The sequence below is a fragment of the Moschus berezovskii genome, chromosome 14, assembly GCF_049115385.1.
Source record: "Moschus berezovskii isolate FMDL1 chromosome 14, NW_MosBer_1.0, whole genome shotgun sequence".
NCBI classification, from domain to species: domain Eukaryota; kingdom Metazoa; phylum Chordata; class Mammalia; order Artiodactyla; family Moschidae; genus Moschus; species Moschus berezovskii.
Genome location: NC_142473.1, coordinates 43,999,160 through 44,575,875, shown reverse-complemented (window position 1 = coordinate 44,575,875; position 576,716 = coordinate 43,999,160). Strand labels below are relative to the sequence as shown.

The window sequence follows — 576,716 nt, the reverse complement described above, 5'->3', positions numbered from 1 at the left end:
CATCCATCAAGGAAAAACCCACAATGTCTGTGATCCAAGTTTTAAAATTTCCAGATGAAAAAGAAAAAAAGGCAAAAGATGACCCATAATGAGATAAATACAAACATTAAAACCAAATCAGAACTGACACAGATATTAAAATTAGCAAACATCAGTCATTAAAACAGTTACTACGATTATATTCCACACATTAAAAAATAGTTAAGTAGAGGTATGTAAGATATTTTTAAAAGAACCAGAAACAAAAAAAATTCTAGAGGAGAAAACTACAATGTGTGAGATGATATATATACTGGATAGGATTAAAGGCAAATTAGATTCTGCAGAAAAAAAGGTTAATTAACCTGAAGATGGAAGGATAGAAATTATCCAAAGAAAGAAACTAGAAAGAAAGAGAAATTTTCTTAAATGAGCATAGCATCAGTGACTATGGGAAGACTTCAAGTGGCCTAATTATGTTTATAATCAGAGTCCCTGAAGGAGAGGAAATGTAGGAGCAGAAAAAATATATCAAGAAATAATTATCATAATTTTAAAAATTCAGTAAAATTTATAAACCCACAGATCCAAGAACCTCAGCAAACCACAAGAACAATAAATATTAAGAAAAACATACCACTTCCCATAATAAATCATTCAGAACAAGTGATAAAAAACCTAAAAGCACTCATATTTTTTAAGAAAGCTAAAACAAAACAATATGTTGCATCATACCTTCTGGTTTCAAGTCATAGTATAGAGCTATAGTCATCAAAAGAGTATGGTACCGGCATAAAAACAGACACATAGATTGGTGGAACACAATAGAGAGTCCAGAAATAACCCCATGCATATGTGGTCAATTAATTTACAATAAATGAGCCAATACTATATGGGGAAGGATAATCTCTTTAGTAAATGATGGGGAAACAGTAGAAAGACACCTGAAAAAAAGTGAAACTGGACCACTATTTAATACCATACACAAAAATTAACTCGAAACACATTAAGGACTTGAATGTAATACAGGAAACCATAAAACTCCTAGAAGAAAAGATAGGGAGTAAGCTCCTTGACATTGGTGTTAGCAAAGATTTTCTGGTTTTGACGCCAAGACAAAGGCAAAAAAAATTAATTAATGTAATTGTATTAAACTAGAAAACTCCACACAGCAAAGAAAACCATCAACAAAATGAAAAGGCAACCTACTGAATGAGAGAACATATTTTCAAATCGCATATCTGGTAAGAGGATAATATCTAAAATATATAAAGAATTCATAAAATTCAATAGCAAAAAACAATGCAATTAAAAACTGAATAGACATTTTTTTCTCAAGAAGACATACAAATGACCAATAGGTATATGAAAAGGTGTTCAACATTATTAATCATCAGGGAAATGAAGTCAAAACCTCATACCTGTTAGGATCAGTTCAGTTCAGTTCAGTCGCTCAATCATGTCCGACTCTTTGCGACCCCATGAATCACAGCATTCCAGGTCTCCCTGTCCATCACCAACTCCCGGAGTTCACTCAAACTCATGTCCATTGAGTCCATGATGCCATCCAGCCAGCTCATCCTCTGTCATCCCCTTCTTCTACCCCCAATCCCTCCCAGCATCACAGTCTTTTCCAGTGAGTCAACTCGTCACATGAGGTGGCCAAAGTATTGGAGTTTCAGCTTCAGCATTAGTCCTTCCAATGAACATCCAGGATTGATCTCCTTTAGAATGGACCGGTTGGATCTCCTTGCAGTCCAAGGGACTCTCAAGAGTCTTCTCCAACACCACAGTTCAAAAGCATCAATTCTTCGGCGATCAGCTTTCTTCACAGTCCAACTCTCACATCCATACATGACCACGGGAAAAACCATAGCCTTGACTAGATGGACCTTGGTTGGCAAAGCAATATCTCTGCTTTTTAATATGCTGTCTAGGTTGGTCATAACTTTCCTTCCAAGGAGTAAGTGTCTTTTAATTTCATGGCTGCAATCAGCATCCGCAGTGATTTTGGAGCCCCCAAAAATAAAGTCTGACACTGTTTCCACTGTTTCCCCATCTATTTCCCATGAAGTGATGGGACCAGATGCCATGATCTTAGTTTTCTGAACTTCCAGATGTTCAAGCTGGTTTTAGAAAAGGCAGAGGAACCAGAGATCAAATTGCCAACATCCGCTGGATCATCAAAAAAGCAAGAGAGTTCCAGAAAAACATCTATTTCTGCTTTATTGACTATGCCAAAGCCTTTGACTGTGTGGATCACAATAAACTGAGGAAAATTCTGAAGGAGATGGGAATATCAGACCACCTTACCTGCCTCTTGAGAAACTTGCATGCAGGTCAGGAAAAAACAGTTAGAACTGGACATGGAACAACAGATTGGTTCCAAATAGGAAAAGGAGTACGTCAAGGCTGTATATTATCACCCCGCTTATTTAACTTATATGCAGAATACATCATGAGAAATGCTGGGCTGGAGGAAGTACAAGCTGGAATTGAGATTGCTGGGAGAAATATCAATAACCTCAGATATGCAGATGGATATCTGCAGAGGATGAGATGGTTGGATGGCATCACCTACTTGATGGACATGGGTTTGGGTAGACTCCAGCAGTCGGTGATGGACAGGGAGGCCTGGCTCACTGCAGTTCATGGGGTTGCAAAGAGTTGGACATGATTGAGTAAATGAACTGAACTGATATAAACATATAGTGAAATATTATTTGGAAGTAACAAGAAACAAACTGGGATTCCCTGGTAGCTCAGCTGGTAAAGAATCTGCCTGCAATGCAGGAGATCCTGGTTTGATTCCTGAGCTGGGAGGAACCCCCGGAGAAGGGATAGGCTACCCATTCCAGTATTTTTGTGCTTCCCTAGTGGCTCAGACAGTAAAGAATCTGCCTGCATTGTGGGAGACCTGAGTTCGATCCCTGGATTGGGAAGATCCCCTGGAGAAGGGCATGGCAATCCACTCCAGTATTCATGCCTGGAGAATTCCCATGGATAGAGGAGCCTGGCAGGCTGCGTCCATGGGGTTGCCAAGTGTTGGACATGACTGAGCGACTAAGCACACACCACACAAGAAACAAACTACTGACACAGGCTAAATTACAGATAAATCTCAAAAAGAACTGAGACGCTAAATGAAAGACAGACACTTGAGAATGCCTATTTATATGGTTTACTGATATGAATTGTTCAGAAAATTTATAGAGGCAGAAAGTTGATCAGTGTTCACCTGAGGCTGGGGATGAGAACTGGGATTAGTTGTATGTAGGCATGAAAGATCTCAGAGGAGGAAAGAAAACATACTAAAATTAATTTGTGGTGATTGTTCCACCACTCAGCAACATTACTAAAAATCATCAAAATGCACACTGGTAATGAGTGAATTCTACCAGACTAAAATTTACCTTAATAAAGCTACTAAAAAATTAAAAATAAAGCAAGAGATTTCTGATATACAAACAATAAACAAGTAAAATATATAAGAAAACATTCCATTCACAACCATAGAAAATCATAAATTATCTAGGAATTATGTAACAAGAAATGTTTGGAACTTGTTGGAAATTATAAAATTCAAAATTGTACAAGAACATTAAATCTTGAATAAATGAAAAGAGATACTTGTTTTTTAAAAGGAAATTTCACCATCATGAATTTTTCCTAACTTAAACTATAAATTCAGTGTTTTTTCAGTCAAAATCCCATCTTGATTTTTTAGAAGGAGTCTGAAGAAATGATTCTTAAATTTACCTAAAATTATAAACATGTGAGAATAACCAGGAATATCCTTGAAAGAACAAGAAATGGAAACATGTCATACAACATTATTATCATAAGACGATAATTCTTAAACAGTACAACTTGTAGATATATCAATGAACTGAAATAAAAATTAGTAAATCAGCAAATAAATATGCATATTTAATGTATTATAAATCAAAGTTCAAAGCAAAGGGCAAAATATGGAATATTTAATACATGGTGTTTTGACTGGTGTCATGTCATCTGGAAAAATACGAAGCGATTCTGACCTCATTTCATATTCTAGAATAAAATCCAGATGGATGCTATTTCTATAATAGCTGAGTAAAGAAGACTTCTCTAAGCACTTCACAAGGATTACTGTCTATACAGAAAAGGTTGATACATTAGGTTGCATTTTAGCTAATAGTATTTGAGAGCTCGTACTGTAGCGGGCACTTTTCTAAGCACCTAGAAACTAGTAATGTATTTAATCCATATAACAACCCTATGATGTAGGTACCAGCAGTAACCCCATAAATAAACCTCTCCTGTGCATGTCCTCGTAGTCTCTTAGCCCCACATCTCCTGGACTCTCAGCCATTTGCTCTGCTTTACTCACCACCTCAGCCGAAGGACTTTCTAAGGCCCCTGTGGTCTTGATGCCCGAGGCTGGCCAAACACCTGGAGCCTACAGCTTCCCCCCACAACCTCCAGGCTCAGAGGAAATGTCATTCCACAAAGTATCGGATCTGGTTGTCCAAAGCTGCCAAAAAGCCTGATGATGCAACAGAGAAGGAGGGAAACTTAATTTCCAGTGGGACAAATGTTGGCATCCCTACTGCAGAGAAAAACAGGTAACTGGAGGATAGAATCCCTCTCATTCCTCCTACCTGCTGACTGTTCTGAGACCCAGCCTGTCCTTCAGCCTATCTGAAGGCATCTTGCATGGCTGAGAGATTCACCAGCTAAGCCACTGCTTATGTCTTTGAAGCTTGTCATGAGACAGTGGCCAGGGTAGTGAGACATTACCTTATGTTGCTTCTCACACTGCCTCGTCTCACTTTCCTTTGCACTCATTCTTGCTACCCTGGGATTACACTTCCTTAATAAAGCATTTGCACTAATCCTTGTCCCAGTCTCTATATATCTAAGAATCTAGAGTAGGACATCTATCTTTTTCTCATGAGAAAACACAGAGAGGTAAAATTACTTGCCAGAGATCACCCAACTAGTTATTCATAAAACTTGGCTTTGAACCCAAGGAAATTCATTAATCTTACAGAGTACAACTCAAAAAACCCAAAAAAACCCAAGCCTCAAAACAATAACAAACACCATTCTTACTGTTGAACACTATTTTGGTGACTGGGAATAAGACAAAACTGTCTTATTCTACATATTGCCAAATTTGTTCAGCATTACACTGGAAATCCTAGCTATCCACTATGGCAAGCAAAAAATCAAGAGAAACAGTGTTGATACTATTCACAAATTTTATGACTGCATACACAGAACAAATTTTTAACATAAATAACTAGAATTAATAAACCTGAATTAATCCAATATTTTTGAATACAAGGGCAATAAACAACCCTGAATTATGTTTTTATGTATCAACAACAAAATACAAAAAATACAAATACTGCTTTAAATATTAATATCATAAAAAGTATCCAGGAGAAAGTCTTATAAAAAATGTGGAAGACATCTTCAAAATCATAAAACACTATCAAGAGAAATTAGTAAGGATGACCCCAAAATGGAGATACATATCACAACAATGAATTGTAAGACTCGATATTATAATGATGTCATTTCTTCTCAACTTCATTCATAGATTTGATGTGATAAAGTTTTAGCAATTTTTTGTTTGGGAGGTAATTTTTGTGTACGTGATAAATGAGTGCAAAGGATCAAGAATAATCAAAATATCCTTGAAGAAAAACAGTGAAGAGGGACTTGTTCTAACCGAGGCTAAGCTACAGGAAATATGATACAGTATTGACACAAAAGATGACAAATAACGGGAAAGTAGTAGTAGTAGCAGTAGTAGTAGTTTAGTCGCTAAGTCGTGTCTGACTCTTGTGACCCCATGGACTGCTAGGCTCCTCTGTCCATGCGATTCTCCAGGCAAGAGTACTGGAGTGGATTGCCATTTCCTTCTCCAGGGGATCTTCCCAACCCAGGAATTGAACCCAGGTCTCCTGTCCTGCAGGCAGATTCTTTACCAACTGAGCTATGAAGGAAGCCCAATGGGAAAGTATAGAACCCCAAATCAAAGTCACTCATAAGGAAATAGGCCATAATCAATAATACACTCTTGGACCCTTACTTCATACTATACATAAAATGAACTCTAGGTAGATTAAGGATGAAATGAAAAAAGTAAAACTGTATCACTTTCAGAAAATATTTTCATTGTTTCCCAGGTTTTCTTAAACAAGATGCAAAAAGGAAAAAAATAAAGAGAAAAAAAGTAGATATTCTAAAACATGACACAAATGAATCTATCTATGAAACAGAAACATAGAGAACAGACTTGTGGTTGCCAAGATGGGGGTCGGGGGAGTGGGGCAGGCAAGTGTTGAGAGTTTGGGATTAGCACATGCAAACTGCTATATATAGGATGGATAAACAATAAGGTCCTACTGTATAGCACAAGAAACTATGTTCAATATCCTGAGATAAACCATAATGGAAAAGAATATAAAAAAGAATGTATATATATATATATATGTGTAACTAGTCACTTTGCTGTACATCAGAGATTAACACAACACTGTAAATCAACTGTGCTTCAATAAAAAGAAAAGAGAGTTCCAGAGGGCTTCCCCAGTATTTTACTCCTAAACTTGATTGGTGGTTACATGAGTATTTCTTTCAATTTGTTAAAATGTACACTTGTAAAACTCTGTGACTACACTAAACACCACTGAATTTTATGCATTAAAGGGATAAATTGTATGGCTATGAAATATATCTTAATACTCTGTTTTTTTTTAAAGGTATGTGTTTATTAAAGTAAAAAACTAAAAAAAAAAAGAAAAGAAAAAAAAAACCCCTGACATTTCCAACCAGTTACAGAGTTTAAGATCTGTTGGCATTTCGTTTTTATTTTTACTCTCAGGGTAAAGTTGTTCAGTCACTCAGTTGTATCTGACTCTTTGCAACCCTGTGGACTGCAGCACTCTAGGCCTCCCGGTCCTTCAGCATCTCCCGGAGCTTGCTTAAACTCAAGTCCACTGAGTCAGTGATGCCATCCAACCATCTGTCATCCCCTTCTCTTCCTGCCTTCAATCTTTCCCAGCATCAGGATCTTTTCTAATGAGTCAGCTCTTCACATCAGGTGACCAAAATCTTGGAGTTTCAGCTTCAGCATCAGTCCTTCTAATGAATATTCAGGATAAATTGAGGATAGAGAACTGTGCCCCAAATTACCTGGATTCATTTATTTTTCTCTGAAGTTGCGATGTTTATTTGAAATACAAGATTAATTTGTTTCTGTATATGCTCAATTTTAGAGTTGTATCTACATCATTACTGATGTAATTTTAGTTTTGAATAGTTGAAATCTTTATGTTACAGAATAAGAACTATACATGTTATACTTAGAAAAAATAAAATAAAATGCATATAGGGCTTTATGCACATTTCTGTATAAATGTCCTATTTTGAATAAAATGATGATTTTTTAAAAAGTAGATGTTTGACTTCATTAAAACTTACAACTTCAGTTAGTCAAAGGAATTATAAAGAAAGGGAAAGTCCAACCCCATAATTGGGAGAAGCTGTCTGCAGCACGCATGGCTACCAACTGTCTTGTACTTGGAATACCATATTTTTGTTTTTAAAACACTTTCCATATTTTGCCACCACAGAAATTAGGTATATATCACAGTCAGTGGTAGGTTATAATTTAATTGATAATGTTCTCTTTTTCAATGTAACAAAATAGCAGTGCATTTTTAATCAATGGCATCTTAGATTTGATTAAAAACTACATGTAAAGAATACTTAAGAATCATTAAATAAAATAAAAACAATTCAAAAGAAAAATGAACAAATGACTTGGATAGATACTTTAGAAAGAGACAATCAAAATTGTCATTAATTATGTGGAAAAAAGCATTATTATGAATCAGGTAAACACAAATTAATACCACGATGAGATTCCACATATAGACAAAAGGTTTTAAGTCTGACAGTACTAAGTGCTGACAAAGATATGAAGAAATAGGACCTCTCATCTATTGCTGGTCAGAGAGCGACTGGTAAAACTATTTCGGAAAACAACTTAGGTTTTCTAGCAGAAACAAACAAGTGCAAATCCTATGATTCAATAATCCCTCTTCTAGGTACATATCATAGGAAAGCTTTTATACAGTTACACCAAGAGATGTAAATAAATTACCTAGCATTATTTATAATATTAAAAACACAAATGTCCATCAACAGGTCAATGGACAAATAAACTGAGTCATATCCAGGTAATGAAATATTATACATCAATGAAAATAAATGAACCATAGCTACATGAACAACATGAAGGAATCTCATTAACATTATTGAATGAAAGAAAGAAGTCATAAAAAATGCATTCGGTATGATTTCTTTCATTAAAAGTTCAAAAGAGTAAAAATTAAACAAAATACTATTTCAGGATACACAGATATGTGATGCAGGTATGAAGAAAAGCAGGGCAATGTTTGTCACAAAAATCAAGGTTATAGTTTCCCATGGAAGACTGAGAAGTCCTTGTGATCATGAAGGGACACAGACAGCATCTAAGGTGCAGAAAATTTTGTATTTTTTAACTTGAGTAGAGACTGCACTTGTGTATGTTTAATTATACTTCATTAAAATGTACATATCCATTTATAATCATCTGTATGTATGATAATATATCACAATATTTTAAAAAGAAAAAACAAAAAAGCAGTTTGCAGAGTAATATGATCTCATTGAACTTTCATTCTTATGTGTGTTAAGTACTAATGGATAGAAAAATTTTGGAATACTACTGAAACTACTTAACTTATGGGGTCTGACCTCTGGAGTCCTGGGTTGTAAGTTTCTAAGATATTCATAGTGTGTGTCATTGGAATTTCTACAATAAGCACACATTGCTTTGTAATTAATTAATCTGCATGTAAAACTTTTAAACAAGCAGGAAAATCATGCTAGGAAAAATGTCCCAGGTATTGAGGCTAGCCAGTTTTCACTCAAATAATTTAAATTGAAGGTTTCCATAATTTTTCATGTTCTTTACCATATTGCCTAGGTTGCTAAGAATTAGATTTCAAAGGTCAAATAAAACCCCTACAAAAACCCTATTATACAAGCACAGCCAAAATCCTGGTGCTGACAATAGCTCTAACCGTAGTCCCACCACCACATTGTAGCACCGTTAGCTTTATCTGCTATAAATAATACTCAGCCTCTTCAGACACGTTCCAGAGCCTTTTCCTAATATAACAGGAGGCAAAGCATGCCAAAATTTACACAAACATCTCGTTGCTTTCTAAAGACGTGGACAGCAGGGCAGCAGCAGGACAGTGGCAGGATGTGGCAAGAGTAAAATTTGTAAACATGTATCAAACCACCTGGACTTCCCAAATGGCACTGGTGGTAAAGAACCTGCCTGACGACGCTGAAGATGCAAGAGACTTGGGTTCGATCCCTGGGTTGGGAAGATCCCCTGAAGGGGGAAATGGCCACCCTCTCCAGTATTCTTGCCTGAAAAACTCCACTGACAGAAGAGCCCGGAGGGGCTCCATACAGTCCATGGGTGGCAAAGAGTAGGACATGACCAAACATGCACATGTATATTAAACCTCATATATCACCTCCAAGTTTAATCAGGTCTAAAATAAAAAAGAATCCCATTCATAGTTATTTAATGAGACTCTCTAGCCCCTAAAACTTTTTTCAAATTGAGTTTATATTAATAGTGTCTAATTTCTACTTCATAACTACATTCTCATCAGCATTTTTCTTTTCTTTTTAACTAAAGAACACCCATACCAAACATTTTTATTTGTAAGACAACAAGCCCCATTCCTTAGTACCCCTGAGTGTTAGTTTCCCCAAATACAGAGGAGAGCAACCACAGGCAACAGTAGTTTTAATTATTACTGCTTTTTGCTTTTGACATTGGCTCTGCAGCTTTCCCCTTTTCCAGAGGATTAATCAGTGGTGTCCTGATAAATGTTTAGCAACAATCTTTTGGGAGAGTGGAGGCTGATTTGTAGCATTTGCTGATTTCTATGTACAAACTACCATGCAATTGCAGTCATTTCACATGCTAGCAAGGTAATGCTCAAAATCCTTCAAGCTAGGCTTCAACAATACATGAACCAAGAACCTCTTGATGTACAAGCTGAATGTAGAAAAGGCAGAGAAACCAGAGATCAAATTGCCAACATCTGTTGGATCATAGAAAAAGGAAGAGAATTAAAAAAAAAAATCTACTTCTGTTTCGTTGACTATGCTAAAACTGCTGACTGTGTGGATGACAACAAACTGCAGAAAATTCTTAAAGAGATGGGAATATCAGACCATGTTACCTGCCTCCTGTATGCAGGTCAAGAAGAAACAGAATGGGACATGGAACAACAGACTGGTTCAAATTTTGGAAAGGAGTACATTGAGATTGTATATTGCCACCCTGTTTATTTAACTTCTGTGCAGAGAACATCATGCAAATGCTAGGCTGGATGAAGCACAAGCTGGAATCAAGATTGCTGTGAGAAACATCAACAACCTCAGATATGCAGATGATACTACTCTAAAGGCAGAAAGAGAAGAGAAACCAAAGAGCATCTTGATGAGAGTGAAAGAAGAGGGTGAAAAGCTGACTTAAAACTCAATATTCAAAAAACTAAGATCATGGCATCTGGTCCCATCACTGCAAGGCAAATAATTGGGGGGAAAGTGGAAATAGTGACAGATTTTTTCTTGGGCTCCAAAAGCACTGCAGACAGTGACTGCAGCTGTGAAATTAAAAGACACTTGCTTCTTGCAAGAAAATCTATGACAAACCTAGAAAGTGAAAGTGAAAGGCACTCAGTCATGTCTGACTCTTTGCAACCCCTGGACTGTAGTCTGCCAGGCTCCTCTGTCCGTGGAATTCTCCAGGTCAGAATACTGGAGTGGTTAATTTATCTCTTCTCCAAGGAATCTTCCCAACGCAGCAATCAAACTGGGGTCTCCTACACTGCAGGCAGATTCTTTACCAGCTGAGCTACCAGGGAAGCCCATGACAAACCTAGACAATGTGTAAAAGCAGAGACATCACTTTCCCGACAAAGGTCTGTATAGTCAAAGCTATGGTTTTTCCAGTAGTCATGTACAGATGTGAAAGTTGGACCACAAAGAAAGCTAAGTGCTAAAGAACTGATGCTTTCAAACTGTGGTGTTGAAGAAGACTCTTGAGAGTCCCTTGGACTGCAAGGAGATCAAGTCAGCCAATACTAAAGGAAATCAGTCTCGAATATTCATTGGAAGGATTGATGCTGAAACTGAAACTCCAATACTTTGGCCACCTGATGTGAAGAACTGACTCATTGGAAAAGACCCTGATGCTGGGGCAGATTGAAGGCAGGAGGAGAAGGGGACGACAGAGGATGAGATGGTTGGATGGCATCACCAACTCTATGGACATGAATTTGAGCAGGCACCGGGAGTTGGTGATAGACAAGGAGGCCTGGCGTGCTGCAGTCCATGGGGTCACAAAGAGTCAGACATGACTTCGTGACTGAAAAACAACAAATGGTATAAATGCTCCATGATGGACCTCTTCAAGCTACCTATGTGACATCACTGAACACAGAGTAAAAAAGAGATGCACAGTCGCATGCTAATCACTAAATAGTATTAATATTTTCACCATTTAGTGTCAATAGATGGAAACAGCTCAAGAGCATAAATAAAAGTAAAATGTAGTAAAGGTAATTGAAAAGTGATTAGTTTTGACCTTGTAGTATCTTTGTTTTTAGTATAATTTCAAATTACATATTTATAAATTTAATTTTTAATAATGGCTACATCCAATAACAAGCTCACAAAATTCCTAAAAATTGAACAATCAGCTTTTGTGAGCTGGTACACCACTGGATTCAACCTGCCAATCTCAACTTAACTTCCCACAGAGACCTTTCATGGCTCTTGTGGCTAGGAGATACATCTTCTCCACACTGGACTTCCTGGAGGTTCTCACACTTCTGCACAGACAGGTATCTGCTTTACTTATGTTTTGCCAAGGCAGGAAAGTTCTCTGAAGACTTTTTGCTATTTACAGCTTAGGTCATTTCCCTTCCTTTATCTTGAGTTAGAAAAGGAGGCAAAATGCTTACTAAATTATTCTTAAAATGAGTTATTTAGAAGTTACAAAATTTGGTTATATTTGTTGATAAAACCAGAAAGACATGGGTCTTAACTCTTACCATACTGCATGTAAGCTGTTGGCCATCATTCGATCTCTCTGAGTTTCAGTATCCTCATCAGTAAAATGGGAATTATAACAACTTCATAGGTGGTCGTGAAGATGAAATGATGTCTACAAAAAGGCACAGTGTCTGGCACTGAGTAAGTGCTGAACACATGGTGCGTGCTGAGTCACTTCAGTGTCCGACTCTTTGCAGCCGCATGGACTATACCCCGCCACGCTCTTTTGTCCATGGAATTTTCCAGGCAAGAATACTGGGGGCTTGCCATGCCCTCCTCCAGAGGCTCTTCTCAACCCAGGGATTGAACCCAAGTTTCTTATGTCTCCTGCATTGGCAGGCAGGTTCTTTACCACTAGCGCCACAACACATGGTAACTGTTGACATTATCGGTTTTTAAAGGCCAATGTTATGCAGATACACATATGATGCAACTTATGAGAGTTTAGAATAATATCAACTCCTCGTTTACTAGCTCATTACCAAAGCAAAATGTCTTCCAAAAATCACATTATTTCCATATTCACATTCAAATATTAAAATCAGGAAGGTGCCCAGCCACCAAATCACCCAACCTGCTTTTTCATACTAATGTGGTAGAGAGGCTTATTGATTTATTAGTCTAGTTTTCCAGGCATGGGAAATACATCATTTAACAAGGTTGATACATTCTTTGCCCTCATGGAACTTATAGGTTTGTTGGGGATAAGAACATGAACATAATCACGTAAATACATAACTTCACATTGAGATTGAAGAGCAAGGAAAAGATGTTATGAGAAATTATAATCTGGAGCGTTTAGGGGAGCTATCTGTTCATAAGAGACATTTAAGCTAAGATCTAAATGATCAGTAAAGGGACTTCCCTAGTGGTCCAGTGGCTATAACTTTGAGCTCCCAATGCAGGGGGCAGAGTTCAATCCCTGGCCAGGAAACTAGATCCCACATGCCACAACTAAGAGTTCACATGCTGCAACTAAAAACCCCTCTTGCCACCTGCCTCTACGAAGAGGGAAGATTCCATGTCACGACTACAACTAAGACCCGGTGCTGCCAAATAAACAAACATAAAATTTTTTAAAAAGGTATCTGTTTTAAATAAATAAATAAGTATGAATTAACCAGTTACAGACTAGGGGGATATGGTAAGGGATCAGCCTTTGCTGAGACCTTGATATGGGAGAGAGCTTGGCATGGTCAAGGCACTGAAAGAGAGGAGCTACATTGTGTAATAAGCATAAAGAAAGGTTATGTTTGTTATTAATGTTAACTATATTTGTTATTTCCCAATCACTTACTCCCCACCCCCACCTCTCCACCTCTCCTCTTTCTAAGAGGGTGAATCCTATACCTAGGGTCCCTTTGTGATATGTTTGACTGCACCAGTTTGGAGGTAGACATTGGAACCTAGATGAGATCAAGCTTAATTGCTCAGCAGATTAACAGAATGAGAAATTTAAGAGTGACCCACAGGCAGAAGCTGAGAGACAGGGAGGCAGCATGCTATACTGGAGAAGGGAGTTTCAGCTAATAAGTTGGAAAAGCTCACAGAAGACCAGAGACTAGAAGGAGGGCAGAAGCTAAGGGATGGACTCCCTATCTCTCTACCTGCAGCTGGGTCTCTACCAGCAGCTGCATCTTGGCTGGTAACTTCAGATCCTGCCAGACAACCCCTTGGTCCCAGCTCCCATCAGGAAGGTATGGCCATGTTGCTAGCTACCACCAAGGTACCAAGTTCTAGACCTTGGTAACAATGTCTCTTCTCAGTGTTCCTTCAACTCAGAGGACAACTGTGGCTTCCTCCTATTGCTAATCCTCAGTTGACTCAACTTCCCCTATTTCCTTGATATTCAAAAAGTGGCTCAAGACTAGCAGCACTGACTTGATTCAAGAAGTTCTTAAAAACGCAGAATCTCAGGCTCCACCTCAAACCTATTGAATTTGCATTTTAAACAGGTGATTTGAACTCATTACAGTTTGAGAAATAATGACCTATTTGTGTCTTCAGGAAGATTATCCCCTAAGTAATAAATGCTGCTGCTGCTGCTAAGTTGCGTCAGTTGTGTCCGACTCTGTGCGACCCCATAGACGGAAGCCCACCAGGCTCCTCCGTGCCTGGGATTCTCCAGGCAAGAACACTGGAGTGGGTTGCCATTTCCTTCTCCAGTGCATGAAAGTGAAAAGTGAAAGTGAAGTCGCTCAGTCATGTCCAACTCTTTGCAACCCCATGGACTGTAGCCCACCAGGCTCCTCCATCCATGGGATTCTCCAGGCAAGAGTACTGGAGTGGGTTGCCATTGCCTTCTCCGAAGTAACAAATAGCCTGTAGTAAATTCCCTCTGTTTAAAACATAAATGGTCTCTGTTTCCTAACAGAACCTTAACAAATTCCCTCTATTTGAAATGCCTAAATGGTTTCTATTTTCTAACAGGACACAGCTAAGTTTTTATGTTCACAGGTTCACTTGTTTTCAACGCTTACCACCTATCCCTTTATACTATCATTTAATATTCTTGAACAATTTTATAGTCATCTCTGTCTTGGTTTCTCTGATCAATACTTGTTTCACATTTTTCCCTTCAAAACTACACAGATATTGATTTATTGTTTTAAAATTATTCAATGCTGCCAAAGATTTTTGTTCCTTTGTAGATAATCTGTATTGTTCTGTTTTTGTTTTGGGTATAGATTCTTACAGATTTTTTTTGTTTTCCTTAAAATTCAAAATTAGTCATTAGGAATATATATCAATATCACCTGGACCATACCAGATCATATTGATCTCCAAACATTGGCCTTTTCTTCCAATAAAGAATAATTTCCTCTATTAAAACTTAGATTTTTATCATTTTTAACTGTTCTAATCTTTTCTTCAGGAACAGTTCTATTTTATAAAATCATGTCCAACACTGACATTATTAATCTTGCTTTTGGCATTGACTTGCAAGCTCCTTTTTATCTCAAACCATTGCTGATAAAGTTCACTTATCCTTCTTCAGAGAGACCATAACTTCCTGAATCTTGCTGGAAATAGCAAATGCCTTCCACAAAACTTTCTGACTCCTCTAGTAGGGAATTTTTACTTTTTTTTCTACTGTTTTGTTCCAGTTTTATTGGGATATAATTGGCATACAGCACTGTGTAAGTTTAATATGTACAACATAATTATCTGACTCACCTATTTCATGAAATTATTACCACAATAGGCTCAGTGAACATCCATCATCTGATATAGATACAACATTAAAGAAATAGAAACATATATGAATTTTTCCTTTTGATGAGAACTCTCAGGATTTACTCTATCAACTTATTTATAGCATGCAGGTGTGTTAATTATTTTAATCATGTTATATAGTAATTTTTGGAGTAAAGATTTGCTTCTGAGCATAGAGAATAATTTCAGTTTCTTTTATGCTACAGTAATTTTTATAGTGCTCTGTTCTTTTAAAGTTTGGACTTCTTTTTAAAACAAGATTCAACCTCTCCCAACAGGTAGCGGCCATGAGATCTTGTTTTCTCTCCCTGTGTACTTGGGCGCTGGAGCATTCTTCTTTAAGATCTGCGCATAGAGCGGGTGTGGCTGCGGCTGGGCCCCAGTCCTGGGCTGGGTAGGTAATTGTCTCACTGACGAGGCAGGACTGAGGTGAGCTCTCTCCCTCTGACTTTTGGGACAGATGCATTCATTAGTTCTTTGGTCAGAACACAGAGGACCATATTCTGTTTCCTGCCTCTGCCTCCATCATCACCCCATCTCTGCCTGCTACACTGTTCCTAGAACCCTACCATTCCTACCAGAGTGTTTCCCCTTAGATAGCTACTCACTGCCAGTTCCAAGATATCACATGTCCTGAGAATCCTGGCTTCTGCCTATATATGGAGTAGAACTTATGGAATTGAGAGGATAGGACCAGTTCTATCAAGTTCAAAAGATAAACCCTAGATCCTGGAGGGCTGTAGCAGCACAGGGTTTGTTGATATTTGGGGTCACTTTAGACTCCTTTTCCGAAGGGGTTTCCATGCTTTCTAAAGGAGAGTGTAGTCTAGGATGTGTATCTTTATTGACAGTACAGCTAGAAGGAATTCTCCCTCAGACTGTGGCACATGGTCTTCTCCTTAGCTTCTGGCATCTGTCTTTTGGCAAATCATCAACAAAGATATCAGATAATATACTGGAACCTGGTAATCTGCTGCCATAACAACAACAAAGGCTAACTAACATTGGTGAATGTTTACTACGTGCTTAGTATTTTGTATATATTGCCTCATATTTCATCCTCACAATAATACTTTATTGTAGGTGTTGGAAGCAGCCTCCCTTTCTCTGGCTTCATGTTTCCATGTGGAAGGATCTCCATTAGAGTAAAACTCTTGGTCTCTTGCTCACTACTTCAGTCTCCCTGGAGAGTCACTTACCTCGTTGGTTGGTTGGGAAGAAGGAACTTGACACGTCTGGCTCGGCCACATTCAGGACCACTCTTGTATCTCCCTGCCTAAAGAAAGGACTCATTTTGTTCTTTTACCGAGTCTCACGGTGAGCTGAGTGGAGCAGATCTGCCCCAGGGGACGGGCCTGTATTTCCATTTCTTCCTGTACCTAGTGATGTGTTCAGTGTTGTGGTATAGGATTAAGAAGTACATCATTTCTAAAACATACACGTTTTCAAAACAGCCTTATTAGTAGTAAAGCAACATTGGATATCCATCCATCTAACTTCCGCCCTTTCAGTTACTGAAGTCTGTATGGGGAAGATGGGAAAGCATTTGTTGACCCCTTAAAATCCCCAAAGTAGGAATTATTAGTATCTTCAGTTTGTCATGTAAACACAAGCACTAAGCCAACATATCCAAGGTTCCACAGCTCATCAATGACAGAGATGGATTCTTACTCAGTGGGTGAACTCTAGAACAAACACTTGACCACCAGGCCAAGCGGATCCCTGTAACTTTCCTGTTCCCCATGGCTGAACTTCATAAAATCTCATTATACCTTTAAGACTGAGTGATAGTACCATCTGAAGGAAAACTCAACCTATCCTTCAAGAATCTTCTGTGGAACCTTTCCCAATTCTCCCAGACACAGTTAGTGGGTCCATTCTCTGTGTTATTTCTACAACATTCTGTTGGACAGCAAAGATTCATTCAGTTACTGAATTATTTATCTCTCTAACCTTAGCATCTAGCACAGAGTAGCTGCCAACTTGGTTTCTATTAAATGATACTCACGGACATAGACTAACAAATACTAAATTCTTCAAAGCAACCACTTTAAGCACAAAGTCTACACAGATTCTAGAATGCATTCAGTTCTACTTTATTTAAGTTACAAGACCTCCTTTGTTCCATTTAGTATTGAAGGAGGGTGTTTTTTGTTTGTTTTTTTCAAGTTCCTTCTATGCTTGCCTTTAGAAGTTGTTGTGCTGGGAGGCAGTAAGCTGGCAGCATATATGATGTCTGTTAGCATTGTTTTGTTCTTAGTGGTATTCGGTTGCTAACTTCTGTCCAACTCTTTGAGATGTTAGGGACTGCAGCAGCCAGGCTTTCCAGTCCTTCACTATTTCCTGGAGTTTGCTCAAATTTATGTCCATTGAGTCGGTGATGCCATCCAACCATCTCACCCTCTGTTTTCCCCTTCTCCTCCTGCCCTCAATCTTTCCCAGAATCAGAATCTTTTCCAGTGGGTCAGCTCTTTGCATCAGGTGGTCAAAGCATTGGAGCTTCAGCTTCACCATCAATCCTTCCAATGAGTATTCAAGGTTGATTTCCATTAGGATTAACTGGCTTGATCTCCTTGCTGTCCAGGGGACTCTAAAGAGTCTTTTCCAGCACCACAATTTGAAAGCAACAGTTCTTCAGCGCTCAGCCTTCCTTATGGTCCAACTCTTAGATCCATACATGACTACTGGAAAATCCATAGCTTTAACTAGACAGACCATTGTCAGCAAAGTGATGTCTCTGCTTTTAAATATGCTGTCTAAGTTTGCTATAGGTTTGCTTCCAAGGAGCAAATGTCTTTTAATTTCATGGCTGCAGTCACTGTCCACAGTGATTTTGGAGCCCAGAAAAATAAATCTGTCACTGTTTCCACTTTTTCCTCATCTATTTTCCTTGAAGTGATAGGACTAGATGCCACGTTCTGAGTTTTTTGAATGTTGAGTTTTAAGCCAGCTTTTCACTCTCCTCTTTCACTCTCATCAAGATGCTCTTTGGTTTCTCTTCACTTTCTGCCATTAGAGTAGTATCATCTACATATCTGAGGTTGTTGATGTTTCTCCCAGCAATCTTGATTCCAGTTTGTGCTTCATCCAGCCCAGCATTTTGCATGATGTACTCTACATATAAGTTAAATAAGCAGGGTGACAATATACAGCCTTGGTGAACTCCTTTCCCAATTTTGATCCAGCATTGTTTTACTGAACCCGATTTAATTTCACCCAGAATTACTACAAGAAGTCAAAATAACTGCAACATCCACAGAACACGAAAATAATAACTACCACTTATCAAGCACTTATCATAGGCCAAACACCATGACATCCAGTAGTCATGTATGGATGTGAGAGTTGGATTATAAAGAAAGCTGAGTGCCGAAGAATTGATGCTTTTGAACTGTGATGTTGGAGAAGACTCTTCAGAGTCCCTTGGACTGCAAAGAGATCCAACCAGTCCATCCTAAAGAAGATCAGTCCTGAGTGTTCATTGGAAGGACTGATGTTGAAGCTGAAATTCAAATACTTCGGCCACCTGATGAGAAGAGCTGACTCATTTGAAAAGACTGATGTTGGGAAAGATTGAGGGCAGGAGAAGAAGGGGACGACAGAGGATGAGATGGTTGGATGGTGTCACCAACTTGATGGATATGAGTTTGGGTAAACTCCGGGAATTGGTGATGGACAGGGAGGCCCAGCATGCTGTGGTCCATGGTGTCGCAAAGAGTCAGACACGACTGAGCGACTGAACTGAAACACATGACACACAGTTTACACATATTAGCTCTAACCATCACAAGTAAGTATTGTTATTCCCATTTCACAAATGAGAAAATGGAGGCTCAGTGAGACAAGGAGATTTGCCTGTTGCCACCCGCCAGTAAATGGCAAAGCATAAATGAAATCAGTGCTGTCTGGCTCCAGAACTGGATCTCTGTTCCTTTCTTCAGTGTCCTCTGGAACATATAGCAGCTGTTGTGATGATTAGAAAAGATAATGGGTGGGAAAGTGCTTGGAAAACTCCACAGAGAACTAAGCATGTGAGAGATTATGAAGACTTGTTGAGAGCTTTGGCAAGGGCACTGTGATAATAGCCCCAGGGAGGGGAACAAATTGATCTGGCTGGAGTTTAGGGACATTTCCTATTAGGTAATTGCTCTGAAGGCAATGTTTCTGAAGCAGTGGAGATGCAGACCCTCTTTTCTTTGTGAAACAGTCCTCATCTCTAGGAACAAAGACAGGAGAGGTTAGTTTGGTTTAAACCAGTTATATTCTTCAAGACGAATAAAAAGGTCAAGGAGGAGTGGTGGTGTTGTCCACTTACTGTTGGGTCTTAGACATTGATTGGTTCTGGACTCTCCTTTGAGTGAGAGCAGTAACTTACAACACATGCTGAACGTTTTTCCATTAAAAATGCATTTCAAAAACACAAAAGGCCCGTATGTTTATTCTCTGAAGTATAGTACAACAGAACGCACAGATTATTACATATGTTCTGAATGTTTCACCAGACTTCAAAGGCAGAGAAAGGCTTTTTCTGTTCTCTTCTTCACCCAACAAATATTTATTGAAAGACTTCTGTATGTTAGGCATTGTGCTAGGCACTGAGGAACATGACAGGACCCTGTTGTCAAAAAAACCCCAAAAAACTAAAACTGCAGGGTGTTAAATCACTTTAGTCATATCCGACTCATTGCAACCCCATGGACTATAGTCCACCAGGCTCCTCTGTTCATGGGATTCTCCAGGCAAGAATACTGGAGTGGACTGTCACGCCTTCCTCCAGGGGACCTTTCCAACCCAGGGAGTGAACCCACATTCCTTACATCTCCTGCATTAGCAGGCAGATTCTTTACCACTAGCTCCACCTGGGAAGCCTCAAAACTACAGTAGGGGAGATATAAACTAATTTTAAATATTATGATACAACATAAGTGCTGGGCTTCCCCAGTGACTCAGAGGTAAAAGAATCTGCCTTCAATGCAGGAGATACAGGAAACATGAGTTCGATCCCTGGGTCAGGAAGATCCCCTGGAGAAGGAAATGGCAACCCACTCCATTATTCTTGCTTGAGAAATCCCATGGACAGGGGAGCCTGGCAGACTACAGTCCATGGGGTTGCAAAGAGTCAGACACGACTGAAGCGACTGAGCTCGCACAACATAAGTGCAACAAGAGTACACACATGATAAAGGAAACTGAATAAGAACACGGTGCTCTCCACCAAGGAGACGTTTGTCAAGAATAAATGATGTCTGAGCTGATTTTTTGGAGAAGGCGATGGCACCCGACTCCAGTACTCTTGCCTGGAAAATCCCATGAACGGAGAAGCCTGGTAGGTCCATGCGGTCACGAAGACTTGGACACGACTGAGTGACTTCACTTTCACTTTTCACTTTCCCACATTGGAGAAGGAAATGGCAACCCACTCCAGTGTTCTTGCCTGGAGAATCCCAGGGACGGGGGAGCCTGGTGGGCTGCTGTCTATGGGGTCTCAAAGAGTCGGACACGACTGAAGCGACTTAGCAGCAGCAGCAGCAGAGCTGATTTTTGATGACCAAACTAGAATTTTAAGCTGCCCAATCCCTATAATGTGCACTTCGCCCCACTTTGCATATATATCTGGTGCTTGCTGCTGCTGCTGCTGCTAAGTCACTTCAGTCGTGTCCAACTCTGTGTGACCCCATAGACGGAAGCCCACCAGGCTCCCCCATCCCTGGGATTCTCCAGGCAAGAACACTGGTGCTTAGAAACACACTAAAATGCTATTTGCTATTTTAATAATTATTTATTAAGCACCTAGTACATGCAAAACACTATGTTAATATTTGTGAAAAATGCAAAGAATAAAAGTGTCATTCTATCTACCTACTCTATTGGAATGGATGATATTAGAATAGAGAAACAAGACATGTTCCAAAATAATAAAAGAATGAGCAATAATGGGGAAAATATTTGCATAACATGCTATGAAAGATCAAAGAGACAAAATATAAACTCTGAATCAACAGAGAGGCAGAGAATGGGGTCAATGACTTAAGCATCCACCTTAAGAAGCTAGAAGAAGAGTAAATTAAGTCCAAAATATCAATTCATAGGAGGGACATAGTTTCTGGAATGATCAATAGAATTGAAAAAATAGCTAGATTTCTCAAGAATAAAAGAGAATAGACACAAAGTGCCACTTCAGAAATGAAAGAGGGCACATAACTATAGATGCAGCAGATTCAAAAAGGACAATATTATGAACAACAAATATGACAACTTTGATGAAATGGACAAATTCCTTAAAAGTATACAACTTACTAAAATTGACTCAAGAAGAAATAGAATGTATAGATCCATATTTTATTAAAGAAATGGAATTTATACCTGAATACTGTTATGGCCTGAATATTTGTTTCTTCCTAAAATTCATATATTAAAGCCTAATCCCAGGATGATACTAGTGGAGGTGGGGTCTTTAGAGGATGATTATCTCATAAGGATGAAGACCTCAGAATGGGGTGCCTTTATAAGAGGCTAAAGAGATCAGAGTTTTCTGCCATGTGGGGACAAAATGTTGGTGAGGATATAAAACAACTGAAACTCAAACACTGCTGGTGGGAGTGTAAACTGGTGCCACTTTGAAAAACAGTTTCTTAAAAAGTTAAACACCTTGCGTGCAACCCAGAAATTCCATTCATAGGGATTTACTCAAGAAGACTAAAAACTTATGTCAAACAAAAAAAGTGTACACAAATGTTCACAGCAGCAATTTTTATAATATTAATAGTTCAAAACTGGAAACCACACAAATGTCAGTTCGGAAAAATAGTAAATAAATGAACAAATTATACATTGACCCAATGGAGTATTATTCAGCAATAAAAAGAAACAAGCAACTGATATGTGCAATAACATGGATAAATGTTAAGCAAGAGAGCACAAACCCCAAAGTGTTCATATTATATGAATCTATTTGTATGAAGTTCTAGAGAAGCCAAAACTAATCTATAGTGACAGAAAGCAGATTAGCGGTTACCTGGGTTGGGTTATCGGAGAAGGCAATGGCAAGCCACTCCAGTACTCTTGCCTAGAAAATCCCATGGATGGAGCAGCCTGGTAGGCTGCAGTCGGTGGGGTCGCTAAGGGTCGGACACGACTGAGAGACTTCACTTTCACTCTTCACTTTCACACATTGGAGAAGGAAATGGCAACCCACTCCAGTGTTCTTGCCTGGAGAATCCCAGGGACAGGGGAGCCTGATGGGCTTCCGTCTATGGGGTCACACAGAGTCGGACACGACTGAAATGACTTAGCAGCAGCAGCAGCAGCAGGGTTGGGTTATTCTGCGATGGAACTGATCCCAAAGGGGCACAAGGGAATTTTTGAGCACAATGGAAACATTTTTTCTTTTAATTGTGGTGGTAGTTAACATGTGTATACACATTTGTCAAAATTCATCAAACTATTCAAAATGAGGGCAGTTTGTTGTAAGTTAAATATATCTAACTAGAGTTGACTTAAAAAGAAAAAACAACTGGGGGCTTCCCTGGTGGTACAGTGGTTAAGACTCTGCGTTCCCAATACAGTGGGCCTGAGTTCGGTCCCTGGTCAGGGAACTAGATCTCAATTGCTGCAACTGAGAGCTGGGACATGGCAATGAAGAGCCCGAGTACTGCAACAATGACCTGGAACAGCCAAATAAATAATTTATTTTTTTGAAAAAAAGACTAAAGAACAAGGAAGTGTGATGCAGGAAATAGATTACAGACTGGTATTCAGACCAATTGGGTTCAAATCCCAGCCCGTGTATCCCAGAGATGACGTGACTTTGGACAGATTGCTTTCCCTCTCAGATTTTCAGTTTCCTCACCTATATGGTGAGAGTACCGACACCTTATCAAATAGTTGTAGTAAGGAGTAAATATATGCACAGAGGAGTAAGTATACATATATGCATATACATATATTATATTTATGCTCATACATATTTATATATATAAATTCAATAGGCAATACTAATAGTGTTCTAATATTAATTCTCTTGTATTTAATTCTACCAAGGAGATAAAAGAACAGGAAGGCTGTGGTATTTCTTAGAAATGTTTAGCCAGCGCTTTGGACCCAAACAGTCCAGAAGAAATTATGGCCCCAAGTCACAGATCAGGCTGGCGGACGCTGCTTTCTACCCTGGATAATGGGACAAAACACAGGAAATTGTGGCTTGGCAATGGTTCTTAGATAAAAGGAAGGCTTGTAGGACAGACCATCCGGAGGGAGGAAGATGGGTAAGAAGCAGGGAAAGGAGATACAAGCTCAGCTATGGAAAATAAGGTTTTTCCTCTCTTCTGTGATTCCAAGTTTTTCTTCAGTTCTATGATTGATGGTGTCTGCAGGTAACAAATAATTACCGTGTCCAGCGCAGGGTAGCCTGGCGGAAAGAAAACAGCCTTTGAAGTTCTCAGCCTTGAGCTTGAGTGCCAACTTTTCCATTCCATGGGTGTGTGATCCTTGGCAGGTGAGGTCGGATCTCTGAACCACAGTCTCCTCATCTCTAAGACAGGATAATAAAAGAACCTTGCTCCAAGGGTGTCCTGGGTATTAAATACTGCTGACTTCCACTGCAATCTATTAGAGACAGAGTTCTTGAAGACAGGAGTTACTGCGAATGCAGGACAAAGGATTAGGCACAGAGCTCCTACAGGCAAGTCCAGATTGGATGAGAATGTTCCTTCAGCCAGTTGGCCAAGCACCCCAGCCCCGGGGTCAAGAGTGAGCTACTCAAGATCTTGGTGGGTCATGAGAGAATCTGTCTTCCGTACCCTGGTCCTCACCCACATTTCTCCAGGAGGACCTCAACTCTGCTCCCTACTACTGTTGATCTCTTGGCCCTAGAATAGCAGAGCAGAATGTGTGTCCTTCCCATGGGGAAGCACTGCATCACAACTGGGTACGTTCTGTGAAGTGTTTGCCCTGCCTGCTCTTGGTAAGTGACCCCTCTCCTCTGAGGGCCCAAAGCCTCCTGTCCCAGTCGGCATAAGCGTGTCCCACAGCGGCCGCTAGGGGGCGCCTGGGCTGGGAGCGCTGGGAAGTCGGACCACTCTGTTGATGTCTTCCTTGCGGCAGGAAACCTTGCCGTGGCCCTTGGTCTGTGCCTGCAAGGACCTCGCTCTAAACAGACCAGTAAGAGCAACTATACTCCAATAATAAATACATAAGTAAACAAACCAGTATTCGCAGAATATTTGAGAAAGGAAAACTGTCTAACGCTAAACAAAAAATCTCCCTTCACCAGTTATGAGGCTAGTCTCTTTCCCATGCATCCTTTTCCAAAGTCACTTCAGAAGCTGTGCAGTGTATTAGCAAGAACAAGGATCAGAACTCATGGACTGAAGACTGTTTTGGACTCTCTCTGGTGATGAGAATTTGGACCTGTCTCTACTTTCCTGAACTGTTTCTTATGAATAATATCTGAAAGTGTTAGTTGCTCAGTCATGTACAATTAATTCTTTGTGACCCTGTGGACTGTAGCCTCTGTCCATGGATTCTCCAGACAAGAATACTAGAGTGGGTTGCCATTCCCTCTCCAGGGGATCTTCCCAACCCAGGGATTGAACCCAGGTCTCCTGAATTGCAGGCCGATTGTTTATCATCTGAGCCATTCGTTGGCTCTGTTCCCTGAGTCATGCTGCTAAAAATTACCTCATTTTCTCCTCACAACAATTATATGAAGGAAGCGTTTGTTATCCCCATTTTATAGACTAAGAAATCACTTGGGGCTTCCCTTGTGGCTCAGTGGTAAACAATTGACCTGCCAATGCAGAAGACGCTTCCAATGCAGGAGACATAAGAGACTTAGGTTCGATCCCTGGGTCAGGAAAATCCCCTGGAGGAGGGCATGGCAACACACTCCAGTATTCTTGCCTGGACAATTCCATGGATAGAGGAGCCTGGTGGCCTACAGTCCATGTTTTGCAAAGAGTCGGACACAACTTAGAGACTAACAGCAACAACAAAGAAGTCATTTGCCCAAAGGTTTAGGCCAGTAAAAGTTGCTGTGATCTTTCTGACTCTGAAGTTTATGCTGAAGCACTCTCATCTCCAGTATGCTCTCTCACTTTTCACGTGCACCTTAATAATAATAATGATGATGATGATATTGTCTTTATCATATATTTTGTCTTGCAAACTTTAAAATTACTCTAACGATTGTATTCAAGATTATGGCCAAGGTTACAGAAAGATCCTGTGTTTCAGGATGAGTCACCTACACAGAGGTAAGTAGGAAGAGATCTGTGTACAGGGCTGAAGCCAAGACCATGATCATGAGCACAGCAAGGGCCTTCTCAGAGCCCACTTCAGGAGCACACATAATGTCAGCCTGCTTCTCCTGTCTTTTCCCTTTCCCTGGCACAGGTGCTGAGGCATGTGGGACATGCTTCCTGGCCGCTCCTTTGCTCTTGGGCAGGGCTCTCCAGTCCTATCATGGAGAGTTTGATGATACAATCCCCTTTCCTTGGCGCAGTTATGCAGGCTGGCTGCAGGCTGGCTTTATTCTTCTTCTGAAATCTACAACATCTCCCTCAAAACACAGCCCTGCCATTTATCTAAAATCTTCCTGGGACTTCTCTGGCAGTCCAGTGGCTAAGACTCCACGCTCCCAAAGCAGGGGCTCTCCCTAGTCAGGGAACTAGATCCCACATGCCACAACTAAGAGTTTGAATGCTACAACTAAACATTCTGCAAGCCACCACTAAAGATCCCATATGCTTCAACTAAAGATCCTACCTTCTGCAACTAAAAAGATCCAGAACGTTGCAACAAAGAAGACCTTGTGTATGGAACTGGCACAGCCAGATAGATACATAAACTTTGACAAAGTCTTCCTCCATTCTACTCCTCTGCTCAGCCGCCAGGGCAACATGGCTCATAATAGTTAAAACCTGGAGCAACTTACATGTCCATCCATAGAGAACAAGTTAAATACATTATGCTACATCCTTGCATGTGTGCGGGTCCGACTCTTTGAGAGCCCATGGACTGTAGCCTGCCAGGCTCCTCTGTTCATGGGATTCTCCAGGCAAGAATATGGAGTGGGTTGCCATGCCCTCCTCCAGTGGATCTTTCTGACCCAGGGATCGAACCTAAGTCTCTTATGTCTCCTGCATTGGCAGGCGGGTTCTTTACCGCGAATGCCATCTGGAAAGCCTGTGCTATATCCTTACATTGTTTGTGAGTCATCTAAATTTTAAGTGTAGTTGAAATAAACACAACTCAGACTCCCAGAGGACAAAGTAGGGACTTGAATGGCTGAAGGATATATGGCTTCAGGTCCAGTGGGAACCAGGTATCCAAACAATGCATTCAGGAAGCTGCTTCTTTTCATCTGTCATCTATTCTTTCTTCTTCTCTATATGCTTCATGCTCAAGAAGCAAAGACAACCAACAGCAGCTCAGACTTCTATGCCACAAAATTCACTACCCCAAAAGGTAGAGTATCTCATGCACTCGTTGGAGCTGTGGCTGACCATTTCTGGACCAATTTTGTGATTCAGACCAGGCCAAGTGTTTAATCAAGGGATAGATATAACATGAAATTTCTAGAAGGAAACATGATAATAGCCTTGGAATAGGCAAATATTTTCTTAAACATCAAAAAAGAACTAGCCATGAAAGCGGAAAAAAATAATAAACTGGACTTAAGCAAAGTGAAAAGTTGTTTTTAAAAGACACCATTGGAAATGAAAAGGCAAAATTCAGACTAAGAGAAAACAATAGATGCCCCCTAGACTGTAAAATAATTTTGTCACTGTAAAAAGTAAGTGGCCTGTCTATATGAAAAGATCTTTAGTATAGGGATTTCTGTTTTGCTTACCACTCCATTTCTATCACCTAAAATGGTGGACTATCAAAATTTTTGTTGAGTGACTGAATTGCCAAAATGTATTTTTAAATTTAAAATAATGCTATGTACAGATTGATCTCATTTATGTTATAAAATATTTTTATATATGTGTAAATGCACCAAAAAAGGATTTAAAGGGGGAAGAGAGAGGTGAGCTTTTACTTTTTAATCTTATGTAGATGCTGGAATTTTTACTAAAATCAATACAAAACATAAAAATCATAAGGCTAGTGGATTTCAGGGCCTGATCTTTGAGCCCTCAGGCCATGCCCTGCCTGGAGCAGAAGAGCCATACCTAGTAGTTTAGGGGATTACATCAGACTCTGTTTCCCAAGCCTACTTCAAAGTTTCACTCATGATTGATGTTTCGAGTTTTAGTCCAATTTGAGCTTCTCATTTTTGACTCAGCTCCTCTGAATTGACAAATAGACTAGCTTTTAATTTGTCTTTTCTACAAGATGATCTCTCTCTAGTCATTCCCTCAGACCATCCATTTGAACTCTAGTGTGAATGATGCCCCAACCTGCCGCTGACTCAGGTTCCCCGGATATAGGAAGGTCCTTTTTAGAAGAGGATGGGGAATCAAACTTACCCTGGCTCTCTGGGGTGAAAACTTTGCAAGATGCCTTCAAGTCACTGGAATTATGAAAGACATGAGAGTGTAAGGAAAAACTGCCTTATGCTTAACGTGTTTACTCTTTTCACAGACTAAGAGCAGAACAAGGATTCATTATTATTCCCATTTTAAAGAAAAAGGAAGCTCCAAGTCTGAATGACATGCTGGAGGTCACACAGCTAGAGTAGCTCTGGCTCCAGTGAAAGTCTCTTTACTGAAGTTTATTCTCTCTTATTCAACTATGTCAAGGGAATATGAGCAAGTTCCCCAAGTCTCTTCATCTAAATTTGAAACTAACAGAACTCACCTAAACAATGAAAGAAGTTTTTACTCTAATTGTCCCTGCAGGTCCCATAACTGACACTGCTATGAGAGGGCCCAGGTAGGAGCCATCATGAGTAGATGGATATCCCATCATCTGAAATGTGTTCCAGGCTGGGCTTATGAAAACTTTTAAGTCTGTAAAGATAAGAAGATAATTCCTCAAGAGAGCCTGATTATTTCCCCCTCACCCAAACCAAAAGGAGTAGTTTCTCTGGAAACAGATTCCAGAACTTTCAAAAGTACTCCAAGAGAGCAAGTCAAGATGTAGACATGTGCCTTACGAAGAGTTCACTCATAATGTCCTTCCATTTGATATCCTCTTGGAAAAATACCCTAGCCTCAGTACAAAAGTGGTAGCTCTATACACTATGTGACCAGGTCCCTGATGGCAGTTGAGTGGGCCAGAAATGAAGCTCATCAGACCCATGGCAGAGGTGCTCTAAACTTAGAGAACAAACCAAGGAAGTGGGGAAGCACTGGCTTGAATACTGAAGAAAGAAGTGAAAAATCATCAGACTGATTAGTTCAAAGCTAAGAGTGTACCCCTGCTCCAGAGAAAGGACTTACATATACCAACGTTTTAATATCCTCTCAAGGAAATGGCCAAGTTAGCCCTAAGCAGTGAAGTCAGCTAACCTCCCGCCACCTCCTCCTTCTCTCTCTCTCTCTCACACAGACACACATGCATCTCCAAACAACATAGTGTCTTCTTTTCTCAAATGTATGTTTTTAAAAAACAAGACTCCCTAGACATCTAGAGAAAGTTTGTTTTAACATAACAGATTAACACGAAATGAAGAGACAGGAGAAAGAAAAGAAAGAGAGAGAGTAGTGTAGAGAAAATACAAACAATACAAGAAATTAATAAACTTTTAAAAAATTATAATATACTCAGGAAAAATCAGATGAGGTTATTGAGTAATGTGAAATTAGATAACCACTCTTCTGTTGAACTTTTAAAAAAACTTTAAATCATTTCAGAATCACTGAGGAACGCCCCCCCCCAAAAAAAACAGTTAAAAATTGCTGGACTGAGATGCAGGAGAAAGCAGAAGTATGGTGGTATCAGGAATCTGGAGTCCCTTTAACTAGAGACATTTATCAACTCCAGAAGTGAAGTGAAAGTCGCTCAGGAGTGTCCAACTGTTTGTGACCGCATGGACTATACAGTCCATGGACTTCTCCGGACAAGAATACTGGAGTGGGTATCTTTTCCCTCCTCCAGGGGATCTTCCCAACCCAGGGATTGTACCCATGTCTTCCCCATTTCAGGTACATTCTATACCAGGTGAACCAAAAGGGAAGCCTACCAAAAGTTTATTTTCTTTAGGTGTCTTGAGACATTTATTCTCTTATTTTTCTGGAGACCAGAAGTTCAAAATCAGTTTCACTGGGACAAAATGAAGATGTCAGCAAGGCCACATTCCTCTGGAGGCTCTAGAAGAGAATCTATTCCTGCCTCTTCTGCCTTCTGGAGGCTGTTGGCATTCTGGGACTAGTGGTAACATATCACTCGATCTTCAAAACCAGCACCTTCAAATCTCTTTCTGCTCCATTTTCACATGACATTCTCCCCTGTGTGCCTATGTAAAACTTTCCCCAGTTTCTCTTTCAAAGATAACCTGTGATGGAATTTTGGGCTTATCCAGATAATCCAGGACAATCTTCTCACTTCAAAACCCTTAGTTCAGTTCAGTTCAGTCGCTCAGTCGTGTCCGACTCTTTGCGACCCCATGAATCACAGCACGCCAGGCCTCCCTGTCCATCACCAACTCCCGGAGTTCACTCAAACTCATGTCCATCAAGTTGGTGATGTCATCCAGCCATCTCATTCTCTGTCATCCCCTTCTTCTCCTGCCCCCAACCCCTCCCAGCATCAGAGTCTTTTCCAGTGAGTCAACTCTTCTCCTGAGGTGGCCAAAGTATTGGAGTTTCAGCTTTAGCGTCAGTCCTTCCAATGAACACCCAGGACTGATCTCCTTTAGAATGGACTGGTTGGATCTCCAACGTAATCACAATTGCATAACCTCATTTCCAAATAAGGTCACATTTACAGGTTTCAGGGATTAGGACTTAATATTGGTAGGGGTTCATTTTTCAGCATTCTAAAAGTAGCATCAAGAAACATGAAGTTCCTATAGTAATGAGTTTCCGCAGTGGCTCAGGGGTAAAGAATCTGCCTGCAATGCAGGTTCAAGATGTTCGAACCCTGGGTCAGGAAGATCCCCCGGAGGAGGGCATGACAACCCATTCCAGTATTCTTGCCTAGAGAATCCCATGGACAGAGTAGCCTGGTGGGAAACAATCCAAGGGTCACAAAGAGTTGAACATGACTGAAGCAATTTGGCACACATGCACCTATAGTAATAAATAAATAAAAGATATGCAAGACCTCTACACTGAAAACCACATAATGTAATTGAGAGAAATAAAGATAAATCTGAATAAGTAGAAGAATATACCGTTTTCACAAACTGATGACAGTATTTTAAAGATACCAACTCCACAATCGATTCTATAAATTGTGTGTACTCCTGATCAAAAAGTCAGCAATGTTTTATTTGGAGAAATTGATAAGCTGTTTATAAAATTTACATGAAAATGCAAAAACTGAGAAGTGCCAAGACCAACTTGAAAAAAGAGCAACATTGAAGGACTTGAACGACTAGATATCAATAAAAAGTTAAAATATAAAGAAGATACATGACAATTGAACTCTAAAGCAGCATTTTGAAAACTCTAATGTGTACAGGGCAACCACATAGGCATATCACTTAAATTATATCTTCCACTCACTACCCCCACTTTCCAGAGTAAGAACATTCATTGCAATGAGGGCTTTTGTTTAGAATAAGTAGGAGAAGTAGGTGCTCAGTAAATAATTGCTGAATTTACTTTCATAACCCAGTTCTCCTGGCAACTTTTAAAATAATAAATATCACATCAACAAAAGGACTAATATCTTCCCATACATGTCCATTCATGGTTTGGGGAAATGAAAAGTGATCTTATACTAAACTTGAATATTGGATATTAGATGAGGCAGTTTTCTTGGAAGGCTTTTTCCCAATACAATGAGCTACAGACCAAGATGATGGGAACCGTTCTGTACTTGGCTGATATCTAGGAAGCACAGGGCTTACTCAATAATTCCCTCAGGTTAGGTGTGTATTTTACATAAGTACTTTTATCAACACAAGTGGCCCTGGGATCTCAGTCTATTGTGATTCAGCAAACAATACTAGCTATGACCTGAAATCAGCTGCCTATACCAATAATGGCTCCAATGGACCTTATCTTTCTATTGTGGCTCCTAAAATTAGTGTTTCTTTCTGCTATAATGAAAAAAAACAATCTCCATTGATTGCAAAGAGTAATGCCTGATATTGCAGCATGATTATATTCAGAATAAATTGAATCCTGCATTGTTCAGTAATAATTATCAAGTTAAAGAGATTTCAGTTCACAAGATAAGAAAAAATCCTGTCATTAAGATAATAGCCAATAAGCCAATAACCAAGCTGCACCAGTACATTAAACATAATTAGCCTTAGGTTTTTAAAAACTATTCAGAGGCAAAGTCAAGCCATTCCCTAGGAAGCTGTTATGATTGCCAAGTACAGTTACAAGTCACTCCCCTATCTGAGGCTGACAAAGGCCTAGAAGAGAGCATGATGTTCAAGAACACAGTGTGAATAATGCTTTTACTTTATTGTTTTACTATTTTATTTAATGGTTTCTTGTCCTTTGTTCCCACTATAATAACCTAGTTTAGGCCCTTGTCACAGTGGTAAAGAATCTGCCGGCCAATGCAGGAGACACGGGTTTGATCCCTGATCCAGGAAGATCCCACAGGCTGCAGAGCAGCTAAGCCTATGTGTCACTCCAGTATGCTTGCCTAGAGAATCCCAAGGGCACAGAGGCCTGGCAGGCTCCAGTTCACAGGGGCACAGAGCCGGACGCGACTGAACAACCGAGCACACGTGCGCATACCTAACACAGCGTCTTGGTTCTTTCAGGCTACTGTAACAGAAGACCACAGACTGAATGGCTCATAAAGAACAGAAATCTATTTCTCACAGTTCTGCAGGCTGGGTGTTTAGATCAAGGTGTCCACTTGATATTTAATCACTAAAGAAAGAAAAAAACTACAAAATGAACATGGCTACATTCCAATAAAACTTTATTTCCAAAAACGTTTGATGTCTATTTTTTGCAAAGATGGTTAGCTCTCTACAAAAAATTCAAAAATTCCTCTCTCTTTTAAGAGTCACTGGGAAATAACTGCCTAGCTCTCCTTACAACCAGACATAGCTAGTGGAATGCGAGCAAGAGTCATGAGTATCATGATTATTACTATTATTTATAAAACACTTATAAAATGCATGGGCTTCCCTGGTGACTCACATGGTAAAGAATCAGCTTGTAATACAACGAGACCTGGGTCCAGTCCCTGGGTTGGGAAGATTCCCTGGAGAAGGGAATGACTACCCACTCTAGTGTTCTTGCCTGGAGAATTTCATAGAGGAGCCTGACGGGCTCAAGTCTATGGGGTCACACAGAGTCGGACACGACTGAAGTGACTTAGCAGCAGCAGCAGCAGACAAACATTAACTCATTTAATGCACATAACAATCCTATAAGGTAAGTTCTATTATTGTTTCTATTTCACAGACAAACTGAGGGTCAGAGTAGTTGAATAATTACTGAATTTTAGTGAATATTTTGGAGAAGGCAATGGCAAGCTACTCCAGTACTCTTGCCTAGAAAATCCCATGGATGGAGGAGCCTGGTAGGCTGCAGTCCGTGGGGTCGCTAAGGGTCGGACACGACTGAGCGACTTCACTTTCACTTTTCACTTTCACACATTGGAGAAGGAAATGGCAACCCACTCCAGTGTTCTTGCCTGGAGAATCCCAGGGACGGGGAAGCCTGGTGGGCTTCTGTCTATGGGGTCACACAGAGTCGGACACGACTGAAGTGACTTAGCAGCAGCAGCAGCAGCAGTGAATATTTATTTTTTCTTTTTTTTATTGGAGGCTAATTACTTTACAACATTATATTGGTTTTGCCATACATTGACATGAATCCGCCCTGGGTGTACATGTGTTCCCCTTCTTGAATCCCCCTCCCACCTCCCTCCTCCCCTTATCCTCCCTCTGGGTCATCCCTGTGCACCAGCCCCGAGCATCCTGTATCATGCGTCGAACCTGGACTGATGATTCATTTCACATATGATAATATACATGTTTCAATGCCATTCTCCCAAAACATCCCACCCTCACCCTCTCCCACAGAGTCCAAAAGACTGTTCTATACACCTGTGTCTCTTTTGCTGTCTCGTATACAGGGTTATCATTACCATCTTTCTAAATTCCATATATATGTGTTAGTATACTGTATTGGTGTTTTTCTTTCTGGCTTACTTCACTCTGTATAATAGGCTCCAGTTTCATCCACCTCATTAAAACTGATTCAAATGTATTCTTTTTAATGGCTGAGTAATACTCCATTGTGGATATGTACCAAAGCTTTCTTATCCACTTGTCTGCAGATGGATATCTAGGTTGCTTCCATGTCCTGGCTATTATAAACAGTGTTGCAATGAACATTGGAATACATGTGTTTCTTTCAATTCTGGTTTCCTCGGTGTGTATGCCCAGGAGTGCAATTGCTGGATCATACGGCAGTTCTATTTCCAGTTTTTTAAGGAATCTCCACACTGTTCTCCATAGTGGCTGTACTAGTTTGCATTCCCACCAACAGTGTAAGAGGGTTCCCTTTTCTCCACACCCTCTCCAGCATTTATTGCTTGTAGATTTTTGGATAGCTGCCATTCTGACTGGTGTGAAATGGTACCTCATTGTGGTTTTGATTTGCATTTCTCTGATGATGAGAGATGTTGAGCATCTTTTCATGTGTTTGTTAGCCATCTGTATGTCTTCTTTGGAGAAATGTCTGTTTAGTTCTTTGGCCCAGTTTTTGATTGGGTCATTTATTTTTCTGGAATTGAGCTGCAGGAGCTGCTTGTATATTTTGGAGATTAATTCTTTGTCAGTTGTTTCATTTGCTATTATTTTCTCCCATTCTGAAGGCTGTCTTTTCACCTAGCTTATAGTTTCCTTTGCTGTGCTAAAGCTTTTAATTTTAATTAGGTCCCATTTGTTTATTTTTGCTTTTATTTCCAATATTCTGGGAGGTGGGTCATGCAGGATCCTGCTGTGATTTATGTCGGAGAGTGTTTTGCCTATGTTCTCTTCTAGGAGTTTTATAGTTTCTGGTCTTACATTTAGATCTTTAATCCATTTTGAGTTTATTTTTGTGTATGGTGTTAGGAAGTGATCTAGTTAAAGCAATCTTGAGGAAGAAGAATGGAACTGGGGGAATCAACCTGCCAGACTTCAGGCTCTACTACAAAGCCACAGTCATCAAGACAGTATGGTACTGGCATAAAGACAGAAATATAGATCAATGGAACAAAATAGAAAGCCCAGAGATAAACCCACGCACCTATGGACACCTTATCTTTGACAAAGGAGGCAAGAATATAAAATGGAGAAAACACAGTCTCTTTAACAAGTGGTGCTGGGAAAACTGGTCAGCCACTTGTAAAAGAATGAAACTAGATTACTGAATATTTAGTTGAACACAGCTAATAAGTCTCAGAGATGAAATTCCAGCCGAAGACATCTAACTCCAGAGTCCATACTCTTAACCATTACATTATGCTTTTTCTTGGGCCAGGGCCTTTAAAAAGCAAATTGGGGTTCCCTAGCTACTCTGTGGCCTCAGGAGATGGCAGAGTCACATAATTGCAGGGTTCTGGTTTTCTGATTAGCAACAGGGAAGCAAGGTGCCTGCTAACCATGAACTCTCATACTAGACTACTGCATGAATTAAAAATAAACTTCTGTTGAGTCAAGGCACTGAAATTTTGACTTTGACTGTTAGAGCATCTAGTGTTCCCCTAACTGACACACATGACAACCAAGACCCACCACAGTCTGTCATGGTCCAGAGTCAGAGACCTGGATTCTAGCCCTAGCACAGGCTCTGGCTTACTGTGTAACCTTAGAGAGAAGTACTTTCCTCAAGGCTACATTTGAAAGGTTAGGGGTTGGACTGGATCAACATTAAAATTCATATTTACTTTTCTGTCTTGAATATGTTGCTTGCATCTTCTTCAAAACAGGACATGATGGCCAAATAAAGTAGGAAAATTTTGGATACTACACTCCCCCATTAGAGATAATAAGTCTTCACTGATTGAAGGCTTTGAGACAATTTTCTGTAAGGACTTTAATGGAGTTGATCACCGAACCTCTTAATATTTTTCCCATTGGGAGAAATTCATTAATAGTTAGAAGTAACTATAGTTACTGATACTGCATTGTATATTTGAAAGTTGCTAAGAGAGTAGATCTTAAAAGTTCTCATCACTAGAAAATAATTTTGTAACTATGTGTGGTGATAGATATTAACAACTTATTGTGATGATCATTATTCAAATTATACAAATACTAAATCTTTACATTGTATGCTTGAAGCTAATGTAATGTTATATGTCAATTATATCTCAGTTAAAACAATACTTAAGAGGGATACTAGTGTACTAAGAAGTGTATACTGGAGAATGGTGAAATAGAATTCTTATGCTTTTCAAAGTTCTAAAAATGCTCTCAGTGGTTTGCTACCTTACCAAGTTTTCCCACACACAGAGCCAATCAGGTTACCTCTTTATTGCTACATATATACGTAGCAATGTCACCACTGAGAGCTGGGAACATCTCACATTGTTTTCCGAAGCTGGAATGACCCTTCTTATCTCTGCATCACTCCAAGACTTTCCTATACTTCAAGTCTCAGCTCAACTCTGTGCCTGGTTCATGAACACTTCACAGGGTGATCTAGCCCACACAAAACTTCTCTCTTTAATCAACACACGTTAAAATGTGTGGTCCTTCCATCAACATTTTAGGCTTGAACTTTCCTGAAAAGTTTCTTGAAAGAGGATGTTTGTAGGGCAAGAGATAACTAGAAGATGAGTTCCTTGAGCTATTTTGATATGCATTGCTTGAACACAGACTAAATTAAACTAGAAACAGTCACAAATAAGAAATATATGTATTTGTTCCTTGGGGGAGAAATGGGAAAACAAACTTTGCAGTCCTTAGTCAAGAGAATCCATGAGGATCGAATGAGAAGAGAGATGCAGCTCTAGTTGGAATTCAAAGTTAGTCTACAAATAAGAAGGGGCTGTATACTGAGATTCACTTATAACATAAGTTTTTATGTTTAACCAGGCTGAACATGCTTGGCTATGTTTTCAGTTTACCTACTCATGATGGCATTGCCTTTGGCACTTTGGGATATATGATCTACCAGCATAAGCACCTGGGTGCCAGTTACATTTCATGCATTGCCCCCCAACAGCCCAGAATAAAGTTCTGTTTTTAATGAAGTACTGGATGTCCAAAATACTGACAGATTTGAAGAAAAATTAAATAATTCAAACATAATACAAGAGAAAGGAATACTTCTTAACTCACACTTTGAGGCCAGAATTACCTTGATACCAAATCCCCAAAGAATTCACAAGAAAGAAACTACAGAAAACTATATTCCTATGACCATAGGTGTAAAAATCCTGAGCAAAATGCTGGCAAAACAAATCTAAGAGCATATTAAAAGGATTATACATCATGACAGAGTGAAATTTACCCCAGGAATTCAAAGGTGATTCAAAATATGATAACTGATTACAATTAATCAATGTAATATATCATATTGGTAAAATAAAGGATAAAACCACATTATCATCTCAATAGATGCAGCAAAAGCATGGACAAACCCCAACACCCTCTCATGACAAGAATATTTAACAAAGTAGAAATAGATGGGAATTTCTTCAACTGATTAAAAGCATCTATGAAAAACTGACAGTTAACATCATAGTTGGTGGGGAAAGTTGGTGGCTTTGTCTCTACAGTCAGGACCGAGATTGGAATATTTGTCTCATCACTTCTAATCAGCGTTGTACTGAAGGAGCTAATCAGGGCACAAACAAGGAAAAGAAATAAAAGTCATCAGGTTGTTGAAACAAAATAGAGAGCTCAGAAATAAACCCACACTTAAATAGCCAATTAATTTATGACAACAATATACAACAGAGAAAGGATAATCTCATCAATAAATGGTGCTGGGAAAACTGGACAGCCACAAGCTGAAGAATGAAACTGGACCACAATCTTACACAATGGGCAAATATCAACTCACAATGAATTGAAGAATTGAATGCAAGACCTAAAGCCATAAAGCTCTTAGAAGAAAACATAAGCAGAAAGTTCCTTGACATAGGCAATGATTTTTTTGAGTCTGATACCAAAAGCAAAGGCAACAGAAGCAAATATAAACAAATGAGATTAGATCAAACTAAAAAGCTTCTGTACGGCAAAGGAAACCATTAACAAAAGGAGAAGGCAACCTACAGAATGGGAAAATATATTTGCAAAACATATGCATGATAAGGGATTAATATCTAAAATATACAAGAAACTCATAAAACTCAACAGCAAAACCACAACCAATCCAGTTGAAAATGAGCAGAAGATCTGAACAGATATTTTCTCAAAGAAGACATATAGCTAACAGGTACAAGAAAAGATGACCACCATCACTAATCATCAGGGAAATGCAAATTTAAATCACAATGAGATATTACACATGTGTCAGAATGGCTACTATCAAAAATCCAAGAAATATGGACTTCCCTGGTGGTCCAGTGGTTAGGAATTCACCTGACAATTGTGAAGGATCCCTAAGCCTGGCATGCTGCAGTCCTTGGGGTCACAAAGAGTCAGACATGACTTACAACTGAACAACATGCCAATGCAGGGGACATGGGTTTGATCCCTGGTCTAGGAAGATCCCACATGCCGTGATACAACTAAGCCCGTGTTCCACAACTATAGAGCCCACCTGCTGCAACCACTGAGGCCTATACAACTAGAGCCCATGCTCTGCAGCAAGAGAAGCCACCACAGTGAGAAGGCCATGCACTGCAATGAAGTGTAATCCCTGCTCACTGCAACTAGAGAAAGCCTGCACGCGGCAACAAAGTCCCAGTGCAGCCAAAAGAAAGAAAAATAAGAAATTATAATAAGAGTTGGCAGGGATATGGAGAAAAGGGAATATTTGTGTACTGTTGGTGAGAATGTAAACTGGTACAGTCACTATGGAAAATAATATAAAGGTGCTTCAAAAAATTAAAAATAGAACTACTATAAGATCCAAAACTTTCACTGCTGAGCATTTATCTGAAGAAAAGGAAAACACATGCAAGAAGAAGGGATTATATGTATACTTATAGTTGATTCACTTGTACAGCAGAAACTGACACAATAGTGTAAATCAATTATACTCCAATTAAGAAATAGAGTTTAAAAATAGAAGAAAAGGAATACACTAACTTGAAAAGGTAATGTACATCATGTTCATTGAAGCATTATTTACAATAGTCAACATATGAAAACAATCCAAGTATCCACTGATGGATGAATGGATAAAGAAAATGTGATACACACACACACACACACACAAGAATATTATACTACCATAAAAAAGAATGAAATCTTGCCATTTGGTACAACATGGATAGACTTTAAGGGTATTATGCTAAGTGAAATAAATCAGACAGAGAAAGACAAATACTGTATGATGATACGTATAGGTGGAATCTAAAACAACAAGAAGAAAAAAAGCTCAAAGAAACAGAAATCAGATTCAGTTCAGTTCAGTTCAGTCGCTCAGTTGTGTCCGACTCTTTGCGACCCCATGAATCACAGCACGCCAGGCCACCCTGTCCATCACCAACTCCCGGAGTTCACTCAGACTCACATCCATCGAGTCGGTGATGCCATCCAGCCATCTCATTCTCTGTCGTCCCCGTCTCCTCCCACCCCAATCCTTCCCAGCATCAGAGTCTTTTCCAGATTGGTGATTGTCAAAGGTGAGGGTTAGGAGATGAGATAAATGGGTGAAGGGAGACAAAAGTCACAACCTTCCAGTTAAGAAATAAATGAATTATGGGGATACAATGTGCACTGGAATGATTATAGTTAAGTATACTGAATTACAAATTTGAAATTTGTTTAGAGAGTAAATCTTAAAATCTCTCATGACAAGAAAAAATTTATTTCTAACTATGCATGGGGATGGATATTAACTAGGCCTTGTAGTTATCATTTTATAATGTATAAAAATATTGAATCATGTTATATGTCAATTATACCTCAACAATAACAAAAATAAGTTTTAAAAAGTTTCTTTAACATTATTAAAAGACAATGAAAAGAAAGTTAGTTACTCAGTCATGTCCAATTCTGCAGCCCCATGGACTGTAGCCCATCAGGCTCCTCTGTCCATGGAATGCTCCAGGCAAAAATACCGGAGTGGGTAGCCATTTCCTTCTCCAGGAGATCTTCCCAAGCCCGGGATCGAATCCATCTCTCCTGCATTGCAGGCAAATTCTTTACCATCTGTGCCACCAAGACAGACATGGTGGCAATACTTCCCTAAATTGATCTACATATTCAGTACAATCTCTTCCAAAATTCCAGTTGATATAGTTTCAGAAGCTGATCCTAAAATGCATATGAAAATGCAAAGAATCTTTAAAAAGTAGAATACAGTAAGAAAAATATCACTTATTTCAAAATTTACTAAAATGTTACAGTAATCAAAGCAGTGTGGTACTGACACCAGAATAGACATACAGACCAAAAGAATAGAATTTAAAGTCCAGAAATACATCTATGGCCAATTGATTTCTGACAAGGATGCCAAAACCATTTAATGGGGAATGAATAATTTCTTCAACAAATAGTGCAGGACAATTTAACATGCAAAACAATGAAGTTAGGTCCTTATTAACTCAAAATGGATTAAAGATCAAATATCAGAGCCAAAACTATGACACTCTTTGAAGAAAACAGAAGGGTAAAGCTTCATGTGGAGAAGGCAATGGCAAGCCACTCCAGTACTCTTGCCTAGAAAATCCCATGGATGGAGGAGCCTGGTAGGCTGCAGTTCATGGGGTGGCTAAGGGTCGGACACGACTGAGCGACTTCACTTTCACTTTTCACTTTCACACATTGGAGAAGGAAATGGCAACCCACTCCAGTGTTCTTGCTGGGAGAATCCCAGGGATGGGGGAGCCTGGTGGGCTTCTGTCTATGGGGTCGCACAGAGTCGGACACGACTGAAGTGACTTAGCAGCAGCAGCAAAGCTTCATGATCTTGAACTTAATCAGTGGAAGTTTAGATGTGACACCAAAAACATAAGTAACAAAAGAAAACTAGATATATTCTACTTTATTAAAATTAAAAGCTTTTAAGCATAAGAGGACACTATCAAGAAAGTGAAAAGACAAACCACAGAATGAGAGAAAATATTTGTAAATCATATATCTGATAAGTATTTAGTGTTTATAATATATAAAGAACTCTTATATCTCAAAAGAGCACATAATCCAATTAAAAAGCAGCTAAAGACACTTCTCAAAAACATATATACACACAGAAGACCCAGAATTGCAAAGCAATCCTGAGGAAAAAGAATGAAGTGGAGATACAACCCTTTCTTCCAGACTTCAGCTAATACTACAGAACTACAGTATACTGTACTGGCAAGGTACTGGCACAAAAAACAGACATATAGAGCAATAAAACAGGGAGCCCAGAAATAAACCCACAGACCTATGGTCAATTAATGTACAATAAAGGAGGCAACCTCATGCGACGAGTTGACTCACTGGAAAAGACTCTGATGCTGGGAAAGGTTGGGGGCGGGAGGAGAAGGGGACGACGGAGAATGAGATGGCTGGATGGCATCACCGACTCTGTGGACATGAGTTTGAGTGAACTCCGGGAGTTGGTGATGGACAGGGAGGCCTGGTGTGCTGTGATTCATGGGGTCGCAGAGAGTCGGACACGACTGAGCGACTGAACTGAACTGAACTGAAAGGAGGCAAAAATATACAATGAATCAAAGGCAATCTCTTTAGTAAGTGTGTTGCTGCTGCTGCTGCTGCTAAGTCACTTCAGTCGTGTCCGACTCTGTGCGACCCCAGAGACGGAAGCCCACCAGGCTCCCCCGTCCCTGGGATTCTCCAGGCAAGAACACTGGAGTGGGTTGCCATTTTCTTCTCCAATGTGTGAAAGTGAAAAGTGAAAGTGAAGTTGCTCAGTCATGTCCGACCCTTAGCCACCCCACGGACTGCAGCCTACCAGGCTCCTCCATCCATGGGATTTTCTAGGCAAGAGTACTGGAGTGGCTTGCCATTGCATTGGGAAAGCTTAATGAAAGTGAAAGTCACTCAGTCATGTCCCACTATTTGCAACCCCAGGGACTGTAGCCTGCCAGGCTCCTCTGTCCATGGAATTCTCCAGGCCAGAATACTGGAGTGGGTAGCCATTCCCTTGTCCAGGGGATCTTCCCAACCCAGGGATCAAACCCAGGTCTCCCACATTGCAGGCAGAGTCTTTACCAGCTGAGCCACAAGGAAAGCCTGGGAAAGCTGGATAGCTACATGTAAATCAGTTAAATCAGAACATTCTCTAATACAGTATACAAAAAGAAACTGAAAGTGGTTTAGAGACCTAAATAAAATACATGACACCATAAAACTCCTAAAAGAGAACATAGGTAAAATATTCTTGGACATAAATTATAGCACTATTTTCTTATAGGTCAGTCTCCTAAAAGAAATAAAAGCAAAAAAATAAACAAATGGGACTTAATCAGACTTGAAATCTTTCACACAGTGAAGAAAACCACAAATAAAACAAACAAAAAACATCTATGAAATAGGAAAAAATACTTGCAAATGATACAACTGATAGGAGGTTAGTATTCAAAATTTAAAACAACTCATACAACTCAATATCAAAAACCAAAACAACCGAATCACAAAACCAAACAACCCAATCAAAAAATGGACAGAACTCAATAGACATTTCTCTAAGAAAAGCATACAGATGACCAAAAGGCACATGAAGAGATGTTCAACACTGCTAATTATTAGAGAAATGCAAATCAAAACTACAATAGGTGTCACCTCAAACCAGTCAGAATAGTTACCATCAAAAAGTATGAAAACATCAATAATAAACGCTGGGTAGGATGTGGATAAAAGGGAACCTTTCAAAACTATTGGTGGGAGTGTAAGCTGGTGCAGCCACAGTGGAAAACTGAAAGAGTTTCCTTAAAAAACTAAAAATAGGCTATCATATGATCCAACAATTCCACTCCTGACATTTATCTGGAAAAAAATGAAAACTCTAATATGAAAAGATACATGAACTCCAATGTTCATAGCAGTACTATTTACAATAGCCAAGATACAGAAGCAACCCAAGTGTTCATCAACAGATGACTGGTTTAATAAGATGTGATATACACACATAGAGAGATAGATAGAGATATAAATATAGATAATGAAACATCACTTGGCCATGAAAAAGAATAAAATATTGCCATTTGAAGCAATGTGGATGGACCTGCTGCTGCTGCTGCTAAGTCACTTCAGTTGTTTCCAACTCTGAGCGACCCCATGGACTGCAGCCTACCAGGCTCCTCCGTCCATGGGATTTTCCAGGCAAGAGTATTGGAGTGGGGTGCCATTGCCTTCTCCAATGGATGGACCTAGAGAATATAAAAATAAGTGAAGTCAGATAGAGAAAGACAAATACCATATGATATCACTTATTGTGGAATCAAAAAGTAATACAAATGAATCTATATACAAAATAGAAACAGATTCACAGACATAGGAAACAATTTTATGGTTATCAAAGGGAGAAGGTACAGGGGAGGGATAAATAAGAAGTATGGGTCTAACAGATACAAACTAATGTACATAAAATATATAAGAAACAAGAATTTACTGAATAGCACAAAGAACTGTATTCAATATCTTGTAATAAACTAAAACAGAGAACAATCTGCAATTTAAATACATATATGCATATATGTTGGAGAAGGAAATGGCAACCCACTCCAGTGTTCTTGCCTGGAGAATCCCAGGGACGGGGGAGCCTGGTGGGCTGCCGTCTATGGGGTCGCACAGAGTCGGACACGACTGATGTGACTTAGCAGCAGCAGCATGCATATATGTGAGTAACTGAATCACTTTACTGCACACTTGAAACTGACATAATGTACTAAAGTAAATCAACAACAGTTCAATAAAAAAAATGAAAAGTTAGAAAATAATTTTAACTCTATAAAAATAAAAACCTAATATCAAAATTTATGGGATGTAGCTAAAGCAGGAATTAAAGGGATAGTTTTAAACACCTATATCAGGAAAAAATTAAGGTAAGGTCTTAAAGCCATTTGAGTTGTAAACTTAAAATTGGTGAATTTCATGGTATGTAAATTCTATCTTAATAGAGTTTTAAAATGTGACTATATAAATGTATCTCAATAATCACATGAACAGATGTTTGACATCATTTGTCCTTGAAAGAAAAAGAAAGTGAAAGTGAAGTCGTTCAGTCGTGCCCGACTCTTTGCGACCCCATGGATAGTAGCCTGCACCAAGCTCCTCCTTCCATGGGATTTTCTAGGCAAGAGTACTAGAGTGGGTTGCCATTTCCTTCTCCAGGGACTCTTCCTGACCCAGGGATCGAACCCAGGTCTCCCACATTGCAGACAGACACTTTACCGTCTGAGCCACCAGGGAAGTCTTGTCCTTAGGAAAACGCAAATCAATTCCGCAGTGAGATATCGCTTCACATCCACTAGGATGACTATGATCCAAAGACAGATAATAACAAGTGTTGACAAGTATGTAGAGAAAATGAAGTTCTCATACATTGCTGTTGGGGATGTAAAATGATGCAATCACTTTGGAAAAACAGTTTGACAATTCCTCAAAAAGTTAACTATAAATTTATCACATGACTCAGCAATTTTATTCCTCGGTATATACCCAAGAGAATTGAAAGCATATATCTACACATAAATTTGTACACAGATGTTCGCCACAATTTCACTCAAAACAAAAAGTGAAAACCATCAAAACTTCTATCAACCAATGAGTGAATAAACAAAATGTCATCTATCCATACAATGGGGTATTACTCAGTCAAACAAAGAAATGAAATACTGATTTATTCTACAACATGAATGAACCTTGACACATTATGCTAAATGAAAGAAGCCAGACACAGCAGGTCACATCCTGTTTGATTTTACTTACATAAAATGTCCAGAAAAGGCAAATCCATAGAAATATAAAGCAAAACACTGGTAGCCGGGGTCCAAGGGAGGGAGGAATGGGGAGTGACTGTTAATGAGTACAGAGATTCTCTTCAGGGCAATGAAAATATTCTGGGATTAGATAGTTATATTGTGGATAATTACATAGTTATATAGTTGCCCTTTTTTGTGAATAGTAAGAACCACGATCTGGAGGTGAATTTCACAGTATGAACATTCTTTAAAAAATAATAGAAGACGTTCATTTCTTGAAGAGAGCTCCAGCAACAAGACTTGGGGCAAGGAACTTAGTCTTTTAGGACATCATTTCTTCATTTGCCAACTAGATAAATACCATCATATTCACAAGTTTGTGGCTAACTCAGTGTGATTGTATATCTACCCCGTGACCTTCCCTGGGGGCTCAGTGGTAAAGAATGTGCCTGCCAATGCAGGAGACGTATATACAATCCCTGGGTGGGGAAGATCCCTTGGAGAAGGAAATGGCAGCCCAGTCCAGTATGCTTGCCTGGGAAATCCCACGGACAAAGGATCCTGGTGGACTACAGTCCATAGGGTCTCGAAAGAGTCGGACACAACATAGCAAATGAACAACAGCAGAAGTCAGTATATGTGCAGTTCTGAGCCCAGTGCTCCTCAACCTGTTAGTACTCTTGGTTGAATCTGAATCTTTGTATTTTGATAGTATCGCCTTCTGTCCAACCTAGCCTCATCTAACCCACTAGATGTTTTTCAGTTTCTTTGGTTTGGTTTGCTTTAACTGAACTAGCTTCCTGAAAGTTCTGGAAGTCCTCTCCTTAGAGAAAGTAACAATCACTGAGGACCTATTGTGTGCCAGACTCTGGTGTTCAGTTCAGTTGGGTCTGACTCTTTGCGACCCCATGGGCTGCAGCACACCAGCCTTCTCTGTCCATCACCAACTCCCGGAGCTTACTCAAACTCATGTCCATAGAGTTGGTGATACCATTCAACCATCTCATCCTCTGTCGTCCCCGTCTCCTCTCGCCTTCAATCTTTCCTAGCATCAGGGTCTTTTCCAGTGAGTCAGTTCTTCACATCAGGTGACCAAAGTATTAGAGTTTCAACTTCAACCTCAGTCCTTCCAATGAATATTCAGGACTGATTTCCTTTAGGATTGACTGGCTGTATTTCCTTGCAATCCAAAGGACTCTCAAGAGTCTTCTTCAACACCACAGTTCAAAAGCATCAATTCTATAGCGTTCAGCTTTCTTTATAGTCCAACTCTCATATCCATACGTAATTACTGGAAAAACCATAGCTTTGACTGGATGGACCTTTGTTGGCAAAGTAATGTCTCTGCTTTTTAATATGCTGTCTAGGTTGGTGGTACCTCTTCTTCAAGGAGCAAGCACCTTTTAATTTCATGGCTGCAGTCACCATCTGCAGTGATCTTGGAGCCCATAGAAATAAAGTCTGTCACTGTTTCCACTGTTTCCCCATCTATTTGTCATGAAGTGATGGGACCAGATGCCATGATCTAGTTTTCTGAATGTTGAGCTTTAAGCCAACTTTTTCAGTCTCCCCTTTCACTTTTATCAAGAGGCTCTTTAGTTCTTTATTTTCTGCCATAAACGTGGTGTCATCTGCATAGCTGAGGTTATTGATATTTCTCCCAGCACTCTTGATTCCAGCTTGTGCTTCTTCCAGCCCAGTGTTTCTCATGATGTACTCTGCATATAAGTTAAATAAGCAGGTGACAACATACAGCCTTAACAAACTTCTTTCCCAATTTGGAACCAGTCTGTTGTTCCATGTCCAGTTCTAATTGTTGCTTCTTGACCTGCACACAGATTTCTCAAGAGGCAGATAAGGTCATCTGGTATTCCCATCTCTTGAAGAATTTTTCAGTTTGTTGTGATCCACACAGTCAAAGTCTTTGGTGTAGTCGATAAAGCAAAAGTAGATGTTTTTCTGGAACTCTCTTACTTTTTTGATGATCCAACAGATGTTGGCAATTTGATCTCTGGTTCCTCTGCCTTTTCTAAATCCAGCTTGAACATCTGGAAGTTCATGGTTTTTGCACTGCTGAAGCCTGGCTTGGAGAATTTTGAGCATTACTTTGCTAGCGTGTGAGATGAGTGCAATTGTGCGGTAGTTTGAACATTCTTTGGCATTGCCTTTCTTTGGGATTTGGAATGAAAACTGATCTTTTCCAGTCCTGTGGCCACTGCTGAGTTTTCCAAATTTGCTGGCATATTGAGTGCAGTACTTTCACAGCATCATCTTTTAGGATTTGAAATAACTCAACTGGAATTCCATCACCTCCACTAGCTTTGTTTGTAGTAATGCTTCCTAAGGTCAACTTAACTTTGCAATCTAGGATGTCTGGCTCTAGGTGAGTGATCACACCATTGTGATTATCTGGGTCATGAAGATCTTTTTTGTATAGTTCTTCTGTGTATTCTTGCCACCTCTTCTTAATATCTTCTGTTTCTGTTCAGTTCAGTTCAGTTCAGTCACTCAGCTATGTCTGACTCTTTGCGACCCCATGCGCGAGGGCTCCCTGTCCATCACCAACTCCTGGAGTTCACTCAAACTCATGTCCATCGAGTCAGTGATGTCATCCAGCCATCTCATTCTCTGTTGTCCCCTTCTCGTCCTGTTTATTGTGCCAATCTCTGTATGAAATGTTCCCTTGTTGTCTCTAATTTTCTTAAAGAGATCTCTAGTCTTTCCCATTCTATTGTTTTCCTCTATTTCTTTGCATTGATCAAGGATCAATACCATAAATACCATTTATTTATAAACATTTATAAATAAAAATACAATAAAATACCATAATTCAGGCCTCCAGCAATGGTCTAGGTCAGCTGTATTTATTTTTGCTTTAAAGAATAGAAGCTTAAGCCTGGCTTATAAAACCCTTTTTAAGTCACACCATTAAGAAGAGTAGCATGTTGGATTTAGACAGGCTTCAGTTCAAATGTGCCTCTCAACAAATTTTATCCCTCCCATAAACATTCTAAGCCTCCTGATCTTCAGTTTCCTCATCTATAAAACAAGGACGATGGAAGAACCTTTGTTGTGGATTGGTTTTGAAAATTAAATGTTGCAGAAGTAGCACAGAGCACAGATCCTGAAATACAAGTTAGCTATTGTTCTCTTACATGGACCTGTCTGGTGGCTAAATTTGGAATAGAAGCTCTATGTGTGGCATTCCAAAGCCTTCTCTCCCACTTCCCCATGTTGCCTCTTCTCCTCTCTGTACGTTCCAAGCTACTCACCCTATCAGCTGACAAGCAGAGTGGGTGTTGAAATGTGAGTCAGCAGGGAGAAAGACTAAGAACAAATTATCAATAGGCATACACATCCAGTTTCCTACAAACTTGTCATTTGTCAATCCCAGTGCTTCTTTCTTAGGTGTTCTGATGCTTGCCTTCTCTCCCTCTCCTTCTCCTTCCCTCTTTCTCTCTTTCTCACACACAGTATTTTCTTACTTTTTCTGAGTAGCCAGCCCTAATAGCTCCCTGGAAAAATGAATGTAGCTTGAATCAGAGTTTCACTGGAACATCTCCAGAAAGTCTCACTTCTTCAGCCTTTCACAAAATTCTAAGACACAATCTAAAAGCTTGCACAAGCCTTTCCACTTACCCTGTCTCTTCTAGTAAACTGGCTTCTGGCCTCCCACAGCTACATCTGGTCTCTGTGGAATGTGCTTATCAATTTTACTCCAGGGGAATGAGGCCAACAGCCTGGTGCCCTGGTGGCTGAGGAGGCTTGTACAAGCTTATGACCTGTCACCAACAAGTGAGTTGACATGGATTTCAATTTTGTAACTTCCATATAACTCAGAATTCCTCCCCACATTCATCACCCTTTCAGATTCATTCTCTTGTTCTGTCTCAATCCCATTTGCTTTCCCAATCAGCCTATTAGTATCAATTGAGCATCAGCTCTCACTATGATCATTATTGTTATTATTGTAGCTTACAGTAATCACTGGTCCAGTTGGACTTCAACTGGACTCCCTGGTAGCTCAACAAAAGGACTTGCCATTCCCTGAAAGACACCATGGAGTGACAGAGGGATTTGTTTAGGGTTGGACAGGTCTGACTTTGAATCCAGCTTTCAATTCTAAGAGAACTTGAATACGGTCCTTCTCTTGAACCTGTATCCTCGTTTGTAAAATGCAGCTGTTAGTCCCCACCTAGCCAGGTTTTTGGTAGGAAGTAAATGAAGTGATGTAATAGGCACCATGGTGGTTATAGACATTATCATTCCCGTCACTGTTGTCGCTCTCAGGATTCCAAGAATGATTTGATAGGAACACTTCAAAGCATGCTCTCAGTGCAAACTGTTACCCTGCTGTTAAAAAAATAAACTAGGAGATGTCTAAACCTCAAGATTATAAAACCCTTTATATACAGATACCCAGCTTCTAGAACTTGAGTCTAAAGAAATGATCATGGATTCAGGGCAAAGATTTAGCTGTGAGAATGATCATCACATTTCTTTTTTCGGTCATGCCGCACAGCATGTGGATCTTAGTTTCCTGACCAGGGATGGAAACTGCACCCCTGAAGTGGAAGCATGGAGTCCCAACCACTGGACTGCCTGGGAAGTCCTGATCATCACATATTATAGTTTATGATGCTGAAAAATTAGAAACCACCTAAACATGAAAAAATGACTTCTTATGTAGAATATGGAACTCCAACTCAGTGGATAACTAGCAACCTTTTAAATGTGGTAAAAGAATTCTAATGACATGGAAAGGGGTTGACTGTATATATTCTGGAAGTTGCAAAATGCAGTTACAAAATAGAATTGAGAATATGGTCCTGATTTTATCTGAAGGAAGGACTGAAGAGGACATATGAGTGTAAAGAGAAAAGGCCAAAAGGATAATGAGTAAAATTCTTAAAGTGGGTATTACTTTTCAATATTTTGTATTTTCTAGATTTTTTACAATGAAAATATTGGGGAAAAAATTAACTTTAGGGGTAAGTTTTATTGAAGCAAAATACAGACATCAAAAAGCTCACAAATTCTAGTACAGCTTGATGAATGTTGATAAAGTAACACATCTTTATAATTAGCACCAGTTATGAAACATAACTTTTACCAGCACCCCATTACTCACCCCACATGGATAACCATTATTTTGATTTCTAACAGTCTAGACTGATTTAGTTTGATTTTAAGCACTTTACAAATGGGGATCATCCCATATGCTTTGTAAAGTCTGTCTTTTAGTGACATTGTCAGTGAGTGTCCATGTTGTTGTATGTAACAGTCATTCATTCATGTTCAACCCTGTATTCTATTATGTGAGCATATAAACCAAATTTATGTACCTATTCTTCTCTCAGGGTGAATTTATATTATTATTTTCTTTTGGTACCATAAATATGCTGCTTGGAACATTCTTGTCCCATCTTTTGGTGAATTCATGTCTGTATGAAATTGCTGATCTGAGGAAATGGGTATGTACAGTTCAGTAGATACTGTCAAACAGTTTTCCCATATAATTGTTCCAAAACACATTTCCACTAGCAGAGTGTGAAATTTCTAGGCACTTGATTCCAATATCAATACTTGATACTGTCTGGTGTTTTCATTTTGACCATTTCTAGTGGCACCACCTTGAGACTTTAATTGAAATTTCCCAAATAACTAGTGGAATTTAAAATATTTTCAGATGTTTATTACCATTTAGATACTCTCTTTTGTGAAGTATTGTTCAAGTCCTTTGCCCATTTTTTTTTATTAGGTTATCTACTTTTTTTCTTACTGAGTTGTAAGAATTCATATAATCTGTACACAAGTTTTAACAGACACATATACTGCAAACATCTTTTCCCATTGTGAAGGATTGATTTTTTTCAATCTCTAATTGTGTCTTTTGATGAAAGGGAGTATTAATGCCCTGTAATTCAATAGGATTTTTGCTTTGTGCCCTGGCAAACATGAGCTTCTGATCATCATTCAGAGGCACAAAAGGCAAACCCATACCAGGATGAGTATCTACCCTTGTGAGGATGAAATACAAGCCCTCCTAGAATGAAAAAAAGTGAAAGTTAAAGTGTTAGTCACTCAGTAATGTCCGACTCTTTGTGACCCCATGGACTGTTGCCCCCCCATACTCCTCTGTCCATGGAATTCTGCAGGCAAGAATACTGGAGAGGGTAGCCAGTCCCTTCTCCAGGGGACCTTCCTGACCCAGGGATCAAACCCCAGTCTCCTGCACTGCAGGCAGATTCATTACCGTCTGAGCCACCAAGGAAGCCCTCTGGAATGGAAAGAAGCCAATAATAATATTACCCCACCCTCAATACTACCTTTGTTATCTAAGTCCGTGAGAAAGACGTGCCATGATGAAATTAAGTGTGGATAGATTTTCATTTAAGAAAATGGAGACGGAGCTGCAAAAACCTCAGAGAAGCATCAGACCACAAATACAGGAGACCCAAGTGTTGGAGTAAGAAAAGAAAGTTTGGGTAAAGCATCCTAGACTGTCATGGAGATTTTTTAAGGTTATTGGGGAATCCTTGAGCTGAAGTCCATTGTTAGACTTCAGAATTATCCCATGTGGCTCTGCCTCAGTACCGTTTCCATGCTTAATCATTACTGGCAGCAGCCCATGGGAAACATGGTCTCAGCACAAACACAGTGATGGATTTCAGAGCACAAAGGGCCCATGGTCAATTACACTCCCTGTAGTTCAAGTTCTGGTAGGTGCCTTTTCAGAGCCTCTGCATCAAGGTAGGGAATATGGGAGAAGAAGTAGTAGTAAGTAGGGAAAGTGACTAATATGTTCATTTTAAAAATATTGAGTTTGATATATCTTTCCCTCTTAGCTGTTTGGGAACCAGCAAAATATACAGAATTTAGAAAGTGGGTCTGGGTTGCTCAGATAGGACATCAGGGAGTAGCCCCTGGAAAAGCTTTGCATGAAAAGGACTCTCAGGTATCTCCTTACAGGAGACATAATAGTACAAAGGGATCCCTGGGATTTCAGTGACTTCTTGCTTTTTCTACCCAAAGCTCTTTCTATGCAGTTGAGGAGGTGAAGAGCAGATAGGGACGAACAAGAGAGAGGTCTTGTGTAGTAGACCACAGGGCCATGCCTAGACTTAGGGTTCCTCATTACCAAAACACCTTCCCAAACATGGCAGCCCAAGATTGCTGACATGTTTCTGCTCTATTTGTTTCAGCAGAGCAAATTGGTTTTTCTTATCTTAAAATTGAATGTGGCCCAAAATGATTTGTATCACTTTCAACAAGAATTTTAGAGGGAAGCCAGTGTGCATTCATTATACATATGAGTGAACTTCCACGCATGCTTACACACACACACATACACACACACACAAGGTACAAGGATGTGAGCACTCAGATGTGGTCAATCACAGAATCTATGCTCTGCAATCTGGGAGAGAGCGTGTGGGTCTGTGAGTTAGGATTAAACACCATAGCGACCAAGTCCCTGAAGCTTGCCGAGTCAGATAGCAATTTCTGCTTAATAGAGCCCTTAGGTCTCAATAATTGCTTAGAAATCTACACATCAACATGCAATTCTCATACTAGGGAAGTCAGAAATCCAAGTGGGAGGGTAGAACAATCTCTCCTATGCATGTTTAAGATGCTGAAAAGGCCCACAGTTCTTGACTCCTTCTCCCATCTGTAAATGAGCATCTGAGACTATACTGTTAGTACTGTCCAGTCACCCACACTCATCTTTGGGAGTTCCACGGCAGATTGGACTGGTTTGTGAACAAGAGCAAGAAGTGGCCCCTAAATTAAAATTTGGCATTTGCTAACAGATCTGGCCGGAGAAGGCAATGGCAAGCCACTCCAATACTCTTGCCTAGAAAACCCCATGGATGGAGGAGCCTGGTAGGCTACAGTCCGTGGGGTCGCACACGACTGAGCTACTTCACTTTCACTTTTCACTTTCACACATTGGAGAAGGAAATGGCAACCCACTCCAGTGTTCTTGCCTGGAGAATCCCAGGGACAGCAGAGCCTGGTCGGCTACCGTCTATGGGGTCACACAAAGTAGACACGACTGAAGTGACTTAGCAGTCACTGATCCATACAACCAACAAGGGCACCTTTTTCTCAAGACACTTTTCTTCTTACGTCTGAAAATTGTCATAATGTACTTTGTTAAACAATATACAGTCACCTTTCAGGAAAAAAAACTGTTGTAATAAATATGAAAATTAATAATATCTACTTTTAGAATGGAAAATGTGGGAGTATTCAATGCAGACAACAGTACATGGCAGTCGTCTCATCTCAGCACCCAGGAATTGTCCTTCTTCTGCTCTTTGTTTTCACACTATTGAATTTAACATACTACATTTATATGGCTGCTATTAGTTAGCAAAACAGCTATTTCAGCAGGCTGGGTTCTATGCCAGGAATTTCATGGCTGTAGATACTCATGGTTTATTTGGAACGACAAGCAGAGCCCAGGGAAATGGAGGAGGCAAAGACTTCCAGCTTAAGAGATATTCCAGAAACCTCAACAAACCTGGAGAACAAGGGAGCCTAGGATACTGTTCCCCAGATGTTTGCAGCCTAGAAGCTGTTCTGTACCTGGATTTATTCTTTGGCCTCTGACTTTCTGGCTCTTTCCCACTCTCCTCATTCCCCTTTTCCTCACTCCCAGGGTCCCTCTGCAGCACCAATTGTGGCTGCTTGAACAGAGAAATGGGAATTCCCTGGTGGTCCAGTGGCTAAGACTCCACCCTCCCAATGCAGGGGGCCTGGGTTCGATCCCTGGAACTAGATCCTATGCTGCAATTAAGAGTTGTCATATCACAACTAACGATTTCACATGCCAAAGATCCTGCATGCTGCAAGGAAGATTGAAGATCTTATGTGCCGCAGTAAAGACCCAGCATAGCCAAAAAAAAAAACCAGAGAGGTCATTGGTTGGGAAACACTGAGAAAGGGAATGCTCTCTCCCCTGCTCTCTTGGACAAGCATGGTCACTGTGGGGTGGAGCCTAGCCTGGTCAGAGAGTGTACTGGAACAGAAGCCTCTCACTCTGTATGGCACTGCTCAGGAGCCCCAAGCACAATTGTGGAAATTTGGATTGAGAGCTCAGATTAGAGCTTTAAAATCTTTTTATTCCCCCATATTTGAAACAATACAAAACAGGGGAGTTCCCTGGTGGCCAAGTGGTTAGGATTCTGAGCTTTCACTGCCATGGCCCAGGTTCAATTCCTGGTCAGGGAACTGAGATCCTACAAGCCATGCGGCATGGCCAAACAAACAAAAAACTATTATGGAAAAATAACAAAAAGAATAAAGAAGAAGGGAAGCTTCCCTTACTCTTATAAACCAGAAATAAGTTGTCTATTTTTTTGTTCTAGTCACAGAAATAATACACACAGTCATTATAGAAAAATCTGAAAAATAAACCAATGTTAAGGAAAAACCTTTATCTGCGCATCACTCAGTGTCATTTTCGGAGAAGGCAATGGCAAGCCACTCCAGTACTCTTGCCTAGAAAATCCCATGGATGGAGGAGCCTGGTAGGCTGCAGTCCGTGGGGTCGCTAAGGATCGGACACGACTGAGCGTCTTCACTTTCACTTTTCACTTTCACATATTGGAGAAGGAAATGGCAACCCACTCCAGTGTTCTTGCCTGGAGAATCCCAGGGACGGGGGAGCCTGGTGGGCTTCCGTCTATGGGGTCACACAGAGTCGGACACGACTGAAGTGACTTAGCAGCAGCAGCAGCAGTGTCATTTTAATTTGTTCTTTGTTTTTTTTCTGTGCAAATCACTTTAAAAACAAATGAGATTACACCATATGTATAGTTTACTGTGGGTTTTTTCCATCTATATTCACTCTATGAGCATTTTTTCCTAGTAATTTTAAAATTTGCTTCTATTTCTTTTATTCCTTAATTTTTACTCTTATTTTTTGATGAACCAATTTTGGAATGGGTTATATATATCTACATTGTACAAATTTTGAAAAATAAGAAAGAACATAGAGTGAATGGTATGTTTTCCCTTCATCTTACTCCCCAAAAGAGCCATTAACATTAACAGCTTTTTATATCCTTCTTGAGATAGTCTATAAATTTACACACACACACACACTGATGCACACATTAGTGGTATATTAGTTTTTGCGCCACACAGTTTTCATTTCATACAGAGTTTTATTTAATACAGAAGTCATCAGCTAAATAAAATATCTCACTATTTTATTCTTTTAACTTTTTGTTTTGTATTTGGGCTCCAGAATCACTGCAGATGTTGATTGTAGCCATGAAATTAAAAGACGCTTACTCCTTGGAAGGAAAGTTATGACCAACCTAGACAGCATATTTAAAAGCAGAGACATTACTTTGCCAACAAAGGTCAGTCTAGTCAAGGCTATGGTTTTTCCAGTGGTCATGGATGGATGTGAGAGTTGGACTGTGAAGAAAGCTGAGCACCGAAGAATTGATGCTTTTGAACTGTGGTGTTGGAGAAGACTCTTGAGAGTCCCTTGGACTGCAAGAAGATCCAGCCAGTCCATCCTAAAGGAGATCAGTCCTGGGAGTTCACTAGAAGGACTGATGTTGAAGCTGAAACTCCAATACTTTGGCCACCTCATGCGAAGAGTTGACTCATTGGAAAAGACCCTAATGCTGGGAAGGATTGGGGGCAGAAGGAGAAGGAGACAACAGAGGATGAGATGGCTGGATGGCATCACCAACTTGACGGACATGGGTTTGGGTAGACTCAGGGAACTGTTGAGGGACAGGGATGCCTGGAGTGCTGCAATTCATGGGGTCGCAAAGAGTCGGACACGACTGAGCGATAAATAGCCAATTTAGAAAAGGCAGAGGAACCAGAGATCAAATTGGCAATATCCATTGGATCATAGAAAAAGCAAGGGAATTCCAGAAAATATCTACTTCGCTTCATTGACTATGCTAAAGCCTTTGGTTGTGTGGATTACAATAAACTGTGTAAAATTCTTCAAGAGATGGGAATACCTGACTACCTTACCTGCCTCCTGAGAAACCTGTATGCAGGTCAAGAAGCAAGAGTTAGAACCAGACATGGAATGATGGATTGGTTCAAAATTCAGAAAGGAGTATGTCAAGGCTGTATATTGTCACCCTGCTTATTTAACTTATATGCAGAGTATATCATGCGAAATGCGAGGCTGGATGAATCACAAGCTGGAATCAAAATTGCCAGTAGAAATACCAACAACCTCCAATATGCAGATGATAACACTCTAATGACATAAAGTAAAGAGGAACTAAAGAGCCTCTTGATGAAGGTGAAAAAAGGTGGCTTAAAACTCAACATTCAATACATGTAAAAAGTAAGCTATAAAGGTATCATAAGAAAATTAGAATATTTGTATGACTTCTCTTTGTTTTTCTGTGTTTTTTCAGTATCTTATTTTTATTTCATGGCTATAATATTTTATATCTGAGTATAATAAAAAAATTTTCTTTTGATCTCAAAAAAAAAAAAACCTCAACATTCAAAACACTAAGATCATAGCATCTGGTCCCATAACTTCATGGCAAATAAGATAGGGAAAAAATGGAAACAGTGGTAGATTGTATTTTCCTGGGCTCAAAAATCACTTCAGATAGTGACTGCAGACATGAAATTAAAAGATGCTTTCTCCTTAGAAAGAAAGCTATGACAAACCTAGACAGCATATTAAAAAGCAGAGACATCACTTTGCTGACAAAGGTCTATATAGTCAAAACTATGATTTTCCCCGTTGTCATGTACAGTTGTAATAGTTGGACCACAAAGAAAGCTGAGTGCCAAGAAATTGATGCTTTTGAATTGTGGTGCTGGAGAAGGCTCTTGAGAGTCCCTTGGACAGCAAGGAGATCAATCGATCAATCCTAAAGAAAATCAACACTGAATATTCATTAGTAGGACTGATGCTTTGGCCAACTGATGTGAAAAGCCCACTCATTCAAAAAAACCCTGATGCTGGGAAAGATTGAAGGCAGGAGAAGTGGGGAGTGACAGAGGATGAGATAGTTGGGTAGACATAAATTTGGGCAAACTTCAGGAGATAGTGAAGGACAGAGAAGCCTGGTATGCTGCAGTCCATGGGGTGACAAAGAGTCAGACACAACTTAGCGACTGAACAACATAGCTGATTAACCATGTTGTGATAGTTTCAGGTAGATGACAAAAGGACTCACCCATACATATACATATATCATTCTCCCCCAAACTTCTCTTCCATCCAGGCTGCCACATAACAATGAGTAGAATTTCCTGTGCTATACAGAAGGTCTTTGTTATCCATCTTGAATACAGCAGTGTGTACATGTCCATCCCAAACTCCCTCGCTATCCCTTCCCCCTGTCAACCATAAGTTTCTTATCTAAGTCTGTGAGTCTCTGTTTTGTAAGTAATGAACTACCTGACAACAAACTGTGGAAAATTCTTCAAAAGATGGGAATACCAGAGCACCTGACCTGCCTCCTGAGAAATCTGTATGCAGGTCAAGAAGCAATAGTTAGAACTGGACATGGAACAACAGGGAAAGGAGTATGTCAAGTTGGGAAAGGAGTACGTCAAGGCTGTATATTGTCACCCTGCTTATTTAACTTCTATGCAGAGCACATCATGCGAAACACCAAGCTGGATGAAGCACAAGCTGGAATCAAGATTGCTGGGAGAAATATCAATAACCTCAGATATGCAGATGACACCACCCTTATGACAGAAAGTGAAGAACTTAAGAGCCTCTTGATGAAAGTGAAAGAGGAGAATGAAAAAGCTGGCTTAAAACTCAACATTCAAAAAACTCAGATCATGGCATCTGGTCCCATCACTTCATGGCAGATAGATGGGGAAACAATGGAAAGAGTGAGACTTTATTTGGGGGGGCTCCAAAATCACTGCAGATGATGACTGAAGCCATGAAATTAAAAGATGCTTGCTCCTTGGAAGAAGAAATATGACAAACCTAGACAGCATATTAAAAAGCAGAGACATTACTTTGCCAACAAAGTCAGACATGACTTTGCCGTCTAGTCAGAGGTATGGTTTTTTCAGTACTCATGTATGGATGTGAGATTTGGATCACTAAAGAAAGCTGAGAGCTGAAAAATTAAGCTTTTGAGCTGTGGTGTTGAAGACTCTTGAGAGTCCCTTGGACTGCAAGGAGATCCAACCAGTCAACCTTAAAGGAAATCAGTCCTGAAGGACTGATTCATTGGATGGACCGATGCTGAAGTTGAAACTCCAATACTTTGGCCACCTGATATGAAGAACTGACTCATTGGAAAAGACCCTGATGCTGGGAAAGATTGAAGGCAGGAGGAGAAGGGAATGACAGAGGACGAGATAGTTGGATGGCATCGCTGACTCGATGGACATGAGTTTTAGTAAGCTCTGGGAGTTGGTGATGGACAGGGAAGCCTAGCATGCTGCAGTCCATGGGGTCACAAAGAGTTGGACAGGACTGAGTGATTGAACTGAACTACTTCATTCTTTTTAACAGCTAATAGTATGCTACTTTTGAGGGGTGTTTTGGCCATGCCATGGGGCATTGGGATCTTACTTCCCCAAATGAACTCATGCTCCCTGCATTGGAGGCATGGAGCCTTAACCATCGGACAGACAGGGAACTCTCTAGTATTCTACTTTTAAAATTGTGCCATCTTACATTCACCCAATGCTCTATTGGTAGACACTTAGTCGTTTTCAGCTTTTGCCACTAAAACAATACTGTAATAACTTTCCTTATATATATCATGAGACATAAATGCAAATAAATCTGCAGGATAAATTCTAAAAGTAGAAGTCCTAAGTCCAAAAGTTGGTGTATTTTAAAATTTGATATAAATTGTTGTTCATTGCAGCACTATTTACAATAGTCAAGACATGGAAGCAAACTAAATGTCCATCAACAGATGAATGGAGAAAGAAGATGTGTTATGTGTTATATACATACAATGAAATATTACTCAGTCATAAAAAAGAATGAAATAATGCCATTTACAGCAAAGTGGATAAACCAAGAGACAGAGAAAGACAAATATCATATATCACTTGTATGTAGAATCTAAAAAAACAAATGAACTTATTTACAAAACAGAAATAGACCCACAGCACAGAAAACAAATTTATGGTTACCAAAGGGGAAAGGGCAGTGCAGAGGGATAAATTAGGAGTTTGAAATTAGCATATACACAATATTATATATCAAATAGGTTATTGGGACTTCCCTAGTTTTCCAGTGGCTAAGTCTCTGTGTTCCCCATGCAGGGGGCCCAGGTTCAATCCCTAGTCAGGAAACTATATATCACATGCTGCAACTAAGACCTGGTGCAGACAAATAAATAAATTTTTTTTTTTTTTAAATAGATAACCAACAAGGACCTACTATATGGCACAGGGAACTACATTTGATATTTTGTAGTAACCTATAAGGGAAAAGAATTTGAAAAAGAATATATATATATATAACTGAATACACATATATAGTGTATATATATATACACACACACACGTAGTATATATACTATACTATAGTGTGCATGTAGGTATATATATATTATATATTTATAACTGCATCACTGTGCTCTACCCCTGAAATTAACATAACATTGTAAATCAATTATATTTCAATTAAAAAAAAAGAAATTGCCAATAATCTTTCAAGAAGAACATGGAATTTATCTTCCCACTTGCAGAGTATATGAGCCTCCTAGATGGTCCTTCTCTTGTGTTGTTGGAAGAGGGTGTTTGCTATGACCAGTGAATTCTCTTGGCAAAACTCTATTGGCCTTTGCCCTGCTTCATTCCGTACTCCAAGGCCAAATTTGCCTGTTACTCCAGGTGTTTCTTGACTTCCTACTTTTGCATTCCAGTCCCCTATAATGAAAAGGACATCTTTTTTGGGTGTTAGTTCTAAAACGTCTTGTAGGTCTTCATAGAACTGTTCAACTTCGGCTTCTTCAGCATTACTGGTTGGGGCATAGGCTTGGATTACTGTAATATTGAATGGTTTGCCTTGGAAACGAACAGAGATCATCCTGTCGTTTTTGAGATTGCATCCAAGTACTGCATTTTGGACACTTTCGTTGACCATGATGGCTAGTCCATTTCTTCTAAGGAATTCCTATCCACAGTAGTAGATATAATGGTCATTTGAGTTAAAATCATCCATTCCAGTCCATTTTAGTTCACTGATTCCTTCAGGACCAAGAAAACCACGATGGTGTGATCACTCACCTAGAGCCAGACATCTTGGAATGTGAAGTCAAGTGGGCCTGAGAAAGCATCACTACGAACAAAGCTAGTGGAGGTGATGGAATTCCAGTTGAGATATTTCAAATCTTGAAAGATGATGCTGTGAAAGTGCTGCACTCAATATGCCAGCAAATTTGGAAAACTCAGCAGTGGCCAGAGGACTGGAAAAGGTCAGTCTTCATTCCAATCCCAAAGAAAGGCAATGCCAAAGAATGCTCAAACTACCACACAGTTGCACTCATCTCACACACTAGTAAAGTCATGTTCAAAATTCTCCAAGCCAGGCTTCAGCAATACGTGAACACTGAACTTCCAGATGTTCAAGCTGGTTTTAGGAAAGGCAGAGGAACCAGATATCAAATTGCCAACATCTGCTGGATCATGGAAAAAGCAAGAGAGTTCCAGAAAAACATCTATTTCTGCTTTATTGACTATGCCAAAGCCTTTGACTGTGTGGATCACAATAAGAAAGAGATGGGAATACCAGACCACCTGACCTGCCTCTTGAGAAACCTATATTCAGGTCAGGAAGCAACAGTTAGAACTGGACATGGAACAACAGACTGGTTCCAAATAGGAAAAGGAGTACGTCAAGGCTGTATACTGTCACCCTGCTTATTTAACTTATATGCAGAGTACATCATGAGGAACGCTGGGCTGGAAGAAGCACAAGTTGGAATCAAGATTGCTGGGGGAAATATCAATAACTTCAGATATGCAGATGACACCACCCTTATGGCAGAAAGTGAAGAGGAACTAAAAAGCCTCTTGATGAAAGTGAACGGGGAGAGTGAAAAAGTTGGCTTAAAGCTCAACATTAAGAAAACTAAGATCATGGCATCTGGTCCCATCACTTCACAGGAAATAGTTGGGGTAACAGTGGAAACAGTGTCAGACTTTATTTTTTTGAGTTCCAAAATCACTGCAGATGCTGATTGCAGCCATGAAATTAAAAGACGCTTGCTCCTTGGAAGGAAAGTTATGATGAACTTAGATAGCATATTAAAAAGCAGAGACATCACTTTGCCAACAAAGGTCCATCTAGTCAAGGCTATGGTTTTTCCAGTGGTCATGTATGGATGTGAGAGTTGGACTGTAAAGAAAGCTGAGTGAAGAAGAATTGATGTTTTTGAACTGTGGTGATGGAAAAGACTCTTGAGAGTCCCTTGGACTACAAGGAGATCCAACCAGTCCATTCTAAAGGAGATCAGTCCTGGGTGTTCATTGGAAGGACTGATGATAAAGCTGAAGCTCCAATACTTTGGCCACCTCATGTGCAGAGTTGACTCACTGGAAAAGACTCTGATGCTGGGATGGATTGGGGGCAGGAGGAGAAGGGGATGACCGAGGATGAGATGGTTGGATGGCATCACTGACTCGATGGACCTGACTTTGGGTGAACTCCAGGAGTTGGTGATGGACAGGAAGGCCTGGCGTGCTGTGATTCATGGGGTCGCAAAGAGTCGGACACAACTGAGCGACTTGAATTGAGATGGCCCTTATAATCCTTATCTGGTATTTATGTTCTTAAGTGTTCTCCTCCCACATTAAATCATAGATTTTCCTGTATTTAAGAGAATTTATATCTCTTTTCCTGTGAGCTATGTATTTTCTCTAAATACAGCAGACCGTCTATATCCACAGAGGATTGGTTGCTGCATCACCACAGATACCAAAATCCACAGATGCTCCAGTCTTTTATATAAAATTGTACAGTACTTTCATATAACCTACACACATCCTCCTGTATACTTTAAATCATCTCTAAATAATTTATAATACCTAATACAATGTAGAGGTTTCCCAGGTAACTCAGAGGGAAAGAATCCACCTGCCAATGCAGGTAGAACTAAGAGATGCGGGTTTTATCCCTGGGTCAGGAAGATCCCCTGGAGGAGGGCATGGCAACCCACTCCAGAATTCTTACCTGGGAAATCCCCATGGACAGAGGAACCTGGAGGGCTACAGTCCACAGGGTCGCACAGAGTGGAACACGACTGAAGCGACCTAGCACACACGCAATACAAAGTAAATGCTATGGAAGTAGTTATAAATACAACATAAATGCTATATAAATAGTTACTGGTTCAGAGCAAAGTCAAGTGTCTTTTTTTATAATTTCCTGGAATTCTTTTTTCAAATATTTTCCATCTGTGGTTGGTTCTTTACACAGGTACAGAATCTACAGATATGGAGGACTGACTGTGTAATATTTCGTGGCGGCATAATATTCCACTCTATAAGTTTAATGTGTCTAATTTAATAATTCATTTATTATTAGACACTGAAGTAAATTTCCATTATTTTGGTATTAACAGTACGGGAGTAAACATCACAAATCTGTGTTCGTATAGCTGATTATTTCCTGAAAGGAGGTTGTTATAAAGAAATTAGTGCAGTATGAGACAGATATGTATATGAAGAGCTGTCTTGAAATCTGTCTAATTTGTTAAGGGTCCTTATACAAACCAGCAAACTCCTTTTCATAAATTTTGTTAATGTATACTCCTACCCATCTCACCCTCATCTTTCACTATAGCTAGTATTATCATTTTAAAAAACATGCTGCTAATCTAAATGACAAAAATGACCTTGTGCTACTAACACTGCTTTTGAAAAGCATCCTCATCAAGAACTCTAATGAAACTGGGGTTGCATCAAGATATGATTGCAGAAGTAGGGGTGTCTCAGGGCCTCTGGCATCATCCCAGATTCCCACTGTGACCTGAATGTCACCTGCTATGACCTTACGTTGGACAATAGCATATGTAAAGGCAGCTGTTAGGGTTGTCAGGACCACAGAAGCTGGGATCCTACTGCTTAAAGCTTTGGCCACAGCAGATGCAAGATTTCTGGGGCAACTCTGATTACACATATTCTGGTCATAATCCCACAAGCACACACATGCTTGTCAGACTTTGTGTGCTCAGATGGGGTGTGGAAAATGTGGACACAAATATCATTACACATGCATCTTCTTGGTTCCCACTCACCAAGCCTTGGAACAGCAGGGCAAGCCATTTAGGACAATCAGGAGGCAAAAACCTCCTGAAAGGAGATCCCAGGCCCCGAGGGCAGTGAATTTCCTCTTTATGGAGGTTTAGAATCCTCCAGGGCAGAGGAGGCTCTTTGAGGAAGCTGCACACCAAGAGTCCAGGTGGTATTACTTAGGCTGCAGGCGTCCCTTCCTGTCCAATGCCAGTCTGTCTCACTGAGTCCTCCCGATCCTGCCCTGAACATTCTCCCAGGCTTACCGCCAGCCCCTGGCTTGTTGGCCCTGCTTCCAGCCTGTGACAGCATCCAGTTTCCCTGCCTGCTTTTCTCACTTGGAACCAGTGGATTACAGGCCTTCCCCAGGACCTTGTGATATTAACAGAAGTAGGAAACTAACTATCTGCCTGCTTGCCACACCTCAGGTTAATTTGGACACTTTAGGCCAAGGCACACCAGAGACCATTAGCAAAGGCTCTGCTTTCCTGAGAAAGTGGCTGTACACTAGTCCCTTCTGTTTCCCATACGTGTAGTGACTTCATGGTCCAAACAAACCCAATCAAGACATTTAACAAAGCAGAGCTATCTTTCATTGTACTACTTCAGAAATTCTCTTAAAGGTAGGGAATTATTAAACAAGTAGTTTTTACATAGGGGAAGATCACTTACAGATAGAATATAAGGTAAAAGTTCTCAAAATATTCATCTCCATCTTTTTTTCTTTCTGGGAACTTCCTGACCTCTTTCACCATAAGTAAAATCATCTATGTGGCCCTAAGAAGCAAATGTTTTGAGGGGATGGGTTTGTGTTGTTGTTCAGTCACTAAGTAGTGTCCAATTCTTTGTGACCCCATGGACTAAGCATACCAGGCTTCTCTGTCCTTCACTGTCTCCCAGAGTTTGCTCAAACTTATGTCCATTGAGTCAGTGATGCCATTCAACAATCTCATCCTCTGTCATACCCTTCTTCTCCTGTCTCCAGTCTTTCCCACCATCAGGGTCTTTTCCAGTGAGTCGGCTCTTAGCATCAGGAGGCCAAAGCTTCAGCATCAGTCCTTCCAATGAATATTCAGGACTGATTTCCTTTAGGATTGACTGGTTTGATCTGCTTGCAGTCAAAGGGACTCTCAAGAGTCTTCTCCAACACCACGGTTTGAAAGCATCGGTTCTTTAGCACTCAGCTTTCTTTGTGGTCCAACTCTCACATCTGTTTCCCAGCGCATATAAAAGTTATGCTTACACTATTACTGTAATCTATTGGGTGCAACAGGATTCTGTCTAAAAAACAATGTACATATCTTAATTGAAAAACACTTTATTATTAGAAAATGTTAACCATTGTCTGACAACGCAGGGTTGCCAGAAACCTTCAATTTGTTTTTTAAAAAAATGCAATATTTGCAAAGTGCAATAAAACAGAGGTCTGCCTATACTCATATGACCAAACACTAAGTGAACAATAAGCTACTCTGTCCCAGAGACAATGCCTAAGAAGACAATCTTAAAAATGAAATCACACTCATCACTGGCAATCTGGAAGAACGTGTGACACACAAGATTGCACCATATCAGGAGTGATTAAAGAAGGAACCTCCAAGTTACCAGTCACTGGCTAAATGGTGCAAAAATGTAAATATCTTGAGTTGTGATAGCAGATGGCAAAACACAACAGTAAAAGGTAAAAGATCTAACTGGCTAAGGGAGCCTGAGCACAATCTTTGACCAATTAGTGACTTATGCTGACCATGGAGTGACTCTTAGGTATCGAGGCTAAAGGATAAAAACAAAGGGAGAAAACCTGAATAGGTAAATTAGAGACTTCATACCACAGGAGAAATAGACTTTGGACAATTAGTTCATCCAAGTTGTTAAAGGAATAAGCAAACAATCAAGCAAAGAAAAAAACAACAAAAACTTAGTGGGAATGAGGTAAGAAGTATTCAAGTTGCCACAATATAATATCTAAAATGTTAAATTTTCAACAACAACAACAAAAACTATTTTGGAATTCTGAAACCTGACTGGATACTTATAATAACCAGAAGAGTGCTTGTTGCAGTAGACATTTCCTTTAAAACATAAGAGAGTATAGTGAACAACTTTATGCTAATAAAATTTAAATAAAATTTTAAAATATAGCAAACTAAGATTAACTCCAAAAGAAATAGAAAACCTAAATAGACTGAAGGTTATTTAAGAAATTGAATTAATAGTCAAATATCTCTTCCAAAGCACCATGTGTTATGAGTGAAGATAAACAAACTTTTAAAAAGGAAGACAATCTTCTTTTATATAAACTTTCAAAAGAAGAGAAAAAGATGATAAGACATTCAATTTGTTTTATGATTCTAATAAGACACTGAAACTAGATAAGGATGATATAGGAAAAGAAAATTATGGACACATCTCTTCAAGAAATCTAGAATCAAGAATCCTAAAAATCATTGGCAAACTGAATATATATGTTTATCAAAAAATAAGTTTCTTAATTTGGATTTATTCAAGAATGCATGATTTCACATTAAAATCCCAATCAATTAATTTACAGCATTAATAGATTTTATAAGCCATGCTATTAGTTTCCAGTTTAATGTGTGCTAAAAACCTCTACTAAGAAAATCTCAACCTTGTTGCAACAAATATGTTAAACAATACTGTTTTAATATTTATAAATTTTTATTGTTTTAATTATATACTCAACATAAAATTTACCATCTTAACCATTTTTAAAGTGTACAGTCCTATAGTGTAAAACACATTTATATTCTTGTGCAATCTATTTCCAGAATCTTTTTCATCTCACAAAACTGAAAATCGGGGCTCCCCTGGTGGCTCAGTGGTAAAGGAATCTGCCTGTCAACTCAGGAGACACTGGCTGAATCCCTGGTCCGGGAAGAGCCCTTATACCGCAAACAACTAAGTCTGTGCTCTAGAACTGGCAAGCAGAAATTACTAGCCCATATGCTGCAACTACTGAATCCCACATGCCTTAGAGTTTTTGCTCCACAAGAAGGAGGCAACTGCAATGAGAAGGCTTTGCACCGCAACTAGAAAGTAACCACCACTCTCCACAACTACAGAAAAAGCCCATGCAGCAACCAAGACCCAGCACAGCCATAAACAAATAAATTAATTAAATAATTTTTTTAAAAAATAGAAAATCTATATCCATTAAACAACATCTCCAATCCACACTCCTCCCTCCCCCAGCCCCTGCAACCATCATTCCACCTTCTGTCTCTATGGATTTGACTACTCTAAGGGCTTCATACAAGTGAAATTATAAGTATTTGCCTTTTTGTGGTTGGTTTATTTCACTTAGCATAACATCACTGAGGTTTATCTATGTTGTACACATGCCAGAATTTCCTTCCTTTTTAATGCTGAGTAATATTCCATTGTATCCACATAACACATTTTGCCTTTCCATTCATCTGTTGATGGACACTTGGGTTGCTTCAACTTTTTGGCTACTATCAATAACCCAGCTACGAATCTGTGTGTACAAATATCTCTTTGAGACTTGCTTTTAATTCTTTTGAGTGTATAAGTGAAATTGCTGGATGATATGGTAATTCTATGTTCAATTACTAAACTAACCACCACAGTGTTTCCCTCATTGGCTATATAATTCTACTTTCCTATCAACAGAGCACAGGTGTTCCAATTTCTCTACATCTTCAACACTTCTTACTTTCTGCTGCTTTAACTGCAGCCAACCTAATGACTTTGAGATAGTATCTCACTGTGGTTTTTAATTGCATTTTCCTACTGATTAGCCATGTTGAGCATATCTTCATGTGTTTGCTAGCCATCAAAAAGTCACTGGAGAAATGTCTATTCAAGTCTTTTGTCCATTCTCAATCAGGTTGTTTTGTATTACTGTTGAGTTTTAGGAGTTGTTTAAATATTCTAGATATTAACCTGCTATCAAATACATGGTTTGCAAATGTTTTTCCAATTAGGTTTCTTTTTCACTGCTCATTGTGTCCTTTGAGGCACAGTTTTCAGTTTTTATGTAGTCCATTTAACTACTTTAACTTTTGTACCTGCACTTTGGTGTCACATTAAATAATACTTTTAAAATGTGGGTATCAGTTAGGCAATATCAGTGGTGTAGACGGTGGGGTCTCCTGTCTGGAAGCTACTACAGACAACAGAAGAAAATTAAAAGTAAATTAGTTACTAAACAAGCATTTTAATTAACTGTAACTAACTTGTAAAAAAATAAAAAATTTCAACAGATAATCGGCAACTATTTTTAAAAAGTCAAATGGAGGCCTTCTCTGGTAATCTAGTGGTTAAGAATTGGCCTGCCAATGCAGAGGACGCAGGTTCAATCCCTGGCCCAGCAAGATTCCACATACTGCGGAGCAACTAAACCTGTGTGCAACAATTACTATCCAGCGCTTTAGAGCCCACAAGCCACAACTACTGAAGCCCATGCACCCTAGAGCCCGTTTTCCACAACAAGAGAAGCCACCACAATGAGAAGCCCAGCCCACAGAAAAGAGTATCCCCTGCTCACCGAAACTGGAGAAAAACTGCACAGCAACAGAGAACCAGATAAATAAACACATCTTAAAAAAAAAAAAAAAAGTTAAATGGAACTTCTAGAAATGAAAAATAAATTGTAACCAAAATTAAGAATTCAAGAGACAGGCATAGGGGCAGTTTCAGTTCAGTTCAGTTCAGTTCAGTTGCTCAGTTGTGTCCGACTCTCCGCGACCCCATGAATCACAGCATGCCTACAACAGAGCAAAAAAGAGGATTAATAAACTGGAGGTGAAAACTACAGGTTGAAAAAAAATAAAACAGCGTAAGAGAAGTACAGGATACAGTGTGAAAATTTAACACATATATAACCGGAATTCCAGAAGGAAATGAGATGAAATATCAACAGACGAATATTTGAAGACACACTAAACTCCAAATTTCCAAACTTAAAGAAACAAATCAAATCACAAATTCAAGGGAATTTCCCAATTCATTTTATGAATCAGCATTATTATATCAAAACCTGAATAGGACATTACAAGATAGTAACATTATAGATCACTGTCTTTCATGAAACTAAACAATAATTCTATGCAAAATAATAGCAAACTGAATATGTGCATACATGCTAAGTCGCTTCAGTCATGTCTGACTCTGCAATACCATGGACTATAACTCCCTAGGCTCCTCTGTCCATGGGATTCTCCAGGCAAGAATATTGGAGTGAGTTGAATACAGGGATACTTAAAAGGGATAATGTGACCAACCGGGCTTGTTTCAGGAATACAAGTGTATTAGGTATCTATTGCTGCATAATTACCTCAGTATTTAAGGGTTGAAACAAAAAAATACCTACTGTCTCAAGTTAGTATGGATCAGGAGTTTGAGAGTTGCTGAACTGGCTCTCAGGATCTCTCATGAAGTTGAAGTCAAGGTATCAGAAGAGGTTATAGTCATCTAAGGGTTTGATGGAGACCAGATAATCTGCTGTGAAGATGGCTTACTTACATGGTTGTTGGCAGGAGGCCTCTGTTCCTTGTCATGTGGGAAAGGACACAAAAAGCAACATATTTTATGATTTCATTTATATAGAATTTCCAGAAATAACAAAATTACCCAGACAGAAAGCATTTCAGAGGTTGGTTAGAGTCTGGAATAAGAGCGCCAACGAACTGCAAGGGGGAGAAGGAAACATTTTGGGCAATGGTTTGTTACAGTGGTGGCACAACAGCGTGTATATTTCCTAAAACTCATCAAGCTATGCATTTAAAATGTATGATTTTAAGATATGTAAATCACACTTTAGTACATTTGTTAAAACATCAACCAATATAGTTCACCACATTGATAAAACTGTTGTTAGTTGTAGGTCAGTCCCTAAGAATGTAGACTTTTTGTAACTCCGTGGACTGCATCATGCCAGCCTTCCCTGCCTTCACCATCTCCTGGAGTTTTCTCAACTCATGTCCATTGAGTTAGTGATGCTATCCAACCATCTCATCCTCTGTTGCCCAATTCTCCTCCTGCCCTCAATCTTTCCCAGCATCAGGGTCTTTTCAAGTGAGTTGACTCTTCGCATCAGGTGGCCAAAGAACTGGAGCTTCAGCTTCAGCATCTATCCTTCCAATGAAAATGCAGGGTTGATTTCCTTTAGGATTAACTGGTTTGACCTCCTTGTAGTCCAGGGGACTCTCAAGAGTCTTCTCCAACACCACAGTTCAAAAGCATCAATTCTTCGGCAGTGTGTCTTCTTTATGGTCCAATACTCACATCCACATATGACTACTGAAAAAACCATAGTTTTGACTATACAGACCTTTGTCAGCAAAGTGATGTCTCTGCTTTTTAATACACTGTCTAGGTTTGTCATAGTTTTTCTTCCAAGGAGCCAAATGTCTTTTAATTTTATGGCTGTAGTCACCATCACAGTGCTTTTGGAGCCCAAGAAAATAAAATATGTCCCTGCTTCTACTTTTTCTCCATCTATTTGCCATGATGTAATGGGAATGGATGCCATGATCTTAGTTTTTTGAATATTAAGTTTTAAGCCAGCTTTTTCACTCTCCTCTTTCACCCTCATCAAGAGGTTCTTCAGTTACTATTCACTTTCTGCCATTAGAGTGGTATCATCTGTATATTTGAGGTTGCTGGTATTTCTCCTGGCAATCTTGATTCCAGCTTGTGAGTCACCCAGGCCATCATTTGGCATGATATACTCTGCATATAAGTTGAATAAGCAGGGTGATAGTATACATCCTCAATGTATTCTTTTTCCAATTTTGAACCAATGCATTGTCCATGTCTGGTTCTAACTATTGCTTCTTGACCTGCATACAGGTTTTTCAGGAGACAGGTAAGGTAATATGCAATTCCCATCTCTTTATGAATTTTCCACAGTTTGTTGTGATCCACACACTATGAAGTAGAAGTAGTTGTTTTTTGGAATTCCCTTGCTTTTTCCATTATCCAACAGATGATGGCAATTCAATCTCTGGTTCCTCTCCCTTTCAAGCTTATACATCTGGAAGTTCTCAGTTCATGTACTGTTGAAGCCTAGCTTGAAGGATTTTGAGCATTACCTTGATAGCATGTGAAATGAGCACAATTGTGCAGTAGTTTGAACATTTTTTGGCATTGCCTTTCTTTGGGATTGGAATAAAAACTGACCTTTCAGTCCTGTGGCCACTGCTGAGTTTTCCATATTTGTTGACATATTGAGTGCAGCACTTTCACAGCATCATCTTTTAGGATTTGAAATGGCTCAGCTGGAATTCCATCACCTCCACTAGCTTTGTTCATAGAAATGTTTCCTAAGGCTCACTTGATTTCACACTCCAAGATGTCTGGCTCTAGGTGAGTGACCAAGCCATCATGGTTATCTGGGTCATTAAGATATAAAAGAACTATTTAAAAAAAGGTATAGTTTTTCTGTATAGTTGTTCTGTGATTTCTTGCCACCTCTTCTTAATATCTTCTGCTCTGTTAGGTCCTTGCCGTTTCTGTCCTTTATTGTGCTCATTTTTTCATGAAATGTTCCCTTGATATCTCCAATTTTCTTAATGAGATCTCTAGTCTTTCCCATTCTATTGTTCTCCTCTATTTATTTCCACTGTTCACTTTAGAAGGCTTCCTTATCTCTTCTTGCTATTCTCTGGAGCTCTGCATTCAGTTAGGTGTATCTTTCCCTTTCTCCTTTGCCCTTCATGTCTCGTCTTTTCTCATCTAGTTTTAAGGCTTCCTCAGACAACCACTTTGCCTTCTTGCATTTCCTTTTCTTAGGGATGCTTTTGGTCATCACCTTCTTTACAATGTTACAAACCTCCCCCATAGTTCTTCAGGCACTCTATCAGATCTAATCCCTTGAATCTATTTATTACCTGCACTGTATAATCATAAGGGATTTGATTTAGGTCATTAGTTTTCTGTACTTTCTTCAATTTAAGCCTGAATTTTGCAACAAGGGACTGATGATCTGAGCCACAGTTAGCTCCAGGTCTTGGTTTTTGCTGACTGTATAGAGCTTCTCCATCTTCAGCTTCAATCTGATTTCATTGTTGACCATCTGATGATGTCCATGTGTAGTACAGTCATCTCTTTTATTGGAAGAGGGTGTTTTCTCTGACCAGTGTGTTCTCTTGGCAAAACTCTGTTAGCCTTCACCCTGTTTCATTTCGTATTCCAAGGCCAAACTTGCCTGTTACTCCGGGTATCTCTTGACTTCCTAATTTTGCATTCTAATCCCCTTGATGAAAAGGACATTTTTTTATTTTTTTAGTGTTAGTTCTAGAAGCTCTTGTAGGTCTTCAAAAAACTCTTCCAACTTCAGCTTTTCCAGCAGAATTATATAAGTTTCTCAATAAATACTAAAAAAGTATTTGATAAAATTTAACACCTATAAATAATAGAATCCCAGAGCAGGTTAGGAATAGAAAAGAACCTCTGTAATTTGATAACAAGGGTATTACAAAAAGAACAAAAAGGAAGGAGAAAGAAAAACTAAATTAAAAAAAGACTAATACCAAATGTTGTTGAGAATACAGAACATTTGTAACTCATACATTACTAGTGGTAATGGAAAACAGCACTACCAGTATCATAAACTGTTTTGAAGTTTCTTTTAAAGTTAAACATAGACTTAATCCATAACCCAACAGTTCCTGTCCTAGGTATTATCCCACCAGAAACTAAAGTTTGGGTTCACAAAAGGACTTGTATGGAAATGTTTATAGTAGCTTTATTTATAATACTCTCAAATAGAAACAGCTTAAATGTTCATCAAATAGATGAATAAATTAAAATTTATGGTATTTATGGTAGAGTGAAAATATTTTCCTGAGCAAATATGCCAAACACAAAAGAATACATGTGCTACAATTCCATATAAGTGAAATTTTAGAACAGAAAAAAGTAAAACCACGACAGAAATCAGAACAATGGCTGCCGATATGCTGTATGCAGTGACTGAAGGAAGGCAAGACAAAATTTGGGGTGTGGATATAAAAATATTTAAGGCTTGATTATGGTACTGAATATATGAGTATATTAAAATTCATCTAATTATATAAATGTCCATTTTTCTTTATGTAAACTTTACTTTGAATAAAAATACTTAAAAAATCCTTAAATATTTACTGCATTCTCAATCATAATTAAAAGTAAATTATTTTATTTATTCTTTATTGGTCATTTCTAAAAATTGGCTTCTGCATTTATGTAGCATGTCATAATAATTCATATGGGACTAAAGGATATTTTTTAAAAATGGTTATGAATTTTGAACATGGGAGGGAGAAAACCCCAGAAAAATCTATCACTGAAATCCTACTGAAGGTGAAATATTAAATGTTTTCCCACTGATCTCAGAACTAAATCAAGTATGTCCATTATCACTTTTATTCAGTTTTATACTGGAGAGCCTAACTACTATAATAAATCAAGTAAAACAAATAAAAGTAAACAGTAGAAACCAAGAAGAAAAAGCTAAAATTTGCCTTATTCATGGAAATATGATTGAGTACATAGGAAATAAAAAAGAATCTATAGGAAAAACTATTGGAATTATTAAGCAAATTTAGCAAGTTGCTGGATATGAAATAAAAAAACGTAAAAAAATTTTTTTTACATATCAATAATAAACATTGAAAAATCAAAGAACACCATTTTCAAACAAAAACACCAAATACAAAGAAATAAATCAAATAAAAGATATTAAGATCTCTACATTGACAATGATAACACTGATGAAAAGAATTTAAAACATATGTGAATTGATTCAATATTCAAAAACCTATCAATATAGCCACCATATCAATAGGCCAAAGAAGAAAAAACACACGATATCAACTGATGCAAATAAGCATTTGACAAAATCTAGTTTATATTTGTGATAAAAACACCAAGCAAACTAGGAATAAAGGGGATATTTCTCATCTCAAATAAACAGCATCTATATAAAAAACTGTCCGGTAATATCATATTTAATGTTGAAAGACTGAATACTTTCTCCCTAAATTGAAGAACAAGACAAGGATACTCACTCCTTGCTTTGCCCCCCAGCATGCAGGATCTTAGTTCTGTGACCAGGGATCAAATCTGTGCTTCCTATGGCAGAAGCAGAGTTTTAACCACTCCCAGGGATGCTCATTCCTACCACTCCTGTCCAACATAGTACTGACAGGCCTAGCGAGCACAATATGGAGATAAAAGAAAATGAAAGGTACACAATTTGGAAAGGAGGAAATGAAGCTGTCCCTATCTCCAGATGACATAATTACCTACATAGAAAATCCCAAGGAATCTAAAACAAGTAACATAAAAACAACCTCCTAAATTAATAAGTGAACACAGCATCAAGGACACAGGGAATAAGAACAACACATAGAAATCAATTGCATTTCTAGATGCTAGAAATGAAGAAGTAGAAAATGAAATTTAAAACACAGTACCAATTACAGTCACTCAGAAGGAAAATATAATAAATTGAAGCTTAAATATTCCCTATTGAAACACAACACTGAGTAAGCAAAAATGCAAGCCCAGGGCATGGGAAAGATATTTGCAGTGTACATCTCTATCAAAGGAATCCTATACAGAATATATAATATGTTCCAGCAATTCACTAAATAAAAGGTGATTTTCACAAAAAATGAGCTAAAATTTAAACAAGCACATCACAAAAGAAGATGGGCAAATCACTAATAAATGAATGAAAAGCTGTACAGTATTATCAACAATGTGGGAGACACAAATTAAAACCATCATCAACACTACTACACCCTTATCCTAAAAGAGAATATCAAGTGTTGATGCTAAAGTGAAGCAACTGGAATGTTCATCCAATTTTTAGGAAGTTTAAATTGGTATAGACACTATGTTTCAAAGTGTCTCTTAAATCTGAATAAATTTATACTCTATGACCTAGAAATTCAATCCCTGAGTATGTTCCCAATGTAAATATTTGCTTATATCAATCAAAAACACATGCAAAAATATTAAAAATAAGATTATTCACAATATACCCAAACTGGAAAGCATGTAATATATACCAACAGTAAAACAGATTAATAAATTTTGTTTTTTTCATAAAATGGCAATCTACATAGCAATGAGAAAGTACTAAATACAATAAAATGGGTAAATCTTTGAGACATAATACTGAGCAAACAAACAGAGACACAAAAGAGAAAATTCTGTATGTGATATCCATATAAGTGAAACTCAAGAATAGGCAAAAATAATGATTGGTATCAGTATAATGGTTAGGTTTCAAAGGTATTGACATAAAGGTATTGAAGGAGCATAAGATACTCTCTTGTTGTTCGGTCGCTCAGTCGTATCCGACTCTTTGAAAGCCCATGGAGCCTGCTCAAACTCATGTCCATCGAGTCGGTGATGCCATCCAACCATCTCATCCTCTGTCATCCCCTTCTCCTCCTGCTTCAGTCTTTCCCAGCAACATGGTCTCTTCCAATGAGTCAGTTTTTCCCATCACGTGGCCAAAGTATGGGAATTTCAGCTTCAGCATCAGTCCTTCCAATGAATATTCAGAACTGATTTCCTTTAGGATGGACTGGTTGGATCTCCTTGCACTCCAAGGACTCTCCAAAGTCTTCTCCAAAACCACAGTTCAAAATTTAGACAGATTTTTATACAGGTCAAACTTCATTTTAGCTGTAAAACTAAGATTTGTGTATTTTATGGTATATAAGTTATAACTTGATTTAAAAAAGCCTCTCAACACAACCTACAGAAATTTTTAGAAATTTATTGCTACATAAATGGACCAGTGTTCTATGATAAAGAACTCAGAAACAGATCCACATGTAGAAGAATTCACATTACAAACTGACAGTTACGTATCAGTAGGTAAGTGTAATTGGGACAACAAAGTGGTCATCTATGAAAAGGATTCAAATAATTAAAAAAAAATAAGTACAATTGGCTATGAAACATATCCTTTGCCTATAGTTCTATCAGGTTGTTGGGTTTATATTCTAGTTAATTTGTAGGAGCTTATTATAGTTTGGGTCAATTAATCCTTTGTAACAGGAGTTGCAAATACTTAATTCCTTTAAAGAATTTTAATGATAATTCCAGTTGATACTGTGTTAGATGAAAGAAGTTGCCTGAACTGAAATTAACAAAAAAAAATTATCTAAGAACCTCAATGACTGAAGAAAAGTTGTTAAATCTGGTATTATGATCAATAGAAGACAAAGTACATGAAAATCTTGACTGTAAAAATATTATTAGCGACTTGCTGAAATGAAGGTAAGAAAAAAAGTTTTGTGGAAAATATATAATTAATCATAGATTATATATATCTTAATTTAGTAATCATCTAAATATCAAGAGCCCATCAGCAAACTCCCACACCTGCACAATAATAATTAAAATTAAATCATATTTATTACTTACTTTTAAGTCTTAAGTGAAAGTCGCTCAGTAGTGTCCGACTCTTTGTGACCCCATGGGGTTTACAGTCCATGAAATTCTCCAGGCCAGAGTTCTGGAGTGAGTTGTCTTTCCCTACTCCAGGGTATCTTCCCAACCCAGGGATCGAACCCAGGTCTCCCACATTGTTTGCATTCTTTACCAACTGAGCCCCAAGGGAAGCCCAAGTCTTAAAGTATAGCTTTATAAAATTTTTGTCATGAAAACTGCCAGTGTAAGAGGGTAAGATGTACTTTAACAGTCTGTTGTCTTGATTTGGATCTTAAGTATTTAGACATAAAACATGTGGGTCTCCATTTGTATTCTACCCCACACTTTAAAAATGTAAGGAATTGTCTACAAGAAATATGATAAATGGTTAGCAATTTTCAATTTGGAATGGTAGAAACACTAACATTATGTGACACTGCTATATTAACCTATTTGTTGTACTTTATAGTTTAAAATATAAAGATTTTTTAGTTTTATGATATGGTACAATAAGTGACACTATTTTCCTTATTTAAATTTTTCTCAATTTTCTAAATTTTATAATTGGTCTTTTTGTTCAGTCACTAAGTACAACTCTCTGTGACCCCATGGACTGCAGCACACCAGGCTTCCCTGTCCTTCACTATGACCTGGAGTTTGCTCAAACTCATGTCCATTGAGTCAGTGATGTTATCCAACCATCTCACCCTCTGTCGTCCCCTTCTCCTCCTGCCCTCACTCTTACCTGGCATCAGGGTCTTTTCCAATCAGTTGACTCTTTGAATCAAGTGGCCAAAGTATTGGAGCTTCAGCATCAGTCCTTCCACTTCCAATGAATATTCAGGGTTCCTATCCTTTAAGATTGACTGGTTTGATCTTTTTGCTGTCCAAGGGACTTTCAAGAGTATTCTTCAGCCCCACAGTTTGAAAGCATCAATTCTTAAGTGCTCTACCTTCTTTATGATTCAGTTCTCACATCTGTACATGACTTCTGGAAGAACAACAGCTTTGACTATATGGACCTTTGTTGGCAATGTGATGTCTCTGCTTTTTAATATGCTGTCTAGGTTTGTCAGAGCTTTTCTTCCAAGGAGCAAGTGTCTTTTAATTTCATGGCTGCAGTTCCCATCTGCAGTGATTTTGGAGCCCAACAAAATAAAGCCTGTCACTGTTTCCACTTTTTCCCCTTCTATTTGCCATGAAGTGATGGGACTGGATGCCCATGTTAACAAAATTAACATGTCCAATTTTTGAATTAAAAAGGCATTCTAAAATCTAAAATAATAGTTTCAAATGAAGACGATTTTTAGAACCAGTCTTTGCATGGGCCTGTTTTAGCTTTTTAATATTTAAAGAAAACACTGCTCCAGCAGGCCTACTCAGTCATTCAGAGGCATGCACAGTAGCAAATAGAACAGGAGTCAAAATGTAAGAGTTAAAGGGAGAACGTTAGAATGGATCAAAGGACTTGATGCAGCACAACCTAATAGGAGTGTGCGCACTGGAAGTGATCAGTCGCCTGTTGGGAGATCAATCAAGAATCTTAAGACACATGAACTTATCCCCTACTTTATATGATACCGTTGTCTATTATTTTAACTTTTATTCCTCTACAAACAGAACATTAAAAAAGTTTTTTTTTTATAAAATATTTGTTTAGAGTTTGTGCTCATGCTCAGTCGCTTATGACTCCTCTGTCCATGGGGTTCTCCGGCAAGAATACTGGAATAGGTTGCCACTTCCTCCTCCAGGGGTCTTCCCTACCAAGGGATTGAACCTGCATCTCCTGCTTCTCTTGCCTTGGCAGGCAGATTCTTTATCACTGAGACTCCTGGGAAGCCTGTTGCTTAGGGTTACTGACATGTTTATAAATATATCATCTTTCCTTCATGCTCCTCAGATTTCCATATGCATTCATTTTCTTTTTGGCTTAAGTACAAACTTAAACATTTCTTTCAGTGAAGATCTGTGGGTGACACAATCTCTCACATTTGTATCTGTCTAAAGTTCTTTTCATTTCTAACCCATCTTGACATACAAAATATGTATGTTATATATAGTTTGTGTACAGTTTAGAATTGTAGTTTATTATCTCTTGGAACAATGAAGATGCTATTCTATGGTCTGCCAGCTTCGATCAGATCTTCTGCTGTTGACAGCAATCAATACTGCTCCTCTGTAGGTAATGCGTCTTTTGTCTCTGGATGCTTTTAAAATGTTTCCCGCCCCCTTTGGTGTTCTTTATTTATCTGATGTCTCTAGATACATGTTTTGTTTTTATTCATCCTGCTTGGGATTCATTGGATTTCCTACATCTAAAGATGTGTGTTTTTCAACTCTCCTAGAAAATTACCAGTTATTATGAATTTGAGTTAGGCAAGTTATCATGTGGTCAGTTTCGTTAGTTTTCTGTGATTGTGGTTTTCATTCTATGAGCCATGTCATGTAGGGCCACCCAAGATGGACAGGTCATAGTGGAGAGTTCTGACAAAATATGATCCACTAGAGAAAAGAATGACAAAAAACTTCAGCATTCTTGCCTTGAGAACCCAATGAACAGTATGAAAAAGCAAAATGATATGATGGTGAAAGATGAACCCGCAAAGTCAGTAGTTGTCCAATATGCTACTGGACAAGAGTGGAGCAATAGCTCCAAAAGGAATGAAGAGGCTGAGCCAAAGTGGAAACAATACACACTTGTGGATATGCCTGGAGGAGAAAGTCCAATGCTGTGAAGAACAGTATTGCATAGGAATCTGGAATGTTAGGTCCATCAGTTCAGTTCAGTTCAGTTCAGTCGCTCAGTCATGTCCAACTCTTTGCAACCCCATGAATCACAGCACGCCAGGCCTCCCTGTCTATCACCAACTCCCGGAGTTCACTCAAACTCATGTCCATCGAGTCAGTGATGCCATCCAACCCTCTCATTCTCTGTCGTCCCCTTCTCCTCCCACCCCCAATCCCTCCCAGCATCAGAGTCTTTTCCAGTGAGTCAACTCTTTGCATGACGTGGCCAAAGTATTGGAGTTTCAGCTTTAGCATCAGTCCTTCCAGTGAACACCCAGGACTGATCTCCTTTAGAATGGACTGGTTGGATCTCCTTGCAATCCAAGGGACTCTCAAGAGTCTTCTCCAACACCACAGTTCAAAAGCATCAATTCTTCGGCACTCAGCTTTCTTCACAGTCCAACTCTCACATCCATACATGACTACTGGAAAAACCATAGCCTTGACTAGATGGACCTTAGGTCCGTGGATCAAGGTAAATTGGAAGTGGTCAAACAGGAGACGGCAAGAGTGAACATCGACATTTTAGGAATCAGCAAACTAAAATGGACTGGAATGGGTGAATTTAACTCAGGTGACCATTGTATCTACTACTGTGGGCAAGAATCCCTTAGAAGAAATGGAGTAGCCCTCATAGTCAACAAAAGAGTCTGAAATGCAGTAGTTGGGCACAACCTCAAAAACGACAGAATGATCTCTGTTTGTTTCCAAGACAAACCATTCAATATCACAGTAATCCAAGTCTATGCTCCCACCACTAACAGCAAAGAAGCTGAAATTGAATGGTCCTATGAAAACCTACAAGACCTTCTAGAAATAACACCAAAAAAAGATGTCTTTTTCATCATAGGGGACTGGAATGCAAAAGTAGGAAGTCAAAAGATACCTGGAGTAACAGGCAAGTTTGGGCTTGGAGCACAAAATGAAGCAGGACAAAAGCTAACAAGCTTTGCCATGAGAACACCCTGGTCATAGCAAACACCCTCATCCAAAAACATAAGAGATGATTCTACACATGGACATCAGCAGATGGCCAACACTGAAGTCAGATTGATTATGTTCTTTGTAGCTGAAGATGGAGAAGCTCTATATAGTCAGCAAAAACAAGACTAGGAGTTGACTGTGGCTCAGATCATCAATTCCTTATTGGAAAATTCAGGTATGACCTAAATCAAATCCCTTACAATTATACAGTGGAAGTGATAAATAGATTCAATGGATTAGACCTGATAGACAGAGTGCCTAAAGAACTATGGATGGAGGTTCATGACATTGTACAGGAGGCCGTGACCAAAATCATCCCCAAGACAAATAAATGCAAAAAGGCAAAATGGTTGACTGAGGAGGCCGTACATCAGCTGACAAAAGAAGAGAAGTGAAAGGCAAAGGAGAAAAGGAAAAGCATACCCTTCAGAATGCGGAGTTCCAAAAAATAGCAGAGAGATAAGAAAGCCTTCCTAAGTGATTAATGCAAAGAAACAGAGGAAAACAATAGAATGGGAAGGACTAGAGGTCTCTTCAAGAAAATTAGAGATACCAAGGGAATATTTCATGTGAAGACAGGCACAATGAAGTATAGAAACAGCATGGACCTAACAGAAGTAGAAGATATTAAGAAGAAGTGGCAAAAATACAAAGAAGAATCGTACAAAAAAGATCTTAATGACCCACCACAATGGTGTGAGAACTCACCTAGAGCCAGACATCCTGGAGTGTGAAGTCAAGTGGGCCCTAGGAAGCATCACTATGAACAAAGCTAGTGGAGGTGATTCCAGCTGAGCTATTTTAAATACTAAAAGATGATATTAAAGTGTTGCACTCAATATGCCAGCAAATATGGAAAACTCAGCAGTGGTCACAGGACTGGAAAAGTTCAGTTTTCATTCCAATCCCAAAGAAGGGCAATGCCAAAGAATGTTTAAACTACCACAAAATTGCACTCATTTCACATACTAGCAAATTAACAATCAAAATCCTTCAAGCTAGGCTTAAACAACATGTGAACTGAGAACTTCCAGATGCACAAGCTAGACTTAGAAAAGGCAGAAGAACCAGAGATCAAATTGCTAACAACCATTTGGATCATAGAAAAAGCAAGAGAATTCTAGAAAAACTAATTCTGCTTCATTGACTAGGCTAAAGTCTTTGACTGTGAGGATCACAACAAACTGGAAAATTCTTAAAGAGATGGGAATACCAGACCATCTTACCTGCCTCCTATGAAACCTGCATGAAGGTCAAAAAGCAACAGTTAGAACCAGACATGGAACAATGGACTGGTTCAAAACTGGGAAAGGAATAATATGTCAAGGCTGAATATTGTCACCCTACTTATTTAACTTATATGCAGAGTATATCATGCAAAATTCCAGGCTAGATGAAGCACAGCTGGAATCAAGATTGCCAGGAAAAATATCAATAACCTCAGATATACAGATGACACCACCCTAATGGCAGAAAGCGAAGAAGAACAAAAGAGCCTCTTGATGAAAGTGAAAGAGGAGAGTGAAAAATCTGGCTTAAAATTCAACATACAAAAAATGAAGATTGTGGCATCTGGTCCATCATTTCATGACAAATAGATTGGGAAACAATGGAAACAGTGACAGACTTTATTGAGCTCCAAAATCACTGTGGATGGTGACTGCAGCCATGAAGTTAAAAGAGGCTTGCTCCTTGGAAGAAAAGCAATGACAAACCTAGACAGCATATTAAAAAGCAGAGACATTACTTTGCTGACAAAGGTCCGTCTGGTCAAAATTGTGTTTTTTCCAATAGTCATGCATGGATGTGAAGAGCTGGACAATAAAAAGACTGAGCACCGAAGAACTGATGCCTTCTAACTGTGGTGCTGGAGAAGACTCTTGAGAGTCCCTTGGAGAGCAGGGAGATCAAACCAGTCAATTCTAAAGGAAATCAACCTTGAATATTCATTGAAAGAACTGATGCTGAAGCTGAAGCTCCAATACTTTGGCCACCTGATGTGAAGATCGACTCTTTGGAAAAGATCCTGATGCTGGGAAAGATTGAGGGCAGGAGAAGAGGGTAAGAGAGAGGATGAGATAGTTGAATGGCATTACTGACTCAATGGACACGAGTTTTTACAAACTCTGGGAGATACTGAAGGACAGGGAATCCTGGTATGCTGCAGTCCATGGAGTCACAAATAGTCAACAAGACTGAGCAACTGAGCAACAACAAGTGAATTTGAATATTGGCTCTTTCCTATTTATTACCACTTCTAAAACAGCTTGTGTTTGTTGTCATCACTGTCATGTCTGACTTTTTGTGACCCAATGGACTAAAGCCCACCAGGCTCCTCTGTCCATGAGATTCTCTGGGCAAAAACACTGGAGTGGGTTGCCATTTCCTTTTCTGGAAACATCTTTATTGATACACAATTTATATACCATAAAGTTCACCTGTTAAAAGTGAACAGTTCTTTATTTTTTGGTATATTTAGAGTTGTGCACTATGACCATAATTTAATCTTAGAATACCTTATAACCCAAAGGAATTCTTATACCTGTTTAGTAAGCAAGAAGGCAATGGCAAGCCACTCCAGTACTACTGCCTAGAAAATCCCATGGATGGAGGAGCCTGGTAGGCTGCAGTCCGTGGGGTCGCTAAGGGTCGGACACGACTGAGCGACTTCACTTTCACACATTGGAGAAGGAAATGGCAACCCACTCCAGTGTTCTTGCCTGGAGAATCCCAGGGACGGGAGAGCCTGGTGGGCTTCCGTCTATGGGGTCACACAGAGTCGGACACGACTGAATTGACTTAGCAGCAGCAGCAGCAGCAGCAGCAGCCCATCCATACCTCACCAGCTCCGGCATAGGCCTGGGAAACCACCAATCTGCTTTCTTTTTCTATGCGTGCTCAGTTGCTTCAGTCATGTCCAGCCCTTTGTGACCCCCATTGACTATAGTCCTCCAGGTTCATCTGTCCATGGGATTCTCCAGGGAAGAAAACCTGAGTGAGTTTCATGTCCTTCTCCAGAGGATCTTCCCCACCCAGGGATCGAACCTGCATCTCCTGCATTGCAAGCGGATTCTTTATCCACTGAGCCACCTGGGAAGGCTTCTTTTGCTACAGATCCACCTATTTTGAAAACTTAATATAAATAGAATTCTACAGTATGTGACCATTTGTTAGTGGCTTGTTTCACTTTTCATAATGTTTTTGAAATGATTTCATGTTGGAGTATTTATTTGTCCTTTTGACAAATGATATTGTTGTATGGACATATCACATTTGTTTATCCATTCATCATTTGAGTTGTTTCTACTTTTGGCTATTGTGAATATGCTGCTATGAATATCTGTGAATTAGTTTTTATGTGGATGTGTGTTTCCATTTCTCTTGTAAAATAGTAGTGGAATTTTCAAATAATACACTGTTTATATTTAATATTTTGAAGAACTGTGAAACCATATTCTAAAGCTGCTATACCATTTTACATTTCCACCAGCAATGTTTGAAGGTTCCAATCTTCCCATTCCATTTATCTCCTTTTGGAAATATAACTAGACATTTGCCAGACCTTCTCAATAGATCCACCATATCTTGCGCCTATCACATTTTCCTATTTATTTATTTGGCTGTACTGGATCTTTGTTATAGCACTCAGGATATTCCATCTTCATTGTGGCATGCAGGGTCTTTAGTTGCAGTATGCCAATCACTTTCTAGTTGCAGTATGTGGAATCTTTAGTTTTGGCATGCAGGATTTTTGGTTGAGGCAGGTGTACTCTTAATTGCAGCATGTGGGATCTACTTCCCTAACCAGGATCAAACTCAGGTCCCCCTGCATTAAGAGTGCAGAATGTTAGCTACTGCATTACCAGGTAAGTCCTGTAATGTATCATATTTTCAAACTCTTTATATTACATACAAATTCATCCAATTTTATTCAGAGGTAGAGACTATGTTTAGTGGTGGAACCCACATTTCAAACAGGTGTTTTATTTTCAATTATTAAAATTTTAATTTTGAGAATTGGTATGGACTTTTCTCAATTCTGTCAAGTTATGCTCTGTTTCAACCCTGTTTTATATTTATGTAAATATATTGTTTGTATTGGTGGCTCAGATGGTAAAGAATCTGCCTGCAATGCAGGACACCTGAGTTCGATTCCTGGGTTGGGAAGATCTGGAGAAGGGAAATGCAACCCGCTTCAGTATTCTTGCCTGGAGAATCCCATGGACAGAGGAGCTTGGAGGGCTACAGTCCATGGGGTCAAAAAGAGTCGGACCCAACTGAATGACTAACACACACATCATATTAGTCAGCTTGGGCTGCCATAACAAAATGCCATAGGATAGGCAGCTTAAACAACAGAATTTTATCTTTCACAGGCTGGAGGCTGGACAACCAGAACCAGAATACCAGCACAGTTGGGTTCCTGGTGAGAAGTCTCTTCCTGGCCTACAGATGGAACTTTCTGGCTGCATCCTCAGATAGAGAAAGAGAGCAAGTTTTCTGATGTCATTTCTTATAAAGACACTAATCCTATGAGGAGTTCACTCTCAGGACCTCATTTGACCTTAACTACTTCCTTAGTCCAGATACGTTCACACTGGGGGTTAGGACCACCACGTATACATTCTAAGGGGATATGATTCAGTCCATAACACTTATTAAAGTTAGTTTTATTTCAAGTCCATGTCCTTTAGTCTTGTATCTGAATACATAAAGGCTCTATTTCTGCCTTCTATTATTTTTCTTCTTGTTCTCACAGATAATGCCGTGCTTCTAAGTATGAGATTTTGTTTTACAATGCATTTCTCATTTGTATTAGAACTTCATCTGTAGGAATTCTTAGAGGCTTGGATTGAGTTTGAATTTTTCCTGGGATGATTCACATCTCTCAGTTAATGAAGGGCCTTACAACAGGAGACCACTTTGAATACTACCATCATCTTGCATTTTCCTTTACAGAAAACTCCTTAAACCCATGTGTTGGTCAGTTTTGGGTTACAGATTTTCAGATGATTATTTTCCCCAACATCCAGTACCAAGGACAAGAAATGTATGCAAGTTTTCCTGTTTCCTTTTTTTTCAGTAAGATTCTTTTTCTCATTTACCTTAGACTGAGGATGGGGTCCAACTTTATGTAAGGGTCTCATATTTGATTCTCTTCCTTTGGAACCCTTTGCTTTGTCTTTTAATGTCCATGCATCATGTAGCTATTATGATAGGAGCTTAAATTCTCCAGCGATGGCAGAAAACCTCAAGGAAAGAGACAAATCTTGGAGTTGCTTGTCTCCTAAGTTTCCTGCTTTTACTTTGTTTTGGGTTCTATGGATTTTTAAATATTCTTTCCAGTTCAGAGAAACATTTAAAATAATGGTTTGGAAAATTTTAACTGACATTGTAATCATTTAATTAGGGAAGTATACTAAATTGTATACTCATGGCCACCAATGAATTATGTCTTTCTGTGCTCCTCTGCTCCTCTCGGCCCTCCTGTGCCCACGCAGCCACCGCCTCTTGGACGTGGGACAGCTCCTCTCGGCCACCGCCCTAACCTTGGGCATGGGGTAGCTCCTCTTGGCCACGATTCACATTCAAGGTCAGGAGGGGCGGCCTTGAGGAGATACCCCTCGTCCAAGGTAAGGTACAGCAGCTGCACTTTGCTGGAGCAGCTGTAAAGAGGTACTCCACAACCGAGGTAAGTGAAACCCAGATAAGAGGGTAGGTATTGGGAGGGGGCTTTAGAGGGCAGACACACTGAAATCATAATCACAAAAAACTAGTTGATCTGATCATATGGACCACAGTCCTGTCTAACTCAATGAAGCTAAGCCATGCCGTGTGGGGCCACCCAAGACGGACAGGTCATGGTGGAGAGGTCTGACAGAATGTGGTCCACTGGAGAAGGGAATGGCAAACCACTTCAGTATACTTGCCTTGAGAACCCCATGAACAGTATCAAAAGGCAAAATGATAGGATAGTGAATGAAGAATTCTCTAGGTCGGTGGGTGCCCACTATGCCACTGGAGATCAGTGGAGAAGTAACTCCAGAAAGAATGAAGGGATGGAGCCAAAGCAAAACAAATACCCAGTTGTGGATGTGACTGATGCTAGAAGCAAGGTCCGATGCTGTAAAGAGCAATATTGCATAGGAACCTGGAATGTTAGGTCCATGAATCAAGGCAAATTGGAAGTGGTCAAACAGGAGATGGCGAGAGTGAACGTCGACATTCTAGGAATCAGTGAACTAAAATGGACTGGAATGGGGGAATTTAACTCAGATGACCATTATATCTACTACTGTGGGCAGGAATCCCTTAGAAGAAATGGAGTAGCCATCATGGTCAACAAAAGAGTCCGAAATGCAGTACTTGGATGCAATCTTAAAAATGACAGAATGATTTCTGTTCGTTTCCAAGGCAAACCATTCAATATTACAGTAATCCAAGTCTATGCCCCAACCAGTAATGCTGAAGAAGCCAAAGTTGAACAGTTCTATGAAGACCTACAAGACGTTTTAGAACTAACACCCAAAAAAGATGTCCTTTTCATTATAGGGGACTGGAATGCAAAAGTAGGAAGTCAAGAAACACCTGGAGTAACAGGCAAATTTGGCCTTGGAGCACGGAATGAAGCAGGGCAAAGTCTAACAGAGTTTTGTCAAGAGAACGCACTGGTCATAGCAAACACCCTCTTCCAAGAACACAAGAGAAGACTCTACACATGGACATCACCAGATGGTCAACACCGAAATCAGACTGATTATATTCTTTGCAGCCAAAGATGGAGAAGCTCTATACAGTTAGCAAAAACAAGACCAGGAGCTGACTGTGGCTCAGATCATGAACTCCTTATTGCCAAATTCAGACTTAAATTGAAGAAAGTAGGGAAAACCACTAGACCATTCAGATATGACCTAAATCAAATCCCTTCTGATTACACAGTGGAAGTAAGAAATAGATTTAAGGGTCTAGATCTGATAGATAGAGTGCCTGATGAACTCTGGATGGAGGTTCGTGACATTGTACAGGAGACAGGGACCAAGACCATCCCCATGGAAAAGAAATGCAAAAAAGCAAAATGGCTGTCTGAGGAGGCCTTACAAATAGCTGTGAAAAGAAGAGAAGCGAAAAGCAAAGGAGAAAAGGAAAGATATAAGCATCTGAATGCAGAGTTCCAAAGAATAGCAAGGAGAGATAAGAAAGCCTTCCTCAGCGATCAATGCAAAGAAATAGAGGAAAACAACAGAATAGGAAAAACAAGAGATCTTTTCAAGAAAATTAGAGATATCAAGGGAACATTTCATGCAAAGATGGGCTCGATAAAGGACAGAAATGGTATGGACCTAACAGAAGCAGAAGATATTAAGAAGAGGTGGCAAGAATACACAGAAGAACTGTACAAAAAAGATCTTCATGACGAAGATATTCACGATGGCGTGATCACTCACCTGGAACCAGACATCTTGGAATGTGAAGTCAAGTGGGCCTTAGAAAGCATCACTATGAACAAAGCTAGTGGAGGTGATGGAATTCCAATTGAGCTATTTCAAATCCTGAAAGATGATGCTGTGAAAGTGCTGCACTCAATATGCCAGCAAATTTGGAAAACTCAGCAATGGCCTCAGGACTGGAAAAGGTCAGTCTTCATTCCAATCCCAAAGAAAGGCAATGCCAAAGAATGCTCAAACTACCACACAATTGCACTCATCTCACACGCTAGTAAAGTCATGCTCAAAATTCTCCAAGCTAGGCTTCAGCAATATGTGAATTGTGAACTTCCAGGTGTTCAAGCAGGTTTTAGAAAAGGCAGAGGCATCAGAGATCAAATTGCCAACATCCACTGGATTATGGAGAAAGCAAGAGATTTCCAGAAAAAAACATCTATTTCTGCTTCATTGACTATGCCAAGGCCTTTGACTGTGTGGATCACAATAAAGTGTGGAACATTCTGAAAGAGATGGGAATACCAGACCACCTGACCTGCCTCTTGAGAAACCTGTATGCAGGTCAGGAAGCAACAGTTAGAACTGGACATGGAACAACAGACTGGTTCCAAATAGGAAAGGGAGTACGTCAAGGTTGTATATTGTCACCTTGCTTATTTAACTTATATGCAGAGTACATCATGAGGAACTCTGGGCTGGAAGAAACACAAGCTGGAATCAAGATTGCCGGGAGAAATATCAATAACCTCAGATATGCAGATGACACCACCCTTATGGCAGAAAGTGAAGAGGAACTCAAAGGCCTCTTGATGAAAGTGAAAGAGGAGAGTCTTAAAGCTCAACATTCAGAAAACGAAGATCATGGCATCTGGTCCCATCACTTCTTGGGAAATAGATGGGGAAACAGTGGAAACCGTGTCAGACTTTGGTTTTTTTTGGCTCCAAAATCACTGCGAATGCTGATTGCAGCCATGAAATTAAAAGACGCTTGCTCCTTGGAAGGCAAGTTATGACCAGCCTCCGTTCCGTTCAGTCGCTCAGTCGTGTCCGACTCTCTGCGACCCCGTGGACTGTAGCCTACCAGGCTTCTCCGTCCATGGGATTCTCCAGGCAAGAATACTGGAGTGGGTTACCGGTTCCTTCTCCAGGGGATCTTCCCAACCCAGGGATCGAACCCGGGTCTCCCGCATTGGAGGCAGACGCTTTAACCTCTGAGCCACCAGGGAAGCCCATGACCAGCCTAGATAGCATATTAAAGAGCAGGGACATTACTTTGCCAACCAAGGTCCGTCTAGTCAAGGCTATGGTTTTTCCCGTGGTCATGTATGGATGTGTGAGTTGGACTGTGAAGAAAGCTGATCGCCGAAGAATTGATGCTTTTGAACTGTGGTGCTGGAGAAGACTCTTGAGATCCCCTTGGACTGCAAGGAGATCCAACCAGTCCATTCTAGAGGAGATCAATCCTGGGTGTTCATTGGAAGGACTTATGCTAAAGCTGAAACTCCAATACTTTGGCCACCTCATGCGACGAGTTGACTCACTGGAAAAGACTCTGATGCTGGGAGCGATTGGGGGTAGGAGGAGACGGGGAAGACAGAGAATGAGGTGGCTGGATGGCATCACCGACTCGATGGACATGAGTTTGAGTGAACTCCGGGAGTTGGTGATGGACAGGGAGGCCTGGCGTGCTGTGGTTCATGGGGTCGCTAAGAGTTGGACACGACTGAGCGACTGAACTAACTGAACTGTGCTCCTCTGCAACATATTAATAACTTGCTGCTTTAGCTCCAACCATCAGGAAGTAAAGGTTTGTTTCCTTATCCCTTGAGTCTGGGCTGTCCTGTGACTTGGTTTGACTAATATAATGTAGTGTAAGTGATCCTATATGACTTAAGAGGCCTTTCAGCTTTTTCTTTCCTGAAACACTTCCAGAATCATGTAATGAAGTGCTACATGAAAGACCACATGAGGAGAGAGACTGAGTCATCCCAGCCATCTCAGCTGATACCTCAGAAATGTGAATGAGAACATCTGTGAAAGGCCATTCTCCATCCAAACCACTATCTGAATGCAGTCACATGAATGAGCCTAGGTGAGACAAGCAGAACCACCCAGTCAATCCAGAGAATTATTAAAAATAATAAGGTATTTTGTTTCAAGCGACTCAGTTTTGGGGTGGTTTGTTACACATCCATAGGAAACTGATTGGTGTTGTTCGGTTGCTAAATCGTGTCCAACTCTTTGCGACCTCGTGGACTGTAGCATGTCAGACTCCTCTGTCCTCCACTATTGCCCAGAGTTTGCTTAAATTCATGTCCATTTAGTCGGTGATGCTATCTACCCATCTCATTCTCTGTCGCCCTCTTCTCCTCCTGCCCTCAATCTTTCCCAGCATCAGAATCTTTTCCAATGAGTTGGCTCTTAGCATCAGGTGGTCAAAGTATTAGAGCTTCAGCTTCAGCATCAGACCTTTCAGTGAATATTTAGGGTTGATTTCCTTTAGGATTGACTGGTTTGATCTCCCTGTTGTTCAAGGGACTCTCAAGAGTCTACTCCAGCACCACAATTTGAAAGCATCCATTCTTCAGTGCTCAGTCTTCTTTATGATCCAATTCTTACATCCATACATGACTACTAGAAAAACCATAGCTTTGACTAGAGGGACTTTTGTTGGAAAAATAATGCCTCTGCTTTTTAATATGCTGTCTAGGTTTGGCATAACTTTTCTTCTAAGGAGCAAGTGTCTTTTAATTTCGTGACTGCAGTCACAATCTGCAGTAATTTTGGAGCCCAAGAAATTAAGATCTGTCACTGCTTCCAATTTTCCCCTTTCTATTTGCCATGAAGTGATGGGACCAGTTGCCATGATCTTAGTCTTTTTTTAACGTTGAGTTTCAAGCCAGTTTTTTCACTCTCCTCTTTCACCCTCATCAAGATGCTCTTTAGTTTATCTTCACTTTCTGCCATTAGAGTGGTTTCATCTGCATATCTGAGGTTGTTGGTATTTCTCCTGGAAAACTTGATTCCAGTTTGTGAGTCATGCAGCTCGGCATTTCGCATGATGTACTCTGCAATAAGTTAAATAAGCAGGGTGACAATATACAGCCTTGTAGTACTCTTTTCCCAATTTTGAACCAGTCAGTTGTTCCATCTAAGATTTTATCCATTGCTTCTTGACTTGCATACAGGTCACTCAGGAGACAGGTAAGATGGTCTGGTATTCCCACCTGTTTACTAGTTTTCTACAATTTGTTGTGATCCACACAGTCAAAGGTTTTAGCATAGTCAATGAAGCAGATGTTTTTCTGGAACTCCTGTGCTTTCTCCATAATCCAATGAATGTTGGCAATTTGATCTCTGATTCCACTGGCTTTTCTAAACCCAGCTTGTACATCTGGAATTTCTCAATTCACATAGTGCTGAAGCCTAGCTTGAAGGATTTTGATCATTACCTTGCTAGAATGTGAAATGAGAGCTATTGTGCAGTAGTTTGAACATTCTTTGGCATTGCCCTTTTTTGGGACTGGAATGAAAACTGACCCTTTCCAGAACTGTGGCTACTGCTGAGTTTTCCAAATTTGAGAACTGATACAAAGAGTCATATGGAATATCTAATTCACCATATTCCTGGACTAGGATGGCCCCAGTGTGAAGTACAGGAACCTGAGGAGGGTGAAGGGAGCATCCCTGTCAGGGAAGGGAAGGCAGGAAGTGGTGAACGGAATTTGGTTACAATAGGGAATTAATAAAATCATATATTAAGAAAAATAGGAGCCAGTATTCTCACTGTTGGAGAAGGGAGTTACAAATATGGAACTGTTGTTCTTTTTTCTGGCTGATTGGTTCTTTTAGTTGATCTTCATGTGGGCTTCCCCACAGGACTGTTGGAGTGTCCTCACGATGCAATGACTGTCTTCCCCTAGAATAAGCAATCCAAGAGGCAATTCAAGCAATCTGAGGCAAAGGTTGCAACATCTTTTACCACGTGGCCTCTAGGTACATGCTCTCACTTCTGTAGTATTTTCCTGGTCACACAGGTCACCCCAGGTACAATGCGGCAGGGGACTGACTCCACAGGCCATGAATACAAGGAGATAAGAATCTTTGGAGCCATTTTGAAGTCTAACTACCACAAACTCACATTAATGGACAAAACAGCTGACCTATAGTCCTCAAAACCATTGCAATCATGAAAGTTAAGAAAATGCTGGGGAAGTAACTCATGTTAATAGAGCCTAAAGAGACATGACAATCAAAAACACATGAGACATTTTCCTTTACTATAAAGCACACTGTTAGATAATCAAGAAAACTTGAATGTGATCTGCGGCTTATGTATGGGTCAGTGTTTATTTCCTAATTTAGATGACTGTATAAGGTTATGTATTGGAATGCTCTTGTTTGGAAGAAAGATACACTGAAGATTTGGGGGTGATGGGGCATCACGTTGGTAGCTTTCACTCATCTTTTCTGAATATTTGATTGTTGAAAGAAAAACACACACATCTTTCAATGCAGAGAAATGACTCAAACTACTTAAAATACACATAATCAAGAAATGTTACGCTGCAATTCTTTAACTCAGACACTTTTTTTGGCAGGCCTTCTTTATAAGAGTCACAGTGCTTTAAACTTGAAGAATACAGAAAGTACCAAAAAAAGAAAACAATCACCTATAATCTATAGTATTAATATTTTCCCATGCAGCTTTCTGGTCCTTTTCTGTGCAAACATACATATTAATCTGAAATTTTATTTTGGTTCTCTCATGTCTAACTTTTTAATGGATTAACTTTTGTTTCTTATACAATTTTAAAGTTTATACTCCATTTATAGTTATTACAAAATATTGGCTATAGTTCCTGTGTCGTACAATATATCCTTGTAGCTTATTTTATACATAACAATCTGTACCTCTTACCCCCTTCCCCAATCTTGCTCTGCTCCTCTTCACTCTCCCCACTGGTAACCACTAGTTTTTCTCTGTATCTATGAGCCTATTTCTTTTTTGTTCTATTCACTAGTTTGTTGTATTTTTTAGGTTCCATCTATAAGTGATATCATACAGTATTTGTCTTCCTCTAACATATTTCACTTAGCACAATAGAGGTATACTATTTTTAATGCATCACCTTTATCCTCAGGGCATTTACACAGCTAATAGTTGTCGGTCTCCACTTCATAATATTCTTTTCAGGAGGTTTATTTAAAATAGTACTTCATGGTTTACCACTGACCCCTTTTGAAGTGATGACAGAATATGTCAGTATGTGAGTCAATCAACCAATATGTGACTATCCACTATGCACAAGGCTCTGCATCTCAAAACTTTTGGGAGTGCAAAGATGTGAATGCTAATTTCTTGCCAGAATGCACGCTAAAATTCAACTAGGGAGAGAAGATAAATATACATATGACAATACACAGTACCACCAGGCAGTTCTGTGCTCAGTGGTGGGAGTCAGTGAAGCACTTGGCCTTTTATTATCAGAAAGACTTCATTGAGAAGGAGGGACTTGGGCTCAGCTTCTGATGATGAAGAGATAAACACAGAGAAAGCATTTCTGGCGAGAAATATAGCATTAACAAAGCTGCAGGACAGGAATGTTTTAGACACCTGTGGATGGTGAAGAGTCAATGAGTATGCCTAAAAGGTGACAAAGAGAAAAATGGGCCAAGGATTGATTGGGGGGAACCCTGCATGTCATATCCTGAACAAATTTTATTAACTAGGAAGCAACTGAGTTAGATGAAAGCTAGGCTGTAGGTAGGAAATGAAGGTGTAGACAGCTCCCCAGGGCCAACTGGTAGGTAAAAAAAGGGGAAGATGCGACAGTGGCATAAGGGTCCATTAAAGTTAACAACACTGGGTAAGCTCTATACTTGGTGGAGAGGAAAAGATGAAGATGATGAGGAGAAAGAGAATAATTAGTAAAACATGTTCCCAAGTAAGGTGAAGGGCAGAGAATCCATAACACATCTCTTGATGGAGAAGTGGATGGAGGAGCTCTATCTAAGAAAGAGAGAAACTACATACTCTGAGACAGAAGGAGCAGAGACTGGCCTAAGTACAGAGGTGGAATGGTCTGAAGCAGAGAGAAGGGAAAAGACATGTTTTGGCAGAGTATCTGCCTAGGACAGGTCTAGGCTCAGTGGGTTCAGAGCAGCTGGTGAGGAGCTATCTGGTCTGGAGAATGCTGGGGATTATTTACAGAGAGATGGCTTGGAGGATAGATGGAGAAGAGACAGAAAGCTTGGTGAGAGAGCACAGACCTGCAGAGGCAAACCCATACCCAGAGACCCATGATTTGGGACCATTTTCCTCAGGTGAGCTAGAGCTCTCCTTGGGATGGTAATTTAGTCCTTGGTTTCTTCTTCTTCCATGGCCTGGGAGTTCTCTGGCACCATTGTTCAGTAGAACTTTTTGTGATAATACAAATGTCCTATAATTTGCACATTTCAACATGGTTGTCAATTACTATGTGTGACTTTTGAGTACTTGCAATGTGGCTACTGCAAGTGAGGAACTGAATTTAAAATTTTAATTTCAATTAATTTAAAACACCACAAATAACTGATGACCACGTTATTAAACAGAGCAGCTAATGAGTATCTCCTTTCTCCATAGTAGAAGGAGATAAGACCTTGCATAGGAGTGGAGGAATGCACGGCGTCAGATAGAAGAATTTGGTATTGAGAGCCACTAGTTCTTCCAGTGACTACTCTGGGTGACTCTCCCAAGAGTAGGTCTGTAGTTTCAGAAACTCCACCTTTTCTTTTTTTTCATGATAAGCAAACTCAAAAAGATCAATTACTTTGGAGAATCATTTTTTAATGCATGACTAGATTCTGTGTACTTCAAGGGCAGTCTGTTCTTAAATCCTTATACCTGGGAAGCTGAATTAGTTATCCCAAGGCTTCTTGATGAGAAAATATAGAAACATAGGAGACAATTCCACTCAGACCTGAGTAACTTCTGAACCTCTTTTGTGGTCAAAAGAAGAAATTGTGGAGTCCTAAAAATAACTCTGGCTTACCATCAAAGGGATCTGGATTCAAACCTTGAAGAAGTTATCCAACCATTTTTATTCCATATCTATAAAATGGAAAGAATGATACCTACTTAAAGGGGGTTTGCAGGTGTTACATATAATCAAAAACATTCATATTTATTCCACACTAATTGCCAGGTAGTGTGCTAGGTACTAGGAATCAGATGGCAAGCAAAGTAGATGTGATTCTTGTCCCGCTAGCTTATTCCACTGGTTTATTTTAGTGTGGGAAGATAGGCATTAATCAAATAGTCACAGAAGTATATACACAGACAGTGGCAAGGCCAGGAAGGGATGGTGTAGGTGAAGTGATTTTTAAAATATGCCTGCAGATTTTTTGACATCCCCCACTAAACAATAGAATCTGATCCTGCCCACCCGCTGCCCCCCACTGGATGTGGGCCAATCATAGCGACTCACTTCTAACAAATAGAGCACGGTAGAAGTGATACTCTGTGGCTTCCAAGGTTACTCGTAGAAGAATACAGCTTTTTGTCTGCAGCAGCACTCTCCCCCTGCAACCCTCCCTCTCTCTCCACCTCTTTCTCAGTGCTTACCTTTGAACTCAAAAGTCACCATCTTGTGAGGAAGTCCAAGAAACTTGGAGAAGTACATGTTCAGAGAAAGTGAGTTCTCTTGCCAAGAGCCACCACCAACTTGGCAGTTATATGAGCGGAGTCTTAAAGTGAAAACTCCAATCCCAGTCAAACCTTCAGATAACTGCATCCCCAGCTGACCTCTGACTATAATCTCATGACAGACTATAAGTCAGAACCACCGAGCCAAGTCATTTCCAAATACTTGACCCATAGAAACTATGAAATATATTACTATTGTTTTCAGACATTAACTTTTAGAATGATTTGTTACCTAGCATTAGATAACAATACAATAGGAAACCATGTGATAAAGTCTGGAGGATCTTTTTTTTTAATTTTCAAAATTTACTAGAAAACTGAAATTTACAATGTGTTTATATCACTCACTGAGTACGTGACATTTAAAAACAATATCATTACAGAAAGATAACAAAAATACAAAGTCTTAAAACCTACGGGTTCTTGAAAGACCTAGTTTATGAAATAACATTTAAGATAACAACCGGGGGAGAAGAATGAATTAGACAAAGAGGAAGGAAAAGTACTCCAAAGAGCTGTCCTAACACAAAAAAGGACCCTTTGGACACATTATAAATCTGAGGAACTACTAATAAAAGTTTTCCAGTGTGCTAGAGACACACAGTTGGGAGGGAACAGTACAAGATGCCTGAAAAGGAAGGGAGATGATGGATCATGTGAGGTCTTAAAATGACTTTTCCTAAAGGTAGCAGAACACCACTGAAAGATACTTAACAGGTAGGGATGTATTAAGCCCACCATCTAGATTTCTGGTGCTTTTCCCAGAGATGAGAAACATCTGATAAAGGCCATATTCATAGTGGAAAATCACACTTTTGGACAGGTTGTCTGACATACTTTTGAAATACCCAGATGGTGTCACTCAGAGAATTTTATAGATATAAAGTTGTATCGTTGTTGTTCAGTCAGCCAGTCATGTCGGACTCTTTGCGACCCCATGGACTGTAACATGCCAGGCTTCCCTGTTCTTAACCATCTCCAGGAGCTTGCTGAAACTCATGTTCATTGAGTCAGTGATGCTATCCAACCATCTCGTCCTCTGCCATCCCCTTCTCCTGCTGCCTTCAATCTTTCCCAGCATCAGGGTCTTTTCTAATGAGTCCGCTCTTCTCATCAGATGTCCATATTGTTGGAGCTTCAGCTTCAGCATCAGCCCTTCCAGTGAATATTCAGGATTGATTTCCTTTAGGATTGACTGGTTTGATCTCCCTGCAGTCCAACGGATTCTCAAGAGTCTTCTCCAATGCTAGAGCTCAAAAGTATCAATTCTTTGGCATTCAGCCCTCTTCATAGTCCAACTCTCACATCCATACATGACTACAAGAAAAACCATAGCTTTGACTAGATAGACCTTTGTCAGCAAAGTAATGTCTCTGCTTTTTAATATGCTGTCTAGTTTTTCTTTCAAAGAGCAAGTGTCTTTTAATTTCATGGCTGCAGTCACCATCTGCAGTGATTTTGGAGCCCAAGAAAATAAAACCTGTCACTGTTTCCATTGCTTCCCCATCTATTTGCCATGAAGTGATGGGACCAGATGCCATGATCTTCCTTTTTTGCTTGTTGACTTTTAAGCCAACTTTTTCACTCTCCTCTTTCACCTTCATCAAGAGACTCTTTAGTTACTCTTCACTTTCTGCCATTAGGGTGGTGTCATCTGCACATCTGAGGTTATTATATTTCTCCTGGCAATCTTGATTCCAGCTTGTGCTTCATTCAGGCCAGGATTTCACATGACATACTCTGCATATAGCTTAAATAAGCAGAGTGACAATATACAGCCTTGACATATTCCTTTCCCAACTTTGAACCAGTCCGTTGTTCCATGTCTGGTTCTAACTGTTGCTTCTTGACCTGTATACAGGTTTTGCAGGAGGCAAGTAAGGTGGTCTGGTATTCCCATCTCTTTAAAAATTTTCCACAGTTTGTTGTGATCCACAAAGTCAAAGGCTTCAGTGTAGTCAATGAAGAAGTTTTTCTGGAATTCTCTTGCTTTTTCTATGACCCAAGGGATGTTGGCAATTTGATCTCTTGTTCCTCTGTCTTTTCTAAATCCAGCTTGAACATCTGGAAGTTCTCGGTTCATGTACTGCTGAAGCCTGGCTTGGAGAATTTTGAGCATTACTTTGCTAGTATGTGAAATGAGTGCAATTGTGCAGTAGTTTGAACATTCTTTGGCATTGCCCTTCTTTGGAACTGGAATGAAAACCAACCTCTTCCAGTTCTGTGGCCACTGCTGAGTTTTCCATATTTGCGGGCATAATGAGTACAGCACTTTGACAGCATCATCTTTGAGGATTTGAAACAGCTCAGCTGGAATTCCGTCACCTCCACTACTACTGTTCATAGTGATGCTTCTTAAGACCCACTTGACTTAGTACTTCCAGATGTCTGGCTGTAGATAGATGATCACACCATCATGGCAGCTCCAGAAGGAATGAAGAGGCTGAGCCAAAGCAGAAACAACACCCAGTTGTGGATCTGTTTGGTGGTGAAAATAAAGTCCAATGCTGTAAAATACAATATTGCACAGGAACCTGGAATGTTAGGTCCATGAATCAAAATAAATTGGAAGTGGTCAAACAGGAGATGAAAACAGTGAACATCGACATTTTAGGAATGAGTGAACTAAAATGGACTGGTAATGGGTGAATTTAATTCAGATGACCATTATATCTACTGCTATGTATAAAGGGCTTCCCGGTTGGTTCAGCTAGTAAAGAATCCACCTGCAATGAAGGAGACCTGGGTTCAATCCCTGGGTTGGGAAGATCGCCTGGAGGAGGGCATGGCAACCCTCTCCAGTATTCCTGCCTGAAGAATCCCCATGGACAGAGGAACCTGGTAGACTACAGTCCATGGGGTCACAAAGAGTTGGACGTGACTGAGCGACTAAACACACACATATATAAAACATAAGACCCTGTTTGGGAAATTGAGAGTTACGTAGAGCAGGTCCCCTCCTTTCTGTGCAGGAAACGAGGTTGTTACATAGCCCCACCCACTATAGAGAGTGCCTCCCAGCTTCATTTGACCACAAGAGCTGGTCAAAATTCCTGGGAGTTCTGTAGCCCAGGAGTGCTTGAATTGAGAGGCTGGGTGACAGAGTTGACAGTTTGCAGAACACAGCCAGTGACCCTATTCAGTCAGGGAACTTGGGGTATGGGTTAGCCTGAGTTAAGACAACAAACATAGAACTTCACCAGCTTTAGGGCTGCTTCTCCCATTACCCTTGGGCAGGAAATCTAATTTGTAGCCCTTCTCATTGCAGAATACAGCCTTCAACCTGTCTGATCGGGGAATCTAACCACAGTACATGGGAAACAAGTACCCTTCAACAGCACTACACATAGTGGCACTTGAACAGAGAACACAGCCTATGGCTTCCCCCATTTGCAGCATAAAATGGTAGCCCTACCCAACCAGGGAATTTAGTGCACATTCTGGCTTGACCTGGGTCCCCAAACAGCAAACTGTACAGGCTAGGGTCCTGGTTCTGCTGCCCTTCTAGGGCACAGAAGCTAACTCATAGTCCCCCTGCTATTGAATATAGTACCCAGTCCTGACCACCTAGTAAACCTGAGCAGAGAGTCCAGGCAACTGCAGACCCCATCCTGGAGCCTCACTTGAGTAAGAAACAATGTCAGCACTTCTATCCTATTGTTCTCAGCCAGTGGCATATGCCTTCCATCCATGTCCTCAGAGCCTGAACAGTTGCCTTGCCTCCAAACAGACCATAACAGCTGGCCTCACCTGCCCCAGTTATTACCTGCAGACATACCCAGAAACCTAACTAAGTTGACTGATGAACTTCTTCTGCCAAGTCAAACATGTAAAGTCTGGAAGAGGAACCCCATTACGCAAATGCACAGATACTAACATAAAGAATCAAGGATCATGAAAATCGGGTTAATATGACACCACCAATGGAAACTCTATTAGGCTCTAAAAACTGACCCTAAAGAAATACCTATTTATGAACTGTCACACAAAGAATTCAGTATAATTCTTTAAAGGAAGTTCAGTGAACTATAAGAAAACACAAAAAGACAACTAAATGAAATCAGGAAACTAATGCATGAACAAAATAAGAAGTTCCCCCCAAAAAACTGCAACCATCAAATAACAAAAATTAAACCACCAAACAGAATCCTAGCATTGAAAAATAAAATTACTAAAATGAAGAATTCAAAAGAGTTTCAAAATAGATTCAACCATATAAAAGAAAGAATCAGTGACTTGGAAGATAGGACATTAGAAATCATCCAGTAAAAGGGACAAAAAGACTGAAAAAAGAGTGCAGAAATTCTATGGGAATTATGGGGCACAAGGAGAAGAAACAATATTTACATTGTGAGAATTCCAGAATAAAAAGGGACAGATAAAGATATAATGGCTGAAAACTCCCTGAATCCAGGGAGAGAAATGGACATCCAGATCCATAAGGCCCAAAGTACTCCAAACAGGTTGAATTCAAATAAGGCTATAATGAGACATATTATAATTAAACTGTCAAAAGCCAAAGAAAGAATTTTAAGAGCAGAAAGAGAAGAAGGAAAAGTGATATGCAAGTAACCCCTATAAGACTGTTAGTAGAGTTCTCAAAAACTTTTCAGGCCAAGAGAAAAATGGGATGACATATTTCATACATTGAAGAAAAATAACTGTCAAACAAGGATTTTATACTCAGTGAAGATTTTCTTCAGAAACAAAGGAGGGATGTAGACTTTCCCAAACAACCAAAAGTTGAAGAAGTTCACTACCATCAGACTTGCCTCACGAGAAATGTTACAGAGTTCTTTGAGTGGAAGTAAAAGAATACTAATTAATATCATAAAAACATAAAAAGGTAGTGTAAAACTCACTGGTAATTGTAAATATATAATCATAGTTATATTCCACAATTTGGCAATAGTGGTGCATAATTCACTTATAATTCTAGTTAAAATTTTTTAGTAAAAATAGCCATAACTACAATAATCTATTATTAATTATACAATACTTAAAAAATGCAAAGTGTAACACAATTATCTACAATGTGTAAAAGTTTACAAATTCTACTGAAGCTAAGTTGCTATCAGTTTAAAATAGAGTGTTAGACATTTAAGATATTTTAGGGACTTCCCTGGTGGTCCCATGGTTAAGAATCTACCTTGCAAGGCAGGGGACTTGGGTTCAGTCCCTGGGGGGGGAACTAAGATCCCACAGCCACAGGACAACTAAGACCACACTGCCACAAATATCCCAAGTGCAATGAAGACCCAATGTAGCCAAATCAATCTATAAATAATTTTTGAAAAAAGATAAATCTCATGGTAACCACAAGGGGAAATCCTGTGGTAATTACACAAGAGAAAACAATAAAGAAAGCAAAGCACACTGATACATACAGACATCAACCTCCGCCCCCCACCCCCCTATAAGCAGGATAAGAAACAAGGAATAACGGAGCTACAAAACAGCCAGAAAACAATGAACAAAATGGTAATAATAAGCCTTTATCAATAATTACTTTAAATATAAACAGATTAAATTCTTCAGCTAAAAGATACAGAATGGATAAATGTATAAAAAGAAACAAGATTCAACAATATGCTGCCTGTAAGAGACTCATTTTTGCCTTAAAGATATACATAGACCAAAAAGTATTATCCTGATATCAAAACCAGAAAAGGACATTGTAAAAAAAGAGAAAACTACAGGGCAGTATCCCTGGTGAACACTGATACAAAAATTTTCAGTAAAACACCAGCAAACTGAATTCAGCAGCACATTAAAAGGATCGTACACCAGAATCAAATGGGATTCAACCCTGGGATGCAAGAATGGTTCAACATAGGCAAATCAATCAATGAGATCCATCACATTAATAGAGTAAAAGAATTATATGATCATCTGAACAGGTGATTGACAAGCATTTGACAAATTTCAACATTCATTTATGATAAACAGTTTTAAAAGGGTAGGCACAGAAAGAACATATCTCAACATAATAAAGAGCGTATATGACAAGCCTACAGCTAACATCATTTTCAAAGGTTAAAGACTGAAAATTTTTCCTCTAAGATCAAGAAACAGACAAGGTTTCCCACTCTCACCACTACTATTCAAAACAGGAATACAAGTCTTAGCTAGAGCAATTAGGCAAGAAAAAGAATCTGCAATAGAATTGGAAAAGAAGGAAAATTGTCTCTATTTGCAAATGACATGATTTTATCTACAGAATATCCTAAAGATTCAGCCAAAAAGCTATGAGATATAATAAATAAATTTAGTAAAGTTGCAGAATACAAAATTAATATACAGTAATAACAGTGTTTATATATACTAACAGAAAATTTTCTGAAAAAGAAATTGATCCCATTTATAATAGCATTAAAAATAATTAAATATTTATGAATAAATTTAACCAAGGAAGTAAAAGATCTTTACTCTGAAAAGTACAAAGAAAGCAAAGAAGACACTAGTAAATGGAATGGTATATTGTGTTGTGGTGGTGATGGTTTGGAAGAATAAATTTTGTTAAAATGTTAATACTACTACCGAAAGCCATCTATAATGCAATTCCTACCAATATGCTAATGTCAATTTTGTTTTAACAGAAGTAGAATGATAACTCCTAAAATTCATATGAAACCACAGTTCAGTTCAGTTGCTCAGTCGTGTCCGACTCTTTGCGACCCCATGAACTGCAGCACGCCAGGTGGCCCTGTCTATCACCAACTCCCAGAATTTATTCAAACTCATGTCCATCGAGTCGGTGATGCCATCCAATCATCTCACCCTCTGTCGTCCCCTTCTCCTTTCGCCTTCAATCTTTCCCAGCACCAGGGTCTTTTCCAATGAGTCAGCTCTTTGCATCAGGTGGCCAAAGTATTGGAGTTTCAGCTTTAGCATCAGTCCTTCCAATGAACACCCAGGACTGATCTCCTTTAGGGTAGACTGGTTGGATCTCCTTGCACTCCAAGTGACTCTCAAGAGTCTTCTCCAACACCACAGTTCAAAAGCATCAATTCTTTGGTGCTCAGCTTTCTTTATAGTCCAACTCTCACATCCATACATGACTACTGGAAAAACCATAGCCTTGACTAGACAGACCTTTGTTGGCAAAGCAATGTCTCTGCTTTTTAACATGCTGTCTTGGTTGGTCATAACTTTTCTTCCAAGGAGTAGGTGTCTTTTAATTTCATGGCTGCAATCACCATCTGCAGTGATTTTGGAGCCCCCCAAAAGAAAGTCTGACACTGTTTCCACATCTATTTGCCATGAAGTGATGGGACCGGATGCCATGATCTTAGTTTTCTGAATGTTGAACTTTAAGTCAACTTTTTCACTCTCCTCTTTCACTTTCATCAAGAGGCTCTTTAGTTCTTCTTCACTTTCTGCCATCAGGGTGTTGTCATCTGCATATCTGAGGTTATTGATATTTCTCCCAGCAATCTGATTCCAGCTTGTGCTTCATCCTGCCCAGTGTTTCTCATGATGTACTCTGCATATAAGTTAAATAAACACTGTGACAATATACAGCCTTGACATACTCCTTTTCCTATTTGGAACCAGTCCATTGTTCCATGTCCAGTTCTAAAAGTTGCTTGCTGACCTGCATACAGATTTCTCAAGAGACAGGTCAGGTGGTCTCTTATTCCCATCTCTTTCAGAATTTTCCATAGTTTATTGTGATCCACACAGTCAAAGGCTTTGGCATAGTCAATAAAGCAGAAACCACAAGAGACCTCAAACAGACAAAGAAATCCTGAGAAAGAACTAAACAGGAGGCAACACACTTCCTGATTCCAAGGTATACTACAGTTAAAGGCTTCGACACAATATGGGACTGCCATAAAAACAGATATATAGACCAATGGAACAGAACCAAGAGCCCAGAAATAAACTCAAGAATAATATTTGATAAGGGTGCCAAGAATACTCAATGGAGAAAAGACAGTCTTTTTAATAATGGTGTTAGGATACTCAGATATTCACATGCAAAGGAATAAAACTGAACCCATAACTTATGCCACCCAGAAAAATTAATTCAAAATGGTTTAAAATCTTAAGTGTAAGCTCTGAAGCCATGAAACTCCTAGAATAAAACATAGGAAGAGAGGTCCTTCACAGGGGTCCTGGTATTGATTTTTCAGATGTGACACCTAAAGCACAAGGAACAAAATTAAAAACAAACAAGTGGGACTACATCAAATAAAATTTTCTACACAACAAAAGAAACCATTGACAAAGAAAACATAGGGATTGGGAAAAAATATTTGCAAATCATATGTCTGATAAGGGGTTAATATCTAAGATTATGAGAATTCACACAACTCAATAGCAGGAAAAAAAAAAAAAACCAACCCAACAAATAACCCAATTACAAAATTGGCAAAGGATCTGAATGGACATTTCTCCAAGGAAGATATATGAAAGGCCAACAGGTAAGTCCTCAATGTCATTAGTCATTAGAGAAATGCAAATTAAAACCACAATGAGATATCATTTGCGTCTGCTAGAATGGGCACTACGAAAAGACAAGAGAAAATAAATACTGACAATGAAATGGAGAATAGTGAAACTTTTGCACTGTTGGTGGGACTGTAAATTAGTACAAACACTACAGATAACAGTACAAAAGACCCTCAAAAAATTACAGAACTACAATAAGATCCAGTAATTTCACTTCTGGGAGTATATCCCAAGGAAATGAAAACACCAACTCAAAAAGATATGTGCACTCCCATCTTCCTAACTGCGTTATTTATAATAGCCAAGACATGGAAACCACCTCAGAGTTCATCAGTGGATGAAAAGATAAAGAAGTTGTGATACACACACACAGGAATATTATTCAGCCATAAAAATGTGGAAATTCTATGATTTGTGACAGCATGGATGAATCTTGAAGGAATTATGCCAAGTGGATTCAGTCAGATAAAGAGAAATACTATGTGATTTCACTTATATGTAGAATCTTAAAACAAACTCAATAGCAAAAAGCCATAGAAAAAGATCAGATTTGTGGTTACCAGAGGTGGAGGAAACTGGAGGAAGACAGTCAAATGGTACAAACTTTCAGTTATAGGAGAAATAAGTACTAGGCATGCAATATATAACATGATGACTATAGCTAACACTACCATATGATTTAAAGAAAAGTTGTTAAGAGAGCAAATTCTGAGTTCTCATTAAAAGGAGAAAAACATTTACTTTCTTTTTATTGTACCTATATGGAGAAGATGGATGTTAGTTGAACCTATTGTGGTAATCATTTCACAATATATATAAATATTATGCTGTATGCCTTATACAGTGATGTATGCCAATTATTTCTCAATAAAACTTGAAACAAATTGTGAAATATACCAGGTATGTAGAAAAGAATGCTTAAAACAAATATATAACTCAATTAATTGTTATTATAAACATCCATGTAACCTACAAAACCTCTCCCATATTTCCCCTTTGCCAGAACATCCTATCATTCATATAATCACTAATGATGGTCATCATGATTACCAATAAATCATGAAACCAGATTTACTGGTAATTACTTCATGTTCTTCTGTCTAGTTCTCCTCCTCTTCTTTCTAGTTTTGCAGGTAATTATATATTCCTAAACAATGCTGTTAAATTTTGCTTAGTTTTAAACTTTATATAAACACAATATGGATTTTTAAAATTTTATGCTTCTTTTACTCAATATGGTATTTTCAGCCTTTATCCATGTTGTTGTATATAACTATACTTCACTCATTTTCATCCCTGTACAGTACTACACCGTATGAGTATATAAGAATTCATTTATTCTTTCTACTACTAGTGGTCATTTCGGTTGTTTCTTGGGGTTACTACAAAAATGCCCCAACAAACATTCTTGTACATGGGTCCTGGTGCACTCATACCTGAGTCTCTCTTGGCTGTATTTCTAAGAGGAACTTCTGGCTCACAAAGTATCCGTTCGTTCCGTCGCTCAGTCGTGTCCGACTCTTTGCGACCCCATGGACTGTAGCCTACCAGGCTTCTCCGTCCATGGGATTCTCCAGGCAAGAATACTGGAGTGGGTTACCATTTCCTTCTCCAGGGGATCTTCCCGACCCAGGGATCGAACCCGGGTCTCCCGCATTGGAGGCAGACGCTTTAACCTCTGAGCCACCAGGGAAGCCCAAAGTATGCATAGCTTTAATTCCACTAGCTAATACCAAACTTTTCCAATCTGGTTGTACCAATTGTTTCACTCCTGTAAGAAAAAGGGATCATCTTCTTAGAAAGAAGATAAACTACATCATTATTATTAGACAACTTTGTCTTTCAAAGCACTATCTTTCTGAGCCAAGTGCTTCTTTATGGTAAATTCTAACCACTGGTTCTCCTTTTTAGTTTCAGGTACTCAGTTTCTATCTCAGCATGACTTGTTACCGTTAAGTGGATCACTGTTTCTCTTATATGTTACAAATTAGGTTCTTTCTTGTTAAAACCTGAAGGTAACAAACTCTCTTTTAGCATAGGTGTTACATATAATGGTTAGAGCAGTTAGCCCCTGCAGACTCAATCTTTTGTGTTTGGTATATTACTGAGTTTGGGACCTTTCAGTTCAGTTCAGTTCAGTCGCTCAGTCGTGTCCGACTCTTTGCGACCCCATGAATAGTGGAAGGTTAGTGATGATAGCGAAGTCCCCCTGTTATGTCTGACTCTTTGTGACCCTGTGGACAGTAGCCCACCAGGCTCCTCTGTCCATGGGATTCTCCAAGCAAGAGTACTGGAGTGGGTTGCCATTTCCTACTCCAGGGGATCTTCCCGACCCAGGGATTGAACCCAGGTCTCCTGCACTGCAGGCAGACGCTTTAACCTCTGAGCCACCAGCATGAAATCTGGAACTGAACTGTCTGTGTTTGAATCCTCACTCTGTACTTTCTAGCTGTATGATCTCGACCAAATTGTTTCACCACTCTGTTCTCAGTTTGCTCATTGACGAAATGAGAATACATTAAAGCATCTACCTCATAGAGTGACTGGGGATTAAATGAAGTAATATATGGGAAGTACTTAGATCAGTGTCTAGAATCCTACAGCATACCACATATATTCATTTCAGTTTTGTGGGCAGTAGAGTGGTTACGAACATAGGATGAAGTCAGAAGAAATTCAGGACCTGGCTCTACTCTTTTCTGACTATGGGACCATAGGCAAGTCATATTAGCTCCCTAGAGCTCCCTTCCTCACCTGTATAAACTGAGCTAAAGACTGCTACCTTGTATAGGTGCCAAGAGGATGAATGGAAATGGCCAATGCAAAATGCCACGGGCTAACTAGTAGTACAGTTCCTGTCATTTCAGCAGGTGGCAGCTACTTTTCCTGTCCTCAGATGTTGGGGGTGAACAGTTCCTGGGCCTTAGATTGTTAGCTCCTCTTCATTGACCAATGGGTGGATGAGGAGGGTAAGACTGTATGGAGGTTATGGTGGTGAGAATACAAAAGTCATTTCCATTTATGTGGAGGTCCCGGGCAGTGTACAGTTACCTGAATAAGACCCAGTCCACCTTCTAATGGCTCAGAAATGGGGCACCCCAGTATGTAGGTAAGTAACAGAATACAGCTTCTCTGGTAGCTCAGCTGGTAAAGAATCTGCAATGCAGGAGACCCTGGTTCGATCCCTGAGTTGGAAAGATCTCCTGGAGAAGGGAAAGGCTACCCACTCCAATATTCTGGCCTGGAGAATTCCATGGACTATTCATTCCATGCGGTCTCAAAGAGTCAGACATGAATGAGTGACTTTCACTTTCACCAGAAAACAAGTAGTGTGTCTGAGCAATGAGTTTTGAGGGTGCTAGGGAGGACATATTTATGTGAGTAGTCTACCTGGAAGAAAAGGTTTTTGAGGAGAACCTCAAAAAATATGCATGTAGATGGGAGAAGTTGGAGAAAATACTGGTCATGAAGAGCACTGAATCACAGGCAAAAGATTTTTTTCCTGAATTCAGTAAGGACTGGGAGACCACATAATGCCAGGTGACTGTGAGATGGCAGCTAGTGTCCGAAAGGCACCCAGGTGTACTGAGCTAACAAATAGTGATTTTGAAACCCTACTATCTGGAACTGCTGTTAGACTCTCTCTGGAGTATTTAAAAAAATGGTATTTGGAGACAGATATGCCCTGTACAGCTGTAATGCCAAATTAATTTTATGTTTTAACAAATGTCCAAAACCCAGTGTGTTATGGTGGCTAGTCATTACTGAGCGCCTCATTGTATCACTGCGTTATTGCATGCAAACTAGATAGAGTTAAAATGAATCAGTACCTGACTGTGGTGGATACCTAGCCACCACAGAAAATTGTATTGAACTAAATACAGGCAAACAAAAACGAGTACAAGTAAAATGGGAAACGTGTATAAGATGCGGTGGATTGTATCAACGTCAATATCCCCATTGTGATATTACAGTTAAGACATTACCATTGGTGAGAGAAATGGGCAAAGTGAACAAAGGTTTTCTCTATATTGTTATTTTTTTACAACTGCATTCAATTCTCTGAACAAAAATTTCAATTAAAAACGAGCTAGTAGAAGCTATGCTTTGTAGAAAATGTGCTGTCTCCAGTCACATTCCGCTTCTCTCAGGTACCCGTATTTAGGGGGACTCCTGGGGGCACAAAACAGGCGGCATTATGTATGCTGGTGGCCCCAACTAAATAGGACAGCAAAGTGCCCCAAGGAAAGAAGTCAACAGGACAGGATTGCTTTGCTACTTTGATCTAAGCGAAACTGTCGGTTACCAGTTACCCCCAAACTTTAGACAGTTCTGCCACAGCAGGTCAGCTTTATCCAGGTGTTTTCTGATTTACCCACGGCGTCTGCTGTGTCACTTTAGCGTCAGTACTTCGAAAGGTAGGGTTAAAGTTATTCTGTGTAAATTAAGTTTACCCCTCCCCCCCCCCCGCAAAAAAAAAAAAAAGTGACGTGAAACTGCCGGAGGTAGTCTTTATTTTATTTTATTTTTTTTTAACAGTTAAAAGTATTTTTATTAAAAAAGCACAAATGCAAAGAAATGAACAGAGGAAAATTTATGCGTCGAACCTGGACTGGTCACTTATGATAATATACATGCTACAATTCCATTCTCCCCAATCATTCCACCTAAAGAGGTAGTCTTTAAAAATTTAGGGAGTTTTTACCTGACCCATTGCTTTCGAAAAGTACAACTCGCAGGGATGAGTGAACTCGATTTCTTGAGCGACTCGGAGGAGACCGTGTTAGCAGGGCAGGATTATTACGAACTCCGCAGTTCTCTTTTCTTTGCTATGCTAAAGGTTTCCCTTCCCAACAGTAGGTCTGACTTCGACTTGAACGAGAGCCCTGAACTTTTGTAAAGTGGAAAAGAGGGGAAGTTCTGGCAGGCTGGGAATCCGGCCCCGAGAAGGCGTCCACCGCGCTTGAGAACAACGACGTGAATTTTCAGAACAGAAACTTCTCTTCCCCGCACTTGCAGACTTCCGCGAGTCCAGGAGCGCTCCAGGCGGCCGCGCGAGCTTCCGCGCCCGGGAGTAGGGAAACTGAGGCAGGGCCGGCGCGGCGCGCGCCCGGCGGAGGGAACCCAGGATTCCAGAGCTCGCCGCGCGGCGCAGGCACCTCCGAGGCGCCCTCCCCGCCCCGGCCCGCCCCGCCCAGCTCGGGACAAAGCCCGGAGCCCGCGCCGGGAAGGGGCAGGGCGGCTCCCGCGCGCGCCCCGCTCCCCCGTGGGCGCGAGACTCCGCCCCGCCGCCCCTCGGGAGGGAGCCCGCCCGCGCCCCAACGGCTAGGCTGCCCAGCCGGGCCCGCCCCGAATCCCCATGACGTCACCGGCGGCGGCAGGCCCCGCCCCCGGCCCCGGGCGGCAGGCCGCATGACGTCACCGAGGCCCCACCCCTCCGGAGCGAGTTCGGTCCTGGCGTTCATTTCATTCCTGTCCTCATTCCGAACATTCTTAGCATCGCTCGCGCCGTGCCGCGCCGCCCGAGCCGAGCCGAGCCTCTGCAGCCGCCGCCGCGGCCCCGCCGCCCGCCGCGGGCGCCCATCAAGCACTTTGCAGACTCGCTTCCACCCTGCGGGCCAGTCCGCGCGGCGGGGCCCGGGCTCGGGGCGGCCGCGTCCGGGGACAGGCCATGCAGTGAATCCCCCCCACCCCGTCCACCTTTGCCCGGAGCCGCGGGCAGCAGCCCAGTTCGTCCAGCCGGCCCCGGGGCAGGAGCGGTGCTAGGCAGGGGTGGGGTGGCCCAGCCCGGGGATCGGGAAGCGGGGAGGGAGCCGGGCTCCGAGCTGAAGGCGGGGGAAGCGGCGCCGAAGTTTGCCTCGGACGCGCCAGGCGCTGCGGCGGCTCCCTTCGCCGAGGTAAGTTGGCGCGCGGGGCTGATGCTGGGTGCGGGGGGCGCGCGGGGCGCCGGGGGCGGGGGCCGGCCCCGGCCGCTCTTTCTCTCCGGACTCTGCTTTGTGTGCGGCGGGCGGGCAGAGGAGCGGGCACGCGGAGGGCCGGGGCCGGGCCCCCGCGCCCGCCTCCCCGCGCTCCCCAAGGTGAGCGGCCGGCCGCCGCCGCGGGAGTTGCCGGGACGCCAAGTTGGGCCGCGCGCAGCGGAGCCCGCGCGGCAACAGGCGGCCTTGCAGGCGCCGGGCCGGCCGCGCCGCGCCCCCCGCGCCCCCCTCTTGCGCCCGTCCGCCTGCCGGCGCGCACACGCACACACCCTCGGGCAGTTTCCACGTTTTTCTGGGAGAAGTCAGAAGTTCGGAGCGAGCGCGGGCGGGGAGAGCCGCCGGCGCCGCCTGGGAGCCCGAAGCCGGCCCGATCCCCCCCGCCGCGCCTCCCCTGCCGCCCCAGGCGCCGGGGTCCCCCGGGGCCGGCCTGGGGGCTGCGCCGACTTGTGCTGCTGGCGGGGGTTTCGCTCCTTCTTCTCAAAGATGAAAGGAGGCACGGTCGTCTTTGCCGCTTCTCCAGGACTGTTGCTGCCGCCGCCGCCGCTTCATTGCACATTCAAGTGGAAAATTTTCAGGAGTCAGCAGAAACATTGTGTCCAAAAAAGACTGAGTCGCAGTTACCACCAAATCCTGGAGGAGACTCTCCCTGGAAAACTTCCCTTCGGTAGGAAATACTGGGGGATTTGTTTGTTTATTGGAAGAGAAATGATCCCCAGAGGGGAGAAAATCAGTGCGTTTCTTCTCTTTGTTCGTACCAGCAACATTTGTTTTGTTCTAAAGTCCACAGGCCCACTCTAAAGAAAGTTCAACTTCTATGAGTTTCCTTTTTTTTTTTCCTTTCTTTTAATGTGTTTGTATTTTTTTTTTAAACCGGAGCAACGTTTTAAATGAGTTGAAGACAATGGAGGGCTTCACGGCTCCCTTCTTTTTCTCCCACGAAAATAAAATCCAGATCCTAATTTTCTTTGCTTTTTAATTGTGTTTTTAAAGATTTATTTAAAATTGAATGCTGTCACTGTATAAAAATATTTATGAAACAATGAAATACCAGCTATTAGCATTTCTCAGGAGACTTGTTAACTTCTCAGAAGCAAGTGGCTGCCTGTGATTTGCAGAAATGAAAATTGACCTCACTAAGCCCTGAAAAGTTAGAGACAGATGATGTTTCAGGAGCCGGTCATGTAAAAAGGCCGAGTTTTAATAACAGTGCCTTGGAGGAAGCCCAGGTCTTGGGACAGAAAGGTCTGTAAGACCTATCAGCTTTCAAAAGAGTTTAAAAAAACATATATATGTATTTTAAAAATGTTACAGATAGTACAATGAGTAGAACACTGTCTAGTTCTTCAGGACAACCAACCCACATGTTTCTTCCTCCCCACCCTTTCCCTTGATTGTTTCTGGAAATTTAGGTGGTCTGATGGCTTGTGGTGTGCTGGGTGCCTGCAGGTGGTTACCTGAATAGACAGATCCCTTCAGGAAGATGGGATCCCACTGCAAATTCAGATCAGAAGTGGTCTCCATTCTCTGCAGCTTGCAGTGAATCTTGACTGGTGTCTTATGCACGGGGGCTTCTCTGTCAGGGTACTGTGAGGTGGTTGGGGAACAGACATCAGGCTTTGCCCAGTGCTTCATCCTTCCACTGCTGGGCTTGTGCCCTTCTGTAGATAGCAGAGACTGTGAGCACCAAGCACATCTGAATGCTTGTAAGGGCCAGACTTAGATTCAACTTTGGTAAGAATCTTTCCTTTTTAGAAGGAAATAGTAGAACTAATTACAAAGTCACTCTGAAAAGACAAATGTATTAGTTGAACCTTTGTCAACAGTGAGGTTTTGAATTGTTGATTGTTTTTTTAGGGGAAAGGCTGATTTTTTTTCTAATTTCACCATTTCCATAAATGGTCACAGATATTTTTGTTTAGTGTTTCTTTGTATGTACAACTCTGTGTTGGACTCTCAGGTTTCAGGTTTTGGACCAAGTTTATAATTCTTTTGTTGTTGGTGTAAAATAATGAGCTGATAAGCTGTATTCATTACTGGTTCTTGCCGATGGTATAAAAGTGCCAATGTAGACCATTTTATTTTTACTTTAATGATTAAGTACTGTTTGGTTCACAGTTTTAGGAGAATATCAGACTACCTTTCCTTTCTTTATTCCTTTCTTTCTCTTTACAAGTTTGAAATAAAACCAGTTTGACACTTTGCCTTGATACTTGAGTAAAAAGCTATTAAAGGAAAGAGTTTTTGTGTAGATTCCTCCTCTGTGTGATCTTTTATAAAGTAACAAATAGGACTCCATTCAGGGAACATGCCGGAGAGAAATTACTGGAGAATTTTTTTTTTTCTTCTTTTCCCAAAACATAAACCAGGACTCATCATGGCATATACTTAATGAAATTTAATTTAAAGAAAGAGGACATGCTGTCTTAATTTGAGTCAGACTGAACTGAATTTCTCATGGAGAGGTGCTTCCTCGCTTTATGGTACAGTGTGTGCCTAGACCCCAACAGCATACTAACGCGTGAGAGCTGCTGGTGGTGGGGTTGAGGGAGCAGCCTGGGGAAAGTCAGCTCCCTCCTTTCTCCCCCTCTGCCCCTCCCCCTCTTTTGCTTTATATAGAAGGACTATGTTCACATACACACTTTGGGCACTGGTACCCTCAGGTTTGTTTTTTTTTTTTTTCTTCTTTTTTTTAAGAAAAAGGACAAACAAGTCATAAGGAAAAAAATGTTCGGATATTTTGCTGGTTTAGTTTCAGTCATTAACAAACAATTCTGAGTTTTGCTGGTTATGACAATTCAGGACAGCAAGTTTAAGAGGGCATTTCTTAACGGGAAAATTTGGTGGAATATACTTGTAGTCTATCATGGGGATCTAGATCATATTTGTTGTCACATTTTCAGTGGGAAAATGTGTAATGGGGACAGTTAGAAAATGTAGATCCCAGATGTTAGATAGGCCTTTGAAGGAATGAGCTGTGCCATTAACAATTTTAAGTTTCTTGCTTCTGAAATGGATTGATCTGTTATCCATGGTGGTGGGACAGAAGTTTGTGCGTCTTTGGGATTTCTCTTCTCTCTAATCTCTTGTGTTATTATGTGTTAATCATGAGCATAATTAAACTGCCTGCAAATGATAATTGTGGTGTCTTATCATTCAAAAGGTTGATATAAATAACTGCCTGTGTGATCCCATGTATGGAAAATGATTGTGCTCACATACAAACAGTGTGTAGATAGCACTTTTAAGCCTGTATTTTAGGCATTTTATCTTGTTTCCAATAAAGAGATTGCGAAAGGAGAGGAAAAATACTGCAGAGTGAAAGCTGTGCTTAAAGGTTGGATCTGTTCAGTGATAAAAAACTTTTGGGTTATTTTTCCCCAAAGACTGGCCAGAGGGAGTGTCCAGCTTTCTCTGTAAAACTGCAATGAAATCAGAGCCCACCTTTCTGTTGATAAATGCGGGCATCACAGCTTCCTCTTTCGAGTTCAGTGACTGGAACTGCAGAGTACGAATGTCCTACTTCTCAGCTCGGCAAGAAAAGTGTATTGTAAGCTTACTGCCCTTTGACAGACTCCGGCTGTGCTGCTGGGCTATTGGGGACTGACGGGTGACTGGCGTAATCTCTTACAGCTGCGTGGCGCTTTTTCTTATTTTATCTGTAGAAGTCACAGATTACCCTGTGGTGTTTAAATTAGATCCCAAATCATGTTTGAACAGTATCTGTGATGTAGTTTAGTTTCTTGTTCACAAAGGTGATAAAATCAAGTAATTCAGGTCCATAGTAAGCACCTTAATGTTTCAGAGTTGGCCTTTTTGACAGATACCAAAGCCAATTTTGACCCCCTTGTATTGCAGTTATTGAATACTTCTGAAATCAAGGATGTTTGGGGGCTTCCCTATTCTGGGATAGTTTGTAGAATGCTAGAATGTTTGGATCTGAATATCTGGAGTGTTTTTGTGTAGGTTTTTACATAGTTTTGTTTCAAAGCTGTGGACAGTTGAGAGTTTTCAGTTTGTAAGATTGTCATCATAAACTTCCTCGACACACTCCCGAGTTTGAACTCAGTGGAAATCCAACCGTTTCTTAAGATACATTAGGGCTTTGTAGTGGCGCAGCATAAGAGAATTTTGAAATGTGTATTTTTATTTTAGTCAAAGCAAATGGGATGCCCTGAAGAGTGGGCTTTCAGGACAGTGTTTCTTACTGGGTGGGTCGCTTTCAGCTTTTAAGTTCTCCTTTTGTCCACTGGCTTTTTGCATGGTTGGGAGGATTCACAGAAAATACTTTCCATAGTCTGGGAGTCCTGCCTGGCTAACTGTGAAACCACTAGTCTCTCTTCTGATTGGATAAGGGGTGGGGGGAGTTCCTAAGAGGCCGTCTTTTCTAGTTTTGTGGCAGGCCCAGAGAGGAAGGCTCAGTCCTGGCGGTATTGCTGGCCCCCATTCCCCGCAAGTATTTACCATCCTGATGCAATGCTTCCTGCCCTTTTCACATTAATTTTTAAGGCTCTGTCATTGGATTTCACTAGTAGTTTTAGTTTGAGGAGCTGGGCTCAGAATTGGAAAAGGGGTTTAAAAGAAAAAGTCGGTATTGATGAACAAGTTAAGCACCACCATTGTCTCCACTGGGACATTCCGGTTGCTTTGCGGCATCTGACAGGTTTAGATGTATATATAAAGTGACTGAAACACTATTGGGGCAGATACAACAATGGCGGGTGCTGTTGTTTTTACTGATGTATAAACTGAAAAACTGCTGCTAATGGTGGGAAATGTTAATTATGTGAGAACATATTGAACTTATATTCTCTGGCATGAACTTTTAAAAAAAATGCATGAACTGTGCTGCTTTTTTATAGGCACAGCTTTCTAATTATCATAATTCAGTTCAGCTCCGCTCTTGGATGGAGTTCAAGTGCAATCTCAATTTAACTTGAAAGGAGATTTTTTTTTTTTAACTGAGAATGTTTAAGAAATTTTGAAAAGTTCATCCAAGAATGTTGTCTGCTTAGGTGTGGTTAATTGGGGGGATGAAATGAGTGGCTTTGTATAATAGTTAATTAGATCTGAATATTAGGAAAGAGACCTTTTTCTTGGCTTTGTACTGTATGCAAACCTGCATCTTGGGCATTTTTGCATAACCAGATGCTATATGATGTTGAGTTTTCTTTGGAAACCAATGTCTTTTTCTGATAGAAAATTAACTAAACAGATATTTTATTACATCAATGATATAATCTCTGCAAAGACAAACTTGAGAGAATAGAAAGGCAGAAATCTTATAAATTCGTTTGACAAAAATCACTGTTAATCTTTTACAAGCCTTTAGAAGGTCCTTATGTGGTCATACTTGATGGCATTTTGTGAAAGGGATCATCTTTGACAGTATTCATTCCAGTGTCCAATGTCCTTTATATTTTCCATGACCTTAGTGTCTTTTCAAAAAAAAAAAGTTAATGAAGCCCAGGTGCCAAACCCTCTGTGGAATCAATTTTAATTGGAAGTAAGAACAACTTCAGCTGGACGTTCCGACTTGCATCCAGTCTGATTTCTGCTGCTAAAATGCAAAGGGAGCCCACGGAAACCAAATGACTTCATTTGCTCTGGCACTTAAGAGCCGGATTCACTTCCCTGGTGGTGAAATAAAAGGAGCCAAGTGTTTTAAATAGCCACTCCCTGAGGCCTGCCCGCCCGAGTGTTTGGAGAAAAGCGCATTGTCTGCTTGCAGCTCTAGCTGGGAGCTGGTCTGGCTCACCCTCCCCCATCAGGCAGCTCCGTTTCTGAAGTTGACATCTGGTTTTCACTCTGTTCACCTGATATATACCCACACACGCGCACACATGCAGTGTGCACACATGTGTCCTGCAGGTAACTTGGATCTCTGACATTGAATGTGTGTGTGTGTGTTTCAAGTCACTCCTGGGATAGGGAGAGGCACATAGCTAATAGTGCAAAATAGAATGTAAACACAGTAGCCGCCCCACATGCCGCTGCTGCTGGGTTTCTGTCCGACGGTGCTTTCTGGGTAGGCGTGCCTATTGTTATGGCAGCAACAGGCGGCAGAAGTTGGGGCACCATATGGCGGATGTGGGCCCCAGATAAGCTGTCTGGTAATTTAGCTCATCAATAGCATTTTGATATGCTTCATTTTCAGATCACCCATCACCATGGCTGGGGGTGTCTTGGGTGCTAACTGATTCCAAAACCATTGAAACGTCTGTGAGCCGATGCTTCCTTTGGTGGAATCTCTTTCAACCCTTTCTCCTTCACTGCCTTTTCATTTCAAAGCTTTTGGGAGACAATAGTGGTTAGAGTTAGAAAGGGCTCCATCATCTGAGGGAACCCTCAACCCCGTCTTGAAATCTGGAATATTTAGAAGACCTCATCAGGTATTTTCATTGAAATGAAAACAGAAAACAAGCTATTTAATAGCGTTTCATACTGGCAGAATCAAGAAATTCCTATAATTCAAAATTTTCTTTGGTTGTAAATAGTCAGGAGGATAAGACCAGCATGGTTCTTATTTTGACAAAATGTTTCTAGTTTTTTTGTTCATTAAAAATACCTCCTTAATTTTCTTCCACCTTTGCAATTTACCTTATCATCAAGTGCATGGGAAGGAAATCTAAAAAAAGAGGAGATATATGTATATCTATAGCTGAGTCATTTTGCTATACAGCAGAAACTATCACAACATTGTAAAGCAACTGTATGCCAATAAAAAAAAATCAAGTGCAAAAGTGAATTCAGAGGAAGAGTTATCTGTGATTTGGAGGCAAAAAGCAGCTTCCTTTATGACTAGGAATTCTTAAAGAGGGAGATGCTTCTAGAACATCTCTACTCAGATGTCAACTGAATCTGAGCCAAAAGTAGAGTCTCTGCCACTGGTGAATCCACAGGGGGACTCCTGCCTTGAGTTGCTGGGGCCATTTCAGGAATTCTGCACACAGTAGGTATATTAGTGGAAATTATATGATGTGCATGACTATGTGTTAATCAACCGGGTGAATCTCATTCAGCAAATGTTTGTGTCCCTGATGTGTGCCAGGCACTGGGGGTGGGGGGGAGGGCAGGGTAAGACTGTCTGTCTCTTTCCCTACCCAGCCTTCCTGAACATGCTCATTCTCCTTTCCAGGCCTGCCACCTTTTGATTTTGGGGTTTCTAGTTCTCGGTACACAGATCTGTTTACCTGGCTAATTCAGGATGGTTCTGACTCAAACCCAGGGCAGCCTCTTTCCATTCCTGTCCTCAGGAGCCTCTCCCTCACCAGTGGTTCCCACCTGAACACGTGCATCACAGCCTCTGTGGACCTTTCCACAGACTAGGTTATCAGCCCGGGGGCCCTAGGAGTGCTGGGAGAGGTGCAGTGTTTTTGTATTTCTAAGAGACCTCAGATATTGAGAATTATTGGGAATTATCTGATTGGGAATTATTACTCTAGGTATTCTAACTTTTACCTTCAGATGGGATCAGACTAAATTTGGCCATGTCTCCTAACTCTAAATGGGCTTTTTCCTGTGTTTGTGAAGTGATGTACCTAGGAGCATATACTAACTCTTCATGGAATTCACTAAGATCTTGTTAGTTTTAGAGATATGACTACACAGAAATGTGCAGGAGAGGTGACGAGCAGAACTACCTTTTTTGTGCTCAGCACACATCTGTTACCCCCCTGGGAAGGTAGCAGTTGTTTCCAGATGTGATTATAGAGGTGAGCGTCAGGCTCCTTGGCAAGGGGTTTAAGAACTAATTCTCGCCTGACTGTTTGCAGAGGTAGTTTTCATGTTTGAGTAGTGGGGATATTCATAGAGGGTCTCACATGGTCCCCCTTGATACTGCAGAATAAGGGCATAGGAAAGGTGATTGTGACAGCATTCCAGAGATGAGCATGGGTTTGCTGCTGGTGAACCATCTTCAGCTTTTTATTCTTCTCTCTTCTCTCCACCTGAGGCACTTAGAAATCCAGATGTTCCCAGCTTTGCATAGAACTGTTGCATTGAAACCTTTTCAGGTACTACCGTGTGCCTGGGATTTGGTGATCCAGCCAAGGGTGGTCAATGAATGACCATCAGTAAAACATCCCTGCAGAGCTTCCAACTTAGCAACAAAAACAGGCATGTGAAGAGATTAAAGAGATCACAGTCCACTAGGGAAGCTGTGTATTTAATATTTCATGAGTCCCAGGTGTAATTGTTTTCCCCTTTTTTGAATGTTTCCAAAATTGGGATGTGTCCTACAATCATGGCTGGCCAAGTGGTACGTCATGATGCCTGACATGGTTGTGTACACTCATCACAGCCTGCAGAGCAAGTGCAGTGGAGAGGAAAAAAATTCCAAAGTCAGTAGCCAAGCATTCCTAAGAATGCTCTTGATGTCGCCAGTTCTCTTGTTGGCACAGAGGGCAACAGTGTGTTGAAAGGCATGGGTGTTGATCTCTCTGAGAAGTTTAGTGTATCTAACCCACTTTTGTTTGCTTATAGTTTCCTTTTTATGCCTGCATAAGATTGACATATGATAATAAAATTTCAATATGTGTAAAATACAATTTTTAAGTCATAAGGCAGTGCTCTGGCAAGGTGTTTCACAACAAGATTTCTTAGAAATAAAATCATACTGCCTTTAACAGTCACTAGTGTCTTCGAGTTGATGAAATTCTCATGAAACATGTTTGCATCTTTATCTAAAAGGATGTGGGAGATTATATGTTATTGATGGGTTGGTTTGAGGGAGTAGATTGGGACGGGGAGATACTTTCATTTTTACACATTTGTAGTTTTTAGGAACGTGTGTTTATGTAATATCAAAATAAAGGGAAAAAATATCCAATGGGGAAACTTGATTGTAATCAAGTTTTAGATCTATACCAGCTCATGACTGGCAGTGAACCTGCTGTATTACTTTTTGAGGGTTGTGTTCATTACTCATGATAAAGCCAGAGAGCTGTGTATGCTCTGTGGTGGGGAATGGGAAAAGCTTTGCAGAGGAAGTGATGTTGGAACTAGGCTTTGAAGGGAAGGTTTTTTAAAATTTTTTTTTTTTTGCCAGATACCATTTTGGGATTAGAGTGGGACCCAGTTGTTAAATAACGCCGCCCCCCCGCCCCCCGCCAACCTCAAATACTCTCCGGAGTAATGAATGCGACTCTCAAATAGTAATACAGTTCATTGCCAGTTGTGAGCTGGTATAGGATCTACAACTTCATTACGTTCAATTAATAAAAGAAGCAAAAGGGAGGGAGGGGAGCTGGAAGCTTCATGATTCTGGTTTGGAAAAAGGCAAGATAATAATGTATGTTTAAAAACACAGGTTTGGAGTTGGACGCACCTCAGTTGCAGTCTTGGCTCGGCCACACTTGTCCTATGTCCTTGGACAAATTACTTCCTCTCCGAGGCTCGGTGTTGCCATCTGTATATTTTAATAGAATGCCTCCTGTGTGCCTGACACTTAATAAATGCTCAGTAAACAGCAACTTCACATGCTATCTTGTATACCAGGTCTTCCCGGATTTCCTGCCAGGTCAGCCTGGGCATTGACTTTTGAAGAACACCCGAGGCTGAAGCAGTTGCTATGAAGAGCCAGACTTATGGTCTCAGGCGAATGACTGAGATCCAGGAGAGGCTGAGGCATCCCGTCAGGTCTGAGACTATTAATCTCTTTGAACCACACTTCCCCTATTCATAAAAGCAGAGGAAATCCATCAGTAAATACGTAATATTTGAGGCTATTCCTTGCCAAGTGGTAGCGCGAACTTCTAAAGGTGGGTGGCAGAGTATACCTTCATCCACTCAAAAGGACATGTCTTCCTTAGGTTCTGGCATGGAGGCCACTCTCCTGACTTTGGGACTGGCTTCTAAAAGTTCTTCACCAAGGTGGTTGTATGGAACTTTTCTTTTGGTAGAGTAGCTATTTTCAGGGCCCTGGACCTGCTGGTGGAGCCTTTGAAGAATCCCTCCTAGAATTCTGAAGCTGCAGCTCTGGGTGTGAGAGAGAGAGCAGGAGGCAGGCAGGTGCCTCCCCCACATTGGCTGCCCTCTTTGCATCTCAGCTTCTCAGTGCCCTCAGTTTCCTCATCTGGAAAGTGGGCTGGTGTTACCTATTTTGAAGGTGATAGGTGTACATAAGAGTAATCTCAGTAGGCTGGAGCTACATGTGTTTTTGTTGTTCAGTCACTAAATTATGTTCGACTCTCTGCAACCCCATGGACTGTAGCATGCCAGGCTTCCCTGTCCTTCACTACCTCCTGGAGCTTGCTCAAACTTATGTCTTTTGAGTCGGTGATGCCATCCAACCATCTCATCCTCTGTCTCCCGCTTCTCCTCCTGCCTTCAATCTTTCCCAACATCGGGGTCTTTCCCAGTGAGTCAGCTCTTCACATCAGGTGGCCAAAGTATTGGAGCTTCAACTTTAGCAGTCCTTCTAATGAGTATTCAGGGTTGATTTCCATTCAGTTCAGTTCAGTCGCTCAGTTGTGTCCGACTCTTTGCGACCCCATGAATCACAGCACGCCAGGCCTCCCTGTAGGAAGGCAGAAACAGGTATGACTGCTATATCAAATGTATCTTGTTCCTGAAAGTATTCCAGACTCTGGAGTTAAATCTTTGCCCCTCTCATCAGATTCCTTTGTCTAGGCCTTAAATATAATTCAAGTAATAATTCACACTCATGTGTGAATGGAAGACTGACTCTTTGCCAGTATATTTGCATATTTAAGAGAATGTTTATTAATCCTAGATGACTGTCTTTTTGAGTTAGGACCCAGGTACTTCCTGGTACATGAGCTGAATTCTTTCTGAAAATTGGTGGATTTGAAAACTGGAAACCTGTGTTTTCAAAGCCAGAGGCCCTAAGCTATTCTTGCTTCACTTGACAGCCAACTGCACTTCAGGGTGTGTCTCTGTGCCCATGTTTTCAGATCGGGGCCACTCCTGGTGACAGGTTGGAGCTGTTAAGACTGACTGGTATGAACCTGGGCTGAAGACCATCTGCAGCTTTGTCTTCTGTTGTCAACCAGGGTACATAGAACTGTGTGTTAATATGGTTTCCTAGTGTAAATTAAAAATTAAAATTAAAAATTGTTAGGAGAGGTAAGTAGACTAGTTGGGAATAAAGGCTTTTAGAGGCAGGGGAGAAAGATTTAAAAACAATGGTTTACAACCTGTGAATTTATTAAAGGTCAGTGAATTAAACTTTTAAAAGGAAGTGTGAATTGTATCTCAAAGGAGAAGGTAAAGCACAGTGCTCCCAGAATTCCTCATGTGGCAAGTCCATTTGTTTTACTGGTCAATTGATTAAAATTAATATTCAGAGCAATGACATAATAAGAGTTTATATCTCTTTTACTTTACTGGTGTTAGTGTGGAGCCTAAAGATATCCGTTAGAAGTATCTACAGTGGAAAATTTTTTTCTTATGACAGTGTAACTTCAGTGTTGAGGGGTGACTCGCTCCTTAATGATAAACGTTGACCATGTTAACTACCCGTATGGCTTACAGTTTAAACAGCCTGTGAACTAAATGCTTGAGGATAAGTAAACTAGGAGATCACAAGGGAAAGAGACCTGGAAAGCATGTGAGGCCACAAGTCAAGTTGCGAATCTGATTTGTAAGTTGATTTAAGATAGGGAAAAATTGAACCCACCATAGATTAATTTATACTTCAAGTTTCAGGCTGTGCTCTGGCCCCCCCCCTTTTTTTTTTTTATAATTTTACCTTGGGCTTTTTTGTTGCTGTGTCCCCTGACCAGATGCACAGTATCTTCCTTATAATAACTGTTTGTGGTGGTTTTATTCATTTATATTACCAAAGGATTGTTCTCTACTGCTCTTCACGGCTGTGTCACTTCTTGCCTGGTATGGGCCTGGTTTGTTCTGCTTGTCATGACACAATCTTTGATAGTATCCTCGTTTACTCTCAAGATGTTCCAGTTTGGAGGATAAACCATATGATCATCTTGCTAACAGGAGCTGATGAGGAAACTGGCTGACTCCCTTCAATTAAGCAGAATAGAGAGAAAAATCTCAAGTAGGAGCCTTCTGTGGTACCCTGTATTGAGCTCATAACAGTGTTATTCTTGGAGTGTTCCAGGCTGTTTCTGAGCTTCAGCAGGGGGGGATTTCAGAGAACAACTTTGGTTATAAACCTGTGCTAGTTTCAACAAATTGTTTCACACCCTCTGCTATTCTGTGAATCAATTCATAATGAATTAAAAAAACGCCTCATCATTCATAAGAATGATTCAGCTCTGTTTCATTTCCTTTTGGAACTGCAAAGTTCAGAAGTTTTTCCCAATGGAATTCTGGCAGGTTTGTACTGTGTGAAATTTGGGGATTTCAGATTACAGATTTTAGAACCTGTAGTCTTAGAGCTCTTGACACTCATAGGTTTCAGACTTGCTCATCTTTGTTCTTTGGGAGACTGTGTAATGACATCCTGGGATGTGCCCAGACACTGGAGCAGGTATCCACAAGGAACTGGTTCCAGGACCTCTGCAGATACCAAAACCCTGTGGGAAATGGCAGAGTTTTTGCATATAACCTACACACATCTCCCAGTATACTTTATATCATCCCTTTCGATTGCTAGAGTCTTCCCAGGTGGCACAGTGGTAAAGAGACTACCTGCTAATGCGGGAGACACAAGAGGCTTGGGTTTGATCCTTGGGTTGGGAAGATCCCTGCAGTAGGAAATGGCAACCCCCTCCACTATTCTTGCCTGAGAAACTCCATGGACAAAGAAGCGTGGTGTGCCACCATCAGCGAGGTCTCAAAGAGTGGGAGACTACTGAGCACACATGTAGCACCTGATACAATGTAAATACTACGTAAGTAGTTGTCAATATGGTGTAAATATTATACTGAATGTAAATAGTTACCACCTTGTGGCAAATTCAAGCGTTTTTTTGGTAAACTTTCTGGAATTTTTTTTCAAATTTTTTCGATTTGAGGTTAGTTGAATCTTCGGATTTGGAACCTGTGGATACAGAGGGAAGACAGAATGGAATCTTAAAAATTTAAGAAATTTTAGAACTTTGCCCAAAACCAAAAATAATTGTGTAAGGACACTGCTCAATTCCAGATGGTTCTTTTGACAACACTGTTCACTTAGTTATTTTATCATGTGCTTTAGGCAGTAACTTGGGCAGGTGTTGAGTTTGAAAGAATGGCTTCTGGCCTTCACCATTGAGAATTGGGAGAACGTTTTCCTCGTTGGAGCTGTTCACTGGGAGAAGGCATTTGAGGGTCCCTCCAGGGCTAGAATCTTGGTCCCTCCACTTCCAGCTGTAAGGGTTGGATGGCCCCTAACTTGGCTCTTCCTATGACCTTGGGGAAGTCACTTGAAAATCTTTGCTTTCCCTTTCTGGGAAGACACTCCAGCCTACTTTTGAGCTGAGCTGTAGATTAAGGAGATAAAGTGTTAGAGCCTTAGGCCAAAAGGTCTGGAGCAGTTGTTATCTGAGTCATCCCTTCCACTACCCCAAACTCCCCACCCAAATCGGGTTTTGTGGAGGAGGAGCAGTGCTGAGTCCACTCCGCAATTCAGTTATAACTCTTCCAGTTGTGCTAATTCCCGGACCCCCCTGGGAGAATTTGGATAAGAAAGGAAGGCTAACAGGCCAGGTTCTGTCTTGAGCCCATTCTTCAACATTACCTTATTTAAAGCTGAGAGCTTTATTTGTGGTTGAAGAAAGTGAATCTCAGAGAGGGTTAGTAACTTGCCCAAGGTCACAAAGCCAGGTTAACAGGGCCAGAATTTGATGTCAGTTCCTAGATCCCACCGACTCCACAGCTTTCAGGCTAACAAAAGGCTGCATATGAAGTCACTTGTGGCATTTGTTAAGATAGATTGTGACACTGAAGCAGTGTCATCTGGTGTGTTTGTGCAGAGTACTTAATGCTTTATTTTGTTTTGTGTTCTTGGTGGCCCATTTAACCCATGTTTTAAAAACGAACATGTAAATGTTGGGTGTGACCCACTCCAACCTGTCCTAGGGGATCTGCTCCCCCTGCTCCTCATATTGGGAGCGGGCAAGAGTCTCTTCTCCCTCTTAGTGTCAGTCTTCAAAGACTGGGAGTGGGATGAGGGGAGAAGGGCAGAACCTCTCACCTGGCTTCCTGGGCTTCTGTTGTCGTTTAGTCTCTCAGTCGTGTCCGACTGTGGTCCCATGGACTGCGGCAAACCCGGCTGTCCTTCACCATCTCCCTGAGCTTGCTCAAACTCGCGTCCATTGAGTCGGTGATGCCATCCAACCGTTTCATCCTCTATCAACCCCTTCTCCTCCTGCCTTTGATCTTTTCCAGCATCAGTGTCTTTTCCAATGAGTTGGCTCTTCCCTTCAAGTGGCCAAAGTATTGGAGCTTCAGCTTCAGCATCAGGCCTTCCAGTGAATATTCTGGGTTGATTTCCTTGTTGGGGACATGGGGGGAGAAGCAGATCTAGTTTGGAGCTCTGGACCTGGACCTGCCAGTTTATCTGGTTTTTGTTTGGAATGTGCTCTGCAGTTGAGCTGCAGAAGCTGGCCTGCAGGCAGAGATAGTTAGACCCCTCTACCACCCTGGAAGTCTGGATGTGGAAATACCCTCATGCTGGGGGTAGAGTTGTTAGGTAGATGACCTTGACTTGACCCCTTGATAGCGGGATTGCTTGGGAACATGGGAGATACAGGTGACTCTCTCCCTTCCCCACCCAGGTGACCAGCTGGAAATATGTCTTAGCCTGTGGAGTGTGATGGACAGTGGCAGGGGCAGAAGGGAAAAGGGAGTTAACCGCTCTGCTCAGTTGTTGTTCCATTGCTAATTTGGGCCCGAGTCATTGCAACCCCATCAGCTGCAGCACACCAGGCTTCCCTGTCCTCCACTGCTTCCCAGAGCATTGTCTATTGAGTCAGTGACGCCATCCAACCGTCTCATTGTCTGTCATCCCCTTCTCTTGCCTATCAGGGTCTTTTTCTAATGAGTCGGCTCTTCATATCAGGTGGCCAAAGTATTAGAGCTTCAGTTCCAGCAGCAGACCTTGCAGTTAATATTCTGGGTTGATTTCCTTTAGAATTGACTATTTTGGATCTCCTTCCAGTCCATGGAGTTCAAGCAGTCCAAACCCTTAATAAATCAGATCTCTGAAATAGATAATAAGGACTTTGAAATGGGATTGCTAGTGGGGTTGCTACCCATCTTTGATATTTTGGTTGGCTTTTAGTCCAAGGTTATGGGATGGTTGATACTGTCTTACTTTTGTTCATCTAGTTCTGGTAACTCTGAATTAGACTAAATCCTGGGCTAAAAGGGGTCGGGGCCCCTGATGGTCAGTACTTGTGCTGCTGTCTTCCCCTCCTTCCCTGTACTGGTTTGCCCACTTCTTAGAGCTGTCATATACCCAGTGCCTTTTGGGTGCTTCAGCTGTTGGCTATTCTGGTGTTTCCCTGACTTGGTGTAGATCTTGCTAGCACTTTATATATTTTGCAACGTAGCCTAAAAGCATGGCTTTGAAGTCAGACCCAGTCCCAGTTATGCTTATTGGCTATAAGGTCTTGGGGAAGATGATTTAATCTCTCTGGGCCTCTGTCTCTTTATCTGAAAAATGAAAATATTAAGATAAAGTGAAATATGACAGAGTTTGACGAACGGCCCACAGTGGGCTTCTCCATGGGTTGCCCCAACCCATACTGACGTTTCCTGCTTCCTCTGCCCTCCAGTTACCAATCCAAGACCTGAGGGTTTTGTCCCATCCAGAACACCAGTCTGACAGGCACTCATTTATTTGCTTTTCCATCTTCCTCCTCTGGGTTTAGTTTTAAGCTTTTTTCCAGCTTCTCTTCTTGCTGGATTTCCTGCTCTGTTTTTCTCTCTTCAGACAGTTTCCCTTTTGCTTTCATATTTTCACACACGCACACAGAGACAGAAAACATGCTGTCCAGTTTTTTCACCCTTTCTCTTCTGCTGTTATCATTTTGAAATCTTAAAGAGATTGCCCCTTCAGTTTCCTAGGTTTCACCAAAAATGGTCAGCAGCAGAGCACCACTTCTTGATTTTGCTGTCTTTCACACTAGAGAGCATTGGATCTCTTGGCATAGAGAGTTACTGGCACTCTGAAGAGTTACTGTTTTGAAAAGGCTTAACTCATTCTGATTCTCATTACATTTATGAATTTGTGGAGTTACACACATTTCTTCCACTTCGCTGTTTGCTCTTGAGCAACCTCTTTATTCTTTTTGAACCCCAGTTTCTCACTTGTAAAATGGACATGCTAGTGCCTTTCTCTGGAGAAGGAAATGCAACCCACTCCAGTATTCTTGCCTGGAGAATCCCAGGGACAGAGGAGCCTGGTGGGCTGCCGTCCATGGGGTCTCACATGACTGACGTGACTTAGCAGCAGCAGCAGTGCCTTTCTCATGGGTTACAGTGAGAGTTAGCTGAGGGTTTGTATGTTGCCTGGCAGAATGTACCATTAAAGTTATCTGCTGATTATAGTTTTGGCTGTGATTACCATCACCTGGTAGCTAAGAATTAAGAGTGCCAAGTATCTCTTCCTTTGGCATCTTTCTCTTATTTTGAAGGAGAAAGACAGGAATGGTATTTATTATTTTTATTATTTTAGATTTTCAAAATTTTTATTGTGAAAACTTGAGTATAGTAGAGGGCAGTGAACCACCCTGGACCATCATCACTTAGCAACAGTTATCAACCCGTGGCCGTTCTTGTTTCTTTCAAATCCCAGCATCCTTTCCCACATATTTTTTTGAAACAATCTCAAGGTGTCATACCATGTTGTTTATGAAGTTTTCAGTATCTATTTTAAAAATTATGATTTTTTTAAGAAAGACCAAGTGTTGGTGTTTAAGAAACACCACTTCCCTGGTGTTCCAGTAGCTGATATTCCAGTCCCAATGCTGCGGGACTGGGTTCGATTCCTGTTCAGGGAACTGGATCCCACATGCCACAGTGAAGACCCAGCATAGTCAAATAAAAAACAAAACAAAACTGCAATATCATCACAGTAACATTTTAATCATGATTACTTAATATAAAACATCTAGTGAGGCTTTCGGAGAAGGCAATGGCAAGCCACTCCAGTACTATTGCCTAGAAAAATCCCATGGATGGAGGAGCCTGGTAGGCTGCAGTCCGTGGGGTCGCTAAGGGTCGGACACGACTGAGCGACTTCACTTTCACTTTTCACTTTCACACATTGGAGAAGGAAATGGCAACCCAGTCCAGTGTTCTTGCCTGGAGAATCCCAGGGACGGGGGAGCCTGGTGGGCTTCTGTCTATGGGGTCACACAGAGTCGGACACGACTGAAGTGACTCAGCAGCAGCAGCAGCAGTGAGGCTTTAGATTTCCTTGTCCAACTCATCAGTGTTTTCCCATAGTTGGTTTGTTTAAATCAGGGTCCAGACAAAACTGAAGGTTATCTTTGGTGGTTCTGTTTCTTAAAACTCTTTAAAGACTGTGTCCTCTTTTTCACCCTTTACGGGTGATTTGCTAGCACAGTCTTGTTTCTCCTGTAGGGTTTCTCTCATTCTGGAAAATGCAGTTGCATTCTCTTGGCGGTGTTTATCCCGCTGCACTGTCCTCAGTCTCTCCTATAAATGGGAGTTTACACCTAGAAACGTGATCTGTTTCAGGTTCGAGGTTTTGGGGTTTTTCTGTTTTTTATGACAGGACTATTTCATAACTGGTAATCCACCAGGAGGCACGTGATGTCCAGTTGTCCCTTTGTTTTGTGGTGTTAGACACTGATTGATGACCTGTGCCTGTATCTGTTGTTTCACACGGGCTTCGTAAACTGATCACATTCCAGTCCTCTTGTTCCTACTTCATTTATTAGCCAAAATTCTCTCATGGAAACGTTCTGTCATCAGTTGTTTGGTTAATCTGGCATATGGTTGTACAGAAAAAGCAGGTATGTGGTTTTCTTTTTTTGTTTCTTTTAATATCATTATGCAGTTGTAGATTTTAAATTATTGGATGCTTTTGACTCCATTGTAGTTTCCTCTTGCATGCATGATGATGTTGATGGGGTCAATTTACATTCCCCTTGGACTGTAGCCCACCAGGCTGCTCTATCCATGAGATTCTCCAGGCAAGAGTACTGGGGTGGGTTGCCATGCCCTCCTCCAGGGGATCTTCCTGATGCAGGAGTTGAACCCATGTCTCCTGCATTGCAGGCAGATTCTTTACTGCTGAGCCACTGGAGAAGCCCAGTTTCCTCTTACTGATGCTCACATTATACAGTCTTTGGGCCAGGGGAATATCTTTAGTTGGCTCCTGTGTCCTTTTGATGTGACCCTTACAGTTTTTGTTAGCGGCTTCCTTGCTGTCCTCTGTCTTCTTGTGTATTCTTGGATTTAGAGTGAACCAAATTCTGCAGAACTTTGATTCCTTTTGATAGGAAATGCTGTTTCAGAGCGACAACTTGGGTAGGGTCTCTAATACCCCCTTCCCCCTTCAGAAATGGATCCCACCTACTGTGTCAACTTTTTGACCCATGGTAAAAACTTTCTTTGCTTATTTATCTCATGCTTGGCTCCTTTGGCTCTCATTCTGCATTTCTGTGCTTGGGCTTGTCATCTTGTCCTTTTCTCCCTTAAGAACAAGACCAAACTGAAAAATTCCCCCAGGACAGTTCACGGTTTGACTCTCATGTTGAGGGCCAGAGCTCACATTCATTTAGGCTTCACAGAAGACTTTAATCATTGCTTTCAGTCCTATCTCCCTGATGGTTTGTTCTGCATCTTGTTTAAATAACCAGAAGGTGAGAGATTCCTTGTCTTATTACCACTCTGAGCCATTCAGACTGCAAGCTATATTTTGATGATATTGTTGGGGTCAATTTTACATGCCTGTATTTGAATAAATACTTGTTGAATTAAGTTTTGTGCTTTTCTCTTCTGAAATGTTTAGAATATATTTAAACTCACTCATTTAAAGAATTTATCACTATACATTATGAGCTAAAAAATTTTAAAGCTCTGTAGTTTTAGGCAGATTTGTTCATTGGAGTCCTAGATGGAACACAGCTTTTGCTGAAATAGCTGCCATTGTTGGAATACAGTAGTAAGCCTTTAAGTCTAAAATGAGTGTTTTTTTGTTTCATGAGTCTCCTGTTAGACTTATTTTTAGTAATTTCTATTTTTCTATCTGGCATTTCCATCTTTTAGTAAGTCTGTCTGTAATTCTCTTACTAATTTAGTAATTTCTATCTGGCATTTTGGAAATTGTTTGATGCCCAAGGTTGGTGCAGCACAGAACATGCACTTTGGCTGGGAAAAAAGAACTCTCACTTTTAAATACATCTACAGTGCTCTCTTTAGAGGTTCCATTTAGGCCTGGAGTTTCAGCTTCAGTAATACTTTTTTTGTTGGTGGTGAAACAAAGCCGTATGCGTTCACAGTCCAGCCAACACAACCTCACGGCAAAGTGACTAGCACTGAAATTATCATCAGTCATGACATCCTAGGAAATTAACCAGCATCCTGGCCTGTGAAATCTTGGGTACTAATTTAACATCTCGCCCCACCACAGCCCCTTCCCACCTTCCCGCTCCTTGGCCCCCGACCCACTCCCTGCCCCCTCCCCTTTTTTTAAAGCACCGAGCTTCATTTAATGGTTCGTCTGTATTAAGTACAGTAGAGTAGGGGCTTATTCCCTCCTCTTCCTCCAGGGGTACACAGAGAGGGCGAGGGGTCCTGTAATTCATAGACAGGCCTCCGTGCCCTGAGGTTAAAACTGGTTTCACAAAGGGAATTTTCTTTATGGTCCTGTGGCTTCCTAACACAGTGGAGGCTTCAGGAGGCAAGTGGTAAAAGCTACCAAAGAAAAAGCTGGACTGGAGCCACTGACGTCATGTCAGTAAATCTGCTGGAGGAGCCCAGCTGGGTAGTGCCTGCCAGGCAGCCCTTGCACTTTGGCCTTGCCTGGTCAACTGGTCTTACTGCTTCTTCCATCCCTGCACCCTCCCCTTCCCCCGCAGCACTCCATCCCCCCACCCCCTCGTCCCTTTCTCCCATTTTTGTTTTTTTTCCCCCTCTTCCCTCTGTGTGACTGGGCAACTGAACTTGTGTTGAAACCTGTAAATGGTTTGAAAGCCACCCCTGAAACTCATCCTGATCTTAATGCCCTTAGGGGAAGGACCAGGGCAGGGAAAGCCCAAGGGCTGATGGGCCTGGAAGGCTTGAAAGCTTTTCCTTAAGTGGGACTTTTTTTTTTCAAATATTTATTTTGCTGTACCAGGTCTTAGTTGCAGCCTATGGACTCTTTAGTTGCAGCATGTGGGATCTAGTTTCCTGACCAGGGCTTGTACCCAGGCCCCCTGCTTTAGGAGTGTGGAATCTTAGCCACTGGACCACTAGGGAAGTCCCTGTAGGGGAACTTCTTGATGATGAATGAATCTATAGGGACTTCATGGGGAGCAGTCAGAGGTACCAGCTCCCGACAACTTTGAAAACAGTTTGCTTTTCAGGACATGTGTGTGTGTGTGTGTGTGTGTGTGTGTGTGTCTGTCTGTCTGTCTAGTAGAGGAAAGAGAAGGCTAGTCAGAGGATGGGTGGAAATACTGAGTTGCAGTCTTCCTATAATGGATGATTTAAGAGAATGAGTTCCACCACGAGTCCTTTATTACCTATTACTCACTGGTCAACTAACCCTGAACTCTCCCTGGTTTGCAATTCTAACAGTTAAATCTAGAACTACACGCTGCTTTCTGACTTTGGTTTTTTCGAGTCACCACTCCAGATGCGCCTAAATTAAAATATTGCCGTGCTAAATCTATTTTTACATCTAGGAGAATGACATCTAAAAATAAACCTTATCCCACCTGTTTTTCACTTTTGGGAAGTTTGGCTTCCCAAGACTTGTGCTACCAAGTCACAGCCCACAGATCAGGCTTTTGATCACGGCTTCCAATGTGAAGTCCACATTCTGCTTTTCCTGCTGTGGGTGTGATATTTTCATTATTTCATTAGCCATGTCCTCCTGTTTATTTTGCTGTGAATATTCATTTGCAAATAAGAGTGAAGCATGGGTTCAGAGTGGTTTTGAAGTTCCTGAGTCTTAGGGTCAGAAACATATTAAAAGTAGTATCTTATCCATGAATCATTAGATGAGTCAGTTCCTGAAACCACTACAAGCCTCATAGTTCTTGGCTACAAGCAAAAGCAGGAAATCCAGGCTTCAATAACTTCCTTTCCCAGTCCTGGCCATAGTCGCGTTGGTGGTTAGGTTCTGCTGCCTGCCTTTGTAAAGCGGTAGGAAGATGTATGTCTGAGGAAAAAAGACACTCGAGTCAGTTTACTGAAAGTGTTTATTATTTGTGGTCTTGCTGTGAATGTCAGGCTGCATTGGCATACCCTGCCCTGCACAGCCCAGGCCAGGCAAGGCGGCTGGCTGGTCCAACAAGATGCCCCCACAAATGCACGGGGACTGTTTCAGGGAGCTTTAGTTAGGGTCCAGTGAGTCCTCAGACTTGAGGGCATGCTAGCAGACATTAGGGGCAGAAAGCTCTGGAGTCCATATGTATAGCTGAAGTGTCCACTTCTTTTGTTTTGTTTGCCTTGTCTGGAGACAGAAGAGAGAGGAAGGGAGGGGAGAACACACGAGTGCCAGCCCGCCCAGCTCTAGCCCGGTTCTTGATCTTGCCTGCGGTTTACTTCCTTATGTACAGGGTCTTTTTTTTTTTTTTTTAATTCCTTTTACAGTGTTTCAGGCCAGTCTTACTTCAAAATCAATTTGATAACTCTTTTATTAAGTATTGTAAAAAGTAAGGGAGAAATGTGAAATACTGCCTCCCAGAGTCATGGGTCTCCATGCTGTGTTCTGTATTCATTCATTCTCTTATGAGCAGCTTCCCCTCCTCTGCCTTGTCGAGTGGGGACAGATTCTGGTGTCTCTCTGGTGCTTTTATGCTTTGCTTGTGAGTTTATGGACTTTTCCCATCTTAAAAAAAAATCAAAGTGAGTGTGATGATTTTCATTTATCAACACTAATGTTCTTCCCTGATGTTAATTGGTGTTGCCTAGCTGGGGGAATTTGAGAAAGTGAGACTGAAACTAGACTTTTTTCCTCCAGGTTTACATGGAATCATTGGAAGCTCTGATAGGAGTCTAAAAATAGAGTGGGTAGACAAATCTTGTGAAAAAGATGAGGAAAGAGAAAAAAAAAGAAACAGTGAGCAGTCACCTGTTGGTGCCATCTTTTAACTTGAGCTTGTTTCCAATTGATAGCTGGCAATAGCTCAGAAAGGTCAAATTTCTATTTCAGCCTTTATAAAGGATAAAGTAAAAGGAAATGCAAAAGTTTGCCTGCCTTCTTAATGAAGCCTGGCTGATTCAGAGCACAGCCAGGCTGGTGGGTGCCACTTTGTTCTTACTTGTCATTCGTATTTTGTGTTTGGGTAATTCTCTTTTCAACTTCAGTCTGAGTTAAGAGGTTCTGATGAGCTTTTGAGCAAGTTGGACTTGTTTTGATTTCAGAGGTTAGACTGAAAGTCATAGTATCTGATTTTGGTTTTCCAAATTTCAGGCTTGTCCATAAAACCCCCTTAGTCCTAGGTGAGTCTGTTAGGAAACCACTGGAAATATATTCCTCTTACTAATGTGTGAAGAGTAACTGTCTAAACTTGGAAGAGATTTTTCCTTATGTTGTGAGAAATACAAATCCAATTATTTTTATTTGTCCTACATTGATCTGAGAGTTAACTTCTTTTTAATGTAGCTTTCAGGCTGGGAGTGCAGACTGAAGCTTGAATTGCTTACTATCTCTGGACCAAGTTGTTCAGGGCCAGGGATTGATTCATTAATTAAAATCAATGTAAATGGATTTGTAAGCCTCCTGTAACAGATTATCTTATTAGCAACCACACAGGGCAGCCCATGATCTGGGAGGAATGTGTTTGTTGCCCTTGGTGCAATAGACCCCCTGCTGATGGACTCTTTGGGTCTACTTTATGAGAAACCCAGAGGCTTTTGTAAGGAAGGAGCCTTGCTTAACCTTTACACTGAACAATTTCTTCCTATGAAAAATGATTTTTAGTATGCCTGCCCCAGAAGGCTTTAGTTCCGTGTGTGTGTTTCTCTACCATGACTGCTTCTCTCCCCCACCTTTACAGTCATGATTCAAGGACACTTCCGTGTATTGGCCAGGTTCGGCCCGTTCCCAGGCAGGATTCCCGCCAAAAACCCTCCTCTAAAGGGAAAAGGAGAAACCAGAAATAAATTCCATTTTGGTAACAACAAAGTGCTTTTTTTCCCTCCGAGTCAAGCGACCAACAGGCAAACTACAAAGAAGACATTTATCTGTTATTTGAGGATCTGGCTGTACAGCTGTGCTTCCTTGGAGTGATGATAAGACAAGATGGTACCTTTGGAAAACCTTGTGGTTTTAACAGAAGTCAAAAGTTCATGAAGCCGTTGTCATTTCTCTTGTCATTTTTTGTAATTGTGCTGGACAGGTAGATATCCTCTATCGTTAGACCAGCTCTCCCACCTTTTCTCTGCTGTCTGGATCAAAGAGGGATGTCTTACCCGAGCTGAATTGAATTCTCTCTCCTAAATATTTTGGGATTGAGACAGCAATCCTAGTTGGCCTTTGACGCTCACCCTACAATTCTGGGAATAGCTAACAGAGGAGTCGCTGTGTGACCCATGGGTATACAGAAGCATAGAATGAAAACTGCTCTGCAGAGAAGAAAGAACAAAGTGGTTGTGCAGAGGAGGAGATGAGAAATCTTGGGAATAGTCTCATTTCCGGATGGTTTTCCATTTCCTGGTTTCCATTTCCCATGAGGGCTGGCTGCAGTTCCTGATTTGGGGTCATTTGATAGACCCCTTGTCCTTATAATGAAGCCACGTTCCCCTACTCCTGTGTGTTTGTTTTTTTTTTCCCTTAGGTTAGTGGGAGTGGGTTTCTGTTAATTGAAACCAAATGGTCTCTGGCCAACTAGTTTGCTGGGAAATAAGCCCTGTGTGGTGGTCTGGAGAGGCCCTTCTCAAGAGTGATAGCACGTGGCTTCTGCTTGGTCTGCAAGGCAGGGCTGCTGCCTTGGACCCGGTTTTCCAGTTTGGATTCTGTTTTGAGGGAACTAACTAGGGCAAAACAATAAGGGTTACCCTTCGAACCTGTGTTTTAGACTGTAACATTTCAAGGCCTTGTGTAGGCCTTTTTGCTGGCTGGTTTGCCATACAGATTTAGGTAGTGCAGCAGCTTGATTGAAATGTGGCAGGTAAGGAATTTTCCCAGTCATACCCTGGGGCACTGAGGAGTTCTGGTTGGTTGAGCACCTGGAAAGCAGCAGGCCAGGTGTGTCATTAGACCTGAGTGCCCTGCCTGGTGGTGCCACCCCTTCCTTCCTCCCCTCCCATCGCTGATCAATGTGTAAAGCATGCACTCGGTGGCCTTTGGCAGTTGCTTGGCGATGATAAATCCAGTGTGTATATCGTACACGTGTGTCAAGCTCCCTCTGTCAGAGAACCTTCCAGGTTCAATGGATTTTATTAGCAAATGGATCAAATAGCAAATGCCTCTCTTGAGGAGACCAATAAGATGTGTATGTGCCCCTGGGGATGGTGTCAGAAACAAAAGACCTGCTTCATCCGCTCTTCCCCAGGTTGGGGGGCCGTGGGGGGTGGCAGTGTAAATGGACAGGAAGAAGACTTAGGTGAGACTTCACTTTCAGAAATAACAAAAGAGAAGTTGTTGGAGACATGTAGTATTTGTTGGCATCTTTTACAAATTTGAAGCCATTTTTCGTTCAGGCTTGATACGACATGTTCTACCTGTGGGTCTTTCTTTTTTTTTCTTTTCTTTTTTTTAACTGAGAAAGTTTGGAGACTTTTTCCTTTTTTTTTTTTTGATGTATAGTTGATGTATAATATATAAGTTACAGGTATATAAGAGTGATTCACAAATTTTAAAGGTTATGCTTCATTTATAGTTATTATAAAATATTGGCTATATTCTCTGTATTGTACTATATATCCTTGTAGCTTATTTTATACATAATACTGATAGTTTGTTCCTCTTAATCCCCTGCTCCTATATTGCCCCTACCCCTTGCCTCTTTGTGCTCCTGCTAAGTCGCTTTAGTCGTGTCCGACTCTGTGTGACTCCATAGACGGCAGCCCACCAGGCTCCCCCGTCCCTGGGATTCTCCAGGCAAGAACACTGGAGTGGTTGCCATTTCCTTGTCCAATGCATGAAAGTGAAAAGTGAAAGTGAAGTCGCTCAGTCCTGTCTGACTCTTAGCGACCCCACGGACTTCAGCCCACCAGGCTCCTCCATCCATGGGATTTTCCAGGCAAGAGTACTGGAGTGGCATGCCATTGCCTTCTCTGGCCTCTTTCTGTGGGTAACCACTAATTTGTTCTGTATATCAGTGAGTCTGTTTCTTTTCTGTTATACTTACTAGTTTGTTGTATTTTTTAGATTCTACGTATAAATGAGATAATACAGTATTTGTCTGTTTCTGTCTGACTTACTTCACTCCAAGTCCATTCATGTTGTTGCAAATGGCAAAGTTTTATTCTCTTTATGGTTGCATAATATTCCATTGTGGGCTTCCCTGGTGGCTCAGCGATAAAGAACCCACCTGGCAATGCAGAAGAAGCAGGTTTGATCCCTGGGTCAGGAAGATCCCCTGGAAAAGGAAGTGGCTACCCACGCCAGTATTCTTGCCTGGGAAATCCCATGGACAGAGGAGTCTGATGGGCTACAGTCCATGGGGTTACAGAGTTGGACATGACTTAGCGAGTAAATAACAATTACCATAACAGTATTCCATTGTATGTGTACACACACACCTCCCATCTGCTTTAACCATTCATCTTTTGGACACTTAGGTTGCTTCCATATCTTGCCAATTGTGAATCATGCTGCTTTGAACATTGGGGTAAATGTATCTTTTTCAATTAGTTTTTTTCAGATGTGTGCCCAGGAGTGGAATTGCTGGGGCGACAGAGGATGAGATGGTTGGATGGCATTACAGATTCAATAGACATGAGTTTGAGCAAACTCTGGGAGACAGTGAAGAACAGGGAAGCCTGGCATGCTACAGTTCATGGGGGTCGCAAAGAGTCAGACACGACTTAGCGACTGAACACCACCAATGGTAGTTCTGTTGTTCTGTTTTTAGTTTTTATGTTCTACAAGTTTTGTTCATAGTGTTTAGTTTGTATATTTAGAAAGTGGAAACCTGGGGAATGTTTTTTTTCTTTTTTTCTATAAATTGAGAAGAGATTGGAAAGGTGGACAATGTAGATATTTATTGGGACGTGGACATGAAGGGTTCAGACTGAGACATGTATGTTCCCTGTGTCACATACCTAATAAAAAGCATTGAAAATTTACATGATATTTTACAGTTTACACAGTTCTTCCAATAGTTTAACTTACTTAAACCCTTATAACCACTTGGTTTGTGTAAGTGAGGAAATACAGCCCGAGAGATCAGGACGCTGACCTGGAGTCCCACAGCTGGTAAGTGGTGAAACGGTGACCGGGTAGACCTTCGCCAGGACGCCGCTAAAATGCTCGTGGGCCTCCTCACGTGCTCCCTCACCTTTGTCAGCCTCTGTTGTAACAGGACAATATGTGAGGGCATGGGGATCGGGGGGCTGAGGGTGGGAAGGCAGTGGTTTTAAACTACAAGTTCAGACAGGTCTCTGCAATATTCAGAGCTCAGAAAGAGCAGAAAAGGAAAGGACTCAGACAGTCTTGTCCACTGGATTTCAAACTAGGTCGAATACCTATGTCACCTCAGGAGTTAGAAAAAAATGACTCCATTTTTTTTTTTTAATGTGTAAGACATTTCCCCAGTAATTTCAGAGTAAGACAGCCTTTTGCATGCAAATGGAAAACCTAGAAACCATAAAGGAAAAGTTGATAAATCTGATGTAAAATTAATTTCTGCATGGAAAGTTATGTAACAGGGAAACTCAAAAGGGAAATGACAAACTGGGAACGAATATATGCAATTCCCCACCATATAATGTTCTGGTCATATTCCACCACTTTGGGTATAGCAGTGTCTCCCTTTTAGATCATTTTGGTTAGATTTTCTTTTTTTTTTTTTTTTTAACAAGGGAAAATAATATATTGCTGCAGAGAACTTTGGACTTATATTCTGAAATCCCTTACTGAAATTCACATCACCTGTTTATTAAACCCTTTCATTTTGGATACAAATACCCAACTTGTGGGCTTACCAATGGTAAAGAATCCACCTGCCAAAGCAGGAGATGCAAGAGACATGGGTTTTCTCCCTGGGCCAGGAAGATATTCTGGAGCAGGCAATGGCAACCCACTTCAGTATTCTTGCCTGGAAAATTCCATGGACAGAGGAGCCTGGAGGGCTAGGACTGAGTGACTGAGCATGCACGCACACAACTTGTGAGCACCTTATGGACAGGAGCAGAATCCTTGTTTTTTTTTTTGTAACTCTTAACATCTAGTTGCTTGATGAAAGCTTAAGTAGTGAGAGAAAAGCCAAACTCTACCATGTATTTTAAAGTTGTTAGAAAGGTGACATTTTATGTGTAGAGTGCAGTGGAAATCAGTTTTGCATATGTTTTAGTTTCTGCTGGCTTTCTTAAAAGCCACACTGATCTTAAAAAACTTTCCCTTCTGTGATGGAAGAGTTTCTATAAATTGTATTTCTTGACTGGCATTTATTTTCCCCTCACTCTGAAATGAGAAGTGTGGGATATTTGGATGGCGTTGGTCAGTCATTTTAAACACTGCTGCTTTGGCTTTCTAGTTTGTGATTTCAGGTCTATATTTGGAATAAATTGAAACTCCAGTGCTGTTGGAGGCCTTTAACACATTTGCTGCCAAGGGGCTTGGTTTTGTAGATTTTATTTAGTTCAGTTGATTGTTTTCAAAATAATTTTTCTTGAAGAAACAATCACAGTACCTCCACTGGTTGATTCTGTGGTCATCTCCTTGAGCTCCATTCGAGATGACTTGAGAAAAAGCAAGTCTGTCTCTTAACACATCTTTGCTTTATAGTCCAGCTTTTGAGCAAAAAACCATGGCGTTTCCCCATGATGACCCTGTTGTCCTCCCCTTTTGAATTTGTGTTTGCTTCTTCATGTGGACAGTGTACACTGTTTGAAGAGTGTATGTAAGCCCGTTGTGTTTTCTTTAATAAAACTGCGTTTATCCTTGTGTAGACAGATTGTGTTCTCTGAGTCTAAATTCTTAGAGAACACTGGGAGCTGTTTACTTAGATCTTTTTTCTTTCTTTAAATAAAGCGCTTCCTCTAGTTTATCAACTTTAAAACTGTTAAAAGTCAGCCGGAAAAGTTGGTTGCAGGGAAAAGGCTCTATTCTGGAGTGGTTTGAATTCAGTAACTATATTTTGGAGGGAAGGGCTTTTATGTCCCCATAAGCTATATCAGACAAAACAAAACTATAGAATAGGACACAGGCTAAGGTCATAAACCTAAATTAGACCTTTTTTTTTTTTTTTAACCTGTTAAGTCAAATTTTGGGGAAAGAGGGAGGCTTAAATGTATGTGGTGTTGCTCTCTTAAAAGACTTCACTTGAGTTAGGGGCACAGTTGAGTAATTGGAGCCGATTGTGGGTTCTCATTGTCTTTGGGCTTCAAAAAATGGGGAGAAATTTCAATTCACTTTATGCCAGGGTTTGTTTTGGGTGGTGGGTATCCAGAGAAGGATGAGAACCATAGACTAGTTCAAGGAACTCTGAGGAACTCCAGAGTAGTGGGAGGGAGAGAGTTGTGTTAAGGGGACTATTCCAGTCTTCTGTGATGAATGGTGTGATGGGGAGGTGTGGGGTCTGCTGGAGCAGAGACATAGGGCTGGGGCTCCTGAGTTCCTTCCAAAGGTACAATAAAGAGAACTTACATAGGGAATGTGAGCTGCTGATCTTTATGGTTTCCTGGACTATGTAGACTACCCTCAACATGAAAGAGATGAGTTTCTGTAAGAAATCTTGTCCAACAAGTGACAGGATAATGCAGGAAATATAAACAAACACTTGGCTATAATGGAAGACAAACTTGCTGGAGGGCTGCCTGCTGCAACCTCAGGGGCTGGTCTTCTTGTCCCCATCTCTGGCTGACTCCAGAATCCTTCTTTTGATCTGCTTACAGGCTTTATAATCAGAGAGCTGGAGGAGATAGAGCCACCTGGTTTTTCCACAGGCTTCTTTTATCCCCAGGACACGCCAGAATGGTGAATTCTGCTGTCAGGAGTGGGGCCTGTCCCATGAACCAAACTCTGGGTGGGGTGTCTGGGATGCAGGCAGTCCCAGATGTCACTGGTGCCAGCCTGCAGCTGTGCAGGGCGAGGATGTTGGAATTGACCCTCAGTCTTACTCTGGGAATGTCATGGACAAGGTTCAGCAGAATATCTCTTTTCTTTGGGCTCCTTTCCTAGGCTGGTCCCTTGTCACAACTCCCATCTGTACAGTGCAGTGGCCAAGTCCCCTGTCCTTTTTACTCCTCATAATGATGCTAAATGTAGAAAGGGTAAGAAATGTTGACTACACGTTAGAGATGGAGGATTTGAAGCTCAGAGAAGTGCATGGGTATGTAAGGATCAGAGTCCAGCACAGTGTAGTCCTCTGAGTCTTTGCCAAGTGCTTTTATGGCTGAGCAGCCCCTCCAGCGGCACTGCTTTTCTCCCAGGCTGCAAGCCTTTCTTCCCCTTCCGAGTTCTCTTCTGTCTTAGATAGATTACTTCCTTTCCACCCCTCTTGAAGCTGCTCCCATCTTCTCTTGTCTGGATTACTCTAGTCGTCTCTGAGATAGTCTCCCAACTTCAGGTTGTCTCGTGTGATCACCATCATTATGCAGTGATACTTCTGTAGCAGTGTTTATGGGGGACAGTATTCTTACTGCTTTGTAAATTCATTTAGTGTCACAATTCTGTGAATTAGATAGTATTGTCATCCCCATCTAGTAGATGAGGAAGTAAGTAGAGGCACACAGAAATTAAACACCATGTCCAAAGTTACACACCTAGTAGGTGTCAGGGCTGGCTGGCCCCAGTGGCTCTTAGCCTCTATACCTGGTCCTGGATTCTTGTTGCTCAGAAGCTTCCTCTTCGCTGCGTTGCTCATCACTCAGTCCAGAAGCTCATTCTCCTAGGCCTGGTAGATGAGGCCCCCGCCATGTGATTTCAATATATCTTTCTAGCCTGGTGTCCTGCAGTGTGTCCTTCCAACAAATTGGATTTTCCTCATATCCCATAGAGGCTTCCCTGGTGACTCAGATGGTAGAGAATCTGCCTGCAGTGTGGGAGACCCAGGTTCGAGGCCTGGGTCAGGAAGATCCCCTGGAGAAGGGAGTGGCAACTCACTCCAGTATCCTCGCCTGGAGAATCCCATGGACAGAGGAGCCTGGCACAGTTCATGGGGTTGCAAAGAGATGGACATAACTGAGCGACTAACACTTTCACTTTCATATCCCATATGGGCTTTACTCATGTCGTCCTTCTTCCAGAAAAGCTTCCCTTGACAGAGAAGCCTCTGCCACCCATGCTGTTTGTGATGATGTTTGTAACATTGTGCTCACTGGGATTTCCATGCCCAGTCCAGCGGGCAACACCTGGCACCATGGTTTGTAGGCCTTAAAAAAAGAGGAGCACCTTCTCCATCTGTCTTGTCTGAAACCTCCTCTGTTTCTTTGTGGATACCTCCTTCCTCTTCCTTCTTTACCTGAAGGAACCATTACTTCCTTTGGCCCATCAGTGCTTTAATAGCACTTTCACCGTCCAGCATGTTTTACTGGCTTTTTATAGGTGTCCTTCCTCATACTCTGTATGCTCTTTCAGGGTTCAGGATGTGACTTGCACAGCTTTATGATCTCCATGGTACTTTGTATATAATAGACACTCAGAATGTATCTGTGGAGTGAGTGAATTTCGGGCCCCTGGGATTCAGTTACTACATCCCTGGGAGAGCTGGGTGAGCAGTGCCCAGTGTGGGTTCACCTGCAAGAGCAGCTATCTATTGCATCGGCTCTGGGTTCTGCTCTTTATTAAATTTCTTCCCTCTTACAGCCAAGATCCTTCCCCTTTATTTCAAACCCACTATAATGCAAATTTGTACAGCCATTTTATAAGCAAATTGGGTAAAACCCCAGGTATCCTGGAAGTCCAGTGACCTTGGACGTGCTTTTTAAAAACTGCATGGGTTTTAGTGCACGGAAAGAGTTATGTTAGAGGAACTCGACTCCTGCCAAGTCAGAGACATGTATTATATTTATCTTTTGTTCTGGCTGAGTCGGCATTGTGGTTGGTTTGTTTGGGGAGCTCCCCTCCATGTACCTAGACCAGAGGAAGATCATGTATGTATTGGCCAAGCCTCCCGCTAAGCACAGGGAGGGTGCAGTGTGACCACTTAGTCTGGTATGCGGAATTTGCTGGAGGAGCCGCTCTTTGCACTTCACAGATGATTGAGGTGTCTGAGACCAGACGACCCAAATCGTACTAATCCTGCTGATGAGAAAGTCTTGCTGCTCCCTCCCAGCCTCCTGGCCAGCCACTCCCAGCCAGTGTTCCTCTGTTTCAGCCACACTCCACTGTCTCTTCTGCCTGCATGCCTTCACTTCCTCCTGCATCTCCTGGGATATGTTCTTGCTGTTGTTCAGCCGCTGCTTCTCTCTAAAGAGAAGAATATGCAGCGTTTCACAGAAGCCTTCTCGACTCCTGCAGGTTAATACAACTACGGCTTCTTTCCCTTCTCCTAGTTCCCCATCACCTCCCCCACTTTGCCTTAGCATTGATTGCATTGCCATCTATATCTTGGTCTCTCCCTCTGAGTCCCTTGAGGGCAGGAACTGGATCTTATCTGTATATCCTGCCTGGTACACAGAAGCTCAGAGCGTGCTTGCACAAATCAAAGTATTTGGATGTGATAGTAATATTTAGCATTTGCCAACTGCTGTACCTGTTTGGTTAACAGAGGTGAGTTCTGGTGGTTGATAGTCACTCATTTTGGATGTCTTCAGGTTACTTTTAAGGGTATGGAGGAATGCTCCATACCCTTTTATTTTATTTATAAAATAAAATATAATTAAGTGTATGTTAGTGAAAACATACCTATGCATATGGCTTGTGAAGTAGACCTCCAGTGGATGTCTGTGCAATGACCGAGTTAATGCACAACCGAGTGGATGAATGGAGTGAGCCTCCGTCCTGTGGAAAGGGAGGAAGGGGCTGCACGTCTTCACTGCTCTTGAAGCTGCATGAGTTGCTCTGCTTGAAGGCTGAGGCAAGAGCGGAGCTGACAGAAGCTCCCCCAGAGTCTACATTTCTTCTTTCTCGTCGTTTCTGTTTTCGAGAAACAGCAGGCCTTGAGTATCACCTCACATGTTCCTAGATCCCAAGGTTTTACCCTGTTCTTCAGAGTCCTAGAGTTCTACCCCCAGATTTCAGCCTGACGTGGGACCTGCACTGCAGCACCCCAGTCTTCACCTCACAGTCCTCTCTGACCGTGATGGATATCCCTGTGGAGTGATGCATGTGGAGAAGAACCAGATGCTGCCCCTGGTTAGTGAAATACCAGGGCTCGGTGACTCATGCTCTTATGATGCACCCCCGTGGAAGTGTGAATGGTGTGGTTGTCAACATTTTGCCTGCATCTGTATATGTTTATCTAGGCAAACATGAAAAAGACCAGTTTTTTTTCCATACTTCTGACGCACACACAAGTGAAGAAAATTTCATCTTCTATTGTGAGAACAATGGCAGCAAAAATTGCCAAATTGTTGGTTTGTATACAGCTGTTACCAAAAGTTGTGTGTTATAAATATATACAAAATTCTACTTATTCAGTAGATACCATTTTAGAATGATGCTGTACATCTAATATATAGTGTGGACCTTATTCTGCAACACTGTCTTTTTGTTTTTATTAGTTATTTGTAATGACATGGGTCATAATTCTTAGAAGTTTACTTTTTCATGCTGCAGTTTGTTGACTGCTCAGGGAAAGGTTGAGCTCCAGATAATTCAGATGAGGCAGTAAATCACTTTTTTACATTTGTTGACGAAATCCATTACCTAAATCTCTCAAATATAATTTGGTACCCTCGCTTGTATCTTGCTGAAACTTTTACAATAAATTGAATGAGCTCCATTAGGCAATATGGGTTTGTGTTCTCACTGTGCGTATTTACAAAGGCTGATAGAGTGTCAGTGATGAAATCAAAACTTAGTTTGAACTTAGTGTGTGAAATGAAATAAATTTGACTCTTGAAATTTTGCATAAATATCTGTCAGAGCCTGGTACCAAGCATCTGGGGATTTTCAGAGCTGACCTCAGAGAACATTGAATTATGTTCCGGGATACATTTTAACAGTGCTTTCCTCCACAAATAAAAGCCTAAATTAGTCAGTGAAACCACTCTTCAACTCCCTCCAAACCGAACATTTCCCAATAAGACATATAATCCAATTTGAAATAAAAATTTCCTATTGTCCTAAGTTTAGGTTTCTGGTTTAATTGTATTGGATTCCTGAAGCTGTAAGGAAAAGGTTAAATAGATATCATTTGAATTATTTTTGAATCAGGATTTTGTATTCCTGATTTATATTCCTTTATATTTTCTATATTCTAGGGAAAATAAAAGGGAAATATATTAGATGCTTTATTTGGAATTAAACTTACATTCATGAGAGCAGCCTCACTGTGTTTATAATAAATAATTACTATAAGAAATTCAAATATCACTTTTTACCTGTGTTATATTTTGGGGGAGTATGTAAGCCTTCCTTTGACAGAGGGTGATTCTGCTGTTAAAAACCATTACCATGATGGACTTCCCTGGTGGTACAGTGGATAAGAATCTGCCTGCCAGTGCAGGGAACATGGGTTCCATCCCCAGCTCAGGAAGATTCCAACTTGCCACATAGAAACTAAGCCTGTGCACTACAACTGCTGAGTTTGTGCTCTCGAGCCCACGTGCCACAACAAGAGAAGCCACCACAATGAGAAGCTCTTGTACTGCCACAGAGAGTAGCCCCTGCTTGCTGCAACTAAAGAAAGCCTGCATGCAGCAACGGTGACCCAGGATGGCCAAAAATAAATAAATTAAAAAAAATACCAAACAAAACATCGCCGTGATATTTTTAAAGCTGACAGTGGAGCTTTAGGGCGGTAGCCTCCATCTAGGACCCTCAAGATCCTCTGGGGTGGCTGGACCAGATGTGACACTCCCCATGCACGTGGCCCTGCAGTTCCTGAATGCTCCAGGCTCGAGTGGGAGGGGCAGCCTGACTGACCTCAATCATGGTGGTCACAGCCGTGTCTCCTGACGCTACCCATGACAGTCCTCTTTTCTCAGAGAAGAGCAGGTCTCAGCCCCATTTTATGCTGATGGGAAAGCTAAGCTGAGAAAGGGCCTATAAGATTGGCCCAAGGTTGTCCCTTGATCTTGACCCCAATGCTCTTTTCACCAGGTGATTCCACACTTGCAGATCTCCCTAGCTGTGCCTGGGAGGAGAGTTTTCATTTATAAAACCTGTTAGCTCCAAATTGTTGGCTAGTTGGAGATTTTTCAGAAAGCTTAAGAAAGGGAAAGCAATAACAACATTTGCAACACTTTTTTGTTCCTCTTTTTAGCAGTAGCATGCCAGCAGAAGACTTGTTTACTTGTGGTACTGTCCTTGTGTGCTTGGATGTGCCTCTCGTTTTCTGTGGAGGAGACCAGTTGATGTGTTCTTTCGAAAACACTGGACCCGAGACCTTAGGATCACCCTTCCACTCCTCCTCACACTTTTTCCTTTGGCAGCCAACCAGCTGCCTGCCTCTGTATGTCAAAAATGAAATCCCTCCCCTCAAGGATGTGCTGGAGCTGTCTGCAAGCCATTTTTAAGGCACATATTCAGTGTAATGATGACTCTTGAATGAATATTCTATGCCCCAGAATATTTCTATGATTCTTCGCTGTCAGCTTAAACAGAAGTCACTAGACAGAAGCATGTTTCATAAGGATCACAGGCGTATCATGAACACACACAGGAGTGTTGACCGCTCGAAACAACAGGGCAATGAAGGCTGAAGAACCCCATTTTAATATACTTTTAGAATGTGCCTACTGTTGTGTTTGTCTCAGCTGTCAGCTTCTCTTCCTGTGGCAGGAGCCCCTTCTCTACTTTAGAGCCATAAGTGGTCCCCTCCAGTTATGTATGCTGTGGGAAGCAGACATTGAGCAGGTTAGAATTGCAAATACATTAAGAACAAATTTCCCTGGTGACTCAGACAGTAAAGAATTTGCTTCTAATGCAGGAGACAGGAGTTCGATCCCTGGGGTTGGATAGATCCGCTGGAGAAGGGAATGGCTACCCATTCCAGTATTCTGGCCTGGTAAGTTCCATGGACTCTCCTGGAGAGGAACCTAGTAGGCTGCAGTCCATGGGGTTGCAAAGAGTCGAACACAACTAAACAATTAACGCTTTCGAAGAGCAAACAGAGCAGAGCAATCACCTTAGTGATGCAGCTAATCTTGGGGAGGTTGCCTGTTGTGGCAGTTCCCAGAATCCCTTAGACAACAAGAATAATTGAAGGGGATATCCATTCAGTACATAAAAGATTATATCTGCTAACCCCAACCTTCCACATCATCCCTCCCCCAACCGCATCCCCCTTGGCAACCACAGGTCTGTTCTCTGTGTCTGTGATTGTGTTTCTGTATAGGTAGGTTCATTTGTGTTGTATTTTAGATTCCACATATGTGAATGTGAGGAATTCGTGAGAAATTCTGTGCATGCTGGTGTACTTAGTTGTGTCTGACTCTTTGCAGCCCCATGGACTGTAGCCTGCCAGGCTCCTCTGTCCATGGGATTCTCTAGTGGGCAAGAATACTGGTGTGGCTTGCCATTTCCTACTTGAGGGGATCTTCCCAACCCAGGGATCAAACCCAGGTCTTTTGTGTCTCCTGTGTTAGCAGGCAGATTCTTTACTACTGGCACCACCTGATTCCACATGTAAGTGATGTCATAAAGTATTTATCTTTCTCTTTCCGACTGCTTCACTTCCTGATCATCTCAAGTTGCATCCATGTGGCTGCACTCTTTTATGACTGAGTAATATTTCATTGTATATGCGTACTACATCTTCTGTATCCATTCATCTGTCCGTGGACATTTCAGTTTCCATGTCTTGGCTACTGTGAATAGTGCTGTATGAACACAGGGGTGAATGTATCTTTCTGAACTAGAGTTTTGTCTGAATATATGCCCAGAAGTGGCATTGCTGGTTGGTTGTTCAGCTGCTAAGTCATGTCCGACTCTTTGTGACCCCATGGACTGCAGCACATCAGGCTTCCCTGTCCTGCACTGTCTTCCAGAGTTTGCTCAAATTCGTGTCCATTCAGTCAGTGATGCTATCTAGTCATCTCATCCTCTGCCGCCCCCTTCTCCTTTTGTCTTCAATCTTTCCCAGCATCAGGGTCTTTTCCAGTGAGTCGGCTCTTCGCATAAGGTGGCTAAAGTATTGGAGCTTGATTGCTGGATCATACGGTAATTCTGTTTCTACTCAAACTAGGACTTTAAAACATTCATTACTAAAGGAATAGTTGAATAAACTCCAGAAAAACCATGTAGTGAATATTATAAAGTTTTTGAAAATGATGAGGTGTTCTTGTACTAATATATTGTTATGGAAAGATGGCGAAGCACTTATGTGAGAAAGTTAGATTATGGATCAATATGTGTAGTGTGAGCCTGTTTTTAGTATACGTGTGTGTGTATGAAATGAGTGCCTGCGTGCTGAGTCGTTTCAGACATGTCCAAATCTTTGCAGCCCCATGGACTGCAGCCCACCAGGCTCCTCTGTCCATGGGATTCTCCAGACAAAAATACCGGAGTGGGTTGCTACACCTTCCTCCAGGGGATCTTCCGGACCCAGGGACTGAACCCACGTCATTTATATCTCCGGCATTGGCAGGCGGGTTCTTTATCACTAGCACCACCTGGGAAGCCTCCCTTCTTCCTTGTCAGTGAAGACTACAAACAGGCCTTTTACTCTCCCAGGTTTTACTGAGAATCATTAAAATGAACCTGATGAAGCAAAGGTAACAGAGTAACAAAGGTAAAGTAGCAAAGATGAAAGAAGCAAGGTGACAAATGAACACCAGTTACACTGAGGCAGGCCTGAGGTCCCTCAGAGGCTCTGCTTCTACAAAACTGTTGTCCCTGAGCCTTGGTCCCTAACTCCTGGTCAGATTCCTGGACTCATCTGTCACTCCCCAGGATTGAATGTGGCAACCTTCCTCTCTTCTCAGCTGGCCTCTCCATGTCCTCCCAGTATCTTTTTCCATCAGGTCCCTTAGCCCAGCGTTAGGCATCCACATGTAATTAAGGTGCCCGCGGCTAAATGTGGAATGTCCTTGTTCAGATCCCCTGGGGAGTTTACATCTTTTGAGGGATACTCTCTGTAAAAGCCCCTATACAGGGGCTGCTGCTGCTGCTGCTAAGTCACTTCAGTCGTGTCCGACTCTGTGTGACCCCATAGACGGAAGCCCACCAAGCTCCCCTGTTCCTGGGATTCTCCAGGCAAGAACACTGGAGTGGGTTGCCATTTCCTTCTCCAATGTGGGAAAGTGAAAAGTGAAAGTGAAGTCGCTCAGTCGTGTATACAGGGGCAGTCGTCTTAAATTATTTCTTCACGGATTCACTCTTGTCCTCAGAAATCTTCCACCTGCGCATCCATTTGCCCTTTCATCCCTTTCTCCTTGCTCCCTTGGTGCAGTAATTCAAGCTCCTCCGTGGAGGATCACTGGTCTGGCCCTCAGATGTGAAAACATCAAGGGCCTCTCAGGTGTTTCCGACCATCGCTGGCCCTGCCTCCTTCTGTGAGCCCTGTTTGCACTTCTGCACTCACCCGACTTTGGTTGATGCTCATGCGTGACTCCTACCCCAGTTATCTACTAAGTGCCAGAGTGTGCCAGGCACTGTCCTAGGCACCAAGGCTATAGCTATGAGTGAAACAGACAAAGATCCCTGCCTGTATGGTGCTTGCCTTGGGATGGAGAATTGAGTGGTCCTCAAGTCACCGATTCTGGCTTCTGTTTGAGACCATGTAGCTGAGTATGGTTTCAGCACCTTCCTTTCCCACAGATTCCTTATTACTGTAAATTCCATGCCCTGGAGTCATTCCTTCTCCAGAGACACAGGTGTGACGATACCTTGCGACCTAGTGTAACCAGTGGAACAGGTGTGAGAAAGATGTCGTTTCTGTAGTAGTTCAGAGGGGCTTCTTGAGGGCTTCTTGAGGGATTGGAGAATGGAATCTAGCCTGGAGACTGAGGCTGGGGGAGAGGGCAGGTGTTGGGTTCAGCTGGTGGTTGAAAAGGAGGAGGCAGGGGTAACTGCATCTGCTTCGACTGGATGCTGGTCAAACCTGTGGGGCCTGGGTCCCCAGGTCACAGGTGTTGTGCTCCTGGGGAAGCTTGTTTCTGGAAGTAGCAGCAGACCAGCCCCCATCCTGGGGAGCAAGTGGGGCTCCTGGAGGGTCTTCACCACGAGGGGCTGGGGTCAAGGGGTCACCTCCTCTGCTTGATTTGGATTCTGTGTTGTGTTGCCAGATAAAGCACAGGATGTCCAATTACATCTGAATATCAGAAACAATCAGTACTTCTTTAGTAATAAGTCTGTCTCATGATTTGAATTTCAGAGAAGCAATATTTGGGTCAGAGTTATAATACAGAATTATTCGTGTGTTTATCTGAAATTCAAATTTAACTGGGCATCCTGTATTTTATTTCTAAATCTGGCAGCCCCAGCGCTAGGGGTACCTGGCTCAACAGAGGTGGCGAGGAAGATGAGAAGGAGGACGATAATAACCCTAAATCATCTGAGTTGTTGTTTTTTTAATAAAAGCTTGCCACGGGAATACTGTGCTCACTTCCTCGTTTTCCTCAAACCGAGACTGTAATTTGCCTCCTTTCTACTAAGAAACATCACAAAGAGGTTGTAGCTTAGTGACTTGGGCTAGTTCTCAGCTCTGGTGAGAACTCCAGCTGGTTCTGTCTGCCCTGCCCTCATTTCTGTTGCATTGGAGCAGCAGGACAAGCAGAATCACTCAGCCCCTGTCCAGCCCCACTTACTGTCTGAGATAAAGGGGATGTCTGAGGGGGTGCAGTGGGGAGTGTGGCTAGAAATACCCCAGGTTTCCCTGCTGTCCTTGGGCCACTCATTTCCTGCTTTCCCCTGCTTTCCAGTCTTTTCCCCTTTCATTGGGTACCCAAGGTCCTTGATCCTGAATCCTTGAACTTGAACCATTGATCAAGTGGTCTGTTTGTGTGTTTCTCCTGGACTCCTTTTAGGTTTTGTCTTTTTTCTAGCAATGCTTTTATTTAAGTCAGGGGTCAGCACACTTTCTGTAAAAGGCTAGATAGTAAATATTTTTGTCTTCGCAAGCTGTGGGATCTCTGTCTGTGCTACTCAGCAATGCAGTTGGAGTCGGAAAGCAGCCAGAGATGATATGCAAACCAATGGGCGTGGCTGTGTCCCAATAAAATTTTGTTTATAATGTAGAAATGTGAATGCTATGCAATTTATTATTCTCTTGATTTTTTCCAACTATTTAAAAATGCAAATGCCATTCTTAACTTGTGGGCCATACAAAAACAGATGGCAGGCCAGATTTGCCAACCCTGTTCTAAGTCAGCAGCAGAGACCATTACAGATCTGAAGCCTGGCTCTAGTCCCCCACTTATGGGCTGAATGGCTTCTCGCCCTGAGGTTACAGCTGCTGCTGCTGCCACCAGGTGACTGAGTGGGTTGGGATCTTAGGCGGTGGGTTTGCATTTCAGCTTCCTATGATATAAGTACAGACCCACATCCCAAAGTTTGCTATACAGAAGAGGTTCCCGTGTGGGTTTGTAAACCTCCTTTATTTGTTATTTTTTTAAAAAACTTTTAAATTTTATATTAGAGTATAGCTGATTAGAGCTTCCCCCTGGTAGCTCAGTTGGTAAAGAATCCACCTGCAATGCAGGAAACCCTGGTTTGATTCCTGGGTTGGGAAGATCCTCTGGAGAACGGGATTGGGTACCCACTCCAGTATTCTTGGGCTTCCCTAGTGGCTCACCTGATGAAGAATCTGCTTGCAATTCAGGAGACCTGGGTTTGATCCCTGGGTTGGGAAGATCCCCTGGAGGAGGGCATGGCAACCCACTCCAGTATTCTTGCCTGGAGAATCCCCATGGACAGAGGAGCCTGGCAGGCTACAGTCAACGGAGTTGCAAAGAGGCAGACATGACTGAGTGACTAAGCGCAGCATAGCTGATTAACAGTGTTGTGATAGTTTCAGGTGGACAGCAGAGGGACTCAGCCATACATGTATCCATGTACAAGTATCCATTCTCCCCCAAATTCCCCTACCATCCAGGCTGCCACATAACGTTGAGCAGAGTTCCCTGTGCTATAGAGTAGGACCTTGTTTGTTATCCATTTTAAATATAGCAGTGTGTACCTGTCGATCCCAAACTTCCTAATTCTCCCTTCCTCCCATCCTTCCCCCCTGGCACCATAAGTTTGTTTTCTTAGTCTTGTAAATCTTATTTTGAAAATGAGCCATTAATGGTCAAGTCTGTCCATAGAGTCAGTATTTCAGCGAACATACAGGCATTCCTGATTTTTTGATGCTTTGTTTTATTGTGCTTTGCAGGTACTGCGTATTTTACAAATTGAAAGTTTGCGGCAACCCTGCTTTTAGTGGTGCCATCTTTCCACCAGCATTTGTTCACTGTGTCTCTCTATCACATTTTGATAATTCTCACAATATTTGAAACTTTTTCATTGTTTGCTCTGTTTGTTATTTTCATTACATTTGCTGGGGTGATCCGTGGTCTTTTCTGTTACTATTCTAATTGTTTTCGGACACTATGAACCATACCCATTTAAAATAGTGAACTTAATCCATGAAAGTGTGAATCTGACTGTTCCACCACGTGGCTGTTCCCTCATCTCGCTCCCTCTTCTCAGGCCTCCCTGTTCCCTGAGACACAGAAATATTGAAACTGAGCCAGTTAACAGCCCTACAGTGGCCTTTGCTCAAGTGAAAGGAAGAGTCATACCTCTTTCACTTTAAAATCAAAAGCTAGAAATGGTGAAGTAGGAAGTGAGGATGGCATGTTGAAAGCTGAGACAGACCCAAAACTAGGCTTCTTGCATTATTTAGCCAAGTTGTGAAGGCAAAGGAAAAGTTCTTGAAGGAAATTAAAAGTGCTACTCCAGTGAACACATAATGATAATAAGAAAATTAAACAGCTTTGTTGCTGATTCATGGAGAAGGCGTCAGTGGTCTGGATAGAAGACCGTACTAGCCACAACCTTTCCTTAAGTTAAGGTCTAATCCACACCATGGCCCTAACTCTCTTCAGTTCTGTGAAAACCACTATTGGTGAGGATGCTGCAGTTTGAAGCTAGCAGAGTTTGATTCCTGAGGTTGAAGGAAAGAAACCATCTCTACAACATAAAAGTGCAAGGTGAAGCCGCAAATAAGTGCTGATATAGAAGTCACAGTAAGTTATCCAGAAGATCTAGCTAAGATCATTAATGAAGGTGGCTACACTAAACAACAAATTATCAGTGCAGACAAAATAGGCCAGCTCAGTCTTTCATAGATAGAGAGGAGAAGTCAATAAATGCCTAGCTTCAAAGACAAGGTTAATGCAGCTGGTGATTTGAAGTTGAAGCCCGTGCTCATTTACTGTTAGGGAAATCTTAGGGCCCTTAAGAATTATGCTAAATCTATCCTGCTTGTACTATGTAAAAGGAAGAATAAAGCACACACGGTGACAGAATGATTTGCTGAATATTTTAAAATCATTGTTGAGACCTACTCTCAGAAAAAAAGATTGTTTTCAAAATATGACTTTTCATTGACAATATACCTGGTCACCCAAGAGCTCTGATGGAGATGTACAATGAGATTTTCATGCTTGTTATGGCATCCATTCTGCAGCCCTGTGGATCAAGGAATAATTTTGATTTTCAGGTTTTATTATATAAGAAATACATTTTGCAAGATTATAGCTGCTGTAGGCAGTGACTCCTCTGATGGGTCTGGGGAAAAGTAAATTGAAAACCTTCTGGAAAGGATTTACCATTCTAAATGCAATTAAAGACATTCAGGATTCAAGCAAAGAGGTCAAAATATTAACATTAAGGAAAGTTTGAAAGAAGTTGATTCTGACTCTCCTCGGTGACTTTGAGGGCTTAAAGACTTCAGTGGGGGAAGTAACTGCAGATGTTGTAGAAATACCAAAAGAAAGCCTAAAAATGTGACTGAATTGCTACAATCTCATGATAAAACTTTAACAGATGAGGAGTTGCTTCTTATGGATGAGCAAAGTAGTTTCTTGAGGTGGAATCTATTCCTAGTGAAGATGCTGTGAAGATTATTGAAATGACAACAAAGAATTTAGACTATTACATTAACTTAGTTGATAAAGCAGGGTTGAGAGAAAATTGACTCCAATTTTGAACGAAGTTTTACGGTGGGTAAAATGCTATCTAAAAGCGTTGCAGCTACAGAGAAATCATTTGTGAAAGGGAGAGTCAATCCATGTAGCAGCCTTTCTTGTCTTATTTTAAGAAATTGCCAGAACCACCCCAACCTTTGGCACTCACCACCCTGATCACTCGGCTGCCATCAACAGTGAAGCAAGACCCTCCACCAGCAAAAAGATTATGACCCGGGCTTCCCTGGTGACTCAGTGGTAAAGAATACACCTGCCAGTGCAGGAGACAGGGATTCGATTCTTGGTTTGGGAAGAACCCACACGCCCCATGCATCACAACTGCTGAGCCAAGTGCTGCCAACGACAGAAGCCCGTGCACCCTAGAGCCTGTGCTCTGCAACCAGAGAAGTCGCTGTAATGAGAAGCCCACACACTGCAACTAGAGTAACCCCTGCTCTTCGCAACTAAAGAAAAACCTGTGCAGCAATGACAACCCAGCACAGCCAAAAATAAACAAATTATTGAAAAAGAAAGATTACAACTTGACAAAAGCTCGGATGATGGTTAGCACTTTCTAACAAAGTATTTTGAAATTAAGGTATGTGCGTTGCTCTCAGGTATACTGCTATATTGCACACTTAATCAACTACAATATAGTATCAGCATTGTCATTCAGCCCCTCAGTTTTGTCTGACTCTTTGCGACCCCATGGACTGCAGCACACCAGGCTTCTCTGTCCTTTACCATCTCCCTGAGTTTGCTCAAACTCATGTCCATTGAGTCAGTGATACCATCCAATTATTTCATCCTCTGTCATCCGCTTCTCCTCCGCCTTCAATCTTTCCCAGCAGTAGGGTCTTCTCTGATGAGTTGGCTCTTTGAATCAAGTGGCCAGTATTGGAGCTTCAGCATCAGTCCTTCCAAGGAATACTCAGGATTGATTTCCTTTAGGATTGGACTGGTTGGATTTTCAGGGTCTTCTCGCAGACTCTTGCAGTCCAAGTAGTATAAGCATAGCTTTTATTCATGTATGCACTGGAAAGCCAAAAAATTTGTGTACCTTGCTTTTAGTGTGATATTTGCTTTATTGTGGTAGCCTGGAACAGAACCCTCAATATCAAGATATAACTGTAGTTTATAGTGACCATAGGCAACAGTATCAGGAGTAATTTGGGGCTAATAAATAAGTAAGCAGAGGAATTGGATATGAAACGCTTATATGTCTCTGTTGAAATGCTGCCTTCTACATACAGATGTGTGTGTTTGGTACTGTGATTTTAAATGGAAAGATCAGGTTAGATTTGACTTTCTGTCACCAGATGGAGTCTAGCTGTACCTGAAACATGGATTAGGAGGCAGGGCCTTTCATTCCTGAGTGTCCTGACTGATGGGGGTCTTGTGTTTTATGGATATAAGATGTGCTGGGTGAGGAGAACAATGGAATTACGCTTCCCACAGAAATCACTCCTGGACTGAGAATCGAGTTTGCACGTGTGCCCTGTAGCATTCATTCCTGCCGAGTGCTAGGAGATGGGTGGTTATTAGGTTATGTCAAAGTGGTGTTTGCCTTAATACACGATCCTCCTGCAGTAACTCAATAAGAGGAGGTGGAAGCGGGGCAGGGAGAGAATGTGGTGACCTGCTTGTTTCTGAAACACGGCACATCTGGCAGTCAAGGAAGTTTCGTGTGGTGATATCAGGGAGTTCTTTGGGACCTGCACCGAGACCTGTGGCAGGTTTGAATTCACGAACACTGGTATCTCGTGTGAGGCAGGATAGCTTAATGGTCAAAAGAACAGCAACTAGGCCCAGACTGCCTGGCTCCTGGCTTCTGGCTCCCAGCCCACTAGTTTCCATCTTTTTGCCTCTGGGCAAATTACTTAACCTTGCTGTTTACTGAATAGTACAATAGGGGTATTAATAGGAGTTCCTACCTCATAGACCTGTTGTAGGGGTAAAAATGACCTAATGTATGTGAAGTGCTTAGGATTGTGCCTGGCTCATGCATCTTTATTGAGATAAAAGTACGAAGAAGTGGGTTTCTTTCCCTTTGACCTCATGCTGTGGAGTCCGGAAAGTACAGCTCTGGTAGGAATGGGTCCAGACAGGCTCATAACTCCACCCCCTCCTCCCACCTTCTCATACAGAGATGCATCAACATTCCTGGAAAGATCCTGGGTGTTCTTTGTGAGTAGTGGTCCATGGATGATGCTTGGCCCTGACATGACCCGTGGCTCACCTGCTTGACCTGTTACTTGTTGGCTGTGGGACCTTCAACAGCTTCCTCCCCTCTTGGAGCGTGAGACAGATTCATGGGCCATCTCCACAGTTCCCATAGGACTGTCTTGGGGGCATCAAAGAAGACAATGAAAGTGAATAGGCTTTGTAAGCTGCAGAGTTGCTCTTCAGAGGCAAGACGCCCTTGTTCCTATTCCTCACTGTCCTCTCGTATCCCCTTGGTCTCCCTCCCCCTCAGCCCTTGTGGGACAAGGGCTTCGAGATCATGTTTATAGAGTGATGTGGTTCTTCTGTAAGGAGTTTGCTATCTCCCACTTTTTTTGGGGTGGAATTAAGTGACAAAAGTAAAGTTTGAAGTTGTGCGATAATAACATTTTGATTTCGTGTACGGGCATTTCTGAATCCAATTCCTTCCTTTCCTTTTCTGTAAATTACATTCTTGTTTTATCCCTGTAGGGTTCTCAAGCATAGTGCAAGGCTAGTCTCAAGTCAGTTGTCTTTATATTTATTTCCCTGTGATTCAGGCTTTTCTTCTTAAAGGAGAAATTCCGTAAGTTTCAATAACCAGCATCCTAATGGTGTCTAAAGTATCTTCGTCTACCCTGCTTTGGGCTGAGTAGTATAAATTTTACTTCCATATGCTTTGGAAGTAAAGCATATGTATCAGTGTATTCAATGAAGGGCAGTTCTTTAACTTTTAAGAGTTGGAGAAATTCACTCTGGGGTTTTCTTGGAGCGGGGGTTGTCCAAGAGTCTTTTGAGCAACCGCTGCTGAGTTGTAGTTACTTTCTGTGACTCTCTTATAGTGACATTTCCAGGAATCAGGAAACGGCTCATTGCCCTGACCTGAGTCACAAGCCCCCTCCTTAGGGTCTCCGCAGGAGCAGCAGCCCCTGTTTGCTCACCCCCCAGCAGAATAGAAGAGTAGTTAGTTTGAAGAGGTGATAGAAGGTGCCCGGGGATGGGGGAGTGGCTTGCAGGGGCTTGCTGTAGCGAGCTATGGAGGATGTCCTTGACCCACAGCGAGGGAGGGAAGGAGAGGGTCCCGCGCACATCACTCAGGGTAGGATACTGTCCCCGAAACCTGAGATGCCGCTGGTGAGTCAGCCTCACGCCTTGCCGGGCCCCCGCACAGTTCCTGGCCACGCAGAGCTTCACTCAGCCCCTGAGATTCCGTGCCATGTGCCTGATTCTAGAGGGCTCTCGGCACACCGCTGTCTCTCCCCCTCCTCCTCTTCCACTTTTTTGGTCAAAAGGCCAGGCTAGGGACAAGGATGATTTTGCACCGAAAAGGACAAGCCGTGCTGAGATAAAAGTCTTGGCAGCCTTTTCAGAATCTGATCAGGGAGAAGCCCTGGGTTGGAGGTGCAGTGTAGGTAATGATTTAAGCAACAGATAGCTTGACCAGCTCTACCAGTCTGGAGCTTTGAGCCCTGAGACTCTGTGACTTGAAAATTCTGCTTTGGGAAATGAACACTGGGGGCATGGCCTCCCAAAAGAGGGGAAGGCAGTGGGGAGGAACATTTGCCTGGTAGCATTGTCCATAGTGAAATTTCAAGCCCTTCCACTCCTCACGGCGGGGTGTGCTGGTGAGTGGAACCGGCCTTGGATTCCCTGATCTGTGTCCTCTCAAAGCATGAATGAGTCCTTGAATCCCCAGAGCCGGTTGCTCCATAAATAGTTACTGAAGTGATTTGAATTATAGATTTCTTTTCTTTGGGAAGGAAGCTTGAAATCTAACTCGATCATTTTTCTGGGGCCCTCGCAGGCCAGGTGACCTTTCAGATCCTAGCTGGTAATTGATCCAGCTGGAGAGCCACCCCCAGCTTCTCCTCCTAAGGGAGGGGCATTTCTCTTCATATTGTGTTGTTCTTCTAATTAAATCATGGATAATGTCTATGGCATGCTTAATTTCTAATTAGGTGTACTTTATGGATCAATTTGCATTTAATGTTAAATCTAATGTGGAAATCATTAAAATGTTAGATCCCTGGGGAGAGGAATAGGTACTTATTCTGTGCCTATTAAAAATGACAAATATATGCCCTGTATTAGCACATGAATTTTTTTTCTGTGGAATTGGAAAAAAGTAGAGAATGCAGGACACACAGGCAGTGTGTGCGCTTGTGTAGTGGGGGAACGTCTAGTGTTCAGATTTCACAGTGCTTCCGGTTGTAATAGGTACCATCCACTGGAACTTGACTGCGTGCCAGTCCTGTGGTAAGTCCTTTAAGGGCATTGTTTTACTTAACCCTTGAAACAACTCTCTGAGGTGAGCATTAGTATTATCCCCCATTACAAATGAGGAAACTGAGGCTTGGGACATGAAGACCTTGCAGTCAGAAGATGGTGAAGGCCAGTTTGAGTTCATAATCGATCTTGACTCTTGATTATATGGGGATGTGCACCCATGGGTGCTCAATAACTATAGCCAGTAGAACGCTGCAAGTGGTCTGGTGGTCAAGTCCACAGGTGTCTTAAATGTCTGCGGCTGATGGGAATTCGGGGTCAGCATAAGTGCTACCATTACTGCTTTCAGGGAGAGAGATGGGTCCTGAGGTGAGCAGCTGAGGCTCTCTCACAGCATTCACGGGCTAAAGAGGCAGTTCCTAGCAAGGGCCACTCCCTGTCCACAGCTTGGTGTGAGGGGTGGCCCCCGGAAACCTCTTCAGGTTAATTCCACACCTTTGAATGTGTGTGTGTTTCCTTTGGACAGTGGATCCTTTCTAGGACGTTCTTTTAGACTTCATTCATTTTCTTATTTCTCATGTTTGACTACTTTGTATTGAGCGAAGACTGTAGAGAATGTGGTTTTGAGCCCAGAGTCTCTTCTTACTGCCCCAGTCTTTCGGTAAGCCACTTAGCCCTAGTTGCTAGTCTGCTGGTTGCCATCTGGCTGTCCTGAGGAGCTGTGAGCGTGGAAGCACCAGGCCCACATGGTGGGCATGCTGTACGCTTGGTAAGCAAGTTCTCCATTCCTTTCTCCTGTAGGAACAGCGTCTGTTTATGGATGAGATGACCAGTACAGGAGCCCTCACATTTTTTCCTGGCTCTTGCTGGTGCCTACTGTTCATTCACTCAACCTCTGTTGACAAATGCACAGCATCCCAGGCCCTGTGCTAGCGTCTGGGACACAGCATCACTGCTTAGGACACAGGGGGTGCTGTGCACCCCACCCCCACAGCATGGGCCTTTCCGCCTGGTGCGGGCAGCCAAGCGAGCAGAATAAACAATAAAGTGTAGTTGGATGCAAGATACTGCCTCACTACCAGCTCAAGCAGTCATTCACGTCTCTGTTTCTTCAACAGGCGGTTTGAATACCTATTATGTTCCCAGCACTATGCTAAACACGGGCATGTGAAACTGGATAACATCTGGGAGCCCAGGACTTATTTCACCAGAAAAAGAAGTGTCTGAGGAACACAGATTACTCTCTTGTGTTTTTCCATCTTAAACATTAAAAACAAAAACATTTTCACTCTTTGATGGTAAAGACTCATTTGAACAAGTACAAGCTTCTAAACCCAACCTCCTCTCCAATCCAGGGGACTTTCTTATGTGTGGGGAGATGGACATATGAGTTGGGTGTTTGGATCTGGCAGATGTTTGCAGGATTTTTAACTGTACTGTGCTGTGCTTATTCTGTTAGTTGTGTCTGACTCTTTGAGACCCCATGGACTGTAGCCTGCCAGGCTCTTCTGTCCATGGGGGATTCTCCAGGCAAGGAGTGGGTTGCCGCGCCCTCCTCCAGGGGATCTTCCCAACCCAGGGATCAAATCCAGGTCTTCCACATTGTAAGTGGATTCTTTACCATTTGAGCCACCAGGGAAGCCCAAGAATACTGGAGTGGGTAACCTATCCCTTCTCCAGGGGATCTTCTTGACTCAGGAATTGAACCAGGGTCTCCTGTATTACAGGCAGATTCTTTCTTTCTTTATTTTTTTTACAGGCAGATTCTTTACCAGCTGAACTACCAGGGAAGCCCAGGATTCTTAACTAGTGGTTCTCAAGTATTCCTGTGCAGAAGAATTTCTTGGGCAGCTGGTTAAATTCAGATTCAGGTGTTCCACTCCCAGATACAGATCTTCCTTGACGGGGTTACATCCTGATATTCCTTAACTTTTACATACTTTAATTGTAAAGAAAAAATCAGACTTCTTCTGCCATGTAAAATTGAGAAAGTTCTGCATTACAAATCTTCCTCCCCTTAGGATGAGTTATGTCATAAAACCGATAAAACCCATCCTAAATTGAAAATAGTGTAAGTTGAGATGCATTTGATACACTTAAAACCTACTAAACATCACAGTTCAGCTTGGCCTATCTTAAATGTGCTCAGAACACTTACCTTAGCCTACAGTTGGGCGAAATCATTTAACATAAAGCCCCTTTTATAATAAGTGTTGCATGTCTCATGTAATTGATTCAATACTGTACTGGAAGGGAAAAACAGACTGGAAGGGGAAACAGTTTTCCCTTGTAATTGCTGTCCAGCATCAAGAGATAGTATTGTACCACTTATTGTAACCTAGGAAAAAGACCAGAATTTAAAATTTGAAGTATGGTTTCTACTGAATGTGTGTCACGTTTGAACCTCGCAAATTTGAAAACTCTTTCAGTTGGACCATCAGTATGTCTAGTAGAATTGTCTCTAATTCACTCGGTCTGGTTTGGTACCATTTATTTGAGCTTTAACCTGCTTTACAGGTGAGTTGGATGCAGGCTGTTTATGAACCATACATGGATGGTTTCCACACAGTGCTGGAAGAGAGTTGAACCTCTTCATTTTATTAAGGAGGAAACTGTTTCCCAGAGATGGGAGGGATCTTGAAAGTAGCTGCAGTAGTTGACAGGATGGGCTGGGGCCTTGGAGCAGAATTGATGTAAAGTCCTATCCTATCTGTCATTTGTAGCTTCATACAGATTTGGGTACCTCCTCCTGCTTCTCTGAGCATCTGTTTCCTCATCAGCCTACCTCACTGGCTGAGAGATGTGATAAGAGGGACCCGGGCAAGCTTAGGATGGAGACTAGTGCTAGATATGGTTCCATGTCCCAAATTAGCTTCTTGGTTTCCCAGATTCCTGATTCATCCTTTGAATGTGAGTTGAGCAGCTGCATATGCACCCAATGATTTTTCTTTTTTCACAAGATAAAATGCTATAACCACAATAAAAAGAAAAAAAGAAAAAAGTTCACCCACAAGCTCGCTATCCTGACACAAGTGTTTTCATTTTTCCTGTTAACCCTTGTCTGCATGCAGACATATTTCTGTATAGCTGTAATCGTATGTAGACTCAATTTTGTATTCTGCTCTTTTCAGTAAACCTTAAGCAAATGTTTTCCAAATGGTTACATAGTCTTCAAAATGATTTTTAATGGTCTTACAATCTATCATCCCACAGGCTGAATTTATTTAACCATTCATCTATTATTGGACATTTAGATTTTTTTTTTTCCCTACAGTTTTCTGCTATTATAAATAATTCTTGGAGATATGGCTTCATCCTTATTATAGATGAGTTCCTTAGGTTGGATTCCCAAGAGCAGGATTTCTGGGTTAAAGGGCATATTTTTTTTTTTGGACTCTCGATGGGTATTTCTAAATTGCTTTCAAGAAGACTTGTGCCAGTTTACAGTGCCACCAGCAATGCAGTAAGGTACTAGCTTCAACCCCTTGGCCTACATTAGATAAAGTCACTTTTACAAAGGTTTGGCTCAGTGATACCTCATTGTTTGCTTGGTATTTCTTCGATTATGATAAGGTTGAATCTGGTGTTATTATTACAGTGCTTTTTTCTTGTCTGTGTTGGTTCTCTGTGCAGCCCGCAGGCTTCTCTAGTTGTGGTGTGTGGGCCTAGTTGCCCTGCGGCATGTTGGATCTTAGTTCCCCGACCAGGGATTGAACCCACAATCGCTGCGTCGGAAGGTGGATTCTTAACCACTGAACCACCAGGAAAATCCCTGTTATTATCTTCTTTAGGTTTGCTGCTGCTGCTAAGTCGCTTCAGTTGTGTCCGACTCTGTGCGACCCCAGAGATGGCAGCCCACCAGGCTCCCTCGTCCCTGGGATTCTCCAGGCAAGAACACTGGAGTGGGTTGCCATTCATTTCCTTCTCCAGTGCATGAACGTGAAAAGTGAAAGTGCAGTTGCTTAGTTGTGTCCGACTCTTAGCGACCCCATGGACTGCAGCCCACCAGGCTCCTCCATCCATGGGATTTTCCAGGCAAGAGTACTGGAGTGGGGTGCCATTGCATTCTCTGTCTTTAGGTTTAGTTTCTTTCTTTCTTTCTTTTTGTTATAGGCAGGACCTAGCCTTGTGAGGTCAGATTTTCTGCTTAGAATTTTTTAGATTCTTAGATTTTACAGTTCAAAAAAGAAACCAGACTCCCAGTACCCAAACCCAGAGGCCATCTGTACAGTAAACACTTCGGCTATATTTTGCAGTTGGATTCACCGTTTGGGATCTTAGTGTTCTTACAGGTCACCAGTTAATGGGGTGATCCTTGCAAAGGAGAGGGGCCCTTCCTCTTCTCCTTAGAGTCCACTTTGTTCTTTCCTTTTAGCATTCGGCACCCCACTTCCTGTCCCCCTCCTCCCCTGTACGCACTGTTTTTGTCCCTTTGGAGATAAAACATGAAAGGATCATCTTTTCAGTCCTGCTCCTTCAACTTTAAAATTCAGGTTGCCTAAATTATGTAGTACGGAACCAGGATAAAGAAAATCACAGCATTGTAGCAAATTGCTTTTAACTGCACTGCAAAAGCAGTCGTCTCAGAATCGCAGGAAGGTGTATTTGAGGGTGTAATCTTAGCTTGCGGTGAAGGGGAGTCTGACTTGTTTTTCAAGTCGGTCTTGAATAACTTTGTTCTTTCTGGAATGCTCACCATCCTCAGCGTGACAGAGTTTGCTTGATGGCAGACTCTTTCACTGTGATGTACACACCAGGGCCGCAGAACTGGTTTGTTTATTTGCCTGGGGTAAGTGATTGAAACTCCTCCCTTTTGCAGCAGCGCCCAGCATAAGATGGGTGACTCTGGTCCCCCAGGTGTCCTTACAGTGGCCCCTGGTATCACACCATCCCCTCTCCACGGACCATGAAAGGGGTAAAGAATGTGTACTCCTCTGAGCAGGAGACACAAGTTTCTCAATGTGTGGACCTTGGGTAGTGCCGCCCCAAATGGGCCACCGTCTGGTGTTGGCTGAATAGCCGGACATCTGTACGTAAGAGAATGGTCATGGGTCTATTGCAGTTTAATTTGTTAATGAAACAAGACGGAGTGCATTTTCCCCTCCCGCACACCTCCCAGGCTGTTTGAGATGAGGCACAATTAATTTATTTGTACTGTCTGTGGAGGCGTATGCCAGCTAATGTAGTGCAAGAGCTTTTATCTTTCTGTTTGTAATGAAGAGGGGCAGGCTGCTGGCACATTGACAAGGATTACTGATGACTCATTCTCAGACTGCAAAGTGCTTTCTTCTGAAATAATAAAACGCATGTACACACATACACGTACATGCAAACCTAGTTCCTGTTTGAAATGGGCAGAACTAGTATGGGAAATTTCAGACACCCCTGAAAACATTGCAGGAGAAAGAAAGGACAGATGAAGCTCTTTCTCCAGCTCCTTGGCTTGGCCTGCCAGAGGACAGCACCCCTTGCTCAGTGGGGGCCCTGCCCTTCTGAGATAGACACTCCCCTCCCAGCTCGGATGCCTGGCTCCTTTGTGCTGTCCTCTGTGCTCTAGCAGACAGCCTCCCCTACGGCCACCTCCCAGTGGGGCCGGCAGACAGATGCCTGTTTACCTGGGGGGCCTGCCCTCTGGACTGCTTCCTGCCCCAGATCTCTGGGCAGCACGTCTGGGGCTTGGCTTTGTGCAGCCATGAATTCTGAGCCTGTTCGATGTTTGCCCAGGAGCGGAGTGCACTGGGTTCCTTCTAGCTTTTCCCTGAGTTCCCCAGGCCTGGGCTTGGCCGTTGACAGTGCTGTTTGTGGACTCCTCTGTCATCTCACTTTGTCATGCTTTGGAAGAAGTAGTTTCTGTAATAGTTTACATTCGCTTGGTCCTTTACAGTGTATAAGGCATTCTAGCCATTGCAGCAACTCTGTGATCTGGTTATTTTGTTGCCCCTGTTTTATGGATAAGGAAATTGATGACCAAGTGGCTAGCAATGGTGATGAAAACCAGGACTTTGCAGTCTGAAACCTGACCTTGTAATCTTTTAATGATATTCATTCATTAAAGGCAAAAATTAACCATTTTCTATGTAAGAAATTAAAAGATGCTTGCTCCTTGGAAGGAAAGCTGCAACAAACCTAGGCAGCATATTAAAAAGCAGAGACATCGCTTTGCCAACAAAGATCCATATAGTCAAAGCTATGGCTTTTCCAGTGGTCATGTAGGGGTGTGAGAGCTGGACCATAAAGAAGGATAAGTGCCAAAGAATTGATGCTTTCAAACTGTGATGCTGGAGCAGACTCTTGAGAGTCCCTTAGACAGCAAGGAGATCGAACCAGTCAATCCTAAAGGAAATCAAGCCTGAATATTCATTGGAAGGACTGTTGCTGAAGCTGAAGCTTCAATACTTTGACCACTGATGGGAAGAGGTAACTCATTGGAATAGACCCTGATGCTGGGAAAGATTGAGGGCAGGAGGCAAAAGGGGAGACAGAGAATGAAATAGTTAGGTAGCATTACTAACTCCATGGACGTGAATTTGCAGAAGCTCCGGGAGATAGTGGAGGACAGAAGAACTTGACATGCTACAGTCCATGAGGTTGCAAAGAGCTGGACATGGCTTAGCAACTGAAAAAAAACAACAGTGTAAGAAACATAAATGATTGGCTAGGGAAGCTATTCAAGAATTACATGAGAGGGACTTCCCTATCAGTCCAGTAAGACTCTTCGCTTCCATGGCAGGGGGCCTAGGTTCTATCCTTGGTTGGGGAACCAACCTAAATGCTTCTAATTGCGGCCACACACACACAAAAAAGATGTACATGAGAGAACATAGACATTTCTGTAGTTCTCTGGAATAGCAGGAAGTTTATAGGATACTTTTTGAAGACCTGATAATAATCTCTTTTGCCCCCTTTTGCACTGGTCCAGAGAAAAAACCTCTCAGGTACAATCTGAGTGTTCCTTCCTGTGTCAGATGGCTGGTCAAGCTGGTTGTGCGATGTGGGCTCGGGGTAAGTGCCCCAGTTGGTATTGTGACCCACGTGTGAGCAATGCAAGTTGCTCCAAGGCCTTGTCGACTTTCACAGCTGAAAGGAACCATGGAGATTTTACAGAGGAGGAAAATATGGCCTAGAGAGAGAGAGATTTTGTGTTAGGAGGGATTTCATTCATTTATCCAACCATCCATCCTTGTATCTGGCAAATATTTATTGAGGCGGTGATATGTTGGGAGATAAGGCTTGGGCAATGAATGAAACAGAGTCCAATAGTGGGTAATAAGGAGGGGCAGGCACTCATAGTGTGGGGTTAAGGTTTGGAGGTGTGAAGTTTTGGGGGCTTTGTCGGGGGCCTAGCCACAGAGGCTTCCTTAAAGGAGTGGTGCCTACAATGAGACTTGAAGGTTGGAGCTGAAAGTCACTGAAATATGGAGAACCTATGTCAGCTGAAATCTGGGGCCTCCCCAAATTCATATCCAGCAGAAATTGGTGCCACTGAAAAGGCTTTATGTATGTCCTTTGGGTACTTAGAAACATCAGGTGTTAGGCCCGCTGAGACTCAGGCATGTGTGAGAAGTGCTCACAATAGGCCCACCCCATACAGTCCATAGCCAGCAGCCACAGTGCTGTTTAGCACCCAGAATTGAGTTGTTCCGTCAGTGTACAGTGGCCGCTGGGCTTTGAAGACTTGGTACTAAAACAGAAGGTAAAATAGCTCATTAGCAATTTTTTTAATATTGATTACAGGTTGAAATAATATTTGGGTGTGCTGGGTTAATAGAGGTTACGGAAATTAATTTCACATTACTTTTTTCCTTTTATAATGAGGCTACTAGGAAATGTGTGATGACATGTGTGGCTCATGTTGTGTTTCTGTCGGGCAGCGGTGCTGGGTGGAGAGAAAGGCCCGGGAGAGGAAGTGGGTCGGTGATGAGAACACAGGATTTAGAAGAGATGTGAGTCGGGTCCAGGGGTACAGCCTGTGGCAAGCCTGCGTGCTCCTGCCCTTCTCTCTGATGTGGCACTAACAGCCTTATAGCTGGGCCTGAGAATAAAGTCAGAATGCCTCGGAGAAGTGCACCGTCGTATGAGCTGTGATCCTCCTGATAGTAAGACAGGTTAATGGGAAGACAGGATATCCCATAGAGTATATAGTGATGTTTTAAAAGGCAGATGAGAAATTTGGCCAGTTGCAGAGTAAGCGGCTGGAGTGTGGGAAATGCGTGCAGTACACAGTGAATTACAGACTGGGGGTGGATCTGTGTGACATGCTGTGGATAAGAAAATTCCAATTCTGTTGCACTTGGCTTGCTCTCCTCCAGGAATTCCCTCATCTCTCACACTGGAGTTTGCATCCAGGCTTTTTATAGTCCTCGTTTCTTGTTTCGTTTAGTGTCCAAAGGTCAACAAGAGCTAATAACCGTTTCTTTATTTCTTTTTCATCTTTGGGTATTTAGTATTCTAATCCTAAAACTCAGCACTCATTAAATGCTTGATGAATGGTTGTCATCATTCTGTAAGTATTTACTGAAGACCTAGTGTCTATCTTCTGGGCTCCAGAGATACTGCACTGGATAGAAGGCCAGCCCCCACCCCAAGATGCTCACTGTGGGGAAGGAAACAGTTACTAGTCTAAGGTAGAGAGGACCTACAGGAAAAGTGGAAAGCTTTCCTAATTGCTAAATCTTGTGACCGGAAGGATAATTTGGTTACAGATAGCAAAGGAGAGAGCTTTGAGACAGTTGCAGCTGACCGGAGTATGCTTTCTTATAATTCCCTTTTGGACAGTAAAATCCAAGAATTGAGTTTGCCTGGGATCCTACCAGCCCCCGAGGGTTTCCAACACTGTGGCAGTATTCCATATTAGTATCGTGTTTGTATATTAATTACATTTTCTGTTGTCAGTTTACAGACCCCAAAGATGTTGCAGAATTCTTAGAGCAAACTGATAGCCCTCCCCATTGGGAGTGACCTGGGCTAATTGGAAGCCTCTTGCAAGACCAGTGGGGCAGAGGCAGTCTTTTAAGGGCCAAGCAGGGGCTATTTGGGGGCATGAAGTAGCTGTGACCTGGCATCGAGGTGGCAGGCAGGCAGACTGTCATTTCAGCGGGAGATAGCATCTGATACTCATCCCTTCGGGCTAGTCTTATAATAGCGGCGGATAAATAAGCTGCCTCCAGTATGTTCCCAGAATATCTCTGTCTGCAAAATGTCTTTGAGGGGATATTTGACTTGCGAGCATGTGGTTGATAAAATAAATACATTTTAAAAACGTAAACCTCTCTGTGAGAGGTTTTAGTCTCTTCTGTCCCTCGGGAAAAATCAGGCCCTTCTTGAACCTCTTTTCTTTCCTCAGTGTAGAATTCCTGCCATGCTTTGTAAGAAGAAGTATTTTTGGAATGTAACACCTGCAGAAATATAAAGGGGCTGTGCCCAAACCATTGAGCTGTGGCTATTGTGTGGGTGGGTTCTCCGTGGTTTGTGAAGAGTTATCAGCCCTGACACCTGCAAAGCATTTGAGACTCTGGGCCAGGGTTGGAGGAGCTGGAATTCAGAGGCACTTAAATTGTTTTTAGCTGGATTTTGTGGTCAGGCAGCTGGATGGGGCCATTCTCTCTAGTATTAGAGGATCCTTACCATTCAGTTACACCTGCGCGAACACACTTGGTGCCTAGAAAAGTGCTTGACATGGAATAGGAACATAATATATGGTTGTAGAGTGATTGAATGACTGAATAAATGAGTGAGAGGGTGAGTCAGTCCTTTTGCTGGGCTTTGGAGAAAGATCTTGCTGAATGAGCGTGCCCCTGGCCCTTGCTTCTTGAAGATAGTCTGTACATCGGCAGCAGCAGCCTGTGTTTGCATAGGAATCATCTGGGGATCTTGTGAAAACGCAGGTTCTGGTTTAGTGGAGCTGGGAATCAGCACTGTAACATGTTTCCATACTGATGTCAATAGTGCTGCTCCTGAGGCTGTACTTTAATAGGGGTTCTGGGTGTTGGAGCTGGAGTGCATGTTCAGTCTAACTCTTTGCGACCCCATGGACTGTAGCCCTCCAGGCTGTTCTGTCCATGGGATTTTCCAGGCAAGAATACTGGAGCGGTTGCCATTTCTTCCTCCAGGGGATCTTCCCGACCCAGGCATCAAACCCGTGTCTTTTGTGTCTCCTGTATTGGCAGGTGAATTCTTTGCCGCTGAGCCACCTAAGAAGCCCTAGGGGTTCTATTAAAGTTCAGTCGAATCACCAATAGTCGTTTGTGAATTACCAGCAGCACTAGGGGTTGAAGATAAAGATGGAAGCCTTGGTCCTTGTCTCAAGAAAATGTCTTCATAGTGAAAAATCAAGACTCAGCTTTAGAAGTCTGAGAAAAAGCAATCATTGTTATACTCTGCGGTGTCAGAAATCAGAAGAGAGTTGAAAGGAGTGGAGGACCTCTTCGTGGATGTGATGCTTGAACAACAAGGTAGAATCACATGATCTCGGAATTAAAGCTTTCTGCTTCCAGTGGAATAGGATCCCTGTAACTACCCATCCAGCTTCTGCTTATATGCTCTCATGACAGAAATGTATTGTCTTTTGCTCGTATAGCACTTTATTTTTTATAAAGCAGTTTCACAGGCTTTATCCTGAAATGTCAACTTTACCTTGTGAGGTTGTTTTACTGCCATTTTACAGTTGTGGAGACTGAGACCCCTAGAGATTGTGACTTGTCCAAGGCTGTTCTTTCCAGTGCTGCTGCTGGGATCTGAACCTTTGATTCCCAGTTGGATGTTCTTTGAGCTGTACTCTATTGGCTCTGATGTGGTGAGAGGACAGAGAACTAGATCCTAAAAGCTTGAATGAGAATGTGAGCTTATATAGAGAGTGAAATAGAGGTATTATGGATTCTGCAGCATAGTTGACTTGAGCAGTATTAAAGGATTTGGAGTATATAGATTTAGGAGAAACTAACCCTGTACACCATGGAGATTTTCCTTACAGTACATCCCCAGATAGTCTCAAAACATTCTAGAGGCACAGCCTTTTTGATGGAGAACAAACAGTGGAACTGTTTATTTCTCTCACAGACCATTGTCTTATATTGAGTCAAATAAGGTCTAGAATCTTCACCCATTAATCCCAATCCCCCTTTTCCTGCTTCAGTTACAAGCCTAATTCCTCTTTTTATATGTTAGATCTTTTAGATAGCCCATTTTCTTTTGAAACATTTATGAGGGTTTTTCTTTCCAGATTTACAGTGTATGTCCACTATGAAACATTGAGAATATATGAAGAAGCAAAATATAGAGAAGTAAAAAAGAGAATTGGAAGCTATCAATAACTTCGCCGCTCATAGGTGATCAGTGTTGTGAGCTTCATACCACATTGTCTTCCATACCATTTTCAGTGCAGTGTTTGATGTATGTGTATGTTGCTGTTCTTACAAAATGAATCTATGTGTAGTTTGTAATTTTCTTTTCCTTATAGATAGAATTTTTTTTACTTTCCTATCAATAACTATTTATGATATTGCAGTTGGTAACATTATTTTATAATGAGATAGGTAATATATTCAGTTTCATCAGATATTTTGCCTGTTCCCTCTCATATTTTAAACCCCTGCCTTTGGGTTAATGTCAGTGCCTCTATAGGTTAGGTCAGCTATATCTCTGTTGTCTGTTTCTGGGAGCGGAATGGTAAAGTCCAAGACCAGTTTGAGGATGACTCTTGTAGCCACGTACGTTGTTCTTTCTCCAGCTTCACAATCCTCATTCCTGTTAGGACGTGGTGTCACACTGCTGTCAACTCTCTGAAATGTGCACAGTTCTTACTGTTCATCCCTCTATGATTGCTGGGACTCAGATTTGAGATCTCACTTTTCTTACTGTGAATGCAGCCTTCTTCTCAGGGCAGCCTGATATCGCATTTGCTTTTATAGGAGCCTCATCACACTGAGTCATTGAGCTTTTGGGCAACCCAATCCCTTAAGACTTTCTCATGTGATCTTCTCTACCCTATACTTGTGGTTTTTTTTTTTTGGGTGGGGGGAACCTAAGTGCATGACTTGACATTTATCCTTATTAAATTTCTACCTTGTTAAAGTCAGCTGGTCATCATATCCTTTGAGATAGTATCAGGAGCAGACTCTCTCATCCTTCAGAGTGACTGTCCCTTCCAGCTCCCAGTCACTGGCAGATTCCAGTGTCAAATGATTCAGCAGATCCTAGCAGTCATTTACGTCTCCGTCTTCCTCACTGGATTGTGAGTTGTTTGGGGCCAAGACCATATCATATTATTTTTCTTAAAAAACCTAATTCCAACTTCAGTTTTTATGTGACCTAACAGTTACCCAAAAAATGTTGACATATGGATATTTGTTTTACTTTCTCTCCAGGGACAAAGCCTTGGTGGTAGTGTCATAGTGATGACAAATATTGGAGAAGTCAAGCCTGGGTCTCTGGGTAAAGAGCCTACTGTGGGGTTGAAGAGAATAAAACCTGAGTATCAGATGTAGTAGAGATAAGCATAGAGACCTCTTAGGTTGCTCAAACATTGCTCGATTGGGCTGGAGTTAATTGTTGAGAAGGATCTTCATGTCTTCCAGGAAGGCAGGCAGTGAAGGGATTCCTCCAGGCACAGTAGGTGAATGCCTGAGGCCGTGAAAACCTGAGTTGAGAGAACAGCAATAGCAGGGGACAGGGACCATGTTGTTTGCTGAGAGAGCTGATGGTGGGAAACCACCATGCAACCTCTGAGAATTGAGCTGAATCATGATCACAGAGAGGGTTCTTATTTGACTGTCTTGGAAGGTGCAGAACAAAAGTTGGCTTCTCTTTTTCCCTTTATAGTCATTAAGCTTAAGGTTCACAAAGGTAAGACCTGTTTACTGTTGATTCCCCTTAATTAGAGTTGGAGGGCGCCCAGAGCCCAGGAGCTCAGATTCGGCACCCAGAGCCAGTCATTGTGGTGTGAAAGTGACCTGGGGGCTCCTCCATTTACCCACTGTGGTCTCTGCCTTTGGCCCCTCATCAGCTTTTCTGATCCTCAGACTCCTCACCTCTGAAAGGAGAGTAATACTGCATCCTTGCTTTTGTGAAACACACATGAGATGGTGCCATGAGAAGTGAAGTCTGAGCGTTGGGCTTGGGGCATAGCTGCTGCTAAGTAAAGGCCTGCTGAGGTAGATTGCAGTGAACTTGGCAGCATTTCTTAACCTCATGAGAATGGAGGGACAGCAGTGCAAAGGTTCCAGATCCCTCCATGTGGCAGTGGGCTTTTGCAGGCATGAAGGCAGTGCTAGGGCCCCTGCTCTGTGCCCCGCGCCTCCACTGCCCCCACGCCCCCGCCTCAAAAGTTTCAGCTCTCTTGGTTGGGACAAGGGCCCTGTTACTGAAAGGCAAGATTTCCTCCAGGAAGAGGGAAAGGTTCTTTTTTTTTTTAATTGGAGACTAATTACTTTACAGTATTGTAGTGGTTTTGCCATACATTGACATGAATCAGCCATGGGTGTACATGTGTTCCCCATCCTGAACCCCCCTCCCACCTCCCTCCCCATGCAATCCCTCTGGGTCGGGAGAGGTTCTTTAGGGGCTGGGTCTAGTCCCTGGAGTTTGTTCACCTCCAGCCCTGGTCTTCTTGGGAATTTCATGGCTTCTTCGTTGCATGGGGCTTTAGTTTTTGGTGCAAGGTGAGGTTGTAGGATTCTGGGGTAGACACTCATTTACCTTTCCTGCTGCCTCCCTGTACATGCTGGTATCTGTCACACTTCCCTCAACTACAAGGAGGCTGGTTTTTATTTGTATATAGAGGCACACCTACTTGAATAATGCATGTATATGTGTGCATGTAAACAAGTGAGCATTTATCACTAGATGTACAAAAATACACAAGCAGCCGTTTGTTTAAAAAAAGAAAATGAAAGATCTAAAATTATGTTTGTGCTTGGTTTAGTCTTTTGTGTTGATTAAATGTTAATGTGCTGCAATTATTTTAATTTAGTAAAGGAAGTTCAAACAGGGAGATGGGAAGAAAATAACTTGAGCTAATTGGCGAGAGTCCGAGGCCATCCAGAAAAGCAGTTTAACCAGCAGAAGTTGAAATGTTTTAGGTATCTGGTTCAGGAGTTTTTCGTTGGTCTTTGTGTTTTCCCTTTTCTAGTTTAGAACTACTGATGGCTTCCCCTCCAAAGGATGGCCATCTATTCTTCATAGGTAGCCAGGGTTCTCTTTCCCTCTCCCTTAGCCCACTTCCTTTTTTGGTTCATTCACTCTGAGTCTTCTGAGTCAACTTTGGTGAAAGGAGGTTTAGCAGGAACAGTTAGAAAAGGGAGAGAAAGAAGTAGGAAAAAAAAAATCTCCCCCTGGAGTGGTTCTCTGCCATTCCTCGTCCCTGCCACAGACCTGGGCTGCCATTGGGCAGAGATGGGGTTAACATGTTTGCCAATCCAGGCATTTCCCTGTATGTTAGCTCATCACTGCCCTGGGAGGGAGCACACGAGGACACTGAGGCGTGACCACATTACACACATTGCCCTGGTACAGCAGTGAAGTGGTGGAGTGTGCATTCCAGCCCAGCCCTCCACACTCCCTGCCCAGCTCCAGATCCTCGGGTGGATCTTTGCCTGCCCTCCCTGACTCCTAAACCTGCTCTATATTTTTTGAGCACCTACTCTGTGCTATGTACAGTTTTGGATTCTCGGGTTTCAGCTGCTGTGTCTGTCTCTCACTGGGCTGTGAGATCTTTGAGGGCGGGGTGCGTGTTTATTACTCATCTTTATCTCTCTAGCACAAAGCCTGGCCCAGAGTTGGCCACATGCCTGTTTAAGGCTAATTGAACAAATGCTTGTATGTGTTTTATGACACCGAAATGAATTATGAGCAGTCCAGGTACCTAACACTTCTGTGTCCCAGCCCTACATAAAGCAGGAGTGAGGAGGGAAGTTAGGAAATGCTTCTCTGTAGGCCGTGCTTTATCTCCACATCTACAGAAGGGAATAAGGCAATCCCTCAAGCCCTGTATCAGTATGTGTGAACTGTTAGCACAGTCTCCTTTAAAATGTTAATATGATTATGATACTTGTTTACTCTGGCTAATTGCCTCTCAGATTTCTTTGACTCTATATGTAATATCCTGAAATTCCAAATGTATCCTTTTTCTTCCTCTCATGTACTATTTCTGGTCAAAACTGGAGTATGTGAACATATTTACAGCCTGTTAAGACCAAAGAGATTTTTTTTCTCCTGACCGTGTGTGTGTTGTGTGTGAGTGGATGTGCACGTGCCACTGCCCTCCTCGAACAAACTTTTCAGGAAACCCAGGATTGCATAGTAGCAATATATCTTAAAACAGAAATAATTCAATTTAAAGAAGGCACATGGAATTGGGAGTATTATTTGTATTTAGGATTTTAGATACTTTGTTGAATTCAGCTAGTGGTAAAGTGGGATCGATGCGGTCATCTCTCCTCTTTAGAAGATAACAATTGATCAGTGATTATTCTTTAAACCCCAAAAGTCTCAGTGTCTGAATAATCACTGTATTCAGAGTTTCAGATGAAGGTATAATCCTCAAGTTTATTGAATGGGGCTTGAGCATATTAAGTAAATAGGGAATTTTTATCAGTTTTGATGTACATATGGAATGTGATGGACTCCAGCTGGAACGTGGGTTTTTGGTTCCTGTCCATTCATGAAGTAGTTTCATAGGTAAAGCATGGGTAGAAGGGGAAGCAAGAAGTATTTCTTTGAGATAGACAGCCAAATGAAGCTTATACTTCTCTTTTAAGTGAGTTGTTATACATGAGAATGTATTTTCTTTTTAAAATTTACCCATAATTTTCTTAAAAGATGCTAAAAGCCTTTAGAAAAGGTTGGACAGAATAATAAACACTATTTTTTTTTTATTATTTTGTCACCGTCTGCTTCTTTCAGAAGCAACAGTACTGTCAGAATGTGCATATATGTGTGTGTGTATACGTGTTTGTACACACACACACATGTGTATTTGAATGAATGATGTGGTCAATAATATTTAGGAGACTTTAACAAGATAAATGTTGGACAATCCACCCACATTTGGGCCAGAAGTTAATAGAATCTACTTTTGACAGCTACTTTAAAGTCCTGTTTTGGCTCCCTTGTTTATAGATGAGGAAAATTCTTTTGCTAAAGGTTATATTATTGTCCTGTCTTATCTTTCCCAGCAGAAATTAAGTCCTCAGAGTTAGTGTTGACACATCTCTGTCCCCATAATTAATGTGTTTTAATTGACTAAATTGATTAAAGAGTTTGACTAAAGAGGCAAGACTAAGCAAAAAAAAAAAAGAGAGAGACAAAGTAATCATGATCTCCATTTAAAAATGTCCTTTACCTATGATTTTTTGTGAATGAGTGAGAACAAAACCTAGCATTCATGTGAGGACTTTGCTTACTGATTGAAGGTTTCCAGAAACACACAGGTAGATGTATCTCTTACCTTGACAGTCTTCACTTTGGTTTCAGCGTGATCTGGTTGGAGCTGTGAGTAGCTCAAATGTGTACATGTGCCCTAAATTCAGCTTCATGCTGGAGGTCACATACTCTTCAGTTGGGTCCTATCTGCTTTGCGCAGTAGAGTTCCAAAGTGGATGAGCCTTGCTCTTCATAGTTTGCCCAGTAATTAGGAGGGTGGCAGGGGAGTGTAAAGAAAACACACTTGCTCGGTAGCAAATCCAAAAGTTTGTTCTCCTCTGGGAGGCATGCACCAGACTTGGAGGTATGTGCAGCAGAACGGTTTTAGGGATGGTGAAGTAATTTATATGGCAGAAACACTTACAGAGGAAATTCAGTACAGGTACCAGCTGCCTTGAAGAAGGGAAAATGGTCTAGGCAAAGAACAGCAATTACCTCCCCTGCCTTTTGTACTGACCAGTGTTGATAAAGCTTTATCAGCCTTTAAAGAGCGTTTTCTAATTTTAGCCTGAAAAATAGGTGCCTGACGAATTGATCAAACTGCAGTTTAAACTTTTGTTCCTGCAAAGAAGAATATATTCCCTTGACCTCAAGAGAATTTGAAGAGGCGATGTGTTTAAGCCCCTGTGCCGAGCCTGGCACCTGGGTCTCAGTCTGGGTATTGGAAGATGGGCACGGAGTTGTACCTCTGGAGGGGAGGGGTATAGATTCTGGAAATAAGCTGTTCACACTCACACACAAAAGTCCCCCCTTTTCTAATGGAGGAATAGGAACCTGTCTGGCCGTCTGCAGTTGAATTCCCCGCCCCATCCCACCCCTCCTGCCTCCCCCTCCCCCACCTTTTTTTCAGTTTCAAGTTAGAGTATCTTTGAGTACTGTTGTCCATTGGTAAGTGAAGGAGCTGGTTCAATGAGCCCCCATACAAACTAGAATGTGTGGATGTAGATTTGTCCTTTTGTGACCTAATTTCACTTAACATAATGTCCTCAAGGTTTATCCTTGTAGTGGATTTCTTTCCTGTTTGAGGATGAATACTCTTCAAGGCCCTATTTTACTTTAACCCCAAGCATGTGTGAAATAGTCACCCACCGACACATGAATTCATTCTCTCCTGCCTTTAATGAGTAGTCATTCGTGCAGTTTTCTGGCCACGCATCCGTCCTTCGCCACTTTCTCCCTCCCTCTTTGATTACATGTTACCTGCCAGACACTGGGCTAGTGACCCATGAGACAGAGACTCCCTCTGTCTGCTCCCATCCCAAGCTTGTAGTCTGTTAGGAAGGCGGACTCGGGCGATTACTAAGCAGTATCAGTGGAACTGTAGTTGTGTGTTTGACGTTCCGTGAGACATGAGAGGCAACGTAACAGATGACATGAAAGCCAGGCAAGGCTTTGCTGGAGAGGCAGCACTTGAGTTGGCCTCCGAAGTATGTGTGGTGACTGTATAGGCGGCTAAGGGAAGGAAAGATGTTTCAGAAAAGAGGACCAGCGGAGCATCAGATGGGAGACTTGTCTCTACTGCTCGCAATCTAGTTGGGTAATTATCAGTTTAGACTCTGCAGTCAGACTGTTCAGATGCTGGCTTTTGTCTCTTAGTCTCCTTGTTTCTAAATGGGAATAATGATAGTACTTTTCTTATAGTGTTGTTATGAGGGTTAAATGCATTGACATATAAACTGCTTAGAATATGGTCAGGTACAGAATATATGCTCTCTGTAAGTTTTAGCCATTATTGCTACTGAAATGTTTAGAGGAACTTTAAGTCCTTCAGTTCCGTTCAGTTCAGTTGCTCAGTCGTGTCCGACTCTTTGAGACCCCATGAATCACAGCATGCCAGGCCTCCCTGTCCATCACCAACTCCCGGAGTTCACTCAAACTCATGTCCATCGAGTTGGTGATGCCATCCAGCCATCTCATTCTCTGTCGTCCCCTTCTCCTCCTGCCCCCAACCCCTCCCAGCATCAGAGTCTTTTCCAGTGAGTCAACTCGTCGCATGAGGTGGCCAGAGTATTGGAGCTTCAGCTTTAGCATCAGTCCTTCCAATGAACACCCAGGATTGATCTCCTTTAGGATGGACTGACTGGATCTCCCTTCAGTCCAAGGGACTCTCAAGAGTCTTCTCCAGCACCGCAGTTCGAAAGCATCAATTCTTCGGCGATCAGCTTTCTTCACAGTCCAACTCTCACATCCATGCATGACCACAGGAAAAACCATAGCCTTAGGTCTACCTAAAGTCGACTATAATCTGTGCATTGTTTCTGCATTCGGAGGTTGTGAAGACTAGATATGGAGTTTGAGATTGGCTGGGTGGATCCTAGTGGTAAAACAGGGTTCAAGTGTTCACAGATGCCCGACCTCCAAGCTTTCTTGTATTTATGTGTTTGAATATCTCTTGTATCTGAGTTTACTTAAATTTTCTTGAAGAAAGAATAATTTATTAAAAATTACAAAACAATGGAACATAAAAAGTGTAAAATAAAAACCTATAAAGTATAAAATAAAAACCCTCCTAACAGTAACAGTTTTCTTGTTCACTTCTGTAGAAATAGCGTAAAGTTAGAGTTGTAATTACATATGTATACACACTTATACGTATATACACACAACTTTGTAGATAATACATATACACACAGTTTTGTATTTTGCTTTTATAAAATTTGTATTTTTGTATTTTGCTTTGAGAAACTTTCCTTTGTTTGTCTATTCTTTTTGATTTTTCTTGTAAATGAACACACAGTTTTCCTCTGCATTTGTACTGTGGTTTTCTTAATCATTCTGCCATTCATAGTAGTATAGACAGTTCTATAATGTAGATCTTTGTATTCCTAATTTTTTTTCTCCCATGGGGTTTTCTCTTAATAAATTTCTAGTGTTAGGATTATTAGGTCAAAGAGTTTCAGCCTTTTGAGACTCTTAGTAAGTATAGTCATTTGGATCTTCACATCCCGAATACCTCTAGTATAGTTCCTGGGTCATATTCACTACAGATGTTATTGCTCTTTTAAGGTTTGCTGATTAGGAGGTTTAAAATGACACTTTAAATTTACTTGAATTTGCCATCCTTTCTCCCTCCTGGTGAAGAGGCATGTTTCGTCATATGCTTATTCTCCTGTGTGACTTGTTTCCTTTTCTGGTTATGTTCTTGATATTTTCCAGTACAAATTTGAGTCATTAATTCACCATATATACTAGCTTTGTGTTGGAAAAACAAAAAATTCAGGTATAAGGGTCCAAACTGTTTGCCTGTCCTGCAGGAGTGAGAGTCTCATCTGTGCCACTGCATTTCTGGAGAGGGAGAAAGAGGCATTATTGTTGCTAGGTCAGCTCTGCTGGGGTCCCAGTGGCCAAGAGTCTGGACACTCTCCAGTGACCTTGCTTTTTAGCTGCTTTTTATTGTGAGCAGGAAAATAGAGTGTCTATCCATTATCTTGACTCTAAAAGTGTGCCGACTTCATTTATTGGCTCTCTCCTACTCCTCTTGTCCCATGCATGCTAGCCAGCATACAGCAGGCAATTTGTTTTCTTCTGTCATAGATCAGGGGTTGGAATGGATCTTCTCTGATGTTCTTCCTATTCTAGTCCCCTTCACAGCATCCCTGTTAAGAGATTGCTCAGCTCCTCCTTGATTACCTCCAGTGATGAGAGGTTCACTATATCACAAAAACAGACTTTGAACTCAAGGTGGGGTAGATCTGGGTCTGGATTTTCTGTTTTATCTGTGGATAAAAGACTTACTGTTTCTAAACCTTATTTGCATCATTATCTTAATAATGTTATCTCTACCTAATAGAGTTGTAATGAGGATTAGAAGAAATAATAAAAGTAGAGTCTTAAACCCTGTTCATCACACACAGTAGTGAGGAATAAATGTTAGCTCTGAATATTATTTCCATCTACTACTGCAAGGTGTTTCCTTAAATTTTAGCCATTATATTTGATTTTAAGAATTGAAAATATTTTTATACCCATCAATTAGAATTTTACTGGTTTGACAAAGAAGCCTTAGCCCCTGTAGTGACTTGGAATTTGGAGTATATTCTTCCACCATGGAGGTGTGGATAGACATTGTCTTTGAGCTGATTGCAGCTTGAGCCACCCTCCCAGTGGCTATACTGGACAGTGCTATAATGTATCCAGGCTGACACCTTCTTGGTTTTGAAAGCCTGATTTTACGGATCCCTTGTTTGTCCTTCTTCCCTTTCCTGGCAGGTAGATGTTCCTGCCCTGGCAGCCCCAGTAAAGGAGGGACAAAAACATTTGAAGGAAATGAAACTGTTCCACAGATAACAGAACTAGTTATCTGTTCTCTCCCACAGAAAGTAGTTAGCTCTGTAAAGAGAGGGCTATGGTAGAGGTCATGCTTCCAAGTGCATAGTGATATGCACATGCTGCTTTTATTGGTATTATAGAGTAATCCAGTACCAGGGTGGTCTGGGCATAAGTTAGGCTGTAGTGACTCCTTTTATCTCTAGACTTCAGCATTTCTGTATTTTTGCTTTAGCTTGCTGAGACTATAATTGAGGATCTGAGAGGTCCTCCAAGTCTCCTGTGATTTAAGCAGATAACTTTTACCCTTGGGGGAACCAGTGTCATTGGTGTTTCTGCTAGGTCCATGACCCTCAGGATTGTGATGTTTGTCTTTGTCTGAACCAATTCACTGTGCTTTGTAGAGAATAATTTAGTGGGAACTGCTCCCCCCACCCCCAACATCTTGGTAAGTTCTTTTAATTGTCCATTTCAGTTTTAAAAATAGAATATTAGAGAATGAATTTGAGAAGCAGCACTGATGTGATGGTAATGACGATTTTAAACAGTGGTGTCTGAGGAACTGGTTGGAGGAGAGGATTAACAAAATTTAAAAAGCATATCCTGAGTTACAAGTGGTATGTGAAGAACGGTGATGTTTAAAATATTTAACAGACAGTGTGGACATCAACATAGTGGAAACCACTAGAGGCCCCCAGGTGTGCCAGGCACTTACCCTGTACTTGTTGGATAGTGAGGAGGTCGGGGGCCCTGGAAGAGGGGCGGGAGCTAAGGGGACAGGCATTCGTCAGGCTTGGGACCCTGACTCTTTCCACTCTTTCCAGTGGAAGTGTTTCAGTGTTTTAAACAGGTGCTGGCAGGGGCGGAGTCTGAATCACCTTTGACAGATGTTAACAAGTGTTGGATCTATGCCTTGGCTGTCTTCCTTTGTCTCATTGCTGAGGGGACCTTGGTGGTACTGGCCTGGTGATCTCTTGGTAGGTGCTTGGAATGTTTCACATTAGAATTTAGGGGTGTCTGTTTGGAAAGTACTGAGACACATTGCTTTAATCAGAAAACACTACAGCATGATAGGCACTGCCCCTGTCTTTACGAGACTCCCAGTCTGTACCAGTGGCTTCAAGTTTTTCCTGCCCCTGGATTCTAGGAATCTGTTGAAAGTCACTATGAGGATGTTTGCCATACAGTGAAAAGTTGGGCAAAATCTAAATGTTGAGCCATGTGAAAATAGTCAAATAATACTATATCCACGACATGGAATTACTGTGCCTCTTAAATTCACGAATACAGAGGATATTTCAGGACTCAGGAAAACGCTGAATGTGAAACCTTAGGTGGACAATAAAAAAACCCCACACAATAGGTAATAATAATAATAATAATGTTGTAGTCCATGAAAATACATTAAAATGCATTGTTAGCCCTGACTATTATTTGGTGGAGGGTGGTGGGTGAAGTTAACGTGTGTTTCTGTTTCCATTCTTTTAGTCACCTGTGGGCATTAACTTTATAATTAGAGGCATCCTATAAATACTATATTTCTAAAATCCAGTTTAGAGTTTTAAAACGTTATTTGTATGATCAGTGACCAAATATTTTGAATTTAATCAGGGAGAAATACTTTTGAAGGTTGTGTTTATCGTCTGTAAAGGAAGCTGCTGACTCGGTGGAATAAAAAGTAAAAGCCTAGGTCAGCCTGCCGATCCTGGGGCCCCAGCTTCCAGACTGCAAGGGCTCTGAGAGGCCCTAATGTGCTTGTTGAAAGGCCCTCCTTGGCCTCTTATTAATGTCCCTCGCTGAGCCGTGCTCTGCTCTGCTGGCTAACCTTGTCAGAAGGTTACCCGTGGCTCTCCAGGGCTCGTCTAATTTTAAACCCAATGTGCCGGCCAGTGAGGTGGCGTGGCGTTGGGCTGTGGGGACACTAACACTCCCTGGAAGATACGGCTGGGGAAAGATGAGCCGAGTCCCTGGGTTTTTCTCATCCTCCTGTAAGTGACCAGGCCTGCTGAACAAGCAAAAGAGAGCTGGGATAATAATGAGAGCTTTTATGGTAAAAATCAGGATTATTAAAGATCTTTTAGCAGTGGCAGTGCTGGTGGATAATTGCACGGTGTGGTGTGTCCTGCATGAGTTGTGTGAATTCTGACCGCGTGAGCCCGATGGGGTCCTCTCTTCTGGGAACTCGACTCTGACTGTCTTTAAAGCAGAATGAAGCTACCTCTCATTTCACTGTTGATTTGATGCTCCTTTACATTTATAGAGCTCAAACTCTGCTGATAGTCGGCTCCTTCTCTGAAGTTTTTTTACTGGTTGGATTGGGAGAGAGCTATTATTTCTTTGAAGCTAAAAAATAAAAGATACAGAATCTTCTTACCTGCATGTCTATCAGCTGCTGTTGGCTGCCACTAGGATTATCATTTTAAAGATCCCCTCATCCCCCTTTTAAGTATTTGCAATAGAGTCCTGTTTAGAACACTGCTGTACCATTTAATACTTGTAACCCTGATATTTTAACACGAAACAAACATTGGTAACTGCAAAATAATATGATTTTGGGGAACTTTTCTCCATCATAATTAACTTTAAAAAAGAGAACAGAGAATCCTTTTTTTCTCCCCCGTTTGGATTTTCTTTTTTTCTTTTTTTTTAAAATCTTCCTTCTCTTTCAACACCTTCAGGCTGGTAAGGTGCCTGTTAGAGTTAGCTGTCTTCCCCTGCCAGGGCATTCACAGCGACTCTCACATGTAAGAGATTACAATGGGAAACTTCACCCACCTGGTCCACTGCCTGGTCTCTGGTTTACCTGCCCAATGGAAGAAGGGCATCCTTTCCTTGTAGCTGGGTTTCTATCCACCTTCTTATAAAACAGTTGCGAGGAGCCAATTAAAGAGGCACAGTGTGTGGAGCAAACCAAGATGAAAGCACAATGGATGGAGATTCAATAACCTGCTAACTCCCTGCGGTGATTGAAGTCAACTTTGAAGTACCCAGGCTGGGTCAGACCACATCAAGCCAGCAGTGTTCCTACACAAGGGTAGCATGAGAGTTATCTGTAATTTTATTTTAAGGAAAAAAAAAAAAGCACACATGCTTTTTATTGGCCTTTTATTTTTTTGAAGGTCTGTTCCTCCTTCTCTAGGCATAATTAGCTCTGTCATGTTTGGATGTAGTTTTGAGAAGATTAGAGCTGAGTAATATCAGTAATTTTTGAATGGGAATACTTGTTGAAATCTTTATTGACCCAAATCTGACTTTTCTAAATAGTATTAAATAAGCAAATAAAAAAACCCACCTCCTTCTTACCTTAAAATAATGTTTTTAAAAGCATGTTTAAAGCAGTTAAGTATAATATAAATATAAGCTACTCTGGCTTGGATGCTAAATAAATGAGTTATTGCAGGGGCTGCAGTGGTGTTGTTAAAAGAGTGTACTTAAGAATCTAAAGTACATTTTATAAAACCCAGTTCCTCTTCAACTCAGATGCAAATGTCTGCTTTTCTCCTCCTGGTTTTCTCTTTCTTGCCTCTTCCCTTCTGCACTTGGCCTGCACGCCTTCCTGGTGTAGGCCTGCTGTTATTTTTGTGGTAACCTGATACTTTGGCCAGCGACTGCAGCCCCCAGGCCCCTGGGGGGTGAACTGGCTGTGAGCTGAAAAGCCAGGCTCCCGATCTGATGATCCAGTGTCCCAGTGTCCCAGGCGGAGCAGCTGCTGCATCAGGGCTGGGGGCCAGCAGGGTTGGGGGCTGGGGGCTCCAGGTCGTGATGCCACAGACTGGGGAGGAAGGGTGCGTGTCACAGTTCAGACCTCAGATTGTGGCTTCTTCGGTCGTAGGCTCTACTTTGAGGTGGGAGTCCAGCAGAGGCCAGCTAGTCAGGGGTTCTGGAGACTGGAGGAAGGTTTTGAAACTACTGTGTTTTTTTTATTGCATTCTGTGGGTCTCATCTAGACTATGCCTGAGGCTGTCTTTGTAATTTCTTAGACAAGGATGAATTTCTTAATAGTCATGAAGATTGTATTAATATTTTATGTTAAACTAATTTTATCTTGCTGGGGTAGGGAATGAGGTACAGAAATGAATGGGACAGAGCCCCTGTTTTCTGACAATGTGCAGTGTAGCAGGAATGACAGATATAGAAGCAGCAAGTATTAATTATAGCTGTGTACATTCGTTCAACAATTAGCTGAGGACCTGCAATGTGTCAGGCACGGTTCTCAGCCGTGTGTGCACAAATACCCACTGATCTGTAAGCGTGCAGATGAGTAACGTATGTAATGACTCCTGAGGATTGAGACATCTGTACTTGTATGGATCATTTAATCTTTCAGCAGGTAGGTAACGTTAATTCCCATTTTGCATGCATGCACATACACACGTCACCCTGAGACATAGCTAACAAGTGGAGAGCTCAAAATGAAAACCTCTGGGATTCTAAAACCGTATGTATTCTTTATACGTACATATTTTTTTTTTTTTTAACTGTTTGGCCATATAGGCTCTCCAGATGCACAGTGTCCTCTCTGGAATGGTAGGAGTGCCCACAAAGGAAAGCATTTAGCAAACAAAAAAAAAAATTGATTTTAAGTTTCAGCAATTCATCTGGTATTGAGAGGTACTAAACATAGGAATGTCAAAGAGCTTTACTGATCAGCTGGAGATAGTATCTTAAGAGAAATTTTGATAAAGCATACCAAGTATGGTGTTGGAAGTTCGTTTGAGGTGCTTTGAGGACAAGGAAGTGACTTCTCCTAGTGGAGGAAGCTGTCAAGGTTTCCCGGAGGAGAGGTTGATGACTTTAGTCTTGAAAGAACTGGTAGACATTCTTTAGATAAAATTGCTGGTGAGACAAGCAGCTGAGCAGGGGGACCCAGGTGGCTGAGGGGGTGAAGCAGGCAGCCTGCTGTGTCTGGGCACCTTGGGGTTGGTCCCTAGCTATGGGGGACTGACTGCACAGATGCCTGCAAAGCAGGCTAGTGGCAGGTGGTGAGGGCTGTGGGTGTCCTGCTATGCATTGGGTTCTGGATGGGGTGGGCATCTGCTGAAAGATTTAAAATGAATGTAGGATGAAAGCCATATTTGCATTCTGGGAAAACTTCTCTAGCTGTGGAATAGCATAGGAGAAGCTGGCTAAAAATACATGAGCTGGGGATTCTGATTCAGTACTTCTGGTATCGTGGCTGAGATCGATGTTCTTAAGAAGCTTGGGAACCTGGCAGAACTAACTTGTTGGTAGTGGTGGCATTGTGGGGATGTAGGGGACAGCCCAGTTCAGAGAGCGGTGATGAGGTCCTGCCTGTGAGACAGGAGCAAAGTTAGTGGGCTGGGGAGGAGCAAAGGGGATGCAGTTGAGAGTTGAGGGGCCAAGGGGACATTCTTGGTGACAAGTTGCAGGGAAAGAGATGGGAGAAGCTTGAGATGATAGCCTTCCTTTGGGCGCTGATTCGGCCAGGTTCTCTGAGTAGAAGAATCGCTCAGAGCAGGGCTGAGGGATTGGGTTCCCTCCCCCAGGGCCTGGAACATCCTTTTTGGATTTTCTTGGGGTCTCTTAGAGTCAGATGGTTAATACACTGAAGTGACCTTAAAGGTGTCAGTGTTGGTGTGCCAGGTCTGTGTGTACGGGAGGTTTGCTTTGCTTTGCCTTTGGGCCTTTTGGCCTCTGAAGTCTCGCCCTGGAAGTAAAGTCATCATTAGTCAGTCATTTGGACTGAGGGGTCGTCCACGTTGTGAATGTCCGAGACTGGAAGGGCTTTAGTGGCAAGTCATAGATATAATTGGAAATGGGTTGCATTTTGATTAGAGAAAGGAGTTCCTTCTTCTTCTATCAAGGTTAGCAGAATCTACAGGAGGAAGAGACCCTAGAAGGAGATACACATCCCTCCCCTTTATTATTGTCATTATTTTTTTTTCCCTGAAAACTCTGTGTGTGTGTGTGTGTGTGTGTGCGCGTGCGCGCGAGCTTGCAGAAGTGCTGCTGGGGAGGTGCAGAAATATTGATTGAATCAAGGCCTGGCCCTTTGCCTTTTTTGCTTGCTACAGCTGCCTCATTCGCTGGGGTGAGGCATGTCCGGGATGAGGAGGGAGGAGTCTGGTGACAGGTGACATGGTCAGGGTCAGCTCTCCTTCAGAGCGCCCGGGGCCTTGCAGAGGTGAGGCAGAAGTTTGTCCTGGTAGCAGAATTGGGTGCTTCAACCTTGGTGTCCAGGACTCTCTTTGCCTAGGGGTCTTCTGGCCCCACTACATTCCCTTGATGCGCTTATGAACTGCTTAGGGCTGGTGTCGTGCACCCAGTAGGGGCTCAAGTAATGTTGGTTAATCTGAAAGCCTGGTGTATTGTCTAAGGGGGAACAATACTTACTCTGCCTCAGCCGGTTTCCTGCCAAGAATCTTTCTCCTGTTGAGGTTGCACTGGGTATAAAACAAGGGTTTCGATTTGCGGGGCGGGGGTGAGGGTGAGGCTGTAACTGGCCCCTGAGTTTGCATCCCTCTCAGTGTAAGACCAGTGTTGCAGCCGCTCCGTCCCTGTGTCATCTGTAAAAGGGCAGGTTCCTCGTTGGAGGGCTGGGGACTCCGTTGTGTCAGCTACCCTGGTTACGGGTGGACGTTCATGAACAAGCCGTGTCATACATTTTTGGTTCGTTGATATACTTGCTCACATCCTCATTAGCCGGCATTTGAACATGGGCCATTCACACACGTGTGTGTCACTGTGTGAGCATAGTGCCCTAGTCCTCACACTGGGTTCAGGATGACTGCGCTGTCAGCGAGGGACGTGGAGTACTCCACGACCGAGTCAGGGAGGGTGTATTGGAAGAGCTGAGTGACTGGGCACAGAGCGAAGTTAATCCTGTGACTCTGGACTGCTTAAACAAGCACACCTGCATAAACTGTCACTGTCTTTTTGTGCATTAAAAGTTTTTTATAAATTTGGAATGCTTAAAGGATGTGTCACATTGTAACACATGAATTTATCTAGAGAAATCTTTTGGTCTCGAACCTCACTGAAAATGCTTGGGATTAAAAAATTTGGATTCTAAATTTATAAAATTACCATTCTTCATCTTTATTCCCCCAAACACACACCATACACTAACATACGCACTCCTTGAGTTTATACACTCCTGATGTTGCTGGGGTTTTCTTGTTGCCTTTGTATAAAACAGCTCAAGTGTTTTTTTTTTTTTAATTTTATATTGGAGTATAGCAGATTAAAAATGTGATAATTTCAGGTGCACAGGGAAGTGACTTAGCCATAATATGCATGTATCCATTCTCCCCCATACATATACATGTATCAGTTCTCCCCTAAACTCCCCTCCCATCCAGGCTGGCACACAACGTTGAGCAGAGTTCCCTGTGCTATACAGTAGAGCCTTGTTGGTTATCCATTTTCAATATAGCAGACTGTGCATGTCAGTCCCAAAGTCCCTATCTATCTCTTCCCCCCCATTCATCTCCCCTTAAGTCTGTGAGTCTGTTTCTGTTTTGTAAATAAGTTCTTTTGTATCATTTCTTTTTCAGTTCAGTCAGTTCAGTCGCTCAGTCGTGTCTGACTCTTTGCGACCCCATGAATCACAGCACGCCAGGCCTCCCTGTCCCTCACCAACTCCCGGAGTTCACTCAGATTCCTCACGTAATTTGCATCATTTCTTTTAAATATCTTTAGTTCCCTTGTATCAGTAATATATGATATTTCTCTTTCTCTGTCTAACTCCACTCAGTCTGACAGTCCCTAAGTTCATCCATGTTGCTGTAAGTGACATTATTTCATTCTTTCAATGACTGTGTAATATTCCATTGCATATGTGTACTATATCTTCTTTATCCATTCCTCTGTTGATGGACATTTAGGTTGCTTCCATGTCTTATCTGTTGTAAACAGTGCTGTACTGTATTGGGGTGCTTATACCCTTTCAGACCATGTGTTTCTCCAGATACATGCCCCGGAGTCGCCTGCAATGTGAGAGACCTTGGTTTGATCCTTGGGTTGGGAAGCTCCCCTGGAGGAGGGCATGGCAACCCACTCCAGTGTTTTGGCTGGAGAATCTGCATGGACAGAGGAGCCTGGTGGGCTGGGGGTTGCAAAGAATCGGAGTGACTAAGCACAGCACAGCACATGCCCAGGAGTAAAATTGCAGGGTCACATGGTAGTTCTGTTCTTCGTTTTTGAAGGAGCCTTCAAACTGTTCTCCGTAGTGGTTACACCAATTTACATTCCTCCCAGCAGTGTGGGGCGGTTGTCTTTTCTCCACACCCTCTCCAGCATTTGTTTGTGGACTTTTTGACGATAGCCATTTTGAGTGGTGTGAGGTGTTCTCACTGTAGTTTTGACTTGCATTTCTGTACTAATAGTGATGTTGAGCATCTTTTCATGGGCCTGTTGGCCATCTGTATGTCCTCTTTGGAGAAATGGAGAAAGGTGTTCTGCTAATTGTTTTTTTGTTTGTTTGGGTGAAACAGCCCCAACTTTTTGTTGCTAAGTGTCTGGTCCCTTGTCCGGCTCAGTTTACCTTTCTGTTAGTGTGCTTTGTCCTTTCTTCACCATATCCTTTCCACAGATACCCTTCTCAGTGTAGGCTTCTGTGAGCTTTTCATAATTGGCCGGGTAAATCCTACTTAGGCTTCAAAACCAGCCTAAGCACCACCTCCCCTGAGGCTCTTGTTGACCAGAGAGACAGAATCAGCTCCTATTTCTGTGCTCCAGCACTTGATTTATTCCTTTTTTTGCCATGTTATATTCATGCATTTGTTCATGCGTTTATTCACCCATGGGCTCATTATTTTGGGCATACATCAGGTCATTATTTGGGGGGAACGTTGACTGTGTGCCATAGCTTCATTAAATGCCAAGGATATGCCAAGGAAACACCAAGGAAAAAGACTGCAGGCATGGACCTAAGCCTTAAAGATCTTACAAACAGGATTGATTTGCCACAAGGACAGGATCATTCCTATGCAGTGAGTGAGGGGTTCCATTTGTCCTGAGGAGCAGAGGTGCTTCCTGCAGGAACACAGAGGGAGTGGGAGGGTGAAGGCCGGGCAGGCTTCCCTGCAAGGGGCTTGAAGTCTTGAAGGATAATTAACCTACTTCTCTGTCTCCCTGCTGGAAGGGTGTGCCATGAGGGCAGGAGGGGAGCATGCTTATTTTATCTCTCTAGTGCCTGGCACATGAGTTGGGGAGGTGTGGCGTAGGGGGTTTCAGTAAATCTTTAATCACATTGAATTGAAACAGATAATAAAAAGAAAATGGAAATAATTTCCCCTTCGTTATGCTATCCTGTCTTGTTTCAGGGTTGATCTAAGGCAGTTTGCAAGTAAAATAGCATACATTAAAAAGTAGGAAAAAGAAGGAAGAAAAAGAAGAGAATTGAGGTAGGGACCTAATGTGGGCTTGGGAATGAAACCAAACTTGCTGACCACATGACCTCTGGGCTTTCTCTGGAAACCTGCCAGTGGGGCTCAGCGCTCTTTCTTTGGCAGCCAGCGAGGACGCCTAGTTGGGTGAACATGAGGTGAAAAGCACTTGGTGTTTTGTTGGTTACTGAACTTTCCTCTGGGACCTTTGTAAAGAGCATTCTGTGTGATGTGATGAAGGACATACTCCTTGGAGTACATCCAGTGACTAATTCATGCAATATTTCTGAGTATGCTGATGGCGTCACATAAAAGCATAATTCAGTTAAAGTTTATCTGGAGCTTTTGGGATACACTTTTTCTAAATTAACTGTGGAATCACTACGGATGAAATGGAATAGTAACAGAAATGGTTAGTTCTGCCTATTGTTCTGTCTTGTCCCTCATTTATCCAGTGTCTTGGTTGGTTCCACATACCACTACCCTTGGTCCTAAAGGTCACATAAGCTCTATTTCTGCTCCCAAGGTATTTTATTATCAAGCATTGGGACTCAGAAAATACTCATGTATGATATGAGATCAGTCTGATCAGATGTATTAGAAGTGAGTATTTAAAGTAAGATGGACCAGACTGTCAGTCAGACAAAAAAGCAACATTCTGATTTGTGATGGTTGAGAGGATGGAAAGGAATAAAATTTGTCATCATGTATTAGGGTCTTGGTTACCCTAAGTTGGGGCTTCCCTGATGGCTCAGAAGGTAAAGAATCTGCCTGCAATGCAGGAGATCTGGGTTTGATCCCTGGGTTGGGAAGATTCCCCTGGAGAAGTGAACAGCTACCCACTCCAGTATTCTTGCCTGGGAAATGCTGTGGACAGAGGAGCCTGGAGGCCTATAGTCCATGGGGTTGCAAAGAGTTGGACACGACTGAACGACTAATCCTGCTTGGCAGGAAAGAGCAGTTTTTTCCTTCTGGGCATATTGGAGTCTAGCTTTTGGATTGTCTGATGTGGTGCTGTTGATATTCTCATGGATCCCTTGGATCTTTGGAGAGCATTTGAATGCCAGTGTACCTAGTCAAAGATCCAGAGCAGAGCTTGGACCTCACAGTTCAGCACTTTCAAATGCCATCTTGTTCCAGCTTTCACTGTTGATTGGCTTATGACCCAACCAGAAATGACCTGTGGATTTACTTGTTCCTACTTTCCCCCAGCATGCTGTAGAATGAATGATCCAGGGTAGATGGAGGCATGGCCACAATGGGAGAAGCACTCCTAAGTCATAGAAACTGGAGAAGGCAGCCCAGGACTGTTTCTCTTTGTGGAGTGGGGAGGGCCGCTTCTGATGCAGCTGAACTAGGATTTCTCAGCAGCCAAAGGAGCTGCGTCTGGGTAGGTCAGCTGCTGGGCCTCAGATCAGTTCAGAGCCAACATACCACTCCGTTGGCCAGCACTGAGCTGGTAACACTGAGTGAGTCTCTACCAGCTTTTGTAAGAAATATGACTCCCCCGGCATGACCTATAGACTTGCCACCCAAGGACCAGGACCTTGATGGCATGAGACCCATTTGTAGGCATTCCCTCCGGTGTGGGGCTGAGATGGACCTTTTGAAATACTTCTTAGGGTCTGACCAAATGTAGTGTATTTATTTATATGGTGTGTTGGTAATTTTTAAAATATGAACTGTATACTTATAATTTGTACTCATTGTCATTTAAGATTTCTTAAGGCATTGTGGTAGTCTGAAGGCGCATCTTAGCAACTAAGAAATTAACATTATCTGTAACTTAGTGACTTAGTTTTCTAGTAGTTGTTTTGTTTTTAGTAAGCATCAGAATTGATGAGTCTATTTTAAATGTATGTTCACTCTACAGACCTATTGGAATGAAGGAGTTAGTTTGGGGGTTTTCTTTGACTATTATTACTCATAGGAAAGGGCTTAGGCATCTTCCTTTTGAAATGCTACTTATTGCCAACTCTTGTGGCAGTTTTTCTTTTTCTCCTCTTAGACCATTAAAGAAGCTTCTGTTTTTGACTTTGCTATGTGTTTGCCAAGGTTAAAGAGCCCACCTTCCGGGGATCCATGACTCAGGCTACAGGTCTTGTCATCCAGCTCATGCTCCCCTTCCTGTCTTGCTAGCAAGTCTTCACTTGGAATGCTCAGATGGCATAGACTGAGTGTACTTGCCTTGTCTTTTTGAAGAAGCCTACTGATGAAGGAGTGGTGGTGAAGGGGAGAGGAACAGAAGAGGAATTTCTGTCCTCAATGGCTAACGGATTCCTGAAGCGGATGGGGAGAGCGATTCCTTTAAAGGCTGGTAATACAGAGCTACATAGCGTGAAATCAATCAGAGCCTTTCTCGAGTTGTCACCTGGGCAGGTTCTTGGGGCTGATGGAGCAGAGAATTAATCAAGGAATCTCAGGAGGGTAATGCTAAGTCCTCTGATGGGGTGCTCAGTACCGGGGTCTTGGTGAAGAGGTATTGGCTTGTTGATGGATCCTGTTGATATAGAAGTGATTTTCGAAAATGAGAGGGAGTAATTACGTGCTTCTTCCTGCTGAAATTAGAGGCAACTATTGGCAATTGGAGTATATGACACTAAGGCTCACTGGCTGCTGTTGACTACATGGCAGATGTTCCATCTCTCTGGAGGCTGCCTTCAAAATCCAGGCTGCTGCTCTTCACTTGTATTTCGCAGGCCATTTGTGGGCAAGTTTGGCTAGTGTCTGAAATGGTAAGAAAAGAAAAACGTGTTCCATTTACATATGCAAACGCGATTAACCATCATTAGTGCCTGACATTCCTCCCAAGTACCCAGGGAAGTGAGTCAGTATCATAACTATTCATTAGGAATTAATTAGACTGTGCTTGATGGTGTCAGTTGTGGACAGAGCTGAGAATTCAGCACTGCCTACATTCTCTCCCATTGGAATCCAGCCTCCAACTCACTGGTGAGGGTGGAGTTTGCGTCTAATGTTCCTATGTAACGTGCATTCTGTCTGGAGCAATCACTGTTAAGTATACATGACTTTGGTCAACTTATTTAGAGGTGCCTCTTTCCTAGTTTTGTTACTGAAGGGCAACTTTTCTCTTTTAAGGAAAATTTGGCCACTCACTAAGATCACAGTGATTTTTGAGCCATCAAATACTTGGTTGAGTTGTCTACTACAAATGTCATTCCACCTACTTGATTTTCTTTTTTTTTAATCCTAAAATTGCTCCCACTTGTACCTCCTTCCACATTCCCCTGAGCACTTGGTATCTTTTTTTTTCCCTTTCTTCTCAGTGCCACTCCCTATATATTGCCTTTTTCATTCACCTATGTAGTTAAACTGGCTTTGCTCCCATTTTTTACCTCTTTGGATTTCTTTTTGTTCACCACTTGGCTTCCTATTTTCAGATCCTCACTACTTAGCTGTCAGATTCTGGTTCTCATCTTTTCCAGTGATCAAATGAAAAGGGAAGGAGAAAAGGTCAAATATTGCATCTCAGAAACAACTGTTCCACTCAAAATAAGGTTTATTTGTTGTAGAAGAAGCTTACCTCCCAGAAGATCCAGACCATATCTGTCCCTTTGACACAGAAGGCTCTTGGTTGTTTGCAATCATGATTAGTAAATAAGAAATTGAATCAGATAGCCAACTCTTGGTTATCCAGGCAGTGCTTGGCATTACTCTGACTCTTACATCTTCCTGATTTGATGATTTCCTTTGGATTCTTACTAGTGTTTAGAACCTTGGCCAGAGTTAGGGTGAGGAATGGGAAAGGAGCTGAAACTGTACCCCTTCTCATGGAAAGCTTGGGTGATAAATTCATTGACATTGTTACCCAAAGAGTATTTCCATCATTTGTTTGTTGATTCATTCTTTATTTCTTTACATATTTATTATGCCAGGTACTGTGCTAGCACAGGGGATACTGTGGTGATTGTAGCAATCCCTGCCCTCACAGACATTGAGGTGTGGATGGGAGAAGTGATAACAAGCCAACTTCAACTAAATTCTGTTACAAGTAGTCTATGGAAACACACATGATGAATGATGAAGTTGGTATCCTTCAGTGTTAGTGGTGGAAACTGAGGCACATGGCGGGTACTATGTGGTCCTGGGTTACTCAGATGGAGGCAGAGTCCCAACTTCCAGTCCAGTTCTTTTCTTGTTGCCTCATGGAATCTGAATACATTGACTAAAATAAGCTGTATGGACTATTCTTTTCTTTAATCCTCATGTTCAGTGACATTTCTTAATCATGAGGGTTAGTTATAACTTATCCTTTTATTTAAGAGCTCTTAAATCACCCATAAGTGAGATGCTTACATTATGAGAGACTCAAAGGAATTAACATGAAAAGAGCTGCAATTCCTGTGTCATGCCCCTTGTGCATACATCCCTTGAATACAGTTGGTGTCAGAAGCACCTGCATTTGATTAGCTGATCTCCTTCTTCCCCTAATTTTTATATTAAAATGTGTATTGGTTGAATGTGCTGCCTGCTAAGTCGCTTCGGTTGTGTTCCACTGTTTGCAACCCTGTGGACTGTAGCTTCCCAGACTCCTCTGTCCATGGGATTCTTCAGGCAAGAATACTGGAGTGGCTTGCCATTTCCTCCCCCAAGAAGATCTTTCAGATCCAGAGACTGAACCCAAGTCGCCATCCAATATCTCCTGCATTGCTGGTGAATTCTTTACCAGGGAAGTCATTGGGGAAAGCCCATTGGTTAAATATACATGGGTTGAATATATATAATGTCATTCCAGTGTGCTCATGTTACCTGTCTTGAAGAGTCAGTGGGTAATCTTGAAAGAGTGATTCATTTAGGGGAGTGTTGCTGTTGGGGCGGTGAGCAGGGTCTGGTAACATTTCTTTTTGGAGCTTATTCTAATGTGGCTGGGAAGAATTTCAGGAAAAAATGGAGCTTTTAGAAAAGCATTAATGATGGAGACTGAGGCATATGGGGGCTACATGATACACACTATATTTTCAGTAAAGAAGAGTTCCCTTCTCTCTCTCTTTTTAGGCATTCATTTAGGTTTAAGATTATCCCCCTAAACCAGACCTCCCAGAAATAAATATGAAAACTATGAATATGTGTGTTAGAAGTACAGGTGTTTATTACCTATTTAAATTTTCTATTCAGGCAACTGAAGACCTTAACAAGAGGATCTTTCAAATTTATTTCCCAGTGAGACCCTTCATTTATTTACCATCCTGTTATCAGTTGGTGTGTGAGGATCACAAGGTCCATACCACTGTCTAGAGATGACAGACTTGAAAACATCTTCTATTCGTGGTTTTTCAGATGGTAGAGCACCTTCACTCGTTATCTCACCAAATATGGTGGCTCCATGGAGTAGAGTCTCATGATCTCAATGATTTTCTGCATTGGGATTGCATTTGTTATTTTCATTTTATAAATTAAAACCTGAGCTTCTGGAGATTAACCTATTTAGTCTGGGCTGCATGGCTAATAGGTGAGCTAGGTTTGGTACCCAGATCTGTTTGAATCTTAATAACATACCCACCCACCCCACCCCACGATACTGTGTTCTTCATTTACTGAAGTGAATGAGAGTTGACTCCCTTGCTCAATGGATGTATGAGGAGGAGAGGACATCAACTCTGCAGACACAGATGTTCTATTTGTCATTCACCTGATTAGATCTTGTTGATAATAAGCAGGTACTTGTTACTGTACATTCAGAAGCCAGGTAGATTGGGTGGTAGTTAACTAATTCCACACATTTTTGGGATATTCTTAATGTGAGGCTGATTCTCTCAGAGCCACTGGTTACAAGGATGGTTTCCAGGATGAGGTGGATTTTGAGCTGGGCTAGAAGGGAACTGAGGGATGGAATTTGGTAGCTAGTACAGGGAGCATTTCTTAGCCAGTCCCAGTCTGGTGATTGGAATCTCTCTGCCCATACAGGGCCTCATCTTACAGTTGGGTTGTAAAACCAAGGATCTGTAAAAGTCTGTGGATTATGTATCTGGTAGCTTCTGGGGCGTGTCTTGGCCCTTGTCCAGAGTTGGTAATGCCATCCTGCTGAGCTCCAGTTGACCAAATGAGAGAGCCTGGACGTGGAATTTTTCCCTGAAGTAAGTGAATAAAAAATATGGGAGCATTTAGAATAGCGCCTGTGCTTCCTGAGTGAATGGATCAACTGATGCTAGTTAATATTGCATTCCCCAAACATCAAAGGAGTTGCAACCCTTAGCTTTAGAGGTAACTTGAAGGGGTTATCTACAACTCAGCTACCTTTCTTATAAGGCCGTCTACCGCTTGTTGAACTAACAGGAAATTTTTCCTTATGTCAAGTGAGCGATAACCTTCTTTAGGACTTCCACAGAACAGCTCCAGCACCCTGCCTGTATGTAACACCTTCAGAAGTTGTTTGGTTTTTGAGGACATTAAGCTTGGAGATTATGATTCAGAAAGATCTTACCAGTTTTGAGTCACTGACTAAGGCTAAAAATAATGGAATTTAATAGAATAAATATAAATCCCTGGTGTTAGCTTCTAAACCAATTGATCAAGAGTCAGAATTTAGAAATAGCACTTGGAGAATTTTATGGATCATAGTCTTCCTCCGAGTGTCATTTACTGAAGATTGTGGACACACTGGGCTGGGCCAGAGGGATAATGTGAATTGTATCTAGTCTGGAACACAGGAGACTGGGGGCTGCTCTTGTCATACCCAAGTGGATGTCTCAGAGTAGATGTGCTTCCCACAGCATGGATAGACCTCAAGGATTAATGGGTAAAAGTTAACCAGGAGATGGATTTTGTCCTTATAGATGGAAGAATTTCAACATGTTAGTTCAAAGGAGCTGGTATTGGGAAGGCAGTGGGTTCCTTGTCATCAACTATGTTCAAGCATAAATCCAACAACCAGTTGATGAGATGTGTCAGAGGGGACTTCAACTATTGGATTAGGAGTATTGTGTTTTGGTCTAGAGGCTCTGAGGATTTCAATTATATAGTAATGATCTTTTTAAAGTCAAATAACATTCCCCTGGTCCCCTGGATTCCACCCCTCTACCATAGTAGTTGAGTGCCGGACATGTCCACAATTTAATCTTAAAATATGGCTCCCTGGAGAGAATTCATACTTCTGTGAGCTGCCTGGAGCTGAAGAACTGGCCTGTGCTTTTGTAAATGTCTGGTTTTGTTTGTTTTGTTGAATTAGGGGCTAAGGTGGAGAAGGAAATGTTGGCAACTAGCCACTGTTCAAAGAGTTCACACATATTCTTATAATTTCTCTAATAATACCTCTTTGGAGCTAGAACAGACTATCATAGAGTTCAGTTGGAATTTTGTAAGATTCTTAGACCCAAACCAGGAAAAAAGTGTAATAATTTGAGAATTCAAAAGGCCCACACTGCAGGCCTTGTAGAGTTCGTCTAGGGGTCAATCACAGAACCCTTTCTTGTGGCATAATTTATACCTTTAACATTTGGCAGTTTTTAAAGTCCTGTGTCAATGTACATGTGTTGGTAAGAAGTAGTAAATATTTTGCTGACAAGTTCTTTGAAAGATGGATCAGTGGCAGCGTTTAAAGGCAGACAACCTGAGGGTTTCTTTCATCCAGGTGCTGCCAAATCTAAAAAGCTGTCAGGATACGGAGCCAAACGCACCCACTGGTTACACCATTTATTGTTTAATGTTCCTGTGCCTCGGAGTTTCTGCACCTGGGATCTGTTGATATACACAGTGGGGGATGGCAGGGGAAAGGAGTTCAGCTGGGAGAGCGAAGGAGAGGAGGCAGGGTGCTTGCTCTCAGAGGTGACTGACCTGGGATACAGAGCAGAGCCTGGTACCTAGAGGGGCTGCTCGCATCTGCTTCCCTCCTGGCTGCCTCTGTTGTAATGTTGCATGAACTTGAGGTGGCAGAAGCGGATGGAATGGTGGTTGCATCCGCTGAGCTCTCTCACCCTCCTCAGGCCCTGCATCTCCCTTCTTCCCATCAGTCCCCCAGAGCAATTCTTATCCCCCTTATTTGTTTTGAATGCATGATCTGATGCCTTTTCAACAAAGGAATATTGATATTTTAGTGTGCAGACAGCAGGGGGTACTGGATTAGATCATTTTCACATTGGTGTTGGTGCCAGTTTGACATTTGTTTGGAAAGCTTATCCCTTTATGGCCATAGGTTACATGCATAATTTAAGGGGAATAAATCTTTGCGAAATATTTCTTTTGGTTCTGTAATCATCAGTGGTACAGAAACGTAAATGAAAGTCTCCCCCACAGTTTTCATGTGATCAGGAATTCCAAGGAGGCTCCCAGATGAAGTAGTCCATGTGAGTATAAAATGTTTTTGCAAATGTACTGTCCTCTTGTGGTAGTTGTTTCGGGGAGGGCAAGAATCAGGGACAACTTGGTTCCTGCTTCAAGTTTATAATCCAGAAGCCGAGAGTGGCAAAGTGACCTGACTGTACAGGGTAAAAGAAAACCCTGTGGATAAATGCTGTAGGATAGCAGGTCCAGGTCTGCTGGCATTGCTATCTGTAGAATGAGTATTTGTGATTATTTCCCTCCTTCTGCCCGCCATTCTGCTGCCATCTTGCATCTTGGTGATCTCAGTGACAAATTCTGGGATGGTTTGACATTTCAGAGTTATTATACCAATTGCCACAGTGAGGCAGACATCTTTTGTTTTACACTGTTTTCTTTTAAACAACTTGTTCTGAAGATTTGATTATTATCGAGCAAAGTGCTTCTAGTAGATAGTAGGTACTTAGCAAATGGTTTTGCATGATTCATTGTGAACTTGCAATTCAGAGAGTACTGTTCTCAGATGAAAATTTCCTGTCACCTGTGAAGATTATCCCAGCTTCTGCCTGCTGTTGCATTTCTGTATGAGTGCCTAATATGATACATAAAGAAAAAAAGCCACTTAGATCTCAGAATTCCATGTTCTCTCTTAGGAGTTATTCTCCAAGCAAAGCTGGTGAAGGGAGGCAGTGCAGCAGAACCAGCAGGAGCAGTGTATTGATGGTTACCGTGTCCTTATCGTACTATCTTTTGGTTTCTCTCTTAGGTTTATTTTCTTGAAAAGGCTCCAGGCTTCGGCTTGGAAAATCCAACCGCCAAAATTGAGCCCAGCAGCTGGAGCGGCAGTGAGAGCCCTGCCGAAAACATGGAAAGGATGAGTGACTCTGCAGATAAGCCCATTGACAATGATGCGGAAGGGGTCTGGAGCCCCGACATTGAGCAGAGCTTTCAGGAAGCCTTGGCTATCTATCCACCATGCGGGAGGAGGAAAATCATCTTATCAGACGAAGGCAAGATGTATGGTAAGTGATTGAAATGCTCCTGGGAAATGCTGCAACCCACTTTTGTGATTAAGAGATTATCATAACTAGCCTTCTACTAGGTGAGACACATTTCTTGTATGGGGTTGAATGATCTTTGTAGAAGTCTAGTTGGCCATTCAAGGGACTGAATCTCAGCTGAAGAGGAGAGTCAGTGAAGGACCATTGGGAAATCATTCCCTGGGGCTTCCTTTTTTATATCAAAAGCTCTCAAGGACTCCTTAGGAACTTAGGTAGTTGCAGTGGCACATCCAGACACCAGACATGGAGACTAATTCTCCCGAATGCATGCCCCAACTAAAGGAAGTGCTGCCACTTAGCTTCAGATAACTGACTGGAGCTGCATAGCAGTGGAGCCACATGCTGCCAGGTCTAGCAAGCTAGATGTTTACATGTGAAGTCTACTCATTTTTAAAACCCAGCATTTTTTTTTTTTTTCTAAACTACATAGGCCAGATAAAACTGCTCAGGGACTTGATCAGACCTTTGAACTACCAGTTTACTTCCTTGTTACCAATCTTCAGTTGAATGGCCAGACAAGGCACTGACCCCCAGGCTATTCTCTCCAGTCTCCATTTCTACATGGGGACCCCTCATAGTGCATTAGAAACTTCCAAGAGTACCCAAAAGGGTGAAATCGGTTGACCAGATGGCTGGGGATGCCGAAAGTGGCAGCAGGCACCTATCCACTAGTCTGGGGCTTACAGGCTAGGTTTGGACCTTCCCTGCACCTTCAACTTGTACTTATCGGCTGCTTACCTTTTGGAAAGCAGATGGCAGGTGGTTACGTATACATTCTGCTTGTCTAATTGGGCACGTTGAACTGACAGAGTTTGCACTGTGGCTGAGTCTAAAGAGATGCAAACAAATAACCTAAACTCAAAGAGAACTGGCTCAGCTGCTTACTGGAGGTTGTTAACTTATCACGGGAGTGATTTATTTCTAAACAATTTGAAAGCTTTTCCATAATAGGGTGTTGTACCTTTAATACTGCAGCTCCTCTATCAGGAGCCGTAGGAGGCTGCAGACCAGGCTAGCACACACTGCTAAGGAGAAAGCAGATGGTGGTGCAGCTGCCACCAGCTGTGCTCCCACCCAGCCCTCCCCTTCTCCAGTGTGGATGATGTAATGGAAACAAGGAAAATTTTGCTTTCTGCAGCATTAGAGTGTCTCTTCCTTGGCCAGTCTGTGTCACACACACACACACACACAGGAGAGAGAGAACCCAAACCTTCTGTATTTGTTTTATGTTCGCATGTGATCCTTTGTAGCCAAAGAAGCTTCTTCATGTCTGGTGAAATGGACTCAGGGTAAAACGTCTCAGCCGCTGTGGGCAGAAAGTTTCAGGGCCTCTGGTTTTCTGTGTGCCTGTATCTTTCCTGGGCTACCCTTTCTCATTCTGGTTGTTTGCTTTCAAGGTCTCGTTTTCATACCTAAAAATGCAACTTCCCCATTTTAAAGGCAGACAGGAGCACTTTAATCTTTGAGCCTTCTTTGAAGCAGATTTTATTAGGAGTAGTGAAGGTGACTTTGGGCCACTGTACCTTGTACAACACCCATTTGTTTACCCAGAAATTATTTTAATCTAAAAAAACTGGCCTACTGTTGGACATGCCAGTTGGGAAGAAGTACTCCTGCCTTTCATTTCTCACTGGGAATACTGGGAATGGCACTATCCCTTTAGGAACCAGGTTTCTGGACTAGGAATAGGAACACAGTTCAAAGCAAATGTTATTTTTTTCAACTCCAGTTTTTTTCCTCCATTGCTTTTACTTTTTTGGTAGTAGCCGTGGTAGATTGAACCAATTTGCCTATAACTCCATTATAAAAATCATTTTTCTGTGAAAATAATTTGCAAAAGGACACTTGATATTAGTTTGGGGTCAAAAGCAGTAGGCGAGGCAAGAGAACTGTGAGAAGCTCTGGATTTGAGTCATCTACCCACAGTGAACTACAATGATCCTGCCGTTGGTCTGTGAGTTTTCTCCCTTGTACAGAAAGAGGGTAAAGTAGATGATATCTGTGATCCGTGGGGCTTGTATGTTTTGTGATTCTGGATTTGTGACTTGTCTCTCAGGAAGAGTGATCAATCTGTTGACAAACATGGCGCTGGTTGTGGAGCATGTTGTTAATACTGAGAGTAATCAGATTCCGAGTGCTTCCTGAGAGTGCATGTTCTTGATGTATGTGTTCTTTCCCTGAAAGCCACATTACATTTCCTGACAGTGTTGGTGACCAACATGATTTAAAGTTGGGCAGTCATTTCGAGCGAGCAGCATAAACAATTATAGCTGCACGATCGTGTGTCCTGATTAGGGGTGCCAGAGACACATTTGCTGTGGTAGCCCTGCAGTGGCCTCCTTGTCCAGGCAGCTGGCCAGTGTGGAGGAGCTTTGCTTCTCCTGATGCTTTGGAAGGGAAACATGGTGGTTATCATGTTTATGGGAGGTAGAGACTGGACCCCTTAAGAGAAACTGCCTTGGGTGCCTAGGAGCTGCCTGTAACCCACCTGTAACTGAGGATGAGAGAAGATTGGTTTGGGAGCCTCCACAGTGAGGCTCCAGCCACTTGGGGATAGAGTCATGTGAGCGATGTGGGGGCCGAGCTGCTGTTCCTTGGCTTCAGGCTTGTTCCCCATCTTACCATATGTGAATCAGGACACAAACCAGACTGGGAGCTGGGGTTTCTGAAGGTCGTAAGAGCATGCTTTTTCTCTTAAGCATTTTGAAAATGAAAACATTGAAAGCATTTAGGATTCCATGGAGTGAGATCAAAATAATTTAATGCCTTTTAGTGAAATACCAAGTGTTTTTGACTTGAGGGGGTTATTCCGATATTTTCTGAGCATCTGTAGAGTATTGTGATGTCACTAATCCTGAGCCTTTGGAGAGGCAAGGTCAAGTGCAGCACTGATTTATTTGGTAATGAAATCTCCTCTGTGGTTGGCAGTAGGGCAAATGCAGTCTTATAGAGGGGAAAAATGGAAAGCTCTCTTTATGATGAGGTTTGGGCCATTAGAAAAGATGGCTTAATTTTCCCTACGCTACCTGGGTCTGTGGAGAGGCCAAGCCTTTGTGTGGTTCGTCTCCACGTGGACAGATTATTTCTGCCTGCAGCACCCTATGGGTCGGCAGTTGTTCTTAGGGATTATTAGAAGGAGGGTGAGACTTCTTTGACTGTTCCCAAGAGCTTGCAAGCTCATTCCCTCTCTTTCTCCGTGTTTTCTTTTACTTATTTTTACACAGATGTTCCTCTGTGTATCCTTGTAGATAGTTGTGGAGGAGATAGCAGGGGGACAAGATGACAGAGACATTCTTGATCAGCAAAGCTGTCTGGGATTGAATTTCATAGGAGCAGGCCACAGTTTTTAACACAAGACAGAACAAAACAGTGAATCAGGGGATTTGTCTAGATGTGTTTTCTATTGTACCTGAAAACCCTAGTCAGGCAGAGTGGTCAAGTATCTCCCATAATCAAGTTAGGGACCAGAGCTAAACATTCACTGGCTGCTTGCCTCAGAGACATGCAAATGTAGCACCTTAAATCTTGGCCTTTGGAATTGTTATGAAGCCTGGCTCTGCCCCTGTCTAGACATTAGACTCTGGGTAAGTTGCAACTTCCATCTCATGCTCACAGCATTTTGAGGTCAGTTTTGTGAGTCTTACTTTGCAGATGAGGGAGCTAAAAGGGATAAAGTGGCTTGTGCATGACCAGTATAAATGGTACAGCTGGATTCTTTCAAAACCAACTCTATCCGACTCCCAAACATGGGCTCGTTCCTTCCTTGCTGGAGGTCATTGTAAATAAATTCAACAAGTCAGTGTTAAGTACCGCCTGTATTCCAGCCCCCATAGTAGGCATTTTCAGGGATACAGCAGTAAGCCAGACAGACATGATCCCTGCCCTTATGGAGCCATCATAAGTTTATTTGCAGGAAACACTGACCTAAGGTCAGGACTGTGTGCCAGAGCTTTCTGGGAAGTCTGAGGGCCTTTGAAGATGGTCACCTTCCACTTAGCCTTTTGAAGCCTGTTCTTGGCCACCAGTGTCCAGGGCACCTGGCCCAATGCTGGCAGGAAGAAAGCTTCTCAAATATCGCAGTGGGGAGGATCCTAGATCACAAGGCTGGCCTTGGTGGTAGCCAGAAAGATATCTGGAAGATTCTGGTGCCCTGGGATCCCACAGGCAGCTTGGGCAGAGCAGTTGCTGAACAATGACTTTCTCCTTTTGTGAGCAGTTATCTTCAGGGTTCTTGCGCAAGATAGCTCCAGGGGTACCCCTTTCTTGCTGGGATGCCAGGCCTACTGGTCAGCCCTAGAGAGCTCAGTTGTGAGGCATAGAGAGGGTGAGGAGGATGGCATCTCTGGGCTAGGCCTCTCGAACAGGTCTTCCCCTGTTGCTGACCTGAGGCTTCCAGCTAGGAGAGCACAGGAGTTGGACTTGCCTCTTTGCTTAATTCACAGAAGTACAAGATAGAAGAGAGAAGGGGCAGGTTCAGTGAGGTGGGGCAGAGCTGACAAGGGGAGCTGAGAAGGCGTGCACAGAGGCAGGCACAAATGTTAACCAGTTAATCAGTGCAGGCAAAGAGGCTGACATCCGAGGACCCCCGGCTCCTCCCAATCAGAACTGGTCAAGGGAATGTAGGGGCATTGCTGTGTTAGACAGTGAACTTTCCCATAGTTTCTGTGAGGACCAGGAAGGTGGTCCACATCTGTGGAGGCCCCAGAAGCCCTGATGCAAAAGTGGCTGCAGACTCCAGGCCCTAGAGGATCGCCAGGCTTTGGGAGAGTGAGTCTTGTGGCCTGAACTGAACTTGTTCATCCCAGTTCTTCATCTGAACATCATGTGGCATTTTTGATTTCCTCTTTCTGTCTGATCTGTGATGTGGGATATTATTTTGAGTGAATTGGCAAAAAATGTAAAGCACAAAGCATTGTGCCCTTAAAACAGGCTTGAGACCCTGTAAGGCAGGGGCTGTGGACAGAGAAGATGTCAGTGATGTTTGTTGAGTGTATGCATGTGGGGGTTATTGCTTAAGACAAAGAAAGATGAGTAAGTAAGCCTCTGAGCCGTAAGAGGAGCTGGCTGGAAAGGAAGGGAGAAAACAGAAAAAGAAAGAGAGAAAGATGTCTGTATATTTAATGGTCTTCCTAGCCTGAGAAGGAAGAAACTCTGGGTTTTGCTCTGTGTGCTGCCAGATGTTAGTTCAAGCGGTAGGAAGGATTTCTACTCACATCAGCACCATGGTAGAGCAAGGGTTAATTTTGGGATCCTCAGAACAGATGAGTAATGGGGGATTTTGAAATAGTTTTGTTCCTGTGAGAATAGCAAAGCCAACGTCATCAGTGTTTGTGTTGGGAAAGTTTAACATAGTGGGGGTCCAGCCTACAAAGGTTTGTGTACAAGGTGTGAGCCCTTGTGCAATTCAGATAAAAAATAGCTAATTAGGATGGCTTGAGAATTGGTCATGAGGGAGGGAAAAAAAAAAAAAGTAAGAGACAGAGAATCTTAAATTATTACCAAGTTGGAAAGTTAAGCTTTTCAATAACTTTCTGTGGCAGCGGGTGAGCACTGGCATTCAGAAGACATGGATTTGTAAATCATTTAGTGAGGACCTGTACTGTGCTTTGACTGTGAATGGGGACTACAGATGTAGGATAATTAAGAGAACTGACCTGTGTGACCACTTACTGTGTACCAGGCACTTTCTCATTGCTTTAGAATGTGTTGTCTTGTTTATTCCTCAGAACAAACCGATGATGTAGGTTACCCTGTGCTTGTGTGCTTAGCCGCTCAGTCGTGTCCGACTTTGAGACCCCATGGACAGTAGCCGCCAGGCTTCTCTGTCCATGGGGATTCTCCAGGCAGGAATACTGGAATGGGTTGCCACACCCTCCTCCAGGGGATCTTCCCAACCCAGGGATTGAACCCAGATCTCCCGCATTGTCGGCAGATTCTTTACCGTCTGAACTACCAGAGAACCCTGACGATCCCCATTTTACATCCAGGAAAGCTGAGGCTCACCAAAATCAAGTTATGTGCTTAAGGCCATAGTAAATAAGTGGTGGAGTTGACATTTGAAAGTCAGCTTAATACAACAAGCCAGTTAAGACAACTAACTACAGTATTGATATGGAAGGAAGTACATTGTGTACTAGAGATAGCAACAGTTCAGTGGTAGGGCAGCAGAAAGTGTGATTATTTATATTGGGGAATGCACATATCTATATTTGAAAATACAAAAGAATGGACGAATCAGAGTCTGAGAGGCAGATTTAGGTAAGCCAACTTTCAGTGGGAAAAGGCCACTTAGTGCTTTTTGCTTTTTAAAATTTTTAAAATGTTTTTTGTTTTTAAACTTCTTTTGGATAGCAGACCACTCCCCCCTCCCCGCCCCCCCCCCACACTTTTCTGAGAATCTATAGGAAGTTGTGGATCTCGTTAAAAAAAAATAATTCAAGCTTGTGCACAGTTACAGAGTTATTTCATAGAACATTAGGTGATTTATGAAGCCTAGGTTTATATTTGCTACTGTGGAGAGAGAGAGAAGGGAAAGGGCATTCAGGCCTAAGGGAACAGCATGATAAAGGCACAGAGTCCTGAAAGGACTCACTGTGGTGCTCTTGGAAGTTAGGATGTGTCCTGGAGGGGATGGTAGTTGAGCCTGGAAATCTGGGCTGGCAGTGTGTCGTGGAGCCTGGAGTGCCACGCTGTGGTGTCTGGTGCTCATCCGGGGGACAGAGAGACCATTGCATGTTTTCAAGAGAGATGGCTGTGACTCAGCCTGTGTTTGACAAAGCCAGCTCTGAAGGCGTGAAGACAAGTTAGATTACTATTGCAGAGGATGAGCTTAAACTGCAGGCCTTATGGAAAAGCTTCATGGGTAGAACCAATAGGACTGGCTGACAGGATGTGATTTGTGAAAGAGAAGGAGGGGTTGAAGATGATTCCAGGGTTCTTTCTGCTTGTGGGCGATGGGGAGAACAGTGGGACGATTGAACAGATGGGGCATGAAGACAAGAGATGCAGTTTGTAGAGTGGAGAAATGGGAAGTTGGATTTTGTCACGTGCTGGAGGTGTACTCAGAGGGGGCGTCCACATGAGGATGATCTGTGGGGTTTGGAAATTCCTGCTTGGAGCTCAGGCAGCCTGGAGTTGCATGGGTAGTTTGGGGGCTCATCAGCAGAGAAGAGATAAGAATGGGCAATACGCTTAGGCTCCCGTGTATTGTGGTTAGACTGGCGTGGATTTAAAATGGGGTGTCTGTATTTGTGGGAGAGTAAAGAAGTTGCCTTTTTAAGAGAAAGGGAGACCCATCATCAGTGGTTCCCAAGCCTGATCATCATCGGCAGAAGCACTCAAGAAGCTTAAAAAAGAGAGACATAACTGACTCAAACTGGTTGAATCAGAATCTCTGAGTGTGGTCTGAGAATCTTACGTTTTTAAAAGCTCTCTGGGTAATTTGGGTGATCAGGCAGGTTTGAGAGTCACTGGGTTAAACTGTAACCTGGGCCCAACAGGAGAGGGCCACATCTCTAGAGCTGGTGAAAGAAACTAAGGAGCAAAGAATGAGACTTACTTTTGAAACAGTCCTTGCAAAGTTTGAGTATAGGAAATGAACTGCATAATTCAGTTAATGCTCCCTCTGTATAGAGAAGAAAGATTACCATGGCCCAGGTTTGCCATGTACAGGAAGAGCCTTGAGGTGGTGTCTTGAAGGGCATAGAAAGTTAAAGGAAGGCTTATTTTAGAACAGGGGAGAGAGACTTGGCCATTTGGTTAGTAGTGAAAGTGAAAGTCACTCAGTCGTGTCTGACTCTTTGTGACCCTATGGATATTCTCCAGTCCATGGACTTCTCCAGGCCAGAATACTGGAGTGGGGAGTCTTGCCCTTCTCCAGGGAATCTTCCCAACCCAGGGATCGAATCCAGGTTTCCCGCATTGCAGGTGGATTCTTTACCAGCGGAGCCACAAGGGAAGCCCTTGGTTAGTAGAGGGGAAATTATATGTAACAGAGGAATTACCTGATGGAATAGAACCAGGAAGAGACCTTAAAAGGAGAAGGGCTTCTTTTACTCTCATGCATAGTGGCAGGAGAAGGTTCAGGTAGAGGGTGCAGGGAGGGTGTAGTGATTCCTGTCTTCAGAGCATTAAGGCCGTGTGGGCTGAGGTGGGTTATGAACTTCTGAAAAGTAGAGCAGGCTTAATAGAGATACTGTAGGGGAGCTGGATACGGAGGGACGGGGTGAGTAAGAGAATCATGAGCAGTGGAGGAAGGGCCTGAGAGAAGTCAGAGAACATGCCTTTCTTCTTTTAACTGAAATTTTTATTGAGATAATCGTAGATTCACATGCAATTGTAAGAAATAGTACAAAGATTCTTTGTACACTTTGTCCATTTTCCCCCAGTGGTTACATTTTGCAAAACTGTAATATCAAACCCAGGATATTAATGTCGATATAAACCACTGATCTTATTAAGATTTCCCCAACTCTACTGGTACTCATTTGTGTATGTGTGTTTTATTAAGTTGTGTAGAATGTTATCACCTGCGCGGTATGTGTGATGATGCAGAACAGTTCCAGCACTGCAAGGATCCCCAGGGCTGCGCTTTGTCACCATACCCATCCCTGTTCTGCTTCCCCTGACCTTATCCCTGACTCCTGGCAACCATGAGTTATTCCTTATTTCTAAAATGTTGTCGTTTCAAGCATGTTATCTAGCGCAGTCATGCTGTATGTAACCTTTTAGGGCTGACTTTTTCCCATTCATCATAACTCCTCGGAGATTCATCCAGGTTGGTTGTGTGCATCAGTCGTTTGTTCCTTTGATTGCTGAGCAGTTCTCTAGCCTGTATGCACCACGGTGTGTTTAACCATTCACCTGTTCAAGTGTATCGAGATGAGTCTAGCTTTTGGCTATCACAAAGAAAGCTGCTATGACCATCTATACACAAATTTTCTAAAAAGGTTTTGCATTTATACGTGGCTGTGCTAGGTCTTTGTTGATGGCGCGGGCTTTTCTCTAGCTGCGGTAAGTGAGGGCTACTCTAGCTGCGGTGCACGGGCTTCTCGTTGCGGTGGCCTCTCCTGTGCAGCAGGGGCTCTAGGGCGTGCGGGCTTCAGCACGTGGCTCGGTAGTTGTGGTTCCCAGGCTCTACAATTGTGATGCACGGGCTTAGTTGTTCCAGGGCATGTGGGATCTTCTCAAATCAGGGATCGAACCTGTATCTCCTGCATTACCAGGTGGATTATTTACCACTAAGCTACCAGAGAAGCCCTATATACTGTTTTTCGGGTAGATGTGGTTTTCACTTCAGTGGGATAAATGCATTCATTGCTGGGTCAAATGGTAGTTGTATCTTCAGCTTGCTTTCTTTTTTTAAAAAACTACTCAAGTGTTCTTCAGAGCTGCTGTGCCATTTTACATTCTCACCTGCAGTCCGGGTTCTCTGCATCCTCACCAGCATTTGGTGTTGTCACTACTGTTTGTTTTAACCATTCTGATAGGTGTGTCGTGATATCCCATGTGGTTTTAAATTGCATTTCCCCAGTGACTAATGATGTGAAACATCTTTTCATGTACTTATTCAGTACATGAAAATATACAGAGATGTATATACAGAATATACAGAGAAATGTCTTTTCATGTCTTTTGTCCCCCTTTTAATTGGATTACTTAAATTCTTACTGCTGAGTTTTGGGAGTTCTTTATTTTAGATGTGAGTCCTTTGATATGTAGTTTGCAGCTGTGTTCTTCTGTCTGTAGCCTGTCTTCTCATCTTCACATGTGTAAGTGTTACATTTTGATGAGATCCAATTTATTAATTTTCACTTTTATGGCGCACAGGCTTAGTTGCTTCACGGTTTGTACTTTTGATGTCAAGTCTAAGAACTCATTGCCTAGCCCTGGGTACTGAAGATTTTCTTCTGTGTTTTGTTCTAAAAGGTTTTTGGTTTTATGTTTTACATCTCAATCTGTGACCTTTTTTTGAATTAATTTTTGTATAAGGCGAGAGTATTTACTTTTGGGAAAAGCCACTGGCATTATTTTGTGATACATATATTTTTTTTCTGCTAGGGTGTATCTAAATTTTGACAATGTCAAGGCTTGGGACCAGAGACACTGAAGTGCTAGTGAGTGCAGGTCTGCGCCGGTCTAGGTGGGGACAGGGACAAGGCAGAGCTGGAGCTGCTGACGAGTCATGACATGTGCTCTTAGAGGCTCTGTACACACAGGAGAGGTGGCCAGACAGGAGGCTGTGGCCACGCACGGGAGAGGAAGCATCTGAGATTAGAGGTGGAGCGATTTCAAGTGATGAGTTTCGAGGAGTGGCTGCAAATATGGTCAACTGATATGAATGTGGGCGATGGCCACTGGAGACGAGGAAGTGAGACATAGGGAGACTCATCAGCATCGGGTTGGTTAATCACGTTGATGTTGAAGTCGACTGTAGTGCCCTGTGAATTTGTAAATAAGCCTACCAAAGTAACCAGGTGTTAGGGGGATTTCCTGGAGACGATATGACCTCATGGATGTGAATGGAGAGAGTTTAATATCGAAGTGAATGGCATGGGCCTAGTGAAGAGCAGGTGGCAGAACAGCCAGGCAGAAGGAACACTGGGGTTACAAGAAAACCCTGACAGTTTCCACCTCTCTCTTCCCAATGTATTTGGTTGCTCTGAACCTTACCTGTTTGCAGTGTATCTGTGCCTTGTTGCTATCGTCTGTAGAATGGGCTGAGGAAATAAATTTCTCCGTATCTTCAGCGATGTTGAGAGAAAATGCAATTATACATGAGAAAATGTAATTATGTGTGACAAAATGTTTTGAACTAAATCCTACAAATAATGGTTTTCTGGGGTTAAGCCTGTTCCCAGCATGTTAGAAAGGTAAGAACGGATATTTTGGAGCAGCCACTCAGGTAAGCTTGCCTAGCCTACATAGAGTGTTGTTTGGTTAAGGGAGCAATTGATTGGTATCCCCCCTTTCAGAGTTTCTGCCAAAGAAGATGTTGGAGACGGGAGGTCAGGATACACTTGTCTGGGTCAGAGTCACAGATGATGGAAAGGATCAGTGGGAGCAGGCAGGTCCCGGAGTAGCAACTTCCGCTGCATGGAAGGTGATGGGGGCGTGGACGGGCTTGAGAACCTGCTGGTTCTTAGCTGCATGGCTCTGGGTTCCAATGCCTGTCTTTGTTCTGTCCCCACTGACTTCCACATCTAGAGCTTCAGTTCCTCTCCCCTCTAGAGCATTTTACTTGAGATTGTGTCTTAATATCTTACTACTGTTGTTATTTATATATACCCCATTTCTTTGGTAATGAGTGTTTAAAGTGGTCATTTTCCAAATTAGCGTTGTTATGATATTGTTCTGATGATCTCTGTAATAAAGAGCCTATCTTAGAGAATGCTCAACACAGTAAATGAAAATATATAAATATGTTATGGTTAAGGTCATAGAAAAAATTTGAAGGAATTTACAGCATGTAAATAGCAGTTGCTTCAGGGGATGGATTCATGGGGAACTCCGTTTCTATTACATATTTCTGTATTAATGGATTTTTTCCCCCTAATAGTGAACATATGGTACTTTTGGAATTAGAGGAAAAATAACTATATCATTTATTTTTTTCCTCTGATTCTGAGCAAGAAAGACTCATTAAAGAAAAACATGGCAAATACCAAGAATGAGAAGCAAATCGTATCATTCAGGTCGACACTGGAGTGATGTTTACCTGGGGTTTGGTTGTGGGAGGGGCACTGCAAGGTCCTGGTGGGCAGGAGAGGGGTGCTGGGGGAGGAGCTGGTGCCAGCAAGCTCTCCCTTCCATGGGTGCATGGCCGAGGCACCGATCTGCAGAGACAGGTGGTCAGAGAGTGGGGTGCTGTGGCCAGGAAGCAGGACAGGGTGTTCTTACTACACGATTCAGGACATTGGTCCGGGAGTTCAACAGGTGCTGGGTCAGTTGGATCTGTCAGTCAGCTCTCCACACTAAGAGTGGCATTATTCTGACATTCATGTTTTATGGTAATATGGTGGTGAAAGAAAGACTGGAACATGTTCAGATCCGTTCTTCCAGTGTCCACGTGCTCACAGCAAGCTACTCCAGAAGAGTGGACAGGCCCCACATCTCTGCCAAGCCAGTGTTTATCGTTTCACTGGTACTGTAGGACAAGCTTTATCCTTGGAGGGCTGCGGGCCCGTCTTTTAAGAATGTCGGTAGTCTTTTTAATGGTCCTGTTATTCTTTGTAACAGATTCCTGGCAGGTAACATTGTACTTGTGTTGCCTTTAGGCAGAGGTGGGTGGCTTTTAGAGTATGAAAACACTCTGGAGACTGTACAGAGTGCTATAAATTCTCCTTTGATTATAATCATTTGATTTAATCACAGGTATATTTCATTTACCTGATGTTTACCTGCTATGCCTTCACTGCAGATTATTGCATCTGCCCACTTTCCCTTCTCTCAAATGCTTCAATTCCAGGTATATCGTAAAATCAAACTGTTCTTCAAAATCCATATGAATATTATTTCTTTAAAGCCTCTTGCTATATCAGAATATACCCCTCTCATTTTTATCCTTTTAGAATGCAGTCTAAAAGGTGTGACAGTGAAATTTCCTGCCCATGATATTTAATTTATTAAAAAAAAAATTTAATGTTGTGGCTTTTTTGACATCCTGCCCCCCAGCAGTGAAATTGGTCATTAGCTGACAATTTCTATAGACATTGTTCTTTTTGAAATGGCTGCAGCAACTTTTTAAGTTACCTTCAAAGCAAATGCTATTGGGGAAATGTAATTGATCACTCCCCAAAGCTTTGCAGCATCAGGGTAATACTGAAGATATGTTAATAAGCTGAGTCATCCCCCACCCCCACCCCCACCCCAGCCATTTGCAAAGGTCCCAATTACTCCCTCTGTGCCTACCCTCTTCCCTGGGTCTGCCTCTGTGCTCCATGGCTTGCTTTCTATTGTGCCGAGATGGGTTTTGGCAACTGTGTCTTAGATGAATGGTTGTATTACAAACACGGTAGCTTCTGTGACTGCTTAAAAAGATTGTTGTTTATGACTGCTTTTTATTGAGAGAGGTTTGGTGCACATTAATGTCCTGATAAAGACACTTGTACTTATAAAGTAGCCACCGCTTTGCACGTATTTGATGGTAAACAAGGTGGTGGGGCTGATGACATGCCAGATGTGAGGTATTGGATTGCATGTTTATTCAACTGTCACTGCAATCTCTGTACTCGGATGTGCCTTTGTGTTTGCTGTCTCACGGCAACACACCGAATGCAGTTGCGATACGATCCTGACTGTGGAAGATGCTATTTGGGTTACTTGGATCGTAAGCCATGAATATTAGGAAGCATTCTCTCAGTCCCCATGTGTCCTGAGACAGCAGTCATGAACAGTTGTTAGGTGAAGGGAATTGCCAGGTGGGATGACCGCATGCATTGGGATAGGGGCCTTTTGAGATGGACAAATCTTAGATCTGAACTGACCAGGGCAGGCATTGTGACAGGGATTAATAATAATATTTATCTATCCAGTGCTTGCAGTGTGCCAGGAACTTTTCTAAACACTTAATATCAACTCATTTAAGCCTCATTACAAATCAGTAGCCACCATTATTATTCCCACATTAGGATGAGGAAACCAAGTCCTAGAAAGGTTCAATAAATTGCCCAGGATCATAAGCTTAGAACTCCTGAAGTCAGGACATAAACTCCATTCAGCTTGGCTCCATTACCTGAGCTCTTAACCACCATCTTCTGCTGCCTCTGGCTGTGACAGAACAGGAACCTGAGGGTCTCTGGACCATGTCCATGTCCCTCTGTTGCTACCTTGTTGTGTGGAAGAGAATTTTGGTTCCAGGTAAACAGTGTAATAGGGAGAATGGGCTTTCCTGGTAACCAGGATAGCCTTCATCCTGTTTTCTGCCGGATAAACTCCTACTGGCCCTTCAAGACCCTGGTAAAAATGTCCCTCTTGCCCCCAAAGTCTTCTTTAGTCTCCACAGGCAGAGCTACTTGCTCCCTCTTTTGTGTTTCCACAGTACTCTTTTTTAATTGTATTTTAAGATTTATCTGTTTATGTGGCTGCGCTGGGTCTTAGTTATGGCATGTGGGATATAGTTCCCCAACAAGGGATCAAACCCGGGTCCCCTGCATTGGGAGCACAGAGTCTTAGCCATTGGACTACCAGGGAAGTCCCTCCACAGTATCTGACCACCTCTCAAAGCACTTTTCAGACTCACTTTTAATGTGTGTATTTGTATGTCCTGCCCCTAGCATCGTGCCTGGCACACATTAGGCTTTCAGAATATGTTTGAATTAGTGAAAATTGCTGGTGATAATAATTTAATCTTTTTTCTCTATAAGATGTTTTTTCCACATCCTTGTCCTCATCACGCTTACAGCGTTCTAATGAAGTAGTGAGGGCAAGGATTATAACTTCATAGATAAGAAGCTGAGGCATATAGCCCACAGTGTTTCCCATTAGAGCTTCTTATCTTGAGGAACCCCTTGGTGAAGAGGAGCTTAGTGTATACCTCACTCCCGTGTTTATGCTTTTCTGTTCTAAACATATTGACCCTGTGCCTGAGGTGTTACAAGTGAGAACAGTTTATTTTAGTTTACATCTATGGCAATATCACAGTGGTTTTATCTGGGACATTCAGGGCTATAAAGGAATATTGAGCTTGATTTGGTTATTTTGGTGACAGAATCTACCTGTTTCTCATCCCAGTTTAATTTTTACAAGTCGGAAAGTTCATCCCTAGAAAGGTTGTCTTTGACAGTTTCCCCCCTCAGTATATACCTGACACATATGTTTGTAAGCTTATCCAGGATGTCTCTGAGAGATATGTGTGTCCATTACTTTTTTCAGGTTGACTCTAGGTTTTGTTTTAGGTGTCTGAACATTATTTCAACCTCTGATTATTCTAAGGTGACATTGTCGATTCCCAGTGACTCACTTCAGTGGAACAATGAACCGAGTAAACCATCTCTGTGGAGTTCAGAAGATGCTAAGTTAGGGTGGATTATAAGATCTTTGTGACAAAATCTGGTTAGTGTAGATTTAACTTGCCTCTAATCTAGTTATTGTTTGATTTGTATGAGGGCTTGTCAGTTAGCTGAAAGGAGTAAGTTCTTCGTGGTGTTTAAGAGCATAGGGTCAGGAGTGAGGTCTGTCTGGGTTTAGATCGTGGCCCTGCTACTTCAGTGGATATGTAACAATGGGCAAGTTAGAATTCTTAGATCTCTGTTTCCTCATCTGATAAATGAGGCAAATTCAAGTGCCCATCTTAACAAGTTTGATGGGAAGGTTAAGTAAGATAATGCATGAAAACATTTTGCATGCCCAACTTATTCTTTGAGAGTAATGTTAACCTTGATAGCAAAGCCAGAGACTTTATAAGAAAACTATAGACCAAAACCTTTTGTGAATATCAGTGCAGATATCCTCAACAAAATACTTGGAAACTGAATTCTGCAACGTATAGAAAGGATTCCACACTGTGCCTAAGTGGGATCTACTCCAGGAATGCAAGGTTAGTTTAAAATCTAAAATGAGTTAATATAATACATCTCATCAATAAAGAACAGAAATCACATTATCATCTCAGTAGATGCAGGAAAAGCATTAGACAAAATCCAGCACCTCTTTGTGACATTTACACTCAGCAAACTAGAAATAGAAGAGATCTTCCTCACTGATAAAGGGCATTTATGAAAAATCCACTGTTAACATCATACTTAGAAGACATTCTGTGTTTATGGATTGGAAGACTTAATATAAGATGGCAGTCATCACCAAATTGATCCATGGATTCACTGTAATCTCTATCAAAACCCCAGCTGACTTCTTTGTAGAAACTGATAAGCTAATCCTAAAGTTCACATGGAAATTCAGGAGACCCAGAAGAGACAAAACAATCTTGAAAAAGAAGAAAAAAAATTGGACAACTCATACTTTTTGATTTAACTTATTACAGAGCTACAATCTTAAGACAATATTGTACTAGTATCAGGTTAGGGATGCACCTCAGTAGAATCAAATCAAGAGTCCAGAAATAAACCCTCACACTTACAGTCAGTTTATTTTCAGCAAATGTGTCAAGATGATGTTAAGTGGAAAACAGTAGTCTTTTCAACAAATGGTGCTGGGACTATTGAATATACACATTCAAAGAATGAAGTGTGGATTCCTTTCTCATACACTCTTCCATCCTCCGTTCCGTCACTCAGTCATGTCCGACTCTATGCGACCCCGTGGACTGTAGCCTACCAGGCTTCTCCGTCCATGGGATTCTCCAGGCAAGAATACCGGAGTGGGTTACCGTTTCCTTCTCCAGGGGATCTTCCCGACCCAGGGATCGAACCCGGGTCTCCCGCGTTGGAGCAGACGCTTTAACCTCTGAGCCACCATACACTACAATCAACTAAAAATCAATCATAGACATCAATGTAAGAGCTAAAACTATAAAACTCTAGGAAAAACAAAACAAAACTTGAGACTAAGTCTTTCTGACTTTGGGTTAGCCATCTTGGATATGACACCAAAAGCACAAGTAATAAAAGTAAAAATAGATTAACTGATACTTCATCAAAATTATAAACTTTTGTCCTTTAATAAAAAGACAACTCAGAGAATAAGACAAAAACTTTTCAGATTATAAATCTGATAAGGGACTTATATCTAGAATGGATAAAGAATTCTTACAACTCTAATGAAAAGACCAAAAAGAATAGGCAGATGATCTAGATAGACATTTCTTCAACAGAGATAAACAAATGGTCAATAAGCACATGCAAAACTGCTCAACATCATTAGATATCAGAGAATTGCAGATTAAAACCACAGTGAGATACTACATCTTATCCACTAGCATGGCAGTAGCCAAAAACAATGGCAGGAAGTGTTGGCATAGGTGTAAAACTATGAGGACCCTTATACATTACTGAAAGAAAAGAAAGTGAAATTGTTGGTTGCTCAGTCGTGTCTGACTCTTTGCGACCCCATGGACTGTAGCCCGCCAGGCTTGTCTGTCCGTGGGATTCTCCAGGCAAGAATACTGGAGTGGGTTGCCAGTGCCATATGCAGGGGATCTTCCTGACCCAGAGACTGAACCCGGGTCTCCCACATTGCAGGCAGATTCTTTACTGTCTGATCCACCAAGGACGCCCCCTGTACTTTACTGGTGGAAATATAAAATGATACCACCATGCTGGAGAACTGTCAGTTCTTCAGAAGGTTCATCATAGAATTGTCATGTGACCTGGCAATTGTACTCCTAGGTATCGTATGTAAGAGAAGTGAGAACAGGTGTCCCTACAAAAACTCATATACCAGTATTTGTAGCAACATTATTCATAATAGCCAAAAAGTACAAATATCCCAAATGTCCATCAACTGATGGATGTGTAAATAAAATGTGGTATATCCATACAGTGGATTATTATTTGGCAATAACAAGTACTTTATACACTTAGCATAATATATACTTAGCATAATGTGGAAGAAGTGAAAGAAGACAGTCACAAGACTACATACTGTGTGATTCCATTTGTGTGAAATGTCCAGAATAGGCCTGTCTAGAGACAGGAAGTAGATGAGTGGTTTTTTAGACCTGGACAATTTGAGAAATGTTGTGGAGTAACTACTAATGTGTTTGGGATTTCTTTCTGAAACAATCAATATGTTCTAAATTGGTTGTGATGAGGCATACACAACTCCGTGAGTATACTAAAAGTCAGTGCATTGTGCACTTTAAATGGGTGAATTGTATGTGAATTACTGCTCAGTAAAGCTGGTTTGTTTGTATATGTATATACTTAGTATCATATGTGGTCCTTTTTGAAAGTGGTCAGTAAATATTACCTACCATTGTAATAAAACTCTCTTTCAAGTCCCTTGTACTGCAAGGAGATCCAACCAGTCCATTCTAGAGGTGATGCTAAAGCTGAAACTGCAATACTTTGGCCACCTCATGCGATGAGTTGATTCACTGGAAAAGACTCTGATGCTGGGAAAGGTTTGGGGTGGGAGGAGAAGGGAACGACAGAGAATGAGATGGCTGGATGGCATCACCGACTCTATGGACATGAGTTTGAGTGAGCTCCAGGAGTTGGTGGTGGACAGGGAGGCCTGGCGTGCTGTGATTCATGGGGTCGCGAAGAGTTGGACACCACTGAGCGACTGAACTGAACTGAAAGATGAAATGAGAGGAGAATGCTGACAAAGTAGGTGGACATATCAATTAATTGAGATACTGAGTGAAGGAGAAGGTGGCTGAATCTGTGGACAGCAGTAGGCCAGGAGCTGAACACTGAGTTTGAAAAACTAATGTAAAAGTCAAGTCACGTGGTGGTACGCGTGCCTTTCTGCCTGGTACATAGTAGGCATTCCAGACTGTTACATACATTGAACTTGGCTACCCTTAAAATGTGGGTGAACTTCGGATCCAGATGTCACCAAACCAGACGTTCTTAACAAAAAGAATAATCACCATTAGTGTGATACAGGCCGGGGGTTTTGTCCAGGAGTCACTAAACCAGATGTGTGTGTTTTCTTTTTAAGTTACAATAAATATGACAAAGACCAGGGTTTTAGTTCTGTTGCTCTGTGTTTTTTCCCAGGCAGTGTCTGGGGAAACTCAGTTTCCCGCAGTCAGTCCAAGGTGAACAGCTTTGCTCTTTGCAGGCTGCCTTTGGGCCTGTGTGTTCAAACCTCTCTAGAAGAGATGAGCAGAAAGCCCAGCCCTCACACTCTGCGGAAGCTTTGCATCAGCACTGCAGATGTCCTGTGCTGGTCACTAGTGCTTTTAGAACTTGGAAAACATGTGCCAACTAGATAGGAAGGTTCTCTGCTAAGTTGTGTGTATTTGCTAACACATTTCACAGTATTTTTTCCCCAGGGATCTACCTGTGGAAGGAATCTCACATATTTCAGTGTTGGTGAAAACCAAGTGAGCTGCTTTTCTGATGTTAAGGCCACACACTGGCACCTGAAGTCCCATGGTAGTTAGTGGTGGAGCGGGGACTCAGAAATCTCCCAGGTCTGCCTGACTGCCAAGATAGTTTGCTCTTAGTCTTACCTACGAGGCTTGACGGTCTTTTTGGAATGGACCAGTAAGAAGAGGAAGAGGATTGAAGGCAGAGAGCTGTGAAAACACATAATGTTCTCAGGAACAGTAGGGTTCTGGCAGAGCTGGAGTGTGAGGTGCTGAGAAGGATGAATGAAGTAGAGTGGCTTATGAGCTGGGAAGGGCAGGATGAGAGATTGTGGAATAATGGACCAGGCAATTGCTTTGGGGCACCAGAGTTCAACTCTGCACAAGTATCACATTCCTGGAGCTGAGGTGCGGGCTGGGGGATAGAAACTATTGTTTTGTGATATACGAATAGTATTAAAGTAGAGTTAAATTCTGCTTGCAATGCAGGAGACCCGGGTTCAATCCCTGGGTCAGGAAGATCCCCTGGAGAAGGAAATGGCTACCCACTCCAGTATTCTTGCCTGAAGAATCCCATGGACAGAGGAGCCTGGCAGTCTACAGCCCTTGGGGTTGCAAAGAGTCGGACACAACTGAGCGACTAGCACTCATATGGCCCATAAGGAGGCTCCTGCAGTACTCCTGGCAGAAGGGCTTGAACTCGGTCGGAGGCAATGGGAGTGACAAAGAGAGGGCATGGTGGGAAAGGTATTTCAGATCAGTATATTTTTGATAAGGTGTTAGGTTAGAGATCAGAAGACGTGGTAGGGTTTAGTGCAAGGAAAGAGATGAAGGTGTTTTATCTGTGTGAGCAACTGTGCGTTGATAGAGACAAGGACGGTATATAGAATGGAGGGACAGGTTTTAAGGGGTAGAATAGGGGTCATGAGCTTGAGTTGTGTGGAATGTGTAAGGTTTTGGGGGCTCTCCATGGAGCGGGAGCCAAAAGGCACTTGGAAATTCAGCATTCTGGGTTGAGAACAATTTTTGGAAAATTGTTCCAGGGTTAGGGTTTGGAACATCTCAGAATTTGGAACAGAAACCTTGGAGGTTGTCTAGGAGACAGAGAAAAGGCAAAGAGGGAAGGAAGGCTAAGGGAAAGAACCCATTTGAAGCACTGAGTCAATATCTCAAATCCCAACTCAACACTCCTGTAAATATCTTTGGAAGCATGTTGTGTGTCACATGAAACCTTGCAAATGCTGGACCAAGGGAGCCTGAGTGCCTGTGTTTTTACTGTACTAAGTATACTGAAGTGTTTAGCTTTGTCCCTCGGTGGTATGCTGATGGAAACACCTATGAGATTAATGGGGTGCCTAATGTGTTGACATGTTCTAATCTGTGGCTCCCTAGTGTGTTAATGGGTTGGACCCCAATCCACTGTGGCTCCTTAAAAGCCAACTCTGGTGCAAGCCCGAAGTGTGATTTCCTTCCTCCTAGTCTCCCTGAGCGTGTTGCTGAATTTCCTTTGGTAGTTTGTGAGACATCAGCCACCTGTTCACTGTAGCTCCTACAACTGAGAAGCGCATGCTATAAGTCTGCAGTGAGTAACAATGACAGTCTTCGCGGAACCCCTCGCAGACACGTCACAGTATGGGGAGCATAGGGAATCAGCACCCTATCTGCTTCAGTGTGGTCTCTTGGGGCCAGCCTGAGGGCCAAGAAGACTGGAGAAAACCCAGAGGCAGTAGGTGTGACCTGTGAGAAGAAGCAGGGCCTGGCCTCTCTCTGTGTCACATCAAAGACTGACTTTTCAGTCACTCAGCCCTAATGTGAGGATGCTTCAGAGCCAGGGCTGGGCTCCTGGTGGCCTGTGCCTGGGAACTGAGGGGAACGTGTGGGCCTGCATGTGCTCCGTGCAGACCCAATGGGAGGGGAGCACAGGCACCTCTCCCAGCTGTTCTCTTAGCATTCAGAGCTGGAAGGATCAGACAGATTATCCCTCTCTCCTCTGTTTTCATATTGGAAGCTGCTGCCCACAGACGCCCTTTCCCCAGTTCCGGTCCTGGGGTTGAGTTGGCCTGGCTTAAGCCCAGCTGCTTCTGCATGGCTGTTCCCTCCTATCACACAGACCTGGGCTCCAGGATGCCAAGGTCATTCTCAGTTTTACTATATAACTTAGTGTCCAAATTAGGACACTTTGGAGAATAAATGGAGCAGTGTTAAAGGTAACATCTGCAAACAGAAATAAGCTGGGACCTTCCCATGTATACCAGGATATATGATCTTCTCTGTACCTGTATCAAGCCTAACCTTCTTTCCCTAGATCCCATGACCCACCTGACTTTAGGTGCCAGGGACTTAGAGATTTTGGGTCCTTGAGATTTGGGCTACAGAATGAAAACCTTAGGGTTCTCCCACGTTGGAAGGCTCAGGAGATGAAAAACTCGGTAATAACCATGGGGATCGTATATCTGAAAATCCCTTACTATTCAGGACCTTGGTATGGATAGTGTGGCTATGTCCTGGTTACTTATTTCTGTTCGAAGCTCTAAACTGTGGTTTTCATGTATATACAGTCTCGTCTCACATGTCACAGAAGGTGGCCTGATGATAACAAACAGATAAGGAGAGAAACATCCTCTTCCAGGAGCTTATAGCCCCATATAGAGTCCGAAACACAGCTCCGTGGTCCGACCCGGAGGTGGAGCAGGAGCCCGGGCTCTGGGCCCTGACGGGAGTGTACCGGGAGCCAGGAGTTAGGGACTTGTTTATGCTCTGTCTGTGTGGTTTTCACAGTCACAGAGGAGGGTGGGAGGGAACCTGAGCATCTGGGCCTCTCTGAGACCAGGCCAAATGGGGATTTAGGAAAAGAAGGTGTTCCTTTTGGAGAGCAGAGGGGCGGAGTTGAGTACTCTGCCTGGCGGCTTGCTTAGCCTGCATGGGCCCATTTTTCTACCCAAAGCTGGCAGAACCTGGATCACCAGGGGCCTCAGTGAAGAGGGTGTGAGGAGAGGAAATGAGCTCTCCCTTGGCTGTCAATTATGTCTGCAGACCTCTGCCTCAGCCTGAATGACCTGGATGACCTGGGTTTGACCAGTCTGGAGTGAGGACTGAGGCTGTCAGATTTAGGGGGAAAAGAAACATTGGGTTGCAGATAAACAAAAAATTATTTTTCATATACACATACCCCATGCCATAGTTCTGTTTTACGTGGCACCCCTGGGTTAGCAGGGCCGGGCCGCATTTTGGCTTTCCAGTCGAGCATGGTATAACCAACTGTTGACAGTGCTGTCCTCATTCAGAGGATGTTTAGTGAGTGGCAGCTATGTGCTGCTCTGAGTGCTGGGCTACAGCAGTGAGCAAAATCCAGCAGGAGTTCCTGACTTCACGGAGCTTACATCTAGTGGCGGTGATAGATAATGAGGAAGGGAAGTTACCCAGTCAGATGGTACAAGTGGTAAAGAGGAAATTAAGGCGGGAAAGGGGTTGGGAGGGTTCACACCCGAAGGAGGTGAGGGGTTGAGGGTACAGGCCAAGCAGACATTTGCGCGCACAGACACACATACACACACATATACCGTGGCAGAGCCCTAGTGTGCCTAGTGTGTTTAAGGAGCCTGAGGGCCAGTGTGGCTGGAGTGGTTAACAAGGGGGAAGTGGGGAGATAAGCCAGTGAGGTCACAGGCCCAGAGTTTGTAGAGAGCCCTGGAGGTTTCTGTAAGGATTTTGGCTTTCATTATGGGTTGGGGTGCCTGGGGGCATTAGACGGTATTGAGCAGGATGGGGGTGTGATCTGATTAGGTCTGAAGGGAATCACTGCTGGTGGAGAACAGACCAAGAACCAGCCGGGGTCCCTGAGCCCTACCCCCTCCTCAGGTATGGGCTGTGGGACTTGAGATATATGCTTGTCATTTGAAATAAAGGGATGTTGCTCCCTGGACACAGATCTTAAGACTTCTGTTTTCCTAACTTTGGTTGATTTTCTTCCTTGTTTGAATGGGATGTTCCTTGTGAATAAGGTGAGAGATATGTAGTCATTACCTGTCTCTCTTTGCCAAGCACCGTGTGATGTACCTGGTTTGAAGAACCAGGCCTTCATGTCGCCTATTAAACTTGAGAGAAAAGGTAAGTGACTTGCTGGATATCCCTTATATATCTGGAGTTTTCAGACCCCAAACGATAACTCAGTAAAAATATTATCAGTTTTTTGTTGGTATGGGAGGAAGTTGTTTTCTTTTGTGTTAATTAATTAATTTTTGTTTGAGAGCTGAAGGTCTTGAAAGCATGTCTTTCGTTTCAAGTCTTTGAAGAGCCACACAGTCTGACTTAGAATTTTTGAACTTCACAAGAATGTGAAAGCGATATGCCTGCAGTAGAAACCATACATAAAATTTTGTATTTTGATTTTTTTCCTGGCTGGCAATGGGTGGTATGATATGCTCTCATGTTGCTGGGCATTGTTAGCAGCCACAGCTCCAAATCAGCCATCGTGATGGTGGACGACAGATACACTTAGAACCATTCTGTACCCACAACCAGTGTGTTTTTCACTTTCAGTATAGCATTCAGTCCGTTACATGAGATGTGCAACACTGTTATGAAGGAGACTTTGTATTAGATGATTTTGCCCAGCTGTAGGCTAATGTAAGTGTTCTGAGCATGTTTACGGTAGGCTAGGCTAAGCTGTGATGTTCAGTAGATTGGTGTGTCAAATTAATCTTCGACAGTGATGTCTTCAGTTTATGATGGGCTTATTAGGAGGTAACTCAAGTAAGTCAAGGAAGATATGTATTATAGAACTTCTCTGCTTTACCTCACTGAAGCAGTCTAATTTTTTTTTTAAGCCAACATATTTCACATTTCCAATTAAAGAATGTAAAAACTAAGGAATATATTCATTTTCTTTTATAAACTAATTCTTTGGAGAAAAATACTGAGACTATGAAAGCATGGCTTTTTGGTCAGTAGGATTATTTTAAATGTCAGCCAGAATTCATGATGAGAGTTATAATTTTTTTTTTTGAGAGTTATAATTTTAAAAGGAGTGGCACATATTTTCCAAATACCCTTGACAGGCCTGTTGTCTTAGAGATGGCACACCGGTAGATTAACTTTAGTAAATAATATTATTAAGAAATATTTACATTTTCACGTATTTCTGTAAAATTTGAGAAAATGCAAAAATGAAACAATTAAAAAAATGTGTAGTGCAGACATTCTAAATGTGAAAATGGTCTGTTTTGCCAGAGTTGTGAAAAATGTATTAAGACTGAATCAGTATTTAAGCAAAGTTTTTCAAGGGACTGTCCTCTGCTGGTTTATATGCTGGGCATTAAGAATGCAGAATTGCTGTGGTGACCACTAAAACAAAACAAAATCATGGAATGAAGTGCCGTATGTTTTAAACAGAGGTATATACATTGTGAAATTAGAGAAGTGTTGTTTTTTTTTCTTTTGAGTGTTGTATGTCTTGCAGGATCTTAGCTCCCTCGCAAGAGATTGAGTTAAACCTGGAGTCCCAGCAGTGAAAGTGTTGAGTGCTAACCACTGGACCTCCAAGGAATTACCGAGAAGTGGACATTTTAGATTAAGCCTTTTCTAGTAACTTTAGCTGTTTTCTTAAGCAGGGACTGAAATTCACTGTAAACTACTTTAATGTAGTTGAGACCCCAACCAGGATAAATTGAGATTTTTCCCACCTCACTTTAGAATTGCAAGGTAGAACTGCATTCATTTTAGAATTAGAAAGATATAGCATCACCACTTCTAGCTGGTTGACTTTGATTTCCCTAAGTTTCAGTTTCCTTTCTGTAAAATGGGATTAATGAAACCTACCTTGTGAAGTCGTTGTGCTGATTAAATGAGGTGACTCCCATGAGTTCCTTGGACAGTATTGGCACATAGTAAGCTTTCATGTGTGGTGGCCCATGTCATCCTTATTGGCACTGCTTGTATTGTTTCCTAATGAAAACTGTACACTTTATATTATTTAATGATTTCCAAGGCCACCCAGCTTCAAGTTTGGGGTGGGCAGCTACAGTCTCCTGAATGCCTTGAGAGAAGAGAGCATAGACAGGAGGGAGTTTGGCTCAGGAATAAGTGGGAGGTGGAAACCCAGGGTCCTGGTGAATGTGCCATTACACTTGACATCACCCTCCAGATGGCTGTTCAGCCAGGTTGATAATTAGCTTCAACAGATGCAAGCCGGGAGGCTCCTGGCTGCTTCTCTACAATGGGGATATGTGGCAAGAGGAGGACGTGGTGGCAGGAGGCCTGAGCATGGCTGGGGTGTGTAGCTGGGCTCAGCTGGGCTGGGAGAGGCATGACCACGAGCTGGGCCCGCCTGGGTCTCAGCTGGTGCACAGACACTGCCCCTGTGGGCGGCTGCGGCCCCCAGCTGCTTTGCTGTCTTCTGCGGGCCAGGGCTGTGCAAGCCTCTGCTCTGCTATTTAAATCCATCATTGCTGGTGACTGCCTGCAGCCTGAGCAGAGGCAGTGCGTGCGCTACAGGTCCCAGTGCCTTGCCTCTGCGGGGGTCCTGTTGGGTGGCTGGGTGCAGAGGCTAGCACTGCAGCCCCCTGTGTCCGTCTTGACCCTCCCAAGGTAGTTGGTGAATCTGGACCCAGTGTGGGGCCCCTGCTGCCCTTACAGTGCTACTGCCTTCTCCCCACCCCGCACCATGCCTTCAGTGGACTTTCCTGGAGTTTTGTTTCCTGCCAGCCTGGTGGGGTACTGTGACACTTGGGACTGTACATCAAGAAGAATTGGACTCAGTCAGGTTAAGTGACCTTGGGAAAGTCAGTGTAGTCCCTCTATTCATAGGCAGTGTACTTTTTGAGGGCTGTTCACGCATCTTCATCTCCATGTCCCTTGGTGGTAGTAGGTGCTAAGCAAACAGTAATTTAACTTTGAAGAATGGAGATGATGTTGCCTGCATCCCTCAGTTGTGCTGAGGAGAGACAGGGTTTGCAGTTCTGTTAATCTGTGGCAACAGGATTTCCCCAGATTCTGCTCCTCCCTTATCCCTAGTGTCAAAGAATCTCACTCAGGGTGTAAAAGGAAGCCTATTTGCATGATTTCATTGATTGAGTCAACTTTTATCGACTTTACCAATGGATCATAACACATCTCTTCAGAGAAGGTACAGAAATAACTAGAAAAGCACATGAAAAGATGCTCAACATAATTAGCCATTGAAGTGAAGTGAAAGTAATTCAGTCGTTTCCAACTCTTTACGACCCCATGGACTGTAGCCCACCAGGCTCCTCCGTCTGTGGAATTCTCAAGGCAAGAAGGGTCGCCATTCCCTTCTCCAAGGGATCTTCCCAACCCAGGGATCGAACAGGTCTCCTGCATTGCAGGGAAGCCCAATTACCCATTAGGGAAATACAAATAGAAACCACAACGATACCCCTTCACACCTGCTAAGATGACTGCAGTTAAAATGACTAACAAGTGTTGTTCAGGATGGGGTACCATCGTCAGACACTGGTGATGGGGATTCAAAATGGTTCAGTCTCTGGAAAACAGGCGGACAATTCCTCAAAAGGATAAGAATAGAGTAATCCACTTTTCTAAGGCCCACTTGACTTCACATTCCAAGATGTCTGGCTCTAGGTCAGTGATCACGTTATCGTGATTATCTTGGTCGTGAAGATCTTTTTTGTACAGTTCTTCTGTGTATTCTTGCCACCTCTTCTTAATATCTTCTGCTTCTGTTAGGTCCATACCATTTCTGTCCTTTATCGAGCCCATCTTTGCATGAAATGTTCCCTTGGAATCTCTAATTTTCTTGAAGAGATCTCTTGTTTTTCCTATTCTGTTGTTTTCCTCTATTTCTTTGCATTGATCACTGAGGAAGGCTTTCTTATCTCTCCTTGCTATTCTTTGGAACTCTGCATTCAGATGCTTATATCTTTCCTTTTCTCCTTTGCTTTTTGCTTCTCTTCTTTTCACAGCTATTTGTAAGGCCTCCTCAGACAGCCATTTTGCTTTTTTGCATTTCTTTTCCATGGGGATGGTCTTGGTCCCTGTCTCCTTTACAAAGCTAGTGGAGGTGATGGAATTCCAGTTGAGCTATTTCAAGTCTTGAAAGATGATGCTGTGAAAGTGCTGCACTCAATATGCCAGCAAATTTGGAAAACTCAGCAGTGGCCACAGGACTGGAAAAGGTCAGTCTTCATTCCAATCCCAAAGAAAGGCAATGCCAAAGAATGCTCAAACTACCGCATAATTGCACTCATCTCACACGCTAGTAAAGTCATGCTCAAAATTCTCCAAGCCAGGCGTCAGCAATATGTGAACTGTGAACTTCCAGATGTTCAAGCAGGTTTTAGAAAAGGCAGAGGCACCAGAGATCAAATTGCCAACATCCGCTGGATCATGGAGAAAGCAAGAGAGTTCCAGAAAAACATCTCTTTCTGGTTCATTGACTATGCCAAAGCCTTTGACAGTGTGGATCACAATAAACTGTGGAACATTCTGAAAGAGATGGGAATACCAGACCACCTGACCTGCCTCTTGAGAAACCTGTATGCAGGTCAGGAAGCAACAGTCAGAACTGTACATGGAACAACAGACTGGTTCCAAATAGGAAAAGGAGCGCGTCAAGGCTGTATATTGTCACGTTGCTTATTTAACTTATATGAAGAGTACATCATGAGGAACGCTGGGCTGGAAGAAGCACAGGCTGGAATCAAGATTACCGGGAGAAATATCAACAATCTCAGATATGCAGATGACACTACCCTTATGGCAGAAAGTGAAGAGGAACTCAAAAGCCTCTTGATGAAAGTGAAAGAGGAGAGTGAAAAGGTTGGCTTGAAGCTCAACATTCAGAAAACAAAGATCATGGCATCTGGTCCCATCACTTCATGGGAAATAGATGGAAAAACAGTGGAAACAGTGTCAGACTTTATTTTTTTGAGTTCCAAAATCACTGCAGATGCTGATTGCAGCCATGAAATTAAAAGACACTTACTCCTTGGAAGGAAAGTTATGACCAACCTAGACAGCATATTAAAAAGCAGAGACATTACTTTGCCAACAAAGGTCCGTCTAGTCAAGGCTGTGGTTTTTCCCGTGGTCATGTATGGATGTGAGAGTTGGACTGTGAAGAAAGCTGATTGCCGAAGAATTGATGCTTTTGAACTGTGGTGCTGGAGAAGACTCTTGAGAGTCCCTTGTACCGCAAGGAGATCCCACCAGTCCATTGTAAAGGAGATCCATCCTGGGTGTTCATTGGAAGGACTGATGCTAAAGCTGAAACTGCAGTACTTTGGCCACCTCATGCGACGAGTTGACTCATTGGAAAAGACTGATGCTGGGAAAGGTTGGGGGCGGGAGGAGAAGGGGACGACCGAGAATGAGATGGCTGGATGGCATCACCAACTCTGTGGACATGAGTTTGAGTGAACTCCGGGAGTTGGTGATGGACAGGGAGGCCTGGCGTGCTGTGATTCATGGGGTCGCGGAGAGTCGGACACAACTGAGCGACTGAACTGAACTGAACTGAATCCACTTTTAGGGAAAACATATATCCACACAAAGACTTGTATGCCAGTATTCAAAGCAGCATTCTTCTTATAGGCTATGTACGAATACCTGGTTTCTGTTATAGTCTGGGTGTCGGGACATCCTGTGGAAAAGACCTTCAAGGGTTGGCTTCTCTCCTCCTGGGTCTGTCATGTGTGGCTCAGCTAGGAAATACCTAGCTTTGCCTTTCATCATTTTTGACTTTCAGAGAACTGCCCAAGTTTGGTGTGTGTTTAAGAACACAAATTCAGAGTATCTTTTTGGGCTCCTGTAGCAAGCCTTATCAGCTGAAGCTATCTAGTCTCTCAGACTTTGGTCTCCCACATTCCTTGTCATCAGCATGGGATGACCCCTTTTTGTTGTGACGTGAGTTGCTCTCAACACTTTGAAGTTGAATTCCTGGTCTGATAGAAGATTCTGGCAGTAATGGTATATCTCTGGAAGGCACTGATAAGGCCCTTGTCAGTTTCAAGAGTGGGCAGGTCCTCCTTGTAGAGGTTTCTAGTGACGGAGATACCCGATCAGCAGGCTTTTTCCTGGCTGCATTCGATGGGTGGGTGTGGGAGTGGAACATGTTAGATGCGTCTACGGAGATTGGGAGTCAGTGAGTGTCGGCCTCCAGGAGAGGGCTTCCGCCGTGAGACTTGGGGCCAATTTAAGCTGGTTTTCTACACAGTTATTTTCTTGCCTTTGAGATATATTCTTTTTAAAATAAAATTATAATGGAATATGAGGGAAATGCTTTCTTAATAGTAGGCAGAATAAAGCTAGGTAACTTCAGGGAGACAGTAAAAAGCACAAGGCAAGCAGCCTTATTTATTATTTGGACAACATAGGTGAAATGTTTATTGTGTACACAGCAAGTTAGACTGAAACTTGTGCAGGAGCCATGGCGTATACTTACAGAAATCTAAAGACAGAGGAATAACAAAATGATGACATTGTCCCGCCAAAGGAACAGTGCGCACTAGGAGCGCTTTCAGTGGGAGAGCGGACTTCAGGAAGATGGGCGCTGGGCAAGTGCTCCTCTCTGTTCATGGGGGCACTGTGAGATCACCTCATTGATTAGAAAGTTGTTTGGTGAGTCCAGAAATAGGACAGAAGTAAGTGAGTGTTTCTGAAGGAGTTTTCCGCTGAGCTTTGGGTGATGGATAAATAGCACCTCTCTGCTCTGGGGCATTTTCTCTCTAGGCAGCTGTCTGACCTCTCAAATGTTTTTTGGGGGGTATTTCTAAGGATATTATAGGAGTAATCAGAAAAGGAAAATAAGGGGGCAAGTATTTGTTTACTGTATAGCACCATGAAAAAAGTTTTGGCCTAGACATCAAAATAGAGGTAAATCTGAAAACTTGTTGCTTTCTTCTTTAGTTTGCCTTCTTTGATGGAATCCTGTTTATATTCATGTCCTTGTGATAGTCACTGAAATGTCAATATGGACTTGTTCTTAAGACCTCTGCCGTATCACTGAGTTAGAATAATGTCCTGGTTTTAGAATGGGTATGTGCAGCTTAGCTTATGCTTGAGCAACTCTGGGCAAGTTCCCAGCTTCTCTTTTATCTTTAAAGAGGGGCATTTATATGTAATACATATGATTACTATGAGGATTAAATGAGACATTCATGAATCTAGTGTAATGCCAGGAATAGGGTAAATGCTAAAATGTCCCATTTATATAATTAATTATATTACAATGAAAGTTGTAATTGGGAATAATATCTAGTACATTTTCATTTACTGTTTTCCCTCTGATTATAATATTAGAAATGATTGAAAAAATATAAATAGCTTCCTATTATTTGGAAGTTAATTTAATATTTTGTTGTGTATTTATTTTATTTTAGATTTTTTTCTATGCCTAGAAAGTTTTGTTTTACATAACTGAGCACTAGATTCACAATTTAGATTTTTTTTAATATCATGGAAAATCTATTAAGTTACTTTAAAAAATTATCTATTAATAGAATTGTAATTTTGGAACCAGTTGCCCTTTTTTTTGAGCAATTAAAGTAGTTTTACCCTGCCACAAGTAGTAAATGCTCTTGAGTAATATGCCTGATTATTTCTTTAGGACAATTCCAAGAAGTGAAATACATGGTAAAGGGTAGATTGTTTTAAGAGCTATAGTAAAATTGCCAATTAACTGTGTCCACCTTACTAAAAATGTACTATGAATGCTCATTTCTCCAGTCTGTGTTCAGTACTGGGTGTTTAATTTTTAAAATGTCTTTGCTCTTTTGATAGAAAATATCTCATTATTAATTCAGTTTGTATTTTCTGTGGTTACAGGTGAGCTTAAATAATAGTATATGTTTACTATGTATTTGTATTTCTTTCATGTATTATTTATTTAGTATTTTCCTCTATTTTTCCCTTAGAGTAATTTTTCCATATTATTTGTAGGATGTCTACCCTTTTCACATATGTTACAGATATATTGAATTTAGCATTTCACTCCTTTTTCCTTTTTTAGGGCATTTTTAGATACCCAGTGACATGGTGACCTAAGACTTCGTTAGGAAAAGGACATGCAGGGTGTGGAATGTGAGCCCGAAAGACCCATCCCGATGACTTGCTTACTGTTAAGCTTAGGGATTGTCTGTGGTGCAGCAGGCTGGGGGAAATCTGCTGAGGGCCTAACACCTGGAGCTCATGCACTCATTGTGACCTCACTGCAGCTCTTCACATGCTGCTCCTCACTGGCGAAGTCAGGACACAGCGAATTCCTTGAGTGTGTTCCATGTGTATCTGCAATGCTTTTCTTTAAAAAATTGGTTTTGGATCACTATCGGGTATAATGGAAGCAGACATTTCATTCTGTGGCTCTGGAGTAAAATGGCCTTGAACTTTGGTCCTCCCTAACCTAACTTAAATTTTGTTCACTTGGTTAATCTCTTGAGAAACAGCTGTGGGAAGTGCTTGGTACCAGTAGTCGACGTGTCTGACCTGCATAGGTGATATCATGCCACTTAGTTTCCTGCATTTGCTGTGTTGGTAAAGTGAATAACATATGTGGTTCATTTGGCAAGGGCTAAGCACAGGAGACAGGGACCAAGACCATCCCCATGGAAAAGAAATGTAAAAAAGCAAAATGGCTGTCTGAGGAGGCCTTACAAATAGCTGTGAAAAGAAGAGAAGTGAAAAGCAGAGGAGAAAAGGAAAGATATAAGCATCTGAATGCAGAGTTCCAAAGAATAGCAAGGAGAGATAAGAAAGCCTTCCTCAGTGATCAATGCAAAGAAATAGAGGAAAACAACAGAATAGGAAAAACAAGAGATCTTTTCAAGAAAATTAAAGATATCAAGGGAACATTTCATGCAAAGATGGGCTCGATAAAGGACAGAAATGGTATGGACCTAACAGAAGCAGAAGATATTAAGAAGAGGTGGCAAGAATACACAGAAGAACTGTACAAAAAAGATCTTCACGATGAAGATAATCACGATGGCGTGATCATTCACCTGGAGCCAGACATCTTGGAATGTGAAATCAAGTGGGCCTTAGAGAGCATCACTACGAACAAAGCTAGTGGAGGTGATGGAATTCCAATTGAGCTATTTCAAATCCTGAAAGATGATGCTGTGAAAGTGCTGCACTCAATATGCCAGCAAATTTGGAAAACTCAGCAGTGTTAAAACTACTTTAAATTAAAGTAGTTTAATTAAAACTACTTTAATTCGACAGGACTGGAAAAGGTCAGTCTTATTCCAATCCCAAAGAAAGGGAATGCCAAAGAATGCTCAAACTACCGCACAATTGCACTCATCTCACACGCTAGTAAAGTCATGCTCAAAATTCTCCAAGCCAGGCTTCAGCAATATGTGAACCGTGAACTTCCAGATGTTCAAGCAGGTTTTAGAAAAGGCAGAGGCACCAGAGATCAAATAGCCAACATCCGCTGGATCATGGAGAAAGCAAGAGAGTTCCAGAAAAACATCTCTTTCTGGTTCATTGACTATGCCAAAGCCTTTGACTGTGTGGATCACAATAAACTGTGGAACATTCTGAAAGAGATGGGAATACCAGACCACCTGACCTGCCTCTTGAGAAACGTGTATGCAGGTCAGGAAGCAACAGAACTGGTCATGGAACAACAGACTGGTTCCAAATAGGAAAAGGAGTACGTCAAGGTTGTATATTGTCACCCTGCTTATTTAACTTATATGCAGAGTACATCATGAGGAACGTTGGGCTGGAAGAAGCACCAGCTGGAATCAAGATTGCAGGGAGAAATATCAATAACCTCAGATATGCAGATGACACTACCCTTATGGCAGAAAGTGAAGAGGAACTCAAAAGCCTCTTGATGAAAGTGAAAGAGGAGAGTGAAAAGGTTGGCTTGAAGCTCAGCATTTAGAAAACGAAGATCATGGCATCTGGTCCCATCACTTCATGGGAAATATATGGGGAAACAGTGGAAACAGTGTCAGACTTTATATTTTTGGGCTCCAAAATCTCTGCGGATGCTGATTGCAGCCATGAAATTAAAAGACGCTTACTCCTTGGAAGGAAAGTTATGACCAATCTAGATAGCATATTAAAAAGCAGAGACATTACTTTGCCAACCAAGGTCCGTCTAGTCAAGGCTATGGTTTTTCCAGTGGTCATGTATGGATGTGAGAGTTGGACTGTGAAGAAAGCTGATCGCCAAAGAATCGATGCTTTTGAACTGTGGTGCTGGAGAAGACTCTTGAGTGTCCCTTGGACTGCAAGGAGATCCAGCCAGTCCATTCTAAAGGAGATCGATCCTGGATGTTCATTGGAAGGACTGATGCTAAAGCTGAAACTCCAATACTTTGGCCACCTCATGCGACGAGTTGACTCACTGGAAAAGACGCTGATGCTAGGAGGGATTGGGGGTGGGAAGAGACAGGGACGACAGAGAATGAGATGGCTGGATGGCATCACCGACTCGATGGACATGAGTTTGAGTGAACTCCGGGAGTTGGTGATGGACAGAGAGGCCTGGCATGCTGTGATTCATGGGGTCGCGGAGAGTCGGACATGACTGAGCGACTGAACTGAACTGAACTGAAGCACCCAGTAAATGCTTGTCAATTATTTTTCCTCTTCCCCTCCAAACCATGAACTTTTCCAGGCTTGATGTCCACCATATCCACCTCTGTATCCTCATGCATGTAACGGTCACTGTGTGATTATGTGACAGCTGCGTTCAGCATGAGGCCAAGGGTAGCAGGTTATGTGGGAGCAAATGTGTTCCAAAGAGTGAGAATTGACTTTAACACAGTTTCTGTATGTTACTTGTGTGTGTGTGTGTGTGTGTGAGAGCTCAGTTGTGCCTGACTCTCTGCTATGCCATGGACTATAGCCTGCCAGGCTCCTCTGCCCATGGAATTTTCCAGGCAAGAATACTGGAACGGGCTGCCATTTCCATCTCCAGGGATGTTCCTCACCCAGGAATCAAACCTGTGTCTCTCATGTCTCTTGCATTGGCAGGTGCAATGCAAGCCACTAGCGCCACCTGGGAAGCCCAAGATTTATATGCCAAGTGGTACATATGTCACTCTTACACATATAAAAGTATTAAAAACACATACGTCATGGTGTGGGTGACTTTTGGGTAATCAGAGTGCACTGATTTGGGAGTGTCCTGTGTAAACTGGCACTTGGACTCCTCCCTTTGGGACTCATGGCAGTCCTTCTTGGGGTCAGGGCAGGACCTGATGGGAGGCACTGATTGTTCCTGTCTGGGAGGGCCCTGGGACCTTAGGTTTCCCCCTGTGTGGCCTGTGGGCTCCCTGACAGAACTTCGGGGCCAGAGCGGGCTGCCAGAACTCAGCCGGGCCTATAATTGTTTGCACTCATGACAGCAGAGGTGCTCCTACGACCTTACTGGGAATAAGCAGATTTGGGCTTGCAGCAGCCCCGCCAAACAAGGTACCAGTTTGCTAGGGCTGCCATAGTAAAGAACTAGAAACTGGGTGGCTTAAAGCCACAGAAGTAAATATAGATCGGAAGCGGGAAGTGTGAAATCAAGGTGTCGGCATGGCCACGCTCTCTCTCTCTCGAGGCTCTAGGGGTAGGGCTGGTCCACTCCTTCCTCTAAGCTTCTGGTGTGGCCATCAGCCCTTGGCTTTCCTCACTGCATCTCTCCAGCCTTTGCCTCCATTGTCACATAATGTTTGGTCCACATGTGTCTTTGCACAACCTTATAAGCAAACCCATCACATTGCCTTCAAGACTGACCCTACTCTAGTGTGTCATCAAATAACTACTAATAACATCAAATAACTAATCGTTACATCTGTAATGATTCTGTTTTCAAATAAGGTCAGCTTTTGAGGTACTGAGGGTTAGAATTTGAGCATATCTTTTTGGGGGTGGGACGGAATCCAATCCATGACACTCATGCATTGTACAAGGGGCGCAGGATTATAGAGGATTAGTAATTCGGCCACGTTCTCGATTACGAAGTCCTCGGGCCAGGATTGTAACCCAGGTCAGTCTGACCCCAAAGCCAGTTAATTCTCTTTCCAGGAACCGTTGTTGTGTCAGAATCACTTGGAGAATTAATAAAAAAAACACGGGAGGCCTAGGCTCTACGGAGTTGCTCCATGGACTGGGGTTAACCCATCTCCTGGGAGCTGGTTGGAAGTGCAGGTTGGTGAAGCTTCTGCCTAGTGTAGTGCTTCTCCATGCTGTGTATTGAAATCAGTTGAGAAACTTTGAAACAAAGAAAAACAATGACAGCAGCCTCACCCCGAGTCTGCTGAATCAGATCTCTGAGGAGATGGCAGGGATTGTTTTCTCAAAAGCTCACCTGCCATTCTGATTCATTGCCAGAGTCTAGAACCATTGGGGGCCTGGAGGGGCTGGAAGAATATGTAGACTTCTCATTACTATGGATGAGAATTCTGTCCGCACAGGATCGCCTTTTTATTTCCACAAAGTACAGAAACTGGAGGGGGGGGAATGTATTTCTGGGAGGACAGACTGAGCAAGGAGTATCACACAGCACTTCTTCTCTGGCTTTATCTCTTCCAAGTACTCACCGTAGAGTGGAAACCTGTATATCAAGACTAGGGGCCTTAGGGGAGCATAAACAGTGAATTGGAGATAGCACACAGCAGGCCCTGTAGGGGGAACCCAGCCTGGTTTATCTCACTGAGTTTGTCATTTATAGAGAAACTTTCGTATTACCTTGGAGTATAAGGAAATTTACTGGGAGTTTTGTCTTCTCCAGGGTCTGGGATTGTGTATCTTGTCTTCACTTGCCTACTGCAAAGCACTAGTCTGCACATAGAAGGAAGTCAGTGCCTTAAGGTCAGATAAATGCACAAAGAGAATTGAAACCTGTGATGAGTGTATTTATTTCAGTGTGTAAACTGAGAATGCCTTATAGTGTGTATGCCAAAAGTATAACGTTCTCATCTGTATTTACTCATTTAAACACCTTGTATTTACAGATTTGGCACCAGATCAGCACTGGTTTCTCTTTCTTTGGTACAAATATTGTAAAACCTTGAATGTCCTGTTTCTGTGGAAGGAACATGAACATCTGTGGAGGTGGCGATTATTGTCAGCTGTCTCAAGGCGGTGCTGTCCCACTGAGGAGGCAAGCCCCAGCACTGGTGATCTAGGTTCAGCCTGTGAATTTGTTTGCTTGACCTCTCCTATTCCCCCGACCTCCCCACTCAATAAAAAAGAAAAGTCTGTCACTGTGCTTGCTGGTACCATATTAAAATGGAAAGATCAGAGTGTTTCATATCTGTCCACTCACTCAGATGAAGTTGGAGGTGTCATACTAGGCAGCTGAGCATGCACGCACTAGACCTCCTTCATCTGTGAGTGTGAAAGGCAGTCAGTCGTGTCTGACTCTTTGCAGCCCCATGGACTGTAGCCCGCCAGGCTCCTCTGTCTGTGGAATTCTCCAGGCAAGAATACTGGAATGGATAGCCATTCCCTTTTCCAGGGGACCCCTCCTGACCTGGATTGAACTTGGGTCTCCTGCATTGCAGGCAGATTACTTTACCATCTGAGCCACCAGGGAAGCCCCTCTTCATTTGTAGGAGAGTGAAAATCTGAATAAATAAGTGTCATGGAAAAGAGGAATAAACATTTATCTTCTGTTTGCTTATTTACCTACCTGCCTATTTAGCTATCAAATTAGAAATGTGCCAAGCATTAGTCTAAGTGTTTTGCAAATATGAATTCATTTAAATGTTGTAACAACCCGGTGACATGGATGCTCCTATTACCCTTATTTCATAGATAAGGAATCTGGGCACAGAGTGACTTAAGTGGCCCATTAACATTCACACACCTAGTTCAGGGCTATTATTTTTAAGCAAGACTTTTAGCAATGACTATATTTCATACTTCTTGACCTCCAACAATTAAGGTAACTAAATGTCTTTTATTCCCAATCGGATGTCTAGTTCTACAGCTTTTATCTCCCTAAGTCATTCTAGTTCCTTTTTATGGTCATAGCTGTACTTGTTTTTCTCTCTAAGATTGGCCACAGCGGTGTGTGTGGTATATATCTGCATTTTAACACCTACCGAGAAAATCTCCTCCAGTGCTTTACAGTTTATAAGTGCTTTTTCAGATGTTATCTCCCTTAGTCCAGCAACTCTGGTAAGAAGAGTTATTAATTTCCATTTATTAAATCAAGTAAGTGGCTTAGAGTGGTTAAGAGACTGGCCTGTGGCCTTAACATGATTAGTACATTGGAATTTGAACCCAAGTCCTCTTAATCCTTTGCTCTTCCCATGCTAATATGCTGCTTGTAACTTGGAAAGTTCTATAGGTTCTTACATGTTTTTCTTGATATGCTTTGCTTTTTTTACCTGGGTCAACAATAGTATTTTTTCAATCCATATCCCAGGTCTATAGGGTTGAAGGTGAAAGTAGGCGGATTGAGGATGCTATCTTTCTGAAAGAAGGGAGATTATCAGATGCCACAAGGAATTCTTTTTTTTTTTTTTCATAGCTAAAGATTGAAAGTTTTGCAGGATTTTCCTTGATATTTTTGGACTCAGGCACCCCAGAGGAGTATGTGCATAATGCTGATAGTTAAATACAGTTTCCACTATGGGAATGTTCTCACTTCTAGCTGAGCAGGCCTACAGAGTTGGGTGAAAGAGGCTTTTAAGGAGAGATTTGAGGCTGGAGAACCCATTTGTTACATAAACACCTAGGCCTGAAGATAATTACTTCTTGTTCATCCAATAAAATACCTAGGCCTGAAGACGATTACTTCTTGTTTGTCCAGTGCTATTAGTCCCCCTAGGAAAGATCTTGCAGTCCCCCTCGGGCAGAATGAGTGAGTCAGAGCTCTGGGTTCCAGTCCAGTTTCGCTGTTTAGCTCTGTGATCTTGCCTGATTCACCCACATGCTACAGACCTCAGTCCAGTTGAGTGTGGCAAACTTTTATGGAACAGCTCTGTGCCAGGCACCGTGGTAGGTGCTGCAGATAGAAATGTAGGTTAGATAAGCTTTGCTCTTGGAGAGCTATCAGACTATCAGGGGAGACTGCCAGGAAACATGGTGATGGTCCTGTTGTTCTTGAGATAGAACAACAGATAGAACTAGGCCCCAGGGGCTTGGCAAGGGGGGTGGGGTGGCGCATAATCCACACTGTAGATCTGGATGTCAATCAGGGACTGTTCCCTGGTGTGCTGGTTAGATATCAGCCTTCCTCCTCTCCCCTCCCCCATCTCCACCTTCATTTCCCTAGGAGTAGCCCCCCCTTGACTCCAGGACTCTGCTTAATTTGGGGACATTAGTCGTATGATGGCAGTGAACATGGTGCAAGAAGGAAGAAGAGCCTCAGGAGCCATGGTCTGCTTCTCTGGGGATACTGTGATCAGGCATCTGATATTCCCTTACCTTTATCTGTGCCCCAGAACCACGTGCATCTCCTAGCACAGGGCTAATGTGTACTAATCCTGTATGTGTGGGCTAATCTGTGCTAATCCTGTATATGTGTCCCTGTCCCACACTGGCCTTAAGAATGCCTCTCAATGGAATCAGTTACCTCTTTGTGTTCTAAACAACAACACGGTGCCTGGCACGAAGATGGTGGCTGGTAAATTGTGTTGAATATGTTGGACGGATGGATGAATGGATGGTGGATGGGGATTGCTAGATACCCAGCCTGGAAGGAACAGTGGAAAGAGAGACCAAAATGAGAAGAAGTGCAATGCCATTGGACAGTGACTGATAAAATTTAGCACAAGCAGGAAGGAGGTGGAATGAAAGCCTTATGAAAAGCTGCCATCAGCAAAGCAAGAATGTAACTCTTTAGTTTAATAAGAAAGGACTGAGTTTATCCCAGATATGGACTGGGTTTGACAACCTAGGCCCAGTACCTGCAGTTCTTACTGCAGTAAAAACTTCTCCGGTTCTGGCTGGTGAGTGATGTGGATGGCATGCTGTGGAGAGAAGAGGTCTCTTGGTGGGTGGAAAGGGTCCCAGCTTGGCCTACATATCCTCTCCTCTCTTTTGATGAATTTGGCTGTGGAGGTAGAAACTAGGGCCTTCCATTTTGTCCCATTTTTAAGAAAAGTAGTAAAGCTAGGAGGCTTTAATTAACATCCACAGTATCTTGAGTATCCTATCCTGCCATAGGCAACAGTCTGGATTAAATACCTTTCACTGAATTCTTGCAGGAACTTTCTGAGCTAGTTATTAGTGTCCTTATTTTGAAGACATTCAATCAGATGCCCCTCGATGTTCATGTTAAACAGCCTTGTTTCTAACGTAGGCCTCTTTGCTTCCAGTGCTTGTGCTCGTCAGTGGATTTTAGTGCTACCTGATTGCTGGATTTTCCTGAAGGTGTTTCTGTGCATTTTTGCTGCAAAGTCCAGCTGAGAATCTCATTGTTATATTTCATCCAGAATCATAGGATGCCTTAATCCAGATTCTGTCTTAAATCATGAAGGTGGGAGGCTCACAGACTGTCTTCATCAGCGTGTCTTACAAGTTGAAAAGTTGATTTTGCTCTGGGGAGGCAGAATGGATCACACCATGACTTGGTTGAGTTTGGCATTTACCTGATGTGGATATATTTTGTGTAAGCCGAAATTAGAGGGCTGAAGCAGGCCCTCTCAGGTTGCTGTGGAGTAAATAGAGGTCATTATGCCAGCTCTCTTCCCATTTCACACTTGAGTTTAACTATTCGTGAAGGGAACATAGATCATCGATTTTAACTGGATGCTGCTCAAAGGTCAGCCCTTTAGATGGATCGTTTCCATCTCAGGGCACCAATCTTAACCTCCAAAGATGAGACCACGTTCCAGGCAGCCAGGTCAGTTGGGATGGTATCGGAGAAGAAAATCTATCAGTGATAAGTCAGATTGCAGTTAAGGGTTTTGTGGTTATTATTTATCGGGCACTCACAATGTGTGGAGCTTACAAATATGGAATGACTACAGATTTCGTTGTTTTTGAGAAATAGACAGTCACTTTTTCCCCATGAGGAAGATAATCCCAAAGGCGGGGAGATGTTATCTAGTCCCCTTTGAATTTATGTTTTACTTTTGTTTTCTTTAATAAAGCATGTTAAGCAAAATATATCATTTAAAGCAGTTAATATGTTTCTCCACCCCGCCCCGCTCCCCTTCATTTGAATAGTTTAGTTCCGTCTCTGGATGGAGAGGGAGATCATTTTTACGGAAGTGCCTGGCACGTGTCGATGCTGGTGCATCTTCATTCCCACATGCACCTCGCTTCCCCCAGAGGTACTGGTGGCCAGGTGCTGTGCACCCAGGGTGAGATGAAGAAAACGCACCCTTGTCATTTCCTCAGGCATGTGCCAGACCCAGCCGGGTCTCAGGTATTCCAGATATGAGCCGTGTGCTGATGGCGCAGGCCTGGGAGCATTGCTCATGCGGAGATACAGAGGCCTGCCTGCCCCGAGCCCTTTGTTCTCCTGGTTGAAAGCAGTTAATTAGCAACTGTCTCCATAGCAACTACCTCGTAGTCCAAAAACATTGTCTAGTTTTTCAGTTTAGCTTATCACACTGTTTACCTGAAGGGCTTTTCACTGCTCTCAGTCTCATTTGAGTTGGCGGTGTGCCTGTCGGGGAAGTGAATTGTCAAGATAGAAAAAACACCATGGTAGCGAGAAGCCAGGAGACTTCTCCCTAACAGGGCCAACCTGGGCTCCGGGTTCTGCAAAAACAAAAGTTTCGAGGGCCTCACATTTTGACCTATATTTTTTTTTTGTTGTTGGCTAGAAAACTGCCATTCTCTCCACCAGTCTCTGAATTGTGAGGATTTTTTTCCCCCTTTCCCCGAGAGGCTTTCTAAGCTCTTTAATATTCCCTGTTTATAGTACATTTCCATTATTAGTCATCTCGAAACCCTGGGTGTTCTCTGCCACTGTACATTCGAGGAAATTTCGCTTCCCTGAGGGTCTTGGCATTTCTGAAGGCCGCTGGATGAGGGATTACGAGTGTGCATGAAAATTAGTCAGTCCGGCTTTGTTTTTAGTTATAATGAGGAAGGCTTCTGCCTTTTACCCATGGCTTGGGTGGTTAAGTAGATCTTGTGTGAAAGACATCTTTAGGTGCCGTGTTGGTAAATAGGAAGGGGAACTCTGGCTTTTCATAAGTCATGCAACAAAGATGATCATTTTCATGACTTTCGCTGATTGACTGTCTACTGTGTATGCCTTTGTGCTGGGAGTTTTGGCTTTAGGGAAAGGGGAGATGAGAGGTGAAGAGGAGAGAAGGTTGTGTTGCCTGAGTGCCTGCCATGTTCTAGTCACTGAGCTGGGCCTTTCACAGAGTGGGATCTCCCAGACTCTCCCCAGCAGCCCTGCAAGCTAGCCTCAATCATCCATATTTTAAGAGCAGGATGTCAGTGTTCTAAGGTGAATGCAGTCAGAATGCAGACCAGGTCTGTTGATATATGAGGCGTAATCCCATCAGGCAGCATGATGAATGTGGGACCTCCTGTCAGGATTTGGTGGTGGGGTTTTGCCCATCCCTGGTGAAGGGGGCTGCATGAGGAGGTATGGAGCAGCGCTGTGGAAACTTCGGCCCAAGGGACCTGGTTAAACTTTGGTGGCATACATGTGTCATTAGATCCCTGAGTTATGTTCAGGACAATCACAAAGCCCAGCTGTTATGTATTTCCCAAGTGGCACGAGTGGTAAAGAATCCACCTGCCAATGCAGGAGACATAAGAGACACAGGTTCGATCCCTGGGTTGGGAAGATCCTTGGATGGGGGCATGGCAACCCACTCCAGTGTTCTTGCCTGAAGAATCCCATGGACTGAACCCTGGCAGGCTACTGTCCATAGGGTCACAAAGAGTCCAACACGATGAAAGCAACTTAGCATGCACATATGCACACACCAGAGTTTAAATCAGTATTGTTCTTTTCAAAGTATTAACCTGGAAAGACTGTGCCTTATGTGTTTCCATTCTTCAGACCTTTAAGGGAATTCTATGGGGAAAAGTGCCTCCCAAACTTGAGACACATGGCATTTTGAGTTCAGTTCAGCAGACCGCCATCCTTGAGTATTTAACTCCCGTAACTGTGGACTGAAAAGTGTTGTCTTGCCCTTGTGGTGATCAGTCGGACTAGCATGGATCCACGAGGTGAGCTTTTCTTTCTTTGAAAAGTTTATCATTAGACTAATACAGCAGAAAACAGTAGTCAACATAAAGGATAAGCAGGGCCATTTGATACAATTTTTAATCATACTTATTTTGCCCAAGTTCAGACGCTCAGTCGTATCCGACTCTTTGCAACCCCATGAATCACAGCACGCCAGGCCTCCCTGTCTATCACCAACTCCCGGAGTTCACTCAAACCCACCTCCATCGAGTCCATGATGCCATCCAGTCATCTCATTCTCTATCATCCCCTTCTCTTCCTGCCCCCAATAACTCCCAGCATCAGAGTCTTTTCCAGTGAGTCAACTCTTTGCATGAAGTGGCCAAAGTATTGGAGCTTCAGCTTTAGCATCAGTCCTTTCAATGAACACCCAGGACTGATCTCCTTTAGGATGGACTGGTTGGATCTCCTTGCAGTCCAAGGGACTCTCAAGAGTCTTCTCCAGCACCACAGTTCAAAAGCATCACTTCTTCGGTGCTCAGCTTTCTTCACAGTCCAACTCTCACATCCATACGTAACCACTGGAAAAACCATAGCCTTGACTAGATGGACCTTTGTTGGCAAAGTAATGTCTCTGCTTTTTAATATGCTATCTAGGTTGGTCATAACTTTCCTTCCAAGGAGTAAGCATCTTTTAATTTCATGGCTGCAATCAGCATCCACAGTGATTTTGAAGCCCCCCAAAATAAAGTCTGACACTGTTTCCACTGTTTCCCCATCTATTTGCTATGAAGTGATGGGGCCAGATGCCATGATCTTAGGTTTCTGAATGTTGAGCTTCAAGCCAACTTTTTCACTCTCCTCTTTCACTTTCATCATCATTTTGCCCAAAATGGAGATATATTCAGTGTTTTGAATGAAACGACTACCGTTCTGAACTGCAGCTGTTGAATGCCTGAGGATGAGCAGGTGGTAAAATGGAGATGGTTTCCTGGTGGGTGTCATGTTATTTTGTGCCCAGGCCAACATTTGTGTGGTGTTTTCGTTGAAATAACATGAAATCTGAAGAAGGAGAGCATGCTCACTGTGAGCCAGAACTCTGCCCCTGCTGGAGGGGAGTCCACCTAAGGAGGAGGAGATTTTAGAGGGATAAAGATCCCCAAAAGTCTCAGAGTAGATAGTGAGCATGTGAGTTGGTAGCACTATGTGAGTTTTGTTGACTGTGAGATTATAGCGAGTTTATAATTGAGGCTTCTGCAGAAATGTGTCATCTCAGGCTGTGTTGATGACCGTATTAGGTCATGCTTGTAGTAAGGGCATCCTGTTTTCTTCCTGTTTTCCTTCCTCCCCTTTCTCCTTCCTGTATACTCTGCTGGGTACCTTTCTGTGTGTGGAGGGTCCAAGTGTGGACAGAAGAAAGCCCCCTTTAAAGAGAACGTAGACATTGTGGCACTCATTCAGAAGAGAGCAAGCTAGAGAACAAAACGCCGTGTGCTGCACAGAATCCCCGAAGGCGCTCGGGGATGCTTGACCCAGCTTGGAAAAGGTTCCACAAAGACGTGTTGCTGTTGTTCAGTCGCTAAGTTGTGTCTGACTCTTTGTGACATGAGAGTTATCTTAAAATAAGTGTAAGATGCTCATCGGTAAAGAGGAAGCATATTGGTCCTGTAGGACCTAATTATGATGGGAGCAGTCACATTTTGGCTCAATTATAGAAAGATTATTTTCTAATAGTCCTATGGAGGTGGACTAGGCCTCTGTTCTGGGATATGTAAGTGAGAAGTGTTTAAGCATGGGTCATAGAGCAAACTTGTCATCTGCCTAGGAGACAGATTCTAGTAGTGAAGGAAGATATGGATCACAATTAACATGACTCCTTTATTTATTTATCTCTTTGGGGAGATAACTGAATATGATCAATTTCAAAATGTTAGGACATTTGTAACTAGTTTATGAAAGGAGCAGTTTTTACTGCAGGCAATCCTTTCCTTTAGAATCACAGCACAGATTCAATTCACAGCACAGATTCAATTCACTGTAGTTGTTTTGGCATAATTATATATTGTGGGTGTCTAATTCCCTTTTGAGTCTAAAAGTAAAGATCATGTAGTAATGTATATCCTGGCCATTATAAAAATGTTACAGTTATTATAAACTCTATCTGTGGTGCAGAACCACTAAAGTTTAACACTACCAAAGGAATTTATCCTTTTTATTTTCAAAATGCTTGATCCTAAAGATGGCATAAATTTCCTATTGTTTTTGATAGTTATGTATCCTAGTTTTAAACAACCTTTGGAGTTTTAAGAATTGAGACTGTCTCTCCAAACTCAGGTGTTAAGTAATTAGATAAAGATAAATAGCCACAGAAATTTTTTGAAGCATTGATTGATATACCTTGTACATTCTGAAGAAATGATCTATTTAAATCAAGTTAGTTTACAGCTCTATTTGTTGTGTCTGTGGGTTGATTAGGTAGTTTTATGGAATTTCTGTTTATTTTTTTCCTAGGAGTTTTGTGGAGTTATTTTTTAACGCCTGGATTGACTGGCTGGTTATAGATTTTGAAGGACCATCCACTTCTCATCCGTCTGTTTAAATGGCAGCACTTTTGTGTTTGAATAAGGGCAGGTTAGACCTGCCCTTAATATTTATGGTGCCTGAAGCACGAGTATAAGTGGAAGCTCAAATACCATATGTCTCAATACTTAAAAATCATAAGTAAAGGTAATATTATATATCAAGGTAATGCATGGTTCTGATGCTGGGAAAGGTTGGGGGCGGGAGGAGAAGGGGACGACGGAGAATGAGATGGCTGGATGGCATCACCGACTCTGTGGACATGAGTTTGAGTGAACTCCAGGAGTTGGTGATGGACAGGGAGGCCTGGCGTGCTGTAATTCATGGGGTCGTGGAGAGTCGGACACGACTGAGCGACTGAACTGAACTGAACCTCTTACTTTGACAAAACGTTCCTTCATAATAATCTGGAACCACCTTCAAATTTAGGGGCCTGGTCCAATCTCTTCGTACCCCTGGTTGCATCTCATAGCATGTTTGTATAGATACCCAAGTTGGGACAAGCAAATCTTCCTCCACTCCCTGCATCCCCAAAGGTGCCCCTTGGCTACTTCTTGCACCTAAGGGCTCATACACCAGGGACAAAAGTGGTATTTTGAGACAGACTCAGGGAATAAGCCTGAACAGGCCATGAAGTTGGAATGGAGTTCTTGAACTGGGAGTTCTGAAACCTCAGGACCTTGGTTCATGGTCTGAAAGGGTCCAAAATGGGCTGTCCCCATGACCTTCAAAGATTCCTCACTACCAGAGAGAGAAGTATGCCTGAAAGAGGACCAGGGCAGGGCCTTCTGAAGCCTAGGGTTCAAATTGGGCCTTCTGGCCTGGGCCTAAGGACAGTCCCGAATATGGATTAAAAAAAAAACAAAAAAAAAACCCCACACAACTTCCAACTGGCTTTCAAGCTTTTGAGCTTTTTATTGAATAGTAAACTGAGTAGTTGGGTTTAACTTAAGTAATTTTTGTCATTTAACCTTGTGAATTATCTAAACATCATGGTCTGAGAGTTGAGTAAAAATATGGGTGATCAGAACAGGTTTGAATTCTCTCCTATTTTTTAGTTTGTAGATGTGCAGACATGCACTGTGAAATCCCTGCAGCTATGAAATTGCCTGTAAGAATTGTAGGTTGTGCTGAACAATCAAACGAATTGGTAGGTTGGCTCCCATAGGCAAAAATCCTGAGATTGTTTGGAAAAGAATTACAAAATATAACTAGTAATAAGTGACTTGCAATAAGAATCAAATATAATACACTTTTCTGGGGAAGCAAATTGCATTGCAGGTTGTTGAAGAGTGATGTGAAAATTCTGAGCATAATAGCACAGATAGAAATGTTATGCTGGTTTTCACAATAAAATCCTCAAATTTGAAAGCTCTCCATTTTTGCAAAGGTATTTGGAGGCAATAATGTTTGCATGCACAGTTCAGTTGATGACAGTAAGATAATTTTTTGTCCTGTGGATTTTTACTTTTAAGGAAAGTGCAGTTGGTCAGCCTTTAGTTCTCACATAGTCTTTATGAAGGGTAATTCCCCATAGGATACTTTAAAACATCTTTGTGTATAGCACATGGTTGAAGAGAGTATAGCGTAATGGTTTTAATGTGTTGAGGTGAGTTCTGAAATCACAGTCCTAGATCACCATGCTCTTGGCCCTGCCACTTCTGGCTACCTGTGTGACCTTGAGCAAATTACTTAATCTGTCTCTAGGTTTCAGTTTTTTCTTCTGTAAAGTGGATTGCATAATAGCACTTGTATTGTTTAATGGCAATAAGGATTTTAAAGAAATACAACTATATAGCATAGCACATAATAAACTAGTGATAACAGTTAATTAACAGTTTAACAGATGGAAGCTATTAATCATCATTAGCTCACCTGTGCAAGGAAGGTCTGAGGGTTTATATAACGGCAACATTTTATGGTAACAGGGCCTTTCCGTGAGAATTTATGAAAACTGCAAAGGGCTGTAAGGAAGATTCCATTTCAATGATTGGCCTTCTAGAAGTTACATGTTAAGGTGAAGTAGGTTGTGCTCTGAAGTGCTGGCAGTGGTCAGACCTGGTGGATGTTGAGAGCTCAGTGGTTCCTCTGGTTTCTGTGTCCCTTCCTGGATGGTAGACTGTAGTACTCGCCCATCTACAAGGAATCCTTAGTAATCAGAGCCCATGACGTATGTGATTTATTGCTTATCCGCAAAGTGGTTTTGAATTATATGGTTCTTCCTCTTTGAATATAAAATGAAAGAGGATGAAGGAAACACTACAAGTTTTCTTTTTTTTCCTAAGTGAATACAGTACATAGCCTCAGAAAAATATAGGAAAAGATGAGGAAGAAAATTATTTCTGTTTCTAAATGGACTATTCATCTCACTTCCCAAGTAACTTGTGGCTATCATTATTTTTAGTGATTTGTGCTTAAATAGTCTCCCTTGGGAATAATCAAATACTGGCCTCAAACATCGACAGGGAAATTACAGGTCATAACAGGCTCATAAAATAGTGCCTCGAGTGAACTTGAGATTGGCCATGGAATGGGGCAGCACGCTCCTACCATTCCTGTGTCCTCAGCTAGCTCTGCCCCGGAGCCCTCTCCAATGAAAGCCACATGGCTCACATGGTACAGGAGTCCCGGCTCCTTTCTACAGTATTGGGTTGCTAGAATCCCCAGTGAATGCTTCTCCCCTGCTCCTTCCTGTTTTTTAAACCTCAATTTTCTACTTTGTAAGGGAGACAGGTGCCCAACTTGCCAAGGTGCTCTGAGACTTGGTGGGGGGGCGGGAATAAAAAGCACCGACTGAACGGCTTCACTTTCACTTTTCACTTTCACGCACTGGAGAAGGCAGCGGCAACCCGCTCCAGTGTTCTTGCCTGGAGAATCCCAGGGACAGGGGAGCCTGGTGGGCTGCCGTCTATGGGGTCGCACAGAGTCGGACACGACTGAAGCGACTTAGCAGCAGCAGCATGGGACTGCCCAGAGCATGCAAGCAAGCTAACTCCTTCTTTTTCGCTTGTGGGAAGGTAGATGGTTGCACTGCTCACCAAGCCTCTCTGCTTTGAGACACTAGGGTGAAAGCAACAGGTGTGATTCACAGAATTTCCTAAACAGGCCCAATTTCAAAATTGCCGCTGTTACTCATCCCCGTACACATTCTTTGAAGTTGTCAGCAATGTTCTCTTTCTTTCTCCTTGTTGGTGCTTTAAAAACTCACCTAAGTTTCCATTTTTTCATCGGTCAAGTAGGGAGAAGAATGGTCTCCTCTCACTAAGTGGCTATGAGGAGGGAATGATGCATGCCAATAAATGCAGTCGGAGTAGCTAGAAGAGGAGGAAGAGAGTTGTGAGATCTTTTTTGGACTGGAGTTTTGAATTCTGAGCCCCTGTTATGGCACCCCACTCCAGTATTCTTGCCTGGAGAATCCCATGGACAGAGGAGTGTGGCAGGCTATAGTCCATGGGGTTGCAAAAGTGCCGGGCATGACTTACTAATTAAACAACATGTTAAGAAAAGGAATGAGGCCCATCCCAAAGTAGAAATCAGAAGAGTCGTTTTGAATATGGCGTAAACACTGGTTTTCTTTCTTAATGAGCGTTGCAGTGATTAGCATTACATCCTTCCTGAGCTAGCAGGAGTGAATGAACCTCTGGACCCTCAGAATCCGAGAGGGGACAGGCTTAGAAGGCAGAGCGGTGTACTGTCAGTGATGGGCTCTCTCACCATCCGATCCTGACTCCACTAGTGTCATAGGTCTCTGTAACCTTAGGATATTTGTCTTCAGTTTCTTGTTCTTCTTTATTGTTAATGTCTTACCATTCCCCTTGTTCAGTGGAAGAGCCTTAAATTCCTCTCTGCATGGAGGCACATAGAATCTGGAAGATTCAAACCCACTGCCCTGCCCACTGGTAGGCAGTGTCACAGGGAGGCATGGTTCCAGTCCTCCCAGCCCCATTTCTGAGCCCAGCCTATTGTCTAGCAGACATTCCAGAGGCCCCACTGGAGGAATGGCCCCGATGGGGTTCGTGTCCTGGGTGCATGTCCCCAGCTCTTCAGAAACCTTGGTTACTGATCTGGTCATGAGACCTTCTTCCTCCGCAGTCTTAGACACAGCTAGGAGGCTGGGCACGGCCTTTCCTCACCTCTGTGGGTACCATGCATCTTTGCAGCAGGCATAAGCTGATAATGCTGCCACTTTGGCCTAAAGCAGGGTTGCCAAAATCCAGCTTCCGTTGCTTTGCCCCTGGGGGCCCTGATGGGCAGCCGCCAAGATCTGTGGAGACTTCTGTACCAGGAGAGGTTAAGAGAAACTTTCTGCTCCAGCTGCAGCTGCAGGAACCAGGCTTTACCTCGTGTGCTCTGAGCCCTGTCCTGACAAGTCAGCCATGTTCTTAGGGAGATACCCCCAAGGCAGGAAGATTTCTTCAGAGCAACAGAAAGGGAAGGATAAAGAAGAGAAACAACCCTCGTTAATCCTGAGTAACTAGTAACAGGTGAAGGCTTTTGAGGCTTGAAGGAGCTTGGGAATTTCGACACAAACGTACAGAAGCTAGAGCATTCTCTCTGTGAGGGTTTCAGCCCGGGAAAATGGCCAGAGTGAACTCGGAGACATTTCCCCGTTTTCTCCAGCGTGGGGTGTGCTGGGAGAACACTGGGCTCCCTGCCTGCAGGAGAGCTGAGGAGGCTTTTGTCTTGACCTTTCTGGCTGAGGCACATGTTCTTCCCTCTCCGTGTCCCTGTGCGTCTGCTGAGTGTCTGTGAACTCAGGATTCGGGTCCGCGCTTTCTGGTGTGAGTGGGAGCCACACGGCAGCATCCTGGGGTTGGCGGGGTCAGCAGCAGTGGGTGGGTGTCCAGCACTTACTCCTTCACGCTGCTGTCACCCCTGGGGGTTCCTTTGTGGTGATGCTCTTACTGTCCCTTTTGGCCATAGAGGTCTCTGGCGGTTCTGCGCCTCTTGTGACGCTATCGTCTTGTCCTGAGATGTGTTCCTGAAGGCTACTGGTACCTCCTCACCTAGTGGCTGCCGGTGGTGATACTTCTCTGCCTGTGAGACTGGGAGTCTTTGGTACTTTAACATTCCAAAGCTGTAGAGGACATTTTGGAAACCTCAGCACCCATTCTCTTTGCCTTAGGCAAAGCACACAGGCTAGCCTTCATCCCGTTCTCTGGGGGTGGGGTCACCCTCACTGGTCACTGCAGAGGTGGGCATGTTTGATGGAAGCCAAGCAACTTATGCCCACAGTGGTTGCTTGCTTACCCACTCAGAGCCAGTGCAGTCGACGTTGGTTCCCCACCCGCCCCGCACCGGGGCTTCTGAAAAATACTTTTTCTGCAGAAGTTTTCAGAAAGAGAATCTCACAGCCTGTGGATGGTGTGGTGTAGGACATAAGGTTTGCAACTGTGATAGCAGTTTTATTTTATGAAGAACCTACACATGTACAGGACTAGTCACTGGCGGGAACCAATCGCTTGTCTAGTGGGAAAGGCAGATTTGTAATTATGTCCTCTGAGCTGCTGGATTAAGACTTACTTAAATGAGCCACTGCACATCCTTACTTAAATGAGCCACTGCACATCCTTACTTAAATGAGCCACTGAGCATCCTTCCCCCATCCTTTGCTTAAAAGCCAGTTTTATTATTTCTTGGAAAATAGTAACCTGACATGAGGACTCTTTCCGATCAGAATTTGTTGAAGAATTTGCAACGAAGTCTCCTCTGAATCCTTATCTTGGCTTGAGTTGGTACCCATAGGGCCCAGTGCCTTCCTGCCTGACAGCTGTGGTTGGTGGGTTGAGAGGCATAGCTCCCATCTCCTGCCCAGTGGGGCCAGGATAATGATGTATCAATGTCGGTTTATCAGTTATAGTGAATGTGCCATTCTGCTGGGGGATATTGATGATGGAGGAGGCTATGCATGTGTGGGGGCAGGGAACTCGCTGTGCCTTTCCTGGTGGCTCAGAGGGTAAAGAAACCGCCTGCAATGCAGGAGACCTGGGTTTGATCCCTGGGTTGAAAAGGTTCCCTGGAGAAGGGAATGGCAGCCCACTCCGGTATTCTTGCCTGGAGAATCCCATGGACAGAGGAGCCTGGTGGGCTACAGTCCATGGGGTTTCAAGAGTTGGACACGACTGAACAACTGACACTTTATACCTTCTGCATAATATTGCTGTAGACTCAAAGCTGCTCTGAAACATAGTTTGTAAAAAACCAAAAGTTGCCTGCAGGGAGATAGAGGTCCTCAGTTACTGTAGGCTGTGGGGATGGGATAGGTAGGGGTGAGGGTGGCGTGGAAGTCCAAATTCTATCATACTTAGGGAATCTGGGGGTGTTATAGATGTAACTTCTCCGCAAGTAGTCTCTGCTTATTTTGCTTGTTTTGTAAAGCTCTTGCCTCTGTTCTGGAAAGAGCCCTTCAAAGCCACTCTCTGGTTGGATAGATCATCTTGTCCACGGCTGCTATAGACCAGCCAGAGCTAACCCCAGGGCCACGGCCATGCGCAGAAATACTGTCTTTATGATGCACATGGGCTTTTGAGCTTGTGGCTTTGGGCTTGTGGTTGTGGACTGAGCAAATTGCTTCCTGGGTTTACAGGGAAGGTAGGGGAAATGACCCTCTTGCCACCACTTATTCAGCGATGACTTCCTGGATTGAGCACTTGGGGATGGATGTGAGTGAAAGACAAGACTTCAGGGGTTTGCAGAGAGGTGTTTGGGTAGGCAGGGTGGAACAGTACCTCCGAGTACACGGGGCTAATCCCTCTCTGGTGTTTTCTCTTTAGAATTCCATAAAGGCGCCAGTTAAGAGACTTACCTGCCAATCCCTGGGAGATGGAAATCATAAGATATTAGTCTCTATCTGAAGGAGCTCTCAGCCTTACATGGACAACAGATCTGTAATAAGTGGGATAAGTGACAATAGATGAAATTCACACTGGCACATATTTAAAAAAAATTTTTTTTAAAACAGTTGTGCTGATAGCCAGTCTTCTTTCAAATGTATTAATAGTACCTAATATGAGACTTACAAAATTTATCAGGAGAAAACTTAACATCTTGGAAATGCTGCAGGCCGATCATTTTTCTCCAATGCCACTTGGTAAGCTTGAACCCTCTACCTTCAAGACCAGAAGGAATCAGCCATGTGAATCACTCCCTTTGGAGACGGTGGTACCTGAGCCGTCTTCTAGTTCAGGACCCTAATCTGGAGAATCACCCCTAATGAACTTCAGAGAGGTCATCTCTATACCCAGTGATGAGGCAGTTAAGTAGAATGATACCTCTTTGAGTTCAGACACTTGGCCAGGCTGAGAAGAAAGGGCAGGTGCTTGGAATGAAGGAAAGGGTTAATGACCATGATGTTCGGGACTAAGAGTCAAGGCGCAGGGTCTGTGGGAGTGGGGTGAGTGTTGGTGGGCAGAGTCACTGGTGTTCGAGTGCTCCGGCTGGAGCTCTGTCAGTGGGCTCTGCTGGGCAGATGTGAGTCAGGAGCAACTAAGCCAGACAGCTGAGAGCAGCCCTGAGCTGCAAGGGAGGAGCTTAGTCCTGGTGTGGACATTCACAGGGCTGAGGGTGTCAGAGCCGGAAAGGCAGGGAGGTGAGCCGGGGGGCTCCCTGGGAGTCCTGGCTGCAGCTTCTACCACTTAGGATGCTTGAGGGGTGAGAGGAAGCTGTTGGAGATTTCTTTTCCCTTATGAAATTAGAGACATGCTATTTTTCAATCAACTGGTGAGGAAGCCCCCTTGAAGAGAGCTTCAAGTGAGCCAAATTAGAAAATAGGGAGGAAAGAGCTGCTGTGGTGGAAGGATCACTGTGGGTCACATTCTGCCCTTTTGGCAGCCCATACGGACATTGCATCCCAGGTTTGGGCCTGGGAAAATAACGTGTGTGTGTGTGTGTTATTCTTTACGTGGTGCTTTTGCTAGGCAGTGTGATAGTAAAGCCAAGACTGTGCTTTTCATTTCTGGAAATGAAACAGAAGGAGCCCAGAAGCCTCCCTCTAAGATAACAGCTGTGTGACTTTGTGTGAACTTCTTTGAACCTCAGTCTGCCCCTCCTATGCAAGTGTGTGGAAGAACTCGATGCAATGATACCTCATCCCTCCCTTCTTTGCGGAGGGTGATGGTGCCGGAGGACAGCACACTGAGCTGCAGGTTCTCTTGGGGCCTTTGCATTTCGTTTGGATTTAGCTGGGGTGCTGGTGTCCCCGCCTCCTGCAGCCAGTGTCTTGAATCACTGCCCATGGCGGAGGGGAGAGGGTGGGGCCCGGCCTGGGTCCGGCTCTCTTGGACACAGCTGGGAGGTGCTGACCGCAAGGCTGCGGCCCCAAAGAAGTGCTACAAGGAGGGTGTTTCTTTCCTCATTGGCACCGCATCCAGGTTCTCAACAGCTGGACACAAACAAACTGTTTTGCTGGCTGTTTCTCCTTCCCCTTTGCCTCCTGCTTGCTGCCCACCACCCTCACTGGTCACCGGGACTGACGTGTTGAGAGGACACTGCATGCCATTGTTTGCTGCCTGCGCAAGGAGGCTGGCTGGCCGAGGCCCGAGACCATACTCTGGCTGTTGAGGCCGAGGCCACAGGGGCGCCTGGGCACCCTGGGAGTGCGTATGAGCTTCTGTCTTCAGAGGGTGGTGTCCGGGGCCACTGGTCCTGTGTTTGAGTGCCGGTTCCGCTCTTGAAAAGAGAGCCTGTTCGCTTTTGAAACAGATTCGTGTGTAGCCACTGGGCATCTCTGAAGATGGTAGAAACCAATGTGAGAATGTGTGAGACAGTTTCTGGCCAGCCCTGAAGAAGTGGTGTTGAGATCCCTGACCGCCCCTTGAGCCCCGGCTGGTCTGGCTAGAGGCCTTGGGTGGAAGAGGGATACCCTGGGGCTGGGAGGGTTTTGGCTTCAGGGAGTCTGAGGGGCTCGTCCTTGTCAAGAGTGCCGGGGTCTATAATGAAGGGAAAGTCCAGATCAGGAGGGATTCATAAGTCAAATGAGTGAATCAAATAACAGCACTTGAGAATCTTGCCTGTGTTGTTGCTTGTCATCTCCCAACAGCAGGAAGGGCGTAGAAATTTAGAAAGGTTACGACATATGTCACATAGAGAGCTGAGAATCCCCATCTCGAGTCTGGCCATCTTCTGACTGTCCCAAAAAGCAGGGGGGGGGGGTGTGGGTGTGTGTGTGTCTGTGTGTGTGGGGGTGTGTGTGTGTGTGTGTGTGTGTCCATCCACCCACCCATCAGTGAATGCTCCCTCCCTGTGGGCCAGGCACATGCTTTTTTCCTTTTATTATTCTCAGGAACAGGCACCCAGTGCAGAAGTGGGCCCCATAATGGCTGCTGACTAAGTGCTTAATGGAGATGTTGCTGCTGATAAACCACAGTTGAAAAGGGAAAAAGGCAAGCAAGCTGGGTAACATCAAAGCCCATTTTTGTTTACAGATAAGAGTAGGTTTCATTCTTTGGGCTCCAGAGCCCCTGTCCTCAATCCTCAGAGAGGGTGAGGTTAAAATGGAAGCTGTGTGGCTTTCTCACAGTGTCTGGAAGACAGGCCTGCCGGGGCCAGGAAGCCTCCCTCCCTTCCTTCCCAGACAAGCCAGGCCACTGCCCTCCTCTGCTGTGGAGGCCCCTGGGGAAGAGAGAGGCCTCCCAGCTGCCTCTGGAATAAGCAGTGCTGTCCCCACCCTAACGCTTTCCATTTGGTTTTTGTTCTTTGGAACATGTCTTCTTAAACACAACGTTTTAAATAATTCAGAAAATATGGATAGTAAATAGAGGAATCTGGGGCAGAAAAGAGGTCCCAGAAATATAATGGACCCACGCTGCAAACATGTGGAACATACTGTGCGGCTGTGTGTGCAGTGACTGTCCTCTTTAATTAAAACTCAGCATGGATGTGAGGTCATATCTCTGGTGACAGGTGTTCCTGGTGAAAGATTTAGCTAAAGGTAACCAAGTAATAACTGATTTCAATGGATAGGGTGATGATTGGACTAAATTGTAATCTAGGCCGAAGCATAGGGATTTGACAGCTTTCATGAGTGTTTTTGCATTAGGGGGTATGTGTGTGCTTGCGTGTTGTATATATGTTCTTCAGAACATGTATGCTGTGCCGTGCTTAGTCGCTCAGTCTTTTCTGACCTTTTGCAGCCCCATGGACTGTAGCCCACCAGGCTCCTCTGTCCATGAGGATTCTCCAGGCAAGAATAGTGGAGTGGGTTGCCATGCCCTTCTCCAGTGGATCTTCCCAACATTGGCATCGAACCCAGGTGTCCTGCATTGCAGGTGGATTCTTTACCGTCTGAGCCTTAAGAACCTAGGTGGAGCTGAAGGAGAATGTGCGATGTCAGCACTGGGATGCATAAGAGAGCTGGTGCTGGCCACACCAAAACAGGTCAATTACTGCCTGCCTTAAAGGGTGATGAATTTTCTCTGTCATTTTACCAGTTCTGGAGAAAAAAAGAAGGCAGCAAGTCAGGATCATAAATACAACTTAAACCTCATCCTTTTAGATTATTTTTTATAGCACTTTAGTTTTGATTTGGGCCTCACTGAAATCCTTTTCACTTTTCAGAGGATAGAGGCTTCTGAGGACCCCAGGCCAGACCTGTGTTGAGGCTGAGCAAGCTGGGGACTGATGTGTCCTCCCCTAGTTGGGAACCACCATCGGGCTGAGCCCGGTGTGCAATAAGCCATCCTCCTGGGCACCGGGCCTGCACCTGGGAGGTTTTCTATCACCCCGGTACCAGGGCACACATGGTCCCCACCTGGCTAGATGGGGGTCAGACTGCCTATCTTGCTGTCGCTCTCTTATTCTAGTGCCCATGGGACCACATGCCCACTAGGCCCTCTAGAAAGCCCCATAGAGTTTTGGAGAAGCCTTCTGGCAGTGGTCCAGGTTTCAGGACCCTTGAACCAGGCTGCTTGTCAGTTGTGAGCCCCTGGGTGCCTCTTTTGTCTGCATATTTATTTTCCAGGGGATTTCAGGGTGGGTTCAGCAGTTTAACTCGTCCCACCCTTTGCTGGTGTTCCTAGTGGCTTACAAAACCGTAAAGTAACGGAAAGTGTTTGTTGGTTTATTCAGGGTGTTTTCACATGGGTCCCCTAATCTCGGAGATCAGGAGGATGGCCCTTTGGGTGACCTTTTGCTCTGCTGGTGCTGCTGTGGATCGCGCAAGGAAGAGGATAAGTTTAGTTTGTACACATGGGCCAGATGCAGGATTTCCAGAGTGGGAGGGAATTTACACCCTGTGGCTATTCACTTACCACATCTTTTGTGCAAATCTCTGTTGCTAGGGAGAGGGATACCAAGATGAATAAGATCTGGCTCTTCCTCTCAAGATGCTCACGGTTCAGTGGCAGAGACAGCTGGACACAGGTCACCACAGTGTTAATAGTGTGAAAGTAGGGGATTGAGAACAGCACGTCCCCCTCCCTTATTCCCTGTGGAAGCTGTCCTCTCTGGTCAGGATGGTTGGAGGCCTAATAGCCTGGAATATTGTCTTCCCCTAGCCGATGAAGGGTTCTTGTCTTTGGTGGGGCAGCCTACGTGAAGTTTATGCACCCTGCACCACTAAAGAGAAGATACCAGCTACCAGATGAGCAGAGCCTCACAGCAGACTCTCCGTGGACACACACAAGCCAGGAGACTCTTGTTCTTTCAGGCCAACTGTTAATGTTCTTGAAATAAAGGGTACTTCAGAGTGGGGATAGGTTGAAATAATTCTTCTATTATGTAAAAGTTAGCAAATTTTATTTTTTGAAGGAGGCAGGAATAAACATGGTGGTCAAGAAGAAGGGGTATAAATTGCCCGCATTTGAGGCTTTTCTGTTCTTGTTTATAGAGAGAGCCTGCACTGGACTTAATTCTCAACTTGTCGGTATGTTGGATCCGGTTTTAATCATTTTGCCAGATTGAAACATTTTTCTTACTTTGCGGACAGTGTCTCTACTCCATTGCTTAAACTTACTGTATTCTGTGTGTGAGTGCCGGCCTCTTCAAAACTGTTGACTTCATCATCCATGTCCCTTCTGGAAATGAGATCTTGATGCCCCCCAAATGAATTATGAAAAGCTTTTCATACTAATATAATTGATCCACTGTTGGCCACACTTATAAAAAAAAATCAATGTAACATGTTAATATTTCATGAATGCCCACGTTGCCAGCTTCTTGCAATGGGACCAAACTATAAAGAATGAGAATTGTTTCACAATAGCCCAGCACACGGATGCAGTGCCAGGAAAGAGTTTGGGGTTGACTTGAAAGTTTGAAGTGCAACAGGGCCATTGAAAAACAATCCTCTGACTCATGTCAGATTGTTATAATTATTTAATGCCCACAATACAGCCTTGTCCCCACGGATTTATACTGGAGAGGTTTCTTACCCACACATTGTGGTTATTAGCTGTAAAGAAAGCGGCGTTTGTTTATAGTGATACGGGATATATCTGCATGGCAAAGAAAACACTGCAGATTCTGTCTCCTTATGAAGGAAGGCGGCAGGAATTTGGCAGACAACCTGTAGGAAATTGGGAGACATGTTCTCATTACTTTTCATATATGTGGGCGGTTGCAGCTCATAACCATTAAACACCTTTTATTTTTAACCTTTGTCCTAAACTATTGAGAGAATGAAAGTGTGTGCGTAGTTTTGATCATATATTTTACAGCTGATGTGCTCCAAACTGTAACTAGAATCCATCAAATGTGGAGTCACCAGCATTATCTGTGGAACCACGGTTAACATTTGTAGGAAGTGTGGATGTGTTGTGAATAGTTCTCGCATGGCCAGACCTCATTAAGCTCTTTCAAAGGACATGACAGTGTGTGTGTTTTTTTGTTTTTTTTTTTCGGAGTTGAGAAATAAAAGTTGAGGAAGTAGTGCTCTGGGGCCTCTCTGGGGACATGTTGGTTTGGAGATCAGTGCTGATGCTAATGACCTAGAGTCAGGGCGTCCAGCTCCTTGGGAGATGAAAGCCCTTTGAATCTGTGAGGGTCAGTCAAGTCCAGCTCCTTAGAACTGCCCCTCTGTCTATGCCTGGCTTGGCCCTCCCCTCTCGCCTCGCCTCACACGGAACTCTCATAATTGCCTTTGCTGTCAAAGGAAATTCAATATCAATGGGTTTCTCAAGCTTAGAGGGCGACCGGGAGACACTGAAGCAGAGTAGTGTGAAATTGTCCTGAGGCACTCGCAAGCTGGGGTGTGCAGATGCAATTCATAATTGTACTGGAAATACGTGTAACCTTTATCATGCATAGTGGTGGGGATGAGAAAACCTCTGTGATTTAGCTGAGGACTGATCTGGGACCCCTGTGACACAACTGAGTCCTCTTAGGTTTTTTTGAGAGAACTACAAACAGAAAGCAGACACAGAAAACAGGCTAGATGAACAGTAAATAAATTTTGAATCCCAAATTAGGGCTTATGGTGTGTTCCAGGTTTTTTATGATGCTTCTGGTTCATCAGAAATTCCTGGGGATCTGTAGGAATTTGAGGTACTTTTGGTAGTTTATAGAGACCAGAGAACCTAAATTTTGAAGTTTGGATTGTTCTGGGAAATTTGGAATATATATTGACTGAAATACAAATAAAAGGGCAGTAAGAGTGATACGAATGATGAGCCATTCAAGAAAAAGATTTGCAATTCAGCTTCTCCCACTCCTACTGGTGACGAAGGCTTTGTGATTGCATTATCACTGCTTTTTCAGAGGGGATTGTTTAATTAAAAAATATTGAGTCACCTATACGTTTTTATGTATGTATGTTTTATTTCCCTGTAGAAAAAAACTGTTTAAGAGACTAACTTATTTTGTCATGTATTGGCTCAGTTTTACATCATTTGGAACGATGGCTTAAAAATATGTTGTTACTATTTCACATAACAGCTTAATGGTTTACTGATTTTCATGTGATACACGTGCACTCAAAATCTTTATTTTCTTAGCCAGATTGTGAGCTCGTTGAGGGTAGGGTCATACATACTTCTTGGGGTTAGATGTGGAGGAACTGAGTAAGCAAAGTGGGTCCAGTGGGCAGGGACGTGGGTTGGGGCTCAGAGCTTGTGTGGGGAGGGGAGGAGGTGGAGAGGCCAGTGGCAGGTCTCTGAGGGCACCGTGTGCCATGCCGTGGAGTGTAAACTTCTCCATTTGTGGAGGTGGCAAACTTCTCCAGGTGGCAAAGGTGCTAAACAGGAAAGGATGTTGCAGAGAGTAGTGACATGATTCAGTTTGAATGAAATATGTTCAGGCTCTTGCCCTACAGAATTTTCTGCAACCCATAGGACACTGCTGTTCTGGGGACTGGAGAGCGGCTTCACCATTAGGGCAGCACTACGGCTGTGTTGCCTGGGAGCCATAGGCGTCCCCTGCCCCCACCCACCCACCCACAGGGGCATTTCAAGCCTTCATCTCTAATAGCACTTTGTCTCCTGAGAAGAAAGGCACAGTTGTTTTTCCTTTCTTCCTCTCCCTCCCACCCCCAAAGCATATTCTCCTGCTCACCCAGACCATGATCTCAGACCTTAGGAGTTACAAGTCAGACATGTCGCAGAGCTTCTGAGATCAGTTGTCTACACTGGCGATGAAATTGAAGTGCCCTAAAAGAAGCCTTTGGAGTAGGAACGTGCCAGGATCATTAGACATGCTTCGATTGTGAGTGGAAATGTGATTACATGAAAAAAGTGGAATACAAAGTAGTTCCTATTCCACCGTTGTGGCTGCAGTTTCAGGAGACAAACACCAGAAGGGAACCCAGAAGATGAAAACTGTTGGCTTGTAAGGGCTGTGGTATTGTGAGGGTTGGTTTCCTCATTTAAGTTCGTTATCATAATGATCTTGTTGGACATTGATGTATGTTCATTTCAAGAAATCAAAGGTGACAGTTATAAAATGGCAAAAGTAAATCTGAAAATCAAGCTGGGAACCAAGGAAGGTATACTGAATGTTAGTCTGCCTAAGGCTGATGGTGGAACGGGCTTAGAGGTAAGGGACGTGTTTGCAGCCACTGGGGAGCTTTGCACCTCTCTGCATGCTTGGTTCTGTTTTTTGCCATGACCTCCCCACTAGCCCATCTGACCTTCACTTGAGGAAGTGAACTCTTGCTGCTGTACAGGGCTTCCGGTAGCAGAGCTCATCGTCTCCAGTTTGTTATCCGCAGGCAGGATCTTTGTGAGATGACTTTTTTCAAGGCTCTGGAGCGACGAACCTAACACTCAGTGCTTTTGTAGTTGGTGGTGCTTTCAGACCAGTGATTCGCCATTCCTCACATGAAAACATGGAGTAGAGATTTGTGAGTTCTGGCCTCAGTTCCAAGCCTTGTGACCCTGGTCTCATCCCAGAAGTCTGAGCCTTCATCTTAAAAGAAACTTAATTGGACCACAGGAAATGATCCTTGTGAAAATATTTAGAAGTTGTTAAAGCTATATGCATTCATGAGAGGCTATCTTTATTCATAGTTGCCTCATAATGTAATATGGACACGGAGGAAAGTTGATGTCTGTTGGAGCTTAGTTTCTTCAGTAAAATGGGGAACGTAACTGAGACTTTCATTGGGAATTCCCCTCAGCATGTGAATGGAAATTTAGAACCTCAGCTACACAGCTCGGGGGCAGTTAGAATATCTTTGGGATGGAGGTAGGTTGCCTCCTGTCTTGTGGGGCATCTAAGGTATACAGGTGGTACTGGGTTTAGAAGGCATTTTGCCCTAAATAGGGTGGCCTCTGAACGGGTGGATAGGCTGCATCTCATTTCATTCATGGCTTATCTCTTTGGCTTCCTTTTGGCCATGTGGGTTGGGATTGTAGTTATGACTGAATTGTTTTTCTGTGGTGTGTCAGAATTGTGTAAGGAAGACAGGATGTTAGTAAACAATGAGGGAATCCCAGCAGAAGAGCTAGGGAGCATTGATACTATACATCTCTAGTCAAGGCCGAGTTGTAACAGGAAATCTTTGTTTCACTGTGAATGAGGAGGTAGTACAGTTGCAATGCTGGGGGCCGCCGCTCAGAACTCAGAGCCCTGGCTCCACCCTGCCACATATCGGTGCTATGATGTCCACTTGGTCAGCTCACCTCTTTGGGCTCAGGTTTTTCATCCAGTAAGTGTAATTACAAAATGTGTGCATGCTTAGTCACTTCGGAGAAGGCAATGGCAAGCCACTCCAGTACTGTTGCCTAGAAAATCCCATGGATGGAGGAGCCTGGTAGGCTGCAGTCCGTGTGGTCGCTAAGGGTCGGACACGACTGAGCGACTTCACTTTCACTTTTCACTTTCACACATTGGAGAAGGAAATGGCAACCCACTTCAGTGTTCTTGCCTGGAGAATCCCAGGGACGGGGGAGCCTGGTGGGCTTCCGTCTAAGGGGTCACACAGAGTCGGACATGACTGAAGTGACTTTGCAGCAGCAGCAGCAGCAGTTAGTCACTTAGTCGTGTCTGACTCTTTGTGATCCCATAAACTGTAGCCTGCCAGGCTCCTCTGTCCATGGGAAATTTTCAGTCAAGAGTAGTGTAGTAGTTGCCATTTCCTCCTCCAGGGGATCTTCCCCACTCAGAGATCGAACCCTCGTCTCTTGCATCTCCTACATTGCCAGGCAGATTCTGTACCATTGTGCCACCTAGGAAGCCCAGTTACAAATAGGAGGATCAAGAGACAAGACAAAATGTTAGCAGTTACTTCTATGATAGGGAAAATACTTTTGGGCATAAGAACCTTAATGTTTTCAAATGTGTGTCATCTTAGTTTGTTTGGGCTACTGTAAGAAAACTCCGTAGTCTTGGAATTTATAACAGAAAGTGACTTTTCACAGTTCTGGAGGCTAGAAATCCAAAATCAAGGCACTGGCACATTTGGTGTCCAACGGGGAGAGCCAACTTCCTACTTCATAGATGCCTGTCTTCTCTCTATGTCCTCACATGGCAGAATGGCTGCATTCTGATCTCTTTAGGCCCCTTTAAGGTCACTAATCTCATTCATGAAGGCTCTACCCTCATGACCTCTTAACTTCCCACCTCCAAATCCCACCATTGGGGGTCAGGATTCAACATAGGAATTGGAGGGGAGAACAAGCATTTAGTTGTAGATGCACACTGAGGAAATGTTATACATAAATCTAGCATGATAACAATATTTGTATAACTTATTTTATATAGAAGATATTAAGAAAAGGTGGCAAAAATACAGAGAAGAACTGTACAAAAAAGATCTTCACGACCAAGATAGTCACGATAACGTAATCACTGACCTAGAGCCAGACATCTTGGAATGTGAAGTCAAGTGGGCCTTAGAAAGCATCACTACTAACAAAGCTAGTGGAGGTGATGGAATTCCAGTTGAGCTATTTCAAGTCTTGAAAGATGATGCTGTGAAAGTGCTGCACTCAATATGCCAGCAGATTTGGAAAACTCAGCAGTGGCCACAGGACTGGAAGAGGTCAGTCTTCATTCCAATCCCAAAGAAAGGAAATGCCAAAGAATGCTCAAACTACCACACAATTGCACTCATCTCACACGCTAGCAAAGTCATGCTCAAAATTCTCCAAGCCAGGCTTCAGCAGTATGTAAACCGTGAACTCCCAGATGTTCAAGCAGGTTTTAGAAAAGGCAGAGGCACCAGAGATCAAATTGCCAACATCCGCTGGATCATGGAGAAAGCAAGAGAGTTTCAGAAAAACATCTTTCTGCTTCATTGACTATGCCAAAGCCTTTGACTGTGTGGATCACAATAAACTGTGGAACATTCTGAAAGAGATGGGAATCCCAGACCACCTGACCTGCCTCTTGAGAAACCTGTATGCAGGTCAGGAAGCAACAGTTAGAACTGGTCATGGAACAACAGACTGGTTCCAAATAGGAAAAGGTGTACGTCAAGGTTGTATATTGTCACCTTGCTTGTTTAACTTATATGCAGAGTACATCATGAGGAACGCTGGGCTGGAAGAAGCCCAAGCTGGAATCAAGATTGCTGGGAGAAATATCAATAACCTCAGAGATGCAGATGACACTACCCTTATGGCAGAAAGTGAACTCAAAAGCCTCTTGATGAAAGTGAAAGAGGAGAGTGAAAAGGTTGGCTTGAAGCTCAACATTCAGAAAACAAAGATCATGGCATCTGGTCCCATCACTTCATGGGAAATAGATGGAAAAACAGTGGAAACAGTGTCAGACTTTGTTTTTTTGGGCTCCAAAATCACTGCAGATGCTGATTGCAGCCATGAAATTAAAAGACGCTTGCTCCTTGGAAGGAAAGTTATGACCAACCTTGATAGTATATTAAAAAGCAGAGACATTACTTTGCCAACCAAGGTCCGTCTAGTCAAGGCAATGGTTTTTCCCGTGGTCATGTATGGATGTGAGAGTTGGACTGTGAAGAAAGCTGATCGCCAAAGAATGGATGCTTTTGAACTGTGGTGTTGGAGAAGACTCTTGAGAGTCCCTTATACTGCAAGGAGATCCAACCAGTCCATTCTAAAGGAGATCAATCCTGGATGTTCATTGGAGGGACTGATGCTAAAGCTGAAACTGCAATACTTTGGCCACCTCATGCGACGAGTTGACTCACTGGAAAAGACTCTGATGCTGGGAAAGGTTGGGGGTGGGAGGAGAAGGGGACGACGGAGAATGAGATGGCTGGATGGCATCACCGACTCTGTGGACATGAGTTTGAGTGAACTCCGGGAGTTGGTGATGGACAGGGAGGCCTGGCGTGCTGTGATTCATGGGGTCGCGGAGAGTCGGACACGACTGAGCGACTGAACTGAACTGAACTGAACTTGTTTTAAGCCTCATAACTACCTTATAAAATAGGTATTGTTATGTTGCTATTTAATAGGATGGTGGATTTCAAGGCCAAAGCTAGTAAGTGGAAAAGTTGGGATTTGTATCTAGGCAGTCTGGCTCCAGAGTACCTCCTGTCTATTCAGTCTGTTTCAAGTTAGTAAGCCCCAAATATTCTGGGTTTGATATTCTCCACTTGAAAGAGTTGCATTCATTTGGTGACATGCCACATCAAGAGAAACTAGAGCCCCAGGTTAAAGAGTTCCATGTTCAGTGGGATCTCTTGGTGGGATGGTGATGGTGATGGCGATGGTTCTGTGAGCAATGCCCAAGTGCCATGTCCAGCTTCATGGAGACGGCTGTTTAGGTAGCTTTGTGAGCCTCATATTCTCTGGGGCTTGAGGAACTTGCCTTCGTGTACCAGGGGTATCACAGACCACAGTTCACTCTTTGTCTTGCAGACTGTCTCCTTTTCTAGGCAACATATAGGTTCTGTCCCCTGGCTTTTCCAGTACACACACACACACACAAACAGGTGTGTGCACACACACAAACAGGTGTGTGCACACACATAACGCACATGCACGTTATAGCCAATGACCTGGAACCCTGAACCCCTAGCCCTTCTGGAGAGTCATGGCTTCTGGGTTTTGACTTCATAGTGCTAAGTGCATCATAGATGGTCACCTGGAAGCTTCTCGAAAAAGTTAAAAATGATTTTATAGAGAATGCCCAGGTCTGTTTTTCTGTATTTTTAGACTGTTGATCAGCCTGGGTGGAACTTGTGGCCAGGCTGGTAGGCTGGGCATTGGTCAAGCGTTGCGGTGTGCGCCCCTGGCCCTTGCCGTTCTCATCCTCCCTGCTTCACTCCTCCTCCTTCCTTCTTCGCTTTCCCTCCTTCTCTTTCTCCTTCCCTTCCCTGTGACCGCTTTGCCTTCCTTTCAGGGAAGCGAGAGGCCCCATTTCTCACATGCAGGCTCTCTGTCAATGAAAATCTGGAGTGCCTCTCTCTCGTGTAGAACAATTGCTGAAATAACTATTTTGAAGGAACCGTTACGTCAGGGTGCACATACCCATTGCAGATGAAGGCTTGAGGGGCGAAAGGTCCACCTTGTCATATTCTCCCAGGGCGAGAGCTCAGATAATTTACTCCAAGCTTCTCATCCTCAGCTTCTCCACAGGAGTCCAGTGGAAAACGGAGTGATGGAGGCCTTGAGTGTGAAGTGTCTCTGTTAGAAGGAAGATGAAGAAAGCCTGTAGCTGGAGAAGGCCTGTGCTTCCTTCAGGGACCGGGGCTGAGGAGTGCCATTGTGCTCTCCCAGTCTGCTGCTTCCAGCCCAGCAGAGACCCGGGAACATTCCTCAGCCCGGCCACCTTGTAGAATGGGGTGCCGTGGAGCTTTGCTGAAGGGACTTCTGTTTCAGGAGTGCCCTCCTTCTATTATCAGTGTGGTTGCACAGATAAAATTAGCATTGGTATTAGTAACACCCAACCCCAGGAACCATGCAATTATCTGATGATTTTATTTAATGCCTGTGCTCGTTTCAAAGCTTATTGGGGGTAATCTTCAGACCATGTCCTGATTACATGTTGTACAGACTACATAACAAGTGAACTGAAGAGGCAATTTAGACCTAGCTCTAGTTTAATTTGTAGTTTTTATGTTTCAAGACAACGTTCTTAGTAGGTAATTGTCCAGCATTTGTGTGTATATATTGTGGCAGGGGAGAGGGGGCATATATGAAATTTTACTTGTTTAACAGTTTATATCCCCCTGCACATGTCCTCTTTGGTCGTGACAGTGAGGAAGAGAGAACCGTTGTCCTGGTTCTCCTTCATCTGGCTCATTAGGCTGCTTCTCTGAAGGCTTTAGAAACTGTTTAATGACTAATGAGATCTTGCAGGACATGTGTGTGGAGCCTTGGGAGTCTTTTCTAAATGGAAAGCTGATTTGCTGCTGTGTGATCTTGGGTTCATGACTTGGCTCCTGAGCACTGATAACCTTTGCCTGTAAAATGTTCCCACTTTATAGTTGAGGCCTGCTTTGCAAGGTTGTGTCGAGGCTTAAAAGAGATAGTTCTGAGCCAATCCCCTGCCTTGACCATGGAAGGCCTTTGAAAGTCATTTACCAGGGGTAGGGCAGGGACCAAGCCTGCCCAGACTGGTGCCCAGGTCGGGGTGGTGGGGACCTTCCATGAGACCCTGGCCACTTCACCTTTCCAGTCAGAGGGCAGAGAGAGTGGGTACTTCCTTGACATGGATAATTTCTTCTTCCTCTACACCACTCTGATGGAGACCAAGCTGTGTGTGGGAAAGCTGCAAGGCAGGGACTTGCCACATCAGGTAATGCACTAGTGCTGGGTGACAGAACTCTAGCTACAATGGAATATTTCCAGTATCATGTTTTCTTGTCCAGAAGATCATTGCCAGAGGAAAGGAGAAGGAAATATTTGTGTGGCACCTCTTAGCCATAAGGCACAGGGTCGACACAGGCAAGAGGGACAGTTGCCAGGGGCTGGGGAGGACAGAGGAGGAGAGCTGGGGGTGAGAAGCAGAGTTAATGTGCAGAACATGGTGTGAGTGTGTAACTGGAAGTGTGTGTTGCCCCTTTTCCTTCAGCAGGTGGGGGTGTCCACCTGCCCCATACCAAAATCTTGTCCTTGAAGAAACTAATCTTGGCTTGTCACCTCTCTGAGATACAGGAAGATGAGGCTTACTGTAAAATTAGAGAAATGAGCTCTAGTTCTGCCCGGAGAGGTTTTCTCTATCACTGGCTAGATTTTGAATCCTTGTAAGAGGTTTTTTATTTTTAAATTTATTTTCTGTGAAAGTCCTACTTTCTGTGAAATCCCTGATGTCTAGTCTGTTTACTGTGTCCATTCGTCCTTCCCTAGCAGATGGATTTCAATGTGTGATAGAGTATGTACCTTACAGAGAGCTCAGTGTATACCGTGGGCATGGTGCCTGCAGTGGATGTTCAACCATTGTCTGCAGGTGTGTCTAATAGTGTAAACAGCAGTTGTTGTAGGCAGGTGTGGTGACACAGGCTGGAAGCTGTGTACAGGATACAGTGTGAATGTGTGTCAGACCTGTCAGTTCCATGGAGCAGCTGGATTTGGAACGCCCATCTGTGGCTTTTGCTGGGGCATCTAATCTTTCACCTTTCAGAGCAAACAAGGTCTTTGGAACCAGTGTGTTCTTTCAAACAGTGCTACATGGTGCCTGATAGTTTCCATTCTGGAACCAAGTTTCTTTCTTCTTCTTCTTTTTTTTTTTTTAAGAAGTCTGGCTTTTCTTCTTTCTTTCAAAAAGAAACTGTTGTGTGAAAATTGCTGAGTGAGAACTCCCACTGGAGGCTTGCTCTCTTCCAGACCCTGGCACAGTTCACTCCCCTCTGGCTCACGTGCTGATGGGGGAGAGGGTTTGGGCCAGATTGCTGGAGCCCCCTCCCTCTGGACCCTTCCAGAATTAGACTGTGGGGAGAGCAGAGGGTGGAGAGAGTTAGTGGGGCTCGGCTGCTGGCCCACGAGCCTTCCTGACCTGGAGGGTGTTCAGCAGCTGGCAGTGATGTCACCTTCCCCAAACTGGCCTGCCCCTGTTTGCCTCCTGCATGTCACCTTCTCTCCCCTTGACACAGTCATCAAATAGGACAGTGCTGCTTTTTCATGTACTAACATTTAGCTTTTAGTAACTTTATAGTTTTTTTTTTAAACTATTAGGTGACATTTTTGGTTCTCTGTTCTTAATTTAAAACACAGTTTGTAAGTATGTTTTTCATTTGTGTGTGATCATGGGTCATCAGTATAAGAAAATATTTATCCAGCTCTGTTTCATAAAGTCTTCAAGAAAGATAGTAGCTTGTATATACTGCTTGGTGCAAGTTTTGAATATGGCTTCCTCCTAAGATTGGGAACAAGGCAGAGATGTTCATTCTTATTATTATTTCTATTAAAAAGTACACTGCAAGTTAAGACATTAAAGATATCCAGATTGTAAAGGAAGAAGCACAACTGTCTTTATTTGCAGGTGGATTGAGCATTTATATAGAAAATCTTGAGTACATACACATACACACCCACAGAAACCACTAAGTTCATTAAGTTTACAGGAAGTTCAGTTCAGTTCAGTCACTCAGTCGTGTCCAACTCTGCGACCCCATGGACCGCAGCACACCAGGCCTACCTGTCCATCGCCAACTGCCAGACTTTACTCAAACGCATGTCCATTGAGTCGGTGATGCCATCCAACCATCTCATCCTCTCTTGTCCCCTTCTCCTCCCGCCTTCAATCTTTCCCAGCATCAGGGTCTTTTCAAATGAGTCAGCTCTTCACATCAGGTGGCCAAAGAATTGGAGTTTCAGCTTCAACATCAGTCCTTCCAGTGAATATTCAGGACTGATTTCCTTTAGGATGGACTGGTTGGATATCCTTGCAGTCCAAGAGACTCTCAAGAGTCTTCTCCAACACCACAGTTGAAAAGCATCAGTTCTTCGGCGCTTAGCTTTCTTTATCGTCCAACCCTCACATCCATACATGACTAGTGGAAAAACTATAGCTTTGACTAGAGGGACCTTTGTCAGCAAGTTTATGGGAAAGAGGATCAATATACAAAAATCAGTTGTATATATTAACAAAACACAATCTGAAAATGAAATTAAGAAAATAGTTTTGTTTAAAATACCACCAAAAAATTAATTTCGTAGGAATAAACTTTGCAGAAGTACAGGATCTGCACACAGGAAACTGTAAAACACTGGGGAAAAAAATTAAAGAAGATCTAAACAAGTGGGGCAATATACTGTGTTCATGGATTGGAAGATTCAATGTCTGTTTATTCTTCCCAGATTGATTTATAGATTTAATGCCATCCCTATAAAAATCCCAGAATGAGTGGTTTTTTTTTTTTTTTTTTTGGTAGAAATTGGCAAACTGTTCTTTATACAGAAAGGCCAAGGATTCAGAATAGAGAAAAAAACTTTTTTTAGAAAAAATAAATGAAAATAAAGGAAGAAAATAGAAGATTGCACTTTTGGTCTCAAAACTTATTAAAAAGCTACAGTAATCAAGACAGTGTGTTATTGGTGTAAGGGTAGATCAATGGTACTGGGTTGACAGCCTAGAGATAAACCATTATATTTATTGTCAATTAATTTTTCTACAAAGGTGCCAAAGCAATTTAATAGTGAAAAAATAGTCTTTTTAACAAATGGTGCTGGGACAACTGGATATCTGTGCACACATAAAAAAGATCAGTTTAAACTCTTCACACCATACACAGAAATTAGCTCAAAATAAATTGTAGACCTAAATGTAGAAGGCAAGTACAAAAGCTAATACTAAAACTTCTAGAATATAGTACAGTAAAAGTCTTCATGACCTTAGGTTAGGCAAAGAGTTCTTAGATATGAAACTAGAAACACAGCATGCCAAACTACTTTGTAGAAGGTTTGCTAGCATTGAAAACTTGTCTTTCAAAAAATCTTTAATCATTCAGTGGATGAAAAGTGAACACATTATTTTATTATATTCTCTTGTTCCTAGTAAGGTTGAATTGAAAAAACTGATTAACCCCTCTGGCTTCCCGAATAGCTCAGTTGGTAAAGAATCCACCTGCAATGTAGGAGACTCCAGTTTGATTCTTGGATCCGGAAGATCTGCTGGAGAAGGGATAGGTTACCCCCTCCAGTATTCGTGGGCTTCCTTTGTGGCTCAGCTGGTAAATAATTCGCCTGCAATGCGGGAGACCTGGGTTCGATCCCTGGGTTGGGAAGATCCCCTGCAGAAGGGAAAGGCTACCTACTCTGGTATTCTGGCCTGGTCAATTCAAAGGACTGTATAGTCCATGGGGTCACAAAGTGTCAGACACGACTGAGCGTCTTTCACTTTCACTTATTAATCCCTCAAAATTATTAAAACTTTCTGGACTTTCTAGCTCTCTGTCATGTCTTTTTCTAATCTACTAGACCTTTCAGGAGGAAATATTTCCTTGGAAAAGAACATAAATTTGTGGGGCTTTGTACTTTGGGTTACACTTTGCTTATCAATACTGGTTCGAATGGTAGATTCATTGTGTCTTTTGCCCTTCTGCAAGGAAAATAGTGCGAGTGACTAGTTTTCAAGAAATTGAACAGCACAGCAGAAAATGGACCTGCAATAATCGAGTGCAATGAGAAATAGTGTAGGATTTGAAGTCAACATGCTTGGGTTGAAATCATAGTTCTTACCAGTTAGGCAAACCCTGGGCCAGTTGTTTAACCATATCAAGTCCTTAACTTCACCTGCAAAATAGAGATCTGATAATTACTTCTCTCTCAGGGTGCTTTAAGCATCAAATGCAATAATGTATAAAGGTGTGTTAGCACTCTATCTGGTAGATAGGAACCCATTCAGTTTTTTTGTTTGTTTGTCTTGTTTTGTTTTGCCAAGCTGCGTGGCTTGTGAGGTCTAAGTTCCCTGACCAGGGATCAAACCTGGGCCTTCTGCAATGGAAGGGCAGAGTCCTAACCATTGGACCGTAAGGTAACTCCCAGGAATCCACTCTTAATGAATATTGTTCGAGTTTAGATTTCCCATCCTTGGGCTTAGAGCTTCCTGAAGGAGGTCCTTCCAGATGCTCCATGTAGAATTCTCTTCTTTTAAAAGTACAAGTCACTGGAAAGTTTGGGAGTGGATCTTTCTGTCCCTAAAGACAATATGTCCTTTGGGGCCACTGTGTTCCCTGTGGTTTCAATTCATAGAGTGACTAAAGGGGAAGAGGGAATTCCTCTCGTCTCTGAGAATACCTCTGAGTGCTGCCGAGATACCACTCATCAATTCTGTTGTTATTGTTTTTAGGGCTGTAAGCCTTCTGGATGGAACCCAGTGGATTTTCTTGAGTGCAGAAGAATTAAGTCAGATGAGGGGAAAGCATTTAGACTTTATTACCTCCAGCGAACCATGCCTAATCCTGCTTTAGCCTTAAGCGAATATATCCTGCCTCTAACTAGCCTGTGAGTTCTTCACAGGCAGGAAGACAGCACCTTTTCATTCTCTGCATCTCTGAGGCACCTGCCTCAGTGCTGAGCAAACATTCAGCATTCACGAGGTGCTAGGTTTATACCTGGCATTTTCTGAGTTTCCAAATAAACCAAAATTAAGGAATTATATTCATGTCAAGTGATATTTATCTGCATAATCTCATTTCATTCACTCAACAACCCTTCAGGGGAGGTTGTGGGAATGAGAACACTTATTATCTGTATTTTACAGATAGAAAAATTAAGGTCCAGGTAAGTTAATGAGTTACCAAACAGGATTCAGCTCTTAGGAGAGAGAACACAGATTTGAACTCAGATCTATTGGCTCTAGGTCGTAAGGTCATTCTGTTGCTTTATGTTGCTTATGCTGCAGACTGACATGGGCATCAGATGCCACCCGCTCGATGGATTTTGTCCTAGTGACAGACCACACATCCCACTTGCTTGTTTTCAGATTTGTAGGAGAAAGAAAACCACCCCCCCCCACCACCCCTGCCCCGCTCTCTCTATTCAGTAGGTTGGATAGTGAGAAAAATCCCAAGACCAAAGGTGTTTCCTCCTGGTCCCCCTCCCCTACTTTCTGGACAAACGTTTTTGGATTTGATATCATGTTTTGCCCTCTTTGTGCCAGGACAGCTCAAATGGACGCTTTTGTCACCACCTCTCCCCTTTTGGCAGGAGTTAAATTGTATCCCCTAGCCAATGAAAAAAAATGAGTGAGAGAAAATGACATTTTCTGATAATGGAAAGTAACAGTTGGTGAAACTTAACAGTGTGTGTGTGTGTGTGTGTGTTTCAGTGAGTAAGAAATGGCCACAGTGGAACAAGTTGTTAGTTTATGGGGCTGAAGAATGTATTTGCTTGCATCACAATTGTCAATAAATATCTTTAAAAGCCCCGGCTTGATTCTTGAGGGCCGAGGGTGCTGCCTGCCGGTGCTCCGGGCTGCAGCTCTCTTCCTGGCGGACACTTGATTCACAAGTACGCTAATTATTCCTTCCTCATCCTGCAGCCTGCCGGAACAATTGCCCCACTTGTTTGGTGCCCAGTGTGGCGCTGGACAGCAGGCCTTTTTATGGAACTGATGGTCTTGTATGTTCATATTGTTCTTTATGTACTTATTTTATAGCTTATGCAGCAGACATTCGAGTCAATTAGCTTCTTGTCTTGCAAACTGGGCCGCTGCTGTTCTAGAACCAAGTTAGAAGGGTGTGTCAGAGGGCAACCCGGCTGACCTCCCTCCTTTCTTTTTGTGCCGTGTAGGTTGGTTTCAAGTTACAGCATTTTTATTGGCTCTTCTGTGCAGAACCTTGGTTTCAAAAGCTGGCGTTTGTGAGTTGAATTTCTTAAAGGCATAGCTTTCCTTTTTGCAAAGTTAAAGTTAAGCAATACAGAGCCCACCCCGGGGAGGGTGATTTAAAAAAGAAAAATTCTCAATAAAATATGTATTTTATAGTGTTTATCGTAGATACTAACCAAAAACACAAGCAGATGGTTTCTCTCCTCACAGTCCCTTTGCGGGCATCAGTGGTGTCAGTGCAGGCTCTGCTGTACAGTCTTGTGTCTTCTTGCTGCTGCTGCTGCTGCTAAGTCACTTCAGTCGTGTCCGACTCTGTGTGACCCCATAGACGGAAGCCCACCAGGCTCCCCCGTCCCTGGGATTCTCCAGGCAAGAACACTGGAGTGGGTTGCCATTTCCTTCTCCAATGTGTGAAAGTGAAAAGTGGAAGTGAACTCGCTCAGTCGTGTCCGACCCTTAGCGACCCCACGGACTGCAGCCTACCAGGCTCCTCCAACCATGGGATTTTCTAGGCAAGAGGACTGGAGTGGCTTGCCAGTGCCTTCTTGCTTTTCATTTTTTTGGTGAAGTCTTCCTCCTGCCTCATTTCCCCCTCTTTTTGTCCTCATGGTTTTCTTCACTCTGTATATTTAGGAACCTGCCTCAAACCATTTTGAAAACAAGTGAGTATCCATTAGTTAGATTCTGTTCTGTATATTCCCACAAACTATTTCAGCAGCCGATAATGTTTATGGAGCAGAAATTAAATCACTGCTTTAAACTTGTGAGGATTTTTAAATATTGGATAGAAAAATTACCCTCCAAAAACAGAAGGAAAGAAAAGGAAAATTTGCCTGCTACCTCCATCTGTTTCTCCACCTGATTAATGTGTATAGCGAGGGTACACTCGCCTCTTGATAATGTGTATAGGGAGGCACCATGTCTCATTAGCACCCCCTAGACCCGAGTATAGGGGAGAAGGCACTGGCACCCCACTCCAGTACTCTTGCCTGGAAAATCCCATGGGTGGAGGAGCCGGTAGGCTGCAGTCCATGGGGTTGCGAAGAGTCAGACACAACTGAGCGACTTCATTTTCATTTTACACTTTCATGCATTGGAGAAGGAAATGGCAACCCACTCCAGTGTTCTTGCCTGGAGAATCCCAGGGACGGAGGAGCCTGGTGGGCTGCCGTCTATGGGGTCGCACAGAGTTGGACATGACTGAAGTGACTTAGCAGAGTTGAGTACAGTAGGCAGAGTTTATATCCGGTGCACTTTGCCCCAACGGAGCATATGGTTCTGTGTGGCAGAGAGTTTGTGTTTCCCCTTGAATCTTCAGAGCCTTCTTTGTTGCCTCAACCAAGACAGAAAATAAAAGAATGAACTAGCAAGTGAGCCCACCCGCTCAACTTCTCCCTCATTCTATGTGAGCATCCTCTAAGCCTCACCCATGCCAGAGAACCATCACCAGGCCCATTGGGCTGTGCCAAATAGCTCTGGGGACCACTCAGGACTCAGAGCCCTGGCTCTGATCTGCCACACACTGGTGGTGTGATGTCCACCCAGTCGGCTCACCTCGCCTGTCCTGCAGAGATTACAGAAGCTTCTAGGGGGGCATCCTGTTAATATTATAATTAATTCATGAATCCCTTAGTGAAGTCAGCACTGCTCATCTTGTTATTTCTCTGCACATTTTGTATTTATCTTGGGAGGAAGTGGACAGCCTCCTCATGGTTGTCCTACCTCGTTCACTGGGCTGCCTGGGCAGTTTGCTGCTCCCCTCCAGAGCTGGTGCCATAGCCCCTGAGTCTGTGGCCCTAAGGAGAGCTCAGCTCAAACCCAGCCACTCATCTGAGCAGCCTGGGGATTGGCCTCCCCTCATTGCAGACCCAGTTACCTCCAGGTCTGGAGATCCTCATGCTCAGCTGGGTAGGAGTGATGGCCCAGTTCTCAGGGTCTCACGTCGTCTGGGGGAAGTGCTGCCTCCCAAGCAGCCTAGCCCCACCCCGTTTGTTCTTAGGTGTCTGCTGCTTGTGTGCATTGGATAAACGAGACCGTTACATGTTCCTCCTTAAAAAAAAAAAAAGAAAATCTGTTAGCACATGTATAATATGCATAAATTCGTATCACCTTTGATTTATACATTACTTATAAATGAATTAATGTGTGTTGTTTATAATTATATTACGTATACACAGACATTGTGATGTATCTATACTTCAGAAGTCATCTCAAATATCACTTCTTCTGCAGATTTTTTTCCTGCAGAGCCCCTCTGCCACCTAAATAAGGCTTTCTCCTTTCTCTGAATTCCCCCAGTGCCCTGATCTTAAGATCCACTTTGTTTACCATTAATTAGGTGAGTATTCCCCTCAAACTCCTCAAGGGCGGATGCCAGGCCTCATTATCTTTGTGTCTGAAAAATCTGGTTTTATATAGGCAAGAAATACTTGTTTGCATTAATTTTTTTTTAAGATTCCGGAGACGATCTTTTTTTTTTAAGCAAAAAGAAAATATTATAAGTCTGAATTTGTCTGTAACTACATATATTGGCTTTATTTAAGTTTTGCATTGTACTTATTCTTTACTTATTTCGTATTGAAATTATGCCACTTTGCTTTAAATAGGAAGGAAGCATTGACATTTCTAATTGATATGCCAGGCAGGAGATTTACTTCGTCCGATAAATAAGAGTCAAGAAACCCCACCCTCCATCCCTCCCCGCTAGAGCACATGGACTAACTGGTCCTAGAGCAGTGTCCTGAGGCTCATAGAAGGGAGTCATAGATTCCAGATTCACACTCACGCCTGACTTTTTCCAGTGAACCACACTGCTCCCAGTAATGATTAAGCTGGTTACTATGTACACACAAAATGCATTAGTTTGCAAGTATTGTTTACATTTCCAAGGTGTGTTTATGTGTGTTGGATCTTCATAATTTAGGGGCATTTGAAGAATTGTCTATCCCTGAATTAAAAACAAGAAGCTTAATAAAAAACCAAGATGGAACCTTGTCGGAGATAGTCATTCAGTTAATCTAGATACTGAGCAAGGGTTATAAATACAATATAGATGACTGGGAAAAAATAATCATAATTTTTGATAAAGTGTCCTCAAAGCCAGACTGTTTCTTTAATAAAACAAGAGAAAAGTAATCATGTTCCCAAGGCTGTGTTTAATCTATAAATTCTTGGTAAGACCTTATTTTCCCCTTTTTCCATTGAGTTTGCTTCCTTCTGGTTCTTGGCACTAATCATTAATAACTATACTGTTGTCACAGCTCAAAACTTTCCTATTGACACTTCAATCATTTTTAAAGATCTTGAATGTTCAACCTTTATAAAGCTAACCTTTTGCACTCTATTAAAATTTAAGAACCGCTTGATTCTCAGTGAATGCCCTGGCTACTGGATCATGAAAGTATTACCTTGTGCCCAGGGCATGAGGCAGTACACTCATTCCTTTTTAACAAATAATAAGAAGTTTGACTTTTCATTTACACATCCTGCCAATTGCTAACAAGTTTCCATCTCGCTCAAACACCAGATTGATCCTAAGAAATTGAAAATATTGATTTAACCCTCTGTCTGATTTGTACTGCAGGCACCTGCTAGTGCAGTCTTAGCACATTACAATTGCTTGGCTGTAATTCCTCAGGGGACCACTAATAACTACCACATCTGTCTTTTCATCTTCCGAAATTATGCTAGCAGTTGTCCAAGTCAATTGTGATTCATTTGATACTGCTCTCCTTCAAGACATATTGCAACCAAATAGACTTGCTCACCAGTAATATATCTGATGACATAGTTAGTTCTCGTTAATTGACAGAATGATTCAGGCTTTTATGGATGGCATTAATTGGTCCCTCGTGTCCATGCTATAATTGACCAGACAGAAGAAGCAGCATTAGCTTTCACCCAGTCAGGAGAGTTTTGAGATGAGGTAAATGTAGTAAGGATGACAAAATGTCTGTGTTTTTAATCAAGATTTTATCAATGAATTGAGGAAAGGAAGATTTGGGGGGAATTCAGATCATCTTAATTGTGAACAGCATTGCATTCCAGTCCGCAGAGAAGTGCTAAAAGGCTGCTGATATGCCTTCCTCCTGGCCTCCTTGTGCTGAAATGTTTTAATACAGGGTTCAAGTCGAATCTAATGTGTACAGAGCAGAAGAGTACTGTGCATGAATTAAGACAGTGAGAAAGAGAAGAAATATAAACAGCTTTTTAATATCATTAGTAACCCAACAAACTAACACATAAAGCCTACCAGTGTGGATTTGTCTTGCCTCTTACCTAAGTCACCCCTCCACCCCCAGTGTTTTCTCTTCCTGAAACTTAAATTTGTTCTTGTTCCTACACTGCTGAGAAAAGCTTTGGATCACCTTTCCCTGCAGGATAAAGTTCTTTATGTATAAAAATTGTCACAACCTACCACCACTGTTTATTCCTCTCTGTTCTTTTAGGCACACCAAATTACTTATTATGTCCACGCTCTAATACTGTTTAGCCATTTTAGTGATCCCCGCTTACTCCTCAAGAACCCTTTCTGGGCACCCCCTCTGAATTTTTCAACCTGAATTAGCTGCCACCTCTTTGGTGCTTGCACACTTGGTTCCTTGTTTCCCCAACTAGACTTTAAGCTAGCCTTGGGCAAGGGCTGTATCTGTACGCTTGACACGTGTAATTATGTAAGGACTTCATAAATGCTTGTTGAATTGAGTTGCAGTAGTTATATCTTAAGGGTTGAGAATTCCCAGTTTGAATGCAAGAAAGATGACTTGGATAAAATTAGATGTCAAGCAATATGTATTATAGCCAGAGTCAACAAGTGGTTGGCAACCAGTGTTAGGGGGATAATTACAATTTGGTGTAAAACAAGCCATTTGAGGTGTGAAAGATAAATTACTCAGCTCACATTTGGAGGGGGGAGGGTGGTGTGTGAATCACGCAGAATAGATTTTCTAACGTTTGATTTACTTGGACTCTGCATCCTTTTTAGGTCATCTGTAACTTAGGCTGGACAGTGGCTGGAACAGATATCCATGGAAGCTTTGGACTTGTGAACATCTGATGCAACCTCCTTTTAAGGGCAGTGCACTCTGACAGACCTGGGCTCAAGTCCCAGCACTGCTGTCCATTAATTTTGTGCTTTGAGTGAGCCCATTAACTAGTCTAAGTTTTAGCTTCCTCATCTGGAAACTGGGAATAATAGTAGTACCTTTCTAATAGAACTTTTGTGATAATGGAAAAGAGAGGTATTTGGGAAATGTGTTGCTCAGTGACTGGTACACAGTAGACACTTAATAAGTGACACCTGTTACTGATTAAAGATAATGTTTTGATGCTTCCTTCTCAGAGTTCAGAAAGGTGGAGTATAAATACAACTGTGTATGTAGAGGAAATACTTTATATAGTTTGGGATTTTTACCCTGCCTCTCTCTGATTTTCTGGTTGCATGCAATTGCCATTATCTCTCTGAGATTATGTTATCACTTCCATGGGACTCAGAGCATCATGTGCTCAGAATGTAGAAGAAAGAGGGCACAAGCTAATGTGCCAACACACCAGTGGCAAATACATTATGATCAAACCTTGGGGTTTTGTTTGTTTACTAGAAAGCAACAGATCCACCATTGTGGTAGTATTTTATTTTCACTGATTTGGGCTAGATTTCTGATAATGACAATAATTTATTATCCAATCTAGGTCTAACATTTTACAGATACAGAACACTTTCATGTTTGCAGGGGAATAAATTTGTTTAGCAATGAGCTTTTGAATGGTGAAATTTATACTATTAATTGTTGCCTAGATGAATGAAAGAACAAATGGATCAATACCTTAGTGTTGCTCTTTGGAGCTTTATTTGAGAATCGTAATAAGCTTCTTTTAAATTGTTACCCTTCCTGTGATCACGAATACAGGGCACTGAGTGTGGTGTACACAAGGTCAATCAGATTGATTCCCCATAACCCATAAAATGGGATCATTACGCTGAGGGAATGGGAATTTAACTTGGAACAGGGAAAAGGCTTAGTAATTTTGGAATCTAGTAGACTTTAGGGATACCTGAGATCTAAAAAAGAAAATGGGATTTGGGGGAAAGGAGGATGATAGAAAGCAATTGTTGCTTATTACTAGATTAGGGGGAAAGTGGATGGCCACTTCCACTTCTGTTTAGCGCCACAGAAAAAATGCAAGTCGTCACTGTTAGTAAGTAGTCTTACTCTTATGGGTTGGATCAAAAGACTGGTCTTGGATTTATGAGCTTGCCAAGATTTTGTGAATGAGCTGGAACCTGAATACTGCATATTGTCTTTTCAGGGGCAGTTTATACCACTTTTCAGTTTCTGACTTCAAGCCTTGGAAGACAACCCATTCTCAGGGCGGGTACTCCGCCTGCTACTTTCTGTACATTAGGTGTTATTTTGATGACCCTTCACCATATCATGGATAGAGTGGAGTAAAGGTGGAGAACAAAGTCCCATTTGTTATAAGAGAAAAAGTAGATCTATTTTTTCCTTAGGCAGAAGTCACCTCTGAAAAGTGTTGTATTATGAAATGCAGTTTCCTTAAATACAGCTAACTCGGCCTTAATATGTGCCTTTTTTATGTTCAGCAACTAAGCCCAAGTTAATTAATGCTGCACATCCCATAGTGACTCTGTCTCAAGCCAGGTACACTTGCATATACCCTAGTGCATAAAGGCAAACAACTTAATTAACTTACTCTGCATCCATAATTCTCTTGAAATTAACTATTTATAATGTCTAGGAGTTTACACCACAAGCATACTCTAGAAACTGTTTAGAATAAAAGGGGCCAGCATGGTTGGTTACCCTGTCATTTGTCTCTTTACCTTGTTGTTCAGTCTCTAAGTTGTGTCCGACTCTTTGTGACCCCATAGACTGCAGCACACCAGATTTCCCTGTCCTTCACCATCTCCCAGAGTTTGCTCAAACCCATGTCCATTGAGTTGGTGATCAACCATCTCATCCTCTGTTGTCCTCTTTTCCTCCTGCCTTCAATCTTTCCCAGCTTCAGAGTCTTTTTCAATGAGTTGGCTCTTCGCATCAGGTGGCCAAAGTATTGGAGTATCTCTTTACCTGCTGCTGCTCCTAAGTCGCTTCAGTCATGTACGACTTTGTGCGACCCCATAGACAGCAGCCCACCAGACTACCCCGTCCCTGGGATTCTCCAGGCAAGAACACTGGAGTGGGTTGCCATTTCCTTCTCCAGTGCATAAAAGTGAAAAGTGAAAGTGAAGTCGCTCAGTAATATCTGACTCTTAGCGACCCCATGGACTGCAGCCTACCGGGCTCCTCCACCCATGGGATTTTTCCAGGCAAGAGTACTGGAGTGTGTTGCCATTGCCTTCAACAATCTCTTAACCTACTTAGCTGTTAATATGACAAGTAGTCATTCCTGTCATACTCTAAAGCTGTATGCTTGAAATTACTATTAATTTCTGCAAACAGGCACAGTTTCTTCTTGCTCCTTTTTTCAAGATGTGTTCATTTTTCACTGGACTCTTGCCCTGAGCCTGGCCCTGGGCCCTCAGTAGTGGACAGGGCAGATGTGACTGCTGCCGTCAGTGAATTGAATCTCTTTGAAAGCTGCAGACATATTGCGTTAGTTTGATAAGGTTGCTGTAACTAAAGACCAGAGACGGGGAGGCTTAAACAGCAGAAACTTACTTTCTCATAGTTCTGGAGGCTGGAAGTCCAAGATCAAGGTGCCAGCAGGTTTGGTTTCTCCTAAGGCCTCTCTTCTTGCGGACGTCCACCTTCTCCCTGTGTCCTCCTGTGGTCTCCTGTGTACAGGCATCCTGGTTGTAGTCTCTTCCTTTTCTTGAACACCAGTTGTGTTGGATCAGGGCCACATCCTTATGACCTCATTTACTCGTAATTACTTGTTTAAAGGCGCCATCTCCAAAGACAGTCACATTGAGGATTATGGCTCCCACATATGAATTTTGATGGGACACAATTTAATCTATAACACATGTTAATATTAGTAGTTACCCAGATGGGTAGGTGGTAATCCCTTTGTGTGACCCCGGCCTTGTTTGGGGTAGACTTAGTGGAGGCAGGGACTGGATAAGATGAGACTGACATAGAAGTAGGAGTTGGTCGGGAAGGCGGCGGGGGAGAGAAATAACTTAGGTTACACGTTTGAAGGTCCAGAGAAGGTGGACGAGGATGTGGTGGATAGTTCAGTATGACTGGGATTAGAAATAGCTTGCTGTTTTTTTCAGTTTGAATTTGAATGCTACGTCCACATGAACTGTAGTCTTGAATTGTGTCAGCTCATTAGAGTCAGTGTTTTTTGTCTTTGGATTTATGAGCAGGGCTTGATGTGACGATGGGATGAAGTGCAGTCACCTTTTATTTGTGGAGAGTCCGGGTTAGGAAGTTGATGGACAGAGTAGCCTCTCCCCCGTGTACCTATTTGGGTTTGTCATCCAGCCTCATCCACCACCTACAGGTGCTGCTTCTGTGCAGGTGATGTGTTCCACAGGTGGGTGCAGAAGTGAAATGGATTGTCCAAACAAAAAGTAGGGGAGTAAAGAAGGGGAAAAGACCCACCTATGATTCCTATCTCCTAAAGCCAGGGATATTTTGATATATTTCCTTCCCATGATTCTATTTTACAGAGTTGTGATCATCCTATATGTATATTTTTGTCTTGCTTTCTTAACATACCGCATTAAACCCTTAACATACAGCGTTAAACCTTTCCTGTTAAATATTATTTTTTAATCCCTGTTTATGCTGTACTCAGAAGGAATAGTGCAATGTAAAGCAACAGTAAAATACCCAGTTTTCCCTGTACTAATTTTCTGATGTTCCTAGGAGCAAATATTGCTGTTGGAGTTATTTTCTCATTTTATCAAAGTGTTTCCATTTCTTCTTTTGTGACTTAGCTGTCAGTGTTTTTTGAACCATTCTTTCACAGGTGCAGTGACACTTGGAAGGAAAGAAAAAGTTGCAAGGATCTGATCATTCTCTTTCCCCTCAGTTAACTGCCAGTGATGAATGCTGGAGGAGTGTGGGGGCTTGCTTCTGTTGGACTGAGGAAGTAATTGTATACAGATCACATTTACAGTAATGTGGATGAGAAATTATAATAGTGATGAGAAATGAATTCACTTATAGCTAATTTGGGATTCAGCTAATCTGTCCAGGGTGTTTGACACGTGCCAGAGACCACGCCAACTGATTTCATAGAAACATTCTTTCTCAATCCTTGTGACACTTCAGAAAGGGAGTTTTAAACCCTTTTTACGTATAAGAAAACTGAGGTTCAGACAAATTCAGATGAGTTTCCAGACATACCGGCCAAGGGCCCTTCCTTCTAAACCATCAAATTTGCCTTGTATGTAAGATATGGTATCAGTATTTTTATATAAATATCTAATCTAGTTTTGTGTTGGCCTCTGGAATACCATGCCCAGTGTTAGGCTGCTCCTTCAGGAGGGTATTGAGAGATGAGGATACTTACTGGCCGTGAAAATGATCCTGGGGGTTGCCCTTAGGTGGACTGATGCCATTAGGCTTCTTCTTTCTGAAAGACAAAAGGTGAAGGGAGTCATCAAGGAAGCTTAAAATCACAAAAGGTATATGTGGATTTATCCAGTGTTTTCCTAAGTGCTGCAGTGTAGATGTGTTTAAAATTACAAAGAAGGATTTGTAGAACAGAGAGTTGCATAATACATTTCAAATTTTATTACTCTATGTATCTTAACAGCTGAGATTTAATTGGCGCAGACATTCTGTGGTTGAAGGAATGATCCATAGAGAATGGTTCAGAGAATGAACGGTTCAGCGAAGCTGTGTAGTTGGAGAGGGGCTTCAGTATTTAAGGTTGAAGTTATGGATGGAGGACCACCAGACTGTCTCCTCCAGCAGAAGATTATAGTTGCCCACCTGGGCCAGGCTGGGCTGGGGGCAGAGCAGGAGAGATGAGCCATCACTGTCCCAGTAGACCACTCTTTATGGGGTAAAAGCAAGGATTCAGGTGACAGCTTAAGTCATCTTTCACGTCTGTGGATTTGCTCAAGTTTAGTCTTTTTGCCTCCTGTTATCTTTGTTATGTTTCTATCCAGTTATAAAAGAAGATGTTTTATTCTTTCTCTTCAAAGCTCATGGAATTTTGAAAAATCTACTGTCATTTCATGATATACAACATGCCTTATGAATTCCAGTAAGAGAAGTTTTGGATTTGTGTGAATATGGGACCTCCTTTCGTGAAACTTTGCGTACGTTCAGGAGGAATGTGTGACAGACAGGGTTTCACGGTTGAGGGACGTTTTGAACCCTGTATTGTCCTTGGATAATACTGAATGTAGACAGTGCTCTGAAGGGGCTACCAAGGTGGTGCAGTGGTAAAGAATCTGCCTGCCAGTGCAGGGGACACAGAGATGCTGGTTCAATCCCTGGGTCGGGAAGATCCCCTGGAATAGGAAATGGCTACCCACTCAGTATTCTTGCCTGGAAAATTCCATGGACAGAGAAGCCCACTGTCTTTGGGCTTCTCTTTGCTTCAATTTTCTGAGCTGTAAAGAAAATTGAAATTGTTGAAGTTATCCCTAAAGTGTCTTCTGAAGCCAAACATTTCTGACTATCTTTAGTATTAGAATAACTAAGAGAGTTCCTTTAAGTCTAATGGTTACAAATGTTTTCATTTTTGGTTGGTCTTCATGATAATATTTTGTCATTATGAGGCCTGGGAAGATGAGAAACCACACACATGGTATGAAAGGATTTCTCAGCAGAAAATCTGTGTGGAAAACAGGTTTATAAATTTCTCCTGAAAAACATGTCACCACACAAGCAACTCATGAAAGACCTCTGAGCATTGCTTTTCATAGACATAGGAAAATTCCCAAATATTTTTTTTCAAAACAATATTTTTCTTCCAACTAATTAATTTTTTTTTTTTTTTTTAAATATTGTAAGCTTCAGAAAGAAGTTCTGTCCATCCTCTCTGTATATTTCTGGTCCATTCATTCAGTCAGCACTTATTGATCATATGCTATATGCTAGGTGGTATCCTGGGGGACTGGGGATTAGAGGAGGTATAGAAAAAAGCTCCTGCTGTCTAGTACCTGAAGTTCCCTGGTGGCTCAGTCAGTGAAGAATCTGCCTGCAATGCAGGAGACCCGGGTTCAGTCTCTGGGTTGGAAAGATCTCCTGGAGAAAGACATGGCAATTCACTCCAGTATTCTTGCCCGGGAAATCCCATGGACAGAGGAGTCAGACACGACTTAGTGACTAAACCGCCACCATCTAATACCTAGGACCTGGACTAGTAGGGAACGTGGTTGTGGAAACAAATGATGGTAGAATGTGGTTTTGAAAGCAGGAAAATATAAGGAGCCTGATCAGGGAATCACTAATTGTAGCTCATGGAAGGCTTTATTGAAAAACAAATAGAAGATTGCAGATAGCAGCAAGGATAGGCGTTCTTGGTGTAGGGGGCTGCATGATAGAATACCCAGGGATAAGAAGGTGACATTGAAAGAAACATGATAAGACTTGTTATTTCAAGTAAGATCGCTCTGGTTGTAGCCTTAAAGAAGGTGATCCTTGGTGGTGGTCGGGTGGGCGGGGGGCAGGGATAGGGTGGAGTGAATTGATGATAAGGAAACCAGGAAGCTACTTCAAAAGAAAAGGCAGGGAAGGTTGGAGGTATGGGCAGGTCTGAGAGATGGATATTTATGCAACGGAGTGATTGCATAAGGATTGCATAAGGATAGGGAGCCAGAATGGGAAGCCAACGTGATTGTGGGGTTTCTAACCTGTGGGAGTTGGTTGGAGCACCCTTGAGAAATTCATTGGCAAGGGAGTAAACTCTGGATCCTCCAGTGTGTCATCTCTTGTTGAGTTAGGAACCTGCTGCCCCGTTGGTGGTGACTTTAGAAGCAGTGAGTGGAATTAAGAGGTGGCAACCAGTGGTGTTGGTAAATACTTTAAACCAACCACACACACACACACAGTGTTGATTAAGGTTTTTACTAACATAAGACATGTATAGTGAAAGTGAAGTTGCTCAGTCGTGTCCGACTCTTTGCGACCCTATGGACAGTAGCCTACCAGGCTCCGCAGTCCATGGGATTTTCCAGGTAAGAATATTTCCTCATAGACTATTTCCACTGATGATCTCTTCTATCTAAGCCAAAGTGTGATCGCTGTTGACCCGGGAGTGTCATCACCCTACACCCCTAGTCTTTGCACAGCTCTGGGAAAGTCCTCATCTCCCTTACTCTCCACCAGAGGTATGCTCAATGCTGCTGCTGCTGCTGCTGCTAAGTCACTTCAGTCGTGTCCGACTCTGTGTGACCCCATGACGGAAGCCCACCAGGCTCCCCTGTCCCTGGGATTCTCCAGGCAAGAACACTGGAGTGGGTTGCCATTTCCTTCTCCAATGTGTGAAAGTGAAAAGTGAAAGTGAAGTCGCTCAGTCGTGTCCGACCCCTAGCGACCCCATGGACTGCAGCCCACCAGGCTCCTCCATCCATGGGATTTTCCAGGCAAGAGTACTGGAGTGGCTTGCCATTGCCTTCTCCCCGCTTTTTCAACACTTTATTCCAGACCACACACCTTTCAGTAGCTGCTTTTGGATACGTTTCCATTCATTCTCCTACTTCCTAGGTTGGTGACCAAAGTCTCGGCAAATAAGACCATATGAGTCATGTAAAATCTCGAAAGGCCCCTTGATCCTTAAAACCCCACTTGAGAACCAGACTGAACTGACCAGGCTTATAAGTGGGCCACAACTACTTTTGCACGTGAGGGTATTTACTGTAGCATCGAAGAGATGTAATTTAATGTATCCCATAACATATCCTCATAGTTCTCACCCCACTTGACCTTTCACTAGTATTTTGCGTGGTTGACTTCTTTTAGCACTCTTTTTTCAGCTTTATCTATCCTTGCTTTCCATGATATTACTGGACCAAGTGCATTTCTCTCCCTATTTCACTACCTCCTCTGCTGATTCCCTTTCCTCTGTTCTACCATGACTTCTCCCCAGTGCCCTGTTCCTTTTACACTCCTTACCTGGATGTAATCCATTGTTCTTGGTTCGGTTACCAGCAACAGGCTGGACCTGTGTCTCCTGCTCAACCTGCATCTCTTAATCTCCAGCCTTGCACAGTCACCTACTTGCTGAATGGCTCCACATGGACATCCTTTCGTGTCCTCAAATGAAAATATCCTAAAAGAAATGAAAATACCGCAAATGAAACCTGTTGGCTGCCTTGCTCCGGTCTCCTGATTTTCCCTTATTCTTTATTTCTAAGATGTTACTGCCATCTTGGAGCTAAGAATTTCTGCTGCCCTGGAAGTCCTTTCTTTCCATCCACACCAGATTATATATTAAGAAGACCTGGCAGTTCTTCGTTTTGATTCTGTCTCCTCTCCTGCTGTCTTCAGGTTTGCTCCCCACCTTCAGGCCCTCATCACTTCTCAATGCAACTGTAGCTCTAGAATAGAGCTTGCCTATCTCCCTGTCTTTGATTAGTCCCCTCGATCTAGTTTCATCCCGTAGCTTGATTTCAGGTCTTTATTCCACTGCTAGATTTAGCTATTCAAAATCCAGATAGGATGTTGAAGCATCCTCTTTCCTTGAGCACATCTGATGGCTCTTTGCATTGTCTGCAGTGTACAATGTAAACTCTCAGTATGGCTGGCCCGCCAGCAAGCTTAACTCATATTCCCCCATTCCTCTAGCTGCTCACTTCATAAACCAAGCTAAATAAATACTCCCAATTACTCAGTCATGCTGAAAGATCTGTAATTAAATTGTAGAGAAAGGTCAGTCAAAATTTATATGATGAAGATGATTCTTTCTGAGTAAGGGTCTTTCTCCACTTTTCTTGTATTCATATTCATGACACAAATGACCATCTGTTGGCCCTTGATGCCTGGGTCTTAGGGTTCAGCTCGTGTCTCTCTGTGCTCTTCATGTAACTTGGGAGTGTTGGGTCTATTAATAGGTACATCAGCTCTTTGCGTGTCTCCTCTCAAGGAGAGAAGGGCCCCATTCACACCAGAAACCTCATTTCCTCAGGAATAGAGAAGTGAGACACAGGCTTCGTATTAAGGGAATTTATACATGCATGATAGCTCCCTGTATGTGACTTCATGACTGGAATGGAATTAGATATGCAGTGGCTTTCAGAGTTCTGGTAGACATTTGATTGTTCCCCCTGGATGGTAACTTTATGGTTTTTACAGGGAGAGTCGTACTGGAAATTTACCCTATTTGTCCTTTAGCTGGTTTGTCCCCAAGCCAGACCTGTCTGAAAATTGAAATGGAGTACCTTTTCTCTTCTCAAGTTATCAGTCGGAGCTGTCAGTAATTTGTTACTGTCTGCTAAAGCCTTTAAGCATGGTAACATGCTACAGGCAGTACTCCTGTGGGAAGTTACAGTATTAAGTGGATGCAGAGAGGGACTTCAAACTAGATTATTCCTGTGTTGGGTGAGGGAGGGAGGGAGGGAACAGAATTGGGACTTCCTTGGAGGTTCAGTGGTTAGGGCTCTGTGCTTTCACTGCAGGAGGCACAGGTTCGATCCCTGGTCAGGGAACTAAGATCTTATATGCTGTGTGGCGCAGTCAAATTTTAAAAAAAAGACAAGAATTAAAAAGGAAGACTCTTAAAATTATATAACCACTGTGGATCTGCCTTTTCTTCCTACCTGCATCTCTTCTATGCCACAGGGCAGATGGAGGGTAAGCTCTGTGGGTGCAGAGGTGCGGCCTTTCATCCTCCTTTGATACTCTTAGCAGTCTGCCCCCAAGTCATTTCCTTTTTGGCTTTAGATAATGTCTCTGTACTCTGAGCACAGCTCTCGAGATGGCAGGAATGGATGCTGCTTAGGAAGTGTGTTCCCTACCTGACACACAAACTGTACTTACTCTCCTTGATCATTTTTCTCCAAGAGTAACTCTGTGGTGAATGTTGGTTTTGCCTTGTTCTTGGAGGGTTTGGTTTAGAATCCTCTTGGGCTTTTCCAAGAATCCCTCCATACCTCCCCTTCCCCCACGACTGCTCTCATAGGAGTCCTTCTTTCACTGCTTGGATTTCCTGGGAAGGATGCCATCTTTCTTTGGTTTGGACCTTGGAGACTCAGCTCTTTTCAGTATTCAGAAGGAGCTGGAAGGTGGAGGATCAAAGGACACCAGCGCTTTCCTGGTGTTCTCTCTCTGCTTGTGTTTGCTGGTAAAGCAGTGAGATATCATCATCATCATGATTTTGGGAAAACTGAGTCTCAAAAAGGTTAGTAAGTGTCCCCTGAAGTCAGTGGCTCAGACAGTAAAGAGTCTGCTTGCAGTGTGGGAGAACCAGGTTTAATTCCGGGATCAGGACGATCCCCTGGAGAAAGAAATGGGAGCTTACTCCAGTATTCTTGCCTGGAGAATCCCATGGACAGTGGAGCCTGGTGGGTTGGACACAACTGAGTGACTTCAGTTCAGTCGCTCAGTCGTGTCCGACTCTTTGCAACTCCATGAACTGCAGCATGCCAGGCCTCCCTGTCCATCTCCAACTCCCAGAGTTTACCCAAACTCATGTCCATTGGTTCACTGATGCCATCCAACCATCTCATCCTCTGTCGTCCCCTTGTCCTCCCACCCTCAATCTTTCCCAGCATCAGGGTCTTTTTAAGTGAGTCAGCTCTTCACATCAGGTGGCCAAAGAACTGGAGTTTCAGCTTCAATATCAGTCCTTCCAATGAACACCCAGGACTGATCTCCTTTAGGATGGACTGGTTGGATCTCCTTGCAGTCCAAGGGACTCTCAAGAGTCTTCTCCAACACCACAGTTCAAAAGCATCAATTCTTCGGCGCTCAGCTTTCTTTGTAGCCCAAATCGCACATCCATACATGGCTACTGGAAAAACCATAGCCTTGACTAGACGGACCTTTGTTGACAAAGTAATGTCTCTGCTCTTTAATATGCTGTCTAGGTTGGTCATAACTTTCCTTCCAAGGAGTAAACGTCTTTTAATTTCATGGCTGTAGTCACCATCTGCAGTGATTTTGGAGCTCCCCAAAAATGAAGTCAGCCACTGTTTCTACTGTTTCCCCATCTATTTGCCATGAAGTGATGGGACCAAAGGCCATGATCTTAGTTTTCTGAATGTTGAGCTTTAAGGCAACTTTTTCACTCTCCTCTTTCACTTTCATCAAGAGGCTCTTTAGTTCTTCTTCACTTTCGGCCATAAGGGTGGTGTCATCTGCATATCTGAGGTTATTGATATTTCTCCCGGCAATCTTGATTCCAGCTTGTGCTTCTTCCAGCCCAGCATTTCTCGTGATGTACTCTGCATATAAGTTAAATAAGCAGGGTGACAATAAACAGCCTTGACATACTCCTTTTCCTATTTGGAACCAGTCTGTTGTTCCTCCAGTTCTAACTGTTGCTTCCTGACCTGCATGCCGGTTTTTCAAGAGGCAGGTCAGGTGGACTGGTATTCCCATCTCTTTCTAAAATCAGTGGCTAGTTGATAGCAGAGTTCTAGAGTCTGCACCACACTTCCCTGTTCATATGGTACATTCTTGAAAGGTCTCCTTTGAAAACGTATCATGACATTATGAGGTATAAGCTTCCAGGTTACATATGTTTAAGACATGCAGTCAGTTTTCCTCAGGTGCTGAATACTGGTGAGCAAGCTGATCCTAACCTCTGAAATGATTTCTACAGAGCAAAGAAAAATCAGTCAGACTAATGTTAATCATGGGATATATAATCAAGTGATATATAACTTGTCATAACACATTATAATATTACAGCAAATGTATTTAACTCACAGAACATTCTCAGGGGACTCTTAACTCCCTTTAAAATCATGCTCCAGGCCTCTGTTACAGCAAGATGGAGCTGACGAGTTCTGTCTGAAGCTGCCACACCACTTTGGCAAAGCCAGTGTCACGAGAATCCCTTTCAAAAAGCCTTGCACTGTTTCCCTGGGCTTAAAAGTATGTTTGGTTTTGTCAGCACCTGGAAACGGGAAGTTGAGATTCAAGGAGAAACCTTTGGCACTAAGCTTGCTGCGGAGTTGTAGTCTCAGTTGCCACGGAAACCGCACTGCTGCCTCATTTATTAATGGAAGCTTGGTGAACTTCCGGAGGTAGACCTGCCTTGTCCTGTAAATTCATTCTAGAGAAATGCAGGTTGACTTTTCAGATATGTCTCTGTCATTTCTCAGGCATTCCCTCCTGGGTCCTCGTGAGCTCCAGAAAATTGCCTGTGTACTATGTACTATTGCAGAACCACCAATTTTTATCTGGCAAGTGCACGTGAAGGCCGTTTCCTCTCTTTCATGCTTAAATCATGTTTATGCTTGCCTGCCTTGTTCAATAAGTGAATTTTTTTTTATTATGCCCCCTTTAAGAATTATGAGTTTAAAATAAAGGGATGGAAAAATTAAGTAATCAAATTCATTGAAAACCTTGATCCTAGCTTTAAGGGAGTTATATGTTTCTAACTTTTAAATTTCCAAACTTGTTTTTTAATCTAAAATGAATGGTTTGTTTCTTCCCACTCCAAAAAGACACTTTCAGAAAATGGCTCAGACAAATGTTTTTAAAGTAAGTCTTCATTTTACTAAACTAACTCTCCTCTGCCAGGTATCTTGACAGTATTAGAAGCTGCCTTCAGAAAAAAAAAATTTTTTTTCATCTAATTGTTTATCTTGGAGGATGCAAATAGTAGTTTTAAGCCTTTAAGTCATCCATCATGCCTGGCAGCCCCTATTGTCTCATTGTTGAGTTGGAGCCAAGTGAGAGTCTTTCTTGATCTTAGGAGGGAGGTACATAGATCTGACTCTGCCAGAGCTGTGGTCCCAGGGAGTCCGAGACCTGCTCTAAGGAAAGGCCCCAGAGGGCCCCTAGGATTGAGAAAGATCCTGGGTCCTTGTTTTCTGATGTTACATTAACGAAGAAACTAACACTGTGTTCAAAGTAGAAGTGATGGGACTTGTTCTCTAGGTTCTTCTAGTGTCTCTGAATTACTGTTAGTTTTTAAATGCGTTTTTGTGGATGTAATAAAATACTGTTTATAGTCAGCTACAAAGTAAGTAATTACGATGCGGCAAATGAAATTCAATATAGCTTTGTCATGGTTTTTTTAATTTTAATCAAACCAGTCTTAGGGTAAATTATAAAATGCCATTGCTTTTGTTGTGATAAGTGACATTGACAAAATATTAATCTAATGGATTGTTATTCACAGAAGCTAAATGTCTTCTCTAGTCTTCCAGCTTTGAATGTTTGCTTTTTGTTTTAATTTTCAGTATATGCTTTTTAAAAATCCAGAGAAAAGAATAAAGTTTTAAAACCACATGAAGTAAAAACTCTATGTATGGAATATTCCATTGTTGATATCTTGCCAGCCACAATTGCGCATGTCTCATTTATGGCACTAAAAAATTTTTTTTTAAAAACCAGATGTCTCTGTGGTTACTTTTTGGGTATCATTAAAACTGGAACTGGGATAAATAACCAACTGTTGACTGCAAAGTCTAATATTAAGGGAATAATCAACCTGTGTTCCTAGTAGATCATTTCCCCTTTATTCTACTTTGTAAATTACCTTGTGCTGGTGCTTAAAAATGGCATATTGTTGGTTGTGTATCCCCTTTGTAGGTAAGTTATCCAAGTTATTTTCTTTCAAGAGTCTTTTAACTTGAATTTATATAATAATCTATTAAGAATATATATTTTTTGAGTATATTAAAAACTGAGAAGCTAATTTTTCTGTCAACTTATTTGCTTCCCTCCACCATGGCTCAACACTTGTGTTTTAACATTTTGTTGTTTAAAATGAATGTAAAGAATTTAATTCTTAAGTCTTCACATTATTTATGCAAGAGTTTTTAATAACATGAATTTCAATCTAAGGATAAAATCTTTGCATGCGTCATATGTCTCCTTTTACTCATCAAAGCTGACCTAGAATTGAACGGCTGGAGTGAAATTACTCTCACCCCATAGCTTTTCCTTCAGTGTGTTATAGGAATCCTCCTTTTGAAGAAGAGAGCTAGTTACTCTGGTGTGTGGAGGTTGGAGGGGGGAGGGAGGCTGTGGTGAAAATCACAATTTATTCAGTTTCCAAGTATAGTTATATATATATTTTAAATCTGGGGATTAAATTGTTGCTCGTGGGGGGCAAGGGTGGAGAAGGTGCGAGACAGTTGGTTGTAGACACCCAAATATGACAGCAGAATAATCTCAGCAACAATATGGCCGTGGCACATTTGCTGACTTGAGAGAGCCGGATCAACCCCAATATTTTTTCAGGGATGCTAAACCTCTTGTAACTGCTAAATTGGATTTGTCACTGAATAAAGTATCAGCTGCTGTTGGACAGGGCCATAAAAGCCAGCCGGCTGGCCCTTTGTAGGCAGGGCTTACCCAACGATTGATATGTTTTAGCACTTTTGGGATTATTGTGATTAAGAGGAAACCATTCTGAATGAGAGGGAAAAAGGGGTAAGGACGCCCAGCTCACAGCTGGCGAGCAGCATGTGTTTGCTGCTGAGGAAGTCACCATGACAGCTTTCTCTGAGCTCCTACCCTGATTGATGGGTATGAAATCTTTATACGAGGAAGCCGTGTCCTTATTTCCTCCAGTTGCAACTCTCCCTGCAGGGCAGTAGGCGTGTGGAATGTTGTAGACTTGAGAATTCTGAATGCTTGTCAAACGCTCAGGCGCGCATGTGTGCACACAAACACACACAGTGCCTAAACGCGTTCATCTATACACACGAGTTAATTGAGTTAACATGTGGGGGGTTCAGCAATAACAACAGAGTGTCCTCTTTCATTTCCCGGACTCAAAGCTCTGTGACATGCATTAAATAGATACCTCCGTGTAGTTTGTGTCTGAGTCACCTGTGTGCATGATGGCTAAGTGAAAACTCCACAGCTGGGGGGTTTGTAAACGCGAGCACCTGGCTGAGGCTTTATTAAGTACGGGAACATCTTTTTAGAACAGCTTTATTTACAAGAACCACCTGCTCCTGAGAGTGGGCGAGGTTTTGCACGTACCTTGCACCAGCTCAAGGCAAGCCTCTTCTGAGAGGCAGCTTGCTGAGTGGGCTGGAGTTTGAAGTTGCCCCGTATTTGCAGATACACATGGATTTGGTCGCCTCTCTGGCCATCCTAGGAGGCTGTGCTTGGTTCATGCTCAGAGTTTGCTCAGCGTACCGCACAGGAAAGAGTCCGACTTGCCAGGTTGTCCAGAGCGTCTTTCCAAGCCTGTGAAAAGCAGCACGAATCATCCAGCAGCCGAGTGTGCTTACAGCTGGCCCTCTGCTAGCTTTGATCTGCGAATCAGGCCACACCATGAATGCCCTTATTGTCATGTTATGTGTACACAGTGTGTGAATTATTGAAAATAGGGAGGCCTGAGCCTCATCTGGTAGAGATTACAGTGCAGGCATGCTGGGCGAAGGTCTGTAATTGAAAATCCCCAGATGCTGTTTATTTGGCCTTTGTCACATGACCTGCTGCAGGAAGATTGTCTGAACAAAATGTTGCCAGCATGGAGAGTGGAGCCCGCCCTCCCCCACCTCCAGAGCTTCCCTAGGCTCAGTCTGTACACAGCTTAAACACCTGCCCAAAGGATTTTTAAAGGCTTAAAATAGATTCGCTCATAGCATTTAAATAGAGGGCATCTTGCTTGTTGGTTTAAACTGCTTAAGCGGTTGTTGACTTGTGGAACCTTCTATCCACCAAGGGTTTGCTGGATAATTTCACTCTGAGATATCTTTGCAAAGGAACTTTCAGGACTGGAGTCATGAAAAGTAGTTTGGACTCTGTGTTTTCTTTAAAAAAAAAAAAAAAATCAAACTTGTATGTGGTGAATGAACTTACAGATGAAGCCTAATTAACTGTGTGTATTCTTGCCTTTAAAAAATATTTTGGCTGCCTAGAATACAGCCTTGAGTGAGATGGTTTGTCTGCATTTTATCAAGTTTATTCTTCTTATTCTAGCTGTTTTCTTAGAAAATTTATTTTTCTGAGTTAAATACTGAGTCCTCTGTGAGAGTGGTGAATTGAGGCAGATGCTAAATCTGAAATTGTCAAAGATCACAAGAATTAAAAACAGAGTGGTTTGAGCTAATTTTGAAGAGGGAAAGGTTTTAAGTTTTCCAGGTTCTGTCTACTAGGGCGTGAAGCAGCCTGTCACTGTCCTTTATTGCCCCCCGAACCTCGTTATGATAGTGGGTGCCTCATACATTTCTTGGAATTTGCGAGGAGAGGTGCATGGGTACCATGAGCCGAGTCTTCTGCTGGACTGTGAGTTCCTCGAACTCTGGTTGTGTCCCTTTATGTCCCAGTCCCGCAGCACAGTGCTTTTTCTGTCCTTCCTGTTCCTTCTCCCTCCCTCTCTTCCTGCCTCTTCAAAGAAAACATTGTCACCACCTCCTGTGTACCATGATGTCACCTCTTCAAATATTTTTTTCTTTCAAGAGGGGGCTGAAATCAGCAGCGGTGCTATCATTCAGTAGCAGGCTCTCAGGACAATGCCAGGAGTTAGAGGCCGAGGGAGACTGTCAGAGCAGGATGTAGGCCTTGCTTTGAAGAAGCTCCTAATTTGTCAAAAAAAAAAGGAAAGGGGAGCAAAAACTCACACAGGAAGAGCCTATGACAAGGGCTGTGCTAGAGTTTGCATGAAGGCTGCTGAAGAGGCAGAACCAACTAACTGCCAGGGAGCTGGAGGAATGCCTTTGGAACCACGTCTTGACAACTTCGAGAAGTGTTCAGCAGATTTGGGCAGGGCAGAGAGGCGAAGGCAGGTTATCTACACAAAGGGAGTAGCCCCAAACGGACAGGACATCTCTGTGGAGAGAGGCAGGGGAAAAGACAAAAAGTGGATTTGTACGTGTAGCAATTTCTTTACAGGGAAAATATATTGTATATTACCTGAGTAATTAGAAATTTGAAAAGGGAATAAAAATGGGTTAATTCTCCTGAATCTAAAGCTCAACCAAAAGAACTAATCTGTTCGGTAAAATGAAAGCCCACTTCATAGGCCACTGCTTTCTCGGTAATGGCATTGTTGCCTTTGGCTACTCCTGGTTTTGAGAACAGGCAAACGCTGGGTAAATGACAGAGCGTGGCAACCACTGGAGGAAGCATCTGAGCTTTTCTCAGACTGTTCTTCAGTATGTTTCCTCTCCTTCTAGATATTCTGTAACTTTTATTACAGTTGTGTGGCTTCTTGCCTAAATTCTTCTAAAATATAAATTCCTTGGGGGCAGAGAATATATATTGTTCTAGCATGTATCTCCTTCAGCACCTAGTGCAATGCCTTTTGTAGAGAAAATGTTTAACAGATATTATTGAACAGGGAAGGGGGACTGCACTGGGGCCAGATGATGAAGGCCTTGAAGGTGCTGTGCTTTTTATCTTGCATTGTAGGTGCTGAATGGACTTTTAAAATGGTATGTATACAGTTTAGTCCACTTCATGGTTGGCTTGGTCCCCCTTCTATGATTTTGTCTTCGTTAAGCACTTAGTGACAATCTTGTGAGAAGTTTAACTTATTATAGAGGCTATTTTCAGAGCAGTAGGTCTGATGTTAAGCATAATGAACTTGGAAGACAAAGCTGGCTTCAGATCTCAAGTCTACCACTTAACTAGTTTGGGAACTTGGGCGAGTTACTTCTTTAAACCTCAGGTTAAAAAAAAAAAAACACCTCAGCATTTATAAAGTGTTAATAAGGTGGGAATGAAGGTTAAATATATGCATATATAATTATGGTTTCCATATTATTTTTGTAAAGAATTAATAAATGCCTGCTGCTGCTGCTAAGTCACGTCAGTCGTGTCCGACTCTGTGCGACCCCATAGACGGCAGCCCACCAGGCTCCCCCGTCCCTGGGATTCTCCAGGCAAGAACACTGGAGTGGGTTGCCATTTCCTTCTCCAATGCGTGAAAGTGAAAAGTGAAAGTGAGGTTGCTAAGTCGTGTCTGACAAAGTGACCCCATGGACTGCAGCCTATCAGGCTCCTTCGTCCATGGGATTTTCTAGGCAGGGGTACTGGAGTGCCTTGCCATTGCCTTCTCCGAATAAATGCCTAGACATTTAGAATTCTTTTTCTTATGTTTCCTAAGCAGCAGGTAATCCCATGTGAGTGTCATTTTGATTTAATGCTTGCATAACTTAACTTTGTATAGCTACTGCTGTATAACTTTAGAAGTTGATGCTTAATTTTTCTAGTGATATTCGTGTTTTTACACTGAGAACTAAATTCTGGAAATCCAGTGGGGGATATGCTGTTTATTGTTATTTTTTCCTTTAAAATAATTTTTGTTAAATTATAAATGTACAATAGCTTCCTAACTCTGCATACCTACTAAAATATTTTAAAGGAATAACATTATGTCTGTTCCACCAATATTCTGGCTAATTGCCTCCATAACTAGGGCTGCCTTGAAAATAGCCCCATCCAGATCCTCTTTCATACCCACGGTCAGTCATTTCAGTCAGTTCAGTCGCTCAGTCGTGTCCGACTCTTTGCGACCCCATGAATCGCAACACGCCAGGCCTCCCTATCCATCACCAACTCCCGGAGTCCACCCAAACCCTTGTCCACTGAGTCGGTGATGCCATCCAACCATCTCATCCTCTGTCGTCTCCTTCTTGTCCCTCCCTCGATCTTTCCCAGCATCAGGGTCTTTTCCACTGAGTCAACTCTTCACATCAGGTGGCCAAAGTATTGGAGTTTCAGCTTCAACATCAGTCCTTCCAATGAACTGGTTGGATCTCCTTGCAGTCCAAGGGACTCTCAAGAGTCTTCTCCAACTCCACAGTTCAAAAGCATCAATTCTTTGGCGCTCAGCTTTCTTTATAGTCCAAATCGCACATCCATACATGACCACTGGAAAAACCATAGCCTTGACTAGATAGACCTTTGTTGGCAAAGTAATGTCTCTGCTTCTTAATATGCTGTCTAGGTTGGTCATAACTTTCCTTCCAAGGAGTAAGCATCTTTTAATTTCATGGCTGTAGTCACCATCTACAGTGATTTTGGAGCCCAGAAAAATAAAGTCAGCCATTGTCTCCACTGTTTCCCCATCTATTTCCCATGAAGTGATGGGACCAGATGCCATGATCTTAGCTTTCTGAATGTTGAGCTTTAAGGCAACTTTTTCACTCTCCTCTTTCACTTTCATCAAGAGGCTCTTTAGTTCTTCACTTTCTGCCATCAGGGTGGTGTCATCTTCATATCTGAGGTCATTGATATTTCTCCCGGCAGTCTTGATTCCAGCTTGTGCTTCCTCCAGCCCAGCATTTCTCGTGATGTACTCTGCATATAAGTTAAATAAGTAGGGTGACAATATACAGCCTTGATGTACTCCTTTTCCTATTTGGAACCAGTCTGTTGTTCCATGTCCAGTTCTAACTGTTGCTTCCTGACCTGTATAAATCCAGGATCACTTTTCATATCCATCAGCTCCTCCTCTAAAGTCCCTTCCTGGTCCTGCACCACAGTCTCCACCACCACCACTATGAGAATACACAGAACTAAACTGACCTAGATGGAGACAAGGCCTTTATTACTTCTGCATGATGACCATAGATGGCATGGTTGGGACATGCTTGTTATTGCAGTTCCTGCAGCTGATTGATAGAGATAATTTTACAGTTTGCTATAAATTATAAGGATTTTGGCCACATATAGCTCTTGAAGCGAAAGTGAAAGCCACTCAGTCGTGTCCAACTTTTTGTGACCCCATGCCCTATACAGTCCATGGGATTCTCCAGGCCAGAGTACTGGAGTAGGTAGCCTTTCTCTTCTTCAGGGGATCATTGCAACCCAGGGATCGAACCCAGATCTCCCATGTTGCAGGCAGATTCTTTACCAGCTGATCCACAAGGGAAGCCCAAGAATCCTGGAGTGAGTAGCCTATCCTTTCTCTCATTTAGCCCTCCATGAGAACCTAATTCCTACTGTTTTATTCATGGAAGAATCTATTCTAAATTAAAAGTTCATTGCAGCAGTTAAGTGTAATAGTTTACATGATGTTCTCTTAATATTCAGCTTTCACCATTAAGGGCTTTTTTTACTTGCCTGGAGAATTCCATGAACAGAGGAGCCTGGTGGGCCATGGGGTCGCAAAGAGTCGGACACGACTGAGCAACTAACACTTTTACTTGGAAACAAGTTTTATGGCCGTATCATTGGACAATTTAGGGTAATGCAAAAATTTAGAGAACATTTTCACTGTAGCTTGGAAAAGATGTTAATTTCTTTTTTTAAAAATTAATTTATTTTAATTGGAGGGTAATTACGGTATTGTGGTAGTTTCTGCCATACATCAACATGTATCAGGCATGGGTGCACATGTGTCCCCCCATCCTGAACCCTCCTCTCATCTCCCTCCTCACCCCATCCCCTGGGTGGTCCCAGAACATCAACTTTGAATGCACTGCTGCAAATTTGCACTGATCATCTATTTTGCATATGGTAATATACATGTTTCAGTGCTATTCTCTCACATCATCCCGCCTTCTCTAGCATAGTCCAAAAGTCTGTTCTTTACAAAAGATGCTAATTTCAATAGCATTGAAAATAGACACACTGTAGGTTTATACTAGACATCATGTAGTAAGGTGTCTTGGACAGAAACTATATCAGTTCAAATAATGAAAAAGAGATCCAGAGAAGTGAAGCAAGTTTTCCTTGTTCACACAGCTAGTAAGTACAGGTTCAAATTTCCCAGAAAAGATCTAGGCAATCATACATCTGAGTCGAAAAAAAGAAAAAAAAAAAATTCTACAGTATGGCTGCGATTAAAGATTCTCCATTAAAGACCTACAATTTTTAGCACTTTAGATGTGTGGATTTCACACATCTCTGAGGCCAAATAATTAATAAATAAACAGAGTGTTCTTACCAAAATTTTTCATTAACATGACTCTCCTGGGTTAATGTTGAAATTACCTTTTTAAAAATTTTTGGACCAGATCTATATTACTGTGACTTGTGGAGGTCATCAAGGAAGAGAAGGATAAGGAGGAAAAGAGCATGTGTTGGTCACACTTGTGCCAAGGCAAGAGAGCTCAGTGAGACTCTGGAGAGTTGTGCCGTGTCTCACTAAAAAGGTTACAGCTGTTAAAGGGCCTACAAATTTCAGCTGATATTGGCAATGCTGCTATCGAAGTTAGGTACCCTTTTTCTAGATCATTTTCTTCCCAGCTATCTTCATGTGGAAGAGAAGAGCTCATTCATTCTTTTTTTTTTTTTTAAATTGAACACATTCATTGATCACCTACTTATGTGCATGCTAAGTCACTTCAGTCGTGTCTGACTCTTTGCAACCCTATAGACGGTAGCCCACCAGGCTCCTCAGTCCATGGGGTTTCTCCAGGCAAGAATACTGGGGTGGGTTGCCATTTCTTTCTCCAGGGGATCTTCCTAACTCAGGGATCAAACCCACATCTCTTACGTCTCCTGCATTGATGGGCAGATTCTTTACCACTAGCACCACCTGGGAAGCCCATTCATTTTCTTTTTTAACTGAAAACATTTATTGATCACGTACTTAATAGGTGTTAGATCTGGAGTCAGAACCAGAAGGGTTCTGTGCATGGAGCAGTCACTGTCCTAAGAGGGGACTGGATCATCCTTTAGGTAAGTAAGGGCAGTGCAGCAGTAGCAGCAGGGCTATGTGCTCAGAGCATGAGTACACAAAAGAGAAACAACTAACTCAGTTTGGAAAGCTCCCAGAAGACTTCAAGGAGGAAGTGCTTCAGTTACGGTTTGCATGGATGAATAGGAGTTGTACAGGCAAAGAAGAAGAAAAAGAACATATCAAGACAGATGTTTGCACAAAAGCATGGCGATGGCTGTGCTCTGTGAAGCTACAATAACAGTACAGGAATGGGCTGTTAGCCTTAGGTAACAAGCTAAGGAGTGTGTGACTTTCTTTTAGCGGATAGGGACGTACCTTTCAGGAGCTTATGACCTTTTACTCACGAAACTCTCAGTAGAGCCAGGATATGGACAGTGCCTTGACCCATGCAGAAGTCAAGCACTTTGGACCCAGGGCAGTGTGGGGAATCTGCTACTTCCCAGTCAGAGTCAAGCCATCACCCTCCTCATATATATTGGACAGTTTGTTTTTAACTCACAGAGTCTTTGTTTGTAGTTTGCTTTATAATATTGTGGTCTTTCACAACCACTGGTCTGTGAGGTGAGCTTTAGGTGCCTGGCCCCCTGGCTCTCTCCTCTTCACACACTCCAAGCATAGTGCATATTTCAGGCCTTACATGGACTTCCGTGGAGGAAACACTCTTTGAGCTGGACCTGGAAGGCTTTTGATTGGTGTTCTTAAGGTATCTTGTATCTGTGAGCGAAACCTCAGAACGGCAGGTTGGTTCAGGGAACTGAAATCTAGGTGTCCTTTTTGATGACGATAAAATGGATTAAGGTGATGATCGTGTGTCATGAAAAAAAAGTTAGAGCCAGATGATGGGACCACATTGAATAGTTTGACCTTTAGACTGTAGTCAGAAGTCTTGAAGCAGTAGAGGAGCTAAACCAGAGCCGAGTTTCAAGTAGCCGTGTATAGGATCGGTTAGAACAACCAGAGGCATAAAGTGTGAAGGCTAGGTAAAGTATTCCTTAGAGGATTAAAAAGGTGATTGAATAGCATCTCTTTTTTGCTTCATAAAGAATGAGCCATTAGAAAAACTGTATTCATCTATGTATTTTTTCCTTCTAGAAATAAGTATAACAAAAAGAATGTCCCTCCTACATTAGGGATTGTGAATCTTCAGTTTTACTTGCTCATCTCTCTTTGACCCTTGCTGTCTAATGCAGAGGTGTGCTTTGTTATCTCTCCTGCTCAGATGAAGCAGAGTGCGGTGTTTTATGGGGCCATCACTTGATAATATTATCAGCTGCCATTGACTGATAGGAACTCAGAGAAGATGGAACCTGAGTTACTCACAGACGTTTTGAAGGGATTCAGGGATTAAGTTCTGACCAACCAGGGTTAACACAACCTTCGTCTGTGTCTTCTTCCTTCTAAAGCTGTCCCTTGTAAGCCTCTGGGTGAGTGCAGACAAGGGGTATTTTATTTTAGGAGCTTGCCGGTGTTCGCCTCCTGAAGGCCATCAGTTCATTTTGTAAACCTTTAGATCAGGAACATGCAGTACCAGCCCCTAACAACCCAGAACGGGGTGCCTGACTCATTCTGGTGATTTTCCGTGTTGGTTGGTGCTGATTTTTGGTCAGTGGTTTATACTAGGGATTAACTGAGACACCGGTGTCTCTGGGACAGCTTTAAACGCCCTTTTTCGTGAGCCTTCCTTCGCCCCCGTCTCAGCCTCGTGCCCCTCTCCCACTCTGGTTCTCGGTCGCTCTTATTCACTTATTCGTTCCATCACTATGTGCTTTCTGAGGACCCACTGATTTTTGGCACTAGGGGTACAGTACTGAGTGAAAACACAGGGTCTGTGCTTCTCTGGAGATTCGTGTCTTCAATGGGGGAGACAGGTGTTCATCATACAGTCTTTCAGATAAATGGAACATGCCATGAGTGAGAGGCATGGAGAAGGGTAGGTGACTGTTCTCATGGGTGAGCGTCCTTCACAGATGTAAGCTCCCTCAAGAGAGACGATGTCTCTTCACACCCAGAACCCTAGTATGTTGCCTGTACCCTGGAGGTGCAGTGGGTGTCTGACTAGTAGGTGACTGGCCAACTTTGGTAGACCTCCTTTCTTTCCCAGTGTTGCTGGGACGATGCAGCAGCGTGGAGGAAATGTTAATTATTAACTCTTCACAGGTTAGTGAATAAATACAGTCTACTGCCTCCTCTGGCAATATCCATAGATACTGGGTTGTTAGCAGAATCAGTGCAGTTCAGTTCAGTCACTCAGTCGTGTCCAACTCTTTGTGACCCCATGAATCACAGCGCGCCAGGCCTCTCTGTCCATCACCAACTCCCGGAGTTCACCCAAACTCATGTCCATCGAGTTGGTGATGCCGTCCAGCCATCTCATTCTGTCATCCCCTTCTCCTCCTGCCCTCAATCCCTCCCAGCATCAGAGTCTTTTCCAATGAGTCAACTCTTCGCATGAGGTGGCCAAAATATTGGAGTTTCAGCTTTAACATCAATCCTTCCAATGAATATTCAGGACTGATCTCCTTTAGGATGGACTGGTTGGATCTCCTTGCAGTCCAAGGGATTCTCAAGAGTCTTCTCCAACACCACAGTTCAAAAGCATCAGTTCTTTGGCGCTCAGCTTTCTTCACAGTCCAACTCTCACATCCATACATGACCACTGTAAAAACCATAGCCTTGACTAGACGGACCTTGGTTGGCAAAGTAATGTCTCTGCTTTTTAATATACTGTCTAGGTTGGTCATAACTTTCCTTCCAAGGAGTAAGCGTCTTTTAATTTCATGGCTCCAAACATGATCTGCAGTGATTTTGGGGCCCCCCAAAATAAAGTCTGACACTGTTCCACTATTTCCCCATTTATTTGCCATGAAGTGATGGGACCAAATGCCATGATCTTAGTTTTCTGAATGTTGAGCTTTAAGCCAACTTTTTCACTCTCCTCTTTCACTTTCATCAAGAGGCTCTTTAGTTCCTCCTCGCTTTCAGCCATAAGGGTGGTGTTCTCTGCATATCTGAGGTTGTTAGATATTGCTAACAATATTGCTGCTACTGCTAAGTCTCTTCAGTCATGTCAGACTCTCTGACCCCATAGATGGCAGACCACCAGGCTGCCCCGTCCCTGGGATTCTCCAGGCAAGACCACTGGAGTGGGTAACAATATTGCTAGACATTACTATTTCTCCCAGCAATCTTGATTCCAGCTTGTGCTTTGTGAAGATGAAAGTTGCTCATTCTTGTCCAACTGTTTGCGACCCCATGGACTGTACAGTCCATGGAATTCTCCAGGCCATGTAGTCTGGCATTTTTCATGATGTACTCTGCATATAAGTTAAATAAGCAGAGTGACAAAATATAGCCTTGATGTACTCCTTTCTTAATTTGGAACCAGTCCATTGTTTCATGTCTAGTTCTAACTGTTGCTTCCTGACCTGCATACAGGTTTCTCATGAGGCTGGTCAGGTGGTCTGGTGTTCCCATCTCTTTAAGAATTTTCCACAGTTTGTTGTGATCCACACAATCAAAGGCTTTAGCGTAGTCAATGAAGCAGAAGTAGATGTTTTTCTGGAATTCTCTGGCTTTTTCTGTGATCCAGTGGATGTTGTCAGTTTGATCTCTGGTTCCTCTGCCTTTCTAAATCCAGCTTGAACATCTGGAATTTCTCAGTTCACATACTATTGAAGCCTGGTTTGGAGAATTTTGAGCATTATTTTGCTGCCATGTGAAATGAGTGCAATTGTGCTGTATTTTGAACATTCTTTGGAATTGTCCTTGTTTGGGGCTAGAATGAAAACTGATGTTTTCCAGTCCTGTGGCCATTGCTGAATTTTCCGTATTTGCTGGCATATTGGGTGCAGCACTTTCACAGCATCATCTTTTAGTATTTGAAATAGCTTAACTGGATTTTCATCACCTCCACTAATTTTGTTTTCAGTGATGCTTCCTAAGGCCCACTTGACTTCGCACTCCAAGATATCTGGCTCTAGTTGAGTGATCACACCATCATGGTTATCTGGGTCATTAAGATCTTTTTTGTATAGTTAGTTCTTCTGTGTATTCTTGCCACCTCTTCTCAATATATTTTGCTTCTGTTAGGTCCATACTGCTTCTGTCCTTTATTGTGCCCATCTTTGCATGAAATGGTCCCTTGGTATCTCCAATTTTCTTGACGAGATCTCTAGTCTTTCCCATTCAATTGTTTTCCTCTGTTTCTTTGCATTTTTCAGTTAGGAAGGCTTTGTTATCTCTCAAATCGCTGCCTCATTGGGCATTGCTGCCTTGTGGTGTCATCACTTTGTAGAAGGCATCTTTCTTTGCTTCTTCCCACTAGGTCGTCTTTTTCTACTTTCTGCTGATGATTCAATGTCAAACTGAATTATGGGGACATAGAAGCCTTTTATGCTCCTAATGACAATTTATTCCATAAATATTGAACTGCCTGGGATAGGGAGGCAGAAGAAAAGATGAATGCCATTGGGCTTGTTTGTTTGTTTTTGGTGCTTTCGGCTTATGGGATCTTAGTTCCCTGAGCAGGTATCAAACCTGGGCCTTTGGCCATGAGGGTGGGAGTCCTAACCACTGTGCCACTGGGGGATTCCCTCATTGGTTCTTGTTCTCAGTGACTTTATGATCTGGTTGGAGCCATGGCATGTGCCAAAATGATCAAATAGAGGGCAGGGAAAAAGAAAAATGAACCAGCAGCGAAGAGGCCAGCGTCAAAGGCAGCGGATATTTAGGGAGAGGGGCAGCTACTTCCAGTTGGGAGGCTGGTGAAGGACAAGGCATTTGAGATGTAGGCAGAATCCCCACGTGTCATAATGGACAAGGAGATGCAGGCTGTGAAAGCAATTGTGTAGTCAGGTACAGAGCTCAGACATCCCAAGGTGTTAACAAGAAGCAATCTTACAGTGCCCTTGGGCCAAGTTAGGGTTTGTGAGGGGGTGTGGAAGATGTGATGGCTACAACCATAGCACCAGTGCCTGTGTGAAACGGCTTTGGTGTAGCAATCAGAAGCTTGAGTGTTCTTTCTGATTCTCATTCTTTCAACATGGGAAAAATGTGTGGGGTTTCCTCCCTTGCCCTCCCAGCAAAGAGTGGGCCAAATGGTACCCTAGTGCAAGCCTCTTCCCCAGACCAGGATATCTGTTTGCCTTCAGACGGGCCGCAGCCAGGAAAGAGGAGGTTCCATTTATTGCTTCTTTCTTTGTGGCTCCCTGACTCCATTCAATTACAAAGTGGCTCTTACACTGTTAAAGCTGAGTGTCTCTGGGCTACAATTTCTAGCCACAGACCCTGTATTTGCTGTGCCTCAAACATGACCTTGAGGCCACATCCCATTACACCCAAGCCCACAACAACGTTAACCAGCTTTCTCTCTGGGTAAGACAAGCACAGCACAAACTCCATGCCTTTCTGCTGGCATCGCTGTCTCTATTGCCCCTTTAGCAGAAAATTTCACGGCAATCTGGGAGGCTGGAGAAGCCAATGATCGCCTCACTTTCAACTGTGTTATATTATTTAGGAGAAAGGAAATAAAAACTAGATTGCAGCACCTGGTGAGTATCACAGTATAAAGCGACAGGTCAGGCTGTATTTGTTTTTGCTGCTGCCTCTTGCCTGTGGGAAAAGCAAGGGCGACTGCAGCTGCAGCATCTCGGATTTAAAGCTGTGATACAGTGGCATTTCTAAAGGACACTGTGTGCTACAGAGGAGCTGTAGCACAATGACACCTAGTGGTGAAGTGTGACATTGCCACTCAGCTCTATAAGCTATTACAGGTATTTACAAAGAAGAGCTTCCCTGGCAGATCACCAGTAACGAATCTGCCTGCTTGCAGGAGAGCTGGGACGATCCCCTGAAGGAGGGCATGGCAACCTACTCTAGTACTCTTGCCTAGAGAATCCTGTGGACAGAGGAGCCTGGTAGGCTGCTGTCCATAGGGTAGCACAGGGTTGGACGTGACTGAAGCGAGTAAGCAGCCACGGCATCAAGAAGAATGAAGGAATGAGCCGTGGATACCGTGAATGTAGAATCTAGAGATTTCTGGGCTCAGAAAGACAGACTGTGCAGTGGTCAGGGGGAGCTTGAGGATCAGCATGCCTGGTTTAAGCTGTAGTTTCCTCTGTATATTTTTTAAATGCTGCTTCCTCTGTCTAAAAGGATCTTCGGCCTACCCCCTCCATTCTGCCTGTCAAAATCACGCTTATCACTCTAGTTAGTGATAATGCATACTGAAGGATGTAGGGAAGCTATCATACCTGCCATTTATCTTGAAATACAGCAACAACAGAAAACAGTAAGTTGGCTCAATGGATGGATAGAGGAATGGACAGGTGGAGTGACACGTTATAAAGCAAATGTAGAAAAAGTGAATGGTAGGGTCGGAGTCGTGGGTGTATATAGTGTTCACTGTGAAACTGTCTCTGTTGAAGACTTCTGTATGTTGGAAACTTTTCATAATAAAATGTTGGAGGAAAGGGCTTCCCTGGTGGCTCAGACAGTAAGGAATGTGCCTATAATGCAGAAGACCGGGGTTTGATCCCTGGGTCGGGAAGATCTCCTGGAGAAGGGAATGGCTTACCCAGTCCAGTATTCTTGCCTGGATAATTCCATAGACAGAGGTACCCGGGGGTTATACAGTCAGTGGGGTGCTGGAGAAAGTATAATCTGTCTTTAAAAGCTAGCTTCTATTCCAGAACATTGGGAAAGGCTTTCTAGATTGATGGAATTATTTATGACTGATGACCCACATATGTCGCTAGAGCCATTGTCAATGGCTGGCTGACTGGTAGAGCTGATCTGCTTGATCTTAGCCTATGTTTTGGACAGTGAACTCCTTGTGAACAGCAGACTAGGGTGTCTTTAAATATTGGATACATCAGACAGGCATCATGTAAGGCACAAAGAAGAGATGGTTCCCACATGACTGGAGGAAGAGTTTAGGAATATCATGATAAAAGTTAACTTTGTTGAAAGTCAGTTTTGTCATGTAAGGTTTATGGGATCAAACACCACTGTGTGCATACGTGTGCTTGTGTTTGGTTGTGTCCGGCTCTTTGTGACCCCATGGACTGTAGCCCACCAGGCTCTTCTTCCTGTGGAATTTTCCAGGCAAGAATGCTGGAGTGAGTTGCCACATCCTACCCCATGGTTGTGTGTATACGTGTGTGTGTTTTTGGGAGTGAGAAAAAAATGAGGGTTAACATTTCTGATATCCAGCATTCTTCCCGGCTGTGAAACAAGACTGCTGTGTGGACCAGAGTCCCACTGCCAGTCACATCAGTGATGCTTTGTGTCTCTGAGTTTCCTGTCCTTGGTTGGAGAATTCTGTCCCTCAGTTGTTGCTGTCCTGTGTGTGTGCTCAGCGTCTCACTGTTTGTGACCCCATCGTGGACTACAGTCCATGGAATTTTCCAGGCAAGAACACTGGAGCAGGTAGCAGTTTCCTACTCCTGGGCATCTTCCCGACTGAGGTAGATCGAGGGTTCGAACCTGTTTCTCTTGGGTCTCCTGAATTGCATGCACATCTTCCCCCACTGCACCACCTGGGAATCCCTTCTGTACCTTAATACCATGAGTCAAATCTACTGCTTTGAACTGTATGGATCCACACCATTTGGAGGTTCATGCTCTAGAAATATAAATAGGGCTCAGAATGTCCTATGAAGGTTGCTAACAAATTCATTCAGAACCAGGCACCCGGAAAGAGACTCCAAAATCATTTGGAATGACATACTTGTTTCCTTAAAGAGTAAGCATATTATAATTCTGGGAAGATTTAGAATATAAAAATTTTAATGTAATCATTACCAGTGTTTATATTTTTATTTTAAGTATTTGTGCATATGAGTTCTTCAGTATGCGTATTTAAAATAATTTGGCTCACATAACAGGTTAGTCTGTATTTCCAAATTAAAATGTGCAATGAAGTAATTGACTTAGACTTGATTTGGGGAAGGGTTGAAGTCTTAACTAGATTTGTAAGCAATGTTGGCACACTCAAGAGAATTTATTAGGTTTCTAAGAGTTGTTTAAGGGAAGGTTTTGTAAGTTAAATCAAACAGTTCTAATATTAAAAAAATTAAATTAATTATAGATTAGGTACATAGTTTAAATGTTTGAAGGAGTTTAACTAGGTTTGTAAAATGGACCAAACATTAATCCAGTGGCCCTCTGAAAGTGGTTATAAAAATTATAGGATATATAAGTCGCATTGAAAACATAAAGAAAAACTAGGGCATTAAAAAAAAAATAGATGAAATAAACATTTTAAAGCCAAGTAAACCTGACTAATGTTTCTCTGCACAAAACCACCCTTACCATCATTTAAAAAAAAAACACATAAAGTGACTAACATTGTGCTTTGAGTTCATGGTAGATGCTTGGTATTAGTGGAATTTGAATTTATAATTTGAGTCAGCAATATTCCTTTTGGTGAGGCAAGAAGAAACACATAGCAACCTCAAGTTAATTACTCTTCTTGGCTTGAAACATGGTTTGAAAGAACATAGAATTTTGAAAGGGGATCTTGCTCATGTAAGGAATGGGGACATGAGAGTCATGACAGACTTTCCATGATACAACGTAGCATCATGCTCAGCACATGCTAGATGCTCAGTGAGGGCCTCTTTTAGGAGTAGTGATTTTTAGAAGCACTTTAATCAAAGTATGACATTGTTTATGCCACTGCGTAAACCACAGGGTGTACAGTCAAATGTGGCTGTCCTGGGTACTGATCTCATCCATTCAACTAAATGCCATAAGAAATTAAAAACTGGAGATATAAGTTATAGGGCACTTGGATCAAGCTATTCTGTCTGCTTTCAGAGAAAATAAGCAAGTCTGGGGCCAGGAGGCGTTTTTGCCATCTGGACAAGGTTCAGATGAAATTGCATGTAATTCAGAGCCCTAGATTTATTTCATCCCAGCCACTCAGCCCTGAACAGGGTGTGCAGTGAGGCCCCGAGCTGGAGGATGCTTGGCCCCTCTGCAGACATTGTCATTTAGGTCTGACTTCTGGTAATTAGGCACTCCTAGCTGGGCTCTGCTGTCAGCCGGCCTTTGAGACAAATTGCAAAATCTGTACAACCATCTGAGAGATGGAGAAGTAGACCCAATGACACTACAGGGGATATTGGTAGTTCTCAAAAGTTGAAAGAGAATGCTTTGAGAAGCAGTCCTCAGAACTGAATTTAGAGGTCCTTTTCCTGTGGTTAAAGAGTAAGTTCAGTCAGTCACAGAATCAGGATCGACAACTCAAAGGTGGAAATGATAGGCTTCATCTAACAAAATGAACTGCAGTAGAAATAAATGTAACGCTTTGTATTTGGATCTGAAAATCCCAACTATAAAAGACGAGGAACAGGGCTAGGGATATATCTGAGAAGTAGCTCATATGAAAAAGACCTTGGAATTAATTGACTTCAGTTGACAGTTTATTGTAATCCCCCCAAATCTAGTGCGGTGCTGGGCTGTATCAGCAAAGATGGAGTATTTAGGACCAGGCAGGTGACTGTAGTTCTGGGCTCCAGGCTGTGAAAGGAAATGGCAAAGGATGGTCACAGGATGGAGGTGGGAGTGTTCCAAAGTGTGCCACATATAACAAAAGAACAGGAAAGCTTTAGCTTGGATAAAGCGCTGCTGGAGAACCTTAAAGCTGTCAGAAATTTCTGTGCATTAGGAACTAACCTTCTTCTTGTTAAGAGAAACAAAAGAACTTGGGGGGGTGAAAGTTATAGGAAACTTCAAATAAGGAGGGTCTTTTTATCTTGCAATATGTTTTAAGGTAGAATGGGCTTTCTCCTTCATTCTAGAAGTGCTGGCTTCTGTAAGGACTCAGACTTTTAGGGGTGGGAAAGAGTGGCTCAGAAGTACTTTGCAGCCCCAAGATTCCACAATTCCTTTGCCTGCCAGCAGTGACTGTGTTCTGCACCCTCCTAACACAGGCAGGTGGAGAACAGAGCCATAATTACAGGAATGTTCTGGGCAGCAATGGGAGAGGTTTTTTGAATTATTAGGCAAGATTCTCATCAAAACACTCTCACCAGAGCATTCAGTTCTTCTCTCTGCTGGGGAGGTCTGAGGCATGCAGTTCTTCCCTTTCACCAGAGGCTGTTAGTGTCTCATTTTTTCTTTCTGTGCGCCCAGCAGTGTGCCATGTGCTGGGGAGACCTTGGGAGCAAGACAGAAACTCTTGCTGTCTTCAGCTATGCAGGATGTGGAGAGAGACGGTACACACAGATTAGACCACTGCCTATACTGTGGGGCTTAAAGTGACAGCTCGGACCCACGTGTCCTGAATGAGTGCATTTTTATTTCATGTAGTATTAGTAATGCATTTTCCCACTTGGCTTTGGGGATTTATGTTCCCATTTATATTGTAGTTCGGGTCATCTGGTTGAGATTTCTCAGTGTCTTGATGCAGTAGGGACAGGAGGCATTTGTTTATACTTTAAGGCACTTTCCCCCGAAAGTTATGAAGGATGGAAAAGATTGAGTCATTTTTTTCCTCCCCACTGACAGTTTTGTGTATAGTTTATTACTGATTCATTGACTACCTTTGGGGGCTATCTGCCTTCATACTGTAACTTCTTTTCCTTGTGTTTCTGTGGTCACAGCAATTCATCCTCTCATGGCTATAATGACACTAACTAGAGTTAACTATGAGTAGAAAGAATGAGAAGGAATGGATATGAAAAATAAAACCAGAACGGAAGCTGGTCAGAGTGCTTCCACACTAATCCTTGTATTTGTTTATACAAGTGACCATCCGTTTAGGGACAAGCAGGCAAACACACAAAAGGCACGTTTTAATTGCTGATTGCAGTTCATGATTAAATTCCCTTCTTCCTAATTTCCCTTAGTAAATATTTTCTGCAAAAATTATACTTTTAATTTTTCTAACATTAATAAACTTACAGATACAACTTAAAAGTTCTTGAATCTGAATTCTAGTCTTAGCATTCAGAGGCTTTTCACACCTCACCCCTGCCCCACTACACGCCAAAGTAACCTACTTTATTGTAAATTCTTTTCTTTCAGGTAGGAATGAATTGATAGCCAGATACATCAAACTCAGGACAGGGAAGACGAGGACCAGAAAACAGGTAAAATAACCGACCTGAAAATTGTGCATGTCAGCGAATGGCCCACGGAGGCATTTTGGCTGCAGTGGCTGTCTGTGCTTTGGCTCCTAGGAGCCCCCAACCGGAGTTCCCTGTAAGGACGTCAGTGTTGTAGGTGTTTGAAATTGGCTTCGTTTTTACTGTTCCTCATTTCAGTGACCTTTTATTCCATGGTCTCTGGAGTTCCTTCTATACACATATGGAAAAGTTTCACTGCTAAGGACAGTGTATGAACTGCTCCTGTACTCTAAATCTTCAATTTTCTTTCCCAAACTGTGCATCTGCAAACATTGTGAAAGCTGCAGGTGCAGATACACTTTGCAAGTCATGAAATTTTGAGATTTTGCTCATTGTAAAATCCTGGAACAATTACATATTAGTCATCATTTCACTGCAAAAGTAACACTAGCAGCCGTGAGCATTGGCCAGAACACGAGGCTGAATGATGTGCGTCCAGGGAACTGTTGCTCCTTAAGCTATGGCTTTTTGTCAGTAGCTGCTGTGACTGAAATGAAGTTACAACTTAAATACCTTTGTGCAGCGCTGGGTCAGGAATTTTCCTCTGCCCTCCCATCAGGGCTGTGGCGCTCTTCACTCCTTGTGATGTAAATAAAGCAGCCCAAACCTCTGACCCAGTTCAGAACTGGAATGGATGAGAAATTAACGTTTAATGAAAAGCAGGAAAAAGAAGACATGGAAAAGGGGGAGGGAAATAAAACCAACCTCATGGGTGAGTTCTTAACAAGGAAAAAAAAATATTTATAATATGTGTTTCAGTGTTGACTATGCTGCCTGATTCGGCATGAATTTTAAAAACTTATAATCAAACCAGAAGGCGAGCTCAGTTGTGAAACCCTGAGCAGCAGATTCCAGTCCTCTGCTTGGGTGATGAGTTGTTTTTCTGTGTGTTTATGACGGGGGAGCTTTCCCCAGGAATGCCCCGGTGCCCCCGCTGGGAGCCCACTGCTGAGTCAGCACAGAGGCAGGTGGCCTCCCGCCAGTGCTCTGAGGCAGGGCATTGTCTGTTCAGTGGCTGTCTCCCCCTCTGTGGCCCACAGCAAGCCAGTGGGTCACATCAAAACAAAATTCGGGTGAAAGCAGGAGCCGGGTGGAGAGGTGAAGAGGATGGGGGAGTTCCTGCTTCTCCGTACTTTAAAAAAAAATGCAAAAGCAAATAGAAAAAATTGATAATTTTTACTGGAAAACAAAGTTAGAGATAAGCGGATCAGTTATTAAAAAGCCTGTTTTTAAGGTCACTAGAGTGTTGGAAATCAAGTAATGGCCTCACAGTCCGAGTCACTGAACTTCTAAATGGAAGCTTCTAAATTTCTGAAACAGACAAATCTAATTCCCAACATACTGAAAGTCCTGGACCTGGGCTGTCTGCTGATCTGTGAGCTCTGGTCATGTGCCCAACCCCTTCAGTGAGGGGAGGCTTCTAAATTTAACCAAGTCCTGCTGAAAGAGATGCAAATTTGTTTACCCAGTGGAATCATTGTGTTTCAGAAGCCCGGCTTGGCTCAGTTTCCACACCCCGGCATCCTGGGGATGTTTTTAGGCAGCAGTTGGTGATACCTCTCCAATGTGAATTTGTTGTTCAGCAAATCCGTGTGGTTTTTCAACCCAGATTTTTAACAGGATGGCTGGCTGGCTGTATTCACACTTTTCGCTTTGTAATAATATGCAAATCCACTTGGCGCCCAGTCAATACCCAAAAGAGTGGAAGGATTAAAGATATTTATAAGGGAAAAAAAAAAAAAAGCTCTGCTAACTGGGTCTTTCCATTTCTCTTTGAGATCTAATTTACATGTCAGTATTATTTTAACATTTGCTACAGAATCCAGAGCTCTTAATGAGATCAGAATACAACCGACAGCTTCAGCTTTTTGATTCTGCAGAATGTGCTAATTTATGGATAGTCTCTTCTAAATTGAGAAAAAGGGATTTTCCCTCCTGACACTGAGAAGCTATAAATATTTTCATTTACCTCTACCCCCACCTTTTAAATTTTATAAAGAAAACAACCCCACTCTCCCCCTCTCATCCCGTGGCCCGCGATTTCTCCTGGGTGAGAAAACTAATATTAGCTTCAACTTTCATCCTGAATCCAGTCACTGCAGAGATGACCCAGTCTGAAAAGCTTAGAGCAGCGCTGGGGGCTTGGTGTCTGGCTGGGACTGTGTATTCCTAACTGCAGAGCTTTGTTGAAATGCAAATAACCTCCCCCCACCCCCCCCACCCCGAAACCCTCCCAAGGAGTAGCGATTTTATATTTGATTTCCTTTTTTTGTTTTGTTTTGTTTTGTTTTGTTTCCCCTCATAAACCCGAACAATGTAGGTGTCTAGTCATATACAGGTCTTAGCAAGAAAGAAAGTTCGAGAAATTCAAGCCGCCATTAAGGTACGTCTGGCTTGCCCAGTTGTAGGGGGCTTTTCATCTCCATGGTTACAGGCTTTTCCTTTGTTTTCCTCCCTTCCCCTACCCTGCAGGTGTCTAGTCACATTCAGGTTCTTGCCAGAAGGAAATCTCGTGATTTTCATTCCAAGCTAAAGGTATGCGCTTTCCTGCTTTTTGGCTTGTGGTTGCTATGCATCTCACTTCCTGTTTTCCATGGTGACTGGTGAATGCCTGGTGCTGGGATTCTGGTAACCTAGTTTCCTCGCATGTGAGAGCTGTTTACATTTCTTTGTGTCTAATCTCTCTGTTTCTGTACTAGCCTCACATTAAGCTCAGAGTGTGTGGTGTGTGCGTGTGCGTGCGTGTGTGTGTGTGTGTGTGTCCCCCTAATAACAATGCAAATGCAGCAGAGAGCTAGTCTTGATAACTTCAGCACAGAAACATTTTTTTTTTTTTCAGTCTTCAAATACCTACCAAGAAGCGCTGAGCTAAGAGAGGGAAAAAATGTTCAAGAGATGCAAAGTTGGTGTAGAAATTATAAATGAATCATTTCCAAGAGATCATCATGAAATTACTTTTTGAAATATTTAGAAATTATTTTAAATTTGTGTTTTTGATGTATTTTCAATACTTACGAAAAATACATCTTCATGAAATTTTTTATGTGTTCTTCCAATGGAGAATATTTTCTGCCAGATTTCTTCCACATTTCTTAATAATGTTTTTTAAGTGTGTGGTTTTGTTAATTAACATAGAAATTTGAGGTGAGGCCTTTTTAAGAAAAGATGGATCATAGAGATGAGAAAGCTTTTGATCAAATCCATGTTTGCAATTCTGTTTATACTTGAATTTAATTTTTTTTTTTCTACATGTGCCTCATTTCCTAGTCTTTTAAAATATATTTCATGGCAAAAACAGAGGCATGGACAGTTTTAAAATGTAAGTTCTCTTGTTTTCCCCCTTTCCAAAGTTTGCAGTAAAGTATACATGACTCTTTTTTCCCCCCTAATGTCCTATTTTAGAAATGCAAAGGGATTATAGTTTGCATGGAGGAGCTTTATAATAAAAAATGAAATCATAATCCATATTGTTGTCTTTCTGCCATGCCTGTTCTTGGTTCTCTTTTGATTTTTTTCCCCATGTATTAAGTAAATGTGTATGTTTATTCTAAGCTAAAGAACACAGTGTAATTTCACAACCCTAAGTGGTGAACACCAGGACTCTTTCCAGAGTCCTCCAACTTTTTAAATGCAAACAAGGCTGGCTGTGGAATAGGACTAGTGACCAGGAAGGCGCATTTGGTGTGCCCTCTGCAGTGGGCAGCATGCTGGCTCGCTCGCACGTGTGGCTGATGGTGGCTGGCTTTTAGCTGCACTGGCTGAGCAGTTGGAAGACTAAAATAACTTTGTAGCTCCTGCTTTTTAACCAAAGGTGCAGTCCTCTCTATGTGGATGTAACTACCCCAGTGTTTGCTCAAGTTCTCACTCTGTTTCTAGTTTCCCTAACGGATTAATGATGTAAAAGAAGTTTACAGACATCAACTTTGTGTTTCCATCTGCGATGTTATAAATTACTCTATTTCTGCACTGTGTGGTTCCTGTACGCTCACCAGGGCACACAGCCCTAGACCGAAAGCCCTGTAAATGGTGGATAAAGCTCTCCCGGTCAGAGGGGATCCCTATGGGATTCCACAAGCTCTCTTTTTCTCTCTTGGGGACTTTACAAATCTTCCTCAGTGGAAACAGTTTTGCTGTTACCTTATGTGTATAAGTACATACCAACACACAGTTGTATTTGTGTTTGTTCTTAAAAAAAAAAAAAAAAAAAGACCTCTCCCCACTTTTGGCCAGTGCCGGACCATTTCCTCTGGAGTGGGCACAAGGGGGAGGCAGAAACAGAGGCAGCTGGGTAACAAGGCGCTCGGCATTTCAGCCCCAAGAACCACCTCCATCTTCCTACAGTTCCTCTCCTTCCTGCCTACCTCATTATTCTGGGAAAAATGGAGGCCTTTGTTCTTCCCATCAGCTAATACTAGTTGAGTGTTCCAGGCATGGCGCTCATCATGGTGGGCAGCTAACAACCAATCCTCTATTCATAGAGCTGGCTGGGGAAATGGGAATGTGAAATACAGGGCACCGTAGGGTAAGTGTTAGCAGAGAGAGCCAAAGGGAAACGTGCAGGGAATCCCAGGGACGAGTTGCATGGACCATGTCTGCTGAGTCTGGGGATGAAAGAAGCAGTGCAAAGCCTCATGTGTTCTCCCGCATTAGCTCACTACAAAGTGAGTTCCAATCTTCAGATTTTGAGCAATACTTTTGAGGAAACCAGGTCTCCAAAGGTTCAGTTAACTCACCAAAAGCCACCCAATGTAGGAATAGGCCAAGTCACGATTTGAACTCAGATCTTTCTGAATTCTGTGCCACTGTTCTTTCAGACGGGGTTTCATCCAGCAGAGGCTGAAGTGATTTTTAAGCAACAGGCTTCATGTCATTGTATGGGGTAGACAACCTATCACCACGCTTCATGCCCCTTGGAGCTGGGCAGACAGCCCCTGATTCCCATAATCCCTCAGCCTCCACATTTTAGACAGATGATTTTTAAACTTTTAGCCTTTGGTGAAAACAGTGTGGGCTTAATTTGGGATTGATGCTGTGCTGATAATCAGTAAGACAGGGGTGAGATGCGTTCCTAGCTGCAGAGCCACTGCGTCCCCACTTGGAGGGAGTCAGGAGGGCCAAGGAGAATAAGGCCGCCTGTCATCTGCCTGCCTTATTGTTGCTGCCTTCATCTCCCATGGGCATTTTATGCTAAAAATGCTCTCCTTCATCTTCCTAACCAACCCTTCCCGGGAAGCGGGCTGAGCCCCATGAGCCTGGTAGGAGAGGTACATCTCCCCACTAGATCTGCACTTCCTTGTTCAGCTCTGGAGTCTAATAGCCACGCGAGGCAGGGATGAGCATCCTCACCAACCTCCTGGTGCAGTCAGACTGTTAGCCTCTGTCTTCTTGGCCTCCCAAATAAACTCACTGCTGAAAGCTGAAGTCATCCCAATAGACTAAAAAGAGAGCTTCTGAGCAGGGGTGGGGATGGCAGGAAATGTCAGACCCACAAGAGGGGCCTTGCTATGTCTGAGGTGGTGTGACCAGGCTTCCTGGAGGAGGTGGCTGTTGACTAACCATCTCAGGACCTGTCCTTGCTGCGCCTGCCCAGCCAGGCCCCTCCCCATTTCTCCATATGCTCAGCAGTCAGAGGATTTCTGTTCTCTGGGGTGGACAGGCCTGTGGCCCTCCTATGAAGACTGGAGTTGAGTTTCATTTCTGTTCTCCCTCGGAGTTTGAAAAAGCAGTTTACTCATAGCCAGGGCCAGAGCCGGGTATGGCTTCCAGGGTGCCCTCCTGCCTGTGAGCCTGTCTTGACTTTCCTCAGAAGGGTGCGGGAGAATTCTTTAGGCTAATGATTTTCTAGCCTTTTTAAAGTAGCAAAATTCACATTTCAAATTGAAATCTCACTTGAAAATTTCAATATATGAAAATGTAAAAGCTGTTTTAATTAAAACTCTCACTCTCTCATCCTTAGCAGCAGCCTCTTTGGCTGGTTCTGTTGAATAAAGTTTGAAAACCCACTGCTTTAGACAGAAGGTAAAGGAAAGGGCCATCCCTTTCAGCCGTTCCTCTGGCTTTCTTTATACCAGACAGCTTGGGGATCCCCCTGAAAGCCCACATCTTCTGAGTCCCATAGCCTATTCTGCCATATTCTTCTGAAGGAAACAGGCCGGAGACAGAGTGGTTATTCTCATGTCACAGTCACAGATGAGTCATTCTAGCTACAGAAGTCACACTCCTGAAAATCTGTTAGGATGAGTTTCAGAGATTGGCTTTAGGCTTTTGCTAAGTGCAGTGTTTCTCAAAGTGTTTGTTTGTGAGTCATATCACCCCCAAAATGTGTAGAGTTTAATTTTTGCTTAAAAAAAAAATGGTTTTAGTAAAAGTTTAAGATTTCCATGTAGATTTGAACTTTAAAAGCACAGAAATGATCACTTAGTGGAGTCCAGGAACCGTTCCATTGAGAACCTATGTGTTCCAGACCCTTTAGTTGGGCCTGAAAAGTTGAATAAGCAGAGTCTCTGTTCCCGAAGAACATTCGTCTTTTCTGTTATTTTTGGCCACATTTGGGGAAAATACAAGATTCCCAGTGGATTGTCTCCAGCTAGGGGACTCTGCAGTAGATATTTAACAGAGTGGTGCAAAGTTCGAGCAGTGAAAGAATGATTAATTCTGAGTGTGGGAGAATTAGAGAAAGCCCCATGGAGGAGGTGCCCTTAGAACTGTGCTGGGAGGAAGGCAGAGACTTCCCACAGAGAATGGGGGGCTGGGGAGCCATGAAGAACAGCATCTAGCTGGAGGCGAGGAATGAGGCCGGAGGAGTGAGGTTCCTGTGAGGAGCCTGGGGAGCATGCAGGGGTCATTCACAGTCATGCTGTGGAAAAGAGCCCTCCAGCCATTTTCGGAGGCCAGCTAGGAGGCGGGCAAAGCTGACGGCAGGGAGGCTAATTCAGGCGCTGCTGTAAGGGGGCGGGGGGTGTGGGCCTGGACCAGGAGCTGAGCGGGCGCCCCAGCGGCCCCACTCTCAGCACTGACCCCTCGTCTCGTCATCACTGGCTGGTGCCCACCTCAGTCCTCTCCGCTGCCGTGTCCTCTTTCTCACTCGTTGTTTCTAAAGAGCAAATTGTGTTTAACAGTTCCACTCTTATTAAGTCTGGAAAGTGTACACGGAAACTTTTCAATAGCAGCATTTAAAACTTAGGTTATTAAAGGCTGGGTTCTCTTAAGGGAATGGCCATTAACTGAGAGCATCCATCAAAATTAACTATGACGTTTTTGTTGCTGAACAACAGATAGTTAATAAGTACAGAGAATGACATGTTAAACGTTCGTGTTTGCACAATCCAAAAATGATTATTTTCATTACATTTCCTTTTAAGTTATTTTCATTTTTTTTTTTAGCCGAAGGAAATCAAGGGCAAACGTCAGTCTTACTTTTTCTGACTTCCGCTGCCCGTTCTCCTTCCGCAAGCAGCCTCAGTCTCCCCGCCTCCGCCCCGTCACCCGTCATCGTCTTTCTTGCCACTTACTCTTTCCCTGAGAGAGTCCTATCCAGTGAAAATTACATCCTCTTCTTTTGACTTTATCCTAAAACTGATCTAGATTTTTTTTTTTTTACCTATTGTCTACTGTGAACTTGTCCTAAAGCCACTGGCACCAACGTGAAACCATTCATCCACGGTTTCTCCTGGCCTGAGCCAGGAGAGACTTGACCCACAATTCGGGATGGCCTTGGACACAGACTGCAAGCACGAGAGAGATGCAGGGGGGCAAGAAGAACCAGGGGACAGTTGCAGAGGCCAGGGAGTGCTGTGAGGACAGCAAGAACCAGGAAAGACTGGGGCAGCAGGGGAAGGGGTGAAAGAGTCAGCAGAGTGCAGGTGACAATCAGCAGCCCCGAGACAGACGGAAAATGCAGGGCATTTGTGGCCAGAGTGCCAGGACATGGGCCATGAAATATGTATGTGCCGCCCATGGGGTTTTGTTTTGTTCTTAATTTTCTGGATCAAAACGTCTAAACTCCAAGTCAGAATGTGATAACTACTGCTCTAGAAGATACTCAGTTCTCTTAGTGATGAGAGGCCCACATGTTTGACCCCTGCTGCTGCTGCTGCTAAGTCGCTTTAGTCGTGTCCAACTCTGAGCAACTCCATAGATGGCAGCCCACCAGGTTCCGCCGTCCCTGGGATCCTCCAGGCAAGAATACTGGAGTGGGTTGCCATTTCCTTCTCCACTGCATGAAAGTGAAAAGTGAAAGTGAAGTCGCTCAGTCGTGTCCGACTCTGTGCGACCCCATAGACGGCAGCCCACCGGGCTCCCCCGTCCCTGGGATTCTCCAGGCAGGAACACTGTAGTGGGTTGCCATTTCCTTCTCCAGTGCCAGACACAATTCTTTTGAACCATCAATCTTCTGATGCTTGGTTCTAGTTATAAAGTAGAAGATACGAAAAGTACAGTGAAGTCGCTCAGCCATGTCCAGTTCTTTGCAATTCCATGGACTGTAGCCTACTGGGCTCCTCCATCCATGGAATTTTCCAGGCAAGAGTACCTGAGTGGGTTGCCATTTCCTTCTCCAGGGGATCCTCCCAACCCAGGGATTGAACCCAGGTCTCCTGCATTGCAGGCAGATGCTTTTACAGTCTGAGCTACCAGAGAAGCCTCAAAGAGGAAGATGGACCCATGCAGTTCCAGCATGCAGATGGCTTGTAGGTTTGGAGCATGCATCAAGCAATTCCAAGGACGCCGACTGAGAGATTGCTCTTGGACCTTGTGTCACCAGCTGTGTCTGCAGCAATGTTACCCGCACTGGCTTCATATATTGTCTGCCATTTCCTCCCCTTCCACCTAGTTTATCCCCTCTTTGGAATCTGTATTTGAGCAGTGAGAGGCATCAGCCTGTCTTGGAAACAGTGTGGTGTAATCTGAGGACCAGCTTGCAATTGCAGAAAGGATTCTCTACTTTGAATTATTTCACTTACCATTGTTTCATCAAAAGGTCTTTAACTGTTGTGTTTTTTTTTAAAGCTCCAGGGATTTATCATCCCAGCATGTAGAAAGACTGAAGGAAAGAAAAAAAAGAGAAAGATTGTAGAAATACTCTCCATGCACGAAGCAGTCTTTTCTTTCCTGCTCAGAGTTCCTACTAGAGTTTCCTGCTCTGAGTCTCTAAATGTTAGTTTGTCCCGAGAGCTTGTCCAGTCCCTGCCCAGAGGCCTCTTTCCATGATAGCAGCAGAAAGGCAGCCCTTGATTTGCTGGCGTCAGAGGCTGGTATGAGCGGCAGCCCGGCTCACAGGCCGCCACCACGCTGTGGACCGCCTTTGTCTTACCCTGAAGGTGGACCAGGCCGCTTCTGTCTGGGTGTGTTTTGGTGAATGCATGACTCTGGACAGTGCTCAGAGGAAGGGAAGTCTTCGTTCTGTCCTGACCTCAGCAGGAATACATCTTAGGCAGTAGACGTTTTCATGTCAAGCCCTGGATTGTACTGAAGAAAAGCCTGCACTTGCTGACATTGCATCATCCCAGTAGAGCAGAAAAAGGCCTGAGCTCCTCTGATTGTGTCCGGTCGCTGGTGACTAATTTATGAGCTCCATGTGCTCCCCGGGGCCATTTTCTTCATTCTCACCCTGGTGGCCTTTGTCATTTGATTTCTGAGCAGGCCGTTCTTTCCAATCTGCCGTTCCTTCCAATAAGCAGAGAGCTTAAAGTTCAAATTGTTGATTTAATCCTCTTGATAAGTTCAAGAACTTTGCTAGGGCTCTGCTGCAGCCACATGGCTGAATCCTGACCAAGTCACCACTGATTCCGTCCAGGAATGGACCTGCCCTCAGGGAAGACACACTCCCTCCATCCTGTGGTGTTCCCTGTGGCCCTCTGAGCTGCTTCACTCCTTCCAGTGTTGGCTGTCAGCAGAACACACAGCAAAAGAAGCCTGAAACTCCCATGTCCTTTGTCTCAGCACCAGCTGAGACGCTTGGTCTTGACGCGGGATTTGGGAAACGATACACCACCTTTCCTGGCATCTCCATCTTCAGGGAGTTCTGCATTCATGACATGTACACTTTCTCCTCAACATGATTTTTATTACCTTGTTTTTCATTTGCCTGGGTTAAGACCAAGATTGGAGACAGTTAATTTCTTGTGCTTAGAGGCGATGGAGTTAGAACCTCTCATTGACCATGTGATGATGCAGAATTTACAGTGTAAACTGAAGGAGTGCATACATTTACTTATCTATTCTGTGTCAGCCGAGCCAGGTCGGATTTTCTCTTTAAGGGCAGCAGAAACAGCCTCGTTCTACATTTTTTCCCCTGATTCATAGAGAAATCCCATTGTTAACTGGCCTCTGATATAGACAGTGCCCTAGAATCACAGTGAGCCCAGGGATGATGTACTCCGGACCGGGGCTTCTAAGCATTTCAGGTCTTGAGCAGCCTTGAGCCTGGATGGTGGGCCACATGGGCCCTGAAGATGTCAAGTCCACAGAGTAGCAAGTGCACACACACAGTGCACTGTGTGCTCAGAGTGCTTGATGCAGTTCTCAGGGAGCTCCTGAAGCTGACTGTTGTCCGCACTTCACATACGAGGATGCAGAGGCTTGCCTTGGTGGCTAAGGGACTCACCCAGGGTCACAAGTCTGAATTTGACCCCAGGGCTGTCTGTTGCCACAGACCAAGCTCTTTGTGTGATATCATATTGCCTCCTTATGGGGTCCTTACTGGTCAAGGATGAGGGCTCGTTGCCCTGGCTTGAGTTGCTTTGCGTTGTCTCCCTCAACCAAGCCCTATTTTCATTGTCTGTTTGAATTAAATAGAGAAGATGAGTGGTGGGAGCTGGTACATTCTGGCTTTTCAAGGGAGATTTCCACTTCTTGCTGTCACCTCCCAGGGAAATGGGCTAAAGGTCAGAAAGGTGCCTTCTCCCCAAAACCCGGACCTGGCATTGCTGCTGCTGCTGCTGCTAAATCACTTCAGTCGTGTCCGACTCTGTGCGACCCCAGAGACGGAAGCCCACCAGGCTCCCCCATCCCTGGGATTCTCCAGGCAAGAACACTGGAGTGGGTTGCCATTTCCTTCTCCAATGTGTGAAAGTGAAAAGTGAAAGTGAAGTCGCTCAGTCGTGTCCGACCCTTAGCGACCCCACGGACTGCAGCCCACCAGGCTCCTCCATCCGTGGGATTTTCCAGGCAAGAGTACTGGAGTGGCTTGCCATTGCCTTCTCCGAGACCTGGCGTTCCGTTCCGTTCTGTCGCTCAGTCGTGTCCGACTCTTTGCAACCCCGTGGACATAGCCTACCAGGCTTCTCCATCCATGGGATTCTCCAGGCAAGAATACTGGAGTGGGTTACCATTTCCTTCTCCAGGGTATCTTCCCGACCCAGGGATCGAACCCGGGTCTCCCGCATTGGAGGCAGACGCTTTAACCTCTGAGCCACCAGGGAAGCCCTAAATCCCAGGCTTCCTGGTAGAGAGGCACCAGGCACACCTACAAATCACCTGGACCCTCATCTGCAATCCTTTATGATGCTAAGCAGCACATCACAATGAAAGGCAACACTATTGACAATTACAGAATACTAAATATAGCCCAGTACTTTTAAAAATGGACAATGGTAAAAGCCTTGAAAAATTTTTTCTTTGATGTGAATGGAGCCTTTGGCATTTGGAAATACAATAAGATGAATTAATTGCTACTCATTACATGGCAAGTCAGGAGAAGTATGAATGTGCCTTGTCTCCTCAGCATTAGCTGTTGCCCGACCGGAATAGGCCCTTTTGTACTTACTCCTGCTTTCTCTAATAATAAGCAAATTAGAGATCATGGCTAGAAAAATTCAAGTGCCCTCCATCTTTTCTCCAAAACCATCATAGACTCTTGTGGTGTTTATCTGCTCAGGAGCAACTGCTAATAATTGCAGAGGTCATGTGAATCCACATAGTGTAAGATTAGAAACAACATCTGCAAAATTACTTCTTAGGAAAGTGTTCTATTTTGTCTTCTTCTGAAAAAGTGATTTTCAAGCAAATTGCTATCTTTCTTCTCATGTACTGTATTTTTATACTGCTGAGAGAAGTATATTTGGAGAAAAACATTTAATAGCTCTCAGAAGTTTTCGAATCCAAGGTCTTTTTTCTTTTTGACCGTACGTGTTTTTCCCAATATATTGGTGGACTTTCATATGAATAAACATTAGATTGGAGTCCTTAATTCTGAAATGATGACCCCTGGATAAGCAGGAGTGTGTTCATTCAGACTTCATATACAGTCACTATAATATTGTACATGCAAGCAGGTGCCATTTTATATTATCTTTAAAGTTAGTTTATAGCTAATGCCTAAAAATTATGAGATAATTGATTCCCCAGAAAAATCTAAAGCTGAGAAAACAGAGACGAGACAGGGGTCCCCAACTTTCCAGAGACTGGTTCATAAAATATCCTTGAGTTTGCAGAGCACACCAGTCCAGCCGTGTGCATCTGTGGTAGGTTGCCTTCCCGTCATGGTTATTACATGAAGACATTTTCCAAACATTGTGTACATTTCAACCGTAGGAAGGAGGCAGTCAGCTGAACCCAGAGTTGTAGTGGCAGCCTTACTTCATGAAATATGAAAATCTGTTTACTTAGTAACAATAACAGTTTGAAAGGCTTCAGGCTGAGGAGTTTATGTCTGCCACTGCCTGCTGGATCCCCCGTAGTGGAGGTAGGGAGGCTGCTGACGGCACGGAGTGCCAGGAATGGGGCAGGAAGAGAGTCAAGTGGGGACTGAGACGAGCACCCCGCCTTAGAGTTATTCCTGTGCCTTCACTCTCAGGTCACATAGGCCGTTTGTTCTTAGCACTCCATCAATAGACTGAGACCCGTGTTTCCTGTTCCATAAATAATTCCCACATTTCACATTGTGGGCTTGAGTTTGGTTTGGTGGGATAAGGGAGATCTGCCTTTTCTTTCACCGCTTCTGCTTTTTGTGACCTCATTCTTTACAGTCTTAGGAACAGAGGGACTTAAAATCAGCAAAAAGGAGTCAGTGTGAAGTTGTCCAAGCTTTTTCCTAGGGCGTATTTTTTTCTTCATGCATGCTTATACGTACACATGCATACACTCTGTATTTCCTGTAATCTAAGACATCATAGATTATAGCTCTGTATTGACTTAATCACGGTTTTTCAAGATAAAACAATGTGTTCATCCCTTGTAAATCCTATCACATCTCAGAAACGTTAATGTGAAAACATCTTAGAATAAAATTAATGCGGTATACAAATGTCACATATATCTTTGACTTTACTTAAACTACTGTTGTTTGGATAGATTAGCAACCCCACCCTCTTTATTCTGGGGGTAAGTGGTGATGATAGAGTGCAGTGTTTAAAAGTCCGAGATATTAGACCAGAATGACGCAGAGAAGTCATTTACTCAGGTCTGACACTGAGAGTTATAATTTCTCCGAAGCCAGGCATGTATCTATCTCTAGGCTGAAAATGACAGTTTAGAGATCCTTCCATTGAAATCTCCCAGCTCAGTGTCCTTCTGTGCTCCCATTTCAGGATAAGTAGATCTACAGCCAGGCTCTCCGTTCTGATTTCCAGATATCCCTGGTGGTGCTTATTATCTGCACTGTTGCTTTAGATTTTAAACAAAAAAATTTAATCTTAATTTTCCAATGTATATAATAGATAGAGGGGAGATGTTATAAAATGAAATGAGTACTCAGAATGTGTCAGCACTACAAAAAGTAGGAAATCACTGGTATAGACATTTTAGTCCATTTGTAGAAAATTGCCTATTCTCAAATAGGTAGGTCAAGTGCAGAAAGAACCTCTACTTGAGATAAAATTTCCTCTCCGCACTTGGCTTTCTCTCTATTAGGACAGGCAGCTGAGAGCTGCCTAAATTTTAACATCCTGATGTCTTTTCACTGGTGATTTTCTGGCTATATGTATTAGGACATATTTGCTTATAATAGAGGTCAGACTCATAGCTGCAAATACTTTTAGAACCAGAAGACCTTTAGAAAATAAAGTGCAACTCTTTCCTTCATAGATGAAGAAAATTAGAGTGTTAAGTGATTTGCACAACGTAATGCTTTTCACTTTCACACATTGGAGAAGGAAATGGCAACCCACTCCAGTGTTCTTGCCTGGAGAATCCCAGGGATGGGGAAGCCTGGTGGGCTTCCGTCTATGGGGTCACACAGAGTCGGACACGACTGAAGTGACTTAGCAGCAGCAGCAGCAATGCTACTCATTAATGTCAGGTGGAGGGCACGTTTGAGACCAGGTCTCCAGACTCCCCAGCAGGTATGCCTTTTATTGACAGAGAGCAGGTTGTTGTGCTCAAAGCAATAGATTTGCTCTCCTGCTTTTGAACTTCTGTTTTCATTTGGGTACCTGGTGGAATGCTGGGTAATAAGAGAATCAAACCTGACTTTATTTAACAAGAGACCTTATTCTGACACGTTCTGAAGCTTTGTGACCTAAAGAGTAAAGGTGGTGACTTTTCTCCTTTCCTCATTGACTGATTTCCCTGTTAAAAAAGTATCAAACTTTTATGAACATTTCGAAGAACTTTTCCATCAGCCTAGCATAGGGAAACATCTCAGGCAACTCTAGCAGCATAAGAGTGGGTTATGAAGATGTAGGAACTTACCAACTTTCGGACCTGGACTTGATGGTTCCTGGTCACTCCACCCAAGTGTGCACAAAAACACTCTGTGTTTGGGTGAGCAGAACTCCCCCTGTCATCAGCATTTCACTTGATCTTAGCCAAAAGGCCGAGACGCAATCATCAGCATTTCATAAAAAGAACTCTCATGTTTGATTGCACCGCCCCCCACCCCACCCATTACATAGTTTTGGAATAGAACTAAGCCCACAACTCTTTATAGTTATTTCACGGGGTTAGCATCAGCCAGGCAGACAAGAAACCTGGGCTGCCGTTTTCTCGGCTACGCCTACCTGGGCCCTGAAGAGATTGTAAGTCTTATGGCTCATTGGGAAAGGCACCTGGGGTTATACCTGGGCTGTTCCTTCAGTTTCAGAGATCACCTTGAGAGTATTGATAACCCCTTTCAGTTGAGTTCAGTTCAGTCACTCAGTCGTGTCTGACTCTTTGCGACCCCATGGCTTGGAGGCTGGAGTCCAAAGTAACCATCCAAAGAGAAACTCACAAGCTTGTACTGATGTCAAGGTGCTCTTAGAGAAGGAAGTAAGTGTGACTGAGCCGGGTTTCCTGTTATTATCCCTGGGCGCCCTCTGAGAGGGTGGCCAGGCAGGTGGAACTGCAGGGCCAGCTGTGGGTAGACTGATGAGCACTGAGATCTTGTGTGTCGGGCTCAGTTTGGCTGTAGGGCATTTACACACACATAGTCAGTTTATTATAGAATTCCACTGACTCCAAAATTTGTCTCTTTTCCCCCCTGATATCTCACTGTCTGAAATGTTTCGGGTCTTAAAAAAAAAAGTTGCCAGAGGAATCTAGCTTTAGGTTAGAAACTTCAGCAGATTAGCAAATGGAGTTTCAATTTGAAGAAATACCATCTGACCAGAGGCAGCAAGGACATCACTTCAGTCCCTGGGGCCCAGTAGTCCTGCAGGCACCCAGGACCCTCGTGGTGTCCTTCAGCTGCCACGGTGCCTTGACCATGGGTATTCCCCAATAGCTGTTAGATACATGCGACGAGTTGACTCACTGGAAAAAGAGTCTGATGCTGGGAGGGATTGGGGGCGGGAGGAGACGGGGACGACAGAGGAGATGGCTGGATGGCATCACCGACTCGATGGACATGAGTTTGAGTGAACTCCGGGAGTTGGTGATGGACAGGGAGGCCTGGCGTGCTGTGATTCATGTGGTCGCAAAGAGTCAGACACGACTGAGCGACTGAACTGAACTGAACTGAAGGCTCATTTTTCAGTTGAGAGCCAGAGAAATGTATAAAGTATAAAATTTTATGCAAGTCTTAGGCCTTTTTCTTAAAGGGTTAATATACTCCTTTGAGCATTCACATGGTGTTCCTGGTAGTTATGGGGTAAAGTGGTGTCTATGCCTTGGGACCACCTGATTGATCTTCTTGGAACCCTCTAGCTCTTGTCCTTGTAGGCTTTGATTTTTCTCCCTCTTCCTCTTGGCCTTCCTTTGGCACCTCAGCATGTTTATTCATCACCTTTGGGTAAATCTGTAAACACTGAAGCCACCTCTCAGCTGGTACCCAGTATCTTAGCCTGAAGCTCACCTTGACCTTCACTCTCTGTCTGAACTCTGAATGGCAGCTGTGGCGAGTGCTGTTTCTACTTTGATGTCACCATTTTGCTCCTGCTTTGATGGGGTCTGGGCCCAGTGTGTAGGGTGTGTAGACCTCCTGCAAGCATCCGGGAGCCTCACCAGGGTGTGAAGCCCTGCCCCTACCATCAGGGCATGTCACACAAGGGGCCTGACCATTTTTCCATCTGTCCTGGGGAAGGCTCAGAATCAACTCAGAGGAGCTGGGAGCTGGGGTTGTTGGTAATTGTTCTTCTAGACAGTTATCCCGGTCATGCATTTCTCCTAAAATGTCGGGGGGAGGGGAAAACCCACACTCCTGCACATTTTATTGTACTGTGTGTTTGTATACGTGTATATTTTTTAACTAAGAAGAAAAATAACCCTGCCTTTGTACGCAATTCTTTTAACAAATTGTTTATTGTTGTATCCAGGTAACAAGCATGGTAAGTATTTTCACCAAATTGAGTATTCTGTACTTGAGCTGTGCTTGGCAGACTTTTTGGCGAGCTGTGTGTTACCAGCCTTGGCTTTCCTAGAAAAGACCCTTTTAGGAAAAGGAGAAACCACGTCCCTAGTAGAACCCCCTGTGTCCTTGGCTACAGAAAGAACCCGCCTAGCCTTCTACCCCGGCGGGGATACCTGAGAAAGCATGCCCCCCGCCAGCATGCTGCTTGGCCCCATCCTGGCCCCGCCGCCCCGCTGCTTCTGAGCCCCCCACCAGGTGTCTGCCAGGGCTCCCAGGCCGCACACAGACGGGCCTCCCGGCACTGTGGATGGTCCCACCCCAGATCCACATCCATGCCTCTTCTCTCGCCCTCCTCCCATCTGTGTGCTTCAAAGCAGGGCTGTTTTTTGTTGTTGTTTTTTTTTTTTTCTCCCTTGTTTCTTTGAGTCTGTTAAGTAATTGGAGACATCTCCTTTTGGAAGCTGGAAAAATAAATACATTGTCCACTCTCAGACGCTTCCCATTCTGTTGGAAAATGGAGTAAAAAAAATTTTTTTTTTTTATCTTGCTACTGGGTGTTCTCAGTAAACGTTCCGAGTAACAGTAGGTCGAGGCCGTTTTAGCCTTCTGGCTGTGTTTATTTATCCGTGCATGTTTGCTTTTCCAGCCTCTTTTGTGGCTCTGTATTTTAGTCCCCGTGCTCGTGGCTGTGCCTGTTTAAGCGCCCGGTAGCCGTGCGCTGTGTATTAAGTCTGTGTGTACTGTCACCCTCAAGGATCAGACTGCAAAGGATAAGGCCCTGCAGCACATGGCCGCCATGTCGTCAGCCCAGATCGTCTCGGCCACTGCCATTCACAACAAGCTGGGGCTGCCTGGGATCCCACGCCCCACCTTCCCAGGGGCGCCGGGGGTAAGTCACGAGCCGGATCGGGTAGTGATGGCCCCTGACCACATGGAGCCCACATGGCCGAGCATGAAACCCTCTACCTGGCACTTCCTGTTCATTGTGTCAGGTGTAAGAGAGGGGAAGGACCACCCTGTGGTGCCCTGATGCTGGGTGCAAAATGGTGAGAAAAGCAGGGAGCTAGGGAGAGGGGGAGAGAGAGAGGGAGGGAGTGGGATCTTAGTCCCTGAAGACATGGAGTTAAGTATCATTTTACAGCACCATTCCAGGTTGTGATCTGCCTCTCCATTTCTATCATTTTATTCCTGGCCCTTAGTCTCTGTTCCGGTGTCCTCTGGGTCACTTCATGGCAACTAGCCTCTAAAGAGACAAAAGTATTCTATACTACTGTTTTCATTTTGCACCTGCCAAAGGCTGAGAAGCTTAATGTTGTGGTCTCATTTAATCCTCACAGTAACCTTAAACGCCTCTTACTGTTACTGCCATTTTACAGATGAGAAAACTGAAGTTAATTAGTAACAAAACAAGAGTTTGGGTAACTCGATCATAATCACATGGAGAGCCATGTCGGGACTCAAACCCAAGGCTGTCTGAATCCCTTTACGTCTGCTGCCTCTCCCGGAGGCTGTCGGTAGGCACCAGGGCCTAGGAAAGCCCACAGCAAAGGAGGTGTCTGCACTGTCCTGGTTCTGAGCTGTGTCCTCTCCCCAGGCTGTGAGCTGTGGAGGCTGAATATCATGTAGGAGGTGTTGCAGAATGACGGGAAGAAAGGAAGGGTGGGCGGGCGCGTAGATGAAGCAGTCAGACGAGATATTTGTGAACCCTCTGTAATGCACCCAGATTCCTATTGGGTGTCAGGTGAACTCTTGAAGAGGTGGTGCCTGCCCTCAGGGAGCTTAACATCTTCTGCAGGACAGCAACCGGTGGTATCTGCATTTAGGCTCTGTCACTTTGCAGCTGGCAGATGATCTGCACCCCCTGTGTTTAGCAGGGATTGGCGTGCATAGGCATCCTGAACAGTGCTTTGAGGTGAACTCCTAACCCTGAAGCTCTTTGCATTTTGCCTTCCAGTTCTGGCCAGGAATGATACAAACAGGGCAGCCTGGATCTTCACAAGAGTAAGTCTGAGGAGGGGCTGACACCAGCCTACCCCTGGTTGAGGTTTCCTGGCACCAGACTGCCTGGGGCCTTGCGAGGGGTGGGAGGGAGATTTAGCCTGAGATCCCCGACATCCCCCCCACGTTATCTCCTGAGGCCGGTAGCAGGAAAGAGATGCTCAGCTTTGGGAGACTGTGAAGAGCTCTCTCGCACCATCAGGGTTAGTGGGCCTGCAGCTGGCAACAGAGGAGGGTCTCTCCTTCTGTGACTTTGAGGGGGCAGAGCCTGGGGTCCTCCTGAGAGAGGACAGTGGAGGTGATCCTATAGTCCATTTTCTTCCGGCTTTCCCTGTCGTGGGGGAAGCTAATAGAAAATCCTACTGATGCTTTGAGAGCATGGGAGGTAAGCTCAGTAAGCCGGAAGGCGAGGACAGACTGGGGATAAAAGCAACCTCCTCCTGTATATTCTCAAAGGAAATGGAGCTATTTGGTCTAGAGAAAGAGAGCCTGAAACATGTCCCAAACCTTGCCTGCCCATGATGACTGCTGACCTCGGTCTCTGCAGGGAGCAGAAGCAAGGTTCAGAGGTAGATGCCACAGTGCGTACAAGGCAAGCGGACATCTGCCCAGCCCATGCCATGGAACTGGCACGAGGCCTGGTGGTTTGGTCATCAGCACCCAGCCGGCCCCTCCCATTTGCACAGCATAGCTGGGTCTCTGTCTTGGTGGAGCTCTGCCTGGGCTGTGCTACCACCTACAGACAGGGAAGCTCATAGTGAGGAGGACCCAAGGTGGGTCCCTAGCCCTGGAAGGCCACGGCCAGACCCAGGAAGCAGCTGCTGCCCCAGTCATGGTTTCTGACTCTCTCTGTCCTCTGTCTCCAGCGTCAAGCCCTTCGTGCAGCAGGCCTACCCCATCCAGCCAGCAGTCACGGCCCCCATTCCAGGTGAGTCTCTGAGGAACCCTCTCATTTTGTTCTCCAGCTGCACAAACTCCTTCCCTTGCAGGGCCATGGACACCCCATTCTTGCCACCACCCTCCTTAAGGCAGGGTTAGCCCAGAGTTCAGGAGGGTCACCGGTGTCCCCTCCCAGGTCCTGCTTGGCCTCTGTCATCTCTAGAGAGCTCTGCTGATGGGCTTTAAAAAAAAAACAGGAAGCCTGATCACTTTCACTCAGGGCCCTGGGTCACCCTTGAAAGGAGAACTTGCTCTGATTCCTTCCTCCTCATAAACAGGCCACATTGGGCAATCTCAGTGTTGCGGGCAGACAGTTTTATTTGCTGTTTCTTAGAGAAGTGTATTTCAATTCCGAGTACCCTTTCCTTAAAGGAGTGCTTACATGGAAGCCCAGCTAGAAAACATGCATCCGGCCAGCCTGCCTGCTTCCCAACACACATACATGCACACACACACACACATGTACGCGCACACACACTCTCCATTATAAGCTCCCAGACTGAAATGCATTCACACCTTGCCCTCTGCTCCAGCACCATGGAGCATCCCAGGAGAACGTTCCACAGTGCTGGTGACTACAGTCTTACTTAGGAAAGGAGATGGACGAGCACAGGGAGTGCCCACATCCCTGTCTCACAGGAGCGCTTTGCCAGCATCCACTTCCACACTTCATCTTTCTTGCTGTGGTCCCCAATGAGGCCCCTTTGCCCCAGGTTAGGTGTCCTCACCCCCAGCCCTTAACCTGGGCTGGTACCGGCTTTAGGAAGAACCACCTGCATTGCGCTTCTCCGCTTGGCCATGCCTCTGGGCTCCTCTGCCAGAACCCACCACTGCTGGCTTAGCTCCACCCCTGGACTCTGGTGGACGGACCTGTTAGCTTTGCTTCTGGGTGGTCCATTTTGTAGGCCCTGCCCCAGGGGTGGCCTGAGACCTGATGATGGGAGGCAAGGAGCTGGATTTAAGGTAACGATTGATCGGTCTTTCAGGGTTTGAACCTGCGTCAGCCCCAGCTCCCTCGGTCCCGGCCTGGCAGGGCCGCTCCATTGGCACAACCAAACTTCGCCTGGTGGAATTCTCAGCTTTCCTTGAACAGCAGCGGGACCCAGACTCGGTGAGTGTGCTCTGAGTTGGGTGCCTTGACCCCAGACTTTGCTCTTCTTACCCTGCCTTTGGGCCTGACAGATCAGATACCCTGCGTGAAAGCAGATCTGGGTATGGAGGGCTGAGCAGCCCTCCAATGAAGTAAAAAGGTATTTCTGTTGACAAATATGGAAAACTTTAGAGCTAAATGGTTATGGATGCTCTGGACTGCAAACTCCAGGAATTGCTAGAGCAGAAGAGTAAGACCTTAACAGGCTCTTTCATTTAAAGACCCTGACACTGGGAAAGAATGAGGATAGGAGGAGGAGGGGATGACAGAGGATGAGATGGTTGGATGGCATCACCAACTCAATAGACCATGAGTTTGAGCAAACTCAGGGAGATAGTGAAGGACAGAGAAGCCTGGCATCCTGCAGTTGGATACAGCTGAGCAGCTGAAAAACAACATTTTTTGAGCCCTGACCTGTGGCTGGTATTGTGTAAGGCGATTAATAGATAGCATGACATTTTACTCTTAAACAACCCCATAAGGGTAGGTGCTGTCTAATACATGAGAAAACAGAGAGGTTAAGTAATTCCTCTATAGTCACACAGTTAGTATCTGATGGCTTAGAGATTCAAATTCATGTCTTTAGAACTCAAGCCTAATCTCAAGCCTATTTAGCCATTATTCATACTTCTTTTCGAAGCTGTGTGTCTCAAGACAGCGAATTCTTAGCTTCTGAAGGCAAAGTAACAGGGTAGTACTTTAGCAGTTTGACATAGAATGCGATGCATCTTAATACCATAAATACCCATTATGTTAGCATCTGGACCGTATTTGTCATTTTTCTTCCTTCCCGTCTCCCCACCCCATCTAGTGCCCGTCCTCCTCCTGTCCCCAGCTGGGCCCACCATTTCCCCTACATATGTGAGCCTCCCTTCTTTCCACCCGACAAGCCCAAGACCCTTTCTTCACTCCCACTCCTTGGCTGTGAGTACGAGCATTGCATCTGTGTGTGGGTGAGCCGAAGGCAAAAATGGAAGGAATCATGAGTTTGTCTTCGGGATCTTTACCAACTCCTTTCCATATTCTCTACCTCACCCCACCCGGCTGATCTTGGCGGCTACCAAGAGTCCACAGGGGCCACGCTGTCTGTCTGTCTGCTGCCTTGCTGTCATTCTATTAGCAGGAGAAAGCGTCATGAGTGAGTTCATCATCTGTTGTAAATAACTGGGATGTGAACAACAGGAGGTGACCGCTCCCTGAAGCGTTTGTGCTCTGGCTCAGTGGAGGGCCTCTGAGGGTAGGACAGGATGGTGCCATGAAAAGAGGGGTTTCCACCTGCCATCACCAGAGTGGACACTCGGGAACCCACGTGCAGCCCCCTGACATTTCTGCCCATGACTTGTGATTGCTGGTAGAAAAATAGAATCTGCTCCAAAATTAGGATAAAAGGAAGAAAGAGAGGTAGTCATTGAGCCCGTCGAGGCAGGCAAAGGGAAAGGAGAGTATTGACAATAGGGAAGAGAAGACTAGCCTCCTGGGTCACTCTTCACAAGTGTCTGAGTGGCTTTACCAGAAGGGTGATGGTGAGTGCCTAAATCCTTGTCTGTGGGAGCATTGAAATAAACAGCCAAGAAGATGACCTTTGCAACTCTTGGCTTCCTCCTCCTGCAGGGAAGTGTAGATATATCTTTGGCTGAAGGCTGGGCTTTGGCTCAGTTCATGCCTCTACTCTGAGTAACTCATGTGTGTGTGACACCTCATCGCTTAGAGCGCATTGTCATTGGTTATATCATTTTGTCCTCCAAGTGCTAGTGGCGTCGATTTTGTTTTACCCATTTTACAGGTGAAGAAACTGAGGCCAAGACACATTAAAAGATGTAGAATATTTAGCCAGTGAGCAGGAGGACCCGGAGCCCAGATCTTCCGTTTCAGTGTACTCTTTCACTACTGTGAACCACCACCAGTGGTGAAGGTCTTGAATTGTGCGTTCAGTCTGTACTCTTGGGTGAGCAAACCTATTTACTTGTAAACACTTCTTTTTTAGAAATAGAACTCCAAGACACTAGGAAGCTCAAGTCCCAAGAGACTCAATATAGTGTTTTATCACAAAAATTTTTTTAATTTTTAATTTAAGAAGCTTATTGAGCACCCTCATGGTAACTGTCCTTCTTAGTTATGGACCTACCAGGGCCCAGAATGCCCATTTCCTCTTTTTCTAGTTGTTAGTGGTAACTTGGCTCCACCCTGTGCATCGCTGAGAAGTTCCTTTTGTCCATCCTATAAACAGTTATGAGCACCCACGTGTTCAGGGTGCTGTACCAAGAAGGTGCCTTCTGGTGCTGCCCAACCCATCAGCAACTCTGCCCTGGTGGAGGCTGACGTCTAGTGGGTGAGACAGTCCTTCCCAGTAGGGTCACTGGGAAGTGTGACGGCTAGGGGTGCTGTGAGTGGACAGGAAACTGCGCAGGCTTTGTGGAGGAAGCAGCCCTTATGCAAAGAGGTAGAGGACCCATATGGGCCGGGAAGAGTAAGGAAGAAGAGCATTCCAGAGGCGATGACTCTGGTGCAGATAAAGCAGGAGGTGAAAGCCAGTGAATAGTTTAGAAAGGCAGGACCCACCGAGCCCTTGGAGTAGTGTCCAGATATGTGTGTTTCATGCACATTCAGAATTAAGAGTCTGGCTGTTTCAACTAGAGTAGACCTTTTACTGATGGATGAAAGGCTTAACTCTTTAGAACTCCAACACATGACTTCCATGGTGACAATGATGATAAATGTGGTTAACTCGAGAGTGCATTTCCAGAGTGGCTGGGACGAAGGGTGTCACCCTGGACCAGCAAACTCGGTTCCCCTCCTGGCTTTGTTGCTCCCCAGGTATGCATTCCTGCCTGTGTCCTCCTGGGGAACCATATGGACAGAGAAGGTTCAGACCTGGCCGCAGCCATTGACAGTGACCTCTCCAAGCCTCTTCTATAGAAAGAACTAGATTTCCCTACTCTTAGGGCTGTGATATGGTTGGAAAAAAAATCACACTGTACCATGCTCATTAATTTATTTGTTTGGTCTTTGCCAGCATTACCCATAGCCCTTTGATTCCAGTGAGCCTGAGCTATTACAGAGACATAAGGGGAAATGTTGGAGAAGGCAATGGCAAGCCACTCCAGTACTCTTGCCTAGAAAATCCCATGGATGGAGAAGCCTGGTAGGCTGCAGTCCGTGGGGTCGCTAAGGGTCGGACACGACTGACTTCACTTTTACTTTCACACATTGGAGGAGGAAATGGCAACCCACTCTGGTGTTCTTGCCTGGAGAATCCCAGGGATGGGGGAGCCTGGTGGGCTTCTGTCTGTGGGGTCGCACAGAGTCGGACATGACTGGAGTGACTTAGCAGCAGCAGCAAGGGGAAATGTGTGTACACGTCTGTGTGCAGACAGAGATTTGCAGGATCCAAAGTCAAATTTGTTTAGGACCCATAACTATTGATCACTTTGTTGGCTTCCTTATCAAATTAACTTGCTTAATGTTTGATGTTAAATTTTAAGGATAGCATATTTGTATTTGTTTAAATAAATGTACCAGCTGAATTTATTTTAGGCGGCTCTGAATGTTTGAGAACCAACGAAACCATTCCGAACGAAACCAAACACATTTTTTCAGTGTGACCTTGGACCTCAAGGGCCTTTACATGTTCATTTTAACAGCACCACATGTTTGCAAAATAAAACACATATTATAAATGTGAGAAGCTGGTGCTTAGGAGACTTGTCAGAATGCTTTGAAAAGTCTTGTGAATTCTCTTCCATTTCAGTTAGCTGTCTCTCTGAGTCCCAGCTATCCTGGAAATTCACTCTTCAGTTTACCACATGTACCACCACTGCCAACACTGAAGATTCTTCACAGCTCTCCCACCCCTGTCAGTTGTCATACTGGTCATAGCCTGCATGGTGCATGGTCTTACGCAGCCCTGTGACATAGACTGCCCAGTGTTCGCCTGACAGCTGACATTGGAAATGGGATTCAGAGCTAGATGTGTTGATTCCAGTAACCAAAAGTTGTTGGGTTCATTTGTATCCGATGAGTCCCTGTAGCCAGCCAGAATCTGCAAGAAGCCAAGGGAAGACTAATCCGGGGGATGAGTGCCCCCTGCTGGCTCTGCATCATCTGTAAACCAGACATTGCCCCTGAATCCGTGGTTGTTTCTATTGGTGGAGAGCCAGCAAGTCAGTCCCTCTGTTACCTTTGGCTCCACTAGAACCTGAAAGGAAAACAGCAGAGGGGGAAGAAAGGAAGATCGAAAAAACAAGGACTGTTTTGGAAGTGGTTAGTAATGCTTAAAGACACACTTTCTACAGGATTTCAGTGTTGCGTTATCAAAGGACTTTCAGTGTTAAGTGTGAGATCTTCCACCTAAGGTGGGCTCTTTTAAAAGGGCCTCCTCACCTGTCATCAGGGCCCAGTTCCTGGAGACTGACTTCAATAGCTGCTGCTTCAGAGAGATGAAAACCCAGCCTTTGTGGGTTGTAAGCTGAATCCCGAGTGTGCATGAGGACTGGTTTTCCTGCTAAAGCGTAGTTTTGAAAGTTTGAACTTTTAGTCACTCAGTTGTCTCCGACTCTTTGCGAGCCCACAGACTGTAGCCTACCAGGCTCCTTGTCTATGGACTTCTCCAAGCAAGAATTCTGGACTAGGTTGCCATTTCCTTCTCCAGGGGATCTTCTCAACCTAGGGATTGAACTTGGGTCTCCTGCCTTGCCGGAGGATTCTTTACCATCTGAGCCACTAGGGAAAATGTAGTGCGCTCCCTCTACCCACTCCCTGGGGCAGGAGCAGTTTCCTCCAGCTGCCTGGCAACTCAGCTGTATCTTCCAGGCAAAGGCAGTGTATTTAATGTCAACCGTGATCTCGGAAGAGAGTGTGCGAGGAGTTCAGTTAGGTAGGAGTTATACAGCCAGAGAAGGGCAAGCTTTGAGATGGAGAGGGTAGGATAGGAGATTGCTCTCTTTTGATTTTGAAGGAGCACTGCCTTGGGGAAGAAGCAAAGTTCTGTGATGTGGTCTCAGGAACAGACCTGACCAGGGAGCGCACACCTCAGCTCACTTAGGGGAAACCTCCCTGAGTTACAGCTGTCAGGGTGACCTCCAGCTCTTGCTGACCTGTGTCGTGAGCATCATGTGCCGAGCATTTGACCCAGATACTGTTCTTCCATCCAGTCTCTCAGTAGCAAAGAGGAACCTCGGGAACAGTACGGTCCGTCATCAAGTTCCACCACCGGGAGGAGGCTGAGCCAAAGTTTGGCTCTACTGTGTATTCTGAGCCATGTCACTGTATTTGTTAAGAAATTAAAAATTACTCAAATGCAAAAACAGCTGCCCTTCAAAGTCTCGAGCTCCTCAAGCCCAGGCTGGATTCAGCAGGGCCCTTCACCCTGGCGCAGCCAGTGAAAGAAGATGATCAGGATGTTTGGAGAAAGAAAAGTAAGGACACTTGACAGGAGGAGAGAATCCCGGAATGGTGGACAGTGGCAGGTCCTCAACCGGAAGGCGGGGAGTTTTGCAGTCTGGAGTGACCTGTTTACTAATCTTTAATGCTAAATGAATGGAGCAGCAGAAAAGCCTGGGACTTCCTGGAGAGGAGGGGTGAGTCAGCAGTCTTCACAGCCTAAGGGGGCCCAAGTTCTCTCCTATGGGGAGCCTTGCCCTCAAGTTCTGCACATACATTCTTCTGATAACCTGATTCTTTTCCATGTGGGCAGCTGGTTAAATGTGGGCCCAAGGATGATTTCATGTTTTTCTTGCTTCTTTCAAAGGCCTAAATTCACAGATCAACTCAATTTCTTTATCAGATCTCACAGATGGTGACTTTGGTTTGGAAAATGTGACCAGGGCAACTCAGAAAATAGGACATTGGTGAGGCCAGTGGCAGAAAGGAGAGTTGGGTGGCATGTGTGGGGATTTGACCAGAGAGGTGAGATCAGAAGCAGGGTTTATTAGAGTCTAGATTTTGGGCCAGGAGGATCCTCCCCTATATCCTGAGTAGAGTGGAAGATGGCAGGTTTTCTCCGGAGGAGCTTCCAAGTCCTGCAGTGCTTGCTAAGGCAGTCGCTGCCTCTCAGAGCAGGGTCGTGTGTTCATGGGAAACAGCTCTTTGGGCAGATTTGGTTTCTGGTCCTTCAGAAAGGAGGCTCTTTCTCACCCCCTAGTTCATGGTTTGTGCGTGGATCTCATTAATAATTAACCTGCATACTAGCATCTGTGTAGCTCCCTAAGGCTCACACAGAACTGTCATGTTTACTGTTTCGTTTGACCTTCCCATTGACCCATGAGATAAGCAGGCCAGGTGTCATCTCTGTGTGCAGATGAGGCTACCCCAGCCCAGATAGGCAACTTGCCTCAGGCCACACACAGCTCAGAAATAGCAGAGCCTGGATTCCAACCCAGGCTGTTCTTAATGCATGCACCACGTGCTTTGAATAAATGGTCTGAGAGCACATCTGGCCTTCCGGGTCTACCGAGGAAGAGTGCAGCGGGTCTGATGGTTGACTGTGCCCTGTTTATGCTTCTCCCTGCTTTGTCTCCTACGTTTTACCAAGCGTTGCCTTCCATGAGGACATAGGAGACGGAGGGTTCTCTGGTGCTGGCAGTGACAGGTCACTGTGGTGAGTGTGGCCTTTCCCACACGGGCCTGCATGACTGCGAGCTCTCCCATCAGCTTGTCCATGCCAGTCGCACCCTCTCGTAGCAGAGGTGGGTGGTTTGCTGTCCACGTCCGAGCTCTGGACGCTCACCTCTTTATTCATGACCGTTTGGGGATGAGGCAATTGAAAGCATCTGGAGAGCTGGGTTTTATAGGCATTTCACAGAGGCCCAGCCAGGCTCCATTTGCTTTCCTTGGCAGGTCAGCACCCCACCCGCGTGCCTTCCTGGTCGCAGTCCCTGCACTCAGCCAGTGGGCTTCCACAACTGCTCTTGTGTGTGGAAGACTCCCTTCTAAGAAAACAGCAGCCACTCTATGGAGATGGTGCTGGAATGGGGAGGTGGGGGCGAGCTGGTGATCCTGGGGTGAGATCCAGGAAGAAAGGACTTATTTGTTCCTTGTTTCCAGTGATGTTTCTTTCTGGGAAGAGCACAGGGAAGAGAGCGACCAGCTACCTCAGGGCCAAGTAGCCAGAGCAGGGCTGGTGCCTCTGAGCAGTAGCTGAGGAGAGAGCCTGCTGAACTATGAGCAAGCCCCCCAGCCCTCCTACCCCAAAAGGTGCCAAAGATGCAGGTCACTTCCCTTGGCTTGGTCTTGTAGCCACTCCCTGCCCCTGTAGGGCCCGGAGGCCATCGCAGTTTGCCCAGGCTGCTCTGGGGGGTGTCTGAGCAGACTGTCCAGGCAGGAACGTAACAGGAAGCAAATGTAGGTGATTTGTCCTTGTCCTGTTCCAACTTGTACATTAGCATCCCTTGACATGAGTTATTTGTCTTGGTTTCTTTAAATTCCTAAGTGGATTATAATTTTTCTCCTGGTATTATTTGACAGCAGTCATTTTTTAAGGTTTTATGACGTTCTTCAAATACTTGGAATTTTTGGAACAAGTTTAGGGAAACACCGCCATCTTCAGGTCAGACTGTGTAGTGCAGTGCTGGGGCGTGTCCATGGGAGCCTCTCAGATGCCAAGGGCCAGCAGATTCTTAGGGCTTTCCCTTTCCTTTTGCAGAAAACAGTGAACTGCCTCATCAGAGGACTCTGGATTAGAATGTATTAGCAGCTCTTTGGGGAAAAAAAAGAAAGAAAAGAAAATTAAACCCTAGTGGCCATTCTGGGAGTTGTTTGTTCTGAATTGTCTCATCTGCAGTAATGGGCAGCCTCACAGGCTGCCCCAGCCCCAGTTGCCAGGACAGACTTTGCATTCTTCACTGGGAGAAATCCAGGGGCCAGATCCCTCTAGGCCTTGCGTGCATGTCAGCTGCACCCCAGCCACCTTACAGTACAGGACCTAATACAGTCAGAGGAACCGCCATAATTTCAGGTAATGTCACCCGGAGTACAGACACATCATGACTATTGGGGGAAATAATAATATCAACAACAATAATAATAATGAAGAATTACATGCTTGGTACAGCCTTGTGCATTTTCCATGTGTGATCTCCTTTAAGCCTCATGACACTCCTTCGAGGTAGATACTATTATTATCCCTGGATTACGGATGTGGAGAGGGCTGGAAGCGCCCCTCCCAGATGACTCAGCTGGGAAACAAGGCCGGCGCCAGGATTCAGACCCAGACCCCGTCTGACTCTGGTGCTTGAGTCCAGTGTTTGGCCCTCCGCCCCGCTGCCCCCGGCAGCTTCCCTAAGCAGCAGAAAGAAGAGAGGCAGAGACCAGGAAGGAAAGTGACCTCTTAGAACCGCCTTACAGGAGGGGGGAACATCCTTTGTTAATCCCCCAGGGTAGCTAAATAACCCTTTGCAAGTCACTCTGTGGAGATTTTAGGATTACATTTACCTTTGTCACTGTTTACAACCGCTGTGAAGAATAACTGGAGGGATTATAGCAATCAAAAAAGAAAATGAACGTTTCTCCAAGTTGAAATAGAAATCTGTGTGTTAGGTTTGTGGCGGGGGTGGCTGAGCTGGGGTCGTCTCTGCCCAGTAGGATTTGCCCCGGTGCAATGTCAGTCTTTCTGGTGAACCCTGCGGGCAGACAAGGGTCCGAGCTCCTGCTCAGTCATCCCGAGTGTCTTGAGCCGGAGGAAGGCTCTGATCTCACCCTTGTTTTGGGTCCAGGGAACTTGTGGCCAACTAGAATAAACATCCTGGAGCACGACTCTGTGTGTTTTTGTTTCCCTTTATAGTTCTTTCCTCACGAAATTCCATGATGGTTCGAGATAGCTTTAGATTGGCTGCTTATTTAATTTAATAAAGTAATAGATGTGCTTTGTGTGTAAGCCCAATCAAACCCCAGGCATGGCCTGTAAGGAAAAGCAGCTGTACCCTGCCCGCCCTGCTCCATCTCCCACTCCCGCCTCCTCCAGTCCTCCTTAGGACAGCTGCCTGCAGCCTTTCAGCCTTGCTTTGTATATTTGCTCCGTATTTCTAAGCAACGTACTTACACTACCTGTCTCGGTCCGTAATTTGAGACCTTATCTGTTGACTCCTTACTGTGCAAGACCAGGACTTAACTCTCTGAATTAAGCACATGACCCTTCTAACCTCCATCCCCACCCCTCCAATATGGTTATTTCACAACTTTAGGTTTAGCACTTAGTATTTTTATTATGAAAGTCATTTTCTTGATTCTAAAACTTGTTTTTCCTAAGGTTTGTCGTTGCCTTTGTTTGTTCAGTTTGTATATACCTACACAGATTCATCCCCTGTGTGTCTAATAGAATTCTCAAACTCTTCTCCAGATGGTCAGCTGAGTCAGGGACTCCCTCTCTAGCCCCTTTAGGAGCCCTCCAGCTTCCAGGTCCTTGTTCACCCTGGACTGGCTGTTGTCCAGGTCAGAAGCCCAGCTGTGGTCCAGCGTGTTACCACTTCTGTGCTACCGTTTCAGCTCCCTCTTTTCTGTTTTACTCCCTCATTTCATAAGAACATATCCTCCTGTGGCTATCTGAAAATAGTTGTGAGGAAGGACAATTTTCTGAAACCTGACAAATCTGAGAGTGTGTTCTGTTCTCAGATGTGATGGATAACTTGGTTTTCATCTTAAGCTTATGAACCTTTGTTCACAGTTTCAAGGTAAATTCCACATGTGTTCTCCTTGTTAATGAATAACACTATATGTTTAGTGCTGGAGAATACGGACATCCATATAAAAAGAGCAGGTAAGTGCTGATAAAAGTCATTTGATGTACAGGAAAGGGAATGTTGACTGTCCTTATCCCAGTCTTCTCTATAGAAATCTTTGAGAACATGTATTTAATCGATGGCCAGTGGTTCTGACTGCAGAGGCAAAAAACTGGCTCCATACAGGTTCTTTGAGGAGACACACTATTTGTACTATTATATTAGTTCATGGATTCCTTGTGCCCGGCACAGTGCCTGGTACATAATGGACCTTAGGTGTGTGAAAGGTCACACACCTTTTATGTATGAAATCCAGAAAGAAATATGCAGAGTGAGTGCCTTTTCTGTTGCTGTATTGATCTGTTGATAATCAGCATGTCTACTGAGCACATGGGAGACTTTTTTGTAATTGAACAAGCCAGTGTTAACCTCTACTTTGGATGTCAAGGAAATTTAGTCTTAGACTGATAGATGTAACTCATTGACACTTGCCCTGTTTCTGCTTGTACATTCCCCTACACACTTAGGATTGTTGGTTGTTGTTATTGTTGTTATTTGTATAAATATTTGTTTTCTGCCACATAAATAGAACTGCTCTATTTTGGTTTTGTGTTCCATCGTTAGTTTTGGGAAAACCATCACTGCTAGAAAGAAAACAGGATGTATTTGGGAAGAAGGGGGAGAAGTGAGGTTCCACCCTAACCTTTTTCCGTTAGAAGGAGATCTGGCAGGATGGGAGGTAAGGCCTCACCAGATAGTTTTTAGGGTTTTAATTTTGTTAAAATTTGAACACAAACATATCAGATGTCTTCTTTCCATCCTTCTAGATGTGGGGGCAGAGGGATTCCTCACCTGGCCAGGTTGAATTAAGGAGAGAGGGATGTCTGTTTGTTCCACTGCTACGGCCTCCAGGACGCCTTCTTTAGTCCTTTGTATTCTTAGAAACAAAGTCACCTCTTGGCGGGAATAGAACCACTCAAATGCCAACACTCAGGGTTTGGTTTCAAGTCACCAGCCTTGTGAGAGTCAGTGCCCAGTTTCCTTTGGCAAAGACATCCTGCCCGTTCTCAGTTCATTTCAGTGACTTGGGCACAAAGGTAACTTCCTCAGAATAGAAACCTTTGAAGGCTCTATCTGATGCATATGTGAGTTATTATCTGTGTCCCAAATTGTAATTTCACTTCTCAGAATTTGGAAAACACTATTCAGCTTTTCTTTTTTTCTCAAATCAACTTTCAGAAAAGGTAGATCTGAGTTAGAAGGATCTAGGCATTGATATATTCTCCTGAAGACAGTGCGGTTGGTGGTGCAGCAAATGCGTGGGCTGTGGCGTGGCTGGATCCAGGTGTTCTTCAGGACTATTCCTGGACGGGTGACCTCAGGCAAATCTGTTAATCTCTGAGCTTCTATTTCCTCATCTGTGCAAATGACTTTAATAAAACCCACCTACAGTGCCGTTGCTAGGCAAGGAGTATCTGAGTTCACATATATCAAAAGCACATTGTACAAACACTGAACAGACACGGCCCCCTTTCTTCCTGCAGACATAGGTACGAGGCCTGCACTCCAGCCGCTAGTAATGAGTGGGCCATAATCAAGGATCTGAACAGTCATGCAGCTCCACAACTTGCTCCCAGCTCTTGGCTTATTTGTGTTTATTTTTTTCTTTGCTAGGCAAGAGAGATAGCTAAGGCAGGAAAGTTCTTTCGCTTCTACCCCAGGATCTAGTTAATCTCACATAATAAAGCGCCACAAAAGTAGTCTTAGCAGCTACGATTTATTGAACGCTTCTTGTATGCCAGAACGCCCTGTGTGCATCATTTCTTTTAATCTTCCAACCTGTTCAATATGACAGTCATAGATCCCCATTGTACACAGGAGAAAACTGAGATTTCAGGTTCTTTCTAGAGTGCTTTTGCACTCAGCGTGTGGATTTTCAGATATACTTCCTTGATATACTGAGCAATATACTCAGTTGCTCAATTGTGGCCGACTCTTTGTGACCTCAGGGACTATAGCCTGCTTTGAAATTTTCCAGGCAAGAATACTGGAGTGGGCCCACTGAAGAATGGTAAATTTGACCCTCCATTCACTTTCCTGATCTCTGACCCCGGGAGATCCAGGCTATGGTCCCTGTGTCCTAAGAGACGTAACTTCACCCCAGCTCTGCCCTGGCCCATGGAGGCTGGCGAGGTGGAAGAGCAGGGTGTGATGTGTGCTTAGCAGAGACTCAGATTCTATTCATAGATGTCCCCAAGGCTCTGTTTGTATTCCATTCTTTCCTATAAACTCAGTGCCTATAGACACCACAACAAGTGACAGAAGTGGTGCCTGTCAGAGTCCAGCAGGGCTCGGAACTTGCTGCAGTCAGAGGTGAGTAATAAGGGTTGGGTGATAGACATATAGACAGCCAGTTTGGATAATGGAGGAACAACGCCTTTGCCTGTGCTCCTGTACTGGTAAGTAACTAGCGGACCAGCAGAGGGGCAGACACAAGACATCCCCTCCTCATCTCTGGGGACCTTGCAAACCAGTGTCTTGTGTTCCCCGCCTCTCCCGTGTTGTTTTCTCTGCTTATACCCTCTAAATGAGACTGGAAATGCCTCAGCATTGGTGCCCCAGATGTTTCTGTGGGCTTTGGTTTGCTTGTAATTGAAAAGACGAAGTGATAACATTTGAGAAAATTTTTAAAAGATCAGAGAGAGGCACTTCACCTCTCCCCATAACCTTACCTCCCTAACATGATGGTGGCTCCTGCTTTGTTTCAAAAGTTCCCCTTGAGCACAGCATACTTTGTTCTTGCATGTCTGTGTCCAGGACTCAGTCCATCCTGAAATCCAGCTGGGATAGAGGCGAGGTCCTTGTCAGAGCTCTGAGTTCTTCTTTTTCATGTCACCTGACACATTTTAGGATTTGGGAAGCCTTGGTAAAGGTGACTTTCTGATGTTGATCAGAAGGTGCTAGGTCCTGGCTGCACTCCCTGTACGTGCAGTGGTTGGGGACAGCTGGCATCAGATGGGGTATTGGCCGTCCTGCTCTTCGGTACTGTGGCCAGAGATCCACAGTGTGGGTGGCAGGTCTTGGTTGTAAACCAGCACTTCTGCAGGATACATTTATAGGGTTTTGTGACCAAACAAGTTTGGAAAGCTTTAAGCTATAGAAAGTTGAACAGTGTTTCTCTACCATAGTGCTTTCAACCTGTTATATTCACTGTGAAACTCAAAGAAGAGAGAGATTTTGTGAGAAATAATAGTAGCTAACATTTATTGTCTACTCTTTGTTGAATGGAGGTGCTCCAGTAAGCCTTAATATGCAGTACCTCATTGGGAATCCCTGCAGAACCCTTGGGAGTAGATGCCATCACTGTCCCTGTGTAGAGGCTGGAGAGACTTACCCAATGTCATGGCTGGATTGGTAATAACACAGTGTTTTGGGCTGGAGCAGACTGAGCCCAAACTCGTCTCTTAGCCAGCACACAGACTGATTGTACAGTGTGTACACTTCTTTTGTACAAAAGAAGCTTGGAGCAGCCTTCTTTTATCTGGGACTTCTCATTCCCTATGAGAATATAAGAATATTCCCTATGGGAATAAGAAAGTCTTCCTCAGTGATCAGTGCAAAGAAATAGAGGAAAACAATAGAATGGGAAAGACTAGAGATCTCTTCAAGAAAATTAGAGATACCAAGGGAACATTTCATGCAAATATAGGCATAATAAAGGACAGAAACAGTATGGACCAAACAGAAGCAGAAGATATTAAAAAGAGATGGCAAGAATACACAGAAGAACCATGCAAAAGAGATCTTCGTGACCCAGATAAACACAATAGTGTGATCACTCACCTAGAGCCAGATATCCTGGAATGCAAAGTCAAGTGGGCCTTAGGAAGCATCACTACAAACAAAGCTAGTGGAGGTGATGGAATTCCAGTTGAGCTATTTCAGATCCTAAAAGATGATGCTGTGAAAGTGCTGCACTCTATGCCAGCAAATTTGGAAAACTCAGTTGTGGCCACAGGACTGGAAAGGATTGGTTTTCATTCCAATCCCAAAGAAGGGCAATGCCAAAGAATGTTCAAACTATTGCACGATTGTACTCATCTCATACACTAGCAAAGTAATGCTTAAAATTCTCCAAGCCATGCTTCAACAGTACATGAACTGTGAACTTCCAGATGTTCAAGCTGGATTTAGAAAAGGCAGAGGAACCAGAGATCAAATTGCCAACATCCACTGGATCATCAAAAAAGCAAGAGAATTCCAGAAAAACATTTACTTCTGCTTTATTGATTACACTAAAGCCTTTGACTGTGTAGATCACAACTGTGGAAAATTTTAAAAGAGATGGGAATACCAGATCACCTTACCTGCCTCCTTAAAAATCTGTATGCAGGTCAGGAAGCAACAGTTAGAACTGGACATGGAACAACAGACTGGTTCCAAATAGGAAAAGGAGTACGTCAAGGTTGTATATTGTCACCCTGCTTATTTAACTTATACACAGAGTACATCATGCAAAATGCTGGGCTGGATGAAGCACAAGCTGGAATCAAGATTGCCAGGAGAGATATCAATAACTTCAGATATGCAGATGCTACCACCCTTATGGCAGAAAGTGAAAAGAAACTAGAGAGCTTCTTGATGAAAGTGAAAGAGGAGAGTGAAAAAGGCTGGCTTAAAACTCAACATTAAAAAAACTAAGATCATGGCATCTGGTCCCATCACTTCATGGCAAATTGATGGAGAAACAATGGAAACAGTGACAGACTTTATTTTCTTGGGCTCCAAAATCACTGCAGATGGTGACTGCAGCCATGAAATTAAAAGATGGTTGCTCCTTAGAAGAAAAGCTATGACCAACCTAGACAGTATATTAAAAAGTAGAGACATTACTTTACCGACAAAGGTCCATATAGTCAAAGGTATGCTTTTTCCAGTAGTTGTGTATGGATGTGAGAGTTGGACTATAAAGAAAACTGAGCACTGAAGAATTGATGCTTTTGAACTGTGGTGTTGGAGAAGGCTCTTAAGAGTCCCTTGGACTGCAAGGAGAGCCAACCAGTCAACCCTAAAGGAAATTAGTCCTGAATATTCATTGGAAGGACTGATGCTGAAGCTCCAATACTTTGGCCACTTGATTTTAAGAACTGACTCTTTAGAAAAGACCCTGATGCTGGGAAAGATTGAAGGCAAAAGGAGAAGGGAATGACAGAGGATGAGATGGTTGGATGGCATCACTGACTCGATGGACTTGAGTTTGAGCAAGCTCCCGGAGATGGTGATTTACAGGGAAGTCTGGCATGCTGCAGACCACAGGGTTGCAAAGAGTTGGACACAACTGAGCGACTGAACTGTACTGAACTGATGGGGTTAGTACTCAGAAGGACTGTAGTTGGAGAAATGCCAATGTAAACTCAAAAAGTGAATGCAGACTGTTGGGAGAATGGTGACGTGGGTTTCTCTTATGAACCCCATTATGTTCTGAGCTCCCAGGAACCTCTGCACACCAGATGTTTTGGTGTCAGATTAGGCTGGTTTTACTGCCTATTCAGTAGAAGAGGCAGGCATGGGGGTTCTGGGGTATAGGGTCTAGGCTAGTAGTTCTCCAACTTGGTGTGTATTGGAATTCATCAAGGGAGTATTAAGAATAACTGATGCCTGGCCTCATTCTCAGAGATGCCAGTTTAGCCTGGGTGGGACCCTGGCTTTGATGATTTTTAAATGTTCCTTGGTGATTCTGCTGTAGCCTGGTTGAGAACCAGTTGTTTGCCACACTCCTTTGTGGTCCAGTTTACCCTGTCTTATGCTAAAGCAAGGAGAAGAAAAGGTTTTCATTTATTAGTTAAATGACCTGAGAGGGTTTTGAGCTGTTTCTTTCACTTTTTGTGGATGAGCAAGTGGTGTTCTTTTTTTATTGATCCCATACAGCCTTGCACCATGAGTCCTCTCCATGGTCTATACCCATGACTGTAGCTTTGCACGGACATTCACATACTGACCAGCCCTTATGCAGAAGTGCTAGATTGGTCACTAAGGGGACACATGAGAAAGACACTCAGCTCTCTTATTCCCGCTGGAAGAAGTAAGTGAGTACTGTTGCTCAGAGTACTGCATTCTTGCTGTTGCTAAGGGAACTGGAACGACAAGTGCTTTCTGGGTGATGGCATCAGCTGAAGCACCCATACTTCTTATTGGGCTCTCACTGTAAATAATGTGCTCCCAAAACTGTCACTGTCATTTTCAGTTGATCAGGTGAAACTGGGTAATGGAATTGTTTCTAGGTTTGGTAATTGGGTCACAAGTCATTTCCTACTGTATCTACAAAAAGACTTTTTTAGGCGTTTGGGAAGAATATATGCCCTTGTCAATAATAGACAATGATTGTTTTAACCCTGTGCTGTAATGACTTTTCTTAATATCATCATCTTTTCAAAGGCAGAACTGAGGCTGTTCAAGGCAGAACTCCAGGATTTCGGGATCACCACTCTTGATGCAGCTCAAGATGGCTGTGTCCCAGATTGACCAAAGGGTTTGTAATGGGAATGTTTCTGTTGGTTTCTTGCAGTACAACAAACACCTCTTCGTGCACATCGGGCACGCCAACCATTCTTACAGTGACCCATTGCTCGAATCAGTGGACATTCGTCAGATTTATGACAAATTTCCTGAAAAGAAAGGTGGCTTAAAGGAGCTGTTTGGAAAGGGCCCTCAAAATGCCTTCTTCCTCGTAAAATTCTGGGTGAGTAAGACCTTGCTGTTACTTCAGTCATTTTTGTCCAAATGGTCGTGTCCCACACCCGAGGGCAGAGCTATAGTGGTTGTGGGTTCCCATTGACTGATCTGCATGATCGCCAGGGGATCACACACTAGAGCTGTGGGCGTCCTCACACAGGCCACGTGGCACAGCCATGTGAGGACCCAGGCGACGTTGCCGTCCCTGCTGAGATGGTGTCCCCTTGGGCTTAATTCAGTTGTGCAATGACAAGAAACCTCGCAGATGGCTGGAGTCACAGTGGCAGATGCGGGCACTAGACTGTCTGTTGGTTCTCACTCTGGTAAGCAAAGTGAAGTCACTCAGTTGTGTCCAACTCTTTGCCACCCCGTGAACTGTAGCCCGCCAGGCTCCTCCGTCCATGAGATTTCCCAGGCAAGAATACTGGAGTGGTTGCCATTTCCTTCTCCAGGGAAATCTTCCCAACCCGGGGATCAAACCTGGGTTTCCTGCATTACAGTCAGACTCTTTATTGTCTGAGCCACCAGAGAAGCTCACTAAGCAAAGCGACCTATAAATTCCATGGGAACCTAGGACCTGAGGCAGTGAAGGGGCTTGGGCGAAGATAAAGACATGCTGCGAGTCTTTAAAGATCAGAGAGAATATGAAATGGCTCTGCCTATTACGTGCCTCATTTGTGCTTTCAGACACCAAGGGCACATTCCTCCAGCTACTGGGACTGTCCCCTAGCCTGCGAGGAGATCTCTGCTGTCCCTTCTCCACTGGTCAGACTTGAGCCAGAGGACTGCTGTGGGGTCAGGGGTGTGTCCTGGGGGCTTAGACCAGAGAACTTGCTGGCCTTGAGTGTTTGTAACTCCTCATTCTTGACGAAAATAAAAAGAAAATGGCTTCAAATGTTTGCGCTTCTCAGCATGGCCTTAAAGGCCCTGAAGGAGCTGGTTCCGGGTGTTTTCCTTCCTGTTCATCCTACAGCCTGTGTTTCTGTGTCTGGATGGACTTTGTACAGTTTTTCTCCTTTCCCTCCTTTTGAGATGGTGTCTTCTTTATTATCACACCTTCCTTACAGAAATAATCTACTAATTTTTCTTCTAGTCCCACCACGTTGTGTAGTGCCTCAGTTCCCAGACTGTGTCACAATTAACTGGGATGTGTGTCCCCCTCCTTTCTGGACTCCAGGCTCCTTACTCATTGTGTGGCTACACTGATTGAATGCCTGCTGTGGGCTCTGCGCTGGGTTTGTGCATCACGTACTTTTCCTTCAGTCTTCCCAGGGTTAAGTGGAATTTGCCTCGTATCCAACTAAGAAAATAGAGACGCGGAGATTACAAAGGACAGGTGGGGACCTGGAGCTTGAAATCAGATCCGTTTGAAAAGTGCCTCTCCTCTGTTTTCTGGCTTCTTTGTGCCCCCAGGACCCTGCTCACAGGGTCTGTCTGTCATTCTTCATATCTCCAAAGCTAAGCAAGTGCCTGGCACACACACAACAAAACATCCACAAATGGCAGAACAAACAGACTAAGGAAAAATTCATGTTTGAAATTCTTGGGAGGAAATTTACATATTCAATTTAATTTGTTTTGTTTTTTTAATCCTTGCGTGGTAACTGGATTTCATTTGTCATGCTTCCGTATTGAATTTGGATTGTGGAAGTAGCCTTCTACTTAAATTAATGTTCTCAGGATTGGTAATACATGTGGACACCCTGAAAAAGCAGTAACAGTCACTTCCTTTTCCTAAATTAGTGACTGCCACCCAGTGACTGGAATGGTGGTTGGGGGCCAGTTATATGATAACACTACAGTTTTCAACTGCAGACCTGTAGGGGATTCCTCAGTAGCCTTTCAATGGGCAGACAAGATCAAAACTACTTTTATTATGACATTGATATGTTATTTTCTTTTTGAATTCTGCTGATATGCATACTGATGGTTCCAGTGTTATAGGGTAAAACTGCTGAAGCCTTGGATCAATCAGACTGGGTTGCATGCACAGTTTAAATTAAAAAAAAGAATTAGTCAAACCAAGAGTGTCGTTTGTGAAAGTTTATTACATCTTAGACCAACAGTACACACTGAAAATGGATGCAGCGAACCTGCCTGCTCCATCAAGGAAAACAGCTGATATTTGTTGTCAAAGGTAAAATTTGAACTTCCAAATAGAAATGAGAATTTTGGAAAATTTGTATCCACTCTGGTGAACTTGATGGCTTCTCAACATTTATGACTTTTCTGATGGGATCCATAGTCATATTAAAAAATGTGATTTTTTTTTTATACTGTGCAAGATAAACCAATGGGTTTTAATGTAACAGTATGAAAAGCTCATTGAGGGTTTCAGACTCCACACTGCAGCTAACCTTTAGAAACCACTGCTTGTCAAGTTTTGATTTAGTGTCAAAGAAAAACGGCCAGTTATCTGAAGAGCCTATTAAAATATTCTTACCTTTCCCAGCCATGTGTTTATGTGAGGCTGGATTTTCTTCATGTATTTCAACCAAAAGTTGAAGTACAAATCATGACAAATTGACTTTAGAAGCAGATATAAGAATCTAGGTATTTTCCATTAAGCCACATATTGAGTATTGCAAAGTGCAAATCAGTGCTTCCTTTCTCACTAGTTTTTGTTTTTTAAAATATAGGTATGTCCAATTTAAAAAAGATGTGTGTTAATATCAAATAACCTTAATATTATTTTTAAAAGCAGGTACTAAATATTTTAAAGCTTTCTCAGTTTACGCTTCTGATATAGAAAATATCGATAGCTATAACCTACAGAAACAAAAGCTCTTTGAGACCCTCAATAAATCTTAAGAGTGGAAAAGGGGTCCCTGAGATAAAAAAGTTTGACAGCCACTATGGTGAAAGATATAAAAAGAGGCTGTTCTATCCAAATGAATTAAAATTAATCAGAAAATATGGGATAAGATAAAAATAAACCATTTTCAGTGCTTTCAAATTAATGTGTTGGTTTTTAATGTTAATAAGATTTCTTATAGCTTGCTTGTTGTTTGACTATAAAGTGGAATGGAAACTATTGATATGAGAAAGGTTTTGTTTTTGCTTGTAAAATTTTACATTTTATACAGAGGATGATTTTAATAAGTGCTTTCAGTGATGGGGCCCTTCAGTCACTAATTCCCAAATAACAAGGTCTAGGTTTGCAAATGTTTAGACTGTAGTGGCAGGTATGAGATGTGCAGATTTAGAAACAATTACTAAGAGATTAGATATCAGTTTATTAAATTAAGATTTGCAGAATTAGAATTACAATTGAGGTCTCCTATAAGTATGATGAAACATGTCACTCCTTCAGTATAATTGTTAGCAGTACTTAACCTTTATGAAGAAATTCAGTCCTAACTATGTTGGAATAAGTGAGAAAAGGCAGTTTGAATTAGGTTTACACTTTGCTGCAATTTGAAATCTCATTGGCTTCTTCTACAGACTTAGAAAGTGTGAATTGCACTTTGACTCTCTGTGCTTGAATGTTAGTCAGTGTTTCTTAACCTTCCCTTTAAAATGTCTTTCATATTAGCAATTTGCTTCACAGATTTTCATTTTCATGTAAATTCAGTACATCTCGACAGAGGTCCTACCCACACATCCTTTCTTCTCCTCCCTACTTCCCCTTTCTCAAAGTACCTGCAGTCTCCAGGTTATCACCAGCAGGATGACTTAGTTTATCCATGTGTTTAATCGCTCTGTGTCCCACCGGGGCTCAGTCAGGCTGGAGCAGCTGAGCAGCTTGCTGTGGTTGAAGCACCGAGTGTACCTGCAGTATCTGCGCTTAAAGCCCAAGCTGTGGCCCCGCTCGTTGCCGTGCAGTGGTCCTTCCGCTGGCTTCAGAGCAGAAACCTGATTGGCCTCCCCAGGACTCAGACGCCGAAACACACATGCATGGCAGAGCCACAGTAGGGTCCGACCTGAACTTCTTGGGAACAGTAAACGACTGTTGGTGCCCAGGTAAACAGACACCTGAGTGCCCCGTAAAGACAGATCTTCACAGAGAAATGATGCTGCTTCACTTCAGATGCTCTTGACTTCCATGCACAGACACAGTGGAAACCACACAGATTTCAGTCCAGCAGATCCCGCACTGACTAGCTGTGTCATGATGCAGAAGTCACTCTGCCTATCCATGACTCAGTTTCTTTATGTGTAAAGTGGGAATTATCACATGTACCTCCCAGGGATTAAATAATACCAAGTGTCTGCTTATGCCTGGTATATTCACTAACTGCTTGACTACTTTCAAAAAGCAACTTGGTTTCTTACCCACAAACTCACATATACCTACATGCACACACACACGTGTGCGCACACACTAAAAGCCTTATTATCGATGTCTAAAGAGGATATGTTGTCATTGATAATCTGTGAGAAAGCATCTCACCGCCTCCTAGTAACTCTAACCTTAGTTGAGTTACTTGCACTAGTAGTGTATACTACTAGACTAAGATCCCCTGGAGAGGGAAGTGGCAACCCACTTCAGTATTCTCGCCTGGGAAATCCCGTGGACAGATGAGTCTGGCAGGCTACAGTCCATGGGATCGAAAAGAGTTGGACACGACTGAGCAACTAACACTAAACTAACAACTAGTAGCTTAAATTTGAATCCCCAATTAAAGTGTCTCAGAAAAAATATAGTTTGATGAAGCATTAAAATTGTTATTATGATTGAGGAGGAGTATGGAACCAGATTTGTGGTTAGTGAGGCCAACATTTTGCACTGGCAGAAAACCATACTTCTTATTTTCCTTTTAAAATAACGATCAGATGCTTTGTGGGCTCTAAGAAAGGAAGATGTCCACCCACAAATGGACAGAGCTGTGCTTTATTTCAGAATTGAGATCCATGCAGACGGATTGCCAGTGATATGGCAGACAATGCAGCTAATTTAAGATAAAATGTCAGCTGCTTTGGAATTGATCAGAGAGTCCCGAAAGCTGGAAGAGGTGGGTGTGATTCAGTCATGCATCCGAAAAGACAGAAACCCAAGTATAACTCTTAGCTCACTTTCAAACACTTCTTGTTTCCAGCCCCATGTAGTAGTTTTGTTGCTGCTGTTGTTCAGTCGCTCAGTTGTGTCCAACTCCTGTGACCCCATGGACTGCAGAACTCCAGGCCTCCCTGTCCTTCACTGTCTCCTAGAGTTTGCTCAAACTTATGTCCGTTGAGTCAGTGATGCCATCCAACCATCTCAACCTCTGTCATGTCCTTCTCCCCTTGCCTCCAGTCTTTCCCAGCATCAGGGTCTTTGCCAGTGAGTCGGCTTTTCACATCAGGTGATCAAACTATTGGAGCTTCAGCTTTAGCATCAGTCCTCCCAATGAATATTTAGGATTGATTTCCTTTAGGATTGACTGGTTTAATCTCCTTGCAGTCCAAGGGACACTCAAGAGTCTTCTCCAGCACCTCAGTTGAAAAGTATAAATTCTTCAACACTCAGCCTTCTTAACCTAAGTAGAATAGTTTACTTAAGTAGTAGTAGTTTACTTAAGGGAATAAAAAATGCAGTGAAAGTAATATTTTTGGAGGGGCCTCAAAATTCTACTCTGTCTTCAGTTCAGTTCAGTTCAGTCCTCAGTAGTGTCCAACTCTTTGCGACCCCATGAATCACAGCACGCCAGGCCTCCCTGTCCATCACCAACTCCTGGAGTTCACCCAAACTCATGTCCATCGAGTCGGTGATGCCATCCAGCCATCTCATTCCCTGTTGTCCCTGTCTCCTCCCACCCTCAATCCCTCCTAGCATCAGACTCTTTTTCCAGTGAGTCAACTCGTCGCATGAGGTGACCAAAGTATTGGAGTTTCAGCTTTAGCATCAGTCCTTCCAATGAACACCCAGGATTGATCTCCTCTAGAATGGACTGGTTGGATCTCCTTGCAGTCCAAGGGACTCTCAAGAGTCTTCTCCAGCACCACAGTTCAAAAGCATCAATTTTTTGGTGATCAGCTTTCTTCACAGTCCAACTCTCACATCCATACATGACCACGGGAAAAACCATAGCCTTGACTAGATGGACCTTTGTTGGCAAAGTAATGTCTCTGCTTTTTAATATGCTATCTAGATTGGTCATAACTTTCCTTCCAAGGAGTAAGCGTCTTTTAATTTCATGGCTGCAATCAGCATCTGCAGTGATTTTGGAGCCCCCCAAAATAAAGTCTGACACTGTTTCCCCTTCTATTTCCCATGAAGCCATACATTACTAACATGTTACTTATAAACCTTACAGTCAAAAACTATTCAGAAGAATCAGGATAATGAAGGCTTAATCTCAAACTTTATTTGGAATAATAAAGAAGAAAATAATATGAAAAATGAGATTGTATGTATCTGTATCTTGTTATTAAAAGAAACAAATTCTTAATATACATTTAATTACAATGCTTCTTTTTTTCTCTCAAATCAATTAGTGGCATGTTAGAAATCAGGATATACCCCGTTACCCTATGGCTATTTATGTTTTACTTTTTAAAATTCTTGGAATTATGATCATCCAGTGTAAACAATTAACAGTATATTCATAGTCATTCAACTTCCTTAACCTACTTTTTTGGAGGAAGAAAAAGCAAGACTAGTTTTACTAGCCGGAGTAGATGTGAGAAGATATTATAAAACAGAAATGGAAAGGAGTTATCTGGAAAGAAGGCAGCCTTTAGAAGATGCTTTTATCTTGGTAGGAACAAAATCACATTTGTTGGACAAAATGACAGGCACTATAAATAAAACAACTGGGCTTTATTTAGGGATAAGAAATTGGGTGCACATGTAAACTGGCCAAATAGACCCCCTCTGGAGTTTCAGCCTGTTTCTAATTGGATTGTGCGTGATTTAGGCTAGAATTGTAGACTCGAGTCTGTCATTTGCGACCAAATGTCTCTGTTGCTGTTCATGGAAAAGGATGTTAGCAAAATGGAATAATATGCTTCCCACATGTTTTAAACTGTTATCAGTAAGAAAAGGGCCTTTCAGTTCAAGATTTTCATTTCGCTCTACTTCTATCTCATCTCACAATGGTGTTAAACTCTGAAATTACGTGAACAATAGGGAATGATGGAATGGTGTAGTGGAAGGAAGATTAACAAGAAACATCACCATATTCAGGGGTACTCCTGGGACTAACACGTAATAGATTATCTTTGGTAGACTGTGACTCTCTTATTGTCTTCACCAGGTCTGTTGTTTTTTTTTTTTTTGAAAAATCATCTCTGGCTAGCAGGTTCTGATATTTCATGTAGAGGGATGAGGGGTAATGGTAGTTAGTAAATTTGCACATCCAACCCATTTTGGTTTGATTTCATGAGAATGGTATCTGGAGCTTGTTAGCACTTGCTGCACTGACTGCAGTCTTTTATTGCTTCCTTCCTGTTTTCTCAGCCCCATGACCTAAACTTCTTTGTAAGCCTTCCCCAGGGAGCAAGGATCCTATCCAGTAACATTTGTTTATGCCGCAGTGCAATGTATATAGCAGATTTTCAACAGTTTATTTTCTTTAATTTGTTAGATGAAGAGTGATTTCATTCCATACATGTAGAGGAATTGCTGTACATGGGGTCCTGTAACTACCACTGGACCAGCTCTGATTGTATAGGCAGATAGCCTAGGCATCGGACAGTTTGTTGACTGATCTTTCTCAAGGAATTTACTGAAAGCCAGTGGAGGGAGACCTCAAGGGATTCACACAAAAACTTTCCAGGCTGTCTCGGGAATTTGGGTTCTTATAAAAATAGTTTAATCATTTGCTTCAGCGTTGAATATACACATCACTGCTGAGTCATTTGGCAAATACTCACTGATCTCTACTTTGCTTCTAGAAAGCTGAGGGAGCAGACATGAGTAAGAGGCAGACTTTAGGGTCTGGTGTGGATGGCAGACACACAGCAGATAAATGACAGCCCTGTAGGGTAGGGGCGATAGTGGGAATGTGAAAACATAGGTAGAGGAGGAACTCTTTTTGCTTGAGAACTTTCTGGAAGGCTTCATGAAGATGTGGCATTTGAGCTGATTCTTGAAAATGTAATCAGTGGAGGGAGAGTGGGAAGGAGTTTGGGGGGGAAGGGGTTGTGCAGAGACCAGGAATCCTAGTGAGAGTTGGCTGAGAATCCCAGTGGCCGCCGGGCCTTACAGAACCAGGAGAATGGTGCAAGTTGAAAGTGGAAACGATACTCTGCCTGATAGTCACTTTATTTAAGAATCTGAATCCCCTGAGAAGAGAAGACAGAACAGGACTGCCTGGAAAATGGAAGCAGCAGCAGTGCTTTTCCCTCAGGCCTTTCACCTCAGTCCCACCATGGCCACTTTTTTTTTTTTAACCTGGAACTCTTCAGGATATCTAGGCGGAATCTAAATTGGGAATTCCCTTAACCTCGTGGAAGAATCCATCTGACAGCTCTTCCTCTCCTGCTTCCCATCCTGGACCATTTGGCTCAGTGGTTGCTAACAAAGTCAAGGTCAGGGATCCATCCATTCTTTCCTGCATGGGGCTGTTTAACTCTGCTTCCTGCTGCAGTTACAGGCTGAGATACAAAGCCACTGTGCCCCCCAGAGCTGCTGCTAAACAGAAGCCTGGGGGAAAGCAGACACATGTGGTCCACCCGCACTGCCCAGCATTCACCTCATTCATGGAGGCACAGCTGACTTCACTGTGTTATAACCGTCCCCAGGAAAAGCTTGAGAAGAAAAGAACTGAAGTGGCACTATCAGGGTATGTGTCTGCTTATTTCTAGACCCAGTTTTCCAGGGAATAAGTTGATTATCTGGTTATAGTCATAAACCCTTCAAGGCTCTTAGTTATTTGGACCTTCATAGACCCTTGGTCGGAGAAGGCAATGGCACCCCACTCCAGTACTCTTGCCTGGAAAATCCCATGGGCGGAGGAGCCTGGTAGGCTGCAGTCCATGGGGTCGCGAAGAGTCGCACACGACTGAGCGACTTCACTTTCACTTTTCTCTTTCATGCATTGGAGAAGGAAATGGCAACCCACTCCAGTGTTCTTGCCTGGAGAATCCCAGGGACAGGGGAGCCTGGTGGGCTTCCGTCTGTGGGGTCGCACAGAGTCGGACACAACTGAAGCGACTTAGCAGCAGCAGCAGACCATTGGCAATATGTGAAACTCCCTCTCCCGGTGAGGGTAGAGATTCAGGGTACCTTACCTTCCCATCCACCCACATTCTAATTTAATGTCTGCATGACAAAAGCAAGAGAAGCTTGTTAAATTTTCCAAGCAGTTCCAAAGACTTTAGAAGGAAGAGTGAGATCTTCCCACAAGCCCTGTGTCTTTCTCGACTTCTTATATACATCCACAAACATTGTACATACTCCATTTGTTTTTACTAAAAAAAGTGCTATGCTCCATGTGTTATTCAGCAGCTTCATTTTTTCCCACTCAAAAAATATTTTGGATGTGTCTCCTTACAGCAATGAAAATTTGGGCAAAAGTCCCAGTTTTTCTTATTCTCTTTGGTAAAGGTGAATTGTCGGAAGAGTTATGAAATTTAGCAAGTTAAAATACCAGCCACCCAGTTCGATTTGAATTTCCAGTGAACAGTGTATACTTTTTCAGTGTCTGTCCCATGTCATCTTTGGGACATAGTGATATGTCCCTATCCCTATGAAAAAGTACGTTGTTTATCTAAAAATCAGACTTAACAACCTATATTTTATTTGGCAGTTCTACATTTGTTAATTAGTTGATTGATTTGTTGTCATTGTTCTGTGTAAGACTTTTCACGCACAAAAACTCCTGACCAGAAAAAGGTCCTGTTTTCTGGTCTGGAAAGGGTGGTCTCTGGTCAGTGTTCGCACACCTGATGAATGTGCTGGGTGGAGGGCCCGCTCAGCTGGGCGCCCCGGACTCATTAACTGCCTCTATTGGAGACAAGTGGCCTGTGCCACTGCTTTGTCCTAGGGGTTGAGACCTTGGCTCTTTCATCCCAGCTACTGTGTGAAGTCACCAGTGGTGGTTACCTGAAGTTGTATGGGTGATATTAATTGAATTTTTTTTTTTTAATGAATGCCAGTATTTGTAGGAATTTGCAATGCAAACAGCCAGTCTTTCAGACACTGCCTGTTGTAATTAGAGCAAGCTTTTAAGATTCTTTGAAGTACTAAATGTTGATGAAATTCGAATAGGGGTGCCAATCTGCGCTATGAAGGGGCTCTTGGCAATTGTCTTTTAAAATCTTCTATTTTGTAGATGTAAATATATGCCATAATCAGTGGGAAGTAACTTGGAGAGCAGGGGCTGAGTTTATGCCTATTATTCTTATTTAAAACAGCTGTGGCTGGAGAGCTACAGCTGCCGTCCTGTGTTGGGCAGGGGCACCAGGCAAAGTGAACACTTTCAAAGACGCCCATACCTTTGGGCAGCTTTCTCAGTCTCTTCAAACTGAAGTCCAGTCTTGCTGGGGAGTCGTCCCTCGTTTATCCCAGCTTCCCACACCCCAAGCTCCGAAGTCACTCGGGGTGGCCTCAGGGGTCATGGCCAGGGAGCAGATGCTTACAAACGAGTCAAGCGAGAGGGTTGGGGAGCAGTCATCAACCTCAAGACCCCCCTGCCCAGGCTGCTTTGGGGGTACTTCTGCCTGATGGCTCATGGCGGAGGGCAGAGCGATTGTCCTTTGGCGCCTGGGGGAGCAGCTGCAAGGCCCGCGTGGTGCCCAGCGCAGCCGAGCCTCACCATGTGGCAGGCCTGGATGGACGCCCACGACAGGGCCCGGCTCCCAGCGCCTCCTGCCAAGGAGCCAGATGCTGCCATTGGAAAAAATTGCTTCACAATTTGAAATCTTGGTCCTTTGATCATTGCTCGAAGAGGATGAAGAGGAGAGGTTCAAAGTGGTGGTTTGAAAATGCCAGCGTCTCCTTGCATCCATCAGTGCCTATTATACTGTCTCTTGTCAGGGACAATCCTCTTGATGTTTTCATTTTTTTTGCAACCAAGTAATTCTGCCCAGCCCTTCCAGGCCCTCTGGGGGGAAGGGAGAAACGGTTGGGAAGGGAGCCGTGTGCAGCCTGCTCCTTTCCTGACCCACTACCCCAACCTGCGCCCCTGCCTTTGGGCTGATCTGTTTCCTCTTTTTTCCTGCAGGCATTTTCTTTCAGAGTCTAGTGACAAACGAGTTGTCCTCAGCGAATGCTGTGCCCTTCCATTCTGCACTTGCAACCCTAACACTCACTTCCTGTCCCTCAGGCACCTGAAACTAGCTCTCCAGGGGCCTGTGGTTTTGCAGAGTTGACCCCCTGGTCCAGCCCTCCCTGCTGTATGGATCCAACATAACTGGGTTAGATCTCATTTTTCTCACTCATGAAATGGGAAGAATCATTCTTTGAAGAATATTGCTTTTTTTTCTTTTTCAATTTCAAAAACATGAAACAGTGGAACACAGATGTGAACAAATATGCTTGCTGAATGAGAGGTAATGGAGGAGAAACCAAGCCGCAGACTTGTCTGATAACTTAGGTGTTCCAGCTGCAGAAGTAACAAGCGTGAGAGAGGATTATTTAGGGAAGGATTTGGGGAAATGTGATGTTTCACTTTTTTGTTTCCTTGCTGTCTAGTGCAGTCTGCTTTATCTGCTTGGCATTGCTGTTTTCCAGGACTTGTCCACAAATAGATCCCCATGTCTTTGATTCATTCCCCAGATGGTTGATTAATTATTGCCTTTGTTTTTTTTTTTGTTGTTGTTTTTTTTGCTTCCAGACAGAATTTTATGAGATCTCTAATCATATCTTTGTGGGAAAGATGGTAATTTTGTACCTGTTTGAGCAGTTATGCCTAAAACCTAAGGCGTGTTATAAACTCACAAATCAGAAAAACTACTAATTTTTCTGTTTGAAAAAAGTCATTGCTGTGTTTGTGCTGCTCACTTGATAAGTGTGGATAGGGACTCGGACTGACTCTGGGGGGAAAGCTTTTACCTTATTTGTTGATCATGTGCCACCATCTACTTCAGATCCCACTCTGGAGATGTGACTTGAGGCTCTGCTTCATCTCTCTGCTGGTCAGTGTTGAAATCCGTGGGTTGATAGGCATGGCCATTTATGTGGCATGTTTCAGCATACAGATGGGTCTCGTATGCGTTCTCTCATCACCATGGTGGCCTTTGGAAGCAGGTCTTCTCTGAGTTTAAAGATGAGAACAATGAGTTGCAAAGGGATGATGACCACTGCCTGTCAGGTGACTGCGATAAGATGGTGACAGATGCAGAGTCAGAATTCTCAAGTCTCTGGACCAGGTGGGTGGAAGGGAGATCACATGGAGTTTACTAAAAATAAGCCTGGAACTTGGATCCTAGGAAGCTGATAGAACCTGAACAACTTTATGGGTGAGAAGTGGGTGTGGAAAGGTGAGATTAGGGGGGAATAAAAGAGAATTCCTGGGTTGTCTTTCAGCACTGTTCTTAGGCCTGCATGCTTCCAGAAAGCAGAGCTCTAGGTGGAAGCTGCTGAGAAGCTGATGGCAACTTAACGGGTATGGTAGGCAGTGTTGTGTCCAAGTTCTTCTCATGGTGCTAGGGGACGTAATCCAATACATGAAAAGTGAGGTGAGCGTTGCTAAGAGTAGGAAGGGAAGTATCTTGGATTATGTGAGTGAACCCAATGAAATCACGAGTTTCCTTAAGAGTAGCAGAGGGAGGCGAAAAACGAGGTCTAGAGAGCTGACAGCTAGCCACATGAGGACTCAGCCTGGTGTTGCGGGCCTCTAAAATGGGAGGGAAGGGACTGAGAGACAAGGACTGTGGAAACTGAAGGAGGCAAAGACTCACCTTTCCCCAGAGTAGAGCCACCAGAAAGGGACACAGCTCCAAAACCTTGACCTCAGCCGGGTGAGGTACATATTGGATATCCCACCTGCAGAAGTAGAGAATCATAAAGTGGTGTTGTTTTTAAGTCACTAAATTTGGGGTTGTTTGTTAAAGAAGCAATAGAGGACTAATGCAACTCTCTAACACTTAAGTCTGCCCAGAACATGGTAAATATTTTATTAACTAATGATTTTCCCATATCTGAAGGTATTCAGCCAGAAGACAGTGTAAATCAAGGTACTGTAGGAAGGATTCCTGCATTGGGTGGTAGGAGAAAGAGCTGGTCTCTGAACCCAGTTCATATGGAGGGTTTTTGTTCTAGGGCAAAATGGGCAAAGATTCCTTAGAGGGGCCCATTTGCGTGGACTTGCCCCCTCCAGCCACATTTGCAAGGTTTATTTTGCTTTTTTTTAGAACATGGTCCATGACCAGTTAGGCAGGAGGAAACTTCCCCTGCTACCCTTCTTATGACTGGACTGAAAATAATATCGACACAAGACAAATTAATAGGAAAAGAGAAACAAATTTTTAATTCATGGCGTTGAGGTTCACATGGAAACCAGACCTAAGAAGTGGCCAGAGCAGGCATCTGTCATACTTTTTAGATAAACAATAAATTTATGAGGAATTGACAGGACAAAGAAACATAGGTTTGGAGAAAATCTAAACAGAGTTTGGGCTTGGAGAAGTAAAAGTAACAAGATGTGTATACAGACTTCTCCACCCTAAATTATCCATCTCTGGTGGTAAGGGTCTCCTTCCACCTCCAGATGCAAGGAAGGCACCTTTCATTGAGAGACTTATTTCCTGCTTTTGGGGAGACAGAGGGGAGGGTCCATGTGTCCCTCTTCATGGGTTGTTTCCTAAGTAACTTTAATCCAAAATAATCAAATGCCATTGGGGGACATTTTGGGACAGCCTGCCCTGTGCCGCAAGAGCTGTCTCATCTCCTAAGGACAGGATATGGTTTGAATTTGGAATTTTCTGGGAAGGTAAGTTTGCTGGTTTTAGTTGTTTCTTGGATTTTTGTATTTATTTGCTTTTAGAAAATATCCTGATTTCAGATAAGAGCTGATTTGGCAGAAATAGTTTGTATGTCTGGAAACAACACATTTTTTTTTTTTTCTTCTCTCATTTTCTTGCCTTCAAAACTATGTGGAATAGGTTTGTCTTGAGTTTTCAGTTGGGAAAAAGGAGTGGAGAGGGTGGATAATGAACTCAGCACGGATCCTAGACTCATTACAGAGTTCACCTCCCCTGTTGTTGATTTAATGCTAGCATTCTTTCTTTGATATTACCTTTGCTCTGTGGGAGTTCAGTGACCACATTTCTTTCTGGGATAATTGTAATATTATCAGCTAACAGATAATTATCTTTCCCATCAATACCTCCTAGAAAATTCCCAAAGAACAGCTGTGATATGGTTGGATGACTGTGTAATTATTTTCCATGTTCAAAAGTAATTGAGAAGCAGTGGTAATAACAGATTGCTTATTTACTATTAGTTGAGAAGTCTTTTAAAATGCAACCTGTTAAATATATGCTAATAATTATATATAAAGTTTTATCAAGCTGTTTTTTAAAAAACAAAACAAGATAATTCAAAAACCATCAGTTCCTCTTACCTAAATGAAAGCTGAAAATGCACGTATATCTCATAACCAGCAATTCTACTCCTAGGAACGCCTGACAGGAGTGCACGCATATGTTCATGAAAAGCGTATCCCCAAGTATTCAGAGTAGCGCTCTTCATAATAGGTTCAGTTTGGAAGCATTGTAAACGTTCATCCATAGAAGGGATAGATGGTGGTATTTTCCATTTAGCAGAGTACTCTAGTGACAAAAATGGATGAACCACACACCACAGCATAGATAACTCTCACCCTACAATGCTGCACAAACAAAGCTAAGCACAGAGTAATGAACACTATGTGACTCCATTCATGTAACATTCGAAAAATCAGACAAGACTGCAGGATCAATGTTACTCTGTGACGGGGGGTTTGAGGTACACTGGAAGGGAACAGTGTTTGATGTTCACTGGGGTGGAGTATGGATGAGGGGACTTTTTTTCTATTTCCTTACCTGGGCACTTGGTCACATGGGTGTTTTCACTTTATAAAAATTAATCAATCTGTAAACTTGTGATTTGTACACTTCTGAATGTATGTTCTAATTTCATGTAAAAAAGTTAACCGTGACAACTTTAATATCGTAGTTTGTTGAGATTGTTTCTGACAGCAGAGTTTCATAATGTGAATTCTTGAATACTTTCAATTTTGATACTTTCTGTCATTATACCTGCAGGTCATCCATTCCCAATTAAAGCTAATTAAATTAAATTTGAGAATTCTAAGGTACAGTGGTGAACCAAAGGTGAGGGGGTGGAATTATCTGCCCCAGATGTAGGCATTAAGGAGTTTCGTTGTAGAGAAGTTTATATGGCAGAACCATCTAAAAACAGCTGTCATTTTTATTATCACCCTGTGCCTATGGTTCTAAACAAGGCTATCAATGAAGTGTTCCTAATAAAAAAATTCTTTGTTAGCTTAAGTCTTAAACAACTGGTAAAATAGTCTTGAGTTTTTATTTCATATATATATGTATATACACACATATATATATTTATGCTTCAAACTAACACACTTAGGTTGCTTATCCATTTTATTACTTATTCCTTAATAGCACATGTTATTAAAGACTCACTCTTATATTCATCTCTAGAGTAAGTTCTAACAGTTTGGAATCATTGGAGCTGCAGTCCACCCAGTGCTGCCGCTTCCATGATATGGAAATGAGCACAGTAATTAGGAAGGCGGAAAAGTAGAACTAGAGTTACTTCAATTCTGTCATTTTCTGTTACCACAGAGTTTCTGTGTTTAAAGTTAAAAACAGTGAAACAGTGCTGATTATTACTAAAATAATTTTGATAATTTTGTTAAATAAAGGAAACAGGTCTCAGAAACAACCCACTCTTAGTTGTCAAATATGCTCGGTGTGTTGTGGCACCTAGCATTGCGGAAGTGTGGGAACTTGGAGAGACGGAAACAAAAAAGCTGAAAATTTTCAGCAGTTTTGCTAATATCAATCTATGGCGAATGCCATTCTAAACTTCGGTAACATTTTGAAATTTATGTGTGGTTGAATTATTTTGTGTGTTTATTTCTATGCTTGCTTTAGAGTTTAAGAGTCCTGGTTTGTTTACATTGTAAATCTTTTCGCTTGTTGAAAGTAAAGGCTGCTGCATTATACCAAGTGAAATAAGTCAGACAGAAAAAGATAAATACTGTATGATGTCAATTATATGTGAAATCTAAAAAACAGAACAAACTAGTGAGTATAACCAAAAAGAAGCAAACTCACAGAACAAACTAGTGATAACCAGTTACGGGGAGGGGCACTATAGAGGCAGAGGAATGGGAGGTACAAACTGCTGGGTGTAAGTCAGGCTCAAGGATGTACTACACAGCACAGGGAATATAGCCAAGGTTTTGTAATAACTGAATGGAAAGTAACCCTTAAAAATTGTATAAGAAGATAATGCCACTGAAGTGAATAAAGTGAAAAATGCAGCATTGAAAAAAAGAAAGAAAACAGTGTACCTAGGGAGTTGAGGTGCCATTCTTAAGAAACCTCCTTCCTGGTTAAAGCACTGATGCAAGTTGAGGTTGATCGTTGTGCTCTCCTGTTGACTCCCCCGCCCATTGCTAATTTCCCCAGCTCCTTCCCACACTCCACCCATTACACCACAAACACCAGACTGCTTTTGATTATTAATCAGTGCTTCACAACAATTTGATTACATCAAAATAATGAATTTAAATTGCAATATTAGTTAACAGTGTATTTATGGTCAATTAATTCTCATTTTCAAAGCTGGGAATTTTAAAAAACTGAATGAAAACAAAAGTCAAAGTAGGGGCTTCCCTGGTGGCTCAGTGGTAAAGAATCTGCCTGCCAATGCAGGAGACATGGGTTTGATCCCTGGTTTGGGAAGACCCCACATGCTGGAGAACAGCTGAGCCTATGTGCCACAACTATTGAGGCTGTGGTCTAGAGCTTGGGAGCCGCAGCTTCTGAAGCCCAAGCACCCTAGAGCCTATGCTCTGAAACAAGAGAAGCCACCACAATGAGAAGCCCACAGACTAAAATTAGGGAGTAGCCTCTGCTTGCTGAAACTAGAGAAAAGCCCATGCAGCAACAAAGACCCAGCCAGCACAGCCTAAAATAAGTAAGAAGTGGAAAAAAGATTAAATTAAAAAAAGTCAAAATAATTTCTAATGTACCTTTGCTGCTCCGCCTGTTACTGCATTGTTGTTGGGAAGCATCCGAAATGTCCATCAATAGAGGATATGTTAAATTATATTGCATCTGTATAATGGAGTAGTATGCAGCCACCAAAAGGGTGGCTGTTCAGTTTTTCAAAGGACTTTTCATTTAAAAAACTGATACTCTGTATCAGTGTATGTATGTCTATGTGTGTGCTCACTCATGCTTTGGGACCCCAGGGACTGTATAGCCTGCCAGGCTCCTCTGTCCATGAAATTTTCCAGGCAAGAACACTGGACTAGGTTGCCATTTCCTACTGGGTAGGGATCTTCCCAACCCAGGGATCAAACCCATGTCTCCTGCATTGCAGGTGGATTCTTTACCACTGATCTACCAGGGTAGCCCTATATCAGTACTATATGAGTTCTAAAAAGTAGTTATTGATTGATTGATTTAAAGCCAGGCTTAAAAGAATGCTATGGTTTGTATAGAAAAGAGGGAATGTGTATGCTTAAATATGTAAATGCTAAATATCTCTAAGAGGATACTTGAAAAACTGATAACACTGGTCGCCTAGGGAGAATGGTAAGCACAAGGTAGAAATAAAATGTACCTCCTTTTTACAGTTTGTTTTTTTTTATTTACTTGCCACATATATATTTTTATCTTTGTTGTTGCTGTGTGTGCTTTTTTTTTAAGCTAAAACTTGTTCGTACAAGCTACATCATAATAGTAAGAGCATCAGTCCTGCAAAGAACATCACTGGTCATCCCACTACCACAAAACACCTGAGCTGTTTCTCCGAGCTGTGTGTGTTCTCAGCTGATGGCAGGACCAGCTTGAAGTTGTCAAAGACTCGCTGTTAGTTCATGGCAGGTGACACCTGCCTGGGAAGGCTGGATGACAGCCCAGTGTCAGAGCTCCTGTGTGCCTGGGATATGTTGGTACCTTTCTCCCCTGAAGGCTGGAGCTCTGGTAGTCCCAGGGCCCTTTCCAGCTTTGGGAAGCTCAGATACAGTTCTCAGGATGAGACCTCTAGTTTCCCACTGGACTGCCGTTTCATTGAGCCAAATGTTCCATTTCTCACCTTTGCATATGAGAAAAAGGCACACCTGGGCATTTTTAATTATTTGCACTTTGTGCCCCATAAAATTTCAAAAAACAAAATGTGAGGGCACATAAATTTATGTATAACATAAAACTGGACAAGTATCAGTGCAAGTAAAAGCAGAAATCCAGTAACAGGGGTTGGACACTGGTTGTTAGTAGCTGTTAGAAGTACCCAGGATAAGTTAATTACTATAGTAGAGCACTTAATGTAGCTTTGAACTTCTTGGCACATAAGGAAAGGGAATATACAGTGTATGGTCCTTTTTATTTGAAGCCAGAATATCCCAAGTTTTGCCTGAGGAAATGGACATTTTCCTGATACTCAATTTAAGAAGGAAGTTGAAATGCAGATCCTTATTAAAAATACATGTAGGATGACTCAGGTCTTTATGGTGGTTAGTGCCTGTCAAGGTATTAACAATCAGTGAGTCGAAATGCGCCGGACCTCACAAAATATAGTCTCATTTTATGTCAGCTTCAGTGCTCTTTCTCTCTGCAGCCCAGGTGCTTCATTTGCCCCTGCTTCCTGCTGCATCTCTGCGTCCACTCTCTTCTAGTGTCTTCAAGTTGTGATCAGGGGTGCCTTTCTGGGTTGCAGATCTGATCCTAAACTATCACTGCCCCTATCTTGTGTAAGACCCCAGTCCCCTGCCTCTCCAGGCCTGTTCTCTCCTTGCCGTCTGGGTTCCAGCCGTGTTTCTGGCCATTTGCCCTTGTGCGCACTCTCTTACAGCAGGCTCTGCCTGCCCACGCCAGCTCTTCTCTCTGGATCTGAGCTGCATCATCATCTGAAGCTTCCCTGACCGCAAGGGCTCCCTCCCCACTGTTTGTTCTCATGTCTCTGTGCCCATCCCAGGAGCGCTTCTTTCTATTGCAATGTCCTCCCTCCTAAATTGTCAGCTCCACAGCCGCAGGGACTGTTTCTTGCTCACTCGTTGATCCCCAGCTCCACACCCATGCCCAGAGTGCAGGAAAGGGTCAGTGGATGCTCGAGGGAAGGGGGCCTGTCCTCAGTGATGGAGCCACTGCAGCAGGCTACCAGCCTCCCTCTGCAGTGGACTTTATACCATGCTGAAACACCTCTTCTTGAAGCACATCTCTGATCACCTCATTGCCTGGTGGCAACACTTTCAAGGGGTCCCCAATTCCTACAGCATACAATTCACACCCCTCATTAAGCCCTCCCCGACCCAGGACCTTGCTGCATTTCCAAACTCTTTCCTCCCCATCTCCTTTGTCCTTGCAAAGTAGCTAAAATTAAGCACTCCAGGCTGCTCCGTGTGCAATACTCCCTCAGCCCTTCCCTGCATGTTCAAACCTTAACCATCCTGAAAGTAAATACCTTTAATTGAAAATAATGTTTCCATGGTCCAAACTCTGAGTGCCTTTGACATGGTACTTATTTTCTATCTGCTGCTGCTGCTGCTAAGTCGCTTCAGTCGTGTCCGACTCTGTGCGACCCCATAGACGGCAGCCCACCAGACTCCCCTGTCCCCGGGATTCTCCAGGCAAGAACACTGGAGTGGGTTGCCATTTCTTTCTCCAATGCATGAAAGTAAAAAGTGAAAGTGAAGTCGCTCAGTTGTGTTCAACTCTTAGCAACCCCATGGACTGCAACCTACAAGGCTCCTCTGTCCATGGGATTTTCCAGGCAAGAGTACTGGAGTGGGGTGCCATTGCCTTCTCCGACTTCTTATCTAAATTAGAGCTATTTTCTGTACATTTCTCTCATGTTGGCTTGTAGTCTTGTATCTGGCATGAATCTCACATAGCAAATAGTCTTAAGAATATGTCAAATGAGTGGGGCCTTGTATTAACTATTTTGCATCTTTCTAAGTCAGTCTTTAATAGGAACCATTTTCCCTCTGGATACATAATTAGTAATGAAGTTTCTCTTTTTATATATATAACAAATGGCCAGTCAGCTACAGATTCTCCTGTTCTTTTAAATATATTGACAGATTAGTGAATATGAATCCAGTTCACATACTGCTTTCTGTACATATTTCAGAGACCTCATGAGTCTTTTATTACAAGGATATGTAGTTCAGTTCAGTTCAGTTCAGTCGCTCAGTCGTGTCCGACTCTCCGCGACCCCATGAACCACAGCACGCCAGGCCTCCCTGTCCATCACCAACTCCCGGAGTACACTCAAACTCATGTCCACAGAGTCGGTGATGCCATCCAGCCATCTCATTCTCCGTCGTCCCCTTCTCCTCCCGCCCCCAACCCTTCCCAGCATCAGAGTCTTTTCCAGTGAGTCAACTCGTCGCATGAGGTGGCGTATTCTATACTAAATGCCAGAGAAGGCAGTGGCACCCCACTCCAGTACTCTTGCCTGGAAAATCCCATGGATGGAGGAGCCTGGTGGGCTGCAGTCCATGGGGTCGCTAAGAGTCAGACATGACTGAGCGACTTCACTTTCACTTTTCACACATTGGAGAAGGAAATGGCAACCCACTCCAGTGTTCTTGCCTGGAGAATCCCAGGGACGGGGGAGCCTGGTGGGCTGCCGTCTATGGGGTCGCACAGAGTAGGACATGACTGAAGCAACTTAGCAGCAGCAGCAGCATACTAAATGCAGGACTTCCCTGGGGTCCAGTGGTTAAGAATCAACCTGCCAGTGCAGGAGATATGGTTCCTTCCTAGCCCATGAAGATTCTACATGCCACGGGGCAGCTAAACCCATGCACCATACAAGAGAAGCTGCCACAGCGAAGACCCAGCGCAGACAAAAATGAACCAATAAATAGATTAAATACTAAATGCAAGAAAGTAAAAATGAAATCGAAACATGCAGCTTGTCATTATTTCAAGGGAAGACTACCCAAGCTAGCATTGTTTTCAAAACACAATCAATGGGCCATAGAACTTGTTTCTAGCTGAGCATGAACTCACCACCTTTTCTGAGCCACCCCGACCCTCCACTGCCCTCCATCCAGCATGGTGGAAGTCTTTGCCTGATAGTTACTGCTTGTTGCCATGACTCCTGTGATAAGAGAGTAACCCCCGCCTCCATTTCATTTCCTACAGGCTGATTTAAACTGCAATATTCAAGATGATGCTGGGGCTTTTTACGGCGTGACCAGTCAGTATGAGAGTTCTGAAAATATGACAGTCACGTGTTCCACCAAAGTTTGCTCCTTTGGGAAGCAAGTAGTAGAAAAAGTAGAGGTAAGTTGGCCTCTGTATGCTGGAACCTTCATTCGGGGTGGCCTGTCACCTTCCTTTATATCTAAACTGGGGCAGAGAGGTTTTTTTTTAAGTGTCTTCTCCTTCTCTGCCTTCTCCCATTCACCACCCTCCATTACTTAAGAAGGCAAAATGATTTGAAAGCAACTGAAGGGAAGAAGGCCAGATGTAATCCATGCCACCCTCCCTGGCCATGAAGTCAGCCCTGCTCTTGCCAGCGGGTCAGTCCAACAGGAGGCCTTGAGGAGGGAGGGGGACTGAGTGGAATCTGTTAGAGATAGATCCTGATACCCAGTAGATGGTGCCTCTCCCACCCCCAAGTTCAAGTGTACTTCCAGGCGTCTTGATAATAACCAAGGTGGTCTTCAACTAATCGGCAGCTGCCTTCTAAAACCCAGGTGGCTTCCCTGGTGGCTCAGACGGTAAAGCATTTGCCTGCAGTGCAAGAGACCTGGATTCAATCCCTGGGTCAGGAAATGGCAACCCACTCCAGTACTCTTGCCTGGAAAATCCCATGGATGGAGGAGCCTGGTAGGCTACAGTCCATGGGGTCACAGAGTCGGACACGACTGAGCCACTTCACATTCACTTCTAAATCCCTGCCACCTTGAGTTTGGTCTTTGCTTTTGCCATTTCCACTCCCTTCATCATAATTGTTTTAAATCTATTTCAGTACATACTGGGACCAAAAACTTATCTGTGGCTTTTATAGTTCATACGTCCCTCCCTTTCTAAACATAGATGGTCATTTTACTGGGGTGGGTTGCTGTTTGTGAATAATGTTTGCAGGTGATATTTCACGCAGAGTTGTGTTTTCCAGTGTTTTCTCCCCACCACTCAATTCATCCATGCTCACAGTGGCTTTTATTCACAGGTGTCTAGGACCTCTCAGGTCCAGGAGCCCACCCTGACTTTTGTGCCACAAAAATACATCCTTCCTCTCATGAGACATGAGGGAAAGGATGTATTAGGTGGAGAGAGGGAACAAGGAGATGTTTTTCAAGACTTTGGGCTGAACAGGAGGATTTGGGGTGCTGCAGGCCCTCATAGCTTCCTGAGCACAGGATGGGCATCCTGAGAATGGTGTTAGGATTATGCTGGTATTCATGTACAAATGTGAGAGTTGGACCATAAAGAAGGCTGAGCACCAAAGAACTGATGCTTTCAAACTGTGGTGCTAGAAAAGACTCTTGAGAGTCCCTTAAACATCAAGGAGATCAAACCAGTCAATCCTAAAGGAAATCAACTCTGAATATTCATTGGAAGGACTGATGTTGAAGTGTAAGCTCCAGTACTTTGGCCACCTGATGCAAAGGGCTGACTCATTGGAAAAGACCCTGATGCTGGGAAAGATTGAAGGCAAAAGAAGAGGGCGACAGAGGATGAGTTGGTTAGATAGCATCACAGACTCAATGGACATGAATCTGAACAAACTCTGGGAGATAGTGAAGGACAGGGAAGCCTGACTATGGGGTCGCCAAGAGTTGGGCACGACTTAGGGACTGAACAAGAACCATGATGGTAGAGGAAGATGTGAGTTGACTAGACGGTTGCCACAAGCTTCGGTGTTAGGAGAGTTACTAAAAGAATGGCAGAGGGGAGCCAAGAAGACATGGAACTTAGAAACTGAATATTAAAGATCAAAGAGGAGGAAGAGTTAAAGATCACACGTTTTATGCTTCGAAGGACAGTGCAGTCTCCAGCAGAAATGAGTACATCAGATGTCCAACTGGAAATAGTCAGGGATGATTATAGATGCCAGACTAGGATTTTGGAGACAAGTAAAGACTGAAAATATCATTTGGGAATCCTGGACATTAAAGATAATCAGAACCATGGGAATAGAGAGCTAGTTCCAGAGAGGAAATAGAAAGAGCACAGAATAAAGAATGAGCAGCAGCCAGCCTTGGGGTAAGTGGAAGGGAGACGCAGACAGAGAAGCCGAGGAAAAAAGATGGGGAGCTCCTCACCCTAAGGAGAGGGTAGGTGAGAAGGTGGCTGTGTAATGAGACATGACTGAGAGGCCTGGAGGTACATGACCTCTATCTCCCCCAAGAAAGAAGAAGCAAAGGTACCTGTCGCTGGTTGGGAACATGGAAGGTTAGTGTTAGGCTTTGTTACCAAATGGCCAAATTGTCAGGGCTTACCTGTAGCTGGTTGCCTTTGAATGATGAAATTCCAGGAATTTTCATGGAGAAAGCATATACCTGGGGGGCTGTTCCTGGAGTCTGTTTTTTTCCACCCTCTATTTATCTCTACATATCCCAGTATTGTGTTGATTTGATTACAGTAGCTTTGTAGCATGTTCTGACAAAATGTTGTCCACTGGAGAAGGGAATGGCAAACAACTTCAGTATTCTTGCCTCGGGAATCCCATGAACAGTATGAAAAGGCAAAAAGATATGACACCGAAAGATGAGTCCCCCAGGTCAGTAAGTGTCCAGTATACTACTGGGGAAGAGCAGAGAAATAGCTCCAGAAAGAATGAAGAGGAGGGGCCAAAGAGGAAATGACGCTCAGTTGTGGATGTGTCTGGTGATGAAAGTAAAGTCAGATGCTGTAAAGAACAATATTCCGTAGGAACCTGGAATGTTAGGTCCATGAATCAAGGTCAATAGGACATGGTTAAGCAGGAGATGGCAAGAGTGAACATCGACATTTTAAGAATCACTGAACTAAAATGGACTGGAATGGGTGAATTTAATTCAAATGATCATTATATCTACTACCGTGGGCAAGAATCCCTTAGAAGAAATGAAATAGCCCCATAGTCAACAAAAGAGTCCAAAATGCAGTACTTGGGTGCAATCTCAAAAATGACAGGATGATCTTGGTTTGTTTCCAAGGCAAACCATTCAGCATCACAGTAATCCCAAACACTAATGCCAAAAAAGCTGAAGTTCACCGGTTCTATGAAGACCTCCAAGACCTTCTAAAACTAGCACCCAAAAAAGTTGTCCTTTTCATAATAGGGGATTGGAATGCAAAAGCAGGAAGTCAGGAGATACCTGGAGTAACAGGCAAGTTGGGCCTTGGAATATAAAATGAAACAGGCTAAAGGCTAATAGTGTATTGCCAAGAGAACACACTGGTCACAGCAAACAGCCTCTTCCAATAACACAAGAGATGACTCTATACATGGACGTCACCAGATGATGAATACCGCAAACAGATTGATTATGTTCTTTGCAACTGAAGATGGAAAAGCTCTGTACATTCAACAAAAACAAGACTTGGAGCTGACTGTGGCGCAGATCATCAGCTTCTTATTGCAAAATTCAGGCTTAAATTGAAGAAAATGGGGAAACCTACATCAGATTTCTTATGATTATACATTGTGATTAACAGATTCAAGGGATTAGAGCTGGTAGACAGAGTTCCATGGAGAACTATGGAGGGAAGTTTGTAACAGGAAGAGGTGACCAAAACCATCCTCAAGAGAAAGAAGTGCAGGAAGCTAAAGTGGTTATCTAAGGAGGCCTTACAAATAGCTGAGAAAAGAAGAGAAGCGAAAGGCAAAGGGGCAAGGGAAAGATACACCCAACTGAATGCAGAGTTCCAGAGAATAGCAGGGAGAGATTAAGGAAGCCCTCTTAAGTGAACAGTGCAAAGAAATAGAGGAAAATAATATAATGGGAAAGACTAGAGATCTCAAGAAAACTGGAGATGCCAAGGGAACATTTGATGTGAAGATGGGCATAATAAAGGACAGAAATGGTATGGACCTAGCAGAATCAGAAGAGATTAAGAAGAGGTGGTGAGAATACACAGAAGAACTATACCAAAAAGATCCTAATGACCCAGACAACCATGATGGTATGGTCACTCAGCTAGAGCCAGACATCCTGGAAAGTGAAGTCAAGTGGGCCTTAGGAAGGATTACTACAAACAAAACAGTGGAAATGATGGAATTCCAGCTGAACTACTTCAAATCTTAAAAGATGATGCTTTTAAATTGTTGCACTCAATATGCCAACAAATTTGGAAAACTTCAATAGTGGCCACAGGACTGGAAAAGTCAGTTTTCATTCCAGTCCCAAAGAAAGGCAAGGCCAAAGAATGTTCAAATTAACGTACAATTGCACTAATTTCACATGCTATCAAGGTAATTCTCAAAATCCTTTAAGCTCAGCTTCAACAGTATGTGAACCAAGAACTTCCAGAGGTACAAGCTGGATTTAGAAAAGGCAGAGGAACCAGAGATCAAATTGACAACATTCATTGAATCATAGAAAAAGCAAGGTAATTCCAAAAAAACATTTACCGCTGCTTCATTGACCATGCTAAAGCCTTAGACTGTGTGGATCATAACAAACTGTGGAAAATTCTTAAAGAGATGGTGATAGCAGACCACCTTACCTGTCTTCTGAGAAACCTGTATGCAGGACAAGAAGCAACAGTTAGAACCAGACATGAAACAAAGAATTGATTCAAAGTTGGAAAGGAGTATGTCAAGGCTGTTTATTGTCACCCTGCTTATTTAATTTATATATATGGAGTACATCATGAGGAATGCTGAGCAGGATAACTCACAAGCTGGAATCAAGATTGCCAGGAGAAGTAACAACCTCAGATATGCAGATATACCACTCTAATGGCAGAAAGCAAAGAGGTACTAAAGAATGTCTTGATGAGAATAAAAGAGAATGAAAAGCTGGCTTAAAAATCAACATTCACAAAACTAAGATCATGGCATCCAGTCCCCATCACTTCATGGCAAATAGAAGGGGAAAAAGTGGAAACAGTGACAGATTTTATTTTTTTGGGCTTCAGAATCACTTGTGGAAGGTAACTACAGCCATGAAATTAAAAGACACCTGCTTCTTGGAAGGAAAGCTATGAGAAACCTAGAGAGCATGTTAAAAAGCAGAAACATCACTTTGCTCAGAAAAGTCCGTCTAGTCAAAGCTGTGGTTTTTCCAGTGGTCATGTATGGATGTGAGAGTTGGACTATAAGGAAGGCTGACTGCCAAAGAATTGATGTTTCCAAACTGTGGTGCTGGAGAAGACTCTTGAGAATCCCTTGGATTCCAAGGAAATCAAACCAGTCAATCCTAAAGGAAACCAATCCTGAATATTCATGGGAAGGACTGAAGCTGAAGCTCCAACACTTTGGCCACCTGCTGCAAAGACTCAATTCATTTTAAAAGACCCTGATACCAGGGAAGATGGAGGGCAGGAAGAGAAGGGGGCAACAAAGGATGAGATGGTTGGATGGTGTCACCAACTCAATGGACATGAGTTTGAGCAAATTCCAGAAGATAGTGAAGGACAGGGAAGCGTGGCTTGCTGCAGTCCATGGGGTTGCAAAGAGTTGGACACGACTTAGTGACTAAACAACAACAGTAGCATTTTCTGATATCCTCTAGGGCGAATCGGTCTCCCTACTCTTTCTTTCCACATATTTTCTAGGCAGATACCAGCATTTATTCTTCCAAAGTTATGAGATCATTTTAAAAATGTAAAAAACAAGTCTTATTTGAGCAACGTAATTGTAATTGCTGGCTTCCCTGGTGGCCCAGACTGTAAAGAATCTGCCTGCAACGCAGGAGACCCGGGTTTGATCCCCGGGTCTGGAAGATCCCCTGGAGAAGGGAATGGCAGCCCACTCCAGTATTCTTTCCTGGAGAATCCCAACGACAGACAAGCCTGGAGGGCTACAGTGCATGGGATTGCAAAGAGTCAGGCGCGACTAACACAACAATCACAACAGCAACAATTGTAATTGCATTAGATTTAGATATTATTTAGGGGCAGTTTTATATTAAATCTGTCTAATCAAGAATCTATTTGCATGTTCATCTCATTTTATTTATTTTAGTAAGATTTTATACTTTTCATATATAGATTCATCTCTTGTTAAATATAATTCTAAATATTATATAAATTTGTTAATACAATTTTCAACTTCTAGATTTTAATTACTAGAAGAAACCTCCTACTTTTCGCATATCTATATTCTATTTGGCCATCTTGCCATATTCTGTCATTGATTTCTAGTGGTTTTTTACCCTCCAGATTCTTGGGTTTCCAATGATATATTATCTTAGCAGCAAAAAAGGAAGACGTTATCTCTTCTTTTCCAGTGTTCTTGCCACTTTTGTTATTATTACTGTTATTATTTTCTTACCTTCTTTTCATTTACTAAAACTTCCAACACAGTTATAAAAAGAAATCAAAAAAATAGTGATGGTGAGTATCCTTATACAGTTACTGATGTCAATAGAAACAGTTTTGGTGTTTTAACATTGGATTTATTATTGGTTTTTATAAATGGTCTTTATTTTATGTTAAATTCTTTCTCTTCCTATTTTACTTAATTTTTTTATTAGTAATAGCTGCAATATTTTGTCAAATGCCTTTTCACCAACTCCGACTCTATTTTTCCTCCAGTTTTTTGACATCGTGAGTTAACAAACATCCCATGTGTGAACCACCACAGCATTCCCAAAGAAAGCTCTATTTTGGATGCCTTAATGCATTGTTTGCTGTTTAACATAAAATGTTTGCGTTGCATAAGTGATAGTGGTCTGTACTTTTCTATTTTTATAATCTCTTCATCATATGTCAGTATTGAATGTACATCAGTTTTACAAAAATAATTGGAATACTGACCTTTTTCTATGGTATGGAATAGTTTGAATAACACTGAAAATGTCACAAGATGAAAATTACTTAAAGGTTACATAAAATTTAGCTGTAAAACCATTCAGTCTTTGGACTGTTTTCAGTGGTCGATTTCTACATAGCATAGTTTTTAGTTATTTCTACAGTAATTGACCTCCTGGAGTTTTCTACTTCTTTTTGGTTCAGTATTAGTGATTTGTGTTTTGCTGGGACATCATCCTATTCACTGGATTTTTCTTTGCTTTTATTGATTGATTGATTGGTTGTTTACCATAGAGTTACATGAAGTAACCTTTTCTTAATCTTCAGATTGATAATGTGACTGTTGTTTTGTCTCCATTCTTTTCCTTCTTAAGCTTATGGAGGGTTTATTTTGTTTTTTTTTAAAGTTAGATTTTTTATCCTGTCTACATTTTTTATTTCCTTTGCATTCACTTGAGCTTTTATCTTTATTAATTTTTGGTTCCTGATTTTCCCTGATTTTGGTTTATTTTGTAGGGTTTATTAATTTTTTAAGATGTGTACTAAGTTCTGTAACTTTTCATCTTTAATAATGAAGACATGAAGCTGCTTTCCTCCAAGTACAGCTTCATTGAGTCCCCAAAATTTGATGTAAATATTTTCTTTTTCATTACTCTCTAGATCGCTTGTAATTTCTTTTTAAAGTCCTCTTTGATCCAAAGTATCTAAGAGTGTCTTTCTTCTCTCTGAGTGTTTCAGTGGGATCTTCAAATATGTATTTAAGTGTTTTGTTAGTCACCCAGTCGTGTCTGACTCTTTGCAACCGCATGGACTATAGCCCGCCAGGCTCCTCTGTCCATGGAATTTTCCAGGCAAGAATACTGAAGTGGGTTGCCATTTCCTTCTCATATATATGTATGTATAAAACATCTTTAAAAATTAAAGACATAACACAGCCAGGGGCTCTTGATCAGTGTGAAGCAGTTTTTCCTAAAGTAGAGAAATTAGCTGCATTGGTTTTTGGCCTATGAGGCCTTATCACAGTAAAGAAAGATTTTCTGTGGGCTCTTTGAAGAATTGTGACTAGCTGGGCCTGCTCTCACAAATTTCTAGGTAGGGAATCATTCAGCAGGCAGTTACATTTTTTTTCCTGATCTTTGCTGAAAAAACATCTATACAACTTTTCATTAAAGTATTTTTATAATTTAAAAAAAATTTCCAGAAAAGTAATGGATCCTGATTATGGTGTTAAAATTAGAGTTAGGGTTTTCTTTAATTAAGTAAAGTACATAAGTAGTGCAACATATAACAGCAGATTCATGTTGCAAAAGTGAAATGCTTTTATAGACAATCATATCGTTTTCATGTATGTTGAAGTCAAAAGTATAAACCCTTTTTCCCTCACAGACGGAATATGCAAGGTTTGAGAATGGCCGATTTGTCTACCGAATAAACCGCTCCCCAATGTGTGAATATATGATCAACTTCATCCACAAGCTCAAACACTTACCAGAGAAATATATGATGAACAGTGTTTTGGAAAACTTCACAATTTTATTGGTAACTGTTTTGTCTCTTTCCTGTTTTGTCAGACTCAGCCATGAAGCTGCCAGGGAAGAGGGGCCTGGGTGGGTCTGGGTCCCAGGTGGTCAGCCAGCCACTGGATTCATGCATCCATAAGGCAAACTTGGTTTGGCTCAGGTTTGTGAAAGAGAAGGATTCTCATCTGGCTGGGCTTTCTAAGCTTGGCAGAACTGGAATTTGGGGAAGGAGGGTAGGGGTAATAAAACTAGATTCTCAATTCTAGTTGCAGATTAGAGAAACCTGAAGAATGTCTTTAAAATCCTGATAGCAGGACTGCATCCTCGATCAGTAAAATTAGGATCTCTGTTGATAGGACCCAGGTGCGTATTTTTCCAAAGTTCCCCAGTTATCCCAGCAGTAGCTAAGTTGAAGTCTCAGCAGCCCCGTAGTATACAAACCATAAATGAGGCAAAAGCTGAGTTAGCAGGTTTGTACTTGAGGCATTCCTACACTCATTTCAGGAAGAGTTTACAAGGCCTTATTATAAGCAGTATATGTTAATATAGCAAAATGTAAACTCTCAGTACCAGGAGAAATATTAACTAGAATATAATGGCATAACCAGGAGCAGGAGAGGGGGAGAATATTTATGGGCTGAAAACTATGGTCAAAACTTAACAGGCAGCTAAAGAGCAAGGAAAAACCAGTAGTGCTGAAGGTCCATGGTGGGAAAATTTTCCAGTTCCCTTGGGCAATGCTCTGTGTGTTTTTTTCTCCTCCCCCCCCTCCCCCCCAGTATTTAACTTTGAAACAATTTCTCATGGAGACTTCATTTGGTGACTTAGGAAGGTTAATAAGTGCAATGTTCTCCTCAAAATACACCCATAAAATATATAGTAATGGATTTCATAAGGCTCGTTTTTCAAAAAATAACATTCCTTGGTTAAACCAACGGCAAAATGCCAAAACATAATTCAGTGGAAGCGATTTTGCTAAAAGGGGCAGCAGGACAATATTGTGGTAAAATATTCAGCCCTCTGAAGGCAAATTAGAATACCTGAAGAGCAGGAATTCTGTACCTGGACTTTGGATCCAATGGGACATTGTTTTTCAATCAGTGTGTATAAGTGTTAGTCACTCAGTTGTGTCCAACTCTTTACCATTCCATCGACCACAGCCTGCCAGGCTCCTCTGTCCCTGAAATTCTCCAGGCAAGAACACTGAAGTGGGTAGCCATTCCCTTCTCCAGGGCATTTACCCGATCCAGGGATCAAACCTAGGTCTCCTGCGTTGCATGCAGATTCTTTACCATCTGAGCCACCAGGGAAGCCCTGTAATGTACTGGTAAAAAAGAAAGAAAATAAAAGGCTGTCCTCTAGTTTCTCCCAAAACCCTGCTCTATGGTTTTTGCCCATTTTTTATGATGTAAATATACCTTCCATGGGCACTTTGATGCTACAGTGGCCATCTGCTGCTGCTGCTGCTAAGTCACTTCGGTCATGTCCAACTCTGTGTGACCCCATAGACAGCAGCCCACCAGGCTCCCCCATCCCTGGGATTCTCCAGGCAAGAACACTGGAGTGGGTTGCCATTTCCTTCTCCAATGTGTGAAAGTGAAAAGTGAAAGTGAAGTCGCTCAGTCGTGTCCGACCCTTAGCGACCCCATGGACTGCAGCCTACCAGGCTCCTCCATCCATGGGATTTTCTAGGCAAGAGTACTGGAGTGGCTTGCCATTGCCTTCTCCACAGTGGCCATCTAGCTCATGAAATTCCTTAATATATAACAATAACATTCAAAGCTAGTAGGAACCAGTTCCTGTATACCACTGTTAAAGTAAATACATAAATAAAAATTAAGAAAGTTAAAACCTTCTGAGTATTGGATTCATCCAGGACATTTTTAAAAATTCAGGGGACTTCCCTGGTGATCCAGTGTCTAAGGCTCCAGGCTCCCAATGCAGGGGGCCGAGGTTCGATCCCTGGTCAGGGAACTAGATCCCACATGCTGCAGCTAAGACCCCAGTGCAGCCAAATAAGTAAATATTTTTTAAAAAATTCTGAAGGATGGAGCCGAGCATCATGGTTTTTGTTATTTTGCTGCTCCCCAGGTAGTTCTGGTGTGCCGGGTTGAGACCCATTGCTTTATGGAATTGGTGAGTGAGCCACAGGGGGCCTCAGTTCGCAGACACGTGATTATGGGCATACAGTAGGCAGACAGATGGTTTTGTATATTGTTTTCATTTATTCCAAGGAGAGAATCTCAGTGGATTCTCCTGTGTGTCCATGTCCCTCTGAAACTTGGAAGCTAGTAGTCTGGGAGAAAGTTTAAAAAACATATCCTTCACTAACTCTTCATTATTATCCTTTTCTTTAATGATCTTCAGTGAAAATTGAGCAGTTCAAGGTTTAGGATGCTGGCAGGTACTTGGCTATAGATGCTTTTTGTTGCTACTTAAGGACATATGAATCACCTTAGTGCTCAGATGAGCAGAAAGTTGAGTGTGGCATCCTTATGTGGATGTTAAATAACCTCAGAAGTTAAGCGAAACTCTCTGAATGAATGGCCACCCTCCCTCTCCTGGAAGGAGTCTTAGCTGTTTCTTACAAACCGGTGAGACAATTTCAGCACAAGGAATACATCCTCAGTCCCTAAAACCTGACCTCACACACAACCAAAGAATATATGAGCTGGGAAAGTTAGTGAGTATCTATTACCCACAGAACCCATTAACTGTTATATTGGTAATGCCTCTTTGAAAACATGGCTTCCATCCATAGAACTTACCTGGTAAAATTAATTTTAAAACATATCGACTACATAAATCCCTTGGTTATAAAGAATTAGTAGCTCTTAATAAATATGTGCTAGGAATAATATTTTTTTGTAGAAAAATGAAATTAAGCCAGCACTCCTGGGTAACGAAGTCATCTCACTGATAAACAGCAGAGATCATGCTTTTCAGTGCTTCCTTGGAGGGGATGAGATTAAGGACATGGCCGGGATGACAGCTGCTGGACATAGTTGCAGGTGTTTTACTAGGTCATTGCATACAAAACCTGTATGTCACCAAGACCAGTTCCAGGCACTTACTGGCCTGTAGGGTAGTCTCTGGTTTCATCAGGATGACTCTGGAATTGAGGTGACCCTGTAGGTTCTGCCTAATAATGGCAGTCAGACCAAGGAAGACAGCAACTGAATTGTGGGCCAAGGATTCCAGTCATCTTTCAAGGTCATACTTGACATACAGCTTGCTGGAAACATTTTTTTTCTTTCCTCCTTCATCTCAAGCATGAAGCATAAATAGGATGTAGGATATATTCTTTCATAGAAAGTTTGCAAGAAGGTAAGCTAGATCACAGAGGTTCCAGGCACAATGCTGAATCTTCTGTAGATAGACTATGACATTCTCACTGCGGAACTGTGAGGTCATTTGTATTCCCATTTTATGGACAGAGGAATGTTAGGCCCCCCTGAGGTCACGGAGCCAGTGATAGACATTTAAGATTTGAATTGATAGACAAGACACTTTGCAGGGTATGTCGTGGTCATGGAATGAGAAGACTTGGGTTTAGGACCCAGCACTACCTATGACCTTGTTTAAGTCATTAAAAATCTCCAGACCTCATTTTTCCTCCATTTACAAAGTGCTCAAGTCTGCCGTCTCCACTTTGTTGGTTATTGAGAGTGTTTTCATTTGCTCAGCTAAACTATGGCAAGGTTTGCTAGCTGCTGCGATACAGTGCAAATAAAGCACGGGAAATGTGAGCCTGGTGAGGGGAACAAGGCAGATGAATAGATGGTGACCCTGCAAGGCTGTCACGGCTGTGGTACACTTGTGAAAAAGAGTAATTGAACTGCTTGAGCAGGCACCTGTAGTTTGAGTGAGGTAGGGACTTTTCAGGGATGTTAAAAGATGATGTTTAAGTTGCCTTGATGGATAAGCAGATGTATTTTTCAGATTTACCAAGAGAAGGGTCATTTGATGGGTGCATACTGACGTGTCAGGTGCAGAGCTGCAGTGTACTGGACAGTCGGGACGGGCACCTTGGAGTCTGGTGAGAGAGGTGGGCATTTGTCAAGCACAGGGAGTCACCAGATGCATTACTCAGCTGTGGCGGATGGTTGGTAAAGGTCGGTGCTCGGTGCCAAGAGGTGTGTAATGAGAGGTCAGGGAAGGCTTCTCCGATCAACAAACAACTGAGAGGTGTCTGCCGGATGGCTAGATAGATAGGCAGAGAGGGTAGGAGGGAATACTGCGTGTAGGAGGAAACGCGGCACTGGGAGGACTGGAAACAGAGCAGTGTGACTGGCATAGGGAGAAAGAGGAGGGCCGCAAGCAGCGTGCTGGGCAGGGAGGACCAGCCAGAGTGGGCCCTGTCTTTCTCATGCTCATCCTTGTAGGATGAGAACAGGCTTTCTCTTCATCCTGAGTTTCAAGAGAGTCCATTCAGTTTTTAAGCAGGGGGGTGGTGGTGTCAGATTTATCTCTCTTTCAAGGTCATGGTGGCTGCTGTGTGCAGATGGAACTGGTGCCCAGCGAGGGTAACTCCTGGTAGGGGAGACCAGATCAGGCTTGCTGGTACCTTGGGTTGTGGCAGTGGGAAAAAGAGATGGATTCAGGAACTCCTGAGGAGGTAAAACCAGCAGAACATGACATTTGTTTGGATGTGGGGATGAGGGAGAGAGAGATTTCAGTCCTGAAAGACTTGCACACTTGGAGTATTTGATCTGTAAGGGAAGTGGCAGGGAGTGAGGCTAGAAAAGCAGGTGGATGTTCGTATTGAAAAAACTTTTATTACCCAGAAAAAGTAGATGATTCATCACTGTATGCATTCATTCATTTAGAGCAGCATGGCATAACAGGTAAGAAAAAGGTCTTCAAAGTCAGAAGATCTGGGTTTTTTGTTGACATTGAAAGTGAAAATGAAGGTCACTCAATTGTGTCCCACTCTTTGTGACCCCATGGACCGTACAGTCCATGGAATTCTCCAGGCCAGAATACTGGAGTGGGTAGCCTTTCCCTTCTCCAGGGGATCTTCCCAACCCAGAGATCAAACCCAGGTCTCCCGCATTGCAGGTGGGTTCTTTACCAGCTGAACCACAAGGGAAGCTCAAGAATACTGGAGTGGGTAGCCTATCCCTTCTCCAGCGGATCTTCCCGACCCAGGAATCGAACTGGAGTCTCCTGTATTGCAGGCGGATTATTTACCAACTGAGCTAGGAGGGAAGCCCCTCGTTGACATTAGTACAGCCTTAAACAAATTAACCCCAAGCATCCTCGCTTGTCAAACGGGGGTGAAATGACACCTGATGCTGGAGTTGGAATATTACATGAGATTCTTCCTGCAAAGTGTTTAATACCGAGGAGAGGCATAGTAAACAGTCAACAGATAGTGGCTATCTGTGAATATCCATCCATTCAGCAAATACAGTAGACTCTTGAACTGCATGACTGTTCTTTTACTCAGCACTTGCTTCACTGAATCCAGGCACTACATGTTAAGGTAGTGGTGAGTTAAGTCACTCACAGAACTATGTCTCCCATTGACTATTGTGGAACAAAATTGAGTAAAGGTTTAGGGATAAGATAGGAAACGGTTCCTAGGGTAAATGACTGTCCTGTGGGACAGAATTATAGAAAATCCTCTATGTTGTTAAAAGAAAAAGTCACAGCCCTCCCCCCTCAAAAAAAAAACTTGCACTAATTCTTGTGGTGTCTTCTTAGGCTCAGATTATGAGTGAAACCCCATCTGTAAGGTCTTTCTTACATATGGTAACTAAGATAGGATTTAAGTTAGACCCTTAGTATCCTGAGTGTGCAGGAGAGGGCAGAGTGAGGCTGAATAGATCTCTAATTAATCCACTTTTTGAACTTTAGACTCTGTATTTGTCTCCGAGTAAATCATCTCGTCATGGCACAGGTGGAATACTTTTATTCATGTGGTGTTTGATATAGATATGTATGTGTGTGTGTGTATATATATATATAAAAATATATAACTTTAAAAAATTTTATTGACATGTAGTTGATTTATAATGTGTTAATTTCTGCTATACAGCAAAGTGATTCAGTTATGCATACATATATATATATATATGTACTTTCTTTTTCACAATCTTTTCCATTTACACTTTTATTTTTTTAACAGGTGGTAACAAACAGGGATACACAAGAAACTCTCCTGTGCATGGCCTGTGTATTTGAAGTTTCAAATAGTGAACATGGAGCACAGCATCATATTTACAGGCTTGTAAAGGACTAACCGTGGTTATTTATATATATAGATATCTGTATATACACACACACATATGTGCGCACACACACACACTCTCTCCATGATCGAACGACTGACTGTAAACCTCACCATGCAGGGGTGCTGCCCTGGCCCTGAGGTCACCCCGATTTTTCTAAATCCTGTTTGAAGTCATTTTTTTCATGTGTTCATACTCATTGTAGCTGTGAAGTTCTGGTACAGTTGTAAAAAGAGAAATCGAGTTGTTTCTGTGTGTTATTCAGATCCATAGCCCACAATTCCTCGGAAAGGTGAACCTTAAGAACCCATGTCTCTGTCTGCAGAGACCTATTTCTCGTTGTGGTAAAAAAAAAAATTGAGACAGAGCATTTGCCATTGGACATTTACAGCCTTTATACAAATGTATTTAGTGTGTTTGTTTTTTCCAACATAAAATTCTTGTTTTAAGATACAAGTAAAATTAATCTTTAAATATAAATGTAAATTAGTACACAAAACTAAGAATCTTTAGACTTATCTTTGTAACTAATTAGGGTGGAAGTTATGAAAGAATGTAATTCACTAAATTATTTTTTAAATGAAACTTTTCTTTCTTTTTGAAACCAAATGTTAAAATATAGCCTTAAGAAATACTTGGTAGAAATATCCTAATGAGACAAATTTGTACTTTTTTCCTCAAGGTTAAAACTAATCTCCTAATCCATTAAACTCTTGAAACAGGTATTACAGAGGAAGAAAACTTCACCCCTTATCCTTAACATATATAGTATATTTAAAAAATATAAAATTGTATTGTACTAATGTGATGATTATTTAATGAAAAAAAAAGATGGCTCTTTTTGCAATAAGTAGATAAATACTGAAAATCTAAGCTTACAATGTTTATAGTCTTGTGTGTGCAGTTATATTTTATATGGACAACCAAATTTTTTATTAAGATGAGTAAATGTTTGAACCACTGAAATTTAATAACAGAAATTCAAAATTGGCATGAATACTGCACTGTGAGCTGCAAATTATAGAAAACCCTGTGGCTGGGAGAAATTTCATCAAACCAAACCTATAAAAGGCTCATCAGTTTTAGGACTTCTGCTCCCCAGAAAATCACAAGCATACTCACCAGCCTGTGGATAAATTATTTCTGGTGATCCAATATGCATTTTAACCTGTTGTAACTATATATGTATGTGTGTGTTTGTGTGTACATACAAACACATACATATATAGTTGTTCAATGCTTATTTATTGAACATCTGTTCAGTGTCACTCAGTTTGCTAGGTGCTGATATATGTATTTCTCAATCTGTGTCCATAGATCTTGGTGTATTCTCTAAGGACACCCATTTTCTTGACATCTCTCAATAAGTCACAATACTTATTTGACTGAGGCTGAAGAGGCTCGGCTATCTATCTCTGCCCTTTCCAAACAGGTTCATTTGGGAGGTTTCCTTCCCAAGAGAGTTTCAACTTTCCAACCCATATATTCCAAAGCATTGTCCAGGCAGAGTTGGTTTGGTGTGGTCACATGTCTTGTTACTTCCATACACTGGGAAGAGGACAGGGCATACTCCCCACCTTCCTGGAGGAAATTGACTTGCTGATAATTGTCAGGAATGTTAACACTACAGAACATGAAATGTCTTGAAAGTTTTAAAGCATGTCAAGACTTTTACATCAAGCCAGAAAAATAAAAAAACTTTGTACTGTCACATTCAAGTAACCTACACACCCTCTTCCCTATCCCCCCAACCAACTGTGACACTGCTTATGTATTGGCTAGTATCTGAGGTCAGGAGCATGAGGGTGTGGTTGGCTTGTGGAAACAGAATGCTGAACCAAGCCTGACCGCACCCAAACCCATGACCCTGGTCCCTGGGAAGACCAGAGGAAAAAGTGCAGAACTTTCCCCTTTTGGAATGCACATCCCTTACGTAAGCCAGCAGGAAGGTGTGCATCTTCCCTCCATACACAGACTACAGTTTGTTCCCTGATTCTGAGTGGGCCTTTGAAGAGTTGACCCAGTGGCCCACCCTTCCATCTGGACTTTGGCCCAAGTATTAAGCTTCTCCCTTGGTCATCATACTTATGACTTCTCTTGGTCACCCCTCTTACAGGTGCTTCTTTTGCTCCCATCTCCTGCATCTTACTGAAAATTACCCCCAGTCTTCTCAGGACCTAGGGATGCAAGTGATCTTATGTGGCTAAAAGCCAGGCCATCCCAGAGCTTCAGGGGAAGAGGTATTTGGTTCACGTTCTCTCCTGGGAATGGGACTCTTCCGTGCTGCCAGGAAGGCTCTTAGGATTTACTTTTTTCAAAGCACAAATAGACTGAGACCCAAAAACACCAGCTAGCGATTAGTTCTGTTTTAACTAATACCTGGCCTCACAGAGTCAAGCTGGGCCCTCTGATACTTGTCCTCTTCCTCCAAATGCCTTTGTAGTTGAGTTTGGGGTCTCCGTGGATGACCTTGAGGGTTACTTTTTGCTCTTAAAACAAGTTTGCTTCTTGTCTTGTTCTAAAGGTTTCTCCAGGGCAGGTAGTTTGCCTGTCATAACCACTGGTCCATTTCTCTGTCTCTTCTAAATTAGACCCTGGGATTAGATTTGTGTGACAACATCTAATCCAAGTCTGATTTTTGGTCTTTGACCATTCATGGCAGAGTCTTATTCATTCATCAAGCTTTCTGAACCATAAAGAAGCCTTTCCAAAACTTTGTCCTCACGGCTTTCTTCTGGGTGCTCCATCTCCTGGTTGACCCTCCACTACCAGGATTGATTCAGGGACATCTTGTGCTTTCACTGGAGAGTTTGGAGGCCACTTTCCACAGCCTGAATAGGGAGAAACTAAAGAACTGATCTTTGGTCTCTTGGCATTCATTTCCCATCTTAGCAAGAGACCTAAGTAAAGTCGAGGCTTTTTCAAAACATGTCCTAGAATCCCAGAATGTCTAAGCTGCCCTAGACCAGGGTTTCTCAACCCTTACTAGACCCTGTTGACATTTGGACCAGATAATTCTTTGTGGTACAGGGCTGTCCTGTGCCTTGTAGGAGGTTTAGCAGCATCCCTGGCCTCTGCCCACTGGACACACTCTTTCCCCAGTTGTCTCAATCCCAAGTGTCTCCAGACAGTGTCAAATGTCCCATGGGCCACAGAATCGCCCCTGCTTGAAAAGCACTGCCCTACATCCACGGGTCACAAATGCCATATTTGACATTTTCTTTTTCCTTCCATTTTATCCTGAGAAAGCTTCTCTCCTGGGAGCCTTGTTTCAGGCCATCAAGAGACAGGTAGGAATACTATTCCAATGACATTGTGTCCGTGTTTCTTCCTGTTTCAGAACTTCTACTTCACAACAGAGTCTGTCAGCTACAAGTATTCTTTCCTTCATCCCTGGGGAAATTGGGGACAACTGGTTACCAGCATCCCTATGATCAACTCATACTGCTTAAAGAGCATTTCTGATTTGCTCTTGATTCCTTATTTCATCTGGTTAAATAATGCCACCCATTTTCACTATTTCTAATAAGGTTATTGTTCTCATAATCAGACCTTTGATCATTTTAGTGAATTTCTTCTGGTCTTCTACTTTTAGCCTTAGACTCAATCTTTTTTGTAGAATTTATAGAAACTTCTGAAACACTTCATCTTTAAGGATGGAGGAGAGAAGGATTCGTTTTGTAAGAAGACTGCTAGAGTTTTTCTTTACTAAGCTATAGGAGAGCATAGTCTACAGGCATACCTCGGAGGTAGCACAGGCTTGGTTCCAGAGAACCACAAAAAAGCAAATATCACAGTAAAACGAGTCACACAGTGCATGTAAAAGTTATGTTTACACTATATTGTAGTCTATTAAGTGTGCAATAGTATTATGGCTAAAAAGAATAATCAATGCACATACTTTAAGATATTGCTGGAAAATGCCAAAACAATTACAGTAGTAACTTAAAGATCACAGATCACCATTAAAAATACGAAAATAATGAAAAAGTTGGAATATTGTGAAAATTATCAAAACGTGACACAGAGACACAAAGTAAGCGAATGCTGTTGGAAACATGATGCCCATAGACTCATCTGATACAAACCCTCAATTTGTAAAAACTGCAATATTTGTGAAACGTGAGGAAACGAGGTATGCCTGTGACCTCCAGTTTGTAGATGAGAGTTGAGACCTGGAGGAGACATGATCTGCCCAAAGTCACGTGCTGGTCAGTGACAGCTGGCTGGGAAGGCTCTCGGACTCTTGCCGCTTGATCCTCAGCCTTCTGGTGGGGGTTGTTCCTCTTTGGTGCTTGGTGGGGAAGAGAGGGAGAGGAAGACCCTTCTGCCAGAGCAAGAGCATCCCCCGGGGTTGGTGCTGCTTCTTCACTGAGGGTCCTGTTGGGAGGCGTCCACCAGCAGATAGGAAAGCTGATGAGCCTTTTCCTTACCCTGAGGACAGTTCACCTGCCACAGGCTCTGAATCAAATTTCTCTTCACAAAACATCCCAGCAGCAAAGTCCCACTCTCAGACCAGCCAAAAAAAAACAACCAGCCCCCATGCCCAGAAGTTGGTGTTACAGACCCAAGCCTTCTCTTTAGGTCTCAACACTCTAGCGGCTTTTGCAGTTTGTTTTTCTACAAATGTAAGTTATTTAAATCACACAAGATGACAGTCAACTTTTCAAACCAGGTACCGATCCCTTGTATGATTTTTGCTATGCTCTGGTACACTACGCCTGTTCTAGCGAAGGGTAGAACCTGTTTTGTGTGTCGGTGTTCACACCTGTGACATTAAGAGGCTACATCTGCATTGCTTCTTTCCTTCTGTTGATGTTTCTGTGGTGAAACCCTGCACATGTCATTTCTGAAAAGCCTTAAATCTTCGCGATGTTGCGTGTAGGGTTTGCAGTGCAGAAGGCTGCCTCGGAACTGTGAGCCCTTTTGTAAGCTGGAAGCATTTCTCTTACTATTGTTACTTTTGTAGGAAGTTTTCAATTCAGAGCTGCCAAAGCGTTCAGTAAGCAGTGCCTTAGTGATACTTAGTCGTGCCGCCAGCCTTTTCTCACACCAGTTATCTATGTCCCTTTACTGATCGGCTCAGTATTTGAAACAGAATAAGCAAGCGTTGTTTTCAATTTCGTTTCTCGTAAGCCCATTTTTCTCCATATCTATAGAAAACTGACTTCTTGGTCTGAAATCCAAAATGAACAGAAGTCAGTTCATTGACCACACCGTCCAATGTCTATACCAAAATGGAAGGTCTTGCAACTTCATAGTTTACTATGAAAAGCAAATTGTACACTTTAAATGTTGCCTTTTAAATCCACGACCAAAAACTTAGCTATTTGTGAACCTTCTGCACTCTAGCATGAAAGTGCCTTTGGTTTGAGATTCCAGCTTAGAAAAGTGCTGCCATAATCATGATAATTTGTAGAGAGACCAAAAATATTCTGAGATCACCGTAATGCCTTTGGTTTACCGGGATGAATAACCAACGACAGGCCTCTGTTCACAAGAGCATGACGCGGACCCCACCTGCTGGGCATCATACGCCGTAGGGGAGCCCCACCATCACTCCCAGCCCTGGAGCCCACAGCAGCAGGAGGATCCCCAGAAACTGGTATGTTTGTGTGCCATGACCCAGTGCGCCATCTCTGCCCGTCACCCAGCCCTGCGTCCACCTGAGGGAACTTGCACACAACCTGCAGGCTGTCAGCCAGTGGACAGATGTGACCTTCTCCGTACGCTTGTGCTCAGTCTGTAGAGCCTGCCTTTCCACTCAGATGCCAGCGCGCACTTCTCCGGTTTACGCAGTGATACCGTTTTGAAAGTTGGAAGCCTCAAACTGAGATGACAGTGCAGAACAAAAAATGGTTTAGGGTCATCACAATTGACGTGTTCTTCTTAGGGCGAAAATGTTGACTGAGTGTTGTCTGAATGTGCTATGAGAAACTCCCAAAGAGTACCACTCACAATTCGGAATTTTCAAAGAATGTTCCAGCCCTCTAAAGGGCAACTGTTTTAGAGTCCGTGTTGGCTTTTATCAAAACTTTGTGTCAATTGGGAAAACTGACAGAGGGGAGGAAGAGGAGTGAAAAGGACGAGAAGGCAAAAACAGCAGACAAATAAAAGCCAGGACAAAAAAAAAAAGATTGTTCTTTACCAATATAGACTTTACAGTGACATTAGAATCATTGAAAGTTAGCCTCTGAATGCGTATGATCCATCTGTTTCTACCTGGTGTCTTTAAGAATACCCTCTTTGGGCTCTCTGAAACTTCAGGAGTGATTTCTATCAACCCCAAGTTGTGAGTACTCATAGAAGTTTATACAATGAAAAAAAAAAAAGTCAAAGGAAAAGGAAAATTGCTCAACACAAGTTATAGTTAGCTGCTTGAATTCAGCCCCTCCCTGTCATGTCAAGACTACTCCACAACTTGGAAGAAATTAATCAAATGTTTGTTTTCCTGTTTCCCTCTTTAACTGTTACTGTGCTTTCTTTGGCAATAGTTTTCTCTCATTAACTCATTGCTTACATTGTTAAGAATGAAGGTTTGCGTTTAAAATGTATTGCATTGCAAAGGATAGTTTCACTGAAGTCATGCACCATTAAATAAGATGAAATATTTGTATTTATTGTCCTACTTCCTAAGCTGTTAACTTGTTTTATTCTCTGTGAATTTGCATTGAGTCTGTCATATACCCCACTCCATCATTTTAATATTTGAAATGGCTTTTATTTTCCCTCTCTGTTCATCATTAAGTGGGGTCAGAGTCCAAAAGATTCCACCTCTCTCAGGCTGGCTCTCTTTTGTCTGACTTCCACTGTGAAATTTTCTCGTTTCCCTTTTTCTTAAGAGAGGCTGACAGAGTCGAGGTGTAAATCAATTGGAAACCAGTCTCTGGTTTTCTCTCTCCCTCCCTCCTTCTTTTCTTCGTTCTCTTTTCCTTTTTGCCTCAGTCCTTTCTGTGATTAGTTTCACTGTGTAAATTAGATATGAACTGCACTTCTTAAAAACAAATCTCCCTGTTACCTCCTTGAAAGAGTCACTTCCGTAGGCCTTTTTCAGTAGGCTCATGACTGCAGATAAGGAAGAAAAAAAAAGTAAAAACAAAAACTACGTGCCTAAAAATGACAAAAAAAAAAATGTTTTGTAACATTTAAAAAAGAAACCTGAATAGCCTTTAATTCTTATTAATATGCTTCAATTCTATGTAAATTGGCCTTTGCCACGTGTGTTTGTTCACATTCTCAATGACTTAATGGGATTCTCACAGTCTGTGTCTTTGTGTCACGTGTATAAAATGGGCTTGTGATGTAAGCGTTTCATCTGCTCAGTGGTTCCTTTAATGTTGTACTGCTGCTGGGAGTGGGCTGAGGAGTCTGCCTTTGGGCAGTAAGCTTCCTCTTGGATAGATTGGAGAGATAGGGGTGGGGGGGGGGTGCAAATTCTCACATATGTTTTCTTAACCTATTTGCAGAAGCTTTCAAAAGGCATTTGGTTAAACCTCTTGGCAGTACAGTATTCTTGTATTTGTTAATGTCTGTGTTTAGGTACTGGTACCTTTTTGTTTAAAAATGTTCTAAGTGTTGGCTTTAAAGTGAATTTATCTTTAGTATGATAGTTATATGAAAATTATAGGGTTTGTGTGCAGAGAATTTTTTTATAAAGTGCTTTGTAAAAAAAAAAAATGTATTCTAGCTTTCGCGGTACATATGTGTGATAACTGTAATATCCATGACAGTTAAGTGCAATTATTTCATCACTCTAAAAATGCTATTTTTGTGTCAGTTCCTGCAGGTGTTTTCATGTCTTTGCAAAGTGACACATTTTGATGCCTTCTTGATAAAGTGGTAGACATTTTGTAGCTTTATAGAAACTTTGTATTCATACGGTATCAATGAAAAATAAAGAAAATGAAAGTGTGGGTCACCTTTTTTATCTGCAGAAAATGTATGTTGTTGAAAATGAAAAGGTGTTTTATGTGTTATGGGAGAATATATGAAGGACACAGTAAAGGAGGTTAAAATAGTGATCTTTTAATGGTGTCCACTAAGCTCAGTATAGTAATTGGAGCAGGAGTGTTAATGTCTATCAGGGTTTCTTTCTTTGTTCCTTTTTTTAAATTGATGTGTAATTGATTTACATTGTTGTTTTAGTTTCAAGGGTGGAGCAAAGTGATTCAGTTATACATACATACATATCTTTTTTTCATATTCTTTTCCCCTATAGGTTATTACAAAATACTAAGTACAGTTCCCGTTAACAAGGTTTCTTAAAAATATCCATGGATCACTTAATCTGTCTGCCTGCTTGCTTACCTCTCTTTATAGTGTGTTATTGAAATTGTTAACCCGCCTTGCTCAGTGCATGCCAGGAGCCAGGGGTAGAACAGTGGATGTGCGAAAGAGGGAAATAAAGGGTGGTGGGTGCCCACACGGTGCATGCTGAGCTCTAACCTTGCCCTGTCCGCAGCTGTGTGCAGCACACACACACACACAAACCCAGACACACACACACACACACCCAGTCGATGCTCAGAAAGGGGCCCTGTCCTCAGGTGTGTGCAGCGCGCACACACGCACACACACACACCCAGCCGATGCTCAGGAAGGGGCAGGTGGTCCAGGGTCATGACTGGTGAGTGGTGAAACCTTCAATAGATCACCCTGGCTTTGACTCTTGGCCCCTGCCTTTTGGCTCACTGAGACTCCATGGAAGCCACTCAAGGCTCAGGGGCAGAAATCTGGGGGTCGGGGTCTTCCTTAGACAATAACCTTGGGCTTCTGGTAGCAGGACCCAATGTACCCTGGGATACTTTAATTTGAACTAGACCTCAGTTGGTTTTTGATTTGAACTAGACCTCAGTTGGTTTTGCTTCTCCCCATTTCTTTGAAGTCTGAGATGCAACCTGCCTCAAATCCCAAGGCACTGTGCAAGTGGAAACAGAAAAATATTGGGTTCCATTTTCTTTGAAGGAGGCATGTGTTTAGCAAGCTACCATTCGAGAGAAGGCAGTTGTCCAACAAGCTATCCAGGGCAGGGGGAAGGGAACTGGGGTGTTTTGCTGAGGCCCTGTTATGTGCCAGTTCCCTTCACACTCACAACATCCTTTAACCCACATGCTCTTGAGTAAAAGAATCATTTCCAATTTTCCAATAAGGAAATGAGAGCCCAGAGAAGCTAATCCTTGTTAAGATCATAAAAGCTAGTAAGTGGCAAGAATTTAGAAGCGGAAAACCCTCCTCCCTTGCAGTCCTGGCTCTGGTGCTGGCTGTGTGGCTCTTTGGCCCTGCGCTTCCTCTAAAGATGCTTTAGCTCATCAGAAACATCTTGTCAGGGCCTGCAGTTCCAATTAGCTTCAGTTCAGCAGAGAGAGTCGCATGCTAGCGAAGCTAGCATCAGTGAGGCGAGAGATTGAAGACACACAGGGGAGAGCAAATAAGGCTTCTTGTAAGACTGAGAATCAATAAATGTCCCTGGGAACCCTGATCATTTCTTCCTGCCTTACAACTGACTGAGGACTCTGATTAGCATGGCTACTGCCTATTGACGGCTAAATTAGCTGCTGTTGTTCAGTCATCAGTGAGCAACTGATACAATTCCGACCCAAAAAGCACAAGTGTTGTGTAAGCTTGTGAAGCCTTAGAGTTCTTTTCATTGCCTTTGAAGATCCTTCTGTTTACTGCCGCCTATGTCGATTTTATCTAGGTGGTTGTAACTAGCAGAGTCAGGCTGCTAGAAGCAATTAGTGGAAGCAGTGAGATGAGATGGAGAGGACTGGGGGGAGGCAAACACTGCATCTTGTGAGGCATCTGTTTCAAATGAGGCCTTAACGTGGTCTCCAGGCAGAGGGATTGGACTGCTAGCCCCAGAAGGCTTTGAGAAATCTGAGGTTCAGAGCTCCCAATGTTTCCACCCAGATGTTCCCTCTCCATGTTTCAGTGCCCCCACTCCTTATCTATTGGGGCCTGACGGGAAACTTGTGAGAGCTGTAAATTCAGCTTTATTTGTAATTTCTGGCTTGATCTTTAGCACAGTCTGTCCTTCAACTGCCTGAGCTAAGGATCTCTTTAAATGCCGCCAGGGAGATCTTTTATGCCATGCCCTGAGTTGAGCCTGGCGTTTTCTTCCTCTTTGCACCAATTGCACTTAGCAACAATCAACCTATTAATACCACCAACCAATCATAATTAATGCCACCCATGGCTCTAGCGTGCTAGAGATTGAGTTAGGTAGGGCATCCCCTTCCTTGTGGAACCAATGCCAGTTTATGACAGGTACTTAGTCATTCAGTCATGTCTGACTCTTTGTGACCCCATGGAGCCTTCCTGGCTCCTCTGTTCATGGGATGCTCCAGGCAAGATACTGGAGTGGGTTGCCATGCCCTCCTCCAGGGGACCTTCCCAACCCAGGGATTGAACCCAAGTCTCCCGAAATGCTCAGTCAGTATGAGGGGGCTTCCCTCATAGCTCAGTTGGTAAAGAATCTGCCGGCAATGCAGGAAACTCGGGTTCAATTCCTGGGTCAGGAAAATCCCCTGTAGAAGGAAATGGCAATCCATTCCAGTATTCTTGACTGGAAAATCCCATAGACAGAGGAGTCTAGCAAGCTACAGTCCATGGGGTCACAGGAGTTGGACACGATGAAACCACCACTCCTGCCATGCAGGTGGATTCTTTACCAAATGAGCCACCAGGGAAGCCCGTGGCAGCTGACAGTCTTAGTAACTGCTACTACGTCATCCCAGCGGACCAACTGTCTTAGTTTAGGTTCCCAGGAAGCAGAACCTGAAAAGAAGACTGGAGGGCCAACAATTTATTCGGGAATCTTAATAAAGATGTTACTTCATGTGATGAAAGGTTAAATTCACCAGGAAGGTGAAATACTTGTAAATTGGTATGCTATTAATAGGGCTTGCCTTCTGGCTCAGTGGTAAAAGAATCTGCCTGCCAATGTAGAAGACACAGGAGAAATGGGTTCGATCCCTGGGTTGGGAAGATCCCCTGGAGGAGGAAATGGCAATCCACTCCAGCATTCTTGTCAGGAAAATCTAATGGACAGAGGAGCCTAGCAGGCTGCAGCCCATAGGGTGACAGAGTCGGACATGACTGAGCAACTGAGCACACACACACGGTCTTAATAAAACTTCCTTAACTCTCAGGGAGTGGAGAACTGCAAGGAAAAATACAGAATTATGCATCTGTTTAAGTAGTTGGTAGGACAAGCAGGCAAATTACAGGAATATGTAGGGGAAAAAAATCAAAGTATTGACTGTATGTGTACTCTGTCTCCCAAAATTGTCATTCGTATTTTTTCAGCCACATGGAATGGTATGAAAACCATGTACTTGCCAATTTAGCAAGTCTCAGTATATTCCAAAGTATGGTTATAATACCACACAATAGTCTCTGACCTCAAAGTAATTAAAGTAGAATCAATTTTAAAAGAATTTTTAGAAAAGCTGTCATATATTTGGGGATTAGTCAACATTTCTAATTAACCTATGAGAAAAACCACAGAAATTAAATATTGAAAACTGTATGTTAAAGAAATAAGACTTACTAAAATATGTGGAATGCAGCCAAATCAGTGTTTACTAGACTAACATGGAGAATAGTTGGTATTAGATAAAAAGAAAGACCAAAAATTAACAAACTATTCGGTTCATGAAGTTAAAAGAAGATAAAAATAAGCGTGCGCACACACGCACACACAAATAGAATGAAATAAAGCACAGAGTAACGGGATATTAATAGAAAGTGAACACAATAGAGGAGATCAACAAGTCAAAACTGGTTTTTGAAAAATACAAATAAAATCTATAAGCCCTAGCAAGACTGACAACAGAGGGAGAAAGAGAGAACCAAACCAACCAACTCCACAGGGTCACAGGAATGGAAATAGGGGTATTACCACAGATCTTACAGATAAGGATAATAAAATATACAGTTATAAACTTTATACCAATGAATTTGTAAGTGTAGATAGTAAAGTTCTTAGAAAACTATAGCTCACAAAGAAGTAGAAAACCTAAATAGAGTAGCCTTAACAACTATTAACAACCAGGTAGAATTTGGGGGTTTCCTCTCTGGCCGTTCCCTTCCAGGAATCCTCCCCTCCAGCAGCTGTAGTTGCCCTGTACTCGATCTTGTTTTTCATGGGCCAGAAAGATGGCAGCTTTTCCGTCGGCACCGCCACTCTCCTGGGCCCAAAACAGCAGATACAGGGAGCTCACTTCCCATCACTTCTGCCTCTATACATGGACTTCCCACCCAAATCCACTTGCTTCTAGTTACTTTCCCGTGCTTCCATTTTATGTATGTCCATCCAGTAAAATCTTTTTTCATTTTTTTTTTTGGCTGTGTCCTGGGGCATGTGGGATCTTAGTTCCCCGACAAAGTATCAAACCCACGCCCCCTGCATTGGGAGCTCAGAGTTTTAACCACTGGACCACCTGGGAAGTCCCCATCCAGTAAAATCTTATTCAGTCATTACTGTAAGCATAAGTCTGCCTGTGATATTTTAGAGTCAAATAAAGTATGAAGATGCTTCTATCTTTGCAGGTTTGAGCTCCTGCAAGGGCTTCCCAACTCTTCTGTGAAATCAATATGACATCTAGTGGTTCAGTAAAGAAACTTTGGGCTGATTTTAATCAGTTAAATCTTAAGTCTAGGGCTTCCTAGGTATGGAGATGGGAGGGGGGTTTAAGAAATAGTTATTAGGAAACAATAATCTACATAAAGACCTGGACTTCAGTCTGCTCATTAATAGGCAGGAAGGAAAGATGGAGAGAGGGATCTGGATGGGAAGAGAAAGGAAGGAAATAGGAAAGAAGGGAAAGAAAAAGGAGAAGCATGGGGTGAAGAGAAGGATGCAGGTCGAGGAGAAATGAGAAGTGAGAAGGGGATGGTAGGGGCAAAGGATGTTATGGGAAGAGGAAGCAAGACTGAAAGCCTAGAATAAGGAAGTAAGTGCCCGACCAGGACAAGGGAGTAGCCAGAAACGTGGTTCGGAAGTAGTCTAGCTGGGCAAAGACCTTTCTTGTCATGGTGCTGAATTTGCATTGTATCCAATAGGTGGCACCAGTCATCTGAGTCTATAACCATTAAGGGAGTCTCTGCACCTAGGCCTGTTTAGAGCCATTCCTTGCCTTTTACCTCCTTTGAAATAATGTTGGTTGTCTTCTCCAGGCTCCTCTGCCAGCTGCTTTCAGTGGAGTGTGGCCATCGGAAGGTCCAGGTAGAAGGGGAAGAAGGGAGAAGCCAGTGCACTGCTCTCTCTTTTTCCATCTCAGGTGGCCCCTCCAGCAGCAGGTGCACTTTCTTCATGGCTCCAACTCCTACTCGAGGACCCCCAAGTGTTCCAGCTTCCACTGGTGATCTGGGGATTTGGACCACCATCTTATCTCTAGTGCTTTCATCCTGAAAGTGAGAGTGACTTTCTGTTCTTGATCATCTTGGAGTTTAGCTTTTCAGCACCCTCCCTCCCCCGCCCTGCCACCAGTTTCCTACATCAGATTCCCTTCGTTGTAAATACCTGGTTTCTGTTTTCCTAGTTAGTCCCTGATGAATACAGGTGCAGGAACACATTCTCCCCACTGCTCTGGTTTCCATGGAGAGGGATTTTCTTCTAATCACTCTTGGCATCTCTCCTTACCCCTGACCTCTGCCCATGGAAGTTACATACACTGAATCACCTGGATGACAGCATTTAGTGGATGACAGCATTTGGTCCACGTTCCCGTTTGGGCGCATCTCTCCTGGTGGAATTGGAGTGTGAATTTTAGCACACTCTTTAGTTATTGGTAAGCTCTGTCCTCCCATATATATGCTCAGTCGCTCAGTTGTGTCTGACTCTTTGTGACCCCATGGACTGTAGCCCTCCAGGCTCCTCCGTCCATAAGATTTCCCAGACAAAAATACTGGAGTAGGTTGCCATTTCCTTCTCCAGGGGAGCTTACTGACCCAGGGATTGAACCCGTGTCTCCTGCATTACAGGCAGATTACCACTGAGCCACCAGGGAAATCCTCCCATGTAACCTGTTCTGTAAGTTTGATGTTTGAATCTTCATCAGTCTAATTCCTGAGTCTGAACTGGTTCCCAAGGCTAAGACAATTGTGGTGTATATATATGTGTGTGTGTACGCGTGCACACACATACATATATACATATATGCACATATGTATACATATATGCACACATATATACATATATATATATGGAAAGTGAAAGTGATAGTCACTCAGTCATGTCCATCTCTTTGCGACCATATGGACTGCAGCCCGCCAGGTTCATCTCTCCATGGAATTTTCCAGGCAAGAATATTGGAGTGGGTTGCCCTTTCCTTCTCCAGGAGATCTTCCAGACCCAGGGATCGAACCCAGATCTGCATTGCGGGCAGATTCTTTACCTGGCCAAAAGAGTTCATTTGGACCTTTCCATAACATCGTATGGTAAAACTCAAACCAAAATTTTGACCAACCCAATATATGCTGCCTCAAACTACAGCAGTAACCAGGAGATTAGATTTGTGCGACAGCTACATTCTGGTCAAAAGAAACAGCACCTCCACCCTGAGTCTGGCTTACCAGGGGAGGCCCTTTCCCCACCTTCTCTCCCCCAACATGTTCTGCTAAATTTCAGCTCCTTGGGGACCTGTGAAGACTATGACATAGATCCAGAAGTTCAATATCAAGAGCAGGTAATCATGAGGCATGCCAGCTCTGTGTGTGTCACACATGGACTTCACAGGGCCCCCTCCTCCAAAGTGCCCATTGCCTGGTTTAATACCCTGTTGTCCCCATCTTGAAACTCATCTTCTAACAGAGTGATTTGCATTTCACCCTGGACCCCTCAGACTTTGTAACCTGTCCTGATACTACCTGCCCTCCCTTTTAGGGTGCACTTTTCGGACGGGTTGGTAAGCCCTGGCCATCCAAACTCCTTGGGATTCGGAGTCCAGCAGCACAGCCAGACGCATGCTGGAGTTTTCCAAGTGGACAGCAGAGGGCAGCAAATTACCACTTAACAGTTTCTCACCCTGGAGGACTAGGGTTTGAAGCCAACTTTGAATAGGCTGCAAGGCGGTGGGTGCTGTCGGTTGTCTGTCTGCTTGTTTTTATCTTTGAAAATCAGAAACTCTTGAGCCCCACCTTAGGCGAGGTGGCGCCTGGCATTTTGCTACTCCAGTAAAGCCTGTCTGTACTGAGAGCAGTTCCTTTTACTTTGAAAGTATAAGCCCAGCAGCTGGGTGAGCAGTGCCCTATGCCTTGCTGCTCCTGCCAAGGGTCAGACCTACTGCGATGAGCCTGCCCTGGGGTCTGGGAGAGCGTTTTCCAGAGATGACCTCTAACCCTTAGAGCATGCTGTCCAGAGCTCTATTTTCATCTGAATTTATTTATTGTTGGAGTATAATTGCTTTGCAGTGTTAGTTTCTGCTGAACATTGAAGTGAACCAGCTATTTGTATACATGTATCCCCTCCCTCTGGCACCTTCCTCCCACCCACCCCACCCTTATCACACCCCTCTAGGTCATCACCGAGCACCAAGCTGAGTCATTTACATTTTCTCCTAGGAAACTAGCCTCAAAATGTAACTTGATATAATTTCTCCACAGGTTACACAGCTACGAAGTAAGAAAATTTGGATTTGAACCCTGTTCTATCTGGATTCAAAAAGGCACCCTCTTTTCACAGGTTTATTATGCCCCTACAAAAGTGAAAAAGGGAAATACCATTTTTTTTCTCGCCTTTGCTTTGTCAGATGGAAACAAGTTCCCCCAGGCTACGTCCCAGCCCTCTCCCAGGCACAGGGAAGGCTGCAAGCAGGAAACTGCTCATCCACCCAAGGTCTGTGACCTGGATTGCATCTCTCATCAAGCAAAGAAAGAACTTTTTAAATTTCTTTCTCTCTTTTTTTTTTTTTAAAGCAATAATCCAACAGCTCACTCTGCTCTCTCCTGTTCTCAGGAGAAGCTCAGCATTGATTCAGCCCAGTGAAAACTAGCTTCAGGGAACACTCCTCATTCCCAGTCAGCTTCTGATTTATCTCAATTACCGAGCTTCCCAGGTGGCGCTAGTGGTAAAGAACCCACCTGACAATGCAGGAAACATGAGATGTGCGTTTGATCCCTGGACTGGGAAGAACCCCTGGGGGAGGGCATGGCTACCCACTCCAGTGTTCTTGCCTGGAGAATCCCATGGACAGAGGAGCCTGGCAGACTACGGTCCACGGGGTCACAAAGAGTCAGACACGACTGAAGCGACTTAGTAGTACGTAGAGGACTTTGCAGCCTCATAAGGCAAGTCCCAGAACACACAGGTGTCAAAATAAGACAGAGCTAAAATTTGTCATCATCAGTGGACATGTCCTGACCCAGGGATTGTGAACTCAGATACACAGCAGGAGCAGACACCCATCCTGAATAAGAAGAGCACGACAGATGTGAGAGCAGAGCATGCTTTATTGATGGGCAGTCACAATAAAACAGCAAAACAAAAAATCATCGCTGTGCTGCCTTGCCCTTCTGTGGAATGAGATTCACTAGCGGGTGCGCAGCTTGGCTTTGCCTTGGCAACTGGAGAGTGCAGGCCTGAATGGGTAGCAATGGCGATAGTATAGAGAGGAGTGCTCTGCAGCGGCTGGGCTGAGGGCGCTGGAATCGGGATTCCAACTCTCATTTATCAGACTGATGACGGACCTTTGGAAAATTTATTTGAAAGCAAGTATTCTGCTCCGGCAAAAGAGGCTGCTGCATTTGCTGTTTGATGCTTTCAGAAGAGAGGGAATATATTTAAAAAAAAAAAAAAATGAGGAAAAATGCCCCCCTTTTGGTCTCTTTAAGGCGGGGAGAGAGCAGATCTGGCCCTGAGTCACTGACTTAAAGAGAAGGCTGTGCTTCTTACCCCGGGGGGAAGATGCCCAGGGACTTGCTTGAATTTCCCAGAGAGGCGAGTCCTGTTGCAAGCCCCTACCCCAACAGCAACCTCTGTAAATGTGCAAAGGGGCTTCTGCTAGGTTCCCACAGCATAGGAGCCCCACAGGGTGGGACCCCATACAGCAAGCCTGCCAAGGACAATGTTGGGCCCTCACCTGCTGAGCTCCGTGGCAGCCAAGAGGACTTTTAGCAAAGGATTACAGGTCCAACTTGGATGGATGGACTTTCTTTGGGACAGGGCATCAGTGTGGCTGGGAAAGTCCTGAGCTGATGAGATTCAGGGCACTGCAGGGACTTCTGGAAGAGAAGAGAATCCCTTCTCCTCCAGTACCCCATGGGTTGGACAAAATACCTCTCTCCAGCACAAACTTTGTCCCTCTTTTTCCTCTGCATGATGCTGGAGAAGACTCTTGAGAGTCCCTTGGACTGCAAGGAAAGGAGATCAAACCAGTCAATCCTAAAGGAAATCCACCCTGAATGTTCATTGGAAGGACTGATGCTGAAGCTGAAGCTGCAATACTTTGGCCACTAATGCAAAGAACTGACTCGTTGGAAAAGACCCTGATACTGGGAAAGATTAAGGGAAAAATGAGAAGGGGGTGACAGAAGATGAGATGGTTGGGTGGCATCACCCACTCAAAGAATGTGAGTTTGAGCAAACTCCGGGAGATAGTGAAGGGCAGGGAAGCCTGGCCTGCTGCAGCCTGTGGGGTCGCAAAGAGTTGGACACGACTGAGCATCTGAACAGCAACAACAACAAAAGGAAGCAAATCAAGAAAGTTCTGTTCCCCGGTGTCCCAAACCCTGAATCCGAACTCCCGCATAAGAATCAGTCTCATGCTGCGGGGCGGGAGGTGGGCATACTTTTGAGAAAGCCCAGGATTTCAACAGCTCTGACAGCAGCAGACTGAGGTCACCCACAGTACCAGTTCTGTGACCAGGTTGCCCAATATTGTCTGCAACTTCTTGGGATACTAAGTAGATGCACATATTTTAAACCTTGGAGCCAGATTTCAAAGGTACTTTGCATGTTGTTCTACAGTTAAACTAGATAATTCATCTCCTTTGTAGCTGTGCATATAGCTGTTCGTGAAGCGGGCTGATTCAAGCCAGATTTATCAGAGTTATCACATGAAAACTTTAGAGGCTGCCTCCAATCCTTTTTGGCTGGATGTGAAAATCCATAGATACATGCGAATGTAATTAAAATGTTATCACAAAAATGTAGATCAGTGTCGATTAGATCCAAGACAAGAACTCTGAAAAGTGATTTATGTAGAGGAAGGCGAGTGGTAAGCTCACGGGGAGCTAAGGCCTGGATTTCTAGATTCTGAGGTGAGATATCTAAAGTACTGGCTTGGGTCCTGAATTCGTGCACCCTCAAGCTATAATCTAAGAGTCCCAGTCTGTCTGTGGGTGGCCTGGGGCAGACTGGGGAGTTGGATGAGGCCAAATCCCTGATGAGAAGGGGGACTTGAAGGCACACTGAATTTCCCCTGTGGAGAGACGGCTGTTCTCACCATAGAAAAGGAGAACTTGAGAACTTGACCCTTGACTCTTCCCTTCCTGCTCTTTCTCTTCAGCCTCTTTCCCCTCCCCACCGTCTTTGAAGCTCCACCGGGCTTTGAGTGGCTTTTGTACCCGCCTTGGCCTCTCAGCTCTGTGCCTGCGCGCTCAGGAGCCACCTCAAGTGGGAACTCAAGTCTTGCGTTGGTCATGACACCCCCTCACCCGCCTGTAATTTAATCATTGTTTCTTCCTTTAAGAAATATTTCTGTTTACCCTCACCCGCCTGTAATTTAATCATTGTTTCTTCCTTTAAGAAATATTTCTGTTTATTTATTTCTATTCTTTTTTGAATTCTTTTTACATTCAGATTATTCTAGACTATGAGCGAGTTCCCTGGGCTCTACAGTAAGTCCTTCTCGCTATGTGCTTAGTCACTCAGGCATGTCCGACTCTTTGTGACCCCATGGACTGCAGCCCGCCAGGCTCCTCTGTCCATGGGGATTCTCCAGGCTAGAATGCTGGAGTGGGTAGCCATTCCCTTCTCCAGGGGATCTTCCCCACCCAGGGATCGAACCACCTCTCTGAGCCACCAGGGAAACCCAGAGAAACTGTGTTGTGGCTTATTTGCTCAGTCATATCCAACTCTTTAAGTTCTTGTTGGTTATCTATTTTAAATATAGCAATGTATACATCAGGGGCTTCCCTTGTGGCTCAGCTGGTAAAGTGCAAAGTGGGAGACCTGGGTTGGGAGGATCCCCTGGAGAAGGGAAAAGCTACCCACTCCAGTATTCTGGCCTGGAGAATTCCATGGACTAAGTCCATGGGGTGGCAAAGAGTCTGATACAAGTGAGCGATTTTCACTTTCACTTCAGTTTCAATATGTACAAGAAATATTTTCTGAATTTCTGTACCACAAGTATCTTTTTTTTTTTTTAGGTTTATTTATTTATTATTTACCTTACATTAATATATTGGTTGGTTTTGCCATACATTGACACAAATCCGCCCCGGGTGTACATGTGTTCCCTTTCTTGAACCCCCCTCCCACCTCCCTCTTCCCCATATCCTCCCTCCAGGTCATCCCCGTGCACCAGCCCCAAGCATCCTGTATCATGCGTCGAACCTGGACTGGTCACATATGATCACAAGTATCTTTTAAACTTGAACCTGTACACAGAGTAGACAAACCTGGGAATTCTCGGTGATCGACCGTGAAGTCCCTTAAGGTGGAGTATTGACCCCCTTACCGTTCCTGCTGCCTTATTACTGACCTCACTTTAGGCCTCACACTTTACCTCTTAATACGACCCTGGGGGCCTGAAGATTTTCTTAAACGCCAGGAGAGAACTTTCACTTACCAGGCACTTAACTCGAGGAACCAGACTCTGCAGTCTCCCTGGAGGCATTGTCCCCACAGCAGGATGTCTCATAGGGAAGGACTCAGTGTCACATTCTCGTTGTGCAGGACTTCAGGAAATATTTATTAAAATAAAAGGCAATCTTTACAACAGAGGTGGGAGGGGGTGCAGTACCCCAGCTTTTGGCTCCTGGTTGCTTTGGGGGTGGTGGTGAGGAGGAGGAGGCTCTGCTGAGTTGGCTGGGAGGCTGGGGCATGTCTCACTCACCGCACTGTCAGTCTTTCCTGGATGGATTTCTTCCAAGAAGCCCTCCACCTGAAGCCTGGGCTGCAGCACCACACTCCGCCTGCCTGTGATCCTGTCCAACCTGGAAGGATGATCCAGAGAGTAATTTACAAGCCGGCTCCCCTGACATGGGCTCTGGCAAGTCCTGGCGGGTGTCTGTTGGCTTGGGGTGGGGGAGTAGCCCTGGCTGGAGCAGCCGCTGAACACCTGCAGGTACCAGAACTGTCCCCAGCCCTCCCTCTCCTGCAATCTCCCGCTGGATCTCGTGTTCCAGCTCAGATGCAGGGGAGTGAGATCAGACAGAAAATTCCAGGGGCTGAAAATTCCTCCCACGAGGACCTTCCCGCCCCCAACCCTTGTCAATGAAGCAGAAATTTTAACTCTTCAGGGCAAATTTTCAAAGCTGAGTAACTACCTATTACACCCTTAAATCCTGTTATTTGTTAACAGCATTTGAATGAGTAACTTACTCCTATCGCTTTGAAAGTGTATCTTTTAATAGGTGAGCAGGGGCGATTAGAGATGAAAAGTGCCTATGAGGTGCCTACCGCGATGCCAGAGGCTGTTTGGAACTGGCATTCCAAGGCTGTTGAAAATAGTTTTATTTATGTATTTATTTTAATGTGGACCATTTTTAAGGTCTTTATTCGTTACAATTCTGCTTTGGGTTTGTTACATTTCTTTGGTTGGTTTTTGGCCGCAAGGCAGGTGGGATCTCAGCTCCCCCACCAGGGTTTGAACCTGCGGGCCCCCCCCCCCCCCGCCCCGAACTGGAAGGCACAGTCTTAACCACCGGACCACTAGGGAAGTCCTGAAAATGACTTAAAAAAAAAAAAGAATGTAGAAGCTGGGTGCCTTCAAGAGGAGAGGAGACAAGGAGGATATCCATGTGGTAGAAAGATATAGGGACCACTCTGTGCTTGCTCCAAGCCTTGTGATCACCAGTCTCAGAAACAGGCGAGTGTTATGTGCTGCTCCTGGATTTTCTGGGCTGTTAGAGGCTTTCAGGGTAGAACAGGGGTGTGAATTGAAAGAAAAGCTTCTGAAAGCACCCTTGGGGCTCTCCCCCTTGATCGCTCTTGCAGAAGGCAGCTTTCTCCCAGTAGTGACCTCAAACCCCCATCCACCCTGCTAATGCTGAGCTTGGCTGCAGAAACTCTGGAACTAATGGATGTCTTTGGTGATGCCCAAGGCCCTCCAATGCAGAAGGCAATGGCATCCCACTCCAGTACTCTTGCCTGGAAAATCCCATGGACAGAGGAGCCTGGTAGGCTGCAGTCCATGGGGTCACGAAGAGTCGGACAAGCCTGAGCGACTTCACTTTCACTTTTCACTTTCATGCATTGGAGACGGAAATGGCAACCCACTCCAGTGTTCTTGCCTGGAGAATCCCAGGGATGGGGGAGCCTGGTGGGCTGCCGCCTATGGGGTCGCACAGAGTCAGACACGACTGAAGCAACTTAGCAGCAGCAGGAGAAGGCCCTCCAAGATGAACGCTTCCAAGCATCCTGAAGTCCTGCTTCCCAGATGAGGATTGCAAAGCTGTCCACGGAGAAGAGCTACTTGCTGCAGTCAAAGAAGGAGGCCAGACAGCTCGCTGAATACCTGAGACCCCACCGAGTTCTGAGCTCAGCTCAGAGCAAGAGGCAACTTGGTGTACATCAGTGGGTTCTCCAAATTGGTTGCACGGGAGAATCAATGTAGGGTTGTTTTTTTTTTTTAAATCCTAATGCTCATGCCACCCTTCCTCCTCAACACACACACAGATGCACAATACCCAATGCATCAAAATCTCTGAAGGCAGGGCCCAAACACCAGTCACTTTTCAAGTTTTTCAGGCAATTCTACCAAGCAGCCAGGTTTGAGAAGTAGTGATATCAAGTGGTTGAGATGATTCTGAGACTCTGGGGCCCAGTGGGAAGGGAAAAGAATGCTGATCAGCTTCTGTTTGGAAAAAGAAGGTAAGTGCTCAAGCAAGGAGACAAGGAGGCTATCCAAGTGGTAGAAAGATTTAGGGAGCACCTGCTGGCCACTCTGTGCTTGCTCCAGGACTCGTGATCGCCAGTCTCAGACACAGGCCAGTGTTACGTGCTGCCCTCCTCAGAATCCTCCTTCCTTCCCTATGAAAGTTAGGATACCCTTTGGGGGTAGACATAGTCCACTTCTTCCTTAAGTTGAAAGCTTAACTAGCTTAAACTTTTTTTTAAAGTAAGCTTGACTTTGGATGTCAAATGTTTTATAAAGCTTTTTTTGCAAGTAATTTCAAATTTCACAGAGAAATTTCAAGAATGATACATATAACCCTTGTATACTCTTTATCCAGAGTCACTGATTGTTAATATTTTGCCATATTTGTTCATATAAATGTATATGTGTGTGTAAATATACACACACATATACATCTCTATATATACCAATGCACTCATGTACGTACACAACCTCTGTGTATGTGTATACACACATATATGTCCTTTGTATGTATTTTTTTCTGAACCATTTGAGGGTTAGTTGCAAGTATCATACCCCTTCTCTATGCCTGGTACCCCTTTATCTTTAATAGTTCAGTGTTATTTCCTAAGCCATGCTTGAGGTTTCCTGAAAATATGAGGCATACTCCTGCCTCAGGGCCTTTGCACTTGCTTGTAATTCTGTTCTCCTATGATCTAATTGACTTGTCTTTCACTTTGTTAATGCCTTTATTCAAATGTTAACTTTCCACCACCATTCCTGCTCTGTTCTCTAGGAGGTCACTCCTCATGCATTTATCCCCCTCCTCCACATCTGAATGGGCTTTGGCAGTTTCACAGCAGTCTTAGCCCACTTATAGTTTATGGAAGATTGAGAACCCAAATGTCTAACTTCTCCCTTTAATTCCTGTCTGCAAATCAGCCAATAGTTCTGGAACTTTTCTCACTCTCTTTTAATCACTTTTTAAAAAATCGAAGTATAGTTGATTTAAATGTTGTACCAATCTCTGCTGTATCGCAAAGTGACTCAGTTTACACATATCACATTCTTCTTTAAATATTCTTTTCTATTATAATTTATCCTAGGAGACTGGATATAGTTCTCTGTGCTATACAGTAGGACCTTTTTGTTTATCCATTCTAAATGGAAGACTTTGCATCTACCAATCTCAAATTTCCAGTCCACCCCTCTCCCTAACCTCCCCATTGCAAACACAAGTTTGATCTCAATGTCTGGGAGTCTATTTGTAGATAGGTTCATTTGTGCCATATTTTAGACTCCACATATAAGTGGTGTCATTTGGTATTTGTCTTTTTCCGACTTCGCTTAGTATGATAATCTCTAGTTATATCCATCTTGCTGCAAATAGCATTATTTTGTTCTTTTTATGGCTGAGCAGTATTCCATTGTGTGTGCATGTGTGTGTGTGTGTATATACCACATCTTTGTCCATTCATCTGTTGATGGACATTTAGGTTGCTTCCATATCTTGGCTGTTGTGAATAGTGCTGCTGTGAACATAGGGGGTGTGTATATCTGTTTGCATTATAGTTTTGTCTGGGTATATGCCCAGGAGTGGGATTGCTGGATTATATGGTAATTCTATTTTTAGTTTCAGGAGGAAACTCCATACTGTTTTCCATAGTGGCTGTACCAACTTAAATTTCCACCAACAGCGTAGGCGGGTTCCCTTTTCCTGGAACTCACCTCTTTATTGAAGTGTCTTGTCAAATGCGGCCAATGGCAAGTCTCATTGGAGCGTAACTATGCCTTATTCATTTACATACTGTCTATGGTGGTGGTTTTCGTGCTCCGACGGTAGACCTGAGTGGTTGCAAAAGAAACTATATGGTCCGTAAAATGGAGCAGATTATTATCTAGCTCTTTACAGAAAAGTTCGTGGGCTCCTGCCTTTGACTTACACATTCGGTCAGCTCACAGTCTGCTTTCCAAGTTATTGCTGGTCCAGCTTTACTCAACTTTTTGTCACTGCATATCATGGATTGCCATCCCTCCGGCTTGACTGCTAATGCCACACACCTTAAATGTCTTTATTATAGTGATATTCTACTCCGGGTGTTGGTCAGGATAATTGACAACCACTGATTGAAATCTCAGTGGTTTAACCTGACAAAAGTTTGTCTCTTGCTCACATAAAGTCTGAAGTCGGTGGGCAGCCATCCTCTGCCTTGTAGGGTACCACCTGGAAGGCATGGCCTCCAAAGTCACTCAGCAGTTTGAGAGGTGGAAGAAGAATTCTGTTCTCAATTGTCTTTCCTTCCATTGGTCTGACTAGTTACAAAACCCCAGTCTCAACATAAGGGGGCTTGGGGTACTTAGAGGACCATTTGATTGTTTGATGATTCTAAACAGTCTTTGTAAGTTTGATCCTTTATCTCCAAGCAAGATTGGATCTATACCCATCCCTATGAAAGCCTCATGGAGAGTCCCATGGAGTGGGAAGTCACAGCCTATTCCAGAGAACCTGAAGTCTTTCTTCATATCTAGCTAAAGCAAGGCAATTCTATTATCTTGAGATTGCCTGATGCATAGGAAGATATGACTCAATAAAAGGAAAGGGGTGTGTGTGAAAGACTTGTGAGAAGGAAAAGGATCCCTGAAGTCAAAAAGACGGGGCAACCAAAATGACGGACAGTCTTCAGAAGCCTGTGAACTGCAGGGCTTTTCAAATGGTACAATGTGAACAGGCACCATTTAAACCCAAGCTATCATTATGACTACAAAGCTGTTTACTTATTTTAATATTACTATTTAATATAGTGAATCAAACGTTTTATGACTTGAAGTCACTTCAAAAATAAACTTTAGTTTCCTCAAGCTATTGAAGGAGGGTCTAGAGTTCATTTCTGCTTAATAGATCAAGGTAGCCAATTGCATTTTCTATCAAAAGGAAATGTTTAGAGAGTGCTGAGGGAGGGCTGGGTCCTTGGCCTGAAGATAGGAATGTGGGCAGTGTGCTCAGCTCTTTCTGAACCTGTTCATGACCCCAAGAAGTCATAGAACCTCCTTAAAACCTCAGTTTCTCCTCTGAAACAATCATCGCTTGCCTCCTTGGGCAAGTTGGATGATTAATAATGACACAGTGTTAGCAAAGTTACTTTGAGGTCTTTGGATGAAAGACAGCCTATAAACTCTGCTAAAGATTTACTGTCTTATTAAAGAAATGGCAGCATATAGTACTGCACCAATAAATGTTGACAAAGGTAAACGTTCTCCATTCATCCTGACAAGGACAGGCTATTCATCTACTCAAAGTATAAGGAGAGAGGGTGTGGTCCAGAGTTACAAAAGTTTATATTAATATACCCAGAAAGATATTTTGGTTTTGTTTATTTTTTGGAGAGAAATCTATATCTATATTATCACCTAGAGTATTAACTAAAAGAATCAGCCACCTAGACTTATAGGAGGAATCTTTACCACTGAGCCATCTGGGAAGCCTGTTATAGAACAACTAATAATAAACAAAACAAGTATACAGCATAGCTTTGTTCCTTGGCTTGGGTATGAAAAGAATAACAAGGATTGGTACCCCAAAATTTGAAATTCTGGTAGAATATGAAAATGCTATGAGAGAAATATGGAGCATTGTATGAGGATTGACTTTGCTGAGCATCCCAAGAAATTAGACAAGAAGGCCAATGTTGGTCACATCGAGAGGCTATAGGGAGATTTCAGAGCTGCTATTAATTCCTTATATCCAGGTTTCTCATCAATTCAACCAATCTACAGTCAAGGCTTGAACCCACCTATGACCACTTTACCTGAGAATTGTAGGTGATTTCTTTGGTTATGTGGAAAGAGCTAAGGAATATCAATCCAGGAGACTGCTGGCTCTGCCACTAACTGCAAACTGGAGCAAACTATTGGGCTGGCCAAAACGTACATTCAGGTTTTTCCATAGCACCTTATAAAAAAACGTGAACAAACTTTTTGGCCATTCCAACACTTTCTGGATCTCAGATGCCTTATCTGTAAAATGAAGGCATTGAACTAATAATAAAACTACTGCTCACTGAATACATACCAAGTAAAGTAGGAGACTAGGAGATTTCCCCTGTCATTCTCAGGACATTTCTCCTGCGTAGGAGGAATGTCGATCTATCCTTTCCATTTCCTTTTTATTACTCCCACCTTAACCCGGGCTCACTAGTTTCTCCCCTTTGCTTCATTCTCTCCCCGCCAATCTCGTATATAACTTTCACTTACATAGTCTCGAATCACTGACCTGGCTACATCTTTCCCAGCTAAAAGCCTTCAAAGGCTCTTTATTACCTACTCAATATAGTCTTCATCCATTGGCGGTGAAGTTCCTCCATATTTGCCTCAAATTTCTCCCATTTTATCTCCCAGCCATACTTCTATATAACCATGTCCCGTCTGCTCTTGGAGATCCCAGCAGGCGTGTACTTTCTCACTGTCGTGCCTCTTAAGCTCTCACCTTTGTCAGGAATGTGCTTCTCTCCTTTTCCACGGAGGCAGTATCATCAAGGCCCAAGTCAAGTCTCTCCTTCTCCCAGTTCACTATGGCCCTAAAGTTCACTAAAGCCATAGCCCTCTGGTTTATTCAGGGGGTTTATTCACCAGCAACTACTCATGTCCTTGCGGCCTAGTAATATCTCTTGCAGTGTAGTTTTTATCATTTTATTTTTCTCCTTTTGTATTGTAGTGAGCCTTTTGCTGGTTATGTCTTCTCTCTGGCTCTGTGATAACCCTCAGCATGGCAGAGTGGGAGAGCACAGATTTTGGGGTCAGACAGACATGAGTATAATGCCAGTCCTCTTATGGACTAGAGATGTGATTTTGAGCAAGCCACTTCATCTGGAGCCACAGCTTCCTCATGTGTAAAATGGGGATCATAATGATCTCACAAGATTGTTATGAGACTTGAATAAGACAACATGTGTGAAATTGCCTGAACGTCAATGGTTCACAGTATTTCCCCCTCTTGGTGCAGATTTTGAAAAATCTATTGATTGGTTTTTGAAACATGTCTGTTGTGAATTATGAACCATTAGAGAACAGTCATAGGATCAATATAGACACCCATTTCTGCAATATACTTTTGCAAAAGGAAAAGAGGAAGGAAATGCTCAGGGTCCAGAAACGGAGTGGAAGCTGAAAAATGGGTTTTCAAGTAAAATCTGATGCTCTGGCTGTCCTTGGAGGCACAGTTGTCCAGCTTGAGTTTTACTGCCCGTTTGGGGACAAGAACAAGGCCTTCAACTGAGACCCTTGCGTAAAGCAAATAACTTTTAAAGGCACCTTCTGGAAAAGTCTGCTTACCAGTAAAAGGCTCTGGGTAAGAAAAAAAAATTCCCTTCTGAGAAGCCAACTATAACTAGAAGGTTTTACCCACAGGGGTTATTCAAATTTCACAAGTTCAAATTTACACTACCTGAGGGGCAGAGGAGTCCCTAACGTGAAAAGCATCCTGAGCTGGTAACAAGGCTGGCAGAAGCAAATGCAAAAACTGCTTTGTAGACAGAGTTACAACCCACACTACACAGAAATCCCACTGTTGAACACCCTCAACTATTAGCCTACAATTCAAGATTATAAAACGTACAAGGAAACAATCTCACAAGAAACCATAGAAATAAGCAAACAACAAGCAACAGCCAAAGCAGCAGAATTAAGCCCTGGTGAGCAATATTTACTCTCATGGTTAGACCCAGGCCTGTCTTCAAGGAGCATACTATCAGCCTGGGAAGAATTCGTGAATAGTGTAAGGCAATGCAGACAAATCTCAATTTAAAAATGGTTTGGGGACATCCCCCCTGGGCCGGGAAGTTTCCACATGCTGCAGAGTAACTAAACCTGGCCGCCACAACTACTGAGCCCACGTGCCGCAACTTCTGAAGCCTGTACCCCTAGAGCCCCTGCTTTGCACCGAGAGAAGCCACCACAACCAGAAGCCCCCAAGGGGCTAGTTGTGCTTGCCACAACTAGAGAAAGCCTGCACTCAGCAACGAAGACCCAGTACAACCAAAATGTTAAAAAATAAATAAAAATTTGAAAATAAATAATTAAAATGGCTTATATTCCATACAGTAATTTGAATATGATATTCAGCTATCAGAACGTCATTTCCTTAGAAAACATTGTTTTACCCAATAGATCACAAAAGTTTCTGGAGTCTACAAGTCAGAAACTCCTGAGGACACAATGGCATGATTTCTAGCTCAAATTTGTGCTCAATAAACACTGGTTAAATGAATGTATTAGTGAATGGATAAAGCAACTAGATCTGACCCAAGTTCTAGGACTGCGGAGCCTGAGGTGGTTTCTTTGTTTATTTCTGCTGTTTCCTGTGACATTGTTTCCTCGTGTGTTTCAGAATCTCTTGGAGAAGAAGGAGAAAAAAAGATTTATTTTCTTTCAGAGGTACAAGCCCAGCTATTTGGAAACTTTGTAAGTACAGCAGTCCAGACACTCTTCCTCCTCCCTCTCTAACTTCTGGAGCTTCCTCACCATCCTAAACATAGGGCTTCATGGATTCATCAAGGCTGTGCTACTCCCAAATGCCCTCCTGCCCTTCAGACCCATCTTTTCAGTGCTAGGGATCTTAGCTCCCTATCCTCGGGAAAGCACCCACACTGGGCACAGGGGAAGATAAGACTGCCATTAACCACCCCTCCCCCTCCTACTCCCCAGAGATGGCTGCATGTCTAAGTGATGCTTGTTTCCCCAAGTGAGTCTCTAACTGGGATGACAAGTGACATGAATACATTCCAGCCATGTGGTCAGGCTGGGGCTGAAAACCATCACAAGCCCACCTTCCTGAGAGCCCACCTTTGGGGACATATTCATTTATTATTCAGCAAATATTTATTTAAAGCCTACTTCTTTCTGTTCAAGGGCCTGGAGATGCAATGATAAACAGACTGAAAATAGCCAGGCTCCCATGGAGTTTTCAATTTAGGAGAGGAGACAGATAATAGTAAATTCAAATACGCGAACAAGATAAAAGCAGAGAGTGATAAATGCTCCTTAAAAAGCAAAAGGGAAAGAAGTAAAAGAAAGCCCTCCTGCCTCCCTCCCATGTCTTACCTCGGCACTATCACCTCTGTTGAACACAAACTATTTTTTTTAAGCTTCAGTTTCTTTTGAGCGGTCTGTCTTGGTAGTCTGTCTCTTGGGTCCAAGGGAGGGCAGGGTGTACAGGGAGCTTTCAAATATTACAGAAGTGTCTTGACCGCAGGATGATAACTGCTATCGCTTTATCTGATTCCCCTATTGTTCACTCACACACGCTCGAGCAGAGTTCTTTCTCCATGTGAGTTTTGAGGTTCTGCTCATCAATGACCTCTCTCTGCCTTGCTGTTAATTTCAACCTAGAAAGGGAAGTTTTCCCACATGTTACTGTTTCAAACAAAGGCAGTGCAGGAGTGGTGATCAAGGCAATGATTAAGCAGTCACAAGTAGAGTGTGAGCTTGCATTCATTTCTGCCCCAGCAGCTGGGGCTCCTTCCTGGAGCTGTTGACAAAGGAACTCGAGAAGGCAGAAAACCCTTCAAATAACAGGAGGAGGCTCTGAAGTGCGGGAACAAAGTTCTGCAGGTAATGGACAGGGGATCACTCTCCTTGGAGTCCCTGATGAGAGACCGCTCAGCCCACCCATAGACCTCAGACACTGGAGCTGCTCAAAGAGCCCTGAGGGGAGCCTCCTGCTACCCCTCCTTTGGAGGATGGTTTCTGTAGGGAGGCTACCCCGCATTTAGAGCTTTCTTGAAATTCCTTGTCCTCCTGGGAGCCTCAGCCCTGGGGGAGCAGAAGCCTCAATTAAACCAGCAGCTTTCTGTACTGGGCCCACAGATCTCAACACCCTGGAAGAAAAAGTCTTAAGCTTGAAAACTCGGTGAGGAGAGCTTAAACTTTCCTCTGTGCAGAAAAGAGGGGGGAAAAAAAATCCCATTTTTTTCTTAAAGTTTTTTCTTTTAGGTTTTTTTCTATGTGTTGATTCCAGGTCTTGTCTGGTAAGAATAAAAGAACCAAAAAATCAGTGTCCCTGTCCCAGGACCATCTCTCCCTCTCTCCTTCCATCTGTCTCTTTGTCTCTGTCTGTATCTCTCTCTCTCTCTCTCATACACACACCCTCTGCTGAACCCACAGGGTTTTTTTTCTTGCCAATTCTATTTTATGTATTGTCCACAGGCACATTCCTGTCCAGTTCTGGTCTCACTGTCTCCCGCCAGGACTAGCCCAGTAAGACTCGTGTTCAGCTCTGTGGTCTCACATCAATATTTTTTTTAACTTGGAGGAGAAATGTGGACTGAGCATCAAGTTTTAAGTGTTTCTACTTTTTCTTAAATGTAGCATCATGAAGGAGTTTGTGGCATGTGATAAAGAAATTTTACTATTTGAGAGTAGCCAAAATTCAAGAACTATGGAAGATGCATGAACTGTTGGATGTGATTTGATTTAAAAAAAATCCTTTGCATTCATGATTGTTGACCTACAGTGATAAATGGATGCTGTCAGAAACCATTCCAATTCAAACTTACATGGGCATATACAGAAAACCCCATATTGATTATATACATGTATACTGGAATGATAGGGGCTTCCCTGGTGGCTCAGATGGTTAAGAATCCACTTGCAATGCACTTCGATCCCTGGAGACAGGAATGGTTACCCACTCCAGTATTCTTGCATGGAGAATCCCATGGACAGAGGAGCCTGGCAGGCCACAGTCCATGGGGTTACAGAGTCGGACATGAAATGAGCATATTTGCTTGCCGTACTGTACCTATATTCCCTTTAGTAAAGTATCTTCAAATCTTTTGCTATTTTAAAAATTGGGCCATTTTTTTTCCCTTCAGTTCAGTTGCTTAGTCATTCCTATCCTGCAGCCCCATGGATTGTAGCATGCCAGGCTTCCCTGTCCATCACCAACTCCTGGCACTTGCTCAAACTCATGTCCATCGAATCAGTGATGCCATCGAACCATCTCATCCTCTGTCGTCCCCTTCTCCTCCTGCCCTCAATCTTTCCCAGCATCAGGGTCTTTTCAAATGAGTCAGTTCTTCGCAACAGGTGGCCAAAGTATTGGAGCTTCAACCTCAGCATCAGTCCTTCCAATGGATATTCAGTATTTGTTTTCCTTACATTATTTTAAAAATCTCTCCTCCTCACTGCCTTGGTCCATTATTGTTACAGGAGTTCCTTATTACCTATAGGATAGAATGCAAGCATCTTACAATGATATAAACAACAGCCTCATAATCTACCCCTCACAGGCTACCCACCACTTCTTTCTGTTCCTAAACATAGTCTTTTCATAACTAAACCATACTATTAAAAGTTCTCAAGTGCTGCATTGTACTGTCTTTTTTTGCACATGCTATGTTTTTGCCCTGCTTTCCAAGTGAGATCTTACTCATTTATCAAGGCTCAGATGAGAAACGTTGGAAATTTGAGAAAGACATTAGGATTCCTTGCTTGTATTGTTGCTGTAACATTATATTACTTATATATTTCTGCAAAACAGATTACCTGAAAACACTGTGGCTTAAAACATTTATTAACTCACAGTTTCTGTGGGTCAGAATTTGGGAGTGGTTTTGCTGGATAGTTTTGACTTACACTATCTCATGGGGTTACAAGCAGAATGTCAGTAGGGATTGCAGTCATCTGAAGGCTTGACTGGGCTGAAAGGTGCACAGTCAAGCTCACTCCTGTGGCTTAGCAGGAGGCCTTAGATCCTTGCTAGCTGTTGGCTGGAAGCCTCAGTTCCTCACCAACTGGACCTGCCTTTTCTCACCACATGGCAGCAACCTCCCCAGAGAAAATGATCCAAGAGACAAATCGGAAACCACAATGTCTTTCATAACCTAGATTTGGAGGTGCCATAGCACCACTTCTGCTGTATTCTACTGGTCACACCAACAGTGGGGAAGTGGCCCACACAGGGTATGAATACCAACAGGCCAAGATCAATGAAGGGCCATCTTGGAAGCTGGCTACCACAAGAAGTAACTAAGGGCATAAATTCAAATTCATAAGACTCAGGTTCAAATCTTGTCTCTCCCATGTTAGCTGTGTTACCATACATAAGTTACTTAACCTCTCTGAGCCCTGATTTCCAATTCTTCAAAGTATGTATGATAGAATGAACCTTATGAGATTGATGTTGGGCCCCCAAAAATGATGATTTACAAAAAGTACCTGGCTTGCAGGAAGCATTTAATAAATGTTAATTATTATTGAAGTGATCTCAGTTCACAGCCTCCTCAAGCCAATGGCCCCAAGGGTGCTCCCACAGACCCTCTCATGCTCTTGCCTGGCTTCCTCGCCTGGGTACTCACTCACAGAGACAGGTGTATTTAGATTCTCTGTCCATCCCCTTCCTCCACTGTTTTGCTTTGAACAGTCTCAGTCTTCTCTAACAATATTAAGCTGTAATTCTATTCCCCCCATATCCCAAAGATGTGAGGGAGATAATGTGTGCATCCTTAGGTTAAAACTTCAAGTTTGGGGACCTCCCTAGTGGTGGTCCAGTGGTTAAGAATCTGTTTCCAATGCAGGGCACGTGGGTTCGATCCCTGGTTGGTGAATTAATATTCTACATGCTGCAGGGCAGCTAAGTACATGAGCCTCAACTACTGAGCCCACGAGCCCTAGATCCCACACACCATGGAGCCCGTGCAGCAAAATGAAGATCCTGGATATTGCAACTAACATCTGACACAGCCAAAAATTAATTAATTTAAAAAGAAACCAAACTTCAAGTTTGTCTGCTTTGTTACCTCCATCCTGTGTGTGGCCACCTGCTCCAGACCGCTGAGCTTCTCCTTCATTAGAATTGTTTCCATGTCACTTTTATTCATTTATCAGCCTTGAGTGATTGCTCATTGCCAGGCCCAGGTTTGGTGCCCTGATTCCAAGATAAAGAAGACAGGGAGAACCTGGCCTTTAGAACCTCAGCATTATTTCATGTCATCATTATTCTACTTTCTTTGGATAAACTTTCTCCCTCTTCCTTCCTTGTAGTTTTATTATTAATAACCACCAATTTTTAAGCACTATCTTTGTGCCAGACTCTACATTCATGTCACCCTCTGACAATCTACTATGACTGAAAGAAGCAATGAGCATGAGAATTGGGATCCTAAACCTTTCAGTTTCCCACCTAGGACTTCAAGGTTACAAGAGATTCCTTCCAGATTTCTTCTGCCTGAATTATTCTTTCTGTGTATTGATTACTCCCTCCCTACCACCCCTCCTCACTGCAAGCCCCACTCTCAGCTGGGGAGGCTAACCCCTGTGGGAAGCATCACGGCAGCCCTTTTGCTTTCTGCTCCCCCACTTTTCTTCTTTTTGACCGCACTGGATCTTCATTGCTGTGTGGGCTTCTCTAGTTGTGGTGTGGGGACTACTCTCTAGTTGCGGTGCGGAGCTACTCATCGTGGTGCCTTCTCTTGTGGTGGAACAAGGGCTCTAGGGCGAGCGAGCTCAGTAGTTGCGACGCATGGGCTGAGTTGCATGTGGTGTCTTCCCAGACCAAGGATCAAACCCATGTCCCCTGCATTGGCCAGCAGATTATTAACCACTGGACCACCAGGGAAGTCTCTGGTTCCCTTTGGATTCAAAGGAAGACTTGGGCAGTTCAGACAAAGGGAGACATTGACTAGAGATCAAAGGGCAGCAGGAGGTGAGCCTGGAGCACTTTGCAGATTCCTCTCTGCTTCAGCCTAAGCCTCCAGCGATAGCTGTGTCCCTCTGTGGCCGCAGCTTCTTCTGGCTGGATGGGAGGGAAGTGCCTCCTCCAAATCTCTAGCTCTCACTGGGCTCAGAGGTACAATTCCTGCCCCATTCCCTTTCAGGTCCAGGGGTGGTAATGCCTTGAAGCTGTTGCACAGTTGGGCTGATACTAAATCATTTTGATTCCGTGAGCTGGTAAAATACGCACCATCATCATTCCCCCACAACATTTCTTCTCATCAAGGAACACATTTTACCGCAAAAGACTTACCGCAAAAGAAGTGAGGCAAGAGGCCCTTGTCCATGGGATCTGTCTATACCATTCCTACCTCATAAGAAGCCACAGGCCAGGTAGATGACAGAGTGGAATAGCCTACTGCTGACCTATCTGTGGCACTAAGCAGGAGATAACACCATGAAAGTTTAGAGGTTTTCTTTTTTTTTTTTAATGGGATGCAGGATATACTTTGAATCAACAACCAATACATATTTCTGTTTTCACACATAGGTAAAACATCAGGTCTGGGTATCAAGAGTTGGAAGCACTTACTCAAAGAACTTTGTTTGGATGTTTTAGGGGCTCTGAGTACCCAAGTGGGAAGAATGATTCCACAAGAGGACACAGCAGATTCCATTGAAGTGAACCATCATGAGCTCATTGGGTCACAAAACTAAAAGGCAAAAAGAGAATTACTCTCCATGTTGAAATTAAAAGACACTTGCTCCTTGGAAGAAAAGTTATGACAGCATAGTAAAAAGCAGAGACGTTACTTTGCCAACAAAGGTCCATTTGGTCAAAGCTGTGGTTTTTCCAGTAGTCATGTATGGATGTGAGAGTTGGACTCTAAAGAAAGCTGAGCGCCGAAGAATTGATCCTTTTGAACTGTGGTACTGGAGAAGACTCTTGAGAGTCCCTTGAACAGCAAGGAGATCCAACCAGTCCATCCTAAAGGAAATCAATCCTGAATATTCATTGGAAGGACTGATGCTGAAGCTGAAACTCCAATACTTTGACCACCTGATGCAAAGAACTGACTCATTTGAAAAAACCCTGATGCTGGGAATGATTGAAGGCAGGAGGAGAAGAGGACAGAGGATGAGATGGATGGATGGCATCACCAACTCAATGGACATGAGTTTGAGTAAGCTCTGGGAGTTGGTGATGGACAGGGAAGCCTGGCATGCTGCAGTCCATAGGGTCACAAAGAGCTGGACACAACTGAGCAACTGAACTGACTAACTTTCTCTGTGTTGGGAAGGCAGGTTCTGATTACCAAGGAGAAGCTGGATGCCTGCCACACAATGTGGACACAGAGGGCCATGTCTGGAACCTAGGGGATGCTTGGGGCACCTCTTAGTACTTCCATGTCCAATAGTAATACTTAATGGAAAGATGGGCAGAAGCACTGAAGATTCAGACCCTGTAGAAATGAAAGCTGAGGTCATTATAGCAGGTAAAGAAAACACACATGCTGATGTGCTGGCTGAGAGCGAAGGAAGGAAGCATAGAATGAGTAACAGGGGAAGGAAGTTATAAATTTCAACCCTGCCCGGTGACCAGCTACAGAAACAAGGACTGTCACCACTCTGCACGGGTTTTTTTTTCTTTACATGTTTGCAAAGGTTTACTTTTTAAAAATTGAAGTATACATTTACATTGTAGTGTTAATTTCCGCTGTACAGCAAAATGATTACAGTTATATACATGCATGCATTCTTTTTAATATATCTTTCCATTATGGTTTATCACAGGATGTTGAATAAAGTGCCCTGTGCTACACATTAGGACCTTGCTGTTTATCCATTCTATATAAATTGGTTTTGCATCTGCTAACACCAACCTCCCAATACGTCCCCCTCAGCAACCACAAATCTGTTTTATATGTGTCTGAGTCTGTTCCTTCTGTATAGATAGATTCATTTGTGTCAAATTTTAGATTCCACATATAAGTGACTTTGTTTGAACACATTTATATTTAATAAATGGTCTTCCCAGGGGGCTCAGTGGGTAAAGAATCTGCCTCCAATGCAGGAAACTCAGGAGACATGGGTTCAATCCCTGAGTCAGGAAGATCCTCTAGAGAAGGGCATGGTGACCCACTCTAGTATTCTTGCATGGAGAGTCTCATGGACAGAGGAGCCTGGTGAGCTAGTCTATAGGGTCACAAAGAATCAGACACGACTGAACACACATATACTACTTAATAAACACTTATGTCTTCTCTTCCTTTCTTTCCCTTATAATTTATATAAGTACTAGTGATGGTGGCAAATTTTAAAATTAATCTTTGGTTACAAAACATTCAGTTAGGACTGCCACTCACATCAACCAGAGACAGATACTGTGACTGTCATACAGAAATGAAAAAGTTAAAGTGAAGTCGCTCAGTCATGTCTGACTCTTTGCGACCCCATGGACTGTAGCCCGCCAGGCTCCTCAGTCCATGGAATTTTCCAGGCAAGAGTACTGGAGTGGGTTGGCATTTCCTTCTCCAGGGGATCTTCCCGATTCAGGGACCGAACCTGGGTCTCCTGCATTGCAAGCAGACGCTTTCTGCCTTCTGAACCACCAGTGAAGATCCTGAAATGGACACATTTAATTTTGAGATTTCGTGCCTCTCTTCTCTGGGAGAAGTCAGGGTGCTTCGTTTGTACAAAGGACAGTTGCATTTTGTCAGGCAGAAGCGTGCAACTCTGTCATGTCGCAGTTTCAGTATGTGTAGAAGAGCATGCGTGAATGGGGAGCTGCCAACGGTAGGCGGTGCTCGTTATTCAGCTCTAATTTCTCCGCTCCAAACCCATCCCTCTAGTCTCAGCATTTCCTCCTGGGGCTCGGACCCTGTCATTTCTGTACTCCTTTGCCAGTGGCTCACGGTTAGGTTCGGTCAACAAGGGGCACTGAAGGGAGCTGGAAGGCAGGGAGGGGAAGAAAGGTCTTCATCTTTCAGTGTCGGCTTCCTGCTCCCGTCAGAACGCTCTGAGCCATAGCTCGTCACCCGGCAGTGGCCCTTGGTTCCAGGTTTCAGGTTTTTGTTCCCATTCTCACAATCAGCCTCATTGTGCCCTCTCACCTAACCAGTGCCTGCTAAGGCGCCTCTTCTCACAGGTGTGGGAATCAGCTCTGTGGTGGCCGTGCTCTCAGCTCTGGAGCTCTCAGGACCAGAAGAACAGGGCCAGCAGGTAGGTAGCATCTACCTCACAGATGTGGGCCCAGTCCATGGAGCTTTTCCTAATGAATAATCCCAATCTCCTCCTAGTGAGGAGATTCCCTAGTTCTAAGCACAGCATTGTTACCGAACCTCTCAAATCGGTCCCCAGCAAGGGATGTTCTGCCCTCTGATGCTCATGCCAGTAGAACCAGACCAAGTTCAGTTCAGAAGCAAAGGAAGCTGTTCTTTGATCAAAAAAAAGGAGGAGGCTGGGGTCCCCAACTTCCGAGCCATGGACTTGAACCTCCTGCCAGATCTGTGGTAGCATTGGATTAGAAATAAAATGCACAATAAATGCAGTGAACCTGAATCTTCCTGAAACCACCCTCTCCCCCTCTCAGTCTGCAGAAAATTGTCTTCTACCCGTGTCTGTGCCAGAAAGGTTGGGGACTATTGCTGTAGAGTGCCCATTCATCCAGGCAGGCCATGAGTGGGGCTGCTTTATAGGGTTTAAGTCAGCGGGGAGGGGGAGGAAGAAAGTGGAGCTCAAGGAGGCAGCCGCAGCTGTGCTGCTCAGGCTCTGGATTGCCCATCCAGGCTCCGTGTCTCTGTGCACGCCCCCATCCCCACCACCGCCGTCTTGAACTGAGCATCAAGTGCAGCGCTTCTGCACTCGGTCCCAAGCTGAGACATCCGCACAGTCCACATCTGAAATGCCCAGTGCAAGGTCTCTGCACGCAGCCCCCTACAAGCAGGTGAATCTAGATGAAGCACAAAGGAGAAAAGGTTCAGTTCAGTTCAGTTCAGTCGCTCAGTCGTGTCCGACTCTCCGCGACCCCATGAATCACAGCACGCCAGGCCTCCCTGTCCATCACCAACTCCCGGAGTTCACTCAAACTCATGTCCACAGAGTCGGTGATGCCATCCAGCCATCTCATTCTCCGTCATCCCCTTCTCCTCCCGCCCCCAACCTTTCCCAGCATCAGAGTCTTTTCCAGTGAGTCAACTCTTCGCATGAGGTGGCCAAAGTATTGCAGTTTCAGCTTTAGCATCAGTCCTTCCAATGAACACCCAGGACTGATCTATTTTATTACCAACATTCTATGTTAATTTCCTGGGAATTGCTAATGGGCTTTGCCCCTGACAAATCCCTCCTCGGTTTTTCCTCCCACTCCTCCCTCACTCTTGAGGGGCACTGGGGGTGCAGGTCCGTCTTCTATAACTGCTTAGCTGGTTTGGGGCGTCGACATAACCCTGAGTGGAGGAGCAGAGCTTCTCCTGCTGCCTTTACATGTACTTGGTTGTCACAGTTCTGCGTCCTGACTGTTCTCATCCCTGAGCAGCCGCCATTTGGAGGTTTAGAAACTCTAGCTTCCTGGAGATGGAGGACTACGGACAGTTTAGGATGCATGGCTCAGATGTTAGCAGGAGAATAATGGTCACGCATTCCATTTTTCCTACAAATGAAGGTATCTTGGTCTTTGCCTGTAGGCATAATTGTGCCCTGATGTCAAGGTTCACTGCCATGGTTGAATATCCCTGGCCACACTTTTCGTGGTTTTTTGAAGAGACACTTTGGGTCAGAGGGAGGTTCACTCGAGGAGTCAGGGAGTCTGTTGCCCGGGTTGTCTCTCCAGAGGTTGGGGCTCAGGGGTCTCCTTGAGTGTGATGTCCCCACGGAGTGATCACACAGTTTCAGGGCAGGATGGCTGGTTAGTATCACCGAGTGGAGACTGGACCTCTTAGGAGTAAGCTGACCTTGCGGGCTGCAGTTTTCCAGGTGTTTAGGTTCATCTGATCCCCTAGCTAGAACTGAGGGAGGGCCAGGTCCATGGTCCAGGAAGGACTCATGGTTACTCCTAGCTGGAGGGTATACTTGAGTTGTTCTGTTTCAAGGGGCTAAGGTATCCCTACTTTTGGGCTGGGGAATCAGTCTACCATGTGTGCATGCTAAGCTGCTTTACTTGTGTTTGACTCTTGATGACTCCATGAACTACAGCCTGCCAGACTCCTCTGTCCATGGGATTCTCCAGGCAAGAATACTGGAGTGGGTTGCCATGCCTTCCTCCAGGGGATCTTCATGACCCAGGGACTGAACCTACGTCTCTTACCTCTACTGCAATGGCAGGTGGATTCTTTATTACTAGAGCCTCCTGGGAAGCCCGAGTCTACCATACATGGGTTCAAATGCACTTTGAGTTATCCCTTGAGGCTAACTACATGTGGAGCAGGGCAATTGGGAGTAACTTAATACAGTGTTTTCGAGTCTCCTAGTGTATAAGTTTGCTAAGGTTGTTTTAAATTCTAAATAGATCTCTCTCCTTTCTCAAACGATTGGGGTGTCCAGGCTAAGTGCAAGTTTCATTTTATGCGGAGGGTACTTGTTATCCCTTTTGTCACTTGAGATACAAATGCTGGGCCATTATCACTTTATAGGGGCCCTGGAAGCCCAAACCTGGGGATTATCTCTCTTAGTAATACTTTTGCCACTGTGGCTGCTGTTTCAGTTGTAGTGGGGAATGCTCTACCCACCCTGCAAATGTATCCTTTAATACCAAGAGACACCTGAAGTTGTTTAATGCTCTTGGCGTGACAGTGAAATCAATCACCTAATCTTCAGGATATGTCCTGGATGGGGCTTATCTGGGGGCCTCTCAGGAGCCTGACATTGAGGTTGTTCATTGTACAGATTGGGCAGGTCTCAACTATCCGACTGATTATATTTTCATGCCAGAAGTTACCATGACCTCAACCAACCAACTATACAGAGCTTCCCTTCTGTAGTGAGTTCCCTGATGAGCCTCCCTGATGGCTTGACAAGCTGCAGTTTGGAGAAAGTATTGCCCATGTTCATTAACTAGAAACACATGGCCTCCTAGATCTTTGTTGAAGCCCCATTTTCAGGCTTTGTCTAATTCTTCCTTTGTGTAGAGTGGGAAATAATTGGGTGGATTTGGCCTCTTAGTGCCACCCATTCGGCCGCTGTGTCTGCCGTGTTGTTCCCCTCTATTACCTCTGCATCCCTCTTTCGGTGACCCCAACAATGAATCATTGACACTTTGTTGGGGGCGGCTGCACTGCTTCTAGGAGTCTCAGTAGATTTAAGCTACACTTCACCTGTTTATTCTCTGCTGTTAGTATACATCTTTCCTTCCAAATAGCCCCATGTATGTGTAGTGTGGCATTAACTTTTAAGCTCTTCCTAGCCCTGAGCTCTAAGTCTCAGGTGAATCTATCAGCTTGGCCTGTTGGACTCAAGTCCCTGAGAATAGGTTTTGTGAATCTATGACTTGGGTCTAGGAGGTCCCTGCATACTCTGCTGGCCTTTTCCCCCTCTCATAAAACTGCTCCTGTCTATGAACCATTCCTCTCTGGCATTTGAAAGAGACTCACTTCCTAGGTCAGGGAAACTGGAATAGATCCTGACTATGGTTTCGATAAGATCATGCTCCAGTAGCCCTGTTTCTGTGGGTACCAGGGTGGCAGGATTTAGTGTGTGATAGGTTTAGTGTTTGTTTGTTTATATTGAGGTATATTTGATATATAATATAAGTTTCAGGTTTACAACATAGTGATTCATAATTTTAAAGGCTGTATTCCATTTATAGTTGTTATAAAATATTTGCCATATTCCCCATACTGTACGGTATATCCTTATAGCCTATTTTATACATAACAGTTTGCACTTCTTAATCCCCACCCCTACCTTCCCCTCCTCCTTCCCTCTCCCTACTGGTAACCAGAAGTTTTTTTCTCTATGAGTCTGTTTCTTTACTATGTTCACTAGTTTGTTGTATTTTTTAGATTCCACATATAAGTAATATTGTACAGGATTTGTCTTTCTCTGTCTGACTTATTTCACTTAACGTAATGCCTTCCAAGTCTATCCATGTTGTCACAGATGACAAAATTTTATTTTTTTCAATTGCTGAGTAGTATTCCATTGTACGTATGTATATACTACATCCTCTTTATCCATTCATCTGTTGATGGGTACTTAGGTTGCTTCCATACCTTGACAATTGTAAATAATGCTGCTAAGAACATTGGAGTGCATGGGTCCTTTCAAACTAGTGGTTTTATTTTTTCAGATAAACGCCCAAGAATGGAATTGCTGGGACAAATGGTAGTATAACAGGTGCTAGGTTTTTCTGGTACCCACTGGGCTTTCTAAAAGCATAGCCTGAACTTAAATTGACCTTCCCTGACTGCTTACTAAAGCCTGAACCTGGAGTGGAGTCCATATAGTGACTCACAGACCAACTGTTAACTTTTCAGCATCTTATTGCAGGATTGTAGTAGCTGCTATTGCCCAGAGGCAAAGAGGCCTTCCCTTAGTGGTTTGATCTAATTGTTTAGAAATGTTCTCTTTTGCCCTTTTAGTCTTCCAATGACTGGTTAATCTATCCATTATAGTGAATTCTTCCTGTTCACACTCTCATGGTTTTTCATTTCTGTTTTTCTACAGGACTTGATACAGTTATCTTTTAGTGCTTAACCATCCCTCTTTTGTTCCCTTAACCCTGCATGATAAATAGTCCCTTAATCAAGGACTCTAAAATCTGAGCAAATTGGAATGAATTATTTTAGCTGTTGGACCCAGACTTATGAATGAATGGATAACCTGAAGGGAGTTTGGTGGATCTTGGTGTTGTGATCAGAAAACCAAAGCTGAATTTTAGATTTGTTAATTACTAGTTCTATGACCTTGGCAACTCACTTAACCAGTCTCAACCCTAGGGTCTTCAACTGCAAATAGGGAAGATAAAGCCTCCTTTTTAGGGCTATAGTGGAGAAGGCAATGGCAAGCCACTCCAGTACTATTGCCTAGAAAATCCCATGGATGGAGGAGCCTGGTAGGCTGCAGTCCGTGGGGTTGCTAAGGGTCAGACACGACTGAGCGAGCGACTTCACTTTCACTTTTCACTTTCACACATTGGAGAAGGAAATGGCAACCCACTCCAGTGTTCTTGCCTGGAAAATTCCAGGGATGGGGGAGCCTGGTGGGCTTCCGTCTATGGGGTCACACAGAGTCAGACACGACTGAAGTGACTTAGCAGCAGCAGCAGAGATTAAGTGCAAATTTATGTGTCTGGCAGCGTATCTAGCACATAGTAAGCTCTAAGAAATGGTTCCTATTATGATTAGAAAATATATCCTGATGTTTGAACAACCAAATTAAAAAATGTCTACTTCACAGGATTGCAAGGATTCAATTATATGATGGAGGCAAAGTGCCTAGCCCTGTGCTTGACAGTTAACAATGTCCAATAACCATTAGCTCTAAATTTCTTTAAAAAACTTTTCAATAAAATTTGTCTGTTGGTTATTTTAAAGATAATCCTATTAGAAAGGATTTAACTTTTACCAAAATTAGACAAAAACATATTTCATTTATGAACTAGATTTTAATACTTAAAAAAATAGGGAATCAAATAATCAATTCTTGTTCTCTTTCACTGTGTGTATCATAATCAACAAAGATTTAGTCCATGAATGCTCACTTAAAAAGTTAATGAAAAAAAAAGAATAGAACATAATTTGACGTATTAAACTTTCCTTTTCTCAGAAAAATGTTGTTATGTAGCTACCATAAGGTTACAGGCTCTAAGTGTATGGCTGAAATTGATGGTAGATTAATTTATGGACATGCTAATAAAAAAATTGAGAATCTATTTCCTCTTCCAGGAACTTATAAAATTTGTTATTGCTGTTAAATATTAGTCCCTGGCTACAATTAACCACAAATTTCCTCATTTAACATGTCAGGACTCTCAGGTTAAAATAAATAAACACATTTTTGGGGTAGCAATAAAAATTTAAGAGGATAAGATGGTTGAAAAGAGAAGGTGGTTTTTTCAAGGGAGGGACTAAGAGGCGAGTCAAGGTATCAACCTTAGCTGCCATTCCAAGAATATATTTAATATTGGGCTTTGTAACATATGAGCCTCCTTTATTGGGGCTGCTGATTTATCTTCCTAATTATGATTATAGACTGACAGCAAAAATATTTAGTATTCCCTGAGGAAGTACCTAACTCAGGTAAGACTTGGGGCAGATGTGGGCAGGAGACGGTCGGTTGGAGCGGTGAAGCCCATAAGAGCACTGTAAGGACCAGGGATGCTATCTGAGGATGGTCAGGTGGTTGGCGCAGCCCTGGGGCCAATCCCAGGATCACTGGGCCCTGCCAAGGACTGTGTGATGGGAGGAGGGCCGTAGGACGTCAGGAGGCCAGCACAGCACTGGCATGTTCTGGAGGCAATGGGAACAAATCCCTGGTCCTGCTAAGCCCCCGAATGACAATAGTTCACATTCTTTCACGTCTATCTGGATTGTGCTTTTCAAAATTTCAAAACCTTGTGACATATATTACTTTATTTGAGCCTTCTCCAGGCAAGAATACTGGAGTAGGTTGCCATGCCCTCCTCCGGGGGATCTTCCTGACCCAGGGATCGAACCTGCATCTATTACATCTCCTGCATTGGCAGGCATCACCTGGGAAGCCTGATGTAGACCTGAAAGTGAAAGTGTTAGTCGCTCAGTCATGGCCGACTCTTTGTGATGCCATGGACTGTAGCCTGCCAGGCTTTTCTGTCCATGGGATTTTTCCAGGCAAGAATACTGGAGTGGGTTGCCATTTCCTTCTCCAGGGGATCTTCCTGACCCAGGGATTGAACCCATGTCTCCTGCATTGCAGGCAGACTCTTTACCATCTGAGCCACTGGGGAAGCCCAATATAGACCTAGTGGGGTAGAAAAGAGCTGGTTCAACTCTGCTCTAGGGGAAGAAAGTGAGAATCAGATGAAACAAAATAATTAAATGGCAGAGTTGGGACCAGGACCCAGAATTTCTTTCTCCCAGGCTAGGATTCTGTCTCTAGAGAAAAGACAAAATGACTGCTTGTTACTGGAATGTAAATGGAAGGAGAAGTAAAACAAAAGTAACGATTCAGTGATGATGGAGGAAAGAAATACTTCCCAGGAAAGTAAGCAGGGCCTCACCGCTCCAATTTTGCTCATGATCACAATTAGGAGACCATCAGGTTGAACACAGGGGTGTTGATGCAGGTGTGCCAGGTCATCTTTTGAGCTGTTCACTGTCCAGATGCGGGTGCCGAACCTCCATCCCTCTTACTTCCACTAACCACCATGTAAATAACAAGCCCATTTACATTTCCAGTCAATACCAACTCGTACAGGTGGGAGAACACGAAAAAGCATTTTTTTTTTTACTGTAAAGTAAGGCATAATTGTAATTATTAGCATGTGAAAGCACTTTATAAACTGTCAAGTGCTACAGAATGTCCAATTATTACTATTATCATCACCATCATCACGTTAGGTTTTTCTCCAACCAGAGAAGTGCACATTCAGTCTCACCTTTTCTCCTTCAATTTAAGTGAATTCTGTATCTCAGTTCAGTTCAGTCGCTCAGTCATGTCTGACTCTTTGTGACCCATGGACTGTAGTACGCTAGGCCTCCCTGTCCATCACAAACTCCCAGAGTTCACTCAAACTCATGTCCATTGAGTCGGTGATGCCATCCAACTGTCTTATCCTCTGTCAACCCCTTCTACTCCTGCCTTCAATCATTCCCAGCATCAGGGTCTTTTCAAATGAGTCAGTTCTTCTTATCAGGTAGCCAAAGTATTGGAGTTTCAGTATCAACATCAGTCCTTCAGTGAACACTCAGGACTGATTTCCTTTAGGATGGACTAGTTTGACCTCCTTGCTGTCCAAGGGTCTCTCAAGAGTCTTCTCCAACACTACAGTTCAAAAGGATCAATTCTCAGCTTTCCTTATAGTCCAACTCTCACATCCATACATGACCACTGGAAAAACCATAGCTTTGACTAGATAGACATTTATTGGCCAAGTAATGTCTCTGCTTTTTAATATGCTGTCTAGGTTGGTCATAACTTTTCTTCCAAGGAGCAAGCTTCTTTTAATTTCATGGCTGCACTCACCACCTTTAGTGATTTTGGAGCCCAAAAAAATAAAGACTCACTGGTTTCCATTGGTTTCCCCATCTATTTGCCATGAAGTGATGGGACCGGATGCCATGATCTTGGTTTTCTGAATGTTGAGTTTAAACCAACTTTTTCACTCTCCTCTTTCACTTTCATCAAGAGGCTCTTTAGTTCTTCTTCACTTTCTGCCATAAGGGTGGTATCATTTGCATATCTGAGGTTATCGATATTTCTCCCAATAATCTTGATTCTAGCTTGTGCTTCATCCAGTCCAGCATTTCTCATGATGTAGTCTGCATATAAGTTATATAAGCAGGGTGACAATATACAGCCTTGACATACTCCTTTCCCAATTTTGAACCAGTCTGTTGTTCCATGTCTAGTTCTAACTGTTGCTTCTTGATCTGCATACAGATTTCTTAGGAGGCAGGTCAGGTGGTCTGGTATTCCCATCTCTTTCAGAATTTTCCACAGTTTATTGTGATCCCCACAGTCAAAGGCTTTGGCATAATCAATAAAGCAGAAATAGATGTTTTTCTGGAACTCTCTTGCTTTTCTTTTTCAATGATCCAATGGCTGTTGGCGATTTGATCTCTGGTTCCTCTTAAATCCAGCTTGAGTATCTGGAAGTTCACAGTTCACGTACTGTTGAAGCCTGGCTTGGAGAATTTTCAGCATTACTTTGCTAGTGTGTGAGATGAGTGCAATTGTGCAGTAGTTTGAGCATTCTTTGGCATTGCCTTTCTTTGGAATTGGAATGAAAACTGACCTTTTCCAGTCCTGTGGCCACTGCTGAGTTTTCCAAATTTGCTGTCATATTGAGTGCAGCACTTTCACAGCATCATCTTTTAGGATTTGTAATAGTTCAACTGGAATTATCTCACCTCCACTAGCTTTGTTCATAGTGATGCTTCCTAAGACACACTTGACCTCGAATTCCAGGATGTCTGGCTCTAGGTGACCTATCATGATTATCTGGGTCATGAATATCTTTTTTGTAAACTTCTTCTGTGTATTCTTGCCACCTCTTCTTAATATCTTCTGCTTCTGTTAGGTCCATACCATTTCTGTCCTTTATTGTGCCCATCTTTGCATGAAATGTTCCCTTGGTATCTCTAATTTTCTTGAAGAGATCTCTAGTCTTTCCCATTCTATTTTTTCCCTCTATTGCTTTGCATTGATCACTGAGGAAGCCTTTCTTTTCTCTCCTTGCTATTCTTTGGAACCCTGCATTCAAATGGGTATATCTTTCCTTTTCTCCTTTGCATTTTACTTCTCTTCTCTTCACAGCTATTTGTAAGGCCTCCTCAGACAACCATTTTGCTTTTTTTCATTTTTTTTTCTTGGGGATGGTCTTGATCACTGCTTCCTGTACAACGTCACAAACCTCTGTCCATAGTTCTTCAGGCACTCTGTTTATTAGATCTAATCCCTTGAATTTATTTGTCACTTCCACTGTATAATCATAAGGGATCTGATTTAGGTCATACCTGAATGGTCTAGTGGTTTTCCCTACTTTCTTCAACTTAAGTCTGAACTGGCAATAAGGAGTCAATGATCTGAGCCACAGTCAGCTCCCGGTCTTGTTTTTGCTGACTGTATAGAGCTTTTCCATCATTGGCTACAAAGAATATAATCAATCTGATTTCGGTGTTGACCAGCTGGTGATATCCATGTGTCTTCTTGTGTTGTTGGAAGAGGGTGTTTGCTATGACCAGTGCGTTTTCTTGCAAAACTCTGTTAGCCTTTGCCCTGCTTCATTCTGTACTCCAAGGCCAAATTTGTTTGTTACTCCAGGTATTTTTTGACTTCCTGCTTTTGCATTCCAGTCCCCTATAATGTAAAGGACATCTCTTTTTGGATGTTAGTTCTAGAAGGTCTTGTAGATCTTCATAGAACCATTCAACTTCAGCTTCTTCAGCATTACCTGTCGGGGCATAGACTTGGATTGCTGTGATATTGAATGATTTGCCTCGGAAACGAACAGAGATCATTCTGTCATTTTTGAGACTGCATCCAAGTACTGCATTTCAGACTCTTTTGTTGACTATGATGGCTACTCCATTTCTTCTAAGGGATTCTTGCCCTCAGTAGTAGATATAATGGTCATCTGAGTTAAATTCACCCATCCCAGCCCATTTTAGTTTGCTGATGCCTAAAATGTCAATGTTCACTCTTGCCATCTCCTGTTTGACCAGTTTCAATTTGCCTTGATTCATGGACTTAACCTTACAGGTTCCTATGCAATATTGCTCTTTACAGCATCAGACTTTATATCAGAACCAGTTTCCCCCTCAGTCAATCTTTCCCATCAGGAAGCTTCCATAAGCCTCTTATCCTTCTCCATCAGAGGGCAGACAGAGTGAAAACCAAAATCACAGAAAACTAACCAATCTGATCACATGGACCACAACCTTGTCTAACTCAATAAAACTATGAGCCACACCATGTAGGGCCACCCAAGATGGACGGGTCGTGGTGGAAAGTTCTGACAAAATGTGATCCAATGGAGAAGGGAATGGCAAACGACTTCAGTATTCTTGCCATGAGAACCCCATGAACAGTATGGAAAGGCAAAAAGATAAGACACTGAAAGATGAACTCCCCAGGTCGGTAGGTGCCCAATATGCTACTGGAAATCAGAGGAGAAGTAATTCCAGAAGAATGAAGAGATGGAGCCAAACCAAAAACACCGAGTTGTGGATGTGACTGGTGATGAATTCTGTATCTAGAACCAAATAAACTTTAGATTGTCTTTCGGTATAGAACCTTGTCAATGACTCTTAAAAGCTCAAATAACCTCTGTGCACTTTTTCCCTTATTACACTTTCTACTTTTTCCCTTATTACACTTTCTCCTCCCATTACCCTTTCTCCCCAGAAACTCAAGTTGCCTAGAGACCTCAAATCGGCCTGGCCTCAGAAACAGAGTTAGGGTCAGAGAGCCAAAAACAGGGAAGGAAACTTTAAGACTGAAGTTGACAGGTAACAGAGCTCACAGAGAGGTGAAGTGACTTGCCCAGGATTAGGGATGGTGGAGTGGCAGAGTCAAGAGTGAAAGACAAGACTTCTTATTCCTGGCCTAGTGCTTATTCTACTTTGCCACACCCTCCAGTGTGACATCTTCCTGCTACAGTGTCAGGCCACTCAAGTTCTGAGATTTTACTTTACCATACCATACCTTTACTTACCATACTTTGAAGGATGGTTCCATGAGTGTATCTCCCATTGGCCCCTCTAAGGACTCTCTCATGGATGGAGGTCACCCTGGCATCTGCCAGATTTTGAGACTAGGAACTGGTAAAAAGCCAAGGATATATACTGTGTGGATCAATAATCCCAAAATGTCTCTTTTGAGTTCGTTCAAAATTTCATAGTTCAGGGATGGACTCCTGAAAACTTGCCTACTTTGAGTTATATCTAGAGTGCAGGTTGTTAATCTTAGTGGCGCCTAAGAGCCACCTGGACATCTTTTTTAAAAAATATTGATTCCAGGGAATTCCCTGGTGGTCCAGAGGTTACTTTCACTTTCACTACTGAGGCTGTGGCTTTGATCCCTTGTCAGGGAACTAAGATCCCATAAACTGTGTTGTGCAGCCAAAAATATATATCTCTCTCTATATATATATATATATTCCTCAAAACAGAGAGCCCAGAAACAAACCCACACACCTGTGGACAATTAGTCTTTGATGAAGGAGGCAAGAATATACAATGGAGAAAAGACAGTCTTTTCAGCAAGTGATGCTGGGGAAGTTGGACAGTCACATGTAAATCAATGAAGTTAGAATACACCCTCATGTCATACACACACAAAATCTCAAAATGGCTTGAAAACTTAAGTGTAAGATGTGACATCATAAAACTCCCAGAAGTGAACATAGGCAAAATATTCTCTGACAAAAATTGTAAGCATTTCTTAGGTCAGTCACCCAAAGCAAAAACAAACAAATGGGACCTAATCAAACTTAAAAGCTTTTGTATAGCAAATGAAACCATAAATAGAATGAAAAGATAACCTAGGGACTAGGAGAAGATATTTGCAATGATGCCACCAACAAGGGCTTAATTTCCAAAATACACAGACAGCTCACACAACTCAATAACAAAAAAACAACCCATTTGAAAAATGGGCAGAAGATCTAAATAGACATTTCTCCAAAGAAGATATACAGATGGCCAATAGGAACATGAAAAGACGCTTATCGTAGCTAATTATTCAGTTCAGTTCAGTTCAGTCGCTCAGTCGTGTCCGACTCTCCATGACCCCATGAATCACAGCACACCAGGCCTCAAGCTGGAATCAAGATTGCTGGGAGAAATATCAATAACCTCAGATATGCAGATGACATTACCCTTATGGCAGAAAGTGAAGAGGAACTAAAAAGCCTCTTGATGAAAGTGAAAGAGGAGAGTGAAAACATTGGCTTGAAGCTCAACATTCAGAAAACAAAGATCATGGCATCTGGTCCCATCACTTCATGGGAAATAGATGGAAAAACAGTGGAAACAGCTAATTATTAGAGAAATGCAAATCAAAACTAAAATGAGGCACCATCTCACACTAGTCAGAATGGGTATCATTAAAATGTCTACAGATAATAAATGCTGGAGAGAGTGTGAAGAAAAGGGAACCCTCCTACATTGTTAGTGGGAGTATAAGTTGACGCAGCCACTATGGAAGACAGTAAGGAGATTCCTCTAAAAACAGAATTACCATATGATCCAGCAATTCCACTTCTGGGCATATACTGAGGCAAAACTATAATTTGAAAAGATAGATGCACCCCTATGTTCATAGTAGCACTATTTACAATAGTCAAAATATGGGAACAACCTAATTGTCCATTGACAGATAAATGCATAAGGAAGATATGGTACATACATACAATGGAATGTTACTGAGCCATTAAAAAGAATGCAATAATTTGCAGCAACATGGATATACCTAGAGATTATCATACTAAGTAAGTTAGAAAGAGAAAGACAAATACCATATGATATCACTTTATGAAGAATCTAAAATATCAATATGACATAAATGAACATATCTATGAAGCAGAAACAGACTCACAGACTAGAGAATAGATTTGTGGTTGCCAAGGGGGAGGAGGTGAAGGGAGGGAAGTATTGGAAATTTGGAGTTAGCATCCTACTATATATAGGATGGATAAACAACAAGGTCCTATTATATAGCACAGGGAACTGTATTCAATATCCTGTAATAAACCAGAATGGGAAAAAAAAAACATGTATGTATAATTGAGTCACTTTGCTATACAGCAGAAATTAACACAACACTGTAAATCAACTATACTTAAATAAATTTTTTAAAAATAATTGATTTATGGCCTCATTTCAGACCAGTTGAATCTGAATCTCTGGGAGAAAGGTCCATGAACTGATAAGTTTTAAAAGCTCTCAGGTAATTCTGGGTTTAGCCAGAATTGAGAAGCAGAGCCCTGGAATCTAGACATCATACTAAACTCACCACAAAGATCTGGTGTCTTTAATTTGTCTACTTCAAAGTCTGTCTTTAAATCCACTGTTATTCATTCTGGAGAATGGCCTCCTTTGCAGTTAACCCACAGTTAACCTCCTGCTCAGATAAACCGACAATCTATCCCAATAGAAGAATTTAACCTACTCAACCTCCCAGGTCACTTTCAGTGTCCATTCCTTGGACAGAATCCACTTTGTCTCCTGGCCCATCATTCTGACATGGGCTTCTTTCAGCCCCCAATACCCCCACCTCTTACTGAACTCAAAATTTCCCTCCTTGCCTTCTTCAATCAAAGATCCCTCCCCAGACAACTGAAAATCATAGGTATTCTTCAGATGAGGAAATAAGATGAATATGGCTTAGGTCTTCTGAATCCATGATTTGCATTAGTTTCCATTACATTGCCTGTTCATTCATTTACTCTTTATGGAATGTCTTCAGATGAGGAAATAAGATGAATATGGCTTAGGTCTTCTGAATCCATGATTTGCATTAGTTTCCATTACATTGCCTGTTCATTCATTTACTCTTTATGGAATGTCTTCTGGGACCAGATCCAGCCTCTTTCCTTTTGTGTATCTTGAATAACCCCACATGAAGACCATCATCTATGCAACCATTGGGCATGTCACTTGCAGTGTCATCCACCACCCAACTAAGGGATAGGCATGATGAACATGTCTTCAAAGCAGCAGCTAGAACGTGGCTTCCCTGACTGCTAGCTTACTATCCTCTTCTCCTTCCTGATGTTCCTATTTCTTCAGGGAAAGAAAACTGGCCATTTCTCACTCGGGGTTCATGTGCCACACTGTATGCTTTGATTGAAAGACCCTGTGAGTCAGTCTGTGTGGTGGCAGGTGAACTGGTTCCTCTTAAGTGAGTCACTCCAGAGGGTAACATTCATGTACTTGTGCGTCAATATGAGTCTGAAAAAGGAGGCCGGTGTGCTGCCCCAGTGCATCCCATGCAAAAGTGCGCTGGTCTTTCCAGGGCCTGAACTTCTCACCTGCCTTTTGGTTCATGACTCCCCTCCAGTAGACAAAAGTTATCCCTCTGACTTCTAGTTTTCTCACAAGCACGCTACAAATGCATCTTCATCTTTACACAAAACCATCCCTGCTAATGCATTTGAGTTTGCAAACCTTATATCTAGACTCTTGGATGCACCTGACCTTCTTCCTAGGACGTTTGGAGCTGACTGGGTCATCAGGATGCAGAGAAGTGAAATGCATGGCATGTGGGCAGCCACACTCCCCTGTGGCAAGCTTGACAGACATCTCCACCATCTTTCCCTCTAGGCCTGGATGAGGCCTCAGTCTTCCCATCCCTGGATCCAGGTGGTCACTATTATTTGGATCTGGCAAAAAACTCTACTGCCCAGCATGGCAGTGGAAGGAAATGTCTTTGGAACTTCACCCACCCAGATCTGAGTGTCAACCCTATAACTCACCCAACGTGGTTTCTTTATTTTTTTTAGACTAGGACACTACTACTTACTTCCTGTCAGGTGACTGTGAGAATATCTGTAAGACATAGAGTACCCCTCCTAGCACATAAAACGTGGATTCCTTTCTCTTTTCTCCCCACTTTAGGATATTTATTTGAAGACTCAATGACTATTAAGTAATTTTAGGGTTGGGGTAGATAATAAAGTCCTTCCCCCAAAATAAAACCAGTGTCTGGGTGAGGGAGATGGTATGTGTAGATTAAAATGATAGGATTTTTAGAGTTTATAGGAAGAGCCTATGAACGTGAAAGTCGCTCAGTCACGTCTGATTCTTTGTGACCCTATGAACTATACAATCCATGGAATTCTCCAGGCCAGAATACTGGAGTGGGTAGCTGTTCCCTTCTCCAGGGTATCTTCCCAATCCAGGGATTGAACCCAGGTCTCCCGCATAGCAGGCAGATTCTTTACTAGCTGAGCCACCAGGGAAGCCCATATAGAAGAGCCTATAGAATCTGGAAATTCTAGCTGCAGAAGAAGTCTCAAAAGGTAAGAAGAAGACAGGGCAGTGGGGCTATGCTTTCAAAAGATAAGAACTGATAATAAGGGACAATTATCAAGAAATGAAAGTGAATGACAAATTTAGAAGAAAATGACAAAGTAGCATCCTAAGTTGCTGGTAAACTAGCTACAAATTAAATTCTTCTGTGAGGTCCCCACACCTTCTTCCAACTATTTAATCATTCTTCTTTTTAATGAGTCATCAGGGTGCATAATACACAGAGTGGGCATAAAGTAACGTGATTGTTTGCCAGAAGTCAAACATGAGGAAAGTCAGTCTTAGTCCTTTAGAGCACATCCAAAGAATGCTTAGTCATAAAGAGAATTAACATTTTATTCATTATTGTCGAACACACCACAATCATGCTCTAAATGATTAGGAGACTAAAAAGAAAATGGCCTGGAACTGAAAGGCTATGCCTCTTAACTATCCACATAGTATCCATGGGTACTAGTTTCCTTATCTGTAAAATTAAGGGGTTGTTTGACATGGATCAATGGTGTAACAGTTCAGATATTTTTGTTTCTAAGTAACAGAAAAACTGGCTCATATTGAGTTATCTTATAAAGGGGATTTACTGGTTCATGTAATTGAAAAGCCCAAAAAGATTTGAAAAGCTTGACGTTTAGCTCAAACAACTTAACCATGAACCAATTTCCCCCTCACCATTTCTTGTTACTGCTTCCTTGGTGTGGCTTCATCTTAGGGAGATCTCAGCAGACCATTCGGAGAAGCAATGGCAAGTCACTCCAGTACTCTTGCCTAGAAAATCCCATGGATGGAGGAGCCTGGTAGGCTGCAGTCCGTGGGGTCGCTAAGGGTCGGACACGACTGAGCGACTTCACTTTCACTTTTCACTTTCACACATTGGAGAAGGAAATGGCAACCCGCGCCGGTGTTCTTGCCTGGAGAATCCCAGGGACGGGGGAGCCTGGTGGGCTTCCGTCTATGGGGTCGCACAGAGTCGGACACGACTGAAGTGACTTAGCAGCAGCAGCAGCAGCAGACTATTTGGTTGCAAAACGGCTTCCAGCTGTTTCCCATTTCTATATGCCCCCATTCATGAATTGCACAAAGAGAACATCTTTGCGCCAGTGTTATCAGCAGAAGTTCTAAGATTTACTCTAACCACACCCTCTGAGGCCATGTGCCTGTCCCTGAACCAATCACTGACAGGGGATGTAATGTGATGATTGGTGAGGCTGAGGTCATGTGGTGCTAGGTCCATTCCCACTGCTGAGATTGGAGTCAACCTCCCTACAGCTGCATTGATTCCCATTTGGAATTGGGGCAACTAGAAAGTGAAAAAGAGAGAAGGAAAGATGCAGAGTCAGGAAACACATTTTCATGGCCAGTGGATTTCAAACTTTTGGGGGGAATGGAGCCCCAAAGTATAAAATATAGACAAATGGAGCTTCACCAGCTGATATAGGAATGGTGTGCTTAGAGCCCTGTCTTCTGTTGCTCCTAGGAGACCTGCTTAGAAACCTGTAGCTTAGGCACAGAAGCAGTGTCTTTGGGTCCCTCTAGCTCTATTCTTTGCCATTGCTTAATAAGCAAATATCTACTAGGACAGCATGTGTTCATATCAACTGTCTCCGGGCAGAAATTGTGCTGTTTATTCTGTGCATGGCTCAGTGAACTACAGAGAACATTAATTTTATTAAGAATATACTTTGTAGTCATAGTTTTCTCAACATAAAAGACTTGTACCCAGCTATCATTTTTCAAGCTTACCAAAGCTTGCAACTATTTACCTAAGTTTCTCGTAAAGACTGGAGCAATAAATCCACAAATCAGCATAGATCCCTGACAAAGCTTACAAATACATGGAGCCAGGGAGAAAGGATATAAAAGCAGAAGGAAGACATAAGTTTTTTCTTCAAATGAACAGTGATCAGAAATTTATTAGTTTCCTGAAAGGTGCAGAGCATTAACAAGATATTGTATGTACTTTGAAAGTCATGTGAAAAGTATTTTCCATTTTGAAAAAGTTGAAGCTTCCTTTGACAAGAGTTTTGACATAAAAATTCTAAAACATATTTTTAAAAGTATTATGATTTTAAATGGTGGTGAAATGTACATAACAAAATTTACAACTATTTTTAAGTACACAGTTCAGTGACATTAAGTTCATTCACACTGCTGTTCTATTATTACCACCTCCATATCCAGAATTCTTGAAAAACAGAAACTTCATATCCATAAAACAGTAACTCTCCATTCCCCGCTACCCCAGGCCCTGGTAAGCACCATTTTACTTTCTGTATTTATGAATTTGACTATTCTAGGTACCTTATAAGTGGAATCACACAGTATTTTTTTTTTAATGACTAGCTTATTTCGCTTAGCATAATGTCCTCAACACTAATCTGTGTTGTAGCATGTGTCAGAATTTTCTTCCTTTTTAAGTCTGAATTGTATGTATTGATACCACGTTTTATATATCCAACTATCCACCAGTAGACATTTGGGTTGCTTCCACTGTTTGGCTGGCTATTTAAAAAATGCTGCTATGAACGTGGGTGTGCAAATATCTATTCGTGACTCCACTTTGAATTATTTTGGGTATATACACATGAAGAAATGGGATGGCTGATTCACATGAATGAAACACTTTTTATGACAGAATTTTGTTTTGTAAAATTCTTCAATGTGTGCTCTCAAGTAGTGAATACAGACTGATAACTTAGTGATTTCTTTTTCTAGTTTAACAGTGGATACAAAAGAGAAAGCAACCAGACAATCTTTTGTAGGATCAAGTAGCTTCTTTCTTATTCGTGGAGATTTTAGCTCTTAAGAGTTCAATTATATTCTAGGTTTGCATTTGTGTAGGTCTTCCAATCACAAAATCAAGTGTAAGGGATCCATAGTTTAACTCAGGTTTAATTCAGAGCAGCAGTCCAAGAAAACAACGCAGTGCTTCAAGAGTGAAACAAAGGGGAACTTCTTCAGCTAGCAGGGAGACACTGCTGGCTTCCCAGATGTAACCTATTTTTGCTTATCTAGCCCACAGCCTTCCTTTATAATCAGATGGACAGGACGCACTGACAATGGAAACATGTCTCCATTTCTTCCTCAGTGGGGGAAAAAGAACATCTCCTTGTGAAGACATTTCATTGTCTCAGTCATTTGTATCAAAGGTTCCATTTAATCAAATTTAACATCTTCTAAATATTTCTTAAAGGGAGTTGCCAAGTTCCATGCAGTTCACAACCAGCTATTAAACAATCATGCTTTCAGACCAAGAAATGTGGTATTGAAACTTCTCCCAAATCAATCCACTTTCCTGAGAAAAGAAAGCTAGCATTTAGCTCACATAAAATAGCAGTAACTCAAGTACAGGCCTTATATTGTGTCCTGGGTGGTGAGCAGCTGACACACAATAATTTGGTGTTGGGCAGTCGGAGAGAAAGGGTTTGTATCTCTCTATAATGAAGAAAGGCCACACTTTGGGTCAGGTCTATTCTACCCTGAAAAAGCTGGGAGATGTTTCAGATGTGGCAAAGAAGACACTGTCTCGTTCACACACTCATTAATTGTATCACCTTTCATTAACTGGGTAACAACAGATAATGAAAATTAACCACACAAAACCCTCTTTGACTTAGTCTTCAATGGTGATGTCATAGACCATTGAATGGATGATGCCTTTTTGCTGGAGAGATTTCTCTTTGACTCTCAGTGCCATACATTTCCAGGATGATTTGTGAATCAGGAACTAGGCTGGTTTCATTGGAACAAAGACTAGGAATGCTAAATATCTTCCAGGATGTCTTTCAGGTGACTAAACTCATTGCTACCTTAGACTCCCTTACCCAAACATTTCTATGTTATCATCTTGTAACATAGGCTCCCACCAAAAAGTAAATATTCCAGAGAGTAAAAACTTAGCAGCTGCTCCCCTATTCTGTCCTCTCTCTTACCTTCTCTTTCTCCTCAGGGGCATCTCTTTCTCACCTGCATTTGTTGTCAGCACCCTATTGTGTATATTTGTCCTTTATATATGATTACCATGTATGGGGCCAAGATGGCTGAAGAGCATTTTTGCTAAGAGCATTCTTGTCTCTGGTTCTTTTCTTCTAGAAAAGTTGGGGTCAACTTTTAGTGTGAGTAAGAATCAGAAGAGACTGCTTTAAATGCAAATTTGAGGGCTTACCTCCAGAGACTTTGGTTCACTATGTCTAGAGTGGGGCCAGGAATCTGCATCTTAATAAACACCACAGGCAGTTCTGGGCAGGTGGACCATTGACCCAATTTAAGAAACAACATCCCAGAGGATGTCCCCAGCCAGGTGTTTGGTTTGACCAGGAATGTGTCCCTTGAATGAGCATGGCAGTTCCCAGATTTCCTCTAGTGCATTTGAGAGCAACCAAATGTTTTTGTAAACATAATTTGTCGGATTATTTTCTACAGTTAATCATTAAGTGGAACTGATTCAGGCAGTAAGTCCAGTCACACTTCTGCAAGCTTCAATATAATTAAGGGCGGAAGTTCCTGTTTGGGGTGTTCCACAGCTGCCATGAACCGTGACTGATAGATTAGACAGGTAGAAACTCCAGACAAAATGCCAGTTCCCACAGAGTTCTGTGAACTGGGAAAGTGGTCAGTCCCTTCCCCGTGGCCTCAGTTTCCTCAAGGGTGAGGAAGCTATGTCTTCCTTCTCCTAGATGTTAGAAAGGTAAGTGACCAAAAAACCATAGTGTCAAATGGCACACCATCCTTGAGATCCAGCATAAGGACAATTTAGCAAAGGGCTCTACCAGCTCTAGAAGAGAAACCAAAGCTCCATTGTGAAGCACATTCTTTAAACCAGGTACTCAACTAGATTCCTCCTTAGCCAATAGCACCCTTAATCTTCACAACCCTTTCCATTTTTTTTTTTTTTTGTGGTCATATTTATTGATCTTTTCTTTTATGAATTTTGATTTTCTATGTCTTGTTTATGAATGCCTTCCCTGCATCCAGGTCATAAATATAATTTTGTATATTTTCTCCTATTTTGAAGCCTGTGTGTTTTCCGGCTCAGGACACTGCCTGAATCTCCATCAAGGGCCTGGGCTGGTAGATAAGCAAGAATAGTGAAGTCCTGTCTGGGAAGTAACCACTTTGACTTTCAGTTGGATCCAACTGTAGGACTGGACTCAGAGAATATGCTTCTTAGACAGCCTAATGGGGGTAGCGTAGGTTGTGATAAGAAACTTTTCAAAGGGACATCATGAAACAAAAAGAAACATTCAAACTACAAATCCAGAAAATGTATGCAATGGCTTTCTCTGGCTGTAACCCAGGCAAACATGCAATTGTTTAGGATATTCAGGATAACTCCACACTTGGAGAGAGTCAAAGAATTTGCTTCAATTTTCTGCGCCTTTCCCCAGGTAGCACAGTCTAATGGGTATTATATACTATGATCTGTATGGACATTTTAAAATTGCTGGTAGCCGCATGAAAAAGGAATTAAAAAGAAACAGGTAAATGTGCTAGAACTTAGTCCCATTCATGTAAGAGTAAACCACAGTTACAGAAAATAATAATTAATGAAATTCAGTTATTTTTGTTTGAATTTGGAAGCAGGTCTATTTTAATGTATCTAAATTTTGTTTTCCTATACTTTTTTTTGGTAACTAAACATCACTTACATATCATTCTTATGTTGCCTGAAAAACAAAATCCATCAAAATAAATAAATGTGTTGTTTCATCCATGAAAAAGAAAGAAGTAGGTAAAATAAATTCAAGTATTTCCAAAATAGTATCATCTCAACATGTAGTCAATATAACATATTACTGAGTTATTAAATTTTTTGTATGCTGAGTCTTTGACATCTAGTGTACATTTTATACTCATAGCACACCTCAGTTCAGCTAACCATATTTCAAGTGCTCAGTAGGCACATATGTCTAGTGGCTTTTGTATTAGACAGTGCAGCCCTGAGGATTAAGACTGAAAATGGCCATGATGTACTGGGAGGCATTTTCTCAGTTTATGTTTAAGTGACAGCAGTCTGAATTTTAAAGTACCTCCCCTTCACACTTCTTAACAAAAGTGTATCATAACTTCAGTTGATCCTACATACTGAAAAAGATTAATCTTCCTAAAACACAGTCCTGTTTAGATTTTTTCCTGGAGCAGACGTTGTTGTGAGTGAAGACTTTTAGGAAGAGGTGACAGTTAAGTTGAAACTTGGAGGGTAGGTAGGAATTAGCCAGGGGGTCAGAAGGAAGAGTGTGAAGGGGGTGGCTGGAGTGTACAGGCTGAGAGTGAAACAGACATTAGATCCTGAGGGTATACAGGTTCTGCTCAGGGGACTGGACTGGATCCTGAAGGTAATGAGGAGCCATCAAACATTTGTCAGCAGGGAGTATGGGAGGAAGGCAAGACCAGAGAGAAGGAAACTAGCGTGGGGGAAAGTGCAGGATCCAGGTAAGAAATAATGAGGGCCTAAAGCGATTCATTCATTTGTTCATGCATTCATTACGCAACACTGAATGCCTACTGTGTGCTCGGCACTGGAGAGGAAGCAGAAAGCAAAACAGTTCTGCCCTCAGATAACTCATTATACTGTGTGAAACAAGGTAGGTGGTGATGACGCGGGGTGGTCCTCAGGCTTCATCTCATCTGGTAAATGGTGGAGTGTGTGTGCTCAGTCGCTCTGTCGTGTCCAACTCTTTGCGACCCCATGGACTGTAGGTGCCTATGCTCCTCTTGGCCATGGAATTTTTCAGGCAAGAATACTGGAGTGGGTTGCCACTTTGGTATTCCAGGGGATTTTCCCGAGACAGGGAGCAAACTGCATCTCTTGTGTCTCCTGCTTTGGCAGGCAGATTCTTTACCACTAGCACCACCTGGGAAGCCCCAAAATGGTGGGGCCATTCTCTGAAATAGAGGTTCAGGGGGCAGAATGGGTTTGGGAAGAAAGATGATAAGTGTAATTTATCTTTTTGAAAAATGTCTAGGGTGTTTGGGGGCCATCTAAGTGGAGCTATCCACAAGCAGTTGCCTGTGCATATTTAGAGATAAGGAGATCTGAAAGAGATGCCTAGATTTGGGAGCCATGGTATACTGCTAGTATTAACTCCCTGGCGGTTGGTGAGATAATCCTAGGAGGAGGTGCAGAAGCAGGAGTCACAAACTCAAATGGCTATGGTGGGCAGGCAAGTTGTGGAGATAGATGAATTGGGTCCTATAAGAGACACAGAGGATGTTGGGGTCATGGCCACTTGGAAAGGGTTTGCTCCATCTAAGATGGCCAGAATTGGCCTATGGACTTCCTGTTGCAACAGACAGACTTTCAAACTTATCCCTCTGCATCATCCCCAATTTCTTATAAAGAATCTTCTGGCAGGTAGTTAGCTATTCATAAAAACCCACTTCCTCTTCTTTTGAGACACTCACTACATTCCCAGCCTTCCTTGCCATTGCAAGTGGTCATGTGGCTGGGTTCTGGTCAGTGGGATGTGAGGGGAAGCAGTGTGCTTCATTTCTTGGCCAAGGCCTTGAAGGAAAGGCTATGCTCCTTCCTCCTCTGCTTTTCCTCTGGCTGGATTTAGATGATGAAGCCTAGAGGACTTTGGAGTCAAGAGATGGAAGCAACCAGGATCCCTGTATCATTGTTTGGAATAAAGCAACCTACCAACCAGGATATCTGCTTTTGACTATTGTGTCAGAGAAAAATAAACCTTTGTTACATTTGAGCCATTATACATGCTTGACTCTATTATTACTACAGCCTCACCTAATCTAACAAATATATTTCTAATCAAACAAATACTAAACTAGTCTTGACTGTGATCTCTGTAAGGGCAGGGACCATGCCTGTCTAATTCATGGCTGTAGCCTTAACATATAGCCCAGGACACAGGTACTCAAAATGGGTGGAAAAAGCTAGCTATGTTTTATTGAGCATTTATTGTATGCCAGATACCATACTAAATTTTTAATGTGTTGCACATAATTTCATGTTCATGACAATTCAAGGGGTTGCAAAGAGTCAGACACGACTGAGCAACTGAACTGAACTGAACTGAGGACAGCACAATATCTTAGATATTATTTATCTTAGTGTTCCTTACAGAATTAAGTAAGATTAAGGGCCTGCCATGCAACAAGCACTAAGGACCAAAATATAAATAAGATAGTCAATTCACCCTTTCAAAGAGCTCTTAAGTCTTGAGGGACAAACAGACATGAGAAAAAAAATAATACATCACATTGCAAAGTAACCTGTGCACCAAGAGAGGCAAAAGAGAAAGAAGGAGCCCGTTCAACTCGGAGGAGGAAGGAAAGAATTCCTACACCTCATGATGTTTGAGCTGAGCTTCTGCAGGACGAGTAGAAGTTGTTTAAGAGTGGTCCTAATAAGCAGAGAAAGCATGGACAAAAGCATGAATGCGTCAGGATGCAGATGCTGCTCTGAATGAATGAGGTGTTGACTTGCAAGGATGTAGGATTCATTCATTCATCCATTTTTTTAATTCAATAGATAACTAGTAAACCTAGAATGTGCTAAATGCAGAGGATTCAAAACTGAGCAAAGAAGATATGATCCCTCCCTTTGTGGAGCTTAAAATCTAGGAGGGATTGCAGCTGAGAACAAAGGGACTGCAGCTGATAACAAACTCTAGCAATCATGAGGGAGAGGGGAAGGAGGCAGGGATAGCCAAGCATGTGAGGGAGGAGCTAAAGGGTGGGCTGGACCAGATTATAAGAGACCCCCAATACCATGCTAGGGAGATGAAAATGCCGCTTGAATCCATTATCAAGTCCTGCATCTCCAGCCTCCCCTGACAGCTCTGTTTTGTCCAGTCCTCTCACTGCCACTATTCTCAGTGCAGGCCACTGTCTCCTCCTTGAATGAATGTGACAGTCTTCTAAAGGGCCACCTGGCTGACTGCCCCCCCCCCATCATCCTCAATGCAAACAGAGTGATTTTTCAAAATGGAGAATGGTTACATTATGGTCTCTCATAAGCAGAAATCTAAGATGGCTCCATGATCTCCATCTCCTCGTGTTACTCTGGTGATTATCTTACACAGCAAAAGGGATTTTGCAGTTAGTTAGGGCTACTAATCAGCCTGTAAGACAGAGAAATTATCCAGGTGACTCTGCCTAATGAAATGAGCCCTTTAAAAGCAAGAGTTTCTCCGGCCTGTAGCAGAAGGGGGAATCACAGAGACTTCAAGCCAAGGAGGAATCAAGGGATTTGACATGCTGTTGATGGCTTGTGGATGAAGGGGGGACTGATATGGAAAAGACCTGAGGGAGGCTTCCAGGAGTTGAGAGTAACCCCAGCCAATAGCAAGCAAGGAACCAAGGACCTCACTTCTACAACTGCAAGGAACTGAATTCTTCCAACAACCTGAGTGAGCTTGGAAATGGATTCTTTCCCAGAACCTCCATATGAGCGCTCAACCCAGCGAAAACCTTGCCTTTAAGCCTTGGGAGACCATGTGCCAGAAGACCCAGACATGCCATGCTGGTCTTCTAACCTGCAGGACTAATAAAAAGGGTGTTATTTTAAGCCACTAAATTTGTGGTAATTTGTTAACAACAATAGAAGACTAATACACCATGTGACTCCTAATCCTCCAATAAAATTTCTATTGTAGACTTAACAGGTCCAAGCATCTAATCCTCATAGCAGTCCTTTTAGAGTTATTAGGTAGGTTTTTTAAACATTTAATTGAAGTATCGTTGATTTACAATGTTGTGTTAATTTCTGCTGTACAGAAAAGTGATTCAGTTATATATATATATATATACATATACTCAGTTATATATATATATATATACACATTCTTTTCCATTATGGTTTATGACAAGATATTAAATACAGTTCCCTGTGCTATACAGTAGGACCTTGTTGTTTATCCATCCTGTATAAAATAGTTTGCATCAGGCAGGTATTTGTATTATCACCATTTCACAGGTGAAGCTCAGAGAGATGAAATACTTTTTCTAAGATTGCAGAGGTAGTAAGGGACAGGTTGAGATTTTTCCTCAGGAAGTCTGACCTCAGAATCCACACTCCATGACTTCTCATTGCCCTTAGGATCAGTCCAAATACCGACACATGGAATTGTCCCATCTACTTATTTTTCCTTTGGATGACTCAAATGGTGCGTTCAGTCTTGCCAAGATGACACTTCCCCAGAAATCCTTCCTCAACTCTTGCAGATTGAGTAGGACACTATTCTAGTATTCCTCTGGCACTTCATGCTCCCTGTTATCAGAGCACAGAAGGTCCTGTGTTGGACACGTTTAGCACCTGTGTTGAATACTGGAGCACAGTGGGTACTCAAATATTTATCGAGTGCATGAATGAAAGAATAAATAAAATATTTTATTCAAGAGGCAGTGAGGAGCCATTCAAGGTCTTGAAGCAAAGGAGTGATCTTATCAAGCCTATGCTCCAAGGACAAGTTGGGAGCAAGACTTGCACACAATGAACCATCCTCATCAGCATCTGAGGATGAAAAAAAAGCTTATTTGCATTTTGCTCTTAGATTTCTTGAGCTGTGCAAGCTGGCTCTTATCTCCACTTGACCACATCTGGGGACTGGGTAATGCCAGAAACTGTCGCGGTAACGACGAGGTTTCTCTTTATGAAGGTGGGATCTGGAAAAAGAGCTTGGGCCTGGAACACCCTCTAGAATCAGGGGTCCCCTACCAAGAAGGCTATGCGACGCCGAGGCTACGTGAGGAGTCAAAGACACGACGATGCCAGGAAGTACCCCGCAAGTCTAGATTTTACTAATCTAATCTATACTTGCTCCTGGAGCACACTGCCCCGCCAGTTCTCCTTCCATATGCAAACTCTGCCTTCAGACTAAGAAGACCGAAGGCCTTCCGCGTTGTAGACTGCAGTTACAGATCCCAGCTAGAGGTCAGGTTAATCTTCGTTAGAGATGCTCAGCGTCTCGGTTTCTCTGTGCCGGGGCACTTGTCAGACGGCGCTGCTCTGAAAGTCCAGGAAACGCCCCTGGGGCGCCAAGAAAGATGCAAAAGTCAGTCTAGCTAGCTCTAGACCCAAGGAGAGGAGCCAGTGGGCCCAGGGAGACGCAGAGCTAATCCGCGCCGAGGCACAGGCTCCAGGCCCTTGGGAGGAGGGGTCCCGGAGTCCCCCTCTCACAGCGACGCGCTGCAGAGTCCCCAAGCCCGCAGGGCGGGAGGGGGGCGGGCCTGGGCTCCGCGCCTGCCGCGTTCTGGCAGCAGCTCCGGGCGCTGGGAGCGGGAGGGGGAGGAGCCACGTGGGGAGGAGCAAAACCCAAAGGCCCGGGGAAGCTTGGGCAGAGCCGAGCCGCGGGAGCCCCAGCCCCGGCGCGCGGTTCTAGGAGCGCACCGTCCCGGCGGGGCCCCGCGTCAGCTTGCCTTCCGTGCGCAGCGGGGAGAGGGGCCGCTGCTGAAGAGAGCGAGGGTCCCGAGCTCCAGTCCTTCTTCCGGAGCTGCTGGGCTGCCTGCTGCCCCTGCCGCCCCAGTGGGACTCGGCCCCCCGCGCCCCGCGCCACCTGCGTCCCGGTTGCGCCATGGATCCTTCGGAGAAGAAGATATCAGTGTGGATCTGCCAGGAGGAGAAACTGGTGTCCGGCCTCTCCCGCCGCACCACTTGTTCGGATGTAGTGCGGGTGCTCCTGGAGGATGGCTGCCGGCGGCGACGGCGGCAGCGGCGGAGCCGGCGGCGGGGGGCGGCCGGCGACCCGCCAGGCCCAGGAGAGCTGCCGGAGTCCCTGGACGAGGACGACGAGGACGACGACGATGAGGCGCTGCCCCAGGGCATGCTGTGCGGGCCCCCGCAGTGCTATTGCATCGTGGAGAAGTGGCGGGGCTTTGAGCGCATCTTGCCCAACAAGACGCGCATCTTGCGCCTCTGGGCCGCCTGGGGCGAAGAGCAGGAGAACGTTCGCTTCGTGCTGGTGCGCAGCGAGGCGTCGCTGCCCAACGCGGGCCCCCGCAGTGCCGAGGCGCGCGTCGTGCTCAGTCGCGAGCGCCCCTGCTCCGCGCGGGGGGTCCCAGCGCGGCCCAGCCTAGCCCTGACCCAGGAGAAGCAGCGACGGGTGGTGCGCAAGGCCTTCCGCAAGCTGGCCAAGCTCAACCGGCGGCGCCAGCAGCAGCCGTCGTCGCCCTGTTCGTCCACGTCGTCGTCCGCAGCCTCATCCTGTTCGTCGCCGTCGCCGCGGGCCACCGAGAGCGCCTCGCTGGAGCGTATGGAGACGCTGGTGCACTTGGTGCTCTCCCAGGACCACACCATCCGTCAGCAGGTGCAGCGGCTTCGGGAGCTGGACCGCGAGATCGACCGCTACGAAGCCAAGGTGCATCTGGACCGCATGCGGCGACACGGAGTGAACTACGTGCAGGACACCTACTTGGTGGGGGCCGGGATCGAACTCGACGGTACCGGCCCAGGAGAGGAGCCCGAGCCGGAGCCCGAGCCGGCGGCAGCGACGACAACGACGCCAACGCCGCCGCCCCTGGACGGCGAGGCGAAGGCGGTGGCGCTGGAGGAGCTGGCCCGGCGCTGCGACGACCTGCTGCAGTTGCAGGAGCAGCGGGCCCAGCAGGAGGAGTTGCTCGAGCGCCTCTCGGCCGAAATCCAGGAGGAGCTGAACCAGAGGTGGATGCGGAGGCGCCAGGAGGAGCTCGCAGCGCGGGAGGAGCCCCCGGAGGCCGAGGGCGGCCTCGACGGTGAGCTGCTGCTGGAGCGCGAGCGGGTCCGGACGCAGCTCAGCACCAGCCTCTACATCGGGCTCCGGCTCAACACCGACCTGGAGGCCGTCAAGTCGGACTTGGATTACAGCCAGCAGCAGTGGGACAGCAAGGAGCGCGAGCTCCAGGGCCTTCTCCAGACTTTGCACACGTTGGAGCTGACGGTAGCGCCCGATGGGACTCCGGTGTCCAGTGGGCCCTCGCGGGACCCTGGGCCGCAGGCCTGCGCCGAGGTGTGGGTGGACCAGGCCCGCGGACTGGCCAAGAGCTGTCCTGGTAACGACGAGGACTCGGACACCGGGCTGAGCTCCATGCACAGCCAGGATTCGGACTCGGTGCCCGTGTGCGAATCCCTTGTGTAGGAGGAGCTGGGTGGGAGGGGGAGACGGCCGCCTCTCCCTTCCTTAAACAACTCCGGCCTGGCCGGCTCAGGGACTTGAAACCCGGAGGGGAGTGGGCCCGGAGCTTTCGCCGGCCAGCAGCCCTCTGACTGGGCAGCGGGAGGGTGGGGGACGCCGGGCCTGCGCGGCGCTGCTCAGGCCGCGGAGTGAAAGTGGAGGGTGTTGCTGGACGAGGAAGTTGGGTCTCCACTACAAGCTCTCTCAGGGGAAGGAAGGAGGGAGCAGGTGAAAACCCCCTTATATTGGAAAACAAACGCCCCAGGAAATTGACGTGGTCCGAGCCCATTTTCAAAAAAAGAAAAAGAAAAAAGTATTATGGCGATTTCATCAATTTTTTGTATGGGAAGGACTGATGGCAGCTAGAACTTTAGCTCGTGGTATAAAATACTTTTTAAAGAAACACTTGGGTGAAAAGGAAATTCCTTGAATGTTAATTGACTGTGAACGTGTTAAAACTAGCCAAAGAGGACGCACTGGTGTTGGCCTCAGCCTTACATCTTTGATAAAAACCCATAGGCACCCAAATCCTGGCTGTTTACATTTCTGCATATTTGGGAATTACCCATCTGCTAAACTCTTTGCCTTTTATTTTCTTTCAAAGACTAACTCTGTCTCCTCCTAGCAAATACAGTATATGTTAAAATAGGGTCCTTTTTCTCAAACTCACCTTTTATTATTCTCAAAGCCAAACCTAACCCTTTGAGATACAGAATCAGGGTGGACATAACCCCTGGTTAAAATTTAATCTAGGCCCTTTACAATTTGCTCCTGCAAAGGTGATGTGTGTTGTCCTTTTATTCTTATTGCCACTCAATCCTTCAGACACTGTTATTCCAGAAAAAATAAAAGGGAAGTTGCAGAATTCAAGTACAACTACATTTGCTGTTTAATGAGCACTCTGATTGAAAGGTAAGCCTTGAAAGCAAAGATCTTTGTTAGTGTTCAACTTTTTAACTAAGCTACATGATTAAAACCAGCCATGACCTCAACAGATTTTACCAAACAAACCCAAGTCTATCTTTGGTCAGAGATTAATTAGTTACTTGTCCAAACCTAAATCGAGATAGTGTAAATATCAAGTTTACTAGATAAGACCTGAAAAGGAAACATAACATAAAACGATCTAATAGTACATCTTAGGTGAAGAATTTGGTTCACAACAGCACGTAGCCATTGATAAAAGCATATAAAATGGAGCTAAAGACTTGACTTGAATTGCTCTTGTCTGGCTCACACCTTTGCAGACACCACAGCATGCAAGTGCAATGCTTCTCTCTTAATAGCTAGTGACAGAGCCCTGTGGGGACTCAGTGTAATTGTTCCAGTTATTTCAATGAAAACTTATCAGTTGTAGCTAGTTGTTGCCCGGGTGGAAGGAGCCTGCTGGTGGTGTTCCCTCCGGAGCTCAGAACTTCTGAGGAATGTGGGGATCTAATCTCTCCTGAGGAGGTATTAACAATGGGGTGTGTGTGCGGTGCCAGCCTGGTATCAGCCTCACTGTGTAGGGGCTGGCTCCAGTTTCAGTACTACATGGGAAGATAACTTAAGGTCTTGCTTTATAAAGAACTTTCTTTCCTTGGAGAGATTCTCTACTTGTTGCCAAGAGCGACCTGCTCACCTGACCTCCTCAAACCATTTGAGCTGTCTCCTTTTTAAGAGACAGGCTTCCCCCCACCCTCCACCATCACCATGCTATTACAACATGTGTAGATATTTTCAGATTTTCAAGCAAAATGGGAATTAAAAGGCCGTTTTCTTAATTGATGTTTTCCAAAGACATTAGCTGGCATAATTATGGTTTTTTCATTTCATCTGATGCAGAAAACACCTATGGATTTGGTCTTGGGCATGACTAAAATGAGGAAGGGACCAAAAGAAACCCACTGTCCCTAGACAATCATCTGATCCCATAAACACAAAGCCTAATGATAGCTTTCTTTTGGAGGCAGAGGTAAAATCCTCATTAGAGTGTGACAAACGCTACTTGTCTGAATGGTTTATGCTGGCAATAGCCTGACCTGGTGGTTTTAAAATTATTGTGCTTTTTTCCCCGCCCCCAGGGTGGCAGGGGAGGTGGTTCTTGGACGTTTATTAACTCAAAAGAGAACACAGAAGTTGGCAGAACAGGACTGCCTGGCAGAAAGGGGCTGTTTTCCTTTTCACTATTATTATTTTAAACTTTGACAGGCTGCTGATGTCAGCAAATATGCCTGAAGCCCATAAAGCAAATAAGCCACATCACAGGGAGAAGGCCTGCAGGGTTTTCTGGTGCCCTCTTTCTAGAACCTTCCTATGCTGGCCACCGGAAGATGCTTCTCCAGCTACCTCTTCAGGCAGTGAAGGAGGTTTTGTTTATAACAAAGGGTGACCCAGTCTGCCCATTTTTTCTTTCATCCAAATCAACTATTATATCCCCCAAAGGCACTTTCTGTGTGGGTAGGAGAAAGGAGAACAGGGTGAAAAAAAGAAACAATGGTTCCTTTTACTGAGAACTCTTGCAAGCCTGAGGAAGGTGAAATATGGGGATAAAAAGTAGCGAAACAGTGCCTGTGCTTGGAAAGTGCCTCGCAAATGCTGCCGCTGCTGCTAAGTCGCTTCAGTCGTGTCCGACTCTGTGCGACCTTAGTCTTAAAATTTCATTCACTTTTAAAACAATCAGCATGCCACTAAGAAATGAGAATGAATGCGTAAGAGTGAATGCACCAGCCCCAGGATTTAAGTGTGCCGGGAAAACCACCTCCTGTCCTGTGCTCCACGTCTAGCAGAATTCCTGGGGAGGAATCAGCAAGCTTGTGGAGGAGAGGATGAAATGGAGCCGGCTCCTTACCACCAGCCCCATCTTTTTTTGGAATTGGTAGAATTTATTGTATCTTTGATCTTAGTGATCCCATTCTCGGCCATCTCCCAAGCCAAAAAGATTTTATCTGGCATCTCTGTTTACTTTCTCATAAAACAGGACAATGGTGATGATGATTTGCTAATTACAAAATTTATGTTCTATACTCTTTATGGTGGTCCTAAAAATAACAAATAAGAAGGAAGTCACTCAAAATCACGTCACCTAAAGCTATCATTGTCAAAATTTGGTATATTTCCTTCCAGACCTTTTGAATTGTGAAGATTTTTATTTTGCCTCTTTTTTTAAAATATAATTTTAATGAGATTGTCTGAATGCTTTTGGGCTCAGATTTCAACAGATTCCTTGTATACGGCTCCACCCATGCATTGGAGGCACCCCATTGCGTATAATTGTTCTCATGTTATTAGGTTGTTCCCCCTTTTTTTTTCTATTATAAAACAACACTGTGATAAGCTTCTTTGTGTTCGTATCTGTTTTCCTAATTAGATACTGCTCTCCACCAATAAGATAAGTTCCCCAAAAGAGAATTCTCAGGTCAAAGAGTACAAACACTTAAAGCCTTGATACTTAATTGCCAAATTGCCTTTCAAAAGATTTGGTCTAATTACAATCTGCCTTGCATAACAGTACATGTTTCACCACACCTTGACTCTCATTAGGTATTGTATTTTGTTAAGAAAGTATTTTAACCAAAATTAATTAGTTAATTCATTGTGGCCCCTGGAACCCAGGACTGGAGACCACTGACTTAAAATATCCATACAGCCTGAAGGGCAGGTCATCCGATTAGAAGTGTTAAGAGGACACGGTGCTTTCTATTCTTCCCACTTCTTTAATTTCCCTGAACTCTTGCTTATTAGTAGCAATCTTGTCTAGGGGACCCATGTGAGCAGGAGGGCCAAAAACTCTACAAGAGCAACTTAAGGGGATTAATGAATAGAATCAGATTTATAGAAAGAAAATATTCACTGTCTTTTTCCATCTTGAGTCTAGTAGAAAAGATTATCCTCAGAAGGTGGTATCATAGAACATACTTGATTTCATGCTTCTCCCTATCCATCCTATCAAAAATTAAACCAAAATAAATACATAAGCCCACTTGTTTATTAACAGCCTATAATTAACAGTTTAGATTTTTCTAGGCATTTCTTTCTACATTTGATACTATACTTGAATTCACCCTTAAATTCTTGAAAAGGGAAAATTTGGTCATGACAATTTGTGAGACTTTCCGTGTGAAAGAGTTTGTGGAATGCGTTCTCTTAAAAAGAAACGAAGGGAAATGAGGAGGGACTGTCTATTCTTGAGCACTTTCCAAATACTAGCTCCTCGTGCTGAGTTCCCGCGCATTTTTTCCCTACATTCGTCTTTTGTGATAGACCTTTTTAACCTCCAGTTTTTATAGATAAAGAAGCTAAGGCCACCCACGTGGTGAGTACTAGATGCAAGAGTCTAACCTAAGCCTGACTAAAATCTGTACCCATTTTGCTGCATCACTCCAGGTACATTTACCCAAGAAATGCTCTGCACACTCAGAAAAAAGATTGCTCACAGCCCTCAGTGTTGGCACTAGAGAAAGCGGTACTCAGAGACTATCAAGTCTTATTCAGGTGTTTCCACCAGAGAGATGGAATGATTTTTTTCAAAACCATAGGGCCAGTAAGTGTGAGCATTTAGGAGAAGATGAAGGAGGAGAAATTCCTGTGTAAATATCTGGGCATCTCTCTGAGAGCTGAAAACTTCGCCAGTGTTCTCACATAAAATTAGTACCCTCTGTGTCACCACGGAGACTTTGACTGAGTGTCCCAAGTTCAAGGTGCACAGTCAGCAACTGGAATCCTTGGCCATCAGAGCAGACAGCAGTGCCCTGTTCACAGTCACATCTGGAAGGCAGTACCAACCAGGACTTTGCAGGAGCTGTTGCCAGCTTTTACCAGGTCTTGTTCCTTATTGAGCCTCTGGTACTTGAGGATCGGAGAAGGGTGAAGGGAGGCAGAGTTGGGTCTTCCAAAGATCCCTGTGCCCATGGTGTTGGGCAGGCACACCTGATTTAGGGCATTTCTGTGTCCATGCTGACTCCACCGCACATGTGGACACCTAGAGTGGATTGCTGTGAAAGACCACTGCCCCAATCTCTGCCCCTCTCATCCAGTCCCATGCAAAATTTTCCTGTTTCAAACATCTCCAGGATTCCCTATTGCTTTCAGGATAAAATCCACATTTCTTAGCACGATTTATAAGGTTGTTGATTAGCCAGCTCAAGACCTGTCTTCAGAGTCATCCTTTCCCACCTTAAGACCACAGAGTTGAGTGGATCATATTTCTTCATTGAGGTCACACTGCCATCCTCAGTTTGTACAAGGTCCCTCTTCTAATTTTTACTTCATGTTTCCTCCCCCAATCCTACTTCCATTTCCTTTCTCCCCACCATAGACACCTATTTTAGTGTAGTCTATAATCTTCCAAAGCCATCTTAACACATACAGGGCTGTCATGTTGCACACCTCCAGGGGGCACCATTCATGCTGTATTCTGGAATCGTGCAGCAGAGGGCACCATTCACATAGGAAACTGTGTGAATAGTAATCCTGAAGTTGAGCAATGCACTGGCACAATCTATTTGCTTCGTTTATGTATCCTTGGAAAGTAGAAAGAAACAGTCTGTGGGCTTATGTTCAATATATATGACCTTTGTTGAGCTACAAAGCTCATTGTATTTCTCTCTTTTTTACACGATATTGTGTTTGTGTGAGCACCCCACACTACAGTTTGTAAATCTAGTTCATTATTTCTGACCTGCATAGTACACTGTTACTTTAATTTATACATTTCCTTAGTGGGCTTCCCTGGTGTCTCAGAAGGTAAAGAATCTGCTTGTAATGCAGGAGACCTGGGTTCGATCCTTGGGTGGGGAAGATCCCCTGGAGAAGGGAATGGCAACCCACTCCGTATTCTGGCCTGGAGAATTCCATGGACAGAGGAGCCTGGACAGTGGGCTACAGTCCATGGGGTCGCCAAGAGTCGGACAGAAACTGAGCAACTAACATTAGTGAGGGACATCTAGATTGTAACGAAGTCCTCAAACAATGTTGCAGTAATGTCTGCAATGTTGCAGACAGAGATCAATGGCCATATGTGATAATTTGAGGTTTAAAACCCAGCTGTTTCAGTGCTGAATGGCTTAATTGCTCTTCCAAAAGGCTCTACCAGGTCAGGCTTTCATCAGCAGTGAAGATTCCCATTTTCCACACAGTCTTACCAGCACTTGATATTATCCAACTTTCTACTATTTACAAGTTGGCTTTACTTGACATTTCTTTTTGAGTTCTAGGTGAAATTGACCTTCGTACGCTCATTATCCTTTGGGTTATTCTGTTCACTGCCTGTTGCTATCAACCATTTTCCCTTTGGGTCTCCTCTTTCTGGCAGATTTGCAAGAGTTCCTTACTTCTTCTGAATGTTACTTTCTTATTAACCTTAGAACAAGTGTAAATATCTTACTGTAATTTGTCCTTCATCTTTAACTATGTCTTTGGTATTTGTTGTTGAAAAAATGAATTTTTTACTACAGTCAAATCTAGCACCCCCATCTTTCCCTTATGGTTTGTGGTTTAGAGTTCTTGGTTAAGAAGTTGTATAAAAGAATGACACGATATTTTCTTCTACTAATATTGGCCTCACATCCTCCGCCCACCTCTTCATTGTGTCTTTTCCTTTCCCTCACTCTTTTTATCCTCTCCCTCCCTGATTCCTTTCTCACTCACATTAACTGGAATACTTCTAAAGAAAGGTTCTCCCTTTTGTCAAATGTCACCCTGAAGAACAGTTTACATGTTGATTATCCTGAAATATAGGATAAAAGCAGCATTTCTACATTTTATTTTTATTTACGGCATTCAAAATAATATGATTTTCCCCCTAGCATTCTCCAAAGGTGGCTAATGAGCTTTTTATCCTATTGCTCATCCTTTTGGGAATCATTATTAAATTTTGACCTTAAAATATTTAATGTGTTTCAATCTACTGTATTTTTGGTACTATTATTGGCTGAGTGGGAGCTTCTTTGGTTAGTTCTGAATCCTTTTCACACATTTTTCATAATCTTTGATAGCTTCCTTTGCTCTTCGTTGTGTCAAGATGTTCCAAGCTCAGACTGTACATTTTCTGACTCAGACCTGAAATCAACCATCGCTATAAGAAGCTCTGATTCCTTTTAATGGGAAATGCTATATCTTTTTAATTAAAAAATTTAAACTTTATATTGGAGCATAGTTGATTAGCAGTGTGTTAATTTCGAAGTGATTCAGTTATTGTTATTGTTCAGTCGCTAAGTGGTGTCCGACTTTGTGACATGCACGGCAGGCTTCCCTGTCCGTCACCAACTCCCGGAGCTTACTCAGACTCATGTCCATTGAGTCAGTAAGGCTATCCAACCATCTCATCCTCTGTCATCCCCTTCTCCTCCTGCCCTCAATCTTTCCCAGCATCAGGATCTTTTCAAATGAGTCAGCTCTTTGCATCAGGTGGCCAAAGTATTGGAGTTTCAGCTTCAACATCAGTCCTTCCACTGAACACCCAGGACTAATCTCCTTTAGAATGGACTGGTTGGATATCCTTGCAGTCCAAGGGACTCTCAAGAGTGTTCTCCAACACCACAGTTCAAAAGCATCAATTCTTCAGTGCTCAGCTTTCTTTAGAGTCCAATTCTTACATCCATACATGACTAATGGAAAAACCATAGCCTTGACTAGATGGACCTTTGCTGGCAAAGTAATGTCTCTGTTTTTTAATCTGCTGTCCAAGGGACTCTCAAAAGTCCTCTCCTGCACCACAGTTTGAAAGCAGCAATTCTTTAGTGCTCAGCCTTCTTTATGGTCCAATTCTCATATCCATACATGATTACTGGAAAAACCATAACTTTGACTATACAGATCTTCATTGGCAAAGTGATGTCTGCTTTTCAATATGCTAAGTTTGTCATAGCTTTCCTTCCATGGAGCAAGCATCTTTTAATTTCATGACTGTAGTCACAGTTCACGGTGATTTTGGAGCCCAAGAAAATAAAATCTGTCACTGTTTCCATTGTTTCCCCATTTATTTGCCATGAAGTGATGGGAACTGATGCCATGATCTTAGTCTTTTGAATGTTATTTTAAGCCAGCTTTTAAACTGTCTTCTTTCACCCTTATCAAGAGGCTCTTTAGTTCCTCTTTGCTTTCTGCCATTAGGGTGGTGTCATCTGCATATCTGAGCTTGTGGATATTTCTCCTAACAATCTTGATTTCAGCTTGTGATTCATCCAGCCAGCATTTCTCATGATGTACTCTGCACATATGTTAAATAAGCAGGGTGACGATATACAGCCTTGAATGTATCCCTTTCCCAATTTTGAACCAGTCCGTTATTGCATGTCCTTTTCTAACTGTTGCTTGTTGACCTGCATGCAGGTTTCTCAGGAGGCAGGTAAGGTGGTCTGGTGTTCCCATCTCTTTAAGAATTTTCCACAGTTTATTGTGATCCACACAGTCAAAGGCTTTAGTGTAGTCAATGAAGCAGAAGTAGACGTTTCCCTGGAATTTCTTTGCTCTTTCTATGATCCAGTGAATGTTGGCAATTCAATCTCTGGTTCCTCTGCCTTGTACATTTGGAAGTTTTCAGTTATACACATACGTGCGTCTATTATTCTTCAAATTATTTTTATCATTTAGGTTATTAAGCCAGAGTTCTGTGTTCCACACAGTAGGTCCTTGTTGGCTATATATTTTAAATATAGCAGTGTGTACATGTTAATCTCAAACCCCCAATCTACCCCTCCTCTTTCCCCTGGTAATCATAAGTTTGTTCTCTGTGAGTCTATTTCTGTTTTGTGAATAAATTACTTTGTAACAATTTTAAAGAGTCCATATATAAGCAATATCTTGTGATATGTCTTTGGCTTACTTCACTTAGTATGATAATCCCTAGGTCTATCTATGTTGCTGCAAATGGCATTGTTTCATCCTTTTTAATGGCTGAGTAATATTCTATTGTATATATGTACCTCATCCTCTTTCCTCTCCTCAACCCCGATAACCTCTATTATCTTCGGTGGAGAAATGTCTTCTCAAGTCCTTTGTCCACTTTGAATTAGACTGTTTTTGTTGTTGTTACTCTTATTGTTGGGTTGTAGTTCTTTGTATATTCTGAATATCAATCCCTTATCAGATGTATGATTTATAAATATTTTCTCCCATTCCATTTATTGCCTTTGTTGATGGTGTGTTTGATGCATAAGTTTTTTGTTTAATTTTTTTTTTATGGGATCCAACTTACTTATTTTTTCCTTTGTTGTGTTTTTTTGGTGTTATATCCAAGAAATCCTTGGATTTCTTGAATGTCCGGAAGTTTTCCTCTATTTTCTTCTAAGAGTTTCATAGTTTTAGCTCTAACACTTAGGTTTTTGATGATTTTTTTTTTTTTTACAGTATTCTTGTTACTTTTATTGACAAGTGGCTTTCTGGAGGTCCTTTCTGTGCCATTCCAACTTAAGTCACTTACAAGATTTTTTTTCCTTTTTTTTTTCTTTCATTGGATGGGTAGATTTTTCTTTGACTGATTTCAAAGTTATACATTTAATTTTGCTCTTCTATTTTCCAAGCATACTTCTGCTTATTTTTTCTGACCTCTATATAAACTTGTAAGTGCTGTGTTTGCCCCCAAGCAAGATAAGAATCTTAACATACTAGTCTCACTTCTCGGGTCTCTCACCCTCTTCATTTTGATATCATCTATAATTTCAGTTATAGAAAATCTTATGTAGCTAATAATCTTTCTCAGTATATTTTATTGGGATCAATTCTTGAGCAGAATTGATATCTTTATTAATTCATTCTGTCCAAGAATATGACAATAATAAAGTATAACAAATTACTCCCAAATTCAGTGTGGCTTAAAATAATATTCATTTGTTCTCACTTATGCACCTGTGAGTCATTTGGGGGTTGGTTGATCCTGGCAATGCTCTGCTGAACTTGGCTTTAATCTGTGGGTTGGGTTTAGGTGTGGGATGGGCTTAATCTGTGAGATGGGTCTGCCATCCTCTTTGGACCAGTGGCATAGAGCTTTCCCCAAGGTCCTTTGTAGTCGTTACAGAGGCCTTAGCCTGGACTTTTTCTTTTCCACACCTTCTTCTGTGAGCCTTGGCTTGCCCAATCCAAGTCAATACACAAATGTTGAGTTCATGCTATATACCAGGCCTAGGGGTTAAGCCTGCAAAAGTAAGAATCAATAAAATAGGTAGCATTAAATAATTAAAAATGCCCTTTAAGACACTGGTATTTGGATTTTAAATTTATTAAGCCTTTTTAACTAATATTTTTCCTAAAGAGAAAACTGGTTATATAAACCATATTATAGTCATACTATTATATTGATATTACACAGATAGTAAAATAATTAGATCTGCATTGCTGACATGAAAACAATCATGTATATTATATTGTCAAATAAAAAGCAAGGAAATGGCAATAGTGTAAACTTATTTCATAGCTTCTAAAAATTAGACATTTCTTAGCTTTGTCTACAGAAAAGGCCTGGAATCAATTTCTGCCTGGGGTATCACTAACACCTATTATATTGATATTACATAGCTAGTAAAATAATTAGATCTGCATTGCTGACATGAAAACAATCATGTATATTATATTGTCAAATAAAAAAGCAAGGAAATGGCAATAGTGTAAACTTATCTCATAGCTCTAGAAGTTAGACATTTCTTAGCTTTGTCTACAGAAAAGGCCTGGAATCAATTTCTGCCTGGGGTGTCACTAACACCTATACTTGATATCTAAATACCATTTTTTTCTATTAAAAAGACTCCTTGAAGTAATGGTTGATTCCAAATTCATGATGAGAAATAGATAAGATAGGCTTGCTATATCCTGTGTTCCAGAAAGCAAGGAAACTGTAGGGGATTTAATGCTATATATAAACTCAGGGGCAACCTGGAGGGGCTTCAAAGTTAAAGACAGGAAAAAATTAATTTCAGTGAGAACAGCAGCTATAGTGATTTGAAACATACCATGAATTGAAACAAAAATATCAAAGACTAGGAGTTCACAATGATATTACAAAAAAATTTACCTATTAATCAACTTTGATTAATATGAGGTGGCTAGGATACCAAGTTGTTACTCTGGAAGTTTGTGATAAAGAGAACATTTTTTCTGTCTTTCTTGTACATGCTGTGTTTCTAAGTCAGCAGATGAGAAAAGGTTTTTCTTTACAAAAGAATTTCATCTAGCAAATGCAGAAGAAATGATAGAAAATTACCCATATGCAGCCCATAACAAATTAATGCATCTAGATAGTGATCATTGATGATATTAAAATGAGCAGGTGTCAAGTTAATGGGAAACTTTATAGTGGATGGATCAGTTGACAACACTGACATCCATGGGACGTCCAGTCATGATGTACCTCCTACTATGATAAGATAGAAAGCACTTAGCCCCATGTATTAAATATTCCACCCCAAATAATTGAGTCTGGATCTAATCAAGAGTCTAGTTCTATTGTGGCGCTTATAGGAAACAGGGAGAAGAGAAGAATATGTGGAATAATATTCTGAGTATGTAATAGTCAAATCTAGACTGGGCAATTCTATAGGGCAAAAATTCATGTATAAATAACCTAAAAGAGGGAATAGAAATAAACATTATAACTGAAAGAGACTAAGAGATATTCCAACAAGTTATGGACTTTATTTGGGATAGTAACTTGAACAAACCAAGGGTTAAAAAAATTTTAGGGACAATCAGGAAAAATAGACTGTTTATTAAAGGATGATTGCTATTTTTTGATATAGCAATGGCACAATGATTGTTTTTAAAAGGTTTTACCTGTTAGCAAAACAAAATAAAATAATATGGTGAAATAAGATAATGTCTGAGATTTGCTCGAATATTTCATGGAAAAATTGGATGGTCAGGAGAGATAAATAAAATTGGCAAGCTGTTGATATTTGTTGAATGTAAGTGATAGGTATATGGGGATACATTATACTGTTCTCTGGGTTTATGTATTGGTTCAAGGATTGTAATGGTAGAAAGTGAAAAAAATTGCAGAAGAGAAGTATAGAAAATATGTATGAATTTTTTCTTTTTAATAAAACAGAAAAATAAACTTTGTTATACTATTTTCTCTGGTTATCTTTGGGAAATAGGATTAGGGAGTGATATGAGAAACTGTTATTTTTTATTTTATAAATTTGTGTATCATTTGACTTTTTAAGCAAGTACATATAACTTAAATAACTAAAAAAAAAGATTAAAGTGTCATAATTAAGGTATGAGCAAAGTACTGTGGGAGACTGTTTTCTTATATCTTGGGTAAACATAGCTGCTGAAAATAGGATCTAAAACCATGAGAGTGAAGATTGCACTGAATCATTGGAGCAGCTTCAGTCTGACCCTGAACCAACCAACCTGCAGACCCTGAGGGATAACAAAGTGACCTCTGTCTCTTGGACAGATGATCTTCTCATCAAGCAAAGCAGTCTTTTGAGTAGAGTAACTCTTTGATTAATTGCTTAAAGGAAAGTATTTAATCTGATCATTCTGTGTTCAAGTTTTGAACTAATCTCTTAATGCCTGAATTAATCACTTAGTTATGAAGGTGTTAACCGGTTACTCATTTTCCAGCCATGTCTGTCTTCTACATCAGTGCATTTTCTGAGTCAGTCCAGATCCAGGAGGAAAAGGTAGCTGAGAGGCATAAAGGGCTACTGTAGCATAAGTGAGTCTAAACCCCTGGCAGCTTGGGGCCCTGCAGAGTTTTTACAGGGTATTCACAAACCCATACCCACAGCAGGCAGTCAGAGGGCATAATAAACCATCTTTCACATTCATGTACTGCTAATTTGTGAATCTTTGTAGATGGCATTATGATGAATACATAAAATCCTTCCTGAAGTTAGAGGAATCTTAAGATTTTCCGTGTCAACTACTATTACTCAGATACATGGAAACTTTTTGATATTAGAACATGTTCTCATATGGAAACAGAACAGGAACCACTGGCCTAGAGAATTAAGTATTTTTAAGTTGCTCTTCAGGATTGTAAGTTGGGGTGCTCTTTCCATTTGCTGTTTTTCCAAAAGTTAAATCCCAGGCATATTTCTGCCATACTGTTCATTGAGACATCCGAAGCTGCCATGGCTCCCTTCTCCTTGCTCCCAGGGTGCCTTACACACAGCTCCATTAACACTGATTCACACTGGCTGTTCTACTGGTGTATCCCCCGCAGTGGCAAGGGAAGGGGAGTTGGGAGAGGTGAGGATAAGGATTCATTGACTTAAACTCATGAGCATCCACGGGCTTGGAAACTAGAGACAAAGAGATGAACAGGACACACTCCTGACTCTCGCAGAGCTCACTGAGTAAGAGGTGTGGGGGTAAAGGGTAGACAAACAAGTATACAATCACAATATGCTATATGGCTCCCATGGGAAAATGAAGGAGGCATCTAACCCAGATTGTGGAAGTCAGAGACACTGGGAGCCGATGACGCCCAGGCTGAGATTTGAAGGACTGGTTGCAGTTGACCAAGTTGAAGTGGGAGAGGGAGGGACCAGTTCATGCAAAGTGCAGAAGAAGACAGCACAAAGCCAGAGCTGAGAGGTGGAAAGTGCAGAGAGAGGAGGCTGGTGAGGTGGGTAGGGGCTTGACCATGATAGGTCCTGTGTGCCATGATGAAGACTGTAGACTTAATCTTGAGACCAAAGAGAAGACATTAGAGGTTCAAAGGCAGACATCTGCCATGAGGGGATGTGTCTGCTTGAATCATAACCTTGGCTACAGTGTGGATTGCAGTTTGTGTGTGCAAAACCAGAAAATGGAGAGATGTGACAGGAGGCTGATTCCTAACGTAGCAAAGATTCAGGTGGAGGCCTGAATGAAGGCAGTAGTCGTTGGAATGAAGAGAGAGCAGACCCCGGGAATGCTGAGGAGGTGGAGTAGGTTGGCTGGGTGCTGGATTGGATGTGCAGAAGGAAGACTCAGGGATGATAACCAGGTTTCTGGTCTGGGAAATGGGTGGCTAGTTACAGAAGTAGGGAATATGGGAGGAGGAGGTGGTTTGAGAGAAGACGGTGCAGGAAATCAAACTCTGTTTGGATGAGGTTCTTTCTCTGTCAGCTTTTCTAGGAGATGATTGGCTGACAAAATCACCAAGGAAGTGAAAGTTTCAAGCCACAGAGTAGCATACAATTCTTCCTATTTTTGGTATCCAGGGCCATTTTTTGAACATACACATCAGGACTGAAATGTCTACCTGCAGTTACTCATGATCACACGTTGTTTGGAGCAGCAACAATGAAGATAAACCTTTGTGCTTTAAGGAAATGGATACATTTCATTTTCTAAGGGAAAAAAATGTATTGTTTAGAAACAGTGCTGCAAAGTAAAATAATTTGGTTAAACCCAGATGGTTGGTAGGACCTAAAATTAATGCAGCTGCTAGGAATTCCCTTGTAGTCCAGTGGTTAGGACTCTGTGCTCTCACAGCCAAGGCCCCAGGTTCAATCCCTGGTGGGGGAACTAAATCCCACAAGCCACACAGTATGGCCATAAATAAATAAATAATAATGCAACTGCTGAGAAAAACTCTAAGACATGGTGAGAAGTTTAAGATTTGGAGCCATAGGTTAAAATCCAGGCTTTTCCACTTGCTGATTCTCTGACTTACTAATTCTATGGTTTAGGCTAAATTATTAATCTAGAAAAGTTAAGAATAATAATAAGTACCTCACAAAGTCCTTGTGCAAGTTACATGAATTTTAATTTTGTAGACTTGTTTTGAACTAGGCAATGTCACGTGCCTTGCCCCATTTATTCCTTCTTTTAGTCATGTATTCATGTGTTCATTGGTACAGTCACCAACACCTACTATAAGTACACACTACATGCCAGCCACTGTGGCAGCCCCAGAGGATACAAAATTGTATAAGACATGACCCAATGAGGACAAGGGGCTTCTCGGATAGCTCAGCTGGTGAAGAATCCACCTGCAACTCAGGAGACCCTGGTTTGGGAAGATCCGCTGGAGAAGGGATAGGCTACCCACCCCAGTATTCTTGGGCTTCCCTGGTGGCTCAGCTGGTAAAGAATCCACCTGCAACTCAGGAGACCCTGGTTCAATTCCTGGGTTGGGAAGATCCCCTGGAGAAGGGAAAGGCTACCTACTCCAGTATGCTGGCCTGGAGAATTCCATAGACTCTAGTCCATGGGGTCGCAAAGAGTCAAATACGACTGAGCGACTTTCACTTCACTTTACTTCACAATGAGGACAAGAGATAAAAAAACAAAGGCAGGGAACAGAGTCATCAGATGGTCCAAAAGTTTGGAAGAGAGACGAGGAGGGCCTGAACTGGAGGATGGGCTTAAGCAGGGATGGAGACTTTTAGAAACTTGCCTCACTCACTGTGCTGTGCTTAGTCGCTCAGTCGTGTCCGACTCTTTGTGACCCCACGGACTGCAGCCCACCAGGCTCCTCTGTTCATGGGATTCTTCAGACAAGAATACTGGAGTGGGTTGTCATGCCCTCCACCAGGGGATCTTCTCGACCCTGGGATCGAACCCAGGTTTCCCTTATTGCAGGCAGATTCTTTACCGTCTGAGCCACCAGGGAAGCCCTGCCTCACTCATGTGTGGAGGTTAATCACTGGTGGAGGATGAGGGAGAATGAGCAACCTGGAATGATTCCCAGATTTTCAGGTTGGGCAAATGGGAAGATATGGGTGAGTGCTTTTCTTGAATGGTGTGGACTGGCTCTTGGCATGAAGTGGGAGTGGGAGATGGTGAGCTCAGCTTTGAATCTGTTGTGTTGAGGTGCCTGTGGGTGCATCTGATGGGGGGAGGGAAGCCATGCACAGGGAATCAGATGCTCAAAGAGTGTAGAGTGGAATATGAGGTACTGAAGTTAGAGCTCTGGATAACATGGAGGTTTAAGTAGTAAATAGAAAAAGAAAAATTCACAAAGACTAAGGAAAAAACAGAAGCAGACAAAGGAAAAAGCAACATTGTGGAAATCATGTTTAGGGAAAGTGAATTTCAGAACAAGTGTGGCTACCAGTACTCTATTTGGCAGTTTATAACCGTAGCCTTGGAGAAGGGAATGTCAGAAGACTGGGGGTGCTGAAACCACATTTAGTGGCTTGAGAAGTGAGTGGGAAGTGGAAAGATGGGGAGAGCAAGTAATGAGAATTCGTTTGAGAAGTCTGGTGTGAGGAGAGTGGGGATATGACTGCGGCGGTTAAAGGATGAAGAGCAAAGGCAGAATGGAAGGTGATGGGGAGAGTGACCCACAATGAGACTGGAGAAGCTGGCAAGGGCCAGAGCATACAGGGTGCAGAAGGCCACAGGCAGGAGTTTGGAGTTTTATTTGTAATGCCCTGAGACTCACTGAGAAGCTTCAAGCAGGGGAATGACATGACTGATTCTTCTGCCTGCTCAATGGATGACAGAGGAAGAGAACACCTGGGCTTTGAGTTCCTCAGGGTGGAGAAGGTCTGTGATGTGACTCTGGGTGTGGATGGCTACAGGCAATGGCTGAAGTTGAAGGTCATCAAAGCTGAGAGGCCACGGGTGTTGGGAGACACATCCACATGGATGCTGAAGGTTTCTATGATGACATCAAGAATTGGGATGGAGAGAGGAAGGGTTCTGAAGGTGAAGGAACAGAGAGAGGTAAATCAGTGGAAGCAACACCGACTGTAGGGGAAGCTTATGCTGGAATAGTAACTAGGAAAGAGAGGGGTGAATGAGCCCATGGCTGATTATGCCGCTCGTGTGCTCTGCATTCATCAAAAGCTTCCTGCTATCCGTTGAAGAAAGTCTAAACATCTTAGCACAATACATCTTATAGCCTCATCTCCCACTTCCACCCTCCCCTAGCCTCACCAGACAACTTGAGGTTACCTGTTCATACCTCTCTCCTTTTGCACACACTATCCTTCCTATATCAAATGTCTGTCCTTCCTCCCATTCTTCCAAGAACCCCTATAACTTAATTCAAATATCATACTCTATAAATTCTTTCTTGAATGCCTCAGCCTTTTGGGGAGCCAATGTATATTGAACATCTACTGTGCAAGAGGCTCTAAGCAAGTCACACTGTCTTTCGGTCCTTCCTCTGAGCCACCCCATCCAAGCTTTCCAGGTCTGCCAACAAAGTAGAGCCTGGCTCAGTGTCAGATCTCCCAGACTTGGCTCAATAATCACCAAACCTGAGAACCAGACTCCACTGGAATTTCATCAACAGGAAAGGTTGGGCAGGTTTCTTCCCCTTACTCCCAACCTCGGCAGCTTCTATAGCTATAAACAACAAAGGATACTTAATATGTGAGATGCATTGGCCTGCCTGTGAAGCAGTGCTCCTGATTCATTTGGAAGTTGTGGTCAGATTTTATTGCAATACATGTTTTATATCTTGATTTCTTGGCATCAGTGAGCACAGCCCTGTCTGTATCTAGATACAACACGGTTTTTCACCAAGAGTCATTTGCAGTAAGCAGAATGGAAATAACTGAGAGTTTCTTTGAGGGGTGATATTCTCTCAGTAGTGACCACAGGATTGAGAAAGGTGACTTCTCATTGCAATCTCAAAGAAGGGCAATGCCAAAGAATGTTTAAACTACCCTACAATTGCCCTCATTTCACATGCTAGCAAAGTAATGTTCAAAATACTTCAAGCTAGGCTTTAGCAGTATGTGAACTGAGAACTTCCAGATGTATAAGCTGGATTTGGAAAAGGCAGAGGAACCAGAGATCAAATTGCCAACATCCACTGGATCATAGCAAAGGCAAGGGAATTCCAAAAAATCATCTACTTCTGCTTCATTGACTATGTTAAAGCCTTTGACTGTGTGGATCACAACAAACTGTGGAAAATTCTTAAAGACATAGGAATACCAGACCACCTTACCTGTCTTCTGAGAAACCTGTATGCAAGTCAAGAAGCAACAGTTAGCACTAGACATGAAACAATGGACAGGTTCAAAATTGGGAAAGGAGTACAACAAGGCTGTACATTGTCACCCTGCTTGTTTAACTTATACACAGAGTATTTCATGTGAAGTGCTGAGCTGGATGAATCACAAGATGGAATCAAGATTGCTAAGAGAAATATCAGCAACCTCAGATAAGCAGATGATGCCACTCTAATGGCAGAAATTGAAGAGGAACTGAATAGCCTTCTGATGAGGGTGAAAAAGGAGAGAGAAAAGGCTGGTTTAAAAACCAACCAATATAATATTGTAAAATAATTTGCCTCCAATAAAAAATAAATTAATTACCAAAAAAATAAAAAAAATAAAACTCAACATTCAAAAAACTATCATGACATCCAGTCCTATAACTTCATGGCAAATAGATGGGGAAAAGGTGGAAGCAGTGACAAATTTATTTTCTTGGGCTCCAAAATCACTGTGGACAGTGACTACAGCCATGAAATTAAAAGACACTCACTCCTTGGAAGGAAAGCTATGACAAATCTAGACAGCACACTAAAAAGCAGAGAAATCACTTTGCCAACAAACTCCATATAGTCAAAACTATGGTTTTTCCAGTAGTCACATATGCATGTGAGAGTTGGACTATAAAGAAAGCCGAGTGCTGAAGAATTGAAGCTTTTGAACTGTGGTGTTGGAGAACACTCTTGAGAGTCCTTTGGATGGCAAGGAGATCCAACCAGTCCATCCTAAAGGAAATCGGTCCTGAATATTCATTGGAAGGACTGATACTGAAACTGAAACTCCAATACTTTGACCACCTGATGCAAAGAACTGACTCATTGGAAAAGACCCTGATGCTGGGAACGATTGAGGGCAGGAGGAGAAGGGGACGAGAGAGGATGAGATGGTTGGATGGCATCACCAACTCAATGGACATAGGTTTGGGTGGACTCTGGAGTTGGTAATGGACAGGGAGGCCTGGTGTGCTGCAGTCCATAGGTTCGCAGAGTCAGACACGACTGAGTGACTGAACTGAACTGAACTGATGTGTGGAACCTGCAAAACAAATTTTAAAAAAAGAAAAACAGAAATAGACTTGTAGATCCAGAAAACTAGTGAATCAACAAAGTCAAGAGGAAGTGGGATGGTGGCATAATAGTTGAAGGTGAAGCCAACAAACTTACAGTCTAGACAGATACACAAATCTCATAGTGAGAAACGAAATGGGTAGTGCATAGACTGTGGTGCAAACTATCTCCAGCTGAATCGGCAATTCCATTTCCTAGCTGGGTAACCTCAGACAAGTGAGTTAACTCTAGTCTTAGTCTTATGAGAATAAAATGAAGATAAGGATAATAACTGGGCTTCCCCAGTGGCTCAGCAGTAAAGAATTCACCTGCAAAGCAGGAGCTGCAGGAGATGTGGGTTTGATCCCTGGGTCAGGAAGATCCCCTGGAGAAGGGCATGGCAACCCACTCCAGTATTCCTTCCTGGAGAATACCAGGGACAGAGGAGCCTGGCGGGCTATGGTCCATAGGGTTGCAAAGAGTTGGACACAACTGAAGTGACTTAGCACGCACGTAAAATTACAACTACTCTTTGCGTTATTGCAGGTATTAAATGAGTGTCAGAAAAGTGCCCATCACAAAATATGTGTTATAGGGTGCTATTAGTAAGAATTGTTTTTGAGAGATGTAATGCTTAATTTTTTTGTCACCTTGACTGGATCACAAGTGCCCATATATTTGGCTAAAGATTATTTCTGCATGTGTCTGTGAAAGTGTTTCTGGATGAAATTAACCTTTGAACTGGTAGACTCAGTAAAGCAGTTTGCCCTCCCCCATGTGCATCATCCAACCTGTTGAAGGCCAGAATAGAACAAAAAGTTGGAGGAAAGAAGAATCCATCTCTTCTTGCTGAGCTGGGACATCAGTCTTGTCCCACCGTCAGTGCTCCTGGCTCTCAGGCTTTTAGATTCAGACCAAATCAACCATTGGCTTTTCTGAGTCTCCAAGGTACAGACAGCAGATTGGGAGACTTCTTAGCATCCATAATAACATGAGCCAATTCCTTATAATAAATCACGTCCTACATATATATCCTTTTCCTACTGGTTCTATCTTTCTGGGGAACCCTGGCTAGTAAAAGAGGGCATTTACAAATGGCTATAGAACCACAGAGAAGGGTATTATTCCACCTGCAGGGGATGTGGAAAAGCAGAGAAGATGGGACCCAAAAGATGCATGTGAGTGTGCTGGGTGACTAAGAAAAGGAAAGGTGTTCCAGACAAAGGGAACAGAGTGTGTGAAGGCAGGAAGAAACGAAGACCACTGCATGTAGGGGAAGGTGAAGAGTGTAAAGACAGGGTAGGCACGGAAGACAGTGGTGAGGACAAGGTGTGAGCACATCCTGATGGACTGGGGCCAGTTCTGAAGACCCTAGAGCTGGAGTAGGTAACATCATCAGATTGTCATGTCAAAAGATATCTGCGGTAGCCACATGTAAAAGGAAGAAACTGTCCAGAAAGACCAGTGAGGAAGTTGCTTGAGGTCAGAACTGGGCAGACACCAAGAGGAGTAAACAGATGTAAAGCATTTCTGATTTGGAACAGAAAAAGCTTAATGCCTGGATGTGGGTGGTGAAGAAATGAGGACTGAGGAGTAAAAAATGACAGATGCCATTCATTTAGAGAAAGAATTGAGGGGGGTGTTTAAGAGTTGGAGATAAGATGAGAAACTGAGTTTTGCACATGCTGGATGCGAGATGCTTTTCACTCATCCAGGTGGAGGTACACAGAAGCCAGTTCTGCACAAATGAGTCTGGGGACTTCCCTGGTAGTTCAGTGGTTGAAACTCTGCCTTCCAATGCAGAAGGTGCTGGTTGGATGGATCCCTCCTGGTTGGGGAACTAAGATTCTACCATGTGGTGTGTCCAAAAAAAAAAAAAAAGAGTTTGGAGTTTGGAAAGCAAAGTGGGAGGGCGATGCTGATTGGGAATTCAATCAGTAAATAGCAGCTGGAGCTATGGAATCAGAAGATCAAGTGTTAAAGAGTCCACCTGCAATGCAGGAGACACAGGAGATGCAGGTTTGATCCCTGGGTTGGGAAGATCCCCTGGAAGAGGAAATGGCAACCCACTCCAATATTCTTGCCTGGACAGAGGAGCCTGGTGGGCTACAGGCCATGGGGTCACAGAGTCAGACATGACTCACCATGCGCGCACTCCAAGGAAGTATATATGATGAGGAGAGGGCACCGAACCATTCACAACAGGTCATGATTTCTCAGTTTGACTCACTCACCAGAATCCACATCCAGGATGGGAATACGGAACTCAGCCAACATTTTCACAACTCACAGCATAAAGAGGAAAGGAGCTGGTTATTAAACAGGTTTGAGTTTTGACTAAAGAGGTTCAGGAATCAAGGCGTCTAGTTCCAAATATCGAAGGGTATGAATAGCAGTAAGTGATCTCAATGAGAACACCTGGCATTTAGAGAACACCTTTCTCTAAAGACCTGAAGTCTCTGCCCAACCACTATGAATCTTCACAGAAAGTTAGGGAGATCTTTAAGAGGTAGGGGTGATTATATTAACTTCTGGCATGCAGGAAAAACAGAATTTGAGAAGATCAGAAAGTTCTCTTTGAGTGCAGAGCCAGAGGGTATTACGGTCAGGCAACCTGGCTCTCAGCTACCCACTGGTGGCCAGCAGTCTGACCTGTCTCCTTTTCTAGCCCTGGCAACACAATCATGTGTACCCTGCTATTGCCATCCTCCAGCTCAAATCTCGTCTGAAGTCAGTCTGGGCACAGGGGATGCATGTGTTCCAGAAGAGAACTTGATTGCAACTTGGCATTCCCTTGTGGAGAAAGTGGAGAATTTAGAGTTCGATCAGTCTGAGTCCAAGGGCCTCTGATGCTGCTTACTAGCTCTTTGATGCCAGGATTTTTATTTTAAATTCCTGTTCCTCAGTTTCTCCAACCTCAAAATAATGGTAAGACTAGCTCCCTCAGGGTTCTGTGAAGATGCATTCATTCAACAAATATTTATTGAGCATCTACTATGTGCCAGGCATTGTTCTAATCTTTTGGTGTATATCAGGAAACAAAACAAAGATCCCTGACTTTGGGCTCTTACTTTCCTAGAAGTGAAGGGTGGGCTGGAAGGAAAAAGATGATTAACAATGAAATAAAGAAGAAGCAAATTTTCTGGTATGTTAGATGGTGATAAGCTCTGGGGAAAGGAGGTATATGATATATCCGACAGTACACTGGCTGGCTAGCACATAGTAGGCACTCTGGGGATTCATGCTACTATGATCATAATTAAGAAAAGATGAAGAGCCTGAGGCAAAATAACAGGCTATAAAATTTTATGAAAGTGTGTCTATCTCTTAAACTTCAATCAGGAGTAAGCAGAAAAATTGCCAGGGAAAGATAAAAGTAGAAGATTACAAACTGAAAAAAAAATTGACCTGAAATGCTTTTAAGTGGTGTGTAATCAGCTGCATCCCTGCTAACGACCACTAATTAAGCTGTCTCTTGCAGGCTCCCAGAGAAAATCGCTTGCCCAAACAGGCAGACTGAAATGCACATTATAAGACCTTCAGCATTTAAATTGAGTTTGATTTTTACCTAACTCAGGAAGTAGTTTAAAACAATTAGGCTATTTTTTCCTAACAGGTATTCTTCACAAGTGACCTTTTAAAACACCCATATATTTTATGAGAAAAGTGGACACTATATTAGTGACATTTCTTCCTATACTTCACTCACAGTACCTTCTTCAGCTGACATGAAGGGGTTATCATCAGAGGTTTAGATCCATGCTTTTATTAATTTGACTAACAAACATTTGTGCAGTTAGTAATAAAAATGAGAGTTTAAAAAAATCCTTCAGTACGGACCAGTTACCAGATCAAATATTTAATTCATTTCCTCAACAATAGCTAATTTAATACCCAATTTAATTTTCCAATTTCACTTTTTCAACAACTCTTAAAGGAAAACATCTTTTAGATAAGGAAACAGGTTTATGGAGATGAACTAACTTCTCATAGTTAAATAACTGGTAAGAGGTAAAGTCAGGATTTGAACCCAGGTCTGACTGATTATTTAATGCTCGTATTTGATCACTATGATATATGACAGACCCCATACTAAATAGAACAAGGTGTGCTTCTGGCCTTGTGCTGCTGCTGCTAAGTCGCTTCAGTCACGTCTGACTCTGTGCGACCCCATAGACGGCAGCCCACCAGGCTCCCCCGTCCCTGGGATTCTCCAGACAAGAACACTGGAGTGGGTTGCCATTTCCTTCTGCAATGCATGAAAGTAAAAGTGAAGTCGCTCAGCTGTGTCCGACTCTTAGCGACCCCATGGACTGCAGCCTACCAGGCTCCTCTGTCCATGGGATTTTCCAGGCAAGAGTACTGGAGTGGGGTGTCATTGCCTTCTAGAACCTAGTTATTCAATTGTGTTGTTGTTTAGCCATTATGTCTTGACTGACTCTTTTGTAACCCCATGGACCGTAGTCTGCCAGGCTCCTCTGTCTGTGGGATTTCCCAGGCAAGAACATTGGAGTAGGTTGCCATTTCCTCCTCCAAGGGATCTTCCCAACCCAGGGATCATGCCCAAGTCTCCTGCATCTCAGGTAGATTCTTTACTGCTGAGCCATCAGGGAAGCCATTATTCAATGAAAGAGACATAAATTTTACAAATAACTTAAGATAACATGACAAGTGCTAAACTAAACATAATAGACATGCTCTTGAAACCCAGGAAAAAAGGACTATCTATTTACATTGATTGCACTGGGAAAAATTTTCCAGAAGGGATTATTTAAGGTGGGTGTTGATGGGTGAGTAGGAGTTTGTCTGGAAACGAAGGGCAAGTCATGAAGGAAAGAGCATGTTGAGCAATCTTTCTCTGACTCCAAAGCCGTTGCTTTAAACACTGTGCTAAACTAACTACCTCCACTCATCTCCACAATTAGTCAGATGTTCACTGAGTATTTTCTTATACACTCAGGTCTTTTCAATTCAGTTCAGTCACTCAGTAATGTCTGACTCTTTGTGACCCTATGGACGGCAGCACGCCAGGCCTCCCTGTACATCACCAAGTCCCCTAGTTTACTCAAACTCATGTCCTTTGAGTCAGTGATGCCATCCAACCACCTCATCTTCTGTTGTCCTCCTCTCCTCCCATCTTCAATCTTTCCCAGCATCAGGGTATTTTCAAATAAGTCAGTTCTTCACATCGGGTGGCCAAAGTAATGGAGTTTCAACTTCAGCATCAGTCTTTCCAACGAACATTCAGGACTGATTTACTTCAGGATGGACTGGTTGGATCTCCTTGCAGTCCAAGGGACTCTCAAGAGTCTTCTCCAACACCACAGTTCAGAAGCACCAATTCTTTGACACTCAGCTTTCTTTATAGTCCAACTCTTACATCCATACATGACTACTGGAAAAACCATAGCCTTGACTAGACAGACGTTTGTTGGCAAAGTAATGTCTAGGTCTTTTAGGGAAATAAAAAGGAAAAACAGAAACTGGGTTGAATTAATATTGATAATCAACCTGGTTTTACGAACAGATGTTTTCCTCACAGACTTTTGCCTGGAGGCTTTTGAAACTCTGCCCAAGGAGATGAGAAGACGGATGTGCGGGGCACGTGGTGCACAGAGTACTTTTCTGTATATCCTAGAAACTGCTCACCCTGGGCTCCAGTTCTGAAATTCCTCAGTGAAAGTGTGAGTAGCTCAGTCGTGTCTGACTCTTTGCAACCCCATGGACTGTAGCCTGCCATGCTCCACTGTCTATGAGATTCTCCAAGCAAGAATACTGGAGTGGGTAGTCATTCTCTTCCCCAGGGGATCTTCCTGACCCAGGGATTGAACCCAGGGATCGTGCATTGCAGGCAGATTCTCTACCAAAGTTGGTTTTGAGCCACCAACGTTAGGAAGAGTGGACAGGCTGGAAGCAGAAATCTCAGAGCAAGTGGTTGATGGGAAAACAGTGAAAATTACTTGTTTTCTAGACTTGTAATTGTCTATAAGTAAGAGAAAAATGGTTGCAATGATGGCTGTTTAGCCTTGTCTCCTGAAGGTGATGGTTTATTATTGTAAAAGTTTTTCGGTCTTATGAGAAATGAAAATGTGTTTGCATTTCCACTGAGTCTCAGCCATCACATAGCAGAGCTGGGCTTAGCCTTGGATGTTCCTGTACAAAGGACTAAAATCAAAATGAAACCTCTAATGTAAACCTTAAAGCAATTGGGCTTGAGATGCGGAAGCCAAACAAGGGAACCATAACATCTAGAACTGATCTGTGGACACAGTTGGCATTCAATAGATATTTGCTGGATTAAATAAATACGCTACTCAAGAAATTGTTGTTCAGTCATGTCTGACTCTTTGTGACCCCGTGGAACACAGCATGCCAGGCTGTCCTGTCCTTCAGATTTTGCTGAAATTCATGTCCATTGAGTCGATGATGCCATCCAACCATCTCCTCCTCTGTTGCCCCCTTGTCATTTTGCTTCAATCTTTCCCAGCATCAGGGTCTTTTCCATTCAGTCAGCTCTTCACATTAAGTGGCCAAAGTATTGGAGCTTCAGCTTCAGCAACAGCCCTTCCAGTGACTATTTAGGATTGATTTCCTTTAGGAAAATTGGCTGGTTTGATCTCTTTGCAGTCCAAGGGATTCTGAAGAGTCTTCTCCAATTTCAGTCTTCTTCAATTGTTTTAGACAATTCAAAAGCATCAAATCTTTGGCGCTCAGCCTTCTTTATGGTCCAACTCTCACATCCATACATTACTGGAAAAGCCATAGCTTTGACTGTGTGGACCTTTGTTTGCAAAGTAATGTCTCTGCTTTTAGATATGCTATCTAGATTTGTCATAGCTTTCTTTCCAAGGAGCAAGCATCTTTTAATTTCATGGCTGCAGTCACTGTCTGAAGTGATTTTAGAGTAGAAGAACATAAGATCTGTCACTATTTCTGCTTTTCTCCCTTCTATTTGCAATGAAGTGATGGGACTGGATGCCATGATCTTAGTTTTTTGAATGTTGTGTTTTAAGCCAACTTTTTCATTCTCCTTTTTCACCTTCATCAAGAACCCTTTAGTTCCTCTTCACTTTCTGCCATCAGAGTGATATTATTTGCCTATCTGAGGTTGTCAGTATTTCTTCCATCAATCTTGATTCCAGCTTGTGATTCATCCACCCCAGCATTTCTCATGATGTACTCTGCATGGAAGTTAAATAAGCAGAGTGACAATATACAGCCTTGTTGTACTCCTTTCCCAATTTTGAACCAGTCAGTTTTCCACATCTTGTTCTAACTGTTGTTTCTTGACCTGCATACAGGTTTCTTAGGAGGCAGGTCAGGTGGCCTGGTACTGCCATCTCTTTAAGAATTTTCCACAGTTTGTTGTGATCCACACAGTCAAAGACTTTAGCATAGTCAATGAAGCAGAAGTAGATGAATTTTTGGAATTCCCTTGCCTTTGCTATGATCCAGCGGATGTTGGCAATTTGATCTCTGGTTCCTCTGCCTCTTTGAAACCCTTCTTATACGCCTGGAGGTTCTCAGGTACTGCTGAAGCCTAGCTTAAAGAATTTTGAGCGTAATCTTGCTATCAAGTAAAATGAGTGCAACTGTATGGCAGTTTGAACATTCTTTGGCATTGCCCTTCTTTGGGATTGAAATGAAAACTGACCTTGTGCAGTCTAGTGGCCACTGTTAACAAATAAATACATTTATTCGATTTTCCCTCAGTATGGGCATTTTAACTAAATTTATGGTTACATCTGATACAAAGGAAAAGAGGATCGAGCATTTGAAGCAAGAGAAGCAGCCTGTGCACTGACCCTAGAGGGAGAACGATGATCCCCAGGAAATGAAAGTCCTCCAGGGTGCCTGGAGTGCAGGGGAGGGAAGGACACATGGTGCCTGAAGAGGCAGGGGAAAGTGGCAGATCCAGACGCATGATCAAGAAGTTGAGAACAGCGGGAGTATTAATGGGTTTTAGTTAAGGATGACTTAGGCCTTTACAGGGCTTTCGTGATAGCTCAGTTGGTAAAGAATCTGCCTGCAATGCAAGAGACCCCAGTTCTATTCCTGGGTTGGGAAGATCCACTGGAGAAGGGATAGGCTACCCACTTCAGTATTCTTGGGCTTCCCTTGTGGCTAAGCTGGTAAAGAATCTGCCTGCATTGTGGGAGACCTCTTTTGGGACGATCCCCTGGAGAAGGGAAAGGCTACCTACTCCAGTATTCTGTCCTGGAGAATTCCATGGACTGTATAGTCCATGGGGTTACAAAGAGTCAGCTACAACTGAGCGACTTTTACTTTCACTAGGTCTTTACTGGACCACTCTGGCTATGTGGCAAATGGGTCGTAGGGATCAACAGTTGCTGTCAGGAGACCTGGTTGGGAACCCCTTGCAGGCCTCCAGTGATTGACAATGGACTTGCGGCGGGAGTGAGATGGGAGGATGACAGGGAAAGTGAGAAGATGGGATGGGTTAGAGAGCAGGCAGATAGGACCAGCAGGCCTTGAGGGAAAGGGAGAACTTGTCATTGACTCCTGGGATTTTCACCAGAGTGGATGATAGTTTCACGTGCTGAGATGGGGAATAATAGAAGATGAGAATGTCTGGAGGGAAAGATGAAGATCCAGTGAGTTTTGAACCCAGTAGGTTTTTTGTGGTTGCTTGAGTGACATCCAATGGAGATTTTAGGCATTGATTATGAGTATAGAGCCCAGCAGAAAACTTTAGATGTGTGTGTGTGTTTGTGTACACATATGTATATTTTACTATGCAAAAATAGATTATAGTTTCAAACTACACAGCAACCTACTTTGTCTTGGTTTTGTATTTGTTCTTGCTTTTGTGATGATGCCTCCTCTTTCTGGGTGGAAATTACTTCCTTGGTAACATGTGGGGAGGTTTGGCACATTGGTGAGTAGGCTTCAAGTCTATGGGGTTAGGAGCTGAAATTCAGCAGACTGAGTTTGGGGTGGGAGAGTCCTAGTCAGGGATGCCCAAGGGGAGATATGGGAAATCAGGTAGGGATGATGGGGGCCTCCACGGGGCACCCTGACAGGCCTTGCACCCGTACCCCAGCTAAACACCCCCAGTCACAAACAGCTTGACCCCTGTGTAGAAGTTGGCCCAGGAGGTCAGGGACATGGTGGCAGCCCCCACCAGGTGGCTGGCATATGTGAGCCAGAGGATAGGGAGAGATGAGGGGAAAGATGTGGTCCAGAGGCCCTCCCCCATCTGTCTGTACCATCCCCATTCCACCTGGATCTGGCCTCTACTCTGGCCTGGGCAATGTAAGCAGCCTGCTTTTTTGATCGAAAATATTTCTTGCACATATTTGTCTGATAACCTATACCCTTGCCTTATTCTTTTTAATGCTGCCTGGTATTCCATCATATATATGCGCTCAGTCACTCCGTTGTATCCAACTCTTTGCGACCCCATGGACTGTAGCCCACCAGGCTCCTCTGTCCATGGGATTTTCCAGGCAACAGTACTGGAGTGGGGTGCCATTTCCTTCTCCAGGGGATCTTCCCCACCCAGGGATCAAACATGGGTCTCTATTTCATGATATAGATATACTACTATCTTCTAATAAAAATTTAAGTTAGGAATATTTGAAAGCAGAAAAGTAGAGAACATATGATAGATATCCACACACCTGTCACCTACGTTTAATAAATGCTAACATCTTGATTTATTAGTCTCAGATCTCTTTATTTTGGATTTAGAGAGGAAAAAAACCCTCAAATACAGGTAGGGCTTGTTCCTCTTTCTCTCCTCCCTCTCTTCATCTCTTTATCCTTCTGCGGAGCTGACCGACTGTCCTGAAGTTGGTATTCGGGGTTTCTGGCCATGCTTTCGTACTTGGTGAATACTTCTGTAAATAATAGTCGTCCCTAGGTATCCATGGAGAACTGATTCTAACAACATCTCGGGTACCAAAATCTATGAATGCTCAAGTCATTTATATAAAATGGTGTGGTTTGTGCATATGATTTACTTACATCCTCCCATATACTCTAAAACATCTCTGCTGCTGCTGCTGCTGCTAAGTCACTTCAGTCGTGTCCGACTCTGTGTGACCCCATAGACAGAAGCCCACCAGGCTCCCCCATCCCTTGGATTCTCCAGGCAAGAACACTGGAGTGGGTTGCCATTTCCTTCTCCAATGTGTGAAAGTGAAAGTGAAGTCGCTCAGTCGTGTCCGACTCCCAGCGACCCCACGGACTGCAGCCCACCAGGCTCCTCCATCCATGGGATTTTCTAGGCAAGAGTACTGGAGTGGCTAGATTGCTTATAATACCTAATACAAAATAAATGCTGTGTAAATAACCATAAATACAATGTAAACACTGTAAATACAATGTAAATGTTAAGTTAATAGTTGCCAGAGAGTGGGCAAATGCAAGTTTTGCTTTGGGGGGTTTTCTGGAAGTTTTCTTCTGAATGTTTTCTACTCACAGTTGCTTGAACCCAATGATGCAGAACCTGTGGATATAGAGGGCTGTTCAGCCTTAGGTTGAAAGTCACATAAATTGCTTCATACAGCTACATACCTTTTGGCAACCATTCTTTTCACTTATCATTATATGCATGATATTTATCCACATTTTAAGAAGTTCTCCTTTAGTGGGTAATTTCATTGTATTTTTAATCTACATTATTCCAACATGAATACCGGGTGGTTGACACGGATACAGCCCTGGGAACATAGGCCTGAAAGGCTCTTTGACCAGGTGCCATCTGTGAACACTGGCAAGAAAACCACCACGCATTTATTTCCTGAGCCTAACCTTGGAATGCCAGTCTTGGATATTAACCCATGGCACCTGCAGCAGGCCATGCAGAACAGCAGTTATATAATGTTACATCCTGGTAAGAATGCCCCCAAAGCTGCTTTGTCATCACCTCAGTTCAGAGCAGGAACCAGCTGCTGAATGCAAGGGGCAGAGCAGGGCTGTTTCTTCTGGGCGGGGCGATGATGGAGCTGCTTGCTCGCCTTGCCTCACTCTTCATGTTGGCCCTTTTAAACCTTTTGTAATTGCTCCACTCTGGAGCCGACCAGCCAGTTCTTACAGCAAACACTCATCCTACACCCACAGGATTTTTCTTCTCCTCCTCCTTTTTTTTTTTTTTAAATATACACCCAGCACCTCCCAGCTTTTTTTTTTTTTTTTAATATAAAGAAGAAGTTCTGAATGCTTTCAGTCTCAAACAAAGCTTTATAGATTTGTTGGCAGGAAATCCAGAATGGAATTTGCCATTAAGTTGTAGTAAAGCAACTCTTCAAACAAGAGGTACTGAACAATCAAACACTTCTAATGTCAAACCCCAACAAAAGTGTGCATTGTTGCTGGAGAACCCCTAGTGGCACTAAGCTTCTTAGAGTGGGAAGAGTTTACAAAACCGTAACCCATTTCATTTCACAAGTTGTGTGCTATACAGAACTTGCCACAATCCATCAAAAGTAAGGTCTCTTGATAATACATTTCAACTCAAGTAGCTCCTTAATGGGCAAGTTTTGCTCTTAGAGAAAAGTGACAGCAGTTTTTTTTCTTTTCTTTAACTGAGAAAGTTCTTTATAATGACAAGGTTAAGTAGAAAGGGTAATTTTGCTCCAACTTTCACACTTCTCAGCTCCTGGAATGAAGCTAATATTTATTGAGCACCTTTCTGTGTGCCAGGAAGTCCGACAACAACCCAGTGAGATAGGTATAGCCACTATCCCCACTTCCCAGATGAGGGGATTGGGGCACAGCAAAGTTAGTGAAAATGATCAAGGTCTTAGGGCTTTTAAGACAGGGAAGCAGGATTTAAGCTCAGGGAGTTGGACTTCAAAGCTCATGTTCCAAAGTGTTTGTATGGATTTAATAAATTCTGAAAAATCTTCCATATTTTCATCATGATAAGAAAGAGGACTAACCAGTAATGAGTACCACTAGGTGCCAATATTGCACACACGCTTGAAAAAATAAAAAGGTCTCTCAACACCTTGATGAACGCTATTTCTTTCCTAGTTTATGTATGAAGAGGTGGTCTCCCAGGGTTCGCCTGCAGAAGACAGACAAGCGGTCGGCTTAATATCTGAATTCAGGTGCACGAGGAGGAGCTAGACCGTCCTGCTTTTCTAGCAAAAGACTGAGCTTTTAGAAGGTCTTCCATAATGCTTTAGATTTTATAGGCCTCCACCTTCTTTTATTCCCTCTTTCTAATGGAAAGGACATTCATATGATTTAGTGGGAGAAGAATGTCTGACTCTTAGAGCTTGTAAATTTGTTTAAATAAAGTATTAATTTATAACCCAGATGTAAGGATCTGCAAATAAATCAAAATTTCTTCCTATAAAAGATATTAAACACGAGGCCAGTTGGTAGGGAAGGCCTTCTATGACTCTGCGACTGTCACTGCAAGTATATACGGCCTATTGTGGTGACGGACTTCACATCGACAAGTCTATGCCCAACCACCCTTCTCTCCCCTTAACCCTGTGCCCTGTGCTCACTCGTATCCGACTCTTTACGACCCTGGGGACTATAGCCTGTCAGGCACCTTAACCCTACCCACTGGCAATCGTATTCTTCAAAATTTTCTCATAAGTCCCCAAACATACATTTGTGGTTTCCTAAGGAATTATTTGGTATGTAAGTCCAAGTTATGTAAAATTAGCAACAAAACAGAAGAAAGAAAGAAAATTGTGTGAAACGAGGTGACTGGGGATGATGCAACTGGTGTCAGAGCGACCGGTCCTTGGAGGCTGATTGGGCTCCAGAGTGGGTGAGGAGGGCAGCAATTCCCCACCCTTGTTCTCTTCAGACTCAGGGCTGTTGCTGAGGCAACTGGGTCAAGGGAACTGTGATCAATCCAACCTGGATGGAAGGTTCTGACCCCTGGTGAGAACAGGGTGAACTCTGTGGAGGAGGTTCCTGAGGCGTTGGGTGGAGGCCACAGCCTCCTCTGTCAACAGGCAGCGTGGATGTGTCACTTGTAGTTTCAGTCTCCAGGCTTGGCTCAGCACTCAGGAAGGAGAGAGGGGAAACGAGGGGCAGGTGGAGGAAAGAATTTGTTCCACCTCCAGAGCCGGCTAGGAAATATTGCTAGAAATGCAAACAGAGGGAATTTTTGCAGTAGACTGCATTCATTGCTTTTTAAAGGTGTAGTGAAAGTGTTAGCTGCTTAGTCGTGTCCAACTCTTTGGACCCCATGGACTGTAGCCTGCCAGGCTCCTCTGTCCATGGAATTCTCCAGGCAAGAATATTGGAGTGGGTATCCATTCCCTTCTCCAGGAGATCTCCCTGACCCAGGGATCGAACCCTGGTCTCCTGCATTGCAGGCAGATTCTTTACTGTCTGAGCCACCAGGGAAGCCCTTTAAAGGTATATCATCCATAATAAAAACACTCAGAGGAAGAAGTGGCCTGGAGCGGAGTGTCCTCAGCTGCTTCCACTCTCTTCACCTCCAAGAGGGTTACCTGGCACCAGGTGACTTGGTAGAGCCTCTTTTAAAGAATACAGGACCTCAGAACACACTTGACATCCTCTGAGGTATAGTGAGCAATATTCCTTGTTTGTCCCCCACCATAAAAAAGAGTGGAATACAAAATAGAATTCCAGCAGAGAAGTCTCATGCAGGGTTTTGAAGGGTGAGGCATTTGGATAGCACATAAAAGCTGAGTTGACACAATTATAAAATTATGATTTTGCCAAGTACAGACTTCACTCTCCCCATTCACAAGCAGTCACATGGTACTTAAGACACAAATGTTTCAAAGCAGCTCTCAAAACCCCTTCATTTCTCTGGAGGTGAGAGTTTCTACTTTTTAAAATTTGACACAAAGAGCAAAAAGAACAATTGCTCATTGAATTATGAAGTCAAACTTTTCAGGATTCAAGGAAGACAGCCTTAGGCACCTTGTGGTTATTAGAGAAAATATCCTTATTCCCTTAGTTTCCCACAGGAAAGCTCATGATGGCCAGGAGTCCAGGAAGGCTGCAGGTGATATCTTAGGAGAAAATGGTACTCCTTGGCTCGGGGGCTGTGTCTTGTGTTTATAGAACTCTGTGAACCTAGAGAGGAGGCAGCCAGTCATGACATGAGGCCAGGGCAGTTCACAGTGTTTCCTTTATCGCGGTGTGTTCTCTCAAGGCCAGGAGAAGTATTCTTTTATTTATTTCTTCATCTCCTTAAGGGAGTGGTTGGCACATGATAGGAACTCAGGTAACGACTCCTGAATGAGTTAATGGTCACTCTCAGTTTGACTTTTGATAGCTCATTTCAAATGGCAACCCACTCCAGTGTTCTTTGCCTGGAGAATCCGAGGGACGGGGGAGCCTGGTGGGCTGTCGTCTATGGGGTCGCACAGAGTCGGACACAACTGAAGTGTGTCGTGAAGCAGTAGCAGCAGCATACCCCAGAAAAGGGCGGGACAACCACTTGAACCCACTGACCAACTTCAGCATCTCCAGGAGCAGGACAAATAGTGCTGTCGCCTCCTGATGTGGCCCAACGTGAAGCACACAACATCGCCTCAGCGAATCAGTGCCAAAGCGCCTGAAGCCGACCCAATGTTTAAAGCTAACTTCTAGTGTGCAGGAATCATGAGGGAGAAAGCAAGTTAAATTTTATCAGAAGGAAATAAACTAATATAGAATTTATTTTCTCAAATTTGTTTATTGTTCTGAGAAATTGTTCTCAGAACAATGGATCTAGTTCCTCCCAATGAATTAGCATCAAAAGCAAGGAAAGGACTTAGGAAAGAGAAACTCTCTCTCTTAAAAAGTTTTAGGAGACAGAACAGCCAAATGCAGTGAGTGGGTCTGGCATTGTGATTCAAATGTACCAAATGAAGGAAGGAGAGAGGAAGGAAAGAAGGAGAGAAAGAAAAATGTTAAATAATCAGAGAAATTTGAATACAGTCTTGGTATCAGGTGATACTAGGTTATTGTCAGCTTGGTAGGTATACAAATAGTTCTGTAATTTTTTTTTCTTTTTTTTTAAAAGCCCATTTAAAAACTGCATCCTGAAGTAGGGAGTGAAATGTGAAATGACAGGAAGTCAGAAATTAAGTTTAAAAAAGAGAGAGCGATGAAGCCAGTCCAGCAAAATCTTGCTAATTGTTGGGTACTTGGGTTCATTATACTAATTTCTCTACTAGGTGATTATACAATTATAGGACTATAATTGTATGTTCAAAGCTTTTCATTAAAATGTTAAGAAATTTTTAGAAAGACAGAACATATCATGGAAAAGATTCCGTTTTCCCCTCTTTCCTTTCCACACTGGCAATAAGTTCAGGCGTTTCAGCATTCCAAAGCCTTTCTATTATGTCAAAGCTACGAGGTAAGGTTTTCACTTGCTCAGTGATACTTTACTAGTTGTTAAGATTACCCTTTATTCTCTTCTTTATATATTGGGTCTGGAAATAACTAAAATGAAGCCTTTAAAACTTCTAACTGTGGTTCCAGTCATCTTCATCAGGTCTGGGAGGGGTGGGAGAAAGACGGGATGGCAATTCTGGTGGAGAGGGGGCAGTTAGGATGGGTGAGCAGAATGCCTAACTTCTTGCCCTTGTGAGGCTTGCACAGGTTCTTCTAGGCAACGTCTTGGAGACACACCTATCAGCCAACTTAAGAGAGGAGAAACAATAAAACAAAGCAAAGCAAAAGACAAAAACAAAGTCAGGTACCCAGGAGACAGTGGAAAGATTCTAATGTTGAAATAAAGAGCTGGCTGGGAGTTCCACCTTTGTCTGGTTGACTTAACCTCTCCCAGGCTCAGATCCTTTGCTGGTAAAGGAAAGATGACAGCACCCCATTTCCAGTGTAGCTGGGAGGAGTTGATGAGGTGATATGGGTGAAAATTCCTAGCATGGGGCTGTACACTTGACACCTACTCAGAGAAGAGGAACTGAATCTGAATTTAGGAAGCAAATATTTATCAAACGTCTATTATGTAAAAATTGATGCTTTTGAACTGTGGTGTTGGAGAAGACTCTTGAGAGTCCCTTAGAGAGCAAGGAGAACCAACCAGTCCATCCTAAAGGAGATCGGTCCTGGGTGTTCATTGGAAGGACTGATGCTGAAGCTGAAGCTCCAATACTTTGGCCACCTGACGCGAACAGCTGACTTATTGGAAAAGACCCTGATGCTGGAACAATTGAGGGCAGGAGGACAAGGGTACGACAGAGGATGAGATGGCTGGATGGCATCACTGACTCAATGGACATGGGTTTGGGTGGACTCTGGGAGCTGGTGATGGACAGGGAGGCCTGGCGTGCTGCGGTTCATGGGGTCGCAAAGAGTCGGACACGACTGAGCGACTGAACTGAACTGATTATGTGCCAAGTATTGTTACAGGTTATGGGAGTATGATTAATAAAATAAGGTTATTATTAACTCTCTCAGTTGTGTCCAACTCTTTGTGACCCCATGGACTATACAGTCCGTGGAATTCTCCAGGCCAGAATAGTAGAGTGGATAGTCTTTCCCTTCTCCAGGGGATCTTCCCAACCCAGGGATCAAACCCAGGTCTCCTGCATTGCAGGCGGATTCTTTACCAGCTGAGCCACAAGGGAAGCCCTTTTATTTGGCTGCACACGCGCTTTCTCTAGTTGCAGCAATCAGGGGCTACTCTCTAGTTGCAGTACATGGGCTTCTCATTGTGGTGGCTTCTCTTGTTGTGGAGCACAGGCTCTAAGGTGCGTGGGCTCCAGTGGTTGTGGCACATGGGCTCAGTAGTGGTGCATGGGCTTAGTTGCCCTGCAGCATGTGGGATCTTCCCAGACCAGGGATAGAATCTGTGTCAATTGCATTGACAGACAGATTCTTAACCACTGGACCTCCAGGGAAGTCCCAGGTTATTGCCTTTAAGAAGCTCTTATTTTTGCATCTATTTGGGGGTGATAAAAGATTGAGCAAGTTTATAGAAATGAACTAAAATTTTGTTAGAGAGCCTAACATTTGTTGTATGATAGTCATTCTGCTTTACATTTTACCTGTGTTATCTCATTTTATCCTCACAAGCACACTCCAAGGTATAATCCACTTTGAAAGTAAGTGAAAGTGTTAGTCACTCAGTCATGTCCGACTCTTTGTGACCCCATGGATTGTAGTCTGCAAGGCTCCTCTGTCCATAGGATTCTCCAGGCAAGAATACTGGAGTGGGTTGTCATTCCCTTCTCCAGGGGGGATCTTCCCAGCCCAAAGATTGAACCTGGAACTGGAAGAAACCAGCTCAGAGAAGCTCACAGTTGCCAAGATCTCACAGCTAGTAGGCGATCAACTTGGGATGTGAAATTTCAAACCTCCAATCCTTTTTCCTTTTTCACAGGTGGAAGCCAACTGTCCGCAACTTTTTCATCTTACTGAAGCTAAATTCTAGCCCTGTCCATACCAGCCCCTCACCTGTTCTTATCCCTCCTGTTTGATGGAGAAAGTGTGCTTCTGGGTATCATGTGGATTCTGGATCCCATGACTTCTCTTGGACTTTGCTGTATGGATTTGCTTTCAACTCCTTCATCTCCTTCCCCACTGGAAAGCATTCAACACTGCAGCTCTCCTATATGAGTAAAGCCTCCTCCAGCCCTCACATGCCTGTCTATCTCTCCCTCCATCTGTCTACTGCCCTTTACGTGGAGGCTCCTTGAAAGAGCTGTCTGCAATATAAACCCACTCTGTCTGCTTCCTCACCTTGCATTCCTCTGACCCAGTCCAGTTGGCTTCCTATCTTTACTTCTTCACTAAAGTTGCTCCTGCCCAGTCCCTGGGTCACCAGTGTCCTCCAGGCTTCCCAAACCATCCTTGTATGTGCATGTTTTACTTCTTTATTTTTAAAAATTGCTCTCTGTAGAGGTAGATCTTATGCTAAATATTGTTGCTATCCAGGTATTTTAAAGAACATTAGACTTTTAAAACCACCTTTATTGAAATAGAATTCACATACCATAAAATTCACACATTTTGAAGCATGCAGTTCAGTGGTTTTCAGTCTATTCACAGAATTGTGCAGCCATCACCATAACCAAAGTTTAGACATTCTTGTAACCCCCAACAAAGCCTTCGCCCATTAGCATTCCCTGCCCTCCTTCCCTAGATCTAGGCAATCACTAATCTGTTTTCTGCCCACAGAGATCTTCCTGTTCTGCACATGTCATATAAATGGAATGAAACAACATGTGGTCCTTTGTGTCTGGCTTCTTTCACTCAGCATGTTCGCAAGATTCATCCATGTTGCAACATTTATCAGCACTTTATTCTTTTCCATTGCTGAATAGTAAATAACCCATTGTATGAATACATCACATTTACTTTATCTATTCATCGGTTCATGCTCATTTGTCTATTTTTTTTTTTTGGCTATCATGAGTAACACTGCTATGAATATTCATGCACAAGTTTTTTTCTGTGGATATATGTTCTCATTTTTTTTGGGTATCTGTGTAGGAATGGAATTGCTGAGTAAGTCACATGGTAACTCAGTGTTTAAAATTTGAGGAACTTCCAGACTGTTTTCCAAAGCAGCCACACCGGCTGTGTCCCACTAACCGTGTGTGAGGGTTCCAATTTCTGCACATCCTCCCCAACACTTGCTACTATCTGTCTTTAGTCTCTGGTCTTCCTCGTTCACAGCAGTTCTTTGTCTTTCAAGGCACTGAGATTTTTGAAGAATTCAACCTCTCTCCCCTTTGGGTTATAGGATGGTCTTTATTTTAGGTTTATCTAATGTTTCTTCATGATTAAATTCAGGTCATGCATTCTCGGCCAAAACACTGCAGTATCACAATATCGTGTCCTCAGGGTGTCACTTCTGGAGGCTCCTGATGTCCATCTGTCCCTCTTGGTGATGTTAGTTTTGATCACCCAGTCAAGGTGCTTGATTTCTCCACTCTTTAGTTCCTTTTTTCCCTTCCTAATAAACAGTCTGTGGGAGAGATACCTGAAAGATGGTTCATAGGTTTTACTCTTTAGTCAAAATTTCCTCCTAGGTTTTACTTTCGTTTATGGTTCTTATTTCAGCCTATCTTTATCATGAAGGTTGCAAAACGAGCATTTTCCAACCACAGGACTACCTCCCCTTCACCAGGTGGCGTTCTACATTTTACTGTAAGCAAGAGTGCTCCATTCATTCATTCAGCCATCTATCTATCTTATTCATTATTGGTAAGGACAAACATGTTCTTGTTTTTTCCCCATGCTTTATGATGCATTGAAAATGAAGGTGAAGTCACTCAGTCGTGTCCGACTCTTTGTGACCCCATGGACTGTAGCCCACCAGGCTTCTCTGTCCATGGGATTCTCCAGGCAAGAGTACTGGAGTGGGGTGCCATTGCCTTCTCCAGGGATCTTCCCAGCCCAGGGATCGAACCTGGGTCTCCCGCATTGGAGGCAGACACTTTAACCTCTGAGCCACCAGGGAAGTCATTAGTGGACTTAATTGATTTGACCAGTGGTAGTCCCTCTACAGAGAAGGCAATGGCAAACCGCTCCAGTACTCTTGCCTGGAAAATCGCATGGATAGAGGAGCCTGGTGGGCTGCAGTCCATGGGGTCGCTACTAGTCGGACACGACTGAGCGACTTCACTTTCACACATTGGAGAAGGAAATGGCAACCCACTCCAGTGTTCTTGCCTGGAGAATCCCAGGGACGGCAGAGCCTGGTCGGCTGCCGTCTATGGGGTCGCACAGAGTCGGACACGACTGAAGTGACTTAGCAGCAGCAGTAGCAGCAGTCCCTCTAATCTGGTTCCTGTGCCCTTGTGGCATGACCCAATTCTCTCTCTCTTTCTCCCTCATTAGCATTCTTGGCATAATAGGATATTCTAGGCTTATTTTCTCCCTACCTCACCTCATCTCTGAAACTGATCATTTCTCTGAGAAGCCTGTTTCCTCCTAGTGAGGGATGGTATTAGAGAACAAGATTGGGGCAAATAGGTGTGCTCCTTGCTATGGGGCAAAAGGAGGGTTTGCTTCTTGACCCTTTTGGCAGGCAAGCTTAGGGAATATACACATGTATGTAAATATAAATATATATTCATACATATGTGCACACAAAATATGTATACACACACACATACTTGTTTTAGAAATCATGATTTTACACTTATACTTCCATTTCCATCCTCATGGAATACTTTCTTGCTTCTCCCAATCCATATTTTTTCTTTCATTTTTATTGAGGTATAATTGACAAATAAAATTGTAAGATGTTTAACATGCTCATTATGGTAATTTGAAAGGATTCCCACTGTCTAGTTAATTAACATACACATGTTTATCAGTTCGTATTTGTATGTCCCTTCTTCCACAGCGGACACCCTGGATCTCAACATTAGTATATTCATTTGCTTCTCAGTCCTATAAAATATATACAGCAGCTTCAGAATCAGCTTCAGGGACCCGTGTGCCCTCACAGTAAACAAACCCACTACAATGAGTGTAGGATGTGTTCATAATTCTTAAGATTCATAAAAGCGTTAGTAATAATAATAAGTTAGGGTAATGTGTGCTGTGATTCATGGGGTTGCAAAGAGTCGGACACGACTGAGCTACTGAACTGAACTGAACTGAGGGTAATAATAAGAAATCTGAAGCATATCTTGGGCACTCAGAAACCCTTGATAAAAGTCTGTTACAAGCCTGAAATGCAAGTTCAGTTCTCAGTTTGGAGTTGGACTTTTGGAAATTTTCTTTCTAGGGTGGAAAAGCAGCTGCAGTTTCCTGAGAGCAGACTTTAATTGAAAACATGTTTGCAAATCCACTGCGTGATCCCAGACTTCACTCAGATAGACATTTATGCTCGGTGTGTCTAGAGTTAGGCCTTGTCGGAGCATGCCGACAGACAGAAGAACCACCGGCTACATTTTCCTAAGACAGACTGTGCCAAACTGATAACGGCAGCAGACCTACCTGACAGCCCAAGGAAACAACTTGCTGCTCTTTTTGGTGAGACTGAAATCTGCCTGCCCTCTTCTCTCTTCAAAAAAGCCATGGAAGCATCAAAAATAGTCTTAAATTATGCCCAGGCCAGTCCAGAGATAAACAACCTTTGTCCATCCTCCAGCCTCCCCAGTCTTGACTGACTTCTTTTATTATAAGCCATCATACATTTGTTGACATCTAGCCTCAATGGTAGAGAAGGCAATGGCACCCCACTCCAGTATTCTTGCCTGGAAAATCCCATGGACAGTGGAACCTGGTGGGCTACAGTCTGTGGGGTTGCTAAGAGTCGAACATGATTCAGCAACTGAGCACACACGCACACAGCCTTGAGGGCAGGGATGCTTAGTAATGAAGAAAGGACTCCAGGCTGTGGAACAGAAGAGGATAGCACAGATCTTTAAATAAAACACTTAGTTATTTATTTGGCTGTGCCGTGTCTTAACATGTGGGGTCTTCGATCTTCACTGTGACATGTGGGGTCTTTAGTTGCATCATGTGAACTCTTACTTGCAGCATGTGGGAATCTGGTTCCCTGACCCAGGTCCTTTGCATTGGGAGCATGGAGTCTTAGCCACTGGACCACCAGGGAAGTCCCAAGGATAAGACAGATTTTAATGCAGTTGAGAATTCAAGGGCCTGGTAAAATCCTTTCTTTTATTATATTCATGTAATATACCAGTTGAGAGATAGGAGTCAAACAGTTGGAAATCAACATCTCTTTTAACCAATAACATCTAGGCTGGAGTATATTGTGGATGATACGTTGCACTGCTCAAATCCACTTTCAGGAATGAAGGGCTTGTTCCCCAGCTGCAGGGAGGGCTTCCAGATCCCCATCTGCTGATAGCCCTTTCTGGGGATTGTCTGAAGTGAAGAAAACGGCCTCATCCAAGGTTGTACCTTCCAGAGGCAGCCTGCATCCAGTGACTGATGCAACTTGGGAGTATGAAGGCCGGGCCACTCATTGCTACCTGACAGGTCTGTGGGGTGGCAGAGGTCCCCTGTTGGAATTGCACTGCTGCTTATCATCTCCCTCCATCTAGCCTTCTTTTCTTTTCCTCCATTCCACAGGATTTCCTACATGCTAATCTCAGAATTTGCTTCCCAAGGAATCCAGCATGGGATGTATCCATTCAGGGAAAACGTACGCAAAGGAGATTCCATTTGGCTGAGTTTGGGAGACTAAAAGAGAGATAGGCAAATAGAGAGTATATGTGATTCATTTCAGGGATCCACCTAAGTGAAGGTTTCCCTGGTGGCTCAGACGGTAAAGAATCTGCTTGCAATGCAGGAGACCCAGGTTCAACCCTTGGGTCAGGAAAATCCCCTGGAGAAGGAAATGGCAACCCACTCCAGTAACCTTGCCTGGGAAATCCCACAGACAGGAGCTTGGTGGGCTACAGCCCATGGGGTTGCAGAGTCAGACACGACTGAATGACAGCACGCAGAGACCTTAAAAACCTTCAAGACCTTCCCTATCCTGCCCAGGACCTGGCGTGGAGCCTGATACAGTCTTGGCTGAATGAATGAATAATGATAAGTGAACTTTCTCTACTTATTTCAGGTTGTGAACTATGTTCATTTGTTTGTTTTCACAACAAAAGCACAGGAACAAACCATACCTAACAGGAAAAATAATGCTTATCATTTACTGAGCTCTAATTATGTGCCAAACACTTTGTGTATTTTCTTTTATTTAGTTTGCATCATGATTTTATGAGGCAGATACTATTGTTATTCTCACTTTATAGATGAGAAAACTGTGGCTTAGCAAATTCAAGAAAGTTTCCTGTAGTCAAATATCCTGTGAGACTCTTGGTCACACATATTATAGACTTCCTCAGGCAAAGAACCAGGAGGCTGCCTAGATGAGAGTCTCCGGAGTGCACAGGAGGTTGTGACCTCTCTCAGATGATCACTGGGGCCCGGCCTCATGGTGGGGCCTGCCTCGGGCAGCTGGAGGATGGGAGACCCAAGCTCGGACTGTGGCATGGCTTCCGCCTCTCCTCTGCCTCAGGGGAGAGGTGTTAAGCTGAAAGGGCTCAGGTGCTTCTGGGAGAACCATGATTCTGAAACTGGCGACAGTTGTTTCTGCTCAGTCTAAGCAAAACTTGATAGACAAGTTTTTCTAGCCTTTGGAAAAAGAGGGTGACAGCATAAGGGCAATGCTTAGAGATCATTCAGAGATGTTTTTCCAGGAAACGGTGTGTGTTGAAGGAGGGAGTGGGGCTGGCAGGGTCTAAGGGGAGGCCTGTGTCTGCATTTCCCTTGCAGACGGGATTCTGTGCACACAAGACACAGCATGCCTCTTGGTACTTTTGCTCATCCATCCAGTCATTCGTTCAACAGTATCTACTGGGTGCCTACTATATGCCAGGCACAGTTCAAGACACCAAGGACAGCAGGAAATAAGACATTTGAAATCCCAGCTCTCATGGATCTCTTACACCAATGGGGAAAGAATAGACCTACCTGGGTCCCAGCTGTTTCTAGCTCTGGCAATTCCTGCTAAGCCTGGATGGATAACATAGATGGCCCCATTTCTTGCTCAAGGGCTGGTACCTGTGGCTCTGCAAGACCATGGTCAAGGACAGGCAGGGTGTGGAAGTGTTGCTTGTCACCCCACCACAACCTCCTTGTGTTGGAAGAACTGGGTTCCCATATTGCCCTCTTTTTTGTTAAGTTTTTTAAGAAAGTATTTATTTTTGGCTGTGCTGGGTCTCTGTGGCCCTGAAGGCTTTTCTCTAGTTGTGGTGAGTAAGGGCTACTCTCTAGCTCTGGTGCAGAGGCTTTTCACTGCAGTGGGTTCTCTTGTTTTGGAGCATAGGCTTTGGGGAGCACCAGCGTTAGTAGTCAGAGAAGGCAATGGCAAGCCACTGCAGTACTCTTGCCTGGAAAATCCCATGGATGGAGGAGCCTGGTAGGCTGCAGTCCGTGGGGTCGCTAAGGGTCGGACACGACTGAGCGACTTCACTTTCACTTTTCACTTTCACACATTGGAGAAGGAAATGGCAACCCACTCCAGTGTTCTTGCCTGGAGAATCCCAGGGACGGGGGAGCCTGGTGGGCTTCCGTCTATGGGGTCACACAGAGTTGGACACGACTAAAGTGATTTAGCAGCAGCAGCAGCAGCGTTAGTAGTTGTGGCTCCCGGGCTCTAGGGCACAGCATCATGGTCTTAGTTGCTCCATGGCGTGTGGAATCTTCCCGGCCTAGGTCCTGAACCCATGTCTCTTACATTGACAAGTAGATTCTTTATCATTAAGTCACCTGGGAAGCCCCCATATTGCCCTCTCAATGGAAAGAGCTAACACTGAAGCCACTAGCCTGGGCCTTGTGAGTAAGAGGAGCCAGCCAAGACAGACTTCTCCCCTGTATCCCACTCCTGGCAGAAGTAGTGAGATGGGCCCACATTGCCCTTCTACATGCATCAGAAGCTATTTTGTGGCCAGTTTGCTAACACAGTCAGAGACCTGGGAACCTGCTGGACTGGTGCCTGTCACAGCAGGAGACTCTAGGCCCTGCTCTATGAAGCTGGGTGCCCCTTCTCCACACCAGGGACTTTGTCCTGATGGGGCAGATCTGCTGACCTTAGACAGACTTTCTTCTTCAGGGCAAGGACTACCACCAGCAACGCAGCTGCAGAGTAGAAAATAGCACTGCACTGTACTGTGGAGCAGGAGGAGTGCATATTCTGATTTCAGGATCACCACCTTCTAGCTGAGTGATTGGGCAAGTCAACTGACTTTTCTGAGTCACTGTTTCCTCTTCCGTAAAGTTGAGACCATCCTATAGTCGGTAATTGTTGTGAAGATTAAATAAGAGAATGTTTCAGTGCCATTCTCCCAAATCATTCCACCTTCACCCTCTCTCCCACAGAGTCCAAAAGACTGTTCTACACATCTGTGTCTCTTTTGCTGTCTTGTATACAGGATTATTGTTACCATCTTTCTAGATCATATGTGAAACGAATCGCCAGTCCAGGTTCGATGCATGATACAGGGTGCTCGGGGCTGGTGCACTGGGATGACCCAGAGGGATGATATGGGGAGGGAGGAGGGAGGGGGGTTCAAGATGGGGAACACATGTACACCCGGGGCAGATTCATGTCAATGTATGGCAAAACCAATACAATAATGTAAAGTAATTAGCCTCCAATTAAAATAAATTAAAAAATAAAATAAATAAGAGAATGTAAGAAGGACTCAGGTCTGTTATAAACATTTAGTAAACACTGGTTAGATCCCAAATATTAATTGGATGTGAAGTGATCTGGAATCAAAATGGTAACTTTTTTTGCCCATCCCTGAGAGAAATGAAGGAAGTACAGTTGGTCTTCCTTCTCCATGTGTATGGAATCTTCATATACGGAGGGCCACTGTACTAAGCCATTTTATATAACCAACTTGAGCATCCTTGGATTTTGGCATCTTCAGGGGGTCCTGAAACCAATCCCCCACAGTTACAGGTGGACAATTGTACAAGCCAACATCCCTGTGCTTAAGGAATTTTCCATAGAATTGGATTGTACTCTTGTAGAGTTCTCTCATGACAGGATCAAGTGCTCAGAATTTCTAACAATAAGCATGTGGGTAAGTGTTCAGGTGTAAGAATGGATTCCACCTACCTTTGCAGAGACACAGAACTAAGCAGAAAAAAAGAACTTGGATGATTTTTAATCCCCATGCTGCAGCCAGCAGGACACTCGGTAGTCGGGCATAGACAGTATTCAGAGTGAAAACTTACGAATAATGGGATGTGAAAGCAGAGGCACCTAGCCTGGGAGTTGTCCTTTCCCATCAGGAGCTGAAAAGAGAGCTGTGCTCAGCAGTGTTGACAAGCGGACATTCACTGACCTTCGGCGATAGGTACTTTACTAAGTGGGCCTTCACTGGGGGAGAACCACGGCTTACACATGAGTTTGTTATGCAAATAGAAACAGGAACAGCTAGAGTTGTGTACATATGTGAGAGTTGGACCATAAAAAAAAGGCTGCGCACTAAAGAATTGATGCTTTGGAATTGTGGTGTTGGAGAAGACTTTTGAGAGTTCATTGGACTACAAGGAGATCAAACCAATCAATCCTAAAGGAAATCAACCCTGAATATTCATTGGAAGGACTGATGCTGAAGCTGAACCTCCAATACTTTGGTTACTTGATGCAAAGAACCAACTCATTGGAAAAGACCCTGATGCTGAGAAAGATTGAAGGCAGGAGAAGGGGAAACAGAGGAGGAGATGGTTGGATGGCATCACCGACTCAATGGACATGAGTCTGAGCAAACCCCAGGAGTTAGTGAAGGACAGGGAACATGCAGGGAACTGCATGCTGCAGTCCATGGGGTCACAAAGAGTCAGATATGACCTAGTGACTAAACAACAAAAATGGAAGATGAATACTTTGCAGGTAGAATGCCCCAGAGCTCACCAATTATTATTATTTCGGCCCTGAAAGGATGGGCTGGGATTGAGGTGGAATGTGGCCCAGCACAGCATACACAAGGAGACCTGTGAAAGAATCACAAGGATAACTAAAGAAAGAAAGCTAGAAAAAGATAAGAGAGAGACGGCCACAGTCCCCGTGGCTTGTCCTAGTGGGGAAGACCAGGTAGCAAACACATGTTTTAATCATGTTATTTTTTTCCTATTGATCAGTTGATCTAAGAAAGAAATGGACATTTTTAGTTGAGTAGTTTTAGTTGCAAGTTCTGTGTCTCGAGCCAAGTTGAGTATTATAACTTCAGGAGCAGTGTTTCAGAAAGCTCTGAGGAGCATTTTGCCCATTAGAGGTCAAAACACAGTTTTGTGTTTGAGACAGAGGGCTGAATACTAAATGGTATATTATTGACAGTTTACACAATCCAGATCTACACATACGTAGTGGATCATGGGTCATCATGGCCCCTTACAAGATTAAGAGGGAATGTTATCTTTTAAGTTGTCTTGTTGATGCTAGGAGAACATTGCTTCTTATGGCTGAGAGGGTATTTCAGCCAATAGTTTGGCTGAGGCACAGTGCAGATACACAGTGCACGCCAGAGAGGTGATAGGAAGCCAAAGGGCAGAGAAAAAAATTTATGTTTAAATTTTCCTTGACTTGCCTTAGAGTAGGAATTTTTATTTCATCACCACTTAACTATATTTATGTGTAAGTCAGCAGTTTTGTATGGTATGTGTTGTTCATCCCATATTGCAGGCTTGGTCATTTTAAATTGTTTTGCTGACATAACCCCTACAGGTATTGCCAAGGAGGGGATGTGAAAGGGCAGATTTCATGTTCTCAGAAGTCACCTGCCTCCCACCATGGGCAGACTAGCCTTTCCTTAGAGCGCTGGTTCAAATGAGAGTTGAGCGTGGGCGTGTGTGCGTGCTCAGTTCCTTCAGTTATATCTGTTTGTGACCTTCTGGACTGTACCCTGCCAGGCTCCTCTGTCCTTGGGATTCTCCAGGCAAGAATACTGGAGTGAGTTGCCATGCTCTCCTCCAGAGGATCTTCCTGACCCAGGGATCGAGCTCACATCTTTTATGTCTCCTGAATTGGCAGGCAGGTTCTTTACCACTAGCGCCACCTGGGAAGACCTGAGTGTTGGCATCTCTCCATAAAGTGGAGAACAGAATAACTGTGGGAGGAGTCCACCATCCCGGTCCACCCCTGGAACTATCTCTCGTCTTTTCTACAGTTGTCAAAGTTGCAGTCAGCCTTGTTTATGGGGGCTTCAGGAATGCGGCCCATCTAACCCTTCAGCAACTGAATGCTTGGTTTTGTAAACATTGCGGAGACTTTTGACAAGTGTTTCATGGTTCCTTTTTTTTATGTGTCAGAAGCAGAATATTAACTTCATACTATAGTTTGGATGCACAGAGGAAAATATACTTTGTTTTTCCAATATCTAATGCAGAACTTCCTCCCAAGCCCACAGCCAACTGGTTGGCAAGGAAAACCTACGTGTTCAAATTAAAGCCTAACTTGATATTAAACCCAATAATAAAGTTTTAAATTAACCTCTCTTAGATGAAAAAAAAAAATTGCTCAGTCTCACAGATAAAATTCTTCCTTGGTCTCTTTTGAGTTCCCAAGAATGTGTCCAGGCCTGTGTGTGAGGGGTGGTGGTGGCTTATGCAACCTCACAACTATGGCTATGGGGAGGATTCAGGGTCTTTGTGCCAATGCTCCTGGCTTCCTCTGGTCTCTGCAGAAGGGTGATTTGTGATCTGGCCTTGCTCAGCTTGTTCAGGGCCTTCTAGCTCCCTCTGGCTGACTCACTCTGACCTTGGTGGTCTTGGGCTTCAGAATCTGCCTGGCTTTGACCTACGTCTCCCTTGGTAGTCCTGGGTACTTAGATCCCTCTGTCTAACCTTGGGGATGCTTCTGACAAATTCCTCTGGACTCTTAGGTATTTCTAAAGCCTGTCTCCACCATTGGAACTGAAGGTGACCCAGGAAACTTACACCATGGGCCTGTCTCTGCCTGCCTGTGCTGAGTGCCATGGTGAGGAGGTGGTTCCCAGTTCAGTGTGGACGGCCTGAGAATCAGCCTCTTCAATGGGTTGCAGAACAGAACCTCCAGGCTTCTTGGCTCCCCTGGACTTAACTCACACGCCCTCTCCTGGGTCTGCTGGGAGGTGGCCAGCAAGACCCACAGCTTTGTTCTCTGGCCTCCAGGTGCTTCTTCTGTCTCCTGCTACTTCCTGAGCTAGAAAGTGGAGAGCTCGTCTTTTGCTCCATTTCTGCTCCCTTGGAATGCACCTGGCTCCCATGAGGGCTAGGGTATCTTCCACACCACAGAAGCACTGTCTGAGCCAGGTCTTCTAGGCTTAGACCCCGATACCAAAAGAAGAGATTAAAGAATTCAGAAAACGATCTCTCAAGATAGTAGCCTTGGGGGCAAACTACTACCCTGCTACCTAAAGTGTGATTGCCATAGCTAATTAATACCTTGCTAATTCTTATTACACTCTTTCTGTCACAGAATCTAATCTTCCTGAGTCCTTCTATGATAAAGTTTACGTACTTGGGAAGGTTAAAAAAAAAAAGAACAGAATCCAAAATATTAACTACTCCTTTTAGACTTGCTTCTCTGGAAATGTCCTTCCACTCTGGCCCACCACAGCACTGAGCAACGAGAACACTTCCAACTGAGACTCACTTTATCTCCATCAGCCTGATAAATCCTGGTCCCAGCTGAGGATGGGATGACAATGGCTGTAGCTGATGACAGAGGGACATAAGAGCCCCTGAGTGAAAAAAAATAGGAGGGAAATGTGCCTCACCCAAAAGGCATCTTGAAGGGAAAAAAGGAAGTTGCAGAAGAGCAGCACATGAAGAGCTGAAATGAAATTTCATCAAATAAGAACTATTCACTTCTCTCAACTCAAGAAATAACCAGCTGACCAGCAGTCAGCCTTCATTTAATAGATGTATTTCAATAATATCTTTTTTAGGGGGAAGTGGTCTTTGTTGCAGTACAGGGGTCTTCTCTTGATGGTGCAAGTGGGTTTAGTTGCCCTGAGGATGTGGGATCTTAGTTCCCAGCAGGGATCAAACCCACGTCCCCTGCACTGGAAGCAGATTTTTAACCACTGGACCACCAGGGAAGTCCTCTTCAATCATATCTTAACTAGAACTTTCCTCTCCACCTCTCCCAACTGCAGCCTTCTCCAAATAGTTATTTTTATGTATTTTGACTGTATCCACTGCTCTGCTTTCTAGAATATCACCTGAATGAATGAGGCATCCTCTTTTTTTTTTAGGTAGAATATTTAAGAAATTGTATCTTGCCTCTTGTTATTTACCAAGCCTTCTGGCATAATCCCGTAGACCCGATGAGGAGCCTAAGTTTCTAGAAGGTCCTGATTTCAGGAAAACTCACAATTCAGGAGAATAATAGAAGTCTCTTATTGGGTAGTGATTTGCTACTGGCCCCTGAGAGGGCTCTGTCTGCTCTCTTTCATGGGAGTAGCTGGACGTCAACTTCAAGCACTTTTATCTGGAACTGACTCTGCTCCTCTTCCCCACTTCTTCAGCAAGCTGTTGTCTTGACGGGGCTAGTGTAATACATATCTCCTGGAAACAGGGGCACCTAAGACTTCAAAACTCTAAGGAAAGTTAAAACCTAAGAGCTTCATAAAAGTTTTCTGAGATCACTGATTTAATGTATATGTATTGTGTACCTGTTGGGGCTTCCCCAGTGACTTAACGGTAAAGAATCTGCCTGCAATGCAGGAGACGGAAGGTTTGATCTCTGGGTTGAGAAAATACCCTGGAGGAGGGCAATGCAACCCACTCCAGTATTCTTACTGGAGAATCCCATGGATGGAGGAGCTTGGTGGGCTATAGTTCACGGGGTCACAAAGAGTCGGAGACGACTAAAGCGACTTGGCAGGCAGGCAGGCACCTGTTAATTTGCCAGACACCATGCTCAGCACTGTAGATATACACAGTATGCAAGACACACAATCTGCTCTCACAGAGCTTCTGGGCTAGTGGAGGAGACAGTCATTGTCAAAATATTTGCTCAAACAAATATACAATTACAAGTGGCGGTACGTGCTGTGAAAGAAAACACAAGGTCTGTGAGTGAAAAAGAGCTGACCTGTTTATAGCTCAGGGGAAGGGTGAGATAAAAAAGTCTGCCTCAGGAGAATGAATTTTTAACTGAGATTGAGAAGATGAATGGCTTGGATAGGAAAGTGGGAAGCTATGGAACATATGAAGCTGTGGAAAGTATATACAAAAGACCTGAAGCACAAGAAGTGTGGCTTGTTTCAGGGATTGAACACATGCCGATGTGTGGGTTGACTTGTGTCCTGTTCAACAAAAGATATCTTGGGAGAAATAAAAGATGTATTGTAGTTCCAATCCCTAGTACCCTAGAATATTACTTTATTTAGAAATAGGTTTGTTGAAGGTTCAGTTAGTAGGAGGTCAAACTGGGGTACAATAGGCCTGTGATCCAACATGACTTGTGTCCTTATAAGAAGACAGTCATGTGAAGACAGAGAACACAGTGAGAATACCACATGATGATGGAGGGTTGGAGGGATGCCTCTACAAATTGAAGAATGCCAAAGATTGCCAGCAAACCACCAAAAGCTAGGAAGAAAGAAGGAAGGATTCCCTCACAGCTTTTGGAGGAAGCATCTTGTCTGTGGACTTCTAACCTCCAGAGCTGTGTGTGAGACAATGCGTTTCTATTGTTTAAGCCACCCAGTCTGCGGTACTTTGTTAGAGCAGCCCTGGGCGACTATTAATAACAGAGCTAGTGTGGCAAAGGGAGGACCAGGGAGGAGTGTGAGATGAGTGGGGAAGGGTGGAAGGAGCAGACAGTAGGGCTCAGGAGTTGGAGCTTTGGCCTTCAGTCAGTGGGGCAGTATGGAGGAGTGTAATTATGTAAGTGATTCTCAACCTACACTCTAAGAAGTTAACCATGACTGCAGTGAGCAGAAAGAGTGGAGAGGGGCCTGTGCAAGTGGAGTCCTCTAGAAGGACTCACAGAGACAGTGACAAAGGTTCAGTAGGCCTGCTAGGAAGCTCCGGAGTACTGTTCATCAAAGTTGTTCCGCATAAAACTGAAATGACCAAGTATATGTACTTCCCGGTCACCTGTCTGGGATGCCCTGGGAAGGGCATGATGACCCCAGGTGAGGTGGCTGCAGCAGACTCTGCAAGATTTAAGCCAGGCTATCTGCTGTCTACCCTCCCCATAGATGGGCAGTAAGTCTTCCTTTAAAGGGGGATCTGCACTGCATATTACCTTTTCTACCACAAGAGGTTAACTAGTTGCCAGGGGGAAGTGTGGTGGCAGCAGAGACCAAGTGGCCTGGCTCAGGGATGGTGTAGTAGTTAAAATGCTACAGGACTGGAAGGATCGTCTGTGGACGGGGTGGACATGTTGAGGTAAAAGGAAGAATTGAGAATAATTCCTGGGTTTCTGCTGTTGCCCAACTGGAGGAATGGCTGGTACCATTCACCAGGTTAAAGAACTCTGGAGAAGGCCAACTATGAGAAAGCAGAAGGTCCTGAGTTAGTTTTGTAATTTATTTATTTAATTTTTGGTGGTTGTGGGTCTTCATTGCTGTGCACGGGCTTGGTCTAGTTGCAGGGAGCGGGGGCTGTGCTTAATTGCGGTGTGCAGGCTTCCCCTTGCGGTGACCTCTCTTGTTGCGGAGTACAGGCTTTTTAGTTGCAGCACACAGGCTTGGTAGTTGTGGCTTAAGTGCTCTAGTGCACGGGCTCAGTAGTTCTGGTGCATGGACTCAGCTGCTCTGTTGCATGTGGAATTTTCCTGTGCCAGGGATGGAACACATGTCCTCCGCAGGAGGTGGATTCTTATCCACTGTGCCACCAGGGAAGTCCATGAGTCTGCTTTTGGACATGAAATGTTGAATGATCTGGATATACTAGGGAGTAAAAACCCCGAGAAAGAAATATACATATGTGTATGCACGTGTGTGTGTGTGTGCGCACACACACAATTTGGTTCTAGGAAGAGTCCTGAGTATTCATATCTCATTCTTAGAAATGCCATCTCTTATAGTACTGTGGATTTTACCTTCTTTTGCTGTAAGTTGAATCAGTGTTTATAACTCACATGATAAATACATTGAAAATTTCAGTGCAGAAAGAATATAAAAAGGAGCTCAGGGCATCTGAGGAGTGAGGATGGATCCACACACTGCACAGGAAATGATTATCCAACACCCCAGCCAGCTGTGCCAACCTCAGATTGTATCATTCACTAATAAGGGGACTGAAGTAACTCCAGAAGTGATTCTGATAGGTTTGGGAGATGAGAGAGAATGGTGGGATGGAAGACTGAAGATGAATTTAAAACAAGCAAAGAGTTTTCACCAGAAAACAACTTAGCTAAACAGAATCAGCCCACAAGCCCAAGCAGATTCTTTAATCTAATCTAAGTTCATCAACTGAATTTGGGCTCTTATAATTATTCTCCCATCTTGGGACTTTCCTGGTCGTCCAGTAGCTAAGACTCCATGCTCCCAATGCAGGGAACCCGGGTGTTCTCCCTGGTCAGGGAACTAGATTGCACATGCTGTAAATAAAGATCCCACATGCCGCAACCAAGACCCAGCACAGACAAATAAGTAAATATTAACAACAGTAATAATTATGCTCCGTTTTGCACTGGCTGGGACTGCATCCTGGAATTAGCACCCCTTGAAGATGATGACTTTTCCATGGATATATTCTCTGACTCAGTGAATCCAAACTTTGAAAACATCCAACAAAAGGAAGAATCTCTAGGCATAGTGATGTTCATCAGCACATTTTCTATGATACTGCTGTATTAGAAAACTCCTTTCATGCTAAGAATATACCTCCACTTTGTGGAGAGTATTAACTCTAATCATTCTGAAAGCTATTTTGCAACAGAAAAGTGTTCTACTCTTTGTTGAGTGCCACCATGAAGCTTTATAACACAGCTGAACACAAAACTGTATTATGACATAGAAAATAAACCACAGACATGATCAGGAGCTTTTATAAGGTCGTATAGTAAGAGAGCGAGCGAGCTGAGATTTGAATCCAGGTCTGTCTTTCTGTAAAGCCCAGTCATCCATGTTTTCAGTCATTTGACCAATAAATCTGGGTTGGGTCTCTATCGTGTGCCAAGAATTGTGGAAGTCTATGTTATTTTGCTGATGTCACCCTTCCTGGAAACAAAAGTGAAAACGCAGCTTTCCATATTCAGATACAACTTCTTATCAGAGAATTGCAATGAGACAAGCAAGACATAGATGATTTGGAGGTGTCATAGTTTTTAGAAATTCATGGTCTTCTCAGTCCTCTAGCCATTCATACCCTATCCCCCTTCAAGACTTCTCTCAAACTCCCCCATTTCCTCTGGCTACAGCTGGTCTGTCCCTTCACTAGCTCACTTTGCCATACAATTCATCTTATTCAGTTCAGTTCAGTCGCTCAGTCGTGTCCGACTCTTTGCGACCCCATGAATCACAGCACGCCAGGCCTCCCTGTCCTTCACCAACTCCCGGAGTTCACTCAAACTCATGTCAATCGAGTTGGTGATGCCATCCAGCCATCTCATTCTCTGTTGTCCCCTTCTCCTCCCGCCCCCAATCCCTCCCAGCATCAGAGTCTTTTCCAGTGAGTCAACTCTTCGAATGAGGTGACCAAAGTATTGGAGTTTCAGCTTCAGCATCAGTCCTTCCATTGAACATCCAGGACTGATCTCCCTTAGAATGGACTGGTTGGATCTCCTTGCAGTCCAAGGGACTCTCAAGAGTCTTCTCCAGCACCACAGTTCAAAAGCATCAATTCTTCGGCGATCAGCTTTCTTCACAGTCCAACTCTCACATCCATACATGACCACGGGAAAAACCATAGCCCTGACTAGACGGACCTTTGTTGGCAAAGTAATGTCTCTATTTTTTAATATGCTATCTAGGTTGGTCATAACTTTCCTTCCAAGGATCAAGCGTCTTTTAATTTCCTGGCTGCAATCAGCATCTGCAGTGATTTTGGAGCCCAAAAAAACAAAGTCTGACACTGTTTCCACTGTTTCTCCATCCTCTTGCTAAATACAGGTTGCTAAATATTCACTCTTTGCTGTATGCTGTATTGCTATTCAATTGACACGTGATGTGATGTGGTGCATGTTTTCTTTCCAACAAGGCTCTAAAAGCCTTCTTTCATTGACAGTTGTTGAGGCTGGTAGTTCTCTTATTGATAGACTTTGCAGTGATATAGCCTCACCAAAAAGATTCTCATGTTCAAATTAAATATTGGGTTGGCCAAAAAGTTCATTTGGGTTTTTCCATAGATGTTATGGAAAAACCTGAACAAACTTTTGAACCAACCCAATAATTTGACACTTTTTACATCTGTTACTAACTCAGCAACATGAGGCCCACGAAGACTTAAAAACTGACAGACATTTAAAAAAACCTCTCAGTTATTTCAACAGCCCATCAGTTTGACACAACCTATCAACTTGTGTCAGTAACAGGGACCTTATCTATACTGTAGTAACAAACAAGCGCCAAGTCTTAGCTGCTTTAAACAACAAAAATTTATTTCTTTAGGTCTGTGGGGACTCTGTTGCACTTCATACCCACTCGGAGACCCAGGTGGTGAAGATTTCACCTCTAGAACATTCCCAGTGTTTAGGGTAAGAGGGAGAAACAGTGGTGAATCTTAGACTAGCTTAAACACTTCCATGTGTCTGGATAAAGTCAATTATATGACCATGTCCAAAATCAAGAGAGAAGTGAAGTACAGTCCTTATCAAGCATCTAAAGAAGAAACACCAGAAACATTCAATGAAGAACAGTAACGATTACTACATTATTATTTTTCTCCCTTTTTACTTTTTAAATATAACTAAAGCTCAGGTGGATTTAATAATTTATCCCAGGTCACATATTTTAACCATAGAAGAGCTGGTATTTGAAATTAAGCCCATTTGATAGTGCGGTCTATATTTCTTTCTATCAAACTGCTTTTTTCAGAGGGGTTTCCAGAAAAAATGTCCTGCATAATATTTGTGTTCTGCTGGCTTCACTTAAATTATTATTCCCAATAAGGCACTTAACTTGCTAGTCTTCAACCTTGGGTCCATTTCAGGTGTATCTTTCCCAGATATCACACACATTTTGTCTTTTGTTGGTCCATTTATTGATTATTCTAGAAAGGTCCTGCTATAGTTGTCTTTGATATTGCAGGTGTTGATAATACCATGGTGAATAATACTTAAGATCTTAGCTTTCAAGGGTTTCATCTTCTTGTGGGGCAGGCAGTAGAAATAGCAAATAACTCCAAAAAGAGTCGGACACGATTGAGCGACTGAACTGAACTGAAGGTAATAAGCCGTATAGTGAAGATCTGTCCAGTCAGTCTTTGGAAAGAGGATATCACCCAAAATGAAATTAGGAAGATAGAAATGGTGCAAATAAGAGTAATCATCACTAGAATTAACCCAATTCAAATCTGTAAATATAAGATTTCGAAGATTGGGGAACACACAAATTCAGATAAGACACCTGAGCTTTTTTGCCTTCTCTTGCAAATAAGAAAGCTGGAAGCTAGTGTCAGAGAGGATTACTAACAGAAGGTAGAGGATTTGAATGGGATTTCAAAAAAGGGACATTTGAGAGAACTGATGTTACTCTATTACATGTGATGTAGCGATTGCCATAGTCACAGAAAAATATACCCTGGGGGAACAGAGCTCAGAGAGAACTAGTGATTTGCCCAAGCTCCACGGGATAGAGTAAATGACAATGCTAGGATTTCACCCCAAGGCTGTCTTCCCTGAAAGCCTAACACCCACACATGTTCCCTGTTACCACCTGCAGCTCAGAGACCCACCTGAACCACTAGCCCTGCAGCTGCCTGCAGGCAAGAACATTGACGGCTCTGTCAGGGGCCCCAGGAAGACTTTAATCTCAGATTCACAAATGCAGCTGCTGCCTTGAACTGTTTGAAACTAAGATTACATCTGTATTAGCGTCTTTTAAGCCACTGCTCTAAATCTCTGAAGATAAACATCATAAATTTATGGCTCTCCATTTATCAGTCTGTCTTGAAATCTCCAATTTACAGATGAATTCACTGGCTTGTGCGCCCCTTTCAGGCCCCACCCTACCCTGCTCTCAGCCTTCAGGCTGTAAAGAGGTGCTGCATCCATTTTTTCAACAGTTAGGATGACAGAGTTGTTAGTCTCACTAGAGTTATTTATTAATATAACCGTGGCTCCATTACACTCAATTTCTGAAGGTCAGTGGCCAAGTGGTGAACATTTTTAAAAATGCCTTAAGCTTCCAGAAGAGTCAAGAGGTGTTTCTTATTTAATTATTTATTTGTTAAAAATTGTCATGCTCATTAAGGTGGTCTGGGTCTATGGAGAGTAACCTGATACCTTTGGCAACTTATGGATAATTTCTAAGGAATCTTCCTACACAAATCTCATTGTCGAGGAAGGAAGAAAAATCAAAGTTGACTCCACTTTTGATCAAAATGGAATAATAGGGATTGTATATACCCTCCTGCCTGAAACAACTAAGAACAGGCAAAATATATAAAAGCTTCAGGATACTGATAGCAGGTAATGAAAGACAGTGATCCCTATGATATGAGAAACAAACTTGGTGAGCCCTATAACTGCCTGAGCTTACTACCTTGAGACAGTTTCCATAGCTCAGGGAGGGGTGTGTATATGTGTGTGCTAAGTCCCATCTGATTCTTTGCAACCCATGGGCTGTAGCCCACCAGGCTCCTCTGTCCATAGAATTCTCCAGGCAAAAATATTGGAGCAGGTTGGCATGCCCTCCTCCAGAGGATCTTCCAGACTCAGAGGAAGATCCCTCATCTCTTGTGTTTCCTGCATTGCAGAAGGGTTCTCTACCACCAGTGCCACCTGGGAAGCCCAGCACTTGACTTGAGAAGATGAAGCTAAGAGAGCAGGGAGACTAAAGCAGCTACAATACGCAGTATAGGGAAAAGTTCCAAAGAGGAGAGAGCCGCACAGAGAGAGGTCTGCATAGAGTCTCTCTCACGTTTTTATCAGGATATGATCAGCACATATGTGTGAGAAAACTGTCAAAGTTTGGAGAAAGAATCATCAAAAAAGATTAAAGGAATAGGCACACATCAGTTCAGTTCAGTCGCTCAGTCATGTCCGACTCTTTGCGACCCCATGAATTACAGCACACCAGGCCTCCCTGTCCATCACCAACTCCTGGAGGGCCATAAATAGTCATGTTTCCATTAGCCACACAGGAAAAGCACATAATCCCTGAGGCAGTGAGGGGAACATGTTAGAAGTTCTTTCCTCAGTAGTGGAGAATAATTATTCCTAGACTGAGTCTTGGGCTTCCCTGTAGCTCAGCTGGTAAAGAATCCACCTACAATGGAGGAGACCATGGTTTGATTCCTGGGTCAGGAAGGGCCACTAGAGAAGGGATAGGCTACCCACCCCAGTATTCTTGGGCTTCCTGGTGGCTCAGTTGGTAGAGAATCCTCCTGCAATGCAGGAGACCTAGGTTCGATCTCTGGGTTGGGAAGATCCCCTGGAAAAGGGAAAGGCTATGCACTCCAGTATTCTGGCCTGGAGAATTCCATGGGCTGTATAGTCCATGGGGTCACAAAGAGTTGGACACAACTCAATGACTTTCACTTTCAGACTGAGTCTTGCTCTGAGCCTATCTAATGAATCATAAAAGCAAGGTTTGAAATAACTGTTTTCAAATAAGTTAACTGTTTCTTAGAACAAAGCTCAAAAATATGTTTATAGGAATATAAAAAATTTTATGCTTAACAAGATAAATTTACATTGTCTGGCATCCAATACAAGTTTCTAGGAATATAAAGAACCAGGAGAACTTGACCCAAATATGAGGGAAAAGCAATCAGTCAAAGCCAACAAGTGACACAAATGTTGGAAATAGCAGAGAAAGAAATTGAGTTATTATAACTGCATTCCATATGTTTGAAAAAATAAGTAGAAAAAGACATAAAAAAGACTCAAATCAAATTTTTAAAGATGAAAACTACAGAGTGAGATGAAAAATGCACTACCTGAGATTAACAGCAGATTAGAAATCTCAGGAGAAAAGTTTAGTTAACTGTGAAGACACAGCAGTTGAAACTATCCAAAATGAAGAACAGGGGGAAAAAAAGAAAGAAAGAGCATTAGTGACTTTAGAACAACCTCAAGAGGCCTTTGATAAATATGATTCTTATACTTGAAGCAGAAGACAATAAGAAAGGGAGTAGGAATTTTTCCAATTTTGATGAAAACTCTAAATACACAGATATAAGAAGTGTGCTGCTGCTGCTAAGTCACTTCAGTCATGTCTGACTCTGTGTGACCCCATAGACGTCAGCCCATCAGGCTCCCCCATCCCTGGGATTCTCCAGGCAAGAACACTGGAGTGGGTTGCCATTTCCTTCTCCAAAGCAAGAAAGTGAAAAGTGAAAATGAAGTCGCTCAGTTGTGTCCGTCTCTTTGCACCCCCATGGACTGCAGCCTACCAGGCTCCTGCATCCATGGGATTTTCCAGGCAAGAGTATTGGAGTGGGTTGCCATTGCCTTCTCCAGATAAGAAGTGTAATGAACTCCAAATACAAGAAACTCAAGGAAAACTATACCAAGACTCTTCATAATCAAATTACTCAAAATTAGTGATAAAGAGAAAAATTTTAAAGCAATTAGGGGGAGCAGGAAAGGATACATTACATACAAGAAAACCAAGAGAAGAATGACAGGAGAAGGTATCATCAGGAACAATGCAAAATAAGAGCCAGTGACATAACATCTTTAAAGTAGTCAAAGGATTTTGCCAATATAGAATTCCATATTCAGTGAATATACCTCTCAAAAAACTGGAAGAAATAAAGATATTTTCAGACATAAAAAGTTGAGAGAATTTATTGCCAACAGACCCACACTCCAAGAAATATTAAAGAAAGTCTTTCAGATGGAAGAAAAATGATACTTTGTGAAGTATCGGTCTACAAAGGAATGTAGAGTACAGGAAATGGCAACAAGGGTAAATACATCATTTTTAAATTTTTTAAATCTCTTTAAAAGATAACTGACTACGTATAGAAAAATATTAACATTATGGGGTTTATAACATAGTGAATTGTATGACAACAAAATCATAAAAGCCCAGAGGGACACTTCCTACTGTAAAGTTGTTATACTATGTGTTAAGTTGTGTAATATCACTTGAAGGTGCGTGTGTATGCTCAGTTGCTTCACTTTGCAACCTGTAAACTGTAGCCCTCCAGGTTCCTCCGTCCATGGGATTCTCCAGGCAAGATAACTGGAGTGGCATCCCTTCCCCTCTTCCAGCAGATCTTCCCAGCTCAGAGATCGAACCCACATCTCCTTTCATCTCCTGCATTGCAGGGAGAGTCTTTACTGCTGATCCACCAGAAGCCCATCACTTGAAGGTAGGTTATCACAAATTGAAAGTGAAAAGTATAAGTGAAAGTCGCTCAGTTGTGTCCGACCCTTTGCAATCCCATGGAATTCTCCAGGCCAGGATGCTGGAGTGGGTAGCCTTTTCCTTCTCCAGGGGATCTTCCCAGCCCAGGGATCAAACCCAGGTCTCCCGCGTTGCAGGTGGATTCTTTACCAACTGAGCCACACTGATGCTATATATAATATTAACCTTACAGAAGCTATTAAAATAACAAAACAAAGTTAAAGTTAATAAGATAACAAAGGAAATATAGTGGGATTATAAAACAAAGTATTTAATACAAAAGAAGTCAGAAAAAGAGGGAAAAATATATAAAAAATAGGTGGGACCTCAAAAACAAGCAGAAGGACGATAGACTTAAATCTAACTACCTCAATAATCATATTATATGTGAACAGTTTAGACAACAACAATTTTAACAGGGAAATTGTTCAACTGTGGAAAAAAGAAAAGCTTAGATACATTTTAGGTATAAGAAACACATTTCAAATATAAGGACACAAACATATTAAAAGTAAAAAAATAGAAAAATATATACCATGCTGCTGCTGCTGCTGCGTCACTTCAGTTGTGTCCGACTCTGTGCGATCCCATAGATGGCAGCCGACCAGGCTCCCCCGTCCCTGGGATTCTCCACACAAGAACACTGGAGTGGGTTGCCATTTCCTTCTCCAATATACCATGCTGCTGCTGTTGCTGCTAAGTCACTTCAGTAGTGTCCGACTCTGTGTGACCCCATAGATGGAAGCCCACCAGGCTCTCCCGTCCCTGGGATTCTCCAGGCAAGAACATTGGAGTGGGTTGCCATTTCCTTCTCCAATGTGTGAAAGTGAAAGTGAAATCGCTCAGTCGTGTCCGACCCTTAGCGACCCCATGGACTACAGCCTACCAGGCTCCTCCATCCATGGGATTTTCTAGGCAATAGTACTGGAGTGGCTTGCCATTGCCTTCTCCAAATATACCATGCTAACCCTAACCAAAAGAAAGTTGGAATGGATATCAGACAAAGTAGATTTCAAAGAAAAGAATGTTACTAGGGATTTTTTCTGTAAAAATCAATTCATAATTAAAAAGGATCAATAGATATAAAGGAAATATTGACACTGAAAATGTTTATTACCTAATAACAGCTTTAAAATATATGAGGTAGCAGACGCGGGAGACGCCCGGCTCCGGCGGCGCAGACGCGGGAGACGCCCGGCTCCTGCGCAACCGACCACGTGCAGAATCGTGGCTGAGATGAGCTACCCCGCGCCCAGGGTTAGGGCGGTGGCCGAGAGGAGCTGTACCACGTCCAGGAGGCGGTGGCTGCTTGGGCACCGGAGGGCCGAGAGGAGCTGATCCACATTCAAAGCAGGAGGGGCGACCTTGAGGAGATACCCCTCGTCCAAGGTAAGGTACAGCGGCTGCGCCTTGCTGGAGCAGCTGGGAAGAGATACTCCACGACCAAGTGGAATATAAGAATCCAGTGTTCTGGGGAGGAAGGAACAAGATGGCGGAGGAATAAGACGGCGAGACCACTCTCTCCCCCACAAATTCATCAAAGGAACATTTGAACAGGGAGTAAAGCCCACAAAACAACTTCTGAATACTGGCAGAGGACATCAGGCTCCCAGAAAAGCAGCCCATTGTCTTCTAAAGGAGAGAGAAGAAATCCAGCTCCACCCACCAGAACACCGACACATGCTTCCCTAACAAGGGAACCCGGACAAGTCACCAGTCCAACCCCACACACAGCGAAGAAACTACGTAATAAAGAGAATTCCACAAACTGCAAGAAGAGGGAAAGGCCACCCCAAGCAAAGCAATATAAGCAAGATGAAGAGGCAGAGAAATACCCAGCAAGTAAAGGAACAAGATAATTGCCCACCAACACAAACAAAAGAGCAAGATATAGGGAATTTACCTGATAAAGAATTTCAAATTTTGATGGTGAAAATGATTCAAAATCTTGAAAGCAAAATGGAGTTACAGATAAATAACCTGGAGAAAAGGATTGAGAAGATGGAAGAAAGATTTAATAAGGACTTAGAAGAAATAAAAAAGAGTCAATATTCAATGAATAATGCAATAGATGAGATCAGAAACACTCTGGAGGGAACAAACAGTAGAATAACAGAGGCAGAAGACAGGATAAACGAACTAGAAGATAGAATTGTAGAAATAAATGAAACAGAGAGGAAAAAAGAAAAACGAATTAAAAGAAATGAGGACAATATTAGAGACCTCTGGGACAATGTTAAACGCTCCAACATTCGAATCATAGGAGTCCCAGAAGAAGAAGACAAAAAGAAAGACCATGAGAGAATACTTGAGGAGATAATAGTTGAAAACTTCCCTAAAATGGGGAAAGAAATAATCACCCAAGTCCAAGAAACCCAGAGAGTCCCCAACAGGATAAACCCAAGGCGAAATACTCCAAGACACATATTAATCAAATTAACAAAGATCAAACACAAAGAACAAATATTAAAAGCAGCAAGGGAAAAGCAGCAAATAACACATAAGGGGATTCCCATAAGGATAACAGCTGATCTTTCAACAGAAACTCTTCAGACCAGAAGGGAGTGGCAAGACATACTTAAAGTGATGAAAGAAAATACCCTACAGCCCAGATTACTATACCCAGCAAGGATCTCATTCAAATATGAAGGAGAAATCAAAAGCTTTACAGACAAGCAGAAGCTGAGGGAATTCAGCATCACCAAACCAGCTCTCCAACAAATGCTAAAGGATCTTCTATAGACAGGATACACAGAAAGAGTGTATAAACTTGAACCCAAAGCAATAAAGAAAATGGCTACGGGATCGTACTTATCAATAATTACCTTAAACGTAAATGGGTTGAAATTTTCAAAAAGGCTAGGAAACAATTCTCATAGCCATCGATAGTTCAGTGTTGAGTTCATGAATAGTTTTTAAAGTTTGGGACAAACTGTAGTATTTGCTATTTGAAGTACTATTTGTAATTGGCATATTACGATGTAACATTGGTCTTCATTTCCATCTTAAAACGCCTAAAAATGCCTAACAGGTTTTTAGATTTGTGAATTTTAGTTGAAATGTATTTTATGATGTTACTAAACCTGCAGAAATATTGAAATATTTCAGAGAACTTATTCACTGTACATTTAATTTATTTTATTTATAAAAGTTATGAACTGTAGAAAGTTATACTTGTTGGGTCAAATGCTTGTTGCTTCAAATGCTTAGCGCTAGTTACAAGAAAATCAAATACCTTCAATGTATAAATGCTATTAAGTTTTTAAAGGACTCTAGAGTATAAGTAAGTTTGTTTAAAGAAATTTAGTCTGTTCAACTTGAAAAAAATAAATAAATAAAATTGGAAAAAAATAAAAAGAACTGATAACTGTACAATATTGAATTTCCTAATTCATGAACAAGAATCTTATCCTTGTTCATGAATTAAGAACTAAATTAACTAATTTAGTTAAAAGTTTTAATTTTTTTATGAAACTTAATAGTTTCTGTGTTTACATATAATACATATTTTTGTGACTTGTTAATTGGAATTCTGTATGCTTGATAATGTTATTAATGGTAAATATACTTTTTTCTTTCATTATAAGTATTTATCTATACACACAAAATATTTTAACCTGTATCTAGAAAACATGCTAAATATCACTTAATTCTAATAATTTAATTGTATTATTCTTCAAATATTTTTACATAAAAATGCTGTCATCTGCTAATTGTGAAAAAAAAAAGGAAAAAAAAAATTTCACATTAAAGGAACTCTCAAGGATATTCGACTGAAAGTGCAAAGGATAAAATATTGAAAGCTGATCTAACGTTAGAAAGGGTGTGACATTTGCTATATATTATCATATGTGAAACGGATCGCCAGTCCAGGTTCGATGCATGATACAGGACGCTCGCGGATGGTGCACTGGGATGACCCGGAGGGATGGGATGGGGAGGGAGGTGGGAGGGGGGTTCAGGATGGGGAACACATGTACATCCGGGGTGGATTCATGTCAATGTATGGCAAAACCAATACAATATTGTAAAGTAATTAGCCTCCAAAAAATAAATAAATTAATTAATTAATTAAAAAAAATTAAAAAATAAAATATATGAGGTAAAACTTATAGAAATGGCTAAGAGAAATATATATATATATCCATGATAGAGTTGGAAATTTCATTACCTCTGTCTCAATAATTGGTAGAAAAAGTAGAGAGAAAATTATATTGACAGATAAAAGATCAATATTCAAAAATAAGTTGTATTTTACCTACTGCAACAAACAATATGAAATTGAAATTTAAAATGACGATTTGAACAATGCTGATTTGACTCAAATGACATTTGTAGAACACTCCACCCAACTACAGTGGCATATATATTCTTTTAAAGTGCAAATATAACATTCAGTAAGATATAGCATATTTTGGGCAATAGAACAAGTCTCAATATACTTAAAAGTATTCAATCATAAAAAACATGTCTCTCATCACAACAAAATTAAATTAAAAATGAGTAACAAAAAAGTGAAAACAAACACAAATATTTGAAAGCTTAGTAACACACTTCTAAATAACCCATGGCATAAGAAATTAGAAGCAAAATTAGAAACTATTTTGATTTAAACAAAAATAAAATCACAACATATCAAAATTCATAGGATTCTATCAAAGTAGTACATAAGGGGAAACGTTGCTAACAAAGGTCCATCTAGTCAAAGCTATGGTTTTTCCAGTGGTCATGTATAGATGTGAGAGTTAGACTATAAAGAAAGCTGAGTGCCAAAGAATTGATGTTTTTGAACTGTGATGTTGGAGAAGACTCTTGAGAGTCCCTTGGACTGCAAGGAGATCCAACCAGTCCATCCTAAAGGAAATTAGTCTGAATATTCATTGAAAGGACTGATGCTGAAGCTGAAACTCCAATACTCTGGCCACCTGATGCGAAGAACTGACTCATTGGAAAAGACCCTGTTGCTGGGAAAGACTGAAGGTAGGAGGAGAAGGGGAAGACAGAGGATGAGATGGTTGGATGGCATCACCGGCTCAATAGACATGAGTTTGAGTAAACTCCAGGAGTTGGTAAGGGACAGGGAGGCCTGGTGTGCTGCAGTCCATGGGGTCACAAAGAGTTGGACATGACTGAGCACCTGAACTGAACTGAAGGGGAAACTGCACAAAATGCTTATACTGGAAAAGATAAAAGGTCTCAATTCAGTGACTTAAGTTTCCACCTAAAGAAATCAGGAAAAGAAGAGCAAATTTAACTCAAATATAAGTCAAATAAAAGAAATAATAAAGATTAAAGTGAAAAACAATAAGAGAAAATCTAAAGAAAATCAATAAAATCAAAAGTTGGTTAAGGAGAACAATAAAATTGATAAAACTCTAGCTAGACTGATCAGGAAAAAGAATATCCATATAAATTCCACAAATATTTATAGGTTAGTAAAGGAATATTATGAAGACCTTTTATTCATAAGTTTGAAATTTTAGATGAAATGGACAAACTCCTTAAAATACACAGGTTAAAACAGTTCATCCAGCAAGAAATAGGTAACATAGTAGACTGGTTCAGCATTGGGAAAGGAGTACATCAAGGCTGTATATCATCATCCTGCTTATTTAACTTATATGCAGAGTACATCATGTGAAATGCCAGGCAGGATGAATCACAATCTTGATTCTCCTGGAATCAAGATTGCCAGGAGAAATATTAACAACCTCAGATGTGCAGATGACACTACCCTAATGGCAGCATACAAAGAAGAACTAAAGAACTTCTTGATGAAGGTGAAAAAGGAGAGTGAAAAAGCTAGCTTAAAACTCAACATTCAAAAAAACTAAAATCATGGCATCCAATCCCATCACTTCATGGCAAATAGATGGGGAAACAATGGAAACAGTGACAGACTTTATTTTCTTGGGCTCCAAAATCACTGCAGATGGTGACTGCAGTCATGAAGTTAAAGGACACTTGCTCCTTGGATGAAAAGCTATGACAAACCTAGTGAAGTCACTCAGTCTCTGCGACCCCATGGACTGTTGCCTACCAGGCTCCTCTGTCCGTGGGATTCTCCAAACAAGAGTACTGGAGTGGGTTGCCATTTCCTTCTCCAGGGATCTTCCCAACACAGGGATCGAACCTGGGTCTCCCACATTGGAGGCAGACGCTTTAACCTCTGAGCCACCAGGGAAGCCAAACCTCGAGAGCATATTAAAAGGCAGAGACATACTTTTCTGACAAAGGTCCATATAATCAAAGCTATGATTTTTCCATTAGTCATGTACAGATTTAAGAATTGGACCATAAAGAAGGCTGAGCACCAAAGACTTTATGTTTTCAAACTGGTGCTGGAGAAGACTCTTGAGAATTCCTTGAACTGCAAGGAAATCAAACTAGTCAATGCTAAAGGAAATCCTCCATGAATATTCTTTGGAAGGACTGATGCTAAAGCTCAAATTCCAATACTTTGGAGTGCAAAGAGCCGACTCATTGGAAAAGACCCTGATGCTGGGAAAGATTGAGGGCATTAGGAGATGATGTGACAGGGGATGAGATGGTTGGATGTTATCATCCACTAAATGGACGTGCGTTTGAGCAAACTCTGGGAGATGGTGAAGGACAGGGAAGCCTGGCATGCTGCAGTCCATGGGGTTGCAAAGAATTGCATATGACCTAATGACTGAACAACAAAAGCTATTAGAGAAAACTGAATTTGTAGTTTAAAATTTTTCCTACAAAACACACCAAGTTCCAGATGGTTTCATCGGTGAATTCTACCAAATATTCAAGGAAGAAACAGTATCAATTCTACACAAACTCTACTAGAAAGGTAAAGAAAATACTTTCAAACATGTTTATGTGGACAGCATTACCTTATACAAGGAAGGACATTACAGGAAAATAAAACTACAGACCAATATATCTCATGAATATAGTTGCAAAAATTCTAGCCAAGATTTTATCAAATACAATTGAGTAGCATATAAAAAGAATATACATCATGATCATGTGAGGTTTATTGTAGGAATGCAAAGTTGGTTTAACATTTGAATATTAATTAGTGTAAATTACTGTATTAACAAATAGAAAATTATATGATTATCTTAATAGATGTAAAAAAAGCATTTCTAATAAATACAACATCCATTCATGATTTTAAAAACTCAGCAAAGTAGGAAAAGAAGGGAACTTCCTCAAGCTGTTTAGAGGCAGCTACAAAAAAGTATAGCTAACCATCTTGGAATGTGAAGTCAAGTGGGCCTTAGAAAGCATCACTACTAACAAAGCTAGTGGAGGTGATGGAATTCCAGTTGAGCTATTTCAAGTCTTGAAAGATGATGCTGTGAAAGTGCTGCACTCAATATGCCAGCAGATTTGGAAAACTCAGCGCTGGCCACAGGACTGGAAGAGGTCAGTCTTCATTCCAATCCCAAAGAAAGGCAATGCCAAAGAATGCTCAAACTACCACACAATTGCACTCATCTCACACGCTAGTAAAGTCATGCTCAAAATTCTCCAAGCCAGGCTTCAGCAGTATGTAAACCATGAACTCCCAGATGTTCAAGCAGGTTTTAGAAAGGGCAGAGGCACCAGAGATCAAATTGCCAACATCCGCTGGATCATGGAGAAAGCAAGAGAGTTTCAGAAAAACATCTATTTCTGCTTCATTGACTATGCCAAAGCCTTTGACTGTGTGTATCACAATAAACTGTGAAACATTCTGAAAGAGATGGGAATCCCAGACCACCTGACCTGCCTCTTGAGAAACCTGTATGCAGGTCAGGAAGCAACAGTTAGAACTGGACATGGAACAACAGACTGGTTCCAAATAGGAAAAGGAGTACGTCAAGGTTGTATATTGTCACCTTGCTTATTTAACTTATATGCAGAGTACATCATGAGGAACGCTGGGCTGGAAGAAGCACAAGCTGGAATCAAGATTGCTGGGAGAAATATCAACAACCTCAGATATGCAGATGACACTACCCTTATGGCAGAAAGTGAAGAGGAACTCAAAAGCCTCTTGATGAAAGTGAAAGAGGAGAGTGAAAAGGTTGGCTTGAAGCTCAACATTGAGAAAACAAAGATCATGGCATCTGGTCCCATCACTTCATGGGAAATAGATGGGGAAACAGTGGAGAAACAGTGTCAGACTTTATTTTTCTGGGCTCCAAAATCACTGCAGATGCTGATTGCAGCCATAAAATTAAAAGACGCTTACTCCTTGGAAGGAAAGTTATGACCAACCTTGATAGCATATTAAAAAGCAGAGACATTACTTTGCCAACCAAGGTCCGTCTAGTCAAGGCAATGGTTTTTCCCGTGGTCATGTATGGATGTGAGAGTTGGACTGTGAAGAAAGCTGATCGCCAAAGAATCGATGCTTTTGAACTGTGGTGTTGGAGAAGACTCTTGAGAGTCCCTTGGACTGCAAGGAGATCCAACCAGTCCATTCTAAAGGAGATCAATCCTGGATGTTCATTGGAGGGACTGATGTTAAAGCTGAAACTGCAATACTTTGGCCACCTCATGCGACGAGTTGACTCACTGGAAAAGACTCTGATGCTGGGAAAGGTTGGGGGCGGGAGGAGAAGGGGACGACAGAGAATGAGATGGCTGGATGGCATCACCGACTCTGTGGACATGAGTTTGAGTGTACTCCGGGAGTTGGTGATGGACAGGGAGGCCTGGCGTGCTGTAATTCATGGGGTCGCGGAGAGTCGGACACGACTGAGCGACTGAACTGAACTGAACTGAACCATATGCTTGGGCTTCCCAGGTGGCGCTAGTGGTAAAGAACCTGGCGACCAATGCAAGAGACATAAAAGATGTGGGTTTAGTCCCTGTGTTGGGAAGATCCCCTAGAGGAGGGCATGGCAACCCACTCCAGCATTCTTGTCTGGAGAATCCCATAGACAGAGAAGCCTGGTGGGCTATAGTTCATTGGATCACAAAGAATCTGACACAACTGAAGGACTTAGCATGCACACAACAATATGCTTAATGTTTAAATGCCATTGTACAACAATATTGTACTAGAGGTCCTAGCAAGTGCATTGAGGCAAGAAAAAGAAACAAAAGGTATCCAGTTGGAAAGAAGAAGTAAAATTTTCTCTATTCACAGAAGATATGTTTGTTTGTAGAAGCTGTCTATAGTTATTACCAGAACTAATAAGTGAGTCTATCAAGATTACCTAATACAGAATGACTATTCAAAAATTCAGTCATATTTCTATATACTTGCAACAAACAGTTTAAAGTTGAAATTAAAAAATAGTACCACTTACATTTGCATAAAAAATATGAAATACTTAAAGGTACATTTGAGGAAAGATGAATTTCAGACCTAAATATATAATGTAAAATTGTAAAACTTTTAGAAGAAGAAAACATAGGAGAAAACTGTAGAGTATGGGTTTATTTCCTTTAGGATTGACTGGTTTAATCTGTTTGCAGTCCAAAGGACTCCTATGTTTCTTCTTCTAACAGTTTTACAACTTTACAGAAAAAAGTGGGAGAAAATATTTGCAAACATATTATATACATATATATACAAACATATACATTATGATCATGATTTCACAAGTATATATTTGTGTCAAAAGTTTCCCACTTTATTCTTTTTCTATTTTTTATTTTTATTTATTTATTTTTATTGGAGGCAAATTCAGTTCAGTTCAGTTCAGTTCAGTCGCTCAGTCGTGTCCGACTCTCCGCGACCCCATGAATCACAGCACGCCAGGTTGGTTTTGCCATACATTGACACAAATCTGCCCCGGGTGTACATGTGTTTCCCCTCTTGAACCCCCCTCCCACCTCCCTCTTCCCCATATCCTCCCTCCAGGTCATCCCCGTGCACCAGCCCCAAGCATCCTGTATCATGCGTCCAACCTGGACTGGTGATTCATTTCACATATGATAATATACATGCTACAATGCCATTCTCCCAAATCATCCCACCTTCATCCTCTCCCACAGAGTCCCAAAGACTGTTCTATACACCTATGTCTCTTTTGCTGTCTCGTATACAGGGTTAAGGTTACCATCTTTCTAATGTGCAGTTTGTAAAATGTGAAAGTCATTCAATCATGTCTGACTCTTTGCGATCTCATCGACTATACAGTCTATGGAATTCTCCAGGCCAAAATACTGGAGTGGGTAGCCATTCCCTCCTCCAGGGGATCTTTTGAACCCAGGGATCAAATCTAGGTCTCCAGCATTGCAGGTGGATTCTTTACCACCTTAGCCACGAGGGAAGCCCAAGAGTACTGGAGTGGGTAATCTATCATCTATCCCTTCTCCAGGGGGTCTCCCTGACCCAGGAACTGAACTAGTGTCGCCTGCATTGCAGGCAGATTCTTCACCAGCTGAGTGACCAGGGAAGTACACTTTAAGTATGTGCAGTTTATTTATGTCAATTACACCTCATAAAGCTATTACAAAACAATGGAAGAGAAATAAATCCTAGTAATGATTTCAGTTGCTCTTCCCCAAAGGATTTGCAGCCTAATTATCCAGGTCACTATTAGGTGGTTGGTGGGAACAAATAAAGAATACATCTATTTCATCCAAATGCTTACAATCAGCTGGCCAGAGGTACAATGGATAGGTGAGGATGTACATACACAAAACAATGTAATTATCTAAAGTAATGTACTGATGACATGTAAAGTGTCATGACAACAATTTATTTTTATATTTGAGATTTAAATTTATTTTCTTATGAAATTGAGAAATGACTGCTGCTGTATGACAGCCAACAATTGTTTGCCCTAGCTTGTCTTTGAAAGGAGGTATCATTCTTAGCTAAGTGGCTGCGGGACTTTGGCTTAAATTCACTCATTTAGCCTATTTCTTGAGCATCTGTCATGTGCCAGACAGAGTGCTTGACATCAGGAACATGATGGTGAGTAGAATGAATCAGTGTTCTTCTCCTTGGATTTTGCAGAGTCAAAACTCTAAGTTTATTGTGAGGTCAGCAAATCACAACTTACCTGGAGTCCTATAATATCCCATAGACGGAGGAGTCTGGTAGGCTACAGTCCATGGGGTCACAGAGTCGGACACAACTGAGAGACTTCACTTTCACTTTTTCTTTCACTTTATAATATACCTGGGTTGAAGGTCTGGTTGGAAGGAAAGTTATGACCAACGTAGAAAGCATATTAAAAAATAGAGACATTACTTTGCCAACAAAGGTCCGTCTAGTCAAGGCTATGGTTTTTCCAGTGGTCATGTATGGATGTGAGAGTTGGACTGTGAAGAAAGCTGATCGCCGAAGAATTGATGCTTTTGAACTGTGGTGCTGGAGAAGACTCTTGAGAGTCCCTTGGACTGCAAGGAGATCCAACCAGTCCATTCTAGAGGAGATCAATCCTGGGTGTTCATTGGAAGGACTGATGCTAAAGCTGAAACTCCAATACTTTGGCCACCTCATGCGAAGAGCTGACTCACTGGAAAAGACTCTGATGCTGGGAGGGATTGGGGGCAGGAGGAGAAGGGTAAGACAGAAAATGAGATGGCTGGAAGGCATCACTGACTCGATGGACATGAGTTTGAGTGAACCCCAGGAGTTGGTGATGGACAGGGAGGCCTGGCGTGCTGTGATTCATGGGGTCGCAAAGAGTCTGACACGGCTGAGCGACTGAACTGAACTGAGGGTATGGTTCAAGGAAGTGTTTAGGCAACCCGTCAGTGAGTTGTGAAATCATTTTAGTGGATTGAGGGCAGCTCTCAATGAAATAAATAAATGTAATAGAGTATATTGGAGTACATAATGTACAGCAAGCATAAATGAGACTTTTTTCTATTATTAGGGGAGTGTGTGTGTGTATGTGTGTACTGAAAACTGTGATGTGAAATGCAGTTCTTATGGTAGGTCATGGTCAAAAAGTGTAAGCAATTCTGGCTAAATGAATTCTTAGGTCCCTCACCTCTATCGTTGTTCAGTTCAGTTCAGTTCAGTCGCTCAGTCGTGTCAGACTCTTTGCGACCCCATGAATCACAGCACTCCAGGCCTCACTGTCCATCAGCAACTCCTGTCCACTCACTCAAACTCATGTCCATCGAGTCGATTATGCCATCCAGCCATCTCATTCTCTGTTGTCCCCGTCTCCTCCCACCCCCAATCCCTCCCAGCATCAGAGTCTTTTCCAGTGAGTCAACTCGTCGCATGAGGTGGCCAAAGTATTGCAGTTTCAGCTTTAGCATCAGTCCTTCCAATGAACACCCAGGATTGATCTCCTCTAGAATGGACTGGTTGGATCTCCTTGCAGTCCAAGGGACTCTCAAGAGTCTTCTCCAGCACCACAGTTCAAAAGCATCAATTCTTCGGCGATCAGCTTTCTTCACAGTCCAACTCTCACATCCATACATGACCATGGGAAAAACCATAGCCTTGACTAGACGGACCTTGGTTGGCAAAGTAATGTCTCTATTTTTTAATATGCTATCTGGGTTGATCATAACTTTCCTTCCAAGGAGTAAGCGTCTTTTAATTTCCTGGTTGCAATCAGCATCTGCAGTGATTTTGGAGCCCAAAAAAATAAAGTCTGACACTGTTTCCACTGTTTCCCCATCTATTTCCCATGAAGTGATGGGACCAGATGCCATGATCTTCATTTTCTGAATGTTGAGCTTCAAGGCAACTTTTTCACTCTCCTCTTTCACTTTCACCAAGAGGCTTTTTAGTTCCTCTTCACTTTCCGCCATAAGAGTGGTGTCATCTGCATATCTGAGGTTGTTGATATTTCTCCCAGCAATCTTGATTCCAGCTTGTGCTTCTTCCAGCCCAGCGTTCCTCATGATGTACTCTGCATATAAGTTAAATAAGCAGGGTGACAATATACAGCCTTGACGTACTCCTTTTCCTATTTGGAACCAGTCTGTTGTTCCATGTCCAGTTCTGACTGTTGCTTCCTGACCTGCATACAGGTTTCTCAAGAGGCAGGTCAGGTGGTCTGGTATTCCCATCTCTTTCAGAATTTTCCACAGTTTATTGTGATCCACACAGTCAAAGGCTTTGGCATAGTCAATGAAGCAGAAATAGATGTTTTTCTGGAACTCTCTTGCTTTCTCCATGATCCAGCAGATGTTGGCAAAGCTTTATAATAATGACTGATTCATTCCAAGTATCTGAGAACTGTATTTGGATACATTATTTCATTCACTGGTCTGGTCCCAAATTTCCCTAACTTGGTTGGATTCAATTTTGTTCTTTTAAGGTATATTTTCCTCCCTAATTTATGAATGTAAACTTCCTAAGGATAATTCTTGTTTCTTTGCCTTTTTAAAATCTCTATTACACTAACTTGGAACTTTGGATATCATAGATTTTGAATAAATAGTAGATTTTTTTATTTTGGAAAATAACTTTTTGGTTTAATTTCCAATGTATACCAAGTGCCAGCTACATGAAGGATGAGAACCTTCTATTATGCTCCAAGAGAACTATGAATATAAATATCTTGGCTAATCTTTATTTATATCTCTTCAATTACACTTTGCAAATGGTTAGAGGTTTCATTCAGACTGTGAGAGTCCAGGCAGCCTCTTGGGCCACAACACAGCTGACATAGCAATGCCACCTACTTATGGTATAGGGTACAATAGCCTGTTATATGAAACTGCACAACTGGCCAATGTTTATAGTCTGGGAAGAGGGCTCCTGCCTGCCCCCAAGCTCCCCATCATTTTTGGCCTGCAGGAGAAATAACACTGCCTGTTTCCCTGAGGGCCTTGACCTTCTTGACCCTGACCTTAGGGTGCTTTCCTGGATTCCCAGCCTGAGTTCTCTCCACAGTCCTCTGCAAAGTAAGAATGCCTTCCCCTGGCCTCACAGGCCACCATCAGCAGAAATCAGAGGAGTGGCCTACAGCAATCCTTGTTCCCTGTGAGATGCCCTCCTCCAGCCTCCCTACCTCCATCATCAGGAGTCCAGACAGCAATCACAAGCCCTGGGTGCTCCTAACCCACCCTCCTTCCTATTCCTGTGTGATAGCTAATTTTATGTCAAGTGGACTAGATCATGAGATGCCCAGACAGCTGGTTAAACATTCTTTCTGGCTGTGGTTGTGAGGGTGTTTCTGGAAGGGTTACAATCTGTATATTGAGTAAAGTAGATGGTCCTCCCCAGTGTGAGTGGGCATCATTCTGTGCTGAGAGTCGGAAAAGAACAAAAAAGGTAGAGAAAAGTTGACTTTGCTCTCTGCTTGAATGCATGAGCTGGACTGGAGATCTTTCTACTTTTCAGGCCTTCACACTTGGATTGGAATCCACTGCACTGGGTCTCTGTCCTTCAGGCCTTCAAAGTACAGTACCCACTTTCCTGGGTCTCCTGCTTGCAGTCAGCAGATCCTAGGATCTCTTAGCCTTCATAATCGCATGAGCCAATATCTTACAGTAAATCTCTTTGTGGGTGTAAATGTACATAATATATATTTCCTAATGGTTCTGTTTCCCTTGAGAACTCTAGTTAATAGACCTTGTTTACCCTTGACATTCCAGCTTTATCACCATTCTCTACCTTGAGACCACCAGAACTTATCTCATTGTGGTGGCGGTTTAGTCTCTAAGTCGTGACCGACTCTTTGTGACCCCATAGGCTATAGCCTTCCAGGCTCCTCTGTCCATGGGATTCTCCAGGCAAGAATACTGGAATGGGTTTCCGTTTACTTCTCCAGGGGATCTTCCCAACCCAGGAAATGAACCTGGATCTCCTGCATTGCAGGCAGATTCGTTACCAACTGAGCTATGAGGGATCAGTCACCACAAGAGGCCCAAGGCTCCCTGGTTATTCCCCATTTCCCAGACTCATCCCCATGTGCTCAGATGTCACCTAACCAGAGAGGCCTTTCTCACCAAGATAATTAAAATTGCAAAGCCACCTCTCTACAACCCTCAACCTTTTCCTCTATTTTTCTCCACAGTACTTGCAACTATTGAACATACTGTATACTATTTATGATCTTTCCCACTAAAATATAAGCTCCATAAGGGCCCCAGGATGGATGCTGTATGCCCAGTATTTAGAACAGTGTTGGGCACATAGAAAGCAGTCAGAAATTAATTGTGGAATGAAGAATGCACACTGTGTCAGCATTTAACTGCTGAAAGTTGTGTCCACAATTTCCTACTTCAAAAAAGATGGGAGGGGCTTCCCTGGTGGTCCAGTGGTTAAGAATCCACCTGCCAGTGCAGTTCGGTCCCTGGTCCAGGAAGATTCCACATGCCTCAGAGCAACTAAGCCCATGCACCACCACTACTGAGCCAGTGCTCTGAGCCTATGAACTGAAACTAATGAGCCCACGTGCCGCAACTACTGAAGCCTGTGAGACTAGAGCCCCTGTTTGGCAATTAGAGGCAGCACTGCAATGAGAAGCCTGCTCACCGCAACTAGAGAAAAGACCACACTCAGCAATGAAGACCCAGCACAGCCAAAAATAAATAGATGAATCTTTTTTAAAAAGGTGAGAGGCCTAGTTCTGGAACAAAATCTGGCACTTGGGTCTGTGGGGTTGCCTCTGAATTAATTGCTCTTGATGTGCTATCGGGAAAATGTCCTACAGCATCTCAGGGATCATGTGTCAGCTGTCTTTGTCAGCTCTGCCCCACCATCTCTCATCCCCTATGAAAGTCTTCTATAAGACCAAGAAGCTAGAATGTCCCTGTGGCCAAGGACACTCTCCCAGATCTGCCTCTCCTTCAGTTCTTGCATCTCAGTAAATGGCAATCCTCTTCAGCCAGTTGCCCAGTCTGCACACTAGACATTATCTGTGATCTCTCTCTCTGATCACTCACATTGAATGTATGTCCAAGCCCTGCCTCCTCTTCCTCCCCAATACATTCTGAATCTGGGTGCTTTCCACCACTCCCACCCACACTGGCCCAGCTGCCCTGAAGCAGCCTCAGACCTACTCCTGTTGCTCCCCTCCTCACTCTACGGTCCATTCCCACAGAGCAGAGATTTGTCTACTTGTTTACTACTCATGTTTTCAAGAATATTCTAGTCACTTAGGAAATTGATGAAAAGAAATACTATCCAGATATGGAAATATGTACACAGAAAAAAGCCTAGAAGGAAACACATGGGCATTTTAAGCATAATTATCTCTGAGTGATGGGATTATGATTTCTATTTCCTACTTTATACTTTTACTTAGTATTTTACAAATAGTCTACAAGGAGTACGTGTAGCCATTTAAAAAATAGTAAGAAAGATGCTGAGTGGTCAGTGAAGCAGCACTGGCGATGGTCAAATTTATTGAGTAGATTTAGAATTTTGATTTAAGAATTGAATTAAAATCAGACTTGAGTCATTGTTACAGGTCTCTTCTTACATCCCAGTCACTGCCCTTGGTGCTTTTTTTCCATACTTTGTTTCTGGGAAAGGATTTATTCTGGTTTTACAGATGAGAGGATGAATTCAGAGAGGTTGCCTGGTTTGTCCAAAGTCACTCAGCTGATAAGAGACATGGTGGATGTTAAAGTCAGGTCTCTAGACCAGGCTCTTCTCACTAACCCCTCTTCCCCATTCTGTCTTCTCACTTAAAAACTGGGGTCCAGGCAGGCATCTCTGGAGGATTGTTGGGGGGCCGAACAAAGATGACAGGAGTGAAGTTATTAGTGTAATTAAGGGAGGATATGGTTTGGTGAAAACATTGACGGTCAATATAAATCAAGTAACTAGAACAACATTTCACAGACATATTTGAACCTGAAACTTACTGGCAACATGGATTTAACTGTCACCTGTAAAAGCAGCATAAAGTTAAACCTTTACTGGCTCTGCCTCCTTGCCCTATAAAAACAAAGCCCACATTCTCAGAGTTGATGAGTCTGGAAAAATGGAAAGAGGGACAAGGGCCTCTGGCTTGTCTGCATAGATCCTGACTGTGTGAGGTGGAGGGGAGGCAAGGTGAGAAGTGAGAGAGGCAGTTGTTTCCTGTGGGGCTCCCGAAAGACTCATCTTCTAGAAACAAAACCCGCCTCCCATTACACTTAGAATAATATCCGTATGCCATGGGCCTAGGATCCTTGTGCCCAAGATCTCTGCTAGGGGTACACCCTGCCTATTCAGCCACGTCCTCCTTCCCTTTCTCCCTCTCAGTCACAGGGCTCCATCCATTCCAGTCTCTGCTGCTTCTGGAGGTCCCGAGTCATGCCCAGCGGGGCCTTCACCCTCCCTGTCCTGCCTTGGGGATCGCTCCTGCTCAGACTTTGCACTGCGTGCTCCCTCTCTTCCTTCTGCTGCTGTTCAGTAGCTCAGTTGTGTCTGACTCTTCGCGACCCCTCAGACTGCAGCACGCCAGACTTCCCCGTCCTTCACTGTCTCCCTGAGTTTGCTCAAACTCACGTCCATTGAGTCGGTGATGCCACCCAACCACCTCACTCTCTGTCGCCCCTTCTCCTCCTGCCCTCAGTATTTCCCAGCATCAGGTCTTTTCTGAAGAGCCAGCTGTTTGCATCAGGTGGCCAAAGTATTGGAGCTTCAGCTTCAGCATCAGTCCTTCCAGTGAATATTCAGGGTTGATTTCCTTTAGGGTTGACTGGTTTGATCTTCTTTCAGTCTAAGGGACTCTCAAGACTCTTCTCCAGCATCACAATTCCAAAGTATCAATTCTTCAGTGCTCGGCCTTTTTTATGGTTCAACTCTCACATCTGTACATGACTACTGGAAAAACCATGGCTTTGACTTTGTCGGCAAAGTGATGTCTTTGCTTTTTAATACATTGTGCAGATTTGTCACAGCTTCATCTGGGGAGAAATCTTGTCTGATGGCATAAGCACACTTTTATTCATAATACTGAATTTGAAGAATATACAAAGAAAATATGAAAAGAATAAATAAACTATGAAGCATGATAATGTAATAAATACTTATGAACCTACCAAGCAATTTAAGGTCTACAATATCAATTACACTTGATTTTTTTGCATAACATTTATTAACTATCTGAAATTTTATATATATTGATGTACTTTTTGTCATACCTACTGGAAGGTAAAGTCTGATGCCTGCCTTTTTTATTGCTGTGTCCCAGAGCTTACAGCAGTACCTGGAAGATAGGCATTCATGAGTAAATGAATGGCTAGCTGAGAGTTAGACAGAAAGGTCACTGGAGTCTCAGGGGTGGGGTGGAAATGGTTGTAACTGGTGGTGGGCGCTGGTGGCCTGCACTGTCTCCAAGCAGAGATCCGCAAGCCAAGACATAACTGCTCGCTCCCATATTCCTCTAAAATCTAGTTAATGAGTAGTTATGAGGAATGAGATATTACACGTCTAGCTAGCTGTGTAGACAAAAGCACACAGGGCAAGCTATTTGTCACTTTGAGACTCAGTTTCTGTAGCGGTAAAATAGACAGTAAGAGCTATTTGCACGATGACTGGGTCAGAGACACAGCCTTCTCACCTCCTCTGCCCTGATCACACCTGAGAGCGGCGGGGCCGCTGGGGAAAGGGCGGTCCCTGGTGGCAGGCAGCCTTAGACCTGGGGAGAGACAGACGAGTCTGGGTGGGCAAAACTGTGGCACCCAGGCCACCCTGGCAGTGGTGGAGAGCAGCTCCTGTCCCCGCAGGGCCCACTGCATGTGCTTGAAGCCTCACAGTGATATCCAAGGCCAGGAGCAGGCCCCTGGAGCAGGGGGATGGCCGGGCCTGGCTGGGCACTGCCTGCTGGCCGAGGCGGGAGTCCTTGAGAACGTGCAGGGTCTTGACTCATGAGTGCAGGATGCACACTCATGAAAAATGAAATGTATTTGCTCTTCAGTGAATCAGGGAAAAATTTAAGTAAAGCCTGTTTTGTTTTTTTTTTCTCTCCAGTGCAAGTACCCTAAGTCAGTTTATTCTAAAATTATACCCACACATGCACACCTGTGGCAGATTCATGTCAATGTATGGCAAAACCACTACAATATTGTAAAGTAATTAGCCTCCAATTAAAATAAATAAATTTATATTTAAAAGAAATAAATAAAATTATATCCAGAGGAACCAGGCTTGGGAACTTTCTTCAAATCCTCCCTTTGCCTGGCTGGTTAATTCAGTACTCAGTTTAACCAGCATTCACTAAGCAACAGGGTGAGGATGAGGAGGGGCAGGTGAACAGGTGCAGAGCAGAGCTCTCAGTGTTACACTGGAGGAAGCAGAGGCCAGTCGTGGGGAGGAGTGGGCAGGAGTGGGCCATGCTGCTCCATGCAGCAGGGAGCTTTGGTGGAAAGCAGGAAGCCTGAGGGTGTGGGGGCAGTGACAGCGACTCACTGCCGAGACTGGGGCTGGGGCCGCATCCTAAAGGCCTTGCTCACCATATCCTGAAGGCAGTGGAGCAGTGTGATCAGATTTGTGTTTCAGACAATCACTGTAGTGAACAACTATTCCTTTTCTCCCTTCAACCCTCGCTCGCCCTTCAACTGGTCATAATATCTCTGTTTTGCTTGGAGGAAACGCACCCCCACCCCCCGCCACCGCCAGTTCATCTGGTTCCTTCCAGTTCCCGAGTGGACCTATGATTCAGGCCTGGCCGATAAGTGTAAATTGTCCCTCAGCACCAAGGGGTATTGGTCCCCCCACCCTGCGGATACCAAAATCCACAGATGTTCAAGTCCCTTATTTAAAACGGCAAAGTGTTTGCATATGACCTGCATCCTCTGGTATACTTTAAATCATCTCTAGATTATTTGTCACACCTAATACAATAAATGCCAAAGTCTTTGACTGTGTGTATCACAATAAACTGTGGAAAATTCTGAAAGAGGTGGGAATACCAGACCACCTGACCTGCCTCTTGAGAAACCTGTATGCAGGTCAGGAAGCAACAGTTAGAACTGGACATGGAACAACAGACTGGTTCCAAATAGGAAAAGGAGCACATCAAGCTTGTATATTGTCACCCTGCTTGTTTAACTTATATGCAGAGTACATCATGAGAAACGCTGGGCTGGAAGAAGCACAAGCTGGAATCAAGATTGCTGGGAGAAATATCAATAACCTCAGATATGCAGATGACACCACCCTTATGGCAGAAAGTGAAGAGGAACTAAAAAGCCTCTTGATGAAAGTGAAAGGGGAGAGTGAAAAGTTTGGCTTGAAGCTCAACATTCAGAAAAGGAAGATCATGGCATCTGGTCCCATCACTTCATGGGAAATAGATGGGGAAACAGTGGAAACAGTGTCAGACTTTATTTTTTTGGGCTCCAAAATCACTGCAGATGCTGATTGCAACCAGGAAATTAAAAGACGCTTACTCCTTGGAAGGAAAGTTATGACCAACCTAGATAGCATATTAAAAAATAGAGACATTACTTTGCCAACAAAAGTCCGTCTAGTCAAGGCTATGGTTTTTCCCGTGGTCATGTATGGATGTGAGAGGTGGATTGTGAAGAAAGCTGATCACCGAAGAATTGATGCTTTTGAACTGTGGTGCTAGAGAAGACTCTTGAGAGTCCCTTGTACTGCAAGGAGATCCAACCAGTCCATTCTAAAGGAGATCAATCCTGGGTGTTCACTGGAAGGACTGATGCTAACGCTGAAACTCCAATACTTTGGCCACCTCATGTGAAGAGTTGACTCACGGGAAAAGACTCTGATGCTAGGAGGGATTGGGGGTGGGAGGAGACGGGGACGACAGAGAATGAGATGGCTGGATGGCATCACCGACTCAATGGACATGAATTTGAGTGAACTCCGGGAGTTGGTGATGGACAGGGAGGCCTGGCATGCTGTGATTCATGGGGTCGCAAAGAGTCAGACACGACTGAGTGACTGAACTGAACTGAATACAATATAAGGGCTTCCCTGGTGGCTCAGAGGTTAAAGCGTCTGCCTCCAATGCGGGAGACCAGGGTTCGATCCCTGGGTAGGGAAGATCCCCTGGAGAAGGAAATGGTAACCCACTCCAGTATTCTTGCCTGGAGAATCCCATGGACAGAGAAGCCTGGTAGGTTACAGTCCACGGGGTCGCAAAGAGTCGGACACAACTGAGTGACTTCACTTCACTTCAATACAATATAAAGGCTATGTAAATAGTTGTAAATACAATAAAAAGTGAAAGTGTTAGTCGCTCAGTCGTGCCCAACTCTTTGTGACCACATGAACTGTAGCCTGCCAGGCTCCTCTGTCCACAGGATTCTTCAGGCCAGTATACTGAAGTGGGTAGCCGTTTCGTTCTCCAGAGGATCTTCCTAACCCAGGGGTTGAACCCAGGTCTCCCATATTGCAGGCTGATTCTTTACCATCTGAGCCACCAGGGAAGCCCCAGATACAATGTAAATGCTATTTTAAATAGTTGCTATTGTGTGGCAAATTCAAATTTTCCTTTCCGGAACTTCCTGTAATTTTTTTTCCCAAATATTTGTGATCCATGGTTGAATTTGTGAATGTTGAGCCTGCAGATATGGAAGGCTGGCTGTATTTCATTATTTGATTCGAAGAGATTGATTCAGAAATGAACATACACTGTTAGACTGTTGTTGACATTGGTGGGAGGAAATCCTCTTTTTTGAAGCAGGAAGCCTACTGACCTATGGCGGTGGGGCCCACAGAGGGAGATGGCTAGGTTGAGAGTGAAGCTAATACAAAGGGAAACAGAGTCAAGACAGAGAGAGAGCAAGTCCAGTGCTAGCACCTCTGAACCCACCTCTTCCTGATGTGAGATGTGCTGGATGGAGGATGTGTTAGAAGCTTCAGGCAGGGAGACCAGTTAGGAGACTGTGCAGTAGAACTGGGGGAGTTTGTGAGGGGCTGGCTTGGAGCAAAGCCAATAGGGCAGGAGAGAAGAATTCAAGACATGCTCAGGAGATGGAATCAGCAGGTCCTGGAGACCCCTGTCAGATGTGGGTTGTGAACAAATGGTGAATTCATTCTCAAGACCATTTTACCTCTGCTGCTGGTGCTGCTGCTAAGTCACTTCAGTCGTGTCCGACTCTGTGTGACCCCATAGACGGAAGTCCACCAGGCTCCCCCGTCCCTGGGATTCTCCAGGCAAGAACACTGGAGTGGGTTGCCATTTCCTTCTCCAATGTGGGAAAGTGGAAAGTGAAAAGTGAAAGTGAAGTCGCTCAGTCGTGTCCGACCCTTAGCGACCCCACGGACTGCAGCCTACCAGGCTCCTCCATCCATGGGATTTTCTAGGCAAGAGTACTGGAGTGGCTTGCCATTGCCTTCTCCGATTTTACCTCTAGTTTAGGATATTTCCAGCCCGAATATTGCTCTGACCATTTCAACACAACTCCGTTCTGCCTGAAGCATCTCCGTTTCTTGTTCTCACTGTGTCGCCTCGGTTATTCGGATTCCTACTTTAAGACTCATCTCAAGAATCACCTCTTCCAGGAGGCCTCCCCAGCCCAATCCTCTGACAAAAGGAATCACTTTCTTTTCAGTTCTGTCTTTAAGACTCCATCAAGGTGCTCACATCTGCATCATAATTATTTGTTGACAATTTGTCTCACCCTTAGATTGTGAGCTACTTTGTGTGGATCACAATAAACTGTGGAACATTCTGAAAGAGATGGGAATCCCAGACCACCTGACCTGCCTCTTGAGAAACCTGTATGCAGGTCAGGAAGCAACAGTTAGAACCGGTCATGGAACAACAGACTGGTTCCAAATAGGAAAAGGAGTGCGTCAAGGTTGTATATTGTCACCCTGCTTATTTAACTTATATGCAGAGTACATCATGAGGAACGCTGGGCTGGAAGAAGCACAAGCTGGAATCAAGATTGCTGGGAGAAATATCAATAACCTCAGATATGCAGATGACACTACCCTTATGGCAGAAAGTGAAGAGGAACTCAAAAGCCTCTTGATGAAAGTCAAAGAGGAGAGTGAAAAGGTTGGCTTGAAGCTCAACATTCAGAAAACAAAGATCATGGCATCTGGTCCCATCACTTCATGGGAAATAGATGGAAAAACAGTGGAAACAGTGTCAGACTTTGTTTTTTTGGGCTCCAAAATCACTGCAGATGCTGATTGCAGCCATGAAATTAAAAGACGCTTGCTCCTTGGAAGGAAAGTTATGACCAACCTTGATAGTATATTAAAAAGCAGAGACATTACTTTGCCGACCAAGGTCCGTCTAGTCAAGGCAATGGTTTTTCCCGTGGTCATGTATGGATGTGAGAGTTGGACTGTGAAGAAAGCTGATCGCCGAAGAATCGATGCTTTTGAACTGTGGTGTTGGAGAAGACTCTTGAGAGTCCCTTATACTGCAAGGAGATCCAACCAGTCCATTCTAAAGGAGATCAATCCTGGATGTTCATTGGAGGGACTGATGCTAAAGCTGAAACTCCAATACTTTGGCCACCTCATGAGACGAGTTGACTCACTGGAAAAGACTCTGATGCTGGGAAAGGTTGGGGGCGGGAGGAGAAGGGGACGACGGAGAATGAGATGGCTGGATGGCATCACCGACTCTGTGGACATGAGTTTGAGTGTACTCCGGGAGTTGGTGATGGACAGGGAGGCCTGGCGTGCTGTGATTCATGGGGTCGCGGAGAGTCGGACACGACTGAGCGACTGAACTGAACTGAACTGAACTGAAAAGAGAGACCACAGCATGTTTACCCAGGTGTTCTTGTATCCAGTACCACATCTGACTCATAGTGCCGCTCAGAAGTTGTTTGTGGAGGTAAATGGAATGTTTGAGCTAAAAAAACACTCACATTTTCTAAAATAAGATGTAACTAAATAGACCAATCAAAGCAAATGTTGCAGTCTTAGGAGGCGTGTTTGTCAGGATTGGATTTGGGCTGATTTGGCTGAGGACCTCCAGAAAGCAAAGTTCCTTTCTCAAACAAGTGTACTTGCAGCTGAACTGCTCTCCTTTGATGTGTGAAGCACTGTGGGTGCTGACAGCTCGTAGCCAGTACCTCCTCCACCTGCACGTTCAGCTTCCCCAGAAGCAAGCACTTAGCTGCCAGCCTCTCTCTGTCCGCTGCTCCTGAAATGCTGATCTCAGGAGCTGCTACACTTCTCAAGCTGCTTCCACATGCTCCCTGCCCAGGCTGAGGATCCTGTTAGTTCCCACCACAGAGGAAGTCCTGTATGTACTACTGAAGCCATCTTATAGACAGAAAGGCTGATTTTTCCTGCTCCGTCTACTGGGGAGTGATCTTTTTATATTACGCTGGTTCAATGAGGACCCCCAAAAGAAACCCCTCTGAAAACAAATGGGTCATTCTAGAGGGATTTCCAATTCCTGGGATCATTCATTCATTCCACAAATATTTATTGAAACACCTACTTTACATCAAGCTTTGTGATAAGCCTGCAATTGTGAGCAAAACAAACACAAACTCTGTGCTCATGGAGTTTGCAGCCTATTGAAAAAGATTATGAAGTTAAATATATAATCAGAAAGTATGAAAAGCATCACGAAGGGAAAGGACGGTACCTATGAAAAGTTCAGAGGTAACTGATCTTCTTGGAAATGTTGGTGTGCGGAGGTCAGGGAAGATTTTTCCTAGGAAGTAACAAATGAAATATGAATTAAAATAGGTTTGGGAGTTGACTGGGGGATGGACTCGGGGTGGGGGACATTCCAGACAGAGGAAATGGCGTGCTCAAAGAACTTGGTGTCCTGTGAATCCTCCTGAAGAGCTCCATCATGCACACAGGCTTTCCCAGTTGGTACGTGGGAAGGGAAGGGTGATAAAGGTGGCCTTGAAATCCAGTCTTGGCCTTGCCTGGCCCTCGGATGCAGATGCAGGACACGTCATAGGCTGCTTCCTTCCTTAACGTTTCAATCCCAGTACATTTTTTTCATACTTTTCTCTCTTATAGCAAGCCCATGCAACTGTACCCCCACAAGTGTTTTGCATTGATGATGGTGCGTGCACCTCAGATGCCATCCTGCCAGTTTGAAAACTCCATTCTTTCCCCATTTCCTCCATAACAAGAAGGTTTCAGTCAGGTTTATTCAATTACTGTAAGTTGTTCAAGATCATAGTAATGATCTATTGCTTTTTCCTAATTTAGAATTAGTGCTGGATATTTAATATCAAAGTCTTATTTAAATAATAGACACATGTTTTAAAAGACAGAATCCACTTAAAAAGTAGACCTTCTATGACACCAGAAGCATGAGACAAAAGAAAAATAAATCAGCTTCATTAAAGTGTAAAACATTTGTGCTGCAAACAATATCATCAAGAGAGTGAAAAGGCAACTCACAGAATGGGGAAAATTATTGCTAAATTGTATATTTGATAAGTGGCCTGTATACAAAATATGTAAAGAACTCTCCCAATTCATAATAAAAATATAGATGATACAAATTTAAAATGGGTGAAGAATTTGAACAGATATTTCTCCAAATAAGACATGCAAATGGGGCTTCCCTGGTGGCTCAGTGGTAAAGAATCCACCTGCCAATACAGGAAACATACAGGCCATGGAGCAACAAACCCCCGAGCACCACAACTACTGCCTGTGCTCTAGAGCCTGGAGTTGCAACTGCTGAGCCCACGTGCCACAACTACCGAGGCCCACACGCACTAGAGCCCGTGCTCTGCACAAGAGAAGCCTCTGTGACGATAAGCCTGGGCACTGCAACTGGATAAAAACATGTGCAGCAACAAAGACCCAGCACAGCCAAAATAAATAAATAAAATTAGTTTTGAAAAGATATACAGAGGGCCAATAAGCACACGGAAAGATTTACAATGTGTTTGTTCGTTGTTGTTTGGTTGCCAAGTCCTGTCTGACTCTTTGTGACCCCATGGACTGTAACCCTTCCAGGCTCCCCTGTCCATGGGACTTTTCAGGCATGCATACTGGAGTGGGATGCCATTTCCTTCTCCAGGGGATCTTCCTAACCCAGGGACTGAACCCATATCTCCTGCATTACAGGCAGATTTTTTACTGTCTGAGCCATCAGGGAAGCCACTAGTCATTGGAAAAATGCAAATCGAAGCCACAGAGAGATATCATTTCACGTCTACTAGGATGACTGTTGGAGAAGGAAATGGCAACCCACTCCAGTGTTATTGCCTGGAGAATCCCAGGGACGGGGGAGCCTAGTGGGCTGCCATCTATGAGGTCGCACAGAGTCAGACACGACTGAAGCGACTTAGCAGCAGCAGCAGGATGACTGTAATCAAAAAGACAAAATAATAAGCATTGATGAGAGTGTGGAGAAATTGGAACATTAGCATACTATTGGAGGGGATATAAAATGGTGTAGATTCTTTAAAAAACTGGCCATTCCTCAAAATGTTAAACTTAGAGTTACCATACAACAAGAAATTCAACTCTAACGTATATACACAAGAGAAATTAAAACATATGTCTATATGGAAACTTATACATGAATATTCATAGCATTTTTCATAATAGCCCCAAAGGGGAAATAACCCATTATCTCTTACTAATGATAGGATAAATAAAATGTGTTTTACCTATAAAATAGAATGTTATTCAGCAATAAAAAAGTGAAATACTGATACATATTACAACATGGATAAGCCCTGAAAGCATTATGCTAAGTGAAAGAAGGACCACATATTGTACAATTCCATTTATGTGTAATATCTGGAATAGGCCAATCTATAGAGACAAAAATACTACTGGTTCCCTCCTTAGGAGGGAATGAGAGTGATTGCTAAGGGGCATAAAGTTTCTTTTAGGGGCAAGGAAAATGTTGATTTAATGATGGTCCTACAAGCCTGTTAAAATAGTACAAAGAGAAAATAAACCAAAACATTGAATTGTGTACTTTAAATGGGTGGATTGTGTAGAATGTGAATTTATCTCTCAAAAAATAGTAGGCTCATGATACAGAGTCAATCAATATTGTCCAAGCCCGCTGTGTAAAGAAAATTTTACTCAGAGTCTGGCACTGTGCACAGGTCAGGCAGAGAAAACTTCCTGAATGGAAAAGTGTAGCAATAATAACAATAATAGTTACTATTAACAGTAATAGCTAAAGTTGATATGATCTTTATAGTTAGCAAAGCACTCACATTTATTTGAGTAAATCCTTCCAGTCATTGAATTGTATGAGGGTGGCATCATTGCACACACCTGAGGGAACTGAGTTCAGAGAGTTTAGGAATGGATGAGATCATCTGGACAGTAAACGCTAGGGCTGGGAGCAGAGCCCCGGTCCACCTACCCCAAATCTCGTGTCATTCCACTAAGCCTAAGAGGGCAGGAGGCTTGATCTGTCTTGTTCCAGTGGGACCCCTAGTGCCTAGCAGGGTGAATGAATGGATGAATAAGTAGCAAACTGCTTCTCTTCAGACTCGGCCAACAGGTAATGCAGAGTGTGGCTCTAGCTTCTCCTGGAGATCAAGGAGGCAAGTCAGAAGGTCCACCTGAAATATAATGATGCAGAGTGCTGGCCAGCAGCCTGTTCGCCAGAAGTCACACTGACTTGATCCCTTTATAGGAAACAAGCAGGAATATCTCAGAACTGCAGGTTTTCACATTTCTGTGGGCTTTGTGCATGGTCCTTAGCCAGCCAGTGCCCTCCTGGAACCTTCCTCAGTAGCACACGGGTCAGTTCAGCCTCACTCTCCAGACTCCCAGCCTCTGGAGTTCCTGGTCAGCATCTGCACCCCTGAGAGAGGCTGTATTCCTGAAGGCTGAAGTCTTCCTGTAGTCAGTCTGTGCTGTCCAGAAGTTGGGATGGAATCCCACAAAGGAGGTACAATCCCCCTCCTCCTGTGTGTCTTTTCCTCATGAAATGAGTGGGTTGGAAAGATTTACCCTTCTGCCTATGGCTGATGGTTGAGTTTGGTTGGTTGGTATTTCAGAGGGCAGTAGGAGAAGCAGCTAAGATACTCGGCTGAGGTTTTCCTTTCTCCATGGACCAGATGTCTTTTTGGAAAGAGCCTTGGATTTGGAATCATACAGAGCTGACTACAAAACCTTTTTTCTGCTGTTAAACCCAGTGTCCTCTCTGAGCCCGAATTTCTCATCTACCCACTGAAAGTCTCACAGGCTGTAGTGAGGGAGGTAACTTACCCAAAACCCATAGTCAGTAAATGGAAGAGCTTGGATTTGATCCCAGGACTCGACTCCACCTTCACATGTGGTGGAATGAGATCATGGATAGGAAAGATACATAAAGTGCACGCTCAAGTGCTGGCTGTGATCACTGCTGACACTTCCTCCCGGGGCTGGACCTAGAAGGGGTGGAAGTGAGCAGATGAGATTTGTATTTCCCATTCGTCAGGGTAGAGCAGGTGCTCTGTGCCCTTATGAGGGTTTACGACTTGGAATTCTCCTCCTTGGCAGCCTGGTCGTGATAAATGCTGGGCTAGGGCTCTGGGTGTAGTAAAGATGCTGCCCGGGTGAGCGTCTGCCTTCACACGTCCTCAGCCTGGCTCTTTTCATAACCCTTCCATTTCAAAACCGTCTGTGTGTCCAGGCCACTCCAGGAAGGGATGGGGTGCACACAAAGTGACCCTGTTCCCCACACACAGCAAGTCTGGGTTATTTAGGTCGAAAACACTCTTTGTTCCTTTGGTAGTTCCATCTGGAAGTTCACACAAAAGTGAATGACTTACTTTCCTTTTGCAGGTGATTCACCAAAAGGATGGCTGCTCCTCCCCACCCAGGGATGGGAAGTTTTATGTGATTGTGGAGTTAGAAGGGCCCAGATTTTGGAATCAGACAGCCCCCTGTTTAATCGTGGCCTCCCTGGTTATTTCTATGTGATCATCAATCATGCCACTTGACCCATCTCTATTTCATTTTACACTTTTTGTAAAGTGAGGGCAGTGATACCTCCTTTTAGGGCTGCAAGGACTCTGCCAAGCAGTGTAATTATGTGGCTGGTGCTGAGCAGGCCTCAGTGACCAGAAGGTCCTTTTTCTTTCCTGATTCTGACTCCGCTAACTTCTCTGAGGTATATCAGGGAAGATTTAACTGTGCCTCGGACAAGTCTTTGAGGGAGAAGAAGGACTGGGAAGTGTTGGAAATATTAAAAACAAACAGAGAAAAGAGCCAGGGTGGGAGGTGTAAGATAGTAAGCATAAATAATAAGGAATAATAGTAATAGCCATTGTTGTTCAGTCGCTCAGCTGTGTCCAACTCTTTGTGACCCCATGGACTGCAGCACACCAGATCTTCCTGTCCTTGACCATCTCCTGGAGCTTGCTTAAACACATGTCCATTGAGTCAGTGTTGCCATCCAACCATCTCTTCCTCTGTCACCCCCTTCTCCTCCTGTCTTCAATCTTTCCCAGCATCAGGGTCTTTTCTAATGAGTCAGCTCTTCACACCAGGTGGCCAAAGTATTGGAGCTTCGGCTTCAGCATCAGTCCTTCCAATGAATATTCAGGGTTGATCTCCTTTAGGAATGATTAGTTTGATTTCCTTGCAGTCCAGGCTCAAGAGTCTTGTCCAACACCACGGTTCAAAAGCATCAGTTCTTTGGCGTTCAGCTTTCTTTATGGTCCAACTCTCACATCCATATGTGACTACTGGAAAAACTGCAGTTTAAGATTTCATGCCATCCCAGAGCTCTGGGCAAGCATGTGAGTGGTAAAGAATGTGGTGTCCTGGGCTGGCCTGGCCTAGAAGTTATCCCTCCACTCCACCTGCTCAGGAGGGAAGCTCAGCTTTTCCCTGGTTATTGAGCAAACATGGTTGAGGCAAGAAAGTACAAGGCCTCCTTTGCCAGACGGCCTGCCTCCCCAGCTCAGATGTGGGCACTGTCTCCCAGCAGGCAGCCACTCTGTGTATTTAAAGGAGGTGGCAGGTACAATTCCGCCCTTTTCCTTGTGGAGTCTCCCCAGGGTGAAACATCCTTGAAAGGTATAGAACTTGGCACCATCGACAAAGTGTCCTCACATCTATTGTTCTGGAGACCTCATGCCACCTGAGAAGCCCCACATTCCTCCCCACAGCTGGCACTTATTGGTCACCAAGTCCAACCAATTCCTCCTTTAAAGCTGAGCTTGTGTGTTCCCTCTGCTCCTTCCCCACTGCCACCACCGAGATTCGGGGGTCTGTACCTGCTCACCTCACTTCCCAGCTCACTTCCCTGTTTCCTCACTTCCCAGCTCAGCCCTGCTTCCCACCCGGAGCCACAGAGAACTTTCTGAAATAAAACTCTGCTCATGTGCCTCCTCACTGCCCTTAGGACCAGGTCAGCCCCTCCGCAGGACGTGAGCCACCCGCAGTCCCATCCTTGTCTCCTCAGACCTACTTCTCCTTTTCTTGCCAGGCCCTGGCTCCACCTGGCTGGCCACAGGGCCAGGAGTGACTCATGATGCCACACACCTGAGTCACCAGGGTAGGCGAAGTGGCCCTGGAGGCATTTGTCCTCCCTCCCTCCCTCCTGCCGTCATCCCCTTGCCTGTACAAACACGTCCGCCTCACCGGATGGCATCATAGGTTTGGGTACACATAGAGTAGTTTATACCAGGGCCCTGCGGCAGAGGATGGGACGGCGAGTGAGAATGCCTACCTGGTTTCACTTCAGAGATAGAGGATTTTGGTCTGCAGAAAGATGAAGCAAGGCTCAGCAGGAGGCACAGCAGGATCGTCCTCAGGCCCCTTGGTTTCTAGCTGCTATGGCGCCCCCAAAGCCTCCCAAGTAAGAAACAAACATCAATAAATAATTTAGCCATCGATAAATAATGCCACTGATGCCTAATATAATAGATATTAAATAAAATACTTATACTTTCTTCATGCCAGGCACATTATAAGGAGCCCACATGAATTTATATGTTTTATTTGATGATTTAACCTCATGACAACCCATTTACAGAAAGCTGAGGCACAGAGAAGTTAAGTAACTTTCCCAAAGCAACACAGCTAGTAAGTAGGAAAGCCAAGATTTGGTTCTTAACTCTGTGCTCTTAATCTCTACCTTATTTTGCCAAGTTGTTGGAATCAAACCTGCCACCTGCCCAGGGGAACGTTGTCCTCCTGTGGCCCCTCACTCACTTGTGTCTGAGAAGTGTCTGTAGAATATCTAGCCCCCAACCTGCCCTCCTGTGCTGTCACTCAATATTTCATCACTGTGAGGCCTCATCCTACTTCTCAGTTGGGTTTTGTCACCCTCATGTTGTAGGTGAGCAAATTGAACCCGGATATGACTGCAAGGCAACAATCCACAGCATTGCCAGGATTTGAAACTGAGCCTGTCTGTCTACAGCCTATCTTCTCCCACTCCTCTAGAAGAAAGTGGCAGCCTGGGGCAAGCAGACATTCTACCCATGCCATGTGGGGCATGCTGATCTAAAACGCCGCTGAGACACACGGGCTATAAAACCTGGCTTGTGGCTCCAGAGAGAGCATGGGGCTGGAGACGTCCTTCCTATAGTCTACAGAAGAGGAAGTAAAGGAGAGGTTAAGAACTGAAAGCAACAAAAGACAAGCCTTGGGGAATGTCTGCTTAAAGGGGATAAAGCAGATGAGACACAGAAGAGCAAGCAGGGAGGAGAGAAGAAAGTGACAGCAGGAGAAAAAAACCAAAGCACGCTTACTTGCATCATAGATCACAGTGAGTCTTTATGTTTCTTATCTCTTATCGTATATAAACACACATATGCACAACCTACATATATATCCAAAAAACACTGCAGAATCCAGTGGTGGAAGTGAGCCAAGTACTGTTATTACTGCCAGCTCACAGATGTGAAAACTCAGAGTGGGTCAAGGACGTGCCCCATGTGTAACAGCTAGTAAACAACAGAACTGGGGCGGGGAGGGGAGACTTCCTGGTGATCCAGTGGTAAGACTCTGCTCCCAATTCAGGAGGCCCGGGTTCGATCCCTGGTCAGGGAACTAGATTCCACATGATGCAACCAAGAGTTCGTGTGCGGCAACTAAAAGTTCCTGCGTGCCACGACTAAGACCTGGTGTGGCCAAAAACACAAATAAATATTTAAAAAACTAAAATAAACAACAGAACTGGTATGGGAATCTTTGTATGCCAAAGACCCAACCTCCTTAGTCTTGGAAGCCATAGAAGCACAGCAGTCAGGGAGGGGTCTGCAGTGTCAGTCTGGCATTGACTTAAGGAGAGCAGTGTTAATCTGGCCTGTGGAAGCCTTGTAGGAGCAGGGTGAGTGTGAGTGGGCACCCAGATTGAGGCCTGAGGGGTTTTCAATTGAGGGTAGGTAATGAGGAAGTGGGAGTCTGGACTAGACCCTTGTAGGAGAAACTGGTGAGGAGGGAAAGGAGAACCAGGAAGCCTTGGGAGCAGGTCACCCCCACTGCCCATTTCTGCGTCTCTGCCCTCTCTACCTGCTGTCTTCCTCTCCTGTCCCCCAGCATACCATCTGTCCCTGCTCTTTCCCTGCCCGCTGCTCTCCCCCTTTCTTCCCCTCAGTCCATCTCTCTGTCTCCACCTCTCTCCCCAGTTTCCATGGATCCTTTTCTGTTGCCAGGGCCCGTCCTGTGTCCTCCTGGCTCCATTCCCTTCTTCTCTTTTTCCTCTACCCCTTCTTCAACTACCTACAGCTGGAAATCTAAGACACTTTTATTGCTAGGTTTACTTATTGAATCAGGTTTATGCTGCTTGTTGTCCCTTTAAAAAAGCAGGAGAGCTGAAATGTTTTTTCCTTTCTTTCTAAACAAGAAAAACTCTCCAAAAGCAAGATACTCTAAAAATATCATCCTTGATGAAACTTTTATGGGCAAACCAGTGCTCTCAAGACAAGAAAGGCAGGCTCCTCACCTCCATGGGAAGATGCCAGGGTCAGAAGAGGACTTCTGGATGGCACAGGAGAGAGAGGGTGTTTTCCCACTTTTGCTCTGAGTGAGACAGGCACTCATGGGCTCGTCTCTGTGATTGAGATCACCCAGCATGCCTAGCAAGGTGTTGCCATCAATGAAGACATGCAAATAAATCATTCTGCCTGACAGAGAAAATCTGAGTGTGTCTGCAAAACATGCAGGTAAAGCACCCCTCCAGCTCCTGTGCTATGAGGACAATGATGCTTGACCCACCCCGTGTATAACAGGTGGGGCCAGAGCCCTTCTGCACACACACTGGGGGTGGGTACCAGACACTATGGGGACTTGTTCAGGGCTGTGCTGTTGTGGGGATACTGTCAGTAACAGTGGCTTTCAATAGCCCCTTCAGGCTACTTACACCCCTGTCAGAGGGCATCTTGGAACTCTTGTGTGCTTTCACATGGACTCAAGCATCCAGTCAAAAAGCAGCTCCAAGGGATTCCAAACCCTTGGAGGAAGAAACGAGCACCACCCTCTCCCGGCCAATCACTGCTATAGAGTGACTAGTTAAAATTTTTATTTATTTTTAATTGGGGGATAATTGCTTTACAATATCATGTTGGTTTCTGCATACATTGATGTGAATCAGCCATAGATGCCTATGGAAAGGACAGAAGTCCTCTCCCTCTGAACCTCCCTCCCACCTCCCACATGTAGTGCGTCTTTTTACTGCCTTCTGTCTGAAGTCCTGAAATCACCTTTACTGATACTAAATAAAGTTAGTCATTTTCATGCACAGCTGACAGAGCGATAAGATGTTTCCCATCAACTAATAGGAAAAAAAATGCCTCGGTTTGACTTTCAACTTATTTCCTAAGACCAGATTCTTTCATCAGTGAATCATTTTGCTGACTTCCTTCCAAAAGACCTGAGACAATGGTTGGCACTTTTGGGCGTGCTCATGGAAGGTAGCAGGCTGGCTGCTCCCCAAGCCACTCACAGGACAGAGAAGGGAGACTGGGACCCATACGCAGGTCAACTTGAGGCTGGGTGCTCTGAAAGGAGGAAGGAATGGCTGAATTACAGAGCCTGGGGTCATACTCTAAAGGTGGGAGGCTGTGGAGAAAGAAGAGGAGGACGTGAAAGAGGAAGGAAGGAAGAAGAGGAAGAATAAAATCCTCATCCTTTCCTGGATGTCTGCTTCTAGGTGTGCTCTCTTAAGGATGTCCTGTCTCTATACAGACTTACCTTGAAAGATGCAACACAGATGAGGCATGTACCTGGGAAGACCTGCTTAGTCCTGGGTCTGAGTCCGTTGGTCCTGCCAATCTGTTCAACTGAATTTTCGATTCTGTCTCAGGATCATTCTGAGTTGGGATTTCCTTAGAAGCATACCCTAAGACAGCATACTGAAGCTAGGAAAACTGAACAGGGAAGGGAAGGCAGCCAATAAAAGCGTGGCAACTGGAGTTCCCTCCCTTCAGGGGAAGTGACCCTGGGACCCAGTGTAGAATACGCACTTTGCATTTATCCTGCCAAAGGAGCAAGGGAAATGAGTTCTTTAGTCACTCGCCCCTTTCAGCCATTGGTTGGGTGCTGGCCCTGGGGGAAGGAGAGGGTAGGGTGTTCATTCCTAGCATCTGACCTGCTCCAGATGTTCTCAGCAGCTGGAGAAAGCCTCCAGGCACAGGGCAAGATGTCACAGTTGGAAGTCAGATGGCATGCACAGAGAAAGAAAGGTAGAGGCATATAGATGGGAATCAACAGCTTTTGCCAACATGACTACAGCATATAAATGGCCCAAAGCTGACCACAGTGTCCCCCGCCCAGTTAGAAGGACTGAGACCACAGATGCATTGCTTCCACTGATGCAACCGTTTTCAACTTTTAGTCAGGGCTCAGAAACGTCTTTGATCTTGGCTGTCTCTAGCATAAGTGAGGTACAAGCAGGAAAAACAAAGAAAACATTTAAAAAGAGACTAGAAGAAGAGAATAGGGAGGGCAGAGAAAAGCAAAAAGTATGTAATCCACAAATAAGTAAGCATGAAATACATATCAGCAGAACTCCCAAGAGACCTGGAGTGGGTCACACAGGAGATGCAGCTGATAAACATTTCGGAAGGTGACCCAAGAAACAAACATGGAGAGATTTCTGAGTAGATCGTGAAAGGATTCTAGGCAGCATTCAGCTCAGGATATTTATCTTTTTCTGGCTAAATCCAAGAAGATCTATAAAGATCTATTTTAAAGAGAGAGACACCTCCAATATGGGGCTTCCCTGGTGGCTCAGTGGTATAGAATCTGCCTGTAATGCAGAAAATGCGAGTTCAATTCCTGGGTTGGGAAAATCCCATGGAGAAGGAAATGGCTACCCACTCCAGTATTCTTGCCTGGGAAATCCCATGGGCCGAGGAGCATGGTGGGCTACAATCTATGGGGTCACAGAGAGTCAGACATGACTTAGCGAGTTAGTACACACATGTCCCTCCAATATATCCATGGTGAGACAATAAACAATTAATAGAAGTTGTTACTGTAATGAAAGCACAACACCCCTTGGGGTTGAGCAGTCTGGGCAACAGCATTTCAACTCAGAGTGCCCAGTGTGACTCGGACTAGCAGTGGCTTCCAGGGACTCAGATCACTGTGTGTCCTTGATGGATCAATAGCATCTCATCACAAAGAGGGGTCTTGGTGGGTCAGCATTCTTGCTATCACCAGTTTTTCCTTATCTGAGGATGCTGGGAATTGGATTTGGTAACATAAAATGATGTGAAATGGAACTCTTCCTATCGATTCAGTATTTTGGCACAGTAAGAAGTGCCCAGTACTCTACAGAGGTGCTAAGCATCCATTCAGGGCTTCTCAAGGGTTAACAAAAGCAGGTCCAGCAACCATTAACTGGATTATATGCAAAACACAGATTGGCAAGGGCCTCCCTAGGAGAGTCACTGAGGTAAGGAAGGAGTCATCAGTTAAGCTGGGAGAGCTGTGATGTTTCTCTTCCCTTTCTAAGGGAAAAGGGAAACTTTTCACTCCCAAACTAAGTGAAGAGAAACTGACGAAATTGAGATTGCAAAAAAGAGGGCTGGTATCTCACAGTCCTGATGAGCTGCAGGAACTTGAGTTGCAGGTCTATCTTGAGAGTCACTGGGAGAAAGTGACATTTGTTCCCTTGGAATTTGGAAGTGTGTTTGGACGTAGAGGATGGCACCCTTCCCCACTTTACCTGCCTCTAAATTTGGAAGGCAAAAGGGTGGCTGAAGTCACCCACTAAGGTAGGATAACAAGAGTGAGCAGGAGAAAAACAGCTTTAGTGTGAAAATAAAGCATGATTTCCTTTTGGGCTAAACATGCACTGCTGCTGCTGCTGCTAAGTCACTTCAGTCGTGTCTGACTCTGTGCGACTCCATAGACGGAAGCCCACCAGGCTTCCCCGTCCCTGGGATTCTCCAGGCAAGAACACTGGAGTGGGTTGCCATTTCCTTCTCCAGTGCACTAGGGAAGATAATTGTGCTTGAGGTCAACTGGAACTCTGTCAGGGAGGATGACCTATCAGTTAAGAGGGGACTGAAGGCTGCAGAGTGGGTTATTGAGGGAAATTGCTAAGAGTATTGCAAGATGTTGACCAGAGAGGGCATCTCTCTAGTTGGAGAACCTGTAGTGGAGCTAGTCTTTCAACAGGTACGGTTGCCAGAAGGTGTCAGTCCTCAAGAGAAAGGCATCTGCAGGACAGGTGAGACTATAGACACTTTTCCCCTGCCCAGCCCCGGAGGAATCTACATCAGGAAGTGGGGAGGAAGTGAAGAAAGAGGGAAGGAATACAGCATTCCTCTCCTTCCCACTGACGATCCGCAAGCCACAGGTCCAACCTGAGCTTAGAGGAAGGAAAGTAGGCGTGAGACACCTGAAACTAGGTGTGTTTCAAGCTTTTTTTCTTTTCAATTTTATCAATTAATCATTTGGGGTTTTATTTTGTTTTTTTCCTTGAAATTCTTTCTTTGTCCATTGTATTTGTTTCCCAGTCTTCACTTCCTCTTTATTCAGAATAAGACTTCACCCCACAATTCCTACTATTTTCTGGAAGAATCTTATTCACCCAAACTTATTTAATTATAAAAATTGAGGTATAGTTGACATACAATGTTATGTTTCAAATCTACAACACAGTGATTCACAGTTTTTAAAGGTTGTATTCCATTTATAGTTATTATGAAAAAATGCCTATATCCCCTGTGCTGTATATCTATGTAGCTTATTCATTTTTTACATAGCAGTTTGTTCCTCTTAACCTCCTACCTCTATCTTGCTCCTCCCCACACCCTCTCCCCACTGGTAATCACTAGCCTGTTCTCTATACCTGTGAGTCTGTTTCTTTTCTCTGATGTTTACTAGTTTATTTTTTATGTTCCACATGTAAATGATATCACACAGTATTTGTCTTTGACTTATTTCACTGAGCATAACACCCTCCAAGTCCATCCGTTTTGTTGCAAACTTCAAATTGCCACTCTTTTTTATGATTGAGTAGTATTTCACACACACATATATAACACCACACCTTCTGTACCCATTCATTTTGTTGATAGACACTTAGGCTGCTTCCATATCTTGTAAATAATGCTGCTATGGACACTGGATAAATCCTTTCAAATAATTGTTTTGTTTTCAGATACCCAGGAGTGGAATTTCTGGGTCATATGATACTTCTAGGTTTCTTTGAGAAGCCACCACATTGCTTCCCTAGTGGGTACACCAATTTACATTCCCGACAACAATGCACAGGGGTTTCCTTTTCTCCACATCCTTGCCACCATTTGTTATTTGTGGTCTTTTTGATAATAGACTCCCTGATAGCTCAATTGGTAAAGAATCCCTCTGCAATGCAGGAGACCTGGTTCAATTCCTGGGTTGGGAAGATCCACTGGATAAGGGATAGGCTACCCAATCCAGTATTCTTGGCCTTCCCTTGTGGCTAAGCTGGTAAAGAATCCACCTGCAATGCGGGAGACCTGGGTTCTATCCTTGGGTTGGGGCAATCCCCTGGAGAAGGGAAAGGCTACCCACTCCCATAGTCTGGCCTGGAGAATTCCGTGGACTGTATAGTCCAGGACTATACAAAAAGAGTCGCAAAGAGTCGAGCATGACTGAGTGATTTCCACTTTTCATTCTGATGAAAAGTGGGAAGATAATTGAGGTGTGAGGTATGAGGTAACATCTCATTATGGTTTTAATTTGCATTTCTCTGATGATATGATTTTGAGCATCTTTTCATCTGCCTATTGATCATCTGTATGTCTTCTTTGGAAAAATATATATTCAGGTTTTCTGCTCATTTTTTAAATTGAGCTGTTTGTGTTCTTGGTGTTGAGTTGTATGAGCTATTTATATATTTTGGATATTAATTCCTTGTCAGTTATAACCTTTGAATGCTTCAAGTTTTAAATTAGACTGAACTCTTTTAATAGGCAAAAGTGACCAGAAAGTCATGAAAGGAAGGCAGTGTGGTTAAAGGATAAGAGAAAAACTAACCTGCTTTCTGTTTGTACAACCATTGAATTCATCCCATTCAATAAACTGGTTAGCACCAGATCCATACCAATGACAAAGTTACACTTTATGATTGGTGTGTGCACACACATATAGGCATGTGTGGTGTGTGTGTGTGTTTATAAACACTGTGCATAGCTCATCCCATAGTGTGGGTTTATTTGTTAGCAACAAATAGTTTTGCTATCTTTAATTTCTGGTCTTTGGTAAAAAAAAAAAAAATCCCTCTAGCTATCATTAAGGAGGAGGACCTCAGCCAGGTAAGCCCAGTCAATGTTACAGTCCCTGTTTGGGGGTCTCAAGTGGGCAGAGTAGGTTCAGAGCAGTCCTGAATGAGCTGCTGGGTAGCTGTGGGGGCAAAGTGTGTCTTTTTGGTGTCTACGGGAGGAAAGGCAAAGGGAGCCTTCAGCAGCAGCTTTGGTTGGCTTAGGTTCCTCCTGGGGAAGAAAAAGCCCGTATCTTTATTCTGACTCCTTGATTAATCAAATTCAAAGAATTTGTCTCTGCAGGAATCCAGGTGAACTTGATCCCCCTGAATCCTGACCTTGTCTGGTCTCTCTACCCCATTCCCATTTTGTCCTTGGGGAACTATCCTTTCTTCTATCTAGAGAAGTGGTTCTTACATAAGAAATCATTAACTTTTCATTGATATTTTAAAAATAGACCAATGTCAAGGTCTTATCCCCAAGTAAGTCTAGAGGTGGGGTCTGGGCACTAGTGTTAATCCAGAAGCTCCTCTGATGATTCTTGGGTTTAGTTAAGGTCTAGAAGATTGAGGAGGATATTCAGCAGAGGCTGAGTGTGCTCAGTTATTGTGGACAGCGGAGACAAAGTTTCGTGGAGAGCTTGGCTTGGCTCCAGGCTGACTCTAGTAGGCTTGGCCACGTGAAGTTCATTCATTCATTCATTATCAGATATTAACTGACTATTACGTACCCTGTGCTGTGCATACAACAATGAACACAACAGACCAAATCTGCTTCCCTTGTGGAGTTTACATTCCACTAGAGAGGACTTTCCTGACTGGGAAACCAGTGAGACCCAGGGAAGTCTCTTTCTGGTTCTCAAGTGAGTGAGATTGGGAAGCAGCATCAGAGTACTAACAGGCCACCTGGTTTCATACAGCACATTCACAGCTGACTGTACCCTCACACAGCTGATCACATCATGCTGACAATCATCTTATGTCCAGGCTGACGTGGTTCCAAAGGCTCTGAGTAGGTAGGAACATCTGTGACTTGGTATTCAGACTTTGTATGTTCTCTTCCAGCTTCGGTCCACCGACCCAGAGCAGCATAGGGAAGACGTGTGTGGAGCAGGTACTAACAGCCACGTGCGATGGCATAATCCTACAGTTGTGGGGTGTTGTTGCTGATGGTAGTGTTGAGCATCTCCATTTTAAGTTTAATTTAGTATCATATGAGGAGTTTGAGGCTAAGCCAACCTTTGAACTTGAATCTGCCAATCCCTGATCTAGGGAGGGTTCTCCTCTCTCTTTCACTAAGGCAATAGTCAAGTTGACCTTCTTGAGAACAGAGGGAAGAAATTCTAGGAACCTGCTGTGGGTACTTCTTTGCCCCCAGCTTAATGACTTGACAAATCCCTTCTACTTTTCTTTCTCAGGATGAGGGGCCGTGCTGTGCTTCGAGAGACTGGGATCAGAGGCAACTTTGACCCACAGGCCAAGCCTAATTTCTCTTATCACCACCTGATCTGCGAAATGTGTTTCTGGCAGGAAGCATAATTAGACCTATGAGCCTTGGAGGGCTGATAAAACGGAGGCTTTTGGGGGCTCCAAAATCGCTGCGGATGCTGCGATGAAATTAAAAGACGCTTACTCCTTGGAAGGAAAGTTATGACCAACCTTGATAGTATATTAAAAAGCAGAGACATTACTTTTTCAACAAAGGTCCATCTAGTCAAGGCTATAGTTTTTCCAGTGGTCATGTATGGATGTGAGAGTTGGACTGTGAAGAAAGCTGATCACCGAAGAATTGATGCTTTTGAACTGTGGTGTTGGAGAAGACTCTTGAGAGTCCCTTGGACTGCAAGGAGATCCAACCAGTCCATTGTAAAGGAGATCAGTCCTGGGTGTTCATTGGAAGGACTGATGCTAAAGCTGAAACTCCAATACTTTGGCCACCTCATGCAAAGAGTTGATTCACTGGAAAAGACTCTGATGCTGGGAGGGATTGGGGGCAGGAGGAGAAGGGGATGACAGAGAGTGAGATGGCTGGATGGCATCACCGACTCAGTGGACATGAGTTTGAGTGAACTCCAGGAGTTGGTGATGGACAGGGAGGCCTGGCGTGCTGTGATTCATGGGGTCACAAAGAGTCGGACACGACTGAGTAACTGAACTGAACTGAACTGAAGTGCTGAGCAGATAGAACCAGTGTGGACCAGTGTCTTTACAGCCCAGCATTGCCCATGAGTCTTGAAAGTGTGGAACAGATAAGATGGAGGAGCAGCCTGTCTTTAGGGTGATGTCATGGCCAAGTGGTCCTAGCACAGAAGAGCCTTTGGGTTTGCTTCTGCCCTACTTGCAAGGAGGCCCATTGCTGAGTGATCCTATTCCCATTTCCTGAGTCCTCATTACCTAGCTATTCGCCCCAACCCCCGCCCATCCTCTTTCTCCTCTTCCCTGGGTTGTACTCGTGCCCAGAGCTTTGAGGCTGGAGTCCTGACAGCATCTGCACCTTTGGTGACCAAGAGGTGGCTGAACCCCCAAACCACTTGGCCCAGCACCTGGAAGCACAGATTCTACCCACCTGAGACGCCTTCAGATGTCCCTTGGGTCCTGAATACTAGTTGGGAGCAGGAAGAATGGTGTGAAGAAGGGAGCATCAATGAGAAATCAGTCAGTTCAGTCGCTCAGTCATGTCCGACTCTCTGCGACCCCATGGACTGCAGCACGCCAGGCCTCCCTGTCCATCACCAACTCCCGGAGTTTACTCAAACTCATGTCCATTGAGTCGGTGATGCCATCCAACCATCTCATCCTCTGTTGTCTCCTTCTCCCCTCGCCTTCAATCTTTTTCCTAGTATCAGGGTCTTTTCAAATGAGTCAGCTCTTCACATCAGGTGGCCAAAATATTGGGGTCTCAGCTTCAGTGAGAAATATGTGAACCGAAAACTTTACCCTGAACCCAGCAACTGTCTTTTTATCCCATTGCTTAAGCTTTTAGGGATGGTTGTCTTTTACTGATGCTTACTATGTGTCAGGCATTGCACTAGGTGCTCCATATGTAATATCTCATTGAACCCTTATAATGGGCCTTTGAGAGAGGTCTTATTTTCCCATGTTACACTTGAGGAAACTGGGGCATAGAAATTTCAACTTTCCCGAGATCATATCACTGGCAGGCGCTGGATTCTCCAAAGCCCATGTATCCACCCTGAGTGGTCTGGGTGTTGGATAAACTGTCCTGATGGAAAGACTCAGGAATTCAAGACCAGGTGATGTCATCAGCCCCAAAGATAACAGAAGGAATATGGTGGCAAACAGATGGTTTCCAAACTGCTCATTGAGCAGTGAGCTGGGTCGCATCTAACCACATGAGCCAGAGGGATGCAAATGGAGCGGTCGGCAGGGAGATGGGAGAGAGATTTCAGCCTGGAGGGGGAGCATTCAGAATCTAGGTCAGGAACTGGGGCCTTGGCCACGGGCTGAGATGCAGAGCAGGGCCCCTGGCCCAGGGAGGAGGTGTGGCCCTACATGGGAATTAAGGAGAGGAAATGCAGGCAGAGGCTCGGGCTTGGGAGTATGCCCACACAGAGGAAGAGGCATGAAGGGTGTGCTGTGTTAGGGTATGGAGGATACACAGATGCCCAGAATGCTCTGTAGTCTAGAGGTTCCTGACACAAAAGGAGACCTGAAACAGGGGGCACAAGAGTTGCCACTACCTGGCAGACCCGGATCCAAAGCTGACTCAGCAACTGTCTCTGAAACCCTGTAAGTTGGAGGGTCTGACGCCACTGATAAATGTCCTGCTTCACTTTGGACAAGCTCAGGACCTGGGGGTAGCATGTGGCTGTCCAGCTTGAGAAGCTGAGGAGGGTGGGCCTGAGACAACGAGCAGGCTTTTGCCCTCTAAGATCCCCAAAGAAGGTTCTCTGAAATTCTACCTCATTCCTACCTAAATGATAAAGCTCCTCTGCTCCCGGCAGATTAGAAAGTAAGATGGTAAACAACCTAAACACAGCCCAGGATATCTTAGTTGACACAGCAAAGACAAAGATTTTTAATTCATATTATTTTATTGCCTGAGAATGACAGAAATTTCTTTATTTTATGGTGGGAAGTGGCTGGTAACCCAAGTGGGATTAGCATAAAATAAAATCATAACTGATAGATATCAAGTAGTTGCTATATATCAAGCATAATAAAACTCCATGAATTAGATACTATCAGTTTTCCTTTTTACTCAGGAGGAAACTGAGGTTCAGAAAGTTAATAATTAGGTCAAAATAGTACAGCTCATGAATATAAATTCCAGAACTTGAACCCAGGCATAAGTCTACACTCATAACCACAGTGTAGTGCTATTGTTCTCCTGAAGCTGCAAGCCCCAGGGTAGGGTCTCATACATAGTAAGTCACAGGTATTATATACTGAATGAATAAATAGATGGATGAATATACTCTCAAAATATATTATTCAGACCCTGAGGCCCAAACAGTTCCAGAAGGAAATAGAGTTGAAATAAAACCTGGGAGTGAGGCCCCCATCACATCAGAATTCACGGGGAAGATGTCCCAAGATGAGGCCAGAGTTCCCATGTCTATCAACTCCTAGTGAAATGAAGCCCTGGCCACTCTATGTTCTTTATGTTCCTTGGGTATAATTCTCTAAGAGAACAGAGGCTTAATCATTCTCAGAAACTGCAATGTTATCAACATGATATTTCAAGTCTTGTTTTCAAAGGCCCATATTGTCAAATATCAGTGCTAAAACTGAGACCCCCATCTGAATTTTAGAACCACATTTTTGGTTCTAGAATGGGCAAAGCAGAGGAACCAAGGCCTGGATAAACTTGAGCCTGAAGGATCCATTCTTGTGCTAGAGGTGAGATTCTGGACTCAGACACAGCATTGCAGGAATGGTCAGCACCCAGGACATGGAAGATAAAGAACAGTGGGGATCCAGGTAGTGACTGAACCCTAGGGAGATAAGATATCAGGACCCAGTCCTTAAAAGGGGTGGGTGAGTACATGCGGGGTCTGGGATTTAGAGTGGGGGTGAAGTATTAATACCAAGCAGACTTCCCGGGTGGCTCAGTGGTAAAGAATCTGCCTGCCAATGCGGGAGACACGGATAGTGGGATTTGATCTCTTGCTTGGGAAGATCCCCTGGAGAAGGCATTAGTAACTCACTTCAGTTATTGCCTGAAGAGTCACATGGACAGAGGAGCCTGGTGGGTCACAGTTTTGTTGTTATTGCTCAGTTTCAACCCCATGGACCGCAGCACGCCAAGCTTCCCTGTCCTTCACTATCTCCCAGGGTACGCTCAAACTCATGCACATTGACTTCCCTCATAGCTCAGTTGGTAGAGAATCTGCCTGCAGTGCAGGAGACCTGGGTTTGATTCCTGGGTCAGGAAGATCCTCAGGAGAAGGAAATGACAACCCACTCCAGTATTCTTGCCTGGTGAATCCCATGGATGGAGGAGTCTGGTGGGCTACAGTCCACGGGATTGCAAGAGTCGGACACAACTTAGCGACTAAACCACCATCACCCTGTGCATTGAATCAATGATGCCATTCAAGCATCTCATCCTCCATCACCCCCTTCTCTGGCCTTCAGTCTTTCCCAATGAGTTGGCTCTTCGCATCAGGTGGCCGAAGTAATGGAGCTGCAGCATCAATCTTTTCAATGAATATTCAGGGTTGATTTCCTTTAGGATTGATTGGTTTGATATCCTTATTGTCCAAAGGACTCTCAAGAGTCTTCTCTATCACCAGAGTTTGAAAGCATCAATTTTTCAGCTCTCAGCCTTCTTTAGGTCCAACTCTCATATCCATACATGACTACTGGAAAAACCATGGTTTGACTCTACAGACCTTTGTTGTCAAAGTGATGTCTCTGCTTTTTAATACGTTAAGTTTGTCATAGCTTTTCTTTCAAGGAGCAAGAGTCTTTTAATCTCATGGCTACAGTCACTATCTGTAGTGATTCTGGAGCCCAAGATTTTGGGCCACAGATTATGGGGTCACAAGAGTCAGACAAGACTGAGTGACTGAGCATGCACACACAAAGTATCAGGCAGTGTAGATGATCCAGGGCTTTGGGAGGGAACCAGGTGAAGCTAAGTCTTGTGGACAGCTACATCGTGGAAGTCAAAGGAGAGAGAAGTGCGTTGAGGCAGTGTGGTATCATGATTAAGTACATTTGTTTTTTGCCACATGCTGGGTTCCCTGGTAGTTCAGCTGGAATTCGCCTGCAGCACAGAAGACCCTGGTTCGATTCCTGGGTTGGGATGATCCCCCGGAGAAGGGAAAGGCTACCCACTCCAGAATTCTGGCCTATAGAATTCCATGGACTGTGTAGTCTATGGGGCCGCAGAGTCGGACACAGCTGAGCAACTTTCACTTTCATTTCCTTTTTGATGCTGGAGCTGAAGATGGCTTCCCTGGTGGCTCAAACAGTAAAGAATCTGCCTGGAATGCAGGAGACCCACGTTAGATCCCTGGGCCTGGAAGATCCCCTGGAGAAGGGAATGGCTACCCACTCCAGAATTCTTGCCTGGAGAACTCCATGGACAGAGGAGCCTGGCAGTCTACAGTCATGGAGTCATGAAGAGTCAGATACAACTGACCAACGCTATACAGAACACAGCCCCTAACCCTTCCTCTGACAGCTCTAGACAAACTTCAGTGCCCAGAGCTGGCAGCCCAGCACCATGTGGGGCACACTTGCATTGCCCACCTGCTTTCCTCCAGGTTGCTTCAGAGGGAAGGCCACTTTTTTGGTTGTCCTCTTTGCCTTATATTCTCTGCTCACGCTGGGTCTACTCCCTTTCCCTCCCTACCCACACCCATCGTTGTCAAGGACTGAGACTGCTTCCAGTTCAGTGCAGAATGGCAAGTATCAGAGAAAATCACAAGTCCCTCCAAGTGTCTCAGAGGCAGATCTTTTGAGATCCTCTTTCTTTCCCTTCTTTGACAATGCTAAATGCCGAATCTTGGCTTCCTTGCAACTTATGCGGCATTGGATTATTTGTTTGGAAACATAACATCTTGTCACATCTATTCTTCCCACCCTTTCCTCTTCTTCCTCTTGGTGTCCAGATTACTCACACAAGGCTTCTGTCTAGGTTTGTTGATGTTTTTCAGCCACTAAGCCGGTCCCACTCTTTGCAACCCCATGAACTGCAGCACACAAGGCTTTCCTGTCCTTTACCATCGCCCAGAGTTTGCTCAAACTCACATCCATTGAGTCAGTGATGCCATCCAACCATCTCATTTTCTGTCGCTCCCTTCTCCTCCTGCCCTCAGTCTTTCCCAGCATCAGGGTCTTTTCCAGTGAGTCGGCTCTCCGCACCAGGTCGCCAAAGTATTGGAGCTTCAACTTCAGCGTCAGTCCTTCCAATAAATATTCAGAGCTGATTTCCTTTAGGATTGACTGGTTTGATATTCTTGCTTTCCTGTCTAGGTTGGGCAAGGTAAAATGCAGGCCAGCCAACTGTGGGAGTGAAAATTACAACAAGGAGCTAAAGAATTTGCAAGCCCGGGACTTTTTTGTTCTGTTTTGTTTTACAACTAATCACCCCGACTTGATTAGCTGATTTGCTAATGCCAGTACAGTCAGCATGGTTAATTATAGACAGTGCTATTCAGGTCAGAACACATGCAGGTAAGCAAGGTATTGGGGCAGGCTCTACTTGAGATCTGTTCTTGATAGAAAAGCCTAGGGTTCGTTTCTTAGGATTTTTATTGGTCACTGATTTTAGCATATTTTTTTTGGGGGGTAGGGGGTTATCCCTTCTTCTTTCTGAGAGTCACTTTCTAACCTCAGAGATGTCCAGTGAAATTGATAGGATCCAAAGTGCTTAGAAGAAGGCATAATACATTCTATGAATATAGGAAGTCTTAACTCCATTTACTTCAAAACTCAATAAGCCCTGCTGCTGCTGCTGCTGCTAAGTCACTTCAGTCGTGTCCGACTCTGTGTGACCCCACAGACGGAAGCCCACCAGGCTCCCCCGTCCCTGGGATTCTCCAGGCAAGACCACTGGAGTGGGTTGCCATTTCCTTCTCCACAATAAGCCCTAATCTCAGCAAAAAAGGCCTCTATTGTAGGAGAGTGGGGATCTTGTAAATCCTTCCTATTTTGGCTTAGACTTTTCATCAAGTGTGTGCATGCATGCTCAGTCCTGTCTGATTCTTTGAGACTCTTTGGACTGTAGACCACCAGGCTCCTCTGTCCATGGGATTATCTCAGCAAGAATACTGGAGTGACTTGCCATTTCCTCCTCCAAGGGATCTTTCTGACCCGGGGATCAAACCCACGTCTCCTGAGGCTCCTGCATTGGCAAGTGGATTCTTTACCACTGAGCCACCAGGGAAGCCCTTTCATCAAGTAGACGTAGTTAAAGAACATATGCAGTTTGGGTCACAATGCCCGGATCCAGGCCTTGCACTGGTGCCCTCAGTGACCTGGGTAAGACAGATGCCTGACTTATATCAGCACAAAGAGACTCGTGGCTGCTGGCTATTCAGCCTGGTTCTGGCTTGACCTACTTTAAAAGACTCTCTGGCTCCTGTGTGTGTGTGTCTCTCTCACACAAATATACATATAAATACACACACCTGAGGCTACCAACTCACAGCACCAGAACCATACTGCTCACATTTTCTTTCTTCACAACCTGTAAAGAAGATTGAGAAAAAACTTCTAAATATTTTCTTCTTCTCACATGTCCTCCCCACCCCACTGTCCCTGCCACCCTCCAACTTTCTCTCTCTCCCTGCCTAGTTCTAAAGCAACAGCAGAGAGAGGCAGTTGTGCCATGTACCTGGAAGGAGAGTGGATGTTTGTGGACAGCTCATGCTCCTCTAGAATCCCTCCCACTTCTACAGCTGTGCAATCCCCCCCACCCCCGCCATCAAGAGCCCCTGGGATTCCTTGCACACAGCACCTCCCCCTCCAATTCCCTTCCTCCCCAGCCTGCTACCATAGCACTTTGCACGTGTATCTATGGAAAAATAGATCACTTTAGGTTACAATTATTTACAAGTGTTGTGAGAGCTCTTCAAAGGAGGGCAATTGAATTTGTAGGTCAGAATGGAAATGTGCTAGGATGACAGAATGGGAGAGGGTGGGGAGGGAATTAGGGCAAGGGAGGCTTGTCAGAGTGGAATGACTGAAGAGTTGGGGTGAGGGAGTGTGCTTCTGGCCTCAGGGCTCAACCCCACTCCCTCTTGGGAAGGATGGGTAGAGAGAGTTCCCGCTGCCTCAGGGATTCCCAGGGCCTGCTGGATTTGCACACCAAGTTCTGAGCCCCAGGAAAGGCCACCCCTGATTTGGGCTTTCTTACATGCCCCCTGAAACCCCCAGGCATCCCTGCCCTGGGGACCATCTCCTCTGCCACTAGCTCTCTGTCAGGACCACCGTCCCCTTACCAAGGCTGACAGTTCAGGACCAAAGTACTTTCTCTTTGTCTAGCAGATGCCAAGCATAGAGCCAAGGTAAGGTCTTACCCCTTCTGGGTACATGCCTGCCTTGTGAAGCTCTGTGGAGACATAATGCCCTAACTCAAAGGCTTAGCTCAGTGGGAAAATCCCAGATTTGTAATCCACAGGCATTTACAGAATACCTACCCTAATCTGAGCCCAGGACTGAGAACTTCCCCACCCATTATTCCATTTGACATGGCAATCCTAGGTAAGTCTAACTGTCCCCATTTTTAGATGAAGAAGCCAAAATTCAAACACAAATTAAATGAATTACCCAGGATACAGAGCTAGCAAGCGGGAGAGACAGGATTAAATCTCGTGTCTGTCAAACCTCAAGTCAGAAGTTGAGATTTCTTCCCCTGACCACATAACAGCCTTGGCTCTCTCCCCCAGCCTGCATGTGGACAGGGTACCCACAAGGGACATGCACCCCATCAGCGTGGGCCTCTCTTAGGAACATGGAGCCAGGTGACAGGCACACACAAGTCTGAAAGTGGGCTCTGCATCATATGGCGAGGAATTCCAAGGTCTGGCTACTTAGAGAATGTTCTAGAATGGGATTGATGGGTCCTGGAAGGGTACATTCCTTTGGCCCTGCAGCCTTCTTCTCCTATTGGGAGGGGCACAGCCAGAGAGGGACTAGGATTAGACCCTCTAAAATACAAGGTTCAGGGCAGGGGCCCCTCTTGCTTGGGGCTAAGTGTGCTACTGTTTAAGAATGAAAGGTTTTTTTTTTTTTTTTGGCACTTTCCACACTACTGCCTCTCATATGCTTTTTTTTTTTTAAGTTTGAAAATATTAGTTGCTCAGTCGTGTCCAACTCTTTGTGACCCCATAGACTGTAGCCCACCTGGCTCCTCTGTCCATGGAATTATCCAGGCAATAATTCTTGAGTGGATAGCCATTCCCTTCTCCAGGGGATCTTCCTGACCCAGGAATCAAACCCAGGTCTCTTGCATTGAAGGCAGATTTTTTTACTGACTGAGCCACCATGGAAGCTCCCCCCAAATTTTTTAAATTTATACTTAAAAGAAATTTTAACAGTCCACTCTCAAAATATTTTTTAATATGGAAAAGATGCAAAAATGGTTTAATAAATTCCTTTTTGCTTTATTTCTGTATTCATACATAGATATATACCTACAATAACTTTGGCTGAACCATTTGAGAATAAATTGCAGATACTGTGATCCTTTACCTCTAATACGTTTCACGTGTATTTTCTATAAACAAGGACATGCTCTTATTTAACCACAGCACAGTGGTCAAACTCAGGAATTTAACATGAAAATAATATAATTTTACAGTCCCTATTCAGATTTTACCAAATATCTGGACAATAAATGTCCTTTAGAGCATTTTTTAAGATGTGGCATTTGATTGCTAAATTTCTTTGATATAGGATCATTTCTCAGCATTTCTTTGTCTTTTATGATGTTGATATACTCAGAGGGCACAGGCTAGCATGAACCTCAGTTTGAGTTTGTCTGATGTTTCCTCCTGATTAGATTTAGGCCATATATTTTAGGCAGGAAAACTTCCTGAATGATGCTGTGTTCTTTTTGATATAACTCATCAGGAGGCCCATGATGTCAGTTTGCCCCATGACAAGTTTGCAAGCTGATTTGCACATAATATTAAAACATGAAAACATCCTGCCTAACAATATTTTTTGAAACCTACTTTACTCCATCTTGTAATTTTTATCAAGAACAGTGTTGTCCAATAATACCTACTCAGCCACATATTAATTTTAAATATTCTAATACCTACATTAAAAAAGTAAGAAAAATCAGGTCAAACTAATTTTAATTATATACTTTAACCCAACATGTCCAAAATATTATCATTTCAATGTGTGCCAATATAAAAAATTACCAAGGGGATATTTAAGTTTTTCTTGTAATTCCAAGTCTTCAGAACTCTAATTTTTTTCATATCTATAGTGCATCTCAATTCAGATTAGCCACATGTCAAGTGTTCGACAGCCACATGTCAAGTGTTCGACAGCCACATATGGCTAGCTGCTACCATACTGAATGATATAGATCTAGAATATGCTTTCAGTGTATGATAGATATACCATCATTTATTTAACCATCCCCACATAGATAGAAGTTGCCATTATTGTTTAAAATCTGCTATGATAAATACTGATGCAATGAAAATTCTTATACATAAATCTCTCTGTGCATCTGATTATTTTCTTAGGATACTTTCTTTGGGATGGAATTGATATATCAAGATTATCAAAGTTGTGACAGTTTTGAAAGCTCTTAATGTTGCCAAATTTGCCTTCCAAAAAAGACTTCCATTTGTATCAGTAGTGTATGAAATTCTCATGCTCTTATCAATATTGGGCTTCTTAAAAGCACAACTGTCAATTTCATAGTTACAAATGATATCTTGTTATTTTAACTTGCAACTTTTAATTATTGATATTTATATGCTTATTGGCCTTAGTGGTCCTACCTTATACAGTTTACTGTAATTTTCCGTTAACTTTTGCCCTTTGGTGTTGGTGAAAGGAAACCCAGTGTCTTGGAACAGCACTGTAGTAGGCTTTGGGGTATGAAGTGTGGCAGTTAAAATTGACCTCCTAATTTCAATTTGGGTCAAGGAGGCCAGGATATTAGAAGCCATGTAGTACCACTAAATTAAAAAGTTGGCAGGATTACCATAATAGGCATCAGAGTTAGAATTCCAGTCAGAAGAGTCTTAACCAAGTAAAATGTTAAGACATAAAAGGTAATCAGAAAAGAGGTAGATAATTAGGCAGATAGGAGGAACTGCCCTATGGATGTCCCTCAACCTCTTCCAGAGTCACCATGGTTGTGGAGATGGAAGCATTGTGAGACTCAGCAAAGTGGATTCACTCTCACCAAGGCTAACTAGCTGTTGCTGAGTGTTCAACTGGCCAATGGCAGTGACCAACCCTGAATTCCTAATACGGTACTCCACCTTGCAGGCAATTGGTTGTACTTGATTCCTTCTGTTGTGGAGGAAACAGTGATTTGTCTTAAGTGCAATAGATACTTTTTAAAGGTTTGGATTTGCTTTCCTCTTCACCACATGAAAACAATAGAGAAGTGAACTCTGTGAACTTGAACCACTACCCATTCTAAAAGTTCAGGAAAGTTAATTTTGCATTAAAATGAGCCCCTGAAAATTACTGCGATAAAATATAATACAAAATTATTATAAGAAAAAAGAATAACAACAATCATATCATCAATGAAATGATTAAGAGAGTAACATTGAAATACATACACTACTCTGTGTAAAATAGATAGCTTGTGGGAAGTTGCTGTATAGCACAGGAAGCTCAGCCTGGTGCTCTGTGATGACCCAGAGGGCTGGAATGGGAGGAGTGGCAGGGAGGCTCAAGGGGGACGGGACATGTGTGCATTTATGGCTGATTCACACTGTTCCATGGCAGAAACCAACACAACATCGTTAAGCAATTTTCCTCCAATTAAATATAAAAAAAAGATGAAAGAATGCTGGAGTGATATACCCACAGGAAAAATCAAAACCATAAGTTTCTATTTCAAAATTGTCTAAAAGACATGAAGAAAACTGTAAAGGACATGTTAAAAGAACATCATAAACTGAAAGTCAGAAACCTCAGAAATGAGGTGATGACACTCAAAAGAAAAAATCATAAATAGAAGAAAAAAAATAGTCTTAGAAAAGAAGAACAAACTAGAAGGAACTCAAGAGTAAATAACCAAAAGAGATAATTTTAAGAAATCAAACTAAAATTAAGAGAAAGATGAAAAGAATCAGATATATATATTTGAAGATAGACAAAGAAGATTTAACATGCAGGTAATGAAGTCACCTATTTAAGATATTCAAGGAAAGAAAATGTGAGTCATGTATCTAGGAAGAACTTGGGCAGTTAAGGGGGATATTTGCACCCCATAGTAACATCCTCCACATTCTGTAGTTTTGGAGTTCCTAAATTTAATGACAAGTTCCCTGCCCTAGAGAAAACATTGTTCCCACCTACATACCCCAGGACCCCCAGTCTTTTATTATTTGGATTTCCCTTGTGAACAGCTAACTGCGGATCATCACTGTGCTAGATACCTCTGCCTGTCCCTCCAGGTCCACTCTCTGCCCTTCTCCCTGCTGTGTGCCCAGGAGGCTGGCATGTGTGGACTGCATTGATGAGCTTCCTTACCCTCCAGCTTTCTTTTTGGTAATGTCAGTGGGAATTACTGGTGGGAGATGGGAAAAAGGAGAAGAGTGAAGTCAGGCTATTTATTTCCACGGATCGTTCCCTCTTTGGTTGCTGTGGGTTGACTTTTCCCTCTAGGAGACCAAGCTCCTCCTACATAGCTCTCCCTATACAGCTGCCTTCTATGCCTCCTCTTGCCCTTTCTGGCCTGGGGAGGTGATGGCTTCCAGCAGTTCTAGCCCCAGGATTCTGCCTTATCTCTCATTGGTTTTCCTCCACCTTTCTCACATCTTTATGAATAATCTATTAAACTTTCTTCAAGTTGTCAATTTGAGTTTGTCATCAGTTTCCTGTGAGAACTCTGAATTATAGAGCCAGACATCAGAGAACCTGACATGATTAAAATAAGGCCAGTTCAGTTCAGTTCAGTTGCTCAGTCGTGTCCGACTCTTTGTGATCCCATGAATCACAGCACGCCAGGCCTCCCTGTCCATCACCAACTCCCGGAGTTCACTCAAACTCATGTCCATCGAGTCGGTGATGCCATCCAGCCATCTCATTCTCTGTCATCCCCTTCTCCTCCCGCCCCCAACCTTTCCCAGCATCAGAGTCTTTTCCAGTAAGTCAACTCGTCGCATGAGGTGGCCAAAGTATTGGAGTTTCAGCTTTAGCATCAGTCCTTCCAATGAACACCCAGGACTGATCTCCTTTACAATGGACTGGTTGGATCTCCTTGCAGTCCAAGGGACTCTCAAGAGTCTTCTCCAACACCACAGTTCAAAAGCATCAATTCTTCGGCGATCAGCTTTCTTCACAGTCCAACTCTCACATCCATACATGACCACTGGAAACACCTTAGCCTTGACTAGACAGACCTTGGTTGGCAAAGTAATATCTCTGCTTTTTAATATGCTGTCTAGGTTGGTCATAACTTTCCTTCCAAGGAGTAAGCGTCTTTTAATTTCATGGCTGCAATCAGCATCCGCAGTGATTTTGGAGCCCAAAAAAATAAAGTCTGACACTGTTTCCACTGTTTCCCCATCTATTTTCCACGAAGTGATGGGACCAGATGCCATGATCTTTGTTTTCTGAATGCTGAGCTTTAAGCCAACTTTTTCACTCTCCTCTTTCACTTTCATCAATAGGCTTTTGAGTTCCTCTTCACTTTCTGCCATAAGGGTGGTGTCAGCTGCATATCTGAGGTTATTGATATTTCTCCCAGCAATCTTGATTCCAGCTTGTGCTTCTTCCAGCCCAGCATTCCTCGTGATGTACTCTGCATATAAGTTAAATAAGCAGGGTGACAATATACAGCCTTGACGTACTCCTTTTCCTATTTGGAACCAGTCTGTTGTTCCATGTCCAGTTCTAACTGTTGCTTCCTGACCTGCATATAGGTTTCTCAAGAGGCAGGTCAGGTGGTCTGGTATTCCCATCTCTTTCAGAATTTTCCACAGTTTATTGTGATCCACACAGTCAAAGGCTTTGGCATAGTCAATAAAGCAGAAATAGATGCTTTTTTGGAACTCTCTTGCTTTTTCGATGATCCAGTGGATGTTGGCAATTTGATCTCTGGTTCCTCTGCCTTTTCTAAAACCAGCTTGAACATCTGTATGTTCACAGTTCACATATTGCTGAAGCCTGGCTTGGAAAATTTTGAGTATGACTTTACTAGTGTGTGAAAATATGGCCAAGATTTACCAGTAAACTTACTTCACAGGGAATACATACTTTAGAAAAACAGAAAGAAATTTGTTTTGGAAAGAAAGCCCAATAAATATCTTCAGAAGAAAATGTGAGACAATAGTGCAACCATAAAATAATTATTTTAAGAAAGATACTATGAAGAAAGCACAACCAGAGAGAAAAATGATTTGGAAATTAAAAAAAAATTGATTACCAGAGCAAAAATCCAAAAAAGGTTTGGATGATAAAGTTTAGAAACTCTTTTAAAATATAAGAATATAAACATAAAGCAAATATGAAGGAAAACAGATTTATAGAGACTCAATCCAGATGGTCCAGTGCAGATGGAATTAATGTTAATTGACAGAAATAGTACAAGAATGTTTTCCATTGTAAAAGAAAGGCATGAGACTTAGAATTGAAAGGCTCTGTGAGCTCTGATCATGACAAAACTAAAAAACCCATACCTAAGTCAATAAAGGGCTTCCCTAGTGGCTCAGATGGTAAAGAATCTGCCTGCAATGCAGGAGACCCAGGTTCGATCCCTGGGTCAGGAAGATCCCCTGGAGAAGGAAATGGTACCCATTCCAGTATTCTTGCCTGGAGAATTCCATGGACAGAGGAGCCTGTTGGCTACACTCCATGAGATTGCAAAGTGTTAGACACAACTAAGCTGCTAACACTTTCACTTTCAAGACACTAAAACACAAACACAAACAAAAAAGCTTCTGAACAAGTAAAATCATGAGTAGACAAAGGAACAAAAATCAAACCAGCATAAGAATTCCCATCAGCAACAATAAATGCTACAAGATAATGCATTTAGCTTTTGGTAAAAGTTGCTCTTGCCAACATCCGCTGGATCATGGAAAAAGCAAGAGAGTTCCAGAAAAACATCTATTTCTGCTTTATTGACTACGCCAAAGCCTTTGACTGTATGGATCACAATAAACTGGAAAATTCTGAAAGAGATGGGAATACCAGACCACCTGACCTGCCTCTTGAGAAACCTATATGCAGGTCAGGAAGCAACAGTTAAAACTGGACATGGAACAACAGACTGGTTCCAAATAGGAAAAGGAGTACGTCAAGGCTGTATATTGTCACCCTGCTTATTTAACTTATATGCAGAGTACATCACGAGGAATGCTGGGCTGGAAGAAGCACAAGCTGGAATCAAGATTGCTGGGAGATGCAAAAGAGACATAGGCATATAGAACAGTCTTTGGGACTCTGTGGGAGAGGGTGAAGGTGGGATGATTGGGGAGAACGGCATTGTAGCATGTATATTGTCATGGGTGACCAGTCCAGGTTCGACGCATGATACAGGATGCTTGGGGCTGGTGCACGGGGATGACATGGAGGGAGGATGTTGGGGGGAGGGAGGTGGGAGGGGGTTTCAAGAAAGGGAACACATGTACACCCGGGGCGGATTCGTGTCAATGTGTTGCAAAACCAACCAATATATTAATGTAAGGTAATTTGCCTGCAATAAAACAAATTAAAAAAATAATAATAAAATATAACATAGAAAATTTAGGGTTCCAGAAGAAAACCACTATTAATTCAATACTATTATAGGTAGTACATTTTGTCTGACACCCAAATGCTCTATATTCACATTTGATTTTAAAGCTCTTTTCTTGTAAACATAGCTATAGTGTTTTTGTTTTGTTTAAAATACATGTTATCATTCATCATTTACTGAATGTCTATTATGGCAATATTTTAGTGATAAAATGATAACAAAATATATTAAATCCCAAAATATATAAAATAAATGTGCTTTGTCACTCAAAAAAAACAACAAAAGATTGTTGGGAGAAATATCAATAACCTCAGATATGCAGATGACACCAGCCTTATGGCAGAAAGTGAAGAGGAACTCAAAAGCCTATTGATGAAAGTGAAAGAGGAGAGTGAAAAAGTTGGCTTAAAGCTCAACATTCAGAAAACAAAGATCATGTCATCTGGTCCCATCACTTCATGGGAAATAGATGGGGAAACAGTGGAAACAGTGTCAGACTTTTATTTTTGGGGGCTCCAAAATCACTGCAGATGCTGATTGTAGCCATGGAATTAAAAGATGCTTCCTCTTTGGAAGGAAAGTTATGACCAACCTAGACAGCATATTAAAAAGCAGAGATATTACTTTGCCAACCAAGGTCTGTCTAGTCAAGGCTAAGGTGTTTCCAGTGGTCATGTATGGATGTGAGAGTTGGACTGTGAAGAAAGCTGAGTGCTGAAGAATTGATGCTGGAGAAGACTCTTGAGAGTCCCTTGGACTGCAAGGAGATCCAACCAGTCCATTCTAAAGGAGACCAGTCCTAGGTGTTCATTGGAAGGATTGATGCTGAGGCTGAAACTCCAATACTTCGGCCACCTCATGTGAAGAGTTGACTTATTGGAAATGACCCTGATGCTGGGAGGGATTGGGGGCAGGAGGAAAAGGGGACGACAGAGGATGAGATGGCTGGATGGCACCATTGACTCGATGCACATGAGTTTGGGTAAGAAGGTTGATGAAAAAAATACAACCTAAATTAACTTGTCATCTTTCTCCACATACCTGCTCCTCTTCCACAGGCTCCATCTTGGTGAAAAGCATCGTTTCTACCTAGTTACCCAACTCAGAGCCTCCCCTCAACTCTACTATTCAAAGAGACACCGCTGCTTCAAGCTTCTAAAAATCTCTCCATCATTTGCTCCACTCCACTCTCCACTCTTCTCCTCTGGATTGTTGCAATAAAAATGGTTCCTAACTATGCTCCACAAGGAGGAGGGGCCATAGATATACTAAATGCTGATTCATTTGATGTATGGCAAAAAGCCATCACAATATTGTAATTAACCTCTAATTTTTAAAAAATAGTTCCTGCCTCCAACTTTCCCTTTACCAAGCCGTCATCTAGTCTTTAACCAGAATGATCTTTCTTAAATTCAGATATCACTCTGCTCCCCTGCTTACGAACTTTCAGTGGTTCTCTTCAGCTTTAAGGTGAGCCTTGGTGTCTTTGGTTTAGCTCACAAGACTCTTCATTATCCGGCCAACGCCAATTTCTCCACCCTTTGCTCCTTCTTGATGGAGCTGCTTGCAATTTCCTGGACACGTGACACTGTTTCATGCCTTGCTGCATTTGCAAACATTGTTTTCTCTTCCCATTAAGCTCATTCTCCTATTTCATCTAGCTAATCACTCCTTGACCTTCAAAGCTCAGCTCACATAGACTCTCTTCTATGAAGATTTCCTTCCTTTGATCCTTGCTCTCGGCAAAACCCACAGTCTCCATCTGTGAAGGAAATTTGGGCAAAACAGCAAAACCTTATTCAGTACCTACTATGTGCCAAAGGTTGTGCTAGATACAAAGTTTACATAGCTTCTCTTAAAAACTGCACAATGTGGTTGATGAACCAGAAGGCAAAACAGATCATTTCATCAACATGGGATTGTTGATATATATATTTGGTGCTTTTGGAATACAGAGGTAGAAGCCTGACTGAATCAGAAAAAGAGTGACAGGGAAGGTTAGGGTTGAACTGACCTTGAAGGAGTCTTCAGTAAATTTGGATCAGGAGGAGCCTGGAGAAGTTGGCAGGAGCCATATGACAGGGAAGTTAAGGCTACACTATAAGCAATCACAGTAAATATTAATACCTATATTTGTGACACCACTTCTCCCTTCCACATTCATGTAGATGTCTCAAATCAGTGACACTCAGCTCACAGACTCAGGACTCTTTTGCATACAAGTGCTACAGACATCAGCAATTGACTATCACAGTTCATTCACTAGCTGAAACTCACCAACTTCCCTCATCAGCTTTGCATGTGAGAATAGATCCCTCTGGCAACCATGAGGAGGGTGGATTCCTTATAAACAAAAGGGTCATCGTTGGCCTCAGTCTTGAAACACTGCCTTAGGTATCTGGGTTGCAGACTGTGAGGAGCTGCCTTGATAATCATTACAGGCAGATGGTCCCTGTAGGAAGAATCTGAGCCAGGGTGTCCTGGAAGTGGATTTCTGCACTCTCATATTATGCCTCATTGCTGAATCAAGGTCAACCAGAGATTGTCATGAGAATTTGGGGTCATCTTCGGATAGATTTATTCTTCTAATTTAGAGTCAAGAAAGATCAGCACTCTTCATATGCTGGGTTACTTGCGCTGATCTTTCACAGTCAAGGCAACTCAAAGGTGTAAAGTGATCTATTTGTACAGGGAAATTGTTATAATGAACCTGGACTGAGATACCAGTGGTCACTGGGGCTTGTACAATAGTTCAGAGGGGACATTCCCCAGGATCCTATGGTCTATTTTTTCAGCTACCACCACATATTTTTTCAGATACAAGGAGAACTATTTCCTTTCAGTGTAACTTACAAGGCAGTGTTCCATTTCCCTTTCATTACAGGGTGAGGACAGAGAGCAGAGATTACTTCATACAGCCAGCTCACCTTACTGCTTTCCTTTTAAAGAGCCTAGGAAGGGACTCAGGAAACCTGAAGAGATATCTCCTCTGTCCTAATGAGCAGAAAATGATGAGAAAATAATAGGGTTAGAGGATTAAACTATTGCCCTTCAGACATCAAGGCTGGTGCCCAGCAGGGTCGGGAAACTGTATAAATTGTATAGAAATGTATTTGTTCCAGTGAGTTCCTTTCTAACTTTTTAAACATCTGTCCTTTTCTTTGTGGAATGTGTACATTCAGACAAATTGCTTTCCTGACTATGATAGTAATTTCTCAGGTGTTACTGGCTGCCTACATAATGATGGACATTTTTTTTTCTTTTTCTTACTTACTAATTGCCTCTCAATAGCTATCCTTTTCCCCTCCTCTCTTAGATTAGGAGCCCACAAACTTCTTATGTAAGGGATCAGATGATAAACATTTTTAGCTTTGTGGCTGTATAGTCTATTGCACCTATTCAATTCTACTGTTGTAGCAAAAGCAGCCTTCAATAATGTGTAAATGAATAAGTGTGGCTGTGTTCTAATAAAACTTTATTTACAGACACAAGCATCAAGCCTTCAGCCCATCCTTTGCCAGCTCTTAGAATGTCCCATGCAACAATGTACCCTTTTAGGAATTGTCACCTTCTCAGACTCCCTTGCACTAAGGGGCAGCTGTGGCCAATAAGACAGCAGGTTATTATGATGGAGTTCTGGGAAAAGCTTCTGTTTTCCTAGTAAAGGTGTTATCACTTCCTCCTTCCTTTCCTTCTTTCTTCCTTCTTTGAATGTGAGCAGCAACAGCCATCTTGTGATCTTTTAACACAAGTACAAGCCCTGGAGAAGCAGCAGCCATTTTGTGCTATGAGGTTACGATCATGAGAATGAAGGCCTACATCTAAGACTGAAAGTGTGTCTTTGACAGCAGCGTGGCACTGGCTCAGCCCTGGGCTCTCTACCTCATGACTTCTTATTTTTGAAACAAATAAATCCTTATTTGTTTAAACTATTGTTAGTCAAATTTTCTATTTTGTTCAGTTCAGTTCAGTCACTCAGTTGTGTCCGACTCTCTATTTTGTTAGCTGAACACATTTTTGATAGATATATAAACAAAAGCAATATGTGCACTAAAGGAAATTTAGAAAATACAGAAAAGCTGAAAGGAGAGGAATAGTCATAGACAGTTTCACCACCCATCAACATAGCGTGTCACGGAATTAGGACAGCTCACCTTACTCTTGAACTTACATTGCTTGGACCGTCATGAGGTACCTGTGGTTATACTTCAAAGTACAAAGCACAGAAAGGTTGAGTTTGACTTGTTCCCATCATTTCCTTGCAAGAAATCTAGACATTGCAAACCAAGGTTTTTATGGCATTGGAGTGACAGAATTCCTGAAATTCCTGCGGTTTGTGGGGTATGCCTATTGTTTTGCTCCCTGGTTCTTGGCATGGATGACCCATAGCGTAGATCTTCTTGAAAGGGGGCAGCTTTTTGATACCCAAGAAAACCTTTCAGACCTGACATTCTACCCCAGGATCAAACCCCATCCATTTCTATCAGATACACACACCACACACACATAGTGTGTGCATGCATGCACAACCCTCCACATTATGGGGCAAGTTGTCTCTAGAAGCAGGAAGAGAGCAACAGACTGGAAGAACAGACTAGAAAACTTGGAAACTAAAACACACATGACAGGAAATCTAGTACAATAGAGCAGAGGAGATATAATAACCAAGTACAGAAAGGAAGAATTGTCAATGAATGGTTTGGGCACAATAGGATTTTTAAGTGGAAAAAAAGAAATTAGATTCCTACTTCACATTCTATCCAAAGTCATTCCTAGGAGAATTAAAGACACAAATGTAATACACAAATCTTTAAATCTATTAACAGAAAGTATATGTTATGTCCTTATATTATGTCTTTATGTCCTTGGAGGAGTGAAGAATTTTTTGACAAGATTCACCATGAGGAAAAGAATTATGAACATGACTATATTATATTAAAATGAAAAGTTTTGGTATATCAAAAGACACAGTTTTAAAATATGAAAAGATAAGCCACAGAATGGAAGAAATGTTTATACATGTCACAAAGTATTTGTATCCCAAATATGTAAAGAAAGCCTACAAATTAACAAGTAAAAGACAGGAACCCAGTAGAGGGATGGGAACAGGTATAAACAAGTAAGACACAGGAAGAGAAAAATTGAATGGAGAATAACATATGAGAGATACTCACGCTCACTATCGGAGAAGGCAATGGCAAGCCACTCCAGTACTCTTGCCTAGAAAATCCCATGGATGGAGGAGCCTGGTGGGCTGCAGTCCGTGGGGTCGCTAAGGGTCGGACAGGACTGAGCGACTTCACTTTCACTTTTCACTTTCACACATTGGAGAAGGAAAGGGCAACCCACTCCAGTGTTCTTGCCTGGAGAATCCCAGGGATGGGGAAGCCTGGTGGGCTTCCGTCTATGGGGTCACACAGAGTCGGACGGGACTGAAGTGACTTAGCAGCAGCAGCAGCACGCTCACTATTCAGTCAAGGTAATACAGATATAAGTAAGTTATAAGTTTACATTCATTTGTGTGGCAAAGATTTTAGAAATCATAGCAAATCATTTCTATCCCTAGCAAGGGAAATCCCTGGCATTGTTAAGACTCTGCACTTTCACTGCTGAGGGCCCATATTCAATCCCTGGTCGGGGAACTTTTATAAGATCCCACAAGCCACATGCCAAAAAAAAGAAAAGAAGATGAGAAACAGGAAAATGCAATCCCCTTTGTTCTCCTGGATTTGCTATGAAGTCTGCCTCTGAAATCTGTACCTGCTGTAGCCATCTTGCTGGCAGCCTGCAATAAAGCCAGTATCAACGATGGAATGAAAAGAAGTCAAGTTCAGGAAAACCTCACTAGGTCACTGACCATACCAGCCTAAATCTACCTTACTTCTGAATATTTTACATAAAATAATACATTTCTTTTTTTTAGATTTTTAAAAAAGAATATTTTTTTGGCTGTGGCTGGTATTCGTTGCTGAACACAGGCTTTCTCTAGCTGCAGTGAGCAGGGGCTACTTTTTGTTGCAGTGCATGGGGTTTTCATTGTGGGGGTTTCTCTCTTGTTGTGGAGCACGGGCTGTAGGCACCTGGGCTTCAGTAGTTGCAGAGCATGGACTCAGTACTTCCGGCTCAAGCGCTCTAGAGTAAAGGCTCAGTTGCTCTGCAGCATGTGGGATCTTCTCAGACCAGGGTTCGAACAAGTGTCCTTTGAATTGCCAGGCAGATTCTTAACCACTCTCCCACCAAGGAAGTCCAAGAAGGATTTTTTAATCAGGACATGAAACCTAAAATCTATAAAGGAAAAGATTGACATAATTGATAATGTTAACTATGACTTATCGTATGACTGATTTCATCATAATAAAGTAAACCCATCAAGCAGCACAAGCTTAATAGCTCGGTTGGTAAAAATCCATCTGCAATGCAGGAGACACTAGCTTGATTCCTGGGTCGGGTAAATCCACTGGAGAAGGGATAAGCTACACACTCCAGTATTCTTGGGCTTCCCTTGTGGCTCAGCTGGTGAAGAATCCCCCCGCAATGTAGGAGACCTGGGTTTTATCCGTGGGTTGAAAAGACCTCATGGAGAAGGGAATAACTACCCACTCCAGTATTCTGGCCTGGAGAATTCCATGGACTATATAGCCCACAGGGTCACAAAGAGTTGGACACAACTGAGTGACTTTCATTTCACTAAGCCCTAAGCAGCACAAGGGGAGAGAATATTTGCGAGGTACATAATGTGTCAACGGACTGGACTATTACCCTTAACCCTGAGGAAATCTACAGATCAAGAAGAAAATAAAAGACACTACAATGAGCATAAGATATAAAAAGGCAAGAAGAAATATGAAGGACAAGAAACGTAAGTCAATCAGCCTCTCTGGTAATCAAGAAAGTGGAGATGACTTACCAAATCAGCAAAAATGTATATAATGATAACAATATCCATTTTGAGGAAGCAAGTATTGATGGGGTGATACCTTGGTGGAAGACAATCTGCCAGCTATACCAGAGTTTGAAAGGTACTTGAGAGAGTAAGTTATCTATTCTAGAAAAACGGGCACACAAATGCTCCATAAGAATGTATAAAGTGATCATTGCAGCATTGTTTGTCACTGCAAAAGAAAAGAACCTAAATATTTTTCGACATTTAGAAAACAGAATAAGTGATGATACATGCAAATTATGAAATGCCATGTAGCATTTCTTGAGGTAGATAATTATAGCCTGAAACAGAACAATCTTCCAAATCATATCATTAGGAAAAGAAAGAAAATGACAGAAGATAGTATGATAGACAAACAAGAAAAATCATACAAATCAATTCTTATAAAAAATAGATTAGAAATAAATCCATTGTAAGATTCAAGTATTTTTTAATATTTAAAATTGGGATGCATCTCACAATTTCCAGCATGTCATAATTTAACTGGTAGGGTTTTCCTTTCTTAGATGTAGAGGAAATAAGGGTACTTTAAAAAACAGATACAGCACATTGGGAAACTGGACCACTGTCTTGGATTCCTGATGCTCTTATACGTCCCATTATTAACAACCCAGTCTTCCCAGTATTTTAGAGCTTATCGTAGAACAATATCTATTACTCTAGAAATTTTGGTCTGCCATTTTTGATGCCCACCTCTCTGATTCCACCTTTGAATAAACTGGCATGATGTTTTGGTATAATCTGAAAATGACATTTTAGAATAAACTTAATTGGGCAGAACCACTTAGGCTTTACTCTTGGTTGTCTTTTGATATGAATTGTTTCTGGACCAGTTTGTCTAAGTCCTGGCTCTTATTGGTTCATATGAAATAATGTTATCTTCAATTCTTTGTATATTATGTATAAATTAGAAAATGAAAAATGTGTGAATAACATTGTATGAAATAAAAAAAAATAAAAAATAAAAAACAGATACATCTTAGAGTCAATATAACATAGATGACAGATAGACAGATAGATGATATATGGATGATAGAGGGCAAAAAGGATAAGCCTCGAAATGTTATTAGTGTTTACCACTGCTTTGATTCTATATTGTTTGGACTTTTTTACAGTGAGTTGTGTAAACACTTAAAAATGTCTTAGTGTTAGTGTTAGCGGCTCAGTCGTGCCCGACTCTTTGCGACCCCAGGACTGAAGCCCACCAGGCTCCTCTGTCCATGAGATTTTCCAGGCAAGGATACTGGAGTGGGTTGCCATTTCCTTCTCCAGGGGATCTTCCCAACCCAGGGATCGAACCCGGGTCTCCTGCACTGCAGGCAGATTCTTTACCGACTGAGCTACAGGGGAAGAATGTCTAATTATCCTATTTAATCTTCATTACCTTAAATTCTTTCTTGTCTTCTTTTTCAAATTTTATTTATTTTATTTTTGGCTGTGTTGGTGTTTGTTGCTGAGCACGGGCTTCCATTAGTTGCAGTGAGTGGGGCTACTCTCTAGTTGAGGTGCGTGGGCTTCTCATCGCTGTGGCTTCTCTTGTTGCAGAGCACGGGCTCTAGGGCATGTAGACTCAATAGTTGTGGCTCGTGGGCTCTAGAGTGCAGGCTCAGCAGCTGTGGTACACAGGCTTAGTTGCCCCAAGGCATGTGGAATCTTCCCAGACCAAGGATCGAACTGGTATCCCCTGAATTGGCAGGCAGACTCTTAACCACTGGGCCACCAGGGAAGTACATTCTTTTTTTTTTTTTTTTGACATGGACATAAGGTTTATTTCTTTCTTTTTTTTTTTTTATTGGAGGCAAATTACCTTACATTAATTTATTGGTTGGTTTTGCCATACATTGACACGAATCCGCCCCGGGTGTACATGTGTTCCCTTTCTTGAAACCCCCTCCCCCTTTCTTGAAACCCCCTCCCTGGAAGTACTTTCTTGTTTTTTTTTGCTTGCATTTGCATGTCATGTCCATACTGCATTGTTTTACCTTCAATCTTTCAGTATCATTTTAAGTCATCTTTGGTGGAGCAGTCATTGAATTGCTTTATTGTTTTGCTCCAACCTGAATCTCTGCCTTCTTTTAAACGGGTTTAAAAGTGTTAACGTTTGTGGACATAACTGTTGTGACTGGTGTTACTTCTGTCATCTTGCTTTATTCCTTACATCTTCTGTTTATGGAGAGTATTTTGTTTGCCTTTGTCTTCTGCACTGATTTGGAAACTAGACTTCCTGCTTTAAATTTCATGAGTGGTGACTGAATTATGAAGTAATTCTTACAGTCAAATGTATTACCATCTCAGTCAGGAAAATGACTGTCTAGGTATTCCAGGAATGAAAAGTTTAATACAGGAACTAGGGCTGTCCAAATTCCCATGGACACAAGAGCCTGGCAGGCTACAGTCCATAGGGTCACAAAGAATTGAGCATGACTGAAGTAACTTAGCATAGCTCGAGGGCTGTCACAGCAAAGAGCAAGGCTGGAAAGATCAGTCTGGGAATCCATGCCAGGACCTGAGCCTGAAGGTCTAAAACAGGTGGTTCTTGGGACTCACTGGGAAGCCACTGTAAAGTCACAGGACTGCCCACTTTTGTGGTCACAATGACCTCTCCTTCCAGATTTCTCAAAAGCATTTCTCCTGGGCAAGACCTGACCCAGAACCACACAGGGAAGGTGGTTCTAGGAAAGGTAGTTCCTGGCTTCTCTGAAGCCATGCAGAATGATAGTAAGTAGATAATAGATAACCAGTGTTTATTATTTATTTAAAAAGTAAACATTTAACTTTTTTACTCCTCTTTACATGGAATGAGGAGCAAATTTGCTTGCTTCTCATCTACTTTTCCCCATTTCCAGTAATTTTAACTGAACAATTTAAAGTATAATTTATTCATTCAGTTTTTTTCTATATTCAAGTCCCTATAAGCCCATGGATAATAATTGTGTGTGTGAAAAACAAAACAAAACAATAATCCTTTCCTTTGGGAGTTCCCTGGTGGTCTAGTGGTTAGGATTCCAGGGTTCAATCCCTGATCTGGAAACTGAGATCCTGCAAGCCAAGAGTGTGGCCAAAATACCCCTAAAACCCATAATTGTGTGTGTTTATGTGAGTGTGTGTGTGTGTAACTGATTTCAGTACTTATTTCCAGTTCTTTCTTCCCATGTATCCTAAGATCTTACTCTGGACTTGTTTCATGATTTTCTGGTGAACAGTCTCAGGAAACTTCAGGAAGAGTGATGAGAGGGACATTTTCATAGTTCTTGCATTTCTGAGAACATCTTTCTATTGTCACAGATAAAAATTTTCCTAAATTTATAGGTAATAACCTCCTCTCTACTTATCTGTGTAGACTCTTCATCACTGCGAAGCATTCATTGTGATGAGAAGGCCTAGAAGGGTCAATCTTTTGTTTTCTTCTGTTAGTAGCCTCTTTTTTATTTAAGAATAGGCAAGATTAAGATTAATTTCTTATGTTGTAAATTTTTTTAATTGCCAGTAAATTGTGTCTTTTGATTATTTTGGATAAAAAGCACTGAATACATACTCAATTAGGTTGTGTTTATTAGATTTTGTTTGTGAAGTCAAGAATATTTTCACGTATTATTGCTTCAACTTTCCTTCTCAATAGTATTAATAAGATAGATCCTGGGATCTGTTTTCTTTACTAGCTATTCTTTATCTCTCGTTTACATATTATTTCTTCTGTTTTCTATTAATAGTTTCTTCAGTTTATATTTTCATTAATATACTTTCCTACAGTGTCACATTTACTTTTTTTTACATCCAACATAGATGCTGATAGGTACTGTATTTTGAATTCCACAAAATCACTTCTAATTTGACTGATTATATTTTCAGTAAGCCCTATTTCTGTTTACTGAAAACACAAGGCAAAGAGTTTCTTAAAATATTTTGACATCATAGCATAAAAATATACATCAGAGGGAGAAAAATCTACATTTGATTCCAGAATATTGGGAAATTTTTCTCCTTCTCTTGTATAAAATAATAGATTTTCACAGGCCTGTGTTAATTTTTGTCTCTTTGGTCATCTCTTTAGAGTGAGACCTATTCAGGCAAAGTCTGGAAACTTATACATAATGCATCTAGGTCCAGGCTGAAAAGAGAGAGAATAATAAGTTTTCTGTTCAGTGAATAAGCAGGCACCAAATAGCAACCAAATTTCTACATTTTCTCTACTCTGAAGACCTCTTAGGTACTGTTACAGATAGATGTTTAGGGGAAAGGAAATGGATTATGAAACACACTAGTGAAAGTGAAAGTCTCTCAGTTGTATCCGACTCTTTGCGACCCCATGGACTATACAGTCCATGGAATTCTCCAGGCCAGAATACTGGAGTGGGTAGCCTTTCCCTTCTCCAGGGGATCTTCCCAACCCAGGGATTGAACCCAGGTCTCCCGCACTGCAGGTGGATTCTTTACCAGCTGAGCCACAAGGGAAGCATAATCCATTAAATGCTTCCAAATCAAATGGTTTCTGTCCTAGGGTAGAAATGAAAATATCTGGAAATCTGTGATACATGGCAGGTAGTGAGGCATTGCAAAAGAACTCAGTATTGACTGCTGCAAGAGGCTGAATGTCAACCCTGACCCATTTTTAAGGAGATTACTTCTTGTTCTCTAGGGTCTGGAGAATGCATATCTCTTGCTTTTGGACAGCAAAGACAGGCTCAGGTAGTAAGTGTCTAAATTTTTTAGGGTCAGATGTGAAAAAGATGTGATTACCCTGGAATAAATGGGTTGGCCATTTATTGGTGTTCCTAGAGATATGAAAGACAAATAGGACTAAAAACAAAGTGGAATCATTTCCAGGCAGAGACTGAGCCAAGAAAGGGGCCCAGGTCCTCCCTTTTACCCAGGGCACCCTTCAGCCCTGGCATCCTGTCCCTTGAATTGGAGTCATTGTCTGACTCTAATGCAAACACTGGCTCCATTGTGATTCTGCAAAGAGGCTGCCCCGCTTGCACTGCTTCTACCCGCCTGGGGCTTCTTTGAGCTTATCCCACTGAGCTGTGACTCCGGCTGCCAGCCAGGAGGGCCTCTATCCAGGGTGGTGCTTGAGATTTGTGCTAATTTATTGCACAAGAGCTACCAGGTAAATCCCTTTGCCATTCCATGAGAAATGTCAAGTCAGGGGCAAAGTTTGGGTTCTCCCTGTTTGAATCCAGGTCTTCAGGTCAGAATGGATGGTGGCCAGGACCTTTGAGGATACTTAGATGGACCTTAGACTCACTAGAAATGTCTAGAAAAAAACATAAGTTCTGCATGTCAGGTCTTCTAACCGATTTTCATGAAGTCTAATGGAATGGAATAGTCTGAGATAGATGAGGCTCCTACAGTAGCTTACCCTGATGCTGGGAAAGATTGAAGCCAAAAGGAAAAGGAGGCAGCAGAAGATAAGATAGTTAGATAGCATCACCGACTCAATGGACATGAATTTGAACAAACTCCAGGAGATAGTGAAGGACAGGGAAGCCTGGCATGCTGCAGTCCATGGGGTTGCAAAGAGTCAAACAGGACTTAGTGACTGAACAAACAACAAAAGGTAGCTTAGTGCAATGGTTCTCAAACTCACAGTGCATTAGACTTATCTATGGAGCTTGTAAACATGCAGACTATTTACCACCTTCCCTGGGCTTCTCACTCCTAGGTCTGCAGTTGGGACTAGGAATTTGCATTTTTCATGACCACTCCCAGCTGATTCTAATGCAACAGGGTCACACAACAAATTTCACTTAGGATAACACTGATTTACAGGGGCTGTCAGCAAAGAAAGCCCTTAGATCAATCTGTTGTGGTGAGCACTGGGCCAAGAATGTAATTCTTTATCAAGAACTACAGAAGGAAGTCTACATGCATCCCCTCCCGCTAGCTGAGCACTGCCTTGCACCTGAGCAGCTTTCTTCAGCAAGCAGGCTTCCTATAGTCTCCAATTATATGCATTGTTGTTGGGAGGGGCTGCTGCTGCTGCTAAGTCACTTCAGTTGTGTCCGACTCTGTGTGACCCCATAGATAGCAGCCCATTAGGCTCCCCCGTCCCTGGGATTCTCCAGGCAAGAACAATGGAGTGGGTTGCCATTTCCTTCTCCAATGCATGAAAGTGAAAAGTGAAAGTGAAGTCGCTCAGTCGTGCCTGACTCTCAGCGACCCCATGGACTGCAGCCTACCAGGCTCCTCCATCCATGGGATTTTCCAGGCAAGAGTACTGGAGTTGGGTGCCATTGCCTTCTCCGTGGGAGGGGCTATCTCCAAGTAAAGAGAAGACACCTACCTTCCTTCCATCAGGGTCACACTGATGAGCTCAGCTGGGAAACCCCAGTGACAGAAATAGTGGGTTGTGATATCATTCAGGGCCTGTCTGTCCACATCTCTCTACCCACAGCCCCTGATTCCCAGGTGGTCACGTGTGTGTGTTAGTCAGTCGTGTCTGTTCTTCTGTCTGTGAAATTCTCCAGGCAAGAATACTGGAGTTGGTAGCTGTTATGTTCTCCAGGGAATCTTCCTGACCCAGGGATCGAACTGAGGTCTCCCGCATTGCAGGCAGATTCTGTACCATCTGAGACCACCAGGGAAGCCCCTCCAGGTGGCCATATCAAGTACCATATCCTGCCCACAGCTGACTAGGCCAAGGTTGGGCACCTGAACCCAAGGTAGGTGTTTTTCAGGTGAGTTAGGACATGAACTGGCATGTAAAAAGATGAACCAGGCAATCAGATTACCTCCCCTGCGAATTTGTTGGGAAACATGGAAAACCCAAACCAGTTATCCGTCAGTGACAGTTTATCGAAGTGTCATGTCATAGCAAGAAAGGCTGGGGAAGCTATGATGAACTGTGAGTAGACAAAGGAAGTTGGTCATTGGGGAGAAGAAAGCGGAACAGATATTCAGAGAGAAAAGGAATTTCAAGAAAATTTGAGAAATGAGGAAAACGAGAAAAGCATCAGGGCTTCCCTGGTGGCTCAGAGGTTAAAGCGTCTGCCTCCAATGCAGGAGACCCAGGTTCGATCCCTGGGTTGGGAAGATTACCCTGGAGAAGGAAATGGTAACTCACTCCAGTATTCTTGCCTAGAGAATCCCATAAACGGAGAAGCCTGGTAGGCTATAGTCCACGGGGTCGCAAAGAGTCGGACACGACTGAGCGACTTTACTTACTTACTTACTTAAATGCTCTCCAACTCAAGGAACATGGAGCCTTAACTTGAGCAAGTTTGATAGGGTCTCTATTTCTGGCAACAAAATACCCATAAACAATGAAAAGGGACCAAACTTGGACTGAATGTTTATGTCCCCTAAAATTCATATGTTAAAGCCTGATCTCCAATGTAATGGTATTAGGAGGTAGGGCCTATGGGAGGCGATTAGGTCAGAGGGTTGAGGGGACGGGGTCTCATGAATGGGATTAATGCCCACAGGGAAGAGGCCCCAGAGAGCAGCCTCACCTCCTTCCACAAGGTGCTGCTGCTAAGTCGCTTCAGTCGCTTCCGACTCTGCACAACCCCATAGATGGCAGCTGACCAGGCTCTGCCGTCCCTGGGATTCTCCAGGCAAGAACACTGGAGAGGGTTGCCATTTCCTTCTCCAATGTGTGAAAGTGAAAAGTGAAAGTGAAGTCACTCAGTCGTGTCCGACTAGTAGTGACCCCATGGACTGCAGCCCACCAGGCTCCTCTGTCCATGCGATTTTCTAGGCAAGAGTACTGGAGTGGCTTGCCATTGCCTTCTCCGTTCCACAATGTGAGGACACAGCAAAAAGACAGCCATCTGGGAACCAGAAAGTGAGACCCCACCAGACACTAAATCTGCCAGTGCAGATCTCAGACTTCCCAGCTTCCAACTGGAAAAATAAGCTGCTGTTTATAAGCCATCCAGTCTATGGTACTCTTTTTTATAAGGGCCCAAAATTCTCAGACAAACAATGAATGCTTCTTGTATGCAAGATACTTGCTGAGTGTTCTTTCTCATTTTGCATTCACAATAGCATTAAAATATGCATTGTAGTGCTTACCTGTTCTATTTTATCACCCTTTTATTTTTTAATTTAATTTTTTATGCTTTTTTTGGACTACACTGTGCAGCATGTGCTATCTCAGTTTCCTGACCAGGAATTGAATCCATGCCCCCTGAAGTGGAAACACAGACTCCCAACCACTGAATGGCCAGGGAAGTCCCTATCACCCTTATTTTAAATATAAGGAAAATTAATAAATTGATTTGCTTTGTGCTGTCCAATATGGTAGCCCCCATATGTGGCTCTTAGGCAATAAAACTTTGGCTAGTCCAAACTGAGATGTGCTATAAGTATAAAATTCACATCAAATTTTGAAATTTAGTAAAAAAAATTTTAAAGGATGTAAACTATCTCTATTCATTTTTGACTGAGAACATGTTGAAATGATATTTTTAGGTATATTAGATTAAATAAAATACTATATTAAAATTAATTTTACCCTTTTTTTCTTTTACTTTTTAAATGGAGTTACTAGAAAATTAAAAATTATATACCTGACTTGCATTTGTGAGTCATATTGTATTTCTTTTGGATAGCACTGTTTTAGTCTGTTGGCTTATGAGATAAAAAATAATGATGCATGAAAAGGAGAAAAGTGTAATGGAGTTACACTCACCAGTCCTCACATTGGAAAGTAAATTCAACAAAACTGACCAAGTGCCTTGTAGGAATTTCCAGGTAGCCACCACAGTTCTTCCTCTCCCTAAATAAGTGTGCCTTCCCACATCAAGAAGCAGAGTCTAACTCTCCTCCCTTGAATCTGGGCTGGCCTTACAACCTTCTTTGACCAACAGAACATGGTGTCAGTTTTGAGAGTAGCTGTTAAGAGGACTGGCAGCTTCCACTTCCACTTTTATTCTTGGAAGCCACCATCATTCTGTAAAGAATTGTAATTACTGAATGGATGGAAAGAGGCCAGGTGGAGGAGCACGTAAGAGCCAGACAGGTGAGCAAGGCTTTCTAGGACCTTCCAGCACAGCCAAAATGACCGGCAGAATACAGCCTAACTAGTGTCCTAGCTAATGCCATGTAGCACAAACTACCCCATCAAACGCAGACCAAAGGACCAACCAACCATGAGGAATAGTAAGTTACTGTCATTCCAAGCTGCTAAGTTTTGGGGTGGTTTGTTACATAGCGATAGATAAAGTGTACTTCTGCTAGCAACACCCTGTGATAGACAGACCCTGGTAGTGACAACATATCTAAGGATGTCTCCCACCTTCAATGAGCTTATGGTCTAAGAGAGAAATCATACACACGTATACGAAAATAATTTTTGTATGGGATACAGAAACTGTCACACAAGTGTATGCTCCTCGGTTTTTGTCTCATCACAACAAAGATTTGGAGTGACGGACATTAAAGTCCCGTCAGTGTGTCACAGCTCTCGGGTCTTGGACAGACCGTGTTATAGCTCTCAGGTCTCAAATGGACCATGTTATAGCTCTTAGACAAATCCGTGTTACAGCTCAGTGTTACAGCTCTATTTTATTTAGAAGATAGCAGGAAAATCCACCTTCAAGGCGTGAGGGCATGTGGATCCAAAGACACAGAGAGAAAGAGAGAGCTAGATTTGGTTCCTCTTTTTATGTGCTTTTTTTACCCCTGGGCCTGTCCTATGTAAATTGGGCTTAGTCAGGAGCGTTGTTTGTTTTACCTGAGGTCCTCACTCTGGTCCTCAAACCTTCCTTTGTTCTATTTTCACGGGCTTTTCCCTTCCTTGTCTTTTGGCCACTGCCATTCTGGACTCCTTTTCCCTATTCTACCTACCTAACAGAAACCAAAGTGAAAGTCGTTCAGTTGTGTCCAACTCGTTGCAACCCCATGGACTGTAGCCCACCAGACTCCTCTGTCCATGAGGATTCCCCAGGCCAGAATACTGGAGTGGGTAGCTGTTGCCTTCTCCAAAGCATCTTCCCAACCCAGGGATCGAACCCAGGTCTCCCGCATTGCAGGCAGATTCTTTACAATCTGAACTACCAGGGAAGCCTATAGGAACCAAGGGGATAAGCATTTTAAGTTGAATATAGTTGTTGAAGCACCTCACACAGAACATCATACTGCTTGGAACTAGGGCCTTCTCAGTCCATGCCTGCTAGTTAAACTCTCTCTGCTGGTTTACAGCAGGTCCCAGGGTTTCGGGCTTGGTCTTCCAGCGGCTGCCTCCATGTTTTGAATCTCTTACAGCCCTTTTCATCCCTACTGAAGCGCGATGAGGAGGGGAGGTAGCCACTCCAGTTAGTTTTCCTGGCTTGCCTTAAAAACAAGTCCGCACATCGCCCTTCTGCTGTTCCTAACAGCACAGCCAGAGAGAAAATAAGCTGCAAATAACACAGGGAAAACCATGCAGATAGTGGACTCTTTGTTTTTTCAGTTGCCAAGTCATGTCTGACGCTTTGCAACCCCATGGACTGCAGCACACCAGGCCTCCCTGTCCGTCACAATTTCCCAGAGTTTGCCCAAGTTCATGTCCATTGAATTGGTGATGCCACCCAACCATCTCATCCTCTGTCGCCCTCTTCTCCTTCTGCCCTCAATCTTTCCCAGCATCAGGATCTTTTCCAATGAATTGGCTGTTTGCATCAGGTGGCCCAAGTATTGGAACTTCAGCTTTGTAAGTGAACTCTTACAAAGTTTTCATTCTTCACCAGGCTAGGTTTCTGGTAGCTCCTGAAACGCAGTCAACAAGATCACATAGGGGGCTTACAATCTCCACTTTCATTTCCAACAATGGTGCTCACCTCTCTTCTGCTTCTGCTCACTTCTTTTCTGCTTCACCTCTTTTCTGCTATCAAGGGTCCTCTGGGCCAATTTCCCCATTGAAGTCTGAAGGTGACATCCAGGCACAAATAGGTGTTCTTTGTCTCAAGTTGGCCATTTGCATCTCTGTAGCCTTCGGGCCTGGATGACACCCACTTGATTAAGCATTTGGCCCATGTGGGCTCAGAGTCCCTCGTTTACATTTCCCCACAATAGTGAATGGCTTACAAGCTATTGAAATACAGTTGCTAAACTGCTAGTAATTCAGCCAGAAAACAGCCCTTTAAGGTTTGGATCTGGATCGTTTCCGATAGCTCTACACTCCTAGACATCCATGCTGTGGCCCACCAGCGAGGAATGAGAAAACCAAGAGCATCTCACCCTTGCCCAGGACAAACACTTTGCTGGCCCCTCCCCACCCAGCCCCAGGGCTACCTCAATAAACCCCTGAAGGGAGGATTTAGTAGTTAAAATCAAACTGACAAAGCAGAGTCACTGTTCAAGTTCTATGTTGAGTCAGTGCATGAGACAAAAATCACCTATGATCATAATTATCCTTCAGCATCCTTTAATGCTTGTGAATAGAGCAGACATTGTTTTGTGTTTGCAACCCTTGACAGTAAATCTTATAACCACTGGATGTTCAAGACCTTTGAGATACAAATGAAAGGCGAGAACAAAAGTAAAGTTTGCACGTAGATGTCTATTTTCAAAGCACCTTACCTAGAAGACAACTGCACAATTTTCACTCACCATTATTCTTCTTCACATATTTCTAGTAGGGAATGGGGGATTGGGTAGAGAATAATAATTAAAAAAAAACAATCAATTCTTGTGACTGTCAGATACTGTTCTGTCTTATGTGGATTGGTTCATGAAGTTTTTACTATATGAGGAAGCACTATCCCTATTTTACAGAAGGAAAAATTGAGGCATACAGAGGTTGTAGAAATTATCTGAGATTTCTTACTAGAACATGATACCTTTCTCAGGAGTAGGTGGTATAAGGAAGGAAAAGTAGGATTTCAATAAACCGAACTGAGAATAGACCATAAGGGTATTTGGAGTGGAACGCACTGCATGAGCAAAGGAACAGAGGTTGAAAAATACAGGGCAGGTACAGGGAATGTTCTTTCGTGTCTGGAGCAAAAGATGAGTGAGGTCCGGAATGGGAATCTAAAGCTGGATAACCAGGTGTAATGGCTTATTTTATGTGTCAGCTTGGTAGGGACCTGAGTGCCCAGATATTTGGTCCACTATTATTCTGGGTCTTGCTGTGAGGGTATTTAGATGAGATTAATATTTAAATCAGTGGACCTTGATGAAAACAGATTGCTCCCTAATATGGGTGAGCCATATTCAATCAGTTGAAGGCCTGAGTAGACTAAAAGAACTGGCTTCCCCACCACTTGCCAGAGAATTCTCCAGCCTCCTGCCTTTGGATTTCATCTGTAACCTAAGCTCCTCCTTGGACAGCCTTCAAAGAAATTGCAGCATCAGCTCCCTTGGATCTCCTACCTGCCAACCCACCCTGCCCATATTGAACTAGCCAGCCTCCACAAGCACCGATTCCCTGTAACACAGCAGTTTCCGTAGATACACATCCTATTGGTTCTGTTTTTGAGGAAATTGTGGGAGAGTCGTAGAACTTGAGATCTGGAAGGAACCCTTGACCCCCTTTCTCATTAGAACAACAGAAGAGAAAGAACACTGCATCTTAGGGAGTTTCAATGGCCAGTGCACCCCATGCAGCAGAGATGTGGAGCAGGAAGCTCTTGGCTCAGAATTCCTTGCCTGTCCCTTTTTCCCTGCAGTGTGCCATCTCCTTTGAGTCACACACAGAATGCAGGTGGGGTTTGTGAAGGTTCAGAGCTCTCCTGTGAGCTCCCTGTTACATCCCCTGCTTTCTTTCTCCATACACGATGTAATATTGGTGTTGGCTCCGAATGTGCCATGCCACAGGCCCATCTGTCACCATCCTTGCTGTCCAGCACCTTACAGATGGGCTGTTCTCAAGAGTGGACCAGGAGCCAAGTGGGACCGGAGGCCCCTCTTCCCAGCCTGACCAGCACTGACTGCTTCCTCTCTTGGCACAACTTTGGGATTTCCCATTCCCCTCCCTATTGCATTTCCTGCTTAGAGTAACTTTTTCCCTAGGTCAACTCAGCTGTTCTCTGATTCAGGCAAAACTAGAAAGGCAGGGAAAAATTAAAACTGATCAGAACTATTTTGCTCTATTGTTCACACTACAGAAACACTAAATGATGACCTAATTCTGTACCTTACCCACTCTGTTCCTACCTCACAGTCCTGAGCACTGAGT

General features: G+C 43.0%; 2 protein-coding genes and 1 non-coding gene across 11 annotated transcripts; all 3 read left to right on the top strand.

The window, feature by feature from the left end:
- Nucleotides 1–107,971: 107,971 nt before the first annotated feature.
- TEAD1 (TEA domain transcription factor 1) lies at nt 107,972–379,170 on the top strand. Of its 9 annotated transcripts, XM_055423348.2 has the most exons (13): nt 179,802–180,345; nt 194,406–194,661; nt 304,017–304,081; nt 306,438–306,500; nt 306,590–306,652; nt 321,577–321,711; nt 322,777–322,823; nt 323,687–323,748; nt 324,746–324,870; nt 341,185–341,358; nt 362,571–362,711; nt 370,725–370,877; nt 376,992–379,170. In XM_055423348.2, exons 1-13 carry the CDS (start codon nt 180,322–180,324, stop codon nt 377,103–377,105), a joined length of 1,422 nt encoding a protein of 473 aa, XP_055279323.1. In that variant the 5' UTR covers nt 179,802–180,321; the 3' UTR covers nt 377,106–379,170. The 9 variants fall into 9 exon arrangements, with proteins under 9 accessions (XP_055279328.1, XP_055279324.1, XP_055279321.1 ...); XM_055423349.2 differs by lacking the exons at nt 179,802–180,345; nt 362,571–362,711; nt 370,725–370,877; nt 376,992–379,170 and adding exons at nt 108,267–108,398; nt 108,997–109,140; nt 342,039–357,119; XM_055423351.2 differs by lacking the exons at nt 362,571–362,711; nt 370,725–370,877; nt 376,992–379,170 and adding exons at nt 191,291–191,460; nt 342,039–357,119 and having other exon boundaries at nt 179,779–180,345.
- Nucleotides 379,171–440,547: 61,377 nt separating this feature from the next.
- On the top strand, nt 440,548–446,377 carry RASSF10 (Ras association domain family member 10). Its single transcript, XM_055423344.2, has one exon. The coding sequence runs from the start codon at nt 441,025–441,027 to the stop codon at nt 442,561–442,563; it is 1,539 nt and encodes a 512-aa protein (XP_055279319.1). The 5' UTR covers nt 440,548–441,024; the 3' UTR covers nt 442,564–446,377.
- Nucleotides 446,378–570,571: 124,194 nt separating this feature from the next.
- Nucleotides 570,572–570,643, top strand: TRNAW-CCA (transfer RNA tryptophan (anticodon CCA)). Its single transcript has one exon. It is a non-coding gene; the product is annotated as a tRNA-Trp (tRNA).
- Nucleotides 570,644–576,716: the final 6,073 nt, after the last annotated feature.

What these genes read in the sequence shown, in the direction of transcription:
- TEAD1 (XM_055423345.2), top strand. Translation starts at nt 180,322, where the DNA reads ATGGATCATTTAATCTTTCAGCAG. An exon ending in CAGCCTGGATCTTCACAAGA is followed by an intron (nt 322,824 to 323,686) that starts GTAAGTCTGAGG and finishes CTCTGTCTCCAG; the next exon opens with CGTCAAGCCCTTCGTGCAGC. An exon ending in AGCAGCGGGACCCAGACTCG is followed by an intron (nt 324,871 to 341,184) that starts GTGAGTGTGCTC and finishes GGTTTCTTGCAG; the next exon opens with TACAACAAACACCTCTTCGT.
- RASSF10 (XM_055423344.2), top strand. Translation starts at nt 441,025, where the DNA reads ATGGATCCTTCGGAGAAGAAGATATCAGTGTGGATCTGCCAGGAGGAG.